The sequence below is a fragment of the Musca domestica genome, unplaced genomic scaffold (genome assembly GCF_030504385.1).
Source record: "Musca domestica strain aabys unplaced genomic scaffold, Musca_domestica.polishedcontigs.V.1.1 7, whole genome shotgun sequence".
In the NCBI taxonomy this organism is placed as follows: Eukaryota; Metazoa; Arthropoda; class Insecta; order Diptera; family Muscidae; genus Musca; species Musca domestica.
In genome coordinates this window covers 21,059,817-21,636,532 of record NW_026712383.1, presented here as the reverse complement: position 1 = coordinate 21,636,532, position 576,716 = coordinate 21,059,817, and the positions used below count along the sequence as shown (strand labels likewise).

Genomic DNA, 576,716 nt, shown 5'->3' with positions numbered 1-576,716 from the left:
AAACGCACGTCGATCCTAACTTAAGAAAACAAGTAGCAACAAAGCGTACGTCGTTGCTAAATCGTAAACAAGTAGCAACAAAACGCACGTCGATGATAACTTGTAAACAAGTAGCAACAAAACGCACGTCGATCCTAACTTGTAAACAAGTAGCAACAAAACGCACGTCGATACTAACTTCAAAACAAGTAGCAACAAAACGTACGTCGTGGCTAAATCGTAAACAAGTAGCAACAAAACGCACGTTACAGGGACTGCAATGCGCTGCTTGTTTGTAACAACTACCAACAAAACGCACGTCTTTGGATCGGTAATGCGTTACTGGCTCGAAAACAACCAGCAACAATACGCAAGTCTCTGGAACTGTGATGCGTAAACATCTAGCAACAAAACGCACGTTGCAGGGACTGCAATGCGTTGCTAACATGTAAACAACTAGCAACAAAATGCACGTCGTAGGGACTGCATTGCGCGGCTAACTTGTAAACAACTAGCAACAATGCGCCTGCGTATGCAGTTAAAGGACTTCGGTAAGTTGTTGACACGGGATTATAAAAGGAAAGTAGAAAGTTGCAGGGGGGACAGTCGATTGAGAGTCACTAGGCCAACAGGAGTCTAGATCAACGAAGCAGCCTATTTTTGCAACTTCAGGTGAGTAAAGTGAAACCAAAGATCTTGGAAACGCGACCGCCGAAGCGAAAGAAGCCCAGGACAAAGATATACCTGAGTGAGTTATTAAAGCCACCAGGAAAAGGGAAGAGCGAGTTGTCAAAGCCGCTCAAGAACACCTGGGTCAAGTCCAGTGAGTTGCCGAAGCCACTGGGATAAGAAACCGGGGAAGCTGCTAGGAGTCCTCTTATCTCGGAGCCGGACGAATATTCGAGATCACTCCAAGGACTCTGTGTAATATCCCGGTTGTAAATACATTGAACTGAAGAACAATAAACCGGGGTGATCCCATATTAATAAAGAGTCGTATTTTCCTTACTCCCGTCGCTGACAGAAATAAATTTCTGTGACGAACTCTGGCCACCGTGAGCTAACCTCAGCAAACGGAGGAATCTGAGTCGTTACAGTGGCGCCCGAGCAGGGACCTGAGTAAGGAAAAAAAATCAGTACCAACAAGAAAGGGGGTCACCATCGGCATACAGGTATGTCAACAACGCTGCGGACCACCTGGGCGTACAGCCTACGTAAAGAAGAGCTGGGGAACTACCTCACCGAATTTGGCCTCGACGTAAATGGAACGGTAGACGAGCTTCGAAGGAGATTCGGCAAATTCTTGGGGGAGGAACATGAACCAGAGGAGTTGGAAAAGTTACTTCGGTACCAGGACTACCATGATCAACATACGTCCAGTAAAGACAGCAAGGCCAGCCTTTCCCCGAAAAGAACTCCAAGCTTGGCTATTACGAGCCCCAGTGGAGTTACAGTTCCGGTTCCGGGTAACAGCCCAACACGACCAACGTCCCCGATTGGCCGAATCAGAGCTCCTACCAACATCGATTTCCGGGCGGTGGCGGATCAAGTGCGAAAGTGGAACTTGGGATTTGATGGTGAGCAGGACCCATTAGAATTTCTCGAAAGAGCGGAGGAGTTAGCTGGAATGTACGCGCTACATATTGATATTCTACCCAAGATGATGCCAGAAATAGTGAAGGGTAAGGCACTGGTGTGGTTCAGAAACAATAACCGTCAATGGCAGACATGGACAGACTTTCGAGAGGATTTCCAGAGGTTCTTCCTGCCAACTCGCTATTTCGAGCGCTTGGAAGACGACATTCGGAAACGGCGCCAGCGTCCAAGGGAGAAATTTCGCGATTACTCGCTCGGAATGCAGAACATGATGAGACACAGCAACTACTCCGAGGAGCAAAAGTTGGAGCGGATTTTCAAGAACGCGCTGCCAGAATACCTGTGGTACATCCGGCGGCGTGACTTCCAGAGCCTGCACGAACTGATATCGATGGCCGAAGACTTGGAGAGTCTACCACCGTTAATGACACCATCCAAGGAACAACACCGGCGTTTAGATCCCGTTGACAGCCCACCAAATATACCCCGCCAGTCCCCGATCAATCCACGAACGGCGTGTCGGAGATGCGGACAAGACGGTCATTTCGCCGCAGGCTGTCGAAATGAGGGAATTTTATTCTGCTGGGAGTGCGGACGAAGAGGTATCCGTTCCATAGAGTGCTGTCGGAAACGAGCAGCGGGAAATGGGCACCGGACTCGCCAGGAAAGAGGGGAGACGGGTCCGCAGTTCGAAAAGGAGCCCCTCAATTAGACACGACACTCCACATGGAACCCAACAGGTTGGTGGCCACCGTTGGGATCGCTGGACGAAAAATCGCTGCCACGGTAGATACAGGAGCCACCACGTCGTTCATTAAGGAATATCTTGCAGCGGTACTTAGAGTCGAACGTATACCTTGCTCTTCTCTGGTGACTTTGGCAGATGGATCCCAACGAAATGTGGAACATGCTGTCGAAACAACTATTGAATTAGGCTGTCAACTTGTGCCCGCTCGTCTCTTGATCATGCCAGATGCCACGGAAGACCTAATCATCGGGCTTGATCTTCTGGCAAAGATCGGGGCTCGCCTGACGATAGCTGGGCTATCCTGCGTTTTTACAACGACTAGAGAAGCATCAGAGTCAAAGCAGCATTTGAACACCAGCATTTCGTGTAATTGCGGAATACCCGATCAACGGTGTCAGAGGACGTTGGACGGCCAGAACGTCCCAGAGGCTTCTGTGCCGGCAAAGCCCACGACTATAGAGGAGCAAAAACGGATCCAGAGCTTCCTAGACCAGGAACTACAGAAATTCAGAGATATTCATGGACCGTCTACGGCCGCAACGCACCGTATAGTCATGACAGACGACCGTCCATTTAAATTACGTTATGCGGCCCGTAACCCGGCTATGCAAGAAGTGATCGATGCCAAAATCAGAGAGTTATTGGCGAACGGATTTATTGAACCATCACATAGTCCTTACAGTTCTCCAATTACTCTTGCGCGAAAGAAAAACGGAGCTTGGAGACTCTGTATGGATTTTCGTCACCTTAATGCCAAATCCGACCCCGACGCCTATCCCCTACCTCGAATCCAGTCGATTTTGGACCGACTTCGAGAGGCAAACTACACCAGTAGTATTGACCTTAAGGACGGATACTGGCAGATTCCTTTGGAGGAGGACAGCAAGAAGTACACTGCATTTACGGTTGCAGGAAGAGGATTATTTCAATGGCGGGTAATGCCGTTTGGTCTGCATTCAGCTCCTGCGACCTTCCAGCGGGCTTTAGATCGCGTAATAGGACCAGACTTGGAGCCTTTTGCGTTTGCATACCTGGATGACATAATTGTGATCGGAAGAAATCTAGACGAGCACTTGGCCAATCTGTTGGAGGTGTTCCGAAGACTACGAGCCGCCAACCTTCGCATTAACCCTGACAAGTGCCAGTTTTTCCAGAAAGAGACGAGATACTTGGGTCACATTGTCTCCGAGCACGGCATCCGAACTGATCCAGACAAGGTTGCCGCGATCATGGAAATGAAACAGCCGCAGAACCCCAAAGAGCTGAGACGATTTATAGGCGTGGCGTCCTGGTACCGCCGATTTGTGCCCGAGTTCGCGACACTTACTCAACCATTGACATCCCTCTTAAAAAAGGGTAAACACTGGCGATGGACGGAAGAACAGCATACTGTGTTCGAACTACTCAAAGCTAGGTTGACTCAAGCTCCAGTATTGGCATGCCCAGATTTCGGTCGAACGTTCCTGTTGCAGACCGACGCCAGTGATGTTGGTCTTGGGGCAGTGCTGACCCAAGAATTTGTTGACGGTGAACGGGTCATTGCATACGCGAGCCGATCTCTGAATGGAGCGGAGAGGAATTATTCCGCAACTGAAAAGGAGTGTCTGGCAATTGTGTGGGGCATCAGAAAGATGCGGCCATACTTGGAAGGATACGAGTTCCAAGTTTTAACGGACCACTTGGCGCTGAAGTGGCTGAATTCGATCGAAAACCCCACCGGCCGATTGGCGAGATGGGCACTAGAGCTCCAGCAGTATCGCTACACTATACGATACAGGAAAGGAGGTCTAAATGTAGTCGCCGACGCTCTGTCTAGGCAGCCAGTAGAATCGTTGCAAAGGGCGGTTGCTGAAACATGGGATGTGTGTCCCTGGATTCGCTTAAAACTGGAGGAGATCAACAAGGATCCCAAGAAATTCCCCGATTATGCTGTCGTTGGGGACCAGCTCTACCGCCATATACCAAGACACTCGAGTGATGGAGAAAATTATACTTGGAAGCTGTGTGTACCCACCAATCTTCGGAACCGCGTACTTAGCGAAAACCATGACCAGCCAGCCGCAGGCCATCTTGGGATAAGAAAGACGGCGAGACGAGTTTCTGAGCGATACTATTGGCCCGGAATGATGAGGGATGTTGCAAGGTATGTGAGAAGTTGCATTTCTTGTCAACAGTACAAGCCTAGTCAGTTGGCACCAGCTGGAGAGATGTTACTAACAATCCCCGAGGAACCGTGGTCCATGGTTTGTGCAGACTTCGTCGGACCTCTACCCAGGACAAAACATGGCAACACGATGCTTCTCGTATTTATTGATCGTTTTTCAAAATGGGTGGAACTGGTGGCGTTGCGTAAAGCCACCACGGGTGCCGTGATCAAGGCATTTAGAGAGCGGATTTTGTCTAGGTTCGGTACTCCCAAAGTGTTTCTCTCGGATAATGGTAGTCAATTTACGGGTCGCGAATTAGGAAGATACCTTAGAGAAATTGGAGTTCGACAGCAGTTCACCGCACCTTACTGTCCACAGGAGAACCCAACGGAGAGGGCGAACCGGACTCTTAAGACGATGCTGGCACAGGTCTGTCAGAATCAGCATAATAAATGGGATGAATTTCTTCCAGAGATAAACTTGGCCATGAATTCGTGTATATCCGAAACCACGGGGCATAGTCCTGCCTATATAATACAATGTCGGGAACCGCGGTTGCCAAACACTCTCTACGATGAAGTAACGAATGGGACGGGTACAACTGGGAAAAGCTCTGAGGAAAGAGCGGAAGAACTCCGCGACGTTATTAAAATGGTTCGTCAACGAATAGGTCAAGCCGGAGAACAGCAGAGGAGATATTACAATCTGAGACGGCGGCAATGGAAACCCGCTGTGGGCGACTGGGTATGGGTACGACAACACCCCTTGTCAAAGGCTATTGAAAGCTTTGCAGCAAAGTTGGCCCCAAAATATGATGGACCCTATGAAGTGATGGGCTACACTTCCCCCGTGATTGTAAACGTTCGCGGTCAACAACGAAACGATGTGCGCAGGGCACACCTAAGTGAACTGAAACCTTTCGCTTCGGCAGAGACTTCCTCTTCTGGACGCGTTAACGCACCAGTATTGGAGGCGGCCACTAATAAATTTTCTGTTGTTTCTTCTTCAGGTGTAAAAAAGAGTCTCGACGGCAACATGGAAAAACGATCACCTGTACTAAAGACCAAAGCCTATTACAAACAACAGTGGCAGAACCAGGAAGATGAGGTTACACCAACGTCCAGCAAACGTATTTGCCAGGGCGTACCAGGAGTTACGCAGCCCAACCCAGTCCGGCTGGGAAGAACGACCATAGGGGACGTACCACGACCAGTGGCTATTGTTCGTCCCTTTAGAGTGCAGCAGCGGCCAAGCTCGCTCGATATAATCGAGATTTCGGATGAAGAGAACGCGGCAAACCCAGGTTTTATGTGGCCTCCAGTCAACGGGTCATTCGCCCTAAATACCGATGACCAGCCCACACCCCCCAGGCCGAGACATGGGTCCGCAAATTCCCCTACGCCACCGCAGATTATGTCGCCGGGATCGTCGATTATCATCCTCGACGAGGACTCCCTGTCTAGTGTAACGTCGCATGAATCCTTGCCAGCACCTATAATGTCCCCGGGATCTTCAATAATCACCCTTGAGGAAGAATCCCTCCCAGAAATGATACCGACCAGCATCGTTTCACAATCTGAAGTTTCGTCCGCAGAGGATAATTCCCAGGGAAACGAAATAGTTTCCGACCTCGAGGTCAGGGAAGGTACGGACAATGGGTACCAGGCCGAGCTTAGCACGTCACCAAGGTATGCTGATTGGACAGAGTCTGAAGCGGAAGAAAGCGGTTCTAGTAGCGATGGGGACCCGAGAAGAATGCGTAGCGTGGTAGTGGTTCCCGACGGCAGAAACTCATGGTGCCGGTTTTCATGCCGAGAGGAATTTTCCAGTGAGGTTCAGGTGGGACTGCAGAGACACATTCGGATGGGCATGGCGTTACGGGTACCTCGTAAACAGTACAAACGTATCGTGGAAGTCTGTGGACGCTCCTATAGACTGCTGATTAACAGACAAGGGAAGGTTTTCGTCAAAAGCCGTTGATTTCGATGAACCCGAGGAGAGGGAGAAGTGTGATGGCGGAAGTCGCAGGCTCGTTTCCGGTCACACAAACGTGTCTAGTTCCGGTAATTAGCGGAAATTATTTATATGTTATGAATCTTTTTTTAGTAAATATATGGCAATGCTGGATTAATTGGAAGAAAACTTATATTTCCCTTTATTTTCGATTGTTGCCACTGACCGCTTATCGGGGGAAAAACAAGTAGCAACAAAACGCACGTCGATCCTAACTTAAGAAAACAAGTAGCAACAAAGCGTACGTCGTTGCTAAATCGTAAACAAGTAGCAACAAAACGCACGTCGATGATAACTTGTAAACAAGTAGCAACAAAACGCACGTCGATCCTAACTTGTAAACAAGTAGCAACAAAACGCACGTCGATACTAACTTCAAAACAAGTAGCAACAAAACGTACGTCGTGGCTAAATCGTAAACAAGTAGCAACAAAACGCACGTTACAGGGACTGCAATGCGCTGCTTGTTTGTAACAACTACCAACAAAACGCACGTCTTTGGATCGGTAATGCGTTACTGGCTCGAAAACAACCAGCAACAATACGCAAGTCTCTGGAACTGTGATGCGTAAACATCTAGCAACAAAACGCACGTTGCAGGGACTGCAATGCGTTGCTAACATGTAAACAACTAGCAACAAAATGCACGTCGTAGGGACTGCATTGCGCGGCTAACTTGTAAACAACTAGCAACAATGCGCCTGCGTATGCAGTTAAAGGACTTCGGTAAGTTGTTGACACGGGATTATAAAAGGAAAGTAGAAAGTTGCAGGGGGGACAGTCGATTGAGAGTCACTAGGCCAACAGGAGTCTAGATCAACGAAGCAGCCTATTTTTGCAACTTCAGGTGAGTAAAGTGAAACCAAAGATCTTGGAAACGCGACCGCCGAAGCGAAAGAAGCCCAGGACAAAGATATACCTGAGTGAGTTATTAAAGCCACCAGGAAAAGGGAAGAGCGAGTTGTCAAAGCCGCTCAAGAACACCTGGGTCAAGTCCAGTGAGTTGCCGAAGCCACTGGGATAAGAAACCGGGGAAGCTGCTAGGAGTCCTCTTATCTCGGAGCCGGACGAATATTCGAGATCACTCCAAGGACTCTGTGTAATATCCCGGTTGTAAATACATTGAACTGAAGAACAATAAACCGGGGTGATCCCATATTAATAAAGAGTCGTATTTTCCTTACTCCCGTCGCTGACAGAAATAAATTTCTGTGACGAACTCTGGCCACCGTGAGCTAACCTCAGCAAACGGAGGAATCTGAGTCGTTACAATATATATATATATATTCTCAGGACTTTTGGTATTGAAAATATATGTCCACGGAATTTCCGTATTTTGATTATTTTATCGGAATTGTTCACCAGAATTGTTTCAAATTTCATATTTAAAGTTCGTTAAAAAGTTGTCTATGCAGGTCCAGTTCTTCGTATAGCCCCCATATAAAAGTACTTCCTTAAATTCGGTATTTTGATATTTCGGACGTTATTCACCGGATTTTTTTAGTTTTGTGTTTGAATATTGTAATGGCCTATGCTAAACTTTCCTATGTAGGTCCACGTCTTCCTGTATATATAACCCTCCACCATTCTATGGAGGGTATATTAAGTTTGTCATTCCGTTTGTAACTCCTCGAAATATTCATAATAGACCCTACAAAGTATATATGTTTTATATCAGCGTAAAACTCTTAGGCGATTTAGCGATGTTCGTCCATATAACGGTACCTCCCAATATTCGGTATTTCGGTCGCAATGGGTACTACAGCCTATGACAAAAATGTTTGTATGCAGGTCCAAGTCTTCGTATAGCCCCCATATAACGGTACCTCCCGATATTCGGTATTTTGATGATTTCAGCAACATTATTCGCCGGAATCATTTGAAATTTCCTGCTGGAGGATCCCAAGGGCAAAAGTTTTTGTATGCAGCGTCAAATCTTCTGATAGCCCTCATATAACGGCACCTCCCGATACTCCTTATTTTCATGATTTTTGTGACATTATTCACCGTAATTGTAACAAATTTCGTATTTGAAGTTCGTAAGGGCACTACAGCCTATGAAAAAAAATCGTATGCAGGTCCACGTCTTCGGTTTTAACTTTGGAATTTAATATTTTTCTGTTTCCTTCGAAATGGTGGAGGGTATTAAAAGTTCGGCCCGGACGAAATCATCTGCTTTTTTAATTGTTTTACCCTACAACACTATGTGTTAAGGGTTTTATAAGTTTGATTGGGCCAAAAATTTTATAACACCTCGAATTATTGGTCCCCGACATAGAAAACTATATATGCCGGTCTAGCTATGTATGTCCGTCCGTCCGTCTATCCATGTTTATTTTTACTCACGCTACAGGTACGATTATGGTCTGATCCTCACGAAATTGCAAATAGAGTTGGGATTTGGGTCAGAACCAAAATCTATTGTTCTTGGAGATGATCACAAAATTTTTTGACCAAAACCAGCTGGACTGATTTTCACAATTCTCATCAATTTGGAATGGTCTCTTGACTGAAAACAAAATGCCAATAAAGAAGATAATATTTTTTGTTAAATTTTTGTCAAATTATTTATCGCATGTGATTTTTTCAATTTTACTTACAATTGTGAATTATGCATTTGCTAAAGTTTTTTTACACCCCGCAACACTATCTGCTTAGGGTTATAATTACAGCCTATTATTTTTTAATGTATGTTTAGGGGATCAAATGGACCGAAAAAATGTTTTACAGGTCACGATTGAAAACCAATCTACACGGAATTTTGAATACCTATCAGCACGACAGAGAGCATAAATATTGGGTCCCCCGGTGAAAAAGCTAAGGGTAACATCTGGCCGGGCTCAAAATGGTTTTGGACATAAAGGGGCTTCCAACATATTATAGTGTTGTAGAGCATCGACCATATTTTAGACCGTAGTATCCATTACGAACTTAAAATACCAAATTTGAAACCATTTCTGTAAATAATGTCGCTAAAATCATCAAAATACCGAATGTAAGGAGGCACAGTCATATGGGAGCTATACCAAAACACGGACCTACATGGCGATTTTCAATACCAAAAGTCCTGCAGACATAATATACATTTGAGTATAATTTTATCAATCTACAACAATTCGTTCGGAAGCTAGAGTGATATCCACAGACGGGCAGACGAATAGACGGACAGACGGATGGACATCGCTAAATCGATTTAAATTTTATGCTGGTGGTACAACCGGAATGACAAACATAATATACCCTCCCTATAGTATAGTGGAGGGTATAAAAAACCGATACCTTTGGTGGCTTGCTTGAGGATTTCCACAGAGACTACATTTCAGTCGTTTAGAAACATTTTTTTAGTCGCCTGAAGTAACTCTTTTCAGCGGTCTGTCTTTAATTGTTTGTATTATCCCCGATTGCAGTGGCGTATAGAGACTCTATTTCTACTTCTATGGATAATCTTTTCTATAGAATCCTTAAAAATTATCTTGGCGTTAGTACATTTGATGTATTTACAACATGTCCTTTGTGTTTCGATTTGTAAAATGGGCTTACAAATTGACAAATCAGACATTAGCTTATTAATACCCTCTTTCCAATTCCAATATCATATATTCTCGCTTATCCCATGATCCGCTTCTGAGACCAATTTAAATATTAATCCTATTATTGTAAGGAAGCATTTGCAATCGAATTTGCATTGCATTTCACCCATTTACTTTAGCTTGCCAATTCACCGATGATCAAAGTCAAATGCATTGAAGAGCTACTTGAACGAGCTCATGCACAACCGCCTCTTTCCCCATTTAGAATGCAGTCTTTGACAAACGTAGCATTGGGGTACAAAGTGCAGAACGTGTTCATCGATTAATGGTGTCTTGCAAACATGCACTTGAACATAAAATTCTATTATTAGCATATAATTTCCTTTTTGATTATGGGCAAAAACATGATGGCATGACTGCACTGCAAGAAATAATTATGAAATTGATTAAAAAATTTATTTAAAAAAAAAATAAAAATTAATTTATAAAATAAATTTTTAGATATATATTTTTTATACCCTCCACCATACTACAGGGAGTATATTAACTTTGTCATTCCGTTTGTAACTCCTCGAAATACTCATGTCAGACCCGACAAAGTACAGGGTTGCCCATATTCGATGGACCCATCTGGCAACGCCATAACTTTTGACAGAGATGTCACATCGCCTAATGACATACCGCGTTTGAAGCGTCAGTCCAAGCAGATTTTTACCATGAACCAATACACGCAACGCGAGCTCTCTGAAATAGTCGAAATTTACAAGAAGTCAATTGTGAAAACTCAACGTGCTTTTAAAACATTAAAAAATTTGAGAAGTGCGCCTTCTAAGAACACCATTAAGCGTTTATACGAAAAATTTTCGACTGGTAAAGCTCTTTCTAATCCGAAGAGGCCATATAAAAGTCGACCTAGGCGATCGGGCGAGAATATCGCTGCCGTAAGAGCCAGTGTTGAGAGGTCCCCAAGAACATCCCAAAAACGCCGTTCTCAGCAGTTGGGCATGGCTCGGTCCACTTTACAACGGATTATTCGCATTGATTTGCATTTGTTCCCGTACAAAATTCAATTGACGCAAACAATGTTGCCTGAGGACAAGCCTCGTCGATTGGAATGGGCCCAAAGGGCCTAAAGGTCCGTCGAATATGGGCAACCCTGTATATATATTCTTGATCAGCGTAAACTTCTAAGTCGTTTTAGCGATGTCCGCCTGTCTGTCTGTCCCTCTGTCTGTCGGTTGTAATCACTCTATCTTTCGAACGAATTGAGATAGAAGGCTAAAATGCATATTCAGGTCTTCGTATAGGCCCCATATATCAGTAGCTCCCTATTTTCGGTAATTTGACGAGTTTAGGTACAATGCCCTCCGAAATCGTAATTACAGTTCGTAATGGATGCTACAGCCTGTGACAGAAAATTGTCTATGCTGGTACAGGTCTTCGCACAGCTCCGATATAACGGTACCTCCCTATATACGATATTTCGATGATTTTTAGCTACATTTTTCACCGTTTATTTAAAGTTTCGAATTTGAATATGGTAATGGCTTATGACAAACAATGCCTATGTAGGTCCACGCCTATGTAGGTCCACGGCTATATTCGGTAATTTTAAAATTTTAACAGAATTTTTTAAGGATTTTATTTTTTGAAAATTTAAAATTCGTTTCAAATGGTGAAGGGTATTCAAAGTTCGGCCCGGCCGAAGTTACTGCTTATTAACTTTTTGTAAAAGTTTTGCCAACAATAACCGATTTTTCCTTAATGATATCGACAAAAATACAAATATGGTAGATTCTTGCAGAATCTGGAATAGAGCATATGAATGGGGTATTTTCGACATATCAGCCAGAAATGATGTCCATTGCAAGTGTGAACTCTTTTCGAAATTCTTCATTGAAAAAATCAATTTTCGATATTTCTGCACATTCCAATCTCCATTTTCCACAGTGTTTTTTCAGCAGCACTTCATTAATTTCTAATGCAAAACATTGCCATAAAATGCATCGGCAGGTCTTCTTTGACAGAAGTCTTTTGAACTTTTGCATTGGTGACGCCAGCGAAAGGTAAAGGAATGAGTTAAATATCATGTTGTCAATGACGCCAACAATGATGACGGTGCAAAGTGCAGTCACAATCAATCACATTGAATTGATTGGGAATGGGTAAATGTTCTGGTGTTGCTTTTGCAATGGGGAGAGAAAAGTGCAACCCATGTCCATTGCTGTTGTGAAAGAGCCGCCTCATTGCAATAACACCCCCCTCTCCGCGATATTCAAGCAACATTGAACCAAATGACATCAATTCATAAGTGTGAGCAAATGTGTGTTGCATGTAATGCGGCCGCAATGGGTGTTGACAATCTATTCAACATGGCTACTTGCTGTACAATTAATGTGCCTAAATATATGGGGGGATATTAGGGTGGGTTCTTTCAATATAAGATAAGTAAAAAAGCTGTAAGTTCGCCCGGGCCGAACTTTAAATACCTTCCACCATTTGGAACAAATTTGGGAATTTTCAAAAAAATAAAAGCAGTTAAAAATTCTGTTAAAATCTTAAAAATACCGCATTTAGCCGTTATATTAGGGAATATACGACGACGTGGACCTGCATAAGCAAGTTTTGTCATAAGCCGTTACAATATTCAAATGCGAAACTTAAAAAAATGGTGAATAATATAGCTAAAATCATCAAAATACCCAATATACGGAGTTACCATTATATGGGGGCTATACCAAAACGTGGATCTGCACAGACAATTTTCTGTCATAGGCTGTAGTATCCATTACGAAACTCAAACACCAAATTTGAAACAATTCCTGTGATTAATGCCGAAAAAGGGAGGTACTATTATATGGGGGTTATACCAAAGCGTGAACCTATATGGCCCATTTTCAGTACCAAAAGTCCTGCAGACAAAATATACACATGAATAATATACACATGAGAGTGATTTCCAAAGACGGATAGGCGGACGGACATCACTAAATTGACATATAATTTTATGCTGATCACGAATATATATACTTTGTGGGGTCTGTAATAAATATTTTGAGGTATAACAAACGGAATGACAAATTTAATATACCCTCCATTCTATGGTGGAGGGTATAAAACTCCATTTCAGTTGTTTAGAGAGTGTTTCTTTCATTTTTCGTTATCTATAGAGACTCCTTTCAAACTGTCTTTCAGTTATCTATAGACTCATTTTCAGTTGTCTAAAGAGAGTCTTTTTCAGTCGTCTACAGAGGCTGCTTCTCAGTTATATATAGAGACTCTGTTTCCATAGAAACTCCCTTTCAGGTATCTATGCAGGGTGAGATGAAAAAAAAAACTGCAACCACCTTCAGACTGCAGTCATTTCTAAGCCGCTCGTCCGACAGCTGTAAAATAATTCCAGTGACAGCTCATTATATTGTTTACAAGCGTAGAAAAGCATTTTGTTGAGAATTTTCCAGAAAAAAAGTTATTCGTGATGGAATTCGAGCGTGATAGTTTGATTTCTTTATATTTGGCTTGAAAACCACAAGTGGCTATCGTTAGAGCACTCTAGCATTTAAATGTGAATACATCTTTTGTGTCTCTCATACCAGCTCTCGTTACCGTTATATTGGTAGCGTAGCCCGACGTCAAGGAAGTGGGTGAAGCAAACAGCAACATCAGCAGAAATGGTTCGAAAAGTAAAGAAGCGACTTGATCAAAACCCGCCTCACATTGGCCGAAAAATGACTCGTGAGCTGAACATATCGCAATATTCCATTCGGCAAATATTGAAAAATGACTCGGGGTAAAACCATTGAAATTCTAAAAAGTGCAAGAACTTACACCGCAACAGAAAGAAAATAGACTCAAATAACTAAAGAGTTGCTTCGCTTGGCCGAAAGTGATGAACTGCCGAGTAGTATTTTGGAAAGCAATGTTGGCACTTAAAAATACCAAAATGTCGATCACCTCAAGCAAGCGCCTCACCGGGAATGGGCCAAAATAACGCAGAGCAACATTCGGGCAGCGTATGACGGTTTCATTGGCCGTTCCAAGGCCATAATTCGTGCCAAAGGTGACCAATTCGAACAAATCTAAACTTATTCTAAACTTTGATGCTCTTTCCGACATTTTTGCTTTCAATCAGTAAAATTTAAAAAAAAAGTAAAAAGTATGGCGTTTGACTTTGTTGCAGTTTTTTTCTTATCTCACACTGTATATTCTAGATCAGTATAAAATGCTATGTCGATTTAGCAATGTCCGTCTGTCTGTCCTTCTGTCGAAATCACTCAATCTTCCGAACCAAATGAAGTAGGTACCTCCGATATTCGGTATTTTGATGATATTAGCGACTTTATACGCCGGCATTGTTTCAAATTTGGTATTTGATGTTCTTAATGGATAATACAGCCTATGACAGAAAATTGTATGTGCAGGTCCATGTACACGTACTTGGTACATACATCTATCTATGTCTAGGAATAGAGTACTCACAAATAACTCCTTGTATAGAATTTAAGACAATTCCGTTTAAAAATGTGGCTAAAATCATCAAAATACCGAATATGGGGTACTGTTCTATGTGGACTATATGATATCGTGGACCTATATAAATAATTCTCTTTCAATGAATAAAGTACTCACAAGGAACTCGTTGTGCGGATTTTCAGACCATTCCATTGGAAAATGTTGCTTAAATCATCAAAATCCCGAATATCGCTGGACACCGTTATATGGGGTTAATACGATTTTTTGGACCTATATAGACAATTCCCTTTCAGGGGGTAAAGTGCTCACAAGGAAACCCTTGTGTAGAATTTTAGACAATTCCGTTGAAAAATGCGGCTAAAATCATAGAAATGCCGAATATCGGGGGGTGCCGTTATATGGGGGATATACAATATCGTAGACCTTTATAGACAATTCTCTTTCAGGGGGTTAAGTGCCCACAAGGAACTACTCGTGTGGGTTTTCAGACTATTCTATTAGAAAATGTGGCTAAAATCATAAAAATTCCGAATAATGGGGAGTACCGTTATATGGGGGCTATACGATATCGTGGACCTATATAGATATTTCTTTGCCAAGAGATAAAGTGCTCTTAGAGAACTGATTGTGTGGATTTTCATACAATTCCATTGAAAAATGTGGCTAAAATCATCAAAAAACCGGATATCGGGGGTACCGTTATGTGGGGGCTATACGATATCGTGAACCGATATAGCTGATCTTCGAACTCGACCTGCCTGCAGACAAAAGAGAGATCTGGGCAAAATTTTAGCTTTCTATCTTAATTCGTTTAGCATGTAGCGTGATTACAACAGACGGACGGACAGGGCTAAATTTTTGTTCCAACCTTGCAATGATAGGTCAGGTGCGAAAATGGACAATATCGTTCCACTTTCCCATTTTTCATAATAATAATTCTTACAAAATGTGAAAAACTCTGATTGTCTTCAAATTACACACATCACAATATTTCTACTAACAAAAGATCTGCTATGAAGATAGAATATATCGGTCCACTACTTCTGGTACCACCCCCGCTAAGTGTCAAAATTTTGAATATTCATGAAGTTCATAAAACGTGAAATTAACATCCGATTCCATTCGGACTTGGTACATCTCAATATTTCCATCAACGCAAGATCTGTTATAAAGATCTGCTTCAAAGATGTAATATATCGGTCCACCTGGCCTACAAAAGGATAATATTGGCACATTTATTCGGAACCTTCTTGATAAAGGGTCAGGTATTTGAATAATCATAAGTCAAAATATGTTTAAATAATTGAACATTGAATGAGGGTATACATGTGTCGGCAAAACCTACTGATACTTTTTCACATATTTGTTTTTTTTTTTCTATCTTCTCAATTCTCTGGCCAAGCATGTCATACTGTACAATGTACATCTCTCTTAATCTCTTCTTTTCTCTCTCTCTCTCTCTCTCTCTCTCTCTCTCTCTTCTCTAGGTCTAGAATTTGAATCATTAGCGTTGGAATGGTTTTCTTAATCACTTCTGTGTGAGTCGTTCCATTTATGTACTCATTATGTTCATATGTGCAGAAATATCATCTCCTTTTCTGTAAAAATATAAAACATTAATATTTTTTCTATCGACCCACTCTATTACTTCCTATCAACATACCTCATCGGCGAAATGCCTCACACAATCTCGCTGCTTAATACTTCATCTCCCCATGCACCAACAACTGCAATTGCCAACTCAAAATATATTCGAAGATCTGACTGTATGTCGGTTTGTCTGCCTGTCGTTGCATTATGTTGACAGTGGCAACAACTAAATGTTGGCAGTCTTGCATTATTGACTGACTCACCGTGTTGCAAGTAGGATGAAAGCTTGTACTGTTGTTGCCATTCACCACTTGTATAGGTGGATAGGCGGTGAAGGCTGCAGCATTCGGGGTTGTTTGACGTGTACGTCTGTGTTTAACATGAATGAATACCTTCTGCCTGTATGCACGCTTTGCCAACTAAATGACTGACTGACGTTGTGTCAGAGGGAGCAAAAATGCATGAATGAATGGTGGAATGGCATGCCTTTTGTATTGTGGTATGTCGCTGTTTTGTAAAATGTATAAACACCAACTAAACAGCATACGTATTTGGAGTTCGAAGCATAACCACATTTCAAATAACTACCTTCAAACATAGAAGCATACTGACTTCATATGCATGACATTTGAAGTCTATACATTAATGATTGACGCTGCCGCAATTGTCAATGCATTTGGAATGCAAATTTTCTTAAGCATTTTATTTGAAAACAAGCTTTACAATCGTTGTTGTTTTTATTACCAACATTTTACGCTCATTCATAACTTTTTGTAAACCCTACGACACTTTTTGGGGTATTATAAGTCTTAATGGCCATCTTAGAAGATTTGAACATCTGCTGCCGATAATCGCCACAATTCAACGAGTTTCCGATTCATCTAATATGACCTTGACATCAGTAAAACAGAGTTCCTGGTTGCCTTCAATGCGTCAATATCCGGCGACAAACATATCGAACGCCCACATTATTCGAACACAGAATCGTATTTCTTGATTTTCCTCACTCATCGACATCACACTACCATCCTCCAAAGCACCCCCATCAACATCAAACCGTCAAAATCCCAAACAAAAACATCATGTTTCCTCCTAGGCTGTAACTGATCGTCGGGGTCCAACCGCTCGTACAGAAATCAATGACTAATTAGAACATATACAGGGTGAGATGAAAAAACTGAAACCAACTTCAGACTGTTGTCATTTCTAAGCCACTCGTCCGACAGCTGTTATAATTATTCCAGTGGCAGCTCATTATGTTATTTACAAGCATTCAAAAGCATTCTGGTGAAAATTTTCCAGAAAAATAGTTATTCGTAATAGAATTCAAGCGTGATAGTGTGATTTTTTTATATTTGGCTGGAAAACCAAAAGTGGCTATCGTAAGAGCACTCCTACATTTAAATGTGAATAAATCTTTTGTGTCTTGTGCCATCGCTCGTTACGTGATACTGGTAGCGCAACATCAGCAGAAATGATTCGAAAAGTAAAGAAGCGACGTGAACAAAACCTTCGTCGTAGTGGTCGAAAAATGATTCGTGAGCTGAACATACGCAATATTCCAATCGCTTGGGGTAAGGTCATTGAAATTCCAAAAAGTGCAAGAACTTACACCGCAACAGAAAGAAAATAATCTCAAAGGAGCAAAAGAGTTGCTTCGCTTGTCCAAAAGTGGTGAACTGCCGAATTTGGTTTTCTCCGATGAGAAAACATTCGTTGTCTAGCAGTTTGTAAACAAACAAATGATCGTGTTTACTTGATAAATAGGTTACCTGAAAATGTGCACCTTCGATTGGCCACCAGAACTCAAGCGCCGGCCATGGTGATTGTGTGGGCCGCCATAACAGCCGAAGGTCCCTCTCCGCTGGTATTAATCGGTCGTGGCATCAGAATAAATGCCAAATATTATCGCGAAAAGATTCTTGACGGTGTATTAAAGCCTTGGACACGCAAACATTTTGACCGCAGACCTTGGTCATTCCAGCAGGACTCAGCACCATCGCACTCAGCACGCGCCAACCAACAAATGTTACAAAATGAGGTTCCTCGCTTCACTTCCAGCGCACAATGGCCACCAAAATCTCCGGATACCAATCCGTTGGGCTATTGTGTCTGGAGTATTTTGGAAAGCAAGGTTGACACCAAAGTGTCGTTCACCTCAAGGAAGCGCTTCGCCGGGAATGGGCCAAAATACCGCAGAGCAACATTCGGGCAGCGTGTGACGGTTTCATTGGCCGTTTGAAGGCCATAATTCGTGCCAAAGGTGACCAATTCGACCAAATCTAAATTTATCCTAAAATTTAATGCTATTTTCGACCTTTTTTGCTTTCATTCGATAAAATTTAAAAAAATATGTAAAACCTATGGCGTTTGACTTTGTTGCACTTTTTTAACTCACCCTGTAGCCTTTGAAGATTTCGTATGCCTTGTGTTCTCGGTATTTTTAGATACAACCCTTGAAGAGTTCGTATGCCTTTTGTTCTCGGAATTTTTAGATACAACACTTGAAGAGTTCGTATCCCTTGAGTTTTCAGTGTTTTAAGATATAATCTTTTAAGAGTTCGTATCCCTAGGGTTATCAGTATTTAAGGCATAATCCTTGAAGGGTATCCCTTGGTTTTTCGGTTATTTTATATACAACCCTTAAAGAGTTCGTATCCTTTCGTTTTCGGTATTTTTAGATACACCCCTTGAATAGTTCGTATCCCTTGAGTTCTCGGTGTATCTCGGTATTTTAGGCATTGAGGACTTCGTTTCGATTGCCTTCTCATGGCTATTTATCATGCTAGGAACCCCTAGAACTCCTTTCTCAATTATAGGACTAACAAATTAATTTGTAGGACAGATCTTTAACCACAGGAAGTGATCGGTAAATCGGCCGTTATTGGATCTGGACAGATCTTTAACCGCAGGAAGTGATCGGTATATCGGCCGTTATTGGATCTGCCGATTATTGGATCTGAAAATTAACGTAGCCAGATCACCTACAAGCAACAAAGATACCAAAGCCGCCGGTGAACGGAATTTTGAGCATAACCCTTGAGGGATTTGTATCCCTTGGGTTCTCATGGCTATTAATCATGCTAGGAATCCCTAAAACTCCTCAATCATATAATAGGTCTAACAAGCTAACAAAAGAGTTTGAAGGACAGATATCTGACAGCAGTAAGTGATCGGTGCATCGGCCGTTGTTGGATCTGAAGTTGGGTGAACTTAGCTAGGTCACCTACATGCAACGATGATACGTAAGCCGTCGTTAAACGGTATTTTGGGCATAAAAATTGAGGAATTCGTATCCCTTGGGTTCTCATGGCTATTAATCATGCTAGGAACCCCTAAAACTCCTCCCTCATATAATAGGTCTAATAAGCTAACAAAAGAGTTTGAAGGACAGATCTCTGACCGCTGGAAGTGATCGATGAATCGGCCGTTGTTGGATCTGAAATTGGGTGAATTTAGCCAGGTCACCTCCCTTCAACGATGATACGTAAGCGGTCGTTGAACGGTATTTTGGGCATAACCCTTGAGGAATTCGTATCCCTTGGGTTCTCACGGCTATTAATCATGCTAGGAACCTCTAAAACTACTCCCTCATATAATAGGTCTAATAAGTTTAAAAAAAGAGTTTGAAGGACAGATCTATGACCGCAGTAAGTGATCGATGAATCGGTCGTTGTTGGATCTGAAATTTGGTGAATTTAGTCAGGTCAACTACAAGCAACGATGACCTTCGGTGAATACGGAATAATACCAGATTTGTAGCTCCAAATATACTTAGCCACACAATAATATATTAGCACTAAAAAGCAATCCCAATAAACCCCAGCTTTTGTTCTAAAAATCCAGCCAATCGCTGTTATAACTTTCTCAGACAGACCCGGGGCTCCTTGAATTTACCCCAGAAACCGGAGTGAACTTGTGTCTTTACAGTCTAAAGATATTGGGTCATTCCTTCATTTATCATCGAAGGATTCGAACGCTAAAGTTAGATAGACCCGTCGATAGCCGGTTGAAAGCTGTGTGACGACCACGAGGACATTACTCTGCCTTTTGCTCTATCAGTATAGCACACCTATGGATGGCCGCTTAATGAATGACAGCATTGAACCATGATATGGGAAGCTTTGTCGGACGTTGATATTCGTTTATAACATATCCTCGGCCAACACCACTCAATGGTCTACAGCTGCTTATTCAATTCGCAGCTGAACTGCATATCTGTAGACCGTTCTATTATCCGCCGCCTATTGACCCACTATAGTAAATCTATGCTTGAAACTCTTGATTATATGACGGGATTCCAGCCATGTCTTATTTTATACCCTCCACCATACATAGTATGGAGGGTATACTAAGTTCGTCATTCGGTTTGTAATTCATCGAAATAATCATTTAAGACCCAACAAAGTGTATATATTCTTGATCAGCGTAAAATTCTAAGACGATTTAGCCATGTCCGTCCGTCTGTCCGTCTGTTGTAATCACGCCACAGTCAAAACGATTTAAGATAGGAAGCTAAAATTTTGCACAGATCTGTCTTTTGTCTGCAGACAGGTCAAGATCGAAGATCGGTCCACGCTATCGTATAGCCCCCATATAACGGTACCCCCCGATTATAGGAATTTTTGTGATTTTAGCCACCTTTTTTAATTGAATTGTCTGAAATTCCACACAAGGAGTCCCTTCTGAGTACTTTACCCCCTGAAAGAGAATTGTCTATATTGGTTCACGATATCGTATAGCCCCCATATAACGGTATCCCCCGATATTCGGTATTTTGACGATTTTAGATACATTTCTCAACAGAACTGTCTGAAAATCCACACAAGGAGTTCTCTATTAGCACTTTACTCCCTGAAAGGTCCAGACAAAAAATTGTCTATATAGGTCCACGATACCGTATAGCCCCCATACAACGGTACCCCCCGATATTCGGTATTTTGATGACTTTAGCCACAATTTTAAACGGAATTGTCTGAAAATCCACACAAGAAGTTCCTTGTGGGTACTTTATTCCCTAGAAAATAATTATTTATATATGTCCACGATATCGTATAGCCCCCATATAACGGTACCCCCCAATATTCGGTATTTTGACGATTTTAGCCACATTTTTTAATAGAATTGTCTAAAATTCCACACAAGGAGTCCCTTTTGAGTACTCTATCGCCTGAAAGAGAATTGTCTATATAGGTCCACAATATCGTATAGCCCTCATATAACGGTACCCCCCGATATTCGGTATTTTGACGATTTTAGATACATTTTTCAACGGAACTGTTTGAAAATCCACACAAGGAGTTCTCTATGACCACTATACTCCCTGAAAGAGAATTGTCTATATAGGTCCACGATATCGTATAGCCCCCATATATCGGCACCTTCCGATATTAGGTATTTTGAAGATTTTAACCGAATTTTTAATGGATTTTATTTTTGAAAATTTTATAATTCGTTTCAAATGGTGGAGGGTATTCAAAGTTTGGCTCGGCCGAACTTACTGCTTTTTTACTTGTTTACCGTTAATACGTTCTTCCTCTTGGAGTGGACTAAGGTGTCTTACTGACTAGTTCCTTCAATAATTTTATCAGTGCTGTCTGCTCTGAGAGCTGAATACTCCCGAGGTTTTTGTGTAGAGAGTTATCGCCTCGGATAATTCCTTTTTCCGGCTGCGAACTCCTGTAGGCTCATGTTCAGGCCATGCTCATGAATATGATAGCACTAATGAATTTGGTTATTCTATTTATCCAGCAAAAAATATCGCACAGCCCATTCCTAACCATTCTTTATGCTATGTTTATTCAATCACTTTGTTCAGCTTTGTTCTACTGTCAGTTAGTCCATCCATCCGTCCGTCACCATCACCGTCACAACTCAAGTCAAGTCACTCTCATCTAACGCTTATTTATGCAAGTCGTAAAAAAACGAAGAACTTCAACTGCATATTGCACGGACAGCAATGCTGATGGCTGGATGTCAGTTATTGTCGGTGCTGGCTGGTGATGTTGATGTTGAAAAGGTGATGCCTTCCAGCTGAATAACACATACCAAGAACGGAAATTGCATACAATGCGTTGACGTGCCATATTACGGTGCCACATCAAATATGCCTCAAGTTAATACAGTTTGTTTAGACGCCTTTCACCACAAAACAGCAATCGCTTGGCAGGGGTTAGGCCATAGATGAAAGTGGTAGTGGTGGTGTATGGCATAGTCCCGCACTCTAGCAACATTGGTGCATACACATATATATACATATATGTACACATAAATAAATATGCAGATTGTGATGATGACGACTCTGCTGTGCAGGATGACAATGACAACGTTGCCAAGGACTACAATGATTATATTCAAGTGCTTTTATATCTTCTTTGCTACTGCTGCTGTTGTTGTTGTTGTTATAGGACTATATTTTCGCAATCCATCCCAAAAAGGGGGTCTCCATTCCAGGATGTCGCACACACAAAGGAAGCTGAACACATGCGTTGCATCAGAGTTGGATTTTAATGCGAGCAATAGTGTGAGAGTTTTTACCATTCGTTGCAATCGTTCATTCCAGTGCAGTGCATTTATCTTCAGTGCATTCTTCTTCATCCTATGATTTAAGACTACTTATGCATGCAGTTAATATTTATAAAGTGCATTCATTATGTGTGCGTGCGTGTGTGTGTGTGTGCGTATGTGTCTGTGCATAAAACAATAGGATTGCATCTACTTGATTAAATCTTGGGTAGGGCAGACACTAGCTTACAATAGAGCCAAAAATAAAAGACGGCGATTTGAAAATTTACAGCGAAAAGTAACCAAAACAAGTTAAAAAGCAGCTAAGTTCGATCGGGCCGAACTTTTAATACCTTCGGCCATTTGGATTAAAATTGAAAATTGCCAAAAAAAAAACTCCTCCTTAAAAAAACTGCTATACAGACTATACGAAGACATGCAACTGCTAACGAAATTTTTTGCCATAGACTGTAGTACCCATTAAGAACTTCAAATACAAAATTTGAAACAATTCCCGAGAATAATGTCGATAAAATCATCAAAATACCGAATATCGGGAGGTACCGCTATATGGGGGCTATACGAAGGCGTGAACCTGCAGAGCAAATTTTCTGTCATAGGCTGTAGTATCCATTACGAAATTCAAATACTAAATGTGAAACAATTCCGGCGAATAATGTAGCTAAAATCATAAAATAACCAATATAGGGAGGTACCGTTATATCGGGGCTATACCAGACATATCCTGCACAGACAATTTTATGTCATAGGCTGTAGTATCCATTACGACCTTCTAATAACGAATTTACAAAAATTCCGATGAATAATGTCGCTTAAATAATCATCAAAATACCGAATATCGGGAGGTACCGCTATATGGGGGCTTTACAAAGACGTTGACATGCAGAGGAAATTTTCCGGAATTTTTTTAATCTCAGGTTTCTGGTTGAGAGAAGATTTTGATATATCAAGTTGTAAAGAAAAACTGACTTCTTCCCAATTTATGACCGATAAAAATATTGAAGATTGTGACCCTTTGTGGGTGAGGTATCAGAAGGAGTTCGCAGATATACAGATCATCTTCACAACAGATCTTGATGTTAGCAAAATGTTTGTATGTGTGAAATTCGAAGAGAGTTGGATGTTTATTTCGCTTTCTTTGAGCGTTTTGTTGAACCCAATGTGTGGGAATTACCAGAAGGAATGGCCTGATCTCTACCATATTTCTAACAGATCTTGTGTTTATGGAAATATTGCCTGAATGGAATCGGATGTTAATTTCGAGTTTTATGAGCTTCATGGATATTCAAAATTCTTAACCTTTTGTGGGGGAGGTACCTGAAAGAGTGAACCAATGTTTTTCATCTTCACAGCAGATTTTGTGTGTAATATGAAGAGAACCGAATGCTTATTTCGGATTTTATAATCGTTTTGGTTATTCAAAACTTTGACCCTTTGTGTGGGAGGTATTGTATAACCCTCATATAAGGTACCGCCCGACATTCGGTATTTGGATGATTTTAGCAACATTGTTCACCGGAATTGTTTCAAATTTGGTATTTGAAGTTCGTTGGAGGGTATAAAAATATTTGCATAATTTTTTTCAAAAAAAAAAACACTAAAATATACCTTAATTTTTATACCCTCAGCCATATGGCTACAGAGGGTATAAAATTAGGGTATATTTTAGTGCTTTTTTTGTAAAATTTTATGCAAATATTTTTATACCCTCCACCATACATAGTATAGAGGGTATATAAAGTTCGTCATTCAGTTTGTAACTCATCGAATTAATAATTTTAGATCCAACAATGTTTATATATATGTTCTTGGTCAGCGTAAAATTCTAAGACGATTTAGCCCTGTCCGTCCATCCGCCTGTTGTAATTACGCTAGAGTCAAAACGACTAATTATGGTAAGCTAACATTTTGGACCGATCAGTCTTTTGTCGGCAGGCAGGTCAAGTTCGAAGATGGGCTATATCGGTCCACGATATTGTATAGAGCACATACAATTTAATTTACGTAATGGGTACTACAACCTATACCGGAAATTGTCTATGCAGGTCCACGTCTGATTATAGCCCCCATACAACAGTACCTCCCTTTTTTGGGTATTTTGATGATATTAGCTACATTATTCACCGGAAGTGTCTCTAATTTCGTATTTGAAGTTCGGAATAGGTACTACAGCCTATGACAAAAAAAATTTCATTTGAGCGGTATTTGTCGACGGACTTTTTTTATTTTTTTTTTTTTTCAAATTCCTTCCTAATTGTGGAGGGTTTAAAAAGTTCGGCCCTGCCGAACTTAACTCCTTTTTTACTTGTTTTGTTATATAGTGGATGTAGAGATTTTTATTCCTTGCTGACTTACAGTAGAATTTGATGTAGACTATTTTTGTCTCCCTCTAAAATAATACCTTATGTGAGATTTTGGCACAAATACAAACACACAAAAAGTACGGCTTTAACCCTAAAATTTGTGTTCAATATAAATGAATTCCTGGCATTTAGTTATGTTTTAGACTTTTGATGTCTTCTGGGACCTATAGTAAATTTTTATGACAAATAACTTTTTAGAATGTTTTTTAGCCATATTTTAAAAAAAGGGCAAAATGACCCATTTTTTGACTCGCTTGAGAGTTAACATTTTCAACCAAAATATTCTTCGTACTTTTATCTGGAATATTGCCGAAGACACTACATACTTCAAATGCACTGATTCCAATAAATCTTAATCCGTTAATTATTTAATTATTTTACAAAAGTGTGGCAGAAAGGAGAACTTGACCCCTCTATCTGGATTTTCGCTGTTATTTTTTTTTATTTTTTTTTTTTTGTAAATGTCCTAAAAATGACAAATAACGACCATGGAAACTGCCAAAATATATCCACACCGTTACCCAGTTATATAAATTTAAATTTTATTGAATGAAAGCAAAAAATAAATAGCATAAAATTTTATAATAAGTTTAGATTTGTTCGAATTGGTCATCTTTGGCAAGAATTATGGCCTTCAAACGGACAATAAAGCCGTCACACGCTGCCCGAATGTTTCTCTGCGGTATTTTGGTCCATTCCCGGCAAAGCGCTTGCTTAAGGTGATCGACACAACCTTGCTTTAAAAATAGTCCAATGGATTGGTATACGGAGATTTTTGAGGCCATTGTGCGCTGGAAATGAAACAAGAAACCTCATTTTGTAACCATTCTTGGATGGCGCGCGTCCAAGGTCTGCGGCCAAAATGTTTACGTGCCCAAGATTTTAATACACCCTCCAGAATATTTTCGCGATAATATTCGGCATTTATTCTGATGCCACGGTCGATTAATACGAGCGGAGAGCGACCATAGACAGTTATAATAATATTTATGTTTTTAACAGCTGTTGGACGAGTGACTTAGAAACGACAGTAGTCTGCAGTTTTTTCATCTCACCCTGTATAACCTAAAAATATTGGATGGAATTATGTGTAGTCTAGTGTTTGTACATGTATGAGTCGGGTGATGTGACCCACCCCTTTTTATTCCCTTACTATCCTTGCACTTTAAGCCCTGATGCACTTAAGCCATAATATTTATCATACCACTTTTGTGGTGGCATATATCATTACAATTCATTGCATAATCTATGCTTTTCCCCTCCCCTTCGCCATGCAACCGTAACTACTGAGCTTACAAAAGGACTAACTGACTGCATGCATGCACTCACATGCATTGTGAAGTCTATGCTGCTGCAGATGCTGCATACCCAAAACTGTATGCAACAAAAATGTGCATCTGTATGCAGTCAATGTTGCTGCTGCTGTTGTTGTTGTTGTTGTGCACTTTTGCATATTAATCATTTTGGGAATATTCATGTTGACCCTAATTGCAGTTAATTTCAATTTCACATAACCCCACCCCTGCTCTCTGCTGCACTCAATGCACACACACTGAACATTTTTGACTTTCCAAAGAAGCTTTAGCACCACTGCCATCACCACCACTCTATCATTAGTCAAAAATGCATCTGCATCATCTGGCCATCCGGGTTATGGTCTGTGCCTTATTAAAATATTCAATTATCTTTCATGGGTTTAGGTGTATTGAAGATGGGTTGGTTGGCTTTGTCTCCATAGCTTTTTGTGGCCAAAAGGCTTTACTGCCGTTGCTGATGCTGCTGCTGTTATTGCAGGCTGACTTACTGCCAGCCGCCGTTGTTGTCTTCCATCGAGACATCATAATTCATTTTTGTAAGGGATTTTTGAATTTGGCTTAAGGAATTTATTATTAGATTGGCTTTATCAATTTTTCTCCGAAACGAATCTCCCTGAGATATTTTACATCTGAGGCTAATTGGTTTATTTTATTAATTTATGACACAAGCACATTTGGCATAAACATGTTTCGGGGAACAGATAAAGGTTGAGCGTGTACTTCGTGTATTTGAATTTATTTGTGTTATTTAATTATTTGAAAACATGTTCTGCTTATTAAAATAGCGAGAAAATTTGCCTATGAATATGTTGAGGACTGTACTGTTTTGGATATTCATCAGATCATTATAATTCCCTTTTCGAGGCTGCTTATCAGAATAATATGCTAAATCGTATATATTTTTTAGGACTTCGTGTACGCATTATTATATCCTCAGCCATATGGCTAGAGAGGGTATACAGGATGAGATACAAAACTTCAACAAAGTCAAACGCCATAATTTTTTCACTTTTATACCCTCCACCTTGGAAAGGAGGGTATATTAACTTTGTCATTCCGTTTGTAACATCCCTAAATATTCGTCGTAAACCCCATAATGCATATATTCATAATCAGCATAAAATTCTAAGACGATTTAACGATGTCTGTCTGTCTGTCCGTATGTCTGTCTTTCCTCTCTCTGTCTGTTGAAATCACGATACTGCCCACATTATTTGACGTAGAGCGTCAAAATTTAGCTGAATAACTTGTATTGTGTCTAGGATGGTTGGTATTGAAAATGAGATATATCGGTTTTGGTAAAGTCCCCACATAACGGTACATCCCGATATTCGGTATTTTGATGATTTTTGCCATACTTTTTCAAGGATTTGTCTGAAAATTAGTATTTGTAGGTCATAATGAGTCCTAGTTCGTGTGGCGAAACATTGTATGTATAGGTTAACGCTTTGGTATAGTCCCCACATAACGGTACCTCCCGATATTCTGTATTTTGATGATTTTTGCCCCATTTTTTGATGGATTTGTCTAGAAATTGGCATTTGTTGGTCAAAATGGGTTCTAGTTCCGGCGGCGAAACTTTTTTTAGTGCCAACCTTGCTTTCCAAAATACTCCAGACACAATATTTTGGTGGCCATTGTGCGCTGGAAATAAAGCGAGCAACCTCATTTTGTAACCATTCTTGAGTGGCACGTGCTGAGTGCGATGTTTGCGTGCCCAAGGCTTTAATACACTCTCTAGAATATTTTCGCGATAATATTCGACATTAATTCTGATGTCACGATCGATTAATACGAGCGAAGAGGGACCTTCGGCTGTTATGGCGGCCCACACAATCACCATGGCCGGCGGTTGAGTTTTGGTGGCCAACCGAAGGTGCACATTTTCAGCTGACCTCTTTGTCAAGTAAACACGATCATTTTGTTTGTTTACAAACTGCTGGACGACGAATGTTTTCTCTTCGGAGAAAACCAAATTCGGCAGTTCACCAATTTCGGCCAAGCGAAGCAACTCTTTAGCTCTATTGAGTCTATTTTCTTTCTGTTGCGGTGTAAGTTCTTGCACTTTTTTGAATTTCAATGGCTTTACCCCAAGCTCATTTTTCAATATTAGCCGAATGGAATATTGCGATATGTTCAGCTCACGAGCCATTTTTCGGCCACTGCGGCGGAGGTCGCAGGTCAAGTCGCTTCTTTACTTTTCGAACCATTTCTGCTGATGTTGCAGTTTTCTTCCGTCCACTTCCTTGACGTCGGGCTACGCTACCAGTATCACGGTAACGAACGATGGTACGATACACAAAAGATTTATTCACATTTAAATGCTGGAGTGCTCTAACGATAGCCACTTGTGGTTTTCTAGACAAATATAAAGAGATCACACTATTACACTTGAATTCCATCACGAATAACTCGTTTTCTGGAAAATTCTCACCAAAATGCTTTTGTTCGCTTGTAAACAATAAAATGAGCTGTCACTGGAAAAATTTTAATAACTGTGGGACGAGTGCCTTAGAAACGACAACAGTCTAAATTTGGTTGCAGTTTTTTCATCTCACCCTGTATTTTTAGGACTTTGTGTACGCATTATTTTCAATATTATTTATATGCAATACCCTACAAATTTTAAACTTTATTTATCCATATTATTATGAGCAAGTAAAAAGGCTGTAAAAGGCTAAATACCCTCCACCATTTGGAACGAATTTTGCAATTTTCAAAAAACAAATAAAAGCCGCTAAAAATTCTGTTACAATCTTAAAAATGCCGAGAAAACTAACGAGGACTTGCATAGGCATCATTTTCGTAAACCATTACAATATTTAAATGCGAAGGTTGAAAATAAAATTCAGTGAATGATATCGCTTAAATCATCAAAATACTGAATATCGGGAGGTGGGGTCCATACGAAGACATGAACCTGTACAGAAAATTTTCTGTAAGAGGCTGTAGTATCCACTTCGAACTTCAAACACCAAATTTGAAACAATGCCGGTGTATAATGCAATCAAAGCGGAAGTTAGCATGGGGTTAGAGCTTAGGGCTGGGCAGAAGCCTTCCAATTTTGATGGTCATCGGGTAATATTTAGTGTGAGAAATAGGCCACAATATTTGTGTTAAATAAAAGTCAAATTTTCCATTAAACCGCGAATATTTTTAATACCGGCGAAATCACAAATAGACGAACAGGTCAATTCTGACCGTTACGTAGATGCCGATAGTAAATATATCGGTTATATATAGCGAAATATATACAATACGTATGTACAAAGCAGGGGGATGTTGGCTAGAATGCTTATATCTCAAGAATGGCTGGACCGATTTTGACAAATTTTGTCGATTCAGAATGCCAATGACAATGACAAAAAAGTATTAAATCTAAAAAAATCGCAGAAAAATATGTCAATAATGATGTTAATATAGATTTTGTAGTATTTTGTGATATTTTTTTATTTTTCATATTTTTTTATCGCATGCAATTTTTTCAATTTGACTTTTAATATTTTGTAACATTTTTCACTTTACAACACACGTTGGGGATATTATAGTATTGCAAGTATTGCAAATATCGTCGGATCCTCACGAAAATTTTCACAAGGGTAGGGTTGGACTCAGAAGGGCTAGGCTTATTGTTTTCAAAGATGTCCGTTATAAAAATCACAAATAGAACACAAAAGACACGAAATCTCGCATAAAGTTAGAGTTTAGGACAGCGGGTACAATGGACCACTAATTTTATGTGAAAAAATACCAGCATTATTTACAGGCGATATCCGAAATACACAAAAGGCGAACTTCTGGCTTTTTTATGCTGATTTCGTTGACGAATATAGCCAAATTTGCTTTTGGAGATGATTGCAAAATATTTAGGGTCTCAAATTAACCAAAAACATAAGTGTTTTTCCGAATACACAATTGAAGCCAATCGACACGCCTGTAAAGAGAGTTAAGGTCAGGGAAGAATTCTAGCATTTTGAATGGCCATTGGATTATATTTAGCTGTAAAATGGACTACAACAACTAACAGCCCGACGGAGTGCATAAATGTTGGGCAAATGTCCCTAGTAAAAATCCTAATTTCAAAAGCGAAATCTTCCAATATGGATTTGGACATAAGAGGGCTTCTAACATATTGTAGTGTTGTAGGGTATAACATAGTCGGCCCGCACGACTATAGCCTTTGCCTCCTTTTTTGTTATTTGGGCTAGTTGGCAGCTGACGGATATTTGTGTAGTGTATTTTATAGTCGTCTCCAAACCCCATATCCTTTTTTTCTGTTATTCGTACCTTGTCACACCCAAGGCACTGAATACTATCCCAAAAATCAATTTATCACATGACTTGCATCTAAGACAACAACAACACAAAAAAATTATGTTCCAATTTATCATCGGCCATTATAAATTATTCCTGAAATTATGTACAGCTGTTTCGGCGCTTCATGTCCAGCAAAAGGTAACCAGAAAATTGTATGCAAAAACACAATATCCAAATTGTATGGCATAATAATTCATTTCGAGGATGTTGTGCTACAATTTGTTCATTCTCTCTGAAAAAGAACAAAAAAACAACAACATACAAATCAAGTTTATTCCCTTGTACTTCCTTTCCTTTTTTTGTTCTTTGTTCCTTACATTCAAAATATCCTCATAATTATGTTATTTATCATATTTTTATGATAAATATGAAAATTAAAAATGATTTATGATAAGACATCAGTGTAACAAGAAATCTACATTTTTTTGCGTTCGCCTTGCCAAAGCTTGGCTCTTTTTTTGTGATAAATCGCCGAAAACAATTCATTATGAGTAGCAGCAGCAAAAAGTACATCATAACAATACATTTTGAGAACAGATGAGATATGGATGAAAAAAAAATGGAAACACTGGCCATCTTACGGCAACAGCAGCAGCAGCAGCATCATCATCATTTATCCAGACAAGATATAACGATGACTTTAACTCATCAATATCATTAATCAAAATATAAAATATCATTTATATTCATTCATTCATCCATTCGCACAAACCCCCCTGCGGAACGGTGTTGTATATGACTAAAGACATTTCGCCATCAACAATAATTTCCGAAGAGAGAGAGAGAGAGAGAGAGAGAGAGACCGAAGGAGAGGAGTCAACAGAAGAAATTGTCCGAACATCAAAAAATTGGATAGATATGAAAATTAATTTTTTCTTTAAAGGAGAGGAAAAGCGAACCTTAATGTGGGCATATGGAAAGAGGGATCATGGCCAAAATATGGAGTGGGATAAGTGTTTCAGCAATAGATTTATATGACATTTAAAATTCACTGCCCAAGATACTACATGCAGACCTCCGAAAAACTCATTCGAATTATGTGAAAATCCACACAAGGAGTTCTTTTTAAGTGGTTTAACTTCTAGAAGAAAAATTTCTGTATAGGTCCACGATATCGAATAGCAGACCCCCCCCCCCCATTATTTGGTATTTTGATGATTTTAGCGAACATTTTAACGGAATTTTTTAAATTTTTTGAAGTTCGTGAAAAAGAGAAATTGTTTACAACACCGTTCCGCAGGGGGGTTTGTGCGAATGGAAGATTGTTAGTCCTTCAGAAAAAAATAAAATCCACATTTAAAGGTCTCTTGTTTCCTTGAGAAAGAAATTTCCAATAGTCCACACTTAAAGGCATTTTGTTCCTAGAGAAAAAAGTTTTCAAAAATCCATGTTTAAATGTAGCTTGTCGTTCACAATAAAATCCGTAAAAATCTGAGTTAAAAAGTCCATTGGTCCTTGTGACTCTTTGTTAAATATAAATATAAAGATTTAAAGAGTTTCCTTAGAAATCGTAAACAATCCCTATATTAGAGTCCAATAGGTCCTTAAAAAACAAAAAATTAAGAATCCAAGTAAAAAAAAATGAAAATGAATAATGAGAAAAATTAACTCAAAAATCTTTAGAAAAAATCTTTTAGGAAAAAAAATTAATTCGGCAAATATTGAAAAATAAACTCGGAGTAAAGCCATTGAAATTCTAAAAAGTGCACGAAATTACAGCGCAACAGAAAGCAGGAGTAAAGTGCTCAAAAAGAACTCTGAGTGTGGATTTTCATACAATACGATTGGAAAATCATCAAAATACCGAATATCGCGGGGTATCGTTATATGGGAGCTATACGTTATCGTTAACCTATATAGAGAATTCTTTGTCGGGGGTTAAAGTCCTCACAAAGAACCCTTTGTGTACAAAGAACCCCATGTGACCATTCCGTTCAAAAATGTGGCTAAAACATCAAAATACCGAATATCGGGGGTACCGTTATATGAGGGCTATGATATTGTGGACCTATTAAGACAAATCTATGTCTGCGTGCAAAGTACTCACAAGGAACTCCTTGTGTGGATTTTAAGACAATTCCATTGAAAAATGTGGCTAACATCATCAAAATACCGAATATCGGGGGGTACAGTTATATGGGGGATATACGATATCGTGGACCTATATAGACAATTCTTTTTGAGGGGTAAAATGCCCACAAGGGACTCCTTTTGTGGAATTTCAGACGATTCCATTGAAAAATGTGGCTACAATCATCAAAATACCGAATACCGTGGGGGTACCGTTATATGGGGGATATACGATATTGTGGACCTATATATATAATTCTCTGCCGAGGTATAAAGTACTCACAAGTAACTACTTGTGTGGATTTTAAGACAATTCCATTGAAAAATGTGGCTAATATCATCAAAATACCGAATATCGGGGGGTACAGTTATATAGGGGATATACGATATCGTGGACCTATATAGACAATTCTTTTTGAGGGCGTAAAATGCCCACAAAGGACTCCTTTTGTGGAATTTCAGACAATTCCATTGAAAAATGTGGCTAAAATCATCAAAATACCGAATACCGTGGGGGTACCGTTATATGGAGGCTATACGATATTGTGGACCTATATAGATAATTCTCTGTCGAGGTATAAAGTACCCACAAGGAAATCCTTGTGTGGATTTTCAGAAAATTCCGTTGAAAAATGTAGGTAAAATCATCAAAATACCGAATATCGGGGGGTACCGTTATATGGGGGCTATACGATATCGTGGACCGATATAGCCCATCTTCGAACTTGACCTGCCTGCAGACAAAAAAGAGATCTGTGCAAAATTTTAGTTTCCTATCTTAATTCGTTTAAACAGTAGCGTGATTACAACAGACGGACGGACGGACTTTGTTGGGTCTAAAATGATTATTTCGATGAGTTACAAACGGAATGACGAACATAATATACCCTCCATACTATTTTTGGTGGAGGGTATAAAAAAGCTAAAGAGTTGCATCGCTTGGCCGAAAGTGGTGAACTGCCGAATTTGGTTTTCTCCGATGAGAAAACATTCGTTGTCCAGCAGTTTGTAAACAAACAAAATTATCGTGTTTACTTGTAAAAGCGGTCGGCTGAAACTGTGCACCTTCGGTTGGCCACCAGAACTCAAGCGCCGTGTATTAAAGCCTTGGGCACGCAAACTTCTTGGACATTTCAACAGGGTTCAGCATCATCGCACTCAGCACGCGCCAACCAAGAATGGTTGCGAAATAAGGTTTTTTGCTTCATTTCCAGCGCACATTGGCCACCAAAATCTCCGGATACCAACCCGTTTGACTATTGTGTCTGGAGTATTGTGGAAAGCAAGGTTGACACTAAAAAATACCTAACCAAAGTGTCGATCACCCCAAGCAAGCGGTTCGATGTGAATCTGCCAAAATAGCGCAGAGCAACAAAATTAACAATATCCGTCAACTCCATCCAGTACCTCCCCCACAAAGGGTCAAAATTTTGAATAATTATTACTCTTATAAACCTTGATGTAAATTTCCGATTGTTTTTAAATTACACACATCACAATATTTTATTAACCTAAGGTCTGGTGTGAAAATGAAATATATCGGCCAACTCCTTCTGGTACCTCTCTCACAAAAGGTCAAAATTTTGAACATTCATAAAGCTCTTAAAACACGAAATTAACATCCGATTCCATTAAGACTTGACACCCCTCAATATTTCCATCAACACAAGATGTGTTATAAAGATCATAGAAATAGGACCATTCCTTCCGGTACCTCCCCCACAAAGGGTGCACGTTTTGAATTACCAAAACGATCATAAAATCCGAAACAAGCATCCGGTTCATTTCAAATTTCACACATTTCAATATTTTCATTAACCTAAAGTCTGGTGTGAGGATGAGATATATCGGTTAACTCCTTATGGTACCTCCCCCAAAAGGAGTCAAACTTTTGAATATCCATGAAGCTCATAAAACGCGATTAAAACCCGATTCCATTCAGAATCGGTACGTCTCAGTATTTCCACTAACACAAAATCTGTTATTAAAATGGCAGAGATCGGACCATTTCTTCTCGTACCTCCTCCAAATAGGGTTCAAGATTTTGGAAAACAAAACGCTAAAAGAAAGCGAAGATGGTTATCTAACACTCTTCACATTTAACACATACAAACAGTTTTGCTAACACAAGATCTGCTGTGGAGATGATATATAACTGCGAAGCCCTTCTGGTACCTCACCCAGAAAAGTGTCACAATTTCCAATACTTATATCTGTCATAACTTGGGAAACATATCGGCGATTCTTTACAAACTGGCTATATCTAAATATTTCTCTTAACCGTACCGTAGTATTTTGTTGTTGCAAAATGGTCAGGCTTATCCATTTATTGTTGTTTTTATAAAAACAACGTTTGTTTATTAGTGGAGAACGATGGTAATGTTTACCAGGGGGTAAGGCAGGGAATACCTAGGTTTCGGAAAGAGCCACCAATCCTCATCAGTTCCCTTGTTTTTGTCTGGGATATTCTCCCTAGAAGTTATTTTAAAAATAACTTTTATTTATTTTAAAAATAACTTCTATGACAAAAAACATTTTTTACCAAAGTGACGAGATCGTAAGCTCAATAGAAGAGAAACCAAAGAATTATATAAAATTAAAATTCTTTTGGAAAGTCTTCTAAATCTTACAACCGCACTTATAAACATTTTCATCTTTCTCCACTTGTTATGCTTTCGTTCAACCTGAACGAAGTAGCGTAACCATGTAAGTTGGTTTTGTCTGTTACAACAAAAAAAAACGTTGTTTTTATAAAAACAACAATAAAGGGATAAGCCTGACCATTTTGCAACAACAAAATATTTCTCTTAACAAGAAATCTGGAAAAATTATGGAGTTTATCAAAATTGATTTCGCATAAAACTGGATATAAGTGTTCGATTTCCTTCAAATTTTGTATATTTCAATAATTTTATCTGTAAAATAAATCATTTAAATCAAAGTTTAAGACCCTTTGGTTCTCGAGAAAATCTTTAGAAATCCAGAAACAAAGGTTGGATATTTCGCTAGAAAAAATCATAAACAATTCTAGTAAAAAAAGTCTGATAGGTTCATGAGAAAAATATTTAAAATAATCCTTTTCGAAAATAATCTTTAAAAATCCAGGTTATAAAGGCAGATATTCACTTAGGAGAAATTATAAACTGTTCTCATTTAAGAGTCCAAAAAGCTCTTGAAAAAATCTTTGAAATTTGGTATTTGAAGGCCAACTGCCTGAAATATAAAAATTTAAGATTTTTTAATTTCTCAAAAATTGTAAATGAATCCTTCAGAATTTCGAAAAAAACAGTAGCCACAAATATGGCAACATTTCAAGGGCTCGATCTATATTCCAAATGTTTTGCAGGGATGGATTATGACCTTTGAGAACCCAAAACTCTAAATTCCACATAATTTGTTTGGAATATGCATCTTTATTGTAATAACTAATTAATTTCAACCTACTAGCAATGCAGAAGGTAGTTTGTATAAAGTGCCTTGTAATGGGTTTTTTAGCTCATACTGCTCCAAATTTTGTATATTGGAACTATAAAAAATATAGAACCTCTAAAAACTCAATTACATATACATATGCTATGGATAGCTCTATTAAATTGCATAGTGGTGTAGGGTATCATCTATGCCCCACTCGAATTTTTCTTTGCTAGTTTTTTCATGTTCTGAAAAATTCTTGCCATTGGGGTAATAAACTTCTTCCCGCCCAGGTACACGCTCTCATTCTTTACATACTGCATATCTGTTGTAATATTCGCATTTTAAGCTCAACAATCATTAATTACATCTTTGACCGCATATCATTAATTATGTACTTTGTGAGCAGACTTCAGTGCCGACATTTCACTTTATATTGTTTCTGCTCAAAAGACTTGATAGAACCTGAAAAAAACGAAATATGAAAAATCATTTAAAACTTGAAAATCATTTTATCATTTTTGGCAGCAAACAATGAGCTTACCTGTTCGTACATTTTAATTATTTTATTATTATTATTGCCAAGGAACTGAACAGAAGAATCACCAAAGAATATGAAAATTAACTAATAAGCCTAGACAACCTGCTCTCTTGGTATGGAGATAATAAATGATGAAAACAATTTCAAATCAAAGAGATTCCAAGATATTATTAATGTCTAACTCTAGGCATTAACATGTGTATGTGTGTGTGTAAAGAATGTCCAGTATCATCATCATCAGTCATGTAGTTCTCTGTAGGCCTTTGTTTTTGACAATTTGTTTAATGATGTTAATAAAGTCTTCAGCATATGACCCACTGTCGACCATGCGCTGAAACTCAACAGCTGGTATTTTTTTTATTTTTTTGATTTTCTGTATTTTCATCAGAAAACATTATAAATTACTATTGATTAGATTTTTTTCTGCTTCTCTGTTTGAATTTTTGGATGATGCTGATGGTGTTTTGTGAAAACACTGGAGTTATCAATTTCAACTGACAATACAGCAGCATCAGAAGCGCCAGTGGTGTCAGTCGCAACATCAGCGCCACTTGATTGTTTCTTTTTTTTTCGTATTAATATCTTCATAGCTGGATTATCAATCAAAAATAAAGCCCGGATTCTTGGCCATGATGTGTTGGCTCATCTATCACAGTCAGCTAGCTAGACAACAAGTGTGGATTTCTTATTCTGTTTTTTCTGTCATGTGATGGTATTAGGCTTTTTTTGTATCTCTTTTTGAATAGAAAAATTGGAAATTTTTATGACTTTTTTAAAGAAAAAAAAAAATAAATAATTGTGCAGACAGATATTGAGAAATCGAATGAAATGATTTATGTATGTATTTACGAAAGTAAAAGTCTTCCATAGAACATTGACAAATGGCGAAATTTAGATGTGCCACGGAGTTTTAGATATTTTCTACAAAAAATGGCAGATGGTGGTACAAATACACTGAATTCGACCAAAGCTGTCATTGCCGAAGAGAATTATTTTCTCCAGAAGGTGGAATGCGATCATCTCTTGCCACCAGTTCACAAAATGTCATTTCTGGAAATTCTGCAAACAAAGAGAGCTTTTGCCGACCTTGTATTAAAACAGGTTAAAAAGTGTCATTCGATAGATGTATACCCTCATTATTTAAATATATTTTGACTTTTGTTATTATTATTCAAATTGTTGACCCTCTATGGAGTAGGTTCCGAAGGAATGGGCCAGTATTGGCCATTTCGTATCGGACCTAAAAATATGAACTAAATAAATCTATATATATAAAAATCAATTGTTGTTTGTTGGTAACGGAATCAGTTGAAAACGGCTGAACCGATTTGCATAATTTTTTGTACAAACGTTCGTCATAGCCCGAGTTAGGTTTTTAAAGAAAAAAATATTCACCACGCCCACTTTTACGCCCACTATTTTGATTTATCTTAAATCCTTATATTTGCCAAAATAATGAAGATATCGGTTTGAAAATTATTACACGTGATACTGTTGACTTCCCATCCAACCCTAAGTATTTATTTGGGGCTGAGGAACTAACCAAGCCTAGTTTTTAATCTACTACGATTATGCTTCAAGAACCGCTTATCTGATTTTAACGATTCAGACAAATTCAGAATGGTCTCTTGTCAGAAAAGGATAATATCCAAAAAATTACATAAAAATGTGAATTTTTAAAATTTTCATTTTGACTTTTGAAATGTACAATAGTAATGTTTTATATTGCATAATTTTTTTCATTTTGACTTGCTATTTTCGAATGTACATTTGTAGTGTTTTTTTTGGTTTTACTTCTAATATGATGTGTAGTCTATTTGGGGAGTATAAAGCGACAACGGACAAAACAGTTATTTATGGATTTTATGTATTTATTGGGAAAGTGGAATTATACGAATAATATCATTTCAGAGAATAATAGACTATGAACCAAAAAATCAATATTTTATTTACTTTTTAAAACGCTAAAAAATCACGAAAAAGGCAATCTCATTGTAAAAATTATAAAATCGGGAAAAATGAAAAACAAATTAATGGAATCGAATTTCAAAATAATACAACATTATATTGACAAACTGCGTAAGGACCTTCAAACGTTTTTTTTTTTTTCAATCTATATATATATTAGTCTATTGTTTTTCGTCGGTAATGGATTCAGCTGAGAATGGCTATTCAAAATATCTGTCACCGACGGTAGGCGAAAATCTATTATAATTTTTGTCATGAATATTTATTTCTATTTAGAAATTACTATAGATTCATTACTCATTATATACAAAAAATATGCATTAAAAACTAAAAATTCAGGCCGGCAACGCGGAAAATATAAAGAAAAGAATAAAGAAAAAAATATTGACCACGCCTACTTCCACTTGATTTATCTAAAATCCTTATATTTGTAAAATAATGAAATATTGGTTTGAAAATTATTAGATACTGTTGACTTTCCATACAACACTAAGTATTTATTTGGGGGTCAAGGAGCTAACCACGCCTACTATTTGTTCTATATATATACAAATAAATTGTTGTTCGTTTGTAATTGAATCAGTTCAGAACGGCTGGACCGATTTGAATATTTCTTTTAAATGTTCGTCCTACCCTACGTCCAAATTTGAAACAATTCCGGTGAATAATGTCGCTAAAACTATCAAAATACCGAATATAGGGAGCTAGCGTTATATGGGGGCCATACGAAGACGTGGACATGATCGGCCGTAGTATCCATTCCGAACTTCAAATACCAAACTTGAAATAATTCCGGTGAATAATGTCGCTAAAATTATCAAAATACCGAAGACAGGGTGGTACCATTATATGGGGGCTATACCAAAACAAGGACCTGCACCTGCACAGACGAATACGTGGACCTGAATAAACCATTTTCTGTCGTAGGCCGTAGTATCCATTACGAACTTCGAATACCAAATTTGAAACAATTCCGGTTAGTAATGTCGCTAAAATCATCAAAATACCGATTATCGGCAGGAATCGTTATATGGGGACACAGACACTTTTCTGTCATATGCTGCTATTACGAACATCAAATACCAAATTTGAAAAAAAAATTAAAAGTGTTGACATATCAATGTTCCCATATCATGGTTGTAAGTCAACATTTATAACAAAGTTTAGGTATTTTCAAAGAGAAAAGCTTAACTTTACATCTTATATTAGGTTCTTAAAAATATGCATTAAACACTAATGTTTGATATAAATATTGCGATGTGTCAGGCTTGGACTATATCGACTACTTCCTTCACTTCGTATATGAGATATGTTCTAATTTCTAAAAAATGTTAAAATGTGCGCAATGTACAAGATATATTCGACTCAAGTACTCCATTTGTATACTACATTTAATATATAAAAATCGAACATTTAGAGGGTAAGATGAAAACACTGAAACCAACTTCAGACTGCTGTCATTTTTAAGCCACTCGTCCGAGAGCTGATAAAATTATTCTAGTAACATCTTATTATAATGTTTACAAGCGCACAAAAGCATTTTGGTGAGAATTTTCCAGAAAAAAATTATTCGTAATGGAATTTAAGCGTAATAGTGTGATTTCTTTATATTTGGCTGGAAAACCACAAGTGGCTATCGTTAGAGCAATCCATCAATTAAATGTGAATAAATCCATGGTGTCTCGTACCATCGCTCGTTACCGTGATACTAGTAGCGTAGCACGACGGCAAGAAAGTGGACAGAAGAAATCAGCAAAATCAGCAGAAATGCTTCGAAAAGTAAAGAACCGACTTGATCGAACCCGGCGTCGCTGTGGCCGAAAATGGAACGTGAGCTGAGCATATCGCAATATTCCACTCCGCAAATATTGAAAAATGAACTTGGGTTAGAGCCATTGAAATTCCAAATAGTGCAAAAACTTCTACCGCAAAAGAAAGAAAATAGACTCCAAAAAGCTAAAGAGTAGCTTCACTTGGATGAAAGTTGTGAACTGCCGAATTTGGTTTTCTCCGTCTCCGATGAGAAAACATTAGTTTTTCAGCAGTTCGTAAACAAACATAATGATCGTGTTTACTTGCCAAAGATGTCAGCTGAATATGTGCACCTTCTGTTGTCCACCTGAACTCAAGCGCGGTCATGGTGATTGGGTAGGCCGCCATAACAGCCGATGGTCGCTCTTCGCTCGTATTAATCAACCGTGGAAATATTCTGGAGGGTGTATTAAAGCCTTGGACACGCAAATATTTTGGCCGCAGATCTTGGACATTCCAACAGGACTCAGCACCATCGCACTCAACACGCGCTACCCAAGAATAGTTACAAAATTAGGTTCCTCGCTCCATTTTTAGCCCACAATCTCAACTCAAAAAATACCAAAATGTCGATCACCTCAAGCAAGCGCTTCGCCGGTCAAAATACCGCAGAGCAATATTTGGGCAGCGTGTGACGGTTTCATTGGGCGTTTGAAGACCATAATTCGTGCCAAAGGTGACCAATTCGAACAAATCTAAACTTATTCTAAAATTTTATGTTATTTCCAACATTTTTTGCTTTCATTCAATAAACTAAAAAAAATATTAAAAAAGTATGACGTTTGACTTTGTTGCAGTTTTTTTTTTATCTCACCCTGCATATCTAATATTATGCGAAATCATAAATTTCATATTCATCTCAGTTTTATGGGTTAGGGAAACATTTAGATATAGCACGATGTAAAGAATTACTGACTTGTTTCGCAAGTTATGACAGATAAATGTTTTGCAAATTGTGACCCTTTGTGGGTGAGGTACCAGAAGGGGTTCGCAGATACATATAATCTTCACAACAGATCTTGTGTTAGTAAAAATTTTAAGAAATTTGGATGTTTATTTCGCTTTTTTTGAGCGTTTTGTTTTTTAGAGTCTTGAATTTTATGTGGGGGCGTTAATTTCGCATTTTATGAGCTCCATGGATATTTAAAATTTCGACCCTTTGTGGGTGAGATACTTGAGCGTATCGATATATCCCATCCTCACAGCATATCTTGAGCTAGAAGAAATAATTATAATCAAAATTTGTACCCTTTGCAGGGATGAAACCAGAAAAAATGATCCGATCTCTACCATCTTTAAAGCACATCTTGCGTTAGTAGATATATTGAGATGTGCCAATTCTGAATGGAATCGGACGTTAATTTTGCGTTATATGAGCTTCATAGATATTCAAAATTTTGATCTTTTTTTGGGGAGGTATTTGATAGAGTGTACCGATATAGTTTTTTTTTTCTTTTTTTTTTTTTTTTTTTTTTGCCACCTAACCTACCATTTATACAAATATTAGGATCTGCAAAGTTGGAGCCAAAATGGATTATCTCTTCTCTTTCTGTACAGTAAAATATTTTTTGTGAAAATTTCGAAGTGGACCGATATTGCCCCTCTCCTAACTCGATCTAATTGGTATTTGGTATTTTTTAGAGCCGACCTTGCTTTTCAAAATACACTTGACACAAGAGTTCAACTGATTGGTATCCGAAGATTTTGGTGGCCATTGTGCGCTGGCAATGAAACAAGGAACCTTATTTTGTAACCATTGTTGAATGGCGCGTGCTGAATGCGATGGTGCTGAGTCCTGTTGGAATGTCAAAGTCCGGCGGCCAAAATGTTTGCATGCCCAAGGCTTTAATACACCCTCCTGAATATTTTCCCAATAATATTCGGCATTTATTCTGATGCCACTGTCGACCACTGACTCTAGCCAATTATACCTAAAATTTGTAAGAACTATTATACTATATATGAATCATAGAACTCCAGTAATATTTTAAGGGCAAACCACTGGGTGAACCCTGATGAATTAAATAATTTTTGATAATTTTCATAATTAATGTAAATATCAAATTAAGATAGAAGGCATTAATAAATATATTAATAAAAAAAAAAAAACTGTCGACTGATACGAGCGGAGAGCGACCATCGATAATTATGGCGGCCCACACCATCACCATGGCCGAAGGTGCACATTTGACCTCTTTGGCAAGTAAACACGATCATTGACTTTTTTTCGATACTGCTGGACAACGAATGTTTTTTCATCGGAGAAAATGAAATTCGGCAGTTCACCACTTTCGGCCAAACAACTCTTTAGCTCTTTTGTGTCTATTTTCTTTCTGTTGCGGTGAAAGTTCTTTCACTTTTTGAAATTTCAATGGCTTTACCCCGAACTCATTTTTCAATATTTTCCGATTTGAATATTGCGATATGTTCAGCTTACGAGCCATTTTTCGGCCACTGCGACGCGGGTTTCGATCAAGTCGCTTCTTTACTTTTCGAACCATTTCTGCTGATGTTGCTGCTTTCTCCCGTCCACTTCCTTGCTACCTGTATCTCGGTAACGAGCGATGGTAGAGACACAAAAGATTTATTCACATTTAAATGTTGGAGTGCTCTAACGATAGACACTTGTGGTTTTCCAGCCAAATATAAAGTAATCACACTATCACGATTGAATTCCATCACGAAATGCTTTAGAGCGATTGTAAATTATATAATGAATAATTTTAGCACCTGTCGGACGAGTGGCCCTGTAGTGTCTTTGGCAATATTGCAGACAAAAACACAAGGATTATTTCGGTGGGAAAAATCGAAACGACAAAGGGCCTTTTTTGAGAACATGGTTAAATATTCCCCTTAAACGTCATCGTACGAAATCAAAATATGCACAAAGTCATAGGTCCTACAAGACGTAAAAAGTCTAAGTATTTTTTAAAGGACCAAATGAACAAGATATGTAGATTTTTAAAGAATATTTTTTCAAGGACAAACAAACGTGCATTTTTAAATATTATTGTTTAAATACCATGTGACCAAGAGTTGTGGTATTTCAGAGAATGTTTTTTCAAGGACTAAATGGCCAAGACACCTGGATTTTTAAAGCAAATTTAAATCGAGTTAGGATTTTTATGGAATTTGGATTTTTAAAGAATATTTTGTAAGGACAAGTGACCAAGAGTCGTGGTACTTCAAAGAATGTTTTTTCAAGGCCAAAGTGGTCAAGATTTCTAAAGCAAATTTAAATTGAGTTAGGTTTATATATTAGTTTATAGAAATTGGATTTTAAAGAATATTTTATAAGGGCCAAAGTGACCAATCGCATAAAAATTGCAGGTATTATCCAATTTTTTTGAAACGTAGGTCAGGTATTAAAATGGACAATATGAGTTCACTACTTCTGAAAAGCTTTAACCATTATTCTCACAAATGGCGTATATATTCGGCGATTTTCTTAAAACTTCACTTATGTCATTATTTCGACTCGTATTTGACTTTGATTGAGACATTTAATACTTCACAAAGCTAACTTCTTAATGTTAAGGACCTCTTTTACCTAAGAACGGCCATTAAACCAGCTGTTTCAGGACAACACCCATCGTTTCCTTTTTTTCCATTTTTAGGTTGATTTAGTTGCATTTCATCCAAAATCAGTTTACTTGCATATAAACCCAATCCGCTACCCCCCACCCCCCCCCCCCCCCCCCCCTTTCATGGGATTGAAGCCCATTAATCTTGTTTACTTTTTTTCGTTGAACTGCAAAATAGTTAATCAAAATATCAAATTAACTGTCGTGTCTGTTGCATATAAATCATATTAAACGAAATGACAGTGAGATCAACTCACTGCGGCGGCAACTGGCAATAGCTGAGTACAACATCTAAATCACACGAAAGTGGCAACAGTTGTAAACCAAACTGCCAGAGCATAAACAGCAGCGGCAGTTTTAAATTTTATTTTTACAAAACAACACCAAGTCAAAGATTCAAAATGTCAGACAAGAAAATAAAATTGTATTAACATTATGAGGTATGAATGAATTATTACACAGTGGAGCAAGGACTATTATCACCTTAAAAATTACAGATGGTTAAAAATGCTATTCGAAATTCATAACATAGAAAGTTCTGCAAAAAAGGATTGTATGGCTGACTCTCCCTGCAACAAGTTTGTTATGACTAAATAATATCTAAACAAGTAAGCAAAGGCTACAGTCGAGTGGGGCCGACCGTTGAATACCCTACAACACTATAATAAACGACACAGTTTATATAGGCGAGATACTCGAAAGAATTCCACAAGATATTGTGACAAATAATAAAAGAAACCCATCAGGTTTCGTTCTCTAATTTTCGAATAATAGCAACTTAAACTAATTTGCTCATTTCTAATTTATTGGTAGATGTTAAATGGTCTTCCTAGATCTGGAACCAATATTTCCCAAAGACCTCTCAGAAGTGGCAAAAGATTAACATTTGTTATTGGTTTTTAACTGAAACGCATCTATATGAGATACAGACATTTGACTATATTCTTCAACGAAATCAGCGTAAACGAAATAGTCAGAAGTGCGTCGTTCCTGTATTTGTGAATTCTCCAAAAAGTCACTGGAATGGACATTTTCGTATTTTGTCTACAAAAGTTGGCAAACTCCTTCACACATTGAATATTTTTGGATGGCCATCCAAAACTGCTTGGCTTTTGCAATGTCCGGTAACCCCCATTCAAATGTGCGTGAGGATCGGGCAATAATTACGACCTGCTGACAATTTTGCAGTTTTTTGGTCCATTTCAACCCCTAAATATAGGGCGATCATTTCCAAAAAGAGTAGGCTTCTATTCTGACCCTAATCTTATCCCCATGCAAAATTTCGTAAGGATCGGGCCATAAATGCGATCTGTATATGATATCCCGATATCCTAACTACTTAGTTTTGTTAGCTGTAGAAATATTACCAAATGTTTAATTCAAAATGAAAATATGCCAAAGATATGACAAAATTGAAAAAATATGAGAAAATGATACAAAATCAATATTATCATCTTTAGAGAGATATTTTTAAGCGATTTTTTAGACGTTTTTTCTTTCCTGCCGAGAGGCCATTCTGAATTAATGAGAACTGTCGAAATCAGTTCAGCCGTTCTCGACATTAAGAGATCTTTGAAGCATATCTTCTTTGATAGACATATATATCGCACATATTTTGCTATTCATCCGATTTGTTTGATCTTAACATCAATGTGAAGATCAGAAGTAACCTTGTCATGGCTTTGGATTTCGCCGGGATTTAAAATATTCGCGGTTTAATGAAAAATTTTCAATTTTTTCAACAAAAAAGATATGGTCTATTTTATCTATTTATATTTATCCGATGACCACCCTAATTGGTAGACTTCTTCCCCGCCCTAAACTCTAGCAACATGCGAAATTCCGCGTCTATTGGTCTATAATTGCGACCTGTATAGCTACTGCAAAATCCGACATTTTTTCAGTATTTGGTCCATTTCAACACCTAAACATATGGCGATCATCTCCAAAAGAAATAGGCTTCTATTCTGACCCTTACCCCACCTTGGTGCAAAATTTCGTTAGGATCGGGCCATAATTGCGACCTGTAGAGTGATTACAAATTAACATGGACAGACGGACAGATGGACAGACGGACGGACGGACATACATAGCTAGATCGACTCAGCTCGGCGAGCTAGGAAGATCCATATATACTTTCCTATATGGGAAACCAATATTTCGAGGTGTTTCATAAATTCTGGCCCAATCAAACTTATAATACCCCCAACACATAGTGTTGTAGGGTATAAAAATATAATTGGAAATATGTTCCACTGTGTGACTCTATTTTTATATTCGAGGACCCAAGAAAATTTATGTCCAAAAATTACTGCTGCTTCATTTTTTTTTTTTTTTGGAAATCATGATGAATTAAGCTCAACTTCACATACATTCATATTCCAGCTACCCACACACACAACAAGACGCTCAACGAAAAAAAAAATACCTAAACAAATTCATTTTGACATGCAAACTTGCACACATGTCATACTTATACACACTTATGCAAGGAAATGGTTTTCTTGCATGCCAGCACATATTTTTTCCATTTTACAATGAAAAATAATTTATGGAATATTTTCAGATGTGAAAACGAGTGGGATAAAGGTCAGCACGTAATTGCCCATATTTTAGGTAATTAGCTTAAGACTAATATATAGCTGCATACATGTTAATAACACATTAGGGAACAATTACATTATGAGTCTGAGAACAAGTTAAAAAACAGCTAAGTTCGGCCGAACTTGTAATACCCTCCACCATTTAGAAGGAACTTGAAAAAATAAAAAAAAAATCGTTGCAAAATATCTTTGAAATGAGACCCGTTATATGATGGCTAAAAAAAGACGAGGACCGGCCTATCTAATTTTTTGTCCCACGTTGTAGTATCCATTACGAACTTTAAATAAAAATACTGAAAAATTATACCTCAGCAGAGAATTATCTATATAGGTCCACGATATACGGTATTTTGATGACTTCAGCCACATTTTTCAATGGAATTGTCTTGTGGACAATTGTGGACACGAGAAGTTCATTGTGAGTACTTTATCCCTCGGAAGAGAATTATCTACATAGGTCAACGATATCGTATTGCCCCCATATAACGGTACCCCTGATATTCGGTATTTTGATGATTTTAGCCACATTTTTCAACGGAATTGTCCGAAATTGTACGCAAGGGGTTCTTTGTGAGCACTTTACCCCCCGACAGAAAATTCTCTATATAGGTTAATTGGTGCCCACCGATATACGGCATTTTGATGATTTTAACCACATTTTCCAATCGTATTGTCTAAAAGTCCACACAAGGAGTTCTTTGTGAAAGGGAATTGTCTATATAGGTCCACAATATCGTATATCCCCCATATAACGGTACCCCCCGATATCCTGTATTTTAATGATTAGCCACTTCTTCCAATGGAATCATCTGAAACTCCACACAAGAAGTTCCTTGTGATTACTTTACACCCAGACATAGATTTGTCTTTATACGTCCACAATATCGTATATCCCCCATATATCGGCACCTTCCTATATTAGATATTTTAAACATTTTAAAAGAATTTTTAATGGATTTTATTTTTTGGAAAATTTTCTAATTCGTTCCAAATGGTGGAGGGTATCCAAAGTTCGGCCCGGCCGAACTTACTGCTTTTTTAATTGTTTTTTTTTTTTGCTTTTCCAAAATTCAAGCGTATACACAGGACCCCAAGGATAAAATACGTGAGACTATCGAATACATAATTCAGCCACTGTTCGATTTGGTTCTGCAAAATCTTATGAAACGTATAAGGCCTTTAAGTCTGTTGGTGACGGCCATTTGACTAATATTGTTTATAATTGTTAGTTGCATACTACCCTTTTTGTACCCTACAGCGCAAGGTGGTCAGGGTATCTTCGTCCAATTTGCCTTTTATTGTGCTCCAAACGTGTAATATCAGCCCGAATGGTATGGAATTTTGCACATATAACCAAATTAGGCCTGGAAATAAGTATGCTAAATTTGATCGAAATCGGTTCAGATATAGCCATAGCTCCCATATATTTTGTTCATCCGATTTGTTATTTTTGTCCTCCGCAGCCGTAATATGCACTCTGTAACAACAATATTTGGGGAATTATATCAAATACAGCTCAGAAATACTTTTGCTAAATTTTATCGAGATCGGTTCAGAATTGGATATAGCTCCCATATATAACTTCGTCCGATTTACCTTTTATTGTGCACCAAACGTCTAATATTTGTCCAAATGGGATGGAACTTGGAACTTGTGGCCGAATTGAGTCTAGAAGCTAGTATGTCAAATTTGGTGAAGATCGGTTCAGATATAGCTATAGCACAGCCGTAATACGCTCTCCATAACAACGATATTCAGGGAAATATATCAAATACAGCTCAGAAATATCTATGCCAAATTTTATCGAGATCGGTTCAGATTTGTATATATCTCCCATATATATCTTCGTCCGATTTACTTCCTTTCGTGCACCAAACGTCTAATATTTGTCCAAATTTGATGGAATTTGGAACTTGTGGCCGAATTGAGTCTAGAAGCTAGTATGTCAAATTTGGTGAAGATCGGTTCAGATATAGCTATAGCTCCCATATATATTGTTCATCCGATTTGTTACATTTGCTACCCACAGCCGTAATACGCTCTCCATAACAACGATATTCAGGGAAATATATAAAATACAGCTCAGAAATACCTTTGCTAAATTTTATCGAGATCGGTTCAGATTTGGATATAGCTCCAATAAATATCTTTATCCGATTTCAAATTAATTAAGAATCCCTTGTGTAGAATTTCAAACAATCCCATTAAAAAACGGCTAAAATTATCAAAATACCGAATGTCGTGAGGTAACCTTATATAGGGGCTACACGATATCGTGGACCAATATAGCCCATCTTCGAACTTGACCTTCCTGCAGACAATAGACATATTGGTTAGCTTTCTATCTTAATTCGTTTAAACTCTAGCGTGATTACAACAGACGGACGGACTAGGCTAATCGTCTTGAAATGTTACGCTGATCATAAAGATATATACAGGTGAAATTAAAAAACAACCAACTTCAGAGTGCTGTCATTTCTAAGCCAGTCGTCTGACAGCTGTTAAAATTATTCCCGTGGCAGCTCATTATATTATTTACAACCGTACAAAAGCATTTTGGTCAGAATTTTCCAAAAAAAAAAAAAAAATATTTATTCGAGATGGGATTCAAGCGTGATAGTGTTATTTCTTTATATTTGGCTGTAAAACCACAAGTGGCTAACGTTAGAGCCCTCCAGCATTTAAATGTGAATAAATCTTTTGTGTCTCGTACCATCCCTCGTTACCGTGTTACTGGTAGCTTAGCCCGACATTAAGGAAGTGGACGGAAGAAAACAGCAACATCAGCAGAAATGGTCCAAAGAGTAAAGAAGCGACCCGATCGAAACCCGCGTCGCAGTAGCCGAAAAATGGCTCATTATCTGAACATATCGCGATATTCCATTCGCAAATATTGAAAAATGAGCTGGGGATAAAGCCATTGAAATTCCAAAAAGTGCAAGAACTTACACCGCAACAGAAAGAAAATAGACTCAAAAGAGCTAAAGATTAGCTTCGCTTGGGCGAAAGTGGTGATCTGCCGAATTTGGGTTTCTCCGATGAGAAAACATTCGTTGTCCAGCATATTATAAACAAACAAAATGATCGTGTTTATTTGCCAAAGAGGTTAGCTTAAAATGTGGTCATGTGGCCGGCCATGGTGGTGGTGCCGCTCTCCGCTCGTATTAATCGAATAAATTAATCAGAGTAAATGCCCAATATTATCGCGAAAATATTCTGGAGGTTGTATTAAAGCCTTTGGCACGCAAACATTTTAACCGCAGACCTTGGACATTCCAACAGGACTCAGCACCATCGCACTCAGCACGCGCCACCCAAGAATGGTTACAAAATGAGATTGCTCGCTTCATTTCCAGCGCACAATGGCCACCAAAATCTACGGATAGCAATCCGTTGGACTATTATGGCTGAAGTATTTTGAAAAGCAAGGTTAGCACTACAAAAATACCAAAGTGTCGATCATCTCAAGCAAGTGCTTTGCAGGGAATGGACCAAAATACCACAGAGCAACATTCTTGCAGCGTGTGACGGTTTCATTGGCCGTTTGAAGGCTATAACTCGTGCCAAAGGTGACCAATTTGAACCAATCTAAACTTATTCTAAAATTTGGTGCTATTTCCGACATTGTTTGCTTTTATTTAATATAATTTACAAAAATGTAAAAATTATAGCATTTGACTTTGTTGCAGTTTTTTTTATCTCACCCTGTACATCTGTAGGCAAAACCGAGGGATACTTTTTATACCCTCCACCAAAAAAAGTATGGAGGGTATATTAAGATCGTTATTCCGTTTGTAACTCATCGAAATAATCATTTTAGACCCAACAAAGTATATATATTCTTGATCAGAGTAAAATTCTAAGACGATTTAGCCCTGTCCGTCCGCCTGTTGTTATCACGCTACAGCCTAAACTAATTACGATACCCCCTGAACCACCACTTTACCCCCTGAAAGGGAATTGTCTATATAGGTCCACAATATCCCCCATATAATGGTACCCCACGACATCGGTATTTTGATGATTTCAGCCACTTTTTCCAATGGAATTATCGGAAAATCCACACAAGGAGTTCCTTGTTAGTACTTTACACCCAGACATAGATTTGTCTTAATAGATCCAGAATATCGTATATCTCCCCATATATCGGCACCTTTCTACCTTAGGCATTTTAAACATTTAAAAAAAAGTTAATGGATTTTATTTTTTTTAAAATTTTCTAATTCGTTCTAAATGGTGAAGGGTATTCAAAGTTCGGCCCGGCTCAACTTACGGTTTATACCCTACACCACAAGTTGGTCAGGGTATTATGTCTTTGTGCATTTGTTTGTAACAGGCAAAAGGAAACGAGATAGACCCATAGTTCCTTTTGATGATCTGAGTCGATTTATGCATGTCCGTCCGTCCGTCCCTCTGTCCCTGTATTTTTGTAAACAAAGTACAGTTCGCATTTATTGCCCTATCCAGTTGAAATTTTGCACAAATCATTTGTTTGGCCCAAGGACGAACCCTATTGAAATTGTAGATAATTGGTCAAAATTTATATATAGCTCCCATATATATCTTGGTCCGATTTGCCTTTTATTGTGCACCAAACGTGTAATATCAGTCCGAATAGTATGGAATTTTGCACGTACGATCAGATTGTATGCCAAATTTGATCGAAATCGGTTCAGATATAGCTATAGCTCCCATATATATTCTTCATCCGATTTGTTATATTTGTTACCCACAGCCGAAATATGCACTCCCTAACAACGATATTCAGGGAAATATATCAAATACAGCTCAGAAATATATTTGCCAAATTTTATCGAGATCGGTTCAGATTTAGATATAGCTCCAATATATAACTTTATCCGATTTTAAATTAATTGTGCACCAAATGGGCAGTACAAGTCCGAATTTAAAAGATACAAATGCCTCGGCATATTTTGCCCTTTGAACTTTAAATTTTAATTATAATCATAGCGTGTATGATTGAAATCTCCCATAAAAACTTTTAATTGTTATGTGGAGCTCTACTAAATTAGCAAAGTAGTAGGGTATCATAAAGTCGGCCCACCCGACTTTAAGACTTTCTTTACTGCTTATCATTAAAAGAAATCCAATCATTAATCTTAAAAAAATTCTTTAAGTTCCAAAATAACACAACTCATTGAAGAACCCCCCATAAGTATTCTCAAACATTCCAGTAAATTTATTCCAGACTTCTTAATATTCTTTAATTTAATCCTGCTTGTTTTTAAATCTTTTTGTAATTTCCATTACATAACTTATAGCATTTCAATGGAAAACAATTACTCATGAACTACTTTTTCTATTATTCTATTATTAAATCATGCAATTTTTTCCAATTTCCAGACGGATACAAGTACCATAAATCACGACGGTACATGCATTTGCAAAATTGTCAGCGTAGGAATAACGATTGCAAAAGAAAAGCTCTCGAGTAGGATGGCGGTGCTCATGCCAATGCCATACACACGCACACACTCATAAATCATTTTATCATAGACACAAATAATTGAGTTTATCTCTTGCCATCGAAGATAATCATCATAATTGATATAAATTAATTACATTTACAATAACATAATCAATTGATAAAAGGCATGTCAATGAAAAGTGCCGGTTCGGTGTCTGGCAGCAATCATCGTGGAATGCGAAATTAATGGTGAGTGTGTTGGAGCGCCGTTGGTTGGTTGAAAAAATTAACGATGTTTAAAAATTCCATATTTCGGAGGGTTCCGTGTTCATTAGACATACATATATTGATGAATTGAGTGCAGGACATTGTAGTTTTATTTAAATATATTTTCCATGGAAGGGAAATGAAGAAAAATACACAAAATAATTATAAATACATATTTATGATGGATTTCCAGCAGAACTCCAATAAAATGAACCAGTAAAGAAAGTCTTAAAGTCGGGCGGAGCCGATTTTATGATACCCTACACCACTTTGCTAATTTAGTAGAGCTCCGCATAACAATTAAAACTTTAAAAGTTAAAGTTTTTATGGGAGAATTCAATTATATACGCTATAATTATAATTGTAATTAAAAGTTCAAAGGACAGATATGCCGAAGCATTTGTATCTTTTAAATTCGGACTTGTATTGCCCATTTGGTGCACAATTAAGTTGAAATCGGATAAAGATATGTATGGGAGCTATATCCAAATCGGGACCGATCTCAATAAAATTTAGCAAAGATTTCCCTGAATGTCGTTGTTACGGAGTGCATATTACGGCTGTGGGTAACAAATATAACAAATCGGATGAACAGTATATATGGGAGCTATAGCTATATCTGGACCGATCCTCACCAAATTTGACATACTTGCTTCTGACTTAATTCGGTCCTTCCCATTTGTACAAATATTATACTTTTGGTGCACAATAAAAGGTAAATCGGACGAAGTTATATATGGGAGCTATATCCAATTCTGAACCGATCTCGATAAAATTTAGCAAAAGTAGTTCTGAGCTGTATTTGATATATTTCCCCAAATATTATTGTTACAGAGTGCATATTGCAGCTGCGGAGGACAAAAATAACAAGTCGGATGAACAATATATATGGGAGCTATAGCTATATCTGAACCGATTTCGATCAAATTTGGCATACTTATTTTCAGACCTAATTTGGTTGCATGTGCGGGCTGATATTACGCGTTTAGTGCAGAATAAAAAGCAAATCGGACGAAGATACATATTGGAGCTATATCTAAATTTTGACCGATTATCTCCAATTTCAATAGGGTTCGTCTTTACAAAAATACATGGATAGACGGACGGACGGACATGCATAAATCGACTCAGAATGTGATTCTATGCAGATCATCAAAAGGAACTATGGGTCTATCTCGTTTCCTTTTGCCTGTTACAAACAAATGCACAAAGACATAATACCCTAACCACCTTGTGGTGTTTGGTATAAAAACGGAAAATCTTGACACCCTCCCCTGTAATGGATCTCTCATATATAAAATAAAATATCTTCCCTTATTGGGTCTTCTCTTATACAGAGGACCGTATATGGCTTTCTTATACGGAATACTTATACCCCTAATAATATTGCATTATGGCATTATTGATCGACCCCCCCCCCCCCTGTAATTTTTACCATTTGGTGATAACTGGTTACTTACCCCGCATTGTTGGACCCCCCAATACATTTTTCAATTAATAACAAAAGCGTTACTAAATTGATGTTTAAATTATAGACAATTTCCATTACAATATGAATAAAGCCTAAAATTGTTTTCATTTAAGCGTGTGTGTGTATTTTTTCTTCAAGACTTTACGTCAAAATAATATAACGCCGCAGTACATTTTTATTAGCCATTTACACGCATCCCCGACAGAGGTGAATACGTTGCCACACCAAAAAACACAACCCCGTCACCGCCAGCAATGCCATACGGCTTATTTAAATTGTAGTCGGTTTAACGTTATTGGTCTTAAGTTGAAATGATTACGTTTAAACATAAATTTCAAAATGATTTGCACGAACAACTTAACGATGGGACAGTGGGACGAAAAAACTGGAGGTTATTTTTTGGAATTTTGAAATAAATTACTTCACTGGCTCGTCACTAGCTAATCTATGGGTATATACAAGGTGAGATCAAAAAATGCACCAAAAAGTCAAACTGCACCAAAAAGTCACATTTTTCTACTCTCCACCATAGCATGGAGGGTATATTAAGTTTGTCATTCCGTTTGTAACACCTCGAAATATACATTTTAGACCCCACGGGGAATATATATTCTTGATTACCATAAAATTCTATGTCGATTTAGTGATGTCCGTTCGTCTGTGGAAATCACTCTAGCTTCCGAACGAATTGAAGTAGATTGATAAAATTTTGCTCAAATGTATGTTATGTCTGCAGGACTTTTGGTATTGAAAATGGGCTATGTCGGTTGTTGATATAGCCCCCACGTTTTGGTATAGCCCTCATGTAACGGTACCTCCCGGTATTCGCTATTTTGATTATTTTAGCGACATTATTCACCGAAATAGTTTCAAATTTGGTATTTGAAGTACGAAATGGATACTACAGCCTAAGACAGAAATTTGTCTGTACAGGTCCACGTCTTCGTATAGCCCCCATATAACGTTCCCTCCCGATATTCGGTATTTTGATGATTTTAGCGAATTTATTCACCGGAATTATTTCAAATTTGGTATTTGAAGTTGGTAATGGATACTACAGCCTATGACAGAAAATTGTCTATGCAGGTCCACGTCTTTATTTAGCCCCCATATAACGGTACCTCCCGATATTCAGTATTTTGATGATTTTAGCGAATGTATTCACCGGAATTATTTCAAATTTGGTATTTAAAGTTCGTAATGGATGCTACAGCCTAAGATAGAAAATTGTATGTGCAGGTCCATGTCTTTGAATAGCCCCCATATTACGGTACCTCCCGATATTCGGTATTTTGATAACCGTTATAACCGATAATTGATAATCGTTTTTTTTTTAAATTTTGCATTTGAATATTGTAACGGCTTATGTCAAATGTTACCTACGCAGGTTCATATTGTAGCATAAACCCTAATATAAAAGCCACATAAGTTATTTTTAAGACTTTAACAGAATTTTTAACGGATTTTATTGTTTTGGAGAATTGCCAAATTCGTTCCAAATGGTGAGGGGTATTCTAAGGTCGGCCCGTCCGAACTTACAGCTTTTTTAATTGCTTTTTTTTTTAATTGTATTGAGAAAATAAAAAAGTAAAGAAGACAGATAAGTACGGCAGGGCCGAACTTTTAATACAATCCATCATTTCAAAGGAAATTGAATCGAAAACTACCACTTAAATGACAACCGTCATATGGGGGCTATACAAAGACGTGGACCTTCATACGCATTTTTTGCCATAATACCGAATATCGGGAGGTACCGTTATATGGGGGCTATACAAAACGTTGACCGACATGGCATATATGCAAAATTTTATCCTTCTATCTCAATTCGTTCGAAAGATTTTGCTGTTCTGTTCCGTCCACTTCCTTGACGTCGGGCTACGCTACCATTATGACGGTGACGAGCGATGTTACGAGACACAAAAGATTTATTCACATTTAAATGCTGGAGTGCTCTAACGATAGCGACTTGCAGTTTTCCAGCCAAATATAATGAAATCACACTATCACGCTTGAATTCCATCTCGTCACCAGCTCCTTTATGGGCGTATAGAGTCGCTGGCTCGTCACCAGCTCCTTTATGGGCGTATAGAGTCGCTGGCTCGTCACCAGCTCCTCTATGGGCGTATAGAGTCGCTGGCTCGTCACCAGCTCCTCTATGGGCGTATCGAGTCGCTGGCTCGTCACCAGCTCCTCTATGGGCGTATCGAGTCGCTGGCTCGTCACCAGCTCCTCTATGGGCGTATAGAGTCGCTGGCTCGTCACCAGCTCCTCTATGGGCGTATAGAGTCGCTGGCTCGTCACCAGCTCCTCTATGGGCGTATAGAGTCGCTGGCTCGTCACCAACTCCTCTATGGGCGTATAGAGTCGCTGGCTCGTCACCAGCTCATCTATATAGGCGTATAGAGTCGCTGGCTCGTCACCAGCTCCTCTATAGGCGTATGGAGTCGCTGGCTCGTCACCAGCTCCTCTAAAGGTATATAGAGTAGCTGGCTAGTCACCCTGGATTTAGGCTCGTCTTCAAAAGCTCTTCTTTTAGTTCTATTTTTTTTTTTTTTTGTCCCACTGTCCTCCAATGATAAAATAGTTTTAGGCAAAGAATCAAATTTCACGCGTTCAAAATTCATTTGAGCCTCCTTCCCCTTCCAGTTTAGCTGGCTTGCTCTGGTTTTAAAAACACATTTTTTTCACTGCTGGCTGGTTTCTTGTTCGTTTTTATGGCTTTCAGCCTCAATCCATGTGTCTGTCCTTGCAAATGTTTGCAACGAGTCTCGTTATAACAACTCCATGAAATTGGTGTAAACGAATTTAATGAAAAAAACGATGTGAAATGTCTGTAATTTGGACAAATTGATGAATGGTTATTTGCCACGAGATGCCAAAGTGGTCATTATTCTTGGGCTCCTTTTGGCGGGACCCATGAAGTTTATTTTTCCTTATGAATGCTTGCCCACAAGGATGTGATGGCAATGCCAATGGTTGTTGACGATGACGTTGCTGATGGTGGTGGACTTGAATGTTGGTGATGATGCCGCCGTCGCAGATTGACGTTGTTGGCGCAGCAACAAAAGATGATGATTACAACGTATTTCATTTGCGCTTTTATGCAATTTTTTGTTTTTTTGTTCCCCCTTTGGTGGTGATAGGTTTTCCCTCTGTGGGCTTCATTTGTCCGTGGATTTGCTGGGCCAACAGTTAAATGGTCATTAAGGGTCCACAATGGGTTTTGATTATTTGGAGTTTGGGCAAATTGCTGGCTGCATTGGTATTTAGAGTCTTGAGGAGGGGCTTTCCGTGATGCCAAGAATCAGGCAAAACCATCAAGGTTACGTATTCACATATCACGATTTGTGGATATAATTCATTCAGTCATGTGTGGTGGCGGTGGTGTTCGTCAGCGCTCTTTTTTCCCTTTCAGTTGGCTAAGTACCATATTCCGTGAGCCATTATTTAATGCGTTAATTGGTCTTGTTTCGAAACTATTTGGAATTCTTGGAATATTTCTTCAGAAGAATGCATGAATTTCCCATGAAGGCGAATTGTGACATTTATCAAAATAAAGAAGAAAAGAAGGGAATAAAAAATGTGAAAAGAAAAAGAAAGAGATTAAGAGTTGAGGATGATATTGAGGGGTATTGAGAGTAGAGGAATTGATCTATTTAATAATGCTTGCCAAAAATGATTATATTTTAGATAGTCCTTGCAAAGCCCACATCATTGTCGAGTCCATGAAATGTCCACGCCTAAATTCAATCCTGGGAAAAACTCAAATATAAATTTATTTCATAAAAATCCTTCACTCAGTCCGATCATACTATTCCGTCCTTGAATATCCTGTCCTTAAATATCCATTTCCAAATAAAGTCCATTAAAAATGCAGATTTTTAAAGTCTTTTGCATTGTGTTTGTCATCGATGTTCTCTAGAATATATTCTCCGATTTTGTTTCGGCAATCTTTATATGGAAACTGACATCAATACCAAGGTTAATATGTATAAACGCCTATGTGTATGTATACCGATTCGTGAGTTACACACAAAATTTATCCACTCATTTCGAGACATGTACTTTGAAAATATTTCAGTGAGTGAATTAAGACCCAGGTGAAACGGTAATGAATGTAATGTCTTAAAACTTTAAAAGTGGTCAATGTTGTTATCTAGGGACCAGAAAAAGTCCTTGAATATCCATACCCTAAAGTAATCCTTAAAAATCCAAATCAACTTGAGTCCAACTCATGTCCTCAAATAGTCATTGAATTTCAGTCCTTTACAATCTGACCAAAACTGACTTCTAAGTCCGCGTCTAAATTCAGTATTTGGCAATTTTACATTAAAATAAAATCCCTTGAAGACGCAAATCCATGTTCAAATATGGTCGTTGCTAAATCCTCAACAAAGCACAGTCCGGAAAATACCAATCATTCAAAATCAAATATCGATGCAAAAATATAAGCCTTTAAAATCCAGATAAAAATATAGTCCTTAACTACTAAACATCCAAATAGGTCATTGAAAATTCAGTCTTTATTAGCGTCTGAATCAATTCCTTGAAGAACCCAAGTTTTACTGCAGTATTTGGCATATAAAATGTTCTCCAAACCAGATTTGTGGTAGAACAAATTTTCTAATTTTTTGATATTCCAATGGTGGTCAAAACTCATGAGTATTTTGGCATATAAATGTTCTCCAAATCAGTTTGTGGTAGAAAAAATGTTCCAATTTCCTGATTTTCCACTGGTGGTCAGGAAGGATATATATAAAAACGTTCAAAAAACAGTGAATGCCAAATGAAAATGGAAGCCCTTACGAGTATTTTAGCATATAAAATGTTCTCCCAACTAGTTTTTGGCCCCTTTTCTGATATTTCACTGCTGGTCAGGACGGAAATCTGGCTTTGGAAGCCCTTATATAAAATGTCCAAAAACTGTGAATGCCAAATGAAAGTGGAAGCCCTTAAGAATATTTTGGCATATAAAATGTTCTCCAAATCAGTTTTTGGTCGATCAAATTTTCCAATTTTCTGACATTCCACTGGTAGTCAGGACGGAAATCTGGCTCTGGACGCCTCCATATAAAAACGTTCCAAAAACTGTTCATGCCAAATGAAAGTGAAAGCCCTTACGAGTATGTTGGCATATAAAATGTTCTCCAAACCAGTTTTTTGGTAGAACCAATTTTCCAATTTTTTGATATTTCAATGGTGGTCAGAACGGAAATCTGGCTTTGGAATCCTCCATATAAAAACGTCCAAAAAAACAAAGTTTATTTCTAAATTAAATTTATAAATTCCTCCTTCAAATCCAAGTCCACATAAAATTCTAAAAAGAATTAACATCATCATCAATCAAAATGTATGTGCAAATATAGAGCATGAAAAATGCAAGTCTAATAATCCACATCATCATATAGTCCTCTAAAATCAACGACAAGATAATTCTTGAAAAATCCTCGCCCAAAACTTGCCCATGAAATTTCTACGTCCAAAAATTGAGCTTCAAAAATATATTCTCAAAGAGTCCTTAAACATGCACGTTCAAATTAAATCCTTAAAAATCCTCTTGGTTAGATAGGCCTCGAAAAATCTACCGAATACAAATCGAATCTTTAAAAAATTGAAGTCTAAATTTAGTCCTTAAAAATCAAATCAAAATCCACTTAGACAAATAGTCCTTAAAAAATACATGTCCGAAACTAACTTCGAAATATAATTATTAAAAATTCGCTTCGAAAAATAATCCATGAATCCATACACGTCCAAAAATAGTGCTTGGAATATTGGCCTTTGAAAAAACAAGACCAAATATTGTCCTTCAAAAATCCACGTTTAAATATTGTTATTGAAAAATCCAATCAGAATATAGTTCTAGGAAAATCCAACTTGAATAATCCTACCTCGAATATATTCTTTAAAAGAGACAAGTCCAAAAACTGTACTTTATAATCCACATGAAAAATCCACAGCCCTCGAAAATTCAACGCCAAAAATCAGAACGAAAAATCCAAGTTCAAATGTAATTAACGCCCAAATATTATGCTTGTTAAATTCCCGTCCAAATATAGTTTTCGAAAAATGCATATCCCAAAATAATCTTTGAAAGCCCACATCCAAAAAATCAAATATAAACCTGGAAAAATATACGCCCGGAAAAATCTACGGCCAAACATAATTCTTACGAAATCCCCATCGAAACATAGTCCTTTAATAAAACAACTCCAAATATGCTCCTTGAAAAAATCTAAATCCAGTCCCAGCAAAAACAATGTCTTGGAAATCCACTCACAAATAAACTCCTTGAAAATATTTGCGCAAATATGATCCTTATAAACTTCATGTCCAAGTAGGGTAATTAAAAACCCAAGTTTAGAGTAATCCTTTAAAAAATCTTCGTTCAATATGGTCCATAACAAATTGACATTCAAAAATTGGACTTATGAAATCCACCACCAAATATATTCCTTAAAGTAATCTACGTCGTAATATAGTCCTTAAGAAAACTGAAATCCAATTTTAGTTCCTAAAAAATACGTCCAAAAACAATCCTTCTAGAATCCACCTCCACATTTAGTCCTTGAAAAATGTGTAAAAATGTGTTAAATTCACATCCATCCCTTGAAAAATGCATGTCTAAATCCTGTCGCGTAAATAATCCGAGTTCAAATTTAGTTCCTCAGAACTCCTTCATATCCTTTCAAAATTAAGTCCTTTTAATCCTTGAAAATTTCATCTACAATTCAGTTCTTGAATTGTAAGCCGGTAAGAATTGAGTCCTTGTAAAGTTACGGATTAAAACATTTATAATCCTTATAAATCCAGGAGCAAGTTCAGTTTTTCGAAGCTCCTTAAAATCTACGCTAAAACTAAGTCCCTCAAATCCTTGAAAAGTCCTTGTAAATCAATGTCAAAAGCTTGCCCTCGTAAAGCCAAGGATTACAAAAATCCAAAATATTAGTTCTTCCTTAAAATCCATTAAAAATCCATGCCTAATTTAAGATCCTTCAACGTTGACAGTCCTTTTAAAGCAAAGTCAAAATCAAGTCCTTGAAATTTTACGAATCCTAAAAAAGTCTGCGTGCAAATTCATTTCTTCAAAGCTCATTAAAATCCTCGCAACATTAATTCCTTCAAATTGTTTAAAACTCCGTGTTCGCTTCCACCTTTAAACATTCATTTCTGTCTAGTCCAGTTCTTGTGTTTTGGAAAGTCCTTGTAAATCAATATCCTTAAAATTAGTTCTTTCATTCAGTCCTGAAAAAATCAAGTTCATGTCCAGCCATCAAAAATTCATGTTTAAATGCAGTTTTTCCAACCTTGGCAGTCCTTTATAAACCTAAAAAATCTTCTTTCTAATTAATTTCTTAGCTCCTTTAAATCCTTAAAAAACCCTGTCCAATTCAGTCCCGGAAATTCCATGTCTAAATATAGTCCTTGTAGTTTAAAAAGTCCTTTAATATCAAAGTCAAAAACTCGTCCTTGTAAGGTCAAGGATTAAATTCTTCTAAATACCATTCAATTAAAAAAATCAAGTTCACAACCAGCCTTTGAAACAATTTAATTACCATAAATCCACCAATTCTGTTGACCCTTCGAAATCCAGTTTTCATTATCCAAACATAACCTCGAAATATCTACAATTAAATATTTTTTTTTTAATTCTTAAATCAAAAACTTAATCCATTTTTGAGTGAAAATGAAAGACCTTTTCCAAATTTCCCTTTGAGCACAAATAAATTGCCAATGTCATTTGTTATCCTGCAGCCGCTGCCCATGGTCTCTTATATTTTAATATTAATTTTTCCTTACGCCTTCCACAGCCTCTTCTTAGGTGACGTCAACAACAAATAAATAACCTTATTCAGACACAGAGATATTAGCACGACCCCAGCTTGGACAGACAGAATGCAAAGAAAGAGAAATCGGGAAAAATCCCTAAGAGAAAGATATGGAGTTGCATCCATTGCTCCGTGGAGCAATGCTATGAATACATGGACCTGAATTATATACCAACAACGTAGGTATTGTTGTTATTTGTGATGGTGTTGCTGGTGGTGGTGGTGGTGTTGTTGTCAGTTAAAACAATTTATGTCAGAGACCAAGCCACTACCGAGTCGATAGAGAGCATGGTTTGCCGAGAAATAAACTGGGATGAAGAAGCTAAACAAATGGAAATGAAAAGTCTTGGTGTTGCGACTGCAGTCACTGCTGCATTGCAAAAGTAAAAATAATGGCAGTTACAAAAGAAACGAAGAAATACAGAGTGCAGGGCTGGGTGTTTCCCAATGTCAGCAGCATCATTGCAGACTATGAAGCTTTTACAAGTCCTAGCATAGGACATGCTCCCCACAAACGCACACCCCTACACAGGGACTGTTAAATTGTAAAATAATGCCAGTGAAAAAAGCAATAATAATAACAACAACAACAAAGACCGAAAACAACATCCAGTGGCATGCGAAATATTATTTTATCCTTATAGGATTTATCAGGATATATACTAACTATTAACACAAACACACGCCAATGCACTTTTAAACCTTGTTTCTTCATTTCGCCTAGGATTCGCTGAAAACGTAAAGGAAATTGCTAACAGCAGAAACATAGAAGTTAAGACTTTGTAAACTATCAACCCTTGATCCTTTTTGTTTAGTTATTGCCATATTTTCTCTATAAACAAAATAACAAATCAGGAGCAAGCCAGACACCAGATTTTAATAAAATAAAATATTACTTTCAGCGTTTCAGATTCATCAGGGATTTGTATTTTTTCTACATTTCCAACCAGTCTGGTACATGAGATATTCATAGTAAGCAAAATGAGAATAAGAATAATATAGAATAATATAGAGAATAAGGTCTTCTACTGGAAGAAATAGAGGTCTTCTACTAGACGAGATGACAGTATTCTCCTAGAAGAGCTGAAGGTCTCCTGTTAGAAGAGCTAAAGGAAGAGCTTAAGGCCTTCTCGGAGAAAAGCTAAAGGTCTCATAGAAGGTCTTCTCATAGAAGATCTGAAGGTCTTCACCTAGAAGAGCTGAAGGTCTTCACCTAGAAGAGCTGAAGGTCTTCACCTGGAAGAGCTGAAGGTCTTCTCATGGAGGACCAGAAGGTCTTCTTCTCATAGACGATCATTGAAGGTCTTCTTTTTATAGAAGACCATTGAAGGTCTTCTTCTAATAGACGAAAATTGAAGGTCTTCTTGTCATAGAAGACCAGAAGGACTTCTTCTTGTAGAAGACTAGAAGGTCTTGTCATAGAAGACCAAAAGGTCTTCTTCATGTAGAAGACCAGAAGGTCTTCTTCTTGTAGAAGACCAGAAGGTCTTCCTCTTGTAGAAGACCAGAAGGTCTTCCCCTTGTAGAAGACCAGAAGAGATCCTCTTGTAGAAGACCAGAAGGTCTTCCTCTTGTAAAAGACCAGAAGGTCATCCTCTTGTAGAAGACCAGAAGGTCTTACTCTTGTAGAAGACCAGAAGGTCTTCCTCTTATAGAAAACCAGAAGGTCTTCCTCTTGTAGAAGTGAAAATAGCTAGAGAAGAGCTGAAGGTATCTTCTCATAGAAGAGCTGAAGGTCTCTTCCCATAGAAGAGCTTAAGGTCTCTTCCCATAGAAGAGCTAAAGGTCTCCTCCCATAGAAGAGCTGAAGGTCTCTTCCCATAGAAGAGCTGAAGGTCTCTTCTCATAGAAGAGCTGAAGGTCTCTTCTCATAGAAGAGCTGAAGGTCTCTTCCCATAGAAGAGCTGAAGGTCTCTTCCCATAGAAGAGCTGAAGGTCTCTTCCCATAGAAGAGCTGAAGGTCTCTTCCTATAGAAGAGCTGAAGGTCTCTTCCCATAGAAGAGCTGAAGGTCTCTTCCTATAGAAGAGCTGAAGGTCTCCTCCCATAGAAGAGCTGAAGGTCTCTTCTCATAGAAGAGCTGAAGGTCTCCTGCTAGAAGAGCTAAAGGACTTCTCAGAGAAGAGCTAAAGGCCTTTTCGGAGAAAAGCTAAAGGTCTCATAGAAGGTCTTCTCATAGAAGATCTGAAGGTCTTCACCTAGAAGAGCTGAAGGTCTTCACCTAGATGAGCTGAAGGTCTTCACCTGGAAGAGCTGAAGGTCTTCACCTAGAAGAGCTGCAGGTCTTCACCTTTAAGAGCTGAAGGTCTTCTCATGGAGGACCAGAAGGTCTTCTCATAGAAGAGCTGAAGGTCTCTTCTCATAGAGTACCACAAGGTCTTCTTCTCATAGAAGATCATTGAAGGTCTTCTTTTTATAGAAGACCATTGAAGGTCTTCTTCTAATAGACGAAAATTGAAGGTCTTCTTGTCATAGAAGACCAGAAGGACTTCTTCTTGTAGAAGACTAGAAGGTCTTGTCATAGAAGACCAAAAGGTCTTCTTCATGTAGAAGACCAGAAGGTCTTCTTCTTGTAGAAGACCAGAAGGTCTTCCTCTTGTAGAAGACCAGAAGGTCTTCCCCTTGTAGAAGACCAGAAGGGATCCTCTTGTAGAAGACCAGAAGGTCTTCCTCTTGTAAAAGACCAGAAGGTCATCCTCTTGTAGAAGACCAGAAGGTCTTCCTCTTGTAGAAGACCAGAAGGTCTTCCCCTTATAGAAAACCAGAAGGTCTTCCTCTTGTAGAAGTGAAAATAGCTAGAGAAGAGCTGAAGGTATCTTCTCATAGAAGAGCTGAAGGTCTCTTCCCATAGAAGAGCTTAAGGTCTCTTCCCATAGAAGAGCTAAAGGTCTCCTCCCACAGAAGAGCTGAAGGTCTCTTCCCATAGAAGAGCTGAAGGTCTCTTCCCATAGAAGAGCTGAAGGTCTCTTCCCATAGAAGAGCTGAAGGTCTCTTCCCATAGAAGAGTTGAAGGTCTCTTCCCATAGAAGAGCTGAAGGTCTCTTCCCATAGAAGAGCTGAAGGTCTCTTCCCATAGAAGAGCTGAAGGTCTCTTCCCATAGAAGAGCTGAAGGTCTTTTCCCATAGAAGAGCTGAAGGTATCTTCCCATAGAAGAGCTGAAGGTCTCTTCCCATAGAAGAGCTGAAGGTCTCTTCCCATAGAAGAGCTGAAGGTCTCCTCCCATAGAAGAGCTGAAGGTCTCTTCTCATAGAAGAGCTTAAGGTCTCTTCTCATAGAAGAGCTGAAGGTCTCTTCTCAAAGAAGAGCTGAAGATCTCTTCTCATAGAAGAGCTGAAGATCTATTCTCATAGAAGAGCTGAAGGTCTCTTCTCATAGAAGAGAAGAGCTGAAGGTCTCTTCTCATAGAAGAGCTGAAGGTCTCTTCTCATAGAAGAGCTGAAGGTCTCTTCTCATAGAAGAGCTGAAGGTCTCTTCTCATAGAAGAGCTGAAGGTCTCTTCTCATAGAAGAGCTGAAGGTCTCTTCTCATAGAAGAGCTGAAGGTCTCTTCTCATAGAAGAGCTGAAGGTCTCTTCCATAGAAGAGCTGAAGGTCTCTTCCCATAGAAGAGCTGAAGGTCTCTTCCCATAGAAGAGCTGAAGGTCTCTTCCCATAGAAGAGCTGAAGGTCTCTTCCCATAGAAGAGCTGAAGGTCTCTTCCCATAGAAGAGCTGAAGGTCTCTTCCCATAGAAGAGCTGAAGGTCTCTTCCCATAGAAGAGCTGAAGGTCTCTTCCCATAGAAGAGCTGAAGGTCTCTTCCCATAGAAGAGCTGAAGGTCTCTTCCCATAGAAGAGCTGAAGGTCTCTTCCCATAGAAGAGCTGAAGGTCTCTTCCCATAGAAGAGCTGAAGGTCTCTTCCCATAGAAGAGCTGAAGGTCTCTTCCCATAGAAGAGCTGAAGGTCTCTTCCCATAGAAGAGCTGAAGGTCTCTTCCCATAGAAGAGCTGAAGGTCTCTTCCCATAGAAGAGCTGAAGGTCTCTTCCCATAGAAGAGCTGAAGGCCTCTTCCCATAGAAGAGCTAAAGGACTTCTCAGAGAAGAGCTAAAGGCCTTTTCGGAGAAACGCTAAAGGTCTCATAGAAGGTCTTCTCATAGAAGATCTGAAGGTCTTCACCTAGAAGAGCTGAAGGTCTTCACCTAGATGAGCTGAAGGTCTTCACCTGGAAGAGCTGAAGGTCTTCACCTAGAAGAGCTGAAGGTCTTCACCTTTAAGAGCTGAAGGTCTTCTCATGGAGGACCAGAAGGTCTTCTCATAGAAGAGCTGAAGGTCTCTTCTCATAGAGTACCACAAGGTCTTCTTCTCATAGAAGATCATTGAAGGTCTTCTTTTTATAGAAGACCATTGAAGGTCTTCTTCTAATAGACGAAAATTGAAGGTCTTCTTGTCATAGAAGACCAGAAGGACTTCTTCTTGTAGAAGACTAGAAGGTCTTGTCATAGAAGACCAAAAGGTCTTCTTCATATAGAAGACCAGAAGGTCTTCTTCTTGTAGAAGACCAGAAGGTCTTCCTCTTGGAGAAGACCAGAAGGTCTTCCCCTTGTAGAAGACCAGAAGGGATCCTCTTGTAGAAGACCAGAAGGTCTTCCTCTTGTAAAAGACCAGAAGGTCATCCTCTTGTAGAAGACCAGAAGGTCTTCCTCTTGTAGAAGACCAGAAGGTCTTCCTCTTATAGAAAACCAGAAGGTCTTCCTCTTGTAGAAGTGAAAATAGCTAGAGAAGAGCTGAAGGTATCTTCTCATAGAAGAGCTGAAGGTCTCTTCCCATAGAAGAGCTTAAGGTCTCTTCCCATAGAAGAGCTAAAGGTCTCCTCCCATAGAAGAGCTGAAGGTCTCTTCCCATAGAAGAGCTGAAGGTTTCTTCCCATAGAAGAGCTGAAGGTCTCTTCCCATAGAAAAGCTGAAGGTCTCTTCCCATAGAAGAGCTGAAGGTCTCTTCCCATAGAAGAGCTGAAGGTCTCTTCCCATAGAAGAGCTGAAGGTCTCTTCCATAGAAGAGCTGAAGGTCTCCTCCATAGAAGAGCTGAAGGTCTCTTCTCATAGAAGAGCTGAAGGTCTCTTCTCATAGAAGAGCTGAAGGTCTCTTCTCATAGAAGAGCTGAAGGTCTCTTCTCATAGAAGAGCTGAAGGTCTCTTCTCATAGAAGAGCTGAAGGTCTCTTCTCATAGAAGAGCTGAAGGTCTCTTCTCATAGAAGAGCTGAAGGTCTCTTCTCATAGAAGAGCTGAAGGTCTCTTCTCATAGAAGAGCTGAAGGTCTCTTCCATAGAAGAGCTGAAGGTCTCTTCCATAGAAGAGCTGAAGGTCTCTTCCCATAGAAGAGCTGAAGGTCTCTTCCCATAGAAGAGCTGAAGGTCTCTTCCCATAGAAGAGCTGAAGGTCTCTTCCCATAGAAGAGCTGAAGGTCTCTTCCCATAGAAGAGCTGAAGGTCTCTTCCCATAGAAGAGCTGAAGGTCTCTTCCCATAGAAGAGCTGAAGGTCTCTTCCCATAGAAGAGCTGAAGGTCTCTTCCCATAGAAGAGCTGAAGGTCTCTTCCCATAGAAGAGCTGAAGGTCTCTTCCCATAGAAGAGCTGAAGGTCTCTTCCCATAGAAGAGCTGAAGGTCTCTTCTCATAGAAGAGCTTAAGGTCTCTTCTCATAGAAGAGCTGAAGGTCTCTTCTCATAGAAGAGCTGAAGGTCTCTTCCCATAGAAGAGCTGAAGGTCTCTTCCCATAGAAGAGCTGAAGGTCTCTTCCCATAGAAGAGCTGAAGGTCTCTTCCCATAGAAGAGCTAAAGGTCTCTTCCCATAGAAGAGCTGAAGGTCTCTTCCCATAGAAGAGCTGAAGGTCTCTTCCCATAGAAGAGCTGAAGGTCTCTTCCCATAGAAGAGCTGAAGGTCTCTTCCCATAGAAGAGCTGAAGGCCTCTTCCCATAGAAGAGCTGAAGGTCTCCTGCTAGAAGAGCTAAAGGACTTCTCAGAGAAGAGCTAAAGGCCTTTTCGGAGAAAAGCTAAAGGTCTCATAGAAGGTCTTCTCATAGAAGATCTGAAGGTCTTCACCTAGAAGAGCTGAAGGTCTTCACCTAGATGAGCTGAAGGTCTTCACCTGGATGAGCTGAAGGTCTTCACCTAGCAGAGCTGAAGGTCTTCACCTTTAAGAGCTGAAGGTCTTCTCATGGAGGACCAGAAGGTCTTCTCATAGAAGAGCTGAAGGTCTCTTCTCATAGAGTACCACAAGGTCTTCTTCTCATAGAAGATCATTGAAGGTCTTCTTTTTATAGAAGACCATTGAAGGTCTTCTTCTAATAGACGAAAATTGAAGGTCTTCTTGTCATAGAAGACCAGAAGGACTTCTTCTTGTAGAAGACTAGAAGGTCTTGTCATAGAAGACCAAAAGGTCTTCTTCATGTAGAAGACCAGAAGGTCTTCTTCTTGTAGAAGACCAGAAGGTCTTCCTCTTGTAGAAGACCAGAAGGTCTTCCCCTTGTAGAAGACCAGAAGGGATCCTCTTGTTGAAGACCAGAAGGTCTTCCTCTTGTAAAAGACCAGAAGGTCATCCTCTTGTAGAAGACCAGAAGGTCTTCCTCTTGTAGAAGACCAGAAGGTCTTCCTCTTATAGAAAACCAGAAGGTCTTGCTCTTGTAGAAGTGAAAATAGCTAGAGAAGAGCTGAAGGTATCTTCTCATAGAAGAGCTGAAGGTCTCTTCCCACAGAAGAGCTTAAGGTCTCTTCCCATAGAAGAGCTAAAGGTCTCCTCCCATAGAAGAGCTGAAGGTCTCTTCCCATAGAAGAGCTGAAGGTCTCTTCCCATAGAAGAGCTGAAGGTCTCTTCCCATAGAAGAGCTGAAGGTCTCTTCCCATAGAAGAGCTGAAGGTCTCTTCCCATAGAAGAGCTGAAGGTCTCTTCCCATAGAAGAGCTGAAGGTCTCTTCCCATAGAAGAACTGAAGGTCTCCTCCCATAGAAGAGCTGAAGGTCTCCTCCCATAGAAGAGCTGAAGGTCTCCTCTCATAGAAGAGCTGAAGGTCTCTTCTCATAGAAGAGCTGAAGGTCTCTTCTCATAGAAGAGCTGAAGGTCTCTTCTCATAGAAGAGCTGAACGTCTCTTCTCATAGAAGAGCTGAAGGTCTCTTCTCATAGAAGAGCTGAAGGTCTCTTCCCATAGAAGAGCTGAAGGTCTCTTCTCATAGAAGAGCTGAAGGTCTCTTCCCATAGAAGAGCTGAAGGTCTCTTCTCATAGAAGAGCTGAAGGTCTCTTCTCATAGAAGAGCTGAAGGTCTCTTCCCATAGAAGAGCTGAAGGTCTCTTCTCATAGAAGAGCTGAAGGTCTCTTCTCATAGAAGAGCTGAAGGTCTCTTCTCATAGAAGAGCTGAAGGTCTCTTCTCATAGAAGAGCTGAAGGTCTCTTCTCATAGAAGAGCTGAAGGTCTCTTCTCATAGAAGAGCTGAAGGTCTCTTCTCATAGAAGAGCTGAAGGTCTCTTCTCATAGAAGAGCTGAAGGTCTCTTCTCATAGAAGAGCTGAAGGTCTCTTCTCATAGAAGAGCTGAAGGTCTCTTCTCATAGAAGAGCTGAAGGTCTCTTCTCATAGAAGAGCTGAAGGTCTCTTCTCATAGAAGAGCTGAAGGTCTCTTCTCATAGAAGAGCTGAAGGTCTCTTCTCATAGAAGAGCTGAAGGTCTCTTCTCATAGAAGAGCTGAAGGTCTCTTCTCATAGAAGAGCTGAAGGTCTCTTCTCATAGAAGAGCTGAAGGTCTCTTCTCATAGAAGAGCTGAAGGTCTCTTCTCATAGAAGAGCTGAAGGTCTCTTCTCATAGAAGAGCTGAAGGTCTCTTCTCATAGAAGAGCTGAAGGTCTCTTCTCATAGAAGAGCTGAAGGTCTCTTCTCATAGAAGAGCTGAAGGTCTCTTCTCATAGAAGAGCTGAAGGTCTCTTCTCATAGAAGAGCTGAAGGTCTCTTCTCATAGAAGGAAGGTCTCTTCTCCTAGAAGAGCTGAAGGTCTCTTATCATAGACAAGAGCTGAAGGTCTCTTCCTCATAGAAGCGGAAGGTCTCTTCTCATAGAAGGAAGCTGAAGGTCTCGTCTCATAGAAGAGCTGATAGGTCTCTTACCATAGAAGAGCTGAAGGTCTCTTCCCATCGAAGAGCTGAAGGTCTCTATAGAAGGTCTTCTCCTAGAGATCTGAAGGTCTTCACCTAGAAGAGCTGAAGGTCTTCACCTAGATGAGCTGAAGGTCTCACTGGAAGAGCTGAAGGTCTTCACCTAGAAGAGCTGAAGGTCTTCACCTTTAAGAGCTGAAGGTCTTCTCATGGAGGACCAGAAGGTCTTCTCATAGAAGAGCTGAAGGTCTCTTTCATAGAGTACCACAAGGTCTTCTTCTCATAGAAGATCATTGAAGGTCTTCTTTTTATAGAAGCCAGAAGGTCTTCTTCTAATAGACGAAAATTGAAGGTCTTCTTCTTGTAGAAGACCAGAAGGTCTTCTTCTTGTAGAATACCAGAAGGCCTTCCTCTTGTAGAAGACCCGAAGGTCTTCCCCCTGTAGAAGACCAGAAGGGATCCTCTTGTAGAAGACCAGAAGGTCTTCCCCTTGTAGGAGACCAGAAGGTCTTCCTCTTGTAGAAGACCAGAAGGTCTTCCTGTTGTAGAAGACCAGAAGGTCTTCCTCTTGTAGAAGTGAACATAGCAAGAGAAGAGCTGAAGGTATCTTCTTATAGAAGAGCTGAAGATCTCTTCCCATAGAAGAGCTGAAGGTCTCTTCCCATAGAAGAGCTGAAGCTCTCTTCTAATAGAAGAGCTGAAGCTCTCTTCTAATAGAAGAGCTGAAGCTCTCTTCTCATAGAAGAGCTGAAGCTCTCTTCTCATAGAAGAGCTGAAGCTCTCTTCTCATAGAAGGGCTGAAGCTCTCTTCTCATAGAAGAGCTGAAGCTCTCTTCTCATAGAAGAGCTGAAGCTCTCTTCTCATAGAAGAGCTGAAGCTCTCTTCTCATAGAAGAGCTGAAGGTCTCTTCCCATAGAAGAGCTGAAGGTCTCTTCCCATAGAAGAGCTGAAGGTCTCTTCCCATAGAAGAGCTGAAGGTCTCTTCCCATAGAAGAGCTGAAGGTCTCTTCCCATAGAAGAGCTGAAGGTCTCTTCCCATAGAAGAGCTGAAGGTCTCTTCCCATAGAAGAGCTGAAGGTCTCTTCCCATAGAAGAGCTGAAGGTCTCTTCCCATAGAAGAGCTGAAGGTCTCTTCCCATAGAAGAGCTGAAGGTCTCTTCCCATAGAAGAGCTAAAGGTCTCTTCCCATAGAAGAGCTGAAGGTCTCTTCCCATAGAAGAGCTGAAGGTCTCTTCCCATAGAAGAGCTGAAGGTCTCTTCCCATAGAAGAGCTGAAGGTCTCTTCCCATAGAAGAGCTGAAGGTCTCTTCCCATAGAAGAGCTGAAGGTCTCCTCCCATAGAAGAGCTTAAGGTCTCTTCTCATAGAAGAGCTGAAGGTATCTTCTCATAGAAGAGCTGAAGGTCTCTTCTCATGGAAGAGCTGAAGGTCTCTTCTCATAGAAGAGCTGAAGGTCTCTTCCCATAGAAGAGCTGAAGGTCTCTTCCCATAGAAGAGCTGAAGGTCTCTTCCCATAGAAGAGCTGAAGGTCTCTTCCCATAGAAGAGCTGAAGGTCTCTTCCCATAGAAGAGCTGAAGGTCTCTTCCCATAGAAGAGCTGAAGGTCTCTTCCCATAGAAGAGCTGAAGGTCTCTTCCCATAGAAGAGCTGAAGGTCTCTTCCCATAGAAGAGCTGAAGGTCTCTTCCCATAGAAGAGCTGAAGGTCTCTTCCCATAGAAGAGCTGAAGGTCTCTTCCCATAGAAGAGCTGAAGGCCTCTTCCCATAGAAGAGCTGAAGGCCTCTTCCCATAGAAGAGCTGAAGGCCTCTTCCATAGAAGAGCTGAAGGCCTCTTCCCATAGAAGAGCTGAAGGCCTCTTCCCATAGAAGAGCTGAAGGCCTCTTCCCATAGAAGAGCTGAAGGTCTCCTGCTAGAAGAGCTAAAGGACTTCTCAGAGAAGAGCTAAAGGCCTTTTCGGAGAAAAGCTAAAGGTCTCATAGAAGGTCTTCTCATAGAAGATCTGAAGGTCTTCACCTAGAAGAGCTGAAGGTCTTCACCTAGATGAGCTGAAGGTCTTCACCTGGAAGAGCTGAAGGTCTTCACCTAGAAGAGCTGAAGGTCTTCACCTTTAAGAGCTGAAGGTCTTCTCATGGAGGACCAGAAGGTCTTCTCATAGAAGAGCTGAAGGTCTCTTCTCATAGAGTACCACAAGGTCTTCTTCTCATAGAAGATCATTGAAGGTCTTCTTTTATAGAAGACCATTGAAGGTCTTCTTCTAATAGACGAAAATTGAAGGTCTTCTTGTCATAGAAGACCAGAAGGACTTCTTCTTGTAGAAGACTAGAAGGTCTTGTCATAGAAGACCAAAAGGTCTTCTTCTTGTAGAAGACCAGAAGGTCTTCCTCTTGTAGAAGACCAGAAGGTCTTCCCCTTGTAGAAGACCAGAAGGATCCCTTGTAGAAGACCAGAAGGTCTCCTCTTGTAAAAGACCAGAAGGTCATCCTCTTGTAGAAGACCAGAAGGTCTTCCTCTTGTAGAAGACCAGAGGGTCTTCCTCTTATAGAAAACCAGAAGGTCTTCCTCTTGTAGAAGAGCTGAAGGTCTCTTCCCATAGAAGAGCTGAAGGTCTCTTCCCATAGAAGAGCTGAAGGTCTCCTCCCATAGAAGAGCTGAAGGTATTCTTCTCATAGAAGAGCTGAAGGTCTCTTCTCATAGAAGAGCTGAAGGTCTCTCTCATAGAAGAGCTGAAGGTCTCTTCTCATAGAAGAGCTGAAGGTCTCTTCTCATAGAAGAGCTGAAGGTCTCTTCTCATAGAAGAGCTGAAGGTCTCTTCTATGAAGAGCTGAAGGTCTCTTCTCATAGAGAGCTGAAGGTCTCTCTCATAGAAGAGCTGAAGGTCTCTTCTCATAGAAGAGCTGAAGGTCTCTTCTCATAGAAAGAGCTGAAGGTCTCTTCTCATAGAAGAGCTGAAGGTCTCTTCTCATAGAAGAGCTGAATTTCTATTCTCATAGAAGAGCTGAAGGTCTCTTCTCATAGAAGAGCTGAAGGTCTCTTCTCATAAAAGAGCTGAAGGTCTCTTCTCATAGAAGAGCTGAAGGTCTCTTCCATAGAAGAGCTGAAGGTCTCTTCCCATAGAAGAGCTGAAGGTCTCTTCCCATAGAAGAGCTGAAGGTCTCTTCCCATAGAAGAGCTGAAGGTCTCTTCCCATAGAAGAGCTGAAGGTCTCTTCCCATAGAAGAGCTGAAGGTCTCTTCCCATAGAATAGCTGAAGGTCTCTTCCCATAGAAGAGCTGAAGGTCTCTTCCCATAGAAGAGCTGAAGGTCTCATAGAAGGTCTTCTCATAGAAGATCTGAAGGTCTTCACCTAGAAGAGCTGAAGGTCTTCACCTTTAAGAGCTGAAGGTCTTCACCTGGAAGAGCTGAAGGTCTTCACCTAGAAGAGCTGAAGGTCTTCACCTTTAAGAGCTGAAGGTCTTCTCATGGAGGACCAGAAGGTCTTCTCATAGAAGAGCTGAAGGTCTCTTCTCATAGAGTACCACAAGGTCTTCTTCTCATAGAAGATCATTGAAGGTCTTCTTTTTATAGAAGACCAGAAGGTCTTCTTCTAATAGACGAAAATTGAAGGTCTTCTTCTTGTAGAAGACCAGAAGGTCTTCTTCTTGTAGAATACCAGAAGGCCTTCCTCTTGTAGAAGACCCGAGGTCTTCCCCCTGTAGAAGACCAGAAGGGATCCTCTTGTAGAAGACCAGAAGGTCTTCCCCTTGTAGGAGACCAGAAGGTCTTCCTCTTGTAGAAGACCAGAAGGTCTTCCTGTTGTAGAAGACCAGAAGGTCTTCCTCTTGTAGAAGTGAACATAGCAAGAGAAGAGCTGAAGGTATCTTCTTATAGAAGAGCTGAAGTCTCTTCCATAGAAGAGCTGAGGTCTCTTCCCATAGAAGAGCTGAAGGTCTCTTCCTATAGAAGAGCTGAAGGTCTCTTCTCATAGAAGAGCTAAAGGTCTCTTCCCATAGAAGAGCTGAAGGTCTCTTCCCATAGAAGAGCTGAAGGTCTCTTCCCATAGAAGACCTGAAGGTCTCTTCCCATAGAAGACCTGAAGGTCTCTTCATATAGAAGAGCTGAAGGTCTCTTCCCATAGAAGCGCTGAAGGTCTCTTCCCATAGAAGCGCTGAAGGTCTCTTCCCATAGAAAAGCTGAAGGTCTCTTCCCATAGAAGAGCTGAAGGTCTCTTCCCATAGAAGAGCTGAAGGTCTCTTTCCATAGAAGAACAGAATGTATTCTCACAGAAGACCAGAATGTATTCTCACAAAAGACTAGGAGGTCTCCTCACAGAAAACCATTGAAGGTCTTCTCATAGAAGACCAAGGTTCATAGAAGACCATGAAGGTCTTCTCATAGAAGACCATTGAAGGTCTTCTCATAGAAGACCATTGAAGGTCTTCTCATAGAAGACCATTGAAGGTCTTCTCATAGAAGACCATTGAAGGTCTTCTCATAGAAGACCATTGAAGGTCTTCTCATAGAAGACCATTGAAGGTCTTCTCATAGAAGACCATTGAAGGTCTTCTTATAGAAGACCATGAAGGTCTTCTCATAGAAGAGCTGAAGCTCTCTTCTCATATAAGAGCTGAAGCTCTCTTCTCATAGAAGAGCTGAAGCTCTCTTCTCATAGAAGGGCTGAAGCTCTCTTCTCATAGAAGAGCTGAAGCTCTCTTCTCATAGAAGGGCTGAAGCTCTCTTCTCATAGAAGAGCTGAAGCTCTCTTCTCATAGAAGAGCTGAAGCTCTCTTCTCATAGAAGAGCTGAAGCTCTCTTCTCATAGAAGAGCTGAAGGTCTCTTCCCATAGAAGAGCTGAAGGTCTCTTCCTAGAAGAGCTGAAGGTCTCTTCCCATAGAAGAGCTGAAGGTCTCTTCCCATAGAAGAGCTGAAGGTCTCTTCCCATCGAAGAGCCTGAAGGTCTACTTCCCATAGAAGAGCTGAAGGTCTCTTCTCATAGAAGAGCTGAAGGTCTCTTCTCATAGAAGAGCTGAGGTCTCTTCTCATAGAAGAGCTGAAGGTCTCTTCCATAGAAGAGCTGAAGGTCTCTTCTCATAGAAGAGCTGCAGGTCTCTTCTCATAGAAGAGCTGAAGGTCTCTTCCATAGAAGAGCTGAAGGTCTCTTCCCATAGAAGAGCTGAAGGTCTCTTCCCATAGAAGAGAGCTGAAGGTCTCTTCCCATAGAAGAGTGAAGGTCTCTTCCCATAGAAGAGCTGAAGGTCTCTCCCATAGAAGAGCTGAAGGTCTCTTCCCATAGAAGAGCTGAAGGTCTCTTCCCATAGAAGAGCTGAAGGTCTCTTCCATAGAAGAGCTGAAGGTCTCTTCCCATAGAAGAGCTGAAGGTCTCTTCCCATAGAAGAGCTGAAGGTCTCTTCCCATAGAAGAGCTGAAGGTCTCTTCCCATAGAAGAGCTGAAGGTCTCTTCCCATAGAAGCGCTGAAGGTCTTCGTCCAATAGAAGAGTGAAGGTCTCTTCCCATAGAAGAGCTGAAGGTCTTTTCCATAGAGAGCTGACGGTCTCTTCCCATAGAAAGCTGAAGGTCTCTTCCCATAGAAGAGCGGAAGGTCTCTTCCATACGAAGAGCTGAAGGTCTCCTCCCATAGAGAGCTTAAGGTCTATTCTCATAGAAGAGCTTGAAGGGTATTCTTCTCATAGAAGGGTCTGAAGGTCTCTTCTCATAGAAGAGCTGAAGGTCTCTTCTCATCGAAGAGCTGAAGTCTCTTATCATAGAAGAGCTGAAGGTCTCTTCTCATAAAGAGGCTGAAGGTCTCTTCCGGCATAGAAGAGTCTGAAGGTCTCTTCCATAGAAGAGCTGAAGGTCTCTTCCCATAGAAGAGCTGAAGGTCTCTTCCATAGAAGAGCTGAAGGTCTCTTCCCATAGAAGAGCTGAAGGTCTCTTCCCATAGAAGAGCTGAAGGTCTCTTCCCATAGAAGAGCTGAAGGTCTCTTCCCATAGAAGAGCTGAAGGTCTCTTCCCATAGAAGAGCTGAAGGTCTCTTCCCATAGAAGAGCTGAAGGTCTCTTCCCATAGAAGAGCTGAAGGTCTCTTCCCATAGAAGAGCTGAAGGTCTCTTCCCATAGAAGAGCTGAAGGTCTCTTCCCATAGAAGAGCTGAAGGTCTCATAGAAGGTCTTCTCATAGAAGATCTGAAGGTCTTCACCTAGAAGAGCTGAAGATCTTCACCTAGATGAGCTGAAGGTCTTCACCTGGAAGAGCTGAAGGTCTTCACCTAGAAGAGCTGAAGGTCTTCACCTTTAAGAGCTGAAGGTCTTCTCATGGAGGACCAGAAGGTCTTCTCATAGAAGAGCTGAAGGTCTCTTCTCATAGAGTACCACAAGGTCTTCTTCTCATAGAAGATCATTGAAGGTCTTCTTTTTATAGAAGACCAGAAGGTCTTCTTCTAATAGACGAAAATTGAAGGTCTTCTTCTTGTAGAAGACCAGAAGGTCTTCTTCTTGTAGAATACCAGAAGGCCTTCCTCTTGTAGAAGACCCGAAGGTCTTCCCCCTGTAGAAGACCAGAAGGGATCCTCTTGTAGAAGACCAGAAGGTCTTCCCCTTGTAGGAAACCAGAAGGTCTTCCTCTTGTAGAAGACCCGAAGGTCTTCCTGTTGTAGAAGACCAGAAGGTCTTCCTCTTGTAGAAGTGAACATAGCCAGAGAAGAGCTGAAGGTATCTTCTTATAGAAGAGCTGAAGGTCTCTTCCCATAGAAGAGCTGAAGGTCTCTTCCCATAGAAGAGCTGAAGGTCTCTTCCTATAGAAGAGCTGAAGGTCTCTTCCTATAGAAGAGCTGAAGGTCTCTTCCCATAGAAGAGCTAAAGGTCTCTTCCCATAGAAGAGCTGAAGGTCTCTTCCCATAGAAGACCTGAACGTCTCTTCCCATAGAAGACCTGAAGGTCTCTTCCCATAGAAGACCTGAAGGTCTCTTCCCATAGAAGAGCTGAAGGTCTCTTCCCATAGAAGCGCTGAAGGTCTCTTCCATAGAAGCGCTGAAGGTCTCTTCCCATAGAAAAGCTGAAGGTCTCTTCCCATAGAAGAGCTGAAGGTCTCTTCCCATAGAAGAGCTGAAGGTCTCTTTCCATAGAAGAACAGATTGTATTCTCACAGAAGACCAGAATGTATTCTCACAAAAGACTAGGAGGTCTCCTCACAGAAGACCATTGAAGGTCTTCTCATAGAAGACCAATGAAGGTCTTCTCATAGAAGACCATTGAAGGTCTTCTCATAGAAGACCATTGAAGGTCTTCTCATAGAAGACCATTGAAGGTCTTCTCATAGAAGACCATTGAAGGTCTTCTCATAGAAGACCATTGAAGGTCTTCTCATAGAAGACCATTGAAGGTCTTCTCATAGAAGACCATTGAAGGTCTTCTCATAGAAGACCATTGAAGGTCTTCTTATAGAAGACCATTGAAGGTCTTCTCATAGAAGAGCTGAAGCTCTCTTCTCATATAAGAGCTGAAGCTCTCTTCTCATAGAAGAGCTGAAGCTCTCTTCTCATAGAAGAGCTGAAGCTCTCTTCTCATAGAAGAGCTGAAGCTCTCTTCTCATAGAAGAGCTGAAGCTCTCTTCTCATAGAAGAGCTGAAGCTCTCTTCTCATAGAAGAGCTGAAGCTCTCTTCTCATAGAAGAGCTGAAGGTCTCTTCTCATAGAAGGGCTGAAGCTCTCTTCTCATAGAAGAGCTGAAGCTCTCTTCTCATAGAAGAGCTGAAGCTCTCTTCTCATAGAAGGGCTGAAGCTCTCTTCTCATAGAAGAGCTGAAGCTCTCTTCTAATAGAAGAGCTGAAGCTCTCTTCTCATAGAAGAGCTGAAGCTCTCTTCTAATAGAAGAGCTGAAGCTCTCTTCTCATAGAAGAGCTGAAGCTCTCTTCTCATAGAAGGGCTGAAGCTCTCTTCTCATAGAAGAGCTGAAGCTCTCTTCTCATAGAAGAGCTGAAGCTCTCTTCTCATAGAAGAGCTGAAGCTCTCTTCTCATAGAAGGGCTGAAGCTCTCTTCTCATAGAAGAGCTGAAGCTCTCTTCTCATAGAAGGGCTGAAGCTCTCTTCTCATAGAAGAGCTGAAGCTCTCTTCTCATAGAAGAGCTGAAGCTCTCTTCTCATAGAAGAGCTGAAGCTCTCTTCTCATAGAAGAGCTGAAGCTCTCTTCTCATAGAAGGGCTGAAGCTCTCTTCCCATAGAAGCGCTGAAGGTCTCTTCCCATAGAAAAGCTGAAGGTCTCTTCCCATAGAAGAGCTGAAGGTCTCTTCCCATAGAAGAGCTGAAGATCTCTTCCCATAGAAGAACAGAATGTATTCTCACAGAAGACCAGAATGTATTCTCACAAAAGACTAGGAGGTCTCCTCACAGAAGACCATTGAAGGTCTTCTCATAGAAGACCAATGAAGGTCTTCTCATAGAAGACCATTGAAGGTCTTCTCATAGAAGACCATTGAAGGTCTTCTCATAGAAGACCATTGAAGGTCTTCTCATAGAAGACCATTGAAGGTCTTCTCATAGAAGACCATTGAAGGTCTTCTCATAGAAGACCATTGAAGGTCTTCTCATAGAATACCATTGAAGGTCTTCTCATAGAAGACCATTGAAGGTCTTCTTATAGAAGACCATTGAAGGTCTTCTCATAGAAGAGCTGAAGCTCTCTTCTCATAGAAGAGCTGAAGCTCTCTTCTCATAGAAGAGCTGAAGCTCTCTTCTCATAGAAGGGCTGAAGCTCTCTTCTCATAGAAGAGCTGAAGCTCTCTTCTAATAGAAGAGCTGAAGCTCTCTTCTCATAGAAGGGCTGAAGCTCTCTTCTCATAGAAGAGCTGAAGCTCTCTTCTCATAGAAGAGCTGAAGCTCTCTTCTCATAGAAGAGCTGAAGCTCTCTTCTCATAGAAGAGCTGAAGCTCTCTGCTCATAGAAGAGCTGAAGCTCTCTTCTCATAGAAGAGCTGAAGCTCTCTTCTCATAGAAGAGCTGAAGCTCTCTTCTCATAGAAGAGCTGAAGCTCTCTTCTCATAGAAGAGCTGATGCTCTCTTCTCATAGAAGAGCTGATGCTCTCTTCTCATAGAAGAGCTGAAGCTCTCTTCTCATAGAAGAGCTGAAGGTCTCTTATCATAGAAGACCAGTGGGTCTTTCCAAAGAAGACCAGTAGGTCTTCTCATAGAAGACCAGTGGGTCTTTTCGAAGAAGACCAGTAGGTCTTCTCATAGAAGACAATAAGGTCTTCCCATAGAAGACCAGGAGATCTTCTCATAGAAGACCAGAAGGTCTACTCATTTTTTAACTTATAGAAGTCCTTCGTACAGCAGAGCAAGACAATAAAGGCGTTCTTGTAGTTGCCCAATATTCCTTAAGTCTTTGTTACAAAGACAAAATATTGCACTTTATAATGTAGATCTCAGAGGAACCGATAAATATTGTTAGAAAGTGTAATTAATCAGTCCAAAGAGACAAACCCTCCCCTCCCCCACTCACTTCATTGCAGCAGTGCAAAGCTCTCAGAATCTTACACAATTTCGAGCAATTCATTTACATGTCAACAACATGTTTTGAACATTTTCACGCATTCAAGCGACAACAGCGATTGCAACGCACACACTCACCCACACACAGACACAGGGAGATATATACGCTATCACCAGCTATCCAAATAACAAAAGGATAAGACCAAACGTCGGCGTTGTCGTATCCTTACACAATGACAAAATAAATGGAGGCGACACAAACAGGAATTACTTTTCAAATGCACACCCACAATCAAACACATTTACGCTTCGTTGAATGCAGGCCACCATGCCGACATGTGCACACAAACACATACCCTCCCACTGGTGGGGAAAGACTGTCGGTCCTATTGCTAGGTCCTGGGCAAAATACCATGACATTGCAAAGCCTTGTCGTACAAGGAAATGCTAGGAATCGCCAAACAAGCAGTCAACGGGAGCAAAACAATAACACAACAAATGCCATGTGATATGCATATGTATATGTGTGAACATATACACACACACACACTTACTATGCATGTGACGACTATCGCTTCGACCAATATATATGGCTCACAAGGAGTATTACTAGTTGTTGTTGTTGATAATGTTGTTGCTGTCGAGGCTATGTTCAGCTCTCGCTAGCTGTTTGGCTTTCAAGGAAACCTTCCTCATGTTGCACGTAAGAATGTCACATAATTCAACGTGATTAACGTCTTGCTGTCTCATGCAACAAAATATTGTCGTTGGGTCATACCTATCAACCCAGCTACCTACCTTTCTACCACACATGTGACCATTGTCGACACACATTGCAGTTTACTAGCCAGTGGCAGCAGCAGCAACAACAACAACACTACACTTCACATTGCCTGCCACTGGGTAAAGGAAATGTTTTGTCATTCTATTCGGTTGTTGTTGTTCGATTGCAACGCCACCGTTTGTTGTGCCAAGACACAAAAAAATTTAAGTAATTTGTAAAAGACCGGAAGTTTGGGGCGTTAACATGTCTAGCGAGATATGTAAAGCCAAACATTGACATGGATAAATATTTATGGTTGTGACCAAAATTCAAAAGCTATGAAAGTGACCAGAAAAAAAGTTGTTTCAGGAGAAATTCTTCGCAATTGAATTTAAGCAAAACATGCTGTTAAAGCGGGGTTTTGGATGCCATGGATAAGCCATTTTCTTGAAAATTCTCAGTTATTGATTTTGGAAGTGCGATAAATAAATAAGATATATTGACCCACGTTCTTAATAAGGATCTATTAAACCTCACGAACTGAGAAAATCAGATTTCTCCCTTTCTTGGGATTTTAATCGGAAGTTTCTCGGGTTGTAGACGTTTTGCAGTTTTAGATAATTTGAGGGCAATCAGAAACTCCGGAAAGTGCGATAAATTGATTTAGCCGGGAACTTCTAAGAACAAGGATAGCACATAAATAAGATATATCGAGACACGGTCTTCATAAGGACCTATTAAACCTCACGAACTGAGAAAATCAGATTTCTCCTTTTTTTGGGATTTAATCGGATGTTTCCCGAGTTGTAGACGTTTTGTAGTTGTAGATAATTTGAGGGTAATCGGAAACTCCGTTATGAGAACATGGGATGCTTGTAATTTAGTTTGTAGTTTATCGGAAATTTCGAAGTTGGGTTTCGGGATGTTAATGGGAAGATTTGTAGGCGATTGGGAACTCTGAGTAATAGTCGTCGGATACTGACAAGAGGTAGGTAATAGAGAATTATGAGAAGAGCTAAAGGTCTTCTCATAGAAGAGCTAAAGGTCTAAACACAAGGAGGGCAAATAAATATGATAAAACGAACCCGGTCTTCACAGAGACCTATGAATCTTTAGGAACTGGGAAAATCTGATTTCTTCCTTTCTAGGGATTTTAATCGGAAGTTTCCCGCGTTGTAGGTGTTTTGAAGTTGTAGATAATTTGAGGGTAATCGGAAACTCCGTTATGTGATCATAGGATGTCTCACGAATTGAGAAAATCAGATTTATCCCTTTATTGGGATTCTAATCGGAAGTTTCCCGGTTTGTAGACGTTTTGTAGATAAATTGAGGGTAATCGGAAACTGCGTTGTGAGAACATGGGATGCTTGTAATTTAGTTTGTAGTTATCGGAAATTTTGATGTTGGGTTTCGGGATGTTGATGATTTGTAGGCAATTGGGAACTCTGAGTAATGGTCGTCAGGTTGAGCTCTGTAATTTCCCCCATTACAAAATTCAGTACTATTTAGGATAATCATAGCTCCTTTTTTCAGCCACAGAAATTTTTCGCAATTGAATTTAAGCAAAGCATGCTGGTAAAGCTATGTTTTGGATGCCATGGTTAAGGCATTTTCTTGAAAACTCTCAGTTATTGATTTTAAAAGTGCGAAAAATTGATTTAGTGGGAACTTCTTGTTCTTAGGATGGCAAATAAATAAGATAAATCAAACGCGGTCTTTATAGGGATCTGTTAAACCATACAAAATGAGAAAATCAGATTTCTCCCTTTCTTGGGATTTTAATCGGAATTTTCCCGGGTTGTAGACGTTTTGTAGTTGTAGATAATTTGTGGATAATCGGAAACTGCGTTATGTGAACATGGAGCGCTCGTAATTTAGTTTGTAGTTATCGGAAATTTCGAAGTTGGGTTTCGGGATGTTAATGATTTGTAGGCAATTGGGAACTCTGAGTAATAGTCGTCGGATACTGACAAGAGGTAGGTAATAAAGAATTATGAGGTTGGGTTTGGTTTTTTCAACGGTTTGCATGGTTGTAGATGATTTTAAAGCAATCGTTTGGTTCATTTTTTTACACTCCACCATAGTATGGAGGTTATATTAAGTTAAGCATTCCGTTCGTAATACCTCGAAATATACATTTTAGAATCCATTTTTGATCAGCATAAAATTCTATGTCGATTTAGCGATGTCCGTCCGTCTCTCCGTCTGTCGCCTATCTGTCTGTGGAATCACTCTAGCTTCCGAACGAAATGAAGTAGATTGATAAAATTTTACTCAAATGTATATTATGTCTGCAACACTTTTGGTATTGAAAATGGGCCATGTGGGTTCACGTTTTGGTATAGCCTCCATATAACGGCAACTCCCGATATTCGGTATTTTGATGATTTTAGAGACATTATTCACAGGAATGGTTTCAAATTTGGTATTTGATGTTCGTAGTGGATACTACATCCTATGACAGAAACTTGTTTGTGCAAGTCCATGTCTTCGTATAGCCCCCATATAACGATACCTCCCGATTTCGGTACTTTGTTGATTTTAATGAAATTATTCGCCGGAACTGTTTTTCGTTATGAATACTACAGCCCATTACAAAAAATTGTCTGTGCAGGTCCACGTCTTCTTATAGCACCCATATAACAGTACCTCCTCATATTTGGTATTTTGATGATTTTAGCGACATTATTCACCGGAATTGTTCCAAACTTTTTATTTGAAGTTCGTAATGGATACTACAACCTATGAAAAAAAATTGTCCGTGTAGGTTCACGTCTTCGTATAGCCGCCATATAACTGTACCTCCCGATATTCGGTACTTTGTTGATTTTAGCGACATTATTCACCGGAATTGTTCCAAATTTGGTATTTGAAGTTCGTAATGCATACTGCAGCCTAAGGCAGAAAATTGTCTGAGGTCCACATTTTGGTATAGGCACCATATAATAATACCTACCTCCCTATATTGAAGATTTTAGCTACATTATTCACCGATTTTTTCAAGTTTCGCATTTGAATATTGTAATGAATGATTGAGGTTATTCAAAGTTCGGTCCGGCCGAAGTTACTTCTTTTTTAATTTTAAGCTTTAGCTTGGCCACATTTTTCAATTTCTGCGGCTCATACTTTGCATCTTGGTTTCTAACATCAAATATCATGATTCAAGCTCTATCCAATCACTTAACATGTAATTTAGTACTTTTAGTACAATCTCCATATTTTGAATTCAGATATCAACACTGACTTTAATGTGAAAATTCAGGATTTGAGCTCTCCCATTACAAAATGTAGTACTATTTAGGATAATCATAGCTCCTTTTCTCAGCCACAGATACCAACAGTTACCTCAACGACAAAATTCAGGATTTCAGCTCTATTCTTTCACCCAATACCAAATTTTGTGCTATTTAGTACTTTTCGTACAAATTTGGTTCACATATCCAAAACCACCTCCGTATCTCAATTATAGATACCAACAGAGACCTTAATATCAAATTTGTGGATTCCAGACCTATCCCTTCCCCCAATACCAAATTTAGTATATTTCGAACAAATAGTACACATTTCCAAAACCACCTCCATTTCTCAATTACAGATACCAAGTGAGACACATTGATTTCTAATATCCGGATTCAAGGTCCATCCATTCCCTCAATAGTAAATTTAATAACTTTTCGTACTTTTCGAACAATTATAGTACACATTTTCAAAACAATCTCTATATCTCAACCTCAGATAGCAACAGTGACCTTCATATCAAATTTCATGATTTGAGCTCAATTTTTTCAACCAATACCAAATTTAGTACCACTTCGTACTTTTCGAACAATTGTAGTACACATTTCCAAAACCAACTTCCTTTCTAAATTCCAGATGCCAACAGAGACCTCAATATCTTCACCAAATACAGAAACATACAGTACTTTTCTTACAATTTAGTACTTTTCACACACATTTCCAAAACTACCTCCGACTCCGACATGAACAACGACCCTAATACTAAATTTTAGATTTCTTTCTACCTAATACCAAATTGTATCAAATATAGTACTATTTAGTACTTTTGTGACCAACCTACCAGCAACATAGACCGTAATGCCTAATTTTAAAACTCCAGCTAAAAGTAAAAAAAGTGCTAGATGTTTTAAAAAGTACAAAATTCCCAAAAGTACAAAATGGTACTACATTTTGTATCAGTTGGATCAACGAACCAAAGTTCACTCTGCGACAACGGGCGGAAACTCTTGCGGAGCAATTAGCGGATGATTACTGTTGGACAACAAGCCAAATGAATTACCGGCCAAATTGTCATTTTTGTGCTAAAAGTGTTGAAAAGTACTAAAAACTCAAAAGTACTAAATGGTTCTAAATTTTGTATTGCTTGAAATCTGAATTTTGTCATCAGGATCACTGATAGTGGGTAGGGTTGAGATTTGGAGATAGTTTTGGAAATACATACTAAAAAAGTACGAATAGTACTAAATGGTACTAAATTTGTCAAACGTCTTGAAATTTTGTATAAGAATTATGTTTGGGAAGTAGAGTTGCTATTAGAAGGTTGTTTCAGAAATGTGTACTTATTGTATGAACTAAATGGTTGTACAATTTGGTACAATTTGCTTTTGTGAACGGATGGAACTGGAAATCTTAAATCATTATGTACTAGAAATATGCGAAATGGTACTAAATTTCATAATAAAGTTAGGAATAGAACAGAACTTATGAATTTTGGGTCATGTGGGTTAGACAATCGGTAGCTTTTGGGAAATGCGTGCTAAGCTTTTGGATAATGAGGTGGATTTGGTAAAGAAGAAACAGCTAAGTTCGAACTTTAATACCCTCCAGAATTTGAAAAGTAACTCATGTAAATGTCAAAATTCCAGTATTCGAGGGATATGCGAAATATCCAATCCAAATTTCAAAAAATTCTGTGAACAATTTGGCTCCAGTTATTAAAAAACACCGAATATCGGGAGAATAGGGGTAACAGAAAAATATCGACTTATATAGAAATTGTTCAATATAAGCAAAAGAACCCATTAAGGAATCCATAAACTGACCCTGAAGCCATTCCTTTAGAAAATACTGCCTTAATCGTCAAAGAATCATCCTAGGAGAGCAGAAGCTCCTCTCCTGGAAGAGCAGAAGCTCCTCTAGTGGAAAAGCAGTAGCTCCTCTCCTGGAAGAGCAGAAGCTTCACTACTGAAAGAGCAAAAGCTCCTCTTCCACGAATTGTGGCCTTCAAACGGCCAATGAAATCGTCATACGCTGACCGAATGTTGCTCTGCGGTATTTTGGCCCATTCCCGGCCAAACTCTTGCTTGAGGTGATCGACACTTTTGTATTTTTTTTTTTTGTGCCAACCTTGCTTTCCAAACTACTCCAGACACAATAGTCCAACGGATTGGTATCCGGAGATTTTGGCGGTCATTGTGCGTTGGAAATGAAGCGAGGAGCCTCATTTTGTAACCATTCTTGGATGGTGCGTGCTTAGTGCGATGGCGCGGTGGGAATGTCCAATGTCTGCGGCCAAAATGTTTACGTGCCCAAGGCTTTAATACACCTTCCAGAATATTTTCCAATATATTTTCGGCATTTATTCTGATGCCACGGTCGATTACTACGAACGGAGAGCGACCATTGGCTGTTATAGCGGCCCACACCATCACTATGGCGCCGCTTGAGTTCTGGTTGCCAACCGAATGTGCACATTACGTAACGTAAACCCGATCATTTTGTTTCTTAACAAACTGCTGGACAACTAATGTTTTCTCATCGAAGAAAACCAAATTCGGCAGTTCACCACTTTCGGCCAAGCGAAGAAACTCTTTAGCTCTTTTGAGTCTATTTTCTTTCTTTTGCGGTGCAAGTTCTTGCACATTTTGGAATTTCAATGGCGCGGAGCTCATTTTTCAATAGGAATATTGCGATATATTCAGTTCACGAGCCTTCCGATGTTTAGTATTTTGATGATGTCAGAATCATTGAGTAGTGGAGTGCCTATCTTAACAACCTAATTTCGCAATTTGTCAGAATCTGAAATATTTTTTATAACCTCCATCATAGTATGGTGGAGGTTTGTGACACGTTTGTAACTCCTCGAAATATACATTTTAGACCCCACAAAGTAAATTCGATGTCGATTGGAAATGTCGAATGTCGGTGGAAATCACTCTAGCTTCCGAACAAATTGAAGTAGCTTGCTAAAATTTTACTCAAATGTGTGTTGGGTCTGCAGGACTTTTGGTATTAGAAATTTGCTATATAGGTCCACGTTTAGGTATAGCCCCTATATAACATCTTGCATAGCCCCCATATAACCGTACCTCCCGATATTCGGCATTTTGATGATTTTACCGACATTATTGACAGGAATTGTTTCATTTTTGGTGTTTGAAATTCGAAATAGGTATTACAATCTGTGACAGAAAATTGTCTATGCAGATCCAGATTTTCGTATAGCCCCCATATATCCGTACCTCCCTATATTTCGTATTTTGCTGATTTCAGCGACATTATTCACCGGAATTGTTTCATATTTCGTATTTGCAATTCGTAGCGGGTTCTACAGCCTTAGGCCATAAATATGGTTACCTTCCGATATTCGGTATTTCGATGATTTTAGCGACTTTATTCACAGGAATTGTTTCAAATTTCATATTTGAAGTTCCTAATGCGAACTACAGTCAAGACAGGTCAACGGCTTCGTATAGCCCCCATATAACGGTACCTCGGTACATTGTTCAACGGAATTGTTTCAAATTACGTATTTAGAGTTCGTAATGGGAACTACAGTCTGTGACAGAAAATTTTCTATGCAGGTCCAGGTCTTCGTATAGGCCCCATATATCAGGACCTCCCTATGTTCGGTATTTTGATGATTTTAGGTACAATACCCACCGAAATTGTTTGAGATGTGATATTTTAAGTTCGTAATGGATGCTACAGCCTGGGACAGAAAATTGTCTATGCAGGTACAGGTCTTCGCACAGCTCCGATATAACGGTACCTCCTCCCTATATACGATATTTTGATGATTTAAGCTACATTATTCACCGTTCATTTCAAGCTTGGAATTTGAATATGGTAATGGCTCATGACAAACAATTTCTATGTAGGTCCACGTCGTATAGACCCCAATATAACGGCTATATTTGGTATTTTTTAAAATCTTAACAGAATTTTTTAAAGATTTTATTTTTTAAAAATATCCAAATTTGTTCCAAATGGTGGAGAGCATTCAAAGTTCGGCCCGGCCGAACTTACTTCTTTTTAACTTGTTTTCTTTTGAAAATGTCCAAATTTTTTCCAAATGGTGGAGGGTATTCAAAGTTCGGGCCGGCCGAACTTACTCCTTTTTTTGTTTTTAATTGAAAAAAAATCAATGACCACCCATCCATTTAAATAAACCAAAAATCGTAAATAAATTAAAATAAAAAACCATTTGCAAAATGATAAATGTATTCCCATACCTAAGGAACCACATGGAAATCTTCATTTTCCATAAAATTCAATAAAGCAAAGCCATAATAGTATTTAGTTTCGTACATTTGTTAAGAATGCCAGCCTGACTGTCTGATTGACGACTGAACAGACTTGCATTTTAGATGAGTGACTTTGAGAACTTCTTTGGTTTAGACGTTTTGGTTTGCTGGAACTCACAAACATCTCGAATACGAGGCCATATATCAGTTCAGCCAATACATGCTACATGTGTGACTGTGTGTGTGTGTGTGTACGTTTGGAATGGGAAGATTGTTAAACTATTTTCCTGTCTACTTGTCTGTCAGTTACAAGTCAAAATAGAATAACCAAGCCAAGACTGGAGAGGATAAATTGTTGAAAACTCATCATCTTCATGGCGTTTGCCGATGATGATGATGCTGACATGGAACAGCAGATGCTAACAGAAAAGTTAGCAACAACAGCACCGACATCTATAACGCACAGGATATGAGTGTGCTTGTCATGGTTTATACGAAACCTCTGTCATGTCATTCATTCAGTCGTCCAGTCATTCATCCATTCATCTGTCTATCCGACCAGTTGAGCATCTGAACGAACTGAAGCTGAGCGCCTCTGAAATGTGTGTTATTAGCAGCATAATTTCATCATGAACTCATTCTATGACCACTCCGGCTGGAACTTGGACAAATGCGGCAAACAAATGAAATATTCGACCGCACAAATTCATGATTTCCTTTGCAAATCATTCACATTCGTATGTGGTCCTCAACTAAAATTATTAGAAGGCGGAGTAGCATGAGTTGGAGTTTGACTTGAACATACACACACACTTAAAATCTGTGCAGAATAATGTTGTAAATTGGGTGTATGTAACCATTGGGGGTCAGGCTCGTTTTGTGTCGACTGGTTGGCTAATGAAATATGGGATTCTTAATTCAAACTTTAAATTAAATTGAAAAAGGTTTGAATGGATTTTGTTTTGACATGTGAAGCTGCATCGTTTTCAAAGAACTGTGAGAGTCTTTTTGGAGTAGTTCAATTTAGAAATATGAGACGTGGTGTATTTTGGAATAAGGGGATGAGATAAGGTGAAATTGTAAGACTGTGTTATTGGATTTAAGTTATATTTTCAGGTTCAAAAGCATTTTTAATCCTAAACTACACAGAAAACTTTATATAAATAACAACTTAAAAAGCTCTAAGTTCAGCCGGACTGAACTTTGAATACCCTCCACCATTTGGAACGAATTTGGAAATTTTCAAAAAATTAAATCCGTTAAAAATTCTGTTAAAATTTTCAAAATGCCGAATATAGCCGTTACATTGGGGTATATACGACGTGGACCTGCATAGGCAACTTTTGTCATAAGCTATTACAATATTCAAATACGAAACTTGATAAAAAAAAAAATCTGTTTATAATGTACCTAAAATCATCAAAATACCGAATATAGGAGGTACCATGGGGACTATAAAACGTGGTCCTCCACAGACAATTTTCTGACATAGGCTGTAGTATCGATTACGAACTTCAAATACAAAATTTGAAATAATTCCGGCAAATAATGTCGCTAAAATCATCAAAATACCGAATATCGGGGGCTGCCGTTATATGGGGGCTATACGAAGACCTGCATAGATAATTTTCTGTCACAGACTGTAAATAACGAACTCTAAATACGTAATTTGAAACTACTCCGGTGAATAATGACGCTAAAATCATCAAATTACCAATATTGGTAGGTACCGTTGTGGGGGGGGGGGGGCTATACGAATACAATTTTCTATCATAGGCTGTAGTATCCATTACGAACTTTAAATATCAAATTTGAAACAATTCCGGTGAATAATGTCTCTAAAAACATCAAAATACCGAATATCGGGACTTACCGTTATATGGGGGCTATACGAAGACATGAACCTGCACAGACAAATTTCTGTTCAATACCAAAAGTCCTGCAGACATACCAAAACGTGGACCTAAGGGTTGTCCACATTCGACGGACCCATCTGGCAACGCCATAACTTTTGACAGAGATGTCACATCGCTTAATGACATACCGCGTTTGAAGCGTCAGTCCAAGCAGATTTTTACCATGAACCAAAACACGCCACGCGATCGCTCTGAAATAGTGGAAATTTACATTCAACAGAAGAAGTCAATTGTGAAAACTCAACGTGCTTTTAAAACATTAAAAAATGTGAGAAGTGCGCCTTCTGAGAACACCATTAAGCGTTTATACGAGAAATATCGCTGCCGTACGAGCCAGTGTTGAGAGGTCCCCAAGAACATCCCAAAAACGCCGTTCTCAGCAGTTGGGCATGGCTCGGTCCACTTTACAACGGATTATTCGCATTGATTTGCATTTGTTCCCGTACAAAATTCAATTGACGCAAAGAATGTTGCCTGCGGACTAGCCTCGTCGATTGGAATGGGCCCAAAGTGTCATGGGTCCGTCGAATATGGTTAACCCTGTACATTGCCCATTTTCAATACCAAAAGTCCTGCAGACATAACATTTGAGTACAATTTTATCAATCTACTTCAATTCGTTCGGAAGCTAGAGTGATTTCCACAAGCCGACAGACGGACAGGCTGACGGTCATCGCTAAATCAACATAGAATTTTATGCTGATCAAAAATATATATATACTATATATATAATATATAATATACCCTCCATACTATGGTGGAGGGTATAAAAAGGTGCACGGTATTATGCGGACCTATATCACACGCCGGGCAGTCGTTGCGCACATATTCGTCAAGTCTTGTCCAATATTAATTGAGGCGACTGGACCACCCTAAACGTATTTGCGCCAAAATTACCCTATTTTGCCTAGGCAGTCGGCGTTTTTCAGCTGCAACGAATGGGAGGTGGATGGTGGTTCATGCTGTGGTGTCATTAACAAAATTTTGGCAGGTTTGAATGTATAACACTTACATTTTCAGACCATACTGGGACTGCAAAGCTGACCATAGGCCGACCAATGGCGTTACATAAGGTCAACAGAGTCTCCTTGTACGCACCCCTACTATTTCTTTTGTAGCTGATAGCTGTAAGTCGCTTGGACGGGCGACATGAACATGCTGTCGGATTCGAACCCTAAGGATCTTGGGGTGGGTCGTGGTCGGTGTAATTATGCACATTCAGATCTCTTCTTATCCCCGCAGACCATGTGGTTAAGAGGATATTTTCATATTCCTGCCGTGGGAGCAGGCGGCATGCTCTCTGAGAGAGGTGTTCAACTTTACACATATGTAATCAACACCGGGGTCCGACATCATGATCGTACAATCATCCGCATACGTTACGATCTCCATGCTGTCTGAAGGGTGAGGAACTCTAGAAAGTTAAACAGAGTCGGAGATATCACCTAAACACTGGGGAACTCATTGCCACACTCTATTGTGTTTGGACTTCTTGCTCCAGAATTTAACGTGCGACTGTCGTCTTACATAGAGTTGATTATCCAACGGTTCATATTTTGCTGGATTGTAGTTCTCTCTACATCCTCAAACTGTATGGCATGGTTGAGTGTATCAAATGCCTTTGATAGGACAAGGGCCACCAACACTGTTCTGTGACATACCTTGTTCTGGCAGTGTTGCCCTCTCCCTCCCTCCCTCTTCTTCCTTCTCTCTCTCCCTCTCCCTCTCCTTCTCCCTCTCCCTCTCTCTCTCTCTATCTCTCTTTTACTATATATCAAAGTTAGAGCAAAATCGTATTATCGTTTCCTTTTCTGTGCAAAAAATATATTTTTTGAAAATGTCGACCTTTTGTGGGGGAGGTACCAGAAGGAGTGGCCCGATATATTCCTTCTTAACACCAGACCTGGTTAATTAAAATTATTGAGATGTGTGAAATTTGAAGACAATCGGACTCCTACATCACATTTTATAAGAGTTGTAATTATTTAAAATTTTGACCCTTTGTGGGGGGAGGTACTTGATGGAGTGAACCGATATAGTACATTTTAGAACATGACATAGCACTAACGCAAATATTAGGATTCGCAAAGTTGGAGCAAAATCGGATTATTTCGGATCGGATCGGATTTTTTTTTTATTTGATTTTTAGATTTTTTTTTTTTTTGAAAATTTCGCTTTTTCTGGGAGAGGTACTTGATGGAGTGAACCGATATTGTCCATTTACGCACCTGACCTAGCACTAACACAGATATTAGAATTTGCAAAGTTGGAGCAAAATCGGATTATTTCGGAACGGATTTCTTTTTTTTTTTTTTTGAAAATTTCGTTTTTTTCTGGGGGAAAAGGAGTGGACCGATATTGTCCGTCTCCGACCTCGATCTAAGTTTGACAAAAATATTACGATGTACCAAGTTTGGACCAAATCGAATACTCCCTTCGAGAGTTATTGTGCGCACCAGCCGGACTCCAAATGTCAATATTGTCCATTTCGTGTCGGACCTAAATAAATATGATATTAATATTGCTACGTGCCAGGTTTGGCCTATATTCGAGATATATAAAAATTTTAGAAGAAGAGAGAGAGAGTTGAATGCTTATTTCCTTTTCGTTAAGAGTTTTGTTTTTCAAAATCTAGATGTCCTGAAACTGACTTGGTCCAAAGAGACCTAGGGTCTTAATCCGTTATTTCGACTTGGCACGTTTTGACCGCATCAAATGGCACGTGTGACCGCATCTAGCCAAATGGCTGAAGGTATAAAAATAGGAACATTTTCGTCAAAACTTCCCATACATGTGTGACAACTGTACATCGGGCGTGACAGAATATCCTAGCAATATTGTTAGGGCCGGAAGTTAAAAATTTGGAAACCACATAGTGTGATCATCAACAGCAACATGGGCCCTCGAAGACATTTTTATACCCTCCACCATGTTATGGAGGCTATATTAAGTTTGTCATTTCGTTTGTATCAACTCGAAATATACATTTTAGACCCCAAAAAGTATAAGTACTCTTGATCAGCATAAAATTCCATGTCGATTAAGCAATGTCCATCCGTTTATCTATCTGTCCGTCTGTGGAAATCGCTCTAGCTTCCGAACGAAATAAAGTAAGTTGATAAAAATTTACTCAATGTGTATTATGTCTGCAGAACTTTTGGTATTGAAAATGGACCATGTAGGTACACGTCTTCGTATAGCCCCCACATTACGGTACCTCCCGATATGCGGCATTTTGATGATTTTAGCGACATTATTTACCGGAATTGTTTAAAATTTGGTATTTGAAGTTGGTAATGGATACTACAGCCTATGACAGGAAATGGGCCATGTAGATCATCGTCTTCGTATAGCCCCCATAAAACGGTACCCCCATTATTCGGTATTTGGATGATTTTAGCGACATTACTTACCGGAAGTATTTCAAATTTGGTATTTGAAGTTCGTAATGAATACTACAGCATATGACAGAAAATTGTCTGTGCAGGTCCACGTCTTCGTATAGCCCCCATATAACGGTACCTCCCGATATTTGGTATTTTGATGATTTTAGCGACATTATTTACCGGAACTATTTCAAATTTGGAATTTGAAGTTCGTAATAAATACTACAGCCTATGAGAGAAAATTGTCTGTGCAGGTCTACGTTTTATAACCCCAATGGTACCTCCCTATATTCGGTATTTTGATGATTTAAATATTGTAATAACTTATGACAATAGTTGCCTATGCAGGTCCACGTTGTTCGGTATTTTTTAAGATTTCAACAGAATTTTTAACGGGTTTAATTTTTTTGAAAATTGCCAAAGTTGTACCAAATGCTGGAGGGGTATTCAAAGTTCGGCCCGGCCGAACATACAGATTTTTTACTTGTTTCCATTTCCAGTTACGTTGTTTTTATTTTTTCAATGTTGAAACTAAATTTATTAATCAAACTATCCCACCCACCACTATGGTGATTATTATAAATATATCAATCTCCTGGACAACAAATATTCTCCACGGAATAAATATCCTTTACTTTTTGAAACTATTCCATTTAGTTTTGTTGCAACGGAAACAAACAATAAACTACATTTTCCGGTTACTTGTCATTTGTGTTTTTTTTGGTTAAGATCCTGTGAAGCACTAAACGAACATGTTGATATGGTGAGTGTGGGAGTTAGGTTTGAATGTGCCTGGGGGAGAGCTGGGAACACGGGTGACACGCACATTTTATGTTTGCTCTTTCGCCCTATTGCTCTAGGAGTTGTTGTTCTTGTTATCGAGATTCATTGGGCCAAAACGAAATTGTTATTTTGACAAGTTTTTGCTGCTGCTGTTGTTGTTGTTGTTAGCCACCCCTGGTGTTAGGTTTGTTCCCTGACAATGTTGCTGACAGAAGCTATAGAACATGGTGTCATTGCAACAAAATGCTTCTTCTTCTTCTCCGACGTCTTCATGTTCTTCTTCTTCAATGCTATTTCTTCTGCAATTGCCAAGAAAATATTGTGCGACAATGGTGTCCATGTCCATGTTCCCCTTTTCGGTCGTTGGTGCTTACTACATTTGCTCGCTCGCAAGAGGATATATTGTGTCCTGACTTAAGTCATGTTGACAATAGCTTTGGCTTTGCTTTTGACACTTTGTAAATGGTACCGCCCGCTGTGTATTTCCACTCAATGGCTTGGCACAACCTCATCAACATCATTGTCAACTTGGGTTGGGCGGGGGAGGTGTGTGAGGAGAGAGGGTCAACGACAAGCCAAACACAGTGGCACAACATCTTTAGTAGGGAATAGTTTCACAATCAATGGCAGTAGTCAAGGGGTGTGGATTTTCACACACACACACACCCATGTGTGTGTGTATATGTATCAGTTGAATGGCAGGAACTGCATCCGTTTCAGCAATTCTACGCAATGGAATCGCTGTAAATGTGCCAGGGACTATTTGACAAAATTTCAAAAAGGAAATGAAATTGAAGACCAGAAACTAGCATGTTTCAGATACAAGGACTCTACAGGAACAACACTTATTTACACTATCGAGGGAAATTCGTTTACAATAACACTGTGTAACACAAAGAAAAAATAGAATAGTTGAGGAAAAGGAGTAGATTATGAAAGTAGAACAAAAAAGGCAAGACATGTGTATGTATAGGCATTTCTAATGCTTCGATCGCAAAATAGCCTAAACAGAGATTTTTCTACCAGATTTTTATACCCTACACCATAGTATGAAGGGTATATTAAGTCTGGCATTCCGTTTGTAACACCTCGAAATATACATTTTAGACCCCACAAAGTATATATATTCTTGATCAGCAGCGATGTCCGTCCATCTATCCGTCTGTCCGTCTGTGGAAAACACTCTAGCTTCCGAACCAATTGACGTAGAGGAATAAAATTTTACTCAAATGTATGTAATGTCTGCAGGACTTTTGGTATTGAAAATGGGCCATGTAGGTCTAGGTTTTGGTATAGCCCCCATATAACGGTACCTCCGATATTCGGTACTTTGTTGATTTTAGCGACATTATTCACCGGAATTCTTTCAAATTTGGTATTTGGAGTTCGTAATGGATACTACAGCCTAACAGAGAAAAGTGTCTGTGCCGGTCCACGTCTTCGTATAGCCCCATATAACGTTACCTCTCCATATTCGGTATTTTGTGATTTTAGCGACATTATTCACCGGAATTCTTTCAAAATTGATATTTGAAGTTCGTAATAGATACTACAGCCTAAGAGAGAAAATTGTCTGTGCCGGTCCACGTCTTCGTATAGCCCCATATAACGGTACCTCCCAATATTCGGCATTTTACTGATTTTAGCGACATTATTCACCCGAATTCTTTCAAAATTGATATTTGAAGTTCGTAATGGATACTACAGCCTAAGAGAGAAAACTGTCTGTGCCGGTCCACCCCTTCGTATAGCCCCCATATAACGGTACCTCCCGATATTCGGTATTTTGATGATTTTAGCGACATTATTCACCGGAATTCTTTCAAATTTGGTATTTGAAGTTCGTAATGGATACTACAGCCTAAGACAGAAAATTGTCTGTGCCGGTCCACCTCTTCGTATAGCTCCATATAACGGTACCTCCCGATATTCGGTATTTTACTGATTTTAGCGACATTATTTACCGGAATTCTTTCAAAATTGATATTTGAAGTTCGTAATGGATACTACAGCCTAAGAGAGAAAACTGTCTGTGCCGGTCCACCCCTTCGTATAGCCCCCATATAACGGTACCTCCCGATATTCGGTATTTTACTGATTTTAGCGACATTATTTACCGGAATTCTTGCAAATTTGGTAATTGATGTTCGTAATGGATACTACAGCCTAAGAAAGAAAATTCTCTGTGCCGGTCCACGTTTTGGTATAGCCCCCATATAACGGTACCTCCCGATATTCGGTATTTTGATGATTTTAGCGACATTATTCACCAGAATTCTTTCAAATTTGGTATTTGAAGTTCGTAAAGGATACTACAGCCTAAGACAGAAAATTGTCTGTGCCGGTCTACGTCTTCGTGTAGCCCCCATATAACGGTACCTCCCGATATTCGGTACTTTGATGATTTTAGCGACATTATTCACCGGAATTCTTTCAAATTCGGTATTTGAAGTTCGTAATAGATACTACAGTCTAAGACAGAAAATTGTCTGTGCCGGTCCACGTCTTCGTATAGGCCTCATATAACGGTACCTCCCGATATTCGGTATTTTGATGATTTTAGCGACATTATTCACCGGAATTCTTTGAAATTCGGTATTTGAAGTTCGTTATAGATACTACAGCCTAAGACAAAAAATTATCTGGGCAGGTCCACGTCTTCGTATAGCCCCTATATAACGGTACCTCCCGATATTCGGTATTTTGCCGATTTTAGCGATATTATTCACCGGAATTGTTTCAAACATGGTATTTGAAGTTCGTGATGGACAGAAATTTATCTGTGCCGGTCCAGGTCTTCGTATAGCCCCCGTATAATGGTACCTCCCGATATTCGGTATTTTGATAATTTTAGCTACATTGTTACCGATTTTTTAAGGTACGCATTTGAATATTGTAGTGGCTTATGACAAATGTTACCTATGCAGGTCCATGTCGTCGTATAGACCCTAATATAACAGCTACTTTCGGCATTTTTAAGATTTTAACACAATTTTTAATGGCTTTTATTGTTTTTAAATTTGGTAAAAATCGGTTCAAATATAGCTATAGCCCCCCATATAGGTTTCATCCGATTTGGTACCAGATATCAAATATAGCTCGGATATATATATATTTATTAGAATTCAGGTTTATTATGCACCAAATGGCTAATATCAGTCCAAATGAACTGAATTTTGGCACTTCCGACGGAATTCAGTCCTGAAGCAAGCACTTCAAATGTTGGTGAATATCAGTTCAGATATAGCTATAGATCCCATATATATGTCTCATTCGATTTGATGTTAAAGTCTCTCAAATGCGTAATATGCACTCCACGATAAGGATATTTGACACCGAACTTCAGATGCAGCTCGAAAATACCTCTACCAAATTTTCTCGAGATCGGTTTAGATTTGCATGTTCATTCATATGTAACACCAGCCCAAATTGCATAGATTTTTTCAAATTCAATCAAATTTTTCCAATATGGTGAGCAATAAGCGAAAAATCGTATGAAGATGTATACCGAAGCTATATAAAAATCTGAACCGATCCCGATCGAAATAATAATTTTAGACATAACAAAGTATGATCAGCGAAAAATTCTGAGACGATTTAGTCATATCCACCCGTTTATCTGTCCGTCTGTTGTAATCAGGCTACAGTCAAAACTAATAAAGATACGAAGGTCAAGTTCGAAGATGGGTGATAGATGGATGAAAAAACTGCAACCTGCTGTCATTCCTAAGCCACTCGTCCGACTGCTGTTAAAATTATTCCAGTCACAACTCATTATTTTGTTTAAAAGCGTACAAAAGAATTTTGCGTCGCAGTGGCCGAAAAATGGCTAGTGAGCTGAACAAAAACCTTTGAAATTCTAAAACGTGCAAGAACTTACACCGCAACTTTCGGCAAATATTGAAAAATGAACTCGAGATAAAGCCATCGAAATTTTAAAAAGTTCAAGAGCTTACAATGCAACAGAAAGAAAATAGACACAAAAGAGCTAAAGAGTTGCTATTCTTCGCCGAAAGTGGTGAACTGCCGAATTTGGTTTTCTCTCTGTCCAGCAGTTTGTGAACAAACAAAATTATCATGTTTACTTGCCAAAGAGGTCAGCTGAAAATGTGCACCTTGGGTTGGCCACCAGAATTCAAGCGCCGGCCATGGTGATGGTGTGGGCCGCCATAACAGCCGATAGTCGCTCTCCGCACGTATTAATCGATCCACTCCGCTCGCATTAATCGATCGTGGCATCAGAATAAATGCCGAATATTATCGCGAAAATATTCTGGAGGGTGTATTAAAGCATAAATGTTGGCCGCAGACCTTGGACATTCCAAAAGGAGCACACGCCACCGAAGAATGGTTACAAAATGAGGATCCTCGCTTTATTTCCAGCGCTCAATGGCCACCAAAATCTCCAGATACCAATCCGTTGGGCTATTGTGTCTGGTGTATTTTGGAAAGCAGTATTGGCACTAAAAAATGCCAAAGACTCGATCTCCTCAAGCAAGCGCTTCGCCGGGAATGGGTCAAAATACCGCAGAGCAACATTCGAGCAACGTGTGGCGGTTTTATTGACCGTTTGAAGGCTATGGCATTCATTTGTGCCAAAGGTGACCAATTCAAACAAATCTAAAGTTATTCTAAAATGTGATGCTATTTCCGCTATTTTTTGCTTTCATTCAATAAAATTAAAAAAAAAATGTAAAAATGATGGCGTTTGACTTTTTATCTCACTCTGTATACCCTGAGGGTGCTGAGGGTATAAAAAATTCAAATCCACATGTGAAATTCAAATCCACATGTGGTGCAGGTAAAGCTCGGCATTTTTGGCAAAAAAAGCTGGATATCATCTCACGGTGTGGCGTACTCCAGGTTTAATTATTCTTCGATCAGCCAATTGCTAATTTTTAATTTCAGGAAAATACCACAAAAAAATCCATCAAGTCTCGCACACGTCCTTGAATTGAGATTCATCGACAACAATTTCCCAAAAAACATTAAATATAATTCCATCAATAAATCACTACAAATCATCAATGCCATCATGTCCGTATAATCAATTATTATACAATTGCCGACATTGACAAGGGAATAACCAACCTACCATTGTGTTATCAACATCAAAATGGAACATATCGATTAATTCACACCTACCATTCCCCTAGATGCAATAAATGCCGACTTGAACTATTGACCATAAATAAACCAAAAATAAAATAGATTCAAACACTGGCAGGGCCAGCTAGATAGCCACAGAGAGAGAGAGAGAGGGGGCGAGCAAAACGAAATCGTAAATGTCAAAATAAATAACAAGGATGACAAGGACATTACCCTGGAGAGTTACAAGCAGGGCAGTACTAATGGTTCCGGGCGATTTGTTAGACAAGCAATATGCGTGATGTATGGTTGTTGGTTTTTTTTCTTCCTCCCCCTTTTTTGGCCATGAGGTCAAATATCCCAAGCGCGCACATCCATACATGCCAAATGACATCAATAATATTTGGTGTTGCAAAGAAAGTTTTCTTTTCCATTGGCATTCAGCTTCTTATGCTCATAGATCATCTTAAAGGACCTCGTGAAAAATGGGCAAAAGTAAAAAAAAGAACTCAAAGCTTGAAACAAACAAAACAAAATGATTAATGAGTTTTCAAGTGACTTGCCAGAAAAATAATTCAACATTATACGTAAAAAACACACACACACACACACACATGCCTACATTCATATCCTTGTAACTAAACGAGAAAAGAAAACACACAATACGAACTCGGAGAGTGGGATGGTTTAGTCAGTTGGGTAAGAAATATAAAATACCTACTAAAATTACCAGCGCTCCCAGACAATTTCTGGAGATCTTAACTGCTTACCAATCGACCTACTTACCCATTACTTTTACAGGAACATGTCCCATGAAATAAAAAAATTATTTTTGGCTTCCAAAAAATATTTGCTCTATATTCGGAACAGTTGAGTTTAAATTATGTTCGAATTTCAAAACACACTACAGGGTTGTCCATATTCGACGGACCCATCTGGAAACGCCATAACTTTTGACAGAGGTGTCACATCGCTTAATGACATACCGCGTTTGAAGCGTCAAATCTGCTTGGACTGCTTCGACTGGTAAGGCTCTTTCTAATCCGAACAGGCCATATAAAAGTCGACCAATGCGATCGGCCGAGAATATCGCTGCCGACTTTCTGATACCCTACACCACTTTGATAATTTAGGAGAGCTGCGCAAAACAATTAAAATTTTTTATTGGAGAATTCAATCATACACGCTATGATTATAATTATAATTTAAAGTTCAAAGGACCAAATTTAAAGTTCAAAGGACCAAATATGCCGAAGCATTTTAAATTCGGACTTGTATTGCCCATTTGGTGTACAATTAATTTGAAATCGAATAAAAATATATATTGGAGCTGTACCCAAATCGGAACCGATCTCGATAAAATTTGTCAAAGATATTTCTGAGCTATATTTGTTGTGGGTAACAAATATGACAAATCGGATGAACAGTATATATGGGAGCTATAGCTATATCTGAACCGATCTTCACCAAATTTGACATCCTACCTTCTAGAATTCGGTCGTAGGTGCCAAATTTCATCCAATTTGGGCAAATATTAGACGTTTGGTGCACAATCAAAGGTAAATCGGACGAAGTTATATATGGGAGCTATATCCAAATCTGAACCGATCTCGATAAAATTTAGCAAATGTATTTCTGAGCTGTATTTGATATATTTATATTGATATTGATATATTTACGGCTGCGGAGGACAAAAATAACAAATCGGATGAACAATATATATGGGAGCTATAGCTATATCTGAACCGATTTCGATCAAATTTGGCATACTTACTTTCAGGTCCAATCTGATCGTACGTGCAAAATTCCATACTATTCGGACTGATATTACACGTTTGGTGCACAATGAAATGCAAATCGGACGAAGATATATATGGGAGGTATATCTAAATTTTGACCGACTGTCTCCAATTTCAACAGGGTTCGTCCTTGGGCCAAATAAATGATTTGTGCAAAATTTCATCTGGATAGGGCGATAAATGCGAACTGTACTTTGTTTACAAAAATACATGGACAGACGGACGGACGGACGGACAGACGGACGGACGGACATGCATAAATCGACTCAGAATGTGATTCTATGCAGATCATCAAAAGGAACTATGGGTCTATCTCGTTTCCTTTTGCCTGTTACAAACAAATGCACAAAGACATAATACCCTGACCACCTTGTGGTGTAGGGTATAAAAATACCGAATGTTGCCGTTATATTGGGGTCTATACGATGTGGACCTAGATAGGCACTCTTTTCTTTCATAAGCCATTACCATATTTAAATTTGAAACTTGAAATAAACGGTGAAGCCAAAATCGTATATATCGGAGCTGTGTGAAGACCTAGACCAGCATAGACAATTTTCTGTCTGCTATAGCATCGAACTTCAAATACGACAACTCAAACAATTTCGGTGGGTATTGTACCTTAAATCGTCAAAATACCGAATATGGGGAGGTACTGATGTACCTCCATTAAGAACTCTAAATAAAAAATTTGAATCAATTCTGGTAAATAATGACGCAAAAATAATCAAAATACCGAATATTGGGAGGTACCATGGGGGCTATACGAAGACGTGGACCTGCACAGACAATTTTCTGTCATAGACTGTAGTATCCACTACGAACTTCAAATGCCAAATTTAAAACAATTCCGGTAAATAATGTCGCTAAAATCATCAAAATATCGAATATAGGGAAGGTACCGCTATAGGGGGGCTATACGAAGACATGCACCTGCACAGACAGGTTCAAGGTTATAAAATGTTATATAAGAGTCCGATTGTGTTCAAATTATACACATCACAATATTTTAATTCAGTCCACTGCTTCTTGTACCTCCCTCACAAATTCTATATCGATTTAACTATGTCCGTCTGTCCATCTATCCTCGCTTTCGAATGAAATGATATATTATGTCTGCAGGAATTTTGGTATTGAAAATGGGCCATGTAGGTCCCTGCCTATTGTAGTATTTTTGTGATTTTGTAATATGATTCACCAAAAAATTTGGTATTTGAAGTTCGTAATGGATACTAAAGCCTATGACAGAAAATCATCCATCCACGCCTTCGTATAGGCCTCATATAAAGATACCTCCTGATATTCGGTATTTTGATGATTTTAGCGACATCATTATTAAAAATTTGGTATTTGAAGTTCGTAAGGGATTTTACAGCCTACGGCAGAAAATTGTCTGTGCAGGTCCACGGCTTCGTATAGCTCCCATATAACGGTACCTCCCGATATTCGTTATTTTGAAGATTTTAGCGCCATTATTCACAGGAATTATTTAAAATTTGGAATTAGAAGTTCGGAATGGAAACTACAGCGTAAGACAGAAACTGTCTGTGCTGGTCTACGACTTCGTGTAACGGTACGTCCTGATATTCGGTATCAAAGTCCTGCAAACATAATACACATTTGAGTAAATTTTTTTTGAAACACATATATGGGTGCTATAGCTATATCTGAATCAATTTTCTCCGAATTCAATGTACTTACTTCCAGACTGAATTCGGTCGGATGTACCAAAATTCTGGACCTTTTGACATATATTGGCCATTTGGTGTACAATTAACCCGAAATCGGTTGAAGATATATGTAGGACCTATATCTAAATCTGAATCGATCTTCAAAAAATTTGATAAAAAAGATCATTGTTGTAGAATGCATATTACGTTTGCGATGGACTTTAAACCCCAAATCGGATAAAAAATATACATGGGAGCTAAAGCTATATCTAAACCGATTTACACCAAATTTGAAGTACTGGTTTATTAGTCATTTGGTGCACATTAAACCTGATATCGGATAAAGATATATATGGGAGCTATATCCCAAATCTGAACCGATCTCGATAAAATTGACAGAGGCATTGCTGAGCAGTATCTGGTGTCCGGTACCAAATATTAGTGCATATTACGCATGAAACATATATATGGAAGCTATAGCTACATCACAACCGATTATCTCCAAATTTGATTTTCTTACTTCTGGACTGAATTCGGTGGGATGTTCAAAATTCAGGTCATTGGACTTTTATAAGCCATTTGGTGCATAATTAACCCGAAATCGGTTGAAGATATATATGGGACCTACGTCTATATTTGAACCGATTCTCACCAATTTCAATAGCGTTCGTCCTTAGGTCAAACAAATATTGTTTGGAAAATTTATTCTCAATCAGATAGTAAGTGGGACCTACATTTTGTTCACAAGAATACATGGACTGACATGCATAAATGGACTCAGAAATTGGTTCTATGAAGATCCTCAAAAGGTCTATCTCGCTTCCTTCTCCATGTTTCAAACAAATGCACAAAGACTAATACCCTTACCACTATGTGATGTAGGGTATAAATAGTAGCTTCGGACTTTTTCGTTCTCGCATCTTCTGAATAAAGCATTATTCTCATTTACAAGTTTTATATATTGAGAATCCTAAATATCATATTAGTTTAGTGCCCACACCCAGTAGACTACCCCCCAGTTCAGAAGAAAAGTCTCGCATTCATTCCACCCTCCCCTCAAGAACACATCATCACTGGAGTAAAGTTCACACAAGTAGAAGTGAAATTAGGAATAACAAACGACCTCGAGTCACTAAAACATGGCATGTCGAAAAAGAGCACAGATTAACTACGTACGAATGGCATGAAAGCCAAGGAAGAATGAATGGCAGGCAACAACAAGAAACTGTAAACGACTTTGAACGGCACTAGCACTAGCCATTCAGCCAACAACAGCGACAGCAGCAGCAGCAGCGGCGGGCCAAAGGAACTTCCAGCAACAGCAAAAAAAAAAACGTGTGGGGTCACGAAAATTAATGACTTGAATGACTTGCGAATGAAATGATGAAGCACCGCAAATACAACAACCAAAGCACACACACTAACCATCAGCTACAACTACAACAACGAACAACCAACTGCCACCCATCATCATTACTCTCAGAGCAAGGGACCAACAACAAAAAAATGACAGACCCCAGAAAAGTATGGCGAATGAATGGAGAGCAAAAAACTCAGCATATTTTTTTTTTTGTTTTGCTCGCAGAGGATATGGCCGGAAGACTGTCAGTGCGAAAGTGAGCGACTGTCTCTGTGTGTGTGTGTGTGTGTGTGTGTGTGTGTGTAAGTGTGTCTGTCAGTTCATTGGATGTGTGATTTGTTATCCTTAACTTGCGTGTTAATTGCAGCAAACGTCAAAAGTCGACAGTGCAGAATGGCTGAATGACATGATGTTGATGGTTCTGTTGATGATGTTGATAATGATGGCAATGACGAAGAAGACATGTTTCATCTAGGGAGAACGAGAGAAAGAGAGAATCAACTATCAACTGACAACCACAATAGTTATACGAGAATGACAGGGCATGGAGTGTGACAACAAAAGATGTACGGAGCTGAGAAGATAATAAAGTATTGTCATTGTTTATGGCTGTGGATATTTTTGCAGTCAAATAAGATTAATTTATAAAGATGTGAAGAGAGAGAGAGAGAGAGAGAGAGGACAACATGAGAAATTAATATAGCTTACAAGGAACTTTTTTTTCAAATTTTTACTTCACCCAGAAAAACTAAACTCGTGAAGTTACACTTTTCTTAAAACTGCACACTCGAGCCCATGTTGTTACGTTCTTTCTTTCATGCCTTTGTGCACCTCCCTATTTATAGAACTTTGAGCATTTCTCATTTTGTAAAATGAAAAAGTACTGAACATTACTCACTTCGTGCCGCAAAACTCTGTCAAAGATTGATGTCTGCAATTCATGAAATGTGTAATGAAAATAATATTTCATTCTCCAAAAATAAAAAATATTGAAAAATATAAACAAAAAAATATTGAAAAAGCGTGTTATTTACAATTTATATATTTACAATTTATATAAATGGCAGGATGTAATCTATATACAGGGAGTCACAGTCAAAAGTATGTACTTGAGTTTATATACCCTCCACCATAGTATGGAGGGTATATTAAGGTTGTCATTCCGTTTGTAACACCTCGAAATATACATTTTAGACCTCACAAAGTATATATATTCTTGATCAGCATGAAATTCTATGCCGATTTAGCGATGTCCGTCCGTCTGGAGAAATCACTCTATCTTCCGAACGAAATGAAGTAAGTTTATAAAATTTTACTTAAATATATATTATGCCTGCAGGACTTTTGGTATTGAAAATGGGTCATAACGGCACCTCCTGATATTCGGTATTTTGATGATTTTAGCGACATTATTCACCGGAATTGTTTCAAATTTTGTATATGAAGTTCGCAATGGATACTACAGCCTAAGACAGAAAATTGTCTGTGCAGGTCCACGCCTTCGTATAGCCCCCATATAACGGCACCTACCAATTTTCGGTATTTTGATGACTTTAGCGACATTATTCACCAGAATTGTTACAAATTTGGTATATGAAATTCGTAACTGATACTACAGCCTAAAACAGAACATTGTCTGTGCAGGTTCACGTCTTCTTAAAGCTCCCATATAACGGTACCTCCCCATATTCGGTATTTTGATGATTTTAGCGGCATTATTCACCGGAATTGTTTCAAATTTTGTATATGAAGTTCGTAATGGATACTACAGCCTATAGCAGAAAGTATTCTGTGCATGTCCACGTTTTCGTATAGCCCCCATATAACGGTAACTCCCGATATTTGGTATTTTGATGATTTAAGCGACTTTATTTATCGGAATTGTTTCAAATTTGGTGTCCGAAGTTCGTAATGGATACTATAGCCTAAGACAGAAAATTTTCGGTGCAGGTCAACGTCTTCGTTTACCCCCATATAACGGTACCTCCCAATATACGGTATTTTGATGATATTAACTACTTCATTTACCGGAATTGTTTCAAATGTTTTATTGAAGTTCGTAATGGATACTACAGCCTATGACAGAAAATCGTCTGTGCAGGTTTACGTTTTCGTATAGCCCTCATATATCGGATTGGTTGTTATCAGTGTTTTTGAATAAAAAAGTTTTAAAATAATAATGTCAAAATATTTTAAAAATTAATTCAAAATATTACCATATTTTCGCCATATCCGAAAAGTATATGGAGTTTTAAAAAAATAATATCGAGAAGGTCTTAAAATTTTAATTTTATAGTTTATAATAATCAACAAAAAATCGTGCCGTTTTTGTTTAATTTAAACCAGTAAATAAAGTCCTAAGGTCGGGCGGGGCCGATTTTATGATACTCTACACCACTTTGCTAATTTAGTAGAGCTCCACATAACAATTAAAAGTTTTTATGGGAGAACTCAATTATACACGCTATGATTATAATTAAAAGTTCAAAGGACTAAATATGCCGACTCATTTGTATCTTTAAAATTCGGGCTTGTATTGCCCATTTGGTGCAAAATTAATTTGAAATCAAATAAAGGTATATATGGGAGCTATATCCAAATCTGAACCGATCTCGATAAAATTTGGGAAAGATATTTCTGAGCTGTATTTGATATATTTCCTTGAATATCGTTGTAATGGAGTGCATATTGCGGCTGTGGGTAACAAATACAAGCTATATCTCAACCGATCTTCACAAAATTTGGCATATTAGCTTCTAGACTCAATTCAGTCGTATGTGCCAAATTCCATCCCATTTGGGCAAATATTGGACGTTTGGTGCGCAATAAAAAGTAAATCGGACGATTTTATATATAAGAGCTATATCCGAATCGGAACCGATCTCGATGAAATTTAGCAAATGTATTTCTGAGCTGCATTTGATATATTTCCCTGAATATCGTTGTTACGGAGTGCATATTACGGCTGTGTGTAACAAATACAACAAATCATATGAACAATATATATATGAGAGCTATAGCTATATCTGAACCGATCTTCACCAAATTTGGCATACTAGCTTCTAGACTCAATTCGGTCGTATGTGCCGAATTCCATCCCGTTTGGGCAAATATTAGACGTTACGTGCACGAAAAAGGCATATCGGACGAAATTATATGGGAGCAAAACGTATTTCTGAGCTGCATTTCATATATTTCCCCAAATATTGTTGTTAAAGAGTTGAGTACTACGGCTTCGGAGGAGAAAAATAACAAATGGGAGCTATAGCTATATCTGAACCGATTTCGATTTGCTCAGAAAGAGAAATGATAAGCCGATCTTGCTCCAACTTTGCATATCCCTATACTTGCTTCTAGGTCAGGAGCGCTCAACTAAGTACCTCCTAACTAGGTTAAATCACTTACATGGATAGTTTTGAGGATGAAAATACTCGAAACGTTTTAATGTCTTTTGCTTCTTGTCAGCATTTGTAACTCGTGTTTGCTTCCAACACTACGATTATATCATTGTATAGTTAACATAAATAATTTTATTTATTTTTTTTTAATCCTTCGTGACCCATATCTTTATTTTCCATCGAATTTATTTCTTTTTATCCTATTCGATTACAATTCTATGTAATACTGGTTGTAAGTAGCAAGTAGGTATATATTTTTTTTAACTTTTAGTACTGTTAGCAAGAAAATGGACATTCCAATAAATATGATCCTTGTCAAAAAATCACGAAATCATGTTACTATAATCAGTTAATTTTTCATAGAATTGTTGCATATATTCAGGAGCATAGTATTTTGTTATTTACCATAATTTTTATTTAGACGGTGATTGTCTCTGCTAAATTTGGTAGGACAGCAAAAACATGTGGCCACATTTCCAAATAAAATGTGTTTTACATTTAGATGTCGCTATAATGGAAATTTTCATATCATACAGACTGGATCTATGTGTGAAAGTATTTAATAAATTCTCAACTTATTGTTGACAACAACCCGATAAGCAGCAATGTATGCAACATAAAACTACATTCGCTCGGAACCGACTATAAATGAGGTTTAAGCTGTTTATAACTTCTCAAAACCGTGTGCTAGCACATGAAACCGCAAGAAAACTTAAGAGAGAATTAATAAACGGGGTTTCTTTGTGTTCTACTACAATTTATTTCAATTGTTTTTATACCTGCAAAGGAGGATATATTAACCTTGTCATTCCGTTTCAAGATACAACCCACATTAAACCACTCGTCCGACAGCTGTTAAAATCATTTCAGTAACAGCACATTACATTGTTTACAAGCGTACAAAAGCATTTTGGTGAAAATTTTCCAAAAAAAAAGTTATTCGTGATGGAATTCAAGCGTAATAGTGTAATTTCTTTATATTTGGCTGGAAAATCACAAGTGACTATCGTTGAAGCACTCCAGCATTTAAGGGTGAATAAATCTTTTGTGTCTCGTACCATCGCTCGTTACCGTGATAATGGTAGCGTCAAGGAAATGGACGGAAGAAAACAGCAAGATCAAAAGAAATTGTTCGAAAAGTAAAGAAGCAACTTCATCGAAACCCGCGTCACAGTTGCCGAAAAATGGCTCGTGAGCTGAACATATCGCAATATTCCATTTGCAAATATTGAAAAATGAGCTTGGGGTAAACCCATTGAACTTCCAAAAAGTGCTGGAACTTACACCGCAACAGAAAGAAAATAGACTCAAAAGAGGTAAAGAGTTGCTTCGCTTGGCCGTGGTGAACTGTCGAATTTGAATTTCTCCGATGAGAAAACATTCGATGTCCAGCAGTTTGTAAACAAACAATGGACACAAAAATCTCCGGATACCAATCCGTTGGACTATTGTGTCTGGAGTATTTTGGAAAGCAATGTTGGCACAAAAAAATACCAAAGTGTCGATCACCTCAAGCAAGTGCTTTGCCGGAATTGGGCCAAAATACCGCAGAGCAACATTGAAGGCCATAATTCGTGCAAATGTGACCAAATCGAACAAATCTAAACCTATTCTAACATTTGATGCTATTTCCGAAATTTTTAGCTTTCTTTTAAAAAAATATAAAAAAAAATAAGCATTATGGCGTTTGACTTTGTTGCAGATTTTTTATCTCACCCTGTATAACGGTACATCTTCGTATTCGGTATTTTGATGATTTTAGTTACATTATTCTACGGAATTGTTTCAAATTTGGTATTTGAAGTTCGTAATGGGTACTACAACCCATGGCAACAAATTTCGTAAGCAGGTCCACGTCTTCGTATAGTCTCCATATAACAGTTTTCGTTTAAATGGTAGTTTCCGGAAGTTTTTTGAATTTTTTCAAGTTCCTTCTAAATGTTGGAGGGTATTAAAAGATCTACGCGGCCGAACTTAGCTGCTTTTTATTTATTTATTTTTTTTTTTTTTTTTGTTTTTTTTTTTTTGAATATTAATTGACTTTTATGCCCTCCACCTTGGAATGCAAGTTATATTAACTTTGTCATTCCATTTGTAACATCCTTAAATATTCGTCGTAGACGCCATAAAGTGTATCTATTCATAATCCGCATAAAATTCTAAGTCGATTTAACGATGTCCGTCTGTCTGGCTGTTGAAATCACGATACAGCCCACATTATCTGACGTAGAGCGCCAAAATTTAGCAGAGCAATTTGAATTGTGTCTAGGATGGTTGGTATTGAAAATGAATGAATAAATATATCGGTCCACGTTCTATATAGTATAGTAGTATAGTCCCCATATAACGGTACCTCCCGATATTCGATATTTTGATGATTTATGCCATATTTTTTCACGGATTTGTCTGAAAATTGGTATTTGTAGGTCATAACGGGTCCCTGTGCGTGTGTATAGGACCACGTTTTGGTATAGCCCCCATATAAAGGTACCTCCCGATATTCGGTATTTATTTTTTTTTTTGCCACATTTTTTCACGAATTTGTCTAAAAATTGGTATTTGTTGGTCATAATGGGTTCCAGCTCCGGTGGCGAAACATTGCATGTATGGGTTCATGATTTGGTATGGCCCCATATAAAGGTACCTCCCGATATTCGGTATTTTTATGATTTTTGACACATTTTTCAAGAATTTCTCTGAAAATTGGTAGTTGTAGATCATAATGGGTCCTAGTTCGTGAATGTCTAAAAGTTTGTATTTGTGGGTCATAATGAGATCCAATGTTTCCTTTATCCTAAGGTGGAGGGTATTGAAAGTTTGGCCCGGCAGAACTTAATGTTTTTTACTTGTTTTTATTTATTTATTTATTTATTTATTTTTTTTTTTTTTTTTTTGATTCACACTAGTGGTATTGTTTCTTGGTGACTCATAGTGAAATTTGGTTAAGAGTATCTTTGACTCCAATGTTACCCTTCTTAATCATGCTCTGCAGGAGAATTGAATTCCCGCCGTTTAGGGTGCCATAATTTTAATTTTTTTTTAATTTTATTGAATGAAAACAACAAATGTCGGAAACAGCATCAAATTTTATAATAAGTTTAGATTTGTAGATGATGACTTGCAAAACGCTTCGAATGCAACCCTCAGCTTTGTTGTGCTGCTATTTGGGCGTAGGACACAATGATGCGGGATATAGTATTGATTACCACCCGCATCTCTTGATTGTATTTTCGTCATGTGTCCCAGATCCTCATTCTCCTTCATAAATTCAGCAAACTACTCGCGAAAAATTTGCATCCTTAGATAAGCGACGCTCCAACGCATAGAATCTGGAAGCTGCAATATTCAAGGATTCGAAAATCTTCTCAGGGTCGTTTGCAAACGGCAATCGCACCACAAACCGACCATTCTCATTTACTGTTGTATTTTGGTTGAAGTGATTTTCACACGGTTCTTCTGCTATTGCCAACTTCAGATCTTCACAAACATCATCTTGTTCCCAGAACTTCTTCAATAAATCTTCTAGAGCACGTTCATCTTATCCAAAAGTTTCCGATTCAGCCTGAACTCTTCCACCAGTAATCCGCCATAGTTTTGAATTCTTCAATATAGAAAGCTTATTGAAGCTTCACAAGAACTATGTTGTGAGAGAATCAGATTGATGTAGAACTCTGCTCCAAGTAGTAAGACAATCCTGGTCGTTTGATAAAAATAGGGATCTGTCAGCTTTAGGTTTACTGGAATTGTCATCCTTGAAGCAATTTAAACACATCTTGTGTCTTGCAGTCCATTTCTGTCTTTCGGGCGCTGTCATGCCAAGAATTGTTTGCAGTAATATAGGGGGTTGGCCACCTTTGCACATGTGACATCTACGGATCATGGTGGAAGCAGCTGTTGCTGACGGTTTGCTCCTCTGAATCCCATTGACAGCTTCAAATGATACGAAGCGACTCCTCAAACATTTCATGAAATGCTCCATCGTTTGGAGCTCTTTGGAATCCACAATCGAATGCTCATACAACACATGTAGTCTTGTACATCCTCTTTGTTAGGATGTGGATTAAGAGTGTATCCCATTCTTTTGGCTTTACTCCTAGACCCATCAATGCCAATAACGATTCATGAAGACTGTTAGGAAAGTTTTTCACTGATCTGCTATCGCTAGACAGGTTGGGCAGGTTTAGCATTCTCTAAAGTATAGTTGACACTTGAGCTCTCTTGTTGTTGTAGCTGTCTTGGAGTGTCTTCCAGGCAATGTCGTAATTCGCCTTGGTCAACTTGTAGTGCCTTGAGAGTTTCTCGGTTCCCCAGTCACGTTGGCCTTGAAATACCACATTTTATGCACTTGTGGCAAGGCTTACTCGTTGATCATTTCCAGAAATTATAGTATTTTCCGACGTATAGATGACACTTGAGCTCTCTTGTTGTTGTACCTGTCTTGGAGTGTCTTCCAGGCAAGGTCGTAATTCGCCTCGGTCAACTTGAGGTGCCTTGAGAGTTTCTCGGCTTGGCCTTGAGATACCACATTTTATGCACTTGTGGCAAGGCTTACTCGTTGATCATTTTCCCAGAAATGTCAGCAAACGTCTGCCACTTCAAATAATCCCAATTAAATTGAGGGATTGTAATTTTCGATCGATTAACTTGATTTTCCAAGTTCTCGCCTGATCTATGCTGAGACGACGGATGATCGACCTATGTTAGCGTCGATAGTTTTTCTTTGAACCTTAACGTCTCTTCCTCTAAGAGAACGTATGCTGATGCATTGTAGCCCACCAAGGTTGGGTCATCAAAGTCCTCCAACATTTTGAAGTGGATATCTTCCACGTGTGTCCATAGTTTTTCTATTGCAGCTACTGTCTGACAGGGAGCAGCTTGGCCTAAACTACCTCATATTAGAGTCGGAATGGACTGCCCTCTGACGTCTTTATGTGTGAATCAATTAACCCTTGTTAGGATCACGTCGGGGTCAACAAAAATGTTTATTATTTGTAACTAAAGCTGATATACATAACACTTGAATTTGTAACCTTGGTATATTTACAATTTCTTGCAATCTACCAAGAATCTTTATTTTGGCTTGATATTTATACGTTTTCGATATCATTACAAATAGAATTAAATGTAAAGTAAGCAATAAAATACTTCAGCCAATAGCCCATGCAATTGTGAAACCAACTGAGTTGTTTCTTTATTTGGGTTATTGGCCTGCTTAAAATAAACAATGAAAAAAAAAAACAATTATATGCTGACATAGAACAAAACTTATTAAATAACAAAGAGTAAAATAATTATTTGCAAAAAATTATGTTCTTTTGAACAAACAGTATTTTTCAAGGTTTTTTTTTTGGAAATTTTAAAATTCTCTTTCGAGGTGTTACAAAGGGGATGACAAACTTAATTAAAACCAGTAAAGAAAGTCCTAAAGTCGGGCGGGGCCGATTTTATGATACCCTACACCACTTTGCCAATTTAGTTGAGCTCCACTTAATAATTAAACGTTTTTATGGGAGAATTCAATCATTCACTCTATGATTATAATTATAATTTAAAATTCAAAGGACTAAATATGCCGAAGCATTTGTATCTTTTAAATTCGGACTTGTATTGCCCATTTGGTGCGAAATTAATTTGAAATCGGATAAAAATATATATGGGAACTATATCCAAATCTGAACCGATCTCGATAAAATTTGGCAAAGATATTTCTGAGCTGTATTTGATATATTTCCCTGAATATCGTTGTTACGGAGTGCATATTACGGCTGTGGGTAACAAATACAATAAATCGGATGAACAATATATATAGGAGCTATAGCTATATCTGAACCGATTTTGATAAAATTTGACATACTTATTTTCAGGCCCAATTTGGTTGTATGTGCAAAATTCCATACTATTCGGGCTGATATTACACGTTTGGTGCACAATAAAAGGCAAATCGGACGAAGTTATATATGGGAGCTATATCCAAATCTGAACCGATCTCGATAAAATTTAGCAAAGGTATTTCTGAGCTGCATTTGATATATTTCCCCAAATATTGTTGTTACAGAGTGCATATTACGGCTGCGGAGGACAAAAATAACAAATCGGATGAAAAATATAGAGCTATAGCAATATCTGAACCGATTTCGATAAAATTTGGCATAGTTATTTTCAGGCCTAATTTGGTTGTATGTGCAAAATTCCATACTATTCGGGCTGATATTACACGTTTGGTGCACAATAAAAACAAAATTTGCAAAATTTCATCTGAATCGGATAATAAATGCGACCTGCATTTTGTTCACAAGAATACATGGTCAGACGGACGGACGGACAGACGGACTGACATGCATACATCAACTCAGAAAGTGATTCTATGCAGATCATCAAAAGGAACTATGGGTCTATCTCGTTTCCTTTTGCCTGTTACAAACAAATGCACAAAGACATAATACCCTGACCACCTTGTGGTGTAGGGTATAAAAATCAGCAATTTCGCCCAGGACGAACTTTGGATACAGGACGAATTGTGGATATTCTTGATCTGCTTAAAATTCTACGTCGATTTAACGATGACCGTCCCTCTGGCAGTCTATCCGTCTGTGGAAATCGCTCTAGCTTCCGAAGGAATTGAAGTAGGTATTTAAAGTGGGCTATAAACATCCACGTTTAGGTATTAGGGTATATACCTAAACGCATAACTCTACATCTCTATATTCGGTACATATTGTCTTCGTATAGCCCTCACATAGCGGTACCTCCTTATATTCGGTATTGTGATGAGTTTGGGGACTTATTCACCGGAATCGTTTTAAATATTGTATTTACAATTCGTAACGGGTATTACAACTTGTGACTGAGAGTTGACTATGTATGTCAACGTTCTCGTATAGCCCCCAATCTAACAGTACCTCCCCATATTCTGTATTTTGATATGACATTATTAATCGGAATTGTTTCGAATTTCGTATTGTAAGTTCCTAATAGGTGCTGCAGCCTGTGACAGAAAACTGCGTATGCAGGTCAACATCTTCGTATAGCCCGCATATAAAGGTACCTCCGTATATTCGGTATTTGGATGATTTTGCAGCATTGTTCGCCGGAATTGTCTCAAATTTTCATATTTGATGTTCGTAATAGCCTATGCACGACCACTTCTTCGTACAGTGGAGGAGTTCACCTCTACAATTATTACGAAGTGTATACCAAAAACGAAAGCGTAAAAAAATTAAATTTTATGACACATCGTTTCATTGTTCAATGTAGAAAAAAATAAAAACAATTTTTACCAAAAAACAAGTAAAAAAGCAGTAAGTCCGGCCGGGCCGAACTTTGAATACACTTCACCATTTGGAACGAATTAGGCAATTTTCAAAAAAAAATCCATTAAAAATTCTGTTAAAAGCTTTAAAATAACTAATATCAGAAGGTGCCGATATATGGGTGGATATACGATATTGTGGACCTATATAGACAAATCTATTTCTGGGGGGAAAAGTACTCACCAAAGACTCCTTGTGTAGAATTTCGTTGAAAAATGTGGCTAAAATCATCAAAATACCGAATATCGGGGGGTATACGATATTGTGGACCTATATAGACAGTTCCCTTTCAAGGGGCAAAGTGCTCACAAAGAACTCCTTGTATAGAATTTCAGGCAATTCCGTTTAAAAATGTGGCTAAAATCATGAAAATACGGAATATCGGGGGGGGGGCCGTTATATGGGGGATATACGATATCGTGGACCTATGTAGATAATTCTTTCCCAAGAGATAAACTACTAACAAGGAACTTCTTGTGTGGATTTTCAGAAAATACCATTGAAAATATGGCTAAAATCATTAAAATGCCGAATATCGGGGGATACCGTTATATGGGGGATATACGATATCGTGGACCGATATAGCGCATCTTCGAACTTGACCTGCCTGCAGACAAAAGAGAGATCTGTGCAAAATTTTAGCTTCCTATCTCAATTTGTTTTGACTGTAGCGTGATTAAAACAGACGGACGGACAGGGCTAAATGGTCTTAGAATTCTACGCTGATCAAGAATATATATACTTTGTTGGGTCTAAAATGATTAAATGGAATGACGAATTTAATATACCCTCCATACTATGTATAGTGGTGGCATAAAAAAATATTTAAAAAAAATCTTTAGTTTTGAAACAATTTTATCGTAGACGGTTGAGGATTAATACATAGTTGTGACAAAACTATATATTTTTGTTTCCATGTGAGAATCTTCGAAACACCCGGCCCTCTGAGGTAATCTGCAATATTGATTCTAACAAAATCAATGTGCGTAAGAAGTTTTTGCAAAAACTCTAATGATCGTTCCTCGCTAAGTAACAACACTGCTCCTTGTCCAGGTTTTTGCAAACTTTCTTCCGTGTCCAAAAGCTCTTGAGGTATTAAATCGTTGACTGTTAAATAGTTTTCTATGGCCTTAAATAAGTTCAAATGATTTACCACATCTTGATTCTGTTTGGCATGCAATTCAATGTACTTCAAAAAATGTAGTGGATTCAAATCGTTTAGAATTGACAGAAGAGGATAAAATTTGATAGATAGTTTCTGTAAGAGAAAATATTCGTAAGATAAATCATATTAAAGTAGACAAGAATACTTACAGCTTTAACTTTTCCCAGTAACTCCAAGTTATGTAAGTCTATAGCAACAGGAAAAATTTTTATCGCATTATTGCAATCACTTTGATCATCCCCTATGAAGCTTTTCAAATGTTCTACGCATAATTTTGAGATGGTCTTGAACAAATATTTATCACACAGCTTATACAAGCTGATCGTATCGCTGAGATCCAGCTCGTTCAGTTCTGTTTGGGTATCGCGCAGATTATACAAAATAAGACGTAAATTACGAAATGTTTTCGGATCATCGTCGGGAAGAGGAATTTCCGTACTTTTAGCTTCTAGAAAATGCCCACTTAACATTGATTCGAAAACGTCAGAGTGTAAGCTAAACATTAGTTTGTGTCCAAATATGGTTTGGGCTTTTCCAAGATTTCCACCAATAATAAATGTACAATCGACAGTGAAAGCGTTATTGATCATGGCCTCCAACTTAGGTGGCATTCTGTAAAGACATCTAAAACAAGATAAGACAGATAAATAAAATCGTAAGAAAAGAATAAACAAGTTAAAAAGCAGTAAGTTCGGCCGGGCCGAACTTTGAATACTCTGTGGGTAAAATCATCAAAATACCGAATATCGGGGTGTGCCGTTATATGAGGGCTATAATATATCGTGGACCTATATAGATAATTCTCTGCCGAGGTATAAAGTACCCACAAGGATCTCCTTTCAGACAATTCCGTTGAAAAATGTGGGTAAAGTTACCAAAATACCGAATATTGGGGGTACCGTTATATGGGGGATATACGATATCGTGGACCTATATCATCGAGGATCATTGTCGATTACTACTACTACATCTACAATTATTTCCAATGAGAGCAGAGTCTCGTATGTATCAAAGTGAGCTAACCAACAACAAACACCGCCCGGTGGCATCTATGGTCTCTGACGAGGGAAGTATGCCGAGGAGATGCCCGTTGTGTCAATCAGCATCCGTGATTGACTGGACTCGGGAAGTTGACGGCCAACTTAAACACTGCCGCCCACCTTGATACATTTCAATGTATTAACAAGTGCAAGTTTAAATCAGTAATATAGCAACAGTTAAACTTAGCTATAAGTTCAGTTAGCTAAGATCAGGTTTATGTGAGCATTTTATTCAGTTCAATTCATATTTTATAAAAATTCAATAAATACAATAATAAAAAATGTTGTTTAGTGAGGGACGGGACCCGAAAGAACCCATCCAAAGGTGGTATATTGGGTCGTAGGCAAGTCGGGTTGAGCAATTACTCGAGGGGAAATAATTTTTGAATAAATTTCTGGACCGAGAACCATTGCGATTGGTCCAGCCTTGTCGAACGTAGGAACTGCGAGTTCGAGACCAACGAACGATTCGCGTATTGCGGGGGAAATCGACACTGACGGAGTCACACCACGGGTGATATTCGCAACACTAGCCGTTACAAAATGTCTCTGGACAAAATCAAACCGCGATATTATAAGTAAGTCAACGTACTCCAGCTCATTTACTTTTGTTGTCGGCCATCGTAACTGTTGAACAAGTGAAGCGCAAACTTGGCTAATTGAACAACAGGGGTCAAGCAGCGCCCTTACCGGAATGTTGGAATGTGGCAGACAGAGACGGACCAATACGGTTGGGGAGAGAGACAAAATTCGACCCATAGGCACTACTGATGCCGGTATAACATGATGGAGTGGTGGTGGGAATATACCTCTAGGCACAACCGATGTTGGATTATTGCGAACCGCACGCGAGTTTTTCTTAGAACGGTTTCCACGAGTTTTGTGCAAAAGGGAATGGTGGCGGTCGGTGCAATGTCTACACGATAGGCGGACTGGACAATTTTTTGACAGGTGGTCCGGACGCAAACAATTATAGGAGTAACGATTATAAGCTACAGTACGCAAGCGTTTTTCCAACGACATTTTTCTAAACACAGAACATTTATATAGTGGATGCCTTCGATTACAGATCCTACAAGACGCCATAGGTAGTTTCGACATGTGTGTTAAGCGGTTCGAGGCTGATGTGGTTGGCTTAGGTTCAGCATTGTGGCGGGTAAGGACTTCCCTATCAGCATCAACATTGGGAGCGGATGTGGAAGCAACCAGATTCATCACCAACCCTACTATTGGCTTTATTTGATTGGTGGCCTTTACAGTATTTTTTGCTTACCTGCACAATCAAAAATTGCACGACATCTTGTGCAGCAATGCCCAAAATGCAGGTAGCTTCATTGCATTTATCTGCACAATGAAGCAGGTATCTTTAATTTTACTTACGTGCACAAAAAGTGCAGTTGTCTTTAATTTTCTATTCGTGCACATCAAAGCAGCAGCAGCATAACCATCTTTTAGTGTGCGAGAGGTAGCGAGAATATGTTTTTAATGCATGCTCTTTTCTTGTGTTGTTATTGTTTTTGCGAATACAAAAACAAAAACGACGTGGTAGTTTTTAGTGTCTTTTTTGAGTTTGCAAAAATTTTTTTGTGCAGATAAATACAACTTTTGTAACCAAATTAAAAAAAATTACCAAATTTTCGAGGCAGGAATGTCCAATGTGCAGCTATCGATTGGGCACTTAAATACAATTCAAATAAAGGGATTCAGAAAAAAATGGCATAAAAAAAGTTTTTTGGTCTGCAAAGGCCAATGCGCAGCTAATGTTGATGCAGGTAAATAGAAACCACTGTATCTCCGTTTCTATCTCCCGGTCCGACATCATGACGTCGTCGTAATCTGACAAGATAACTTCGGGGAACAAATCTTGCTGGGATGCCATAGCTAACATAAATGGGAAAAAATGACAACACGAAAAGAAGAAACAAATGGCATGGACTTAGTTAGGCAGTACCACTAACTTCACGACTGGTCGCCTAACTATTCCCTGAAGAGTTCGAACATCTACCACGCGAACTTTACCATCATAGCCGGGGTGAGTTTCCACGACACGTCCTAATTTCCAAGAAGTAGGTGGTAATTTTTCATGACAAATCACAACTAAATCATTAATTTCGATATTTCTCTGTGGATACTTCCACTTGTACGGTTATTTAAGCTCAGAAGATATTCTTCTTTCCACCTTATACAATACTGATGTGTCAAAGCTTTCAATTTACGTAACCTAAACTTAATGGGGATTCCTCAAGAAGGAGTTCCGGTGGAGAAAGCAGGGGTGCACCTATAAGGAAATGGCCAGGGGTAAGCGCGACTAAATCGTCAATGTTATCCGACATAGGACACAATGGTCGAGAATTTAAACATGCTTCTATTCGAGTTAGAATAGTAGAAAATTCCTCAAAGGTATATGAGAACGATTTTACATACCTATTAAGATGCCTCTTAAAACTTTTTACTGCCGCCTCCCAAAGTCCGCCCATACGAGAAGCGCCATCAGGTATGAAACGCCATGTAAGTTCTTGATACCCCAAAGTAGGACAAACTTTGTCACGACTTTCACGAATAAATGTTCGAAAATTGTTTTCCAATTCATGAGAAGCGCTAACAAAAATGGTACCGTTGTCCGAGAATATTGATTTGGGACATCCTCGATGACCTATAAATCGATAAAAGGTAGCCAGAAAATTAGAAGATGATAAACTGCTTTGGTTGTAAAGCATACAAATACACAGACATAGCCATGGGTGCTCCGACAAGCACGTCCGGCAAATGACTATGTCAAATGGGCCGGCAAAATCTACTCCAGTTGTAGTAAAGGCCCTATTGATCGAGGTCTTCTCTGGGGGGAGAGCAGCCATTATTTGAGAGCGTGATCTATTTTTGTCTAACCAACAAACTTTACAGCGGCTAATGACAGTGCGGATAAGATTTTTGATACGCGGAATCCAAAACTCCATTCGAACTGAACGTAACATAAGCTGATTTCCGTAGTGGACAGTGTGCGTGCTCAATAATAAGACGTGAAAATCGACAACCATAAGGTAAAACAATTGGGTGCTTTACACTGTGGGTCAATGTAGTAGAATTAATCAAGCGACCATTTACGCGCATAACTCCAAACTCATCTAAAAAAGGATTTAACGAAAGTAGAGAGCTGGTAGATGATGGAAGACTTTTATCCAATAGACGCTTATACTCATCTGCAAAGTAAAACTTTTGTGCCAAAATTGCTAAATTATTCTTAACTAGGCGAATTTCCTCGGAAGCTGGAATCTTACTTGAGAAACAATGTTGTGGCCAATTGCAGAAATGGGTTCTATGTATAAACCGATATATGTAAGATAAAACTCTTAACACTCTTTCCAGTGATGAAAATCGATCTAAGATATCTTCATACTTTGAGACAAAAGGAAAAATGTGTTTTCACGCTACGAGCTTCAAGTTCAGTGTCAATAGGAGTAACATTCGAAGGATACAATTGAGAAATATCTAGACTTAACCAACTAGGGCCCTTCCACCAAAGGGAGCAATTTGCAAGTTCCGAAGCAAAATGCCACGACTTCCCAAGTAAGCTGGGTTGTCTTCAGACCTTACATGAAACCAGTTATTATTTCCTACATTTTGTTGGATCTCTCTCGTACGGGGTACAAATTGCCTTGGTGAACAAGATTTATCATAGCATATTAAGGAGAATTTTGGCATTACGTGAAGTGTAAAATACTAGACGATTCAATGCTGTCGGATTGGCACCAGTGAAAGTTGAAGTAACATTATCCAAATTAGAATTGGATTGAGTACGTGGAGATGAAGGAGTAACGTTTTGAGTTGGGATGGAGGTCTGTGGTCTTCTAGTGGGTTTATGCAAAAGTGTATGGTGCCTTCCATGGCAAATATTGCAATTACGTCAACTAGAACAGTTACCAACCGAATGACCTTTAGAGAGACAATTAAAACATAACTCTTGCCTTTTCACTGCAGATAGCTTTTGATCAAAGGTTAACTTTTTAAAACGAGGACAATAATACAATGCGTGACTTTCAGTGGAGCAGAAGAAACAACGATGTTTAGATTGATTTTTCACAGTATCCGACGAAGTTTTAACCAAATGTGCCTTAACGTTGCGCGAATTTGAACTTGACGAATCAATGCCTTTTATATCACGCAAACAGGCAAGCGTTTGAATTCTTTCAGTTAGGAAAGAATCGAGCTCAGACCATGACGATAAGGACGGCTTATATTTTAGACTCTGTTCCCAGAGTGTAACAGTTAGTTTTGGCAAACGCTGAATACAAATGAAAACCAAAATTGGATCCCAATGATCCGTGACAATGTCATAAACAGACATGGCAGACAAACAGTCGTTTATGCTCCGTTGCAAGGTTTTTAGAGGTCACGAAATGTGGGCAACGACAAAAAATCTCCATGGAAATCATCAATATCACATGGTGGCAAACTGAGGTTATGCATAGGATTAGAAACGTCCGGCGGTAAACTCCAATTAGAAATTGAAATATCAGCAGGATTTTGGCTTCGGTTTGTAGACTCAAATTAGGACGAGAAGAAGATCCACTTACGATTTGTTGACGATTTTGAAGTGGAGTGTTTTGTGGTGTGCTGACGTTAATAACCGTGGGAGTGGTTGGAGGAGATTTCACCAAATTGAGACTCCGCAACTTCTCATTGATTTCCGACAAACAATCAATGTAACTTTGACACGAAGATTGATATTTTGCATCAATAGAGGATATTTGATCTGTTGTTGCACCCTCTAGTGTCATCAAATAGTCAAGACACTTGCCATAAGTGTCCTTGACTTTAACTCACAAATCCTTAAGTTCCGCGCTTCGAATTTCAAGGTTGAAAACCGTATGACTCTCAGGTTTAATCAAATGGAAAAAGGCAACAAACTTGACCACGTTATCAGAAGCGCGAAAGAACTGGGTTAATGGAGTAATAGACATTTTGTATGTTTCTATCAGAAAATTTAGAAGACCAAAATTGAAATAATAAATTTGTCCCAGATTCTAAATTAAATTCGACGCGAAATAGAAATCAAGGAATTCTTGATGACTCACAAGCGGCAAGTGGAAAAGCAAGAACAATGTTTTTTTTAAAGATTCTTCTTTGTAGGGTGCACGAATTGTGATCCTACTATTCAAAATATACCGCAAAATAAATTATCAGTAGAAGTTTATTCCAAAATATCTATATATATTATTTATTTTTATACAAAGAATTTCGCAAACACTGATATTATTTTCAAATGTGGTTACAGGCTTAGCATGCGCCAAATGTAGGGTGTATTGTGTTCAATTCCAAAAATTTTATTAAAAATCAATATTTATCCCCAAAGGATATACAAAAATATTTTTATTTTTTTTATTAATTGTTTGAAAAACTGCAATTTCTACCAGACAGAACCACTGTGCAGTGGTGAAAAACGAATACCGCACAAAAGGGAATAAAACACAAGCAGTGTTTTTGGGAGCGAACGAATCAGTGGAGGGGTTAGTTAACACACTACAAGCAGATCACTGACAGTGGTTATTAAGAATACCGCACAAAACGAAATAAAACACAAGCAGTGCTTGTGGAGCGAACGACGCAGGGGAGGGATTAATTACCACACAACCAGTGTTGCCAGTATTTTTTTGTCTCTCGTCCCCAAAATCAAAAAAACGTTTTCTCCGAATCTCCTCAAAATTGATTCAATTTCCTCAAAAAAATCCCCAAGCATTTAAAAAAAAAAAACGAACAGAGTAAATTTTTTTGAAAAAATATTTGTGCATAGAATTCAATTCTTAGACTAGTTTATCTTGCGTATTATACATGTAAAATAATATAGAAAAGAAAATAACAAGTAAATAGAACATTTTAATTTCATAGACTAGAGTTTTCAAATTTGCAATGGAACCACGTCAAAAACTTCAAATTCCAAATCGTCAGCATTTTCAGTCTCATTTAGTTTATATAAATTCTTATAATTAAAAAGCTTCAACATTTCTTTGGTAGGCCCAAATGTAACTGAAACAAGTAAAAAAGCTGCAAGTTGAATACCCTCCATCATTTGGATAAGAATAAAATCCGTTAAAATTCTGTTAAAATCTTAAAATTGCCGAATGTAGCTGTCATATTAGGGTTTATACGATGACATGAACCTGCACAGAAAATTTTCTGTCATACCAAAATACCAAATTTGAAAGAATTCTCTAAAATCAACAAAATATCGAATATCGGGAGGTACCGTTATATGGGGGCTATACCAAAACGTGGACCTACATGGCCCATTTTCAATACCAAAATACCTGCAGACATAATATACATTTAAGAAAAATTTTATCAATCTACTTCAATTCATTCGGAAGCTAGAGTGACGGACATCTCTAAATCGACATTAAATTTTATGCTGATCAAGAATATATATACTTTGTGTGGTCTAAAATGTATATTTCGAGGTGTTACAAATGGAATGACAAACTTAATATACCGTCCATACTATGGTGGAGGGTATAAAAAACTCGTTCTACACAAGCATTGGCACCTTCTATGTAAAACAATCATGCACCTTTAGCACTTTCAATGCAAATATCAATGTAACTGTTCTACAAATATACATTTTTGACATCACTGCAACCGAGACTCTTTCCAATCGCAATGTGTATGTGTTATAGGCAAACACAGAGTATGGAAAGAGATAACTAGATAGCAAATCCATTTCTTATATCTGGTGTAAATTATAACAACTTTGTCTGGTTAGTGGGGAACGTATTTTATTGATGCGTTACGCATGTGTAACATAAATGTAAATATCAAAATAAGAAAGGTACTTAGAATTTTTATTGTAAAAAAATCCTCATAAATTCCGCAATTTTTTAAAAAGATCCCCACTAAATCCTTATGTCCCCAACTTGAATTTTTCGTCCCCAACTTGAAAAAAATATCCGCTTTTTGGGGAAAATTCCTCAATACTGGCAACACTGCATACAACAAACAGACCACTGAGAATGAAGCAACAGTGATTGCAGGGAGAGTAAACTAATTGTTGGTATCAAGGTAGATCTAACAGGTAACCGCATCGGCGAATTGCTACAACAAAGCAACTTTTGTGGTCCCCTCAAATGTCAAAATTGGCATCTAAGGCGAAAAACATAGATTCGCCATGACATTTAAAGGTTGCGGCAAATTTGTTTCAACCAATCAGAAACGAGGTGTTTGTTTACATTTTATTTTGTGTGCCTCTCGTCGTAAACGAACGTCGTTTTTATTGTAAAACAAATAAGAGTAAAATAAGTATTAATTGTATATTTTTTAAACCAAGAAACTTATAATGACTATATTTTACTGGTTTAAACCGAAAGTTTTCCGGAACTGCAAATGACAAGAGTCGAATTCTTGCACTACTTCCCGTGATGTGCTTTGGGAATTTTAGATGTTGAGGCTAACTTAATTCTTAAAGCTGCACTCCATTCTAACCTCCTTCCTTCATGTTCTTTTAATTTTTTTTCTGGTTTCACTCTTAACTTGCTCTTAAATTATTTGAAATATTATAAAAAGGTACTTTTAGGGAAGACAACATAAACAAATTTGTTGTTGCATTCATTTAGGGCGAATTCTTCATTACAACAATTTGTTTTGGCATTTAATGGTGCCGTCAGCTGGCTGATGCGATTACCTAGTACATCTACCTTGGTTGGTATGTTTGTATATTACTATTGTTGAGAACACACTAATACAACGACCAAGAACCAACAATGAGAGGTGGGGAGATAAAGAAAATGTGATTTGTATGATTGGATAGAAAATTAGAATATTTATGTATTAGTGTTGAGTGTATTAGAATAGAAAAAATAATTCTCAACAGAGCAAGCAAAGAGTTTGCAAAATATGGCAGAAATGAAAGCACTCTATGACGGCAAAGTAGTTTAATAAATAATTTAAATTTGTGGTAGGTGTTGTCGAAAGAAAAACACAATATTCTGGTTAATAATAACTATTATTTTGCAACAAATGAAAAATATGGCGATAAACGTTTATTAAAAAATTTTGATTCACTTTCTGAGCGATGATTAGGGGAAAATGGACTGTATTTTATACGATGCCGTAAAATAGGGTGTAGATAAAGCGACCAGTACCGCGGCACGAATTTAAGCAACACTTTTTTCATTTTGTTTTTTTTTTTTTTTTGTTGTTGTATAGAAAAATACTGAACTTACGTACCTTATTATTTCTTTTTTATGATGATGATGATGATGATGTGTATGATGGTGAGGTGAGGGATATGAGGGTGAATGTGTTGCTGGAAATTCCTTGTGAAAAGAGAAAAAAAACCCAGCAATTAAAACCAGCCAAACGACAAGAATCCGGTTCGATGCGACCAAATGTTTAGGCGCAAGGGTTTGTGGGGAGGAGAAAAGAATCAAATAAAAACACAACAGTAATTAGATTTTAATTTCAATAAGTTTGGTGGTTACTACTATCGATCACTGCTACTACATCTACAATTATTTCCAATGAGAGCAGAGTCTCGTATGTATCAAAGTGAGCTAATCAACAACAACCACCGCCCGGTGACATCTGTGCTCTACGGTCTCCGCCGAGGAGATGCCCGTTTTCAATCAGCATCCGTGATTGACTGATAAAATGTGGGCTGTATCGTGATTTCAATAGACAGACAGACGGACGTCGTTAAATCGACTTATAACTTTATGATGATTAATATATGTACTTTATGGGGTCTACGACTAATATATAGGGATGTTACAAACGGAATGACAAAGTTAATATACCCGGTACCTCACTATATTCGGTGTTTTGATCATTTTACCTACATTATTCCCCTTTTTTGCAAGTTTCGCATTTGAATATTGTAATGGCTTCTGACAAAAATTGCCTATGCAGGTCCACGATTTCGAATAATATTGCATGTTCCGATATATTTAATTTTCAATTTTCAATAGCAACACAATACAAAATGTTCTCTTCACCGATTTTTAAAGAGACTGGATTATTATTCCCTACACCACATTGTGGTCAGGGTATCACGTTTTTGTGCTATAAAGAATACCCCCCACCATTTGGAACGAATTTAGCAATTTTTAATAAAATAAAAATCAATTACAAAATTCTGTTAAAATCTTAAAAATGCCGAATATAGCCGTTATATTGAAGTTGTCTATTCGAAGTCGTGGAACTGCATAGGTACCTTTTGTCAGAAGCTATTCAAATGCGAAACTTGCAAAAAAAGGGGAATAATGTAGCTAAAATGATGAAAATACCGAATATAGTGAGGTACTGATATAGGGGGCTATTCGATGAAGAGGACCTACACGGACAATTTTCTGTCATAGACTGTAGTATCCATTACGAACTTCTAATGCCAAATTTGGAACATTTTCGGTGAATAATGTCGATAAAATCATCAAAATACCGAATATCGGGAGGTACCGTTATATTCACCGTTTATTCGGTATTTTTAAGATTTTAACAGAATATTAAAGGAATTTATTTTTTAAAAATTTCCAAATGGTGGAGGGTTCTCAAAGTTCGGTCTGGCCGAACTTACTGCCGTTTAACTTGATGGGTAATGCAATGGAGAAAGTCGTCCATCAATGCGGTTCATATGCTGTTAGGGCCTTGATAGATCCGGCCTCTGAGTCACAGAGTGACTTTAAAAGAAACTAAAGCTTCCTGGTTGTTCGTTTAACTCCACCATTTCGGGTGTTAATTGTTCACTTGCAGTTACGTCAAAGAATGTTTGTAATATTGAAATCAGAAGTAGCCTAGGCAATTCGTTGTCCCTGAAAACTCCAGCGGTTGTGCTGAATTCTATTTCACGAAATGTAGGTTGATAAAATTTTACTCAAATGTGTATTATGTCTGAAGGACTTTTGGTATTGACCCATGTTGATTTTAGACATTTTTTACCGGAACTATTTCAAATTTAGTATTTGAAGAATGGATACTACAGCCTATGACAGAAATTTGTCTGTGCGGGTCCACGTATTCGTATAGCCCCCATATCACGGAACCCCCTATATTCGGTATTTTGCTGATCTTAGCGACATTATTTACCGGAACTATTTCAATTTTGGTATTTGAATTTCATAATGAATACTACAGCCTATGACAGAAAATTGTCTGCGCGGGTCCATGTCTTCGTATAGCCCCCATATCACGGAACCCCCGATATTCTTTATTTTGCTGATTTTGGCAACATTATTTACCGGAACTATTTCAAGAACAGTGTGGCTTGTTTGTTCGGGATACCGTAGTATTTTGTTGTTGCAAAATTTTTAGGCTTTATCCCTTTATTGTTGTTTTTATAAAAACAACGTTTGTTTATTAGTGGAGAACGATGGTAATGTTTACCAGGGGGTAAGGCAGGGAATACCTAGGTTTCGGAAAGAGCCACCAATCCTCATCAGTTCCCTTGTTTTTTGTTTGGGATATTCTCCCCAGAAGTTATTTTAAAAATAACTTCTATGACAAAAAACATTTTTTACCCAAGTGACGAGATCGTAAGCTCAACGAACGTAAGCTTCGACGAAGGGGTTTTTGTTGTAACAGACAAAACCAACTTACATGGTTATGCTATTTCGTTCAGGTTGAACGAAAGCATAACAAGTGGAGAAAGATGTAAATGTTTATAAGTGTGGTTGTAAGATTTAGAAGACTTTCCAAAACAATTTTAGTTTTATTTAATTCTTTGGTTCCTCTTCTATTGAGCTTACGATCTCGTCACTTGGGTAAAAATGTTTTTTGTCATAGAAGTTATTTTTAAAATAACTTCTGAGGAGAATATCCCAGACAAAAAACAAGGGAACTGATGAGGATTGGTGGCTCTTTCCGAAACCTAGGTATTCCCTGCCTTACCCCCTGGTAAACATTACCATCGTTCTCCACTAATAAACAAACGTTGTTTTTATAAAAACAACAATAAAGGGATAAAGCCTAAAAATTTTGCTGGAACTATTTCAAATTTGGTATTTGAATTTCATAATGAATACTACAGCCTATGACAGAAAATTGTCTGTGCAGGTCCCCGTCTTCGTATAGTCACCATATAACGGTACCCCCCCGATATTCGGTATTTTGATGATTTTAGCGACATTATTTACCGGAATTATTTCTAATTTTGTATTTGAAGTTCGTAATGGATAATACAGCCTATGCGGAAAATTGTCTGTGCAGGTTCAAGTTTTATAACCCCCATGGTACCTCCCTATATTCTGTATTTTGATGATTTTAGCTACATTATAAACAGATTTTTTTTTGAATTTCTCATTTGAATATTGTAATAGCTTGTGACAAAAGTTGCTTATGCAGGTCCACGTCGTCGTATATAACAGCTACATTCGGTATTTTTAAGATTTTAACAGAATTTTTAACAGATTTTATTATTATTATTATTATTATTTTTTTTTTTTTGAAAGTTGCCAAATTTGTACCAAATAGTGGAGGTATTCAAAGTTCGGCCCGGCAGAACTTACAGATTTTTTACTTGTTTTGCAATTTCACCACTCTGTGTGTCGCTTTCATAATCAAATACTAAAACTTGTACACCTATGTACTCCTAATTCACATAACAATTATTAGGAAATATATTTTATTTCGATATTTAAGAAATTTTCTTGCACAAAATTATAATTTTATTCCGCTCATTCTTACCTATTTTCTGCTGATGAATCCGCTTTTGTTACAGTTGCGGATGTTTTTTCGTCTTTTTTGTCCATTATTGTAATTTTGCTAATCTGTTTGGAAATTTGCGTTGCTATAGCTTTAAGAGAACCGAACACTTTTACAAATACTTCTATATTAAAGTTTGCTTGCTCTGTGTTGCTTTACCGATGTGTCTGATATGTTTTAATGAAATATACTGGAGGATCACCAAGTTTGAATCTTCTAGAGTGACAATCATAGGCTAATGAATATCGATTACTAATATATGCAACGCAAAGCAACTTTTGTTCCGCAGTAAAGCATTGACGAAAAAATGACTAGACGACAAGAGCTTTCATTATAATTTCTTAACAGATGTCGCCGTGCGTTCTAACTAGTGAGTGTATGTTTGCAAATACAATACGTTAGGTTGAGTCGTTAAAGATCAACAACAACCCTTAACATGAGTCAGCTCTGTTAAAGTATAACCATAGACAAATAAAGGTATAGACTAAAAAGCTTTAAAATTTACCCCTTCCGGCAGATGTCACTCTGGTTTATCGTGGGCCAGTGAAGTCACTCATGGCTAGTGAAGTCACTCGAGTTCGAAAACAATTTATTCATTTTTCTGATATTTAAGCTTTATATTTTTATATTATTACAAAATTACTGTTTAGTTTTTAATTGATAAATAGTAATCTATATATATAAATGAAAGTTGTGTTAGTTACTACGCTTATAACTTAAGAACCGCTGAACTGATTTTAATGATTCATACAAATTCGGAATTGTCTCTTATCCGAAAAGGATAATATCCAAAAAAATCGGTAAAAATGTGATATGTTAAAATTTTCATTTTGACTTTTGAAATGTACAATAGTAATGTTTTATTTTGCATGATTTTTTCCATTTTGACTTACTTTTTTCTAATGTACATTTGTAGTGTTTTTTATATTTTACTAGCTGGCCCGGTCCGCGTTGCCGGCCCATAGTTTTTGTCTATTATGCATATTTGTCAAAGCATGATTATTCAAAGATATGAATGTTATAAATATTCACGTACTGGTCGATTAGTTTTTAATTTTTAGTCAAATGAGCAGTAATTTGGAATTTACTGTACTTTGTACAACTCGTAATTGAGGGCTAATTGATTTAAGAATAGGCAAAGTTAATTACTTTTTTGAACCCATTAGCACCTCAGATTGTGCATTAGAGTCCTCATAAGTCCCCCTAACCATGTCGGTCTGTTTGTCCGCCAAAAGGTGGACTTGAGGGGATACTATTACATGGAGAAAATCCTAAAATTTGTAGATATGTTGAAATTTTTGTGTAAGATTTTCATCCCCAAATACTCATTTTTAGCCAAATCCTTTGAAATATGGTAAAATGCGAAACATCGACCTACATTGAAAACTTTCTTCACCCCTTATAATCCAAGATGACAAATAGAGGCCAAATCAAAAATATAGCTATTTTACATCCATTACCGTAAGATGGGAATTAATTTTATTTGCCATTTAAATTGTAAGTTGGAGTCCATATTTTTCATCATAGTATAATTTAATGACGATTCAACAAATATTCGGTCCCGTGCTAATTTCTTATATTTGTAATTTGTTCATGTTTTCACAATTTATTTCATATAGATGTATATCCCAAATCTACGTTCCCAACCAATATTCTCATGGGGGTTACAAATTCAATAGAATACAATTTTTTCTTTTCTGACCACACATTAGATGTGAAAGTGGACTTGGGGATACTCCAATGTGGGGACTTTACATGAATAGATTTCTATGTGGCAATTATCTGTACGATGGTTCCTTACCCCCCCCAGGGTAGCATAAATAAAATTTTTTAGTGGTCAAGACCAATATGGGCCCTACTCCGAAAATTTTATGCGAAGAGGTTCTCTACGCCCCTTAGAAACAAAGATGCAAAATAAGGGCCAAAAATAGAAGAAAATGGCGAAGACTCCAAAAATGGCTTAAATCATACGATGATTATTTATGATCGATATCATGACCTGCTAAAGCGATTTAAGGTATCTTAAATGTTCAGGCAGAATTTTTGGAAGGATAGAAATCCTTTTCTTACTAAAAGTCCCATTCGCTCTACTATTTTGCACCCTTTATATTTGGTATTTTACTGATTGTACTCCCAAAAATTTTTGCATTTTGAGCTCTCATTGGACGGATTATTGTCACATGAAAGAAGTAGGGCCACGCTTTGAAATAAGCCCCATTAGTCTTTTTCGGTCATTTTTGTTTGTTTAAATGTCTGCGCATCTTCCAGCTGAAGCACGATGTAGGTCCTGGAGTTGAAAGGTAGATGTCAGTTACCATCGTATTTCGCACTTATTTAATTTTTTTGGTGAAAAATTGTATATAGTGAAAAATTATTCTTTATTTTGTTCACAAAAAATCCACTGAATTCAATATGATATTACAAATTGAAAAAAATTGACAAAAGAAGAATAACAAATTGAAAAAATCTTTAACTTGTTCGCTGATTTTTTACAGCAACTGTTTAAAGATCCTTACAAAGCTTGTCAATAGAATGTACTTTTATTTTAAAATTCAATTCCATTGGAATTTTTTTTCGATATTTTCCCGTTTTGAGAATTGTTGCAATGAGATCTCTTTTTTCGTGTTTCTTTTTAACGATTTTGAAAAAGTAATTTTCTTTTAACTTTGGTGTGACCGCATTAAATTATTTCGGTATCATCTATTCCGTTTCGCCACCACATAATTCGGTACTACACTTCTATGTAACCCGTTATCAATTTCAGTTCTCAAGAAATCAAGTCAATTAAATAAATTGGTATTAATATTCGAATTCAAAAATAAATATAAAAAACACTACAAATGTACATTAGAAAAAAGTAAGTCAAAATGGAAAAAATCATGCAAAATAAAACATTACTATTGTACATTTCAAAAGTCAAAATGAAAATTTTAACATATCACATTTTTACCGATTTTTTTGGATATTATCCTTTTCGGATAAGAGACAATTCCGAATTTGTATGAATCATTAAAATCAGTTCAGCGGTTCTTAAGTTATAAGCGTAGTAACTAACACAACTTTCATTTATATATATAGATTTTTGAATTCGAATATTAATACCAATTTATTTAATTGACTTGATTTCTTGAGAACTGAAATTGATAACGGGTTACATAGAAGTGTAGTACCGAATTATGTGGTGGCGAAACGGAATAGATGATACCGAAATAATTTAATGCGGTCACACCAAAGTTAAAAGAAAATTACTTTTTCAAAATCGTTAAAAAGAAACACGAAAAAAGAGATCTCATTGCAACAATTCTCAAAACGGGAAAATATCGAAAAAAATTCCAATGGAATTGAATTTTAAAATAAAAGTACATTCTATTGACAAGCTTTGTAAGGATCTTTAAACAGTTGCTGTAAAAAATCAGCGAACAAGTTAAAGATTTTTTCAATTTGTTATTCTTCTTTTGTCAATTTTTTTCAATTTGTAATATCATATTGAATTCAGTGGATTTTTTGTGAACAAAATAAAGAATAATTTTTCACTATATACAATTTTTCACCAAAAAAATTAAATAAGTGCGAAATACGATGGTAACTGACATCTACCTTTCAACTCCAGGACCTACATCGTGCTTCAGCTGGAAGATGCGCAGACATTTAAACAAACAAAAATGACCGAAAAAGACTAATGGGGCTTATTTCAAAGCGTGGCCCTACTTCTTTCATGTGACAATAATCCGTCCAATGAGAGCTCAAAATGCAAAAATTTTTGGGAGTACAATCAGTAAAATACCAAATATAAAGGGTGCAAAATAGTAGAGCGAATGGGACTTTTAGTAAGAAAAGGATTTCTATCCTTCCAAAATTCTGCCTGAACATTTAAGATACCTTAAATCGCTTTAGCAGGTCATGATATCGATCATAAATAATCATCGTATGATTTAAGCCATTTTTGGAGTCTTCGCCATTTTCTTCTATTTTTGGCCCTTATTTTGCATCTTTGTTTCTAAGGGGCGTAGAGAACCTCTTCGCATAAAATTTTCGGAGTAGGGCCCATATTGGTCTTGACCACTAAAAAATTTTATTTATGCTACCCTGGGGGGGTAAGGAACCATCGTACAGATAATTGCCACATAGAAATCTATTCATGTAAAGTCCCCACATTGGAGTATCCCCAAGTCCACTTTCACATCTAATGTGTGGTCAGAAAAGAAAAAATTGTATTCTATTGAATTTGTAACCCCCATGAGAATATTGGTTGGGAACGTAGATTTGGGATATACATCTATATGAAATAAATTGTGAAAACATGAACAAATTACAAATATAAGAAATTAGCACGGGACCGAATATTTGTTGAATCGTCATTAAATTATACTATGATGAAAAATATGGACTCCAACTTACAATTTAAATGGCAAATAAAATTAATTCCCATCTTACGGTAATGGATGTAAAATAGCTATATTTTTGATTTGGCCTCTATTTGTCATCTTGGATTATAAGGGGTGAAGAAAGTTTTCAATGTAGGTCGATGTTTCGCATTTTACCATATTTCAAAGGATTTGGCTAAAAATGAGTATTTGGGGATGAAAATCTTACACAAAAATTTCAACATATCTACAAATTTTAGGATTTTCTCCATGTAATAGTATCCCCTCAAGTCCACCTTTTGGCGGACAAACAGACCGACATGGTTAGGGGGACTTATGAGGACTCTAATGCACAATCTGAGGTGCTAATGGGTTCAAAAAAGTAATTAACTTTGCCTATTCTTAAATCAATTAGCCCTCAATTACGAGTTGTACAAAGTACAGTAAATTCCAAATTACTGCTCATTTGACTAAAAATTAAAAACTAATCGACCAGTACGTGAATATTTATAACATTCATATCTTTGAATAATCATGCTTTGACAAATATGCATAATAGACAAAAACTATGGGCCGGCAACGCGGACCGGGCCAGCTAGTAAATCATAAAAATATTCAATATTTTGTATTTTGAGAGAATTGAGTGAGTCCACTGAACCTCTCTCACAGCATGAACGACATCGAAATGTTTTTTTCGAAGATAACAGATGAGACAACTTTTTAGTCTATACCTTTATTTGTCTATGGTATAACATAGTGCTATGTCACGATATCGTGACATAGTATACCTGTTTCAAGACGTAGTATGGAGCACAGTTGCCAAGGTGGTACAGGGCAAATGACGTTTTATTTGGTTTCTTCTGTAAGTTTTGTATGTGTGTTTTCCATTTAAAGTTGTAATCAAGATGAACACCTAAATATTTGTAGTTTTCTACCAGTTCTAAGTGTGTTGTACATTTTTCTTCTCGCTCTTCTCCAGCTTCCCGGATTTGTGCTTGGGAGCAGTCATTGTTATGATAAACAATGCTAATGTTGTTTTTTTTTTTTGGTACACTTCTAGGTCTGATATGCATTGTTTTTGTTTTGTTGGCATTAATTACAAGACCATTGTCATGGCACCATTTTGTGATGATATTGAATTCCTCCTGCATTATTTTTGCTGCTTTGGCGATTTCTTTGTGTGAAACTATCATGGCGGTATCGTCAGCATATGTAAACGACGTACTTTGACGTAGATGCTTAGTCACTTCATTGGTGTATATAAGCTACAAAATTGGTTCTAGTTTTGATCCTTGGGGAACTCCGCAACGAGTAGATAGCTTATTGCTGTTAGTATTATCAATTTTGACGTTGACAGATCTGGGTGAAAGATAGATATATGAAAGATATTCTTGGAACCATCTTAAGCAATGACCTCTTATCCCAGTGTTATCTAATGCATTCACTATTTTTTCACGTGATAGTGTGTCAAAAGCTTTGCTGAAATCTATAAAAAGTGCAATGCAATTATTTTGTTAACTGAGTGTTTTGTTTATGTAATTGCTAAAATGGCCAAGTAGTTTATTACAGTACATATTGATTTATATTTATTATCTTATATTTTTTTAGAGAAACTGTTCAGTCTCCGTACAATTATCTCTTCTAAAACTTTTTCCAATATAGGCAGAATAGAGATTGGTCTGTAGTTACAATAATCTGATATGTTGCCACTGTAAGAGGCGAGAAAAGAAAACCAACCGAATGGTTTGGGTGTTATTTCAATTCTAGTTTTATTTCAAAAATATTTCCCTTACGTACTACTGAAACTAATCTAACTTAACCTAGTCGCAGCCACACAATTGTTCTTATCTATTCTAATATTGAATGGAGAACATTGCAGGGCTGCTTATAATTTCATTCTAGTGGTCTTTGGCATCTACTGAGAGCGTCGACATCTGTGTGTTTGGGTCATAACCTTTATTATCTGACACATTATCGTATGCGTCAGCGCACATGATCACCGAATTGTTCACATGTGGTATTTTATGGCGGCTGGGAAATATTTTTGAGTATTGATTGTTTATTGCTAGTTTTTCCCAGCGCCTCAACCGCACTCAAAAGTATTATGTTATGTATGTTATGTATTTTGTACATTCTCCCGGGCGGCTTAAACCCGCATATTTTAGTGGACTGTATTTTTATAAAGTTGAACAAATATATACTATAAAATTTTTAAATATAAAAATATGAAAAGGAAACTAACTATATATGCTAAAACAATATAAATATTCAATTAAGTAACTGCTTCCAGGAAACGACTCCATTTCTTTGTCCAGTCCTTCTTGTCAATGCCACCACCTTTATCTGCCGGCTTCATTTTCCATGCTGCCGAATAAATAGTCCATCGTTGAAGACTGTCATCATCCACGTTGCAGAATATAGTTAATGGCTAAATAATATGCTCCGATTCGTCCATTCTCACGGCCATTGTTGATTTGCTCTTGATTTCTGTAAGGCAATACCCTTCAGGGACCGGAAACAGAGAACTTTGTTCGGCTATACCCACTTCTTCGCTGTATTCTTTTCCATATTCGTTGAAAATGATGGGGCCTTCTGTACGTAGAGACTTACCTTCTTTTTCCTCTTCTGCTATGCTTTCTTTTCCTCTAAAATCGTCATCGTAATCAACATATTCGTCAAAAATGTTGGATCCTTCTGTGCGCAGCGGCTTTTCTTCTTTTTCCACTTTTCGATTATTTTGATGTAACTTGATATGTTCCTCCTGGAGTGGTTTTTCATCAGTCTGTGTGGGTGCGACACCAGAATTTCCTTCCACATCTCGTTCCTCAAAATAAGGACTTGCCGGCGGGAAAAAATTTCCAGAATTTCCTTCCAAGCTTGTAATCTGTTTTAGTTCGACAGAATTGTTTCCCTCTCTTACACTTGATAGTTGTTTGGACAAGTCATCTTTCCCAGCTTCGACGACTTGCCTTTTCTTTTGTTCCTTGTCCCGTTTTTTATTTTAGGTGGAGTTCTGCATTAGGAACATCTGCTCAATTTCTTCCATAATCGACTTCATTTGCTCCTGCTGCTGCTGCAGCATCACCTTCTGGAACGCCCGAAGCTGTTGCAGCATTGTTGCTGTCAGGATGCCAGGATTTTCGAGCTCAATGCCTCCTGACACTGTTGTTTTGTTCGCTTTCTGAAGCTCACGCTCCCCCTCTTGGAGTTTTTGTTTTTGGAACTCCTTTTGCATCATATTTTGCTTTGTTGTTGTATATTTTTCTTTTTTGTTTCTTTTGGTTTTTTTTGACGTTGCCTTCTTGGCTTTTTTAATTTTATTTTTTTTTCAGGACTTTTAATTTCCTCTTTTCAAAATTGTATGTCTTTCTTTTATTTTCTTTCTTATCTATTTTTTTAAGTTGTTTTTTTTTTTTTTTTTTTTTGGTTTTGCCCCTATGGCTCGTTTTGTAATTTTTGCCCTTTGGGTCTTTTTTTGAAATATGTATATATTTTTTTAAATTATGCCTCTATGGCTTTTTTATTTATTTTGCCCCTGTGGCTTTTTTGCTTTGTTTTTGCCCCAATGAGTACAAAGTATTTTGTACGCACTCAAAAGTATGTACAAAGTATTTTGTACAGCCACCTTTATATATGGGTCTAATAATAGATTCTTTTAACATTAGTAGCACAGTAGGCTCTCTTATACTTCCATTTATGAGGTTTGTAATCATTGGTGTAAGAATAGTGGCATTGTTTTTTAGATCAATTGCTCTTATGTTATCCATCCCTGCACTTTTACTTGTGTTTATTGTGCACAGTATAGTATGTATCTCTGATTCAGTAGCGTATTCCATAAACATTGAGTTCGACAAGTTTATCTCGACTAACAATGTAATGTCCCATCTTATTATATTATATGTCTTTGGCAATGTGTGTAACATAAAACTGCGTTCGTTCGGAACCGACTATAAATGAGGTTCAAGCTGTTTATAACTTCTCAAAACCGTGTGCTAGCACATGAAACCGCAAAAGAGAACACATAAGAGAGAATTAATAATCGGGTTTTCTTTGTATTCTACTACCATTAACTTCAATTGCTTTTATACCCACCACCTTGCAAAGGAGGGTATATTATTTGTCATTCCGTTTGTAACATCCCTATATATTCGTCGTAGACCCCATAAAGTACACATATTCATTACCAGCATAAAATTCTAAGTCGATTTAATGATGTCTGTCTGTCTATTGAAATCACGATACAGCCCACATTATTTGATTTAGAGCTTCAAAATCTGTTCACGTTTCTGTACAGCCCCCATATAACGGTACCTCCCAAGATTCGGTATTTTAATGGTTTTTTTCTACATTTATTCACAGATTTGTCTAAAAACAGGTATTTGTAGTTTATAATGGGTTGTAGCTCCGGTGGCGGAACATATTATATATGCACGGTGAGATGAAAAAACAACAACCAACTTTAGACTGCTGTCATTTCTAAGCCACTCGTCCGACAGCTGTTAAAATTATTCCAGTGACAGCTCATTGTATTGTTTACAAGCGTACAAGAGCATTTTGGTGAGAATTTTCCAGAAAAAAAGTTATTGGTGATGAAATTCAAGCATGAAAGTGTGATTTTTTTATATTTGGCCGGAAACCCACAAATGGCTATAGTTAAAGCACTCCAGCATTTAAATGTGAATAAATCTTTTATGTCTCGTACCATGGTTCGTCACTGTGATAATGGTAGCGTCTAGGAAATGGACCTAAGAAAACAACAACATCAGCAGAAATGGTTCGAAATGTAAAGAACCGACTTGATTGAAACCCGCGTCCCAGTTGCCAAAAAATGAGTCGTGAGCTGAATATATCGCAATAATTCATTCGGCAAATATTGCAAAATTAGCTCTGGGTAAAGCCATTGAAATTCCAAAAAGTGCAAAGACTTACACCGCAACAGAATGAAAATAGACTCAAAAGAGCTAAAGAGTTAATTCGCTAGGCCGAAAGTGGTGAACTGCCGAATTTTGGTTTCTCCGATGAGAAAACATTCGTTGTCCAGCAGTTTTTAAACAAACCAAATGATTGTGTTTGCTTGCCAAAGAGGTCAGCTGAAAATGTGCATCTTCGTTTTGCCACCAGAACCCAAGCGCCGGCCATGGTGATGGTGTGGACGGCCATAACAACCGATGTTCGCTCTCCGCTGCTATTAATCGATTAATCAGAATAAATACCGAATATTATTGCGAAAATATTCTGGAGGGTGTATTGGGCACGCAAACATTTTGGCCGCAGATCATGGACATTTCTACAGGACTCAGAACCATCGCACTCAGCACGCGCCACCCAAGAATGGTTACAAAATGATTCCAGCGCACAATGGCCACAAAAATCTCCGGATACCAATCCGTTGGACTATTATGTCTGGAGTATTTTGGAAAGCAAGGTTGGCATTCAAAAATACCAAAGTGGCGATCACTTCAAGCAAGCGTTTCGCCGGGAATGGGTCAAAATACCGCAGAGCAACATTCGGGCAGCGTGTGAAGGTTTCATTGGCCGTTTTTTGCTTTCATTCAATAAAATTAAAAAAAGATATGTAAAAATTATGGCGTTTGACTTTGTTGCGTTTTGGTATAGCCCCCATATGACGGTATCTCCGGGTAGTCTGTATGTTGATGATTTTTGCCAAATTTTTCCAATTTCTTTTTTCGGCCGGGACGAACTATTTATACCCTCCACCATTTGGAAGAAATTTGAAAAAATTCAAAAACAAAAAAACTCCGTTGAAAAATGCCACCCAAACCATTTGGGGTTATGTGAAGATGTGGTCCTGTATAAGTAATTTGTGTAATAAGCTGTAGCAATAGTTCCGAACTTTATATACGAAAGTTGAAACAAGTCCGTTATATGGGGGATATACGGTATCGAGGATCTATATAGACACTTCTCTTTCAAGCGGTAAAGTACGCACAAGGAACTCATTGTATTGATTTTCAGACAATTCCATTGAAAAATGTGGCATAAGAATACTGAATATCGGGGGGTACGGTTATATGGGGGATAAACGAAATCGAGGATCTATATAGACACTTCTCCTTCAGGCGGTAAAGTACTCACAGAGAACTTCATTTGTGTAGAATTTCAGAAAATTCCATACAAAAAATGTGACTAAAATCATCAACATAACGAAATTCGGGCGGTAGCGTTATATATGGGTTACACAATGTTGTGGACCGATATATCACATGGAGGGTATACACATAATATTTTATTCAACTATATAAAAATTATACAATTAATATAAAAATAATTTAGTTTAGAAACAACTTAATCGTAGACGGTTTAGGCTCTATGCATATTTGCGATAAAATAATATATTTTTGTTGCCATGTGAGAATTTTCGAAACACCCGGCCCGGTGAGGTAATCTTCAATTTTGATTTTAACAAAATCAATGTGCGAGAGAAGTTTTTGCAATAACTCTAATGATCGTTCCTGGCTTAGTGACACCATGGCTTCTTGTCCATACAGATTAGTTGTGGCAGCATTTTGCAAACGTTCCCCGGTATCCAACAATTCTTGGGGTATTAAATCGTTAGCTGTTAAATAGTTTTCTATCGCCTTAAATATGTCCAAATGATGTACCGACTTTTCATTTTGTTTGGTATACAATTCAAGGTATTCCATAAACTGTAATGGATTTAAGTCCTTAAGGCTTGGCAAAAGACCGTATTGAATAGCAGATAGTTTCTGTACGAGAAAATTGTCACAGGAGAAATCATTTGATAATGGATTAAACCCCTTACCGTTTTAACATCTTCCAATAGCGGGGAGTTATGTAGTTCCATGGCAGCAGCAAAAATGATTACCAATTGATTGTCATCATCTGTTTCGAGAAAACTTTTTAAATGTTCAGCACATAATTTTGAGATGGCCTTGAACATATATTTATCACACATCTTATACAAGCTGATCGTATCGCTGAGATCTAACTCGTTCACTTCTGTTTGGGAATCGCGTAGATTATACAAAATACGTCGTAAATTACGAAACGTTTTCGGATCATCGTCTGGTAGGGGAATTTCTGTACTTTTGGCTTCCAGAAAATGCCCGCACAACATTGATTCGAAAACTTCAGAATTTAAGGTAAACATTAATTTATGTCCGAATATGGCTTGGGCTGGTCCAAGATTTTCACCAACAATAAATTTACAATCGACAGTGAAGGCAGTATTGATCATTGCTTCAAACTTAGCTGGCATTCTGTAATGAAATTAAACAGAAGATAAAATACTTAACAAATAACAAAGCTATAAGTTCGGACGGACCAAACTTTGAATACCCTCCACCACTTGGAACGAATTTGACAATTTTTACCAATACCAAATTTGAAGCAATTCTTGTGAAAAATGTCCCTAAAATCATCAAAATACCAAATATCGGTAGGTACCCTTATATGGGGGCTATACGAAGACGTGGACATTAGGCTGTAGTATCCATTACGAACGCCAAAAAGGAAATTTGAAACGATTCCGGTGAATAATATCACAAAAATCATCAAAATACCGAATATTAGTAGGTACCGTTATATGGGACAATACGACAACGTTGACCTGCACAGACACTTTTCCGTCTTAGGCTGTAGTATCCATTACGAACCCTAAAAACCAAATTTCAAACAATTCCGTTGAAAATGACGCTAAAATCATCAAAATACCGAATATTAGTAGGTACCGTTATATGGGGCAATACGACGACGTTGACCTACACAGACAATTTTCTGTCATAGGCTGTAGTATCCATTACGAACTTCAAATATCAAATTTGAAACAATTCCGGTGAGTAATGTCACTAAAATCATCAAAATACCGAATATCGGGAGGTACCGTTATATGAGGGCCATACGAAGACGTGCACCTGCACAAACAATTTTCTGTCATAGGCTGTAGTATCCATTACGAACTTCAAATACAATATTTGAAATAATTCCGGTGAATAATGTCAGTAAAATCATCAAAATACCGAATATCGGGAGGTACCCTTACATGGGGGCTATACGAAGACGTGGACCTACATGGTCCATATATATATAGATATATATATATTTATATATATATATATATATATATATATATATATATATATATATATATATATATATATATATATATATATATATATTTATATATATATATATATATATATATATATATATATATTTATATATTGCTTCAAACTTAGCTGGCATTCTGTAATGAAATTAAACAGAAGATAAAATACTTAACAAATAACAAAGCTATAAGTTCGGACGGACCAAACTTTGAATACCCTCCACCACTTGGAACGAATTTGACAATTTTTACCAATACCAAATTTGAAGCAATTCTTGTGAAAAATGTCCCTAAAATCATCAAAATACCAAATATCGGTAGGTACCCTTATATGGGGGCTATACGAAGACGTGGACATTAGGCTGTAGTATCCATTACGAACGCCAAAAAGGAAATTTGAAACGATTCCGGTGAATAATATCACAAAAATCATCAAAATACCGAATATTAGTAGGTACCGTTATATGGGACAATACGACAACGTTGACCTGCACAGACACTTTTCCGTCTTAGGCTGTAGTATCCATTACGAACCCTAAAAACCAAATTTCAAACAATTCCGTTGAAAATGACGCTAAAATCATCAAAATACCGAATATTAGTAGGTACCGTTATATGGGGCAATACGACGACGTTGACCTACACAGACAATTTTCTGTCATAGGCTGTAGTATCCATTACGAACTTCAAATATCAAATTTGAAACAATTCCGGTGAGTAATGTCACTAAAATCATCAAAATACCGAATATCGGGAGGTACCGTTATATGAGGGCCATACGAAGACGTGCACCTGCACAAACAATTTTCTGTCATAGGCTGTAGTATCCATTACGAACTTCAAATACAATATTTGAAATAATTCCGGTGAATAATGTCAGTAAAATCATCAAAATACCGAATATCGGGAGGTACCCTTACATGGGGGCTATACGAAGACGTGGACCTACATGGTCCATATATATATAGATATATATATATTATATATATATATATATATATATATATATATATATATATATATATATATATATATATATATATATATATATATATTTATATATATATATATATATATATATATATATATATATATATATATATATATATATATATATATATATATATATATATATATATATATATATATATATATATACAATTGGTGGGGTCTAAAATGTATATTTTGAGGTGTTACAAACGGAATGACAAACTTAGTATGGTGGAGGGTATAAAAAACCAACCGTATGGAAAGAACATGAATTTATATCGGACTAACTTAGTGAGTCACAGTCAGAAGTCCGTCCGTCTTGTCCAATCGAGATGTTATTTTGCACAAATATTTTTTTTTTTTGCCCAAGGACAAATCCTATTGAAAATGGAGATAATCGGTCAGAATTTAGATATGGCTTCCATATGTATTTTCAACCGATCTCGGGTTAATTGTGCTCCAAATTGCCAATATTAGTTCAAATGATCTGAATTTTTGGCACATCCTACCGAATTCAGTCTAGAAACATGTACATCAAATCGGTTTTGATTTGGCTATAGCTCCCACATTTGGGGTTTAAGGTCCCTCACATGCGTAATATGCACTCAACAACAATGATCTTTGGTACCAGATATCAGATAAATTATATATATAATATATATATATATATATATATATATATATATATATATATATATATATATATATATATATATATATATATATATATATATATATATATATATATATAGAAAAGAATAGACTCAAAGAGCTAAATAGTTGCTTTGCTTCGTCGAAAGTGGTGAACTGCCGAATTTGGTTTTCTCCGATGAGAAAACATTCGTTGTCCAGCAGTTTTTAAACAAAAAAAAAAAATTATCGTGTTTACTTGCCAAAGAGGTCAGCTGAAAATGTGCACCTACGGTTGGCCACCAGAACTGAAACGCCGACCGTAGTGACGGTATGAGTAGCCATAACAGCCGATGGTCGCTCTCCGCTCGCATTAATCGACCGTGGTATCAGAAAATATTTTGAAGGGTGTATTAAAGCCATGAACACGCAAACATTTTGGACGCAGACCTTGGACATTGGACAACAGGACTCAGCACCATCGCACTCAGCAAGCGCCACCCAAGAATGGTTACAAAATGAGGTTCCTCGCTTCATTTCCAGCGCACAATGACCACCAAAATCTCCGGATACCAAACCGTTGGACTATTGTGTCTGGAGTATTTTGGAAAGCAATGTTGGCACAAAAAAAATGGGCCAAAATACCGCAGAGCAACATTCGGATAGAGTGTAACTGTTTAGTTGGCTGTTTGTAGGCCATAATTCGTGCAAAGGTGACCAAATCGAACAAATCTAAACCTATTCTAAAATTTGATGCTATTTCCGACATTTTTTTGCTTTCATTTAAAAAAATATAAAAAAATAAACATTATGGCGTTTGACTTTGTTGCAGATTTTTTATCTCACCCTGTATAACGGTACATCCCCGGTATTTTGATGATTTTAGTGGCATTAGTCACCGGAATTGTTTCAATTTTGGTATTTGAAGTCCCCACATAACGTTACCTCATAATATTCGGTATTTTGATGATTTTTGCCACATTTTTTTTACGGATTTGTCTGAAAGTTGGTATTTGTATGTCATAATGGGTTCTAGTTCGTGTGGCGAGACATTGTATGTATATGTATATTGTATGTATATATATGTCCACGTTTTTGTACAGCCCCATACATCCGTATTTCCCGATATGCGGTATTTTGATGATTTTTTGGAACATTTTCCCATGAATATGTCTAAAAATTTGTATTTGTGGGTCATAATAATATTTCCTTCACCATAAGGTGGAGGGTATTAAAAGTTTGGTCCGGCAGAACTTAATATTTTTTACTTGTTTTTATTTATTTTTTTTTTTATTTATTTATGTTTATGCCCTACACCACATAGTGGTAAGGGTATTATGTCTTTGTGCATTTGTTTGTAACATGGAGAAGGAAACGAGATAGACCCATAGTTACTTTTGAGAACCTTCATAGAATCACTTTCTGAGTCGATTTATGCATGTCAGTCCGTCCGTCCGTCCGTCTGTCCGTCCGTCTGTCCATGTATTCTTGTGAACAAAATGCAGGTCGCATTTATTATCCGATTCAGATGAAATTTTCCAAACAATACTTTTTTGGCCCAAGGACGAACCCTATTGAAATTGGTGAGAATCGGATCAAATTTAGATATAGCTCCCATATATATCTTCATCCGATTTCGGGTTAAATGTGCACCAAATATCCACTATCAGTCCAAATTACCTGAATTTTGGCACACCCAACCGAGTTCGGCCTAGAAGCAAGTATATCAAATTTGGAGATAATCGGTTCAGATATAGCTATAGCTCCCATATATATCTTTCATCCGATTTGATCTTTAAGTCCCTCACATTCCTACTATGCACTCCACAACCGTGATATTTGGTACCAGGTATAAGATGGAGCACAGAAATAGCTGTTTTAAATTTTATCGAAATGGGTTCAGATTTGGATATAGCTCCCATATATATCTTCATCCGATTTCGGGTTAACTGACCACCAAATGGCCAATATCAGCCCAAATGGCCCGAATTTTGGCACATGTGGCTGAGATTAGCCTTAAAGCAAACACAACAAATTTGGAGAAAATCGGTTCAGAAACAGCTATAGCTCCCATATATATCTTCATCCGAATTCGGGTTAAATGTGCACCAAATGTCCACTATCAGTCCAAATTACCTGAATTTTGGCACACCCAACCGAGTTCGGCCTAGAAGCAAGTATATCAAATTTGGAGAAAATCGGTTCAGATATAGCTATAGCTCCCATATATATCTTTCATCCGATTTGATCTTGAAGTCCCTCACATTCCTACTATGCACTCCACAACCGTGATATTTGGTACCAGGTATTAGATGGAGCACAGAAATAGCTGTTTTAAATTTTATCGAAATCGGTTCAGATTTGGATATAGCTCCCATATATATCTTCATCCGATTTCGGGTTAACTGACCACCAAATGGCCAATATCAGCCCAAATGGCCCGAATTTTGGCACATGTGGCTGAGATTAGCCTTAAAGCAAACACAACAAATTTGGAGAAAATCGGTTCAGAAACAGCTATAGCTCCCATATATATCTTCATCCGAATTCGGGTTAAATGTGCACCAAATGTCCACTATCAGTCCAAATTACCTGAATTTTGGCACACCCAACCGAGTTCGGCCTAGAAGCAAGTATATCAAATTTAGTGAAAATCGGTTCAGATATAGATATAGCAACCATATATATGTTTCATCCGATTTAGAGTTTTTGTCCCATACATTCGTAATATTCACTTCACAACCGTGATATTTGGTACCAGGTATTAGATGGAGCACAGGAATAGCTGTTTTAAATTTTATCGAAATCGGTTCAGATTTGGATATAGCTCTCATATATATCTTCATCCGATTTCGGGATGCACTAAATGGTCAATATCAGCCCAAATCACCAGTCTAGAAGCTAATACGTAAAATTTGGAGAAACCCGGTTCAGAGATAGCTATAGTTCGTAAAATGCACAATAGAATTAGATAGATTTTGATTTTGTACCAAATATCTCATAGAGCTCTGAAATGCCATGTATAAACCTTTTTACGAGAGTTCTACTAAATATGCATAGTGGTGTAGGGTATCATATAGTCGGCCCCGCCCGACTTTTGAGCTTTCCTTACTGGTTTTTATTTTATTTATTTATGTTTTTTTACTTTATTTATTATTATTATTATTATAATTATTATTATTATTACTATTATTATTATTATTATTATTATTATTATTATTATTATTATTATTATTATTATTATTATTATTATTATTATTATTATTATTATTATTATTATTATTATTATTATTATTATTTATTATTTTTATTTAGTATTTATTTATGTTTTTATTTTATTATGATTATTATTTTTATTATTATTATAATTATAATTATTATTATTAGTATTATTATTATTATTATTATTATTATTATTACTATTATTATTATTATTATTATTATTATTATTATTATTATTATTATTATTATTATTATTATTATTATTATTATTATTATTATTATTATTATTATTATTATTATTATTATTATTATTATTATTATTATTATTATTATTATTATTATTATTATTATTATTATTATTATTATTATTATTATTATTATTTTATTATTATTATTATTATTATTATTAATATTATCATTATTATTATTATTATTATTATTATTATTATTATTATTATTATTATTATTATTATTATTATTATTATTATTATTATTAATATTAATATTATTATTATTATTATTATTATATTATTATTATTATTATTATTATTATTATTATTATTATTGTTATTTTTATTATTATTATTTTCTTTTTCATTTAAACAAAACAGGTATTTTTATTCATCACAATAGAAGAGAGTTTAAACAAAATGTGATGATAGGGTAAAATTAACCACCATTTCGTTAGTTAAATATTAAAGGGAGTTTTTAATCATATTTTGAAAAAAGCTGCCTTTTTGTGTAATTATTGAAAAAATTATTTTTTTTCGCACGTTGTAATTATATACTAATTGGCAGATAATGAAATCGTCACTATAACGCAATAACATTAAAAGGAGAAGAATTTTTAGCGTAGCAAAAAAAAATGCAAAACATAAATTTCCTCCATACCTAATCTCTGTTAATTTATCGGTTTTTGTTTCAGTTGCAGATATTTTTTCGCCCTGTTCGCTCATTTTTATGACTTCTTCAAATTATTTATCAGCTTTCGTGTTCACAGATAATTCAATACTATTCGACGTTCTGTGTTGTTCTATGGACGTTCAATCTTAAAATCATTTTTTTTTTTTCGAGGGAAATCACCCACTCTGAATCACTCAAAGCTTCAAACAATTATTTTTAATGCGTTTTATTTCTTTTTATCGTAAACGTAATTCAAAAGATAACAAAATATATTAAGACAGGCCGAGCCGAACATTTGCTATCTTCCGCCAGTGTGTGATTTTCTTTTTTCCCCAGCCCCTCTTCTCTTCTCAGAATTGACTCGGGAGTACCTCCTCAGGAAACAAAAAGTAGTAGATTTTACCAGCATTTTTACCGGAATTGTCTCAAATGTAGTATTTGAAGCTTGTAATAGGTACGACAGCCCCACGTCTTCGTATAGGCCTCATAAATCGGTACCTCTCAAGATTCGGCATTTTCATGATTTTAGCGAAATTATTTAACGGAATTGTTTCAAATTTTATGCTCTAAGCTCGCAATGGATACTCTTAAAGACGAGCGGGGCCGACTTTATGATACCCTACACCACTTTGCTAATTTAGTAGAGCTGCGCATAACAATTAAAAGTTTTTATGGGAGAATTCAATCATACACGCTATGATTTTAATTATAATTTAAAGTTCAAAGAACTAAATATGCCGAAGAATTTGTATATTTTAAATTCGGACTTGTATTGCCCATTTGGTCCACAATTAATTTGAAATCGGGTAATAATATATATGGGAGCTATAGCTATATCTGAACCGATCTTCACCAAATTTGACATACTAGCTTCTAGACTCAATTCGGTCGTAGGTGCAATATTTCATCCAATTTGGGCAAATATTAGACGTTCGGTGCACAATCCAAGGTAAATCGGACGAACTTATATATGGGATCTATATCCAAATCTGAACCGATCTCGATAAAATTTAGCATATGTATTTCTGAGCTGTATTTGATATATTTCCCCAAATAATGTTGTTACAGATTGCATATTACGGCTGCGGAGGACAAAGATAACAAATCGGATGAACAATATATATGGGAGCTATAGCTATATCTGAACCGATTTCGATCAAATTTAGCATACATATTTTGAGGTGCAATCTGATCGAACGTGCAAAATTCCATGCTATTTGGACTGATATTACACGTTTGGTGCACAATAAAAGGCAAATCGGACGAAGATATATATGGGAGCTATATCTAAATTTTGTCCGATTATCTCCAATTTCAATAGGGTTTGTCCTTGGGCCAAACAAATGTTGTTTCATCTCAATCGGATAATAAATGCGACCTGCATTTTGTTCACAAGAATACATGGACAGACGGACGGACGGACGGACGGACCCTACACCTTGTGGTGTAGGGTATAAAAAGGGAAAAATTTGCTTTTGTGGGTACATTGAAGCAATCCAAAATTTTCTTGGTAGGAGAATTGAATTCCCGGCGTTTGGGAAAGTTTTCGACTTTTGATCCTATTTAGGACCTATAGTAGAAATGTACGAGAAATAATTTAGTGGAATATTTTGACCTGATGCGATGCCGTTTAAAGGGAGTTATTAATGATACAGTGTGAGATGAAAAAATTGCAACCAACTTCAGACCGATGTTATAGCCCCCATATAACGGAATCCCCGATATTCGGTATTCTGATTATTTTAGCGACATTATTTACCGGAATTGTTTCAAATTTGGTATTTGAAGTTCGTAATAGACACTACAGCATAAAACAGAAAATGGGCCATGTAGATCCACTTCTTCGTATAGCCCCCATATAACGGAATCCCCGATATTCGGTATTCTGATGATTTTAGTGACATTATTTACCGGAATTATTTCAAATTTGGTATTTGAAGTTCGTAATAGACCCTACAGCATAAAACAGAAAATGGGCCATGTAGGTCCACTTCTTCGTATAGCCCCCATATAACGGTACCCCCCGATATTCAGTATTTTGATAATTTTAGCGAGATTATTTACCGGAATTGTTTCAAATTTGGTATTTGAAGTTCGTAATAGACACTACAGCATAAAACAGAAAATTGCCCATGCAGGTCCACTTCTTCGTATAGCTCCCATATAACGGTACCCCCCGATATTCGGTATTCTGATGATTTTAGTGACATTATTTACCGGAATTGTTTCAAATTTTGTATTTGAAGTTCGTAATAGACACTACAGCATAAAGCAGAAAATGGGCCATGTAGGTCCAATTCTTCGTATAGCTCCCATATAACGGTACCCCCCGATATTCGGTATTCTGATGATTTTAGTGACATTATTTACTGGAATTGTTTCAAATTTTGAATTTGATGTTCGTAAAGGATATTACAGCCTATGACAAAAAATTGTCTGTGCAGGTGCACGTTTTACAACTCCTATAGCTCCTCCCTATATTCGGAATTTTGATGATTTTAGCTACATTATAAACAGTTTTTTTCAAGTTTCGCATTGGAATATTGTAATAGCTTGTGACCAAAGTTACCTATGCCTATGGTCCACCGTCGTCGTACTGACCCTAATATACGGCTACATTCGGTATTTTTAAGATTTTAAAGGATTTTATTTTTTTCAAAAATTGCCAAATTTGTACCAAATGGTGGAGGGTATTCAAAGTTCGGCCCTGTCGAACTTACAGTTTTTTTAATTGTTTTTATTTTATTTTTGAACTTTTATTGTCCTCTTTTCAAAATAGTTTGTTTTTATTTTTCTATATATGCAGGTCTATGAAACGGAAACTCCCGATATTCAACATTTTGATGATTTTAGCGACATTTTCTCAAAGGAATTGTCTGCAAATCTACAGAAGGAGTTCCTTTTGAGTACTTTACCTCCAAGAAGAGTATTCTCTGTATAGGTCCACGATATCGTATAGCCCACATATAACGGTACACGGTACGGAGGAGTTCTCCTCTAAAATTATTATGAAAACCAAAAGCGTAAAAAAATTATGACACATCTTTTCATTGTTCAATGTAGAAAAAAATATTATTTTTACCAAAAAAAAAAAAAAAAAAATACGTTAGTTTTGAAACAATTTTATCGTAGATGGTTTAGGAACAGTACATAGTTGTGACAAAACTATATATTTTTGTTGCCATGTGAGAATTTTCGAAACACCCGGCCCTTTGAGGTAATCTTCGATTTTGATTTTAACAAAATCAATGTGGGAGAGAAGTTTTTGCAACAACTCTAATGATCGTTCCTGGCTTAGTAACACCATGGCTTCTTGTCCATATAAATTAGTTGTAGCAGCTTTTTGCAAACTTTCCCCGGTATCCACCAACTCTTGGGGTATTAAATCGTTGACTGTTAAATAGTTTTCTATGGCCTCAAATAATTTCAAATGATTTACCACATTTTGATTCTGTTTGGTATGCAGTTCAATGTACTTCAAAAAATGTTGTGGATTCAAATCGTTTAGACTTGACAGAAGAGGATAACAATTGATTGATAGTGTCTGTAAGAGAAAATATTCATAAGATAAATCATATTAAAGTAGACAAGAATACTTACAGTTTCAACATTTTTCTGTAGGTCGATGTTACGCAAATCTATAGCAACGGGAAAAATTTTCACCGCATTATTGCAATCACGTTGATTATCCTCTATGAAGCTTTTTAAATGTTCTACGCATAATTTTGAGATGGCCTTGAACATATATTTATCACACATCTTATACAAGCTGATCGTATCGCTGAGATCTAACTCGTTCACTTCTGTTTGAGAATCGCGCAGATTATACAAAATAAGACGTAAATTACGAAACGTTTTCGGATCATCGTCGGGTAGGGGAATTTCTGTACTTTTGGCTTCCAGAAAATGCCCACACAACATTGATTCGAAAACTTCAGAGTGTAAGATAAACATTAATTTGTGTCCGAATATTGTTTGGGCTTTTCCAAGATTTTCACCAACAATAAATTTACAGTCGACAGTGAAAGCGTTATTGATCATGGCTTCCAACTTAGGTGGCATTCTGTAAAGACATTTAAAACAAGATAAGACAAATAAATAAAAACGTAAGCAAAGAATAGAAGTCGGGCGAAAACGACTGTATGATACTCTAATTCACTATGCATACTGCTAAAAAAAAAAAAAACAACAAAAAACTTTGCTGAGTCCTTTTGGTTTTTGTACGATCGGAAATGGCTCCCCCTAATGAGTAAATGGAGTTCAATTTAATAAACAAATAAATGTATAGGAATCGCAAATTAATCATTGAGCCCGGTAAATGCGATTAATTTGTCTGTTATTTATTATCTTTTTTTTTTACCCAAATCAACCTATAGTAAAATCGGCCGGGCTGTACTTTGAATTATCTCCACCATTTGGGACGAATTTAAAATTTCAAAAAAAAAAAAAAAGAAATAAAATACATTTTAAATTCTGTTGAAATCTAAAAAATACCGAATATAGCCGTTATATTGGAGTCTATACGAGGACTTGGATCTGCATAGGCAACTTTTTCCATAGGCCATAACAATATCCAAATGCGAAACATGAAAAATACGGCGAATAATGTAGTTAAAATCATCAAAATATCGCATATAAGTAGAGGTACCGATGTAAGGGGGCTATACGAAGACCTGGACTTGCTTAGACAATTTTCTGTCATAGACTGTAGTAGTACCCATTAGGAACTTCAAATACGAAATATGAAACAATTCTAGCAAATAATGTCGCATAAATCATCAAAATATCGCATATAGTTAAAGTTACCTTTATATGGGGGCTATACGAAGGCCTGGACTTGCTTAGAAAATTTTCTGTCATTTGGAACTTCAAATATGAAACGATTCCGGTAAATAATGTCGCTAAAATCATCGAAATACCGAATATGAGGAGGTGCCGATCTGGACCTGCATATACAATTTCATGTCACAGGCTGGAGTACCCATTAGACATTTCAAATACGAAATTCTAAACAATTTCTCTGAATATTGTACCTAAAATCATCAAAATACCGAATATAAGGAGGTACTGATATATGGGGCCTATACCAAGACCTGGACCTGCATATACAATTTTCTGACATAGGCTGTAGTTCCCATTACGAATTCTAAATACAAAATTTGAAGCAACTCCGGTGAGTACCATCTTTAAAATCATCAAAATATGGAACGGGGGGTACCGTTGTATGTGGGCTATACGATATCGTGAACCTATATCGACAATTTCCTTCCAAGGGGTAAAGTGCTTAGAAAAACTTCTAGTGTGGATATTTAGACAATACCATTGTAAAATGTAGCTAAAATCATTAAAATACTGAATATAGGGAGGTGCTGTTTTATGGGAGATATACGATATCATGGACCTATATAGAGAATACTCTTCCAGGGGGTAAAGTACTCAGAAGGAATTCCATGTGTGGATTTTCTTTGAAAAATGTTTGAAGGTTTCGGCCACAATTTCAAATCCAATCATAATCTCTCCCTGCCAAATTTTGTGAATATTATTCGACTATTATGTATTTACCATATATAACGGCACTTCCAAATTTAATATATTTTGAGAATCTCTTCGTGCAAAATTCCATAAAGGTAAGTCCATTATTCTATATAAACCCTTTATAATGGTAAATTCTAATTTTAGGTATATTGAGGGTGACAGTCAGAGTTTTTTACAAAGTTCTTATTTGGTATTTTGTTTCTCAGAAATTGCCTATATAAAACCACCTACAACGTAGGTCTCTGCCATTCCGTTGTTTGTCATTCCGTTTGTAACACCTCGAAATATACTTTACAGACCCCACAAAGTATATATATTCTTGATCAGCATAAAATTCTATTTCGATTTAGCGATGTCCGTCCGTCTGTGGAAATCACTCTAGCTTCCGTCTTCGTATAACCCCCATATAACGGTACCTCCCGATATTCCATATTTTGATGACATTATTTACTGGAATTGTTTCAAATTTGGAATTTGAAGTTTGTAATAGATACTACAGCATAAGATAAACCAGTAAAGAAAGTCCTAAAGTCGGGCGGGGCCGAATTTATGATACCCTACACCACTTTGCTAATTTAGTTGAGCTCCACTTAATAATTAAAAGTTTTTATGGGAGAATTCAATCATACACGCTATGATTATAATTATAATTTAAAATTCAAAGGACTAAATATGCCGAAGCATTTGTATCTTTTAAATTCGGACTTGTATTGCCCATTTGGTGCGAAAATAATTTGAAATCGGATAAAAATATATATGGGAACTATATCCAAATCTGAACCGATCTCGATAAAATTTGGCAAAGATATTTCTGACCTGTATTCGATATATTTCCCTGAATATCGTTGTTACGGAGTGCATATTACGGCTGTGGGTAACAAATACAATAAATCGGATGAACAATATATATGGGAGCTATAGCTATATCTGAACCGATTTCGATAAAATTTGGCATATTTATTTTCAGGCCTAATTTGGTTGTATGTGCAAAATTCCATACTATTCGGGCTGATATTACACGTTTGGTGCACAATAAAAGGCAAATCGGACGAAGTTATATATGGGAGCTATATCTAATTTTTTACCGACTATCCCCAATTTCAATAGGGTTCGTCCTTAGGTCAAACAAATGTTGTTTGCAAAATTTCATCTCAATCGGATAATAAATACGACCTGCATTTTGTTCACAAGAATACATGGACAGACGGACTGACATGCATAAATCAACTCAGAAAGTGATTCTATGCACATCATCAAAAGGAACTATGGGTCTATCTCGTTTCCTTTTGCCTGTTACAAACAAATGCACAAAGACATAATACCCTGACCACCTTGTAATGTAGGGTATAAAAATGGGTCATGTAGGTCAACGTCTTCGTATAGCCCCCATATAACGGTACCTCCCGATATTGGGTATTTTGATGATTTTAGACACATTATTTATCGGAACTATTTCAAATTTGGTATTTGAAGTTCGTAATACATACCACAGCCTATGCCAGAGATTTGTCTGTGCAGGTCCACGTTTTCGTACAGCCCCCCATATTCGGTATTTTTTTACCGGAATTGTTTCAAATTTGGTATTTGAAGTTCGTAATACATACTAGAGCCTATGACAGAGATATGTCTGTGCAGGTCCACGTCTTCGTATAGCCCCCATATACCCCCAGGTACCTCCCTATATTCGGTATTTTGATGATTTTAGCTACATTATAAACTAATTTTCTTCTTCAAATTTCGTATTTGAATATTGTAATAGCTTATTACAAAAGTTGCCTATGCAGGTCCACGTCGTCGAATAGACCCTAATATACGGCTACATTCGGTATTCTTAAGACAAAGTTGCTAAATTTGTACTAAATGGTGGAGGGTATTCAAAGTTCGGCCCGGCCGGAACTTACAGCTTTTTTTAATTGTTTTTTTTTTTTTTGGATTTTCATAAAACAACATTTGAGTTAAGGCAGAAAAAACAGTTTATCCTTTAAAAAACCTTCTTAAATTTGTAGATAAAATTAAGGCTTCCTATCTGAAATAAACCTAATTAAAATATGAAAAAAAGAACGGCCGGGTCGAACTTTTGATACCCACCGTTTTTGACTAAAGAAAAAAATTTTCTATAAAAGTATCTGAATTAAACCGTGTTCACTTTAAACTACAAATACTGGTAAGACCGTTTGGGTAATGCTGTTAATCATTGAAAAAAAAAAAACATAAAAAAAACCATAAAAAACCATATGGGGGCCATACCCAAACGGAACCCTCTATAGACAATTTTATACTTCAAGGATTGAATGGAACTACAATTACCAATTTTTAGAGAAATTCGTGGAAAAATGTGTTGAAAATCATCAATATACCGATTATCGGGAGGTACCGTTATATGGAGGCTATGCAATAACGTGGACCTGTATGTACAATATTTCGCCACCGAAGCTAGAATCCATTATGACCTACAAATACCAACTTTTAGACAAAACCGTGGAAAAATGTGGCAAAATCATCAAAATACCGAATATCGGGAGGCACCGTTATATTGCGGCTATACCAAAACGTGGTCCCATATATATTGTTTCACCGCCGGGTTTAGAATCCATTATAACCTACAAATACCAGTTTTTCGACAAATCTATAAAAAAAAATGTGACAAAAATCATCAAAATACCTAATATCGGGTGGCGGCTATACCAAAACGTGGTCCTATGTACCGCATTTTTTTCATGGATTTTTCTAAAATTTGGTATTTGTAGGTCATAATGGGTTCTAGCTCCGGTGTCGGAACATTGTATGTATACGACCACATTTTTGTATAGACCCCATATAACTGTACCTTCCGGCATTTGGTTTTTGATGATTTTTGCCACATCTTTTCACAGATTCGTCTAAAGAAAATTGGTTCATAATGGGTTCTAGATCCGCCGGCAAACCTCCACGGTCCACGTTTTCCTATAGCGCACATATAACAATACCCACCGATACTCGGTATTTTGATAATGCTAGTCACTTTTACCCACGAAACTGTATCAAATTTGGTATTGAAGAAGATTTGGTAGATGACAATCCTTAAAAAGGACAACAATAACAAAGAAAACAGAGAAGTAGATGAAAGTACACTCACCTCAAAATCAGTTGACTATTTTCATCATTTTTAAATAAAACAAAAACGTAAAAAAAGGGCACGAGTTTTCTGTAGATTATGAATTATGACATTGCATACTAAAATACAGAATTAAAATTTTAGGACCTTCTCGATATCATTTTTTTAAAATCCATACACTTTACGAATATTGCGAATATGTGGTCATATTTTGAATTAATTTTTTTTAAATATTTTTGCCACACTGTTTTTAAAAACTTTTTAATCAAAAACACCGATAACTACCTGCATTCGATGTTTCGATTTAAAAACTATCACTTTTGATGAGAAAACAAGTAAAAATCTTATAAGTAAGTAGGCCGGGCCGAACTTGAAAGACCCTCCACCATTTAGAACGTATTTGACAATTTCAAAAAAAAAAAAAAGTAAAGTCCGTTATAAATTCTATTGAAATCTTAAAAATATATAAAAATCTAAAAAAAATAGCCATTTTATTAGGTTCTATACAACGACGTGGACATGAATAGGCTACTTTTCTAATAAGTCATTATAATAGTCAAATGCGAAACTTGAAAAAAAATCGGTGAATAATTTCGCTAAAATCATCAAAATACTGAATAGAGGCTCAATTATATGGGGGCTATATCATAACTTGGACCTGCACAGACAATTTTCTGTCATAGCCTGTAGTATCCAAAACGAACCTCAAATACAAAATTTGAAACAATTCCGGTGAATAATTTCACTAAAATTATCAAAATACCGAAAATTTTGACCCTTTGTGGGGGCAATACGAAGACGTTGACCTGCGCCGGCAATTTTCTATCTTAGGATGTAGTATCCATTTTGAACTTCTAATACCAAATTTAAAACATTTCCGGTGAATAATGTCGCTAAATTACCGAAAACAATGAGGTAGCATTATATGGTGCTATACCAAAACGTGGACCTGTATGGCCCATTTTCAATACAAAAAGTTCTGCAGACATAACATATTTTTCAATAAAATTTTATCAACATACTTAATTTCGTTCGGAAGCTAGAGTGATTTCCACAGACGGACAGACATCGCTAAATCAACATAAAATTTTATGCTGATCAAGAATATATATACTTTTCTAAAGTGTATATTTCGAGGTGGCACAAACGAAATGACGAACTTAATATTCCCAAGATATTGTGGTGGAGGGTATAACAAAAACTGAACAAAAAACCAAAACCAATTTTTTCCTTCTTCTTGCGAAAAAGTGAAATATTTCTCAAGCTTAGCACTGTGTAATTGGAAAACTAAAAAGCGTATGACTTTGAACTTTTCGGTACCGAAGTAGAATTATGTGTTATATAATATCTTAAATTTTACTTTTTTCAATTAATCTCCATTTTTTGTGACTTCACCTTGTACACATATGTATGTATGTATTCCTAATTCGCATAACAATTATCATTGAATAGATATTATTTCGATATTTAAGAACTTTTCTTGCACAAAATTGTAGTTTTACTCCGCACATTCTTACCTAATTTCTGCTGATGAATCCGCTTTTGTTACAGTTGTGGATGTTTTTTCGGCTTTTTTGTCCATTATTGTAATTTTGCCAATCTGCTTGCGAACTTGAGTTGCTACAGCTTTAAGAGAACTAAACGTGTTTACAAATACCTCGCTACTGATGTTTGATTGCTCTGTGTTGCTTTACCGATGTGTCTGATACGATTTATTGAAATATTCCGGGGAATCACCAAGTTTTAATCTTCTAGAGTGGCTGTCATAGACTAGTGAATATCGGTTACTAACAGATGTCGCAGCAACATTTGCTCCGAAGTAAAGGATTGACAAAAATATATTCGATGACAAGTGATTTCCTTACCTTTTTCTAACAGATGTCGCGAAGAGATGTTTCTTACCGTATATTATACCTCAGTGACATCTATTGAGTATATGTTATGAAATCAATACAGACAGCATGTGGTGAGAATATGAGCCATTCACCACAGCTGATGGTCTCATATTGCGAGCATAGTATTGCTAAGTGAGTCAGAATGGTGAAAAGTTTTGTTATTTCCATTAATCTCTAACTGGCTCGTTGGTCTAGGGGTATGATTTCCGCTTAGGGTGCGGGAGGTCCCGGGTTCAAATCCCGGACGAGCCCAATTGAAGTAATTCCACGTTATCGTTTTGCTACTTTTATATTTCATATATTTCCTAATACAAATTCCAGAAAATTATCATTATGTTTATTCTATCCTTCACCATAGTATGAAAGGTATATTAAGTTTGTCATTCCGTTTGTAACACCACGAAATATACATTTTAGACTCCACACACTATTTACATATACACTGGTGGCCAAAACTAAAGCAACTAAAATCGCAAAGACAATAAATGTCCTGTAAGTTTTACAAAAATAAACAAATTGTAATTATTTTTCCAGTTTTAAATGAGGGGTTTAATTCACTTTTAAGAAACTAAAAATAAAAATACAAAAATAATTTTGAACGAAAAATAATATTTGGAACACTAAAATGACCCAATTTATGCTTGGTCAAAACTAAAGCAACTTTTTGATTTTTTATTTTAAAATAATTAAATTTTGGCTAATAGTCGATAGCATCCATTATTTTTGATAGCAGCTGCACACCTACGAGGCATTGAATCTATAACACGCTCAATTTGATGCTTGAGTATGCTTTTCCAGGCACTCCGAATTATTTAGAAAATGTTGTGCTTATTTGTTTCCGAATTTCGCTTGATCTTCCTATCTACGATAATCCATAGGTTTTCTATGGAGTTTAGATCAGGTGATTGTGCCGGCCATGACAAAACATCGATTTTTGACTCCCGCAACAAATATTTGACATGTTTTGATGCAAGTTTGGGATCATTGTCATACTGAAACACCTAAATGAGCCGAATATTTTAATCATCGTAAGGGAACAACGTGATGTCCAACACATCTTTGTAAACAAACCGATCCATAACTTCCTTTATTTCATTCATAGTCCCAAGTCCATAGAAAGAAAAACAGCGCCACGCCATTTTTGACCCTCCCTCATGCTTCACTGTACCTTTGCAACACTGCGGCTTGAGTCCTTCATTTTTTGGTCTTCTCACCGTAAAATTTTTCACGTCTGAGCCTTTAATATTAAACGTAGACTCATCCCAGAAATAATGTTTTTTCCATTGAGCTTGATTCCACTTAATATTATCGTTTCCGAATGCCTTTTTGATTTTTTCAGACATAAATGGTTTTTTGATGTCTTACGGGCATGCAGACCAGCTGCCACTACTCGTCTACGCACTGATCTCGAGCTTATATCCAATGATTGCTCTCTCACCAATCCAGTTGAACTCTTAAATAGTTGTTTTTTATTTCTCTCACAATTTGTGGATCAGTACGAGCTGAAGTTTTTCACGGCCTTCATCCGTTATAGACTGTTACTACTGATCCAGTTTCAAAAAACCGACTTAGTATACAGAAATAATTATGAAATCACATAAATATTTATGAAATATTTCTCGGAAATCATTTTCTGTGATATGTTGTTTCGATAGTCACTGATAATTTGCTGTTTTATTCACGTACTGTATTTGCTTTTAGTCATTTTTAAAAATTTTTTGGGCAGTACTTAAAAAACGAAAAGAAAAACACATACTGTTGTAAAAAACTTCTCAAAAAGGATTTATGACAAGCGAAATTGTTGAAGGAAGCAAAAAGCGATAAATACCACAGTAAAAACAACTAAAATTGCAGCTGTTATATGAATGTACAACAGAGTTGCTTTTGTTTTGTCCAAGCCAAAATCGGGTTGATTGACTGTACCAAACATTATTTTTTATATAAAAATGAATTTTGGTTTTATGTTTTAGGTTTTTAAAAAGTGAATAAAGTACCTAATTTAAAACAAGAAAAACTTTCTCATTTTCTTAATTTTTGAAAAAGTTACAGGGCATTGATTCTCCTTGTAATTTCAGTTGCTTTAGTTTTGGCCACCAGTGTATATTCTTGGTCAGCATAAAATTCTATGTCGATTTAGCGATGTCCATCCGTCTGTGGAATTAAATCTAGCATCCGAACAAATTGAATTAGGATTATTAAATTTTACTCAAATGTTGGTCTGCAGAACTTTTGGTATTGAGAATGGGCTCTACGTTTTGGTAGAGCACCATATAATGGTACTTCCCTATTTTCGGTATTTCGGTGACTTCAGCGACATTATTCACCGGAAATGTTTAAAATTTGCTATTTAAAGTTCGTAATGGATACTACAGCCTAAGACAGAAAATTGTCTGTGCAGATCCATCTCTTCGTATAGCACCCATATAACGGGCCTCCCGATATTTGATACTTTGATGATTTTAGCGACACTATTTACCGAAAATGTTTCACATTTGGTATTAAAAGTTCGTAATGAATCCACGTTTTTGTATAGCCAACATCATCTCGATATTCGGTCTTTTGATGATTTTAACGGCGTTATACATGGGAATTATTTCAATTTCCGTATTTGAAGTTCGGAATCGGTACTACAGCCTCTGACGTCTTCGTATAGCCCCCATATAAGGGGTTTCATTTGAGAGGTATTTTCTATGGATTTATTTTTAAATTTTTTAACTTCCTTTAAAATGTTGGAGATTATTAAAAACTAGTAAAAAAGCAGTAAGTTCGGCCGGGCCGAACTTTGAATACCCTCCACCATTTGGAACGAATTAGAAAATTTTCAAAAAAATAAAATCCATTAAAAATTCTTTTAAAATCTTTAAAATATCTAATATAGGAAGGTGCCGATATATGGGGGATATGGATCTATAAAGACAAATCTATGTCTGCGTGTAAAGTACTCACAAGCAACTCCTTGTGTGGATAATTTCATTGAAAAAAGTGGCTCAAATTATATATAATCGAGGTATAAAGTACCCACAAGGAACTCCTTGTGTGGATTTTCAGACAATTCCGATGAAAAATGTGGGTAAAATCATAAAAATACCGAATATCGGGGGGTACCGTTATATGGGAGCTATACGTTATCGTTAACCTATATAGAGAATTCTCTGTCGGGGGGTAAAGTGCTCACAAAGAACCCCTTGTGTACAAAGAACCCCTTGGGACCATTCCGTTGAAAAATATGGCTAAAAAGATCAAAATACCGAATATCGGGGGTACCGGGCTATACGATATCGTGGACCTATATAGATAATTCTCTGCCGAGGTACAAAGTACCCACAAGGAACTCCTTGTGTGGATTTTCAGACAATTCCGTTGAAAAATGTGGGTAAAATAATCAAAATACCGAATATCGGGGGGTACCGTTATATGCCCATCTTCGAACTTGACCTGCCTGCAGACAAAAGAGAGATCTGTGCAAAATTTTAGCTTCCTATCTTAATTCGTTTAGACTGTAGCGTGATTACAACTGACGGACAGACGGACGGACAGGGCTAAATCGTCTTAGAATTTTACGCTGATCAAGAATGTATATACTTTGTTGGGTCTAAAATGATTATTTCGATGAGTTACAAACGGAATGACGAACTTAATATACCCTCCATACTTTTTTTGGTGGAGGGTATAAATATGCAATCAAATCTTTGTATAACTACACTTTGCGATATTTTTCGTAATAAAAAGTCCAGAAAATTTTCGCTATGTTTATTATTCTTAAGTATGATATCAAATTTGTTGAATAATTTCTCTTAAAGGTTTGGTGAGATTTCTAATATTTGTTAAAATGTTTTTTTTAACAAAAAAAAAATCCACCAAATTTCTGAATAACTACACTGTGGGTGTAAAAGTGGAGCTGAAAAGTAAAAAGACATTAATCTCGGCTGGGCCGAACTTGTAATACCCTCCGCCAGTGGGTAAAGAACAATTATGCAAAAGTATCTGGATTCAAATGTGTTCCACTTTAAACTACAAACTCCAGTAAAATCGGAAGGAGAATGGTTGGAGGCTATATAAACAATTTTGTAGTACAACGATTGTAATATATTGTGGGATTTAAATATCAACTTTTACATAATTTCGTGGGTAATAGTGACTAGGACCAATATGGACAATGTTCTGAAGCCGGATGTTGAACCCATTATTAAGTAAAAATACCAAACTTCACATAAGTCTATTAAAAAATGTGGCTTAAATCGTCAAAATGCCGTTATATGTGCGCTATAGGAAAAGGTATTCATAGGAAAATGAATATCTGGATATTCAATGTTCTGCTACCGGAACTAGAACCCATTACGAACAACAAATATATATTTTTAGAAAAATCCGCGAAAAAATATATCGAAAATTATCAAAATACCGAATATCGAGAGGTACCGATGTATTGGGGCTATACGAAATCGTGCACCTATATGTACAATGTTCCGTCACTAGAGCTAGAACCCATAACGAACTACAAATAATAATTTTTAGACAAACCGGTGAAAATATGTCTAAAAATATCAAAATACCTAATATCGGGAGGTACCGTTATATGGGTGCTATTCTAAAATTTGGAGCGAGATATCTCATTTTCAATACCAACCAGACTAGACACAAAGCAAACAACGGTGCCAAATTTTAAAGCTCTACGCCAAATAATGTGAGCTGTAACGTGATTTCAACAATAAATTAAATAAATAGTAAATTTGTCATTCCGTCTGTACAGCACCTCTAAATATTCGGCATAGACCTCGTAAAGTATATATATATATATATATATATACATTTATAAAATTCTATGTCGATTTTGCGTTGTCCGTCTGTGAGCATCACTCTAGCTTCCGAACGAAATTAAGTAGGTTGATCAAATTTTACTCAAATGTATATTATATCTGCAGGGCTTTTGGTATTGAAAATGGGCTACATAGGTCCACGTTTTGGTATAGCCTCCATGTAACGGCACCACCTCAATATTCGGTATTTCGATGATTTTAGCGACATTATTTACCGGAGTAGTTTCAAATTACGTATTTAGAGTTCGTAATCAAATTTCATATTTAAAGTTCGTAATGGGTGCTACAGCCTAAGACAGGAAATTATCTGTGTAGGTCTACTCCTCGTATAGCCCCCATATGACGGTCCCTCCCAATATTCGGTATTTTGATTATCTTAGCGTCATTATTCACCGGAGTAGTTTCAAATTACGTATTTAGAGTTCGTAATGGGAACTACAGTCTGTAACTGTAACACCGAAATTGTTAGAGATGTCGTATTTGAAGTTCGTAATGGATGCTCCAACCTGTGACAGAAAATTGTCTATGTAGGTCCAGGTCTTCGTATAGCTCCGATGTAACGGTACATCCCTATATACGGTATTTTGATGATTTTAGCTACCTTATTCACCGTGTATTTCATGACAAACAATGCCTATGTAGGTCCACGTCGTATAGACCCCAATATAACGACTATATTCGCTATTTTTAAATTTTAACAGAATTTTTAACGGATTTTATTTTTTGAAAATTTTCAAATTAGTTCCAAATTAAGGAGGGTATTCAAAGTACTTCCTGCTTTTTAACTTGTTATATTTGAAGTCATTTATCGACAATTATGTTTTGTAGGAGAATTTGGCGTAAACTCATATTGGGAACGTCATTAAGCCTAAAATATGTTTTGGGTTAGATTTAGACTTCTTCGGTGTATATGTGTTCAATCTCACGCAGATATGATGCGAAATCAGGAACAAAAATATGAATTTTTTGATTTTATAGGAATTTTTTTGCAAAGCCCATTGAATTTGAACTCGCGAACTTCATATCACTGCCTTTGGTTTTTTTATTCTATTAATATGCATTTATTTATTTTTTATTTTTATTTATTTATTTATTTATTTATTTTTTTTTTTGCTGTAAATACAAGTAAAATATAAGTCCATACGGATCAAAGGGCTGCAATGAGTATGATTGAGTAGGCTTGATCACACACAGTGGAAATACAATCAAACTCAATCAGTCGGTCAGATGCAACATGTTCATTCGAGTTACTCAAGCCAAACGAAAAAGTTGTGATCAAACATGTATTGATCGAAGTTTTGTGATCGCATGAGTTATTTGTTTACGAACTTATGTTGAATTGTTCATTACGGGTCGATCATCTATGATGAGTCTGATCGGTTTTATTTATCCTAGTTAAGTGAGTGATTTGATTTGATTTGATTAAAACACAAATGTTCGAATTTGAGCGAAATCATGATTGTAATTTTACTAAGGATTTCATAACTAAAAGATGTCCCCATTAAAGAAATTGGTACAAATTATATTTAAAAAGCATACAATTTTTCATTTTATTTGGGTTTTTGGTATGCTAGACTTATTTGAAAAAAAAAAACAAAATTAAATTTTTTAATAAAGCAACACATCATTGGTATTTAGAAAACTAAAAATGTTTAAATATTTTTTACAATATTGGTCAAGGTATTTTCACAAACTTCGACCTTTTCGTTTACCTACACCTGTGTAGTTTCTACTTGCAACAATTTCGGTCGCACTATCACAATATTCTTCCATTTCAAATATTAAAAAAGTCAAAATAAACTTCCCAACTTGATTAAATGGTTGAATAAACAATGACGTTGAGCGAAGTCGATTCAAAGAAGACAATCACGGTTGTGATTGCTCATTTACATTCATGTGTTTGATCAACTCATGTTGCTGAACACATCAAACCGTCTCGAACGCTCATGTTTGATTGTGAGTGAAGTGATTCAAACTGAGCGTTCGACTCGATCAGAAGCGAAAACGGTCATTTCATTCAGATTAAACTAAACGACTGCATCAACAAAAATCATGTAAGAAACCGAGTATGCTTGAATTTTTGCATACTCGTTGCAGCCCTCTAATACGGATTTCGAAAATTTGTCAATTTCTCCAACATGCAGGGGTGGATGCAATGTTTATTAACAGCTAAAAATTACCCACACTGTTAAAGAGACGTAATTGGCTTAATCCGATCAACTGGCTCGTTGGTCTAGGGGTATGATTTCCGCTTAGGGTGCGGGAGGTCCCGGGTTCAAATCCCGGACGAGCCCAAGTTGATAAACACTTTTTTAAAATTAATATTTGAAGGGTAAATATGAGATTTAAAATAAATATCGGATTCTCCAAAGCAATTAATAGAATTTTAATTTTTTTCATTAAAAAATATTTTTGGAAAGTTTTTCACTGAGTTATACCTTATAACAGAAATTTGTTTGTGTACACGTTAACAAAATACAAACAACAACAAGGCGAAAATGACAACAGCGCTGAGTGTTGATGTGTGAATAACTTGCCCATCAAAAATGAAATATTCACCGTCAATGTAAAACGATGTAACAAGGCCCAAAACTGTTTTTATGCAACTGAGAGTATTTATCTCGCAAGGTTTACACAAGATGTCGCTTCGGCATCTGGCTCGTTGGTCTAGGGGTATGATTTCCGCTTAGGGTGCGGGAGGTCCCGGGTTCAAATCCCGGACGAGCCCAAGTTAAGTTCTGTTTTTTTTTTCTTTAAATAATTTTAATTTTTTTTATACAAATCTATTTTGTTAATAAACAATTCCGGAATTCTAAAATAAATTATGTTTTATTTATTTTTAACTCCAATTTGGAGAAAAAATTTTTGTGACATTTTCTCAACTGGCTCGTTGGTCTAGGGGTATGATTTCCGCTTAGGGTGCGGGAGGTCCCGGGTTCAAATCCCGGACGAGCCCATGTCATGGTTTCTTTTTTTCGAAAGAAAATATTTTTATACCCTCCACCATATCATGGAGGGTATATTCATTTTGTTATTCCGTTTGTAACTCCTCGAAATACTCATGTTAGACCCAATAAAGTGTATATATTTTTGATCAGGGTAAAATTCTAAGACGATTTAGCCATGTCCGTCAGTCTGTGTGTCTGTCCGTCTGCCTGTTGTATTCGCCCTATTTTTCGAACAAATTGAGATAGAAGACTAAAATTTTGCGCACATGTTTATTTTTCCAGTAGGCAGGTTAAGTAAATGGGCCGTGTAGGTCCACGTTTTCATATAGCCCCCATATAACGGCACCTCCCTGTATTCGGTATTTTGATGATTTTAGCGACATTATTCACCGGAATTGTTTCAAATTTGGTATTTGAATTCAACTTACTGCTTCTTAACTTGTTTTTTTTTTTTTTTTTTTTTTTTTTTTTTGAAAAAAATATTTAATATATTGACTAAGACGAGAGGATCATAAAAATTTAACAGTTAAATTTAAATAGTTAAGACAATGTATGCCATTTGTAAGTTGTTGTTTATATATTTTCTTCGTTAATTAATATAATTTTATTTTATAAAAAAGTAAATCCTCACGCTCTTGCTGGATAATGAAAGAGTCTGAGGCTTGTTGACATAAATCCGTGTCTTCAAAAAGCCCCACAAAAAGATGCCTGAAGCGGTCAAATCTTGTGATATTGCTGGCCAGTGCAAATCACCAAAACGGGAGATTAGGCGCCCGGGAAATGTATCCCTCAACATATCGATTGTGTGTTGTATGTCGTTGTACCGACATGTTGGAACCACAAGTTCTCCAATCCCAACTAATTAAGTTGCGCTAAAAAGAAGTCGTTGATTATTGCTTTGTAGCGCCCACCATACACAGTAATCGTTTGGCTCGCGACGTGTTTGAAGAAAAAAGGTCACATGACTCCACCAGCGAGAACAACACACCCTACAGTGACTTTGAGCGGGTGTAATGGCTCTTCGTGAATTACACGCGGATTTTCAGTGCCCCAGAGGCGTAAATTTTGATTATTTACGTACCCGCTGAGATGGAAATGAGCCTCATCACTTATGATTAGTATACCCTCCACCATAGTATGGAGGTTATATTAAGTTTGTCTCTCCGTTTGTAACACCTCGAAATATACACTTTAGACAGCACAAAGTATATATATATTCTTGATCAGCATAAAATTCTATGTCGATTTAGCAATGTCCGTCGGTCTGTTCCTCTGTGGAAATCACTCTAGCTTCCGAACAAAATAAAGGTTGATAAAATTTTACTCAAATGTATATTATGTCTGCAGGACTTTTGGTATTGAAAATGGGATATCTAGGTCCACGTTTTGGTATAACACCTATATAAGGGCACCTCTCGATATTCGGTATTTTGATGATTTTAGGCACATTATTCACCGGAATTGTTTCAAATTTGGTATTTACATTTCGTAATGGACACTACAGCCTATGACAGAAACTTATCTGTGCAGGTCCACATCTTTGCATGTCCCTCATGTAACGGTACCTCCCGATATTCGGTATTTTGATGATTTTAGCGACATTATTCACCGGTATTGTCTCAAATTTTGTATATGAAGTTCGTAATGGCTACTACTACTTATGGGAGAAAATTATCTTTGCAGGTTCACGTCTTCTTATAGCCCCAATAATATTATATGTCATATTTCATTGTCAAAGTCTTAAATTTCGTGGGTATATGTGACTAGTATTATCAAAATACCGAATATCGGTCATACATACAATATAAACAAAATTCGCCACCGGAGATATAATCCATTATGACCTATAAATACCAACTTTAAGACAAATCCGTGGAAAAAGGTGGCAAAAATCATCAAAAGACCGAATATCGGAAGGTAACGTTATACGGGAGCTATACAAAAACGTGGACCTATACATACAATGTTTCGTCACCGGAGCTAGAACTCATTGTGACCAACAAATACCAATTTTTAGGCAAATCGGTGAAAAAATGGTGCGAAAATCATCCAAATACCGGATCTCGGGAGGTACGGTTATACCAAAACGTTGACCGATATAAACAATACAAACTGTTCTGCCAAATTTTGAAGCTTTAAGTCAAATAAGGTGGGGTGTATCGTGATTTCAACAGACAGACGGACATCGTTAAATCGATTTAGAATTTTATGTTGATTATGAAAACTGCAACCAACTTCAGACTGCTGTCATTTCTAAGCCACTCATCCGACAGCTGTTAAAATTATTCCAGTGACAGCTCATTATATTGTTTACAAGCGTACAAAAGCATTTTGGTGAGAATTTACCAGAAAAAAATTATTCGCGATTGAATTCAAGAGTGATAGTGTGATTCCTTTTATTTAACTGGAAAACCACAAGTGGCTATCGTTAGTGCACTCTAGCATTTAAATGTGAATAAATCTTTTGTGTCACGTACCATTGCTCGGTTGGCCACCAGAACTCAAGCGCCGGCCATGGTGATGGTGTGGGCCGCCATAATAGCCGATGGTCCCTGTCCGTTCGTTCTCCATTTATTCTGATGCCACGGTCGATTAGCTAAAATATTCTGGAGTATCTGCAAGAATCTACTAGTTTTGCAATTATTTATCTATGATAAGGGGAAAATCGGTTATCGTAGTAAAACTTTTACATTCTTGAAGTTCTGGAACAGACCATATAATTGTGAAAATCTCAAAATGGGATTGTGAAATTTTGGATTTTCCTGGGTTATTATAAAAATCTTATTGGAATTTTTTAAATTATTTTGGTCTTTTATGCCATAGATTTTTTCGGAAACCCATGTGGCTCGTTGGTCTAGGGGTATGATTTCCGCTTAGGGTGCGGGAGGTCCCGGGTTCAAATCCCGGACGAGCCCAAGTTGAGAATATAATTTTGTGGTATACAGTAGTGACGTCACATTTGAGTTTATTACTTAAATATGTGTTGCCTTGGCACTTTTTACAAAATTTGTAAAATGTAGTTTATTAAATATTGCCTTGAGGACTATATCAACACTCAAATCAATTTTTTTTGTCGTATTTTAGAATTTCTTTTAGCGTACAGGAGGTCCTGGGATATTAACATAAAAAATAGGCAAAGGACATATATTTATAAAAATTTGCTGTAATAAAAACTCCTAAAAACAATACTGCATGAATTCAAAAACTGGTGGAGTCAAATCTGAATGAAATATATAATTTTGAAAAAAAAAAAGAATTACTGTATATTTTGAAAATCTTTTCATGGGCGATTAAGCCCTAAACTTAAAATTCGTATTCATGACCACGCCCACAACTGGCTCGTTGGTCTAGGGGTATGATTTCCGCTTAGGGTGCGGGAGGTCCCGGGTTCAAATCCCGGACGAGCCCAAGATGACACGATATTTTTTGGAACCTGATTTAGGTGACATTTTTAATTTTCATGATTTTTTAACTTTCGCTAAGCTGCAGATGTTAAAATTTTAACCCTCAACTGGCTCGTTGGTCTAGGGGTATGATTTCCGCTTAGGGTGCGGGAGGTCCCGGGTTCAAATCCCGGACGAGCCCAAGTAAATGTCTGCGTTTCTTTTTTTCTGAAACCAGTACTGAATAAAAATTTATAAATTTTCATTAAAGGGTTCTGCGAATACACAAACAAATGCCAATTTATTTCCCACACCCAGGGACGACTCGATGGTAATCGTCCAAGGCCTACTTGGTGCAACAAGGGGCATGACACAATAAGTAATTTATTAACTCCTAGGTTTATAAAAGAGATAATTACAACTTGGGCTCGTCCGGAATTTGAACCCGGGACCTCCCGCACCCTAAGCGGAAATCATACCCCTAGACCAACGAGCCGGTTGAGGGTTAAAAATATGTTTTTTTTTTAGAAACATAAGTCCTTCTTCTGTCATATATAAAATTGTAATTCAGTACTGGTTTCAGAAAAAAAGAAACGCAGACATTTACTTGGGCTCGTCCGGGATTTGAACCCGGGACCTCCCGCACCCTAAGCGGAAATCATACCCCTAGACCAACGAGCCGGTTGAGGGTTAAAAATATGTATTTTTTAGAAACATAAGTCCTTCTTCTGTCATATATAAGATAACAGTATGTTAATTTGTACATTCGGATTCCAACAATTTCGATATATTCACTGGAGATTCAAAAATATAAAAAACAAAGTCAAACGCCATAATTTTTACATTTTTTTTTTTAATTTTATTAATGAAAGCAAAAAATGTCAGAAATAGCATCAATTTTTAGAATATGTTTGGATTAGTTCGAATAGGTCAACTTTGGCACGAATTTGGCCTTCGAACGGCCAATGAAACCGTCACACGCTGTCCGAATCTTGCTCTCCGGTATTTTAACCCATTCCCGGCGAAGCGCTTGCTTGAGGTGATCGACACTTTGGTATCTTTTAGTGCCAACCTGGCTGTCCAAAATACTCCAAATACAATATTCCAAAGGATTGGTATCCGAAGAATTTGATGGCCATTGTGCGCTGGAATGAATCGGGGAACTTCATTTTGTAATCATTCTTGGGTGGCGCGTGTTGAGTGCGTGGTACTGAGTCCTGTTGGAATGTCCAAGGTCTGCGGCCAACCTCCAGAATATTTTTCAGCTGAGATCTTTGGCAAATAAACACGATCGTTTTGTTTGTTTAAAAACTGCTGGACAACGAATGTTTTTTCATCGGAGCAAGCCAAATTTCGGCAGTTCACCACTTTCGCCCAAGCGAAGCAACTCGTTAGCTCTTTTGAGTCTATTTTCTTTCTGTTGCGGTGTAAGTTCTTGCACTTATTGGAATTACAATGACTTTACCCCGAGCTCATTTTTCAATATTAGCCGAATGGACGCGGGATTCGATGAAGTCACTTATTTACTTTTCGAACGAATTCTGCTGATGTTGCTGTTTTTTTTTCGTCCACTTCCTTGACGTTGGGCTACGCTACCAGTATCACGTTAACGAGCAATGGTATGAGACACAAAAGGTTTATTCACATTAAAATACTGGAGTTTTCTAACGATAGCCACTTGCGGTTTTCCAGCCAAATATAAAGAAATCACACTGTCATGCTTGAATTCCATCACGAAAAACTTTTTTTCTGGAAAATTCTCACCAAAATGTTTTTGTACGCTTGTAAACATTATAATGAGCTGTCACTAGAATAATTTTAACATCTGTCGGACGAGTGGCTTAGAAATGACAGGAGTCTGAAGTTGGTTGCAGTTTTTCCATCTTACCCTGTACTTACCATGGTTGGTTGGTTGGTATAAAAATTAGTCATCTTGGGCTCGTCCGGGATTTGAACCCGGGACCTCCCGCACCCTAAGCGGAAATCATACCCCTAGACCAACGAGCCAATTGAGGGTTAAAAATATATAACCGTTTATAATTCAAGATCATGTTGAGAACTCTTGAAAATAAGAAGCGCTTAGTACAAAATCTTCTGCATTTTAAAGTAGTTTGACATGAACTACTCCAGTATTGAAAATTGCGTAATTCAAATTTAAAAAAATATAACAACGTTTTCCAAAATATCTACACAACTTGGGCTCGTCCGGGATTTGAACCCGGGACCTCCCGCACCCTAAGCGGAAATCATACCCCTAGACCAACGAGCCGAATGAGGGTTAAGCTTACACATGCCTTTATGATATGGCGATCATGTTTGGAATTCTAGAGTAATCGACCTCGTTATAGCAATAAATAATAAATTTCTGTTCTAGAACTGCAAGAATATTTAAGTTTTTACTACAATAACAGATTTTTCCTTTTTATTAGCGACAAAAATTCCATAAAAAATTGATTGATATTGAGAATTCCATACCATAATTATTTGAATTTTTTTCCACATTTCAATTTTATAATTAAACACAAGATCTGAAGCTCGATAGAAAACAATCTGGGTTTAATTTTTGTATATACAAAATAAATAACAAAAATTCATATTTCTACAAAAAATTTATACAACTTGGGCTCGTCCGGGATTTGAACCCGGGACCTCCCGCACCCTAAGCGGAAATCATACCCCTAGACCAACGAGCCAGATGCAAAACGTACAAGATCCATTTAATAAAAAATTACAAAAAAAAAAACTTCATTTTTAAAGCCCAAAAAATTTTTTGTCACTTTCAAATTCCAAAAAAATAGTGATAACGACAGACGCTCTTCTGCATATTAACAAAGTGAAGGTCTTCAATTAATTACCAAAAATTTGTATGCATGACACCATGGTCATGTGCATGGCTATTGTCAATGCATTGAATTGGTAACACAACCACAAACCAGTTTCTTTTTCTGTTGTAAGCGTATCTTTTGTATGACTCTTCACTTCATCTACTGTGAATGTTGTAGTTGGGAAGGTTATTTCTTTGTGGATAAAGATGAAGCCCTATGGATTTCTAATTCACAATTTAGACAATAACTACTTCCTTTACTTTTTTTCATGCCGTAAATATACGGATTACCTCAATAATTTTATTTAACTAAAAAATTAACAACTTGGGCTCGTCCGGGATTTGAACCCGGGACCTCCCGCACCCTAAGCGGAAATCATACCCCTAGACCAACGAGCCAGTGGGAAATATGGGATAGAAAATAAAAATTGTTTTGGAAACTGTTTTAAAACACTTAGAAAAAAACAATGTTTTAATGAAACACAAAATTGATAAATTTCAAAAAAAAAAAAAAAAAAAAATGATAAGATTATAAGAAAACTACTCCATTTCTAAGACACACACATATGTATGTGTGTAAAAAAGCAGACTTTGTTAAAATAAACAATTGTTCACGATAACAAAAAAAAAAAAAAAAAAAATGACAATCACAATATGAGTTTTTGTTTCAACTGCAGACTATCAAATTTTTATGAACATCCAGTCAAATTTCTCCCCAGCATCAAAACATAACTCTTGTGAAGAATATATTTGCCGATACTGAAGCAGTAGGAGTTAAAGGAGAAAAAGTGCATTTGAAAATATGTTAGAAGGAAAATGAACAAATAACAAAACGGAGGCCGGGCCGAACTAATAATATACCCTCCACCTTAGGGTAAAGGAAATTCAAGCGTGTTTCACTTTAAAATTCATATACAAGTAAAACAGTTTGGATAATGCAGTTAAAGCTATAAAAAAAAATCATAAAGTGAATGAGGCCGTTATATGGGGTCATACCGAACCTCTATGAACATTTTTTGTATTGACTAGGATTATCAAAATACCGAATATGTGGGCTATAGGAAGACGTGCAACTAAATATTCAATGTTCTGCCACCGGGCTAGAACCCATTATAAACTGCAAATACCAATTTTAAGACAAATCCATGGGAAAATGGGCAAAAATCATCAACATATCGACAGGTACCGTTATATGGGGGCCATACCAAAACGTGAACCTATACATACAATGTTTTGCCACACGAGCTGGAACCCATTATGAACATCAAATTCTAATTTCTGGGCAAATTCGTTAAAAAATGTGGCAAGAATAATCAAAACACCGAATATCGGAAGATACCGTTAAATGGGGGCTATACCAAAACGTGGACCTATGCATACAATGTTTCACCATACGAGCTAGAACCCATTATGACCCCAAATACCAATTTTTAGACAAATCCGCGAAAAAATCATGAATATACCGAATATCGGGAGGTACCGATTTGGGCTAAACCAAAACGTGGACCTTTAATCTTTCGCCTAAGGTAGAACACATTATGACCTACAAAGATTAATTTTTTGACAAATCCGTGAAAACATGTGACAAAAATCATAAAAGTATAGAATATCGGGAGGTACCGTTATATGGAGGCTATACCAAATCCTGGACCTATACTTACAATGTTTCGCCTGACGAGCTAGAAACTACAAATTTTTACACAAATCCGTTGAAAATCATCATTAAAATACCGAATATCGGAAGATACCGTTATATTGGGACTATACCAAAACGTGGACAGATATATCTAATTTTCATTTAGAATTTTATGTGGATTATGAATATATATAATTTATGGGGTCTATGACGAATATTTAGGAATGTTACAAACGGAATGACAAATTGCAGGGTATTAAAATAACCCATCAGCCTATTTTGTAATAGCCTATTTTATAATAACTACCCGATCCATTGAGATATCAATACTAAATTAATAAATTTCATGTATACATCAGATAAATGTTGGCTTTTCATTATTCATAATGTTGGCCCATCATGGGTAAGGTACCCGAAAGCGTAGGCGGATGTATCCCATCTCCATACTTGATCTTGTGCTGGTGGAAGTATTAGAATCTGTCACGTTTGAAAAAAATCGGATGCTCACATCACACTTTTATGAGCGAGCGTCATGGTTATTTAAAAATTTGACCCGATGCCAAAAGCAGGGGTCCGTACTACCAGTTAACGATATCAAATCTTGTGTTGGTCGAAGAATTGGGATGTACGAAATTTTGAAGACCAAAGGACTCTTATTCCGTATTCTATATGAGAGAGGATCATTCAAAGTTTTGACCGTTTGTGAGGGAGGTACCCGAAGGAGAGAACCTCACACGATTTTGTGTTGATAAAAATATTGAGAAGTGCAATATATTAAAACAATCTGACTCAGAGATGGTCTGATGACAATATATTTTTGTTTTTTTTTTTCGACTGTAACAAAGTTGTAAACGTCGAAAACGTCATAGAGCTGTATAAAACGTATGAAATGTATTTAACGTCATAAATCTGGAAAATTTTGTGTTATAATCATAACTTTTGCTCAATTTCTAAAGATTTTGTTATTAAAAAATCAGTAAGTTTCGTGATACTGGAAATGGACGGAAGAAAACTGCAACATCAGCAGAAATGGCAATATTATTCACCGCTATTGGCAATATTATTCACCGGAACTGCTTTAATTTTTATTATATTAGCGACATTATTCAATCGTTTTGTTTAAAATTTTGTATTTGAAGTTCGAAATCGGAACTACAGCGTATGACAAAAAAAAAAAGAAAATAATACTTATTCAGGTCCACGTCTTCGTATATCCCCCATATAACGGTTTTCTTTTGAGTGGAATTTTTCGACAGACGCTGCCCGAATGTTGCTCTGCGATATTTTGGTCCATTCCCGGCGAAGCGCTTGCTTGAGGTGATCGACACTTGCTTTCCAAAATACTCTAGACATAATAGTCCAACGGATTGGTATCCGTAGATTTTGGTGCTCATTGTGCGCTGGAAAGGTAGTAAGGAGCCTCATTTAGTAACCATTTTTGGGTGGCGCGTGCTGGATGCGATGGAGCTGAGACATTTTGAAATGTCCAAGGTCTGCGGTCAGAATGTTTGCGTGCCCAAGGCTTTAATAAACTCTCCAGAATATTTTTTAGAGACTTATGGTTTTCCAGCTTAATATGCAGGAATCATACTATCACGCTTGAATTCCATCAAGAATAACTTTTTTTCTGGAAAATTCTGACCAAAATGATTTTGTACGCTTGTAAACAATATGTCACTGGAATAATTTTAACAGCTGTCGGACGAGTGGCTTAGAAATGACAGTAGTCTGATGTTGGTTGCAGTTTTTTTACCTCACCCTGTGTGGTATATATGTTTGATAAATTGATAAACTTTTTTCCACTCCTTTTCTTACCACTTTGTCCTCAAATTAAACAGATTTCGGAGAAAAGTCAATTTTGTTTAACAATTAACTTTATTTATGATTTTTCTTCTTCACAATAAAAATGTTTTAATAAAATGGGTTGGGTTTTTTTCTCTCTCTCTCTTATACATGTTGGTTTTTCATAAATATATATCATATCGTCATATTTAAAACTATTTATAAGGGTATATATTTGTAATTATTTCAATGGTTAACAAAACAAATTTTTTTTTATATTTTAAATATGGGGTTTTCATTATTAGTTAGATATGTTATATAGGGGATGATAATAATATTTCTTGTTATTAGATATAATATTTGTAATAAAAATAATGATTAATTTAATGACAAAAAGAAAACAACATTAAAAATATTTATGTTCATATTTAAAATAAGACAAAAAAACAGATATTAAAGAAGACGTCATACAAATACGATTTTTAACATTTATATTTATAATAAAAAAAATCATTATTTTTATAATAAGTATGATAAAGATATTAAATCAATTTTTGAAGTAATAAAAAAACATAAAACGTTTTTCAATTTATATATTTATTATTATTTTTTTAATTTATACTCAAATAACAACAAAATTTTTTTCTTAAAGATTTCTGTCGTTTTAACCGGTTAATTTTTTATGTAAATATTTTAATAACAACAAAATATATATTAAATATGGTAAGTAGGCACATTGAAGTGGAAATTATATTTTCGTGTTATTTTTGGCATTTTGGTTTAATAAAATTGCTTTTGTTTTTTTTTGTGGGTTGTGGGTTATTTTTAGCATTAAATGCTTTGATATATATACTTGTGTTGAATAGAGTAAATATTAACAAAACTATAATAACAACAAAAATATGTGACAAGCAAAATATAAATAAAACAGAAAGAGCTCGAGTTTTTTTATTTTATTTTTAAAATTTACCAAAATAAAGAAATTTTTTCAATGAAAAATATTTTCTAGTAATTGATTAAATTGAGCTCAAACTGCATTTATTTGATATCAAAACAAATATTTTTTTACAATAAAATTTATATAATTGAAGAATTCATACACATTTTTTATGATTTATTTATTTTTATTTAATTTCAAAATAATTATCATCGTAACAAATAACAAAATAATGATAATGATGTTAATAATAATAATTGTTAAATATCTTCATAATTGGATTACAAAATCAGAGGCATATTTTAGTTTATTTTTCAAGACAAAAGCTTTAAAAGAGCTTTTGTTTGTTTTGCATTGCTTGAAATAGATGGCAGGATTTATAATCTGTTTTTGCTAACTTGAGGTGAAAAGCTCTTGTCTTTGTATTGCAACACCTTGAGGGCGCTGTAGATTAGATGATTTGTTAGGTCATACCCAGGCAAATTCAATGCGGTACTGTACGCATAAATACCATTTTGATACCAGCCCATAGATGGTCTGTTAGAAATTCTGACGTATATTACATACTTTTCCGACGTATCATACATACGTCGAAAAAGTCGTAAACCTAGAAAAAAAATAATAGTTTTTGACAGGAATGTGGTGGTTGAATACAAAGGCAAAAAATAGGATTAGACATTTCATTTTCAAATGCTCTGGATTACGCTTTTGAGTCTATATCTATTATATCTGTTGTTTTTCTCCGCAGTTTACCGACATTTTTTGCGATATCAGAATAACATATTTCTGTAAATTTTCTAATGGATTTTTTTCATATCGTCGACTATTTATAGCCTGATCGTGATATTAAAAGGCAATATGGATTTTGCCCAATGTTTACAGTTGTATGCCTTTGGAACGAAACTCTAAACTTTTTATTCAAATATAATGTGGTTGCTGCTCCCTACATAGCACTGACGAAATGGATTTATATGAACCCATAACTTGAATTAATGAAAAGTTGAAAGTCAATAAAATAAGAAAAACTGTGTAATTTTTCCAAAATTTTCTCGATTTTCAAAAACAAATGGAACAACTTCCTTTCGAAATTAGCTTTCCTTTTTCGGATATAGAATATCAAAGTATACGCTTGTACTCTTCCCCAAAAACCGAATCAGAAGTTCCTCGCAGATAGCGTTCCCTTGCAAATTCTGATCTCGAATGCTATTTTACTTCGCATAAGAATAGAAGGAAACAGTCCATACAAAGTACTATTAATAAAAAAATACATATTTTGCAAGCGATCAAAAGAAACAGTGATATAAACAATTTGCGGTCTCTACCTTGCAGTTCATTATCGAAACACAGAAATCTGAAATTCCAACAAAATTTAATATTTTTTAGAGGAGAAAAAGATAGTGCTACTCAAAAATTAAAAAAAAAAAACGCAAAGTATAGCAACAAACACTTTAAGAAATGTATCGCACAAAAATAATCCGACACTCTTTTGTCCATACTGCAGCGAAGAAGAGTAAGTTAAATATTTGTGGAAATTTAAAGGACATATATGGCTGAGTACCGTCTCCAAATGGGTTGCTTGCATTAACCTTAATCGAATCTTGTAATTAGTTACTTCAAAAATTATGATAAAATAATTGGCAGAATAACGTAATCCCCTGCTGACTTTAAACGATTTTTTTCCTGAGAAAAATTATTTCTGAGATTGTAATGCTCAGAATTACGTACTGAAATTTACGGACTGTACAAACAAAAATAACAAACTCTAAAAATTTTTGGTTTTCTCGAATTCAATTGTCATTTCACATTCCTTCTATGGTTTGCGTGTTTTACCCTCCGATAATATCTTTTTTTAATAAAATTTTAATTTTTTCATTTTTTTAGAGTCTGGCATAATACGCCTCTGGTACAGAGTTGCATATTTCCTTGTTCCTTCGAAGTTGACTCACCTTTCTGGTCGTGTTTTGCCATAAAATATACTTGGTGTATACCAATGACTTTTATGTAGAATATTGTGGATGGAAACAATACCCAATGAGGATATATATAAAATTTTGCTAATGACTCAATTCAACCAGACCAAAAAATGACGAGCAGGCGATAGGCCATAAGATGGAGATCTAGAAGCTAGAAATCATATCGATTGTTCATGACGGTCCCGTCTTGGGTTCCAACTTGTGATGCAATTCTCTGATTCGCTTTCTAAGTAACCAATAAAAATTGTTAAAATTAAAATGCTTATAACTTCGGAAATTAACGAATATTTTCGGCAACTTAGCGACCAAAATAAATTATTCGCCAAGTCGTAACGATAGCAAAAGTGTTTTTTATTTTAATTTAGATTTTTCATTCATAATTTGCGTTTTAATTTTACCGAAATTTGTCGGTAACTCAAAAAATGAGTTAGAGAATTCCACTACTGGTCGGGTTCATGTTCGATGAAAATTTGAAAAGAGAAATATATAATTAATGAAAATTTTCTTTTGGCATTTTTTGTCTTTTATTAAAGTTTTCTTTTTCTATTTTCATTTTCAGCAGATGAATCAAAGAGTAAATTACGATATTTATTCGATAACCAGTATCGATGGGTGGTTTTAAGATTTCCAGAGACTGGCTTCTGGATCTATGAACATTTAAATGACAAATATTTTCTTTATAAAAAATTTTATTTAAAATATCTTTCCTTTATAAAAGTGTTAATTTTATAATTATAAAGAATGAAAATTGAGCCCCCAGAAATATATTTTTTAAGTTTAATAAAATATTTTTACAATGCCTATATCAGGGCTGCTGATAAAAGTCCTTCTCTGTCTGTATATTATAAAACGAAGGTATCGGATAAAAAAGTCTCTCCCTCTCTTCTTACAAGACCAAATAGCCCTATATTAGACCATTTAACTTCAAACCATCCTCCATCATTTTTCTAATATTGTCCTCTTGAAATTTCACCACAGCTGATTATTTATGCAAAGATGTACACATGAATGCATTTCGGACCTAGAAATGGACTCTTCCAAGCTTGTAAAGTTTACAATGGAAAAGCTAGAAACATTAAATTTTCGAGCGGATCCGGCCCCCTACCTGTGTACGTCCCTCACTCTCTTTTTAAAAAATTCTTAAGCATTTAGAAATTGTTGTGTTCCCGTACTGTTTAATGGTTAAACTAGTAAAAGAGGTCATTGTCAACTTCGCTCCAAGAAAACTGCTTTGCTCTGAAAGTACGAAAACAAAAAACTAGTAAAAATGTCAAAATTAGATGGTAATCCTTCAAAATTTACACATCAGCTAATCAGAATCTGGTAACCATGTTACTATTTCTCATTGGGCCAAAATGTTCAAGGAAAACGTAGCCATATTTGCATGTGTTCTGATATTTTTGTCTGCAAGTTCGAGTTCGAGTAAAAATTGGGAAAATAGTTCTTGCATATTCTGGAAAATAACTAATAGGGCTGTTCCAGAATCTGCAAGAATCTCCTAGTTTTGCATTTTTTTCGATATCATAAATGGAAAATCGATTATCATAGTAAAAACTTTTATATTCTTCCAGTTCTGGAACAGATCGTAATATTTCTCCAAAGATTCTCCAAAGAAGACAAGTCATCATCAGTAGTAAAATTCCTTAACTCATTTTTTGAGTTACCGACAAGAGTCGGTAAAATCAAAATGCTCATAATTTACGAAATTTGTCGGTAAGTTAGCGACGAAATCAAAGTAGTCGATGAGACCTACCGATAGATATCAATGTTTTCAACTTCAATTTCTTTTTCAAATCAAAATTTTGGTTTCAAAGCTACCGATTTTTGTCGGTAATTCAAAATATTAGTTACAGAATCCCAGTACAGAACCACCGAATCTAAAGACCCTTTATGTTTGCTTTTTAAAAGCTTTAAGCTTTATTTTTAAATTGAAAGTAGCATTGTTCTCGGTCAGTTTTGAGCTTTTCTCAAAAGACGTTATTAAAATTTTCCTGCCCGACGTATTTAAAATTCCAATATTTTCAAAGCAATGCAAAACGAAAAACTAAAATATACCTTTGCAGGACATTCAAATTCCGGAACAATGGTTGCTGATACTCTTCCATTATTCCTTTGTTAAATTTCCAATTCGAAGCGCTTTGAGGGTGATGAGTTGCGTTTGGTGGCCTTTGATGACGGTTTTGAAGCAACTGGTGTGGTTGCAGGGGTGCTGCTATTAGATGGTGATGATGCTGTGTTTTGGGCTGATTGTTGGTGACTTTTCGAATTGATGGTGCCTTTGACGGCGGTGGTGGTATTGGTGCTGCTGATGGTGCAAATAGTGTTCAGCTCAACGTCCCTTCCATTTAAGGGAGGGGGTGAGCTACTAATACGGGATCGTTTTGTTTTCATTGTCATCGTATCCGTATCATGACATAGAGTGTTATGGTGGTGATGTTGTTGCAAATGATGTTGTTGTTGTTGTAGTTGATGAAATTGTTGTTCGTTCGCATTTTTGTGTGTAGCTGTTGTTGTTGATTTCAAGGTGTATTTGTTTGGCTTTTGGGAGGATTGTCGTAAGTGTTGTGGCGGATATTTTTTAACGCTATCATCATCATCATCTCCTTTATGCTTATTATCAATTATTTTGGTTTTTGTTGGCATTGTTGGCATTGTTGTTGTTGCTGTTGTTGTTTTCGTTTTTTGTATGATATCTGCAAAACTATTCAAATTTATTGCACATTTTTCGGCAATTTTCATATTTTTTGTTGCCAAAGTAGATGTTAATATTGGTTTACTGTTGTTGCTGTTGTTGTTATTATTAATGGTATGGTCTGTATTTGTTGTTGGTGTTGCTGTATTATTATTATGTGGCCTTTTATGTTCCATATTTAATAGATAATTTAAATTTAAATTAATTGTATTATTAGCACTAAAATTCTTTGGTAATTCCACTGGGTTTAGTACAGATTTTAATGTTGTTGGTGCTGGTTGTTGTGGTTGTTGTTGTTGTATGGAGGATTTGAATGTTGTTTCTTGTTGTTGTTGTTGTTGCTGTTTGTGTTCACTAATATGTTTTGCCTCAATTTCTCCCTGTTTGTTATCCTTAATTTGAAATGTTTTTATTGAACGATACATTGGCCTTCCATTTGGCGTTTTTCCCACCGAGGTCGTTGAGGTTGGCGTCGGTTTTGCCAACGCCAATATTTCACTGCTGCTGTGAGGGGACAACATTGTTATTTGTTGTGGCGATTTTTGCTGTTGTTGTTGTATCTGTTGTCGTGTATATTTGCCAGTGTTCAATTTCTTTTGATTGCTCAACGTTTTCAAATTTTTACCAAATGTTGTTTTGGCTGATGTTGTGGTTGTTGTTGATGATGGTGTTTTTAAACCTATACCAGGACGGGAGAGTTGGTAGGTAGGTAGGTTGTTGTGAGGGATAATAAAAATGAAATAGGTTAGTTGTGTTGACTAATTATTTGACTTAATTTTATGACTTATGATACATTTAGATATAAATTTTTAGAAACCATACAGAATCCGTAACCAAGGCCGAAAAAAATTTAACATTGTTTAAGATATATTAGTAAGTGTAGAGGAAAATTAGTAAGTTGTTAAGTGTTATGACTCATACATAGAATTTGTGAACATAAACATTCAAGTTAGGTTAGCAAGAGTTATGTTATAAGTTTTGAAATCACAAATTAGAAGACTATATTTTTGGGGAACCATGCTTCCGCTAATCTTAGTCGATAAGCATCCTGACTAACGAAAATTAAAGGTTCTCTACTTTCTGTTACCCAATTTGATCTTTGGGTTCACTGTGGGTTTTGGGCTCCAAGAATATATGTTTACTAAACCGAACTATCAAAATTAAAGGTTGATAGTTCGATTTCGTAAAACTATTCTCGGAGCCCCAAACCCACAGTGAACCCAAAGATCAATCAAATTGGGTAACAGAAAGTAAAGAAGAGCAAACCCAATACCTGTTTAGAAAAAAAAAAACAACAAGTAAAAAAGCTGTAAGTTCGGCCGGGCTGAACTTTGAATACCCTTCACCATTTGGAACGAATTTGGCAATTAAAAATAAAAATAATATCCGTTAAAATTTCTGTTAAAGTCTTAAAAATACGACGACGACATGGACCTGCATAGGCAACTTTTGCCATAAACCATTACAATATTCAATTGCGAAACTTGAAAAAAATCATAAAAAAAGCGAATATCGGGAGGTACCGTTACATGGGAGCTATACGAAGACGTGGACCTGCATGGACAATTCTTTGTCATAGGCTGTAGTATCGATTACGAACTTCAAATACCAAATTTCCGGTGAATAATGTCGCTAAAATTATCAAAATACCGAATATTGGGAGGTGCCGTTATATGGGGGCTATACGAAGGCTTGGACCTGCGTGGTCCAAGTTTCTGTCATAGTCTGTAGTATCTATGTCGTTTTCTGTCATAGTCTGTAGTATCCATTAAGAACTTCAAATATCAAATTTGAAACATTTCAGGTAAATAATGTCGCTTAATTCACCAAAATATCGAATATCGGGAGGTACCGTTATATGGGGATATACGAAGACGTGGACCTTCTCTGGACCTACATCACCCATTTTCAATACCAAAAGTCCTGCAGACATAATACACATTTGAGTTAAATTTTATCAACCTACTTCATTTCGTTCGGAAGTTAGAGTGATTTCCACAGACGGACGGACATCGCCAAATCGACATAGAATGACAAACTTAATATGCCCTACATATTATGATGGAGGGTATAAAAAGATGGAAACATAATCGTCTCCTATAAAGGTCTCATAGGCAGTTACTCTATTGGTATTCTATGCAACCTCCCTTGGGCGAGAGAGAAAAAAGAAGAAAAAGACAATTTTTAATGCTGACACCATCTCAAAACGTCAACTTCCAAATCCTCGTGAAAAATGTACTATTTAAAATGACTTCTCGTGAAAATGACTTCTCGTAGGATTTACAACTATCACCCAAGAAGACAATATTCTCTCAGCCAGTTACTTCCTTAGTTTGCTATGCTGACGTTCCGGGGAAAAAGAACTAACATCTTAAAACTCCTATGATCGTGGATAAAAGCGAACCAACGAAAGATACTCTCTCTCTTCAAACAAATACACCTTTTATGGAGAATTTACAATCCTGCCTCAAAAAGGCAACGTTCTTTTTAATTCATCGCCATCATATGCAAGGATAATTACGCCAGATGATAGTCTTAAGTAACTTCAGGACAGGGTTAATTTATATGAAATTGAACAACACAACAAATAATTAGAGGAAAAGCTCACTAGATTATAAAAGTAGGGTTAAAAATAGAAGACAAATGTATCGGCGATTTGAGGGATAGATTGTGTAAATCTTAAAGTAACCTCAATAGAGAGGACAAATTCGCCCCTCGTCCACATTTTATACCCTACAACCACACAGGTGGTCAGGGTATTATGTCTTTGTGCATTTGTTTGTATCAAGCAAAAGGAAACGAGATAGACCCATAGTTCCTTTTGATGATCTGCATAGAATCACATTCTGAGTCGATTTATGCATGTCCGTCCGTCCGCCTGTCCATGTATTTGTGTAAGCATAGTACAGTTCGCATTTATCCATATGAAATTTTGCACAGATCATTTGTTTAGCCTAAGGACGAACCCTAATGAAATTGGGGATAATCGGTCAAAATTTAGATATAGCTCTCATATATATCTTCGTCCGATTTGCCTTTTATTGTGCACCAAAAGTGTAATATCAGCCCGAACAGTATTTAATTTTGCACAACAATCGGTTCAGATATAGCTATAGCTCCCATATAAATTGTTCATCCGATTTGATGTTAAAATCCTAAAATCATCAAAATACTGTATATAGAGAGGTACCGTTATATCGGAGCTATACGAAAACCCTGACATGTATAGAAAATTTTTTTTCATAGGCTGTAGCATCCATTACCAACTTCAAATACGACATCTCAAACAATATCGGTGAGTATTGTACCTAAAATCAAAATACCGAATATATGGAGGCACTGATATATGGGGCCTATATGAAGACGTGGACCTGCACGGAAACTTTTCTGTCTTAGGCTGTAGTACCCATATTGAACTTCAAATATCAAATTTGAAACAATTCCGGTGATTAATGTCGCTAAAATCATCAAAATACCGAATATCGGGAGGTACCGTTTTATGGGGGCTATATGAAAACGAGGACCTGCACAGACAATTTTCTATCTTAGGCTGTAGTATCCATTACAAACTTCAAATACTAAATTTGAAACAATTCCGGTGAATAATCGGGAGGTACCGTTATATGGGGGCTATATGAAAGTGAGGACCTACATGGGCCATTTACGAACTTAACCTGTCTAGAGGCAAAATAACCATGTGCGCAAAATTTTAGCCTTCTACCTCAAAACAGGCAGACAGACAGACGGACAGATAGACAGACAGGCGGACACCGCTAAATCGACTTAGAATTTTACGTTGATCAAGAATAAATATAAACTTTTTGGGTCTGACATGAGTATTTCGAGGAGTTACAAACGGAATGAAAAATTTAATATACCCTCCAAAGCATGGTGAAGGGTATAAAAAAGGTTTGACTGCAGAAGACAAAGAATTATAGGTGAATACTAAAATCCAAATACGCTAGGATCTGAAACTAAAAATTTTACAAACTAGGTCTGAAATTAAGGAACACGTGGGGATTAGTAAAATTTCGTAAGGCTTTCAAATACTTTAATATGTATTATTTGAAGATTTGGTCATATTTGTAGTCAAAGAAATACCCAAGCCTTAAAGTATGCTTCAAAATTTAGCCATCTCCTTAGAAATAAGATTTCAAAAGAAATTTCAAAGAATTAATTTATATAAATAAGATTTTTATAGAACTAGTTGCATTGGAAGGATGCTAAGTTGTGGATAATAAAAGAAAGAGTGTGAGAGAGAGAGGATTGTTATTATATCTTTCTCGTTCGTCTTTTCTCTTCTATGAATAAGTCAATTTCTTTTCAATGCAACTTACTTAAATCTAATATAAAATGTTGATATTTATAGTATAGATTTTTTTTGTGTATATGTGTAAAGAGTAAAATAGGTGTAATTGTGTTGGTGAAGTAAAACAAGAAGTATGTGCATAGCAACGTGAAATAAAGTGAAATTTACATAGAATTTGAGACACAAAAAGAGACGTATCACACACAGAGTGAGCATATAGAAGGACAGTGAATAGGGCTTGTGATGGAGATTGAAAATAGAATGGACAAATCGAAATCCAGCTTTTCAACAAAAGTTGAGTGTAGTGAGACAGACATGGAATTTCACAAAAACACTGGAAACCGGTGAAGGAAACATAACTTTTCTTTTGATAACGAAAATTGAAAGTGTTTCAATGATGAAATGGTTTAAATCAGGGCCAGGCAAAGAATCGCTCGGTTCTGTTCTCTCAATTTTGTTAATTTCCGGTTTCGTTGTTTCCCAATGGGTCTGATTTTGAGTGTGTAGAAAATTAAGCTCATTGAAGCCTTGTGGGGCCGTATTTGCCCGGCCCTGATTTAAATTATAACATTTTCTTGGGATTTGAGATCAAGCTGTGTTTCTTTCAAGGTTTTCCGTATGTTTCGCCAGTGAAGTCGTGATTCCTTTTCATTTGGGTGAATAATTTTGTGGTGCTGTTCTCAAATCATGATGATGTGGCTGTTGTTGTAGACGATGATGATTACCTTCAAAGTTTAACATCCTATTTTGATAGTTAAACAAATTGTTTTGTTTATAACATGGCTCGTATGTGTAGCGACAATTGTTGCCAAGATTATCCTCAAGATCATGACAAAATCTATTAACAATAACATTGGCACTCTTTGTACCACCACCACCACCTTCTGGCATGTCTTGCGTGTCACCAATGAGAACAACATCATCATTAGCAGAAGCAACGGCAACAGCAGCAGCAGCAGAAGCAACACAACGCTGATCAAGCTCATCATTTGGCTGGCGTTTGGAGCTACCGGCAGCATCCTCAGCATTTTCCGAGTTATTATGAAAATTTAAGGAGGATTTTAGGTTATTGCCATAGATGCCAGAACCAGAAGCTGGCAAAGAAGTGACAGTGGTCGTGCTGGTGTTGGCGGTGCTGATCTTTGTTGTTGCTGCTGTTATATTTATGGTGTAGGGAGAGCAGGTTGTGGTGGTTGTGCTGCTGCAAATGTTGTTGCCGTTGATGCTTGTGGTGATGGTGGTGGTGGCAATCGAATTTGTGTTATTAGTTATTGATGTTGTATCGAAAGGAGGTGCTGCAGCAACAGCAACAACAACATCATCATTATTATTATTATCACCATCTTCATGGCTAGAATGTTCATTGTGACCATCATCAACAAAGGCATATTGATCATGGCTTGAACACGTTTTTGCTGGAGTTGAGCTATCTAAACCCCTGATGATGATAGATTGTAATTGCTGATGATGTTGTTGTTCCTGTCTGGGAGACGACGAAGAGGATGTTGATTGTGGTGCTGTTGCTGGTGGTGGTGGTGGTCTTGTATCGGGTAAAACTATGCTTGTTATTTTTGTACATTGTTCTTGTTGTTGGTCTTTTTCCAGTCGTTCTGGTTGCCGCTGCCGCTGCTGCCTTTGAGATTGCCCATGAACTTGTTCACGGCTATCTTTTAGATGGTGTCCCTTGTCCCGTTCATCATCCTTCTGGACTTCTTTACTATCATCTTGATTACAATTTCTTGTTGCATGCACATGCTTTTGTTGTTGTAGTTGTTGGTTTTATTGTAGGTTTTTAATAACAATTTGTTGTTTGGAGTTATGGGGTTATTTGTATACGTTGTTGTATTTGTTGTTGTTTTGTAGTTGTTGTTGGTGTGTGTATTTAACATACGTACATATAAATAAATAATAACAATATAATGGTTTGAAAAGTTAAATGAGTGTTTTGTGGTTGGCTGAGATGAAGGGGAGGGGGATTGGGGCTGGTAAGTGTATTGGGATGTACCAGATCGAGAATATTTAAGATTTTACCAAACAAGGACTAAATATGTTTTCATTATTGGCTCAATGGGTGCATAAATAAAAATAATTTTCAATTTGGGAGTGAAGATCAGGGCAGCGCTACCGTGAGGGGATAAACAACTCAGAGCTCATGTTTATACAGATGGCAGATCTTCATTTGGCACATTAGCGCTTTGATTGAGGGTTACAATTTTGACCAAAATAATCCTCGGATTGCTCTATTTTAAGTTTACCTTTCAAAATCTCTTGATTTTTTCCTGTAACACTGTGCTACACAAACAATAAGTTCGGGGAAAATCCAGCTGATTATGAAAGTAGAGCTAAAAACAGAAGACACGTAATTTCCGTTTATAAAAATAAATCCGTTCGTAAAAATAAATCCTGTCCAAGGATGTCACACCTCATAGTCGATGCCAATGGTCGGATACCTCTCCAATTTTTTTTTATAAAAAAACCGATATTTAGTTCATCAATTTCAAGTTTTAATTTTTTACATCTCAAAAAAAAAAATTAAATAAAAAATATAAAACATTGCATACTATTTGGCGCAAATAAATATCATAAATATCGCTTATCTAGAAGTAATTCTTGATAGAAGGCTCACTGGCCGTTAGAAAATAAAGGAGATATATTAATAGGAAACGTACTAGGGGAAAATCCCTGGTATCCTTAGCTGTCACATTGACCTGCATAGGTATCAACCTGAGGTATATTGTACAGCAAACCTGAAATAAATATCGGAAGAACAGAATCCCTTAAATCGAATTTTACTGAATCAGACACCTAGACTGGCTAATATGTATATCCAGTGGAAAATGTGACGATATTTTCATCCAACACAGAACTTATACTGTCAAACATAAGAACACCCACTAGCTTTTCTGATACAGTTGAAGGTTTGAAGTAAAATAATACGTTGCAGTCGTTGGGCGCCATATGAGGGAGACCCTTTACATCCTTACTGGTGACATTGTCATGTATGCGCATGGGCGCGATATGAGAGAGGGAGACTCTTGGCACCCTTACTAGTTATATTGACCTTTATGCGCACTTACCAGAGGTATATTGTGCAGCAAATGTGAGGTCAATTTGAAAAATTACAGGTGTGAGGAGCGCAAATTTTTCCTGAACCAGGTTTGTACTAACCCAGCTTAGAGGAGGCTTGCTCTAAATAATGTGTATGTCGACAATACTCTCGCCTGGTCCGAAACTTAAAATCATCCTTACGATTTCCAGGGTGTCTATACGACGGCACCCCGGCATAGGCAACTTTTGTCATAAGTTATTACAATATTTAAATGCGAAACTTGAACAAAAATCTGTTTATAATGTAGCAGACAATTTTCTGGCATGGGCTAAGGTATCCATTACCAACTTCACATGCGAAATTTGAAACAATCCTGGTAAATAATGTCGCTAAAATCATCAAAATACAGAATATCGGGGTTTACGGTATATGGGGTCGATACGAAGACGTAGACCGGGACAGATAATTTTCTGCCTTAGGCTGTATTATCCATTTCGAACTTCAAATACCAAACAATAAAATTCCGGTGAATAATGTCGCTAAAATCATCAAAATACCGAATATCGGGAGGTACCGTTATATGGGGGCTATATGATAACTTGGAACTACATAGCCCATTTACGAACTTAACCTGCCTACTGGCAAAATAACCATGTGTGCAAAATGTCAGCCTTCTACCTCAATTTGTTCGAAAGATAGCGTGATTACAACATACAAACAGACACACAGACAGACAGACGGACATGGCTAAATCGTCTTAGAATTTTACGCTGATCAAGAATATATATACATTGTTGGGTCTGACATGAGTATTTCGAGGAGTTACAAACGGAATGACAAAATTAATATACCCTCCATTATATGGTGGAGGGTATAAAAACACCATACCGACGTTGGGCGCCATGTTTCTGTATAACATTCAACAAATTTAAGAGGAGACCCTTGACTTCCTTACTGGTTACACTAGTCTTTATAAGCATCATCCTTTATACTGACTCAGGTTAGAAAATCCATGATTTGGCTAATGTGTATGACTACTGGGGAATGTGACGATATTCTTGCCCTTTAACTTATAAACACCTTTTAGATACTTTCAGATGCAGACGAGGGCATCATAGAGACAAGAGAAAAACACCTCTCACGTTGGGCGCCATTTTCAATATTTATATCGCTAAAAATTTCACTTTCCCAGCAAAATTCGAAATAAAGAGACCTAAAATTTCTTTAAGACATATAATAATGAGTTCCATATTTTTTTTTGTTTAAGCTTTTGGAATCTGTCCAACTAAAAACTGTAGATAAATTAAAATTTGAGTCAAAATATTAGCTAGTGATAGTCCTTTAAAAAAGTATGACGTCATCTCTATTAAAAGAGTTTGAGAGATTTTGGTACATCCCAACACAGATATTAATAATTCTATTACAGGGGTATAATTTTTTGTTTCTATTTTAGAATATTTGCCAGACATACATGTCATTATCATGCAATAGGTTAGAACGTTTCGTTTCATTGTTGATTAGTTACAAATTGAGTTCTTGGTTTTATCTTTGTTTGTTCGATTTGTTGTTATTGCAATTCAATGCTTTATTCATACCCACCTCACTGTCTTGACACACAGCTCCATTTTCATCATCGTCATCATCACCATCTTTGGGATTCGATAAACCTTGAACATATTGCATATCTTTGGTTGGATCATCAGATGCCAAATGGGCACGGAATTGTTTGTTTCTGGAATATGAGAATATATATCACAAATTTTGTATTATTATATATATAAAAAAATAAATATTAGAGTTATAAATGCACTTTGTCTTTCTCTACTTTTGGAAAAAAATGAAAAATATTGTGGTTTTTGTAGAGTTGTAAATATAATTGCACCCAAGGTGGGGGTGCCACGTTATTCATAAAAGCCAGCATTAGGATTTCTTATACCGTTCTTCATTTTTAAGGTAATACCCTTATAATTGAATACTGGATTACTCAATTTCATCGAAATTCATAAAAATAAAAAATGGCTGGCTTTTTTGGGCGTCAAGGATATTATGAATTAAGTTCTTCAGTTTTACAGCATTGTTACGCAATTTTCGGGACAATAGACACCTAGGTCATTCGCTATTTCAGATGTTTTAACGGATCTACTCTACTAAAAATGAAAAGAATTGTGGCATTTTAATACCATCATAACAAATGAACAGATTGTAGCAAACATTTCCCTGCAGAGTTGTAAATATGACTAATAGTCCCACGTTGGGCGCCATATTATTCATAAGAGCTAGTTTTTGGTATTATGAAACTGTTATATTTTAAGGCAATACTAATACAATTCACTATTTAAGTGGGATTGATGAGATTTCTTTGAAATTTATAAAAACTAAAACAAGTAAAAAAGCTGTAAGTTCGGCCGGACCGAATACCTTCCACCATTTGGAACGAATTTGGAAATTGTCAAAAAAAATCCCTTAAAAGTTCTGTTAAAATCTTAAAATTGTCGGATGTAGCCGTTATATTAGGATCTATTCGACGACGTGGATCTATGTAGGCATCTTTTGTCATAATCCATTACAATATTCAAAAGCAAAACTTGACAAAAAATAGGTGAATAATGTAGCTAAAGTCATCAAAATACCGAATATCGGGAGGTACTTTTATATGAGGGCTATACGATGACGTAGACCTTCATAGACAATTTTCTGTCTTAGGCTGTAGTGTCCATTACGAACTTCAAATACCAAATTTGAAACAATTCCGGTGAATAATGTCGCTTAAATAACCAAAATACCGAAACTAGGGAGGCACCGTTACATGGAGGCTATAGGAAGAGGTAGATCTGCATAGACAATTTTCTGTCATAAACTGTAGTATCCATTACTAACTTCAAATACCAAATTTGAAACAATTCCGGTGAATAATGTCGCAAAACTCATCAAAATACCGAATATGGGGAGGTACCGTTATATGGGGGCTATACTAAAACGTGGACCATTTCAAATACCAAAATTCTTGCAGACATAATATACATTTGAGTAATTTTTTTCAACCTAATTCATTTCGGTCGGAATCTAGAGTGATTTTCACAGACGGACGGAAGGACAGAAGGACATTGCTAAATCGACATAGAATTTTATGCTCATCAGCAATATATATACATTACGGGGTCTAAAAGGTATATTTCGAGGTTTTAAAAACGGAATGAGAATCTGAATATACCCTTCATGCTATGGTAGTGGGTATAAAAATGACTGCCCCTCATTGGGCGCCAAAAAATCATAAATTATTTTTTTTTTAGATATTCTGCATTGAAATTCAATTAAAAACGGAATGGCAAACTTAATATACCCTCCATACTAAGGTGGAGGGTAAAAAAGTGACTGCCCAACATTGGGCGCCAAAAAAAACATAAATTAAATTTTTTAGATATTCTGCATTGTAACTCAATTTCTGGGACAATAAGCAAACACTTGAGTAGGAGTAGACTTCATTACATAAAATTTCTGAGAAAATTACAGGAAATATGCAAATGCTCATTCCCCCCACACAATGTATTTTTCAACGCACAATTATTGTATTCTGAATAGTAAACATGAGGGTTGGCCTCATCTCCTCATCCCAAGAAGAAGAAGCAGCGGCAGCATCATACCCAATAATTTCAATGATATTACCCCGTACAAAACAGGCAGAGACAATGTTGGACTGTATTGCATTTTTATGAGTTTCATATCCAGCATACATCTCATAATTACATGTAGGCACGATTTGTTCTTCGCTGGGAATTCTAAATAAATATTACATTGTGGCAATGCCGATGCAATGCTGAATGAGCGCGTTTTAAGTAAGGTGTGTGTAGCACTACAATTGTAATTCCAAAGCGAAAAAGTCATATTGAACTCCATGTAATCATGCCAGCCAGCCAGCCAGCCAGGTAAATGGGCCACAGCAGAATACTTTCGTCAATGCTTGATTATAGTCCTGGCGTAGCCCTTTTTCTCTTGCTTATGGAGTTTGCCTTCAACTTGTCTTGGCTGCCTGCCTTGGCATTCGTCATTCGTTGAGCTTATGTAAAACAACTGATGATTACCTTAATTCCAATTGTTGCATTTGTTGGTAATGTTTCAGCTTTTGATTGGCAGCACGTAATTTCTCTTCCAATGCAGCATTTTCAACACATTTGGTGGAATACTTTTCGGAGAATGATAGAATTTCCTGACGCAATTCCTCCAATTCTTCCCTGTAATTATGTACATACATGCATGCATGCAAAGAGGACATGAAATAAAAAAGAAAAAAAAATGGAGAAAAAAAGAACAAAAAAAGTCATCAGAATAAGAACAGTAAAAAAGGAGAATATTATTTAATGTATTAGTTATAAATCATTTGTGTGTGTGTGTGTGTGTGCATTTTTGTTGTTTCTGTAGTTATTGTAAATTTTACACATAATAAAGAAAAGAAAATTAGGGTGGTGGTAGGCTCCGTGACTTGTGCGAATGTGAGCCATTTCATGCTGAATGGATGCAAAATCTTTAAGATAATTAAATTCCGTTAGGTTCATTTGATATAGTTCTATTGCGTTATTAAACTATAATTCAACTATTTATCCATTGGGAAATTATAAGTCAAAATAAGGATGGAAAAATTGTTACCAGGGAAAAAACTCAAATTCCCCACGTTGGGTGCCATTTTCCCGCACGAAAATTATAAACGTTTTATATAGAACTTCAAATACCAAATTTGAAACAATTCCGGTGAATAATGTCGCTAAAATCATCAAAATACCGAAAATCGGTAGTTACCCTTATAATGGGGGCTATACGAAGACGTGGACCTGTCCAGGCTGTAGTATCAACCACGAACTTTAAATCCTAAGTTTGGAACAATTCCGTTGAATGATGTAGCTAAAATCATCAAAAATACCGAATATCGGGAGGTAGCGTTATATGAGGGCTATATGATGACGTGGACCTGCACAGACAATCTCCTGTTTCATGCTGTAGCATCCATTACGAATATCAAATACCAAAATTTGAAACAATTCCGGTGAATAATATCGCTTAAATCAACAAAATAGGTAGGTGTCATGAGGGACCTACATGGCCCATTTTCAATACCAAAAGTCCTGAAGACATAATATACATTTGAGTAAAATTTTTTTAATCTACTTTTATTTTATTAATCTGGGAGCTAGAGAGATTTTCACATCGACATAGAATTTTATGCGGATCAACAATATATATATACTTTGTAGGGTCTAGAATGTATATTTCGAGCTGTTACAACGGAATAACAAACTTAATATACCCTCCATACTATGGTGGAGGGTATAAAAATGTATTAAAATCCGTGCTAAGGTAACAATTCTTTGAGTCAGCAAAAGCACTAGGAAAGCATATTATCACAAATGTGTAACATTCAAGTATAACGCTGGGCGCCATTTTTATGTAGACAACACTGATTTTTCTAACAATGCAAAGAAGCAAATTTCTTATTCTAAATGGATTCGGAACAGATATAAGGTTTACAACATCCCACCCAATTTTTAAATTAATTTTTAACTTCAAAGGTTTTTTTTTTGTTTTTTGGATGAGGCAGAAATATCGATAACAACGTCTTCACTAGGAAAACAAGTTATTTGAACATTGTTGGGCGCGAAATCACCTCTCATTTAACATTAAGGGCAAAAACTGATATCAAGTATTTAGGGTCTTTTAATACAAGAATTTAAAACCATCTATCACCCCAAATGAATGGCGCTTAACGCGGGGCTCGAATATGAGACAAAGTCAGCTTCCCGCATTTCAAAGAGGAATATTTTATTAAGATCATGACATACGTCAGGTTTCCAAGGTCTCCTACTATAGACATTTCAAATCACGTAATACTCCCAACGGCGCCCAACGTGTGGCTCTCATTTAAGACAAAGTTAGATTTTTTTTATTGCAAAAAAAGAGATATTTAATTAATTACTGAAATAATAAGAGATATTCAATTAATTACTGAAATTTATACGGCGGCCAATATGGGACCTTCATAGTATGTATAGTTAATATAACAATTTCTTTGAGTCAGCGTCTTGTAATTTAAATGAAACAGGTTTTCAAGGACTCCTAATATAGAGTTTTTTAAACGCTTAATACTCCTGATGTATGACGCACAACCTGGAACTTTCATTTTAGACAAAGTCAGTTTCTTGTAATTCAAAAAGGTTTGCAGTTTCTCCTGCTATAGAAACTTTAATCACTTATCACTCCAGATGTATGGCGCCCAACGTAGGCCTTACATTTTACAAGCAATTAAGAATAGTTTTTTCTCCATTGAAAATTTTAGCTCATCATTTAAATGCAGAACGCAATTGGTTGATTTGCACTAGAAAAGAAAATGAACAGAACTATTCAGAATTGTAACTCAAATGAGAGCCCTACGTTGGGCGCCATATTGCATGCACCTTCGTTTAATTCTAAATGAGGCCGTTATGATATGTAGTTGATATTGAAGACCAGTCTAGACTATAGCTTTCAAATTATAGACCAAGCCATGAATTTAAGTACAATTCAAACGCATAAACAATTTAAAACAAAGGCTTGTATAAAGAAGGATTTTTTATGTGTTCTTGTAAAGCGAAAGAATGTACAAGTATTGGCCAGATAAAATGTAGTGCAGTCTCAGACTTATTCGTTTTAGGACATATGAAGTGAATCTTTATGTTTCATAGGTCATACAAACATTAGGGAAAAGTGGCGCCCAACATAGGCAATTGTGGCTGGCAAAATTTACTTTATTTTAGTATTTAAATTAACAAACTGTTATTGGCACAGTGACATCGAATTTATGTTAAAATGTTCTTAAACAAATCAATAAATTGTACATGAACAATTTTAGTTGAACTGGTTTAAAATGGCGCCCAATGTTAATACATGAATTGATTTATTCGAAGTGGGCAGAGTAGGAATATTGTGGCCTCAGTCTAATCCGTTTCAGGACATATATACTATTATGCGTTGTGAGTCTTCCTGTCTAATAGTTTATAAATGCAGGAGTGAAACTAAGGTCCATTTTACAAAAAATTGGCACATAATTAAATTGATTAATTATTTTCGACACATTGGCTTTAAATTATGTTCAGTGGATGTTATGTCCATTAAAATGAAATATATAAAACTTGGCAAATGAATATGGCTCAACACTCCATTTTTGTTGAATTCTGTCAAATTTATGACAAGAGTAGGTTGATGGCTCGACAATTGACAAAATTAAAGGATATTATTATATGAAGAATTAGGTCTGACGTCAATTGGGACATTTTGGCTCTGTGTTCTCAGAGTACGGTTTGTTCATGTTATGAGCAAAACGGCACCTGATGTGGAAATAAAAATAAAAATAGAAAATTCTGAATTCGAAATGGCGCCCAAAGTAGCTCACAAAGAATGTTAGAATATCTTCCTCTTATTGTCTTGTCTGCAAAGATTTATTCATGACGTCACCAAATAGCGCCCAACCAAGTAATTAATAATAAAATTTTCTAACTTGTATATATTTAAAAATAAAGGTTATATTTAAGGTAAGAACGAAATGGCGCCCAACGTAACAAAAAAAAAAAAAAAAAAAATTCCCACCTTAATTTAATTAGAGGTAAAGAATTTATTTAAGGTATTAACGAAATGGCGCCCAACGTATCAATCAAAATCTGTTGGACTACCACATATCTGTCTCTGTTTGTCTTTTATCCAAAGATTATTCATGGTGTGAACGAAATGGCTTCCAACGCAGCAATGAAAATAAAATGTTCCAACTTAAAGGGCATATCATATCATAAGATTATTGCAGATTATATCTGGCGTCAAATGGAACATTTATTCTCTCTGTTCTAAAAATACGGAATTTTCGTGGTATAGGCGAGATGGCGCCCGACGTAGAAAGAAAAATAGATGGTTCGGACTTCAAATTATTAGCAAAATGGCGCCCAACGCCAAATTAAGCTGCATATAAAGTCCTGGCAATAATAAAATAACGAAACATTATCAAATGTGGTGGGTCGAGACTAATGACTCTAAATATTAAAAAATAATTTTATTTAGAATAAATTTAAGTAATGGCGCCCAACGTAAAATAAAACATGTTTGAAGTCAGATGAACAAAGTTAGATTTTTGATACAAAAATTAGTTAGGATTTATACCAAAATTATTCAAATTTCAAAGTATAATTCACATTTTTCCCATTTATCATAAAATGGCTCATACAATGCATGCGGCACAGCACTGTTGTCTTAGGGACACCACAGTTTCTTTTGGAGAGCATATTGGGGTGGAATAAATCAGACGCCAAGGAATTACGGAAAAATAACTTAAGCTACGTTGTATGTTCTTCTTGTTTTTGACTTAGCTGGGACTATGGTATGCTATGCATGTGAGTATGAGTGTGTTTTCGGTATGCATGATGGTTAGTAGCGAGTTGAGTGAGTGTATGATAACTTAAGGTTTGAGTAAGTAAGTACAAAAATAAAGGAAAAAAACAACAAATAAATACACATGGAACATAATAATAACGCTACATACTCCTTCGCCTTGGTAGAATCCATGGTACGTTCGCCTTTTTGTTGGAACTGCTTAAGAAATTCCTGTTTAAAGCGCGCAACTTCACGTTGTACCTCACTTTGGTGTGCCTTACGCATTGCATCAAGAGCAGCTAATGTTGCCTAGAGGTGAAAATAAAGAAAAAGAAAAAAACGACAAGATATAAGACATAACATACATCTAGGAAGCAGAGCTGCAAAAAGAAACTGCAAGAGAAAAAAATCAAGGTTTCAATTCTAGCTGCTGGTGCCTAGCAGTGTGTCTGTCCAAAAATAATTCTTTCCTTCGAAAATCTTTAATGCGGCAACAAGGCAAGTAACGTAGATGAAAATAAGAAGTTGCCAAATGAAAACAACAGTGTCTGAGTAGATGATTTTCAGTCCCATAATTATATATGACATGGTTGTTATACTTATGCCTCATATGAGGCATGGATACATGTTTGTCGAGCCAGCCAACCAACCAGCCAGCCAGCAACTGTTCGTTCTTTGGTTCGTCCATTTGGATTTCATTTGTTGCTCTCCTCTCCTATGATGATCACAAATTATAACTTCGCTTTTTGTGTTGCCCTCCCCCATCCTTAACGAATGGGGACAATATTGTTTAGCTTTACATACATATGTATGTAAGCGGCGGGTGGACAGACGATGGCACCACAACCACTGCCGTATTCATAAATGTAATCTTACCTGAGTTTCTTCGGCCAAGGCTGTTTCCTTTTCGATTAGCAAACGTTCAATTTCTTGTTTATGCTTCTCTTCTAAATCATTAATAGTACGTCGATGTGACGATTCCATGGCTGACAAACCCTTTTCACAGAGTGTCTGGAAGAAAAAAAAAAAACAGCAAAGAGGAATAAGAACAGAGGCAGGAGAAAAAAATATCCAATGAATATGATTTATAAATAATGAGTGTATCAAATTCATGGAATGTGTTAAATGTCATGTTTTTGGAAAATAATTCACAAATTATGGCCAGCATTGGTATGCCATGTTTTTTTTTTTTTTTTTTTGGTCAAGGTGATGAAGATTGTGATACAGTGGCTCTTCTTTATTTTAAGGGGTCAACATGGCGCCCAACGTTAAATTAAAAAAAAAAAAACGATTTTGAAAATTGGCAGTAATTAACCTCTTATTTACACGTACATGTAACAGTCCGAAAACACCAATGCACTCTTATCTATTATACTACTTTATATAAATTTTCCGAAATTTTAACCTAATATGTAAGCAATTGCCCTTCCGGGGTGCAAAGAATGTGCCTTGTAAGAAATTTTAAAACTTTTCCTAGCATTTTCAGTACACATACCCAAACATCCTGTGTGTTATTTGTATGAAAACCATAGCTCTGACTTTTAATAAGAGGTACCCCTGAAATTTAATTCAAATGTTTATGGAAAATATTGAAAAAGTACTGAAAGTTGCAAAAAATAATGGTTTGTCTTATTACTTTATTAGAAGTAAGGGATTTATACAAGGCATGGACGAAATGGCGCCCAACATACCAATCAAAAAATGTTAATCTCTAAAAATATCTGCCTTTTGTCTTTTCCAAAAAGATTTATTCATGGCGTCTAAAAAATGGCGCCCATTGGATCAACCAAAACATAATATATTCCCATTTTAATATTATTAGAAGGACGCAGTAATCAGAAAAAATATCGCCACTGCAATATAATTAGAGGTAAAGAGTAATTCAAGTTAGGAACGAAATCACGACCCACGTATCAGTCAAGAAATAAAATATTCCCATTACAATATTATTAGAAGTAAAGGATTCACTCAAGTTAGGAAATGGCGCCCAACGTATCAATAAAAAAATGTAAGACTAAACAAGTAAAAAAGCAGTAAGTTCGGCCGGGCTGAGCTTTGAATACCCTCCAACATTTAGAACGAATTTGAAAATTTTCGAAAAAGATAACATTCGCCAAAAATTCTGTTAACATTTTAAAAATACCGAATATAGCTGTTATATTAGGGCCTGTACGACGTGCACCTACATAGGCATTGTTTGTCACAAGCCATTACCATATTCAAATTCGAAACTTGAAATAAAGGGTAAATAATGTAACCAAAATCATCAAAATACCGTACATAGGGAAGTACCGTTATATGGGGGCTATACGAAGACGTGGACCTGCACAGACATTTTTCTGTCACAGGCTGTAGCTTCCATTACGAACTTCAAATACGATGTCTCAAACAATTTCGGTGAGTATTGTACCTAAAATCGTCAAAATACCGAATATAACGAGGTACTGATATATGGGACGTATACGAAGACCTGGACCTGTACAGATAATTTTCTGTCACAGACTGTAGTTCCCATTACAAACTCTAAATACGTAATTTGAAACTACTACGGTGGATAATGACGCTAAAATCATGAAAATACCGAATATTGGGAGGTACAGTTATATGGGGGCTATACGAAGACGTGGACCTGCATAGACAATTTTCTGTCTCAGGCTGTAGTATCCATCTCGAACTTCAAGTGCTAAATTTGAAACAATTCCGGTGAATAATGTCGCTAAAATCATCAAAATACCGAATATAGGGAGGTAGCGTAATATGGGGGCTATACGAAGACGTGGATCTGCACAGACAAGTAAAAAAGCAGTAAGTTCGGCCGGGCCGAACTTTGAATACCCTCCACCATTTAGAACGAATTTGAAAATTTGCGAAAAACAACATTCGTCAACAATTCTGTTAACATTTAAAAAATTCCGAATATAGCTGTTATATTAGGATCTGTATAAGCCATTACCATATTCAAATTCGAAACTTGAAATAAAGGGTAAATAATGTAGCCAAAATCATCAAAATACCGTACATAGAGTGGTACCGTTATATAGAAGCTATACGAAGACCTGGACCTGCACAGACAATTTTCTGTCACAGACTGTAGCTTCCATTACGAACTTCAAATATGACATCTCAAACAATTTCGGTGAGTATTGTACCTAAAATCGTCAAAATACGGAATATAAGGAGGTACTGATATATGGGGCCTATACGAAGACCTGGACCTTCACAAGCAATTTTCTGTCACAGACTGTAGTTCTCGTTACGAACTCTAAATACATAATTTGAAACTACTACAGTGAATAATGACGCTAAAATCATGAAAATACCGAATATTGTGAGGCACCGTTATATGGGGGCTATACGAAGACGTAGACTTGCACAGACAATTTTCTGTCTCAGGCTGTAGTATGAATTTCGAACATCAAATGCTAAATTTGAAACATTTCCGGCAAATAATGTCGCTAAAATCAACAAAATACCGAATATCGGGAGGTACCGTTATATGGGGGCTGTATGAAAACGTGGACCTACTTGGCCCATTTACGAACTTAGCCTGCCTACTGGCAAAATATACATGTATGCAAAATTTTAGCTTTCTATCACAATTCGTTCGAAAGATAGCGTGATTACAACAGACAGACGGACAGACACACAGACAGAGAGACGGACATGGCTCAGAATTTTACGCTGATCAAGAATATATATACTTTGTTGGGTCTGACATGAGTATTTTGAGGAGTTACAGTTAGTATGGTGGAGGGTATAAAAATGTTTACCTCTATTTGTCTTGTGTCGAAAGATTTGTTAATGGTATCTTTCGAAGCAATCATAAATAAAATGTTCCCACTTCCAAATAACGGCATAGCGCGAAACCAATTAAAAAATGTTACACTACCAAAAATCTACCTCTACCTCAATCAAAAAATAATACACTAAGAAAAATCAGTCTCTACTGGTCTTGATTTCTTTGTGGTGTGAAAAAAGTGGCGCCCAACGGAGCAATCGGAAATAAAATGTCTCCAATGCAATATAATTAGAACTAAAGGATTTCTAAGTATGAATGAACGAAGCAATCAAAAAATAATATGATCTCACTTCAATAAAGGAACGAAATGGAGCCCAACGTACCCTTCAAAAATGATAGACTATCAAATATCTGCCTGTATTTGTCTTGTGTAGAAAGATTTGTCATGGCGTGAAGGAAAGTGGCGCCTAAGGAAGCAAATATAAATCATAAATTCAACCAGTGATTTACTCAAGGTATGAACGAAATGGCGCCCAACAAAGCATTCAAAAAACAAAAAAATCTCACTTCAATATTATCAGAAGTAAATGATTTACTCAAGGTATGAACGAAATGGCGGCCAACGAAACACTCAAAATATGTTAGACTACCTAATATTTGCCTCTTTTTGCCTTGTGTTGAAAGATTGAAATAAATGGCGCCCAACGAAGCAATCATAAATGAAATGTCGATACTGCAATATTATCAGAAGTAAAGGATTTACTCTAGTTAGGAACGAAATGGCGCTTAACGTGGCATTCAATGAATGCTAGACTACTATATATCTGTCTCCAAAAAGTTATTTATAATCGAATTTTAAAAGTATAGAATTTGCTCATGTCATGATCGAAATGGCGCCCAACGTATCAAATAAAATTTGTTACACTACAAAATATCTGTCTCTATTGGTCTGGTGAGCAAGTATTTATTTATGCCGTTAAGGAAGTGGTGCCCAACAAAAAAATCGAAAAAAAAAATACAATTTCTAAGGGTCTTCCAAAATTGAGATACATTTATATGTATATGCATGGTATACGTATGTGTGGGCATTCTCTTAATTTTTATTCCACAACTGAGATTTATTTTCCAAATAACTGAAATTCATAAAAAAAACTTACCCTCAACTGTTCGATTTCACTCTGATAACGCTGACGGAAACTCTCCTCGTCGATGGCATTCGAAAAATCTGGACAATGCGTTAGCATTTGATCACGATAGGCCTGCTGCAGACATTCCATTTGTTTGCCATGTTCCATTTCCAGCAATTCCACGCGCTTCTCCAGTCGCTTGTTGCGATCCTGTTCTTTGGTTAATTCCGCCTGCAAATAGTCGCGTTCCTGCAACAGCATACCATACTCGTCGTCTTGGCGGGCACACTTCATTGTCAGTGCATCGCTCTCCTCCTGATAGGAACGCACTTTTTCTTCTTCCGCTTCGAGGCGTTTCAATAATTCACGCTGTTCACCTTGGGTGGCTTGCAAGGCATCCTCTTTGGTATGCAACAGCTGTGTTACCGACTTCAGTTCACGTTCACGCTCCTCCATTAACTCTTCGCTTTTATTTAAATCTTGGTTAATGGCATTCTTTTCGGCCTCCAGGCAGCGTATGGACGAACGTTGATGTTCGACTTGCTGCATGAGGGCAGATAAATCTTTGGCGTGTGACTGTTGCAGCCGGAGAATTTCACTTTCATGTTGTTCCTTGAGACTGTGCAGTTTTTCGCGCACCTGCAGGCAATGCTGACACGAATCATTTAATTTGCGATGAACTTCTTGTAGAAGCTGATCGGCTCGTTTGCGTAGCTCACAGCATTTGTGACAAACATCTTGTAAGGATTCGATGGAGATTTCCGTACGTGGTATGTGCTCATTGGCGGAGGTGGTGGCTTCACACTGCAGGGCAATTAGTGAGTCTTCGAGTTGACTGAGGAAGGTTGAAATGTCACAGAGGACTTGGCGATCGCTGAGAAAATCGACAGCATGCTGTTTGTACATGAATTCAAAATCGGCTTCGAGTAGAATGTCATCGGGATTGTTGATTTGCAGATCGGTAGATAGCTCTTCGAAAAGATTTTCATACTTTTGCAAGGCCGTAATACCGAGCTTTTTGACTTCTTTTTCTTCGTCTAGCTTGGAGATGGATTGAGATTGTGAGGCATATTCACCGCGTAAGACATCAATGCGGGCATCAATTAATGCTTTGTGGGCCACAATATCGGCGAATTCGGAGAGCAGTTGACGTCCTTCGCTGGCCTTGTGTTCGTGCTGCAAATGCATGCGCCATTGACCGCGTTTCATCTGCTGCATGGTCTCCTCATAGCATTGGGTCAGCTGGGTAACAGCCAGTTCCATTTCCTTGCGTAGAACATCATGTACAGCATCGGCGAACTTTTCAAACGACAAACGTTCCTCGGATGTTAGGGTGTAGCCAAAAGATGGCGCCACAGAATTTTCCAGACGTTCGGCATTGCGCATCATAATGTGGGCGATTTCCGATTGCACCAATTCGGCATTGACGGTTTCCTGGGCCTGGCGCCAAGCCTCTTGGACAGCTCCTTGTACCAGGTCATTGGTTGATATGTAGCTTAGGGTTTCCGCCGCCAGACTAGTGGCCAAATTTTCCATGGCATTGTTCTTGTAACGCTTGGCAATGACATTGATTTCACTCTGCTGGCGCATTAAATCATCCAGCATGTTTTGATCTACCGGTTCCATGGATAATTTCACATTTTGTGGAGCCGCCGAGCCATGGGTTTTCTGATAGCTGGAGAGCAGTAATCGGCGAGCTAAAACGCCAGCCAGAATATCCAAACTGCCACTGGTTTTCACCGTGCACTTGCCTTGCAGCTTGGCTTTGAGCAAGGACATTAAATGCGACGTTTCCGCCACTTCGGCCCGGGTCTGGCGTTCACTGAACAATTCCGGATTTTCCGCCCGCTCTACAGAGTCTCTGAGCTTACCAAAGCAAACACTTTCAAAGGCAATACGTTCCGCCAGCAGCTCCAAATCTTTGCGCTTAGTCAGTTCATTGCGTTCTCTGAGCATGCGCCGTTGTTTCAACAGCTCGGCCAGTTTGGAGCGCAATTGGGATTCCAATTGGGTTAAAGCTTTCTTGACGGGACTAGAATCGGGTAACATGTAAACGGAAGGCTGGGCCACATCTGTCTGTGATCCCTGCAGCACACAAGTCTCGGTTGATTCTCGGATAAGTTTTACAACTTCCTGCAGGCATCGTTCGACAAAACGATAGGAGTCTTTGCGATCGGTAATGGGTGAAACGGAACGACGATTACGGGAGGAACGTAAATTTTGTAACTGACTTAGACCCTGTTCCAGGCGATCTTTGCTCGACACCAAGACACTTTCCAAACACCTTAGACGTTCGAGTAAATGTTCGGATAAGCGCAGATTACTGCCAGCCGGTGAGGATCGTGATGGTGGCGAATCAAGTGTGGGTGTATTGGAATTCGGTGTGGGGGTACACGAGGAACTGCGTGAGCTATTAACTCCCTCACAACGTTTTTCCAAATCGTTGACCCGCACCAAAAATTGCAAAGAATCTGAGGCCGAAGATTCCAGTGAACGGCGTCGAGATGATTTCTTTCCAGCCAGCCTCACTGCGGGAGCACTCTCCATGATCGGTTGTTTTACATCCAAATGATGACTCTTTTCCAATTCATCCATTTTGGTTTCCAAATCATTTAACTTTATTTCCAATTCTTTGCTAACGGTTAGCTGTTCTTTGCCCTTCAGGGACAAAGATCTTCGACGTTCGGACTTGGCTAATTTTTGTTTCAACGTTCGCACTTGTCTCTCCGATGAGCTGTATTTCAGTGTAAGATCCTGTATACGATCAGCCATCATTTGTAGCTGAGACTGATCTTCGATTTCTTTGCGTTCCAAATCCTGTTTGAGTGAAGCATAGGAAATCTCCAGAGAATCGTATTGATTCTGGGATTCTTTCAGCTCCCGTTTCATGGCCCGAATTTCATTGACAGCCTTCTCAAAGCGTCCCTTCAACTCACTGTATTCTTCGGCCAGGGAATCTCGCTCCAAGCCATATGGATCAATGTCATTAATGTGGGTTAGGTCACTCAACGAGTCCATGCGTTTCATTTTGCTCCTTTGCAGGTTGATGAAACTTGCCGGACTACAGCTCTCCATTTCTCGGAGTCTCTTGTAAAGATTCTCGTTTTCTTCAATGCCTCGGGCCAAGCGATCTTCGAGATCTTTGATTTTCCTTTGACCTTCATCCAATTCATCGGTTAGTCTTTCAATGATTTCAGAGGCATTTCTCTTGGCATCCTCCAGCTGGGTGGTCAAACATTCACGTACCTCTTCCATTTCCTGTATGCGTTGATTTAACTCTTGCTCGGTACGCTCTAAGGTGTTGAGTAGCTCGGACATGCGAGCCTCACGTTCTTTGGCTTCATCGCGTAATAGATCGCGTTCCTTCTCCACAACACTGAGACGGAACTGCAATTCCTTGTCCACATTTAAATTGATTTCCTCATGTACGGTGTGGATGACGGGTAAATCATCTGAGCCCACACTGTCAACAGTGCTACGCCTAGAGGAGGGAGGAGATGAACGGCTACGCTTATGCATGCGTGGACAGGGTGTTGTGGTGCGTGAACGCATTCTATCTTTGGCTCTCATCATATTTAGGGTGCTGGGCGGGGAAGGTGACAGCGGTGAGCCCCAATCACCAATACTATCCCGCCTACCACCCTCCGAAGCGGTACGATACTCTTCATCCGAAGAAAAATGCATAGCAGTCTTTGGTGTTAGCGGAGTTGGTGGACTAATTTGGGTTGACGACTTGGATGAACTACTACTGACATTGGTGATGATCACCTTGGGACTAGTTTCGTTGGTTAGCTTCTTTAGTCTGCTATTTGACTCGCCGGAATATTTTTGCATTATCCGCTGGGCCTTGATAAAATCTTTTTCAATTTCACTTTTCATATCATCACTGGTATTATCTTTGATAATCAGCTCAGTTGTTGTGGCTGTTGCTGCGGCTGCTGCTATTGTTGAGGCTTTATCGTTGGGCGCCAACGTCTGTACACCACTACTCGAATGTTTCATGCCCATGCCGCTCTGTATGGGAGAGCTTGTTACACTGGTGCTGGCATTGCTGGATGCCATACCATTGCCGCCGGGTAAGCCTGCAGCATTTCTTAGAATTGCAATCCAGCTATTGCGAGAATTTGGTGAGAGACTAGCCAATATTAGGCGCCGCTTATCCCATGTTGTTAACTGGAAAGCATAATTTCTATTGGCATTGACTTCGGCCACATTTGTAAGACTATTAACATCCAGTACACCATCTAAGACACCACGCTCCTCCGAAACAGGATCACGATAATAGAACAAAGCAGCACCACTCAATGTGAACCAATGCTTGGTCCAGTCACCGGTACGATTATCTTGTTTCATTAGCCAACCTTTCTTGGCGTTCAGTGATTCGGTCAATGCTGAGGGTGTGTTGTTGGGTGTTGTATTCGTGGCTGCTGCTGCCGCCGCCGCTGCTGAGGCAGCTGAAGAAGATCCATGGGCCTGGGATGGCGGCACTGCCGGATTCACACGCAATTCTACTGTTTTCGACAAATAGTTGGATGAAAGATCATCTAAATTGCAGCCACCATCGGGATCACCTCGTTCCAAGGCCTGTTTGTGTTGTTTGCGGCTTTGGTAGGTTTGCTGCTGCTGCTGCTGTTGTTGCTGATGATGTTGATGATAGCGTAGACTAGATTTGTTGCTTGCCGTTGTTGTTGCCATTACTGGTGGTATTTTCTTAACAATTGCCGATACAATGGCGGGTGTAGAATTGGCAGCCAATGGTAACGATTTTGGTCGCAAATGATTTGCTGTATCGCCACCAATACTACAACCACTGCCAGCAGTTGTAGCTGAGCCACCGGATTGTTTGTTGCTGTTACTGATCGTTGTTGGCCTATAGAAATCGGGTTCATCTCGTGAATTTTTATCATCCAATTTGTTGTTATTATTATTGTTGTTGTTATTGTTCTGATGCAAATGCGAATTGAGGACATTATTGACGGCCGTGCTGGTCCAACGATTCTTTTGCTGTTGACTTAGATTGGTTATGGTATTGGCCAAATCCTTAATGGTTTTCTCATCGCGTCTTATATCTTCGATAAGCAGGCAGGGTGGTGAAACTGCAAATAAAAAGAGAAGAAAAAAAGAAAAATGAGAAAAAATTGGGGTAAAGGTTAAAAAATACAGGAATTCGGAATTCGAGGAGGAATATCAGAGAAATTTTCCGTGATTTGACAAAAGGATTATTGGAGCCACAATCATGGAATTTTAAGATTCTATATTTGAGTGGAATTACCCAGCAAAAAGCTCATAACGGAACTGGTTACCTACCAATTATTTAAACAAGGGTAAGTCTCACGAAATAAGCAGTTATTTTCTGGCCACAAAATTTTGACAAATAAGTACTTATATAATGACTTTTGGTGGCCAAAATCGATTAATAAGTTTTCTCCTCTTAAACCGGTTTCTAGTGGCCAAAAAATAAATACTTATTTTGTGTGAAGTTCCCTAAGTAAGGTAATGGATTGGTAAGCACAGTTGTAATGAGTATTTCTGCTGGTTATCGTGGATCTTATAAAAACATATTTATGTGTCCCAGCTACATTCGTGGGCTTTTAGAAGAATTTCTTAAAATACTATTAAAGCGATATCCGTAGATTTTGAAATATTTTTTTGAGGATTTATCAGTGGCAGAATCAATGGTTAAAAAACTTTAAAAGAAAGGATAATTATCGGAGCTACATTTTTGAAGGTATATCTGAACTAGAATCTTAGATTTGTTTAAGGAACCAATAGCGTAGATTTCTTAAAGTTTTATGGAAGATCTATAATGGCGGATTTTTATAGAAAATTTGACGGGACTATCAGATGCAAAATTTTAATTTTTAAAATACAAATTTTGGAGGACTTTTCAAACTATAATAGAGGATTTTTTAACCGAAAGGACTAGCAACATTATATGGGCATTTATTATGGATGGCGCCCAACGTAGCAATCAAAAGCAAAATATTGCCACTTTAATTTTATTGGAAAACGAATTGGCGCCCAAGGTACCAATAAAAAATGTTCCCATTACAATATAATTTGATGGGAAGGATTTATTAAAGGTATGAATGAAATATCTGCTCTCTTCTTGTCTGGGGTAAAGATTTATTAATGGCGTGAAAGTTAGTAGGTATGAAGGAAATGGCGCCCAACCCAGTAATCAACTTTAGAAACAACTCTGTTAAAAGTAAATGACCTATCCAAAAAAAAAAAAAAAAAAAAAAATGATGGAAATGGCGACCAACGTAGTAATAAAAATTATAAAAAAATTAGACTAACAAAAATATGTGCCTCCATTAACCGACGTTCTCATTATATTTCTGTAAAACAGTCACACCAAAAATCTCCTTAAAATGGCAAAATGGCGCCAAGGGAACAACAACTCATGAATCACGTCTGGCAAATAATGGTTTTGGTCAAGGACTATCGCCCCCATCATTTAACTGCTACACCAAAAGAAGGTCTGATAGATAAGTTAAAGATTTAACCACTTCAATATTATTAGAAGTAAAAGATAAATTAAAAATAAGAGGTAAATGGCGCCCAACGTAGTAATCAATAATTATATAATTTTTAATTATGTATTTTAAAGAGATTATTTGAAGAAGAACCGGAGGTACGATCGAGTGATATTTAAAAAAAATTTCCCAAGGACTATTGAGGCCATAATCGCATATTTTAAAGGAGTTGATTTCAATCATCATCATCAATTTCATCGTACATTTTAAAGAGATTATTTCAAGGACTGCCTGAGCTACAATCTAGTATTTTTAAAAAGTTTATTTAGACGATATTTTCTTTGAAAATCTTTGAAGGAATATAAACGTGGTATCTTAAAGAAATAATTTGGGAGGAACATCATAGCTATCGGACTACCGGAGTTATAAGCTTGGAGGAAATACATCATTGGTATAGTCTTGGATTTCTCAAGAAATATTTGAAAGAACTGTCGGAACAATAAGCTTGATTTTTTTTATGAAATTTTTTCAATTTTAATTTTTTTAATTTTTTTAAGAACGTTTTTAAAAGTTCAATTTTAAAGGACCATATAAGACACATTTGCTGTTAAATTTATATCATGTTTTTTGGTCCAACAGCCGACATTTTAAGGGACTATAAGAGCCATTTAAAAGAACTATCAGAACAATAAGTTTGAATTTTTTTTTTGAATTTTTTCATTTTTTATCATATTTTTAGGTCCAACTGCCGACATTTGGAAGAACTTTTAGGTCCAACTGCCGACATTTGGAAGAACTATCAGAACAATAAGCTTGAATTTTTTATGAATTTTTTTTTTAAAAAGTTTTTCAAAGTTAAATTTTAAAGGATCATATGAGCCACATTTGCGGTTAAATTTATATCATATTTTTAGGTCAAACGGCCGACATTTTAAGGGGTTATAAGAGCCATAAGGACTCTTGTAAATATGATTTACAAAGAACAGCCAAATCGTGGAATTAAAAAAACAAAACAAGTTAAAAAGCAGCAAGTAAGACCGGACCGAACTTTGAAAATCCTTCACTATTTGGAATGAATTTGGAAATAAAAAAAAAAAACTGGACCTGCATAGGCTACTTTGTAGTATCCATTTGGAACTTCAAATACTAAAAAACTACTGTGAATAATCTCGCTTAAATCATCAAAATATCGAATATTGGAAGATACCATTATATGAGGGCTATACGAAGACCTGGACCTAAATATGCAATTTTCTGAGATAGGTTGAAGTATCCATTAAGATCTTCCAATAATAAAACGTGGACCTGCATAGACAGTTTTCTGCCATAGCCTGTATTAGCCATTAGGAACTTCAAATACAATATTAAAAACAATTCCGTTGAAAAATATTGCTGACATCATCGAAATACCGAATATAGGGGGGTACCGTTGCCTATTTTCAATATCAAAAGTCCTGTAGACCAAATAAACATGAGAGTAAAATTTTTGCAACCTACTTCATTTCGTTCCGAAGCTAGAGTGATTTCCACAGACGGACATCGCTAAATCGACAAAGAATTTAATGCTGATGAAGAATATATATACTTTGTGGAGTATATAATGTATATTTTAAGGTGTTATAAACGGACTTAATATATTCTCCATACAACGGTGGATGATATAACAAGGGAGAAGGATGTCACGAAATTTATAAAAGAGGGAGAATAATATGGACCGAAATCCTGATGGTTTCAATATACAATATTGAAGGACGATATAAGTCACATTTATGGATTTTTGTTTTTGTCAAACTCTTATTGTTTAGAGCCCAAAGGACGACATTTTGAAGAGTATAAAGGGTTACAACTTGGATTTTTAAAGAAAGGAAGGTGGAGGGCAATCAGGTTCACAATTGGTAGAAGGACTATAAGATCCACAGCTTAATTTCTGAAGGATTTTTAAGTAAAAATTTAAAGGACGATATGCGCCACACTTGGTGATTTTTCTTCTTAATTCTGCTTTTGTATTTGGGTCTACAGTTTGGTAAAATAACAGAATAACTTTCAGAATTATTTTTTATTTTCCATTTTTTAAGTCTGCTAAAGGAAAAAAATATGTTAACCTTGAAAATGTGTTGCCTTCAACATATTTACTTAATTAGTCTTTAAGGTATTCAAGATTGCATACCACTCAACACGAAAGTGAAGGACACAAACCATACAGGGTGAACCAATATACCAGACAAAATTGTAAATGTTTTAGTATTTTCAATTAATTTACAGCGATTTTAGAAAAAAAAACGGACAAACATTTTAGATCCTAAAAAGATCATTGCAAAAAATTATGGGCATTTTTTGGAAATTGCAAAATCTGGCCCACGAAACCTGAAAACAAACTATGATTGTCAGTTTTCTCCAAATATAATATATTTTGATTTTTTTAGATTTGACATTAAGATCAAGACCCCAAATTATGCCATTTAGGACCCAAATCATATCTTTGACAAACCCAGTGACCCCAAAGTTTCAATCCACCTTTCTTACAGGCCAACCTGTCCAAGTAAAAAAAGGAAATAAATGGCTTGTAAATCCTAAGACCAAAAAATTTGATTTTTAGATTTTATATCCTTCAAGTAGACCAGAAAATAGCAATTTAGGATGCAAATCCTCTATTTGACACAAAATACCATTGCCCCCTAATTTTCCATCCATTCTCCTAACAGTCCACCCTGTGTCAATGCACCGATTAAAACCCAGACATGCACACCACACATACACACCGCCATCATACATAATCAGTTCACATAATAGTCATAAACATATGTTTGGAAATGGAATCCGGTTCCCAAATTAAACCAATGTTGTTATTGACGATTTACAAGTGGTTCAGAATAAAGAACATCGGCAGCAGCAGCATGGTCAACAGGCAGGCCATGATGGTCAACATTTTTAAACACAAAAATTAAGGCCAGGGAATATGGAAACAAAAAAGAAAAAAAAAACTAGCAACGCAAAACAAAAGAACAGAACAGAGGTACAATCAAGATAAACATTGCGTTCACGCTCCTGTTATGAGAATATGACGCTGACGATTGCATTAATGATGGTGCTGAGGCTGGTGATGATGACGATGTTGATCTCCATCGTGCGTTGTTCTGGACTTCAGTCCTGCTAAAGTTTAACCTTGCCTTACCGACTGTGTGTGTGTGAATGGAATGCTTGGTAGTTGAATGGCAAATGATTGTTCTAAAGAGGTTTGGGAAACTCCTTACAACAACTCCAACCATAAATGCTGGTTAGCTGGCTGGTTTAAAATTCTGTTCGAATATTTAAGATACATATTTATTGCTGGGCTTTGCTTGTCGCTGTGTGATATTAGCCAGTGCCAGACATAATTTAAGACAATGTTTCTTAAAGAAATATCTTCGATTTTTTTTTTGCTTTTTGTTTTCAAAAGGGTCTAGACTTACTTCACACAAGTTGGAGAACATTTAGCTGTATTTTATTTATTGTTATGATACACTTGTGATTATATTTCCATGAACGTAGATATACATCTTGAGGGGAGCCAAAAGATGCGAAGGGGGGGGGGTGGGTGGAAATGAAGCTATACTTATGTTTGGCTTTCCCTTTCGATACAGGCTATTCATTTCCTAAGAATTTAAATTGATGAAGGGCAGAATACATATCATTCCAGAACTGCAAGAATGTTAAAGTTTTCACTAAAATAACATATTTTCCTCTACGATATCGGATATTAAACGTCAGCCTATTTTGTTGCATACTTTTAGATGTTACCTAGAATTTTGTAAATTAAATAAACAGTAAGGAAAAGTTAAAAGTTCGGCGGGGCCGATTATATGATAATCACTCTGCATGTTTAGCAGAGCTCCCGTAACAAAAGAATTTATTTAAAGGAGATCATACCCCCTATTAACCTTTGGCTTTAGAGCAGATATAACTTGGTTTCAGAGGGAACTAATATATGGGAGGCATATCCAATTCTGAATCGAATTTCTTCAAATTTGAAGGAAAATAAATAACATTGTTATAAAGTGCATGATATCACTTCGAGAAGGATAAGATTAAAAAAATATATATCTGACCCGAGTTCCACCAAATGGAAACGAACATCCCGAAATGCACTCCAGTTGGCCTGATATTAGCTACTATTTGGACAATAAACCTAAAATCAGATTAAGGATATATATGGGGGCTATATCCAATCCAATCCGATCTAGATAAAATTTGAACAATTTCGAGCTTCGTCTGATTTCCGGTACCAAATATCATTGTTGTGGAGTGCATATTACGCATGTAAAGGACTTAAACCCCAAAGCGGATGAAACATATATGTGAGAGCAATAGCTATATCTCAATCGATTTTCCACAAATTTAACGTACTTGCTTCTCGATTTAATTCGGTTGGATATGCCAAATTTGGGCTGATATTAGCTTTTTGGTTCACAATAAAATGGAAATCGGATAAAGACATATATGGGAGCTATATCCGAATCTGAATCGATCTTGACAAATTTTCAAGCACTGAGATGTATCTGATATCTGGTACAAAATATCATTGTTGTGGATACCATATTAGGCATGTAAGGGACTTAAAACCCCAAATCAGATGAAACATGCACAGGGTGAGATGATAAAACTGCAATCAAGTTGTTGTTAAATTTATTCCATGACACCTCATTATATTGTTTATAAGCGTACAAAAGCATTTTGGTGAGAATTTCCCAGAAAAAAGATATTCGTGATGGAATTCAAGCGTGATAGTGTGATTTCTTTATATTTGGCTGGAAAACCACAAGTGACTATCGTTAGAGTACTCCAGCATTTAACTGTAAATAAATCTTTCAAAAATTAAGAAGCGTCTTGATCGAAATCCGCGTCGCATTGGCCGAAAAATGGCTCGTGAGCTGAACATAGTAATAGGGGTAAAGCCATTGAAATTCCAAAAAGTGCAAGAACTTACACCGCAACAGAAAGAAAATATACTTAAAAGGGCTAAAGAGTTGCTACGCTTGGCTGAAAATGGTGAACTGCCGAATTTGGTTTTTTCCAATGAGAAAACATTCGTTGTCGAGCAGTTTGTGAACAAAGAGAACGATCGTGTTTTCTTGCCAAAGAGGTCAACTGAAAATGTGCATCTTCGGTTGGCCACCAGAACTCAAGCTCCGGCTATGGTGATGGTGCGTGCGGATAACAGTCGGTGGTCGCTCTCCGCTCGTATTAATCGACATCAGAATAAATGCCGCAATGTCGGCATCAGAATAAATGCCGAATATTATCGCGAACATATTCTGGAGGGTGTATTAAAGCCTTGGGCACGCAAACATTGTGGCCGCAGACCTTGGGCATTCCAACAGGACTTAGCACCATCGCACTCAGCACGCGCCAACCAAGAATTGTTGCAAAATGAGGTGCCTCCCTTCATTTCCAGCGCACAATGGCCATTAAAATCTCCGGATACCAATCCGTTGGACTATTGTGTCTGGAGTATTTTGGAAAACAAGGTTGGCATTAAAAACTACCAAAGTGTCGATCACCTCAAGCAAGCGCTCCGCCGGGAATGGGCCAAAATACCGCAGAGTAACATTCGGGCAGCGTGCGACGGTTTCAATGGCCATTTGAAGGCCATAATTCGTGCCAGAGGTGATCAATTCGAAGAAATCTAAACTTATTCTAATAGATAATGTTATTTCCGACATTTTTGCTTTCATTTAACAAAATTAAAAAAAAATGTAAAAATTATGGCGTTTAACCGAACTGATTTTAACCAAATTTAATGAAGTTGCCTAAATAAATAACATCTAAAAGTTAATGTTATTTCCGACATTTTTGCTTTCATTTAACAAAATTAAAAAAAAAAATGTAAAAATTATGGCGTTTAACCGAACTGATTTTAACCAAATTTGATGAAGTTGCCTCTAGACTAAATTCGGTTGGTTGTGACAAAATTCAGATCATTTGGATTAATATTGCCTATTTGGTGAACAATTAACTCGAAATCGGCTTAAAATATATGTGGGAGCTATATCCAAAACTGATCCGGTCTCGATAAAATTTGGCAGAGGTATTTCTGGGGGCTATAGCAATATCCCAACGGATTTTCACCAAATTTGAAGTACTTATTTCTAGGATGATTTCGATTGTATGTGTCAAAATTAATGTCATTTGTGCACAATTAACCCGAAATCGGTTGAAGATATAAATGGGAGCTATATCTCATTTTGAGCCGAATTTCAATAGGGTTCGTCCTTGAACCAAACAAATGGACGGACTGATATGCATAAATCGACTCAGAAAGTGATTCTATTACGATAATCAAAAGTAAATATGGGTCTATCTCATTTGCTCCTCCATCTTATACACAAATGCACAAAGACATAATACACTTACCACTACAGGGTTGCCCATATTCGACGGACCCATCTGGCAACGCCATAACTTTTGACAGAGACGTCACATTGCTTAATGACCTACCGCGTTTGAAGCGTCAGTCCAAGCAGATTTTTACCATGAACCAATACACGCCACGCGAGCGCTCTGAAATAGTTGAAATTTACATTCAACAGAAGAAGTCAATTGTGAAAACTCAACGTGCTTTTAAAAAATGTGAGAAGTGTGCCTTCTAAGAACACCATTAAGCGTTTATACGAAAAATTTTCGACTGGTAAGGCTCTTTCTAATCCGAAGAGGTCATATAAAAGTTGACCAAGGCGATCAGCCGAGAATCGCTGCCGTACGAGCCAGTGTTGAGAGGTCCCCAAGAACATCCCAAAAACGCCGTTCTCAGCAGATGGGCATGGCTCGGTCCACTTTACAACGGATTATTCGCATTGATTTGCATTTGTTCCCGTACAAAATTCAATTGACGCAAAGAATGTTGCATGCGGACAAGTCTCGTCGATTGGAATGGGCCCAAAGGTCCGTCGAATATGGGCAACCCTGTATAGAAATTATTGGGAGCGCCCAAAAATATGCTGTGAAAAATATATAGACAAATGTGGAAAAAAATCATTTTAGATATGAATTCAACATGATGTGTAAACTAGATTTAAAGAGACTTTAAATAATTTAAAATTTTAAAATATGGAACATTATAAACAAAACCGGTGGAAAGTGCTTTAATTTTTCAAATCTTTTTAAAGATCCCTTTAATAGTCCACTTCTAACAATGAATTTGGAGAGATATACTCAACTTCAATCATGAATTTTGGATGGTATTATAAAACTAAATTTTTGAAGGTACTACCAATCGATATTTAACATAAATATTCTTGAAGTTACATATATACTATGATTTTTTTAGGAATATCTTACAGCCTCTCCTTAGCGATGTGGAAAATTAAGAGCAATTTAATTTTTTGTTTCAATTTTTTAAATATTCATTAATACAGCCACATTGATATTAAACTTAAAAAACATATCGCCACCCAGTGTACTCCACTTACATTCGATGACAATTGGTGCTTCGCAGAATTTATTATTTTGCATACATTTGTTAGCAGATTTTTCTGATTTTTATTCTGACTCCCATTTGTAATAATAATAAAAATTTTACGACTTTCAAAAATTTGTATGCAATAAAACCAGTTGATACAAAAAAGCTTTTAAGGATTATGGCTTTCTATATTTTATGACTTACATTCTTATCCAGGCCATATAAAGATATAAATATATAAGAAATTTTTTTTAATGCTTATTCGTCACATTTTCAAGCGTAATTGTGAGGAACATGTACACACTCATACTGGCATTACATAAAAACGGATCAGATATATGAGAAACCATATATTGAACAATATACAAATTAATAGAGAAGGCGAAAGGGAAAACAAGTAACAAAACAGCTAAGTTCTTGTAAAATGTAAAAAAAAAACATTGAGTAAATGCTTCAGGATGACCAAAAATATCGAATATCTGGAGGTACAATTATATAGAGGCTATACGAAAGGTTGGGCTTGTATTGTAAAATATCAGCATGAGAAAGCAAATTACTATTATGAGATAATTCCGGTGAAAATTGTCACAAATGCAGTTATATGGGGACTAAACTTGTATTTACCTATGTGGACAGTACTCTGCAAGGATGTTTCCAACATACTGGAAATACAAACTGCCAATTTTCAGCAGATTTTGACCAATAAAGTTCTTAATACCACAATAATTCGGTTTTTTTTTTTTTGCAAAAAGTTATAAGAAAAAGATATTCAACTTCTACGATTTCCCTGCAAAAAATCCAAGAACAGACCCTTCGATTTTTGTCCTGAAAATTTTAAATATACGCACATCGAAATCGATATTTTTTAGCCTGGATGTCTTGGAGAAATTTCTTAAACATCCACGATTTTCGGTTAGAAGGTCCTTAAGAAAAATGTCTTAAAAATCAGAGAATTTTGTCAAGAAATCCACAAATCAAGTCAAGTCAACAAATTATTCAATAAAGAATAAATATTGCTTGGCCGGGAAACCTTAAAAACATTCTTACAAAAATTTACTAATTCGGTTTAGAGTCCCTTGATTTTTTTTAGATTTGGAGACAATCTAGGGTCGTCCGGCTGGATGGTGTGAGTGATAACTCTCGAAGAGTCTAAATTTGGTACATCTTAATATTATTATCAAACATAGATCATGATCAGAGAATACAGAGTGAGATAAAAAACTGCAACAAAGTCATACGACATAATTTTAACATATTTTTTTTTAATTTTATTGAATGAAAGCAAAAAAGTCGGAAATAGCATCAAATTTTAGAACAAGTTTAGATTTGTTCGAATTGGTCACCTTTGGCACGAATTATGGCCTTTAAACGGCCAATGAAACCATCACACCCTGCCGGAATGTTGCTCTGCGGTATTTTGGCCCATTCCCGGCGAAGCGCTTGCTTGAGATGATCGAAATTTTCGTATTTTTTAGTAATAACCTTACTTATCAAAATACACGAGACACAATAGTCCAACGGATTGGTATCCGGAGATTTTGGTGGCCATTGTGCGCTGGAAATGAAGCGAGGAATTTCATTTTGTAACCATTCTTGGGTGACGCGTGCTGAGTGCGATGGGCAGAGTCCTGTTGCAATGTCCAAGGCTTAAATACACCCTCCAGAATATTTTAGCGATAATATTCAGCATTTATTCTGATGCCACGGTCGATAAATATTAGCGGAGAGCGACCATCGGGTGTTATGGCGGCCCGCCCACACCATCGCCATGGTCGGCGCTTGAGCTCTGGTGGCCAACCGAAGGTGCACATTTTCAGCTGACCTCTTTGGCAAGTAAACACGATAATTTTGTATGCTTACAAACTGCTGTACAAAGAATTTTTTCTCATCGGAGATAACCAAATTCGGCTATTCACCACTTTCAGCGAAGCGAAGCAACTCGTTAGCTCTTTTGAGCCTATTTTCTTTCTGTTGCGGTGTAATTTCTTGCACTTTTTGGAATTTCAATGGCTTTACCCCGAGCTCATTTTTCAATATTTGCCGAATGGAATATTGCGGGCCATTTTTCAGCCACTGCGACGTGGTTTCGATCAAGTCGCTTCTTTATTTTCCATTTCTGCTGAGGTTCTTCTAAAAAATCTTGACAAAAAGTTCAAGATTTTTGTAAAAAAATCACGATTTTTGATTCCAAGGTTCTTATAAAATTTCTTTCAACATTCATTCCATGATTATTGGTCCTAAAAATCTATGATTTTCGGCTAGGAGGTCGTTGAAAATATTTTTTTTTTTTCAAAATCCATAACATTTTCCCAAAAAGTCCTTTCCAACATTTTATTACAGCATTTGCGATTTGTGACTAGAAAGTCCTTTTTCCAAAATTTTATTGGGAATCCAAAATGTTTGCCCAGAAAGTCTTGCATAGAATCTTTGAAAAAAAAATATATAAATATATATATATAGATTTTGTCCAGAAAGTCCTGGTAAAAAAAATAGATTTAAAAATAACTATTTTTCCATGAAGACGATGAAAAACTAAGGAAAATCGATGGTTTTATGTTGTAAAAAAATATTTAATTTAAAAATACATTTTTCCCCGGCAGTCCTTGAACTATTCGTGGATTTTTATATCTCTCATTAAAAAGTGTAAAATTTACGGTGATATTTTTGTATTTTTTTTAAGTTCAAGATTTTTGTTGAGGTTCTTTTGAAAAAAAATCCAAAAATCCACGATTTTCGATTCAAAGTTTTTTATAACATTTCTTTCTATAAATATAAAAAATAATATAAAATTATAAAAAAATCACTGTTTTATTTAGAAGGTCCTTGTAAAATATGTTAGATTAATGTTCAATGAATTCAGGAAATCCTTGAACAAATCGTTGAATTTTATATAGCTGGGAGGTACTTGAAATATATGGCCCGGGAGTTGAAAAATAAATATTCTTTAAGAGCCACATACTTAGTCGCAAAGTTTTCCAAAAAGTCACAATTGTTGCCCCAGAAGTTGAGAAATATTTTTAAAGATCTTCAATTCTTTGTCCGGAGGGTTTTAAAAATATTTGTAAATAATTACAAATCTTCTTCCGGATGTCTTGAAAAAAAAAAAAAAAAAAAAAAAAAAATAATAAAAACGATTGTTGGGGCTAGATTAAAAAAATCAATTTTACACTTCAAATGTCTTGAAAAAAATTTCGTTGAAAGAAACAGGGATTTTTAAAGTTGTCATTTTGATGACAAACATTTAAGCCGTACCAAATGACATACACCCTTTGTAGTCCTTAATCCGAAGGGAAATAATGATCTAACTCAAGAATAAAGAGGTAATGATCTAACTCAAGAATAAAGATATATGAGAAAGGTAACATGCCCGAACTTTCGCGAATTTAGACCCCTATAAAGATGATTATTGCTTTAATAAATTAATGGTCTTGCTATCACGGCGATAAATAATAAAGTTTTTGCAACAATTTTTATATTTTCTTTGAGGGCACCATTAATTCTGTTCACATTTTCCAATTTAATTAATTTACTTTCCAGCCGCAAAATGCATAAAGTTTAAACATTAATGTGCATATGTGTGTATGTGTCTATGTGAGTGTTCGCTCATATGAAGTAGGTGGCATTTTGTAATCTCAAAAAATAGAAAAGAGAGAATGCCTCACCCTCCTGCATCAAAAAACAACAACAGCAACGACAGCGGAGAAAAAAAATATGAATTTTCCACCTAATCGCCCAAAGGCACATTAAAGCAAACGAGGAGTCAGTCCTAAAATGGTAATTCAGAACATGTATCAGTGATTATTTCCATGTATATACGGATGTGTGCTCGCCTGTATGTAGTGTCTTCAAAAAGAGGTGTAGTTCACAGACATTACCCCAAAGGCATAGAGATTTTTGCCTCGCTTAGCTATTTTGGTGGTGGTGGTGGTGTGTAATCAGTCACTCTCTGTTTTCTGCCATGGATTCATGGGTCCGTCCTCCCTACGTGGTTTGTTGCAGTCGTCTAGTTTCTATGCCTCTGGAAGTGCACGCTTACCGAGGGCATACATTGCACTTTTTTGTTTTTGGTGAAAAGTGTAGGCTAGAAAATAATTCCAATTCCAAGACAAGACTAAATATTGCCTTCATAACTTACACGACGAATTGTTGTAAAGCAAAATAGTCACAAAGTGTCTCATGTTTATGGATGGTTATAAGTACTCGGTGGTCATGTACAAATGGTGGCGGTGACTATGGGACTCCAAAATAACTGTGAGGAAAATGGTACGAGGATCGGAAGTAAAGGGAGGTTGAAAGAAATTGAAGAGAAAATGACGCATGAACAAAATATTGTGGGGCAATAAAACAGAGATATTGGGAGAGACTAGTACAGACATTCAATATTTACGTGTTTTGGAAACATTTCTATTGAAAACCTGAAAAGTGCCTTTCCAATGGAGGGAACTTTAATAAGATTGTTGAGCACTATAAAATAGTGTTAATTAATCGGTCTTGAGTCTATAAATCAAAGAGAAATTTTATTTAAAAATTATCAGATCTAAATAAAAAATATATTTAATCCCTTCATTTTTATATCCTCCGCCATGCTATGTAACCCCCTCGAAATAAGTATTTAAAACCTTACAAGGTATATATATTCTGGATCTTGATTCTATATCGATGAGACTATGTTCGTCAGTCTGTGAAAATTAATCTTTCTTCTTAACGGAATGAAGTAGGTGGACAAAAAATAACTCAAATGTATTTTAGGGTTTAATGGGTCATATGGGTTCAAGTTTTGGTATAGACCCCTTACCAGCAGATTTATAGCGTTTTCCGTGCTTAAATCACTTTTTAAATCAAATTTGCTATAAATTGGCAGTTTATGTCCAGCATATAGGAAACATCTATGCAGAGAACTCCACTCATAGTTCCAAGTTTTGGTATATACCCCATATAACTGTACCTCCAAATATTCGGCACTTTGTCAAATTTTTGGCAAATTTTTTTTAACTAAATATTTTTAAATTTGGTATTTGGAGTTCGCAATTGGTACTACCTCCAATGAAAGATGTAACCCAATATTTTACGAATTATCTCAAAATTGGTATTGAGAGTTCGCAATATGCATCGCCTTGTCTAGCATGTACGTTTCTATAAGGATCCACGTTTTACCCCCCTCCCCCTATAACCCTACTGTCCGATATTCGAAATTTTAATCAGCTTAGCAACATTTTTTTCGGCGGTATTTTTGTAAAGTTTGACATGGTGTAGGATACTAGCATTTCGGCCCGACCGGACGTTGCTCCATTTGTATATGTCATATCCTATTATTGCAAATTTTTGTACCCTCAGCCATATAGATCCACGTTTTAACCCTCCCACCCCCTCTACAACTCTACCGTCCGATATTCCAAATTTAATCAGCATTTTTTTTCGCGGTATTTTTGAAATTTTTGACATGAATACTAAAATTTCGGTCAGACCTGACGTAGCTCCACAACTCTACCGTCCGATATTCCAAATTTAATCAGCTTAGCAACATTTTTTTTCGCGGTATTTTTGAAATTTTTGACATGAATACTAAAATTTCGGTCAGACCTGACGTAGCTCCATTTGTATATATCATATCCTATTACTGCAAAATTTTGTACCCTCAGCCATTTGGCTAGAGAGGGTATATATCGTTTGATACGGCCGAAACGTACCTCATCGAAATAACTGTTTTTACCCTAGGTCGCTTTGGCCCAAATCCGGACATTTGAAGTCGATCTAGAGGTTTCGGTCCGTCTATGAGACTGGCTGCGCATATATCATATTAATTTAGGTACGATAACTCTCGAAGGGAGTATCCCGTTTGTTCCAAACTTGGTACATCGTAATATTGTTCCTCCCCCACAAAAGGTCGAAATTTTCAAAGAAATATTATGTTGCCCAGAAAGAAATAGGATGATCCGATTTTGCTCCCATCTTGCAAATCCTACTATTTGCATCAGTGCTAGGTCATGTGGGAAAATGGACAATAACGGCCCACTCCATCAGGCACCTCCCCACAAAGGGTCAATATTTTGAAAAATTATATCTCCGATAATATTTGATACAAAAGTTCGATTGTCTTCAAATTTCGCACTTCACAATATTTTTTTTAACTCAAGATCTGGTGTGAAGATGGGACCTTCTGGTACCTCCCACACAAACGGTTTAAATTTGGAATAACAACAACGATTATAAAATCCGAAATAAGCATCCGATTCTCTTCAAAGTACACACACCACAGTATTTTTACTAACCCTAGGTCTGGTGTGAAGATGGGATATATCGGTCCACTCCTTCTGGTACCTCCCCCACAAACGGACAAAATTTGAGTATCCATGAAGCTCATAAAACGCGAAATTAATATTCGATTCCATTCAAACTTGCCACATCTCATCATTTCTATCAAAACAAGGTCTGTTATGAAGATGGTAGAGATCGGAAAACTCCTTCTGGTATGGCCCTCAACAAATGGTCCCAACTTTGAATAACCAAAACTAGAATAAAATCCGAAATAAACATCAGGTTCTGTTAAAATTTCACACATTCCATTTCTACTACACAAGATTTGCTGTGAAGATGGGATTATCATTGCACTTCTTCTGGTAGATGGCCACAACGGGCTCAAATTTTTTTAAAAAAAGTTTATGAAACGCTCAGAAAAAATTAGTTGTGAAGAAGAAAAATATCTGCCAAACCTTTCTACCTCACCCACAAATGGTCAAAATTTTCAGTAATATTTGTCATATATTGCAAAACAATTCAACGATTCTTTACAACTTGCTATATCTAAATATTTCTCTCAACCAGAAACCTGATATGAATATGGAATTGATCGGAATTTTTGCATAAAATTGGAAATAAATGTTCGATTTACTTGTAATTTTGCCTAAACTAGTATTTTTATCGGTATCAGATGAAGTGTGAAAATGAAATACTGCGCTCCACTATATCTGGCCTCATACGCAAATTTCAACATATTCTAAAAATTATAACATATTTCATATAAAGTGAACGAATTAGTCTATATAGTCCAAATCTGGCACGTCGCAATATTTATATCATATTTATTTATGTACGACGTGAAACGGACAATGCTGGTCCATTCCTTCCGAACCTACTCCATAAAGGGTCAATCGTTTGAATAAACATAACAGAAGTCGAAATTTATTTAATAAATTTTAATGTTTTTCTAATGTAAATCAAAATATTCTTATTTTTCCCGCCCTTCCTTACCCACCCACGTCGTTCCATTGCTGGCTTTTTAATTTAAATGCAAAAACCAAAAAAAAAAAAAAAAACACAACCTTCATGCTCTTAAATAAATCACAATAGAATGAAAAACTCATACCGATCCAAGACTGAACCAACAACTTTGCCTACCCACTGCACTTAAGAATAATTGCTCTGAAAAATAAATCTCTTGTACAACATTGTTGTCCCCCATAGACAGCCAGTTGGCCAACCAACCAACCAACCGAGCGAACGATCGACCGACCATCTCACATTTGTTGTCATCAGCGCCGTTATTTACTAAAAGGAAACTAAGAGCAATTTAGGCAAAATGATAATCAGACAAAAGAAGACATTGGACTACTACATAAAGTTTAGGAAAAAATTGACTCTGATAGGGAAGAAAAATCACGCAACTGAGCACTTGAGGATTTTTTTGTCCGAGCGATAAATTATGGAAATGGGAAACAATAGTGGCCCATGATCTTGGAAAAATTATTTTATTTGGAATATTAAAAGGGCAAATCATGATAGAAGTATACAGAGGTCCCGGATATTACCAAAAATTTATTTTTACTCATGAAAGCCGCCTAGAGTTTTTTGTACAATAGATGCCACTACAGTGGCTTTACCATAAGTGGTCTGTTCGAGAACTGCAAGAAAGGATAGTAGATATATCTAAGCTTTTGTTGTCCTCCATGTAACAGAATTGTAAGATAGGGACGATTTTCCTTTTATGATATCCAACAAAATTGCAAAACTAGTAAATTCTTGCAGGTCTGAAACAGAGCGTCCTCCATTTAACAGAATTGTTAGATAGCGACAATTTTTAGAGATGAAGGTTCTTATCGCGTCTACATGAGACTCGCAGCTAAAGGAAGACATTATAGTTTGCCTTTAGGTATAAAGACTCCCTGGTTCGTCACCAGCTGGCCTATAGGTATACAGACTCCCTGGCTCTTCACCAGCTCGCCTATAGGTATATAGATTACTTGAGTGACCGGTCATATATTGAAACAGGAGTTTCATCTCGCTATTTCCAATGGTGAATCTGCGAAGGAGTTTTGCTCGTTGTTCCCCCAGAAGTCGACTGTCAATACACCAAGTGTCCGGGATCACCAATACAATAAGTCTCCTAACAACAATAAGTCCGAACGACCAGAATATCAGCAAGTCGAACGTCGATATACTACGTCTACAACGTCTTCCTAAAAATCTTCAAATCGTTTACAAGCCGAACACCATCATCGTAATCCCCGACTACCTATCACCCGATGTATATATTTACAAGGTTCCCGGTCGTCTTCCAATCATTTACAAAACGAACATCGTCAACGGCGAACCATCAGAGTTTGCGATTACCTTTAAATTATCAATATCCTAAACACTAACATCGCAATTGCTTGCCGCTCATCAGCAGCCGGCAAGCATCCAACAGACTTCCCGATTACCTATAAATCGTTAACATCCCTAACACTAAACCCCATGAGTCCTTGTTTCTAAGTCCATGGGGGTTGATCTCAACCGGGAATATAAATCCGAGCCTCTACTACCAACTTAATGGGACGAACGATGAATGTACTTTGAGGCTTTCCAGCCCAGAAACTATTTCTGTAAGGTTTCACCCCAACACACTCAGGTCCAGAATACCGCAGTTGTCAGTCCAGGATTTATCAATTCCAAATCTTAGTACAGTATTGTCATACTAAATATCGCGCTGGCTTCATCTTGATGCCTTCCAGCTTAATTTTTCCGTTTTGTAGCTGTTCGACTGCGAGAAATCGTCCGTTATGTTAGAATACCTAGTTGGACAATATCTCGTTCAGGCACGTGGCAACTGCCTAAGGATCCGCGGGGTCATAAATCCCCTTATCGTCTTCTGAGAATATCCATGCGGATATACTATGCTATACAATACTAAACTTCAGTATACTATACTATACTATACTCTACTATACTATATTATACTATATTATATTATATTATACTATACTATACTATAGTATATAGTATACTATAGTATAGTATAGTATACTAAACTACACCATACTATTCTAAATTATACTAAACCGTACTATACTGCACTATAAAGCTTTTAATTTTTTTGGTTTATAAAATCGTGATGAGCGCCTAAAAGTATGCTATAAAATGCAAAAGATTAATACGGACAGTATACCTTTTCACATGACTTGGTAATAAAATACTTTTATTCAAAGAACACCCATTTAAAGTGAGGGAATCACAAAACGTCGATCCACCCTAGCACACCACCACCACTTTTTTGTTCTCTCCATGAATCTCATTTCAATTGAGGATCATTTTTCTTTTGATTTATGGAAAATATTTTCAATAATTGCATCACTATCTTTGGATATCAAGGCATTGCAAATAAGATCCATGCCTTCTTCTGCTTCATTCGTTTCCTTTTCAAGAAATCGAATTTAACTATTGTTACAACAACAATGCAAGTAAAATTACTTCAACTAACTGGCAACATTGTTGCACCACCAACATTCATTTTCTAACAATTCGCCAGTGTCAGATAATCATCGCCAACACCTTTTGACTTGGGTGTTGCAATGAAGAGAAGGGGTTGCACTTTGTAACATCGCGGTGTGTAGAACTGAAATCAAAAGTGTTTTTTAATGAAAGCCGCCGCCGGTTAATCAGACTGCCATAGAAAGGCAAGAAATTGTAAACTATTTAGTGTCCGCCGGTTGTTGTTGTTGGATGGCATGGGGACAATTGAAGAGAAGTGAAGTTGTTGGTTGGTTGGCTGTCTGGTCGGATAGCTGGTTGTTTGTTTGTTCGTTTGTTGTGGGGGGCGTTAACAAAGAAGGTAGAATTTTTCCATGACATTGCTCTTGTAAACGCTTCTTCGCCTATTTAATCACAGCAAAATGACTTCAATGCCAGAGAAAAGGGAAGAAAGAAGAGCTAAGCAAATCAGCAAGTATTTGCCTAGATCGGGCACAGCATAATTGTGCGCAGTCGCAACGTTGGACGTGGAACAACAATGGACAAAAAGTCAATATTAAACGACAGGGTCGTCGTCTTTGGCCGGTTGGTTCGTATGCTTTAGGATTTTTCTGTGAAAGGGAATCTTTTTCTAAAGAGGGAGGTAGGACTGGGTGTAAACGCTTTCAAACTATTATGAAAGCATGTTGTTGACGTCTGGCGTTTTTTTTTTTGTTCGGCATATCTTTAGTTGATTTTTTTCCTTGGCCTTTTGTGGCCACTTTAATTCTATGAAATATGATTTGCCTCAATCGAAATTGTCAGAAAAAAAACCATAGCCTTCGTCGCCGCCACAGACAATAATAACGTCGTTTTTTCTTCGTTGTTATTGTATTCCTATTGAAATCCATTGCAAATAACAAGTTATTCTTCTCTGTTTTTTTTTCCTATTTTCTTAAGTGGTTAGCTTGATTATGCCACAAAGAACACAAAACACCGCATCTCGAGAAATGTTTCGCCTCTTGATGGCCAGTGCCTTAATCCTACTTAGCATTGAATGTTAGAGGAGTTGGGGATTTGCTATTGTATCGTATTGTGATTTTTTAGCATGAATAGTTTTCACTCTTACTTAGGCTTGTCTGTGAAATGGAATTACAGTTTTGTGGGGATAATTGAATATTTGAAAAAAACGAGAGGTGTTCTTGAATTTTAAGAAGGGTGGGGTGGGTTCGAAAGATGATTGGACGCAACACATAAAGTCATTCCTGGAAAAACTCAATAGATTGTGAAATTAGATCTAAGAATAGAAAATATTCTACGCTAAATTTCACCATAAATCTCAGGATAAATAATACATCTAGGTTCATTAGTTTCTAAGAATATTTCATTCGAAATACACATATTATAATTTCTGCCAAAAAATTCTCTGTTCTCTAGTCTAGGTTGTGAATAATTCCAAGCATGGTACAATGAATTCAAGGTAGGACAGAGCTACCATATGATTTAAATTTTTTTTATTTTTCTGACTTAATATGTCAACTTCATTTGCTTATGTGTGTGTCTTCTTTTCAATAATAAAAAATTGTTCAGAAAATGTTCAAATTCGGGTGTTTTCAAAATGCTTATTGCAACGAATGCATCCACGAAATCTATAGTTTTTGTCGCGAAATAAATTATAAGAGATATATAGAACATGATTTTGAAAAATAATGTTGACCTTTCATTCAGTTTTCGCGGTTTTAAATTATTTATTCAAAACCAATGCAACAAGTTGTTTGCTTTCTTATTGTTTTGATAGTAATTCTGACATTACAAGCCAAACAGGTAGACCTATATACTTGCAATTTTTTCAAAGTTGACCTACCTTCCCTTCATTGTACCATGATTCCAAGTAGATTTGATATTACTCGGTTTGTAGATAAATCAAATTTTTGTAAGGAATAAAATTTTTTGAAAAAATACTTTTAATAATATCTGTCCAATATTTTGACCGAGGATTTTTTCTATTAGATCAGATTCTCTATTGTCTCGCAAGGGTTTAAAAATAATGATCCAGCAAAACCCAGATGTTTGGACATGAAGTCCATATAAACGAAAATTGTTATAAAAAATATCTTAATTTTTAATCAGGAAATGTTTGGCCCATATTAACTTATCAAATATTTTAGAACAAGCAAGAGGAAGAATTTTTAAAAATATATAAAAAATATATTAAAAATATAAAAAGAAATAGTTTAAATCCACGTACTTGAAAAAAAAAATCCCTTAAAAACCCCTCGTCGTTCTAAAAATTTCAGTGACAAATTCAAAGAACATTTATGGAATTGAATTCCATGAAAAATCCACGCTCCGAAAAAAAAATAAATTAATTACCTCTTACAAAATCTATATAAAATCAGCATCCTTGACAAAATTCTATAAAAAAATAGCCAGGAAAAAAATTATTAAAAAGTTAACGATATCACAAAAAAAAAAAAAAAACAAAAAAAAAAACAAGCTCTTCAAAATTTCATTAAAAATCCACATCAGTGAAAAATTCCTTAGGGATCCATGCTTATAGCTTAAAAAATACTTCTTATAAACTCACAGTTTTTATTTTAAAAATCTACATCCTTGAAAAAAGTTCATTAACATCCTTAACAATCTACATAATTGAAAATTTATTTTAAGAATCTATAGCTAAATTGTTTCCACGTCGTTGAGAAAAATATGTTTTTAAAATCCACCTTTATAATTCTGTGGGTCCTTGATAAAATTTTTTTAAATTTCCACCTTTATAATTCTGTGGGTCCTTGATATAATTTTTTAAAAAATCCATGTTTATAATTCTGTGGGTCCTTGAGAAAAAATCTTTTAAAAATCCACGTTTATAATTCTGTGGGTCCTTGAAAAAAAAAAAAAAAAAATTAAAAATCCACGTTTATAATTCTGTGGGTCCTTGAAAAAAAAAATATTTTAAAAATCCACGTTTATAATTCTGTGGGTCCTTGAAAAAAAAAAATATTTTACAAATCCGCATTAATAATTCTGTTGGTCCTTGATAAAAAAAAATCTTTTAAAAATCCAAGTTTATAATTCTGTGGGTCCTTGATAAAAAATCTTTTAAAAATCTAAGTTTATATATCTGTAGGTCCTTTAAAAAAATATTTTTATAATCCAATTTACAGATCTGTAGGTCTTTGTGAAAAATTCTTTTTAAAATCCACGTTTATAGATCTGCAGATCTTTGAGAAAAATTATTTTTATAAACTACGTTTATAGATCTGCAGATCCTTGAGAAAAATTATTTTTATAAACCACGTTTATAGATCTGCAGATCCTTGAGAAAAATTATTTTTATAAACCACGTTTATAATTCTGTGAGTCCTTGATAAAAACCTTTAAAAAATCCTCTTTTATAATTCAGTGGGTCCTTGATACAAAATCTTTTAAAAATCCACCTTTATACATCGGCAGGTCCTTCAGAACAATTATTTTTAAAAATCCACCTTTATACATCGGCAGGTCCTTCAGAACAATTATTTTTAAAAATCCACCTCGTTTATAATTCTGTGGGTCCTTGATAAAAAAATCTTTAAAAAATCCACGTTTATGGGTCTACAGGTCCTTGAGCTTAAAGCTCTTTTTAAAAGCTCTGCAGATTCTTCGAAAAAAAATTTATAAAATGGGTTAGGTCGTTATATGTCAAATAATGTGGGCTGTATTGCAATTTTAAACAGACAGACAGACGGACATCGTTAAATCGAATTTTATGCTAACGATATTTAGGAATGTTACAAATGGAATGACAAAGTTAATATACCATCCTTTTCAAGGTAGCGGATATAAAAATCCATGTTTTGAACCTTATGAGCCCTTGAAAAAAGTTCCTTATATAATCTCGTTTTATGACACTGTTTGCCCTTCAAAAAATCATTAAGTAATCCACGTTTACAGCTGTATGGTTCCTTGGACAAACTTCCCTAAATGACCCAGGCTTACAACTCTGCTAGTCCTCAAAAACATTCCTTAAATAATGAGGTCCTTAAAATATAAATCTCCTTTAAATCCAGGTTTATATTATTTTAAAAAGACACGCCCAAGAAAAACTTTTAGAATTGTTTAGATCTGCAGCCCTGCTGGTCCTTATAAAAAACAATCAATCAATTTAAATCCAAGCCTATAAAGGTGTGACTTCTTAAAAAATATCCTATGAAAACCCAGATTCATAGCCCTATTCGTCTTTAAACCGTCGGTATACAAAGAAAAAATATAATTGTATTTTGGAATTTGTGGTTCCTTTAAAAGCCAACGTTTCCTTCAAAATCTACGCTTTTTGGTTCTGTTCATTCCTAAGAAACCCTTAAAATTCTCCTTTTATGGATTACTTCTTAGCATCAAGTATTCCTCGAAAGCCGCCCGAGGCCGCTGTTCCTTCCATTTCTAGCTAACTTTTTTTCTAAGTTTTTGCAGGTCATTTTTTTTTTTCAAGTAAAACCCCGATTTTCGGCATGAAGTTCCAGATTTTTTCTATCCTTAGGACATTTTTATGTTAAATAAAGGGTTTAGAAATCCATTATTTGGTAATGTATTTTTATCGCTAGGTAGTTACGAATGCCCAAAAATTGATTAGAAAACGTATTATTTGGTAATGAGTATTAGAATTAAACGTTGTGGGGAATACCTAAGGAGAAATGTGGCAATAACTCTGACCTTATGCCATTAACATGATTTGTAAATAACCAATTCGAATCTTTGTTTTTAGTCTCCAATTCATTTAGTTATGGACAATTTATCGTCATTCTTAAAGCATCCTCCATTAAGACAAAAAACTGTCAAAGCTTAAAGTATCTTCCATAAAATTTAGATAAAAACTACTGAAATGAATTAAAAAGCCATACAATTTCAAATTTGTATTTGTTCGTAGAAAGAACTGATAATGTCCTCTTAAATATGGCCATTAACAGGGACATGATTTGCCATGTTCGCCAAAAGGGAAGCAAACAATAATGTGTCAAAACTTATTGAGTGGAAAGCATCTTCAGCAGCCACTTTTTAGAAATGCCTCTGCTTTTGCTTTCTGTGACTAAAGTTTGTAAATGTAAACCACTTTTATATATTTAGGATTTGCATGTGTGCTTGTGTGTGATTATGCCAAAGATCACACCTTCCTGGCCCTGACTTTCATGTAATAAATTAACGTTTTATTTAGCCCCCTTTTAGTTAGCTCAAAATGTGGACGTCTACACGCATGCCTCCTTTGAGCCATGCTTTTCAGCACAAAAAACATTTGAGCAGAAAAAAAAACGCAACATGTTTTACCAATGTTATCACCGGCAGCAGGCCAATACAGGCAAAAAGCAAAAAAAAAAAAAAAACCTAACATAACTTGCTGCAGGGGCTTAACATTTATTCTCAACCACAACAACTAGCAAAAAGGCTTTGATTTGACTTTTGCCCATTTATGTTTGTGTGGTAGTAGGAACTTCGGCCAAAGACATTTGAAGCGAACCAAAGATTGGATGCCTGAATGTCCGAATTGTCTGACATATAGCTGGCTTGGGATTATTTGCATTTATATCCTACGTATTGTCATTTCATTTGACCCATCTTGCTGGGATTCTGCTCGAAGAAAACAACATTGCCTGGCCTTAAGGCTAACAATGGGTGTCCTCCTCTCTGTCTGACTGTCCGTCTGTCTGTCCGTCTGTCTGCGCTGTTATCGTAAGTAAGGGGATTTAGTTTTGCAACAATGTTACAATTAGTAGCAGACACAGTTTATTCTATCTTGGGATGTTTTTTGGAGTGAATTAAAGAGGAGCACAAAAGTTAACAGTAGGGGGTAAAAGTAATGCAAATTTGCGACAACGTGCATATTCTATATATAGGCGATCTATAAAAAAGAATTAATATCGTAGGCGCCATATGAAGGGTGTATTAACTTTGTCATTCCATTTGTAACTCCTAAAAATACTTATGCCAAACCCAACGACGTTTATATATTCATGATCAGCGTAAAATTCGAAATAGATTTAGCGATGTCCGTCCGTATGTCTGTCTGTCAGTCGGTCTGTTATAATCACGCTAACTTTCGTACGGAGATATAAGGCTAACAATGTGCAAACATGTGTAGTTTGGCAGTAGGCAGGTTGAGTTCAGGTTAAGGGTACCCTCCAATATTCAGCATTTTATTGATGCTAGAGACATTGTAGGACGGAATTGTTTTAGATCTTCGTATTGGAAGATCTTCATGGGTATCACAACCTACGACAAAAAATTACTTATGTAGATCCACGCCTTCGTACCTCCCAATATTATATATTTTTATACTGTCCACCATAGAATGGAGATCACTCTAGCTTTCGTACGAAATGAAGGTTGATAAAATTTTACTCAAATGTGCATTATGTCTGCAGGACTTCTGGTATTGAAAATGGGCCATGTAGGTCCACGTCTTCGCATAGCCCCCACATAACGGTACCTCCCGATATGAGATATGTTGATGATTTTAGCCACATTGTTTCAAAATTAATATTTAAAGTTCGTAATGGATACTTCATCCTAAGATAGAAAATGAGCCATGTAGGTCCACGTCTTCGTATAGCCCCCACATAACGGTACCTCCCGATATTGGGTATTTTGATGATTTTAGAGACTTAAACTATTTTAAATTTAGTATTTGTAGTTCGTAATGGATACTACAAGCATATGACAGAAAATTGTCTGTGCAGGTCCACATTTTATAACCCCCTTGGTACCTCCCTATTTTCGGTATTTTGATGATTTTAACTACATTATAAACAGATTTTTTTTTTCAAGTTTCGTAGTTAAATATTGTAAAATCTTGTGACAAAAGTTGCCTATGCAGATCCACGTCGTCGTATAGACTCTAATATACGGCTAAATTCGGTATTTTTAAGATTTTGACAGAATTTTTAACAGATTTTATTTTGTTTTGAAAATTGTTAAATTTGTACCAAATGGTGGAGGGTATTCAAAATTCGGCACTCCCGAACTTACAGCTTTTTTTACTTGTTATGGTATTAGAGAAATTATAGACCTGAAGTGCTTCAAATTTCGCATTTAAAGTTCGTAATGGGTACTACAGCCTATGACAAAAAATTGCTTATGGAGGTCCATGTTTTCGTTTAAACACCATATAACGATGCATCCCGATGATCCGTCTTTTAATGATTTTAGCGATATTATTAAGCGACATCGATCCAAATTTCATCTTTGAAGTTCGTAATGGATACTTCAAACTATGATAGAAAATTGTCTATGCAGATCCCACAGGTATTCGTATATCCTACATATAACGGTACCTACCTTTTTCGGGTTTTTGATGATATTATCGTCATTATTTAACGGAATTGTTTTAAATTTCGTATTCAAAATTTTTCGTTTAATTATTTGTATTAGATCTATGGGAGGCCGACTGGGCCTGTATTACTCTTTTTTTGTTTTTTTTTTTTTTTCAATTAGCGTTTCTACATAACCTAAACTTAAACAGAAAATAAATATATACTGACTGACAAACGATCAAGTCTTCTTGGAGTTTTTCCACACCCAAGACTGGCTATTGGACAGTGACGTTAGAAGAAAATTTGCAGCGAATTCGGGAAAAATTAAAGGTCGAAAATAAAAAAAGTCTTTTCTTCAGAGACTGACCTTGAAATTTGATTTAGAATAGTTCTTCCTTTGGAACCTTTCCCAAAAAACTAATTATTGAAGGAGATTTTGACTAAGAATGGAAAGGTCCTAAATCAGCAATAAAAACGTAAACTCATAATGTTTAAGTTGTTGACTATACAGACTGGTACTCTGATTGTCCTTAAAAAGTCCAGAATTGATGTCCCGATATTCCTTAAAGTGTTCAGAATTGATGTTGTGACAGTTATTAAAAGATCCTCGATAGTTCTTAAAAGGTCCAGCCATAATGTCCTTATAGTATTTAAGGATTGATATCGCCACGAAATTTAAAACGATAGTCCTTAAAGGTCTAGATTAAGGTTCTGGTTTAATGTCCTGACAGTCCTTAAATGGTCCAGCCATAATGTCTTGATAGTCCTTTTAGTAATGGATGTTTGACAATCTTAAAAAACTGTACCGTAGTTCTTCAAAGTTGAAGCTTAATTTTCTGGTAGTTGAGTGGTGCTCTGATTGTCCTCAAAAGATCGAAGATAGTCCTTAAAAGTCCAAGATGATGTCGCGACAATCTTTGACAACTCTACGACAGGTTCCTGCTTAATGTTTGGGTACTTGATTGGTGCTTGTCCTTAAAAAGTTCAGTATTGATATCCTGGTAGTTCTTAAAATATTCAGAAGCGATGTCGTGTCAGTTCTTGATATCCTGATAGTCCCTTTAAGAATTGATTTTGTGACAATCTTTAAAAATATTCCATAAAAGGTCTAAATTAATGTCCTGGTAGTCGATTTGTGGTCTGGTTGTTCTTAAAAGATCCACAATAGACCTTAAAAAGTTCAGGTTTGATGTCCCGATAGTCCACAATGTATGTCGTGACAGTTATAAAAATATCCTCGATAGCCCTTAAAATGTAAAGCCATGATATCCCTATAGTCCTTTTAAGGATTGATGTCGTGGCAATCTTTAAAAATTCCACGATATTCCTTAAAAGGTCTAGATTAATGTCCTGGTAGTCGATTGGTGGTCTGATTGTCCTTAAAAGATCCATGAAAGTCTTTAAAAAGTTAAGGTTTGATGTCCTGATGGACTCTTAAACACCCAGAATTGATTTGGTGGTGAGTTATTAAAAGATCCTCCAAAGTCTTAATATATTGTGACGATCTTTACAATGATATCCCTTAAAATTGATGTCCTGGTAGTCAATTTGTGCTCTGATTGTCTTTAAAAGTTCCAAGATAGATTTTAAAAAGTCTGGGATTGATATCCTGATAGTCATGAAAATGTCCAGAATTGATGTCGTGATAGTTTTTTGAAAATCCTCGATAGTCCTTAAAGGTTCATCCAATACGCCCTTTTAAGGATTGATATCATGACGATTTTTACAACGATAATCCTTAAAAGGTCTTGATTAATGATCTGGTAGTTGATTTGTGCTCTTATTGTCCTTAAAAGATCCATGATAGTCCCAGCCATTATGTGCTGATTGTCACTTTATGGAGTGATGTCATGACAATCTTTAGATTAATGCCCTGGTAGTCGATTCGTGGTCAAAACCGTCCTTGAAATATTCAGTATTGACATCCTGATAGTACCTCAAATGTCCAGAATAGATGTCCTTATATTCTTCTAGAAGGTAAACAATTTAGTTTCCTGATAGTCCTCAAGAATCCCAGAATCGATGTCCTGAATGTACTTAAAAAGTCGAATATTGACTTACTGAAAGTTATTACAAGAGATTTAAGACCTGTCTTGACAGTCTTTAAGAAAGTTTCATTGTTGCTGTCCCAATAGTACTTAAATATCCGCAATTGAACCTTAAAATTTAAAAAAAAAATAAAAAAAAATGTTATTATGGACCATAAAAGGCCCTGATAGTCCAGGCTTGATTACAGAATTGATGTTCTTAATGTCCTTAAAAAGTCCAAGATTGACTTCCTGAAAGCCATTACAAGAGGTGTAATTAGTGTCTTGCCAGTATTTAAAAGTTTCATTGTTACTCCCAAAAGATCCGCGATTTTTCCACAAAACATTTTTATGTTATTTTAGACCCTAAAAGGTACTGATAGACCAGCGTTGATGTCTCGATTGCCCACAAAAGGCAGATGATTGATTTTCTTGATAATCCTCAAGAATCCCAGAATTGATGTCCTGAATGTCCTTGAAAAATCCATAATTTATATGCTAAAAGTCATAACAAGAGGTAAGATTAGTAACCTGACAGTCTTTAAAAAAGTTTCATTATTGCTATCCCAAGAGTCCTCAAATATCCGTGATTCAAACCTTAAAAAGGTCCTAATAGTCTAGTCTTTTACCTAAAAATCCCCAAGAATCCTAGAAATGATCTCCTGAATGTGCTTAAATGACTTAAATGTCCTTGTAATGACTTTCAGCATATCAACTGTGGTACGCTGACAGTCATTAAAAGATGTATTATTACTGGGAGTCTTAAAAATGTTTCAATATTGGTGTCCCAATAATCTTCAAATATCCACGTTTAATGTCCCTTGGACATTGGAAGATCAAAGATTTGTGGCCTTGCAATTCTTAAAAAACCCTGATAGCCTTTAAATCCCATTCACTAAAAATTTAAATAAATAATTTCGTTTCCCTTGTTGAGAATTGATACGAATCTATGATTGAAGGCCATCATTAATATATTAAAGACAATAAAATTCAAATATTTTCAAGAGTTGTTCGTTTGTAAAAAATGTCCCGTTAGCTGAACATATCGCAATATTCCATTCGGAAAATATTGAAAAATGACCTTGGACATTCCAACAGGACTCAGAACCATCGCACTCAGCACGTGCCACCCATGGTTACAAAATGAGGTTACTCGCTTTATTTCCAGCTCACAATGGCCACCAAAATCTCCGGTACCAATCCGTTACGCTATTGTGTCTGGAGTATTTTGGAAAGCAAGGTTGGCTCTAAAAAATACCAAAGTGTCGATCACCTCAAGCAAGCGCTTCGTCGGGAATGGGCCAAAATACCGGAAGAGCAACATTCGGGCAGCCTGTGACGGTTTCATGAGCCGTTTGAGGGGCTTAATTCGTGTCAAAGGTGACCAATTCGAACCAATATGAACTTATACTAAAATTTAATGCTATTTCCGACATTTTTTGTTTTCATTTAATACAATTAGAAAAAATGTAAAAATTATGGCGTTTGACTTTGTTGCTGTTCTTTTTATCTCACTCTGTATAGTTATATCTTTATAAAAACCATATTCTTTATTCTACTAAAGAATATCCCCTGTCTTGAGTATTTCTCTTCCACTGTTTTATCGTTTTATTGCCATAATTGATATTTCTTCCTTTTTCTTTTCAATACAAACTTCATCTCGCCCGGTTTTGAGTCGTGGGCTCGTTAATGTTCATGACAGTTCATAATTAAATAAAACAGAACTTCGTGATGGAGATTCATTCAGGAGATATGTATGTATATAATTGAAATTGGATGAAGACATATGTTGTTCGAGATGAAATACTAAATTGATCTATCAAAGTCAATAATATACAGTTTGCCAACTTCAAAGAGGGACGACGTATGAAATGTGGTTGGGTGGTCCACAGACCCCCTTAAGACATTGAGAGAAAAAAACAAACGAAGAAACACAAGCCAAATAAAAAGTTTATGCAACCTTGAAAAGTTCAAAGTTGTAGAGAACTTTTTTTTTGCTAGAATTGAAAAAGAAAAAAACAAACACACAGAGTCTCGATTTGATTGGGATACAGTGGAACGGAGACTTAAGAAGGCATGTTTGAAAATAAATGCCGGTTATTGATATAACATTTTCTTACAAAATTTAACCCTTTCAAGAATTAAGCTCTCTAACCACAATCCCCAATTTTTCTTCACCATCCATTCAAACCAGGTTTGACTGTCCACATAAATTTAAAAATTATTAAAATCCCATTAAAATTAAATACCGGTAGCTTTATGTTGGCCAACTTTAAATAAACAAACAAAAAACCAAACTAACGACTCAGCTAACGAAACACCCCATAATCGTTTGTAACGCCAACGTAAAATCATTATCTATCCAATAAACTAAACTCTAAATTAATTCTCTGCATTAAAAAACAACAACAAAAACTACGAGCTTTAGTCATTTACAAATTAAAAAGGAAATTATCTTCGTTTTTATGGCAAATTATATGCTGTCCAATGGACATATAAATCATCGTCATCATCATCATGACGATCATGATCATCTCAAGAGCCAGCCGTAGATTAGCAAAAAGAAGGCAGCCAGCCAGCCAGCTAGCCCGTCCGTCAGCTGCCAGCCTCCTCAGCTACACCCATCCGAGCAAGACAACAATTGTGGAGGCCACCAATTGTCAAATGTTGTGGCATTTAAATGAATTCAGTTGATAATTTGCAAATCAATGTTCATTCACTCGTCAGACTTACTGTCTGTTTGATTCTCATTTCATTGCATTTGTTTGTTTGTTCATCCGTTTCTCTGCTGTAGTTTTTTTTTGTGAATGTGCACACAAGTTGTTAGCTTGAATGACAATTTAATGTTAGCTGCCTAAGCAGTTTTAAAGCTGTCCAAGTAAGACTACTATGTGGCTGATAATTTGTCAAACAACGAAAATGAAATCAGAGCAGAATTAGGTGGATCTCCGTAGCCTGATTATAACTTTAGATGAAAATTGACACCATTGGAGATGTGCACCCTACTCCTAATCGATATTTTTGAGCTGATAATACCCTTTTTAGGCACAATAAAAGTGAAATCGGATAAAGATATATATAGGAGCTATATTAAAATCCGAACCGGTTTGTATAGAATTTAGTAGAGGTGTTTCTATACTATATCTAATACTCAAATAGCGACTTCACTACAAATTGAATCGTCCATGGGCGAAACGAAAGGTTTGTGCAAAATATCATCTCGATCGGACTATAAATGCGGCCTGTACTTTGTTTACAAAAATACATAGACAGACGGATGGTCGTCTCAAATCGACTCAAAAAATAGAATCACCTATGCATATCATCATAAGGATTTGTGGGACAATGAACAAGGACATTTCCTGATCAGAGTGTGGTGTAGGGTATAAACCCCTGGCGGAAATACGACTGCCCAGCAAAAATTTAGGAGCGACATCGGCTGAATATCTGATTACAAGGTACTATAGACGAAATATTTTTCGCATTACCAGTAGGTTGATAAAAAAGGAGAGAATCAAAAAATTCTACATCCACATCATATCTTGTGTTTGTGAAACATAGTTTAAAGAGAATCCCTGAATTGTTTCATATGTTATTATTGTTTCATAGGGTAAGTGTGACTAAGTTCGGCATGTCCCAGTAGTCGGCACTTTTTATTTTTAAGCCCAAATAAATGAAACCTTTATAACTAAATGCATTTTGTTTACTTCAAATATATTGTCAGCTATCTTTGTGCACAATTTCGCTAAGAAAAGATGATTTATTCTAATAAAAATTAAATTTTTTGTCTGTGAATGTCCTCAGCAATCCATATTCTTAAGAAAAGTACAATAAAGACGTCGAATCAGTTTAACTAAACAAAAATATTTTATTTTAATGAATTAATTTATTATGATTATTAATTATTCTTACAAAAAAATTGGTATGCCGACTGTTGGACCATGCCATACCGACAATTGGCAAGTGGTGCCGACTACTGGCAAAAAAGCATTGTTTTAATAAAACTACAAATTTATGAAATTTAATAAAAAGTTTTAAAACTTTATTTATTATTGCAAAAACTATACAAAATTTCGAATCTGAATAAATTATCTTTGTAATAATTGAAAAGTTCCACTCAGAATGGTGAGAAATTAAAAACGCGAAAATCCTAAAAGTGCCGACTACTGGTACACTTGCCCTATACGTAGCCAAAACCGATCTTTTGTCTGAGAGGTACGAGAAAGAATGATCTCATAAATTCCATATTCACATCAGATGTCTGGTTGATAGAAATATTTAGATACACCAAGAGTAAAACGATGACTTGTTTCGCAGGTTATGAAAGATATTAATAGTTAAAATTGCGGCCCTATGTAGGAGAGGTATTAGAAGGGGTAGGTAGATATCTATTACATTCACACCAGATCTTCCTTTAGTAAAAATATTAAGATATATGAAACTGGAAGAGAATCGGATAGTTATTTCGCGTCTTATGAGAGATATAACTATTCAAAATATTGAACCCTTTGTTGGGGGAGGTACCAGAAGGAGTGGTCCGATATATCCCATCTCTACATCAGATCTTACGTTAGTAAAAATATTGGAATATATACAATTTGGGGAGCATCGTATGATTATTTCGCATTTTATAGACATATAATTAATAAAAAATTTGACCCGTTGTGGACCCAACTTCACACCGAATATTGTGTTATCATAAATTTTGAGATGTGTGAAATTTGAAGATCATCGGATGGTTATTTCGCATTTTATAAGAGTTAAAACTATTCAAAGGGTACATGATGGATTGGGCCGATATTATCTATTTTCACACCTGAAATAGCACCGATGCAAATATTGGGATTTGCAACGTTTGGACTAATTCGGATAATCCTTCCACTTTGTATGAGGTAAATTATTTTCAGAAAATCTTTATCAATATTATCAGGATTTATGATTATAAGATCCAAGTCCATACAGAACCCACATATGGTGTCCCCATGGCCTTAGCAGGGTCCACGATTGGTATACTGATAGTCCTCACGCGGTTTACGATTGCTGTCCCAATAGTCCTTAAATAGTCCACTATTAGTAAACTCAGAGTCAACGATTGGTGTCTTTATAGTCTTCGAACAGTCCACAGTTAATGTCCAGATCGTCCTTAAAAGATAGTCTTTTATTCCTCGAAAAAATATATTAAAAAATTTGATAGTCCTTAAAGGATACACGATAGTCTTTTGTTCTTTGAAAAATATATTTTTAAGAATTTGACGGTTCTTGGTCTAAAAATGTTTGCTTTTTAAACTAACTATTTTTGATCAGGAAATCTTAGCACTTGGTCAACGTTATAAGGATTCTTTATTTTTATATTTTTAAGGAATATTATTTTTTATTTTTCTCCAACCACTACGAATAGTGTCCTGATAGTACATACAGAACCCACGTATAGTGTCTCCATAGTCTTAGCAAGGCCCACGATAAGAGTCTTGATAGCCCTAACAGTGTTTCCGATACATGTCCTGATAGGTACACTATTGGTGTTCAAAAGGTAACACTATTGGTGTTCTAATAGTCCGAGCAGTGTTTTTATAGCTCATAAAAAATTCACAATTTGTGTCCTGATATTCCTGGAAAGGTATCCGATAGTCCTTAAATAAGTAATTTTTATGAATCGAAAGTTTTTCTTTTATAAGAGTTTTTTTTTTTAAATCAATAATTTTTGATCAGGGACAACATTTCGAAGTTTACCAGCAACAAGACTGACTGTAGGGTAATAACAGAAAGAGGAAAGGAAAGGTATGTCCAATTAAAATCAGATATGACCATGTTTCATATCTGGACTATGTCGATTGTACTTCTCCGCTTTATAAGGGTAATTTTTATTTGGTGCGTACCTTTTTCGCGATTGATCTAATATTGTCTGGAATATTTGGATATGTTTTGATTGAGGAAAATATAGCTAAAAAGGTCGATATAGCCCATAATTAAGCTCAAACTAAGTTCGACTCAGATATTATGATGAACAAAGTCTGAACTAATTCAGATGCTCCCTTTGAGAGTGCGTCCGAACTGATAGACGGGCGTGGCTAGATCGGCTAGAAATATCCTGTCTCGAATCCCAGTCAAAGAAAAATGACATTTAAATTGTGTCAATTCCATGAGGCAAATCTTGGCCATCTTCAAATCATATAAACTCCATGAAACCATAAAGGAATTTTTTCCAATGGTTCCTTTTTAAGTATGAGCAAAATTGTAATAACTTGTCAATGTATTCTATGCATAAAATGTCTCGTAGACCACGACAATTCCCACATTTATATTTTCTCATGTGGCAAACCACAAAAATACACTTCTACCCACAATGCAACTTCCTGTGCCAATATCAACTTATATAACACTCAAACCATTTTCATGAAAACAATTTTCCACACAACCAAAAAAAAAAAAAAAAAAAACAACAACAACAAAAAACATCCAACGCAGTGTTTGACAAACAAGCATTTTGTTGTACATACAATATTATTAATAAATAAATATAAGCTGTAATTTGCAATCATGACGTTTAGATAGAAATACAACAACCTTGCTCGTCATCAGCCAGCCATTCAATCATTTTGCACAGTTCATTGACTGGAAACCAACAATTTATACAACACCAACAGCAACAAACCTATTAAATACAAGTTTCCATAAAATGTATGAAACAGAATTTGTGCAAGCCTAAATTCCAAAACAACAAAATAAATATTTTATGTCAAACCATGGCAAGACTACCAACCTACCTACCCAAAAAATATGTACACATTTCTGAAGAAACAACTTCGAGTAGCGAGACAAAAAAAAAAAAGGAATATTAATTAAATACTTTTGGTGTAATTGCAAGCTCAAAAGACACCAATCCATTAAATCAACACTAAACTGAAAACTGAAACACGAAGCGAATTGGTATGTAATCGAATAAACTTTTTATTACAAAATTTGCCAAAAAGGCAGTAGTGAAGTTATTTGGTTGTAAAAAAATTATATAGAGTGTCAAATAAACGTCAATACATCATTACCACTGATAGAAACTATATAAATCGTCTTTCAGGTACAAAACGGCCTTTTTATGCCTAGAAGACCTTCAGAAGGTTTCTAAACATGTTTAAATTTTAAAAGTGCAAGATTGGGGCCCTGCAACGATTTTGGCCCTTATAACTAAGGACCTAATAATACTTATTGGTGTCCTCATAGTCCTTACAGGGTCCAGGATTTTTTATTCTGATAGTCCTTAAAAGGTCCAGTATGGTCCTTAAATGCTCTACGATTCATGTGTTGATAAACAATTGATTTCCTGATAGTCCCTAAAAACGACAATTGGTGCTCTAAAAACCCTTAAACTGTATATTACTGATGTCCTGATAATCCCTAAAAGACCTACAATTAGTGACCCGGTAGTCCTTAAAAGAGAAACGAATAATGTTCCGATAGTCTTTTGATGCAAATAATAATAACAGTCCTTAAAAGGTTAACGGTATGTGTCATCACAGTTCTTTTATTGGCGTGCTAGTAGTCCTTAAATGGTCCAGAATTGATGCCTGGTAGGTGAAAGATCTACGAATTGCATACTGATATTCATACACAAACACACTATTGGTGTCCCGATAAAACCTTAAAAAACTTTGATTTCTAGCCCAAGATGGGATAGCCCTCAAATGGTCTACGATTGGTGTTCTGGTAGTGCTTACAGGATCTATAACTCAGCTCCCGATAGCCCATAATTGGAGCTTTGATGATCCTTACAGGGACCACGAATGGTGACCCGAAATTTCATACTGTGGCCAGGATTAGTAAATCGTAAGTCCTTACAGGATTTACGATTGGTGCCCCCATAGTCTCAACAGGCTCCACGATTATAAAGACGTCCCTTAAGGGCTTCATATCTATCAACCCTGGCCTCCAGCTTGTCTATGGAAACCCTCTGGCCTACATATCGTTTGTGGAGACCCTCTTGCCGCCAGCTCATTTATACAGACTCACTGAACAAGCATATAAAAAAAATGTTCAAGATTGATGCCCTAATGCTTCTGTAAAGGTGCATGATTGGTACCCTAATAGTCTCTAAAAGGTCCACGAATTGTATGGTGATAGTTCGCAAAAATGTCTGCGATTGGCTCTCTGGTTCCAGGCTTGGTGTTCTGAAAATCCTTAAATAGCTTTCTAATGGCCTTTAAAAATCCTGGTCCAGGTATCATGTATTGATAGTCCTTTTAAGGAGTAATGTCATGACAATCAAAAAGGCCATCAATGTGTTGTTAAGGTACAGGCTTAATGTCCCGGTAGTTGATTGAAGCTCTGATTGTCCTTGAAAAATCCAGACTTCATGTCCTAATAGTGCTTAAAATTTCCAGAATTGATGTGACAGTTGTTTAAAGATCCACGATATTCCTTAAAAGGTTCAGGCGTAATGTCCTGATAATCATTTTAAGGTCTGATGTCTTGGCAATCTTTAAAAATTACTTAATATTCCTTGCAAGGTTCACTCTAATTGTATTTAAAATATCCAAATAGTTTTTAAAGAGATCAGGCTTGATGTCCTGATAGCCCTTAAATTGTCCAGAATTGATGTCGTGACAGTTCTTAGAAAATTCGTCCTTCTGTTTAAACAATTCACGATAGTCATTAAATGGTCCATGCTTAATTTCCTGGTAGTCGATTGATGTCCTGATTGCCCTTAAAAGATTCACGATAGTCCTGAAAAGGCCTAGGCTGGATATCCTTAAAAGCCCAGAATTTATGCCTTGACAATTCTTAGAAAAGTTCCAAGGTATGTGTCCTGATAGTCCTTTTAAAAATTCATTAAATTAAATAGTCAACGATAGTCCTTAAAAGGTTCATGATTAGTGTTCTGGCGGTCGAATGGTGCTATGATTGTCCATAATATATCCAAGATAATCCCTCACAAGTCCGGGCTTGATGTCCTTATATTCCTTAAAAAGGACAGGTTGGTAAAATAAATATCTGCTATTTATTTCCTGGACGTTGAAAAATCGACGATTACTTATGGTCCCTTATGGTCATTAAAGGCCCAAAGGTCCCTTATGGTCCTTAAAAGGACTGAAAAAAGGAAAAGGACCTTGTGTGGATTTAAAGACAATTCTATTGAAAAATGTGGCTAAAATCATCAAAATATCGAATATAGGGAGGTACCGTTATATTGGGATATACGCTATTGTGGACCGATATAATCCATCTGCGAACTGGACCTGTATGCAGACAAAAAACAGATCTGTGAAAATTTAAGTTTCCTACCTTAATCCGTCTTGACTCTAGCGTGTTTACAACAGACGGTCGGACAGGGCTAAATCGTCTCACAATTTAACGCTGATCAAGAACATATATACTTTGTTGGGTCTAAAATTATTATAAAAATACGAGGGCAGATCCAAAAATTCCTTGACTTCCTCAATTTCTCTCGTAGCGTTATAAAATGCAAGAGGGCTTACAGGTAAACTTTTGTAAGAGTTTTTTGAAAAAAAAAAAAAAAAATCCTTCGCAGTCCGGTTATATTTCTCAGTTCAAACTCCAGTAAATATGTTCGACTCCGGCTCGAATCTGCAATATTTTTTTAGTACCTTTATTTACCAAAAACTTCAATGTCCAAATAGTTTTTAAAGAGATCAGGCTTGATGTCCTGATAGCCCTTAAATTGTCCAGAATTGATGTCGTGACAGTTCTTAGAAAATTCGTCCTTCTGTTTAAACAATTCACGATAGTCATTAAATGGTCCATGCTTAATTTCCTGGTAGTCGATTGATGTCCTGATTGCCCTTAAAAGATTCACGATAGTCCTGAAAAGGCCTAAGCTGGATATCCTTAAAAGCCCAGAATTGATGCCTTGACAATTCTTAGAAAAGTTCCAGGGTATATGTCCTGATAGTCCTTTTAAAAATTCATTAAATTAAATAGTCAACGATAGTCCTTAAAAGGTTCATGATTAGTGTTCTGGCGGTCGAATGGTGCTATGATTGTCCATAATATATCCAAGATAATCCCTCACAAGTCCGGGCTTGATGTCCTTATATTCCTTAAAAAGTCTTTGAGTGATGTGTCCTGACAGGTTGGTAAAATAAATATCTGCTATTTATTTCCTGGACGTTGAAAAATCGACGATTACTTATGGTCCCTTATGGTCCCTTATGGTCATTAAAGGCCCAAAGGTCCCTTATGGTCCTTAAAAGGACTGAGTTGACAGTCCTCAAAAATGCCTATCATAGTTCTTAAAAAGTCCAAGCTTGATATGTCGACAGCCCTTAAAAGGCCCAAGATTTACTTAAATGATAGTCTTTAATAATCCAATGATTGGTCTCCTATGATTGATGAGCAAAAAGTCATTACCAGAGGTACTATTAGGGTCTCAACAGTCTTAGAAGAGTCTCATTGTTGGTGTCTCAAAAGTCCTTAAACATTAGCGATCGATCCACACAGGGTCAACGATTACTGTGTTTCAAGTCCTTCAAAGGACCAGATATCACAGGCTTGATGTCTTGATAGTCCCTAAAAGGTTCTCGATAATCCTTAAGAGTCCCTGGATTGATGTCTTGAATGTTCTTAAGAAGTTAATGATTGATGAGCTGAAAGTCATTACAAGGAGTAAGAATAGTGTCATTACAGTCTTTAAAAAAGTTTCAATGTTGGTATCCTAATATTCTTTAGATATCCGGGATTGATGTCCTGACCTTAAAGACACTGGTAGACCAGAACTGATGTTTCGATATTTTTTAAAAGGTCATGATTTAGTTTCCTGAAAGTCCTACAATTTTTGACTCGAATTATTCTTTATAAGTCCATGTTGGTATCCCAGTAGTCCCCAAATATCAGCGATTGATGTCCTGAAAAGGATCACGTTTACTGTCCTTGTAAGGATATATTAATCTTTAGCGAGTCATTTATTAAAAAAATCTGAATAATATTTTTGGTAGACCTTGAGAAGCGTCTTGTAAAATTGGACATTCAAAGTACAGAAAGTCCCAGAAAATGTTTTTCAAAAATCCAAAAAAAAACGAAAAACAGTTTCTCATAGCCCCTAAAAGGCCCTGATAGTCTATCACGAACCATTCACTAAAAATCCCAAATAATATTTCTGAGAAATGATCTTTAATAAAATAATTAAATATAATTAAACGTTTAAAAAGTCCCTCGAAATGTGCTCTTTAACAATCTACGAAAAATCCTTGGGAACTTTTCTAGAAAATTCGTCCACAACCTATGTAAAAATCCAAAATAATATTTCTCGTAGACCTTTGGGAAAGATGAAAACTCAATGTCCTGGTAGTCCTCTGAAATTTACTCTTTAAAAATCTACGATTATTGCGCGCTGATATTCAATTGAGAACATTTCTAATAATTTCTAAAAACTTTCGTTCAGAAAACATGGCAATAAATAACCATAAATTTACTAAAATTATAAAATAATATAACAAGTAAAAAATCAGTTAAGTTCGACTGAGCCGAACCACCATTTGGGAGAAACTTGAAAATTTTCAAAAATAATAAAAATAAAAAAAATTATTTTTGCCATAGGCTGTAGTAACAATTCCATTGAAAAAATTGGCTGAAGTCATCAAAATACCGAATATCGGAGGGTACCGTTACCGGGGGCAATTCTCCTCTAGGGGATAAAGTACTCACAAGAAACTCCTTGTGTGGATTTAAAGACAATTCTATTGAAAAATGTGGCTAAAATCATCAAAATATCGAATATAGGGAGGTACCGTTATATTGGGATATACGCTATTGTGGACCGATATAATCCATCTGCGAACTGGACCTGTATGCAGACAAAAAACAGATCTGTGAAAATTTAAGTTTCCTACCTTAATCCGTCTTGACTCTAGCGTGTTTACAACAGACGGTCGGACAGGGCTAAATCGTCTCACAATTTAACGCTGATCAAGAACATATATACTTTGTTGGGTCTAAAATTATTATAAAAATACGAGGGCAGATCCAAAAATTCCTTGACTTCCTCAATTTCTCTCGTAGCGTTATAAAATGCAAGAGGGCTTACAGGTAAACTTTTGTAAGAGTTTTTTGAAAAAAAAAAAAAAAATCCTTCGCAGTCCGGTTATATTTCTCAGTTCAAACTCCAGTAAATATGTTCGACTCCGGCTCGAATCTGCAATATTTTTTTAGTACCTTTATTTACCAAAAACTTCAATAGATATAAGGTTTCCCTTTTCAGATAGCCTACAGGCCTCTATTTTAAAAAACGCTCCACGTGCCTCTTTACAACCTATCTGCAAAATTAATTCTTGTTCCCCAGTGTTGGTTTTTTTGTTGTTTGACTTGACCTATCGTAAATGACACGCACCATTGATGGGTGTTTTGATTCAGGTTCAAACACACATAAAAAATTAATGTTTGCATATATTCTTTTGTAAATATAATTATTAATAAATGTTTATATGAAATATTTATGAGATTATGCTACAGGTTCCACGATACGACATAGTTTCACTCTCATTTGCCAACATCTTCTTCGATGGGCTTCGGGTTCGCACAAAGATTATATAAGATGATTTGTTGATTAGAATTTGTAATTATTTCTTTATTTGGCCATATAATTTGTATGCTAATTAACATTTTAGATGAGCGGCCATTAAATATGGATTTGTTTATGGCAAATGACGATTATAAGCTGATGTTTTTTTATTTTTTGAGATAAGCAAATCGTTAATATGTAAAATATGACAGAGAGCTAAAAATGTCTTCTAGAAGAAAAAAACAACAGCTAATAAATAAATTCACTTTCATAAGCGTGAATTTGAAACCAGATGTAGAGGTTGAGGATGAATTTTAGAAATGGATGGTTTCAAATGGATGATGAGGTCGCAGGAAAATCATTATTTGAAACCATCCATTTTTTTAAGTTCATTCTCAGCCTCTACATTTGGTTTCGTCCAAATTTCAAAAACCCCACTTATGAAAGGGAATTTAGTTATTTTTTTCATAAAAAAAGGCATTCTTACAATTTATTCTCTTCTTCTTTAAATTCGTATCTTTTTTAATATTTTTTTTAAATAATTTCCTACCGTTCCTTATAAATCAATATCATTTACCTCGTTCCCTCCCATTGTCATTTAAATATTCTCAATAGATCTTATTTTTGGTTCTCATACTTTCAAACATGTTGGTTGGTTGGTTGTTTGGTTGACCTGCTTGTTTGTCGTTTGCATGTCTTTAATTATTTTTAATTAATATCATCTTGATTATTATAAAGTTTCATTTTGTCGTTTGTTCGCCTGCCTGCCTGCCTGGCTGTCTGTCATTCATTTTGTGCCTTTGACGGCTGTTTGAAGTAGTTTAAGTATCTCAACTTATTTCATTGAATATTAATTCGAGTTTGGACTAGTCTCCAGTCTCCATAATGATCATCATTTTGTACCAATTAAAGCCGCATGCATCTTCAGGCAAAGCAACAGCATCCGTCCAACCAACCATGCAGTATATGACGGCCATACATACCCGACCCGAATGGTAGGCTGACTAGTTGACTATGTCTGTGTGTGTGTGTGGATTCTGTTCTATTCTGTCATCTTTGATCAATGTCAATTGTCAGTTGCCGCCGTCACCACCACCACTTCTACAACCACATTCATGCTTTCAGTCAAGTCAATGTTCATATTTGAATAATATTGGAGGGCCGGCAACATCTTCATGTGGAGGGGCCAACATCATTATCATCATCATCGTCTTCACATAATTGTCAGACTCACTGAAATGGGTAGCCTACTTTAGTTACAAACGTATGTACAAGAAAATCATGAGAATTTTTTCTTTATTCTGCATCTAAGAACCCTCCTGGCCTTTATTAATAAATTGAAATTTAAAGCAAATTAAGTAGAACTAAATCAAACAAGAACATCTGCAGAAGGTCAGCCATAAGTCGATTGATTCTCATGACAATCAGGTCATCGAACCAGCGACCTAAAGGAAGGGTATCAAACAATGGATTTTTAATGCAAAATGTTTAAGGGACCTTAAGAGCCTTTACACGTGGGTATCTAAAATAAATATTTAGCGGATTTTGGAGGACCCAAAAAAAGGTTATTGCAAAAATGTTTAAAGGGACCAGCAGGACCATAGACATATATTTATCATTATCAAAGTAATATGAGAAAATTTTTAAAGGGTCTGTAAAGGCTATATGCACGGATTTAAAAAAAACCTATTTTGAATTTTTAAAATTTTAACTTGGATTTTTAAAAGAAATTTATAAAGGGACAAGCAGACCGATTAACTTAATTTTTCAAAAAAAAAAAAAAAATCCCATAAACGTGGATTTTTAAACAAATTTTATAGGGCCCAATATATTTATAAACGTGGATTTTTAAAACAAATTTTTAGGGAGGTCATCAGACCCATGGATTTCTGAAGGGACCAGTAGACCTATAAACGAGGACCCATAAAAGTGGATTTTTTAAACAATTTTTTAGAGATATCAGTGGACCATAACAGAGGATTTTCGAAACAATTTTTTAGAGACATCCGTGGACCATAAACGTGGTTTTTTAAAACAATTTTTTAGAGAGATCAGCAGATGCATATACATGGATTTTTTAAACAAAACGTTGATTTTTAAAACTAAGTTTTAGGGACATCAGCAAATCCATAAACGTGGATTTTTTAAATAAATTTTTAGAGACATCACAGACCCATAAACGTTGAGTTTTAAAACTAAGTTTTAGGGACGTCAGCAGATCCATAAACGTGGATTTTTAAAGAAATTTTTAGAGACATCAGCAGACCCATAAACGTGGATTTTTAAACAAATTTTTAGAGACATCAACAGACCTATAAACGTGGATTTTTTTAACAAATTTTTAGAGACATCAGCAGACCCATTAACGTGGATTTTTTTAAAACAAATTTTAGAGACATCAGCAGAAACTTAAAAAATTTTTTAACCATTTTTATAGACATCAGCAGAAACTTAAATCATTTTTAAAACCTTTTTTTTTAAGACCAAGAAACGTGGATTTTTAAAACCTTTTTTTAGGGACCAAGAAAAGTGGATTTTTAAAACCTTTTTTAAGGGACCAAGTAACGTGAATTTTTAAAACCTTTTTTAAGGGACCAAGTAACGTGGATTTTTAAAATCTTTTTTAAGGGATTAAGTAACGTGGATTTTTAAAATCTTTTTTAAGGGATTAAGTAACGTGGATTTTTAAAATCTTTTTTAAGGGATTTTTAAAACTTTTTTTTAAGGACCAAGTAACGTGGATTTTTAAAACTATTTTTGAAATGGATCAGCAGGCTCATTGTTTAGACATCAGAAGAGCCATATATAAGGATTTATGAGTCTCGCTATAGAGTATTTATATCAATGCGGTCGAAACGTGTCCATCGAAATAACGGTTTCGAACCCAAGGTCTCATTGAACCAAATCCGTTCCAGGACATTTGGCTTCGATGTAGTGGTGTTCGTTCGTCCGTCTGTCTGTCTGGTACACACGATAACTGTCGAAGGGAATATCCAATTTGATCCAAACTTGGTGCACCTTAATTCGAGTTCAGAGATGGGCAATATCGGTCCACTCCTTATGATCCCTCCCCCACATAATATCATTTTTTTATGAAAATATATTCCTCTACAAAAAAAAGAAAGTATCATCCAATCTTTGCAAATCCCAATATTTTTGTCAGTGCAAGGTTAAGTGCGAAAACGGACTATATTGACCCACTCCATCCATCAACCCACAAAGGATCAAAATTTTGTATAATCGTCTCACTTATAAAATGTGATATCCCAATTTTTTCTGCTATGAAGAACGAATAGAGCAGATCACTCCTTCTGGCACCTTCGCCACAAAGAGTAAAAAGTTTGAATAGCAAAAACTCTCATAAAATGCGAAAAGACCATCCATTTCACACATCCCAATATTTCTACTAAAGGGCTGCAAATGTGACAATTTTTTCTCTTTATGCCATGGAGAAAAAACGCTCGTCATGTTGTGCCCTGTTTGAACAAACGCATAACAGTACGTGACATCCAACCAAATGCTCGATGTCTCGTCATGTCGGTCACACTCAAACCCATCGTCATAACATGTAATGACCAATAAAAGGGAATGTTGAATAGTGTGTCATACAAAAATGTTCTATCAAAAAAACAACAACAATTATGAAACAATTTCCAACGAAAAAGACACACACGTGATGAATGCAAAGCAAAATCGCTACCTGCTTTTCCGATATGTGAAAAAATAAATTTTTTGTAATAAAGAATTTCTTGGCGAATACTAAAACATTAAAGGTACTTCTAATTGGTCCACACGAAACATTCACTTTTCGTGGTTATTGTTAATCCTTATTAAAAAAAAAAAATGTTCTTATTTTGATTATAATTTCATAAATGTTTGCCTCCGGTATTGAGGTGTAAATGAGAATGAGTGCTACTGTAATTCACGTAACAACACTATATACTTCCATTGTTCAATTCTGTGCATATTCTGTTATTGAATGAGAGTCAAATCTCTGCCCACAAACTTTAATATTAAAAGAACACTATATGTAGATAGAAAATAGGCAAACAATATTTACCTCTTTTTTATGATCAAAATTTTATGATAATCATCAACAAATTGGGATTGTTCAGCATATATTTCATTTTTTCTATTCATTTGTTGATGTCAATGCACATTTTGTTATTGAACTCAATTTTATATTTACGCGGTGTTTGTTACTTCAAAATTACAGCGCACACAAAAACACATCCTCGCCGTCGAAAGTAACACACACACACTCTCTCAATTTAAGCACACGTACACAAATGACACACAATTTGACGATGACACGGTTCGATGTCGTCGTTGACACCCTGCATTTTTCGAGAACACCATGCAAATATTCGAGTCAGCCATGCCACGATCGAACCTTAGACAATGGCACACATGAATCAAAATGGGGGATGTTGTTGGTTGTCATTGCTTTTCAAATACATAGCGCATGATTGAGTAGACAAAGTCAGTGTATCGAAAAAAGCATAATTCATATAATTCGTCTTGTGCAGGCCTTTAATTTCTACCATCGGAAGATCTGCTGAGAATATGGGTGTACTCCTTCTGGTACTCCAAAAGGGTCAAAATTTTAAATAATTATGACTCTCATGAAATTCGAAATAAATTTTCGAAATTTCACTAAACGTTTATAAAATGCGAAATAAGCATAGGATTAGGCTGAGGGTATCCATATGTCGGGAAAAGGGTCTAATACTTTTTAACTTGTTGAAACTAATTTTTGAAGGGTCAATCAGGGAGGGACATTTAGGGCATTCATAAAGATATATGGAATTAAAATTAGTGGTTTTAAACTAATATATAAAAATATAGAGGGACCATTGTGAATTTTAAAACCATAATGTTGATGGAACATAAGACAACAATCGTGGACTCAAAAAATGCAAGTTTGGATTTCATCAGAAATATAATCGTTGATTTGAAAAATCACATTTTGGAGGGAGTTTCATGGACTACTATTTTGAAGGGCAAAAGTTATAATCGTGGGTATTAAAAATACATATGGGACACCCTTGGATTTTAGAAATACAATTTTGGAGGGACTTTTGTTGATTTTAAAAATATAATTTTGAAGGGACAATGGTGGATTTCGGAAATACAAATGTTGGACACACACATTTGAAGGGCCAAAAATCAATTCTGAACGGACTATCAGAGTTACGATCGTGGATGTTAAAACGGACCAAGTGCCATAATCGTAGATTTTTAAAATATAGTTTTGAAGTGGCCATCAGACTTATTATCGTGGATTATAAAAACGCAATTTTGGACGGCCTATCGTGGATTTTTAAAATACAATATAAAAAGATCCCTCAGAACTCTAAAAAATGAATTAAAAAAATAGAAGTTCATCTGAGCTTTAAAAGTGGATTTTTTACCAAATTTTCAAAGTGTCCATCAAAGCTCTAAAAGAGCATTTTTGTAACAAGTTTTTGAGGGTCCCTTCGAACTTTAAAAATTAAGACAAATTAAAAAAAAAATGGATTTTTGAAACTTAAGTGAATTTTTAATGGATACATCAGAGCTTTAAAATTGAAAATTTGAAACAACATTGATTGGTTTAAAAAATCCAATGAGCCTCCAGAATTATATTGTCGTGATTATTATTTTGATAGACCCTATAATGTGGTGTTTTAAAAATCGAAGATTAAAACCCCAATTGTTTCTTCCATGCCGTAGCTTTAAGTATTCACCCATATGGTTTTGAATTCGGCCCTACAAAATTTAATTATCTTCCTCTCTTTGTTTTTGCTGACCACATGCGGCAACCAACGAACACGTGTTGGTTGGATACAACCAACAACATGTCGAAATCACTTAAGATTTACGCTGCGTTTTATAATTTGTAAAATCACCCAAAATACAGCAGCAGCAACAACAAAAAACCTCAATTTTGTTGAAACCGAAAATTAAAAGCATTTTGATGTCTGTCTGGGCCAGAAACAAAAGGAATTTGTAATAAGTTTAATCAATCAACATGATGTATGCTTTTAATAATCGAATTTAATTTGTTCAGCAACCAAACGCAACAACCACAATGAAACCAACTTCAACAAAAGTGAGCATAACAACAGGAACGAAAACAACAACAACGTTATTGTTTTATTAAACGAAACTTGCCGCAGTGATTTCGCACTCGATTGTTACCATTATTATTTTTTCTGTTCTTTTCATTTTCATTGAGTTCCTTTTCGTCGGAATTTGTTTCTGGAGCAAAAAATTAAACCAAAGCTCCGCAGTGGCCTGCACATATGGTGTTGGTCTTCTATGGAGAAGACCACCAGTTGGTCTTCTATGGAGAAGACCACCAGTTGGTCTTCTATGGAGAAGACCACCATTGGTCTTCTATGGAGAAGACGAGCCATTGGTCTTCTATGGAGAAGACGAGCCACTGGTCTTCTATGGAGAAGACGAGCCATTGGTCTTCTATGTAGAAGACCAGCAATTGGTCTTCTATGGAGAAGACCACCAATTGGTCTTCTATGGAGAAGACCACCAATTGGTCTTCTATGGACAAGACCAGCAATTGGTCTTCTATGGAGAAGACCAGCAATTGGTCTTTTATGAAGGAGACCAGCAATTGGTCTTCTATGGAGAAGACCAGCAATTGGTCTTCCATGTAGAAGACCAGCAATTGGTCTTCTATGTAGAAGATCAACAATTGGTCTTCTATGGAGAAGACCACCAATTGGTCTTCTATGGAGAACACCTCCATTTGCTCTTCTATGGAGAAGACCACCTATTGGTATTCTATGGAGAAGACCACCTATTGGTCTTCTATGGAGAAGACCACCTATTGGTCTTCTATGGAGAAGACCACCTATTGGTCTTCTATGGAGAAGACCACCTATTGGTCTTCTATGGAGAAGACCACCTATTGGTCTTCTATGTAGAAGACCACCTATTGGTCTTCTATGGAGAAGACCACCTATTGGTCTTCTATGGAGAAGACCAGCTATTGGTCTTCTATGGAGAAGACCAGCAATTGGTCTTCTATGGAGAAGACCAGCAATTGGTCTTCTATGGAGAAGACCAGCAATTGGTCTTCTATGGAGAAGACCAGCAATTGGTCTTCTATGGAGAAGACCAGCAATTGGTCTTCTATGGAGAAGACCAGCAATTGGTCTTCTATGGAGAAGACCAGCAATTGGTCTTCTATGGAGAAGACCAGCAATTGGTATTCTATGGAGAAGACCAGCAATTGGTCTTCTATGGAGAAGACCGATTGTTCTTCTATGGAGAAGACCTATTGGTCTTCTTCTAGGGAGAAGATCTATTGCTCTCCTATAGAGAAGACCTGTTGCCCTTCTATGGAGAAGATATATTTACCTACTATGGAGGAGACCTATTGGTCTTCTACGGGAACACCTATTCTGTGGAGGATCATCCCAATATTACATCATTTGTTATTTTACCGTTTAAAAACGTTAATCACCACCTTTCTTGATTACAACAACAACAAAGGCAACGGTAACAACAACAACATATTTCCTGGTACTTCAAAACAAACATTTGGGCAATGCTAATCAATTCCTTAACGGATAGTCTTTTAAAGAAAATAATCAACAACATAACTGCAATTTTTCTTGTTCGGAGCAGCAGTCAACCTTAGCTTTCTTTAGCTGCAGCAGCTGCTGCCGCTGATAATGGCTACCGATCATGTTAACTTGGCGGTGGTACATACCTCTATTTTTAATTTCATTAACAGCATTGCGATTATTTTCATCATGAACATTGTTGGTGTTGTTGGTTGCCGAGCTTTTCTTTTTGGTATTGCATTCTTCGCCAGTGGAATGGCCACTTTCCTCTTCTTCCAAATCGTCGTCATCCTCTTCATCATCCTCGCCGGTCTCAACGCCATCATCTTCTTCGTCATCCTCATCCTCGTCGTCATCTTCCTCATCATCGATGGCAACAACTTCATCGTACTGCCGCCCATCAGCGGTAACAGAAGCTACAACATTGCCATTGTTGTTGCAACGATTGTTTTTAATGTTTGTTGTTTGCCGGGAGTTTTTAGTGATTTTTGATGAGTTGGCCGGGCTTTTACGAGCATTGCCACTTGAATTCGACATAGTTGTTGTTGGTGGTGTCTTAACGACAACATCATTATGTGACCATAATTTTGTATTACCGTTTATTGCTGACGATTGCTTAGACTTCTTCTTCTTCGTCGTTTCATCGCTGAGCATAGATGACGTCGATGTTGTTGTTGTTGTCATATTTGAAACGTTAGTTCCACTCAAAACATCCGTTGACTGGGTGGACGTCAAGATATCCTTGTGATAGGAGTTATGACGACTGCGTGCCACAGCAACTGCTGCCGCATTGACGGCATCCGAATTGCTGGATTGTAACAGGCTGCTGGTATTGGTGGTTGTGGCCTGTGCTCCCGGAAATGTGGCATTACGCTTGTGACGACCCTTGGCCTTGGGGAAGGCCACCAAAATATTTAGCCACCATTTGGACTCTTCGGGGCAGGTACCTTTAACGAATGTAACACGATCTGGTGCGGTTATGGCAATGGAATTGCTATGACCTGTAACATCTTCGGCGGTGGTCACCTCCAGAACTTTGGTCATGTCAATGCAAGCCTGTGGAACGGTTTCGGGCTGGAAAAAAGGGAGAGAGAAAAGTTTTCAAATTTGAATGAATTTTTTTAAAAAAGAGGATATTAAAAATTTTTACATAAAATATTCGAAATTTATCCACGGCATTAATTTATAAATATTTTTTTTATTCAAAATTTTTCAAAATAATACCTTATCTCTAGCTCTGAAATATTCGAAATTTATCCACGGTTTAATTTTTATTTTTTTTTTTTTATTTAATTCAAAATTTTTCCAAAAATTTAAAAATATTACATTCTCTCTAGTCCTAAATGGAGGATGAAAGTATCATTCAGATCTGACATATAGGGTGAGATAAAAAAAAAAACTGCAACAAAGTCAAACGCCATATTTTTATAATTTTTCTTTAAATTTTATTGAATGAAAACAAAAAATGTCGGAAATAGCATCAAATTTTAGAATAAGTTTAGATTTGTTCGAATTGGTCACCTTTGGCACGAATTATGGCCTTCAAACGGCCAATGAAACCGTCACACTCTGCCCGAATGTTGCTATGCGGTATTTTGGCCCATTCCCCGCGAAACGCGTGCTTGAGATAATCGACACTTTGGTATTTTTTAGCTAGCTTTCAAAAATACTCCAGACACAATAGTCCAACGAATTGGTACCCGCAGATTTTGGTGGCCATTATGCGCTGGAAATGAAGCGAGGAACCTCATTTTGTAACCATTCTTGGGTGGCGCGTGCTGAGTCCTGTTGGAATGTCCAAGGTCTGCGGCCAAAATGTTTGAGTGCCCAAGGCTTATATACACCCTTCAGAATATTTTCGAGATAATATTCGGCTTTTATTCTGATGCCACCGTCAATTAATACGAGCGGAGAGCGACCATCGGCTGTTATGGCAGCCCACACCATCACCATGGCCGGCGCTTGGGTTCTGGTGGCCAACCGAAGGTGCACATTTTTAGCTGACCTCTTTGGCAAGTAAACACGATCAGTCTGTTTGTTTACAAACTGCCCGACAAGGAATGTTTTCTCATCGGAGAAAACAAAATTCGGCAGTTTACCATTCGGCCAAGCGAAGCAACTCTTTAGCTCGTTTGAGTCTATTTTCTTTCTGTTGCGATGTAAGTTCTTGCATTTTTATACCTTACAACACTATGTGTTGGGGGTATTATAAGTTTGATTGGCCCAAAAATTATGTAACACCTCGAAATATTGGTTTCCCATATAGGAAAGTATATATGGATCTTCCTAGCTCGCCGAGCTGAGTCGATCTAGCTATGTATGTCCGTCCGTCCGTCTGTCCATGTTAATTTGTAATCACTCTACAGGTCGCAATTATGGCCCGATCTTCACGAAATTTAAAATGTAGGTGGGGTTAAGGTCAGAATAGAACCCTATTTCTTTTGGAGATGATCGCCAAATGTTTAGGGGTTGAAATGGACCAAATACTGAAAAAATTTCGGATTTTGCAGTAGCTATACAGGTCGCAATTATAGACCAATCGACGCGGAAATTCGCATGTACCTAGAGTTTAGGGCGGGGAAGAAGCCTACCAATTTGGGTGGTCATCGCATAATATTTAGCGGCTAAAATAGACCATTTCTTTTTTGTTGAAAAAATTCAAAATTTTTCATTAAACCGCGAATATTTTAAATCCCGGAGAAATCACAAAGCCATGAAAGGTTACTTCTGATCTTTACATTGATGTTGAGATCCAACAAATCGAATATATAGCAAAATATGTGCGATATATATGTCTATCAAAGAAGATATGCTTAAAAGATCTATTTAATGTCGAGAACGGCTGAACTGATTTCGACAGTTCTCATTAATTCAGAATGGCCTCTTGGTAGGAAAGAAAAAACGTCTAAAAAATCGCATAAAAAAATCTATAAAGATGAAAATATTGATTTTGTAAAATTTTCTCATATTTTTTCAATTTTGTCATATTTTTGGCATATTTTCATTTTGAATTAAACATTTGGTAATATTTCTACAGCTAACAAAACTAAGTAGTTAGGATATCAGGATATCATATACAGATCGCATTTATGGCCCGATCTTTACGAAATTTTGCATGGGGATAAGATGAGGGTCAGAATAGAAGCCTACTATTTTTGGAGATGATCGCCATATATTTAGGGGTTGAAATGGACCAAAAAACTGCAAAATTGTCAGCAGGTCGTAATTATTGCCCGATCCTTAGGCACAGTTGAATGGGGGTTACCGGACATTGCAAAAGCCAAGCAGTTTTGGGTGGCCATCCAAAAATATTCAATGTGTAAAGGAGTTTGCCAACTTTTGTAGACAAAATACGAAAATGTCCATTTCAGTAACTTTTTGGAGAATTCACAAGTACAGGAAAGACGCACTTCTCACTATTTCGTTAACGCTGATTTCGTTGAAGAATATAGTCAAATGGCTGTATCTCATATAGATGTGTTTCAGTCAAAAACCAATAATAAATGTTAATCTTTTGCCACTTCTGAGGGATTATGGGTCTTTGGGAAATATTGGTTCCAGATCTAGGAAGACCATTTACGTGCAACATCTACCAATAAATTGGAAATGAGCAAATTAGTTTAAGTTGCTATTATTCGAAAATTAGAGAACGAAACCTGATGGTTTTCCTTTATTATTTGTCACAATATCTTGTGGAATTCTTTCGAGTATCTCGCCTATATAAACTGTATCGTTTATTGTAGTGTTGTAGGGTATTCAACGGTCGGCCCAGCTCGACTGTAGCCTTTGCTTACTTGTTTGGAATTGCAATGGTTTTACCCCGAGCTCATTTTTCAATATTTGACGGATGAAATATTGCGATATGTTCAGCTCACGAGCCATTTTTCGGCCATTGCGACGCGGGTTTCGATCAAGACGCTTCTTTAATTTTCGAACCATTTCTGCTGATGTTGCTGCTTTCTTCCGTCCACTTCCTTGACGTCGGGCTGCGCTACCAGTATCAGGGTAACGAGCGATGGTAAGAGATTTATTCGCATTTAAATGCTGGAGTGCTCAAACGATAGCCACTTGTGATTTTTTTATAAAGAAATCACACTATCACGCTTGAATTCCATCACGAATAACTTTTTTTTCTGGAAAATGCTTTTGTGTCCTTGTAAACAATATAAGGAGCTGTCACTGGAATAATTTCAACAGCTGTCGGACGAATGGCTTAGAAATGACAGCAGTCTGAAGTTGGTTCCAGTTTTTTCATCTCACCCTTTATGTTTGGGAATTTTTCCTATGCGCTGAATTTGTGTTTGAAATCACTAACACCATTTTTTCGGAGTCTTTCCCTTTCGTTTTTAAATCTTCCACTAAAATTCGTATTGAAAAGTTTGCCATTTTTGCATCTCATAATCCAAAAATGTATGCATTGCAAAATATCAAAAGTTGGCATGGACAAATCTAATCCAATCCTACAACATATTCAAACGAGTTATGACAGTTCCAGTAGGGTGCCAATTAGTATTCAATTTCCTACTATTCCTTGCTGCCGCTGTTGCTGTGATTTAATGTTTATGATTTTTTCTAATCGCTATGGCGGCAATGTCCACCGTTCAGTCCAGTTCAGCTCAGCCAGCGACAATCACATGTTGTTCATGCAAGTTGGAACAGTTGACCAACTGCCGTGTAGGAAATGTAAGTGTTACTTTCACAGAAGGGAGCAACATGTTGCTGCGGCAGCAACATGCTATAAATACGCTAGCCAGCTAAGCATGGCTGCAACAAGGAAAAATTGTCCTAGTGGCTAGACGCAAGAGATCTGGTCTCCATTCTTGAAAAAAAAGACAACAAACACCAAGAGAAGCCAAAAATAAATTGTTTATGTTTCCTCAATGACTGTAAATCACCTGAAGATCTCACAAGGAAATGTTTAGCATCATGGATGCTTTCCTGTTTTAGTTGTTCAAATCAAATCAGGGAAATAATGTTAAAATCATAGAATTCTGCTAAAAAAACAAAACACCAAAAACCTCTGGATAGAAGTAGGAAAATAAACAAAACCGGCTTAGAGCCTGGACTAATGTTAGTGTTTTGCCATTTACCACTGCAGCAGTGGGTATGGGTTTTGCCTATATATGGCCATATTACTTTATCATAATTTATATTTGAAAATGTTTTTCTTCTTTTTACTAAGATGCAGAATTTTTGTTGTTGTTCTTGTTGTCGTTATTTGCCAAGAGCGTAAAGAATGTCCAAAGATTGCAAAGACAAACTGAGGAAATATTTCCAACAAAATAACCAACAAAACGAAAACAAACCGAACGAACATCTTCGTAATCTTGATTTAAATGTTCCTTTCATTGAAACGAAACCTGTTGGCGACAAAATCTTTGGAGACAAAATAGAAGGTGATGTTATGTCGCAATGGTTTTTTAAAGTTTATAATTTTAAGACTTTGAAGAGGTTTGAAAAATTGTTAAGGCTTGAAATAATAATCGAAATTTTATTCACGACCTGGATTGATGTTCGAAAATTATTCAATCCTGGAAATATTTATATTTGAAATATAAATAAGAATAATGTTCAAAAATATCCAGGGCTTGAATTGATTTTTAAAAATTATTGATTGATTTTCAAATATTATTTATGCTTGAGACTGGATGTCGAATATTATACAAAAATTAATCTAAGGGATTTCTGAAAATTATTTAGGCTTGGGAATAGTGTTCGAAACCAAGCCTTAAAATTATGTTCGAAATATTGTTAATACCCTACAATAATATTAGAAATAGTGTTCACGCTTTTGGAAAATGTTGGTGAAATTAACCACGCCTTAAAATAATGTTCGAAATATTATCCACTCCTTAGAAAGATGTTCGAAATATTATCCACGCCCTAAAATAATGTTTGAAAATTTATTATATATTGAAAATTTTCGAAATAATAATATCCACGACTTGGAGATATGTTCGAAATACTATTTTATCACCGACTTGAAACATTTATTAAATATTTTCCAAGACAGGAAACATGTTTGACATATTATCCGAGACTGGGATAAATATTCGAAAAAATATGCAAGGCCAGAAAATGTTCGAAACATTAGGCAAAGCCTGGAAAAATGTTCAAAACATTATGCAAGACCTGGGAAAATGTTTGAAAAAATATCCACGTTTTGGAAATATATTAGAAATTATATACGCGCCTTGGCAAAATATTCGAAATAATATTCATGCCTTGGAAAAGTGTTTGAAACAATATCCACGCCTTAAAATTGTATTCAATTTATAATGGAAAATATTCGAATATTGAATTTTAAAATTGTATTCAAATTATAATGGAAAAGTATTCGAAATAATATCCACGCCTTAAAATTGTGCTCAAAATATAATGGGATAAATTTTTGAAATAATAAACATGCCTTGGAAAAATGTTTCAAATAATATCCATGCCTTAGAAAATGTTTCAAATAATAATCACTACTTAAAAATGTATTTAAAATATTATGGAAAAGTATTCGAAATAATATCCACGCCTTAAAATTGTGCTCAAAATATAATGGGATAAATTTTTGAAATAATAAACATGCCTTGGAAAAATGTTTCAAATAATATCCATGCCTTAGAAAATGTTTGAAATAATAATCACTACTTAAAAATGTATTTAAAATATTATGGAAAACATTTTCGAAATATTATCCACGCCTTGGAAAAAATTTCAAAATAAGATCCACGCTTTGGAAAAATATTCAAAATATTATCCACGCCTTAAAATAATGTTCGAATAATATGTACGCCTTACAATTGTATTCAAAATATTATGGAAAAAATGTTCGAAATAATATCCACGCCTGGGAACATGTTTTAAAATTAAAATCCACGCTTTGGAAGAATGGTCGAAATATTATCCACGCCTTAAAATTGTATTCAAAATATTATGGAAGAAATGTTCGAAATATTATCCGCGCCTTAAAATTATATTCAAAATATTATGGAAAAATGTTCGAAATATTATCCACGCCTTAAAATTGTATTCAAAATATTATGGAAAAAATGTTCAAAATACTATTCACACCTTAAAATTGTATTCAAAATATTATGGAAAAAATGGTCGAAATGTTATCCACGCCTTGAAAAAAAATGTTGTTAAAAATATTATCCACGCTTTGGAAATTTTTTCGAAATAATATCCACGCCTGTGTTCGAAATAATATCCACGACTCAATATGCACGTCTTGGAAAAATTTTCGAAATAATATCTAGCTTTAAAATAATATTCCAAATGTTATTCAAAATTATAAATACTGTCCACTCCTAAAAATAATGGACTGAACTCTAGTTTAGTAAAAACCCTCTGATCTTTTTTTTGAAATTTTCTCCAGAGGTAGGTTTACCTATCTTCTGGGATTTTTTTTTTTTTGAGTGACAGATCCGGATCTACAAAGCCGATATTGGTAATATAGGTATCATTTTAAAGGTATTGAGATACCTATCCAACAAATGGTCATTCAACCTTTCCAAAACGCTACACTATGTCCTATTATTAGCATTATCGGTTTAGTAGATCCGGATTTAACCCGATTCTTGGACCCGGGTTTTGGATCAAATATCCGGGAATCTGGGTTCATCTCTCAAGAAAAAATACTTTCCCGGAATCTGGATACAAAATTTTCAATTGCACAAAAAAAATACAGTTTTTACTAAAATAAGTTTCCCTCATCCACATTTTTGGAAATTTTCGGATTTAAATTCTTTGAAATTGACACATTTTAGGTATATAGCGTCCCTTACAATATTACTGATAACAAAAAGGGTATTAATTTGGTTGAGAGATTTAATCGGCAAACGAGTCACTAAAGGTCTCTTTTTAGGTTTTTCTTTCAAAATGCTAAACGGGTAAGGGATAGCTTCGGTTTCAAGTATTTTTTACATTTTTGTCATTTTTTCCATTCAATTTTGGCAAATGTTTAAATTTTGAGTTCTTATATGCAGAAACGCTATATAAAAATGGTACAATCCTTATATAAAGAGATCCTATGATATGGAAGTTTTGACCATATTTTCCAATTGATTTTAATTGATAATAAATAATTTTGTGGAATATTTTAAATTGCTACGAATTTTTTTTTGGATTTTTTTGAAAGGAAAAATGACCTCAATCCCTCTATTGGCCATTCATTATGGATACGAAAGAGAAGGCCGATTGGTCGGCCTTTTTGGACAATATGCGTTTGTATTTTTTAATATTATACCCTCCACCATAGTATGAAGGGTATATTAAGTTTGTCATTGAGTTTGTAAAACCTCGAAATTAACATTTTAGATACCACAAAGTATATATATTCCTGATCAGCATAAAATTCTGTGTCGATTTAGCGATGTCCGTCCGTCTGTGGAAATCACTCTAGCTTCCGAACGATATGAAGTAGATTGTTAAAATTTTAATCAAATGTGTATTATGTCTGCAGGAATTTTGGTATGGAAAATGGGTGATGTAGGTCCACATTTTGGTATAGTCCCTATATAATGGTATCGGGGTTTTTTGGTGATTTAAGCCACGTTAATCACCGGAATTTTTTAAAATTTTGTATTTGAAGTTCGTAACGAGTACTACAGCCTATGACAGAAAATTGTCTATTCATGTCCACGTCTTCGTATAGCCCCCATATAACGGTACCTCCCGATATTCCATACTTTGATGATTTCTGCGACTATATTACCCGAAATTGTTTCAAATTTGGCATTTGAAGTTCGTAATGAGTACTACAGCCTAAGACAGAAAATTGTCTGTGCAGGTACACGTCTTCGTATAGCCTCCATATAATGGTTACTCCCAATATCCGGTATTTGACAATTTTAGCGACATTATTTACCGATTTTTTTATTTTTCGTATTTTAATATTGTAATGGCTTATAACAAAAGTTGCCTATGCAGGTCCACGTCGTCGTATAGACCCTAATATAACGGCTACATTCGGTATTTTTAAGATTTTAGCAGAATTTTTAACGGATTTTATTTTTTTTTTTTGAAATTTTCCAAATTCCTTCCAAATGATGGAGGGTATTTGAAGTTTGACCCGGTCGAATTTACTTGCTTTTTTATTTGTTTTATGTTAATATAAGCCCACAAATTTATTTCTGAAACCCGTCCTGAAATTTGATGTAGAATTTTTCCTCGTTGAGATTTTGCTCAAAAAATGAAGAATTAAGGAAGAGATTGGTTTTAAAACGTCCTGGTTTTAATCAATATTAAAGTAAATTTTTATCGTGGTTGATGCTCAACGATTTTAGCTCTGAAGGTCCTTTAACAATCATACAAGGAGCTTCACGATTATATATATGAAAGATCTTTCAAAGGACTTGTTTTTTTTAAATGTTACGACAACTAACCCATACCTTTAGATATTAAAAAATGAATACAGTCCCACCATCCTTTCATTTCTTACTGACCAAAAAATTTATCTCCTTTACTTTTTATACAAATAAATTAAACTTCAAAATCCATTTCAATTATCTGCATTTATATCTTAATAATTCTTTGACGACCGAAATGAAAGACCAGGCAAATGATCTTCATGTCGACATCTTTCAACTCCTTAACATCTGTCTGTTGTTGATTTTTTCTTTCTCGAGATGAATCATAACCTCAATTTATTGTTGTGCAGCTTCCTTTTTAATTTATTTTGACATTTTAATTAACTTCCAAACATAATAATTTGGGTCATTTAGTTAACATGAAAAATACAAAAACATATCTCAAAATTATAAATCTCCCCCTGCAAAAAATCCAACTAAGGAAATAAATAATTGGCCATATGCGCCAAATTCATGTATTTGGACGCCCATTTTTATCAACACCTATTTCTGCGGGCAGTGACTGGCTGGCTGGCTGCAACAACTGCTGGCTCTTTGGTCATTTCCTGCAAAGTCGACACACCAGGGCCACTTTTTAAATATGTTGCAATTGTCTACTTAGTTTAGCAAAGCCATATCCTATGCGATCCACTCACACTTATGCACAGCTATACATAAAGAACGCACTCACACACACACGCACACTTGAACATTTTAGAAATATAAATATGGCGCATTCTCGTAAAGCGTTTCTCACGCTGTGATTTGCGATTAAACTTTTGCGATTAAAAGATTAAATTAATAAGCAGTTATTTGCCTCCTTTCTGGCTCTCTACAGATACATATATATGCCTTCTTGGTATAACCTGGCCATTTTTATTGGCGATATCTGCAGACATTCAACTAACTAGTTAAGTTGGTCATGATGCAGCCGACAAACGGACAGACAGACATAGTGACCATTTAGTTGTTGCTTGGGCTTAGAGGCTGCAGTTCGTCGCAGCCTACCAAATTGGCAAGGCACCTCATATATGTTATATTATTGGTTTGGTTATGCGAAAATTTCCGATTGTGTTTATTGCCACAAGTGTTTTGTGGCATTTGCCTCGCATTGCCGGCTGGCTTATTACTATGAATAATTTCCAGAAAATTTATAAATGACACTAAGTGAAGTGACCGGCGTTTTTTGTTTGTAGATATTCGATTTTTTTTTTGTTTCCTACTTTTTGGCGGCGTTGTGGTGTTAAAGAGTTATAATTTACAACTTTACTCAAGGCTCTGTTAATAAAAGCCGACATTAATAAAAAAATATTAAAAGATACGAACTCATATTTTCCAAAAAGGCCGACCGACGGGCCTTCTCTTTGGCATCCATAATGAATGGCCAAGAGAGGGATTGAGGTCGTTTTTCCTTTCAAGTGAAAAAAGTTGCATTCAAAACAAGATTTTCATAGAAACATTAAATTTACAAAAAAAAAAAAAAAAAAAAAAAATCAAAAGAGAAGGTGGCATTATTTACAGTGTCGTTTTTCTAAGCAGTGAATTCAATTTCCTTCTTGAGGAGAAATCTGTAACACTTGGTCCAGGAATTAAGAATGGCTTCCCTAAGCACCAAAAAGACCCCTTTGTTAACTCGGTTGAGGTTTAAAATTTCTGAGCAAAATAATCCTTGAAAATACTCTATACCTATACATTCATAGCTTTAGTTATGGATTTTATAAAGGATCATCAGAGCTATAATCGTGGGTTTTTTAAAGGACTACCAAATCTGTAATTATGGAGTGTATAAGGATTTCCTCCAGAGCTGCATTTTCAAGAACCACTAGAGCTATAAAAAAAAATGTGGGAGAACTTGCCCCCTTCACTTACGTGACTTTGCGATGTAAGCTTCCAAGATTTTCTATGTTTAAAGGTACGACTGAAGTTCTAAAAACAAACAGAGTTATAAATATGGAGTTTTTGTATGGAATACCCTCAGAGCTTTGAGTGTTTATTTTGACAAGGCTGTCGGACCTAAAATCGTGCATTTTTTATAGACTACCGCCAGATCCATACAGTGTGTTCTTATAGGACCACAAGATTATATTGATCCTGAATTTTTCATTGGGACTTTAGGGATAAACTTAACAGTTTTTGGAAGGAGAGAGCGTAATTGTCGGCTTGCAAAGGGACACCACCAGAGGTATTTGTCAGAGCCACAAATTCTAAACATCGTGGAATTTTATTTAAGAGCCATCAGAACTAAATATAATATAGTTTTTTTTCCAGAACTATCAGAGCTATAATCGTGAATTTTTAATGGACCGACAATCGGGCATAATTAAGAATTTTTTCAAGGATCGTCAGGGCCTTGGTATATTTAAAGGCAACGACAGAAGTAATATCGTGGATTTTTTAATGGATCATACTAAGAGCTTTAGTCATGGAGTTTATAAAGATTTGTGATCTGCGATATCTTCTTTCGACGCCATTTGTTACCCTCATATCAAATTCTACATTTCCGGCTCTATCCGTTTGTAGAAAATCAATTTTACTATAGTTTGTACCCTTTAGTACTTTTCGTAACCTTAAAGTAGAAGTATCAAAAATATGCCGCATCTCATTCCCCTATTTAAAAACGTCTCTCCATGCTAATTTCAAAGTTCTATATTTTTTGGAACGACAATTAGTGAAGTTGTACGATTTTTAACCTTTTTAGAATTTTGAAATACAAAATTTCCAAATTTTCTCTTTATCACTCACCCAAGATTGATCCTCATACAAAATTTTGTTTCTTACTCTTCAGATAGCCCAAGACCAATGTGCTTTCAAAGCCCTCATAAAAAAGTTGTACCATTTTATAGTTTTAGTTCATTTCGTACACTTAAAGTACGAATTCCCATAATTGCCCCATGATGACATTATCGTTTACCTACGAATATGACTCCTTTAAAAATCCACGATTGAAAAAAATTACGATTTTTAACAGTCACTTAAAAAATCACGATTATAGCTCTGAAATCTGTTCCAATGCAAAATTTCAACGTTGTAGCTCTTCACAATCGCCGAATAACAATGTGGTACCAGTTTGTACCCTTGAGTATAGCTTTTGTTTGTAGGGAAAGAATTTCCAAACTCCTAACTTATTTGAACCAAGAGTGACCTCCTTCAAGCTAAATATCAAAGTTCTAGCTTTGCTTAATTGTCCCTATTTGTATTTTGAAAGAACGAATCCATAAAATCCCAAGAGTGACTCCCGTGCAAAATGTCAATGCTTTAGTTCTTATCAATTACTCAAGAACAATGTTGATTGATTTTGTACCTATTTCTTGTACTTTTTAGTACTTCTCGTAGCCTTACATTGCGATGTAACCAATAATAGCATATGTCTTACTTGAGGGTCAATATTTCAAAGTTCTATCTCGCTCGATAACAATTTTGTACCATTTTATACTTTTGCAGAAATTTTCTAGATTCTAGGTTCAGCTGTTTCCTTCGACGTAGATGACACGTTTTGGTAGTGGCATGCCTCAAAATTATATCGATGTCTAGGCCTAAGAGCAATTGCGTGATACATGTGACAATTATTTACGGACATGGGGACAACCCCTTTTTAGAATTCATCGATAAGTTATATTACCCTGAAATCACGAAGAAGGATTTTGCTTTTTATATTAGTTTGGTGGATGTCAAGGAAGTGCTTCCGCGCCAAAGGTCTCTTTGTCATATAATGGGGTTTCTAACCCATTTTAGTCCGCCTTATTAACATGCCAATCATTGCTATATCAACGATAATGGGGAATATAAGTTATTCCGCTTTGGATTTTTTAAAGAATCCATTATTTTAAAACTAGAGATAATACAGAAGGTAGCTTATGGCTCCCAAACTTTTGCTGGGTTACAATCCAATTTCTCGAACTGCGTGTTAAAATTAAGCCAACTTTTGTTCAGTGTTTAAATTCCATCCAAAGTTCCCATTGTATCCTTCTTGAACATGTGATCTAAAAATATTATCCAAAGCCCATTAAAGCTTATTTTATTATAAACCATTATCGTTAAAAATATATTTTCTTACCATAAATTTCCCATCATTAAATGGCTCTGTGTGTGTTTATGTGTCAAATGTCATTACAATTTTCATTAACTATGTCTAGACTTATTTTATAATAAATTTTAATTTATTTGTCATGAAAAAAAAAACTGAGGTTGTTTGGGTTCGGGGTTCGGGTAAGAACATTATCAATTTAATTTTATGGTTATGGCAAAAACGAAGGAGAAGTAACACCACAGAGACGACATTAATAAATTGATGAAGAGATGCAGTGACATGCAAACTCAAACACACACACACAAATGTGACACAAGAAACACGTTATATTTGCACAATGCATTAATGGGAGAGGATTGCGGGGTAGGTATGCATTATGAGGGATAAATATTCTCACGCAGAAAAAAAAAATCAAGTTAAAATTAGGAAATGTTGGGTTGACATGGGATGCCGGTATCATCTAAATATATAACAGTGTTGTGAAATAATTGAATGATAATCAGACGAAACTGCTGAAGCTAGAAATTTTGCACAAGGGTCAGCAATCGTACTAAAAGGGTACGAAAAGTACTAACAATTAAATACTTTGTATTTGGCAAACTAAACAAGCTAGAAATTTGGATTGAGAGTCACTGATGAGTGTAGGATGGATGCGCCAAAGGTTTTTTGGAAATTCGGACTATAAGGCTACGAAAAGTCTAAAGTGATACTTAACTCCTAAAATAGTATCATTTCATTAAATTTTAAAATTTGGTATGAGAATCATGGTTGGCAAAGTAAGTTCGATGTATGAACGTAGTTCTGAAAATGTACTAAGTGCTCGAACTGCACTATATGGTACTAAATTTGGCTTAAAGTTAATTCTAATAGCATGTAGGGATGAAGCTGGAATTTTGAAAATTTTTATTTAAGATCCCTGTTGGTGGTAAGTTTGTGAAAAAGAGGTGGTTGGGAAATGTATGTGATATTCGGACTATAAGGTTAAGAAAAGATCTAAAATGGTACTAAATTTCTGAAATTGTACCATTTGGTATTCTCTGATAGATAGAGTTAAACTCTTAAAATTTGGCATGAGAATCAAGGTTGGCAAAGGAAGTTGGATTTTTGAAGGTGGTTTTAAAATTGTGAACTATATGTTCAAACTGTACTAAATAGTACTACATTTGGAAAACTTTGGTATAATGGTGAACGGATGAAGCAGGAATTTTGAACTTTTATATTTAGCCTATTTTTATTAGTAGGCTAAACATTGGAGGTGGTTTCGGAAATGTGTAGTATAATTGTACGTAAAGTACTGAATGGTACCATATTTGGTATTTTGTGAAAGGATGGAGATGAAATTTGATATTTAGATTACTGTTAGTATCTATGTTTGATATTTGGCGGTAAGTTGGAAATGCACCTCATATTTGTACGAAAAATACAAAATGGTACGAAATATGGTATTGGTTAAGGGATAGAGCTGGAATCCTCACTCCTGGTATTGTGGATGTTGTTTTGGATGTTCGTACCATAAATGTACTAAAGGGTACTAAATTTGGTAATACAGGAAATTAAAGGGCTGAAATCCTCAAATTTGATATTGGGGTCGCTGCAGGTATCTGGAATTGAGATTTGGATGTCGTTTTGGAAATGCGTACAATAATTGTACGTAAAGTATTAAATTTGGTATTGGGTGAAGGAATATAGGTGAAATCCTGAAATTTGATGTAAATGTCACTTTCAATGGCTGTGGTTCAGAGATGAAAAAAACTGCAACCAACTTCAGACTGTTGTAATTTCTAAGTAACTCGTCCGACAGCTGTTAAAATTATTCCAGTGACAGCTCATTATATTATTTACAATCATACAAAAGCATTTTGGTGAGAATTGTCCAGAAAAAAATTATTCGTGATGGAATTCACGCGCGATAGTGTGATTTGTTTATATTTGGCTGGAAAACCACAAGTGGCTATCGTTAGAGCACTCCAGCATTTAAATGTGAATAAATCTTTTGTGTCTCGTACCATTGCTCGTTACGGTGATACTGGTGGCGTAGCCCGACGTCAAATAAGTGGACGGAAGAGAACAGCAAAATCAGCAGAAATGGTTTGAAAAGTAGAGAAGCGACTTGATCGAAACCCTCGTAGCGTGGCCGAAAAATGTCTCCAGAGCTGAATATATCGAAATATTCCTTCGGCAAATATCGAAAAATGAGTTCGGGGTAAAGCCATTGAAATTGCAAAAAGTGCAAGAACTTACACCGCAATAGAAAGAAAATAGACTCGAAAGAGCTAAAGAGTTCCTTCGCTTGGCCAAAAGTGGTGAACTGGCGAATTTGGTTTTCTCCGGTGAGAAAACATTCGTTGTCCAGCAGTTTGTATATAAACAAAACAAAAATTATCGCGTTTACTTGCGAAAGAGTTCAGCTGAAAATGCGCTCCAGAACTCAAGCGCCGGCCATAGTGAAGTTGTGGGCCGCCATAACAGTCGATGGTCGATCTCCGCTCGTATTAATCGACCGTGGCATCAGAATAAATGCCGAATATTATCGCGAAAATATTCTGGAGGGTGTATTAAAGCCTTGGGGGCAGACATTCCAACAGGATTCAGCACCATCGGACTCAGCACGCATCACCCAAGAATGGTTACAAAATGTGGTTCCTTACTTCATTCCCAGCGCACAATGGCCACCAAAATCTAGTGGACTATTGTGTCGGGAGTATTTTGGAAAGCAAGGTTGGCAATAAAAAATACCAAAGTGTCGATCACCTCAAGCAAGCGCTTCGCCGGGAATGAGCCAAAATATCGCAGAGCAACATTCGGGCAGCGTGTGACGATTTCATTGGTCGTTTGAAGGCCTTAATTCGTACCGAAGGTGACCAATACGAACAAATCTAGAGTTATGCGAAAATTTGATGCTACTTCCGACATTTTTTTGCTTTCATTCAATAAAATTTAAAGAAAATGTAAAAATTATGGCATTTGACTTTGTAGCAGTTTTTTATCTCACCCTGTATATATTTGAAACGAGGACTTGGATAATTTTTGTGGTTGTGGATTTATGGGTCGTGGAGTGGTACTCCACTCCCCCTCTTCTATAAATTACTGCCGAATTGCCGTTTTATATTACTCTCCTTATTACAGAGATAATGATATGTTTTGACTTAGATATATATTCATTGCTCCAATGGTCTATAGAATTCTAATTCACCTGATTTATAAGTTATGAATAGCATTAAAACCCAATTAATATGATCAATAAAACGTAATATTTTAAAATGTCTACTTACATGTTCATCCACAGAATATGTGAGTTCACCATCATCATAGAGAACGAACCACCTTCTTTGCCATCTCTGCAAAAAAGAAAAAAAAACATAAAAATAGAAAATGAGGAAATAAATTCTAATTGAAAAAAGAACTTATAAAGAAAACAATGACAATGGCGTTTATTTATAAAAAAGGGCTAAGTCATCAACTGAAAAATAAAATTAAAATGTATAAACAATTGTGACAAAATATTACAGATGACAAATAAACGGCACTTGTATGTATGTTAAATGCAGCTATAAATTGGGTCATATAGAATGCAGACACCACACACACAACATACGCATTCATTAATTTTAATGTCATGCCAGTCATGCCAATGCCAGTCAAACAGCCTTTCCTGTCGGTTTGAGATTATTCTTTTTATTATTGTTATTATTTTTTTAAGAGGCGTCAGACTTGATTCTGTGTAATTTTTACAACAGCTGGCTGTATGTTGCAGTTTATGTTGATATTTTCATCAAGTGTGTTCTTTTGATATGTTCTTTGAAATTGTACAAAATGCAACGATTAAATTTTAAATCACACAATTAAAATGACAATCTGTTCTTCGGAAGAATGATAAACATACATATAAACATTCATAAGTTTAACAAATTAAAAAATAAGAACTAAGACAGTGTGCCAGAGAAAAACTGGGATTGCCAAGAGATTAAGACTAAAGATGAGATCATACATGAAGTTAGAGGTATATGTTAAGTGATTTTTTCCACGATGATCTGTAGCGTATTTATACCCTCAGCCATATGGCTACAGAATTTGATACGGTCAAAACGTGCCTAGTCGAAATAACGGTTTAGGTCTCTTGAACCAAATCCGTTTCAGAACATTTGGAGTCGATCTAGCGATGTCCGTCCGTCCGTCTGTCTGGCTAGTGCGCACGATAACTCTCGAAAGTAGTATCCAATTGGATCCAAACTTGGTACATCGTAATACTTTTGTAAAACTTGGATAGAGTTCGGAGATGGGTCATATCGGTCTACTCCTTCTGGTACTTCCCCCACAAAATGTCGAAATTTTTTGAAAATATATATTTTTTGCACAGAAAGAGTAAGGATAATCCGATTTTTCTCCAACTTAGCATATCCTAATATGTGCGTCAGTGCTAGATCAGGTGTGAAAATGGACAATATCAGTCTACTCCATCAAGTACCTCCTCCATAAATGATCAACTCTCATAAAATGTGATGTAAGAGTCGGATTTACTTCAAATTTCACACATCCCAATATTTATATTAACCCAAGGACTGGTATTAAGATGGGCAAAATCGCTCCACTCCTTCTGGTACCTCGCCCACAAATAGTCGAAAATTTAAATAATTACAACTCTTATAAAAAAAATTTGAAACTCCTAATATTTGCGTCAGTGCTAAGTCAGGTGTAAAAATGGACAATATCGGTTAACTCCTTCTAGTACCTCACCCACAAATGGTCAAAATTTTAAATAATTACAACTCTTATAAAATGTAATGTAAGAGTCCGATTGTCTTCAAATTTCACACATCCCAATATTTATATTAACCCAAGTTCTGGTGTAAAGATGGAATATATCGGTTCACTCCTTCTGGTATCTCTCCCACAAACAATATTTCCATTAATACAAGATCTGTTATAAAGATAATAGAGATCGGACCATTTCTTTTGCTGCTTGCCACACATAGGGTTCAGATTTTTGAAAAACATAACGCTCAAAGAAAGCGAAATAAGCATCCAAGTCTCTTCAAATTTCACACATACAAACATTTTTGCTAACACAAGATCTGTTGTGAAGATGATAGATATCTGCGAACCCCTTCTGGTACCTCACCCACAAAGGGATAAATGTCTCTCATCCAGAATCCTGAGAGGAATATGGAATTTATGATTTCCCATAAATTAGATATAAATGTTCGATATTCTTATATATTCATAATAATATTTATATCATATTTATTTAGGTCCGATATGAAATGGAAAATATTGACCCATTCTTTCAAACGCCACTCCATAGAGGGTCAAGAGTTCATAACAGAAGTCAAAATATTTTAAAATAATCGAACATTTGCTGTGGGTATACATCTGTCGGCAAAACCGACCGATACTATTTTACTTGTTATATAGCCTACTTTCAGTCGTTCCTAAACATTTTTTGATCTAAAAAACGAATTGTAAATAATTTTTAATATGTTCTACTACTGGGAAGGAAATTAAAATTTTTCAAAAAAAATCCGCTTAAATGAAAACCGTTATATGGGATCTATACGAATACGGGTACCTGCATAAGTAATTTTCTCATAGGCTTTGGTATCGATTCCGTATTTTAAATACGAAATCCGAAACAATTCAGTTGAATAATGTCGCTATCATCATCCAAATACCGAATAAAGGTAGATGTGGACAAGCTAATGGCATGGGTTATAGTGCCCATTACGAACTTCAAATACCAAATTTGAAACAATTCCCGTGAATAATGTCGCTAAAATCATCAAAATACTGAATATCGGGAGGTATCGTTATATGGGTTCTATATAAAGATGTGGATCTGCACACGTAACTTTTTGTCATAGACTGTAGTACCCATTAAAAATACGAATTTTTAAACAATTCCGGTCTATAATGTCTCATATATAAAGGCGTGGGCCTGTATATATCATTTGTCCATTAAGATATTTAAAAGCGATCTTATATATATAGCGTCGGTAAAATCATCAAAATACAAAATATAGGGAGATACCATTATATGGGAGATATACGAAAAGGTGGACCGATACGGTCCATTAACCTAACTTGCCTAATGGCAAAATGCACATATGTGCAAAATTTTAGACTACAGCTTTTTGAGGAGTTACAAACGTTAATATACCCTCCTTTCAAAGGTGAGAGTATAAAAATTACAGGGTAATTCTAGCAGATTATGAAAGTAGAGAAAGTAGAGATGTGACATTTTACAGCGCAAAGTACACTTAATGGAGAGAGAAGTTACCCTATTTTTTCACATTTTTTTTTTTAAATTTTCGGACAAAGGGATTTTTTAGTTCTTTTTTAAAAATATGTTTAAAAATCCATTAAAAGAAGATAGTAGCGGGACAAAATGTTTACAAAATTATTTGTCACAATATTTTACTATGGGTCCTAGAAGAGGTCATAAGTATAAAACTTATCTAAACGCCAGGAATATCCTAATCATTGGTAAAGTTTTCTCGGTTCAAGCTCAATTCCGTTCTCACTTGTTGTAATTTCCCATATAATTCACCTTCGCCTTCTGTATGTAATTAATTCCCTGACGTTTGATTGATTATTGGTTTTTTGTTGTTTCGACATTTTTATTTTCAAATAAACACAAGGCGTCACTTGATGTATTCTTGTTTTCGTTTCTCTACATAACTGACATTTGACATTTCATTGCCAATTAAATACGAACGCGATAAATTCATTTATATAATTTTCAAGTACAGACGTCACAATAGAAAGACCGCCGGCATCGGTATTTTTTTTTTTATTGAAATTGCAGCCAGATGTTGAGGCAAGGTGTAATTAAATTAGTTAACATGCAATGATGGCGTTGATGCGATATTTGTAAGGTTTCTTTTGAGACATAACAAATAATTTCTCTCGTTCGATTTCTTTACACCTACATAGACTTTTTTCGGCACTTAATCTGTTTTGGCAATTTGGAGTCATAAACAAAATTATCCTATTTTTTGACAATATTAAAGGAAATTGCTATGATTTTTCTTTTCACCAGCAATTTAGCATAAAGTTTGGGTATTTTATTCAAAGAGATACACATAAAGATAATACTTTTTTGACAGAGTCGTAGCCAAAGGGAGGGGGATGAGAGGTGTATTTTACTTCCTCAATTTCGGAAAAGTATTCCATATATAGAGCCAAGGCAAAGGAGACCCATAAAAGGAAAACTTTTTCCTCCATAGCCGTAGCCAAAGGGAGGGGGATGAGGGGTGCAAGTTTTTTATTAAAATTAGGAAACCATTTTCCACAATTTTAGATATATAGACTCTTTAAAGAATTTTTTTTGTAGGCAAGAGCTTGGAATGAGGGTCACCTTTAATTATTCTAAGAAATTTTTCGTTTGCTTAATTCGCCTCATCGTAGCCAAAGGTAGAGGGATGAGAGGTGTATTTTCGTCTTCAATTTAGGAAAAATATTCTTTTTTTTTTGAAATATAGAGTCAAGGCAAAAAGAGACACCCATTAAAGGAAAACTTTTTTCTCCGTAGACAAAAGGAGGGGGATGAGGGGTGCATATTTTTTGTTATTAAAATTAGGAAACCATTTTCCACTATTTTAGAAATATAGACTCTGTAAAGAATTTTTTTTGTAGGCAAGGGCTTGGTATGAGGGTCACTTTTAATTATTTGAAGAAATTTTTCATTTTCTTTATTCGCCTCATCAAATCTTAATTCCAAGTACCGTACGGCTAGCCACCACTCTGAGATACTTTTTGAGCCTACTACCAGCCCACATTCCACCACCACCACCTTTTGCATAGATTCGACCCGAGAGCTGGTATAAAGTGGAAGTAAAAAACCTCACTTTAATTTGTGTACCAATAACGTAAATTATGCAAATTTTTATTATTGTATCCTCTCCTTCCGCTCATCCAACAATACCACACCACATATACGAAGAATGCCTTCAAACCGGGCTAAAAATAAAAAAAAAAACAGCTACAGATGCAAAAATTGTGATATATGCAGATTAGCTTCAGTGCAAACCAGAGGGGAAAATCACAAAATAATTGCCTGCACATATCGCTTTAAAGGTGGTCTGAATTTTCCTTTTTTTGTTGTTTTTGGTTATTTATGAATATTTATGGCTATATCTTTGCCGGTATAAAGATAATTTAACAAAACAACATTACCAGCAACTCAAAGGCGATAAGACCAACGCCTTATACTCTTCTCATTTTCGCAGTTATGATTTTGAAAAAAAAAAAAAATAATCAGTGGATTTAAGTGGTAGATCAAAGGTAGCGAGTGCGAGTAACAGTGGGGGAAATTCAAATAGGATCAGGGCGTTTTATGCTGGCATTTAAAAAATAATGAAAAAATACATTACCAGATAGACAAAAAAATAATGAGTGAACTGTGCAAATTCAACTCCAATATTCTAAGCAGTAAGGGATAGTCGAAAATCGGGCTCAGCCGACTATTTGATACCCAACACCACTATGCATATTTAGTAGAGCTCCCGTAACAAAAGAATTTATTTGGAAAATATCGTATCATAAATGTTGATAGGCTTTAGAAGAGCAGTTACAGTTTGGTTTCAGAGGGAACTAATATATGGGAGGCAAATCGATTTTCACTGAATTTAACGGAGACATTTTAATCTGAAACTGAAATCGGATTAAGGATACATGTGGGAGCTATATCCAAATATTAGCCGATCAGAATCAAATTTGGCAAAGGTATTTCCGAGCTCTATAAAACATTTGGTTCCAAGTATCATTGTTGTCGAATGCATATTAGAAATGTAAGAGACTTAAACGCCAAATCGGATGAAACATTTACAGGGTGAGAAGAAAAAACTGCAATCAACTTCAAACTGCTGTGATTTCTAAGCCACTCGTCCGACAGCTGTTAAAATTATTCCAGTGACAGCTCATTATATTGTTTACAAGCGTACAAAAGCATTTTGGTGAGAATTTTCCAGAAAAAAAGTTATTCTTGATGGAATTTTAAGCGTGATAGTTTGATTTCTTTATATTTGGCTGGAAAACCATAAGTGACTATCGTTAGAGCACTCCAGCATATAAATGTGTATAAATCTTTTGTGTCTCGTACCATCGCTCTTTACCGTGATACTGGTAGCATAGCCCGACATCAAGGAAGTGGACGGAAGAAAACGGAAACTTCAGCAGAAATGGTTCGAATAGTAAAGAAGCGAGTTGGGTGAAACCCGCGTCGCAGTGGCCGAAAAATGGCTCGTGAGCTGAACATATTGCAATATTCCATTCGGCAATTATTGAAAAATGAGCTCTGGGTAAAGCTATTGAAATTCCAAAAAGTGCAAGAACTTACACCGCAACAGAAAGAAAATAGACTCAAAAGAGCTAAAGAGTTGCTTCGCTTGGCGGAAAGTGGTGAACTGTCGAATTTGGTTTACTCCGATGAGAAAACATTCGTTGTCTAGCAGTTTGTAAACAAACAAAATGATCGTGTTCATATGCCAAAGAGGTCAGCTGAAATTGTGCACCTTCGGCTGGCTACCAGAACTCAAGCGTCGGCCATGATGATGATGTGGGCCGCCATAACAGCCGATGGTCGCTCTCCGCTCGTATTAATCGACCAGAATAAATGCCGAATATTATCTCGAAAATATTCTGGAGGGTGTATTAAAGCCTTGGACACGCAAACATTTTGGCCGCAGACCTTGGACATTCCAACAGGACTCAGCACCATCGCACTCAGCATGCGCCACCTAAGAATGGTTACAAAATAAGGGTTTTCGCTTCATTTCCAGCGTACAATGGCCACCAAAATCTCCGGATACGCATCCGTTGGACTATTAGTTTGGAGTATTTTGGAAAGCAAGGTTGGCACTGAAAAATACTAAGTGTCGATCACATCAAGCAAGCGCTTCACTGGGAATGGGCCGAAATACCAGAGCAATATTCGAGCAGCGTGTGACAGTTTCATTGGCCGTTTGAAGGCCATAATTCGTGCCAAAGGTGACCAATTCGAACAAATCTAAACCTATTCTAAAATTTGCTGCTATTTCCGACATTTTTTGCTTTTATTCAATAAAATTTAAAAAAAAAGAAAGTGTAAAAATTATGGCGTTTGGACTTTGTTGCAGTTTTTTTATCTCACCCTGTATATATATAGACTATTGACGCCTTCTCATACCTATAGTAGAATTTTATGATAAATAATTTTGTAGAATATTTTGACTTGCTGTGATCCCATTTAAAGGGAGTTTTTATTCATATTTAAACATAGCACCTAAAACACCTCTCTGAGACTCCATTGAGGGTTTAAAATTTCGAACAGAATATTCCTTTTTCTCTCCAATATTGTCGAAGACATTCTATTCCAAGGAATCGTAATCCAAAAATGTCCAAAAGTGTGGAATTGGGGGGGAGGTTGACTTTTTGCTTCGATTATTTTGCAATGTAAAATTTAAAAAACCCCGATACACAAGTCTCCTTTTTCAGCACTACTTTTATAAATTGCTGAATTTTTCTCGCTTCCTGACTTTTAGGTATGTTCTGGAGTTTTGGTATGTTCCAAGACCTATAGTTAACTTTTCCTGAAATACAATTTCGTAAAATATGTTGAACGGATACGATCATGGAGTTTTTCAAAGTTTTTTTTTTTTTTGTAAAGAAATTATCAAAAATTCCTCATTAATGGCTAGATAAAGATATATATAAGATTAATAACCAACTTCTCTAGATGCATTTTTCTCTCTTATAATATCTATATAGATGTATGTATGTTTTGTATTCCAGGAAGCAAACTTTTTGAGTAACACATTTGTTATGTCTCATCTACCCATAGTATTATGTTTAGTTGGGCTTTAATATGAGCACTTATATCGTTAATCTCAAAATAAAGCAAAACCACAGAAAAAATAAATTTCTATAAAAAACAAATTCGTAATCTGTACGGAACCTCTCCCCCCTCCCCTTTCTCTCATGTATGTAGGTACATAAAACTCATTTAGAGCGTTTAAATTACAAAATTTTATAATATGAAATATTATAAAGCTCATAATAAATAAAGTAACAAGTTAGAAAGCTCTTGTGGCGGACGTTCCGGAAAGAGTGGACCCCAACAAAGACATAAAACTATAAAGACTGGACAAATGCATATGGGCTTTAATTTTTCCATCTGGTAATAGATGAGAGGCGACATAACAGATATGCATTGGAAATTTTAGAAAAATATGTTATTCTGATATTTCCGAAAAATGGCGGAAATACGAAAAAAATATCAGGTATGATAGACATGCTCTCAAAAATCTTTTCCTGAGCATTTCCTTGTACATTGAATCGATAAAATCAACACCAACCCTTAAAAAGAGTCAGCTCTGTTAAATTATAACATAATGCTATGTCACGATATCGTGACATAACATTTTTTTCCACAACCAACGCCATCTATCGAAGAAAATTAACAATGTAATGTCCCATCTTATTATATTATATGTCTTTGACCCCAAGTATGAACAAAATCGGGGAATCATTTCGCATTTCATTGCGAGTACTATTGGCGGAAGAATTAACAGAAGGAAAGGACCGATATTTCTGTAGTTTAGTTGAGTCTGATACAAACAATATATGGTCTGTAGTTTAAATTAAATCGAATATCCCTTCGATTTCACTGAAATACAAGAAGATTTAAAAAAAAAATATTGATTGTGGGGCAGGTGCCAGAAGGACTGTATCAAATGTTATATACCTTCTGTATCTGCCACACACTGAAGGTCTTAAAATGTTTGAAAATTGGTGCTAGCGTCATATGTCAAAACCAGTAAAAAATACCGGAAATTGTAAATATTTCTACTAATTGGTTGGGACTTTAAAAATAGCTAAAATTGACCGACCAATATTTATAGTTTTTCATAAGAACCTCAAGTTAAGCAATTTATGTGGGAAATTTGGAGTAAAACCTTCAAAATTGTGACTATCACTTGGCAATGCGTTATTGGGCCAATACTTACAAGTGGATTTAAAATAGTGGAATTTAAAATATTCTGCAGGCAGGGTTGGTGTCATATGAGAACCTATAATCCCAAACCTACAAATACTTAAAATTGGGATATACCATTATTTGGGAGCAACTTACAAATAACTGTTCATTTAGTTGTAACTTGTGCCAAAAGTAGGGAGTCTCGTCATGTGAAATCCATATTCAAAATTGAATTGTTGTATTCCATTTTTAATTCTAAATATCTCAGTAAGGTAAGTACTAACCAGTAAGGAAAGGTCGAAAGGTCACTATACGTATTTAATATAGATCCCGTAACAAAAAAGGTTATTTTGGGAATTTTGGGAAATTTTCACCAAAATATAGAGCACTTACTTTTAGGCTGTATTCAGTCGAAAGTGCCAAAATGCAGTCCATTTAGGCTGATATAAGCCATTTGATGCACAAAAAACTTGAATCGGATATATCTGAACCGATTTTGACGACCTTTTAAACACTTATTTCTGAACTGTATCAGTTATATGGTAACAAAGATTATTGTTGTGATATACAGGGTTGCCCATATTCGACGGACCCATGTTTTTTTTTTTTTTTTAAATCAAAGAAAAAAATAAAAATTTGGCGGTTGGCAATGTTAATCATTTAATTTGTTCCAAGTTGATTTGTTTACATCAATTTTTGAATATGATATCTCTCAAATGGCCGCCTCTGGCGTTGGCGTTGGCGTTCATCGGACATGATAATTTTGTTCCAAAATTGCTCGTCATCTTCGGCCATTTCGATGACTCTTTGGGCCCATTCCAATCGACGAGGCTTGTCCGCAAGCAATATTCTTTGCGTCAATTGAATTCTGTACGGGAACAAATGCAAATCTATGCGAATAATCCGTTGTAAAGTGGACCGAGCCATGCCCAACTGCTGAGAACGGCGTTTTTGGGATGTTCTTGGGGATCTCTCAACACTGGCTTGTACGGCAGCGATATTCTCGGCCGATCGCCTTGGTCGACTTTTATATGGCCTATCAGGTTTAGAAAGATCCTTACCAGTCGAAAATTTTTCGTATAAACGCTTAACGGTGTTCTTAAAAGGCGCACTTCTCACATTTTTTAATGTTTTAAAAGCACGTTGAGTTTTCACAATTGACTTCTTCTGTTGAATGTAAATTTCAACTATTTCGCGTTGCGTGTATTAATTCATGGACTGACGCTTCGAACGCGGTATGTCATTAAGCGATGTGACATATCTGTCAAAAGTTATGACGTTGCCAGATGGGTCCGTCGAATATGGGCAACCCTGTATGGTAACAAAGATTATTGTTACGCATATGAGGGACTAAAAACCCCAAATCGCATGAAACAAATATATGGGAGCTATAGCTATATCTGTATCGATTTCCATCAAATTTGAAGTACTCGTTAGTTTATTTGGCCTGATGTTAGCCATTTGATGCACAATAAACCTGATATCGGATAAATATATATATGGGAACTACATCCTAATCTGATCCGATATCGATAAATTTGACAGATATATTTTTGAGCTCCATAAATTATTTGGTATCAAATATCATTCTTGTGGAGTACATATTTCTCATGTGAGGAACTTAAAACTCTGAATCGGATGAAATATATACATGGCAGTTATAACTATATCTAAACCGATTTTCACCAAATTTGAAGTAGGATAAATTCAGTCGGAAATACCAAAATTCAGGTCATTTGGATTGATATTGGCCATTTGGTGTACAATTCACCCCGAATCGGTTGAACATATATATTTGGGAGCTATATCTAAGTTTGAACCGATTGCCACAAATTAGCGTATAGGGTTTGTCCTTGGGCCAAACAAATATTGTTTTTATCAATAGACCTGCATTTTGTTCACAAAAAAACATGACAGACGAACTGACATGCATAAATCGACTTAGAAAGTGATTATTCGAAGATCCTCAAAAGTAACTATGGGTCTATCTCGCTTCCGCTTCCTCTTTCTAGATTTTACCAGACAAATACCTATGCAGATTTGATTTTTATGAACTTATGGAAGCTATAATTTTTGTGACCAATACGTTTTGAACTGAACGATAAAATTAAAATGCATTTTTTGGTTGTTCAATATTGTCGGATAAAGATTTTACCATTGACTTTTTTATCGATATGAATTGTCGGAGATTTTCTTAATTTAATTTTATGAATGTGAAGTATTTTCAATAATTATATATTTAAAAACACTGCACTAGAGAGACAGAGACACCTCGAAGTGGTGTGATGGATTTTGAGAGAGTTTGTCGAACAAGTAGTGGCATAGCGGGGAACAATAATGTAATTTTTTAAGATCAGCAACCGTATTTACCCCGAAAATTCTAAGAAACTGATCTGCTTTTATATCAACTTTCATATTTTGTCACTAAAAAAATGCCGATTTTTTTGTTTATATATGTGAAAATACTTCCAGAAATCCGTTGCTTATCAGGTCCCAAAAGAATTGATAAATTTAATAAATTTTCAATGTCAATACACGTGACCCTAAGAATAAGAAATACAAAAAACTTAAATCAAAGAGTCATAAATAAATTTTAATAATTTTATTAAAACTTGCATCATAGCTGGCTATCTAACAAAGTTAAATAGGTAAAAAGATATGCAGCAATTAGCTTATCTGCCCATAAAACTGGAGATAAGCCAACCAACTTTCTATGGCTAGCGAATACTGTTCCCAAACCCTGCAAGAACGATTAGTTTGTAAAATTAAATCACAGCTACCGGTTCATAATAAGAGAAAGATATTAAGTTAGAAAAAATATAGTTGCAGATTAAAATGGATTTGGAAGGTAAACATGTGGTGTATGTGGCCGATTGTGGTGGAATTGCCTATGAGACATGCAAGGTGTTGGTGACCAAGAAAATTGCGGTAATGTGAACTCCACAAAATCCTGAATGGAAATTACAAAATTTCATATTTTTCTAGAAATTGGCAATTTTACACAGCGTGGAAAATCCCCAGGCCATTGCCCAGCTGCAGGCCCTCAATCCAAAGACACAAATTTTCTTTTGGAAATTTGACTTCACCATGACGCGCATGGATATGCAGCGTTACTTTGAGGATGTTATGATGCAAATGGATTACATTGATATTTTGGTAAATGGTTCTACGCTGTGTAAAGAACAGGATGTGGAGGCCACGATCAATGTCAACTTGACCGCACCCATTAACATTATCAGTTGTGCCATGTCGTATATGGATAAAAATAAAGATGCCGGACGTGGAGGTATGATTGTAAATGTTAGCTCGGTTACGGGATTGGATCCATCGCCGGTCTTTTGTGTTTATAGTGCAGCGAAATTTGGAGTCATTGGTTTTACGCGGAGTTTGGCGGTGAGTAGGAAAAATACGTTACGTAGTGGAAGAGATTAGAGAAAAATCAACAGAAAAACTAAAGCAAACACTGTTCCGAAAAACGACGAATTCATGAGAGATCTGAGGTCTTCTTATTCAATTTATAGAAGGTCTGAAGCTTCTCTATAATCTAAAGAAAACCTGAAGGTCCTCTATAACCTACAGAAAACCTGAAGGTCTTCAATTGACCATAGAAGACCGGAAGTTCCTCAATCGGCCATAGAAGACGCGAAGGTCCTCTATTGGTCACAGAAGACCTGATGGTCTTTTACTGGCCATAGAAGGCCTGTAGGTCCTCTATAACCAAGAGAACACCTGAAGGTCCTCCATAATCAAGAGAAGAGGATCTTATAACCAATAGAAATCTTGAAGGTCCTATATAACCTATAGAAGACCTGAAAGCCCTCTATAACCTATAGAAGACCTGAAAGTCCTCATTAAACTATGGCAGATCTGAAAGTCCTCTTTAACCTATAGAAGAATTGAAGGCCCTCTATAACCTATAGAAGAATTGAAGGTCCTCCATATCCTATAGAAGACCTGAAGGTCCTCCATAACCTATAGAAGACCTGAAGGTCCGCTATAACCTATAGATTACCTGAAGTTCCTCTATAACCTATGGAAGACCTGTAGGACCTCTAGGTCTTCTATACCTCTAGGTCTTCTATACCTCTAGAAGACCTCTAGGTCTTCTATAACCTATAGAAGACCTCTAGGTTATCTATAACCTATAGAAGACCTCTAGGTCTTCTATAACCTATAGAAGACCTCTAGGTCTTCTATAACCTATAGAAGACCTCTAGGTCTTCTATAACCTGTAGGTCTTCTATAACCTATAGAAGACTTGTAGGTCCTCTACAGCCTATAGAAGACCTGTAGGTCCTCTATAACCTATAGAAGACCTGAAGGTCCTCTATAATCTATAGAAGACCTGAAGGTCCTCTATTGACTAGAGAAGACCGTCAGGTCCTTTAAGAACTATAGAAAACCTTCAGGTCCTCTATGGGCAATAGAAGACCTTCAGGTCCTATATGAATTATAGAAGACCTTAAGGTCCTCTATGGACTATAGAAGACCTTCAGGTCCTCTATGGACTATAGAAGATCTTCAGTTTCTCTATGGATTATAGAAGACCTTCAGGTCTTCTATTGACTATAGAAGACCTTCAGGTCCTCTATGAACTATAGAAGACCTTCAGGTCCTCTATGGGCAATAGAAGACCTACAGATCCTCTATGGGCTATAGAAAACCTCCAGATCCTCTATGGGCTATAGAAGACCTTCCCTTTCAGGTCCCTGAAGGTCTTCTCTGGTCTAGAGAAAGACTGAAGGACCTCTCTGGTCTAGAGAAAGACTAAAGGACCTTTATGGGCTATAGAGAACATAATAGTGTTAACAATTTTTCATTTCTATTTCTCGCATCCTCCATTTTCATTACCATATTTAGCTTGTATCTCTTGTGTGTTAGTGTGTGTGTGTTTTACTGTCAGATTACTATCAAACATAATTTCTAATCTTATATGGCAGTTTCAATGTCCATTGGCTCATCGCATCTCACCACACCACAGCACAGCACTATATGTCTCTTCTTTGCCTATCTCCATCCTATCCATCTATGTACCTTTCTAACTTATATTCTGTCGCGTTTTTTTTCTATTATTTTCTTTTTCTCTTTCAGCATCCCATCTATTATGAGAAAACCGGTGTGGCTGTTATGGCCATTTGTTGTGGTCCTACCAAGACATTTGTACGGCATACGATGAAAGCATTTTTGGAATATGGTCAAGAGTATGTGGATAAATTAAAAGGGGCACCGTGTCAAGAAACCGCAGTGTGTGCACGCAATATAGTGCGGGCCATAGAAATGGGTTCAAATGGACAAATATGGTTGGATAATGGACGTTTGGATATTGTTAAACCGCAGCTCTATTGGAAAATGTCCGATGAGCTTGTGGAATATATGGAGCGTTAAAGAGGGAGCAAGGCATTTTTTTTTCAAAGCAAAAAAAGGAAATATGAAAATTGTTGCAATGTCTTGTGTGCTTGTGCGGAGGTCAATAAACTTGGAAAACCTCAAATGTATTTATTTTATGTCGTGGCTGTTTTATTTTGTTATTATGTCAAGCATATGTCTCAGAATTTCTTTTCCCCACATTTTCCTCGAAATATTACAGAATTTCCCCATTACAGAAGCAAAAGCCAAAAAGAACACTGAGTACAACAACCGCATTTCGTGTGCTGCGAGCGAAATCACTTAAAAATAAACTTTTGGCATACATTCAAGTAAATAGTTTCGGTTTCTTCTTTTGCATCGTTTTTTTCGTTTGGAAAATTGTTGCGGTTCTTAGGCCTGGCAAGAGATGCCATGAGTTATGTATTTTCCTACTTTTCGGTCGTCGCCATCGTTTGTTGATTTTCTTTTCGGCTTTTTCGGTGTTTGCCACTAATTTTTGTTCAGCGGGGGGCTCCCGCCATTGACGGTGTGGGTAAATACAAGTGCGGCTGGCTGCCATCATCATCACGCCAGCCAATTGCACTCGTATATTAGGAAATGCAATTAAGCCATTCTATGGCTTAAACATGCCGCACAATTTGGCGTTGCAAAACAAAAAATGGGGGAACACACTTTTTCCCGGGAAAATTGCCAAACGTGTGTCACCGTTTGGTTATTTTGAATTTCAATGGGGGAGAAAATACGCTATAAAACATAAATAGATTTTAAAGGGGTCTTTAACCCATAAAGACTGTACCATAACTGCAAATTTTTAAGAATATTTCACAAAATCTCAGACGGGACTATATCCGCAATGAAATTTGATCTAGAATAATACTTCCTTTGATACTTTCCCTAAAAGATTAGGTTTAAGGGGAGATTTTGACTTGAGTGGAATCGTGTTATGAAAATCCAAGATTCGCGATTGGTCCTTTCAAATATTTTATATTTGAAATATATTTTTAAAAAGTCAAAAAAAAAAAAAAAAAAAAAATTAAAAAGTCCACGATTTACCCTTTCAAAATATTTTTAAAAAGTCAACTATTTACCCTATCAAAATACTTTTTAGAAGGCCCTTTCTAAATATTTTTTTTAAAAAGTCCATGATTGACCCTTTCAAAATATATATATTTTTTTAAAAGTCCACGATTGACCCTTTCGAAATATATTTTTAAGCCCGATTTACCCTTTCAAAATATTTTTAAAAAGTCCACGATTGACCCTTTCAAAATATTTTTAAAAAGTCCACGATTGACCCTTTCAAAATATTTTTAAAAAATCCACGATTGACCCTTTTTAAATACTTTTAAAAAGTCCACGATTGGCCCTTTCGAAATATTTTTCAAAAGTCCAATATTTTTTCAAAAAGTCCACAATTGAACCTTTCATAATATTTTTTTTAAAGTACACGATTCACCCTTTCAAAATGTTTTTAAAAAGTCCACGATTGGGCCTATCGAAATATTTTTTAGAGTCCACAATTGACCGTTTCCAAATATTTTTAGAAAAAAATATCTTCATCTTCTTTTCAAAATATATCTGCAAAAATTATTTCTGAAATTTCGCTGACTGTTGGTTTAATGGTCAATCGGCCCTTTAAAAATACTACAGTTTATACTGGGTGAGATGAAAAAACTGCAACCAACTTCAGACTGCTGTCATTTTTAAGCCACTCCTCCGATAGCTGTTAAAATTATTCCAGTGACAGCTCATTATATTGTTTACAAGCGTACAAAAGCAAGTTGGTGAGAATTTTCCAGAAAAAAAGTTATTCGTGATGGAACTCAAGCGTGATAGTGTAATTTTTTTATGTTTGACTGGAAAACCATAAGTGGCTATCGTTAGAGCACTTCAGCATTTAAATGTGAATAAATCTTTTGTGTCTCGTACCATCGCTCGTTACCGTGAAACGGGTACCGTAGTCCGACATCAAGGAAGTGGACGGAAGAAAACAGCAACATCAGCAGAAAGGGTTCGAAAAGTAAAGAAACGACTTGATCGGAATCCGCGCCCCAGTGGCCGAAAAATGACTTGTGAGCTGAACATATCGCAATATTTCTTTCGGCAAATATTGAAAAATGAGCTCGGGGTAAAGCCATTGAAATTTCAAAAAGTGCAAGAACTTACACCGCAACAGAAAGAAAATAGACTCCAAAGAGCTAAAGAGTTGCTTCGCTTGGCCGAAAGTGGTGAAGTGTCGAATTTGATTTTCTCCGATGAGAAAACATTCGTTGTCCAACAGTTTATAAACTAAACAAAATGATCGTGTTTACTTGCCGAAGAAGTCAGCTGAAAATGTGCACCTTCAGTTGGCCACCATAACTCAAGCGCCGGCCATGGTGATGGTGTAGGCCGCCATAACAGCCGATGGTCGCTCTCCGCTCGTATTAATAGACCGTGGCATCAAAATAAATGCCGAATATTATCGCGAAAATATTCTGGAGGGTGTATTGAAATCTTGGACACGCAAACATTTTGGCCGCAGAACTTGGACATTCCAACAGGACTCAGCACCCTCCCACTCAAACAACAAAATACAAAATGAGGTTCCTCGCTTCATTTCCAGCGCCTAATGGCCACCAAAATCTGCGGATACCAATCTGTTGGACTATTGTGTCTGGAGTATGGCACTAAAAAATACCAAAGTGTCGATCACGCAAGATCAAGCAAGCGCTTCGCCGGGAATGGGCCAAAATATCGCAGAGCAACATTCGGGCAGCGTGTGACGGTTACATTGGCCGTGTGAAAGCCATAATTCGTGTCAAAGGTGATCAATTCGAACCAATCTAAACTTATTCTAAGATTTGATGCTATTTCCGACATTTTTGCTTTCATTAAATAAAATTAAAAAAATAATTGAAAAATAATGACTTTGTTGCAGTTTTTTATCTCACCCTGTATATGGCTTTTACTTCGAACAATTCGGAGTAATTCGGAGATATCCTTTATTGGTTGAAAAATCGCCTGAGTCCTGGGCTTACACAGGTTCGCAGTTTCCGACGGTATTTCTCGGCTTTTGAGCTGTTTGATAGACACTGCGCTCAAACGGCTCGAACAATTCGGAGTTTAAATGCCCTCCCTTCGAATACGAAATTTAAAACAATTTCGGTGAATTGTGTCGCTAAAATTATCATTTTTTTAATCCTACCATTCTTAGTCTTTATGTTCTTATAATTCCTTCAAAAAAAAGGAATTTTACAAAATTTCCGATTCGTAATCTCATACTTCTCAATAAATCTAAGACAATTGTTTGTTTTATGGTAATTTTTCAACTATCGTTTGTCGGTCCATATAATACCGATTTTTTATAAGTGCTTCTAAAGCCCATAACCCATGATTTCCCGTTACCGCTATCATTCATTGTTCAAAATCTCTCCATTGGGTGCCATGTTGGCGGAACAAAAACTCCGAATCTTAAATTAAGCGAACAGCCAACATTTTGCACCATCATAGCTACAACATTTAATTAATCACTCCAGAAAAAGCCAACATCGGGGTACCGATGTATGAGGGCCATACGAAGTCCTAGACTTGCATAGACAATTTTCAGGCTGTAGTACCCATTACGAACTTCGAATACGAAATTTGAAACAATTCCGGTGAATTGTATCGCTAAAATTATCAATTTTTTTAATTCTACCATTCTTAGTCTTTATGTTCTTATAATTCCTTCTAAAAAGTAATTTTACAAAATTACCGATTCGTATTCTCAACAAATCTAAGACAATTGTTTGTTTTATGGTAGATTTTTCAACTGTTATTTGTCGGTCCATATAATCCCGATTATTTATAAGTGCTTCTAAAGCCCATAACCCATGATTTCCCGTTACCGCTATCATCCATTGTTCAAAATCTCTCCATATGGTGCCAAGTTAGCGGAACAAAAAATCCGAATCTTAAATTAAGCGAACAGCCAACATTTTGCACCATCATATCTGCAACATTTAATTAATCACTGCAGAAAAAGCCAAACCTCCCCATCTTTCTCTCTCTCTGTAATATTAATGATTGGAAAAAGATGAATGCCTACGGTGGAATTCCTGGGCCACTACCACCGATGCCAACCATTAAATTAGAAAAAAGAGCCACACTCAGGCGTATATTGAAAAATGTGGACAAATAAGTTCGGGCCGGACTGAGGCGGACAGGCGGACGATCGGACGGAACAACAAATGAATTCTCTATTACTATTCGGTTATATTGACAATGGATCATCGTGTTATTGCGGCACTTCTAGCCACACGCTGATGGCCATCAATGTACAAATATGTATTTTGTTTCTGAACGCGTTGCGGCAAATAACAACAACTCATCGAACAAGAGTGTTGCTGGCATGTTGTTGTTGTTGTGTGGTTAACCGCTTACCGCATTTTGTTGCATGTATCCGTACAACTTGAATGGCGACAATAACAAAACACCGTCGACAACGAAGCGGGGCGAAAAAAAAAAACATAAAAATGAAAAATAATCTTTGACAATTGCACGGTTCACCTAACAGTGACTAATCGATTTTTATTTATATTTTCTAACAACATTCCGATTGCCGCTGGAGGAAAATTTCCTGTGATTACTCTCCACTTTTTGCAAAGAAATTATTTTTCGTTTGGTGACCAAAGCCGTATAAGAGAAGTGTGAAGGATATGATTTGAAATAAAGGGGATTTAAAAAACCTTCAATAATTTTAAGAGGAGCACAGAACTGTAGTCGTGATTATTTGAAGAACTATTAAAGTAATATTCGAGAATTTTGAAGAATATTTTTGAAGATCTATAAATGTGCTTTTATCAGAATATTTTTGAAGGACTAACACGTCCTTAAAAACTTACGATGATAGTTTTTAAGGACGTTTTTTGAAGAACATTTTTTAAAAGACAATCGGACATTTTTTGTTGTACTATGTATCCAATAATCGAATTTATTTAAGAAATAATTTCTAACTAATACAGAGATCATAATCCTTGATTTTTAAATGAAAATTTAAAAAAGGAACATCATGGATTTTTTAAAAATAATTTTTAGTCGTCAATTTTTGAGAATATTTCCAGAGACCCAAATTAAGATTTTTAAGAATATTTTGAAAGGAATTGTTACAAATATTTTTGAAAGAGTTTTAAAACTAGTACGAGCGGCTAATCTTGGATTTTTAATAATATTTTTTGAAGTATTACTAGAGTTCATCTTCGTAAATTTTAAAAAACATATATAAATTAATAACAGAGCCCATAGTCGTAAATATTTAGGAATATTTGGCTTGGAGTTTAAAGAATAATAGACTTGGATTTTTGTAAAAAATGATTGACTGTCAGGGTTTTTTTTTATTTTTTTTTTCTCTTTTTTATGATTTTTTTGTTGATCGTGGATTTTTAAAATTCTTTTTTGAGGGACTGTCAGACCAATATTCTGAAGTTTTTTAAATAAAAATGAATTTAATTCGTTATTTATTTTTTTAATTTATTTTTTAACAACATGTGGATATAAGAAAAGTATTTTCATTTATTTTGGGCGACTTTAGGTCAAGAAATCCACCGCTAATGGTGGATTTTTGATATGAGAAATTTGAATTTTTTTTTTGTAATATAGAACAAATAATAAATCCAATTGTCCCGAATTTATTAAGAACTATGAGAATCGCTGAAATTAAAAATTCGACTACAATTAGTTGATATTTAAAGGGGCTTCCATATCATTGATCGATAATTTTTTGAGAGTTATTAGACCGATAATAAGAATATTTAAGAACATTCAATGAAGAACAATCGGACTAAAAGTCTCTGTTTTTAAGGACTATAAGAACAAACATAGTCGATTTTTTAAAATATGTTTCTGAGGACTATAGGAGTCTAATTCATTCACTGAACTTTTGTCACAGATCGAAGAACAATTACGAATCTAGTTCATAGTTTCATTCGATAATATGATGAGGATGTCCTCTGCGAAAAGTAATAACATAACTGTTATAGACCCTAGGTCTCTTAGGACCAAAACCGCTTCAGGACATTTGGAGTCGATCAAGCGATGTCCGTCCGTCTGTCTGGTTGGTGCGCACGTAAACTCTCGAAGGGAGTATCCGATTTGGTCCAAACATGGTACATCGTAATATTATTATCAAACTTAGATTAAGTTCGGAGATGGGCGATATCAGTCCACTCCGAAAATTGACAATTCACTCCATCAAGTACCTCCCCCACAAAGGATCAAAATTTTTCAATAATTATAACTCTTATATAATGTAAAAAAAGACTCCGATTGTCTTCAAATTACACTCATCACTCATATTTTTATTAACCCAAGGTCTGCTGTGAAGATGGGATATATCGGTCCTCTCCTTCTGGTACCTCCCCCACAAAGGGTCAAAATTTTGAATAGCCATGAAACTTAGAAAACGCGAAATTAAAATCCTAATCATTCAGACTTGGCAAATCTCAATGTTTCTATCAACACAAGATCTGCTATAAAGATGGTAGAAATCGGACAAGTCCTTCTGGCACCTCTCCCACAAAGGGTCAATGTTTTGTATAGCCAAAACGACTATAAAATCGGAAATAAGCATCCGGTTCTCTTCATATTTCACACAACCCATTACTTTTGGTAATACAAGATCTACTGTGAAGATGGGATATATCGGTCCACTCCTTCTGGTACCTCCCCAACAAAGGGTCAAAATTTTGAATAGCCATGAAGCTTAGAAAACGCGAAATTAAAATCTGATACCATTCAAACTTGGCAAATCTATTCTATCAACACAAGATCTGTTATAAAGATCGTTGAAATCGGACAAGTCCTTTTATCACCTCTCCCACAAAGGGTCAAAGTTCCCACTATTTCTACTAACACAATATCTGCTTTGAAGATGGGACATATTGGTCCACTCCTTTTGGTGCCTCCTCCACAAAGAGTCCAAATTTTGAATATTCATGAAGCTTATAAAGCGAGAAATTAATATCCGATTCCTTTCAGACTTGGCACATCTCAATATTTCTATCAACATAATATCTCCTATAAAAATGGACGATATCGGACCATTCCTTCTGGTACTTCCACCACAGAAGGTCAACGTTTTGAATAACCAAAGCGATTATAAACTTGAAAATAAGCATCCAACACTCTTCTAATATCACACATACAAATATTTTTGCTAACACAAGATCTGTTGTGAAAATGATGTATATCTGCGAACCCCTTCTGGTATCTCACACACACTTTTATCTGTCATAACTTGCGAAAAAAGTCAGCGATTCTTTAAAATTTGCTATATCTAAATATTACTCTCCACCAGAAAACTGAGATGAAAATGCATATAAATATGAAATTATATAGATTGGGAGTATTACCCCATGATGTTTTGAAATAATATCGTGAATTTCCGCAAACTCCCTAATCTAATATGCATCAGACTTTGCACAAGGATCCACGATCGGATCTTATTTGGATTACATTGCTCAGCCGCTTATATAAATATCTCATCTTGACATCCATGGTTAGCTGAACACATATTTATCTTAATTCAAGTCTTTATTTTTTCACTTTCTACAATGCTAAGTACCCTACGAACTTCCACAGGAAAGGATCACAACCTCAATAAAATTTAGCTCAATTACAGCCCAGTTTTCAACAATTCTCCACAAAAATGGGATCTATATTCACCCACTTCAGGCCATACCTTGGCATTAGAATACATTTTCCCTCTCACACACACGCACACAAATTAAAATCTCCTGCTCAAAATTTGCTTTTCTCCTTCTCGCTGCATTCTACATTGAGCCCAGAAAACATGTGCCATATATGAGACAACGCAGGAACACAGAAAAACCAATGTGTAACAGCCGCCAACCAGTCAGTCATGTTACAGAATCAGGAAGTAATTTTTGATGATGTATACTACTACACCATCAACAACATCATACATCTTGTATCTGTTTGTCTGTTCATTCCTTCGGTTGTTCCGACATTGAATTTATCTACGGTTGTATATCAGTGTAGTACTAGAAGTTGAGCTTTGTAGTGGGACAAAAAAAAAGTATTTCATCTCGTTCCAGATCTTTTGTTTTTTACGCAATGCATTGTGCTCGACATTTTATGAGGCACACACAATTGCACTGAGGTTAGTTGGCAGAGAAGTTGGATGGTTGCTTGGTTCACTGGTTGGCTGACTATCTGTCGTATTTGATTGAGAAGTAGATGGTTCTAAAAAAAACAAGGAGAATAAATAGAAGGTTTCTGCAAGAAAACGTTTATGATGAGTTGCCATTTTAAAGACAGAAATTTGGTCGGAAAAGTTCCTCTGGGGAGTGGCTAAAGGACAAATGTTATAAGACACATAATTGAGCAGGACACTGAATTCGATGTCAAGATTATAATACAAATTGACAATTATTTTGAAATATGATTAAATTTGACTTATTTTATTAACCACCAAGTATCAGAGGTGGAAGCGACTCGAATGAGAAACTGCGGAACCGCTGCGCTTTCTATTTTTAGCCCCAAACTATTTCATTGATTCAAATCGGTTAAAAATTGCAACAAAGAAACAACGCACACCAATACTGTAAAAAAATATTTAAAAAACAAGACTTCGAGTTTTTGATAACCTAGACTACTTATAGAAACAGTAAAATTATAAGAAAAATTGCAACAACTTTAGCAAAAGTGCTAAATTTGTCGAAAATAAACAAAAAGATTTTATAAACCAAAATTAATGGGGAATTATTTTCTGATACATATGAGATATTAAAACTTATTTTGTTCAGAGTCACACAATGAAATTTGATTCAGAATATTTCTTCCTCTGACAATTTGCCCAAATAATGAAGTTTCAAGGGAGATTTTAACTTGGATTGAAAACGTGCTGCATCAAGAATAAAAAAGGAAACACATAATTTTCACTTGTAATATATATTTTCCGAACTTAATTTTCTTAAAAACTATCAAACCTAAATAAATGATTTATTTTGAGATTGAAAGTGAAAATTTTGTATAGAATATTTCTTCTTTTGACACTTTTTGTCTAAAGTGAAATTTTATGTTACTTTCAGGCGTCAAGTCGAAAAAAGACCTATGAAACATTGATCAAAAAGATTAGGAAATATTTTCGCATTTTTAGGCAATATTGAAACAATTCTTATTAATTTTACATATTTTCTTTATTCGGAGACTTATAACAAAATTGGATCCTGATTATTACCTCCTTTGACACTATGTTCAAAAATTAAGGTATTAAGGGAAAATTTGACCTAAAATGGAAAAGTGTTACACATAACATAAAAAGTTTCGAATGGAATTTTCTTATAAACTTTTAACCTCCAGATACATGGTTTATTCTGGGACTATATTGAAATTTTGTGTTGAATATTTCTTCTTTTGACACATCGAAATTTTATGTAACTTTCATGCATAATATCAAAAAAAGTTGGAGGAAAGTATGATAAAAATATAGGATTTTTTTTTCGTTTTTTTTTTTTTTTTTTTGCAAAAATTAGTGTCGTTATTAGTAAGACACTATACTCCCCAAACTGATTCCAAGGAATTTTAATCCGAAAGTTTCAAAAAAAAAAAACGAGTAAAATAGTATCATTTGGTTTTGTCGACAGATTTATACTCCCAGCCTTGAGTTATGACTATTCAAACTGAGGTTCGAAAGCAATTGGTCAATATTGACCAATTTGTATCTGACCTTAGACTGATAAAAATGTTACAGCGTGCCAGATTTGGACTATAGCGAGTACTTCCTATACTTTATATAGATATGTGGAAATTTTTGGAAAATTTGGAAACATACGTGAGGTAACAGATATAGAGGACCGAAGTATTCCAACTTCATCTAATACAGATAAAATTATTGGTATGCGCAAGAAAATTTAACATGTATATCTAATTTTTATATATAGTTATAACAGATGTAAGTATTTGAAATTGTGACCCTTTGTGGGTGAGGTACCCGAGGGGGTTTGCAGATATCACCATCTTCGCAAAAGGTTTTGAGCAAACAAAAATATTAGGATTTGTGGATTTTGAAAAGAACCGGATGTTTTTTCGGATTTTATGACCATTTTGATTTTTCAAAACTTTTATCTATTGTAGGGGAGGTACAAGAAGTAATGGTCCGATTTCCACCATATTTATAACAGATCTTGTGTTGATGAAAATATTGCGATGTATCAAGTCTAAATGGAATCGGACGTTATTTTCGCGTTGTAAAAGCTTCATAGATACTCAGAATTTTGATCCTTTGTGGGGGAGGTACCAGAAGAAGTGGACCTGTGGAAGAAGTGGATATATCCCAATTTAACACCAGAAGTTGGGTTAATAAAAATATTGTGATATATTTAATTTGAAGAGAACCATATGCATATTTCGGATTTTATGATCATTTTTGTTATTCAAAATTTTGGCCCTTTGTTTGGGAGGTACCAGAAGGAATGGTCCGATCTCTACAATCTTTATAACAGATCTTGTGGTGATAAAAATATTCAGATGTGCAAAAGCTAAATAGAATCGGATGTTAATTTCGTGATGTACCAGAAGGAGTCGACCGATATATTCCATCTTCACACCAGACCTTGCAATAATAAAATATTATGATGTGTGTAATTTGAAGAGTTACGATTATTCAAAATTTTGACCCTTTGTGGGGGAGGTTCTTGATGGAGTGGGCCGATATTGTCCATTTTCGCACCTGACCTAGCACTGATGCAAATATTATGATATGCAAAATTGGAGCAAAGTCGGATTATCCTTTCTCTTTCTGGGCAGTAAATTATTTTCTTTGAAAATGTTGACCGATACGTCCCATCTCCGAACTCGATCTCAGTTTGACAATAATATTATGATGTACCAAGTTTGGACCAAATCGAATACACCCTTCGAGAGTTATCGTGCGCACCAGCCAGACAGACAGACGGACGGACGGACATCGCTAGATCGACTCCAAATGTCCTGAAATGGATTTCGTCCAAAGAGACCTAGGGTCTAAAACCGTTATTTCGATGAGGCACGTTTGGCCTCTAGCCATATGGCTGAGGGTATAAAACAATGGGTAGATCTAAGATGTTGTTTAGAGGAAGTGTGTAATCTTATTTTCAAAAAACGAACAAAAATACCTCTAAAAGTTTCGTCAGTTTCTCCCGAAACCAATTACTTTTTCAAACTTGCCCCCTCTATTTATGGTATTTTACGATTTATACTTTCAAATGTCTCCTTTTTAGCTATACTTTGATAATTTACTGTGTTGTTAACCTATGTGTTTCTTATGCTGCACAGTTTTATTTTCCCACTCGATTTAACTCTTAGAGAAATTTCCGTCTCTATTTTGAACAATTGAACTGGAATTCTGGCGAGTGCTCCCATATAAAATAAAAGAGTGGAAAGTTAACTCACAGTAACAGTAAATTCTTACTTTATTTCTAACAATTAAACACTCACTCATTTTTCAAAGAGGAGTATTTACGAGCGCTCCAACATAATACAATAGAGAGGAGAGTAAGCTCACCCGTACAGTAACATCTTACTCCTTTTTGAAACAATATAATATTCACTCTTACTTTCCAAGCAGGAGTCCTCGCGAAAGCTCCCACACAAAGTAAAAGAGTGGAAAGTAAACTTCATGTAAAACTAGTAATCTACCCACGAGTATTTTTCTATTCAATAAATCGATGTCGAAAAAAATCATCTTCTTTGTCTAGCGAGGACTTTTCCAATCTCAACAATTTCAAAGACCATTGACCAATTAAAATATGAGTCTTATAAAATAAAATGGAATTTGTAATATTTTCCTCAATTTTGGCCAATTTCCAACAATTTGGTAGAAAGAATTAATATGCAGGGGCAACTCTGAGAATCACATTTATGAGGCTATGTTTTTCCAACAATCAATGTGTGGAGTATCTTTAAGAAGCATTTGAAATCTCATCTATTCAGAGCAGAGACATAAAAAAAACACACACACATACACTGGGAAGTGAAAAGAAAATCATTATCATCCTTATTAGGCGGGGAGGCAGCCAATTTCAATAGATTACAAATTCCGGTAGTTTTCTTTACAGAGAACAGAAAAAACAAACAACAACTAACATTGGCATCTATGGACAACAATAACAACTCCTTTATTGTTGCCATTTCGCCTTCTTCAAAAGGGTTAAATTCAAGTTTGTGGTTTATGATTTTCTTCTAAGGCCGGCTAGCACTATTGGCAACATCCTAGAATTTGTTTGTTGTTGTTTACCCATTCAGGTCATAATTGAGAGCGTTTTCACCCGTGTGTGTGTGAATGTGTGCGTTCAAAGATGAAAGGGAAAAAATCTCATTATTTTCCTTCATTTTACATGGAAATTTTCTTTTATGATCTTATTAGTGGTTCTGAGAAGAAAAATCTTTGCATCATTAAGGAAACGAAATGGCTTAGAATTATTTTGATGAGGAGCCATGAGAAGTAAAGATGAAAGAAATAAAGAAAGAAGAACCGTGGCAAATCAAAGCCTCCATATCCACCTTCAAAAGAAGTCATTACGTTATTTTATTGTATTTCCGTAATTTTGATTGGTAACGATTGGCCGAATAATGTATTCAATGTGTAATTTTTCCTTTAATAGAAATCAGGGAGAAATAGATTGACTTTTGTGGTGGCGTAAGAAAATTACAGGATTGTTAGTGGCTTATTTGGCGAAAAAAACCGAACAGGCGCCTGGATTAATGAAAAATGATCTGTAATTTTATGAAGTCTAAAATGAGTTTAGATCATCGAGAACGAAATTTGTTCTTGTCTTCAATATTGGAGGAAATCTGGTATTCGTTAGATTCTCTAATTTATTCGGGGGTTGGAAATCCGAAACATGGATAAACTTGCCCAAAAGCCTTTAAAGGAATTTGATATTTAATTGATTTATGTTTATACCCTCCACCTTGAAAATGAGGGTATATTAACTCCGTCATTCCGTTTGTAACATCCCTAAATATTCGTCATAAAATTCTAAGACGATTTAACGATGTCTGTTGAAATCACGATACAGCCCACATTATTTGACGTAGAGCGTCAAAATTTAGCAGAATAATTTGTATTGTGTCTAGGATGGTTGGTATTGAAAATGAGATATATCGGTCCACGTTTTTAGTATAGTCCCCATATAACAGTACATCCTGATATTCGGTATTTTGATGATTTTTGCCACACTTTTTCTGAAAATTGGTATTTGTAGGTCATAATGGGTTCTAGCTCCGGTGGCGAAACCATGCATGTATAGGTCCACGTTTTGGTATAGCCCCATATAACGGTACCTTTCGATATTCGGTATTTTGATGATTTTTACATTTTTTCATAATGGGTCCTAGTTCGTGCGCCGAAACATTGAATGTATAGGTCCACGCTTTGGTATAGCCTCCATATAACGGTATCTTCCGATATTAGGTATTTTGATGGTTTTTGTCACGTTTTATCACGGATTTGTCTAAAAATTGGAATTTGTTAGTCATAATGAGTTCTAGCTCCGTTGGCGAAATATTGTATGTATAGGTCTACGCTTTTGTATAGCCCTATATAGCGGTACCTCCCGATATTCGGCATTTTCATGATTTTTGCCACATTTTCCCACGAATATGTCTAAAAATTGGTATTTGTGGGTTATAATTGGTTCTAGTGTTTCCATTACCCTAAGGTGGAGGGTATTCAAAGTTCGGCCCGGCCGAACTTAATGTTTTTTTTTTACTTGTTTTCCTTATATCTTTAGCATTTTAACTTAAAATTGTGATTAAACCATTTACCATCATACTGAGATGGGTAATGAACTGTGATAAAGGCTTATTTCGGTCCTTGAAAGCAGACCCCCGAAATGCTCGCTCGTATTCGGGTAGAGAGTAAAAATCGTAGGAATTCGAACACAAGTGTTCTTGAGAGTAATTTGAAAGTAATCGAGCACACTCTATCTGAGCATACCTCTAATTAGAGCTCGCATCCTTTGCTTATTTTCGAGTGGGAATAAAATTTACTCAGACTCGAGTAGATTCTACTCTTGATGAGTCATTTAATTTGTGGGTGTTTGCATTATTTAATAAACATTTAAAATTTACAAAAAAAAATTAAAATAAATAAACTATTTGAATATAAAAAATAAACTATTTGAGAATAAAAAATTCGAATAAAAATTCGAATAAGAAATTCAAACACAAGTGCTGTTGCGAGTAAAATAAGAAAGAAATCGAGCATATTCTATTTTTCTACGCCCCTTTAATTAGAGCTCGCTTATTTTCGAGTGGGAATTAAAATTTACTCGGAATCGAGTAAATTCTTAACAAGTTATTTAATTTGTAGGTGTTTGCATTATTTAATAAGATTTTTAAATTTACAAATAAATAAACTATTTGACTTATTATGTAATAATGAACTGTGATAAATTCATGGCAAAATTCACGCTCAAATGCGAGTAGAGAGCAAAACTCGCTGGAATTCGTACAGGAGTACTTCTGTGGGAAAACAAATCCAGCAACTCTATTTTTCTATGCCACTCTACTTAGAGTTACAGTATTCTCTGCTTGTTTTCAGGTGGAAATAAATAGCACTCGTAATCGAATAAAGTCTACTTTTGACAAGTTCTCTTTTAGTTTTTGTCATTCCTTTGTTTCATTGCATTTTTTAGCTCACAGCTTCAAATGAAATAAATACCTCGGAGAGCTCGTCACCAATTTCTACCAACAAAGCATTTAAGAGTGTTGTTGGCTGTTATTTTTGTGCGCAAAATTCAATTTTTTTCAATCTCCACAAAACATGTACTCGTTTTTTACGTCCGCCATATACCACCGCCGAATCGTAATTACATTTAATATTTCCAAATTGCAATTTTTGCAAATTATTATGACTTGACGAAAATTTAACAAGCAATCACTGATACATGCGCCAGCAAATGCGTATAAACATTAATTTTAAAAGTTATTGACGTTGTCGCTCAAAATTGATTTCGGAACATTAAATTGAATTGTATCTCATATGCAATTTACTGACAAACTGGGGAATTTTGTAAACGTTTAGGTAGTTGTTTAAAACGTCCATTAAGATGGAAGTACAAAAAACTTAATATATATGAGACAAAATTAGATCATGAATATTCGATGAAAATATATTTGTTTGTTTATTTCTCTTTCGAGATGGGCGTTATGATCTAAAATTTTCAACGAATTGTGGAGCCAGAGAGAGACACTATCACACACTCACCACTATTATTTCGCTATTGGTTAAGCGGTTCATCAGACATATTTGATGTGGCCGGTGGCTTACAAATGCCATTCTTTAGAAAGCAGTATTTATTTCGAAATTATGGCGATTAAGCATATGCGAATTAAACACCATAAACCATGCAAGTTTGACTTTTCGCAGCAAAGCTTGTTTTTTGTAGAGATTTTGGAAATAATGACTTTAACATTCTTGACGGTTTCGTCGTATAAAGTAGGGATAGGTAGGACGACTTTCGATAAATCGAATTACAGGGTGAGATAATAAAACTGCAAAAACCATACTGCAATGCCATACATTTTATATTTTTTTTAAATTTTATTGAATGAAAGCAAAAAATATCAAAAATAGCATCAAATTTTAGAATAAGTTTAGATTTGTTCGAATTGGTCACCTTTGGCACGAATAATGGCCTTCAAACGGTCAATGAAACCGTCACACGCTGTCCGAATGTTGCTCTGCGGTATTTTGGCGCATTTCCGGCGAAGTGCTTGCTTGAGGTGATCGACATTTTGGTATTTTTTAGTGCCAACCATGCTTTCCCAAATGGTGGCCATTATGCGCTGGAAATGAAGCGAGGAACCTCATTTTGTAACCATTCTTGGGTGGCGCGTGCTAAGTGCAATGGTGCTGAGTCCTGTTGGAATGTCCAAAGTCTGCGGCCAAAATGGTTGCGTGTCCAAGACTTTAGTGAACCCTCCAGAATATTTTCGCGATAATATTCGACATTTAATCTGATGCCACGATCGATTAATACAAGCGGAGAGCGACCATCGACTGTTGTGGCGGCCCTCACCATCACCATGGCCGGCGCTTGAGTTCTGGTGGCCAACCGAAGGTGCACATTTTCAGCTGACCTCTTTGGCAAGTAAACACGATAATTTTGTTTGTTTACAAACTGCTGGACAACGAATGTTTTCTCATCGGAGAAAACAAAGGGCAGTTCACCACTTTCGGCCGAGCGAAACAACTTTTTAGCTACGTTTGCGTGCCCAAGGCTTTAAAATCCCTTCAGAGTATTTTCGCGGAATTTATTCTGATACCATGATCAATTAATACGATCGGAGAGCGACCATCGGCTGTTATGGCGTCCCACACCATCACCATGGCCGGAGCTTGAGTTCTGGTGGCCAACCGAAGGTGCACATTTTCAGCTTACATCTATGGCAAGTAAACACGATCATTTTGTTTTTTTTACAAACTGCTTGACAAAGAATGTTTTTTATTATCGGAGAAAACCAACTACGGCAGTTCACCACTTTCGGCCAAGCAAAGCAACTCTTTAGTTCTTTTGAGTCTATTTTATTTCTATTGCGGTGTAAGTTCTTGCACTTTTTGGAATTTCAATAGCTTCACCCCGAGCTCATTTTTCAATATTTGCCGAATGGAATATTGCGATATGTTCAGCTCACGAGCCGTTTTTCGGCCACTGCGACGCGGGTTTCTTTCACCTCGTTCCACCTGAGCCTTTAAACGTTGGGTTTCCTATACCCCACGGAGGTTTCCGTTCCCCTCAGAGACTTCGGACTCCTTAACCCCACGGAAACTTCGGCTTTCCGTCCCACTCTGAGACTTAGGTTTCCTGTACCACACGGAATCTTCAGCTTTTCGTTCCACTCAGAGACTTTGGTATCCTGTACCACACGGAGGTTCCCGTACTACTCAGAGACTTCAGTTTACTGTCCACACCACATGGGCTCTAATTCCCTGATCGCACAATTACGGAGTAGTTTTGAAAAAAATATTAATAACTCATCGCATCATCGTTCGAGATCAAAAACCGAATTCACGAAAATCATCGAATCGTCACTTCCCGATAATTAACTGAATTCCCGAAGATCATCCCATAGCCGTTCCCGAACATCACCGCATTGTCGTTTCCCGATCATCAGCCGAATTCTCGAAACTCATCGTATCATTACTTCGCTGATCATCGGCCGAGTTTCCAGAATCACATCATCGTCGTCGTTCCGACCATCGCAGAACCCGAACCTCAACACATCCACCAGCAACCAACACCTGTATTATCGCAAACGTATCCTGGGCTTTACTTGTAATTTACTTATACTTATATCAATAAGCACTCTTTTTGGGCTCCAAGAAGGAAAAATAATATTCCCGATTAGTGGGTCCTTATTGTGACCCTGGTTACGACTGAGCGTATCCAAGCCGAAGACAAAAACACGTTACAACCTTCCACACAGCACGCGTAAGAATGGACTTATTGAGAGGCGAGTTCGATGAACATTTTTTTAAAGTTCGGGACTGGTCAATTGGTCACCTAGATCGTGCGATTTAACGCCTTTAGACTATTTTTGTGGGGCTATGTTAAAACTCATTTCTATACAGATGAGTCCGCTTCAATTGACGCAATGTTAGACAACATTGAAATACCTATTCGTGAGATACCGGCTATATTGTTGGAAAGGGTATGCCAATGTTGATCTAAGCGGATGGACGATTTGAGCATGAAATAATTTCCAAACACTAAAATGTATGGAACATGGACATTTAAATAAAGATTCAATCTGAATTTCATGTATTTTTATAGCTCTAACAATTTATAATTTATTTTCAGATCACCATTCAGAATATTGAAATGGTCCTTTGACCTTGGCACCACCGACTAACATGTTCAGTGGTTAATGTTATTAAGCGAGAATATGTCCCAATTTTCACGGCGGATTAGGACTCGTCTCATTATTTAATCCAGCACCATAATGCTGCGAAAACGAGGCCTAAAATTGCCAAATGGTCCTTCAACTGGCCTAACAAAACTCCTAACCCCATGTCTCAACATCTGACAACAGCCTTTGTTTGTTTGTCTTTCATCGTTTCAGCACAAATGAATTGATCATTAAATTTAATGATAATATTCTTTATGAAATTTTCTTATTAACCCAAATACTAATAATAACAGCAACTGCAACAACGGTCGTAGCAGCAACAACAACTTTGATAATAATAACTAACATCCAGAGAACCTCAACGTTGGCTTGCATAACCTTAAAAATTGGCAAAAAGAATTTTAACAAAGATCTTTAATCAATTTTAATTTTCGCTGATGTTGTTTGTTCTCCGCCACAGAGTGCTGCTACTGCTGTGCTGCTTTCCAGTGGATTCTATTGGCTGCAAACACCCAACCAAACAGAGAAACCATGAAAACAAAATGAAACATAACCACAAAACGGCAAAAAAAAAATCTATCAACATCATAATGCAACTCTGGCGATTTCCACTGCCGCCGCTGCTACTGCTGTGGTGGTGCAGCATTGCGCATAGTTTCGTCTCTTTGATTGCTTTTGCTGGTGCTGCCATTGTTGTTGTTGTTGTTGCATTACAGCACTCATTCAGCCATTAAGTGCCGTTATCTACTTATTACACAATAAAAACACTATGGTACCATGCCAAAAACAATAACAGCAACAACAATATGATCAGTAAAACCTCAACATCATTGGCAACAGCTATACGGACGAGAGGATAGCCGTCCGATGTCGATCCATGATCGCAAAATAGGAAAACACCGCACAGAAGAAGAAGAAAATAAGTTACAGAACCACTAGCATAGTTTAGAGCTTTGAGACCTAATTTCACACACAGAGCCACTTTTCAAGAGTTGAAGTTGATTTGGTCGTGTGTTGGTAGAGGTAGGTTGGCTGCCAAGAAATGCGCCAAAATGCCGCCAAGGCAACAAAACCGACCGTCCGACCAACCAACCAACGAACTGTCTGTGGAATTGCATTGCATTGGCCGCCAAATCAAATAGCAATGGAAATGTTAAAAAAAACCAAGACAAAAGTTACCGAATGGTAGCCAAGAGTAATGCTATAACGTAATAAAACATTTAGAACGTTATGTATTACGTTATTGAGTTTTTATATTTGTAATTCACGTTTCGTTGGTGTTGTTGTGTTTGCAATTATTTTATGTGCGAAAAAAGCGAAACGTAAGCATTGCCACTGACTATGGAAAAAATGTGGGCTTTAGGAAGGCAAGAGCGAGAAAATATTCATGGAAGAAATTTTCCTTGGTAATCACAAGGAGGGGAATGAGATTCCATTCGGAAACCCCAATATCTGGGAGTTTTGGGATACCTCTCGAAAACTTGGCATAAATGTGGGATATGCAGATATCCCATTGAAAAAGAATTTTCATTAAATTCTTAAGCATTGATCATAGAGACATGACATTTTGATGAATGACGTAAAGGATATCCCTCTGCAAGAAATTTGGTGTAATTGGGCATGATATGGGGTTTCTTAAATATGAGCATTGTAGAATATGAAAAAGGAAAGCAACCTTATCGTTCGGTTGTTGATTCGATTCTAGTTTTTATTTAAAAATATGTTTCTTAAGTACTGCTAAAACTAATCTAATTTAACCTTATCGCAGTCACATAATTATTCTTATCTAATCTAATATTGAATGGAGAACATTGCAGAGCTGCTTGTCCCTTCATTCAAGTGGTCTTGCATATCTTCTGGGCGCATATGATCACTGAATTGAACACATGCTGCGTTTTATGGCTGCTGAATATTTGATCATTTTTATTTTTGGAATATTTAATTGTTAGATTTTCTCAGCGCCCAAAAGAACGTACAAAGTATTTAGTAGAAGCATGGAGTACCCAGATCTATTTGCTTGCCGCAATTGCGAGTTGAAGAAGGTGCAAACGCTTGGCATTGATGAGGATACATCAGTACAACTGTCAGAGGTCTGCGGGCGTGATGCACGAGTTTCCGCAAACGCATCTCCACATGGGTACAAACTTTGATCATAGAGCGGATTTGTGTCTTTACGGACGAGGGATAAGATGCAGCCATTGTAGTTGGGGACAGCGACTTTGACTGTACAGTTGTTTCAAGTAGCCGTTGAGTGGGCGAAGGGACAGATTTTGTTGGCTAGCATCCTGTAGGAGCCGTACTTAAGGTTAATGGATTCGGTAATACTCCCTGCGACTAGTTTTCCGATACTTTAGTAGTTGTCCGGTACTTAAAGATGTTTATGCATTATTATGGTCATCAGAGTTGCATACGAGGAGATATGCTAGGCGAGTGAGTGGTTAGCGAGGGGTGTCGATATATTGATTGAGCTTTTGATGGATCTTCGAGAGTTGGTGACATTAACGTGACGGGTACAAATTGAGCTGCAACGACTGCTTATCAATTTTACTGACGTATTGACCGGGGTATCAGTAGCAATAATGTCATAGAGATGCTTACGCTGTGGATTTGCTACAACTCCGTGTGCGTGGTTGTCCGCAAATCTTAGGGTTAGACGCGAATTTCACCCTCCTCGTTGTGGTACTTTAAGATTCCTGGCATTCTTATCCATCTGAATACCATTCGAGGAGAGATGCTAGGCGAATAGGTGTTAGCGAGGGGTGTCGATAGATTGAATGAGCCTTCAGATTTGATGGGTCCTGGGTAGTTAGTGATATTGAAGTGATGACTGCAAATTTTGACGGCGTGTTGTTGACGAATGACAAAAGTTCTGACCAAAATCTCATTGAGCTGATGGTCACGTCGCGAGGACGTATGCAGAGAACTGAGCGTTTCAGGGCTCGGAAGAAACGGCACGTGAACTGGGACATTTATACGAACGGTGTTAGGGAGGTTGCTATGCCAATAGTGGACTTTAGCACACCGACCGTAGATGACTAGGTTTGCAAGTTCAACGAGTGGATTTAATGACAAGCTTCTTCGCAAACACCGTAAGGCTAAGTCTAATCCGGAGAAGACTCGCTCGCCTAAGGAAGCGAATCCAAAGAGCTAGAAGAAATAATGCTGATAAATTCGTCTCAGCGTAAAGCTGAGTTCCTTGCTTACTTCAGGACGTACAAGGACGAGCTATTTAGGAGTAAAGAAGACAATTGGAGGAGATTTATCCCGCACAATAAAGATGTCCTTGGGGAAAAGAGTACAGTGCCAGCCGGTGGTTGAGTAGCCAGGTCGACACAAAGGCGTTGCGTAGCAGCCCTATGATAATAATCTCGGAATGGAGTACGAGCATTGGACTTTTGTTGGGAATATTATTTTCTAGTTCGAAAACTCAAACATTTCCTCTCCTTGTTGATGAATTGGCTGAGCCTCCGGTATCGGAAGGATCAAAAATGTTGGGATACTATTTGCCGGACTAGAAGCAGAAAATCGCCTGGTATTGGTGGTATTATATAATTTACTTGGAAGTTGACATTTCAAAGAAAATAGAATTAGTTCCTCTGCTCTTTTCAATGAATCGTTAAATTGAACTAAATCTCTAAAGAAGTACAGCATCACATTTTCGGATACAAAACATCTGAAAATAATTGGAGTCAGAAGTAGTGTAAAAAGGCATCTGTAGACTTTTGAGCAATTCAAAAAAGTGTATAAGAGTTAATTCAGCTGTTCTTTTCAGTGAATCGTTCAATTTAACTAAGGCGCTAGAAAACTACCAAACAATACTCTTAAATTAAAACATAATCTTTGAGATTATTTCTACCAATACAACTACCGATTTCACGTGGAAAATTATTATTGTACGAGTTTTCAGTACTCTAAGCTATGTTCACGATAAGTTCTCTCCGTCAGAACTTTACTTAGAGTACTGAAAATTCGCACATAAACCAGTAAGAGCCTACATGCTGCCAATCTGAAACCGTTTAGAGTCAGATGAAGTAAAAGCGGACATCAGTAAATTTCAGACAATCGTAAGGAAATACAAAACAGGTTTCTCATATGTTAGGTTGTGAAACCCCTAAAAGTATGCACCATACATCATGTCAAATGGAACATGAGAGTATAGGAAAGGCAACTTGTGGTCTGCTCTATACGAGTTCTAAATAATATTTTTTCCCAGATCTGTTAACTTAAATCTACTCCCATAAACAAACATTTTTTAATTCATATCTCTATATGCCTGTAGATAACCCAACAAACATGCTGTCAACTTCAGTTGATATATCCGGACATTATAGCAAGCTAAAATACAAGTTATCTAAATATTGCCAATCTCCCCCAGATTGCAGTCACTGCAAAATGTAATTATACCAAATATGGCTGACAAAATGTAGCAAAACAAACAAATCACCCAACAGGCGGACACAAATAAATCATTTGTCTGCCATGTATGTCTGTATGAGCCCATGTATGTTTTGAGAATAATCGTTACTCGATTTTATTGAATTATGTTGTCTCTCGTATTGACGAAAAATTTTTATTTGCAATTATTGGAAAATTGCTGTAATTAAAATTAACTTTTAATTTATTAATGTAGATTTTTTTTATTGCACAAATATTGTGAGGGCCATAAAGCCAAAGTTTATGGAGGGAGGAGTACAAGGTACGTAGCTTCATATGCATATAACAGTTGTATAAATTTATATGGCTTCTTATATAGTTTATTTTGTTTCAAATGGCTAATAAAAATTTTGTTGATATTAAAGTACTTTTTTAACGATAATTGGTAGGCAGTGGTTATAAAAATGCTACGATTGTCAATGATTTTTATAACAAATTAAATTTTATGCACCGATGTGATGTGTTTGCTGTTTATGAGGTTATGTTATGGGTTGCTGGAGAAACACATTTGGCATGAAATTTGATTTGAACTCACCAAAAAATGGGACAATAAAAATTTGGAAAAAAAAATTACCTGAAATAAAAATAAGAAAGCAATTAATTAAAATTTACAACACAATTAGGGGTTACAAATAAAAACATAAAAATCGTGAATATTTTTAAAACATTTATATAATTTTTGAAATACCAAAAAGGAATTAAGAACTAAATAAGACTTTAATGACAAAACCATCCAAAATTTTCTTCAATATGAAACACAACATAAAGAGTAATCGTTCTATCATTCGGTCTACCATGAAGATATACAAGGTGGGGCCTTGTACAGGGTGAGATAAAAAACTGCAACAAAGTCAAACGACAAAATTTTTACATTTTTTCTTAAATTTTATTGATAAGCACGAATCATAGTCTTCAAACGGCCAATGAAACCGTCACACGCTGCCCGAATGTTGCTCTGCGGTATTTTGGAACATTCCGGCGAAGCGCTTGCTTGAGCTGATCAACACTTTGGTATTTTTTAGAGCCAAACTTGCTTTCCAAAATACTCCAGGCACAATAGTCCAACGGATTGGTATCCGGAGATTTCGGTGGCCATTGTGCGCTGAACCTGAAGCGAGGAACCTCATTATGTAACCATTCTTGGGTGGCGCGTGATGAGTGCGATGGTGCTGAGTCCTGTGGGAATGTCCAAGATCTGCGGCCAAAATGTTTGCGTGCCCAAGGCTTTAATACACCCTTCAGAATATTTTCGCGATCATATTTAGCATTTGATTTGATTCTTATGCCACGGTCGATTAATACGAGCGGAGAGGGGCCATCGCCTGTTATGGCCGCCCACAACATCACCATGACCGGCGCTTGAGTTCTGGTGGCCAACCGAGCGTGCACATTTTCAGCTGACCTCTTTGGCAAGTTAACACGATCATTTTGCTTGTTTACAAACTGCTGGACAACGAATGTTTTCTCATCGGAGAAAACCAAATTCGGCAGTTGACCACTTCCGGCCAAGCAAAGCAACTCTTTTCCTCTTTAGAGTCTATTTTCTTTCTGTTGCGGTGTAAGGTCTTGCACTTTTTTGAATTTCAATGGCTGGCATCCCGAGCTCATTTTTCAATATTTGCCGAATGGAATATTACGATATGTTCTGCTCACGAGCCATTTTTCGGCCCCTGCGACGCGGGTTTCGATGAAGTCGCTTTTTTACTTTTAGAGCCATTTCTGCTGATGTTGCTGTTTTCTTCCGTCCACTTCCTTGACCCCGGTCGGGCTACGCTACCAGTATCACGGTAACGAGCGATGGTACGAGACACAAAAGATTTATTCACATTTAAATGCCGGACTGCTCTAACGATAGCCACTTGTGGTTTTCCAGCCAAATATGAAGAAATCACGCTTGAATTCCATCACAAATTACTTTTTTTTCTGGATAATCTTAGAAATAAAAATGTAATTCAGAAGAATAAACTTTTTCCATGACATGAGAATTCAGTTCTGTACACTCGGAGTATCGATCTTCCCAGTTCTTATCTTCGATTATACCTATTCCTCTAGTTCTTTTCACAGAAAAGATATATTAAACTAATCTGCTCGAAAAACATAAAAAAACGCAAATCGAACCTTAGTGGACGAACAAGTTTCAACTTCAATCAGAAATTGTTATCCAAAAATGAATATTTAGCATAAAAAGGTGTACATAAATTCCTGAAAGGAATTTAATTTTTTTTATTCGATCCCTCCAAACCCATTACTATTTACCATAATTTGCGTTAATTTTCTTTGACAAGTTAATTGCAGCAATTTGCATTAAAAATATATCATAATTCATTTAAAAGGCTATTAAGTGAATCTCAGTCGCAGTCGTTGTCGTCGTCCCCATCCTCATGAAGCCCATGTTGAAGCATGCGACAAATGTAGCAAAAAATTTGGTTTCCTTCACCAAAAAAAAAAGTTCGCCTTTGGAAAAAAGGCAAGTTTTGCTCAGCAAAAAGCAGGCTGGCTTCTGTCGGAGATTTTGTTTTTTTTTTTGGAAAACACAGCAAAAACAAAAGCACCAAAAAGAGGGGTTTAAATATTTTGTTTAACATAATGTTGGGCTATTAGCATTATGCAGATTATCGTCACCTGGTGCCATGGTGGCAAAGAATGACACTTTGGTTAAGGGAGAATTGGTGAAAACCCTGCACTAAAGTCCATGTTTGGTAAGAGATTTAAAAAATACAAAATCATGAGATAATATAAATCTTGGTTCTAATCAAAGAAAATCTAAACCATAAGGAGGAAATTTGACTATCAAGAATATGGAAATCTACTATAATGTTAAAGGGTATTAGTGATTATGGAAATCCAAGAAAAAAGGGGTACATTTATATAAGGGCTGCATCAAAAATTGGACCTGTATTGAAATTAATATTTAAAAAATAGCTTTAATTGGAACTCAAAATGTCAGATATTGTCGAAATTAAATGGAAAATATGGCCAAACCGTGCAACACGCCTACAAGGCGACAATTCTAAAAAGTGGACCGATATGACCCAATTTTCTGTACCAATGCTTCCGGATCTAATGCAAATATCTCCATCAAATTGCAAAGCTCTATCCTAAATGTTGCGAAATACATCTCAAAGATTGGGCGACTATTCTAAAAAGTAGACCGATATGACCCACATTTTTATACCAATGATTCTGGATTTAATGCCAATATCTCCATCAAATTGCAAAGCTTTACCCTAAAGCTTTGCCCTATATCTCAAACTATAGCTTTACCCTATATCTCAAACTATAGAGGTCCTCTTATGTATAGTCAAAACTATCTAAGGGCCTTAAAACGTTTGTGTAAAGAATCAAAACTCCTTTGGGATTTTGATCTAAAAACAAGTACAGGGTGAGATAATGAAAAAACTGCAACTAACTTCAGACTGCTGTCATTTCTCTAGTCCGACGGCTGTTAAAATTTTTACAGTGACAGATCATTATATTCTATACAAGCGTACAAAAGCATTTTGGTGAGAATTTTCCAGAAAAAAATTATTAGTGATGGAATTTAAGCATGATAGTGTGATTTCTTTATATTTGGTTGGAAAACCACAAGTGGCTATCGTTAGAGCACTGCAGCATTTAAATGTTAATAAATCTTTTGTGTCTCGTACCATCGCTCGTTGCCGTGATACTGGTAGCGTAGCCCGACCTCTAAGGAAGTGGACAGTAGAAAACAGCAACATCAATGGTTAAAAAAGTAAAGAAGCGATTTGATTGAAACCCGCGTCGCTGTGGCCGAAAAATGGCTCGTGAGCTGAACATATCGCAATATTCCATTCGGCAAATATTGAAAAATGAGCTCGGGGTAAAGCCGTTGAATTTCCAAAAAGTGCAAGAACTTACACCGCGACAGAAAAATTAGAGAATAGACTCAAAAAAGCTGAAGAGTTGCTTCGCTTGGCCGAAAGTGTTGAACTGCAGAATTTTGTTTCCTCCAATGAGAAAACATTCGTTGTCCAGCAGTTTATAAACAAACAAAATGATCGTGCTTACTTGCCAGAGTGGTCAGCTGAAAATCTGCACCTTCGCTTGGCCCCCAGAACTCAAGTGCCGGCCATAGTGATGGTGTGGGCCGCCATAACAGCCGATGGTCGCTCTCCGCTCGTATTAATCCGTGACCGTGGCATCAGAATAAATGGCGAATATTATCGCGAAAATAGACTCAAAAGAGCTTAAGGAGTTGCTTCGCTTGGCCGAAAGTGGTAAACTGTCGAGTTTGATTTTCTCCCATGAGAAATCATTCGTTGTCCAGCAATTTGTAAACAAACAAAATGATCGTGTTTACTTGCCAAAGAAATATGCGCCTTCGGTTGGCCACCAGAACTCAAGCGCCGGCCATGGTGATGGTTTGGGCCGCCATAACAGCCGATGGTCGTTCTCCGCTCGTATTAGTCGACCGTGGCATCAGAATAAATGCCGAATATTATGGCGAAAATATTCTGGAGGGTGTATTAAAGCCTTGGGCACACAATCATTTTGGCCGCAGACTGCAGACATTCCAACATGAACTCAGCACCATCGCACTCAGCACGCGTCACCCAAGCGTGGTTACAAAATGAGGTTCCTCGCTTCATTTCCAGCGCACAATCGCCACCAAAATCTCCGGTTACCAATCCGTTGGACTATTGTGTCTCGAGTATTTTGGAAGGCAAGGTTGGCACTAAATATACCGAAGTGTCGATCACCTCAAACAAGCGCTTCGCCGGGAATGGGCCAAAATACCGCAAAGTAACATTCGGCAGCGTGTGACGGTGTCATTGGCCGTTTGAAGGCCATAATTCGTGCCAAACGTGACCAATTCAATCAAATCTAAACTTATTCTAAAATTTGATGCTATTTCCGACATTTTTTGCTTTCATTCAATAAAATGAAGGGGAAACATTTTGTCTTTGACATTTTCCTTTTAAAATTATGGGATATGAGAGATTTTTGCCCAAACTCACACAGAGTACGGTTTTAACCCTAAAATGCGTTTTTGAAATCTACGAATTTCTGGCGTGTAGGTAAGATTTTGTCTTCGAAGACCTATAGTAGAATTTCATGACAAATAATTTTGTACAATATTTGAACTTGCAAGGGAGTTTTTAACCATTTTTTTTAAAAACGGCCCAAAAAAGACCCCGTCGGTACTCATTTGAGGGTTAACGTTTTTTACAGAAATAATCCTCACATTGTTAACCACAATATTGCCAAAGACACCATATACCTAAGATGCACGGATTTCAAGAAATCGTAATGCGAAAATATCAAAAAATTTTTGAAAGGGAATAGAACTAGGGATATATATTTAGATTTCGTTCTGATGTAAACTTTTGCAGCTCTTTATCAAAATCTATAGAGTTTTTTCTGCAATTAGACAATTTATTATAATTCCGCTATCATGGAAGGTAAGAAAAATATGCGATCGGGGATAACGATATTTGAAGGAGAAGTTGATAATAAAATCCACAATTATGGCTAATAGAATCCACCGCCATAGATAAGAAAATCTGCGGACACCGAGAAGTGATTCACTTCTAAAAATCGACTTCATCTAAAAATCTGACCATGAACATTATTCCTTAAATTTTCCAGTCCCATTTGAATGCTGAAACTGCATAGACCTCACCCATTACTGTAGTGCTCTCCCAACTTTCAGACATTTGATTTGAGTTTCAATTTCGTCTGTTCAGAGTAGATGTCGGCATTCATATGCAAACGTAATTGCCGGTGATGGTTGCATATGTTAAACAAAGTCGAAGAACAAGAGGAAAAAAAAACAACGTTGTTGTTGTTGTAGATTCGAACCTCTTCAGATGTCTAAAAAAACCCCACAATGCAGTCAGTCCTTCGAAATCGAGGGGCATTCTGAATGGACATTGGAACGTGTTTACTTAGATACTTCAATGACTTGGCCATATTGTTTGTAGTTTCATCAGTGAATATTAACAACATGACTGTTGTTATTGATGCTGATGGTTGGGGTAGTGGTGGTGGTGGTGGGGAGGGGGAGGGGGAACTGTCGTTTCAAAAGTCGTCTGTTATGAGGGAAGCAACATTTCAAACCACACCATTAGAGTTTGGCATTAAGACGATGATGATGAGGAGGATTGCGATCATCATCAACAGCAGCATCAATAGAATGGCCATTTTCTAAAAGGAAAAAAATGTATAGCTTAGCCCCAAAGACCAACTTGCTGGGTATGGAGGACAAAATAAAAAAAAAACGAATCAACCACTTTGATCTTATATTTAGTCAAGTTAGTTTCTGTTGTATTCTTCCACACTCTGTGTGATCGGCACTTAAAATTATTGAAAGGTGCAAAGATTAGATGTTGTCGCCATTCAAGTTGTTGGACACAGGTCTAAAGCTTCACCAAAGATCACTTATGTTTTGTTCTTTGGCTTTCTTTCTTTCTATCTTCCGTCCATCCTCTGGCTTTCTGTGTTCAATAGAAAAAATGAATAATGACGATGTTTTGCATTTAGGAAAAAAAATAATAAAAAAAGACAAATAAGCTAGCACAAGAAACAACTTGTAAAACCAAACTCAAGACATCATAAACATCTGAGGAGAGTTTGCTTTTTTGTTATTCCTATACTTTTGAAGTGGTAAGTAATATTCAATCATTCCGACGAGGAGGTGATCTACAAAGATTTTCCTGTTGAAGGGTATAACAAAAACTGAAACTCATTCTCTGATGTTTGAGTGTAAATTTCAATACATAATGTCTTGATTTTCTTTGAAAAAGAATCAAAGGAAACAAATGATCTGAAGAGGTGCCGCAAATTAGAGGAAGAATGATGAATGTTTTGTAAAGAAGAAGAACTCCTAAAAATCAAGACTAATTCTCATAAATTTAGAAATACAGGGTATTGCCGAAAATATTAAAATCCAACAAGTTAAAAAGCAGTCAGTTCGGCCGGGCCGAACTTTGAATACCCTCCACTATTTGGAACGAATTTGGAAATTTTCAAAAAATAAAATCCATCAAAAGTTCTGTACGACGTGGACCTACATAAGCATTGTTTGTCAAATTCGAAACGTGAAATAAACGGTGAATAATGTAGTTAAAATCATCGAAATACCGAATATAGGGAGATACTGATATATAAGGCCTATAGGAAGACCTGGACCTGCATAGACAATTTTCTGTCACAGACTGTAGTTCCCATTACGAACTCTAAATTCCGATGAATACTGTCGCTAAAATCATCAAAATACCGAATAGCGGGAGGTACCGTTTAATGGGTCGTAGACCTGCACGGGCAATTTTCTGTTATAGGCTGTAATATCAACTTGGAACATCAAATACCAAATTTGAAACAATTCCGATGAATACTGTCGCTAAAATCATCAAAATACCGAATATCGGGAGGTACCGTTATATGGGGGCTATACAAAGACCTGGACCTTTATAGACAATTTTCTGTCACAGACTGAAGTTCCCATTACGAACTCGAAATACGTAATTTGAAACAAATACGATGAATACTGTCGTTAAAATCATCAAAATACCGAATATCTGGAGGTACCGTTATATGGGAGCTATATGGAAACGTGGATCTACATGACCCTACTAGCAAAATAAACATGTGTGCAAAATTGTAGCCTTCTATCTCAATTCGTTCGAAAGATAGCGTGATTACAACAGACAGACAGACGGACAGCAGACAGACGGAAATCGCTAAATCGACTTAGAATTTTACGCTGATCAAGAATATATACATATACTTTATTGGGTCTGATATAAGTATTTCGAGGAGTTACAAACGGAATGACAAAGTTCATACCATGGAGGGTATACAAATATCGAAATATCATTAAGTTGATTGGGAATTGAGTTAAAAAGACCTTCCGAATTATTGTTTCACAGGAGTCTTTGTCTTGTTGTCCCACAGGAGCTACGACTGTATGTAGATGGCTTTCTTAGTTGTTGTGGACGACCCAAACAGCTACCAACGAACATACCAAAAGTGCGCTGCCGAACTCGAACTAATATACACCGAGTTCCGATTCATCTTAGACGACCTTGAAACCTGATTATCTACTACTCAGCAGTTCCGACGATTATTCATCAAAGTTCCCGCCACCAACATCGTAATTCCTAGTTACGTTCAATCCCTCTAGGTTCTAATGGGGACCCTAGTAACAGCTGAGCTAAACTCAGCCGACTAAAAATAAGGTTGCATAAGAGAATTCACAATCATTGATAAGAAAATCCACAGGCTTAGACCAAGTACATCCTTTGGTCCAGTACGGAGAATGATGATCTAGTGATTATTGAATTGGTTGATTTTAATGGGCATGAGACTTTAATCTTCACGATAAAATGACGATCATACACCAGGTCTCAGTTCGATGATTTCAGATCATGGACATCCAATGTGTAAGAAAGAAACATGTACTTTAGTACAAAATTGGCCCCCACCTTCGCAGGTTCACAGTCTGAAGTTTGAGTGGCAAGAAACATATGAATCTGCAGTATCCTAGAGGAAACATATACTTCAGTCTAAAATTGGTCCTTATACTGCCAAGAGAATATAACAGTTGTAGAAATGTGAGAAGACAACCTTTCGGGTATATTTTTAACCTCCCATAGGTTATACATTTGATACGGCCAAAACGTGCTTCATCGCAATAGCGGTTTTAGACCCTAGGTATCTTTGGACTAAATCCGTTTCTGGACATTTGGAATTGATCTAGCGACGTTTGTCCGCCCGTCTGTCTATCTGTCTGGTTCCCACGATAACTTTCGAAGGGAGTATCTGATTTGGTCCAAACTTGGTTTATCGTAATATTATTATCAAAATTTCCCAGACAATAATTTACCTCACAATATTGACCGTATCTTCCCCACAAAGAGGTCAACATTTTGAATAAATATAATTTTTATATAATGAAAAATCGTCTTCAAATGTCACACATCCCAATATTCCTATCAAGGCAAGATCTGTCATAAAATGCGAAAAAAGCACCCGATTGTCCTCAAATTTCACACATCCCAGTATTTCTAATAACACAAGATCTGGTGTGAAGCTGGTAGATGTCGATCCACTATTCTGGTACCTCTCCCACAACAGGTCAAAATTTTGAATAACCATGAAGTTCATAAAACGCGAAATGAGCATTCAATTATTTTCAAACTCGGCACACCCAAATATTTCTATCAACACAAGATCAGATGTAACTACGGGATATACCGGACAACTACCTCCCCCACAACGGGTTAAACATTTGAATAATTATTACTCTCATTAAATGCGAAATAAGCATCTAATTCTCTTCAAATTTCATATATTTTAATATTTTCACTAACGCAAGATCTGATCTGAAATATTATATACAGGGTGAGATAAAAAACTGCAACATAATCAAACGCCATAATTTTAATTTTTTTTAATTTTATTGATTGAAAGCAAACAATGTCGGAGATAGCATCAATTTTTAGAATTAGTTTAGATTTGTTCGAATGAGTCAACTTTGGCACGAATTTTAATCTTCTTCTTCTTCTCCAGACACAATAGTCCAATGGATTGGTTTGTATCTGGAGATTTTGATAGCCATTGTGCGTTGGAAATGAAACGAGGAACCTCATTTTGTAACCATTCTTGGGTGGCGCGTGCTGAGATGCGATGGTGCTGAGTCCTGTTGGAATGTCTAATGTCTGCGGCCAAAATGTTTGCGTGCCTAATACACCCTCCAGAATATTTTCGCTATAATATTCGGTATTTATTCTGATGTCACAGCCGATTAATACGAGCGGAGAGCGACCATCGACTGTTATGACGGCCCACACTATCACCATGGCCGGCGCTTGAGTTCTGGTGGCCAACCGAAGATGCACATTTCAGCTGATCTCTTTGGCAAGTAAACACGATCATTTTGTTTGTTTACAAACCCCTGGACAACGAATGTTTTCTCATCCGAGAAAACCAAATGGTACTTCACCACTTTCGGCCAAGTGAAGCAACTCCTTAGCTCTTTTCAGTCTATTTTCTTTCTTGATCAGCGTAAAATTCTAAGTCGATTTAGCGATGTCCGTCTGTCTGTTGTAATCAAGCTATCTTTCAAACGAATTGTGATAGAAGGCTAAAATTTTGCACACATGTTTACTTTTCCAGTAGGCAAGTTTACTTCGTAAATGGGCCATGTGAGTCCACGTTTTCATAAAGCCCCCATATTGCGGTACTTCCCGATATTCGGTATTTTAATGATTTTAGCGACATTTTCACCGGGATTGTCTCTAATTTCGTATTTGAAGTTCGTAATGGATTCTACAGCCTACAACAGAAAATTGTCTGTGCAGGTCCATGTCTTCGTATAGCCCCCATATAACGGTACCTCCCAATATTTGTATTTTTTATTTATTATGTATTTTAGCGTCATTATTCACTGGAATTGTCTCAAATTACGTATTTAGAGTTCGTAATGGGAACTACAGTCTGCGACAGAAAATTGTCCATGCAGGTCCAGGTCTTCGTATAGGGCCCATATATCAGTACCTCCCTATATTCGGTATTTTGAGTTTAGGTACAATACCCACCGAAATTGTTTGAGAAGTCGTATTTGTAGTTTGTAATGGATGCTACAGGCTGTGACAGAAAATTGTCTATGCTTGTCCAGGTCACAGACCCCCAATATTACGGCTATATTCGGTATTTTTAAAATTTTAACAGAATTTTCTAAGGATTTTATTTTTTGAAAATTTCCGAATTCGTTCCAAATGGTGGAGGGTATTCAAAGTTCGGCCCGGCCGAACTTACTGCTTTTTAACTTGTTGAAATTTCAATGGATTTAACTCGAGCTCAAATTTCAGTATCGAACGAATGAAACGAGCGATGGTACGAGACACAAAAGATTAATTCACATGTAAATGCTGGAGTGCTCTAACGATAGCCACTTACGGTTTTCCAGCCAAATATAAAGAAATCACACTTGAATTCCATCACGAATAACTTTTTTCTGGAAAATTCTCAACAAAATGCTGTTGTACGTTTGTAAACAATATAATGAGCTGTCGCTGGAATAATTTTAACAGCTGTCGGAGGAGTCACTTTGAAATGACAGCAGTCTGAAGTTGGTTGCAGTTTTGTCATCTCGCCCTGCATTTAAGGAATTATTAGTGATGTAAATTATGCGTTTTAAATATATATTCTTTTAGGAACTATTAGTGACGCCAATTGTGCTTTTTTACCATGACAAAAATTTGGAGTAAATTTCATATTATTATGGGCTTTGTTCAATGAATGAATTCGATTCATTGTAAACTTCTATCCGATTCTGATCTCTAAATAAAAATCGCTATTAATTTTTCATTTACGTTTTACCCTCATAATCTACCATCTTCATTTGTATTTCGAACTATTCCCATTGACATTTCATTGATTGCAAAACATTTCCGCACCGCTACAATTATGAAGGAAGGATTTCCAATCGATAGACCTCGAAACTTGTTTATAGAGTGGACTCTTTGCCATGACCAGCAATAAAAACCGCATAATAACAAATTTAAAACGCATAAAAAATCTCAATGAAAATCGAATTTATGGCCACAATTTCTACATGGCATGGCAGCGCTCTTAATGGTCACCTAAACCCAAAATGAAAACAACAAGGAAAACGAACGAAAAAAAAAAACGAGTCAAGAAAGTATTGGCCGTGGCGGCGTCGGCATAATTGCTGTAAAGTAGAAAGCAACATTTTTAAATACTTCCTAGTTTATTAAATGAAATATCTATCGTTAAGGATGGCGATGATGATGAAGATCAGCATCATCATCAGTATGCTCAAAGTCATTCACTGAACATAACAATCATGGCGTTCAGAATACTGGACTCTAGAGTATGGCCGGTGAATTTTTCCAATAGATAATAAACTTGACATTATATGAGAAGAGTCTTCGAGTCTTGCCATGGTAATTTTCTGTACATGTAAATGATGCTTTGAACACAAGCTTGTCTCTCGAAGTGTGTGTGTGTGTGTGTGTGAGACTTATATATCTACAAAAGAAAAACAGGTCGGAACTTTTGAAACCATAGCTGTCATTATTTGCGGCCAGGCTTTCTTCCTCTGTCACTCTTTGAGGGAAATAATCATCCTATGATTTCATTGCCTGGCAAAAGAAGAAAGAAAAATGACAAGTTTTACCAATTGCTGTGCCAGCTTCAGCTCCAGCGCCTGAAACTCTTGTCAATCAACACTTGTTATTATGGTTAAGGAGATTTCCTTTTAATTATTATCAAGGCTATTATGATTGTTACCATCATCATCATCGTTATCATCGGCGGATGGAGAAACTGTTAGCCTTTTTGTAACTGAAAACATAATAATTATGAAATTTTGAACGACGTTCGAAAAGAACCAGGAAAAGGAACCACCTAACAATGTAGTAATCGTAATTTGTGTAATAAATGTATGCAATTTATTGGGCCTATAAAACTGTATAACAAAAAAAAAATGCTTAACTAGGGTTAGTGCGGTTGGGTAATATAGGAGCCAGCTATTGAAAGGAGATTGTGAAGTAATCGTGCTAGGAATCGAATTATATGATCAATGGAAAAAAAGTCGGTACTTGATGATATCAAAAGGATAAGAAAAAACTGAGAAAGAATTGAAAAATCTCAATCAATTGAAAAAAGAGGATGGATGAAATTTTAGACGACAGATCCGAAATCAGTACTACATTTATATGAAATAACGGTTTTCATATAAATGTAGTATTGATTTCGGGGCTATATGAAGACGAGGATCTGTATACGCAATTTTTTTATCATATGTAGTACCGCTTCCGAACTTTAAATACGGCGCACAATGTCGCTAATATTATAAAAATATCAAACAAAGGCAGGTACAGTTATATGTGGGCAATACGGAGACGTGGACCTGCATAGACAATTTTCTGCCTTAGGTTGTAGTACCCATTACGAAATTCAAATACCAAATTTGAAACAATCCCTTTGAATAATGTCGCTAAAATCATTAAAATTTCGAGTATCGGGAGGTACCGTTATATGGGAGCTATACCAAAAAGGTGGACCTACATGGCCCATTTCCAATACCAAAAGTCCTGCAAAATAATATACATTTGAGTGAAATTGTAATAAACTACTTCGTTTCGTTCGGAAGCTAGAGAGATTCCGACAGACATAGAGTTTTATGCTGATCAAGAATATAGGGTCTAAAATGTATAAATCGAGGTGTTACAAACGTAACGACAAACTTAATATACCCTCCATACTATGGTATCTATTGCGAACCTTAAACACCAAATTTGAAAAAAAAATCGTGGGTAAATGAGACTAGGATTATCTAAATACCGAATATCGGTGGTTACCATTATATGTAAGCTATAGGAAATAAATGGACCAAGATATTCAATGTTCTGCCACTGGAGCTAGAACCCATTGCGGACTACAAATACGAATTTTTGGACAAATCTCTAGAAAAGTGTTGCAAAAATAATCAAAACACCGAATATCGTGGAGTACGTTATATGAGAGTTATACAAAAACTTGGACCTATACATTCAATGTCTCGCCACCGAAGCTAGAACCCATTGCGAACTACAAATACCAATTTTTTTACAAATGTGTGGAAATATGTGGCAAATATCAGCAAAATACCAAATATCGGGAGGTACCCTTACATGGCGGCTGTACCAAAACGTGGACCTATATACCTTATTCCGCCACCGAAGTTAGAAGCCATTACGAACCACAAATATAAATTTTTAGACAAATGCCTGCAAGAATGAGGCAAAAATTATCAAAATACCGAATATCTGAAGGTACCCTTACATGGGGCTGTACCAAAACGTGTACCTATACATACACATGAGCTAAAACCAATTATACCCTACAAATACCAATTTTTGTACACCGATATATCTCATTTTCAATACCAGACACAATACAAATTATTCTGCCAAATTTTGAAGCTCTACACCAAATAATGTGACCTGTATCTTGATTTCAATAGAATTTGTATACTGATCATGAATATTTATTCCTTATGGAGTCTACGACGAATATTTATGGATGTTACAAACGGAAACTCTTATGACCTACAAGAGAACAGGCAGCTTTGAAAGACACAGGACAGTATAAAAAGAGCTGTCATAGAGCTGTTCAAGGTCAGTCGTCTGTTGAAGGGTGATGGACCAAGGGAGGTTTATAACGTTCCCTTTAAAATCTTAGTAGTAGATATTTTTTACCCTCAGCCATTTGGCTACACAGGGTATATATCATTTGATACGGTCAAAACGTGTCTAGTCGAAATAACGATTTTAGACCCTAGGTCTCTTTGGATCAAATTCGTTTCAGGACATTTGGAGTCGATCTAGCGATGTCTGTCCGTCCGTCTGTCTGGCTGGTGCAAACGGTAACTCTCGAAGAGAGTAATCGATTTGGTCCAAACTTGGTGCATCGTAATATTTTTGTCAAACTTAGATCAAGATCGGAGATGGGCAATATCAGTCAACTCTTTCATCCCCACAAAAGATCGAAATTTTCAAAAAAAAAAAAAAAATATTTTCTTCACTGATTTTGCTTCAACTTTGAAATCCTAATATTTGCGTCAGTTCTAGGTCACGTGCGAAAATAGACAATATTGGTCCACTCCATCAAGTACCTCCTCCACAAAGGTTCACAATTTTGAATAATTACAACTCTTATAAAATGTGATCTAAGAGTCTGATTGTCTTCAAATTTATGTTTATTAACCCAAGGTCTAGTGTTAAGATGGAATACATCGGTCCACTCCTTGTGGTACCTCCCCCAAAAAGGTCGAAATGTTCAACAAAAAAACAATATTTTTTTCTGACCAGAAAGAGAAGCAGTAATCCGATTTTGCTAAAAATTTACTAATCCTAATATTTGGCTCAGTTCTCGGTCAGGTGCAAAAATGGATACTATCGGTCCACTCCATCAAGTGCTTCCCCCACAAAGGTTCAAAAATTGGAATAATTATAACTCTTATAAAATGTGATGTAAGAATCCGATTGTCTGAAAATTTCACCCATCCCAATATTTTTTTTTTTTTTTTAACTCAAGATCTGGTGTTAAGTTGGAATATATCGGTCCACTCCGTCTGGTATCTCCCCCCACTAAAGGTCGAAATTTTGAATATCCATCAGCTCATAAAACGCGATTATTATATCCGATTCCATTTAGACTTGGCACACCTGAATATTTACATCAACGTAGGATGTGTTATAAAAACGGTAGAGATCGGACTATTCCTTCTGGTAACTCCCCTATAAAGGGTCAAGATGAAGATCATAAAACCCGAAGTAAGCATCAGGGTTTCTTCATATTTCACACAACTCATTATTTCTACTAACACAATATCTGTTGTGGGGATATCCCATCAGTCCACTTCTTCTGGTACCTACCCACAAAGGGTCAAAATCTTGAATATCCATGAAGCTCATAAAAAGCAAAATTCACATCCGAATCCATTCCAGACTTGGTAAATCTCAATATTTCCATCATTATAAAGATTATAAAGATGGTAAAGATCGGGCCATTTCTTTTGCTACCTGTCCCAAACAGGGTTCAAGATTTTGAAAAACAAAACGCTCAAAGAAAGAAATCTCCTAAAATTGCACACATTAAAATATTTTTGATTATACAAGATCTGTTGTGTAGAAGATATATATCGAGAATATCGAATCGGGTTCACTTCTTTGCCACTGGTTAGTTACCCAAATCTTGTTACTTGAAAAAGTCTACTAATTTAAAATGGAAACCATTTGTAAGTGAAGTGTATTAAAAAACCAAAAGGCATAGGGTGGTTGGTAAATCATCCATGTGAAGCTGATGCAGAAGATCGGTAATTTTTAAAACAATATATGATCATTTAAAAGAGCAATTCCACAAGTATCTTCGAATTCCGAATAGAAAAGTTAACTGAGCCTCTATATTTTATTACCAGGATTCAGTAGGGCGACCATAATGGTCATTTTGCAGGAAAAAAGAGCATTTCCCCTGTTTTTGGAGTTAGGACTCAGTAAAAAAATTATTCTATCTCTTTCTTAAAGAAGCAGAATAAGAAAAAACCCATTTTTCATTTCCTTAGTTTCTGGTTAAATGTCAACTGCTTACAAATTGTTTTATAGCTACCTTGCCAATATCCCATATAAGGTCGAAGCAATGTCATTTGATTTTCATTATCTATCAGCTTTTATAATAATTATAAGTGGGAGAATGATCAGTAGCTTGCTAAACAGTTGGCGGAGGCTAATCAGTTTGTAAAAAAAACACATATTACTTTATTGCGGTGAAGCAACAGGGCAACCAATGTAATGTAGGTGTCAACACAAATGTCGTACTTGCAAATCAAATCAAACGACAATGGAACGAACGAAGTGTGGTGAATGAATTGAAAATTTCATTCAAAACAATTATCCGTAAAGTGTTAATTGTGAAGTGACTGAATATGGTTGACAAACAACACCAGAAGACACGTGAGCCATAACGCCAACAATTCAGACATAATACAAAACACTAGACAATACTTCCTCAAACGAAATGAAAAAAAAAAAACTAAAGAAAACAACCTACGCCAACCTCATAATATTTCCTACCAGAAATATATACAAATTTTTTATGCAAATTTAAAGTTTTGCGAAGGTGAGTTTTCCGCACAAGCGTTAAAAAAGTTTTGTTCAACAAAATTTCTTTGTTGGCTTTTCATTTCTTCTTTTTTCGCTTTTTCAAATGCAAATCACTCATGTTGAAAGGTTGTTTTCTTTAGCGTTTCTTTCTTTTGAGAAATTTTAGTCTTGACGTAAATGCTTATATTATTGTCACATATTATTTGTTGAGATTTCATAGCCTTAGGTCTGTATTTTTTTATTCATATGGAAGATAAAGATATTTTCCATATGGTTTTGTGTATTTGTTTTCTATTTTCTTTTTACCTCAAAAGCCTCAACACTGTTAGACGTAATCCAGCGTTTGATATACCTATGTCTGTATGAACGTGAAAAAAGTGTAATTTAATATTTTGTTCGCATAATATATTTATTATATAAGCCTAAACATGAGCATAGCCATATCAAAGTGAAGGGATACAGTTACTTGGGTCGGCGATGGCATGGATTCCCAATGATCGTTAATGGAAATGCTTTAAATTAAAAAAAAAAAAACTGTAAATATGTTCGTAATAAAATTTTTGATGAGCCTTAATTAGTTGGGCGCCAAAATTCATTAAACATACAGCTAGCGCCACCTATATGTCGATAAACAATTGATCGTTCATCGAAATGCTTTAAATTAAATCTATATAAATATGTTCATTATAAAATGTTTGATGAGCCTTAATCAGTTGGGCGCCAAAAATTCATTGATCTTTAAGCGTCTTGGGAAAAAATCAAGATCGAGCTAGCGCCATCTATATGTCGTTAAAAGTTTTGCATAGACCCTCACAAATGTAACACTACTTGGATTCAGCATGGAGTCTCAAGGGTCGTTTTTGGAAATTTTAGATTAAACATTTAAAAATAGGTTCATAATAACAGACTGAACAATTGGGCGCCAAAGACTACATAATATAAACCTTTAATGAAAAATAATTCAGAATGATTTGGCGCCATCTATAAGTCATGCATAAGCCCTACCAGTTCTTTAATATAAACCCAGATTTCAAGTCAATCACAACTTTATAATGGAAATGCTTTAAATTAAATCTATATAAATATGTTCGTAATAAAATGTTTGATGAGTCTTAATCAGTTGGGCGCCAAAATTCATTGATCTTTGAGCGTCTTGGGAAAAAAAATCAAGATTGAGCTAGCGCCACCTATATGTCGATAAAAAATATGCATAAGGTTCGTTTTAGGAAATTTAAGATTAAAAGTTTAAACATAGGTTAATAATAACAGACTCAACAATTGGGCGCCAAAAACTACATAATATAAACCTTTTAATGAAAAACAATTCAAAAATGATCTGGCGCCACCTACATGTCAAGCATAAGCCCTCACAGTTCTTTAATATAAACCCAGATTTCAAGCCATTTACAACTTTATAATTAAGATTTCAGATAAAAGTATATACAGATAAAAAGGACTCATGTGGGACCAAAAATGACAGGACACCACCTTTATGTCGATTTAAAATTGAAATAATCAAAGAAAAGAAAGACTAAAGTGAGAATACATAGAACGTTTTTTTGACTAGCTTAAGTCATCGACTGGCTTCTTTGCAGAGAACCAAAGAAGTTGTAGGTTGACTAAGTTTGATTTTAGCCTTACGCACGTATGTTCTTTTCCAAAGAAGTCAGCCGATGACTTAAGTCAGTCAGTCAAAAAAAGTTTTATGTATTTTCACCTTTAGTGTCGATAGAAAATCAGCATAGATCAGGCTTTAATGTAAGCCTACATTTTGGGCATATAACAGATTTTAAATAAAGAATACACATAATTCTGGCAACAAAAATTGACGGAGCGACACCTATATGATTTTTTGTAATTTACAATTGGGCGGCAGATAAGTAAACTTTAAACAAACAATTATCCTGAATTTTTAACCTTCGTAACACTCAAAGCTATATTCAAAATCCACAGGTTCTAAGACAGAAATTTATTGCTTGCTGGCGCAGTGCCACCTACAGGGTGAGATGGGAAAAACTGCAACAAACTTCAGACTGTAGTAGTTTCTAGGCCACTCTTCCGACAACTGTTAAAATTATTCCAGTGATAACTCATTATATTGTTTACAAGCGTACAAAAGCATTTTGGTGAGAATTTTCCAGAAAAAAAGTTATTCGTGATGGAGTTCAAGCGTGATAGTGTGATTTCTTTATATTTGGCTGGAAAACCACAAGTGGCTATCGTTAAAGCACTCTAGCATTTAAATGTGAATAACCCTTTTGTGTCTCGTACCATCGTTCGTTACCGTGATACTGGTAGCGTAGCCCGACGTCAAGAAAGTGGATGGAAGAAAACAGCTACATCAGCAGAAATGGTTCGAAAACTAATGAAGCGACCTGATCGAAACCCGAGTCGCAGTGGCCGAAAAATGGCTCGTGAGCTGAACATACCGCAATATTTCATTCAGTAAATATTGAAAAATGAGCTTGGGGTAAAGCCATTGAAATTCCAAAAAGTGCAAGAATTTACACCACAACAGAAAGAAAATAGGCTCAAAAAATGCTTCGCTTGGCCGAAAGTGGTGAACTGCCGAATTTGGTTTGGTGGTCTCCGATGAGGAAACATTCGTTGTCCAGCAGTTTGTAAACAAACAAAATGATCGTGTTTATTTGCCAAAGATGTCAGCTGAAAATGTGAACCTTCGGTTGGCCACAAGAACTCAAGCGCCGGCCATGGTGATGGTGTGGGCCGCCATAACAGCCGATGGTCGCTCTCCGTTCGTATTAATCGACCGTGGCATCAGAATAAATGCCGAATATTATCGCGAAAATGTTGGAGAGTGTGTTAAAGCCTTGGGCACGCAAACATTTTGGCCGCAGATCTTAGACATTCCAACAGGACTCAGCACCATCGCACTCAGCACGCGCCACCCAAGAATGATTACAAAATGAGGTTCCTCGCTAAATTTCCGGCGCACAATGGCCACCAAAATCTTCGGATACCAATCCGTTTGATTATTGTGTTTGGAGTATTTTGGAAACCAAGATTGACACTAAAAAATACCAAAGTGTCGATCACCTCAAGCAAGCATTTCGCCGGGAATGGGCCAAAATAACGCAGAGTAACATTCGGGCAGCGTGTGACGGTTTCATTGGCCGTTTGAAGGCCATAATTCGTGCCAAAGGTGACCAATTCGAACAAATCTAAACTTATTCTAAAATTTGATGCTATTTCCGACATTTTTGCTTTAATTCAATAAAATTTAAAAAGAAAATGTAAAAATTATGGCGTATGACTTTGTTGCAGTTTTTTCTATCTCACCCTGTATATTTCTAAATAGAATATAAAGAATTGTACAGTTTGGAGTATTTGAAAATACAAAACTTAATTTTTTATCAAGAGTTACTATTTGGGCGCCATCTGACTTTCAATAAATTCAACTCATCATTGAAGGTTCTGGAAAAAGATAAAAAATGAGGAGTAGGAGGCCTTTGTTAGGAAAATAACTTTAAGCTACTTTAATGCAAGTCTCATTGTCTTTCAAAACAAAAAGTTATTAGTCCCCCGACAGCGGGTTCTACGATACCGGATTGACCCGAAACAAAAACATTACAGTTTTGGATAGCGGCTGCCAATGGCAACGAACTCCGAGGTAAAATACATGATATAGTGGAATTTATGAAGCCGCGGAATATTAAGATCGCAGCGGTGCAGGAAACCAACCAACAACAACATATTGGGGAAGGATCGCACAAGAAGTGGAGGTGGGGGATTGAAGTTCATGCTACACCACTCTGTTCAGTAAAGAAGTATCACGCTTGAGAGAGTCTTTAGTGAACCATACATGGAATGTATGTAAGTGTGGAACTTCCGAGACAGAGGTGCTTAAGGCGTATATCCCGCCGATTAATAGCTCTGAACCGCGTTTTTTGCCAGATATTAGCCCATTGTTGGTAGACAATTACCGCCTGGTACTAGGGGATTTTAATACCCACCAATAGTTGAGGCATTCCGTCCTAGGTAATGTCCAGAGGGGATCAAAGCAGATTGACTGCTCCACATTCTGAACTGTAAACGAGAATGACCCCACCCGAAAAAAAGAGGAGAATGTCACAGTTCGCCAGACTTAACCATAGTGTCACCCGGTGTGATAAAATACGTTACTTGGCACCCCATCATTGGCTCAGACCATCTCCCGATGATCGTTCCCATAAGCAGGTCGCCCGATTTCATAACCTCGCCGTATTTTCCTTAATAATGGGAAAGCTCACGGGACTCAGAGAGTTCATCAACCTCCGCCTCAGAGAACTGCCCAACCCTTAACGGGTTGGTACAGTACCATAAGAGGAAAAAGTGGCTAGACCATCAGAAGTGTTGCAACATTGGAACCGATATGAGTAAGCTGTGGGTAAGGGTTAAACCTCTCTCGAATCTTGGAAAAAAGGATGTTGGATATCAGTCACTTTAACCGACGTAAAAAAGTACTGTGTCGCATCAGGTCTCTTCTCGACGATGGGGTGATGTTGCAAATATCATCCGGAATGGTAAGTTATCCAAAGCGTTGAGCCCAGACGGAATCTCAATGGTTATGCTAAAACAACTAGATACGCCGGGAGTTGAGTAACTGACGAAAGTTCTCAATATGTGTCGCTAGCCATCTACATAGTTCCCGAAGTCTGCAAAATGGGCCGGGTGGTCCCACTACTAAAGCCAGGCAAGTATGCCAACAAAGGCGAATCATACAGGTCAATTTCCTTTTTGTCGCCAGTAGCTAAGACTCTTGAGGCTTTACTCCTCCCCAGCATTAGGGGAAGCTATCCAGATAAATATTAATTTCATTTTACCAATTTGGAAAGAAATCAAGGACTTTATATTGGAAAATAAGGTGAACTCTAGAACGCATTTTTAAAAGGTGTAAAACGGAACTAGTCACTGTTGCCCTCAGTATGGATGATTTTCTATTTTCGAACTAGTACTTCTCCTAGCGAGTTCTACTTGGAAAACTTTTCTAGTACATGAATCCCATCTACTATTCTTGCCATACTTCCCCGTATGTGTTATAACATCTCTCACACAAAACCTAATACATCGGCTTAGAAAATTATAAAACATGCTATAGTTTTGTAAAAATATTGAATTTATTTCAAAGTTCAGTTAATGCTGTTTTTGCTCTCTTTCTTACTTTCTTGGCTTTCATCAACTGTTTTCCACAACGCTGTGGTTTATCTGCTGTTTTTTTGCGTTTGACTTTAAGATATGTGATATTGTTGAGCATAGACAGTTGTGTGATGATTGACGACTAACCGACCATTGGCAGCGAGACGAAGGAGAAAATCTCGAGGTAAACTTAGAGACATCAACGGGATCGTTTGTACATACAAATGTACATACATACACACGGTCGAACGATCGATCAATGCGTGCTATATAGTTGTCATGTTTGTCGCGGTATTATTGACATTATGTTAAGCCTGTCCGGACATGTTACGAGTAAAATATCGAATAAAAATTGACAATCTTGATGATTTGTTGGCAAAGTCATTTGGGGTGGAGGGGAAGTGCGATAGACATAGCCAGGTAGGTAGTTAGTTAGGTGAACAAGCTTAGCTAAAGAATAAAGTCAGCATCTAGTCAATGCCAATGACAGCGAAGTAATACTGGCTTTAATACAGAAATTTGCATTAGACACATTCCTGTCTGCCGCTAACTGGTTCTTATGAAAAATATGAAGAAAAACACAAAAACGGAGCAGACACAAAGTTTCAGGTTTCGTAGATTTTGTCCATAGTCAGATTTATGGGTTTAAATTGAAATTTTCAATTTTGTTTTAATCATTTTTTTTGTTGCTTTGAGTGTTTTACATTCTGGTGATATTTTAATGAATATTCAAATAGAATTTTCCCATGATTCACGATGTTGGCAGGCTGTCCGGCCGTTGAAGCACCATCGTGTCTGATGGGGTTCAGAGTTGCCGTTTGGAGGTTGGAAGTGAAAATTTGGTCGGAAAATAGAGACGATTTTTTTTATCATTCATATAAGGGCTTTGTTTTCGTTCTCTCAATTTTAAATTTGATATCTATTTTTGTTTAGAAAAAAAAACACGTTTCATTACGGGAAAAAACCGGATCCTGCCAGCAATTGGGAGCCACCTAGTTGTGGGTATATGAAAGTCACGGCTTGAGGAGTGATGGATTTAATTTTGGGGGAATGAGATTTAATTTCATGCAATGCTAGAAACCTCAGTGGAAGCAGCAAATCGTTTGTATGGAGGTCAAAGGCATATTTTATCAAATCAAAGGTCTAAATATTTCAAATTGACCCGATATTTAGTTTGTGAGCGCCACCTAGTTATGGATGTATTAAAGCGATAACTGGAATAACTAGTGCTTAAGGTTTATGGAATGCTAGAGGGCTCCATAAACGCTGTCAAACGTTTAAATGGATGCCAATGACAAATCCTATTAAATCAAAGGATCAAAAAATTCAATTTGAGCCGATGTTTATTGATTGGGCGCCATCTAGTTGTGGTTATGGAAAAGTCAAGGATGGAGCAATCATGAATTAGGTTTTAGGAATCGGTAGATAGTTCATAGATAAAGTCGAACGTATGTTTGGAGCCGATGGAAAATGCTATCAAATCAAGGGATTCAAAAATTCAATTTGAGTCGATGTTTATTTGCTTGGGCGCCATCTAGTTGTGGGTGTGCAAAAGACACGGTTTAAGCAATCACGAATTGAGTACTAGGAATCGGTAGAGGTCTTCATAGATAAAGTCAAACGTATGTTTGAACGCCGATGACAAATCCTATCAAATCAAAGGATTTAAAAACTCAGTTTGAGCCGATGTTAATTACTTGGGCGCATCTACTTGTGGATATTGGAAAGTTGTGGTGGGAACAATTATGGATTGAGTTTCAGGGATTACAAGAGGGCTCCATAGACGCAGACCAACGTTTGTTTGGATGCCAATGACAAATCCCATCCAATACAACGATTAAATAAACATTTCATTTGAGGTGATGTTTACTGCTTGGGCGCCACCTAGTTATGGCTATATTAAAGCGATGACTGGAGCAATCAGTGGTATAAGTTAATGGATTGCTAGAGGGCTCCATGAACGCCGTTAAACGTTTGTATGAATGCCAATGACAAATCCTGTCAAACCAAATGATCAGGAAATTCAATTTGAGCTGATATTTATTGATTGGCGCCATCTTGTTGTGGATATTAGAAAGTTATGGCTGGAGCAACTATCGATTGAATTTCAGGGATTGCAAGAGGGCTTCGTAGACGCAGTCTACGTTGTTTGGATTTCAATGACAAATGCTATCAAACCAAGTTATCCAAAAATTCAATTTGAGCCGATGTTAATTGATTGGGCGCCATCTACTTGTAGATACTGGAAAGTGTGGCTGCAGCAGTTATGGATTGAGTTTTAGCAATTACTGTAGGGCTCCATCCACGCAGCCAAACATTTGTATGGATGACACTGACAAATCCAATCCAAGGATTAAATTAACATGTAATTTGAGTTGATGTTTACTGGTTGGGCGCCATCTAGTTGTGGGTATGGAAAAGTCAAAGATGGAGCAATCATGAATTTAGTACTAGGAATCGGTAGAGGGCTCCATAGATGAAATCTAACGTATGTTTGGACGCCGATGACAATTCCTATCAAACCAAATGATCCAAAAATTAAGTTTGAGCCGATGTTAATTACTTGGGCGCCATCTACTTGTGGATATTGGAATGTTGTGGTGGGAGCAATTATGGAATGAGTTTCTGGGATTGCAAGAGGGCTCCATAGACGCAGACCATCGTCTGTTTGGATGCCAATGACAAATCCCATCCAATACAAGGATTATATAAACATTTTATTTCAGTTGATGTTTACTGCTTGGGCGCCACCTAGTTGTGGGTCATGATGGGCCCAATTATGAATTGAGTCTTAGAAGCCTCTAGCGTCTCTATAGATATATGATTTTTGACTTTTGTATGAATTTCAATGACAAATCCTATCGAAGCAATCCTATTCAAAATTCAATTTAAGTGGATGTTTATTGCTTAGACGCCATCTAGTTGTAGCTATTAGAAAGTTTAGAATGGAGCAATTATGGATTGAGTTTTAGCAATTGCTATAGGGCTCCATCTACGAAGTTAAACCTTAAACAAATCCCATCCAAAACAAGAATTAAATAAACATTTTATTTAAGTTGTTGTTTACTGATTGGGCACCACCTAGTTGTGGGTCATGGCTGGATCTTTTATAAATTGAGTTGTAGAGGCCGCTAGACGTCTCCATTGATACAGACAAGCTTTTGTATGAATGTCAATGAGTAAAGAATGGAGCAATTATGGATTGAGTTTTAGCAATTGCTAACATAACAAATTCCATCCTATGCACGGATGAAATAAACATTTAATTAAAGTTGATGTTACTGATTGGACGTCACCTAGTTGGGGGTCATGGCTGGAGCATTTATGGATTGAGTTGTAGAGGCCGCTAGACGTCTACATTGATGCAGCCAAGCTTTTGTATTAATGTCAATAACAAATCCTATCAAACCAATCCCATTAAAAAATTATTGATAAGCCATGCGCCACCTAGTTGTGGGTATGGGAAAGTAATGACTGGACTAAATATAAATCGAGGTTTAGGGATTGCTAGGGAGCTCTGTATGGATGGATGTGAATGACAAGTTCAATCAGGGCTAAATGGAAGTTCAAGTGGGGTTACCGTTTACTGCTTGGGCGCCACCTACTTGTAAGTTTGCGAATGTCATGGTTGGAGCAAAAATGGATTGCTTTTTAGGGATCGCTAGAGGGCTCCATGGATGCTGCCAAACTGAGTAAAGTCAACATCAAATGTTTGGAATAGAACCACTGAAAATTAAGCATATTTGTCCAATTTTCATGCAAACTCGTCCGGCATGGCAACTTTGCAACTAGCTCCTTGCCCTACAGCCTTATTCTCACTAGAGTTTTTACAAAATATCTCTCGCTGGCTTAGTAACCGACCTTGACCACACACACCACAGCTTGCTGCTTCCCTTTTCGATTTCCCTGTATGGCTTAGCTTAGCTATGCTAGGCTCGCACTCTGCCAGCTTGAAATTGCATGATTTATTGCTAAATACAATTCGCAAACAATTACCAAAGCTGTTGAAAAAAATGAAAATACAAAACAAAAAAAAAAAAAAATCATTTTGAATTGAATTAAAAATTCAACGGCATCCAACAGCTATTGACGGACTGACGACGACGATTGTGTGGAACAAGCATTGAATTGGCTAATAAATTCATTGTTAATCTTGGGTTAAATGTTTTGGAATGGGGGGAAAATAATCAAAGGGAGCAGGGGCGTAGATAGAAATCTTTACGAAAAAGGGATGCTTTAGAAAATTGGAATTTATATCAAATGTAGACGAGGATATTTTGGTGACCCCGAGGACTTGGCAAGGATACACCTAGGAAATGGACAAAAAGTGAATACCTATAATTTTTATAAGAAATATATTTTTTTTTTAAGTTAGGACAAGGAAATGGCTGAGATCTGAGGTGTTGTAGGGGTTCACATAAGAAAATTGCTCTTCAAATGCATGCCTTGACATTTTCTGATTTAAAAACTCCTTGGATTTTTATAAGAAAGCTAGAAATCTATAAGAAAAAAGGGATTATTGAGAAATCGAGAGTTTATCTCAGGTTTAGTCGAGGATATTTTGGAGACCCTGAGGGCTTGGTAAGGATACACCTAGGAAATGGACCAAAAAGTGAATACCTTTAATTTTTATAAGAAATGTAAATTGATTTCAAGTTAAGACAAGGAAATGGATCTTCAAATGCATGCCTTGAAATTTTCTGATGTAGAAACTCCTTGGATTTTTTATAAGAAAGCTAGAAATCTATAAGAAAAAAGGGATTATTGAGAAATCGAGAGTTTATCTCAGGTTTAGTCGAAGATATTTTGGAGACCCTGAGGGCTTGGTAAGGATACACATAGGAAATGGACCAAAAAGTGAATACATATAATTTTTATAAGAAATATAATTTTTTTTAAGTTAGGACAAAGAAATGGCTGAGATCTGAGGTGTTGTAGGGGTTCACATAAGAAAATTGTTCTTCAAATGCATGCCTTGAAATTTTCCCGAATTGAAGTGATTATTGTTTTTATTTCTTTTTTTCCTGTTTCCTTCTTACCTCTGTATCTCTCTGAAAGATATTTCCCCATTTTTCACACGACCCTGTCCGATTTCTTCACCGCCTAGACCCCACCATGCCATTTCAGAAGTATCGATAGACAAAAAATAAAAATGATTTAAAACTTGTTGCCAAATGCTTGTAAATCATTTAATCAACACCTACGGTAAGCGTTGTTTCTGCTTCTATTGTTGTTATTATTGTTGCCACCATGGATTACCAAATAAATAGCAGTATTACAGATTCGCTAGATGCCAAGTACGGGCTTGCTCGCTGGTTACAATACAATAATGATGGCTACGATAACTACAACAATGTCATGTTACAAATGATACAATGTTTCGTTTTACATATTTGGTCGTTAAGTTAAATTATTTAATGGCATTTTGCAAGAAACGAAAAAAAAAACAACAATGCAGATAAAAAAAGCTGGAGCAGCAAGAAGCGGTTTCCAAAATAAAGTAATTTTTTTCGGAATTCGATTAGGATAAATAGTAGTAGTTATAAATGTCTCTTACTAAACAATAATCGTAGTTTTTTATTTCTTCAAGAAACAACTAATGTTAGCCTAAAAGTATGCATAATTCTATGCACCAATTTCTCTCTGCAATCTGCTCACTAGATTTTCTTGTTGTTTGTGTTAAAATCTCCTCGAAAATCCCTAATTTGTTTTGTTAGCAATTTCAGACATGGGGTAATCAATTAAAGTCATCCTAAAAGTATGCATCATTCAACGCAATAAACATCATTCAAGATATCAAACCAAAGAATTAACAAATTCAATTTGAGCCGATTTCTACTGATTGGGTGCCATTTATTAGTGAATTTTAGTCACGGCTGGAGCAATCACGGATTGAGATTCAGGGATTGCTAGAGGGCTCCTTAAAGTCAGTCAAACGTTTGTATGGATATCAATACCAAAACCTATGAAACCAAAGGTCTGAATGAAAAATAGATTTGAGCTAATGTTTACTACTTGGGCGCCACATACTTGTTATTCTAAGAAATCCATAGTTGGAGCAATAATGGATTGATGTTTAGGGATCAGCAAGCAGAACGTTTAGATATTCTAGTTATCAGTAAAAAAAATTCCATGGGATTATCCACAACGGTAATCAGCATTCTTAGTGAGGCTATAATGGGATTTTATCGACCACGTTAACAACTATCTAGCCTAATTTTTTTTTTTAAGTCACTCTTATAAATAATTCTCAAAAATTAATTTTCAAAAATCCACGCTTAATAAAAAGTTCTCAAAAAATAATTTTTAAAAATCCACGCTTTTCTCTCAAAAAATAATTTTTAAAAATGCACGCTTAATAAAAAGTTCTCAAAAAATAATTTTTAAAAATGCACGCTTAATAAAAAGTTCTCAAAAAATAATTTTTAAAAATGCACGCTTAATAAAAAGTTCTCAAAAAATAATTTTTAAAAATGCACGCTTAATAAAAAGTTCTCAAAAAATAATTTTTAAAAATCCACGCTTAATAAAAAGTTCTCAAAAAATAATTTTTAAAAATCCACGCTTAATAAAAAGTTCTCAGAAAATAATTTTTAAAAATCCACGCTTAATAAAAAGTTCTCAAAAAATAATTTTTAAAAATCCACGCTTAATAAAAAGTTCTCAAAAAATAATTTTTAAAAAATCCACGCTCATAAATCTATTAATTTTTCAGGATGGCTCTATTTGGCTATTAGACATTGGTATTTGCTCTTGTCTCATTTCTTATTTTTCCGATTAGGAGAAAAATTATTACAGCTAAAATTTGACATAAGGCCTGGAAGTATGCACCACATTTTACCTCAATTTCCACATAAATTTGACATCCGGGCTATAAGTATGCATCACACCTCAACTCCATTGCCAAACACACTTCCATTGCCCAAAGTTCCACTTTTTCTCTCTTCCTCCCTCTCTCTCCACAAACAAATATTGACCCTAAAAATGATTTCCCTTCACATTAAGCGTTTGTCACTTAGACCTGCCTTAGAATGCAATTTCGTTCGTACCTTGAACTATTTAATAAATCAATGGATTTCCACCCGCTGTCATGATTTGTAAATGTTTGTCCAACTCAAATTTCCACTCACGCAAAACATAAACGTCCGACACACCCATCTATCCACCAACCCACCCACTGTGTGTTGAACACTTTTGAGATGTGATGTGTTTGCCCTGCCTGCTTGTCTACTAGCTATTCAGTCAGTGATGTATAGATTTCAAATGAAACTGTCAAATCACAGTCAACCGTTATGTGTGCTAGGGTGATCAGAGGTTGAAAATATTTTTTTTTTCGTTAAGAAAAAGTGTCAATTGAAGAAACACGAAATAAAATAAGAAATGGAAAAATTTATAAATAAGTTTTGGAGGGGGAAGACAGCACTTCAAGGCCTCCAATAGTCAACAGGAGACCTTAATGTTTTCTATATACAGTTGTGAGACCTTAATGTCTTCTATAGATAATAGGAAACTTTAAGGCCCACTATAGACAATAGCAGACCTTAAGGTAATCCATCGACAATAGGAGACCTTAAGGTCATCTATCGACAATAGGAGACCATAAGGTCATCCATCGACGATAGGAGGAGATTTTAAGGTCCTCTATAGACTTGAGGAGACCTTAAGGTCCTCTATAGACTTGAGGAGACCTTAAGGTCCTCTATAGAATTGAGGAGACCTTAAGGTCCTCTATAGACTTGAGGAGACCTTCAGGTTCTCTATAGACTAGAGGATACCTTAAGGTCTTCTATAGACTAGAGGAGACCATAAGGTCTTCTATAGACTAGAGGAGAACTTAAGGTCTTCTATAAACCAGAGGAGACCTTAAGGTCTTCAATAGACTAGAGGAGACCTTAAGGTCTTCTATAGGCTAGAGGAGACCTTAAGGCCCTCTATTGGAGACCCAGAGGTCCTTAATAAACAACAAGAGATCTAAAAGTGTTCTATAGTCAAGAGAAGACCTCAAGTGCTCCTAAAGAGAATAGAAGGCCTCAAGGTCTTCTATGGTGAATAGAAGACCTCAATATCTCCTATCGACACTTAAAGTCTTCACAATCTCCTATCGTCAACAGTTTTTCTATTGTCTTATAAGACCTTGGTGTCTCGTTTTCTGGAGTATATATTGAGAGCTTTCAATTTTTAAAACTCATTGAGGCCTTCGAAAATCTCTCCCTATCTATAGGTCTTTTTCATTATAGCTGTCCTAGAGCTAATATAGCCATTAGGTATTCGAGAGGTCTCCACGTTGGCTCAAGTTCCAATCAAATTTTCCGCCACATTCGTACATTTATTTTTCACAAATTTACAACACTCCGCTGACACGTTCGACACAGAAGCCATGGCCAATGGCTTTTAATTAAACATTGATATGTGTGTGCAGAGAAATTCTGTGACTAATGTCAAAATTGGCTAACAACAACGGCGCAAAAAAATAATGGCTAAAAAATAGTTACCAGAAAGATATAAGGAAAGTCATAAAAAGAAAATTAATATGTTTTGTGGTATGTTTTTTGGCTACCGTATATGATTTGAAGATGATTTCACTGGCCACAAGGAAGAAGAGGAATAACTGATGACCAAGAAGACGAGAAAAACAGGAAAAGAAACTCTAATTGCAGTTTATTTGGGAAGCTGCTTTTGTCACTTTGGATGGTTGGTGGCAAGAGATTTGTGCTAAGCTATTAAAATAAATGAAGTTGATATGGGTTTTTGGTACAGTGAGATCGCAAAATTTGAATAAATGGGCTGCAATGGCTGGAGATAAGTCTTGCTAGAAAAATTACTCAAATTTATATTTTGGAAAAAACTAGCCCAAACCAATGAGAGCAATTGGGAGGTTTTTCCGAAGGTAGTTTTGAACTAGTTTACGCAAAAAAATTTATGCTGCAGAATTTCTTCTGATTTTGTTTTAGAAACCTGACCAACATATTCTCCCTCCTTCATCCCCTTTGATGTGTTCAAAAAAAGAAATTTTCCTTAACAAATCATGAATTGTCATCTGCTTAATTGACAGACCATATGGACAATTAATGTTTCTTTTTGGTGAAGACGAAGATGCGGCCTAGTCTCTGCAGAGGAAAAAAAAAACAAGTTTTGCATACCAGAGGAGGAAAGCTCCGCTAGTTTCTAAAAAAAAATACCAAACTATGATAAGCAACCGCAACACTCCCCACATTTTTGTTTTTTTTTTTTATTTGCAATTTGTCTCTATATCATAAGACGACCAAATGATGACCATAATCATCATCATGGAAGATCATAAGCTTAGGCAATATGACAAAGAATTTTAAGAGCAGAGATGACAACTGGAAACCTGTTTTTGTGTCCTCTGTTGTGGAGGACATATCTCATCCAGCAACCAACCAAATAACAACCACTTTTGTATGCAAATAGTACGAGGAAGCGGAAAATCTGCATTTCATCAATAAAGCAGACGCAGAAGAAGACGCACAAGTAAAAAAGAAGAGTTATGAAGAATGTGGAAAAATATTCATTAAAAAATAAACACTTGTCATTTGAATGAAAAGATATGCCTGGTCGGTTGGTTGGATCGAAATGACAGCCAGCAGGCTTTCAAATAATAAAATGATATTCGTGGATTGTACAGTGGTTTCCAAATGAAACGAATATACAGAAAACTTGATGGTCATATATTGTCAATAGAAATTTCCCTAGGCTCTCTGGAAGAGCTTGAGGTCTTCTAGGGTATCTAGAAGAGCTTGCGATCTTTTAGGGTGTCTAGAAAAGCTTGAGGTCATCTAGAGTCTCTAGAAGAGCTTGAGGTCTTCTAGGGTGTCTAGAAGAGCTAGAGGGCTTCAATGTTCTCTTAAAGAGCTTGAGGTCTTCTAGGGTCTCTATAAGAGCTTGAGGTCTTCTAGGGTGCCTAGAAGAGCTTGAGGTCTTCTAGGGTCCCTAGAAGAGCTTGAGGTCTTCTAGGGTCCCTAGAAGAGTTTAAGGTCTTCTAGGGTCTCTAGAAGAGCTTGAGGTCTTCTATGTTCTCTAGAAGAGCTTAAGGTCTTCTATGCTCTCTAGAAGAGCTGGAGGTCGTCTATGGTCTCTAGAAGAGCTGGAGGTCGTCTATGGTCTCTAGAGAAGATTGAGGTCTTCTAGGGTCTTTAGAAGAGCTTGAGGTCTTCTAGCGTGCCTAGAAGAGCTCGAGGTCTAGAAGAGCTTGTGAGTGTCTAGAAGAGCTTGAGGTCTTCTATGCTCTCTAGAAGACCTTGAGGTCTTCTATGCTCTCTAGAAGACCTAGAGGTCGTCTATGCCCTCTAGAAGACCTTGAGGTCTTCTATGCTCTCTAGAAGAGCTTAAGGTCTTCTATGCTCTCTAGAAGAGCTTAAGGTCTTCTATGCTCTCTAGAAGAGTTTAAGGTCTTCTAGGGTCTCTAGAAGAGCTTGAGGTCTTCTATGTTCTCTAGAAGAGCTTAAGGTCTTCTATGCTCTCTAGAAGAGCTTAAGGTCTTCTATGCTCTCTAGAAGAGCTGGAGGTCGTCTATGGTCTCTAGAGAAGATTGAGGTCTTCTAGGGTCTTTAGAAGAGCTTGAAGACTTCTATCGTCCTTAGGAGACCTTGGGGTCTTCCATCGTCCTTAGAAGGCCTTGGGGTCTTCTAACGTCCTTAGAAGGCCTCAGAATTTGTTATTTATTTTTTCCCACCATTTTCAATTGCTCCTCGTTTTTTAATTTCGCCGTAATCACTTAAAGCGAACAACATTATTGTCTCATGATGACGGGTGATGATTGTCCGTCATCATCATTATGAGAATCGTAACAATAAAACACTGATGGCTTATCGCAGCGACTACGTGCAGCAAAGCAAATAAACATAAATTTAATTTAAAAAAGATGTTAGCAGCAGACACAGAAAACACAAGCCAAGAAATCCGAAAAATGAGTTAAAGCAAACGAAAAAAAACTCTTATGGAAAATTTATAACGAAAGAACTTTCTTCTTTGGACATAAATTAGGGTTTGCAGACACAATGTTCAGAGTTTCCTGGGGTGTCTTACTTCGGTATTGCTTATAAAGATCGAAAAATGTAGATTGAAATTTTGGAGGGATGGAATAATGGAAATGTTTACAACTCTCCGTTTTTATCTGTTGGCTTAGATTCCATTGGTGAAAATATCTGGATAAGAAACCTTCAGGATAAAAATGTCTGCAATCCTTTCATCAATAAATTCTTTAAAATGTTGTCCTAAAAGTTTAAAATTCAGCGTCCATTTTACCATGAAATTTTGGAGGGATGGAATAATGGAAATGTTTACAACTCTCCGTTTTTATCTGTTGGCTTAGATTCCATTGGTGAAAATATCTGGATAAGAAACCTTCAGGATAAAAATGTCTGCAATCCTTTCATCAATAAATTCTTTAAAATGTTGTCCTAAAAGTTTAAAATTCAGCGTCCATTTTACCATGAAATTTTGGAGGGATGGAATAATGGAAATGTTTACAACTCTCCGTTTTTATCTGTTGGCTTAGATTCCATTGGTGAAAATATCTGGATAAGAAAACTTCAGGATAAAAATGTCTGCAATCCTTTCATCAATAAATTCTTTAATGTTTTGTTCGGAAACTTCAAAATTCATCGTCAATTTTTTATCATAAAATCATGTTAAGTTTAATTTTAAAAAGTGTCAGGGTACCACATTTCTTAGTAAAAATATCCTATACCCAATAAATTCCCATAGCTCTTCCTGATTTACGGGATTTTTTCATTTCCTGCAATCCCTAACAACAGCCAACAAATCACCGAAATTAAAATAGGTTGACAGCTGGTGTCGACACGCGGTCAGCCGTTTAAATTTAATAAAAATGAAGACAAGACAAAAAAAGCTTTCAGAAGTTATCATTGCACGCCTGTCGTCGCCGCTGCAAGTCAGACAATGTAAATAAAAAAAAAAAAAAAACAATTAACAACTGACATATAAATACTGCCGCCGCCGACAACTCCGATGCATCCGAAATAAATAAAAACATAATTCAAAAAAATGAACAGCTTGTAAACAAATGTCAAAAATTCTATACAAAAGAAAATTGCCCTACATTGAGGGCAGTGAAATAATGGGTTGATGGAAGTGTGGAAATGTGGAGCACTTTGCATTACTCATATAATCTTATGCGGGATAAGAAGGGAACTCAAAAATATGAGTAAACTTTTTTAAAAGTTATGAAAAGTATTTTGTGTTTTAAAATTAATCGTGGAATATATACATCTCTCAGAACTCTAGAGCTACATTATGATGCCGCTGAAGAAGATCTACAGGATTTGAAGATTTGTTTCATTAAAAAATGAAGCATTTTATGAATGTCATCAAAATGCTCCGATTTTTGCATTTTATGAACACAGTTCATAAAACATGTGAGAGAGAGAGATAGAGAGAGGGAATTGTCAACACTTGTCTATATTATTATATGTAGCACAAATAGAGAAGAGATTTTCAAAATGTACATGGAGAGTGTTGTCGACTCTCTTTATATTATGAACACAGTTCATAAAACTTAAAATATTATCTGTTTGGTGGGTATGAGATAGAGTCAAAAGAGAATTTTTGTGAGTTTTTTTTTTCTTATTGAAGTAGACGTTTTCCCGACTTTTTATTGGAACCAGCAGTCAAAACTAATTTATTTATTTACAAAATGATGAAAAATTGGAGTTACTGTATTTTATCAACACAGTCCCTAAAACTAGACCTAGGAGACAAACCAAAAAAATGCAAGAAATAGCTATAACTGTAAAATGGCATAAAAAATATTTTTGCTTTAAAATTCCTTTCGCAGGGAATCTAACCAGAGTGAAAGAATATAATTCTCATTTACTTCATAAAAATACATTAATAAATAGTTTTACAACTTAATTCGCCGAAAAATTTCAAATTTCGTATATGAAGTCTCCAATAGGTACTACAGCCTGTGACAGAAAGTTGCAGGTCCAGGTCTTGGTATAGCGCCGATATAACGGTACCGTTATTTTGACGATTTTAAGTGCATCATTCACCGGTTTTGTTTTCAAGTTTTAATATTGCAATAGATTATGACAAAAGTTAACTATGCAGGTCCACGTCTTCGTATAGTCCACAATATAACGGCTATATTCGGTATTTTTAAAACTTTAACAGAATTTTTAATGGACTTTAGTTTTTTTGGAAATTTCCAAATTCTTTCCGAATGTAGTTTTTTTACATTTTTTTTTTTTTGCTTTAAATGTAATCTTTAGTAAACATTTTAAATTAAGCAACTAGATGAACGAAATAGCTTAATATTGTTCTGATGGTTCACTTTCCGCAGACCTTGAATATTCCAACAGGACTAAGCGCCATCGGACTCAGTACGCGCCACCTAAGAATGGTTACAAAATGGTGTTCCTCGCTTCATTTCCAGCGCACAATGGCCACCAAAATCTCCGAATATTAATCCGTTGGACTATTGAGTCTGGAGTATTTTGGAAAGCAATGTAGGCACTAAAAAAATATCAAAGTGTCGAACACCTCAAGCAAGCGCTTCGCCGGGAATGGGCGAAAATACTGCAGAACAACATTCGGGCAGCGTGTGACGGTTTCATTGGCCGTTTAAATGCCAAAGGTGACCAATTCGAACAAATCTAAGCTTATTCTAAAGTTTGATGCTATTTCCGACATTTTTTTGGCTTTCATTCAATAAAATTTAAAAAAAATGTATAAATTATGGCGTTTGATTTTGTAGCAGTTTTTTAATCTCGCCCTGTATTTGTTATTTTGACGATTTTAGGTGCATCATTCACCGGTTTTGTTTTCAAGTTTCATATTTTAATATTGTAATAGATTATGACAAAAGTTGCCTATGCAGGTCCACCTATTTGTATTGACCCCAATATAAGGGCTATATTTTTAACGGATTTTATTTATTTATTTATTTTTTGTTTAAATTTTCAAATAAGTTCCAAATGGTGGAGAGTATTCTAAGTTCGGTTTCGGAACTTAATGGTTTTTAACTTTTTTTAATTTAATCGTTCGTAAAAAATCTATATGGTAGTTAAAAATAAAGAACTAGATTAACGAAATAACTTAATATTGTTCTGATGGTTCATTTTGTGAAAAAGTTCATTTGAACTAGTTCCTATAGTCGACATAGTTCACAGATCGATTCATCTTTTAAAATTTTGTCATTTCGGTAAAGCTGAGTTGGTAATATATTGGTAGAGAGTTCGTTTCTTAGTAACTAATGAAAAAGGACGATTTTGACTAACAAAAATCAGCTAATGTTTGCAGCAGAGCATTAAAATAAACTAGGAGTTCAAGGTCTCTGTAATATTGAAAATAATTCCTAAGTAATTTGCTAGTTTGAAGCTGGGCATAAATGTTATAGAATAGTTCGCTCATTAATAGAACAGCGAAAAGTAATGTTTTTAACTTAACTAGTTCAGCGACTCTTTTCAGTATAATTCTTCAATCGAATTAGATAGTTGATAAAATATACAAACCATAAGTCTTTAATTACTTACTTAATTTGCCCCTGGGCTTCCATTTGAACTCAACCACAACAATCAAAAAGGTATTACTAAGTAGTAATTTCTGAGCTATACATCAAAATCTAAGTGTAGCAATTTATAGTTCGGTTGCTCTTAAACAACGAAAATAAACAATTTTAGCTTAACTAGTTCAGTGGTTCCTTTCAGTGAATTGTTAAATTTAACCTGGTGATTCGTAAGCTACACGACATCAAATATAAGACTTCAGTCATTAATTTAGCTCGCCCTTGTGATCTATAAACTTTAATTTGAAGAAGGAGGAGAATTCCAGAAAATTATATACATGGGTTTTTGAGTAGTGGTTAGGGAGAATTTAAAAATCTGTAAACGTGTTTCAAAAACGAAGACGGAGACCCACAATGGTCTATAAAAGTGGATTTTTAAGAAGGATTTTCCGAAGAACTAATGAAGTACACTTAATGGTCTATAAACGAATCTTTAAACAAATTTTTTAAAAAGTACTTAAGGAAGATTCCTGGTGGGAGTGTTTATTTTCTAGAGGGAGAACCAAGCAGACTTTTATCGGATTAGCAGATTTGGCAGCCATATTTTCAATTTTATTATTTAAAAATTAGTTGTAAAATCAATATGAACTTACCTTTGTTCTATAAAGAGGATTACTAAAATCCCAATCTGGTGCTACAAATAAATATCCACATTTCGATACTTTACGGGAGGCCTGAAATAGATAAATTAGGAAAATATTAGAATTTCGCACAACTTTAAATTGAAATCCAATAAAAAAAATAAAGTTTGAATCAAATTAAAAAAAGGATAAAATATAAAACAATAACTACCGAATTTCTATATCCGAAACTAAAAAAAAAAATAAATTATAATTTGTAATATTTCTGGACATGGATCTACATTCAATCCATTGATCAAGGAGCTGTAGTGGGACTTTAATATTGACAAAGTAAAAAAGCAGCTAAGTTCGACCGGACCGAAATTTTTATAGCCTCCGTTGAAAATAACTCAAAAATGAAAACCTTTATATTTTGGCTACATAGAGAAGACATGGTGTAATTTTGCATAATATGAAATCTGAAGTAATTCCGGTGAGTAATGCCGCTAAAATCATGAAAATACCGAATATCTGGGAGTACCGTTATATGTGTGCTATAGTAGGTGGTAAAGTACTCTCGAAGAACTCCTTCTGTAGAATTGCAAACAATTCCATCTTCGAACTTGATCTGCCTGAAGACTTGTAGTTTTCCAGCCAAATATAAAGAAATTACACCATCACGTTGGAATTCCATCACTAATATTTTTTCTGGGAAATTCTCAACAAAATGCTTTTGTACGACTGTAAACAATATCTTGAGCTGTCACTGGAATAATTTTAATAGCTGTCGGACGAGTGGCTTAAAAATGACAGCAGTCCGAACTTGGTTGCAGTTTTTTCATCTTACCATGTATATACTTTGTTGGGTTTAAAATTATTATTTCGATGAGTTACAAACGCAAAGATAAATTTAATATGCTCTCAATACTATGTATGGTGGATTGTATAAAAAGCAACAATTTGCTGTCAACATTGAAGTATTAGAACCCAAATATATGTAATTTTCAAAGATCCGTCGTGGGTTCTCCGAGTATGGAAGTGGTAACAAATTGGAATTACATCTTGTCTAAGAGTCATAAGGGGGCTCGAAGAATTAAAAGTTACATCATACAAACTAGTCGAACTAAAAACCCGTCAGGGGACTAAGGTTGTTTCACACTCCCTTCCACCGAAACTCCAAGGAAATATTTTCCCGGGCCAGCTCAGCATCATATCCACATACGACAAGTCCCGACATTTTGTGAAAACAGTAAGTCATACCAAGCTATATCTGAATTGATATAAGTACACTATTTGATCGTAATTAAAAATATACCGGCAGATGTTGAAAACCTCATAACTGGTGGCTAATTCCGATTCAAAAAATTTTTTATGTTGGAAATTTAGAAAGTAGAAACTATACGAACGCAAAACCCGTCATGGACCTTAGGCTGTTATACACTCCCTCTTACCCACAAGTGAAGTGAAGCAGCCTAAAGCCGCAATAAATATAAGTCTACTACTTGAATCTGTACTCTGTAAAGTTAAATTTATTAGAGCGCTACACTACGAAATTGTAAACGAAAAACTACCCATTTCACTCTTCATCACTTCAATATTTTCTGTATCAAACCCTACGCTCCGTGAGCCTATCTCAGCGACCGTAGGAAACTCGTCGTTACCATTGTTACTGATAAATCGACTTAGTTCCGATCGAATAAAAAAAAACAATATACCACCAGTTGTTTGAAAATCCCATAACCGGTAGCTAATTTGAATTCAAAAATGTTTTTTGTTAGCCCTGCATAAGCTACTGGTAGCAAACTAGCTTCTGGTTTCGGAAAATGCAGCTACTTGAAAAAAAAAAAAACAACAAAACACCGTATTCAAAATAGTCTGCTCGAGTAAATTACATTTAATGGAGGGATTATTTTTAATGCATTTCAGTCAGTGCTCACTTCTGGTTGATTGTTTGTTCGGTGGTTCGTTGCTTGGTTGGAAGATGACAAACAATTGGGCCAATTTGCCTCGGTGTTAGTTGTTGGTGGAGACAAGAAAGCAAGTCCGTCTTTCCATCATTCACAAAAAAGTGTTGCAGTTGCTAATGATTAACACCAGCACCAAAGGCAAATTTTCGAGGGGGAATCGTAGGCAATTATTTGTGGAAGGTTCGGTAAAGAAGGAACTATTTGTTTGCTGTTGTTAATGATTACTGGACTCATTTGTTATTAATATTATAATAAGATTAAATTCAATAAAATTACAGGAATGAAAAAATTTTCTTATTTTTAAAATAAGAAAAAAATCAAACCCCAACAAATATCGATATGTCCAGAAGAGAACACTTGGATGTAAGGACGGACATCTATGCAATGTTGCCTATTCCATGCGTCAATAGATAAGAACTATTGAATGACTGCGATTTGGTTAAGTAATCATTAAGTAACCCATTAATTGCAAATATTTCCAAATAAAATCTGATTTGAAACTGAAGCCGTATAGAGCGGATGCTTCATTCTCAACATTTGGTCCTTCGAGCCGGATAGATTTGAAACGACAACCGAGATGGAGAGTTCTCTTAGTTTAAGTAATTCTAAAGTGAAAATATTTATTAATAAAATCAGGTTTGAAACTAAGCCCGAACCGAGCGTTTATATCATTCTAAACAGTTGGTCCTTCGAGTCGGATAGATTTGAAACGACAATCGGGTCGGAAGGTCGTCTTTTCATTTCATTTCTTTTACATTTGGTCCTTCGAAAAAAATTTGTTTTTCCACTACCGCTCATGGCTACCGATATACTCATAAAGAGACCACCTGAATCAAAGGATGATCATCCATGTTAGATTGCCTAATCCATGTGTGAATAGATATGAACTATAGTATGGTTGCGATTAGGTTTAGTAAAGTATAGTTTAAGTAATTCTTAAGTGAAAATATTTATAAAGAAAGTTAGTTTTAAAATCGAAACCACACCGAGCTATTGCTTCATTCTCAAAATTTGGTACTCATTAAGAGACCATCTGAATCAAACGACGATTATCTATGTTAGGTTGCCTAATCCATGTGTGAATAGATGAGAACTCTTGCATGACTGCGAATAGATTAAGTAAAGTATAGTTTAAGTAATTCTTAAGTGAAAATATTTAAAAATAAGGTCAGTTTTGAAACCGAACCCGAACCGAGCAATTGTTTCATTTTAAAAATTTGGTCCTTCGAGACGGATAGATTTGAAACGAAATCCGAGTCGGATTTCATTTTTACATTTGGTCCTTGAAAAAATTAAATTTTCCCCCACCCGTTTACAGTTATCGATGTGCTCAGTACGAGATCAATTAAAAGAGGTAAGAAAGCTGTAAATTCGGCCCATGTGGAGCGAATTTGGCAATATAAAAAAAAAAAAATAAATAAATAAAATTCGTTAACAATTCTTTTAAAATCTTAAAAATACCGAATGTAGCCGTTATATTAGGGTCTACACGACGACGTGGACCTACATAGGCCACTTTTGTCATAAGCCATTACAATATTCAAATGCGAAACTTGAAATAAATCAGCCAATAATGTAGCTAAAATCACCAAAATACCGAATATCAGGAGGTACCGTTATATGGGGGTTATAACGAAACGTGGACCAGCACAGAAAAATGTCTGCCACAGGCTGTAGTATCCATTGCGAACTTCAAATACGACATTTGAAACATTTCCGATGAATAATGTCGCTAAAATTATTAAACAACTGAATATCTGGAGGTTATATGAGGGCTATACCAAAACGTGGACATACATGGTCCATTTTCAATACCAAAACACTTGCATTTTTTATAAACCTATATCATTTCGTTCGGAAGCTAGAATGATTTCCACAGACCGACAGGCGGGCGAACGGAGGGACGGATGGACATCGCTAAATCGACATAGAATTTTATGCTGTTCAAGAAGAATATACAGGGTAAGATAAAAAAACTGCAACAAAGTCAAACGCCATAATTTTTAATTTTTTAATTTTTTTTTTGAACGAAAGCAAAAAATGTCGAAAATTGCATCAAATTGTAGAAAAAAATTAGATTTGTTCGAATTGATCACCTTTGGCACGAAGTATGGCCTTCTAACGATCAATGAGAAACCGTCACACGCTGCCCAAATGTTGCTCTGCGGTATTTTGGTCCATTCCCGGCGAAGCGCTTGCTTAAGGTGATCGACACTTTGGTATTTTTTAGTGCCAACCTTGTTCTCAAAATACTCCAGACACAATAGTCCAACGTATTGGTATCTGGAGATTTTGGTGGCCATTGTGCGCTGGAAATGAAGCGATGAACCTCATTTTGTAAATGCTTGCGTGACCAAGGCATTAATACACCCTCCAGAATATTTTCGCGATAATATTCGGCATTTATTCTGATGACACGGTCGATTAATACGAGCGGAGAGCGACCATCGACTGTTATGGCGGCACACACCATCACGATGGTCGGCGCTTGAGTTCTGGTGGCCTAAAGTGCACATTTTCAGCTGACCTCTTTGGCAAGTAAACAGGATCATTTTGTTTATTTACAAACTGCTGGGCAACGAATGTTTTCTCATCGGAGAAAACAAAATTCGGCAGATCCCCACTTTCGGCCAAGCGAAACAACTCTTTAGCCTTTTTGAGTCTATTTTCTTTCTGTTGCAGTGTAAGTTCTTGCACTTTTTGGAATTTCAATGGCTGGCATCCCGAGCTAATTTTTCACTATTCGTCGAATGGAATATTGCGATATGTTCAGCTCACGAGTCATTTTTCGTCCACTGCGGCGCAGGTTTCGATCAAGTCTCTTCTTTACTTCTCGAACCATTTCTGCTGATGTTGCTGTTTTCTTCCGTTCACTTCCTAGACGTCGGGCTACGTTACCAGTATCGTAGTAACGAGCGATGTTTGGAGACACAAAAGATTTATTCACATTTAAATGCTGGAGTTTTCTAACGGTAGCCCCTTGTGATTTTCCAGCCAAAATATAAAAAAATCATCACGAATAACTTTTTTGCTGGAAAATTCTCACCAAAATGCTTTTGTACTCTTGTAAACAATATAATGAGCTGTCACTAAAATAACTTTAACAGCTGTCGAAAGAGTGGTTTAGAAATGGTAGCAGTCTGAAGTTGGTTTCAGGTTTTTCATCTCACCCTGTATATACTTTGTGGGTCTAAAATGTATATTTCGAGATGTTACAAACGGAATGACACATTTAATATACCCTCCATAAAAATCACATTTGAAACAAAACACGAGCCTAGCGGTTGATTCATTCTCAATATTTTGTCCTTCGAGCTGGATAGATTGAAAACTTACACCCAAGACGAAGCAGGGTGAATGAGAATTGATTGTGGGGCGCTTGAGTTCTCTCTAAATCACCAGGAAACTCGATTGTAAATGAGGTTGCCGCAAGAATTCTACAAATTATTTTTATTATTATTTTTTGATTTAAAAGTATTCTCTGTTTCAAATCTTCTAAAAAAATATTAAAAAAAAAAAAATAAAGATTTGAAAAGTTTCAATTTTCCCTATTTTCAAATCATGTTCCCATGTAAAGTTTTTTTTACACATTCAACTGCAGGGTTAATTGGATTCTCCCCTTTGGCTTCGATTATTGTATTTAGTACTCAAAATTTATGTCATAGATCACTTTGGTGTGAAATTTGTCATTAAGACAAACGCCCTTTGAGCGTGATAAATTAGCGGGAGACAACTGATTAACCTAACTGGCATTTTGCCCGAAAAGCACGGGCACACAAAATAATCTTAAGCTATTTATCACCGCCAAAAAGAAAAAAAAAAAAAAGAAATGAGTCACCTGAACAAAAGGCATGTACATTTAGTTTTGTTAAAATGTAAGGAATGAACCCCCCGCAGAACGGCAGAGGAGGAGGGAGCAAAAAAAACGTTATAATGGCTGAAACGTGTTAAAAATCGTGTTATGAAGTTTTGTGGCCGATTTGTCGTCGATGGCGGCGGCACAACATTAAGAAATAGTGTGGCTTAAACGATTTTGACGATTTTTTTTCTTTTGTTGGCCAAAAAATCATTTTAATCTAAATCAAAGCAAAATAACTAAGGAAACAGGGGCGTGGGATTAAAAGCTTAAAGGGGGCAGAGATAGATGATACAAATATTTAAAAATTTCCCCTTTTAAAAAGGGAAAGCAATAAAATATATAGACGACTTGGAAAAAATTATTATTTTTCTCAAGAGAAAATGTCTCCCCCTAGATCCACGCCACACCACTATTTTAATCCATTTTTTGGACATTTGATAGAAACATAAACGAGAACGATAAAAATTGCCCATAAAAAGGGCACTTGGATTTTAGTAGTTTAGCTTAGCCGAGGTTTCCATGGCAGTAGCCAGCCACTCCATAGCCTACATTGTTGTGGCCATTATTTTTTAATTGCATTTGGAAAAAAAAGTTATGTTTTTTTTTTTCTTTATCGAAGTTCATAGATATTTGCCACAACTCTTATCAATTAATTAAGTTCACACCATTATCTATGGCTATATAAAGTAACATGGAACCCCGTAATTGACCATTGGATCAACAACAGCAGCAATCATGTCATGATTGTATTTTTATTTTTTCTTGTTTTATTTTTGCAATTTAGCGAGGCTTTAAAGTTAATTTCCAAAAAAAATTGGCATGACTTCGGAACAATGGTAACAACAACAAGCAATTGTTCATTCAAGAGTTTCCATTATGGAAAACATGTGGAAAAGATTTTTTGGTTTATGAGACTTTAAGCCAATTCATGTGGACAATGTGATACAATTTTGGGCAAAATTGCTGGAAGTTATGACAGCGGAGAAAAAAACTTTATGTAGCAAATGAAAAATATATTTATAGATACATAAAAAATTTCCAAGGTTGGATTCATTATACGGTGCGACTTCTTCCCTATTCGCTGCAAGATTTGTATACCCTCCACCATACTATGGAGGGTATATTAACTTTGTCATTACGTTTGTAACTCCTCGAAACACTCATGTCAGACCTAACAAAGTATATATTCTTGATACCCAACGAAATTGTTTGAAATGTCGTATTTGAAGTTCGTAATGGGTGCTACATGGATTTTATTTTTTGAAAATTGCCAAATTCGGTCCAAATGGTGAGGGTATTCAAAGTACGGCCCGGCCGAGCTTACTGCGTTTTAACTTGTTTATAATTTCAAAAGCCAGCCTGAGGTATGGGAAATTCCAAGTGGACTTGATAGTATTCGTTTATAGATCAAAGCCCCAAAGAGTCACATTCGTATTGCCACCCTTTTCCTCCTCCTCTCTCTCGACTATCACTAAAACTATTGCTCTCTAATATTCTCTCACTCACTCCCACATTAGCTCTAACGTTGTTTTTAGACCCTCAGCCATATGGCTAGAGAGGATATACAGGGTGAGATGAAAAAACTGCAACCAAATTCAGACTGTTGTCATTTCTAGGCCACTCGTCCGACCGCTGTTTAAATTATTCCAGTGACAGCTCATAATATTGCTTACAAGCATTTTGGTGATAATTTTGGCTGGAAAACCACAAGTGGCTATCGTTAGAGCACTCCAGAATTTAAATGTGAATACATCTTTTGTGTCTCGTACCATCGCTCATTACCGTGATACTGGTACCGTAGCCCGACGTCAAGGACGTGAACCGAAGAAATAGTTCGAAAAGTAACGAAGCGATTTGATCGAAACCCGCGTCGCAGTGGCCGCAAAATGGTTCGTGAGCTGAACATATCGCAATATTCCATTCGGCAAACATTAAAAAATGAACTCGGGGTAAAGCCATTGAAATTCCAAAAAGTGCAAGAACATACACCGCAACAGAAATTAAATAGACTCAAAAGAGCTAAAGAGTTGCTTCACTTGGCCAAAAGTGGTGAACTGCCGAATTTGGTTTCCCCGATGAGAAAAGATTCGATGTCCAGCAGTTTGTAAAAAAAAAAACAAAATGATCGTGTTTACTTGCCAAAGAGGTCAGCTGAAAATGTGCACCTTTGGTTGGCAGCCAGAATTCAAGCGCCGGCCATGGTGATGGTGTGGGCCGCCCTAACAGCCGATGGTCGCTCTTCGCGCTCGTACAAATCGACCGTGGCATCAGAATAATAATATCGTGAAAATATTCTGGAGGGTGTATTAAAGCCTTGGGCACGCACACATTTTGGCTGCAGACCTTGAACATTCCAACAGGACTCGGCACCATCACACTCAGCGCGCGTCTCCCAAGAGTGGTTACAAAATGAGGTTCCTCGCTTCGTTTTCAGCGCACAATGGCCACCAAATTCTATGGATACCAATCCGTTGTGTCTGGAGTATTTGGGAAAGCAAGATTGGCACTAAAATATACCAAAGTGTCGATCACCTCAAGCAAGCGTTTCGCAGGGAATGGGCCAAAATATCGCAGAGCAACATTCGAGCAGCGTGTGACGGTTTCATTGGCCGTTTGAAGGCCATAATTCATGCCAAATATGACCAATTCGAACCAATTGAAACTTATTCTAAAATTTGAGACTATATCCGACATTTTTTGCTTTCATTCAATATTTTTTAAAAATGTCAAAATTATGGCGTTCGACTATGTTGCAGTTTTTTATCTTACCCTGTACGGCCAAAATATAAAATGTGATGTAAGAGTCCGATTAACTTCAAATTTCACACATACCATTATTTTTATTAACACAAGGTCTGGTCTTAAGATGGAATATATCGGTCCACTCCCCTTCTGCCAACTTGCAATTTTCAAAAAAAAAAAAAAAAAACAAACATAAAAAAAACATATATATATTTTCTGCAGAGAAAGAGAATCAATAATCCGATTTTGCTCCGACTTTGCAAATCCTAATATTTGTATCAGTTCTACGTCAGGTGATCAAATGGACAATATCGATCCACTCTATCAAGTACCTCCCCCACAAATGGTCAAATTTGCAATAATTATAACTCTTATAAAATGGAATGTAAGACTCCGATTGTCTTCAAATTACACATCTCAATATTTTTATTGACCCAAGGTGTGGTGTAAAGATGGAATATATCGGTCCACTGTTTCTGGCACCTCCTCCATAAAAGGTTGAAATTTTCAAAAAAAAAAAAATATTTTTTTTTTTGCATAGAAAGAGAAGAAATAATCCGATTTTGCCCAGGCTTTGCAAATCCTAATATTTGCGTCAGTGCTAGGTCAGGTGATCAAATGGACAATATCGGTCCACTCCATATTCCATTATAAAATGGAATATAAGAGTCCGATTATCTTCAAATTATACATCTCAATATTTTTATTAACCCAAGGTCTGGTGTGAAGATGGAATATATCGGTCCACTACTTCTGGTAGCTCCCCCACTAAGGGTCAACATTTTGAATAGCCATGGAGGTCCTAAAACGCGAAATTAGCATCCGATTCCATTCCGACTTGGTTCATCTCAATATTTCTATCAACACAAGGTCTTTTATAAAGATGATAGAGATCGGACCATTTCTTCCAGTACCTCGAAATTGTGAAAACCAACTCGATTATAAAATCCGAAATATGCATCCGATTCTCTTCATATTTTATACATCCCATTATTTCTACAAACACAAGATCTGCTGCGAAGTGGGAATATATCGGTCCACTCCTTCTGGTACCTCCCCCACAAAGCGATCAAAAATTTGAATATCTGGAAGCTCATAAAACGCGAAATTAACATCAGATTCCATTCAGACTTGGCGCATCTCAATATTGCTATCAACACAATATATTTTATATAGGTTATAGAGATCGAGCCATTCCTTCAGGTACCTCCCTCACAAAGTCTCAATCCAAAATGAACATCCGGTTCTCTTCACATTTCACACGTGCCATTATTTTTACTAACACAAGATCTGCTGTGAAGGTGGGATATATTGGTCTACTCCTTTTAGTACCTCCCTCACAAAGAGTCAAAATTTTGAATAATTACAATTCTTATAAAATGGAATGTAATAGTCTGATTGTCTTCAAATTACACACATCTGAAGATAATATGCATACATCTGTGAACCCCCAAAAAAGTCCCTTAATGAATATATACCAACTTATAGCTTACACTCTAACCATTCCAACAGAATTCGCTATTATTTTTCCTGGATATGGATCTTTGAAAACAGACAATTAAATATCGTACCAGAGTTCTTCTTAATTTGATACTTCTTTTAAGTATCTGGCCTTCAGCCGGGGCTTGAGATTTTATCCAACACCGGCTACGCGAACCAATTTTTTTTTCTAAATTTGATTCTGTTTTAGGTAGCCGATATTTTATTCTTCTCGGTGTGTCCAACACCGGAGTAAAGAAACATCTCAAAGCACTGAACAGAATCGAGTCGTACTAGTTTAAGAACTTATATCCCTGGATCCCAGAGAGATAATAACACGTATTGTAGTATTTTGGAAAGGTTATAGTGTAAACTATAATTTGCAGGATATTTCGTGGACTCCCAAAATGAGTTCTTTTTCAACTTTTGAGGGATTTTTTTTTTAAATCCGGGTCCAAGAAATCAGTATTTTTTAGGATAGGTATTTTAGGTAGGTAGGTATTTTCATTAGCTTTCAAATGATACCTTCATAGGGGATATCGGTAGTTCCGAGTCTTTTCCCCGGAATTTCGGTTCAAATATCGGAGCACCCGGTTCCGTCCTTCAAGAAAATAAAAATACCTTCCAGAAATCAGGGCACGAATACCACCCTCTGGAGAAAATATCGTAAAACTCGAGTTAAATGTTAGACAAACATTTTGAGGAAACCTGTGCTGTAGAGTGCCCTACAAATTCTCCTTAACCGTTCTCAAACATTTCGAAAAAATTGCACGCACACAACAAATACTTGAACGATTAGTAATGCAACAAAAAATCGCTTAATCCGAACAAGTTTAGCGCCAATTGAGCCAAAAGCTATCTGTGAACAAATTTCGTGGTTAGTGGGTCGTCACGTCACGCTTAAATTCGGCGACGGCGGCGGTGGCAACTTGTCAGAAATAATTGACACTGATGTGGGAGAATTTCGTAGAAATCAAATAAATTAGCAAATATTTTTTCCATTTCGTGGTAAACTATTCAGAACATGTCCAAATAAGATATTTGTCGGTGCTGTTGTGGTTGCCGTATTTTTAGCTTCTGTGTGCATGCCTTATTGAGTAACAAATAATTCATGATGGACGAATAACAAAAAAAAAAAATGTGCCAAATGACAACAAATTGGGAAATTTTGTTGTGAGTAATTAATTAATTTGTTGGCGAAGATGGCTAATAAATAATTGGGGTATTGAGGGGTATGGTTATGGAGTGTGGTTTAGTTTTGAATGGTGTTATTCGGTTATTAAGACAAGTTGGTTGGAACGTTTTTGGCTAATTTATTCATTCCGTTTGTAACACCTCGAATTCTTGAACAACATAAAAGTCTACATCGATTTAGCGATGTCCGTCCATCTGCGGAGATCACCCTAGCTTCCGAACGAAATGAAGTAAGTTGATAATATTTTACTCAAATATGTATTATGTCTGCAGGACTTTCGGTATTGAAAATGGGTCATGTAGGTCCACGTTTTGGTATAGCCCCATATATTTTTATTCGGTGTTTTGATGATTTTAGCGACATTATTCGCCGGAATTGTTTCAAATTTGGTATTTGAAGTTCGTAACGGATACTATAGCATATTTCCCGATATTCCAGATTTTGATGATTTTAGCGGCAATATTCACAGGAATTGTTTCAAGTTTGGTATTTGAAGTTCGTAATAGATACTGCAGCCTATGACAGAAAATTGTCTGTGCAGGTCAACGTCTTCTTACAGCCCCAATATAACGGTACCTTCATATATTCGGTATTTTGATAATTTTAGCAACATTATTCACCGATTTTTTTTTTTTTGTAAGTTTCGCGTTGGAATATTCTAATGGTTTATGACAAAAGTTGCCTATGCAGGTCCTCGCCGTTGTATAGACCCTAATATAACGGCTACATTTGTTATTTTTAAGAGATTTTAACGGATTTTATTTTTTTTTTTAATTGCCGAAATTGTTCCAAATGGAGGATCGGCCCGGCAAAGATCGACACGGCCCAACTTAATGCTTTCTTAATTTTTATAATTAATCGAGACCATCGAGACCATAGAAGTTAATTTTTTAGGATTTTTTTTAAGAACTGCTGGGATATTTCTAGCCCCAGGATTTTAAGACTATTTTGTAAAGGTTATAAACGTGGATTCGTTAGACAATTTCTTCAATGTTTTCGATGGACCTTAAGTGGATGGACCTTAAAAGTGGATTTGATTGGTATATTTTTCGAGCATTTTCAATACCTAGATTTTTTAAGAAAAAATTTAGCATGGACCCTCACGTCAGTAATCCTGGATTTTTTTAAGAATATTCTTACAGGGACCCTCAAGTCTATAATCGTGTTTTTTTAAGAACGTTCTTACAAGGACCCTCAAGGCTATAATTGGGGATTTTTAAGAGTATTTTTGAAGGACCATCAAGGCAAGACACGCTGATATTGTACGAATATTTGTTCCAGGATTATCAGGAGCGGTATACACCTGTAATTTTTCAGAATATTTCGTCAGAGATCATTAGAGCGTTAATTTGGATTCTTATAATATTTGTTAGGACCTTAGAAAAATTTAATTTTTAGGAATATTTTTAAAGAACCCTCACGCCTATAAAGGTAGCGTTTTTTAAGAAGACCTTTTGGAACCTAAAGTCTATAATCGAGGATTTTTAATAATTTTTCTCAATGACCTTAAAGACCATAAAAATGTATTTATTAAAGATTATTTTTTTAAGTATATCAGGGTAATCGGATGAAACATAAATACAGAAGCTATGGTTACATCTAAACCGATTTTCACCAAAATTTGAAGCACTTGCTTTTAGGCTGAATTCCGTCTGAAATGTCAAGACTCAATTCATTTGGGCTGAAATTAGCCATTTGGCTAAATCTGATATCGGATAAAGATATATATGGGAGGTACAACCAAGTCTGATCCGATCTCAATAAAATTTGATAGAGGTATTTTTGGGCTGTATCTGATATCTGGTACCAAATATCAAGTGCATATCAGGCTTAGGAGCTATAGCTATATCTGAACCAATTTCCACCAAATTTTATGTACTTCCTTCTAGACTGAATTCGGTTGGATGTGCAAAAATTCAGGTCATTTGGACTGATATTGGTCATTTGGTGCACAATTAATCCGAAATCGGTTAAAGATATATATGGGAGCTAGATCTAAATTTCAACCGATTCTCACCAATTTCAACAGGGTTCGTCCTTAGGCCAAGCAAATGATTTGTGGAAAATTTTATCTCAATCGGACAATAAATGCGATTTGCATTTTGTTAAAAAAAATACATGGACAGACGAACTGACATCCATAAATGGGCTCAGAAAATGATTCTATGAAAATCCTCAAAAGTAACTATGGGTCTATCTCTGACAGACGGACTGACATCCATAAATTGGCTCAGAAAGTCATTCTATGAAATTCCTCAAAAGTAACTATGGGTCTATCTCGCTTCCTTCTTCATGTTACCAACAAATGCACAAAGACATAATACCCTTACCACAATTGCAGAAAATACCCCATTGTTGACTCGCTGGATGGTTTACGTTTCCAAACAAGATAATCCTCGTTTTGGTTCCTGCAAGATTGTCGTCAATTATCAACGGATTCCATGGAATCTTTATCCGAAAATTTACCAATGTGTTGATGAGAGGAAGGGAGGGCGGTTGATAAACTTGTCCCCCTGAATTTAGGTTACTTTGCAATGTAAACTTCTAAACGCCGATACACGTACGTTTAAATTTTAGCTCTAATTTCATAATCTGATCGATTTACCCTGCAATTATTTAGGTTCTTGTATAGTGTAATTTTGCAGAATATTTTTCACATATTTTTTTATTTTTTTTTTTTATTTTTACTACTTTCATAATCTGCTGGTTTTTCCATGCTATTATTTTGGTTGTTGCACAATGTAATTTTCCAGAAAATTTTTTCAAATATTTTTGATATTTTTCAAATATTTTTCACGACCATAAATATAAATGTTTTCAAAATATTTTCAAGAGCATAAACTTTGATTTTTTCAATATTGAACAGAGTTTGGCTTGCTTGTTTGGGATACCATAGTATTTTGTTGTTGCAAAATCGTCAGGCGAAATCCCATTATTGTTGTTTTTATAAAAACAACGTTTGTTTATGAGTGGAGAACGATGGTAATGTTTACCAGGGGTAAGGCAGGGAATACCTAGGTTTCGGAAAGAGCCACCAATCCTCATCAGTTCCCTTGTTTCTTGTCTGGGATATTCTCCCCAGAAGTTATTTAAAAAAATAACTTCTATGACAAAAAACATTTTTTACCCAAGTGACGAGATCGTAAGCTCAATAGAAGAGGAACAAAAGAATTACAGAAAACTAAAATTCTTTTGGAAAATCTTCTAAATCTTACAACCGCACTTATAAACATTTACATCTTTCTCCACTTTGTTATGCTTTCGTTCAACCTGAACGAAGTAACATAACCATGTAAGTTTGTTTTGTCTGTTACAACAAAAACCCCTTCGTCGACCGTGCCTGTGTCTATTAATAGAACAGAGTTTGGCTTGCTTGTTTGGGATACCATAGTATTTTGTTGTTGCAAAATCGTCAGGCGAAATCCCATTATTGTTGTTTTTATAAAAACAACGTTTGTTTATGAGTGGAGAACGATGGTAATGTTTACCAGGGGTAAGGCAGGGAATACCTAGGTTTCGGAAAGAGCCACCAATCCTCATCAGTTCCCTTGTTTCTTGTCTGGGATATTCTCCCCAGAAGTTATTTAAAAAATAACTTCTATGACAAAAAACATTTTTTACCCAAGTGACGAGATCGTAAGCTCAATAGAAGAGGAACAAAAGAATTACAGAAAACTAAAATTCTTTTGGAAAATCTTCTAAATCTTACAACCGCACTTATAAACATTTACATCTTTCTCCACTTTGTTATGCTTTCGTTCAACCTGAACGAAGTAACATAACCATGTAAGTTTGTTTTGTCTGTTACAACAAAAACCCCTTCGTCGACCGTGCCTGTGTCTATTAATAGAACAGAGTTTGGCTTGCTTGTTTGGGATACCATAGTATTTTGTTGTTGCAAAATCGTCAGGCGAAATCCCATTATTGTTGTTTTTATAAAAACAACGTTTGTTTATGAGTGGAGAACGATGGTAATGTTTACCAGGGGTAAGGCAGGGAATACCTAGGTTTCGGAAAGAGCCACCAATCCTCATCAGTTCCCTTGTTTCTTGTCTGGGATATTCTCCCCAGAAGTTATTTAAAAAAATAACTTCTATGACAAAAAACATTTTTTACCCAAGTGACGAGATCGTAAGCTCAATAGAAGAGGAACAAAAGAATTACAGAAAACTAAAATTCTTTTGGAAAATCTTCTAAATCTTACAACCGCACTTATAAACATTTACATCTTTCTCCACTTTGTTATGCTTTCGTTCAACCTGAACGAACAGACAAAACAAACTTACATGGTTATGTTACTTCGTTCAGGTTGAACGAAAGCATAACAAAGTGGAGAAAGATGTAAATGTTTATAAGTGCGGTTGTAAGATTTAGAAGATTTTCCAAAAGAATTTTAGTTTTCTGTAATTCTTTTGTTCCTCTTCTATTGAGCTTACGATCTCGTCACTTGGGTAAAAAATGTTTTTTGTCATAGAAGTTATTTTTTTAAATAACTTCTGGGGAGAATATCCCAGACAAGAAACAAGGGAACTGATGAGGATTGGTGGCTCTTTCCGAAACCTAGGTATTCCCTGCCTTACCCCTGGTAAACATTACCATCGTTCTCCACTCATAAACAAACGTTGTTTTTATAAAAACAACAATAATGGGATTTCGCCTGACGATTTTGCAACAACAAAATACTATGGTATCCCAAACAAGCAAGCCAAACTCTGTTCTATTAATAGACACAGGCACGGTCGACGAAGGGGTTTTTGTTGTAACAGACAAAACAAACTTACATGGTTATGTTACTTCGTTCAGGTTGAACGAAAGCATAACAAAGTGGAGAAAGATGTAAATGTTTATAAGTGCGGTTGTAAGATTTAGAAGATTTTCCAAAAGAATTTTAGTTTTCTGTAATTCTTTTGTTCCTCTTCTATTGAGCTTACGATCTCGTCACTTGGGTAAAAAATGTTTTTTGTCATAGAAGTTATTTTTTTAAATAACTTCTGGGGAGAATATCCCAGACAAGAAACAAGGGAACTGATGAGGATTGGTGGCTCTTTCCGAAACCTAGGTATTCCCTGCCTTACCCCTGGTAAACATTACCATCGTTCTCCACTCATAAACAAACGTTGTTTTTATAAAAACAACAATAATGGGATTTCGCCTGACGATTTTGCAACAACAAAATACTATGGTATCCCAAACAAGCAAGCCAAACTCTGTTCTATTAATAGACACAGGCACGGTCGACGAAGGGGTTTTTGTTGTAACAGACAAAACAAACTTACATGGTTATGTTACTTCGTTCAGGTTGAACGAAAGCATAACAAAGTGGAGAAAGATGTAAATGTTTATAAGTGCGGTTGTAAGATTTAGAAGATTTTCCAAAAGAATTTTAGTTTTCTGTAATTCTTTTGTTCCTCTTCTATTGAGCTTACGATCTCGTCACTTGGGTAAAAAATGTTTTTTGTCATAGAAGTTATTTTTTTAAATAACTTCTGGGGAGAATATCCCAGACAAGAAACAAGGGAACTGATGAGGATTGGTGGCTCTTTCCGAAACCTAGGTATTCCCTGCCTTACCCCTGGTAAACATTACCATCGTTCTCCACTCATAAACAAACGTTGTTTTTATAAAAACAACAATAATGGGATTTCGCCTGACGGTTTTTTCAATATTTTTTAAAAACGGCCTGTGGGCAGCTCTTCATAGTTTGGTTGGTTAGATTCTATTATAAGGGAATATTCGGCCCTTCTTCAATTCCACAACACTCGCTTTTGAACTTTCACATTATCTTGTGAAAGTTCAAATGTTTTTTTGACACACTTGGTTATCAATTTAAAGTTATTAAACAAAAATATAAAAACTAAAGCCCAATAGCTACAAAAATAACAATAATAACTACAACAAATAAAAAAATATATATTAACAACTACAACTAGTCGTTGTCATCACATCATTCATCAGCATCAGAGCTACTGCTACTTACGGGTTTGATTATCACCAGAGGCGGCTGTTCATAAAAATTGTTTTTAGTTTGTGAAAGCATGTAAAGTTAAAGGTTAGAAAAGACAAAAAAACAGATCGGAGGAGAAAGACAAACAGATAGAAGAAATAGAGAAAGAGAGATAAAATAAAAAAAAAATTATTATTGTTTTATATTCCAAAAATTGCAGGTTAATCAAAAGAGCGAGAGAGTGTCATGTCAAAAAAATTATGTAATGTGAACTTTGTGTGAACTTTTTACACCAAATATGACACTAATGGCAAAAACCAAAAATAAAAAAATTTAAAAACACGCAACTTTTTAACAAATTAATTAAATTTGCGAAGCTCATTTGACACTGTTTCCCTTCATTGAGCAGCAGTAGCAGCTAAAAATAAAAATGCAAAGCCAAGCAAAGCAAAGCTGAAAAACGCCAGCAATTTTGATTAAAAGATGACATTTAGCTGACATTAATGCGATGAGAGGGCAAATAACATGGTCACAATATACAACGAAAAATACAGCAATAACAAAAAAATAGAAAAACAAAAAACTAAAACAAAGTTAAGTCATTTAACCCAATACGTAATATGTTTATCGTCTTTTTTGGCTGAACTTAAAGGAAATTGTAGCTACTACTAATACCACTTTGAACACTAACGACGGCATTACTTTAGCTTAAAAAAAAAAAAAAAACAAAAAACAAAAGTGGGCAAACACAAAAAAACGGAGAAGACACACAAATGAGGAAAAAAATAAGCTGTGATGATAAATTGGAAAATGTCATAAAAGTCACGATTTATTTAAGGTTCAAACGACGTAACAACAATAAGAGTGAATTTTCATGCAATAGGAAGGGGATTTGTAACAATTTTTGTGTGTGGCGCTCAACGTGGGTTTTAACAAAAAAATATGTTTTTATAATTTTAAGCTTTAGTTTAGAAGGCCAATGTGAAATGAAAATATTTGGTGTATTTGTAAAAATTTATGAATGTGGCGCCCAACGTGGGTCTCAACGGCTAGACCAAAGGAAAAGTAGTTATTAGAGGACTATAAAAGAAGAAAAATATGAAATACTTATAGAAGATATTTAGTGAGTTTGAAACAAGTTGTGAATGTGGCGCCCAACGTGGGTATCAATGAAAAGAAACCAAAAAAATAATTTCTATTGGAAGGTCAATGTCACCTTTCCATAGAATATCTTTATAACTTTACCATATAAGAAAATTAATATATACAATATTCAACCCTTGTTGGAAAGTTCATAGGAGGCATTTACATTTTTTATAGAAGACCTTTAAGATCTCTTGAAGGACGAAAACTTATAATTTGGTAAATGTCATAAAAGTCACGATTTGTTTAAGGTTTAAAAGACGTAACAACAATGAGAGTGAATTTCCATGCAATAGGAAGGGGATTTGAAACAGTTTGTGTATGTGGCGCCCAACGTGGGTATCAACCACAATACCAAGGGAAACAAGATGTTATTAGAAAACTAAAAAAACCAATGTGAAATGAAGATATGTGGTGGATTTGTAACAATTAATGAATGTGGCGCCCAAAGTGGGTCTCAACGGCTAGACCAAAGGAAAAAGTAGTTCTTAGAGGACTATAAATGAAAAAAGAAAAATGTGAAATACTTCTAGAAGATATTTAGTGCATTTAAAACAATATGTGAATGTGGCGCCCAACGTGGGTATCAATGGCTTTACCAAGAGAAAAATGGTGTTATAAGGAGACAAAAATATATGAAAGAATATATGAAATAATCATAGAAGATTACTAAACAGAGCATAACACAAAGAATTTTTATTCATCAATAATAATCCCTCCAAATAATGGAATAACACAGAATTCGTAGAGAAAAAATGTCTCCCGATAGAAGGATAATGGTACCTTCTGGTAGAAAAAAAGAAGAATTTTACGATCTCTTGAAGGACGAAAACTGCGATGGAAAATGTCATAAAATTCACGATTTATTTAAGGTTTGAACGACGTAACAATGAGAGTGAATTTTCCTACAAAATAATGTGGTTTAGAAACCATTTGTGAATGTGGCGCCCAACGTGGGTCTAAATGCCTAAACCAAGGAAAATAAAGTGCTATAAGAAGACTAAAATAGAAGATAAATAAGATACACTTATAGAAGATACTTAGACAAATCAATTTGCGAATGTGGCGCCCAATGTGGGTATCAATGACTGGACATATATGAAATACTTATATATGATTTCTTCACAAAACATCACTGATATTCTTAATTGATGATCAATTTAAAAGAAAAACAGTACGGTATTCGTAGATATCTTCTGATTATAGGGTTAGAATATCTTGGGATAGAAAAGCAAAAAGAACTTCTATTGACAGGACAATAACATCTTTCAATAGAATATCTTTGTGGCTGTTAACGTTGTCTTCTCATCGGCTGAGGTAAACTTGGATGTACCTAGAGTCTCCATATGGACCCAGCAACCCCTATTAAATAAGAAGAGTAGAGTAGAAAATAATTCAACGATAAGATGAATATGGACTATAAACGGCCGAATGGATGGAGGTGTTCGGGAAGTCAAAGTATAGTTGTTCAGTTAATGATCTGGAATTGAACGTTTACCAGTCTCATATGCAAGAGGGTGAAAGACCTCGAGACTTGTGATACAATTCTCGTGGGTGATCGTCGGATGTTGGCAAGTAAAGAAGACCAAAAATAACAATTTTGTGTTCGACGTAACGTCAGTGTTCGGGATGTTGAAAATTTAAAGGTAATCGAAAACTTCAACTTCAAACTGACGAGTGGTAGATAATCAGGGTATATGATGTAGATGGTTGGGATGTTTAATGCCCAGGTCTTCGGAGGCGGGTTTGGTGAGGTGAACGAATGAAGTTGGAGTTTTAAATATTGTATAGTACTTGGTTTGTGATAAAGAGGTGATTTTGGAAATGTGTACGACAGTTGCACGAAAAGTTCTAAATAGTACTATATTTAGTACGATTTGGTATTGGGTGAAGAGCGTGAGAGTGAAGTGCTTGAAGTTTGAAATTGTGTAATAAGGTCGCTGTTTATGTGTTGCCTTGGCATATGGAGGTGGTTTTGGAGATATAAAATTCTGAAATTTAATATTGTGGTCTTTGTTGGCTTTGTGGAATTAATATATAGAAATGGTTTTGGAAATGTGTACTACAATTATACGAAAAATAATAAATGGTACAAAATTTGGCGTTGGATGAAGGAATAGAGCTGAAATCCTGAAATTTGATATAGATGTCACTGTTGGTGTGTGGAATTAATATTTTGAAGTGGTTTTAGAAATGTGTACTATGTGAATACTAAATGATACTATATTTGGTCTTGGTTGAAGAATAGAGATAATGTTCTGAAATTTGATATTAAGGACTCTGTTGATATCTGGAATTAATATGTTGAAGTGGTTTTGGAAATGGCGCACCATAATTGTGCGCAAAGTACTGAATGGTACTAAATTTGGCACTGGGGGAAGGAATAGAGTTAAAATCCTGGAATGTGATATAGATGTCGCTTTTGGTGTCTGTGGTTAGTATATAGAGATGGTTTTGGAAATGTGTACTATAATTCTAAAAAAAGTCCTAATTGATACTATATTTGGTCTTGGGTAAAGGAAGGGAGCTGAAATCCTGAAATTTGATATAGAAGCCACTGTTGGGGTCGGTGTTTCTTATATGAGAATTGTACTAAGTTGTATTTTAAATAGATGTATAGAGATGGAAACCCAAAATTAGATATTGAGGTCTCTGTTGAGATCTGGCTATACCAAAACGTGGACCTACATGGGCCATTTTCAATACCAAAAGTCCTGCAGACATAATAAACGTTTGAGTAAAATTTTATCAATCTATTTCATTTCGTTCGGAAGCTAGAGTGATTTCCACAGACGGACTGATATCGCTAAATAGACATAGAGTTTTACGCTGATCAAGAATATATATATACTTTGTGGGGTCTAAAATGTATATCTCGAGGTCGAGGGTATAAAAAAACATACGAAAAGTTTCGACACAAAAGTTTCTTAAGAATTTTGATAATTCCCTTGAACCCAAAAATAAAGTTGTCTTCTAACAAAAGTCTTTCTCATTGAAGTACTTTCAGGTGTTGCCATAGAAGATGTTTCAGATTTCTCTCTTCATTTAAGGTTTCTACGACGGTTGGTAAACTTCTAAGCAATATGAAGTGATTTTGGGAACGACTAGTGAGTGTGGCGCCCAACATGATCTTAGTAACTAGACCAAAGGCCAAATAAAGCAAAGCTTTTCATAAGGTATCAACAGGTTTAAGCAATTAAATAATCCTTCAGAAAACCCAACTAATACAATCTTCTTGAAAAGAACAATATATTATTTTTAGAAATCTCTTAGGCATGAAAATTCTGCAGAAATTCGAGAAGAATGCCATAAAAAGGTTTTAAAATGTACAAATTTTCTTTCCATTGAGGGTTTTTTTTAATTTTGCCATAGAAAACGACCTATTGGTAGACACGATTTATTTAATTTATTTAGACGAATTACCAACAATTCACTGTTATAAGAAGATTTGGAATCATTTGTGAATATGGCGCCCAACGAGGGCCTCTATAGACAAAAGACCAACAAATATAGCTTGTACAAGGAAACAAACACCGTTTTTTCATAAAATATTAATAAAAATAAATTTTCATTACATATCAAAATATAAATAATAATGAGTATAAAAATTGAACCATTTGAGAATGTGGCGCCCAACGTGGGTATCTATAATTAAACACGAAACGAAAACAGGTATTTTGTAAGAGAAAATAAAATACGTTTTTAATAAAATACCATCATAAGTGAGTAATTTTATAATACCTCTGGAACCACAACTATTGTAGTCTCTATCCAGAAAAAAATAAACTATTCATAAAAATCGCCTCTTCATTAAAATTTTATTGAAAATCAAAAAGCATCTCATGTAACTTCTTAAAATTCACCAATTTCCTTACGCATTACCCTTAAATGACCAAAAATCGCCTTTTACATATCCCATCCAAACATCCAACCGATGACGTTAATTTGCCAAACTTAACGTGGCCACAAATCAATTTCCAAAATTGATGTCAAAAGTTTGCAAGCAAGGCAACCTTTAATTAAAGATAAATGCTATGAAAAATGAGTTTTCTTTAAACGGAGCATAACATCAATCAATTTGATTTTTTGGCTTTTTATGGGCATATAAAATATCCAAACCCTTGGATGGTGATTATGCTGATGGATTTGGCAAAACAAATTTAGGCCATAAACTGAAATGATCCCTACTCAAATTATTAACGATTAGGGGTAATTCCAATATATCTTCACACAAGTAGGGCAATCAAATAAATTGATACATCATCAGGGAGTCCCCCTCCCAGAGAGAAAAAGAAAGACCATCAACTCATCGTTAATAGATGCTTTACAGGGTGATGATGATCGTGGCTACCTTACAAAATTTCACCAGAGAATTACCGCGAACTTTTGGGGAGGGAAAACGATAATCGCCAGAATATTAAGAAACTTTTTTTTGGAAAGGGAGTTAAATCGTTTAAATTGAGGGGGAACCCAAGTTTCTTGTTTGTGGTTTCTAGAGTAAAAGGCCCTCCCAAAAAAATTTAAATTGTGGAAATTGAAATCAATGATAGTTTATTAAGAGTCCCACAAATTGGAGCTCTAAGGTGTGTTCAACGTCTTTTCTGGCAGAGGTCTTTGGGTCTTTTTGGATTATAATTATTATTCATTACCGAAGAAAAATAACTAAAAACAAGCAAGCAATGGTACCAAACAATTCATGTGATGCCCTACAATACTTTAATTATAGATGGCAAAAAAAGTTGTTCCGTTTCACACCCTTTACTTGCGATCATTTCCCCCCTCTTTGCTAAATTAGGTGCAGATTGAACCATAATTGTGACCCAAAACGTGATTAGAAAACAACATCAGACGTTCAGACGGACATAGCTAGATCGACTTAGTTCGGCGAGATGGGAAGATCGACATGTAACATCGTGGGTCTAGGACCAACATAGGACATAGCTAGATCGACTTAGTTCGGCGAGATGGTAAGATCGACATGTAACATCGTGGGTCTAGGACCAAATTTCGAGGATTTACAAACTTTTTTGCTCACATAGTGACCCAGAGCCATTCAAGAGTTTCCGGTTCTTGAAATTTTGTAGACAAAACTTGCAGATTTTTGATAGGATATTTAGGAGTCTGAAAATTTCCATCAAAATTTCCCTCTTTTATTTTTTCATTAACACATTCAATATTATTTTATTTAATTTTTTTTTTATTTGTTAAAGTTTATTTTTCTTACTAAAAAGTGAGGGTGTACAAGAAAGTGCGTTTGCCAAAAAAAAATTTCACCAGGGATAGGCTTTTTGTTGTCTAAAAAATATATTTACTTTATAACTTGTGCTGCCAATAATGAGCAATTTCCGTAGGTGTTACTAAACTTTCAAGTCATTATTGTCGTAGAGAAATGTAAGAAAAACAAACAACCAAATTAATTGGTAAACATAAAAGTGACAGTTTTGACATGAAGCATTAAGTGCTACAAGAGGGCTCGGTGTAACATTTTGTCGTATTTAAGCCTATGCCTTTGGGATAGAAATTTGTTAGAAAATTAATTGGGAGATTATATACTTCAGAAAAGCAAAAAGCATAGTAGAAGAGAAAAGAAAAGAAGAGAAGAAAGGTCTTATCTTTTATCTTATTCTCATGGAAGACCAAAAAGTCTTCAATTAGAAGAACAAATGGTCCTCTCATAGAAGATCAAAATGTCCCCTCATAGAAGATCATGAGTTCTTCTCATAGAAGACCAAGAGGTCTTCTCATGGAAAATCAAGAGATCTTCTCATAGAAGTACAAGAGGTCTTCTCATAGAAAACCAATAGGTCTTCTCATAATAGACTAAGATGCCTTCTCATAAGACAAACTGGTCTTCTTATAGAAGACCTAAAGGCATCTCATAAAAGATTTAAAGTCCTTTTCATAAAAGACCTAAAGACCTTCTCAAAGAAGACCTAAAGGCCTCCTCATAGAAGACCTAAAGGTCTTCTAATGAAACGTGTTCTCATAGAAGAAATAAAGGTCTTCTATCCAATGTTCTTCTCGTAGAAGGCCAAGAGGTCTTCTCATAGAAGACCAAAAGGTCTTCTCATAGAAGACCAAGAGGTCTTCTCATAGAAGACCAAGAGGTCTTCTCATAGAAGACCAAGAGGTCTTCTCATAGAAGACCAAGAGGTCTTCTCATAGAAGACCAAGAGGTCTTCTCATAGAAAACAAAGATGTCTTCTCAAAGAAAAGAAAGATGTGTTCTCATAGAGGACCCAGAGGTCTCTTAGACGGGACCGAAAAGTCTTCTCATAGAGGACCGAGAGGTTTTATCATAGAGGACCAACGGGTAATCACCGATATTTTCAATAGAACATTTGTTGTCGATAATATTTTCGATAGGAAATATTGTTATCAATAATATTTTTTACAGGGAGAAAATCTTGTTAGCGAAAAAAAAATTTTTAGAGAAAATCGACAATATTTTTTATAGAGAAAATCTTGTTATTGAAATATTTTCTATAGAGAAAATCTTGTTATCGAAAGAATTTTCTATACGGAATATTGACAATATTTTCTGTATAGAAAATATTTTTATCGACCCTAATTTCTGTGTAGAAAATCTTGTTACCGACAATCCTTTCTATAGGGAAAATCTTGTTATCAACAATATTTTCTGTAGAGAAAATCTTGTTATCGACAATATTTTCTGTATAGAAAATCTTCTTATCAACCATGTTTTCTATAGAGGAAATCTTGTTATCAACAATATTTTCTATTGAGGAAATCTTGTTATCGACAATATCTTCTATATAGAAAATCTTCTTATCGACGATATTTTCTGTATAGAAAATCTATAGAGAAAATCTTGTTATCGACAATATTTTTTTATAGAAAATCTTGTTATCGACAATATTTTCTATAGAGAAAATCTTGTTATCGACAATATTTTCTGTATAGAAAATCTGGTTATCGATAATACTTGCTTTGGAAAATCTAGTTATCGGCAATGGTTTCTATAGACAATCTGGTTATCGTAGATATTTTTTATAGAAAATTTTGTTATCGACAATATCTTCAATATATTCAATATGGAGGAAATCTTAACTTTTGCATATATAGTACTGAAAACAATGAAAAAAAAAAAAAATAGAAACGCTTATTATCAATAAAATTCATACGAAAATACATGCGTATCGTCGTCGCCTATGCCACAGGCTAATGACGGCAAATGTTGGTGGTGCCCCCTCCATCATCAACGACGGTCAGCACCAGTTTTTGATGACGATATCAATGATTATGATTATTGTGTCCGGTATGGGAGTTTATTTATTTGTCCATACATTTATTTTCCTCAACGTTTTTTTATTTTTTTTAAGTTTTCTGTTTTTGTTTTCTCTAGATTCACTCTCGAATTTGCAATGAAAAATGAAAGTGGCTGTTCAACTTGTTGAAATGGCCGACTACTTTGGCTGTGGCTGGCTGTGGACCAAACGACTGACACATATCATTTTTTTTTTGCGTTCAAGTGATATACGAGTATATTTTCATCATCAACATTTCTTCATCAAGGAATTTTTATGATACAATTAAGATGGGGATAAGAGGAAAATATAAAAAGAAAAGACAAAAAAAGACCACCACCACCACCTTACTCAACAACTTTAACAATGTTCACATCAAAATGAAAGAAAGAGTTCATATATCATTTTTATTGAAGCTGCGCGAAATGTGCTGGCTGGCGTATATTTCCGATTAAACGGGGTGGGAACAATAACTGGAAATGAAGAATTTCTTTTGTACGAGTTTTTTTTTTTTTTTTTTTTTGTTTTTTGAAATTACAAGTGTGCCTCGGAGTTAAAGGCTATTGGTGTGCAATCATTAAAATTTAAGGAGTTTGTAATTGCAAAAGGAATGCGTAATTTGTTGTGTCTGTTTTTTTCTCAATGAGATTGACACAGCTTAGCACGAAAATGAAAGTCAAGAGTAATTGTTAATTTCCAAAAAAATGTTGTCGATAACAAAATTTGCTATAGAATATATCGACAAGATTATTGATTACAATACTTTCTATGGAAAATATGATCGATTTCAGTTTTTTTTACAGAAAAATTGTCAATTACAAGATTTCTGATACAAAATAAAGACGATATAAAGATTTTCTATCGGATATATTGCCGATAAGAATTTTTTCTATAGCAAATATTATATATAACAGGATTTTCTATGGAAAATATTGTCGAAAACAAGATAATCTTCAAAAAATTAAATTTGTAAACAAGATTTTCTCTGCAAAAAATATTGTCGATAACAAGACTTTTTCTATAGAAAATATGGTTGATAACAATATTTTCTCTATAGAAAATATAACAAGATTTTCTCAGTAGAAAATATAACAAGATTTTCTCTGTAGAAAACATTACCGATAATAATACTTTCAAAAGAGAACAATACCGATAATAAAACATTCTATAGAAAACATTACCGACAACGAGATTTTATAAAGGAAATATTACCGATAACAATTTTTTAAGGAAAGCATTGCCGATAGCAAGACTCTCTATAGAAAACATTATCTATAACAAGATTTTCTATATAGAAAATATTGTCGATAACTAGATTTTCTCTATAGAAAATATTGTCGATAACAAGATTTTCTCTTTAAAAAATATTGGCGATAACAAGATTTTCTCTTTAGAAAATATTGGTGATAACAAGATTTTCTCTATAGAAACTAATGTCGATAACAGGATTTTCTCTATAGAAACTAATGTCGATAGCAAAATTTTCCCTATAGAAACTTATGTCGATAACAAGATTTTCTCTATAGAAAATATTGTCGATAACAAGATTTTCTCTATAGAAAATATTGCCGATAACAAGATTTTCACTATTGAAAATAATGCCGATAACAGGAATTTCTCTATAGAAAATATTGTCGATAACAGGAAATTCTCTATAGAAAATATTGTCGATAACAGGAATTTCTCTATAGAGAATATTGTCGATAACAGGAATTTCTCTATAGAAAATATTGTCGATAACAGGAATTTCTCTATAAAAAATATTGTCGATAACAATATTTTCTCTATAGAAAATATTGTCGATAACAATATTTTCTCTATAGAAAATATTGTTGATAACAATATTTTCTCTATAGAAAATATTGTCGATAACAATATTTTCTCTATAGAAAATATTGTCGATAACAATATTTTCTCTATAGAAAATATTGTCGATAACAATATTTTCTCTATAGAAAATATTGTCGATAACAAGATTTTCTCTATAGAAAATATTGTCGATAACAAGATTTTCTCTATAGAAAATATTGTCTGTAGCAAAATTTTCTCTATAGAAAATATTGTCAGTAGCAAAATTTTCTCTATAGAAAATATTGTCGATAACAAGATTTTCTCTATAGAAAATATTGTCGATAACAAGATTTTCTCTATAGAAACTATTTTTGATAACAAGATTTTCTCTATAGAAACTATTGTCGATAACAAGATTTTCTCTATAGAAACTATTGTCGATAACAAGATTTTTTCTATAGAAAATATAGTTGTTAGGAAGAATTTTGAGGAAAAATGTAATAACTTAATTTTATTACTCCGAAATTTATAGCGTTAAATTTGACTCTACGTTATGGAGCCCCTTAAGTCCCATTTGTGTACTAATTATCCACTAAAGAGTAATTATAGAATTACGTAGCGTAAATTACATTACGCAGCTATGTAGAACAGAAAACAAAATCACAATTACAGCATAAATTTCCAAAATTGCCAATATAAAGAAAAACAAGAAGAAGAAAGTAGCGATAGAACCCCCTACCACCTCCACCATGCTCTTGAGTTCACGTTTCACAGAAAAGTGAATTACAACCTGAAGCATGAAAAATCGACAACAAAAACAAAGACATTCAACAACTAAAAGATTCTTGTTAAAACCGACAACAGCAAAATTTCGCTTTCGATTGTTGGTTTGCTTGTTACATGGACGTGGAGTTAAGGCGCCGACGTAGAGAGATAACAGCCAGCCACAGTGCGCACCGAGCCAGTTGAACAGGCAACTCAACTAACGACCACCACCATCCGCCGTTGGTGGGTAAGGTCTGTTGCCGCCAAAATAAAAAAAACTGAACACTGGCAACTGAAAAACCAAAACTCAAAATGTAGTCAGTTGAAAATAAAAGCGTAAAACCGTGAAAACCATGACCTACTATTTGGGGTGGATGAATGACGAACGGAAGGACGGACAGACAGAAAGACAGACAAATAGAGAACCAGAAACAAAACAAATGGAAGTCTGGTGTTTTGTTTGTTGGGATAATTTGCCTGCTAATTTTTTAGCATGGTTGGCTGTTGCTGCTTTTGCCCTTTTCGCCCACCCGCCGCATTCTTCTTCTTTCAACATTTCGTTGATATAAAAGGCGAGAAGAAAACAAGTCAAATAAATAATTCGCATATATTTCTTTTTTGTTTTTTTGCATTGCCTTATAAACAAAAATGTAAAACAACACCAATGATATCGGTGATTATTTGCCAGCCAGCCATGGTCCATAAAATATGACCAACAGCAATTCTTAAATTAAAGATTCACACGCTTATTATGATGATGATGTTGTTCGGTGGTGTTGCATTCCTCTTGCGATGAGGAAGAAAAGAAAGAAAGTTCATCTCAATCGCCAAAAAATTTTAAACTGACAAATTTATCAAAAATGCCAGGCGAAAGAAGTTTCAACAATGTTAAGATAATGAACTCAAATGTAGCATCAAGTTTCCTACTGGCCACTGGCGGTGGGCAATGGGCGACAGCGAACAAATCACACCTTTCGGTGGAAGTGGACTTCGGTATATGCTTTTTTGGCAACAGGTTTATATCACTCCAGTATTTATGTGGAAATAAAAACGAAGGTGATTTTCAGATGGTAGTTAACAGAAAGTGACCCACCACAGAAAATCGATTGGCAACAGGTCGCTACTTTTTTTCTGAAAGTTGTAGTTGCTGTTGCTATGGTAAGGTGGATTCTTTTCTCCATTGATGAATGAACTGGAAAAAGGGAGGAAATATATACAATAATTATCCTATTACGAAGCGAAAGTGAATTTATGAATCATTGAAGAAATTGGAAACCCGGGAAGCAGAAGACAAATCACAACACATATTTTATGGAAAAAAGGTCAGTTAAGAGGATTTGCATCCAAAAGATATGAAACACAACAATATTAAAGTCAATAGAGAAAATTTTGTTATCGACAATATTTTCTGTGTAGAAAATCTTGTTATCGACAATATTTCCTATAGAGAAAATCTTGTTATCGAAAATACTTTCAATAGAGAAAATCTTGTTATCGAAAATATTTTCTGTATAGAAAATCTTGTTATGTACAATATTTTCTATAGAGAAAATATTGTTATCGACACTATTTTCTATAGAGAAAATATTGTTATCGACACTATTTGCTATAGAGAAAATATTGTTATCGACACTATTTGCTATAGAGAAAATATTGTTATCGACACTATTTTCTATAGAGAAAATATTGTTATCGACACTATTTTCTATAGAGAAAATATTGTTATCGACACTATTTTCTATAGAGAAAATCTTGTTATCGACACTATTTTCTATAGAGAAAATAATGTTATCGACACTATTTTCTATAGAGAAAATATTGTTATCGACACTATTTTCTATAGAGAAAACATTGTTATCGACACTATTTTCTATAGAGAAAACATTGTTTTCGACACTATTTTCTATAGAGAAAATATTGTTATCGACACTATTTTCTATAGAGAAAATCTTGTTATCGACGCTATTTTCTATAGAGAAAATATTGTTATCGACAATATTTTCTATAGAGAGAAAATATTGTTATCGACAATATTTTCCATAGAGAAAATATTGTTATCGACAATATTTTCCATAGAGAAAATATTGTTATCGACAATATTTTCTATAGAGAAAATCTTGTTATCGACAATATTTTCTATAGAGAAAATGTGGTTATCGACAATATTTTCTATAGAGAAAATATGGTTATCGACAATATTTTTTATAGAGAAAATGTGGTTATCGACAATATTTTCTATAGAGAACATCTTGTTATCGATAATATTTTCTATAGAGAAACTATTGTTTTCGATAATATTTTCTATAGAGAAACTATTGTTTTCGACAATATTTTCTATAGAGAAACTATTGTTTTCGACAATATTTTCTATAGAGAAACTATTGTTTTCGACAATATTTTCTATAGAGAAACTATTGTTTTCGACAATATTTTCTATAGAGAAAATATTGTTATCGACAATATTTTCTATAGAGAAAATATTGTTATCCACAATATTTTCTATAGAGAAATTATTGTTATCCACAATATTTTCTATAGAGAAATTATTGTTATCAACGATATTTTCTAGAGAGAAAATATTGTTATCGACAATATTTTCTATAGAGAAAATATTGTTATCGACAATATTTTCTATAGAGAAAATATTGTTATCGACAATATTTTCTATAGAGAAAATATTGTTATCGACAATATTTTCTATAGAGAAAATATTGTTATCGACAATATTTTCTATAGAGAAAATATTGCTATCGACAATATTTTCTATAGAGAAAATATTGTTATCGCCAATATTTTCTATAGAGAAAATATTGTTATCGACAATATTTTCTATAGAGAAAATATTGTTATCGACAATATTTTCTATAGAGAAAAAATTGTTATCGACAATATTTTCTATAGAGAAAATATTGTTATCGACAATATTCTCTATAGAGAAAATATTGTTATCGACAATATTCTCTATAGAGAAAATATTGTTATCGACAATATTTTCTATAGAGAAAATATTGTTATTGACAATATTTTCTATAGAGAAAATATTTCTATCGACAATATTTTCTATAGAGAAAATATTTCTATCGACAATATTTTCTATAGAGAAAATATTTCTATCGACAATATTTTCTATAGAGAAAATATTTCTATTGACAATATTTTCTCTATAGAAAATAATGTTATCGACAATATTGTTATAATATTGTTATCAATATTGTTATAACATTTTCTATAGAGAAAATATTGTTATAGAGATAACATTGTTATCGACACTATTTTCTGTAGAGATAATATTGTTATCGACAATATTTTCTATAGAGAAAATATTGTTATCAAAAATATTTTCTATAGAGAAAATCTTGTTATCGACGTTATTTTCTATAGAGAAAATTTTGTTATCGACAATATTTTCCATGGAGAAAATCTTGTTATCGACAATATTTTCCATGGAGAAATTATCGAAAATATTTTTTTTTTAAAAATATGTTTTTATCGAAAATATTTTCTATAAAAAATATATTTTTATCGAAATCTTGTTATCGTAATATTTTCTGTAAAAAGTCATGTTATTGGTAATATTTTTTATAGAAAATCTAGAAATATTATCGATAGAAAATCTTATTATCGATAAAAATCTTGTTATCGGTAATATTATCGATAGAAAATCTCGTTATCGGTAATATTATCGATAGAAAATCTCGTTATCGGTAATAGGTTTTATAGAAAATCTTGTAATCGGTAATTTTTTTTCTATAGAACATAATTTTATCGATAAAATTAATTTTGGAAAATATTGTACTGTGTAAAACTTTCTATAAAAAAGTTATATTCTATAAAATTTTCTACAGAAAATCTTATTATCGATAAAATGTTCTATAGAAAATCATGTTATCGGTCATATTTTCTATAAAAAGCCGTATAATCGATAACATTTTTGTCGAAAATCTTATTATCGATAAAATTTTCTATCGAAAATCTTATTATCGTTAAAATTTTTTCTATAGAAAATGTTGTTATCGGCAATATTTACTACAAAAAATCTTGTTATCGATAACATATTCATTACATTTTTTCCAAACAAATTCTTGAAAAATTCAAACCCTTTTACCATATCTATACCTAGTCGTGAGCTCATTATGCCTTATATTATTTGTAAACTCATTATCCCTGCTATTTTTTAATTAAAATAAAATCCTGTAAATGACATTAAATGCAATCTCCTGCTCTCACAGCTATAACGACACTTTGTCATTATTTCCCAGGCTTTATTTGCAAAAATCAGCTAAAATAACAACAACGAGAACAATGATTCAAGTACCAGCAGCAACAGCAGCTAAAGGCTCCGCATCACATCATCAGTTCCATCGGCATCATCATTCACCTCGTTGTCAATGAAAGGGAAACCAGCATTACGAAAGTTCATCGCAAGGAGCTAAGATTGTTGCATGACACATCACTTCACTGCCGCCGATTCAGGTCCAATTGAAATATTCACAGTCACCAGGCAGCGACGACGGACGCGGCGGTGAAGTGGCTGGGCTTCCACAAAAAGCCGCTCATATTAAAAAGGAATAAATAAATAAATTAATCTAAAGCCCACACTGGGGGTAAAAGAAGAGAAGTCAATGGAGATCGAAAGAAAAAAATAAAACGCTGCAAGTGTGGCAGCAACAGCATAAGCGGCATCGATATTGACGCTCGTACAACATGGGACAATCACACGCTTTGCGATATGGCAACCTGGCAAGGACAGACAACTTCGAGAGCAAATTGAACCAGCCAGCTGAAAAAACAGACACACACACACAACACAGACGGTCGATTTGAACCCAGTCCGCGGAAAAAATGAGTTACAATACTGAGAAGTTAACGAACCAAGTGGACGACCTAAGACAACAACAAAGGCCTCCAATCAGCAAACAACCTTTACCGCTGTTTAACTTTCCATTTCATGAAGCAGGACCAGTAGTAGTTGTGGCGGCGGGGGTCTCCAATACCAAAGGGTTCCCGAAAATACCAAAAAAACGAAGACGAAAGGGAAATAGGCCACAAAACAGCAGTGAAATTCATTACATTACCATTAATAGCAATCAGCCAAAAACAACAAACAACCAAACAGCCAGCCAAGGAGTCTGGCAGCCAGCCAGGCAGTCAGTCAGTCGACATATGCAAGTGGTGAGTAAGCCCCACCAAAATGTTTCAAACAAAACACAACCAAATAACCAGCCATTCATATGAACCACCACCATTCATTTTAGTGGCCCAGGTTCGGTTCTTTGGGTCTTTTCATTCACATGAGCGAACTCGGCTTCAACTTGGCGGCTAGTATCCCCAAAAACAATACAAAATCGATAAGAAAAAGCTGGCTGGCTGGCTGATCATACCGCAAGTCTGGTGCAGTGAGAAACGAACTACATGCAACCAGCATCATTTAGCAGTAATGGTTCGGTCATATGTATCCGTGCACTTGCCACTCCACTTGGTCTCCTCCACAGACACACACACACACTCATACTCAAACACACGTGTGGTGACAATGTCTCAGCTATATTACCACCGATCATGTACCATAGGATCTCCTTTAAATCGAGGGGTTCGATTATGCTTCGATACTGAAGTTTTAATTTCGCTGTGCCACACAGACAATCATGCTGGGTTTCTGGTTAACAATTTAACATCAATTGCAGCGACATATATAAATGATGTGGAGTTTGGAGGGGTTGTGTTCCAGCACATCCCCCCCCCCCCCTTCCCACTGCATGATGTAAAAGCAACGAATATTGTAATGGACATATCCCAACCATCATTCGCTTTCATTTGGTTAGGCTGGGAACGCATGGCATGGCATGGGCGAATGGTATGTTGACGGTTCGGCATTGTTTTGAGTAAAACAGATGCCTATTCTTCAACTTGGACGTCGGCATGCTCATCAAATTTGTGGGAAAATATTTCAAAATTTTTGGTGGTGAATGTTTTCAACCAATATGGAGACAATGGAACGAAATATTAAAAAAAAATGTTATCGAAAAAATGTTCATCAGTTATCGATTGATAATTAGATTTTCAATATTTTCGTATCTGAATTTTATTTATCGGCATGATTATCCACCGGAAAACCTTGCAGTCGTCAATAATTTCTAGAGAAATTTGCTATCGACAATATTTTCTATAGAAATCTATTGTTATCGACAATATTTTCTATAGAAATCTATTGTTATCGACAATATTTTCTATAGAAATCTATTGTTATCGACAATATTTTCTATAGAAATCTATTGTTATCGACAATATTTTCTATAGAAATATATTGTTATCGACAATATTTTCTACAGAAATATATTGTTATCGACAATATTTTCTATAGAAATATATTGTTATCGACAATATTTTCTATAGCAATATATTGTTATCGACAATATTTTCTATAGCAATATATTGTTATCGACAATATTTTCTATAGAAATATATTGTTATCGACAATATTTTCTATAGAAATATATTGTTATCGACAATATTTTCTATAGAAATATATTGTTATCGACAATATTTTCTATAAAAATATATTGTTATCGACAATATTTTCTATAGAAATATATTGTTATCGACAATATTTTCTATAGAAATATATTGTTATCGACAATATTTTCTATAGAAATATATTATTGTCGACAATATTTTCTATAGAAATATATTATTGTCGACAATATTTTCTACAGAAATATTTTGTTATTCTATAGTATTTTCTATAGAAATATATTGTTATCGACAATATTTTCTATAGAAATATATTGTTATCGACAATATTTTCTATAGAAATATATTGTTATCGACGCAATTTTCTATAGAAAATCTTGTTATCGACGCAATTTTTTATAGAAAATCTTGTTATCGACACAATTTTCTATAGAAAATCTTGTTATCGACAGAATTTTCTATAGGAAATCTTGTTATCGATAATATTTTCAATAGAAAATTCTGCTATCGACAATATTTTCTATAGAAAATCCTGCTATGGACAATATTTACTATAGAGAATCTTGTTATCGAAACAATTGTTTATAAAAAATCTTGTTATCGACACAACTTTCTATAGAAAATGTTATTATCGACACAGTTTTCTAAAGAAAATTTCTTTATCGTCACAATTTCCTATAGAAAATCTTGTTACCAACAATATTTTTCATAGAAAATCTTGTTAACGACAATATTTTCCATAGAAAATCTTGTTATGTTATATTTTCTATATAGAAAATCTTGTCATCGGTAATATTTTCTATATAGAAAATCTTGTTATCGACAATATTTTCTATAGAAAATCTTGTAATCAACAATATTTCCTATATAGGAAATCCTGTTATCGACAATATTTCCTATAGAAACTCCTGTTATCGGTAATATTTTTGTAGAAAATCCTGTTTCCCATAATTTTAGCATCACCTAACGTCAAAGGCTTGCACCTGTCTACGCTCTCCTGTTGTAAGTCTCCACTCCATTTCCTACTGCCACTCGTGGCTCGTCGTACTTTCAAATCATATGGCACAGCAGCAAAAGCCGCAGTACTTACAGGTGCTTTTTCCCTTGTCGAAGGCTTTTTGGTTATGGCCACAACGATGACGATGGCGGTGCCAAGCTGCACGTACTGCTTCTTGCTATTGCGCACTTGATTTCACTTTCATTTTCAAGGTTCAGTGGCTGGCTGCTGGTTGGTTGACAGAAACCAGCCGAAAATATACCACATATTACCTTTTTTGGTCAAATCGATGCGAATCTTTGGAGGTTAACGACAGAAAAAGACTTTTACTTTTTCGTAAATGATTTTGACAAATGAAATGAAAATTAATTGCCAAGTATTCGATAAGATCTGTTTCAGGCAGCCATATGTGGCAAGCTGTTTTTTTTTTTTCTTAATTTCAATAATACTTTGGAAATATTTTTTTTTAAAGTTAACCTCTTATCTTTTACAGAAGAGTTCGAAGGCCATATTGTTTGGGATTTTTTCACACGCTCCTTAACAATTTTTCAATAAAATCCTAAATGAAATTGAGCTATGTCACAAAGATAACCTCCTCCATGGCTTGGGTTATACCAACAAGGTATTTCGATTTTATTTTTTGAGACTTCTTTAAGACCTGGCTGAAAGGCTGGGGGGGGGATGTTGTGGGCATCTCCCTTCCAACGAAAAGGGAAATGCCTCATAAATATTAAATTACCCAAGTAACAAAAACGAAAAAACGGAGCTGTAACAAAACATTTAACGACTTAACGTCCGTGAAGAAATCTCCCAAAACTATTGCCATGGATGGCTGACTGACTGCCTGGCATGCAACTACAATGCAATGACTGTCAGCTAATCGGTGTTGCCATTATGAGCCAATAACAAGCTGCTGACAATTTCACTGTTGCAAGAGTTATGGCTCTTTGGAGGTTCGTCGCGATGCTGAGCTTTGGTTTTTCGCCGTTGCTGTTTTTTTTGCTGTTATTTTCAAACTAACACAGCTGCCGTAGCTGCCGCGATCTCAACTCTGATGCTCTTGTCATGATGCCCTTGTGTGTCAAATCAATCATTAAATGTCAACGCTTTGGGACATAATTTTTAACAGTAATTTATCATAAGCCGAAAGTTGGTTGCGTTTCTGTGGAAATTGACGATCGGCCGCCGTTGGAAAAAAAATTCAACTTGAAAATGTTTAAACGAAAGTTGGAACGGCATGATTTTTTTGGCAAGATTTAAACGTTTCTTGGTTGGAAATAAAAAATATGCGAGGAAAACATGATAATTGTCCATAAATACACTTTCATTTTCAGAGAAAAAAAAAAAAAAAACAAGACAATGAGAGCTTGTCAACGTGATTGACATTTTTCTAAACGATAATAATGCAGAGAGAGAAAAAGTTCAACATTGGCCTAGGAATGTTTATGAGCACCAATAAATTTTGGAAAATGTAACCGATAACAGGATTTTCTGAAGTTAATAATACCGATAACCAAATTTTCTGTGAAAAATATTGTCGACAACAAGAAATAACTTTCGATAACAAGATTTTCTTTGGAAAATATCAAAAAAAAGATTTTCAATAGAAAATATTAACAAGACTTTCGATGGAATTTATTGTCAATAACAGTATTTTCGATAAGTATTATTGTCGATATAAAAAATATTGTCGATAACAGGATTTTCTACACCAAATATTGTAGATAACATGATTTTCTATGGAAAATATTGTCGATAACGTTTTCTATCAAAAATTTCGTCGACAACCAGATTTTCTATATAGCAAATATTGTCGATAACCAGATTTTCTATAGAGACTATTATCGATAACAAGATTTTCTGTATAGAAAATATTGTCGATAACAAGATTTTCTGTACAGAAAATATTGTCGATAACAAGATTGTCTATAAAAAATATTATCGATCACAGGATTTTCTATACAAAATATTGTAGATAACATGATTTTCTATAGACAATATTGTCGATAACATTTTCTATCAAAAATGTCGTCGATAACAAGATTTTCTATATAGAAAATATTGTCTATAACAGGATTTTCTACAGAAAATATTACCGATAACAAGATTTTCAATAGAAATATATTGTCGATAACATTTTCTATCACAAATATCATCGATAACAAGATTTTCTACACAGAAAATATTGTCGATAACAGGATTTTCTACAGGAAATATTACCGATAACAAGATTTTCTATAGAAATATATTGTCGATAACAGGATTTTATATATAGAAAACATTTTCGATAACAGGATTTTCTATAGAAAATATTTCCTATAACAAGATTTTCTATAGAAAATATTGTCGATAACAGGATTGCCTATAGAAACTTTTGTCGATAACAGTATTTTCTACAGAAAATATTGTCGATAACAAGTTTTTCTATAGAAAATATTGTCGATAACGTTTTCTATCAAAAATTTCGTCGACAACCAGATTTTCTATATAGCAAATATTGTCGATAACCAGATTTTCTATAGAGACTATTATCGATAACAAGATTTTCTGTATAGAAAATATTGTCGATAACAAGATTTTCTGTACAGAAAATATTGTCGATAACAAGATTGTCTATAAAAAATATTATCGATCACAGGATTTTCTATACAAAATATTGTAGATAACATGATTTTCTATAGACAATATTGTCGATAACATTTTCTATCAAAAATGTCGTCGATAACAAGATTTTCTATATAGAAAATATTGTCTATAACAGGATTTTCTACAGAAAATATTACCGATAACAAGATTTTCAATAGAAATATATTGTCGATAACATTTTCTATCACAAATATCATCGATAACAAGATTTTCTACACAGAAAATATTGTCGATAACAGGATTTTCTACAGGAAATATTACCGATAACAAGATTTTCTATAGAAATATATTGTCGATAACAGGATTTTATATATAGAAAACATTTTCGATAACAGGATTTTCTATAGAAAATATTTCCTATAACAAGATTTTCTATAGAAAATATTGTCGATAACAGGATTGCCTATAGAAACTTTTGTCGATAACAGTATTTTCTACAGAAAATATTGTCGATAACAAGTTTTTCTATAGAAAATATTGTAGGTAACACATTTTTCTATAGAAAATATTGTCGATAACAGGTTTTTCTGTAGAATCTATAGTCGATAAAAAGATCTTCTAGAGAAAAAACTGTCAATAACAGGGTTTTCTATAAAAAAAAATTAAAGAATAATATCGACAACGAGATTTTTTATAATAAATATTATCGATATCAAGTAATTTTATAGAAAATATTGTCGATAACAAGATTTTCTTTATAGAAAATATTATAGACAACGAAACTAACAAGATTTTCTATAAAAAAAAATTATCTGTAACAGGGTTTTCTATAAAAAATATTGTCAGTTACAGGATTTTATATAGGAAAGATTGTCGATAACGAGAAAAAAATTTTGATAACAATATTTTCTTTAGCAAATATTATCGAAAACAGGATTTTCTATATAAAACATTATCGATAATAAGATTTTCTACAGATATTATTATCGAAAACACGATTTTTATAGAAAATATTATCGATAACAATATGTTTTAAAGAAAATATTATCGATAACAACATTTTCCATAGAAAATATTATCGATAACAACATTTTCGATTATTTGTTTTATTTTTCGAGTGTATCAAAATGCCTTTGGAACTATAACAAAAACCACAACAACAAATTGTGATCGTTTTTTGTGTAATGATGATCGTAAATCGCAAAATGCCAATGAACCTTGAATGTCACAAACAAACTGTGGCGGCACATTCACCACCAGCTTACAGCAAGTACACGCGGCGGGTAATAGTTGTCGCCGCTGCCAGAAACCGTTACTCACAGCAAAAAAAATAGTGATGGAAATGCGATTTAGCTTTTCTGATGATATAGAAAACAGAAAAATTGAAAATGAAAACCGATCAATGCCGCAGCAATAAACGGAACGAAACAAAAAAATTATTGTTTTTTGGTCAATCAATCGAACGATAAATATGTAGATGGCAGGCAGTGTGATGCTATGATGGCAGTTCGTTTGGCTGCATGGTTGGTTGGTTGGCAGTCAGTGTCAAATAATGACTCTGACAACAATTTAAACTCTTTGGAGATGAAGATCGATGATTGTCATAAAACTCAACAACAACGAAAATTACTGGGAAAATATGCTGTCAAAACGTTTAAAACAATTGAGGATTTTCTTTGAGAGAGTGTTTGTGTGTGTGAGAGGAGAAAAGGAAATAAAACAAAGGAAGAAAGCAAAAACAACAAGCCATAATGATGGAAAACTTTAAAGAGCTGTCAATGTGACATTTTAGTGAAAGTAAACGAAAAAACAAAAACATGCAACAATAGCAACAATAGCTTTGAATTAGATTTATTGTTTTTCTGTAAAAATGACAACAAAGTATTTATGATGTCGATGATGACGATGGAGATAATGATTATTGGAAAAAAAATACAGGCTTTATAGCCAGCAAAAGTTGTTAGCCAAAATGACAATTGTGACATTGATAATTATCGGGAATATTGACACTGATTGTTTTCGCTTTTCATTGGAAAACGGACAAAAAAAGGAAGTTTATGAGAATTGAGTTTGGCATTGATATTGATAGGTTGAAATGATGACAATGATATCAAGGAAATGCATTTTCTCGATGTGATTATATCGGGGAATGCCATGCATTATGTTTCGCGATTTCCAGGTTTACCATACTTTTTATTATGAATTCTATGGAAAATCAAATGATGTCACATTTTCTCCCTTAGTGCTTACCTAGAAAGAGAAGAAAATAAAAATATAAAAAATTAGTGGGGTTTTTTTTATTAAAATAAATAAAACTAAAAGATTATAATATTTCCGCAAAAATATGATCGATAAATATTATCGATAACAAAATTTTCTATAAAACATATTACCGATAACAAGATTTTCTTTAGAAAATATTAACCATGATAAGATTTCCGATAGGAAATATTATCGATAACAAGATTTTCCATAGAAAATATTGTCGATAACACGATTTTCTATAGAAAATATTATCGAAAACAAGAAGTTCCATGAAAAATATTATCGATAACAAGATTTTCTATAAAATATATTACCGATAACAAGATTTCTATAGAAAATATTACCCATGACAAGATTTCCGATAACAAGATTTTCCATAGAAAATATTGTCGATAACAAGATTTTCTCTATAGATAGCAAGATTTCCTATACAGAAAATATTGTCGATAACATGATTTCCTATAGAATATATTTTCGATAACAAAATTTTCTCTATAGAAAATATTGTCGCTGACAAGGTTTTCTCTATAGAAAATATTGTCACTGACACGGTTTTCTCTATAGAAAATATTGTCACATGATTTCCTCTATAGAAAATATTGTCGATGACTAGATTTTCTATACAGAAAATATTATCGATAACAAGATTTTTTCTATAGAAAATATTACCGATAACAAGATATTTCCTCTATAGAAAATAATGTCTATAACAATATTTTCTTTATAGAAAATAATATCGATAGCAATATTTTCTTTATAGAAAATAATATAGATTACAATATTTTCTTTAGAGAAAATAATGTCGATAAAAATATTTTCTCTATAGAAAATACATTGTAGATAACAATGTTTTCTCTATAGAAAATATTGTCGAAGAAAAGATTCTCAATATCGAAAATATTATCTATAACAAGAGTTTCTATATAGAAAATATTACCGATAACAAGATTTCCTACAGCGAAAATATTGTCGATAACAATATTTTCTCTATAGAAAATAATGTCGATAACAATATTTTCTTTATAGAAAATAATGTCGATAAAAAGGTTTTCTCTATAGAAATAGCCTCGATAACAAGATTTTCTCTATAGAAAATAATGTCGATAACAAGATTTTCTCTATAGAAAATAATGTCGATAACAAGGTTTTCTCTATAGAAAATATTGTCGACAACAAGGTTTTCTCTATAGAAAATATTGTCGACAACAAGGTTTTCTCTATAGAAAATATTGTCGACAACAAGGTTTTCTCTATAGAAAATATTGTCGACAACAAGGTTTTCTCTATAGAAAATATTGTCGACAACAAGGTTTTCTCTATAGAAAATATTGTCGACAACAAGGTTTTCTCTATAGAAAATATTGTCGATAAAAAGATTTTCAGTATCAAAAATATTATCGATAGCAAGATTTTCTATACAGAAAATATTATCGATAACAAGATTTCCTACAGCGAAAATATTGTCGACAACAAGATTTTCTCTATAGAAAATATTGTCGACAACAAGATTTTCTCTATAGAAAATAATGTCGATAACAAGATTTTCTCTATGTCGACAACAAGATTTTCTCTATAGGAAATAATGTCGATAACAAGATGTTCTCTATAGAAAACAATGTTTTCTCTATAGAAAATATTGTCGATGACAAGATTTTCAGTATCGAAAACATTGTTGATAACAAGATTTTAAGTGTCGAAAATATTGTCAAATAATAATTTTTTTCTATAGAAATTATTGTCGATAACAATGTTACCAATAGTAGATTTTTTTATAGAAAATATTACCAATAACAGGATTTTCTATACAAAGTATTGTCGATGGCAAGATTTTCTATAGACAATATGGTCAATAACAAGTTTCTCTAAAGAAAATATTACCCACAGCAAGTTTTTCTATAGAAAATATGGTCGATGACAAGATTTTCTCTGCAGATAATATTGTCGATCACAAGATTTTTTCTGTAGAAAATATTGCCATTAAGATTTTTTTCTATAGAAAATATATTTAATAACAAGAGAAAAATCAATATTTTCTATAGCGAATATAAAAAACAAGAAAAATATTTATAATATTAATTTTCTCTATAGAAAATTGTCTATATAGAAAATATTGCCGATAACTAGATTTTTCAGATTCTTCAAAAAATATTTTCGAAAAAAAGATTTCCTATAAAAAATATAAAGGCGAACAAGATTTTCTAAGAAAAATAGTATCGATAATAAGAATTGCGATACTGGATAACCACACGGTTTTCTTTGTGAAATATAGTCACAAAGTAAATTTTCTTTTGAAAATATTGCCATTGGTTAGATATTCTTTCGCTCTTCCATTTTCTCTACTTGTTTTGTTTTTAATTTGTTAAAGTAGAACATTTAGCTATTATTGGAAGTTGGTTATAGTGATGTTAAGTCAAGAGGAAAGTGGACGATTTTCATTCATACTAAGCCAGTTGGTTGCTTTGCTACAGGCGTCCTCAACTTCTTTTTCGATGGCCATTATTAATAAGAAAAATACATTGTATGAATGAAATGATACATTGTCATCAGATGATGATCATCATTTTCATTGTAACGTGACAATTTATGAATGAAGGTGATACACGCACACACACACACATCGACTTGGATGTTAGGTTTTGAAATACAACTTGTATTATGAGGTCCAACGACAGTACAACATATCATAGGCCGGTATATAAAAACACAACTTGATATTCAAAAAGGATGTAGAATAATTTTAGAGTAACGTTATGTAGAGTAACATGAAATCTATAATTCGTACTTATAGCCCTGTAATTGTTTAAATCGAAGCAGTATGAAGTTGTCCAGAAAGGAAGCGGAATACTTCCTGAAAATAATTTTATTTATCGCACGAATAACTCTGAATAATGCTACAGAGTCTAGATATAAAAGTTCATCGATGCTTCGAGGTAATGATGGCATTTAATTGAATGAAAGCAAAAAAATGTCGGAAATTGCATCAAATTTTAGAATAGGTTTAGATTTGTGTGAATTGGTCACCTTTGGCACGAATTATGGCCTCCAAACGGCCAATGAAACCGTCACGCGCTGCCCGAATGTTGCTCTGCGGTATTTTGGCCCATTCCGGGCGAAGCGCTTGCTTAAGATGATCGACACTTTGGTATTTTTTAGTGCCAACCTTGCTTTCTAAAATACCTCAGACACAATAGTCCACGGATTGGTATCCGGAGATTTTGGTGGCTATTGTTCGCTGGAAATGAAGCGAGGAACCTCATTTTGTAACCATTCTTGGGTGGCGCGTGCTGAGTTCGATGGTGCTGAGTCCTGTTGGAATGCCCAAGGTCTGCGGCCAAAATGTTTGCGTGCCCAAGGCTTTAATACACCCTCCAGAATATTTTCGGGGTAATATTGGGCCTTTATTCTGGTGCCACGGTCGATTAATACGAGCGGAGAGCGACCATCGGCTGTTATGGCGGCCCACACCATTACCATGGCCGGCGCTTGAGTTCTGGTGGCCAACCGAAGGTGCACATTTCTTCTTCGGCAAGAAAACACGATCATTTTGTTTGTTTTCGAACTGCTGGACAACGAATATTTTCTCATCGGAGAAAACCAAATTCGGCAGTTTACCACTCTCGGCCAAGCGAAGCAACTCTTTAGCTCTTTTGAGTCTATTTTCTTTCCGTCTTGTTGAAACCAGAACTGCCTCATACGCTTTCGACGAATAATTGGCATCACAAAATTGGTCATCATGTCGCGATAACGCTCCTGATTGATGGTAACAGCATGGCCATTTTCATTTTGGAAGAAAAATGGGCCAATGACAGTTTTCGCACTAACGCCGCACCAAAATGTGACTTTTTCGTCATGAAGAGGCACTTCTTGAATCTCCTGAGAATTATTTACGGTCCCATTCAATGTGAAATGGGCTTCATCGGACATGATAATCTTGTTCCAAAATTGCTCGTCATCTTCGGCCATTTCGATTACGCTCGCGTTGCGTGTATTGGTTCATGGTAAAAATATGCTTGGACTGACGCTTCAAACGCGGTATGTCATTAAGCGATGTGACATCTCTGTCAAAAGTTATGGCGTTGCCAGATGGGTCCGTCGAATATGGGCAACCCTGTACTTGATGGAGTGAACAGATTTAGTCCATTGTTACACCTGACCTACTACAGATGCAAATATTAGGATTTTATAAATTTGAACAAATTTCGGATTATCCTTTCCCTTTCTGTGCAGTAATTTATTTTCTTTGAAAATTTTTGCATTTTGTGGGGGGGGGGGGGGCGGGGAGGTACCAGAAGGAGTAGACCGATATTGTCCATCTCTGAGCTCGATCTAATATTGCTAATAATATTACGATGTAACAAGTTCTGATACCCCTTCGACAGCCAGGAACACAGACAGACAGACGGACGAACATCGCTAGATCGACTCCAAATGTCCTGAAACAGATTTGGTCCAAAGAGACCTAAGGTCTAAACCGTTATTTCGATGAGGCACGTTTTGGTCATATCAAATACCCTCTCTATGGCTGACCCAGCTGTGGGTATAAAAGTCCGACATTGCCCACCTCTGAACTCGATCTAAGTTTGATAATAATATTACGATTTACCAAGTTTGGACCAAATCGCATACTCCTTTCGAGAGTTATCGTTCGCATCAGCCAGAGAGACGGACGGACATCGCTAGGTCGAACCCCAAATGCCCTGAATCAGATTTGGACCAGGGAGACCTAGGGTCTCAAAGCGGAGACCCCTCTAGCTACATGGCGGAGGTTATAAAAAGGACTTCTGGAGAAACTACTCTAAAGCAATAGCCATCTTCCTCTACAGTGGAATCTTCGATTTTTTCATAATCGCCAGACTTGTTAAAAGGTTCAGAAAATCTAGATCTAGTAGTATTTTCTTGTATTCGAGTTAACTTTGCAGTCATCTGCTAAAAGTCCAAGCCAAATTAGTCCGGGATTTTTTAATAAGTCGCCAAGCTCTGTGATAGGTGCCACAGATCGCCTGACCATTTTCATGTTCTAAGTCAGTTTTCCGCCATAAGCCAAATAAAGCTTGAGACAAGCTCCCTTGCCTAATGTGGATTGATGTGAATGCGGGAAGCTCTTCTTAAAGCAATGTCTGTGACGGTAGCATGCAGTATCCCCTTTAGTCATATGTGTTTTTATACCCTCCACCATACTATGGAGGATATATTACCTTTGTCATTCCGTTTGTAACTCCTCGAAATACTCATGTCAGACCCAACAAAGTATATATATTCTTGATCAGCGTAAAATTCTAAGTTTAGCCATGTCCGTCTGCCTGTCTGTTGTAATCACGCTATCTTTCGAACGAATTGAGATAGAAGGCTAAAATTTAGCACACGTGTTCATTTTTCTAGTAGGCAGGTTAAGTTCGTAAATGGGTCATGTAGGTCCACGTTTTAATATAGCCCCCATATAAAGGTACGACCCGATATTCGGCATTTTGATGATTTTAGCGACATTATTCACCGAAATTGTTTCAAATTTGGTTTTTGAAGTTCGAAATGGATACTACAGCCTATGACAGAAAATTATCTGGGCAGGTCCACGTCATCGTATAGCCCCCATATAACGGTATCTCCCAAAATTCGGTTTTTTGATGATTTCAGCGTCATTATTCACCGGAATTTCAATTTACGTATTTAGAATTCGTAATGGGAACTACAGTCTGTGACAGAAATTTGCCTACGCAGATCCAGGTCTTCGTATAGGCCCCATATATCAGTACCTCCCTATATTCGGTATTTTGACGAGTTTAGGTACAATACCCACCGAAATTGTTTGAGACATCGTATTTAGCGTTAGTAATGGATGCTATAGCCTGTGACAGAAAATTGTCTATGCTGGGGCGGGTTTTCGCACAGCTCCGATATAACGGTTCCTCCCTATATACGACATTTTGATGATTTTATCTACATTATTCGCCGTTTATTTCAAGTTTCGAATTTGAATATGGTAATGGCTTATGACAAACAATACCTATGTAGGTCCACGTCGTATAAACCCCAATATAACGGCTATATTCGGTATTTTTAAAATTTTAACAGAATGTTTTAAGGACTTTTTTTTGAAAATTTCCAAATTCGTTCCAAATGGTGGAGGGTATTCAAAGTTCGGCCCGGTCGAACTTACTGCTTTTTAACTTGTTATTTAAGGAATGGGTAGGTCAATATATGAGGGTGTGGGATTAAATAAAAAATTTAAATCGAAGTTATGTATTCTAAAGAAGATTTGAAGTTCTACGTCGCCATCGAAGATGTTAGAAAAAGGCTCAGCTACTTTATAGAAGCTTTATTTTTCCCAATGCTTGTATAGGTGCTAGAGGATTTAAAAATGTGTTAAAACTCTATTCTTTTAACAGTTAATCATTCAGTCCCAGCTTACCCGCACAATATACGTTCAAGCCTTTGCAAAAATATGCCAGGTGTTTGGCATGATAACATCGAAAACTACTTAATTAAAATCCGCCTCTATTGCGAGCGAACGCTATGCGGAAGTAGTACATATTTGTGTTTTATTATTTTTTTTTTAACTAAAAAATCCTAGATTTTTTTGTTCAACACAAATATAACATCAAGTTGAAACTTAAACCTAATAAAAGAAACAAGCACAGCGTCAAGCGTTAGTTTTGTTCGGCTATCGTTGATGCTGTTGCTGCTGCAGCCAATGAGGTGGGACAAAATTTATTTACATTAAACCTCTCGTTAACCTGATTTTTATCTTTGTTAAATATATAAGCCTATTATTTAAGATGGAAAATAAAACAAATACGCTGAAATACCAAACCAACCAACCAACCATGGCAGGACAGACAAGTTGGCAAGCGGGCTGGTTTAGTTGCTGGCTGACTGACCAGCTATGTTGAGTGCTTGAATAAAACACCGAAACATACAAAGTTACCATAAAGATTAACCTTAACATTTATCAAGAAAAAACAAAACAAACAACGGCAACAATAATCATTTCGGTTCATAAACTAAACCTCCTTACAATGGAGCTGCCACAAAAACAACAAGTAAATAGCCTCATGGAACTCATTTTTGGCAAGGGGGAAAAGAAATGGCAACATTTTTGTGGCCTGGAGCTGAATTGAAAGTTGCCAGCCTGAATTTTAATATTATTCTGAAATTCTTCCTGAAAAGCTGCCAAATATTTGACCTAGAATGAAAAGAACACCAACCTCAAGAAGTAAAATAGTTATTACCTTTACCCGGATGAAGATATCACTTCGAGAATGTTTCTGTTTTACTTTATAAAACTATGAAATCTTGTCCCCTGATTTCAAACTTATCCGAAGTTCAGCATTTGACAGGTCAAGTAACACCGTTCCGATTTTATAGCACGACTTGTTCTTTTTGAATCCTGACAGACAGACAAAGCTCGTAGACAGTAGGCGACCGATTGCTGGACATGACAAGTGTGACTGGCATTCCACATGATATGACATTAATGTAGAACTCGACATGACAGCGCATAACATTAAATGACAGAATATGGCATGACAGGCACATGATTTGAACGACATTAAAGTATAAAGCAGATGAGAAATGGATGATAATGTATTGCGGAATAAACATAAGTTGATAAGAAGTTAAAGCTCAAGAAAATTTGATTTTGACGAAACAATGAGATCAACCAATAAAATCCACTAAAGATATCACTGACCATGACATGACATGTCATAACATAGTGTGGCAGATATGATATGTCATAACATAATGTGACAGACATGACGCAATGCACGAAATTAAAGACAAAAATTTATATTTCATTGATAAAGGAACTGATGTTGATGGTGGTAAAGAATAATGACTCAGGAGCTTTTGACATTGGCGAAACAATGGGATCAAGCTATAGGATTCAATTGTGATGTCATACGATATGCTTACTTAGTTTCAGTATAGCGAGCACCTTGTAAATTTTTCAGGCTTGGGTTATACACATGTTACTTCGTTTAGATTATAAAAATAAAAGAAAAATAAACAACCACACATAGGAACAGTCAAAAACATGCTATCTTGTTTTGGAAACGATGTGCCGGGCAACGACACAATGACGGCTTTGGTACAGTAATCGTCGAGTTTAAGTCAGAATCAACTCTTGTCGTGGGTATTGCGTTTCTTCTTCCCGTTTTAAATAACTGAAGTTTAAGTCAGAATCAACTCTTGTCCTGGTTATTGCGTTTCTTCTTCCCGACTAAGAACAACAAATTTCTCGGAGTGCATGTTTTAGGAACGATATGTTTGCTCAATGGATGAATGACGGATGGGGGCACAGCGAAAGCGATGCGGTCCTGCCACATCTCCAAGCTTTGGGAGCAATGTGTCTAGCCACCACAAAAATTTGGCTTCGGTACGACTCCTGATTCTCGAGATGTAAAGTCAAAATCAACTCTCACCGTAGACATTGCGTCTCGTGTTGCCAAACAAGAACTGTCTCGAAAGCAACGCTTTTGGAAACGATGTGTTCAGCAATGAAAGAAACGGCTTTGGTCGGAGCGAAATCGATTCGGCCCTGCCACATCTCCAGGCTTTGGGAGCGATGTGTCTAGCAACCACAGAATTCTGGTTTCAATAGAAGACTCGACTTCCGAATCGTCGAGATGTTTTGGATGACTAACGGTAAAGTCGTGGACAAGAACAGCAAGCATTTTAGAATCAATGTTTGGGGAACGATGTGTCTGGCTATGGAAAATTGCGAAGCGCTGCAATCAGAAGTACGACGACTTTGACTCGTCGAGCTGAGTTAAATGGCTCATGGTTGTGTCAGAATTAAAAATCTTGTTGCAGACATGTGTTTCGTGTTGCAAAACTAGAACAACAGTTGTCTCGGAGGCAAAACCAAGTGTTTGCGGTATCTTGGCAACATGAAATTTTGTTTTTGCCTAAGGTAAGGCGGTTTATTCCTTGCTGCTGATCCTATGAAGAGCCAGCACAATGCCGGTGACATTCTCAGGGTATAAGGGCTGATATGTTTCTAAAGGAGTCCTGATGATCGCTTGAAAACATGCTCGACTCGAGTGGTGTAGAAAAATACAGTAAACACTATTTGTTTTTGTTCGCAGGAGAACTCTCGACTGCGAGTAGACAGTTAAACTAACTCGATTTATGACCCCAGATAGTAATCGGCTCACCTCTTCGGATCAATTGCCGTTGCGGCACTAAATGTGACCTACCTGCTTTTTTCATAATATTTCAAAGGCCATGTTGTTCTAAGAGAAACGAAGGGTCCGCAACTATGGAAAGGAGAACTGCATCAGAAGTTTATGTTACTGCCGTCTATAAAAAACTAGTCCGTACGGTTCTTCTTTACCTTGCCTGGGATCGCATAGCACAATTTTCAAGCCTCGGGCCACTATACCAATGATGCCAAGAAAGCAATATTTCCAATGATGTAGTGCCGGCTTGTGGTCCCTGATTTAAATATTTGTGAACAATGCCCGTACCCCACGCTGAGACAAGTAAATATTGATGGCTGAAACTCATCAATATCAGTAGCCAGATCTTCTCTCTTCGCTTACACTTCTGACATACTTGGGGTACCCGATTATCAATGAAATGAATACCACCCGATATTCGGTATTTTGATGATTTTAGCGACATTATTCACCACAATTGTTTCAAATTTGATATTTGAAATTCGTAATGACAGAAAATTGTCTGTACAGGTCCACGTTTTGGTACCTCCCTATTTTCGGTATTTTGACTGTTTTCAAGTTTCGCATTTGAAAATAGACCCTAATATAACGGCTACATTCGGTATTTTTAAGATTTTAACAGAATATTAAACCTATTTTATTTTTTTTGAAAATTTCAAATTCGTTCCAAATGGTGGAGGGTATTCAAAGTTCGGCCCGGTTGAACTTACAGCTTTTTTACTTGTTATTTCTACATTCATCCAACATGAAGTTTCAAGAGCTTATCGAGGAAGAGTTTATTTCATGTTCTGTCTGAATTGTTTTCGAACTTTAGTATTTTCTCAATCTGGCAACTCCCAAAAATACCGCCGTAACATAAGTTGGCTGTGTGGCATTGCAAAACAAAAACAAACCAAAAGAAGAATGAACGGCAGACAGACAGACATATACACAAATTGGCCAGAAATGCTTCCGTCATTGACATACAACATGACAATTGATTTTTGTTTTTGATACGCGCCAAAATTTACTACTGTCATGTGTTACAAAATGTACCAAAAGGCGAAGCTGCTGCTGCTAGCAGCAGTCAACAGCATTCAGAACCAACAAGGTAGAAAAAAAAAACAAAAAGTTTGCTCTGAGTTTGCAGTTTTATAGGACAAACGCGCCTCAGTTGAGTAGAGCTGTGTGTTCATTGTATAAAAATGACCGCTGTAACCAAAACAATGGGACCAACCAACAACCATTCTTTCAGCTTAGCAGACATTCAGTCAGTCAGCAAGTTGGCCGAGACAAAGCAAAAAAGCCAACAAAAAAAAAAACTCTCCACATAACCAGCCATTGAACTGTAATAATATTATTGGACAGTGCACAGAATCGGCGGCGCAGTGGGGAATCTTTTCGAAAATTCTTTTAGCCAGCTAAATAGTGAGTCACTAAGTTAGACAGTTATCCAGCACACACACAGAAACTGGGTGCAACAAAAAAAAGTGCAAACACATCACAACTGCAGTGAAGGAGCTTTGTGAGCAAAAAATATGCCATGAAAACAAAATCGAATTCTTCTTTTTTCGTTCGTTCGTTTGTTTTAATTTTCTGCTTCTTTGTTTTGGTTTTTTGTGTGCCAAAATCAAAACTAATTCTCTTGGGAGATTCTCCATGCAATGCTTACATTGTATCTGGCCCATAGGCAGTAGCCGATATGCTCGGTGAACTGTGAAATTGAAATGGAAAGATAACAAGATTGGAACATTATTTTCGTATCCAATCAACGGTATCACATAAATAGGGAGATAAAAGAGGAGATAGAGAGAAAGAAGTGGAGAAAAAAATCTATAAAAATGCAACAAATTATACAATAAATTGTATTCGATTTTTGTTGCACGTGCACAAGTTATATACACTCGAGGAAACAGCTGATATACAGGATGCGCCTAAAAGTATGCATCATACATAATGCAAAAAATCCTAGATAGCTATAATATCACTTAAATGCCTACATGGGCAGGCATAAGACATATAGAAAAATGATTTTAGATGCAGTTACGCCCCATATGCGGCGCAAGAATGTGTACTAACAAGTAAAAAAGCGGCCGGGCCGAACTTTGACTACTCTCCGCCAATTGGGAAGAATTTAATAATTTTCAAAAAAAAAACTTTAAAAATTCTGTTAAAATCTTAAAAATACCGAATGTAGCCGTTATATAAGGGTTTATACGATGATGTGGGCCTGGACAGGTCATAAGCCAATACAATATTCAAATGGCAAAAAATCGGTGAAAAATGTTGGTAAAATCATCAAAATATCGAATATAGGGAGGTTCCATTACATGGGGGCTATACCAAAACGTGGGCCCTCACAGAAAATTTTCTGTCATAGGCTGCAGTATCCATTACGAACTTCAAATACCAAATTTGAAACAATTCTGGTGAATAATGTAGATAAATTAATCAAAATACAGAATATCGGGAGATACCTTTATATGGAAATATGCGAAGACGTGAACTTGCACACACAGTTTTCTGTCTTAGGCTGTAAAACAATCCCGATGAATAATGTCACATAAATCATCAAAATACAGAATAAAGGGAGGTACCATTACATGGGGCTATAACAAAACGTAGACCTGCACGGACAATTTTCTGTCATTATTATTTTCTGTATCCATTACGAGCTTCAAATACAAAATTTGAAACATTTCCAGTGAATAACGTCGCTTAAATCATAAAAATAGGAAGGTACCATTATATGGGTGCTATACCATTTTCAATACTAAAAGTCCTGCAGATTTAATATACATTTGAGTAAAATTTTATCACCTTACCTCAGTTCGTTCGGAAGCTAGAGTGATTTCCACAGACGGGCGGACATCGCTGAATCGACATAGAATTTGTGCAGATCAAGAATATATAAAATAAGGATCTGAAATGTATATTTCGAGGTGTTACACTCGGAATGACAAATTTAAAATACCCTCCGTACTATGGTGGAGGGTATAAAAAATGTGTAAAAAGAAAAGCATTGTCTGAATAGTACAAAGAACAAGATTTATCCAGCGAGTAACAACAACATTCACGTCTAACAGCAATAGCGACAACCAGATGGGTACACGACGATAGCAAGGAGGGCATATTCAATTAACCAGCCTAGCATACCATAGCAGTGAAATTGAAAATTCTGCTTTGGACAACATGCCATTTACCGCATAGGGTAAATAATTCTCATTGACTTGGTGATGTCTGTCACATATATTGATCGGTTTGTTATATTACTGCAGGGTTAACGCTCTAAGTTTCCTAGACAGAGCTGCATCCGTCGATAAATTAATAACACCAAACAGATATGCAAGGTCAATTATTGGCCACCGTGTAATTTACGATAAATAAAGCAGACCTTCTCTACAAAGAGGACCAACTTATGTTTTATCATCGATGGTTTGGAACGCTCGAGTTAGAAAAATACAAAGCTAGTGCTCAAAGTTTCCTAGACATATGTGCACCTGTCAATAGTAGGTTACTCTGGCCAATTAAAGGCCACCGAGTAGTTTACTAACGATGACTGAAAAGGGTCTTCCCTACAGAGGGGACCAACTTATCTTCTATCATCGATGGTTTGGGATGCTCGAGTTAAAAATCCAACTTTTTACACATTTTTTAGGATAATATTGTAATTGGAATTATTAGTATATATGTAGTATATGTAAAAAAATGGTAAACTGAAATGCTACCGGATCATTGTAGCCTCAGTTATGTATTATATAGATAAACTTAGAAATATAAGTCTTATGCTAAGCACAGATATAAGGAACTAATGTTAGCCGTTAGGTATTGAAATGTTGTTTAATGAATTGATGAAAATATACTTGAATAGTAATTCAGGGGGCTTGAAAACTAAAACAGGGTCGGGTCCTCCGACAGTTGCCTGTTGTTCCTGACTGGGAATATCTTTTTGAGCTGCTTCATATTAAGTTGAGTGGTCGGTATTTCGTAGTTTCACAGTAGCTTTTTTTCTTTCTTCCACATGAGTCCTTGGCAGGAGTCTTAGGCTCGTTGTTGAACAGGAGTATTTGGCTCAGTTTTTCAAAGGTACTTCCGCTAGTTATTCAAAATGAGTCTGTGGCTCGTTGTTTCACTGGAGTATTTGGGTCGTGGTTTCACATATGTCTTCTTCTTCGACAGTAGCTATGGTTCGTTATTCCGCAGGAGTCCCGGGGGTGTTTGTTTCGTTGTTACGCAGAAGATTTAGTCCTGCGACTAACATAATAGTAAGATGGAAATACTTTTTTTTCAGCTGGCTCAAATTAAGTTGAGTGGCCGGCAATTTATTAATTAATTTTCACAGGGGCTTCGGATCGTTTTCCCACGGAAGTTTTCCGCACGTTGTTCCACAGGAGGGTTTGGCTCGTTAATCCACAGGAGTCCTTGACTTGTTGATCCACAGTAACATTTAGCTTGTGGTTCAACAGGATTTTTAGTTCACTGTTCCAGAGAATTCTTTGGTTAATTTTTCCACCGGAGTCTTTGTCTTGTTGTTTCACAGGTCCGAACATGAACAGAGTAGACGACCTGGACATCTGCTCCCGAAAATCCCTGCAGAAAATTGCCGAAACTAAACACTTTTACAAGAAGTCTTTTTTTCATCGTATATCAACTAGACTTCAGCATCTAAAGATCCCCACAGTGGGTTGCCGATCTGAATACCAACTAATCTGCAACTAATTCCCTATTACCTTCAAAGCACATGACAAAGACATAGAAGTGTAAAGATAGGACAAGACAGAGTCTAAATATGGTAACCCTGTGAAAATACCTCTGTTGTTACGATATCATAACAACATAGATACCAATGTTAATTGATTTAAACCGCTAAGGCAATGTGCAAATTTTCGGAAAGGCCCTTGGAATAGAACTTTGAAACCAAAATTTTGGATTTTTCAAATTTTTATTTGTTATCCGTTGTTGTAATTGTGGTTTTTATATTAACATGTCTCTGCCATGAACTGTTACTCTATGTATTGTAGACACAAACCATTTGTTCAAAATGCATTTTGTCTAGTCTTTACCATTTTAGGTCTTTGCACATGATACCCGAACACAGTCCCCGAAAAGCTTGCATTTATTCAAAGAGTGAAACACCCTCGAATTCAAGCAAGTGCGCTCCAGGAAGCAAAAAATGAACAAATCTGTGCTCTGCCTCTACAACTCTGACTTCACGTTTACAGCTCGTCAACTTCCGACGAACATCCTTCAGAATGGTAGTCCCGATTACCTGTCCTTCATTTATGAATATTTCAAAAGGACTTTCAAGTCATAGAACGTGGACTCCATTGGGAATATTTTTGAAGGCTCAATCGCGGATTTTTGCTATAAGACATTCAGTGATCCAAACGTGGGTATTTTTTTTTTTTTTTTTTTTTTTTTTTGATAATTTCTAAGGGATTTCAAACAAAGATCATTTCAGAATATATTTTTAGAGGACTCTCAAGGCTTATAATTTAAAATTTGTAGGCATACCTTCAAAGGATTTTCAATGCCCAAGACACAGATTTCAGGACATCAAATTTTTAGTTTTTTTTAAGAAGATTTTTGAAGGACTCTCATTGCTCAACAAGTCGATTTGATTCAAGGCTTCAAATTTAAATTAGAGTCTGTCAAGAAGGTTTTAATAGGACTCTTTTAAAAGTAATTTTAAGAATCAAATGGGATATACTTTTAGAAATACATCTAAGGGTCTCTCAGGCTTTCCATAGCGGATTTTTAGTAATATTTCCAGATGATTCTTAGGATTTTAAGCGTGGCCGCTTTTCAGAATATGTTCAAAAACCATTCTGGTGGACTTCCAGGGACTAAAATGTGGTTTCTTTTAAAATATTTTGAAAGAATTTTAGCCCTCGTGTATATTTTATGATCATTTCTAGGATGTTGATTTTTGAGCGAATACTTCTAAAGAACTTTAATAGCTACAAAGAGATAATCTTAAAGAATGTCTCTAAAGAATCTTTCAGGACATAGAACGGGGATTTTTAATCGAAAGGGGATTTTTAGGGAAATTGTTTAAAGGACTTCTAGGGATTCAGACCTGGAATCTTTTAAAAATAATTCAAAGAAATTTTTCTCAGAAGAAACAAAGATGCTCCAAAAGTGCAGTCTTTAATGATATTTTCGAAGCATTTTGATGTATACGTAGATATTTTAGGGATTTTTCGAAAGAACTTTCAATGCTTCAAAAAATATGTCTAAATTGCATTCGAAAAATGTAACATATTCGAAGTGTTTTAATGAATTTTTTTTCAGTATTGTACATGTAGACATATCAAGAGATTTTCTAAAGGACTTTCTGTGCCCCAAAATGTGTCTAAATTTTATTCCAAAAACATATCATATGCGAAATATTCTTAAGTTTGGGTCAAATTAATTACGGATTTTGACTTTGTCCACAACCTCTATTTTCCTCGAGTGTAAGGGAACCCTCTTTGTTTTTCAATTTTCTTATAGTTCTACATTGTCTTTTCATTCTAATACCAATATACATTGTTTTTGCATAGAACAAATGATGCCTTCGAGAACGGCGCGCAGAACGGAATTTCAGCAATGAAATAGTTTTTTTTCGTGGTAACTGTAAAGAAGTCTATAACAAAAAATGAAAAAAAAAATCGAAGTAAAAAACACAAATTTTGTTTGACGGACTGACAGACACAGAGACTGGTAGCTTGTCGTCATCGTCGTAGCCGAACTGACTGCCTATTTGAGCTTTAAATGTCTAACTGTTACAATAGAAGGAAGCCTGATTGGTTTTTGTATCGAATGTGTGTTTCTACGGTTGCATCTAAAGGCTGGGTTGGTTGGGAGGATGCCACACGGTTGACTGAAGACGACTGACTGACTGCATGTCTGTCGATCTGCCTGCAAACATATGGCAAATGTTGCATGGCAATGGGTGTTCTATAAAGCTGAAACCAGGGGGGAATCGGGGGGTTTTTTATCGTTCCACAAAAAAAGAATCCACACAATATTACGCTCCACCAAGTTTATCCGCTACTACAACGGAGTATTTTTTGGCTTAGTGCCAAAACATTAAAACTTTTAGCTTGCATTAGCGTTGGCCAGAGCGTATGAAACAATCGGCACAGCCTAGCTAGCTAGCAAGAATATCTCAGCAACAAAATAGCATCACCGTTAAATGGCTACAATATTGAAATTTATTTTTATGTTGATGATCATTTGATGAAAATTTTACGATGTCGTATACAATGTGAGTTTTACGTTACGTGGAGTTTTTTTTTCTTTTTGTTGCCGTTGCACTGGAACTTTTTTGCAGTTGGCCGCTGCCTGCCGCCTAAATGTGTTTCTTTTCAATCGCCGTACATTAAAAACAACTGCAAAAGAATTTGAACTTTAGTTTTTGTTTTCTTCGTTTCTTCTGAGCTACGCAATTTGGAATTTGTTTTTTTGTTTTGTTTTTGATTTGATGATTGTTTTTTATGGCTTTTTGATTTCTCAGATAACCCAGTGAACAATGTGAAGGGAAATTTAAATTTTTTAAGTAAAAAAAATGTGAATGACATTTAGAAAGGACAGATTTAAAACCCAATTTGCTGAGTGGTATTGACCTTTTTTGAGATTGAGATCCTTAAATAGACTTCGTAACATAAAAATGTAATAGTCGACCTGATCTCTCGACTATCTATGTCTAATTGGGTCCAAGACATATCCTTTCGACATCGACCAATGTTTCGTATCTTAGAAGCCCCTTCCTGCTTTCCTATACTTTTAAAGCAGGAAGGGGCTTGGAACTTATGAGGAAGGGGTATGTAAGATTCGAAGCATAGGTCGAGGTAAAAATATGTCTCCGTTCTTTGTGACAGACGTTCACCATTTTCGCCCCCATGGGTGTCGTTCTAGGTGAATAATGTCGCCCAATCCCCAAAATGCCGAAAATAGGGAGGTACCATTATTTGGGGGGCTATACCAAAACGTGGACCTGCACAGACAATTTTCTGTCATAGGCTGTAGTATTCATTACAAAATTCAAATACCAAATTTGAAATAGTTCCGGTAAATAATGTAGCTAAAATTATCAAAATACCGAATATCGGTGGATACCGTTCTATGGGGGCTATACGAAGACATGGACCTGCACAGAAAATTTTCTTCCATAGGCTGTAGTGTCCATTACGAACTTCAAATACAAAATTCGAAATGATTCCGGTAAATAATGTCACTAAAAATCATCCAAATACCCAATATCGGGAGGTACCGTTATAAGGGGCGTATACGAAAACGTGGGCATGCACAGACAACTTTAGGCTGTAGTATCAGTTACGAACTTCAAATATCAAATTTGAAACAATTCAGATGAATAATATCACTAATATTAACAAAATACCGAATATCGGGAGGTACTTTTATATGGGGGTTATACAAAGATGTGGACCTGCACAGACAATTTTTTGTCATAGGCTGTAGTATCCATTACGAACTTCAAATACGAAATTTGAAACAATTCTAGTCAATAATGTTGCTGGAATCGTCAAAATACCGAATATCGGGAGGTACCGTTATATCGGGGCTATACGAAGTCGAGGACTTGCACGGCCAATTCATAGGTTGTAGTACCCATTAAGATATTACAATACGAAAATTGATACGATTCCGGTGAATAATGTTGCTGAAATCATCAAAATACCGAATATCCGAAAGTAAGTTATATGGGGGCTATACAAAGACTTGGACCTGCATACAAAAATTTTTATCATGGGCTGTAGAACCCATTACAAATATGAGATTTGAAATGATTCTGGTAAATAATGTTGCTGAAATCATCAAAATACCGAATATTGGGAGGTACCGTTTTATCGGGGCTATACGAAAATGTGGACCGACATGGCCCATTTACAAACTTATCCTGCCTACATGTAAACTATGCATGTATGCAAAATTTTAGCTAACATCGCTAGATCGTCTTAGAACTTCACGCTTATCCAGAATACATATACTTGGTAGGGTCTATTATGAACATTTCGACGAGTTACAAACGGAATGAAGATATATGTGGGAGCAATATACAAATCTGAACCGATCTCGATAAAATTTGGGGAAAGGTATTTCTGTGCTGTATTTGATGTATTTCACTAAATATGGTTGTTACAGAGTATATTACGGCTACCGAGGACAAAAATATAAAATCGAATGAGCAATATCTATGTGAGCTATAGCTAAATCGGACGAAGATATATGTATATGGGAGTTACATCTAAATTTTGACCGATTATCTCCAATTTCAATAGGGTTCGTCCTTGGGTCAAACAAATGAAATGTGGAAAATTTCATCTGGATCGGGCAATAAATGCGACCTGTACTATGTTTACAAAAATACATGGACAGACGGACAGATCAACAAGAGGAAGTATGGCTCTATCTTGTTTCTTTTTGCCCGTTACAAACAAATGCACAAAGACATAATACCCTGATCACCTTGTGGTGTAGGGTATAAATATATCTCGGTCCTTTGAGACAGCAGTTCATATATTTCGATAGCATGGGTGTCGCTTAAGGTGAGGATGAATTGGTGAGACATTTTTATATGGTTGATGTCCAAGCCTTGGATCTGTGTTGAGATTGCAGATATGCCACATAAAAAAGGCTTTCTTGAGGAACTCAATCCCTTCTCGCCTTGAATATCTCGCATTCTTCAATGGGATGCCCTGTTCCCAGAGAAATGCTAGTTATTTTCCAAACCAAGCTTAGTGGGCAGATCAACTCCAGGTTGTTTTACATTGTTTGTGGAGGCACCTCTTTCAAAAAGCCATTCGATATTCGATCACAAACTGTTTACGTGGCGTAGAAAAAGAAACCGTTTTATTTGCTTCTTTTGCAACAAATTTTTTCCTGCCCAAATCAGAAGAAGAAAAAGAACCACATGGAAAATGACGTTTTATTGCATTTCATGGATATTATTTTGAGTTCCGTTTGTTTTTGCCTTCTTTTTTAAGTAGAACGAATGACATTTGTAGGCAATTTCATTAGATTCGTTGTTACATTGTTTTTGTTGTTGTTGTTGCTGGTTTCGATTCGTTTCAATTCAATACGATTCAATGACCCAGCACCAATCTATCGCATCGCATCGTATCGATCGATTGATTGTTTTTAATTTATTGCAATGTATTGGAAGAGGGGAGAGAAAGAGAAAGAGGGAGAGAGAGGGAGATATAAAGAATGCGAGAGACATGGAACAGCAATAGCCTAATTTTTATGATATTCAATTTTTGGATATTTATTTTGAAGATTTTACGATTTTCTGGTTGGTGAAAATAGATTTTTTTTCGTAATTTTTATGGCAAAAAATAATTCCGGAACAACTTAACAAATATTTTTAAAGATTTGTTGCTAAGGGTTATTTTTTGAAGAGCTATAAGATAGTACCGTTCATATAATTTAATATTTGAAGATTTTTTCACGTAAAAATTGACCGCTGCTGCGCCTTAAATAGTCCATCGGGTTAGTCCAATTTTGGCTCGTCTGTATAGACACGAGTTTAAACATAGACCCACAAAAAATAGTCTAAAGGTCATAAATCCCACGATCTAAGCGGGTACTGAACTTAAAATTGATTGCTTACCGAACTCGCTTTATTGTTACACGTGCTATGTGGAAGACAAGGCATTCATCAATGGGCTGGATGCCACAAAAAATAGTCTAAAGGTCATAAATCCCACGATCTAAGCGGGTACTGAACCTGAAATTGATTGCTCACCGAACTCGCCTTCATTGTTACACGTGCTATGTGGAAGACAAGGCATTCATCAATGGGCTGGATGGTAGCTGGCCTCAGAGATCTCTTCTACATATAGGATAGTAACGTCCCCATAATTTAATGTTTGAAGATTATTTTACGCAAAAGTTGACAGCTGTTGCGCCTTAAATAGTCAATCGGGTTAGTCCAATTTTGGCTCGTCTGTACAGACACGAGCTTTAACATAGCCCCACAAAAAATAGTCTAAAGGTCATAAATCGCACGTTCTAAGCGGCAAATTGACCAATATCGAATCTGAAATTAAGTGTTCATCGAATTCGCTATCATTGTTACATGTGCTATGTGGAAGACAAGTCGTCAATCCATGGGCTGGATGATAGCTTGCCTCAGAGATCTCTTCTATATGGTAATAGGACTCAGAAGGCTTTCCCATAAAGTAGTGGGCCACAGAGATCATTCCTTGTGAGCAATTAGCCTCCGAGACCTTTCCTTGAGCAGTTGGCCTCAGAGGCCTCTTATACGTGCTATGTGGAAGACAAGACGTCAATCCATGGGCTGGATGGTAGCTTGCCTCAGAGATATCTTCCGTATGGTAGATTAACTCAGAAGGTTCTCCTATAAAGTAGCGGGCCTTATATGCCTTTCCTTGAGAGTAGTTGGCCTCAGAGGCCTCTTCCTTCGCGTAGCTGGATTCAGAGTTTTCTTCAGTATATTAACTGGCCTCAATGGTGTCTCCCTTTTACGAGGCGTTAATGTCCTAGGCAAGGCGTCAATAACCATTGACAATGTGTCGTTGAGTACATAAAATATAATTAGAGGAAAAACTCAAGAGATTATGACTAAAAATAGAAGGCACGTCTGACGGCATTTTGGAAAGTAATAGCAAAGTAACCTAATTAGAGGGGATAAGTTCCTCTTCTTCCCATTTTTTTATAAAGTCTCGAATTAAGATTCCTTGGAATCCGTTGAATGAACTCGGGGTGAAGCCATTGGAACTCCAAAAAGGGCAAGAACTTACACCGCAACAGAAAGAAGAAAGACTCAAAAGAGCTAAAGAGTTGCTTCGCTTGGCCGAAAGTGGTGAACTGCAGAATTTGGTTTTCTCCGATGGGAAAACATTCGTTGTCCAGCAGTTTGTAAACAAACAAAATGATCGTGTTTTCTTGCCAAAGAGGTCAGCTGAAAACGTGCACATTCGGTTGCCCACCAGAACTCAAGCGCCGGCCATGGTTATGATGTGGGCCACCATAACAGCCGATGGTCGCTCTCCGCTTGTATCAATCGACCGTGGCATCACGATAAATGCCGAATTTTATCGCGAAAATGTCTTGGAGGGTGTATTAAATCCTTGGGCATGCAAACATTTTGGCGCAGACCTTGGACATTCAATCAGGACTCAGCACCATCGCACTCAGCATGCGCCACCCAAGAATGGTTACATAATGAGGTTCCTCGTTTCATTTCCAGCGCATAATGGACACCAAAATTTCCGGATACCAATCCGTTGGACTATTGTGTCTGGAGAATTTTGGAAAGCAAGGTTGGCACTAAAAAATACCAAAGTGTCGAGCACTTCAAGTAAGCCCTTCGGCGGGAATTGGCCAAAATACTGCAGAGCAACAGTCGGTCAGCGTGTGGCGGTTTCATTGGCCGTTTGAAGGCCATAATTCATGCCATTTCATTTCCAGCGCATAATGGCCACCAAAGTCTCCCGATACCAATCCGTTGAACTATAGTGTCCGGAGTATTTTGGAAAGCAAGGTTGGCACTAAAAAATTCCAAAGTGTCGATCACCTCAAGCAAGCGCCTTGCCGGGAATGGACGAAAATACCGCAGAGCAACATTCGGACAAAGTGTGACGGTTTATTTGGTCGTTTGAAGACCATAATTCCTGCCAAAGGTGACCAATTCGAACAAATCTAAACTTATTCTAAAGTTTGATGCTATTTCCGACATTTTTTGCCTTCATTCAATAAAATTAAAAAAATGCAAAAATTATGGCGTTTGACTTTGTTGCAGTTTTTTTTTATCGCACCCTGTATAATAATAATGTATGTTTAAGGGGTTAAAAATCTCTTTTATTCATTTCACTTTCGACATAATTCTCTGGCAACCCTATTTTCCCCTTTTCTTGGAAATCAAATTTTCTTAATTAATTTACATCTCGTTTAGCACAAGATTAATGTTGAAAGTCCACTTATGAACCCATAATTTCTGGCCAGCGAATATTTCATACCGTTTAATTGACTTCCAACCTATATTCATATTTCTCGGGCTCCTTCTTCCATTCGCTTCCTTATTGTTGATTCTTGGCTTGAAGGCTAATTTCAAAATAAGACAAATTGATTATTTAATCATGGGTTGTTGCAGTGGTGGTGGTATCGACAAATAAAAGTAAAAGTCACGGTAGTCAGTTTCAGCTGAGGCAAGAGAGAGCATATATCTTCCTCCTCCCTCCTCGTCGACTCCTTACACACAGTAGAAGAGGTCTGTTGTTGATCTTTTGTAATAAATGATTAAAGAGGACATAAATTAAAGGCCATTTGACCCCAGCGTTGACCCGCCCATATAATGTGAACGCACAATAATTTCCAGCCATCCCCTGCCAAGAAGAGAGCAGCTACAAGATATTTGCCAAGTCTTGGAGATTGTAAATGAAATGATCTTCTACCAAGTGAAAAGGGTCAAATGCTTAAAAAATTGTTGTTGTTGTTAAAGCCAAATTTTAAGCCTTACCAGACAATGGTAAGGCTTTTTTTTTGGTTAGTTGGTGGAGAGGATTTGAGATAATGTTTGTGGTGTCTTTGTTGTGTTGTGTTTTACAAAAGAGCTTCCTACTGTATTGGTTGGATGGACATCCAGTCATCCTCAAAAGGTGCCAGCGAAGTCGTTTTGGACATGTTGCCAAAAATTTATGTTATGATGATTTTCATTGTTGTTGGGTTGCCATATATATATATAAGTTTTTGTTGTGCCTCTTGGCAGATTTTCTTACACACAACCTGGTGTTGTGGACAATCACCCATACGTTGATGGTGGTGGCAGGCTAAGTTGCCTGTGGATTCGCCATGGCTGCCATGGATACCTACCTCTTATCTGCTTTGATAGTTTCTGCTTGTTTTTTGTCCAGGGTCATAAGGCTATCAGACATGTGTATGTGTGTGTGAGTGCGTCCCAAAAGTTATGTCTTTTGACAATAATGTTGATCATTGTGTTATGGGTCTCATACGACCTCCCGCATCTCTTTTTTTTGGCTGAGGGGTTTTTCACCTTGATGTGTAAGCGAACTTTAACTTTTGATTTTTCCTTTCGGGTATAGAGAGAGATTTTCTCCTTCCCCCATTGGATGGACAAAAAGTGAATCCTAGTTTATGAAGATTTATGTTCAATGATAAATAAAATTGATCACAATAAAGATGACACCCAGAAATGACCTCAACACACACATTATTCTTCCATTGTTCAAATCCATAACCACAAAGGGGGGTCTTCAAATTGCTTTGAACCTATGTGTCATATAATGAGAGACAAAAAAATATGATATTTGAAAGTTGGAGCTTGGATGGTGGAAAATGAAAGCAAGAAATCCGGTCGAGGAGTGGGGCAGAAGACCTTAATAATCAAGTTAGAGAAAAATCGACTGAAAATATGGCCAAGACCCTTGCAGTAACTAAAATCACTCATGAGAGCTGTTTGATTGCGAACACAGGGCTTCGATCAACTCATGTTGGCTCACAACTTTTTCATTTGGCTTGAACAACTCGAACAAACATGTTACATCTGACCGACTGATTGAGTTTAAATGTATTTCCACTAAGTGTGATCAAGCCTACTCAAACATACTCAGTGCTGCCCTCTCTTTCGAGCCAACTATACCAACCAACTTAATACCATCGAGAAGACTACAACCATCCTTATGTCATCGAATCGGCATTCATCATACCATCTGCATCAGCTCGAACACTGCTTTCTTCTCTTTCCATACGAGTTACATCATTCATACATCGAACCGACTGTAAACACCCAAATATCATTGCTTGAAAAGCCAAATACGTCGAGCCAACTACATCCCTCCCTACTATCATCAAACCTATTTTGTCAGCCCAAAATCAACAGCCTACAACAACACGAGTACCATTCAACCGAAGATATCCAACCATCATCATCTAACCGACTAACACCCAGCCTCCATTATTGGTTCTAATAAGTCGAACCCGGCTACCACTATTTGATTAATCTACATCAGCCTGAATATTGTCCAGTCGGTTATCATTCAGTCTATCGTTAAATTCTAAATCATCCCAAATGAATCTATCTTCTCGATTCGGCTATACCAATATAATGTCATCGAACCGACTACTATCACCCTTACATTGAGTAGAATATCATCAAACTATCCACTATCAAACCGACAAAATCAGTCATATCAAACCGCCAGATTATCATAAAATCGGGTATCATCAAGCCCAAAAATGTTGAACTTACTATACCAACTTGATGTCTTCGAAGCGGTCGCAAGATTACCATTCAACGAGTATCATCAAACCGTCTGTCACACAATCGATAACATCAGCCCGAATTCCTCGAGCCAAATACAACCACGAGCGTGTCATAAGAAAATGGAAATTCCCATGAAAATTCTTGGGAGTTCGGTCTGAAAACGGTTTGAGAGATGACAAAACTTCAGACCTTCAACCGATTATTCGGTTCGATGTATTCAAGTTGGTTGTTTCTTGAGTTTTATCAGGCTGTGTCTACTTCAGTCTTAAACAAACACATCAGTTACCAGATTTTCATTGGATAAGAAACGCCATAATTTTTATATTTTTTTAAAATTTTATTGAATGAAAGCAAAAAATGTCGGAAATAGTATCACATTTCAGAATAAGTTTATATTTGTTGGAATTGGTCACCTTTGGCACGAATTATGACCTTCAAACGGTTAATGAAACCGTCACACGCTGCCCGAATGATGCTCTGCGGTATTTTGGCCCATTCCCGGCGAAGCGCTTGCTTTAGGTGATCGACACTTCGGTACTTTTTAGTGCCAACCTTGTTTCCAAAATACTACAGACACAATAGTTCAACGGATTGATATACGGAGATTTTGGTGGCCATTGTGGGCTGGAAATGAAGCGAGGAATCTCATTTTGTAACCATCCTTTGGTGGCGTTTGCTGAGGGCTATGGCGCTGAGTCCTGTTGGAATGTTCAAGGTCTGCAGCCAAAATGTTTGCGTGCTCAAGGCTTTAATACAACCTCCAGAATATTTTTGCCATAATATTCGGCATTTATTCTGATGGCACGGTCGATTAATACGAGCGGGCAGCGACCATCGGCTAGGCTTTAATACACCCTCCAGAATATTTTTGCCATAATATTCGGCATTTATTCTGATGGCACGGTCGATTAATACGAGCGGGCAGTGACCATCGGCTGTTATGGCGGCCCACACCATTACCATGGCCGGCGCTTGAGTTCTGGTGGCCAACCGAATGTGCACATTTTCAGCTGACCTGTTAGGCAAGTAAACACGATCCTTATGTTTGTTTACAAACTGCTGGACAACGAATGTTTTCTCATCGGAGACGGAGGAAACCAAATTCGGTAGTTCACCACTTTCGGCAAGCGAAGCAATTGTTCAGCTCTTTTGAGTCTATTTTCTTTATGTTGCGGTGCAAGTTCTTGCGCTTTTTGGAATTTCAATGGAAAAATGGACTTTAACCCGAGCTCATTTTTCAATATTTGCCGAAGGAATATTGCGATATGCTCAGCTCACGAGCCATTTTGCGGCCACTGCGACGCGGTTTTCGATCAAGTCGCTTCTTTTCTTTTCGAACCATTTCTGCTGATGTTGCTGTTTTCTTTCGTCCACCTTCTTGAGGTCGGGTTACGCTACCAGTATCACGGTAACGAGCAATGGTACGAAACACCAAAGATTTATTCTCATTTAAATGCCGGAGTGCTCTAACGATAGCCACTTCTTGTTTTCCAGCCAAATATAAAGGAAATCACCCTATCGCGTTTGAATTCCATCACGAATAACTTTTTTTCTGGAAAATTCTCACCGAAATACTTTTGTACGCTTGTAAACAATATAATGAGCTGTCACTAGAATAATTTTGATAGCTGTGGAACGAGTGGCTTGGAAATGACAGCAGTCTGAAGTTGGTTGCAGTTTTTTGACCTCACCCTCTATATAAAACAATCATCCAACCCAGGAATGGAGGAGGAGAACCCCACAAATGTCCAGTATTTTGGTGAAACATAGGAGAAGGTAAACTGCCTTAAGATATTTGCAGGTTTTCTTGTAGGGACGAGTGGCTCTGTGGGACGAGTGGCTTGGAAATGACAGCAGTCTGAAGTTGGTTGCAGTTTTTTCATCCCATCCTTTATAAAAAAACAATCGTCCAACTCAGGAATGAAGGGAAAGAGGAGTAGAACCCCACAAATTCCAAGTAGTTTGGTGAGATATTGGAGAAGGTAAACTGCCTTAGGACATTTACAAATTTTCTGAAGATTGCAAAATATTACAGGACCTTAAAAGACAACTTATGGGTCTTCTTTAAATACGCCATAGATCAAAAATGGTCTTTATTTTTCTTCCCTGCCGATTTTGGTGTGAAGATTTTTCCGCCAGCCCAGGCAAATCACAGATGATCTGATATTTGTTGTATTTTTTTGTTGTTGTTGTTTGTATTGTTTTTAAAAATTACATCCAACGTTTTTGGTCCCACTAACTACAGAACAAACAAAAAAAAAGTGGACTGACTGACTAAATGCTTATAGGCCGCTTATAGGCCATACCATACACTACACATGTTTGGCATGAAGAATGTTAGAACTCGAGTTACCAGTTTTGGTAAGTACTTACAAGCATGTTGATCCATACCAAATACCATCGACTTGTCAATCAAAACGCAAGCAGCCAGCAACAACAACAACACTACACTGCACATCAGAAGCTGGAGCAAAAGCTAACAAATGCAAAAATCTGATATAGTAATTTTCCCGCAGCTAGACATAGCGAACGAACTGTTTTTCTCGTTTTTTTTGTGATTTTGTTTTTCTTTTGAAGGATCAATGGACGTGGCTGTGGTGATGCGGTCAGCCTGCCTGTCCGTATAAGCGGTAAAATGTCGGTGTTGGTGGTGGGCCGTTGCCATCATTGCCGTTGACTGGTTGGCTGGCTGGGCTGTTCAGTTCAGTTCGGTTTGCTTTGGTTCTGGAACTCTGTGTGACCATTCTTGAGTGATTCTCGTTTTTTTGTTTTTTTTCTAGCCAAAGGCAATGTAAGCCTTTTTAAGATTTCCACAGCAGCATCAGCAGCAGCTAGGCTAATGCATTATGTCGCATTTTAGTTGATTTCATGGCAAGCTTTACTACCCTCCCAGTAACCGAGTTAAGAACAACGACGGCGACGACGACAACTGACAACGAGAAGAGGAATTACCTGATTTTTATTCTACCTCCCATTTGGAAATGTTCTGGTTAAGTTTTCATGTCGCGGATTTTTTTTCGTTTTGTAAATTTTTCCAAACGCTCTCACAATGCTTCCTTATGCGAATATGTGCGTTGTTGCCCCCATATGTGTGTGTGTGTCCATGTGTGTTATTCTAACATTGCTTGGGTTCCATCACATGGCCCATATTGGGCGATGGACTTGATCTTACTATGGCATAGAACCAGGCAATGCCAGCCGAAGTCCATACCATGTTAGTCGTCATCATCATCATCTTCTTCTACTGCTCAACTTCAATTGTTGTTGTTGTGTTGTTGTTGCTGTTCTTTAGCTTTCCATGAGTATGACTTACTGCCCAGCCAACGTCCTGTGTGTGTGTTTCCATCATACATATCTGTGCCTGGCTGGGCCATCCGTACAACATATTTTTATGTTATCGATTTACAATGTTTGACCGGACCATAGTCAACCTCCAAACTCCCCTCCTCCTCATACCAGCTAAGTATGAAAATGAAAAATCAACGACCAACAACAACAATAATAGAAATAATAATGACAAAAACTGTATTCCGCACCAAATTTGGTAAACATGGAAATTCCGATTTCCAATATAAGTTAGCAGATATTATACAAATATAGTAAGTGGCATATCTTGAGGTAGTTGTTGTTGTTGTTCTTGTGATGTTGCTGTAATGCTGGTGTTGGTGTGGACTGACCACTGCATGGGATGCTGAGGATGATTCTTTTCTTTCTGCTTCCAAGAAGAAATGACATTTCCATCATAGGAAATGTTTTAGATTTTAGTTGAGAAATGAGAAATCCATAGAATAATCAAGAATTGGAAAATAATTTCTATGACCAGAAACGGAGGGTAGGTGTAGGTAAAACTTTCGTAGCAAGGGAAAGCATGAGGAATCGACTATTAATTTATTTCTTCCCAAAAACTCTCTTTGAAAGACGAAAACACGGCGCAACTTAGAACTGAAAAAATGTCGAAGGTTAACCTATCCGATGTTTCCGATAAATATAATATAGGCTACTTAATAATAATAATTACCGACCTGTTCGAAAAAACAACACAACCGTGGGAGTTATAAACACAATTTTATCCCATAGGCTGTAGTACCCATCGGTGAATAATGTTGCTGAAATCATCAAAAACAGAATATCGGGAGGCATCGTTATATGGGGGCTATACGAAAACTTGGACCGGCATACAAACATTTTTGTCATAGGCTGTAGTACCCATTACGAACTTCAAATACGAAATTTTAAATAATCCCGGTAAAAAATGTTGCTAAAATCATGAAAATATCGAATATGGTGGCTATGCGAAGATCTGAACCAGCATATAAATTTTTTGCCATAGGTTGTAGTACCCATTTGGAGCTATCAGTACGAAATTTGAAATGATTCCGGGGAATAATGTTGTTGAAATCATCAAAATACCGAATATCGGGAGGTAACGTTATATGGGGGCTATACGAAGATTTGGACATGCATACAAAAATTTTTGTCATAAGCTGTAGTACCTATTACGTACTTCAAATACGAAATTATAAATAATTCCGGTAAATAATGTCGCTGAAATCATGAAAATACTGAATATCGGGAGGTACCGTTATATGGGGGGCTTTACGAAAACGTAGACCGACATGGCCCATTTACGAACTTAAACTATGAACGGTAAACACTGCATGTATGCAAAATTTTAGCCTTCTATCTTAATTCGTTCGAAAGATAGCGTGATTACAATAGACAGACGGACAGACGGACAGATGAACATCGCTAGACCGTCTTAGAATTTTACGCTGATCCAGAATATATGTACTTTGTAGGGTCTATAATGAATATTTCGAGGAGTTAGAGTGGTAGAGGGTATGAAAATACCGAAAGTTGCCCCATTCGATATTTCCGATAGTTAACCTTCTAATGCTTTTAAATACGTTCAATAATATCGGCTAATTAAGAAAAAATTTACTGACCCAAGAGATTCTTTCCAAAAGACATTCAACCAATCTTATGCTGGATACAATCTAGAACTGAAAAAAGTACCTAAGGTTGCTCCATTCGATATTTCCGGCAGTAAACGTTCAAACTTCAATATTTTCGATATCGACTTCTTAATAAAAAATTTTAACTGAACCAAAGGATCCCTTCGAATAGCTCCCAAATTTATACTGGACGTAACCTAGCACTCAGAAAATGCCGAAAGTTATTCCAATGGTTTCGATATTATCGGCTACTTTATAAACATTTTACGTGACCCGTTAAAGAAGACATAGGAAAACGGAACCGAAAGTTGAACCCAGATATTTTCAATAGTAAAATTTCAAAACAAAAATTGACCAAAAATTTCCGTTCGTAAAGTCTAACTATGGAGGAATAGTCAACCTCAAACACAATGCAACATAGAACTGAAAAAAAAAAAACGAAAGTTCTTGCATTCGATGTTTCCAATTGTTTCGATAGTATACGGACCTAAAAGTCATGTTCGAAAAGACTCACTAATGAGGAAGTTGTCATACTCAAATACAGTGCAACCTAGAACAGAAAAAACCGAACCGAAGATTGCCCTATGTGATGTTTCCTTTCAAAAGTTAATTTTCAAAACATTAATGGTTTTGATAGTATCGGCTACTTTATAACATCAAGAGCAAAAATTCAAGATAAGAATAAAAAAAAAAAAATGGAAAAGAGGATTTTAGTCTTTATTCCGTTTTGAAATACTCATAGCCAATGGAGTTACAATACTCGCCCCGATGTGCGTCTTAAAGTTATCAAAATTAAAAAAGGTTTTGAATCGATAGTCAAATGAGTCGCCATGGACACTTTTTTTGTGACTGTATTTGATTTTCGAAAAAAAAAAAAAATGAGCGAAAAAATCGTAACAAGGAAGGTGTTCGGAATCGTTATTGCTACAAAAAGTGGGCGCGGAAACCACGTATCACAATTGAAATGATAACGACTTCATCGAAACCCGCGCCGTAATGACCGAAAAATGACTCGTGAGCTGAACATATCGCAATATTCCATTCGGCAAATATTGAAAAACGAGCTCAGGGTAAAGCCATTGAAATTCCAAAAAGTGCACGAACTTACACCGCAACTGAAAGAAAATAGACTTAAAGAGTTGGCCGAAAGTGGTGAAATGCTGAATTTGGTTTTCTCCGATGAGAAAACATTCGTTGTCCAGCAGTTTGTAACAAACAAAATTATCGTGTTTACTTGCCAAAGAGGTCAACTAAAAATGTGCACCGTCGGTTGACCAGAACTCAAGCGCCGGCCATGGTGATGGTGTGGGCCGACATAACAGCCGATGGTCGCTCTCCGCTCGTATTGATCGACTGTGGCACCAGTATAAATGCCGAATATTATCGCCAAAATATTCTGGAGGGTGTGTAAAAGCCTTGGGCACGAAAACATTTTGGCCACAGACCTTGGACTTTCCAACAGGACTCAGCGCCATCGCACTCAGCACGCGCCACCGAAGAATGATTACAAAGTGAGGTTCCTCGCTTAATTTCCAGCGCACAATGGCCACCAAAATCTCCGGATACCAATCCGTTGAACTATTGTGTCTAGAGAATTTTTTAAAGCAATGTCGGCACTAAAAATAGCAAAGTGTCGATCACCTCAAGCAAGGCTTCGCAGGGAATGGGCCAAAATACCGCAGAGCAATATTCGGGCAGCGTGTGACCGTTTCATTGGCCGTTTGAAGGCCGCAATTCGTGCCAAAGGTGACCAATTCTCTCATACTCGTAATCTAAACTTACTCTAAAATATGATGCTATTTCCGACATTTTTTGCTTTCATTCAATAAAATTAAAAAAAAATTGTAAAAATTATGGCGTTTGACTTTGTTGCAATTTTTTATCTCACCCTGTAGTTTGAAAAAAATCATATAAAACGGTATAGACCTAATTTTCAATTTTTATAAAAGATTCCAGAGATAGTGAGTAATTGTTTGGGTCGAATACAAGGAGGAGTAAAATTAAGTAAAATTGTCTTTGCGGAAAGGGGTAGAGCGACATGTCTATACCACGGTCAACCAAAGAGCGACCAGACAAGTAAGAGAAAAAGAGAATATTCATGAGAATTACTCAGTTATTTAAAGCGATTGAACACTACGACCCGAAGTCAGACGGCGAGCATAAATATTCTCTCTCTCATACTCGTACATATTCATCATCGTCTGATCTCTTTTTGTTCGGCTGTGGTCTGGATCTGTCACTAAGAGAGTACAAGTAGAAGAAGAACCAATTTTCTTTGACTAACCAATATTACGGGCAGTTTTCTTAAAAAATTAAGATACCAAGTATGCTTGAGATACCTAGGAGATATTGGAAGTCTTTCAAATGGAGAAATAGGATAACGGTACTTGCGTTACGGTAGGTCAAAATGATCTGTGCAGAGAGAGTCCTAAAAGAACTCCGTTTTAACGAGATTTGCGTGAAGTAGAGACAAAGGCTAAGAGGCAATCTTAAAATGCTAATGACTCGGAAGCTTGCTTTTTGTGAAGAGGGCAAGAAGAGAAACACACATTTTCGGGAGGACCAAAGATTCTGGTCGCAGTATACAGAGGTGTTAGTCTATTCCCAATTTGGTCTCTGGACAATTGTAAATTTTTATTTTCTTATTTTTTTTTTAATTTTATCTTCATTATCACACATTTCGAGCGAACATAACAGTCCCTTCTATCATTTGAAGAAAAGTAAACTCACAACTCTCATCCCTCGACGAGGTCCACCAAACTTTAAGCCTGAGGCCTTTAAAGCAAACAAAAGTATGCTGGCTTAATTTGCATATGACTGCTTCCTACTGTCGATGATGACCACACCAAATGACAATCTTCCCCACTTTAGGCTAAAAATAAAACGCGAGAAAAGTAACCGCAAAATAAGCGAAATAATATAACATCTCATGCGAATCCGACGATTCTTATTTGTTTTACATTATTTATTTATATTTTTAAAAATTCATTTTTTTTGTGAGAATTCCTCAAAACGTAAGTTTGTTATTCTTATTCTCATTGTTTGTTTGCTTTTTGGTTTTCGGCCGAAAAAATCTCAATGACTGACTTGAGCATTTGTGTTCTGTTTTGAAAGCCCGGAGGGGGTCAAATTATCGTCTTGCCATTAATGTGTCTGTTAAACTCAAAGCATTTGGTCAAATAAATTGACAGCGTAAAGTTATCATAAACAAGAATGTTGGCAAAGTTGTTTCTTTTCAAAAAAAGCGGAAAAAAATCTCCACAAATGGCATGAGATTATCGTTATCGCCAAAAATTGCCTTAGGGGTAAAAGAAATGTGATGTCATGCACTTTTTTTGGAGGATATTGGATTTATTTGTATTATTTTTCGTTACCAGTGACAATTCTAAGGAAAACAAGAAAGAGAAGAGTACGATATTTGAGAAAAAAGAAACAAAGAGAAACAGGAATACAAAAATCTTTGAAATAACATTTGTATAAGGGATCGAGATATAACCTGGCTACTGAGTGATTTGAATTCCCGAGTATTCTAGAAAACTTTTCTTATATAAATTCTAAAAATATAAAAAAGGTAAGGATAAATGTATAAAATACTTTGTACATAATTTTGAGTGCGGTTGAAGCGCTGGGAAACCCTAACAATTAAAAAAAGTAAAATATTAAGTTCGGCCGGACCAAACTTTTAATACCATCCACCTTAGGGTAAAGGAAACATTAGAACCCATTGTGTCCCACAAATACCAATTTTTAGACATATTCGTGGGAAAATGTCGCATAATCATGAAAATATTGTATATCGGGAGGTACCGCTATATAGGGATATATAAAAACGTGGACCTATACATACAATGTTCCGCCAACGGAGCTAGGACCTATTATGACCAACGAATTTCAATTTTTTAAAAAAAAGTGGCAAAAATCATAAAAAAATACCGAATATCTGGATGTACCGTTGTATGGGAGCCATAGCAAAACATGGACCTTTACATGCAAGGTTTTGCCACCGGAACTAGAACCCATTATGACCAACAAATCCCAATTTTTAGGCAATGTTTTGCCACCGAAGCTGGAACCCACTATGACCAACAAATACCAATTTTTAGACAAATCCGTGAAAAAATGTGGCAAAATCATGAAAATACCGAATATTGGAAGGTACCGTTATATGAGGAGATACATAGAAACGTGAACGGACATATCTCATATTCAATACCAACCATCCTAGACACAATATAAATTATTCTGCTAAATTTGGACGCTCTACGTCAAATAATGTAGGCTGTATCGCGATTTCAATAGACAGACGGACAGACAGACGGACAGACGTTAAATCGACTTAGATTTTTATGCTGATCGACTTAGAATTTTTTGATTCATGGGGTCTACGACGAACATTTAGGGATGTTACAAACGGAATGACAAAGTTAATATAAATTATAGTGGTGTAGGTTATCAACTAGTCGGCCCATTCAAATATAGCTTTTGCTGAATTTAGTTCAGTCTGTCCTATATTTTTTAAATTTAAGAAAAAACTAATAAAAATTTAGTTTTTTGATTTGGATAGAAACTTCAGATAAAATCCAATATTTCTGAGGATATTCTTCAGTCAACAAAATTTACTGGTATAGTTTCCAAGCCGTTTTAAATAAACTCACCTAGTTCGTTTGTGAGCTGTAGAGCTTCGCTATGTCGAATCTCTGGGGAGTAAGGAGTACTCGTTGTAAATAACTAGTGAGCCCTTGGCGAACTACTAAAGCTTTGGGCCAGTTTAAATTTAAAAAGCCAGTGAACCCATGACGATCTAGTAAAATTGTAGAGAACTAGGGAGGCTGATAAAACCTTTAGTTATCTAGTGAACCTATACTGAGCTAGTGAACCGTTGGCATGCTAGTAAACCATTAGTATGCTAGTGAACTTGTGTATCGTCTATAAGCTTCTAAACCTTTGGTAAGCTAGTGAACCTCTGGTGGACTAGGGAGCCAAATAGAACTTTTAGTTAGCTCTTGAATCTTTGGGGAGCACGTTAACTATTTGCTGAACCAGTTGAGCATTGATAATTTAGTAAACCAATAGACACATGGTGAACTTTTGAACTTATGATGAGCTAGTAAGCCTGTGGTGAACTAGGGAGGAAGAAAAAAAAATTAGCATGGTGAGTTAGTGAATCTTTGCTGAAGTAGTGAAGCTTTACTGAGCTAGTTAAGCCATTGTGAACTAGTGAACCATCGGCTGGATTAATTAAACATCTAGTGAAGTAATTAAATATTGATAAGCTAATGAACCATCTGGTGAGCTAGTGAGCCAATGGTGAGCTTGTGAACCATGAACCATTGGTGAACTAGTGGACGATTGTTCAACTAGTGAACTTATGGTAAGTTAGTGAACCATTGGTCAACTAGTAAACCTACGGTGAGCTATTGAACAATTGGTCAACTAGGGATCCTATGTTGTGCCAGTGAACCAATGGTAAGCTAGTGAGGCATTGTTGAGCTAGTGAACCATTACTCAGCCATTAATGACAAGTTAGTGAACCATTGGTCAACTAGCGAATCTATGGTGAGCTAGTGAACCAATGGTAAGCTAGTGAGGCATTATTAAGCTAGTGAACAATTGGTCAGCCATTAAACCTATGGCGATATAATGGACCTATGGTGAGCTATTTAACCTATGGTGAGCTTGTGAACCTATGGTGTGCTAGTGAACCTATGGTGAGCTAATGAACCTATGTTAATCTAGTGAACCTATGGTGAGCTAGATAATATATGGAGAGCTAGTAGACCCATGGTGAGCTAGTGAACATATGGGAAGCTGGTGAACCAGCTGAGCTTTTGAATCATTGGTGACATTGTGAACCATCTGCTGAACTAGTAAACCTTTAGTGAGCTAGTGAAGATATAGTAAGATACAGAACCATCTGGTGAGCTAGTGAACCTATGGGGAACTGGCAAACCTTTGGTGAGAAAGTGAAACGTCTAAGGAATTATTGTAACAACTAATTTACAAAGCACGGCTTTACCAACATTGAAAAGCGTGAGTGCGTAAAAGGGAGGTCCTTTAATTATTTTACCCTCAAACCCGTCTTGATTGAACGAATAGAATAAACAAAAGTTTAGTTGTATTTTGGCGATTTGAGTTCTACGACCCATTTTCTTGCAAATAATTTTCCGTATAGTAACATTGTTTGGTATATTTATTGTTATTGTAGCAGGTCGTACCGCTAGCTTCATTCTGAATATATCTTCTCTAATCTAGCTCTATTTCTTATTCCAAATTCAAAAAGGAAGCGACCTGTATTATTTGGTCCATAGGAGTTAGGTTAGGTAGGTTTGCTTTGACGGTCGAAGAGGTGCTGCATGTCATGTGGGACCTGTGCCATACGTTGGGCAGGTTTTCTGCGCACTGCTGTCAATTCGAGTCCAATACGAATTTAGACGGCTGCACCATCCAGATCTCAGTAGTGTCAAAATTACTCTGGTTTGTCGGATCATCTCCGAGTATGGTATTCACTCTGTATTCTGCTGTAACTCCTGTGACCGCACCACAGTGGCTACCTATAGGTTCTCTCTTATATCCCTCTCTCTCTCTCTCCCTCTCTCTCTCTCCCTCTCTCTCTCTCTCTCTCTCTCTCTCTCTAGGCCAAGAAGGTCGTTCTTTGCTAGAGCGAGCGGATGATGCCTATCCCAGTCTACCAGATGTGGATCATCATCGCATCAGAGAAGTGTTGACCTCTCTCGGTCTCTCTCTCACTCTCTCTCCCTTTTACATCTCTCCACCGCACATCATAAAATGAAGGTCTTTCCTTACTTGCACGGGCGGAGGCTGCATTTCGACCAGTTAGTAATCGATTGGGATGGTTGTGTTTATAATACCCACGAAATTATTGCATTTACAGCATTTTGTTATGCTGCCGCACAGATAAGACCTTCGACTCCTCATGTAGATAATCAACGGGTATCATAAGGAAGCCTCCTGTTGAGGTTATTGAGGCGGCGTTAGGGCAGGACTGAGTATATTTCCATTGAGTAGCACTTAAGTTGTCGGACCCGAAGTCGCATGTGTTGTAAGAGGCCAACAATTTATCAGCTTCATATGTGCTGCCGGCCAGAGACTTGAGAATCTTGTTCCTATTTTTAGTTATTTTAGGTAATTGGTCGTCGAAATTAGAACACCTTCTATCTGCAGATTTAGTGATAGCCTCATCTGGACTGTCCATGTGATGAAAAAAGTGGCCGTCAATTTCATGGCGGATATTTTCCTTTTCCTCGCAATGAAAAGAGCGGTAATATTAACTAAGTAATGATTCAACCTATCGACGATGTCATCCGGATGGTATGAGCGTAAAATCGCGTACGTTAATAACTCAATGTGGCCTGTAGAGCGTGAAATGCCAGATAATCGGTCTAGCAACTAGAAACTCAGAAAATTTGTCGACCCGGTGACTACACCAAATCTTAATTTTAAATATCCAATATTCAGAAATATATCCACAAGACATGGTAATACAAATTAAAGACCAAATAAAAAATTGAGAACTTCTGACGGCGAATACTAGGTGTAGCAGAAGTACGGAATAGCACGAAAAACATATATAATAACTCACCTACAGTAAAAATTCTAAATGCCATGATTTTACAACACTTACCTGAAAATAAACGAAAAATGAAGAGAGAAAATTATAATTAGTAACTTAGTTAATAATAAAATACTATAAATGTGAGTAATTTCATACTATTACTATACCAAAACAAGGTGGTAAAAGATCGAAATTTATGATTCCTACCCACAATATTTTAACGGTTTAAGTTGTTGTTAATTCTTGGCTTTTGAAAATTGCCTGTCAAATTCTAGTTAACAAAGAAATAAAAATATAATTAATTCCTCTTGTGGCCAATCAACACGAAGAAAAATTGCTTAAGATTAATTACGACAGCTTCCAAAAGGGGTTCCGCTTAAAAAAGACTAAATATTACCCAATTTTTTAACAGTCTTTCCACAATACCCCGCTTGCTTATTTCATTGAACAGCTTAATCATAATCATTATGGCCCACCACCACCACAAAGCCATATGTAGCGGCTGCGAAAGGGTCAAGAACTTTAAAATTGAAGAGAAAGATACAAAAAAGCGCTAAGAACCGTTTCAAGAAAACAATCAAACACAAAATACAAATCCAAAATACCGAACAAAATCAGACAAAGGGGAAAAATATATTATTTTGTTTTTTTTTCTGAACAGTAAACATAACAAATTCTCAGTATAACAAATTAAGACTAGAAAGTTAAAGCCGTTACAAGGCGGGCGGAAAAAACGCCAATGACAGCTACAGCTACATACAAATCTAGGAAGACAAATAGGCTGTTAATGAAGACTTAAGTTGAGATTTTCACATCAAATTAATAAAAATGAAAAATTGTTACAAAAAATGTTGACATAAAAAATGCAGATTTTTTCTCAATGTATGCCGAAATTAACATGTAAGAAATTGAAGGATTTGGTGATTAGACATTCGAAATATATTAAGGGTACGAATAGTACTTAAAGCTGCTAAATATTTTACCATTGTCACTAAACGATTGGAAAACAAAGAAAAAAATGTGGGTAGGAATGTAGTAGAAAAAAGGGGACTTAAAAGGAGCATAACCGATTGCTATGGGACATGTCCACAAAAAAAAAGTAAGCACCAGGACCACATAGAATACCACACGAAATATTTCATCTTCTCTTATTGAAACAACATGACCAGAAATATTTCAACATGTTTTTAATCAATGTTTAATGAAGGACGAGTTTTCACCGGCCTGGAAAATGCAGAAGTTAGTGTTGTTGCGTAAGAATGACAAACCGCTAGAAAATCCGTCGTCATATAGGAATCAAGGCATCATATGGTCCAAATGACTTGCTGTGAGAAAATCACCTTAGATATCAAGAAAGCTTCAAATTCTGCGGATTGGTATAATCGCCACAAAGGCAAGCAAAATTAAATTTCAATTCTCCAACGCTATTAGTTGACGCATATAATATAAAAAATAAACAAGTAAAAAGGCTGCTAAGTTCGACCAGGCCGAACTTTTAATACCCTCCATCATTTGGAATGAACTTGAAAAATTTAAAAAAAAAAATTCCGGAAACTACAACTCAAATGAAAACTTTTATATGTAGACTATACGAAGACGAGGACCTGCATACGAACATTTTTGTCATACGCTGTAGTACTCACTACGAACTGTAAATACCAAACTTGAAACAATTCCGGGGAATAATGTCGCTAAAATCATCAAAATATACGAAAACGTGAACCTGCATACGAATTTTTTGTCATAGGCTGTAGTACCCATTACGAACTTTAAATACGAAATTGGTTACCATTCCGGTGAATAATGTCGCACAAATCATAACAACATCGAGTATCGGGAGGTACCGTCATATGGGGGCTATACGAAGACGTGGACCTGCATACAACAATTGTTGTCATAGGCTGTAGCATCCGTTACGAACTTCAAATATGAAATTTGAAATAATTTCGGTAAATAATGTCGCTAAAATCATAAAAATACCGAATATCGGGAGGTACCGTTATATAGGGGCTATACAAAGACGTGGGCCTTCATACGAAATTTTTTCTCCATAGGTTGTAATAACCTTAAGATCTCCCAATACGAAATTTGAAACGATTCCGGTGAATAATTTTGCTACAATCATCAAAATGCCGAATATCGGGAGCTACCGTTATATGGGGTTATACGAAGACGTGGACCGATATGGTCCATTTACAAACTTAACCTGCCTACTGGTACACTATGCATGTATGCAAAATTTTAGTCTTCTATCTCAAATCGTGCGAAAGATAGCGTGATTGCAACAGACAAACGGACATCACTGATCGTCCTAGAATTTTATGCTGATCTAGAATATACATACATTGTAGGGTCTATCATAAATATTTCGAGGAGTTACAAACGGAATAACAAAGTTAATATACACTCCATAGAATGGTGGAGGGTATAAAAACACATTTTAGTGTGTAGGAATAATTCTCGAAAATAGGTTTTCATTTACCTATTGTCTGAAAAAGTAGATAGAACTACAAACAAACTCCTTCGAATGATGCTTTAAATTAAGCTACTACGATATTAATTACCTCCTAATCCAATCACGTATCTACGTGGTCACCTTAAAAAGTTCCATCGTGTCTGTTCAAAGAGATATGAAACGAACCTCTAATCACAATTGAACGGACAGGGAGGTTTGAAATGAGCTGAAAGCCGCATGATCGGTTCCCGAATTTCACCTCAAAGTAATGCGAAAGCGGTCCGGAGCGGTTGTTCCAGTGTAGGACAACTGTTTCAGTGTAGGACCACTATTACGGGTAGTGGAAAGGTCAGTCCATGCACTGGGTAGCTGTGAAGTGAGTTTCGTCTTATACACCCGAGTGTAAGTGATCCATATAGGATCCCCAAATAAAGAGGACCTGTCCAAACGTTGGTTTGTTATGCGACCATGTGTCCCGTCAGTGTTACAGGTTTGCAGTCAGGATACTGGCTACATCTAACCGAGCTTCGCCTCAATGAATATCAGGTTTAGGACTCGGCAACCTTTTCATTTTACAGACGCTATACCATGATCGACCTCAGTCCCTTTACAAGACATTAACGTATGGAAGAAGAATTATTAAATAAAAGAATTATTAAATCCACCTAAACAAAAATGGCCTTAAGATCGGACTCGAACAGCAATTATGAATCGTCTGTTACTGCTCGTCAGTCGAAGCGAAAGGGAAGCTTAGGAGTTGACAATCATTTGACTCTTGACCTTTAAAACGACAGCGTGAAAAGACAGCAGCAAACTAATCCGCCAGGCTATTGCGGATATGGGACTGTTAAGCCTAAGCAAGACAGTATTCCTGTAGATTTTTGGCAAAGCCGCCTGTCTGACGATTAAGAGGGCATGAATACCACGGTAGTCCATGCCTCGACCTCTTGTCTGGGCTTGACTCCCAAGAAAGTCGAACTGAGTAGCTCCCATGGTCCCAATACCAATTTGTCGAAGAAGAGGATATGAATACCACAGTAATCCTTGCCTCGATCTCTAGTCAGGGGTTGACTCCCAAGAAAGTCGACCTACAGTGGTCCTAATACCAATCTGTAGAGGAATAGGACATGAATACCACGGTAGTTCATGACTCGACCTCTTATCAGAAGTTGACCCCATGAGTACCTCCAACGGTCTCAATAGCAATAAGTCCGTCCTCTGAAAGCAGCAGACAGTTGAGGTAGAAGAAGGACAGAGCGACGCTTCTATTGAAAACAATTGAAGTGTCGCAGAGTTATCCTGATACCGAAAACTCAAATTCAAATGAGCCAAGGTACAACTGAGCCTACAAGCTGACGAGATAAAATGACAGATAACAGCATATGCAGACGCACGGGGAAGATGATGAAATTTTGGAGCATTTTCTCTGTCAATGCCCACCGTTTGCAAATATCTGATCCCAATTCATAGTGAACGACACCCTATCATAACTTAATCAGATCATGGGAAATGAAATAAAACAGTTAAGGAATTTCGTTAAGGCGACTGAACTCCTGATATAATAAACTGCAATCTGACCGTCTTCTTTCAATAAAGATTGCTCTAGAGCGCACAACAGGCCTATACTATGCCCGCCAGGGCATGTGGCGATTTTCCGCGCCTCTTTTCAACCTAACCTAAATTACTGCATTCGAAAGGTTGATAGCGACCCAACAAAGCTCTTTTATAAGGACGAGCCTCGAGTTCGGGAGGACATAACCTAACGCAACACTAATGGAACTCCCGACAAGTTGGATCCCCAATGCAGAACCAGGTGGTGAAACTAGTCGAATATTTTTTTAGAAATGTATGAGATCTTTAACGGTTTAAATGTTAACCTCTTGTGGGTTGAAAAACCTATAATCCAGATTCCGGTTAATGGAACTCCGAATGAACTCCGGTTTGAAAATGCACTTACATAGAAATACAATAACGATATGACAAAAACTAAAAGAGTGCTCGGAAAGAATAGAGTCAACTCGATTTTAAACGAATTTTGCACCAACTCATAAACGAAGAAAATATGCTCTCTCCTATTCGGGCGACATTGAAAAACTGAGTTTGATCAACTTTTTCTGCTACCCGAAGAACTACCGCTCAAATTTACTCTTTGAAAAAATTCGAGCAATATTTTTGGAAGGCTGCTATATTCGCAACAGGTCTTGGGTTAAGTGAAATATTGAGATTTACTTATTTGGAAAAAGACTCACTAGCTTGTTTTCCATGTTATAATATTCCCACCTGACGTACCACTGATATATCTTCGAAATCGATATAAGTTTATTAAGAATATTACGATGTACCAAGTTTTGGATCGATTCGAATACTCCCTATGAGAGGTATCGCGTGCACTAGCCTGACAGACGGACGGACACCCCTAGATCGACTCCAATTGTCCTAAAGCGGATTTGGTCCAAAGAGACCTTGGGTCTAAAACTGTTATTCAAATGGGGCACATTTTCACCATATCAAATTACATATATCCTACGCAGCCATATGGGGGTATAAGGTTGGAGAATGATATCAGCAACTTTCCCCTCAAACTATGTTCAAATATTTTTTAAGAAACTAAGGAATCAGGACAGAATATGTATGCTTAATATTGGTTCTAGGGTTCCTTCACTGGCACGTCTGGGTTATTAGTTCTTCCAAATTTAGTTTTCCTCCAATTTACCTCATCAAAATAATATTTGAATGAAAATCTAAAACCTCTAATAAGCCTTAACAGTATTAACTTTCTCCTCAATTTCTTACCATTATTTTTGAACAAAGCCAGAACATTTCCCTCAATATTTTGAAAGTAAATTCTGGCAGCTTTCCCCCTTATAATCTAATATTTTAAAGAGAAGAAAAAAATCGACAAAGAAGTCTTTTAAACAATGGCTTTTGAATTGGCCAACACCACCCTTTTTCTTTTAATTTTCCAATGGCATAAACATAAAAACCAACACGACCAATACCATTGTGGAAGAAGGACCAAACATTTTCCCCAAACTCAAACTCTCAGTCCAGAGTCAGCAGCAACAGAGGCAGCGCACTTGGGAGAAACAATAAAAAGCCATAATTTTAACAATTGATGACAAAATGGAAAGTGCTGTTGACAATTTGTTAACAACAATTTCCTAGTCATGCCGTTTAGAAGATAAACGATGTCGCTGGTGGTAGCAACAACAACCACAACAACTAAAACAACATTTATTTCAAACTAAAAATGAACTGAAACTGAGTTTGAGTTTAGTTTGATGTATGCAAAATTTTAGTCTTCTATCTCAAATCGTGCGAAAGATAGCGTGATTGCAACAGACAAACGGACATCACTGATCGTCCTAGAATTTTATGCTGATCTAGAATATACATACATTGTAGGGTCTATCATAAATATTTCGAGGAGTTACAAACGGAATAACAAAGTTAATATACACTCCATAGAATGGTGGAGGGTATAAAAACACATTTTAGTGTGTAGGAATAATTCTCGAAAATAGGTTTTCATTTACCTATTGTCTGAAAAAGTAGATAGAACTACAAACAAACTCCTTCGAATGATGCTTTAAATTAAGCTACTACGATATTAATTACCTCCTAATCCAATCACGTATCTACGTGGTCACCTTAAAAAGTTCCATCGTGTCTGTTCAAAGAGATATGAAACGAACCTCTAATCACAATTGAACGGACAGGGAGGTTTGAAATGAGCTGAAAGCCGCATGATCGGTTCCCGAATTTCACCTCAAAGTAATGCGAAAGCGGTCCGGAGCGGTTGTTCCAGTGTAGGACAACTGTTTCAGTGTAGGACCACTATTACGGGTAGTGGAAAGGTCAGTCCATGCACTGGGTAGCTGTGAAGTGAGTTTCGTCTTATACACCCGAGTGTAAGTGATCCATATAGGATCCCCAAATAAAGAGGACCTGTCCAAACGTTGGTTTGTTATGCGACCATGTGTCCCGTCAGTGTTACAGGTTTGCAGTCAGGATACTGGCTACATCTAACCGAGCTTCGCCTCAATGAATATCAGGTTTAGGACTCGGCAACCTTTTCATTTTACAGACGCTATACCATGATCGACCTCAGTCCCTTTACAAGACATTAACGTATGGAAGAAGAATTATTAAATAAAAGAATTATTAAATCCACCTAAACAAAAATGGCCTTAAGATCGGACTCGAACAGCAATTATGAATCGTCTGTTACTGCTCGTCAGTCGAAGCGAAAGGGAAGCTTAGGAGTTGACAATCATTTGACTCTTGACCTTTAAAACGACAGCGTGAAAAGACAGCAGCAAACTAATCCGCCAGGCTATTGCGGATATGGGACTGTTAAGCCTAAGCAAGACAGTATTCCTGTAGATTTTTGGCAAAGCCGCCTGTCTGACGATTAAGAGGGCATGAATACCACGGTAGTCCATGCCTCGACCTCTTGTCTGGGCTTGACTCCCAAGAAAGTCGAACTGAGTAGCTCCCATGGTCCCAATACCAATTTGTCGAAGAAGAGGATATGAATACCACAGTAATCCTTGCCTCGATCTCTAGTCAGGGGTTGACTCCCAAGAAAGTCGACCTACAGTGGTCCTAATACCAATCTGTAGAGGAATAGGACATGAATACCACGGTAGTTCATGACTCGACCTCTTATCAGAAGTTGACCCCATGAGTACCTCCAACGGTCTCAATAGCAATAAGTCCGTCCTCTGAAAGCAGCAGACAGTTGAGGTAGAAGAAGGACAGAGCGACGCTTCTATTGAAAACAATTGAAGTGTCGCAGAGTTATCCTGATACCGAAAACTCAAATTCAAATGAGCCAAGGTACAACTGAGCCTACAAGCTGACGAGATAAAATGACAGATAACAGCATATGCAGACGCACGGGGAAGATGATGAAATTTTGGAGCATTTTCTCTGTCAATGCCCACCGTTTGCAAATATCTGATCCCAATTCATAGTGAACGACACCCTATCATAACTTAATCAGATCATGGGAAATGAAATAAAACAGTTAAGGAATTTCGTTAAGGCGACTGAACTCCTGATATAATAAACTGCAATCTGACCGTCTTCTTTCAATAAAGATTGCTCTAGAGCGCACAACAGGCCTATACTATGCCCGCCAGGGCATGTGGCGATTTTCCGCGCCTCTTTTCAACCTAACCTAAATTACTGCATTCGAAAGGTTGATAGCGACCCAACAAAGCTCTTTTATAAGGACGAGCCTCGAGTTCGGGAGGACATAACCTAACGCAACACTAATGGAACTCCCGACAAGTTGGATCCCCAATGCAGAACCAGGTGGTGAAACTAGTCGAATATTTTTTTAGAAATGTATGAGATCTTTAACGGTTTAAATGTTAACCTCTTGTGGGTTGAAAAACCTATAATCCAGATTCCGGTTAATGGAACTCCGAATGAACTCCGGTTTGAAAATGCACTTACATAGAAATACAATAACGATATGACAAAAACTAAAAGAGTGCTCGGAAAGAATAGAGTCAACTCGATTTTAAACGAATTTTGCACCAACTCATAAACGAAGAAAATATGCTCTCTCCTATTCGGGCGACATTGAAAAACTGAGTTTGATCAACTTTTTCTGCTACCCGAAGAACTACCGCTCAAATTTACTCTTTGAAAAAATTCGAGCAATATTTTTGGAAGGCTGCTATATTCGCAACAGGTCTTGGGTTAAGTGAAATATTGAGATTTACTTATTTGGAAAAAGACTCACTAGCTTGTTTTCCATGTTATAATATTCCCACCTGACGTACCACTGATATATCTTCGAAATCGATATAAGTTTATTAAGAATATTACGATGTACCAAGTTTTGGATCGATTCGAATACTCCCTATGAGAGGTATCGCGTGCACTAGCCTGACAGACGGACGGACACCCCTAGATCGACTCCAATTGTCCTAAAGCGGATTTGGTCCAAAGAGACCTTGGGTCTAAAACTGTTATTCAAATGGGGCACATTTTCACCATATCAAATTACATATATCCTACGCAGCCATATGGGGGTATAAGGTTGGAGAATGATATCAGCAACTTTCCCCTCAAACTATGTTCAAATATTTTTTAAGAAACTAAGGAATCAGGACAGAATATGTATGCTTAATATTGGTTCTAGGGTTCCTTCACTGGCACGTCTGGGTTATTAGTTCTTCCAAATTTAGTTTTCCTCCAATTTACCTCATCAAAATAATATTTGAATGAAAATCTAAAACCTCTAATAAGCCTTAACAGTATTAACTTTCTCCTCAATTTCTTACCATTATTTTTGAACAAAGCCAGAACATTTCCCTCAATATTTTGAAAGTAAATTCTGGCAGCTTTCCCCCTTATAATCTAATATTTTAAAGAGAAGAAAAAAATCGACAAAGAAGTCTTTTAAACAATGGCTTTTGAATTGGCCAACACCACCCTTTTTCTTTTAATTTTCCAATGGCATAAACATAAAAACCAACACGACCAATACCATTGTGGAAGAAGGACCAAACATTTTCCCCAAACTCAAACTCTCAGTCCAGAGTCAGCAGCAACAGAGGCAGCGCACTTGGGAGAAACAATAAAAAGCCATAATTTTAACAATTGATGACAAAATGGAAAGTGCTGTTGACAATTTGTTAACAACAATTTCCTAGTCATGCCGTTTAGAAGATAAACGATGTCGCTGGTGGTAGCAACAACAACCACAACAACTAAAACAACATTTATTTCAAACTAAAAATGAACTGAAACTGAGTTTGAGTTTAGAGTCTGAAAAATGAAATGAAACGAGGAAAACGACACACAATGACAATAATATGAGAAAGTTTTGAAAGTTACATGTGATTCTTGTTGTTGTTGTTGCTGCCACGGCGGCTGTTCGAACATCTCCTTGAAAAGACAATAGAAGCTAATTGTTTGAATTGAAAGAAAAAGAAAAGAAAAACAATAGCAACCCAATGACGACGAAAGCATTGCCATTGAAAATAATAGTCGTCTCAGCAAATGGTGTGGTGGAACATTTGTTCAGTTGTCGTTGTTGTCATCGACATCGTCGTACAGCCCATCTCCATCACCACCGCCATATGTGACTACAAATTGTTATTGTTGGTAATCGTTTTTAATTAGATAGTGGAAGAAAAAGTCCAAGTACACGAAGCAGAAGAAGCCAAGATGGAGGTGATGCCTAGCAGCCATAGAACAAACAAAATGTCATTGTAAATCTAAACCAGTCGAGGAGGACAATGGTAGATGATGAAGAATAAATGGCGGGAAAATCAAGTGAAAATCTAAGAAAATTGAACGGCATCGGTTGGACGGAGAGTGAAATTCGGGGAAATCTATCTGGTCTTCTATGAGAAGACCTCCTGACCATCTTCTGGTCTTCTATGAGAAGATCATCGTCTGGTCTTCTATGAGAAGATCATCGTCTGATCTTCTATGAGAAGATCATCGTCTGGTCTTCTATGAGAAGACCATCGTCTAGTCTTCTAGGAGAAGACCATCATGTAGTCCTCTATGAGAAGGCCATCTTCTAGTTTTCCGGAATTCTATGAGAACACCTTTATCTGGCGTTCTAAGATAAGAACTTCTGATCTTCTATGAGAAGACATTCTGTGAGAAGACCTTCTGGACTTCTGTGAGAACACCTTCAGGACTTCTGTGAGAAAATCTTCAGGACTTCTGTGAGAAGACCTCCTCGTCTTCTATGAGAAGACCTCCTCGTCTTCTATGAGAAGACCTCCTCGTCTTCTATGAGAAGACCTCCTCGTCTTCTATGAGAAGACCTCCTCGTCTTCTATGAGAAGACCTCCTCGTCTTCTATGAGAAGACCTCCTCGTCTTCTATGAGAAGACCTCCTCGTCTTCTATGAGAAGACCTCCTCGTCTTCTATGAGAAGACCTCCTCGTCTTCTATGAGAAGACCTCCTCGTCTTCTATGAGAAGACCTCCTCGTCTTCTATGAGAAGACCTCCTCGTTTCTATGAGAAAACCTCCTCGTCTTCTATGAGAAAACCTCCTCGTCTTCTATGAGAAGACCTCCTCGTCTTCTATGAGAAGACCTCCTCGTCTTCTATGAGAAGACCTCCTCGTCTTCTATGAGAAGACCTCCTCGTCTTCTATGAGAAGACCTCCTCGTCTTCTATGAGAAGACCTCCTCGTCTTCTATGAGAAGACCTCCTCGTCTTCTATGAGAAGACCTCCTCGTCTTCTATGAGAAGACCTCCTCGTTTTCTATGAGAAAACCTCCTCGTCTTCTATGAGAAAACCTCCTCGTCTTCTATGAGAAGACCTTCTGCTCTTCTATGAGAAGACCTTCTGCTCTTCTATGAGAAGACCTTCTGCTCTTCTATGAGAAGACCTTCTGCTCTTCTATGAGAAGACCTTCTGCTCTTCTATGAGAAGACCTTCTGCTCTTCTATGAGAAGACCTTCTGCTCTTCTATGAGAAGACCTTCTGCTCTTCTATGAGAAGACCTTCTGCTCTTCTATGGGAAGACCTTCTGCTCTTCTATGAGAAGACCTTCTGCTCTTCTATGAGAAGACCTTCTGCTCTTCTATGAGAAGACCTTCTGCTCTTCTATGAGAAGACTTTCTGCTCTTCTATGAGAAGACCATCTTATTAATTTGTCTTCTATGAGAAGACTATCTTCTGGTCTTCTATGAGAAGACCATCTTCTGGTCTTCTATGAGAAGACCATCTTCTGGTCTTCTATGAGAAGACCATCTTCTGGTCTTCTATGAGAAGACCATCTTCTGGTCTTCTATGAGAAGACCATCTTCTGGTCTTCTATGAGAAGGCCATCTTCTGGTCTTCTATGAGAAGACCATCCTCTGGTCTTCTATGAGAAGTCCATCGTCTGGTCTTCTGTGCAAATACCTTCTTCTATTCTTATATGAGAAGTCCATCTCCTGGTTTTCTATGAGAAGACCATCTTCAGGTCTTCTATAAGAAGACCATCTTCTGGCCTTCTATGAGAAGATCGTCTGGTCTTCTATGAGAAGACCATCTGGTCTTCTATGAGACATCGCTGTCTTCTATGAGGAAACCTTCTTCTGGTCTTCTATGAGAAGGCCATCGTCTGGTCTTCTATGAGAAGACAATCTTCTGGTCTTATATATGAAGACCATCGTCTGGTCTTCTATGAGTAGACCATCGTCTGGTCTACTATGAGAGGTCTTCTACGAGAAGACCTTCTGGTCTTCCAGGAGAAAACCTTCTGGTATTCTATAAGAAGACTTACTGGTCTTCTATAAAAAGACTTACTGGTCTTCTATGAGAAGACCTCCTGGTCTTCTATCTTCAGACCTCCTGGTCTTCTATGAGCAGACCTTCTGGTCTTCTATGAGCAGACCTTCTGGTCTTCTATAAGCAGACCTTCTGGTCTTCTATGAGAAGACCTTCTGGTCTTCTATGAGAAGACCATCTGGTCTTCTATGAGAAGACCTTCTGGTCTTTTATAAGAATACCTTATGATTTGCTATGAGAATAATCACCCAACTGACATAAATTATGACGGTACCCAAGAACTGTTCCCCCACTCTTTAAAATTGACGAAAAATATTCGGTAACAGTTATCTAATGTTAAATTATTCAAATTTCTGACAGCTAACAAATTAACGTGAAAAATTCATTGGCCATTCAAACGGATTCCAATAAGAACAGAGTTACTTGTAATGACTCTTAATGAGTAGCCGACTCCAATGGAGAAAGAAGAACAAGAAATAACCAACAACAAAAGCCATAAATGACAGGAAAAGAAGTAGACAGAAGAAACTATTTTAAAAAAACCGCTGATGGATGGATAGCCAGACAAAAAGTCAATATTCAAAAGATGCCACATTTACTAAACAAAATAGTGGATCATACATGTTGTCTTCATCTATTGTAGGATGGGTCATAGAGAGAGGCGGAGAGAGAGATAAAATAAAGTATTTTTTAGAACAGTTCATAAAAATCAAGTAAGTGACGGAGGGGGGTTTTGGGGGGCGAAGTCTTCATAGACTGAGAGTAAACAAATCTATAGTCACGTTGGGGTACACACATGATCTGTTTGTAAGCAAACGCCAATAAATATATATGGGTAGAAGATACTTATAAAAACGAAGACGACAACAACACCAAACATAAACATACGCAAGGAGTTTCTCAAGCAACAGATGAATAGTGTGATGCTGCTGATGATGTTGGGGGGTTACGATGCCGGCAGACAACCATCCCGCCAGCTAGCCAGCAATGTTGAATATTGTGCGTTGAAGGTGAACGAACTCATTATAAAGACCAAATGAATTGTAGTCTAACAACAACAAAACAGACAACATCATCACCACCACCATCTCATACATGTGTGCACCGCAACATGTCAAGTTTGAATATGTTTATCATATTTGAGGTTTGTTTTGTTTGCTGTTTTGTGTGCTCTCTTGGCGCTCTCTTTTCAAGTGAGAGATGCATGTTTATATTTGGGGGGATATTTTGTTGGATGATCAATCCATGTGATTGCAACTAGGCATAACGATGTGATTTTGTCTCTGGACCAGGGACCAGACCAGTCGAAAATAAATTTATAAGAGAAAAAGGGAATGCTCATGAGAAAGCGTATTTTAATAAGGTCCATCTAAAAGTCGAAAAAATACAAATGTAAAATTCATCGAAATATCGAAAAGTCAACTTTTATGTTAAAGTCAAAAATCGCAAATCTGGAAATTGTAAATTTATTTTATACTTCATATATACGGATAGAAAATCTCTGAGGTCTCCCGTTAAGTCAGGTCTCATCTGGCTATTTTTATGCAGATTAAACCACAGAAGCCATAGACTCAAATAAAAGAGCTGACCTGTTGGGTCTTTCTTAAATTTCATTTAATTCTTTTGAAAAAAAAAATATGAAAATAATTTAAATAAAAGAAATTCGGATTATAGATGCGTACGATTTAGGCCGAATTTCATTTAATTCTACTAATTTCAAATGTTATGCTCTTAGGGAGGTGCCACCACACAGTGGGTATTTTGTCTTTGTGCATTTGTTTGTAACATGGAGAAGGAAATGAGATAGACCCATAGTTACTTCTGAGGATCTTCATAGAATCACTTTCTGAGTCGATTATGCATGTCAGTCCGTTTGTCCGTCCGTCCATCCATGTATTCTTGTGATCAAAATGCATGTCGAATTTATTATACGATTAAAATGAATTTTTCCAAACAACATTTGTTTGCCCCAAGGACGAGCCCTACTGAAATTGGTGGTAATCGGATCACATTTAGATACAGCTCCTATACATCTTCAATCGATTTCGGGTTAATTGTGCACCAAATGGCCAATATCTTTCCAAAAGTCCTGAATTTTGGTACATCCGAATTTGGTACATCAATTTTGAAGAAAATCGGTTAAGATATAGCTATAGCTCCCATATATAGGTTTCATCCGCTTTGGTGTTTGAGTCCCCTACATTTGTAATATGTACCCCACAAGACTGATGTTTGGTATCAGATATTAGATACAGCCCAGAAGTAACTCTGCAAAGTTGTATAAAAATCAGTTCAGATTTGAATAGATCTCCGACTGTCTTCATCCGACTTCAGGTTAATCGTGCACCAAATGACCAATATCAGTCAAAATAACCTGAATATTGGCACATCCGACCGAATTCAGTCTAGAAAAAATTACAAAAAATTTAGTGAAAATCGGTTCAGATATAGCTGTAACTTTTATATATTTGTTTCACCCGATCTGGGAGAATTTTCCAGAAAAAAGTTAATCGTGATGGAATTCAAGCGTGATAGTTGTGATTTCTTTTAGAGCACTCCAGCACTTAAATGTGAATAAATCTTTTGTGTCCCATAGCATCGCTCGTCACCGTGATACTGGTACCGTAGCCCGACGTCAAGGAAGTAGACGGAAGAAAACAGCAACATCAGCAGAAATGGATCGAAAAGTAAAGAAGCGATTTGATCGAAACCCACTTCGCAGTGGCCAAAAAATGACTCGTGAATTCCATTCCATTCCGCAAATATTGAAAAATGAGCTCGTGGTAAAGCCATTGATATTCGAAAAAAGTGCAAGAACTTACACCACAACAGAAAGAAAATAGACTCAAAAGAGCTAAGAGTTGCTTCGCTTAGCCGAAAGTGGTGAACTGCCGAATTTGGTTTTCTCCGATGAGAAAGCATTCGTTGTCCAACTGTTTGTAATAAAAAAAACAAGTAAGCAAAGGCTGCAGACGAGCGGGGCCGATCGTTGAATACCCTACAACACTATAATAAACGATACAGTTTATATAGGCGCGATACTCGAAAGAATTCCACAAGATATTGTGACAAATAATAAAAGAAAACCATCAGGTTTCGTTCTCTAATTTTCGAATAATAGCAACTTAAACTAATTTGCTCATTTCCAATTTATTGGTAGATGTTGCACTTAAATAGTCTTCCTAGATCTGGAACCAATATTTCCCAAAGATCTATAATCTCTCAGAAGTGGCAAAAGATTAACATTTATTATTGGTTTTTGACTGAAAAGCATCTATATGAGATACAGACATTTGACTATATTCTTCGACGAAATCAGCGTTAACGAAATAATCAGAAGTGCGTCTTTCCTGTATTTTTGAATTCTCCAAAAAGTAGCTGGAATGGACATTTTCGTATTTTGTCTACAAAAGCTGGCAAACTATTTCACACATTGAATATTTTTGGATGGCCATCCAAAACTGCTTGGCTTTTGCAATGCCCGGTAACCCCCATAATTACGACCTGCTGACAATTTTGCAGTTTTTGGTCCATTTCAACCCCTAAATATATGACGATCATCTCCAAAAAGAGTAGGCTTCTATTCTAACCCTCAGCTTATCCCCACGCAAAATTTCGTAAGGATCGGGCCATAAATGCGATCTGTATATGATATCCTGATATCCTAACTACTTAGTTTTGTTAGCTGTAGAAATATTACCAAATGTTTAATTCAAAATGAAAATATGGCAAAAATATGACAAAATTGAAAAAATATGAGAAAAAGTTACAAAATCAATATTTTCATCTTTAGAGAGATATTTTTATGCGATTTTTTAGAAGTTTTTTCTTTCCTGCCAAGAGGCCATTCTGAATTAATGAGAACTGTCGAAATCAGTTCAGCCGTTCTCGACATATATGAGATATTTCAAGCATATCTTCTTTGATAGACATATATATCGCACATATTTTGCTATATATCCGATTTGTTGGATGTTAACATCAATGTAAAGATCAGAAGTAACCTTGTCATGGCTTTGTGATTTCGCCGGGATTTAAAATATTCGCGGTTTAATGAAAAATTTTGAATTTTTTCAACAAAAAAGATATGGTCTATTTTACCCGCTAAATATTATCCGATGACCACCCAAATTGGTAGGCTTCTTCCCCGCCCTAAACTCTAGCTACACGCGTCGATTGGTCTATAATTGCGACCTGTATAGCTACTGCAAAATCCGACATTTTTTCAGTATTTGGTCCATTTCAACCCCTAAATATTATGCGATCATAGGGTTCTATTCTGACCTTAACCCCACCTCCATTCTAAATTTCGTGAAGATCGGGCCATAATTGATGTGCGTGAAGATAAAAACGTTTTTAATTTTCGAACACTTTCAGTTGTATAACAGTGTATAACAGTTCAAAAACGTTTTTGTATATGAGCGGAAAATAAAAACGATTTTCTAGGTTATAATAAAAACGTTTTTCAACATCTTAGACTTTTAATCTAAGTCATTTGTTTGATATACGAAAAACGATTTTTATTATCCCCTAGTAAATAAAATACTAATACAGAAATAAACACATGAAATGAAAATACATAATTTAAATTGTCAATGTGTAAGAATTATGATTATAAACATTTTTGCATTACATTTATTGCAAAAAAGAATTTGTTGAGAAAATCGTTCCGAATATGCATTGATCTAAGCATTTCATTGCAGAAATTTTGAGAAAAAAATTTATCATCGAAAAATACGATTTTAAAGGACAAAATATGTTTTGGCCTATATCTCAGGATCAAAAAAGGATACGCGTATATGGAAGGTATCGTTAGAAAGGTGATTCCTTCTACTTTCCGAATATGCATTGATCTAAGCATTTCATTGCAGAAATTTTGAGAAAAAAATTTATCATCGAAAAATACGATTTTAAAGGACAAAATATGTTTTGGCCTATATCTCAGGATCAAAAAAGGATACGCGTATATGGAAGGTATCGTTAGAAAGGTGATCCCTTCTACTTTCCGAATATGTATTGATCTAAGCATTTCATTGTAGAAATTTTGAGAAAAAAATTTATCATCGAAAAATACGATTTTAAAGGACAAAATATGTTTTGGCCTATATCTCAGGATCAAAAAAGGATACGCGTATATGGAAGGTATCGTTAGAAAGGTGATTCCTTCTACTTTCCGAATATGCATTGATCTAAGCATTTCATTGCAGAAATTTTGAGAAAAAAATTTATCATCGAAAAATACGATTTTAAAGGACAAAATATGTTTTGGCCTATATCTCAGGATCAAAAAAGGATACGCGTATATGGAAGGTATCGTTAGAAAGGTGATCCCTTCTACTTTCCGAATATGTATTGATCTAAGCATTTCATTGTAGAAATTTTGAGAAAAAAATTTATCATCGAAAAATACGATTTTAAAGGACAAAATATGTTTTGGCCTATATCTCAGGATCAAAAAAGGATACGCGTATATGGAAGGTATCGTTAGAAAGGTGATTCCTTCTACTTTCCGAATATGCATTGATCTAAGCATTTCATTGCAGAAATTTTGAGAAAAAAATTTATCATCGAAAAATACGATTTTAAAGGACAAAATATGTTTTGGCCTATATCTCAGGATCAAAAAAGGATACGCGTATATGGAAGGTATCGTTAGAAAGGTGATTCCTTCTACTTTCCGAATATGTATTGATCTAAGCATTTCATTGTAGAAATTTTGAGAAAAAAATTTATCATCGAAAAATACGATTTTAAAGGACAAAATATGTTTTGGCCTATATCTCAGGATCAAAAAAGGATACGCGTATATGGAAGGTATCGTTAGAAAGGTAATTCCTTCTACTTTCCGAATATGCATTGATCTAAGCATTTCATTGCAGAAATTTTGAGAAAAAAATTTATCATCGAAAAATACGATTTTAAAGGACAAAATATGTTTTGGCCTATATCTCAGGATCAAAAAAGGATACGCGTATATGGAAGGTATCGTTAGAAAGGTGATTCCTTCTACTTTCCGAATATGTATTGATCTAAGCATTTCATTGTAGAAATTTTGAGAAAAAAATTTATCATCGAAAAATACGATTTTAAAGGACAAAATATGTTTTGGCCTATATCTCAGGATCAAAAAAGGATACGCGTATATGGAAGGTATCGTTAGAAAGGTGATTCCTTCTACTTTCCGAATATGTATTGATCTAAGCATTTCATTGTAGAAATTTTGAGAAAAAAATTATCATCGAAAAATACGATTTTAAAGGACAAAATATGTTTTGGCCTATATCTCAGGATCAAAAAAGGATACGCGTATATGGAAGGTATCGTTAGAAAGGCGATTCCTTCTACTTTCCGAATATGTATTGATCTAAGCATTTCATTGTAGAAATTTTGAGAAAAAAATTTATCATCGAAAAATACGATTTTAAAGGACAAAATATGTTTTGGCCTATATCTCAGGATCAAAAAAGGATACGCGTATATGGAAGGTATCGTTAGAAAGGCGATTCCTTCTACTTTCCGAATATGTATTGATCTAAGCATTTCATTGTAGAAATTTTGAGAAAAAAATTTATCATCGTAAAATACGATTTTAAAGGACAAAATATGTTTTGGCCTATATCTCAGGATCAAAAAAGGATACGCGTATATGGAAGGTATCGTTAGAAAGGCGATTCCTTCTACTTTCCGAATATGTATTGATCTAAGCATTTCATTGTAGAAATTTTGAGAAAAAAATTTATCATCGAAAAATACGATTTTAAAGGACAAAATATGTTTTGGCCTATATCTCAGGATCAAAAAAGGATACGCGTATATGGAAGGTATCGTTAGAAAGGCGATTCCTTCTACTTTCCGAATATGTATTGATCTAAGCATTTCATTGTAGAAATTTTGAGAAAAAAATTTATCATCGAAAAATACGATTTTAAAGGACAAAATATGTTTTGGCCTATATCTCAGGGTCAAAAAAGGATACGCGTATATGGAAGGTATCGTTAGAAAGGTGATTCCTTCTACTTTCCGAATATGCATTGATCTAAGCATTTCATTGTAGAAATTTTGAGAAAAAAATGTATCATCGAAAAATACGATTTTAAAGGACAAAATATGTTTTGGCCTATATCTCAGGATCAAAAAAGTATACGCGTATATGGAAGGTATCGTTAGAAAGGTGATTCCTTCTACTTTCCGAATATGTATTGATCTAAGCATTTCGTTGTAGAAATTTTGAGAAAAAAATTTATCATCGTAAAATACAATTTTAAAGGACAAAATATGTTTTGGCCTATATCTCAGGATCAAAAAAGGATACGCGTATATGGAAGTTATCGTTAGAAAGGTGATTCCTTCTACTTTCCGAATATGTATTGATCTAAGCATTTCATTGCAGAAATTTTGAGAAAAAAATTTATCATCGAAAAATACGATTTTAAAGGACAAAATATGTTTTGGCCTATATCTCAGGATCAAACAAGGATACGCGTATATGGAAGGTATCGTTAGAAAGGTGATTCCTTCTACTTTTTTTGGCCTATATTCAGGATCAAGGAAGGAATCACCTTTCTAACGATACCTTCCATATACGCGTATCCTTGTTTGATCCTGAGATATAGGCCAAAACATATTTTGTCCTTTAAAATCGTATTTTTCGATGATAAATTTTTTTCTCAAAATTTCTGCAATGAAATGCTTAGATCAATACATATTCGGAAAGTAGAAGGAATCACCTTTCTAACGATACCTTCCATATACGCGTATCCTTTTTTGATCCTGAGATATAGGCCAAAACATATTTTGTCCTTTAAAATCGTATTTTTCGATGATACATTTTTTTCTCAAAATTTCTGCAATGAAATGCTTAGATCAATGCATATTCGGAAAGTAGAAGGAATCACCTTTCTAACGATACCTTCCATATACGCGTATCCTTTTTTGATCCTGAGATATAGGCCAAAACATATTTTGTCCTTTAAAATCGTATTTTTCGATGATAAATTTTTTTCTCAAAACTTCTGCAATGAAATGCTTAGATCAATGCATATTCGGAAAGTAGAAGGAATCACCTTTCTAACGATACCTTCCATATACGCGTATCCTTTTTTGGTCCTGAGATATAGGCCAAAACATATTTTGTCCTTTAAAATCGTATTTTTCGATGATAAATTTTTTTCTCAAAATTTCTACAATGAAATGCTTAGATCAATACATATTCGGAAAGTAGAAGGAATCACCTTTCTAACGATACCTTCCATATACGCGTATCCTTTTTTGATCCTGAGATATAGGCCAAAACATATTTTGTCCTTTAAAATCGTATTTTTCGATGATAAATTTTTTTCTCAAAATTTCTGCAATGAAATGCTTAGATCAATGCATATTCGGAAAGTAGAAGGAATCACCTTTCTAACGATACCTTCCATATACGCGTATCCTTTTTTGATCCTGAGATATAGGCCAAAACATAATTTGTCCTTTAAAATCGTATTTTTAGATGATACATTTTTTCGCAAAATTTCTACAATGAAATGCTTAGATCAATGCATATTCGGAAAGTAGAAGGAATCACAAAACATATTTTGTCCTTTAAAATCGTATTTTTCGATGATAAATTTTTTTCTCAAAATTTCTACAATGAAATGCTTAGATCAATACATATTCGGAAAGTAGAAGGAATCACCTTTCTAACGATACCTTCTATATACGCGTATCCTTTTTTGATCCTGAGATATAGGCCAAAACATATTTTGTCCTTTAAAATCGTATTTTTCTATGATAAATTTTTTTCTCAAAATTTCTGCAATGAAATGCTTAGATCAATGCATATTCGGAAAGTAGAAGGAATCACCTTTCTAACGATACCTTCCATATACGCGTATCCTTTTTTGATCCTGAGATATAGGCCAAAACATAATTTGTCCTTTAAAATCGTATTTTTAGATGATACATTTTTTCGCAAAATTTCTACAATGAAATGCTTAGATCAATGCATATTCGGAAAGTAGAAGGAATCACAAAACATATTTTGTCCTTTAAAATCGTATTTTTCGATGATAAATTTTTTTCTCAAAATTTCTACAATGAAATGCTTAGATCAATACATATTCGGAAAGTAGAAGGAATCACCTTTCTAACGATACCTTCCATATACGCGTATCCTTTTTTGATCCTGAGATATAGGCCAAAACATATTTTGTCCTTTAAAATCGTATTTTTCGATGATAAATTTTTTTCTCAAAATTTCTGCAATGAAATGCTTAGATCAATGCATATTCGGAACGATTTTCTCAACAAATTCTTTTTTGCAATAAATGTAATGCAAAAATGTTTATAATCATAATTCTTACACATTGACAATTTAAATTATGTATTTTCATTTCATGTGTTTATTTCTGTATTAGTATTTTATTTACTAGGTGATAATAAAAATCGTTTTTCGTATATCAAACAAATGACTTAGATTAAAAGTCTAAGATGTTGAAAAACGTTTTTATTATAACCTAGAAAATCGTTTTTATTTTCCGCTCATATACAAAAACGTTTTTGAACTGTTATACACTGTTATACAACTGAAAGTGTTCGAAAATTAAAAACGTTTTTATCTTCACGCACATCCATAATTGCGACCTGTAGAGTGATTACAAATTAACATGGACAGACCGACAGACGGACATACAAAGCTAGATCGACTCAGCTCGGCGAGCTAGGAAGATCCATATGTACTTTCCTATATGGGAAATCAATATTTCGAGGTGTTACATAAATTCTGGCCCAATCAAACTTATAATACCCCCAACACATAGTGTTGTAGGGTATAACAAAATGATCGTGTTTACTTGCCAAAGAGGTCAACTGAAAATGTGCACCTTTGGTTGGCCACCATAACAGCCGATGGTGACTCTCCGCTCGTATTAATCGACCGTGGCATCAGAATAAATACCGTATATTTTTCGCGAAAATATTCTGGAGGGTGTATTACAGCCTTGAATACGCATACATTTTGATCGCAGACCTTGAACATTCCAACAGGACTCAGCACCATCACACTCAGCACGCGCCACCCAAGAATGGTTATAATGTCGCTTGAGTCATCAAAATACCGAATATAGGGAGGAACCATTATATGGGGGCTATACCAAAACGTGGACCTACATGACCCATTTTCAAGACCAAAAGTCCTGCAGACATATACATTTGAGTGAAATTTTATCAACCTACTTCATTTCGTTCGGAAGCAAGAGTGATTTCCACAGACGGATCGACATAGAATTTTATGCTGATCAATCTAAAATGTATATTTCGAGGTGTTACAAACGGAACGACAAACTTAATATACCCTCCATACTGTGGTGGAGGGTATAAAAATGGACCAAAAAGACCCCTTTGCTGACTCGCTTGAGGGTAAAAATTTAAATTAGAATGACCTTCGTATTATTATCTGTAATATTGCCAAAGGCACAATATACCTAAAATAATGAATGATTCTAAGGGATCTAAATTCGAAAGTTTTCAAAAATTTTGAAAAGGGTGAGAATTTCTGAAAAGCTATCGAAAATTGCGTCCAATGATATTTGTTTAATTGATGTGAGTTGTTATGAAATAGGGTTCATAAGGAAATTTATGAATTTCGCCAATTTTTATACCCTCCACCATGGAAAGGAGGAGACCCCATAAAGTATATATATTCATAATCAGCATAAAATTCTAAGTCGATTTAACGATGTCCGTCTGTCTGTCTGTTGAAATCACGATACAGCCCACATTATTTGACGTAGAGCGTCAAAATTTAGCAGAGCAATTTGTATTGTGTCTAGGATGGTTGGTATTGAAAATATATATATATCGGTCCACGTTTTGGTATAGTCCCCATATAACGGTACCTCCCGATATTCGGTATTTTAATGGTTTTTGCCACATTTCTTCGCGGATTTATCTAGAAATTGGTATTTGTTGGTCTTAATGGGTTCTAGCTCTTTTGGCGAAACATTGCATGTATAGGTCCACGATTTGGTATAGCCCCATATAGACGTATTTCCCGATATTCGGTATTTTGATGATTTTTGGCACATTTCCCCATGAATATGTCTAAAAATTGGTATATGTGCCTAAAGTGGAGGGTATTAAAAGTTTGGCCCAGCCGAACTTAATGTTTTTTTAATTGTTTACTCCAACATCCACTGACTTCACTTTTTTCCTTCTTCTAAACACTTGTCCCTTGTAAAGCCATAATAAGTTGAATGAACTATGGCCAATCCCATATTCTAAATTTCAACCAACTCCAGCTTGGTTTGGCTATTAATAGTGAGCCGCTCTCTTAACTTTTTACATGTATGAAGAAATGAAATGACGTCCAAATACCAATAAAATGCTGATCGGGTGGAGAGAGAGCAGAAAAAAATATACGGCCGCATGTTATGCATATGTAATTAATTAATTCGTGTTAATTTGAATTTACACAGTCTATCACATGTTACTCTTGGACTAGCAACAAGTCGCTGCAACAACAATAACAACAACGATAGCGCACTGTGTAGTAGGAGAGATAGGCAGTTGGGTATGAAAGTATGAAATGATTTTGTCTTTGGGATTGGTTCGATCTATGTTTTGGCCAGCAGAGTGTTGCGGCTTGTTGTTTCAAACGAATGCCTACTACGGTTGCTAGTCTGTCTCTATAGACTATGCTGGGAAGCTTTGCTGCTACATTTCAATAGCTTAACCCCGGTATTGTTGTAGGCTTTTTTTTTTTTTTTTTTTTTTTTTTGTAACAGCTGTTGTTGCGTCTCTTGTTGTTTTCGAGACGTGATCAATATATAAAAGTTTGAAAGTTACACTACTACTCAATATGCTGCCATACCATTTTTGGAAAGTCATAAAGGTTTTTCCTTTCTTTTAGTTTTTGTTTTTTTAATTAAAATATCTCGTTTTGTGTAGCTGTGTGTGTGTGGAGGTACACTATACATGGCTGCAAACTGTCTGCAATCACCACCATTGCCATTACTATTGCTGCCTACAGGCATGTGCGGCGCATGTGCAGCATGCGTTTGAAGACAAAATACTCCCCAACTAATGGCCATTTAAGACAATAACAATCATTTCATTATCATTGATCTGTAAGTGAGCGAGCTGGAAACTGCAGACAAGACGCAATTCAAAAACCCACAATTGAATTGAGCCTACAATCAAACAAATCATTGACATTTCAATGTGGCCAACCAAAAAAAAAAAAAAAAAAAACTTTTTTTCTTTCTTTCTTGTTCTCCCCTCCAAAAACATGTCTATGATACATGTTTCGCTTTACTATTGAATATATTTTTCATATAAAAAAAAAAACTTTATTATTACCAGACAATAAAAGATCCATGTGCTCACATGTGTTTTTTTCGTTTATTTCATTGAACAACACGCGGCACTGCTGGTATCAACTGCATCAGCAAAAGTAACAATAACAAACAACACAGTTCAACAATCACAAAACATCACCAGAAACCAACCGACCAACCAGCCAACCTTCCTTCCTTCCCTCTCATATTCATAGTCGCTGAGTTTTGATACAAACTCTCATAATACACTTGTGTCACCACATGATGGGATTTCAAGTGAAAGTTTAATCTATCAGATACCTACTACATGCTAAAGTTTTGCCATCCACAGAAACAACAAACGAGGTGGGGTCAGTAAGTTAAGGGAAAGTAATGACAACATAACGAATTTTTGAAAAAAATATTAAAAAGTAAAAAAGCAGTAAGTTCGACCGGGCCGAATTTTGAATACCCTACACCATTTAGAACGAATTTGAAAATTTTTGAAAAAGATAACATTCGCCAAAAATTCTGCTAACATTTTAAAAATACCGAATATAGCCGTTATATTAGGGCCTGTACGACGTGCACCTACATAGGCATTTTTTGTCACAAGCCGTTACCAGATTCAAATTCGAAACTTAAAATAAACGGTAAATAATGTCGCTAAAATCTTCAAAATACCGAATACAGGGAGGTACCGTTATATGAGGGCTATACAAAGACGTGAACTTGCACAGACAATTTTCTGTCTCAGGCTGTAGTATCCATTTCGAAATTCAAACACCAACTTTGAAACAATTCTGGTGAATAATGTCGCTAAAATCATCAAAATACCGAATATTGTGAGATACCGTTATATGGGAGAAATACCAAAAACGAGGACCTATACATGCAATGTTTCGCCACCGGAGCTAGAACCCACTATGATCAAGAAATACCAATTTTTAGACAAATCCATGATAAAATGTGGCAAAAATCATCAAAATAGCGAATATCGGGAGGTACCGTAATATAGGGGCTATACCAAAGCGTGAACCCATACATACAATATTTCGCCACACAAACTAGGACCCATTATGACCTACAAATACCAATTTTCAGACAAATCCGTGAAAAAAATGTGTCAAAAATCATCAAAATACCGAATATCGGGAGGTACCGTTATATGGGGATTATACTAAAACGTGGACCGATATATCTCATTTTTAATACCAACCATCCTAAATACAATACAAATTATTGTGCTAAATTTTGACCCTCTACGTCAAATAATGTGGCCTGTAGCGGACCTATACATGCAATATTTAGCAACACGAACTAGGACCTATAAATGCAATGTTTCGCGACCGAAGCTAGAACTCACTATGATCATCAAGCACAAATTTTTAGACAAATCCATGATAAAATGTGGCAAAAATCACCAACATACCGAATATCGGGAGGTACCGTTATATGGGGGCTATACCAAAGCGTGGACCCATACATACAATATTTCGCCACACAAACTAGGACCCATTATGACCTACAAATACCAATTTTCAGACAAATCCGTGAAAAAATGTGGCAAAAATAATAAAAATGCCGAATATCGGGAGGAACCGTTATATGGGGATTATAACAAAACGTGGACCGATATATCTCATTTTCAATACCAACCATCCTAGACACAATACAAATTAAATTTTAAATTTTGACGCTCTACGTCAAATAATGTGGCCTGTATCGTGATTTCAACAGACAGATGGACATCGTTAAATCGGCTTAGAAATGTTATGCTGATTATGAATATATATACATTATGGGGTCAACGACGAATATTTAGGGATCTTACAAACGGAATGACAAAGTTAATATACCCTCCTTTCCAAGGTGGAGGGTATAATGAACAGGAATCTTGAATTCCTCGTATTATGTAATCGAATGACTGATAACAAGTAAATATAGTTGGCAGGATTTTTTCTTTAAATACCGAGGTGGAAACATGCGTGAGGTAACAAATATAGCGGACCGATATATATTCCAATTTCATACTTCATCTAATACAGAAAAATTGGCATGTGCAAAATTTGAAGAAAATCGAAATTTATTTCACTTTGAAGCGAAATCATAATTTCCGATAAATTACATATCAGATTACAGGTTAAGAGAAATATTTAGATAGAGCAAGTTGTAAAGAATCAATGATTTGTTCCACAAGTGAAGGGGTTCACAGATATATAGGGTGAGATAAAAAAAAAAAAAAAAAACTGTAACAAAGTCAAAGCCATAATTTTTACATTTTTTTAATTTTATTGAACGAAAGCAAAGAATGTCGGAAATACCATCTAATTTTAGAATAAGTTTAGATTTGTTCGAAATAGTCACCTTTGGCCACGCTCGATTAATACGAGCGGAGAGCGACCATCGGCTGTTATGGCGGCTCACACCATCACCATGGCCGGCGCTTGAGTTCTGGTGGCCAATCGAAGGTGCACATTTTCAGCTGACCTCTTTGGCAAGTAAACACGATCATTTTGTTTGCTTACAAACTGCTCGACAACGAATATTTTCTCATCAGAGAAAACCAAATTCGGCAGTTCACCACTTTCGGCCAAGCAAAGCAACTCTTTAGCTCTTTTGAGTCTATTTTCTTTCTGTTGCGGTGTAAGTTCTCGCACTTTTTGATAATTCAATGGCTTTACCCCGAGCTCATTTTTCAATATTTGCGGAATGGAATATTGCGATATGTTCAGATCACGAGCCATTTTTCGGCCACTGCGACGCGGTTTTCGATCAAGTCGCTTCTGTACTTTTCGAACTATTTCTGCTGATGTTGCTGTTTTTTTCGGTCCACTTCCTTGACATCGGGCTACGCTACCAGTATCACGGTAACGAGCGATGGTACGAGACACAAATGATGTATTCACATTCAAATGATGGAGTAATCTACCGATTGTGGTTTTCCAGCCAAATATAAAGAAATCGCACAATCACGCTTGAATTCCATCACGAATAACTTCATTTCTGGAAAATTCTCACAAAATGTTTTTGTACGCTTGTAAACAACATAAAAAGCTGTCCCTGGTATAATTTTAACAGCTATCGGACGAGTGGCTTAGAAATGATATCAGTCTGAAGTTCGTTGCAGTTTTTTCATCTTACCCTGTATGACTACAGAGGGAATATACGATTCAATATTATTAAAATGTGTCTCTTTAAAATAACGGTTTTAGATCCTGAATATATTTTTTGGAAAAATCGGTTTTGGGACATTTGCCCGTTCGTTTGTCTGTCTGTGCACCCGATAACTCTCATTCCAATATTTATACTAAAAAGAGATCTGCAGTGGATATGGCTTATATTGGTCCAAATTATTATTAACAGTTATTGAAAAAATGGAAAGAAATTATTCGATTTTCTTTAAATTTACAAATCCCCATTTTTTAGTCTGAGATGAAGTGTGAAAATGGAATACTTCGGTCCACTACATCCACTATATCGATATAGCCCAAATATGTCACGTTGTAATATTTATATCAGATATAGGTCATAAATGAAATGGACAATATTGGTTAACTCTGTCGCAACCACCCTCATAAAAGGGTTAACATTTTAAATTGCAAGTCAAAATATATTTAAATAAATGGACATTGGCTGAGGAAGTTCGAATGGAAAACTTCAAAAAAAAAATAAAATTTGCAAAATTTGGAATTACCTTACAAAAATCCAAAAATTTTTACTTCAGTTGGCTGTGCTGTATATTTAGAGTTTCTTTGCGATATAAATTCACCTTAGCCAAAATTATCAACATAGCAAAGCAATTCGAGTTTTTGGCCAGGAAATTCCAACTCGGAATCTGTGTACTATGAGAGAAAGATGCAGGTTGATGGATCCATTCGATTCAACAACATAGACCACTCTGGTAGGTTTTATAAAATAAAGGGTAGCCATATAGGTAGTCAACCAAGGAACAAGTTCTCTAATGCGTTAAAATTTTTATTTTAACTCCAAAAATCGGTTTGATTTCTCAGAGCATCAAACATTGCCTCAAAAAATACGGGATATTGTATTAAATGTAATCCGTAATGTAATACCATACCTACCTCGTAAAGTGGATTTACACGTGTATTTTTTATGATTATCACATGGAGAAATGTTTCTATAAGAAATTATTGCCATTTAAAACACCAGCCGCAAATTTTTTCCCTCACTTAATTGCTGATGAAAAATTTGTTTGAAATTCACTGTTTTTTATGTTTGGATATAAACAAAAAGCTTGTGGTGTAAAAATTTGTTTAAACTTCAATTCCATTGTGTGGTTTTGTGTTTTGGTCTTTCCTTTGTAATTAGAGTCATTCCTGGCGGTTGATGATTACTTTCGTAATAAAGCGGGTTTATTTGCGCTTATAATTTCTAACTACAACATTTCCAATCGGAGTTTGGAACTAGAATATCACACAATATATATTATTTTTATCAACTTAAAGTTGACTTTGTATGAGTTACATCAGGAAATGGTGTAATAGATTAGAGAGCGGTAATTTTAAGAACCTGCAGTTTTTTTTGATTATTTAAGAGAAACAAAATTTAAAGTTAATCGATACGAACATTAATAAATGCTGAAATCGAACGAAGGTTTCGAAAAAAAAAGAAAGGTAAAAGGAGCGACACCATTTACAAGTATTATTTGGATTCACAACATCGATTTGGATGAAGAATGATATGAAAAGATTTGAGTGTGTGCCATTTTTTTACCCAAATTTTTTGGGGTATTGGGGGTCCATGTGGGTACATTAACTGTCAAAAAAATATGTAATATTTCGAAAAAAAACTTAAATCGAGTGGAATTTGGGAAATATTGGTTGACTTCATCTGGAAAATATTGGTTGACTCTCCAAGAATATGGGATATATCGGCCCACTCGTTCTGCAGCATTCTCCACAAAGAGGTGAAAACTTGGAATAAACAACATGTAACTTTTGTAGATCACAGTTGGAAATGGTGTAATTGGTGAGAGACAGTCAAGAACCTGCAGATTTATAATTTTTTTTGTTTTTTTTTCTTTTTTAATTGGACGAAGATAAATTGCAAATAGAACTTACGAAAGGCGTAAAAGCAAAATAAAAGTCCAGTTACAAATGAAGGTCAAAGTGTACAATCTTTAAACTTCCATTGGCTATTTGTCTGACTTCTAAGTACATAGTTTTACAGTGCGAAGAATGCACTTGTATCTGCGTTTTGAAATTTTATATCTTGGATTTCTTGGAGTCCGTGCTCCGACAATATTGCAGATTAAAATACGAGGAACATTTTGATTGAATATTAAAACCCTCAGGTAAGTCAACAAAGAGGTCTTTTGTATATTTTTAAAAGTATGGTTGAAAACTCCCTCTAAACGAGATAGTAGCAATTTAAAATATTCTACCAAATTTTTTGTCATAGAATTCTACTACAGGTCCTGGAAGACGTCAAGAGTTTTAATCTTGTCCAAACGCCAGGAATTCATATACATATGTTAAAAACCAGTAAGGAAAAGTCAAAAGTCGGCCCGACTATATGATACCCTACACCACTAGAATTATTAGTAAAGCTGCCGTAACAAAAGAATTTATTTGAAGTAGATCATAGCACCTATCAACATTTGCCTTAAGAGCAGTTGTAGTTTGGTTTCAGAGGAAACTAAAAAATGAGAGGCATATCCAACTCGGAATCGATGTTCACTAAATTTGACGGAGACGTTTTAATCCTTTACACCAAATAACTTGCTATAGAGTATATGGGAGCTGCATCCAAATCTGAACCGATTTTGATAAAATTTGTCAGTGGTATTTCTGAGCTGCATTTGATATCTGATACCTAACATCATATATGTGAGGTGCATATTACAACACCAAATCGGATGAAACATATATATGAGAGATATATAGATATATAGCTATATCTGAACCGATTTTCTCCAAATTTGATGTACTTGCTTCTAGACAGCATTCGGTCGGATATATCAAAAATCAGGTTATTTGGCCTGATATTGGCTATTTGGTGCACAATTAACCCAAAATCGGTTGAAGATATATATGGAAGCTATATCCAAATCTGACCCGATCTTGATAAAATTTGATACACTTATTTAAAAGCTGTATCTTATATAATATCATTCTTCTGGAGTACACATTACGCATGTGAGGAACTTGAAACACCAAATCGGATGAAACATATATATGGGAGCTATAACTATATCTTTTATGTACTTGCCTCTAGACTGAATTCGGTCGGATATACCAAATATCAGGTTATTTGGACTGATATTGGCTATTTGGTGCACAATTAACTCGAAGTCGGTTGAAGATATATATGGGAGCTATATCCAAATCTGAACCGATCTTGACAAAATTTGATACACTTATTTCAGAGCTGTATCTGATATCTGGTACCAAATATCATTCTTGTGGAGTACATATTACGCATGTAAGGGTCTTAAAACGCCAAATCGGATGAAACATATACATGGGAGCTATAGCTATATCTGAACCGATTTTCTCCAAATTTAATGTACTTTCTTCTAGACTAAATTCCGTGGGATGTACCAAAATTCAGGACATTTGGCGCACAATTAACTCGAAATCGGTTGAAGATATGTATGGGAGCTATATCTAAACCTGATCCGATTATCATCAATTTCAATAGGGTTCGTCCTTGAGGAAAACAAACATTATTTTTAAATTTTTATCTTAATCGGATAATAAATGCGACCTGCATTTTGTTCACAAGAATACTTGGACAGACGGACTGACATGCATAAATCGACTGTGAAAGTGAGTTTATGAAGATCCTCAAAAGTTTCCTTCTCTATGTTACAAAAAAATGCACAAAGGCATAATACCCTTACCACTATGTGGTGTAGGGTATTAAAACACATGTAAGGGCTAAAACTGTACATTTTGTGAGTTTGTGCAAAAGTCTGAAATAAAACTTAATTTTAGAAGGTTTACGTCAAATACAAAAATATTCCTCATCAAATTTACTCCAATTCACCAAAGAAAGGAAATATCTATTTTCACAGTATATCAAAAAAATATTTGCATCAATGTTCCCAAAAAAATTGGAAAATATTTTTAATTTTTTTTTGATGAATTTTTTCGATGAATTTTTTCTCGAATTTTTTTCGGGTTTATGACAAAAAATTTCGTTTTAGGCGGATGGTGTCAAAAGAAGAAATAGTCTACCTAAAATTTCACAATAAATAAACCATATATCCAGGTAAAAAAGTTTTTATGAAAATTACATTCGAAATTTGTGTACTATAAGAGAAAATTATGCCTTTCCATTTTTATACCCTCCACCATACTATGGAGGGTATATTAATTTTGTCATTCCGTTTGTAACTCCTCGAAATACTCATGTCAGACCCAACAAAGTATATATATTCTTGATCAGCGTAAAATTCTAAGACGATTTAGCCATGTCCGTCTGTCTGTCTGTGTGTCTGTCTGTCTGTCTGCCCGTCTGTCTGTCTGCCCGTCTGTCTGTCTGTTGTAATCACGCTATCCTTCGAACAAATTGAGATAGAAGGCTAAAATTTTGCACACATGTATATTTTGAGAGTAGGCAGGTTAAGTTCGTAAATGGACCATGTAGGTCTAAGTTATTAAAGTTCTAAATGGATACTACAGTCTAAGACAGAAAATAATCTGTTTAGGTCCACGTCTTCGTATAGCCCCTATATAACGGTACCCCCCGATATTCGGTATTTTGATGATTTTAGCGACATTATTTACCGTGATTGTTTCAAATTTCGCATGTGAAGTTCGTAATGGATACTTCAGCCCATGTCAGAAAATTGTCTGTGCAGGTCCACGTCTTCGTATAGCCCCCATATAACGGTACCCCCTATATTCGGTGTTTTGATAATTTTAGCTACATCCTAAACAGATTTTTCTTCAAGTTTCGCATTTAAATACTGTAATAACTTATGACAAAAGTTGCCTATGCAGATCCACGTCGTCGTATAGGCATTCGGTATTTTTAAGATTTTAACAGAATTTTTAACGGATTTTATTTTATTTTATTTATTTATTATTATTATTATTATTATTTATTTTTTTTTTGGAAATTGTCAAATTTGTACCAAATGGTGGAACTAACAGCTTTTTTACTTGTTAACTACTAATTTAACACGTTTCCAATCAAAGTCAAAATCTCCCTTTATACATCATTTTTTGGGAAAGATGTCAAAGGAAGAATTATTCTAAATCAAATTTCACTGTGATTCTCTGAACAAAATATATTTATATATGCAATATGTTCCACCAAAAAATATCATCAAATTTTTCTAATTAAACCCCTTGTTAGTTTCTGCAAAATTTAGCAATTTTTTCCAATTTTTTGCAAATTTTCATATAATTTGAGGGTACAATAGCCAATATGGATTGTGGAAAATTCTAAGTAGACTTGATAGAACTCGTATGTAAATCAAAACCCAAAAGCAAAAGTCCAGAAGTAGTTAAGACCTTCATATTTTTCTGAATATATACGAAGGTACTGTTGAAGTTTGATATATATTTTCACAAAGACTGAACAGAAGACAGAACTTTGAAACTTGGTAGAGATTTTCGGATTTCATTTCGAATCACTGGTACAGAAAAGAGGTTTTATCGGTAATTTTTTTATGAATAGCCCTCTTCGAAGGATAACTGCTATGATAATTTTTTTTTACGTTTTTCCCATGATTGCTATTAAATTAACCAAAATATTCCCCTTATTTTTTCTGCAATATTGTGGAAGACACTTTAAACCTATAATGCACAGATTTCGAGGAATCCTAATCCGAAAATTTCCAAAAGCCTGGAAGAGGGTGGAACTTGTCCCCTCAATTTAGGCTAGTTTTCAATTTAAACTTTCAAAACGCCGATACACCTGTCTTTAGCTCTACTTTCATAATTTGTAGGATTTTTATTTTCCATAACTATTTTTTGTGTTGCACAGTGTTAATTAAAAAAAAATTAAAAAAAACATGAATTTTTTTCTCGCCCAAACTACTTTTAATGATGCGGTTAATTTAACCCAACACAAACTCCACAATTTTCAAATTATATTATATTTTTTGATCAACTTTCTCCAAATAATATCGATTTCATTTCCTATTTTTTTTATTTTTTATTTTCCTCTTTTCATCTTTTGGCCTCCAAACATTAAGTCATTAAAAAACAATTATTTCCTCTTACTCGGATAAGTCATCTAAATGGAAAACCGCAGCAAAAAATGAAAAAAAAAAACGAAATTAATACCACAAATATTGATCATGATCCAAAAAACGAACAAACCGAAACCCCAAAGGAGATGTTAGAAATTACAACACTTTCTTCCCTCCAAAATCGTTTACAGATGGCCATGGTTTCGTTCGGGACCATTTAGTTTTAACCCCCTTTTTAAAGTTGTTGTTAGAAAAAAACAAAAACACAAAATCGATTAATTTTCAAATAAAACGAGAACACCATTATTGTCAGCTTCAGGTCTAATGACCCAAAACAGGCCATAAATGTAAGCAAGGCAATGAAATCGAAAGGGTCAACAAACCACACTCTTACAACGGCAGCACGGCAACATATCCAAACTACCTGCTGACCAATCAACCAACAAGCAATCGGAAAACACCGAATGAAGTGAAATTAATTTAAGAATCTATTAGCTGTAGTTATTTTGAATGAATTTTGTAAAATCTATACACCTGTTGTTGTTGACTGCGACAGGGACAACAACAACGGCATCTCCTTCGGCTATAGGCCTTTGATTGTGGAAATTGATATTTGTAATAGAAAGGGGGAATAATTAATTTGTTTTTTTTCTTTTTTCAAACTCTTATTTACTATTTTCTAGCTGGTTTGGTAGTATTTTTCTCAAAATGTAGTATGGCTTGAAAGTGTTTTATTTTTTCATTGATTTTGTGTCTAGACAGAGGGCTATCTGAGAAGGTGCTGCGATAAAGAATGATATTTCATTCTGGATTAGATTTGACAGTTTTTGAAAGACAAAAATTTAAACAGAGAATAAGAAGATATTTAAAACCGTATTGAGGGAGAATAAAACATTTGGGGGAAGGGGTAGCAGAAATAAAATGTGTGAACATCACCGATACACAGTGGTCCCACATATGTGGAAAGGTGTGACAAAAATGTTTCTATACAACACACATCTCCATAATCGGTATTTTGCCGAATTCAGCAACATTATTCGCCAGAATTGTTTCAAATTTTCGCATTTGAAAATGGGCATTACAGTCTATGACAAAATTTTGTTTATGCATATCGAGATCTTATTATAGCCCGGTGCTTTCCTATATTTGATATTTTGATGTTCTTGCGACATTATTCACCGGAATTGTTTCAAGTTTCGTATTTGAATATTGTAAAAACCTATGACAAATAATGCTTATGCAGGTCCACGTCTTCGGATAGATCCCAATATAACGATAGCTCCCTATATTCGGTATGTTTAGGATTTTAACGGAATTTTTAACGAATTTTACTTTTTTATTTATTTTTTGTTTTTTGAAAATTTCCAACTTTTTCTAAATTGTAAAGGGAATTCAAAGTTCGGCCTGGCCGAACTTAATGCTTTTTTATTTGTTTAGAGTAGTTTTATTATAAGTATAAAACAATGTAATCAATAAATTGTGAAGATTGGTGCACCTTTAGGCTCAGTCTCCATATATATACCCTCCGACCTAAAGAAATTTGAATATGACATCTGATGTCCTTGAAAAAAATGTTAATATGGATTCACAATTGAATATAGCTTCCACAGATTCCTATACGCGATTCTTTGAAGAGCTTTTAGCGAAAATTTTCAAATTGTCAAGATTGAACATTTTTTTGACACAGCTCCCATAGAATCCCAATTTGAGGAATTTTTCAAGATTTTGACAAAAATCTTTCAACAGATGTTGATGTATTTTGGCATTTTGGATTCTGAATACAATATATATACCTTCCTGCCAAAAATTATCAAAAAAAAAAAAAATGCTTATTATAGTGGTTGGAAAAAATCCATTCGGAATATTTATTCATGTGTGCCATGCTAATGAAATCAATGTCCTTGAAAAAAAATTAAACCAAAGACCGAGACCGGATCGGACAAGACACTGAGGCAGTGGGGTTGGATAAGATAGTTTAAATTTGTTATCTATAAAAAAGACTCTTGAGCAGGCCTCCGAAAAACTCGTCCTTCTTTATTCAAGTAGTGAAACTCACACACACAATTATAGTGGAATTCCAAAATAACATATTGAAAAGTATCAGGCGGATTTATCGATGAAAAATCCAGCAGATTGTGAAAGTAGAGCTAAAAATTGAAGACACTTGTATTGGGGTTTTGAAAGTTCATATCACAAAGTAAGCAAAATAGAGGGTGGAAGTTCCCACCTCTATAACATTTTTTGAAAAAATTTGGTTTAAGATTCCTTAGAATCCATTCATGTTAGGTAAACAGTGTCATTGTCAATATGCCTGGTGATAAGGCTGGGTTTTTGGAAATTCGGTACTTAAAGTTTACGAAATGTACTAAAATGTACTTAAAATTTTGACAAACGAAATGAGCTAGAACTCTGAAATTTTGAATGCGAATCACACATGGAGTGCAGGATATATGTACCAGAGAGTTTATGGAAATTCGAACTTTGAGGTTATGAAAAGTTCTGAAATTTTACTTAACTTCTAAAATGTTACCTTTTGGCATTATATGAATCGATAGAACTAAAAACTTCAAATTTGGTATGAGAATCAAGGTTGACAAGTAAGTTTTGATATAAGTAAGGTGGCTTTGGAAATGTTAACTAAGTGTGCGAACTGTACTAAATTGTGATAAATTTGGAACATTTTGGTTTAGGGTAAACGGATGAAGCTCGAATTTTGAAATTTTGCATTGGGGTCCATATTGGTTGGGAGTGCTAGAAAATTACTAAATAGTACTATATTTGGTACAATTTAGTATTGGATAAACATATAGTGCTTGAGATTTGAGTCTAGATATATGGATATGTGGTTTCGATAAAGTACTACATTTGGTATTGGGTGAAGGGATGGGGCTGCAATCTTTAACTTTGATGTTGATGTCTCTGTTGGTATCTGGAATGGAGATATGGAGGTGGTTTTGAAAGTGTGTATTATAATTGTACCAAATTTAGTACTATGTACTAATTTTGGTACTGGATGAAGGAATAGAGCTGAAATCCTGAAATTTAATATAGAAAAGTTGCTCTTGGTGTCTGTGGATAAGATATGAAGGTGGTTTTGGAAATGTGTACTATAATTCGAAAATTACTAAGTTGATATTGGGTGAAGGGATAGAGCTGGAATTCCGAAATTTGATATTAAGTTCTCTGTTGGCATCCGGAACTGATATATGGAGGTGGCTTTTGGAAATGTGTACTATAATTGTACAAAAAGTACCCAATGGTACTATGTTTGGTATTGGGTGAAGGGACAAGAATTAAATTCTGAAATTTAGTATTTAGGTTACTGATGGTATATATGATTTGTATTACGTGAAGAGATAAGAGATACTCAAATTTGATATTGAGGCCTCAGTTGGTATGTGAATTTGAGATATGGAGGTGATTTTGAAAATGTGAACTATAATTGTACGAAAAGTTTTGTTGAGTGAAGAGAAAGAGTAAAAACCGTGAAATTTTATATTGCAATAACTGTTGGTGTCTAGGATTGAGATATGAACTGGTATAGAACTTGGTACTATATTTGATCGAAAAGTATAAAATGGTAATAATTTTGGATAAATGTTGATGTTTAGGATGGGAAATGTAGACTGTTTTGGATATGTATACTAAATGTTACAAAATTTGGTATTGGGTGAAGGAATAGAGTTTTCACAATTGACTTCTTCTGTTGAATGTAAATTTCAACTATTTCAGAGCGCTCGCGTGGCGTGTATTGGTTCATGGTAAAAATTTGCTTGGACTGACGCTTCAAACGCGGTATGTCATTAAGCGATGTGACATCTCTGTCAAAAGTTATGGCGTTGCCAGATGGGTTCGTCGAATATGGGCAACCCTGTAGTACCCATTACATATGCTAAGTACCGAATATTAAATAATTCTGTTTGAAAATGTGGCTTAAATTCCTAAAGTACCAAATATGTAAAGGTATTGTTGTAATGGGTCCTCCATGGTATTATAAAAGGTATAAAAAGTTAAAAAGCATTAAGTTCGGCGGGCCGAACTTTGAATACCCTCCACCATTTGGAACGAATTTGGAAATTTTTGAAAAAGATAACATTCGCCAAAAATTCTGTTAACATCTTAAAAATACCGAAATACCGTCTATACGACGTGAAACTACATAGACATTGTTTTTCATAAGCCATTACCATATTCAAATTCGAAACTTGAAGTAAACAGTGAATAATGTAGCTAAAATCATCAAAATACCGTATATAGGGATGTACCGTTATATCGGAGATATACGAAGACCTGTACCTGCATAGATAATTTTCTGTCACATACTGTAGCTTCTATTACTAACTTCAAATTCACATTACGAGCTCTAATAGCGTAATTTGAAACTACAACGGTGAAAAATGTCGCTAAAATCGTCAATATACCGAATATAGGGAGGTACCGTTACATATTCATATTACATACGAAGACGTGGACCTGCACACACAATTTACTGTCTTAGGCTGTAGTATTCATTTCAAACTTCAAATGCCAAATTTGAAACAATTCCGGTTAATCATTCCGCTAAAATCATCAAAATACCGAATATTGGGTGGTACCGTTATATGGGGGCTATACGAAGACATGGACCTACATGTACCATTTACGAACTTAACCTGCCTACTGGAAAGATAAATATGTGTGCAAAATTTTAGCCTTCTATCTCTATTCGTTCGAAAGATAGCGTGATTACAACAGACAGACAGACGGACAACGCTAAATCGACTTAGAATTTTACGCTGATCAAGAATATATATACTTTGTTGGGTCTGACATGAGTATTTCGAGCAGTTACAAACGGAATGACAAAATGAATATACCCTTCATAGTATGGTGGAGGGTATAAAAATCCAAACACGTACTATTTTGACACTTTAAGGTGGACTTTTCACTGACGAAGCATCGGGCACTTGCTAGTTTTAAATATAAATAATTTATCTTCCATCAGCTCTACTATATATTCGTCAGTTCGTCTTTACAAATTGCCATCATCTCCCTCTCCATATAAGACCTCATCGTCTGAATAAGATCTCCTTCTTCAGTTCGTCCATACAAAAATCTAGGTTTTCTATATAGACTCTTTTTAATTTTATTAGACCCCAACTACAGACTTACCCTATTAGAAAGACTTAACGACACTTTTCATATCAAAACTTACCTGAAAAGAAGAGAAAAAAATATTTTTATTAAAAATAAAAAAAAGGAATAAGAAATAACAAAAATAAAAGCTATAACAACCAATATGGAGAATGTTGGGTTCATTGCCCTGCCAACCAACCAGCCAACCATCATTAGCTAATCAACAATCTCCAACCAAAAAAAATGTAGATCAACATTTACGTTTAAAAGCCACCCATATACATGGCAACCTAATTTCAACACTTTTATTTCTTCACTTCATAAGAAAATCGATAATTTTCAATCCGATACAAGCCCTTAAGTGATATTGGTCGCCGACCAGCGACCAGCAGCAGCAGCAATAGCACACCATAATCTTAGGTTGCCCACAGCAACATGGAATTCTCCAATTTTTCTTCTAATGGTTTATTTTCTGACCACAACGGCAACTGAGAAACCCTCTAACATAAGGTAAAAAACGGCAAAAAAAAAATAAAAAAACAAAATCATTTGTATACAGGTGTACAGGCGACGGACCATGGCGAATTGTATCGAATTTAAATTGTTGTTGCTGTTGTTGTTTTTGGATGTATTTTTGCACAACATTCGATGGATTGATTTCATTTGATAAATACATGGTGGCAGGAGGCAGTGGCAGAAATGTGAATGGTGGCATGGAATTTCAGTTTGGATTGTGAGGTACATGGAAATCTAGACGAATCAGCATATGAAGATATTGCGGCATCTACAGGGACACCTTCAATTTTTAGGGGTGACGTCAAAAGTTTCGACAGCGCTTATATAAATGCCTTTAGCTACCCTTTAACAGCACTGATTTAAACGCCAGTAACAGCAACGATAAGGACCCCCGTAACGGCTTCGTTACAGACACCTTTGACGGCGTCTATACGGACACCTTTGTCGGCTTCTGTACGGACACCTTTGACGGCGACTATACGGACGGATAAGGATCCCTGTAACGGTTTCGTTACGGACACCTTTGACGGCGTCTATACGCACACCCTTGACGGCGTCTATTCAGATGCCTTTGACGGCGTCCATTCAGATGCCTTTGACGGCGTTTATTCAGATGCCTTTGACGGCGTCCATTCAGATGCCTTTGACGGCGTCTATTCAGATACCTTTGACGGCGTCTATACGGACACCTTTGACAGTGTCTGTACGGACACCTTTGACGGCGTCTTTATGAACTCCTTTAAAAGCACCGGTCAGCTACCTTAGAAGACGTTAATACGGATGCCGGACACCATTTAATTAGATCCTGAACGACAAATTGTATGGCGTCCTATAATACCTTTAAGGACGCCGCCAGAAACACCTAAGACCTCTATAAAATCGTCTTCTTGTTTGTCGACGGAGAGGCTTTCCGACACTTTGGTATGAACGAGTTCTACAGAGAAGGCTTTTACGACCTCTGTAAAACCTAAGTCGTCTAGACAGATATGCACGCCGCCAATGAAGCGTATTTCAAAATCCTCTTTGCAATCGATTACGTAGAACATTACCTCACTAAGCTATGCAAATCGCACATCATCATCGGCACAAGCATTGCGGAACTTTTTGCCGTTTCTTTATATTGATTTCTGTCAATAATTGCCCTGAGTTATGCTAACCTCCCAGACTAGACATTTTCGTGTCCATCAATCGTCTGCCTGTCAAATGTGTTGTGTCTAGTCTAGCTCGCTCTCCCTGTGCGCGGGTCTGTCTATCCTTTCATATTTCCTAGTCCGTTTTCAATCAAACGAGCAAAGTTAGTCTGCCCAAAGCCCCCGCCATCATCGATGACTATTCATTGATTTTATGTATTGCGAAATAGTCTAATGTTTTCTTTATTGATTTCGCGCATACCCTCACTCAATATTTCAACAACAAACGCTGCAACAACAACGACAACAAAAACAACAAAGTTGCAAGTTGTATTGACTATAGTTTTGTTTTTCTTAGTTTTTCGTTTTTTTTTTTATATTTATTGTTGATTTATTGATTTTAGCCAAGAGATAATGTGTGATTTTTCCCATGGTATGAAATATAGACTCCAGCGAACAGGTCAGGGATGGAAAATATTAAAAGTACAAATTCTAGAAAAAATATTATTTAATTTTTTCAGCTACTGGGTGAGAGGAAACAACTGCAACCAACTTCAGACTGCTGTCATTTCTAAGCCACTCATCCGACAGCTGTTAGAATTATTCCAGTGATAGCTCATTATGTTGTTAGAAAGCCTACACAAGCTTTTTGGTGAGAATTCTCCAGAAAAAAAAATATTCGTGATGGAATTCAAGCGTAATCGTGTGATTTCTTTATATTTGGCTGGAAAACCACAAGTGGCTATCGTTAGAGCACTCCAGCATTTAAATGTGAATAAATCTTTAGCGTCTCGTACCACCGCTCATTACCGTGATACTAGTAGCATGGCCGACGTCAAGGAAGTGGACGGAAGAAAACAGCAACATCAGCAGAAATGGTTCGAAAAGTAAAGAAGCAACTTGATCGAAAACCGCGTCTCAGTGGCCGAAAAATGACTCGTGAGCTGAGCATATCGCAATATTTCATTCGGCAAATATTGAAAAATGAGCCATTGAAATTCTAAAAAGTGCAAGAAATTACACCGCAACAGAAGGAAAATAGACACAAAAGAGAAAGAGTTGCTTTGCTTGGCCGAAAGTGGTGAACTGCCGAATTAGGTTTTCTCAAATGAGAAAATATTCGTTGTCCAGCAGTTTGTAAACAACCAAAATGATCTTGTTTCCTTGCCAAAGAGGTCAGCTGAAAATGTGCACCTACGGTTGGCCACCAGAATTTAAGCGCCGGCCATGGTGATGGTGTGGGCCGCCATAACAGCCGATGATCGCCCTCCGCTCGTATTTATCGACCGTGGCATCAGAATAAATGCCGAATATTATCGCGAAAATATTCTGGAAGGTTTATTAAAGCCTTGGGTACGCAAACATTTTGACCGCAGACCTTGAACTTTCCAACAGGACTCAGCACGCGCCACCCAAGAATGGTTACAAAATGAGGTTCCTCGCTTCATTTCCAGCCCACAATGGCCACCAAAATCTCCGGGTACCAATCCGTTGGACCATTGTGTCTGGAGTATTTTGGAAAGCAAGGTTGGCACTAAAAAATACTAAAGCACCTCCCGCTTCGCCGGGAATGGGCTAAAATACCGCAGAGCAACATTCGGGCAGCGTGTGACGGTTTCATTGGCCATTTGAAGGCCATAATTCGTGCCAACTGATTCGAACAAATCTAAACTTATTCTAAAATTGGATGCTATTTCCGACATTTGTTGCTTACATTCAATAAAATTTAAAAAAAAAAATGTAAAAAGCATGGCGTTTGACTTTGTTTTTTTTTTCTCACCCGTGGTGAGCATTGCGTTTTTTTTCCACAGAAAAAGAAGAAACTTCTTTTGACATGTGAAGAAATAATTCGCAATCACATTAAATCGATAACTAAATAAAACTGATCTAAACCCATCTAAGCCAATAATAATTATACATTAAACCAGTAAAGAAAGTCTTCAAGTCGGGCGGGGCCGACTTTATGATACCCTACACCACTTTGCTAATTAAGTAGAGCTCCACATAACAATTAAAAGTTTTTATGGGAGAATTCAATCATACACGCTATGATTATAATTATAATTTAAAGTTCAAAGGACTAAATATGCCGAAGCATTTGTATCTTTTAAATTCGGAATTGTATTGCCCATTTGGTGCACAATTAATTTGAAATCGGATAAAGATATATATGGGAGCTATATCCAAATCTGAACCGATCTCGATAAAATTTGGCAAAGATATTTCTGAGCTGTATTTGATATATTTCCCTGAATATCGTTGTTACGGAGTGCATATTACGGTTGTGGGTAACAAATATAACAAATCGGATGAATAATATATATGGAAGCTATAGCTATATCTGAACCGATCTTCACCAAATTTGACATACTAGCTTCTAGACTCAATTCGGTCGTAAGTGCCAAATTCCATCCCACTTGGACAAATATTAGACGTTTGGTGCACAATAAAAGGTAAATCGGACGAAGTTATATATGGGAGCTATATCCAAATCTGAACCGATCTCGCTAAAATTTAGCAAAGGTATTTCTGAGCTGCATTTGATATATTTCCCCAAATATTGTTGTTACAGAGTGCATATTACGGCGGCGGTGGACAAAAATAACAAATCGGATGAAAAATATATATGGGAGCTATAGCTATATCTGAACCGATTTCGATCAAATTTGGCACACAAATTTTCAGGCCTAATTTGGGTGTATATGCAAAATTCCATACAATTCGGGCTGATATTACTCGTTTGGTGCACAATAAAAGGCAAATCGGACGAAGATATATATGGGAGCTATATCTAAATTTTGACCGGTTTTCTCCAATTTCAATAGGTTTCGTCCTTGGGCCAAACAAAAGATCTTTGCAAAATTTCATCTGGATCGGGCAATAAATGCGACCTGTACTTTGTTTACAAAAATACATGGACAGACGGACGGACGGACGGACATGCATAAATCGACTCAGAATGTGATTCTATGCAGATCATCAAAAGGAACTATGGGTCTATCTCGTTTCCTTCTGCCTGTTACAAACAAATGCACAAAGATATAATACCCAGACCACCTTGTGGTGTAGGGTATAAAAAGGAGCTAAATTCAATCGCGAAGAACTTTTAAAACCCTTTACCCTTTGGAAGTAACTTGCAAAATTAAAAATTCCGAATATTAGGTGTTGCAATTATACGAAGTCGTTAAGCTTTACAGCCATCTGATAAGGGGCCTATTACGAACTCCAAACACCAAGTTTAATTCTGTTGGAAAATGTATATATGTAAAATCATCTAACTATCGAATAATAGGAGGCTACACGAGGACATGAATTTGATATAGCAATTTTTTTGTCATAGGAAGCATTATGCTCTGCGAACTCCAAATTCCGAATTTCAAATAATTTTGGAGAAAGGTATACATAAAAATCATCAAAATACAGGATATAGGGGGACACAGTAATATGGGAGCTATAAGTAGATGAGAACATAAATAGGTAATTTTCTGTTATAGGTTGTAGTACCCATTACAAACTCCAAATAAGAAAAAAAAAAATCGAAATAATTCCGATTTAAGGTGTGACAAAAATCATCAAAATACCAAAAATCTGGAGGTCTACAATAAAACTTGGAACTATGTAGACTATTATATGCAAGAATGTTTCCTAAATACTGAGAACTCCCAATTTACAGCAAATTCGGTTTGGAATTGTGAAAACGAAAATGCCCAAAAAAAAAAACTATAAATCTGTCGGTACGGTTATATTGGGGCCTATACCAAAACGTGGACCCATATAGCCCATTTTCAATACCAAAGACTTCGTCTGAGTAACATTTTCATGCAAATGTTGAGCTGGACTAACTCAAATGATTGTGACTTTCTCTGGATGCATTGGTCGCATACACTCTTCACTCCAAAATCGACAATTCTGCTTATTTATATACCTATAGAGCCAAAAATAAGCTTTTTCACTGAACACAATTTTTTGATAAAAAAGTGGATCTTCGGTAAAACTTTCCAATACCCCATGGATGTACCACATTTGGAGCAAATCGAATTTCCAATTAAAAGTTATTGTCCAAATGCCCTAAAATGGATTTCAACCAAAGAAACTTGGATACAGATTCTGACATTCATTATCGAATGAGTTTTTAATCTCACTCCAACCATTTGATAGCATTCAGTTATAATTGTTGCAGATTTGTTATCGATTCGACCTGTCGAAAAATGTGTTTTCTGCCAACAATATATATTTTCTACGGAATATCGGGAGGTACCGTTATATTTGGCGACTATTCGAAAACGTGAACCTATACACACAATGTTCCGCCACCGGAGCTAGAGCCCATTATGATCTATAAATACCAATTTTTAGACGTAATCATGATTACTATGAGATGTACATGGCATTATAATTCTATTGGAAGCCATGCAGATATGCCATCACGAATACAAAATTTTATCGATAAGCTGCAAATGTGGAGGATCTGACAATTTCGTTTGGAGACACACAGAAGAGCCGCGCTTGTTAAACAGTAAATAATTTTTTTCATATCAAATCATTAACTCGGTTTCTTGCAGACCTCCGAAAAAGTTGCTCGCTTCTGGGAGCAAGAAAAAATCGAGTAAACTAAATTTTTCGATGTCGCTCGAATAAGCGTTTCAAATTTTTGAGTGGGACCAAAATTCGTTCGAAATTGAGCACTCATTTAGATTTTATATGTACACGATTACACGCTCCTATCACCCTCACACGCCCCTCACACGCCCCTCACACGCCCCTCACACGCCCCTCTTGACCCCTCACCAACGAGTGACAATTATCAAATCTGGGCTCCGGTTTCTTTTTTTTTTCTTCTTCTTCTATTTTGCTTTCCGCTATCACTCCATAGTTTGTATCGGAAATTTCAATAACACTAAATATGTAATCACAGAATCTGCCCCTGGAATGTACAACTGGCATTTTAATAAGACACCTATAGCCAAGGGTCTAAAAACTACGGTGTTTTCACAATAAAATGCCAAAAGACTATTATATTAGTAATTTTCACATTAGAATAACACCTCCCATCTCTGTCTGATACATGTTCCCCTACACCTCCCTTGTTATCCTAAAAACAATGAGGCAAGTTATTTTTTGCTCTCCTCTTATGCGGCATTATTGTTTTGAGTTGTCTGGGTAATGTTGCTTGTATTTTTTGAGGCAACTGCAACAAGTTGTTGGCTCGTTTTTGCTTTTTTTTTCATTATTGTTGCTGTAGTTGTTCAGAGTAGCACAAAGAAACCGAAGCGAACAAAACAACAGACAGACAGATAGACAAAAAATATTTTCAGAATTATGCAATGTTGTTATAAAGTCCTCCTCCCTCTTGGGACTAATACAAAAAATTACCAAAGCTCCCCCATAGACAGCGGACCAAAATTTCGGAGCAATGCACTACAAATAGCAACAACAACAACGAGAAAAAACTGTAAATAATAAATATGTATGGCATTTTATATATTTTTGTTTTATTTTTATTTTTATTTTTTTTTTTGTCTGCTGACTCCTTTGTTTTCGTTGATTATTTTGGCTGACATGCCTTTGGTCGGCCATAGGCATCAGCAGCCTGGTCTAAAGTCGTTTAGTGGGTAATGGTTATAAGACCTATATTTTTATTTCCCTACATTTTTTTTTTTTGGAAGCATGTTTTTTGGCATTGTTTCTATGCCATGCTAGGGGGTAGGCGGGGGGGGGAGTCTAGAGTAAAGTGGTCTATAAAAACCTGGCCATTGTTATTTTTTTATAACAATGTTGATGTTGTTGTTGCTGCTGTTGAATTTTGCATTTCTTGAGCTGGCAGCAGCAGCGGTAGTCTATGAATGCAAGTAACTTGCATTCATGTCTGTCCATCTGCCTGTCCTTCTTTATGCCAGTTTGGCATAGGTCTCTGAAAGCTGTAACACAGTTTTTTACCTTTGTCGGCCTTTTGTTGCCTTTTTTCTTTGACCCATTGTTGCTGTTTTGCTGTTTAGCTGCTTAAGTTGGCTATGGGGATGTATCATCATCATCGCCAGACATTTGGATATGTCCCAAAGTAGTTTTTCATATGTTTTCGTTATTCGTTTCGTTTTGCCCGCTTTGTAGGTTCAAGCTATTAACCTATTGATCTAATGAAATTTAGTTTTCATCTTTTGTTTTGTTTGCTGTTGTTGTTCGACTCTCGAGCTGGGGAGGTTGCAAGGCATGGAGAGTCATCAAACTCTAATAGTGTCACACTTGCACAACATTATTGTTCATGGCATTACCCCGGCATTACAGCCAACTGACCCCATCGCAGACCTAACATGTAAAGTTACATAAAAAAATATTCATTTAACCAAACGATACGCCATTTTTTCCTCGCTCATAGCCGCCAACAATTTTTTGTACAAAACAATTTTTTTCGACAAAATCATTTACCCAACGATAATCATCTTTGGCATTAATCGGAGTTGTTGTTTTTCCTATTAGCCTCATCGACCGACCCAATCATTTCCATTGATTCATATGGTAGGATATTTGAAGATTTTATTAACTGCATCATAGAGGGAGTCATTTTGTTGTTGTTTTTGTTGCCATTGTTGTTGCCGCTTCGTGTTGACTAGGAAGAGAGATAATGAATGCCAAGGAATGATGCTGCCGTAAACGTTTGATGTTAGATAACTGATTATTTAATCATAAGGCTGGCTGCTAAGAGGTTTCACTTACATGGGAAAAATTTTGGTTGGGTGAAGATGAAACGGCTGGAAGCATTATTACCCATGAATATGAGGTCCTTGAGGGTTTTTTTCCTAAAATTTCAGACAGTGGAGCATAATAGCGAGGAAATTCGACAACAATTCGATATGGCCAAAATTATATGGTTTTAGACCCACATGTTTCGTTTCAGGTAATTTCCGAGTGCCTGGTAAATTATGCGCAGGATAAGACACACGATGTGAGTTTCTTATTATGTTGAAACTTGTAAATAAATATAATTTCGTCAAACATGGCTCGAGTCCAAAACATGTCTTTAAGTGACGAGTCCAATTTTCTACCAGTGGGGATGATGGACCTATTACGAAGACGAAAACCCCCTAGATTTAAAAAAAACGAACATATATTTCCAGAATTTTACGAATAATTCTATATCAACATTTTAGCTTTTGGAGGGAGGTGCCAGAAGCAGTGGACAGAAAAATTCCATATTCACATCAGATCTCTGGTTGAGAGAAATATTCAGATATACCGAGTTTGAACAGAATCGTTGACTTGTTTCGTAAGTTATGAGAGATATAAGTTTTGAAAATTGTGATTTGAGAGGGAGGTACCGGCAAGGTACCAGATCTTCTGTAGATTTCTTCGAATTGGTCACCTTTGGCACGAATTATGGCCTCAAAACGGCCAATGAAACCGCCACAAGCTGCCCGAATGTTGCTCTGTGGTATTTTGGCCCATTCCCGGCGAAGCGCTTGCTTAAGGTGATAGTCACTTTGGTATTTTTTAGTGCCAACCTTGCTTTCCAAAACACTCCAGACACAATAGTCCAACGGATTGGTATCCGGAGATTTTGGTGGCCATTGTGCGCTGGAAATAAAAACATTCTTGGGTGGGCATGCTGAGAGTGATGGTGCTGAGTCCTCTTGGAATGTCCAAGGTCTGCGGCCAAACTGTTTGCGTGCCCAAGACTTTAATAAACCCCCCATAATATTTTCGAGATAATATTTGGCATTTATTCAGATGCCACTGTCGATTAATACGAGCGGAGAGCGAGAGTCGGCTGTTATGATGGCCCACACCTTCACTATGGCCGGCGCTTGAGTTCTGATTGCCAACAGAAGGTTCACATTTTCAGCTGGCTTCTTTGGCAAGTAAACACGATCATTTTGTTTGTTTACAAACTGCTGATCAACGAATGTTTTCTCATCGGATAATACCAGATTCGGCAGTTCACCACTTTCGGCCAAGCGAAGCAACTCTTTAGCTCTTCTGAGTCTATTTTCTTTCTGTTGAGGTGTAAGTTCTTTTGGAATTTCAATGACTTTACTCCAAGCTCATTTTTCAATATTTGCCGAATGGAATATTGCGATATCTTCAGCTCACGAGCCATTTTTCGACCACTACGACGCGGGTTTCGATCAAGTCGCTTCTTTACTTTTCGAACAATTTCTGCTGATGTTGCTGTTTTCTTCCGTCCACTTCCTTGACCCCGGTCGGGCTACGCTACCAGTATCACGGTAACGAGCGATGGTACGAGAGACAAAAGATTTATTCATATTCAAATGCTGGAGTGCTCTAACGTAGCCACTTGTGGTTTTCCAGCCAAATATAAAGAAATCACACTATCACGCTTAAATTCCATCACAAATAACTTTTTTCTGGAAAATTCTCACCAAAATGCTTTTGTACCCATATAAATAATATAATAAGCTGTCATTGGAATAATTTTAACAGCTGTCGGACGAGTGGATTTGAAATGACAGCAGTCTGAAGTTGGTTGCAGTTTTTTCATCTCACCCTGTACGTTATCTATAGCTATATCTGTATCGAATTTCACCAAATTTTATGTACTTGCTTCTATACTGAATTCGGCCGAAGGTACCAAAATGCATGTCATTTTCGACTGATATTAGCCATTTGGTGCACAAATATCCCCAAATCAGTTAAAGATATATGTAGGAGTTATATCTAAATTTGAACCGATTCTCACCAATTTCAGTAGGGTTCGTTCTTTGGCAAAACTAACATTGTTTGCTAGATTTCATCTTAATTGGACAATAAATGCGAACTACATTTTATTCACAATAATACATGGACAGACAGACGGACCGACATGCTTATGTCGACTCAGAAAGTGATTCTTTAAAGATGCTCAAAAGTAACTATGGGTCTATCTTCCTGTAGGGTATGAAAATGTGGGAGCTCTATATAAAATGGGACCGATTACCACCAATTTCAATAGAGATCTTCCTTGGGTCAAATTAATGATTTTTGGAATATTTTATTTTCATTGGACAAGAAGTAAAACCAGTACTCTGCTTCAGAACTTTAGCTAGCAAACTTGAAACAATTTTGTTGAAAATGTGGTTAAAAGGATCCACATACCGCACACATTACTCCCAGACAAAAAAGTGGATGTTAGGAAAGCCAATTTTCAATCAGCATACCCAATATGGCCAGGTTCCCCTATGGGGACTACACGAATAAGTGGGACCACATTGACCAATTTCTGCCCAATGGGAATAAGTGACTATACAAATAAGTTCAAACGAATCCGTTGGAAAATGAGACTATAATCAACTAATAACCGAACATATTTTCATAGAAATTAATTCACCTCATACAATAAGAAATAATCATCCAATTTTGATCAAATTTTGCAAAAGCTAATATTTTTAACAGAGTTTCGTCGAGTGCGAGAATAGACATCAGTCCACTCCATCAAGTACCTCCCCCTCAATGGGTCAACATTTTGAATCAATATTTGTCTTTAAATCAAAATATTGTCTTTAAACTACAAATTCTACACATTCAAATATTTTTATTAACCAAAGGTGAACCTTCCCCACAAAGAATCCAATTTTAAATATCAATTTCCATCAACACAAGATCTGCTATAAAGATGATAAAGATGGAACCATTCCTTCTAGTACCTCCCCCACAAAGCGTCAAAAGGTCCATGAAGCTCAGAGAACTCGAAATTAACATTCGATTCCATTCAGACTTGATACATCTCAATATTGCCATTAACACAATATCTGTTATAAAGGTAGTAAAAATCGAACCATTTCTTCTGGTACCTCGCCCACATAGGATTCAAAATTGTGAAAAACAAAAGGTTCATAAAACGAAATAATCATCAAACTCTTTTCGATTTCACACATCTAATAATTTTTGCTAAGGTAAGATGTGTAGTGAAGATGATTGATATATACCAACCCCTTCTGGTACCTCACCCATAACTTGCAAAACAAGTCAACGATTCTTTACACCTTCGGTCAGATTTTTATAAAGCTTCGATATACATTATTATCCGATTTTACGGTAATTGCTTACCATATATGTAATATCAGCCTAAATTGAATAGATTTTTTTTCATATTCAACTGAATTTTGCCATTTGGTGAAACTGCAATGTTATTTGGAATGATCTACTTTCCATAAATTCCCAATATGAATTTTTGGGACGTGAGCTCTACTAAACGCGCATAGTTGTGTTGGGTATCATATAGTCGGCCCCGGCCTCCTTACTGGTTTCAAAATATGTTCTGTCACCTTATTTTTTGAGACATATTTTGCTTTCAAATTGGTTGACTTCTAGATGATGTGCCAATTAATTTATGGTTAGTGTCTCAAAAACTACCTACTTTTCCAGAACTAGTTGAATCCACACTAGTTGATCTCCAGGCGATTTTCAAACTAATTTGTAGTTAGTTGTAGAAAAATGCATTTTAACAAACGATTTTTCCTTCAACCGGTTATGAAAAGCCTCAAAAGGAATGTCGCTGAATTATTAATTTGCTTCTGTATCATCAATGGCAACAACCTCCTAGCAACACATTGTGATTTTAGAGAATTATTTTCATTTTTTCAAATTACAATATTAAAATTTCCACCTTTCCGTCAGTGTGATGACATTTTTATAACGAAAAGGAAATGCGTTTTTCTCACTTGGAATACCAACTAAAAACCGGTGAGCTATTTCACATTACACCTATTGTCGCTGACTGTCCCGGTTTATAAATATAGATATAAACTAGAATTATAAAAATACCGAACGATTGAAAAGAGAATACAAAATGAATGCTAAGTTCACATACATACCAATGATGGACTACGATTACAATAACCAAGCGGATGGATGAGTAGCTATGAATAAATTAAAAAAAAAAAAATCGACGAACACTGAACTACCACAGGCCTAGAATAGAACTATTATTTGTTCTACAAAAATAGCTGAGGTGGCATGGGGCTATTTTACATAAATAATTTTTATATTTATATGGAATTTACAGTTAAACAATTAGTCATCTGTTTGTTTTGGGTATTTCAAGCAATGTAATGGCTACTTGTTTTTGAGAGCGGTTTTAAAATTAAAGATGTTTCTTGGGAACTCATATCATACATATTATAAGTTCCGAACATTCAAATTAAATAGATCTATTATAACAAGGGTCAAATTTCTGCTCCCTCAAACTGAAGGCATTTTATCTTGCTATTTTGGTTATTTTCCTACTTTTTCACAATTCTCCACTTCAATTGACCATTTTCTCATTTTCATATTTTATTGATTTTTCTTAATAGGTTTTCCATAAAATTCCTATTCCACTAACACATATACAACGCCAAATGCACTTCTAGCGTTCATAAATCAAATGTATGTCAATGAAAATTAATAATAACGTTCACACAACTAAATATTTGCTTTTCCAATTGAATCAAATCGACGAAATCGACTTGCAATTGCAAGTGTCAAATGAGTGTGCTGCCATTGGCCGATCAACTGGGCCAAATGAATGGAATTTTAAATTTTTATGACATTTTTTTCTTCTCAAAGTTAATTGCAATCATAATAAATTCACATTAGGCTAAAATATTTTTTGCCTAAATACCAATGATGGAGATCAAGGCAATTCGATTAGAGAAAAAACCAGATCTAAAGCAAAGATATTTAAGCTTGAGAGATTGGCAAAATACTAATGGTTTAAGCAATTTTGATAGGCGACAAGTGCGACCTTCTGAAGAGAAAGTCTTCTCGTAGAAGACCAGAAGGTCTTCTCATAGAAGACCAGAAGGTCTTCTCATAGAAGACCGGAAGGTCTTCTCATAGCAGAGAGGAAGGTCTTCTCATAAAAGAGACCAGAAGGTTTTTTCATAGAAGAGACCAGATAGTCTTCTCATAGAAGAGACCAGAAGGTCTTCTCATAGAAGAGACCAGAAGGTATTCTCATAGAAGAGACCAGAATCGAAGAGCTGAAAAGGTCTTCTCATAGATGAGCTGAAAAGGTCTTCTCATAGAAGAGCTGAAAAGGTCTTCTCATAGAAGAGCTGAAAAGGTCTTCTCATAGAAGAGCTGAAAAGGTCTTCTCATAGAAGAGCTGAAAAGGTCTTCTCATAGAAGAGCTGAAAAGGTCTTCTCATAGAAGAGCTGAAAAGGTCTTCTCATAGAAGAGCTGAAAAGGTCTTCTCATAGATGAGCTGAAAAGGCCTTCTCATAGATGAGCTGAAAAGATCTTCTCATAGATGAGCTGAAAAGGTCTTCTCATAGATGAGCTGAAAAGGTCTTCTCATAGATGAGCTGAAAAGGTCTTCTCATAGATCAGCTGAAAAGGTCTTCTCATAGAAGAGCTGAAAACTTTTTCTCATACATGAGCTGAAAAGGTCTTCTCATAGAAGAGCTGAAAACGTCTTCTCATAGAAGAGCTGAAAAGGTCTTCTCATAGAAGATCTTTAAAGGTCTTATCATAGAAGAGCTGAAAAGGTCTTCTCATAGAAGAGCTGAAAAGGTCTTCTCATAGAAGAGCTGAAAAGGTCTTCTCATAGAAGAGCTGAAAAGGTCTTCTCATAGAAGAGCTGAAAAGGTCTTCTCATAGAAGAGCTGAAAAGGTCTTCTCATAGAAGAGCTGAAAAGGTCTTCTCATAGAAGAGCTGAAAAGGTCTTCTCATAGAAGAGCTGAAAAGGTCTTCTCATAGAAGAGCTGAAAAGGTCTTCTCATAGAAGAGCTGAAAAGGTCTTCTCATAGAAGAGCTGAAAAGGTCTTCTCATAGAAGAGCTGAAAAGGTCTTCTCATAGAAGAGCTGAAAAGGTCTTCTCATAGAAGAGCTGAAAAGGTCTTCTCATAGAAGAGCTGAAAAGGTCTTCTCATAGAAGAGCTGAAAAGGTCTTCTCATAGAAGAGCTGAAAAGGTCTTCTCATAGAAGAGCTGAAAAGGTCTTCTCATAGAAGAGCTGAAAAGGTCTTCTCATAGAAGAGCTGAAAAGGTCTTCTCATAGAAGAGCTGAAAAGGTCTTCTCATAGAAGAGCTGAAAAGGTCTTCTCATAGAAGAGCTGAAAAGGTCTTCTCATAGAAGAGCTGAAAAGGTCTTCTCATAGAAGAGCTGAAAAGGTCTTCTCATAGAAGAGCTGAGAAGGTCTTCTCATAGAAGAGCTGAAAAGGTCTTCCCATAGAAGAGCTGAGAAGGTCTTCTCATAGAAGAGCTGAAAAGGTCTTCTCATAGAAGAGCTGAAAAGGTCTTCTCATAGAAGAGCTGAAAAGGTCTTCTCATAGAAGAGCTGAAAAGGTCTTCTCATAGAAGACCAAATGGTCTTCTCATAGAAGACCAAAAGGTCTTCTCATAGAAGACCAAAAGGTCTTCTCATAGAAGACCAAAAGGTCTTCTCATAGATGACCAAAAGGTCTTCTCATAGAAGACCAAAAGGTCTTCTCATAGAGGACCAGAAGGTCTTCTTATAGAAGAGACTAGAAGGGTTTCTCATAGAAGAGACCAGTAGGTCTTCTAATAGAAGATACCAGAAAAAGTCTTCTCATAGAAGAGACCAGTAGGAATTCTCATAGAAGAGACCAGTAGGTATTCTCATAGAAGAGACCAGAAGTTCTTCTCATAGAGAACCAGAAGAAGGTCTTCTCATGGAGAACTAGAAGAATGTCTTTTCATAGAAGACCAGAAGCATGTCTACTCATAGAAGACTAGAAGGATGTCTTCTCATAGAAGACCAGAAAAATGTCTTCTCATGGAAGACCAGAAGGTCTTCTTATAGAATACCTGAAGGTCTTCTCATAGGTGACCAGTAGATGGACTTCTCCTAGGTGACCAGCAGTTGGTTTGTTCGTCTATAAATAGTACACCGTTCCGGGCTCCAACTACACATTGTATTTTACGTATCCAGGAATTGCCAGTCCAGTTTCTTGCCAAACATAGCTCTTTATCATTTCCAACCACTTATTTGCTCCCATTAAAACAGAAACACAAATAAATATTATTACGGTACAATATTTTATAGCCTAGGAAATTGAAAAAGAAATATAAGCATTTAGTTTAATTGTTTGTTAAACGCCCACAACATCGAACATTTCAAGTTTGAAGCTTTAAATAATACCGACAATCAACTCAAATGAGGGTATGGTCAAACCGAACCGACAAAGAGACAACAGTTATGAAGACCAAATACCCCCAAAAAAATGGTTGAGTCATACCAAGTGGAGGTGCCCGCCAAACAGTTCCCAAGCGTTTTGAATCACTATCATAAGTCTAGACATATCTCTTGCGACCAGCGTATTGGGAAATTAATTGAAATTATGACTAAATTTGACAGTTGTCAGCTACCATCCAAAAATGCTCGTCATCCACCAAATCACAATCAAACTTTTGACAACAAAAAAAAAAACAATTTTCAAGTGGTGGCAGAATATTGGCCAAGAAGTACATGAGCACCAGTACACACACATACACACGTAGGCAGCAATGCGGTCTAATGAAACGACGAATTTTAGAAAAATTTTTGCCAATTAACTGATTATGGTTTTTTCAAGAGTTGTGGTCGGTCAGTGGAGCCAGAGAATTGGTTTGCCGGCCAACAATTTGATTTGACGGATGCTAGATTGTTTAGATAAATGAACGGATGGATGGTGGCTGTATGTGATGTGGTCGGCCGGATGAATGCATGGTTGGCTGTATTGTCTGTTGGGCCAAATATTTGTGGGTATTGCCAAGAATTGCGATGACCATAGCAAATATGGTAAGCATTTTGATGGAAAATGCGAAAAAAACAGAACGCGATACACTGGGAGAAAAATAATATGAAAGGGAAGAAGAAGTGATCGATCCATAATGAGAAGCATGAAAATGGAACCTTCTGGTCTGCGATGACTTACAGGTCTTCTTTTCTATCAGAATACCTACTTGTCTCCGATGTGAAGACCAACTACTGGTTTTCGATGAGAAGACCAACTACTGGTCTCCGACGAGAAGGCCAACTACTGGTCTCAGATGAGAAGGCTAGCTACTAGTTTCCGCTGAGAAGACCAACTACTGGTCTTCGATGAGAAGACTACCGGTCTCCGATGAGAAGACCAACTGGTGGTCTGCAAAGACTTTCAGGTCTTTGTTCCTCTATCGCTCTTCTCTAAAAAGACACTGGCTTCCCACTCGGCTCTTTTCTGAGAAAACACTCGGCCCTCCTCTTAAAAAACACTCGAATCTCCTCTGAGAAAACACTCGACTCTTCTCTGAGAAAATATTGGGGTCTTATCTGAGAAAACACTCGGTTCTTCTCTGAGAAAAAAACTCATATTTTTTCTGAGAAAATGCTCGGCTCTTCTCTGAGAAAACACTCGGCTCTTCTCTTAAAAAACACTCGACTCTTCTCTGAGAAAATATTGGGGTCTTATCTGAGAAAATACACTAGGCTCATCTCTGAGAAAAAAAAATCGTCTCTTTTCTGAGAAAATACTCATCCCTTTTTGGGAAAAATACTCTGTTTTTCTCAGGGAAAATACTCGGCTCTTCCCTGAGAAAACACTCGGCTCTTCCCTGAGAAAACACTCGGCTCTTCCCTGAGAAAACACTCGGTTCTTCTCTGAGAAGACACTCGGCTAATCTCTGGGAAAATATACGGCTATTCTCTAATATTACACTAAGCTCTTCTCTGAGAAGATTCCGGGCTCTTCTATGGTAAGACCTCGGGCTCTTCTATGAGAAGACCTCGGGCTCTTCTATGAGAAGACCTTCTGGTCTTCTATAAGAAGACCTTCTGGTCTTCTATAAGAAGACCTTCTGGTCCTCGGGCTCTTCTATGAGAAGACCTCGGGCTGTTCTATGAGAAGACATCGGGCTGTTCTATGAGCAGACCTCCAGGTCTTCTATAAGAAGACCTTCAGTTCTTCTATGAGAAGACCTCCAGGCTCTGCTATGAAAAGATCTGCCGCTCCTCTATGAGAGGAAGACGTATTGGTCTATATTTTTCCCCATCAGTCATACTTTCTTATCAGTGTACTAGCTCTGGAGGCCACATACGAACATACACACATATGCGTATGTGTTGAGATGAGTTCTGATACTGATGTGGCTGTTGTTGTTATTTTTTGTTTTGCCTTGCTATTGTTGTTAATTCAGCGTAACTGTGTCAAAATTGTTTATTTATTTGTAATTTTTTTTTTTGCAGATTTTTTTCTGTTCATTTGCAGCTGTAAAGCAGAAGCCTCAGACGGGCAAAGCACAAAACACAGCTGTTGAGTAAAGAATTTGTTGATATTTCAGTTGTGTTTCAACTCTAAAGGTTCTTGGCATCATTTTACACAAACTTGCTGCTGATGTTGTTGTTCTTTTTTTGGTTTTGCAATTCTTGTTTGCTGGTTTGTATTTTTTGTTAATAGCGGTTTTTAAATGTTATTTACAAGGAATTCTTCCAAGTTTATTTTTTGTTTAATGGAAACTCTTTTTTGGGTTTATTTGTCTACAGCTTCCCTATACAACTTTGTCTACTTCTTCAGTGTTATTTTTGTTCTTCATTCATACATTCGACTTCTTTATTTTTTTTTCTGCCGCTCAATTTGTTTTGTGGCTAATTGTATTTCGGTTAATTCGCATTTATATTTGGCCAACACAATTCACTTCATTTCAGGAGAAATGCGAAGCTGAGAATGTTCTGAATTTCACCGCACTGTTGTTCGAAGGGCTTAAGCTTCTGTTTTGTGCTCGAAGGAGAAATCATGTGTTAAAATTTTTGTTTTGAGAGCTGTAAAAAGAGCGCTTTCGCATGCTTGCTTAACCTAATTTAAGTGAATTTATTTGTTTTGAAATTTTCGTATTTGTTTTAATCTGTGGATTTTGGTTAAGAACAATTGTTAATCATTTTCCTCGTGTAGGGGTCATTGACTCCGCACTAAGGAGGATAAAGCTGGTAGAGTATTTTGCCAGTATAATTTGTATTGAAAATGCTAGACTACGAATCTGCTTCTTGAAAATGAATAAATTTCTCTATTAATTCTGGGATAGTATGGCAGGAAGGGAAGTAGGCAATCGAACGATTTTTGGACGATAATTCATTTTATTTTTTGCCATGAAGGTATCTGTATTACAAATAATGAACTTAAATAAAGTGGAACTAAAAATGAAGAAAAGTCTTTTGGGATAAAAGAAATTCCAAAGATTTGAAAAACATAGATTTCTGTAGATGTTACAAAAAATTTACAGAGGATATAGTGAAAGGATTATTAAACGCACCAGGAATCTTTCTCAAGTCAGATTTCCAAATATGCCTAGAATTGGTCTGGCGGTCCTGGGCTTCGGTAATTAATACGTGATCTAATGGTTTCTTAAATTCCCCTTTGACAGCTACTATACGACAATTTTTTCTCCTATCCTATTACGGGGAAAATCCAGCAGGATATAAAGAGATTACTTTGAATGTTATTTTTCGCAAAAACTATTCCACCCAGATAAATGATTAATTCTGATATTAATAGTGGAATTTAGTGTAGAATATTTATTCTTTTGACTACTTCCACCTTAAACTAAATTTTAAGTTACTTTCAGGCGTAAACTGGAAAAGGCCGAGAAAAATTGATAAAAAATAGATAATATTTTGGGGTTATTTTCGTAATATTGATTTATTGATTGATTTATACACAATGCAAATAGAGTTTTCTTTCTTTAACTTATAGTTAAATTTTTATGGAGAACATTTTCGTCTTTAGCATCTTCCTTCTTAAACGATGTTTTGTGGGAGACTATAAAGGGTGATTTTTATCTCAACTGCAACAAAGTCAAACGCCATAATTTTTACAGTTTTTTTAAATTTTATTGATTGAAAGCAAAAAATGCCGGAAATAGCATCACATTTTAGAAAAAGTTTAGATTTGTTCGAATTGGTCACCTTTGGCACGTATTACGGGATTCAAGCGGCCAATGAAACGCTGCCGGAATTTTACTCTGCCGAATTTTGGCCCATTCCTGGCGAAGCGCTTGCTTGAGGTGATCGACAATTTGGTATTTTTGGCACTTAAAATAAATTCCAAAATACTCCAGACACAATAGTTCAACGAATTGGTATCCGGAGATTTTGGTGGTCATTGTGCTTTGAAAATGAATCGAGGAACCTCATTTTGTAACCATTTCTGGGTGGTGCGTGCTAACTGCAATGGTGCTGAGCCCTATTGGAATATCCAAGGTCTGCGGCCAAAATGTGTGGGTGCCCAAGGCTTCAATACACCCCATAGAATTTAATTTTGCGATAATATTCGGCATTTATTCTTACGGCCTCGGCGGAGAGCGACCATAGGCTATTATGGCGGCCAACCGAATGTGCGCATTTTCAGCTGACCTCTTTGGCAAGTAAACAAGATCATTTTGTTTGTTTACAAACTGCTGGACAACGAATGTTTTCTCATCGAAAAAAAAACAAATTCGGCAGTTCACCACTTTCGGGTAAGCGAAGCAACTCTTTAGCTCTTTCGAGTCTATTTTCTTTCTGTTGCGGTGTAAGTTCTTGCACTTTTTGGAATTTTAATGGCTTTACCCCGATCTCATTTTTCAATATTTGGCGAATGGAATATTGCGATATGTTCAGCTCACGAGCCATTTTTCGGCCACTGCTTTTCTGCGGATGTTGCTGTTTTCTTCCTTCCACTTCCTTGACGTCGGGCTACGCTACCAGTATCACGGAAACGAGCGATGGTACGAGACGCAAACGATTTATTCACATTTAAATGCTGGAGTGCTCTAACGATAGCCACTTGTGGTTTTTTAGCCAAATGTAAAAAAATCACTCTATCACGCTTGAATTCCATCACGAATAATTTTTTTTTCTGGAAAATTTTCACCAAAATGCTTTTGTACGCTTGTAAACAATATAATGAGCTGTCACGAGTGGCTTCGAAATGACAGCAGTCTGAAGTTGGTTGCAGTTTCCTCATATTACCATGTATAGGCTTTAAGAGTCCTTTGAAAATTCTTAAAAAACTGTGCTTTATAGCCCTCAAGGGTCTTTCGAAAATTCTTTAAAAAATCCATTCTCTTTAGCTTTTAAGGACCATTAAAAATTATTTTAAAAATTCAAATTTTGTAGCCTTTAAGGATCCTTGAAAAATTATTTTAAAAATTCAAACTATATAACCTTTAAGGATCCTTACAAAATTATTATTTTTAAATTTCAAACTTTACATTCTTTGTGGATCCTTCTAAAATTATTTAGAAAATCCACGCTTTATAAATTTTAAGGATCCTTCTAAAATTATTTATAAAATCCACGCTTTATAAATTTTAAGGATCCTTCTAAAATTATTTATAAAATCCACGCTTTATGCCTTTAAGGATCCTCCAAAAATTATTTATAAAATCCACGCTTTATGCCTTTAAGGATCCTTCAAAAATTCCTTAAAAAATCCACGCTTTATGCCTTTAAGGATCCTTCAAAAATTCCTTAAAAAATCCACGCTTTATGCCTTTAAGGATCCTTCAAAAATTCCTTTAAAAATCCACGCTTTATGCCTTTAAGGATCCTTCAAAAATTCCTTAAAAAATCCACGCTTTATGCCTTTAAGGATCCTTCAAAAATTCCTTAAAAAAATCCACGCTTTATGCCTTTAAGGATCCTTCAAAAATTCCTTAAAAAATCCACGCTTTATGCCTTTAAGGATCCTTCAAAAATTCCTTAAAAAATCCACGCTTTATAACTTTTAAGGATCTTTCAAAAATTCTTTAAAAAATCCACGCCTTATAGCCTTTAAAGGTCCTTTTTTTAAGAAACGTTTTTAAGCCTTTAAAGGCCCTTCAAAAATTCTTTAAAAAACCTGTAATTTATAGTCTTTAAGTATCCGTAACAAAATTTTAAGAATCCAAGGCTAACAAAAATTCTTTAAAAAATTCAACGCTTCTAAGCCTTTAAAGATCCTTTAATTTTTTTAAGAAACCCACTTTATTAATCCTTTAAAGGTCCTTCAAAAATTCTTTAAAAGAACCTACGATTTTTAGCCTTTAAGGATCCCCATTTTTTTTTAATCCAAGGCTAACAGCCTTTTTGGACTTTTAAAAATCCATGCATTATAGCCTTTGTGAATCTTTCACAAAATTCCTTAAATCCACGACTTACAGCCTTTAAGGATATTAAAAAATCCACGATTTATAGCCCTTAAGGATCCTTTTAAAATCCATGCTTTATAGCCTTTAAAGATCCTTTACAAAATCCACGTTTTATACCCTCTAAGGAACCTTTTAAAATACGCGCTTTTTACCCTCTAGGGAACCTTTATAAAATTCACTCTTTATAGATTTCAAGGACCTTGTACAAAATCAACTTCTCATGGCTTTAATCCACTATATATAGCCCTAAAGGATTCTTTATAAAATGCACGCTTTTTAGCGTTTAATGATCCTTTACAAAATACACATTTTATTGCGTTTAAGGATTCTTTAAAAATCCACGTTTTATAGCCTTTGAGGATCCTTCAAAAGTTTCTTAAAAATCCTCGCCTTACAGCCTTTGCTGATCATTCAAAAATTCCTTAAAAAGCCATGATCTGAAGCATTTGGGATCTTTCAAAATGCCATAAAAATCGAAGCTTGGGTCGTTGGTGTAGCTTCGAAAATTCCTACTAAAAAATCCACGTTTCGAGGCCTTCAATTCAAAATTGTTTGCTTTCAATCCCTTGTCATTTTTTTCATGTGAACAAGATTCTTGATATGAATTCCCAGTATTCCTCCACAATTTCCGCAATTGCAAAATTTCCGATGAAATATATTGTACAATAAATCACGGTATTGTTAATAGTAACAATTTTTAATTGATCATTTATTAGCCATAATTTTCTATATGGCCGCAATTGTATGAAATACTAGGTTTATTTCAATTGTCATACCTCAATTGAACAATTGATGTAGGTATGTATGTATGGCGTGCATGTAAGAGTTGGAAGAAAATCACATTTCATAAACAAACATTTTTTTGTTGTTTTGTAAATTGTCTTTGATTGACGTTGAATGTCAATCAATATTCAAACGATTTAAATTTCAAATCGCCGGCGATTTGATAATTGTTCAAAAGGTAAGAGGGATTTCTATTTGCAAAACGCTTAACCTTCAAGTGGGAGATGGGGTGGTGGGAAGGAGTTGAAATAAACACAGAATTGATGATTTGATTGACGGGGAGATGAAATGGCGCCCAACGTGGAAGTTAAAAAATATAATATTAGTTGAATGTTTATTACTTCGAACATAAGGAAATTTAATTAAACTTGAAAAAGGAATCTAAGAATTATTGGCGCCCAACGTGGAAAATAAAAAAAAAATATTTCATTTGTTGAAAAGAAATGCTCGAACTATGCCAAATACAGGGTGAGATGAAAAAACTGCAACCAACGTCAGACTGCTGTCATTTCTAAGCCACTCGTCCGACAGCTGTTAAAATTATTCCAGTGACAGCTCATTATATTGTTTACAAGCGTACATTTTGGTGAGCATTTTCCAGAAAAAAAGTTATTCGTGATGGTATTCAAGTGTGATAGTGTGATTTCTGGAAACAAGGAAATGGCGCCCAACTTAGTTTCTGTTTCCCAGAAACGATTCGCTACAAAATTAAGTTGCCTTTTGGAAATGTCGCTAATTTTTTTGTCTCACAATTGTATACATCAATTATTCTCTTCATCTCCTACCCCCTTCCCTTTAAATACAAAATAAATAATTAAATCATTTAACCACATATTTATGCATATTTTTCCATCTAAACACGGCTGATAACAATGTTGCATTCTTTGGCTTTTCACGTTCCTGAGATATGATTTATTTATGAGCATTTATTTTATTTATAGCAATAATGTCATAACAGCAAAGTTCTTGTTGCTGTAAATTTGTTCTAAGAATTTATAATTTACGAGAAACTATGGACCATTAATAAATTTTATCTCGACAAAATAGTCTAGTTGTTGGAAAATATTTACTTACTCACGGCAATTAAAGGAAATTAGACAACAAAAATTACTGCGAAATTAAACGGTAAACATACCTGCAAAGAAAAAAAAGAAATTCATTAGAAAGATTTGCTTTAAGATTATAAGATATCAACTAAAGAGGAAATAAACAAAAACTGATAAAAGTCTGTTGATAAATTTGCATTAAGTGGCGCCCAACCTAAGAGAGAAAAATTTTCTGAGAATAAAGTAGCTATTAACATGCTTTGGTGAATATGTAAAATAAAAAATGTCAATAATTTATTTTTTAATTTTTTTACAAATATAGGAAGGTCTTAAAAACATATTAAGAATCGTCGACTTGTGGCCCTCAAAGAGACTTCAAAGAACTCTTAAAAAATATACTTATTTGGTGAACTTAACTTTAATATTGTTTCTGGTCTTTAGGAAGATTTCAAAAAATCTTCGATTTTAAGGACCTTGAAACAACTCCTTAAAATGTCACGCTGTATAGCCTAGAAGATCTTTCAAAAAATCCTTAAAAATCAACTCTTCATAGCCTTTGGAGACTTAAAAACGCATAAAAAATCCACGCTTTTTAGCATTTTTCAAAAAATTCCTAGTAAGAGCTGGAAGAAAATCACATTTCATAAACAAACACTTTTTTGTTTTGGAAATGAAATGTCTTAAACAATTATGGGATATGAAATGTCTTAAAAAATGTTTTTGTAGCCGTTGGCGATCTCTTAAATTTTTTTTTAAAAAATACCAGTCTTATATATATTTTTTTTTTGTTAGAAAAAAAATACACGTACCTTGAGATTTAAAAAAATCCCAGTAATCCACGATTTATAGCCTTCGGGATAATTTAAACAATTCTTTAGAAATCCCACGCTTGAGGTTTTTAGGTAAATTTCAAAGAAATCCTCAAAAATACACGTTATAGACTTTGGAATTTTTTTTTCAAAATCCGTAAATAAAATCCACGATTTATAGTGTTTGGAGAGTTTTCAAATATGTCCTTAAACTTTTTCTTTCATAAATTCCTTAAAAATTCTAAGCATTAAGCATTTGAGGCACTTTCAAAAATGTCTTAAAAATCTACTATTTATGGGCTATTGGGATGTTTGAGAATGCATAAATAATCCATCCTTTGTAAATTTTAGGAAGATTTCAAAAAATTCTTTAAAATTCTTGGTATAGGAGCCTTTGCGAAGACATTGAAAATTCCATTAGGGAAACTTCAAAAATTTAGTTAAAATCTAAGCTATATAACCTTTGGTATGTTTTAAAAATCCCTTAACAAATTCACATGTTTTAACAATTGGAGATCTGTAAAATACAGGGTTGCCCATATTCGACGGACCCATGTTTTTTTTTTTAATCAAAGAAAAAAATAACAATTTGGCGGTTTAATTTGTTCCAAGTAGATTTGTTTAGATCAATTTTAGAATATGATATCTCTCAAATGGCGTTGATGACGTATTGTGCCCTTTTTGCTGCATTTTCCATCGTTTTTGCCAACATTTCGGCCGGAATAGCGGCCGAATTGTTGTCCTTGAGCTCTTCTACGGTCCTTGGCTTGTTAACGTAAACCTTTGACTTCAAATATCCCCACAAGAAGAAGTCAGGCGGCGTCAAATCGGGCAAACGTGATGGCCAGTCCAAATCACCACTTTTCGACATCAAACGGCCCGGAAACAAATTCTTCAGAAAATCGATTGTTATGCGACTTGTGTGCGGTGGAGCGCCGTCTTGTTGAAACCAGAACTGCCTCATACGCTTTCGATGAATAATTGACATCACAAAATTGGTCATCATGTCGCGATAACGCTCCTGATTGATGGTAACAGCATGGCCATTTTCATTTTGGAAGAAAAAACGGCCCAATGACCGTTTTCGCACTAACGCCGCACCAAACTGTGACTTTTTTGTCATGAAGAGGCACTTCTTGAATCTCCTGAGGATTTTCAGTGGCGTAAAAACGGCAATTTTGCTTATTTACGGTCCCATTCAATGTGTAATGGGCTTCGTCGGACATGATAATTTTGTTCAAAAAATTGCTCGTCATCTTCGGCCATCTCGATGACTCTTTGGGCCCATTCCAATCGACAAGGCTTGTCCGCAGGCGACATTCTTTGCGTCAATTGAATATTGTACGGGAATAAATTCAAATCAATGCGAATAATCCGTTGTAAAGTGGACCGAGCCAGCGTATAAACGCTTAATGGTGTTCTTAGAAGGCGCACTTCTCACATTGTTTTAAAAGCACGTTGAGTTTTCACAATTGACTTCTTCTGTTGAATGTAAATTTCAACTATTTCAGAGCGCTCGCGTAACGTAAATTGCTTCATGGTAAAAATCTGCTTGGACTGACGCTTCAAACTCGGTATATCATTAAGCGATGTGACATCTCTGTCAAAAATTATGGCGTTGCCAGATGGGTCCGTCGAATATGGACAACCCTGTATTTCTTTAAAATTAAAGACTTATAGCCTTTGGATATACCAACAAAAATCGCTCCCCTTATAGCTTTTACGGGCACTCAAATATTTCTTAAGACAATCCACGCTTTATAGACTTTCCACGAATTTTTCAAAAATGCCTTTAAAAATACATGACTTACAGTTGGCGATCTTTCAAAAATTCCTCAACAAATCCAAACTTTTTAATTCTTTGGGGATATTTTAAAATTCCCTTAAAAATAAAGATTTGTAGCCTTTGATGGTCTTTTAAGAATTCCTTAAACATAACGCATATTAGCATTTGGGAATCTTTCAAGAATTCCTTAAAAACATCCGTCCAAGAATCCTTTATTAAAAATTCTTTAAAACACACGCTCCTCAAGCCTTATTGCCTTTGAGGATCCGTGAAAATCCACGTTTTAAGGTATTTTGGAACCATAAGGTATATTACCCACGCGTTCTGGCCTTTGGGAAGGCTTATTAAAATTCTTAAAAAATCCAACTATTTGTTCTTTAGACAAGTTTGAAAAATACGGCGCTCGAAAAAGTGCATAAAAATATTCGCTTTGTCTCCTAAGACAGACCTAAAAACTCTTTAAAATCCTTAGGTCTTCGAAAATTTTTCAAAAATCCACGATTTTTGATCTTCGAAAATTCTTTAAAAATCCACGATTTTTGGTCATCAAAAATTATTAAATAATCCACGATTCGTGGGCTTAATATTGGCTCCATTTTTATACTCTCAGTCATATGGCTAGAGAGGGTATATATCACTTGATACGGCCAAAACGTGCTTCATCGAAATATCTGTTTTAGACCCTAGCTCTCTTTGGACGAAATCCGTTTCAGGTCATTTGGAGTCGATCTAGCGATGTCCATCCGTCCGTTTGTCTGTCTGGCTAGCTGGCATGATAACTCTCGAAGAGAGTAACCGATTTGATCCAAAACATGGTACATCGTAATATTATTGTTAAACTTATACCAAGTTCGGAGATTGGTAATATCGGTCCACTCCTTCCGGTACCTCCCACACAAAATATCAACATTTTCAAAGAAAATAATTTACTGCATGAAAATGGGATATATCGGTTGACAACTTCTGGTACCTCCCACCACAACGAGTCAACATTTTTAGTATCAATGAAGCACATAAAACGCGAAATTAACATCCGATTGCATTTAGACTAGTTGCTTCTCAATATTTCCATTAACAGAACTTTCTTAAAATTTCACACACACAAACATTTTTGCTAACACAAGATCTGTTGTGAAGATGACATATATCTACGAACCCCATCTGGTTCCTCACCCACAGAGGGTCACAATTTCCAATGCTTTTATCTGTCATAATTTGCGAAACAAATCAGATTTGAGATTTGCACATATCTCCTATAAAGTATAGAAAGTAGTCGATATAGTCCAAATCTGTCATGTTATAACATTTTTATCGGTCTTAGGTCAGATACGAATTGGTCAATCTTGTCCAACAGAAAAACGACTAATTATGGTTTTCGATTGTTGAGGGGTAAAGTTCCCCCCTCTTCCACATTTTTTTATAAAATTTTTGAATTAAGATTTCTTGGAATTATTTTATTTATTTATAATTTTTTTTATTTTTAAATTTGAGTTCTTACAAAAAAATGTTACCAAATTCGGAAAGGCTTAAAAATAGTTAATCAAATCCACAAATTTTCTATTTCAAGGAGCCTTGGCCCATTTAAATGTTCCCTAAAACCTTAGCAAATATTCTATAGTATGCCTCGCATAAACATTAAAGAAAAAAATGTTCGTCAATTTTTGAAAAAAAAAACTAATCTTCTGAAATAAAATGTTCGTAATTAGGATCCCTCCAGACCCATAAGGCGAAATGTTGAGCTAATTTGTTTCTACAACTAACTTGCATATTCTAATTACAGGATCCAATAAATCACACAGGATCCAATGAATCACTGCATATCAATTCCATTTTTTAAACTAAAAACCCTTATCCAATCAGATTAGCTTTTCACATTTTTTTCGTTTATTTTTAGAAATGTCAACATATCTCGTAGCAGGCTGTTCGAATCAATTAATATTCAAGATATGACCCAAACATGCACATAGCCAGTTATCCAGCCGGGCAATCAAATCAGTTAAAAACAACCAATATTCTTGCAGAAGTAACTGAACCGAAGATTGGAAAAGCCTTGAAGTTATTCAAATTTAGAACATTTGTCGTTGAGACGTTGGCATTTTGGTGATGGTGGTGTTGGTGGCGGTGGGTATGCGAATGAATGCAACACTACTGCTGTTGCAACGACTGCTCCTCCTCCTATTGGGTTTTTGGCCATTTACACACATTGCCAAAGAATTCCGTTTCAATTAAATATTTAATTGAACAAATAAATCTATTATAATGGTCATATATAGCTAGGCAAAAAGGATTGCCAGAAGAGGGTGGGGGTGGGAAAGAGAGAGGTTGGCATTCTAGAGCCATAAAAACTAATAATGTGCTCTACGTCGTGATTGTTGTTAACAACATCCAAACACAGTTGCTTCTCGTTTTATGCAAATTAAAGCCATAAAATAGTTTTAGTTTTCAGTTGTTGTTTTTTTTTGGCAAACTGCTCTCTGTGTTTTTGTTGTTGGAAAAAAACATTGTATATGTTTTGGAGTGTTGTTGTATTCTGTGCGGATGCAAAGCGTGGGCGGGTGTTTATAAACGAACGAACATATGAATGAACGACGGATTTTCATTGCAGATTTCAATTAAGTTTTATTTCAATACGTAACAATGAAGTGATGTTAGCCAAGTACTTGAACGACAAAAAAACGGCAACAATTTATATGCATGCCACTTAGATGGGGGAGGACACTCAGAGAAAAATGTTTGATTGCAATGGACGACCAAATTTAAGTTTTTCAACATTACGGGAAAAACACAGCAGAGTGAACGTACATTTTACAGGGTGGGATAAAAAAACTGCAACCAACTTCAGACTGCTGTCATTTCTAAGCCACTAGTCCGACAGCTGTTAAAATTATTCCAGTGACAGCTCATTATATTGTTTACAAGCGTACAAAAGCATTTTGGTGAGAATTTTTCAGAAAAGAGTTATTCGGATGGAATTTAAGCGTGATAGTGTGATTTCTTTATATTTGTCTGGAAAACCTCATGTGGCTATCATTAGAGCACTCCAGCATTTAAATGTGAATAAATAAATCTAGCAACATCAGGAGAAATGGTTCGAAAAGTATAGTAGCGACTTGATCGAAACGCGCGTCGCAGTGACCGAAAATGGCTCGTGAGCTGAACATATCGCAATATTCCATTCAACCAATATTGAAAAATGAGCTCGGGGAAAAGCCATTGAAATTCCTAAAAATGCAAGAACTTACACCACAACAGAAAGAAAATAGGCTCAAAAGAGCTTAAGAGTTGCTTCACTTGGCCGAAAGTGGTGAACTGCCGAATTTGGTTTTCTCCGATGAGAAAACATTCGTAGTCCAGCAGTTTGTAAATAAACGAATTAATCGTGTTTACTTGCCAAAGAGGTCAGCTGAAAATGTGCATCTTCGGTTGGCCACCAGAACTCAAGCGCCGGCCATGGTGATGGTGGGGGCCGCCATAACAGCCGATGATCGTCCTCTGCTAGTATTTACAGATCGTGACATCAGAGTAAATGACGAATATTATCGCGAAAATATTATGGAGGGTGTATTAAAGCCTTAGGCACGCAATCATTTTTGCGCAGACCTTGGACATTCCAACAGGACTCAGCACCATTACCCAAGGATGTTTACAAAATGAGGTTCCTCGCTTCATTTCCACCAAAATCTCCGGATAACAATCCGTTGGACTATGGTGTCTGGAGTATACCGCAGAGCAACAAACTGACATTGGGCATTAGAAGGCCGTAATTCGTGCAAAGATAACTAATTCGAACAAATCTAAACTTATTCTAAACTTTGATGGCATTTCCAAATTTATTTGCTTTAATCCAATAAAATTAAAAGAAAAAAACGTGAAGCGTTTGACTTTGTTTCATTTATTTCATCTCACCCTGTACCTAAATCAATAAATTCCAAGAAATCTTAATCGGAAAATTTCAAAAAGTGTGGAAGGGGGGGGAATTTCCGCCCTCTAATTGGCTTGCTTTGCTCTGCAAACTTTCTAAACTCTAAACGTGACTTTATTTTTAGCTCTTCTTTCATGATTTGCTGGATTTTCCCAGTAAGTTTTTTTGTGTTGCACAGCACAATATCCCTATAAGGATCTTTCCTTCGAAACCCACGCTTTAAAATGATTGGGAATCTGTCTAAAATGTCTTTAAAAAACCCATACCGCATTACTTCAGGGACCCAAAAAAAATATTAAAACAAATCCGAGCTCTATACTCTATCAAACATTGATTTAAAATCCATGCTTTGCAACCCTGGGGATTCTTTTTAGAAATCCCTTCAAAAAGACTTTTAAGGTTCTCAAAAAATTTATTGAAAAATTGACTCTCAAAACCTTTAAAGGATCTTCCAAAAGTTATTTTAAAATCCCCTCTTTTTGTAGCCTTTTGAGTACCCTTGAAAAATACTTAAAGCATTCCTTAAAAAGTGCACGCCTTATATTACCTGGCTATCTGTCGAAATTTTCTTTGAAAATCTTCCTATTATAGAATTTGTGAATCTCTTGAATATTTCTAAAAAACCCAAGTTTAATGACTAAAATTCAAAGTTTATAGTTCCTCAAAATTCCTCAAAATTCTTTAAATAAATTCATGCCTTGACGAATCCTCCAAAAATTCTTTAAAGTTCCATATTTTATAGCCTTAAAAATCCTTAAAAAATTATTAAAAAAATTCAGCCTTTATAGCCTTCAGAGATGCCTTAAATATTCCCAAAAAAATTCTTCAAAATTCTTTAAAATTTCTTCAAAATTCTTTAAATAAATCCATGCTATATAGCCTTCACGAATCCTTTAAAAATTCTTAAAAGATCTAATTTTTTTAGCCTTTAAAAATCCTTCGAAAATTCTTTAAAAATCCATGCCTTATAGCCTTAAAGGCTCCTTCAAAAAAAAAATGCCTTAAAAAATCCTTAAAAAATTAAAAAAAAATCCCACGCTTTATAGCCTTTAAAGATGCCTTAAATATTCCCTAAAAATTATGAATCTCTCGAATATTTCTTGAAAACCCAAGGTTTACAGCATATATGCCCTAAACATATGTCATATACATACCCTAAAAAGCTCATGACATAGAGCCTTTAAGGATCCTTCGAAAATTCTTTAAAAAATCCATGCATTATAGCCTTTACGAATACTAAAACAATTCAAAATTTATAGCCTTTAAATTTTTTTCAAAAATTCTTTAAATAAATCTAAAGCCTTCACGAATCCTTTAAAAAATCTAAAGTTTATAGCCTTTAAAAATCCTTCAAAATTTCTTTAAAAAATTCAAGCTTATAGCCTTCACGAATCCGTCAAAAATTCTTAAAAGATCCAAAGTTTGTAGCCTTTAAAAATTCTTTAAAATATCCACTCTTTATAATCTTTGAAGATGCCCTTAATATTCCCTAAAAAATTATGAATCTCCTGAATATTTCTTAAAAACCCAAGCGTTGTAGCATTTGGAGATGCCTTAAACATTCCCTTCAAAAGGATCCTTCAAAAATTCAAACTTTATAGCCTTTAAAAATTCTTCAAAAATCCATGCTTTATAGCCTTCACGAATCCGTCAAAAATACGGTAAAAGATCAAAAGTTTATAGCCTTTAAGGATACTTCAAAATTTCTTTGAAAAATCCAGAGTTTATAGCATTTAAAAATTCTTAAAAAATTATTTATATAGTCTTCACGAAAATTATACACATATAGCCTTCACGAATCTTTAAAAATTCACGCTTTCTAGTCTTTAACGATCTTTAAAAAATTTATAAAAAAAATCCACGCTTTATAGCATTTGAGGATCCTTCAAAAATGCTTAAAAAATGCACCATTTATAGCCTTTAAAGATCCTTCAAAAATTTAAGCTTTTTAAAAAATCCCTAATAAAATCCTTCAAAAATTCTCAAAAAAAAATCCACTCTTTATACCCTTGAAGATGTCTCAAATATTCCCTAATAAGTAACGACATATAGCCTTCACGGATCTTTAAAACCTTTAACGATTATTAAAAAATCTACAAAATAGCCCTGATTTATAACATTTAAGGATCCTTCCAAAATTGAAGCTTTATAGCATTTAAAGATGCATCCTTTATAGATATCGAAGCTTTATAGGCCATAAAGATCCTTCAAAAGTACTTAAAAACACCCTTTATAGTATGAATTTTTTAAAAAACCAAGCTTTAGATGTTTTTTCTGAGCGTTGATTCTCAGTCAGTCAGTTATTTCGCTATCCTTTTATATGTAGCTCTTTCCGTTCACATAATACCAAATGAGGCAATTTTAGACTTTTAGTACCACTTTAGAACGATTCGTAACTTAAAAGTTCGAATTTCGAAAAATCCTTTGGTACATCTATCTTGCATCTCATTAGTGACTCTTGTTCCAAATTCCAAGAGAATTCTTGCTCATTCGGTTCCAATACAAACTATTCAATTTTTAGTAAATTTTAGTACTTTTCGTACGAATTTCCAAAAACCCAGCCTTCAGCCAATTCGTCTGAGATATATATAGGGGATATAGCCTGACCGATCTGTATTTCAACCGACTTGTTGTATAAGCTTTATGATAAATTGAAGAATTACCCCACATTTTCCCTTGAGTGTAATGGAATTGCTCTCCCAGAATACCACAGCACTTCAACAAGATGTTGTTCAGACAACAACAAAAACGCTGGCAATTTATTTGATAATATGTGTTTTGTGCACCCCTCTTAAAATGTAAACAAAATTTTTTTGCCATCCACACTATTTAAGAAACAAAAAAATACATTTTTGGTATAACTTTTCAGATTTATTTCTATGCCAATTTTTTCTATTGAATATTAACATAACTCCCTGCTCTGCATATTATTTTGGCAAGATTAACCGCTAACAATCTATAGCCAGCATGGATGGTGGCGCACTAACAAAGTATGAGTATGAAAGAGAAGTGCTGCCACACACACACACACTCATTCGCTCCGTTGGCATTGGTGGTGGGCGGTGGTGTTTTCAATTGCCTGTTGCCTAATAGTTTCATTTGAATTTTTTGCCTGTCTGGCTGGCTGGCGGGCTGTTGGTTCGTCTAGGCATTTATGTTTGCCTTGCAACCAGCCAACTCACTCACTCACTCATTCATTCATTGACTGACATACATAATAATGAACGCCGAAAAGTTATTAAACGTGGCCAAGACGGAATTGAAGACAAAAATAGAAACAAAAGTGGGGGAAAACGGCTTTAAATGTGCGCCTGACCAATTCCTCAGTTGACCCCTCTCTTCCCACCCATCACTTCACATTATCTGGTGAATGTCTGAGAAGTTGTACTCCAAGATTTCAAGCATGTACTCCATTTACATACAATGACTGTTATTTGGGCTTTTTTCAGTTTTAGAGCTATTATACAATGGTTAATTGATAGTCTTGACCACATAACAGATGTAGCCAAGAAACATAACTAACGGATATTGGGTTTTTCTTTGAGTTTTTTTTATTGAGTTATTATGCCTAAACACGTAATGTGGTCCGCGGGCAGCGCCATCTAGACAATGGAATTTGAGGAGTGAACTCGAAAAGTTTTTTTTTTGTTGTGATTGAAGTAGGAATAATGTATTACAGGGCCAGACAAGGTCTTTTGAAGTAGCCACTTCTTATTTAGGCGGAACGCCTTTCTGAAAAATTCTATAGAGAGAAATTTTTCCAAAACCACAGAACACAAAAAAATTTTGGAAAAAGATTCGTTTTTATGGGTAATCAATAGAGGAACTTTCTATGGGTCTTCTATAGAAGAAAAAATAGTTTTAAAGTATTTTAGGAAAGAATACAACTTTTATATATTCTTCGGGAAAACAATAAGACTTTTCTTGAGACTTATATTATACGAAGATCTTTCATAGGTCTTCCACAGATCTTACATAGGAACTCCGAAAGGTCTTTTATAGACAGAAGGACTTTCGATAGCTCTTTTAGAATATAATTTTTAAGACATCTTCCTATAGAATGGATCTTCAGATGAAAAAAGAACTGTCAAAATATGTTAGGAAAATATTAGAGATAAGACCTTTCACTAAATCCTTAAACAAAAGGAATACCTTTAAAAAGGCCTACCATTCAAAGAAGACCTTTTAAAGGTCTTAGGAGAACAGACGTCCGTAAATCTCCTCTATAGATAAAAGGTATTTTAAAATCTGTTTTTGGGGATACTACTTTCACTTTACTATTTAGGAGATACATTTCATTCTACAGAGAAAGGACATTTTTCCCAACATCTACTATATAGAGCATACATTTTCAGCAACCTTCAATAGGTAGATCTTCTAAAGGACTTCTATAAACCTTTACAATAATACTCTATAGAAGAACATCACTCAAAAGGTCTTTGGTAAAGAGGGAACCTCTTCAAAGGTTTCTTTTGTAAAGGTATCCTACAGAAGAATACATATAATAAGGTTCCTCTATACACCGAAGGACTTTGTACTTTTTAAATACCGAATATTTTTGTTCAGGTCTTTTATCGATAACCTCTTATAAAAGACTTTTATAGAAAAACAACCTTGAACAAGTTTTTCTTTCGCGGAAAATCTTTAACAAGATCTTTCAGAGAAGAAGATTACAGCTTTGCATATATCTTCTATAGAGAAAAAAAATTTAAGCTGTCTCCTTTACAACTACCTTTTTAAAGGACTCATATAGGGAGACCTTTACATATGTCTCCTACAAAAGAAGACCTATCTTAAGGTCTTCCTCAGATAGAATGCCTTTTAAATCATCTCTACAAAGAGTGGACCTTTTCGTATATTTTCTTTAAAGAGGAGACCTTTTCAGCCATATTCTGGTGGAAAAAACCTTTTGGGATTTCTTTTATAGGAAAACCTGTTGTACGGACTTCTATGGAGAACTCTTGATACAGGTTTCTATAGAAAAAAACTTTTTGACAAGGTCTTATCTAGATGATAACCTTTCGCCTTCTATAAGACGGCTTATCCTAGGCTTTATACACGTCTTCTGCAGAAAAAGTCTTCCAAGGTAGAAGAAGACCTTAAATAGAGCCTTCTAAATAATAAACTTCTTTTAAAGGTTTCTATTCTAATGGTCTTCTATAGAAGAATACATATAAAGAGGTTCTTCCAGTGATCGAAGACATTTCTCAAGGGTTCTATAGATCACTAACCTCTTGTAAAAGAAAAAAGATTTCACAAGTTTTTCATATTTTTAAAGGAGAGACACCATTACAAATATCTTCTACAAAAGTAGACCTATCCAAAAGTCCTCGGGTAAACCAAATTTCGGATTTCTTCAAGACCTGTTAAAAGCACTTCTTTAGAGAATCTTGCCGAAGGCCTTCTACAGAAAAAAAAACTTTGACAAGGTATTCTGTAAAGAAAAACTTCTGACAAAGTCTTATATGAAAAAAAATATATTTCTCCTTCTATAAGAAGGCTTTTGTTAAATAAGTCCACAAGGTCTTCCAAGGTCCCAGGACTTTTTACAGTTTCTTCTTTAAAAGAAAACTCAGGTAAAGGTCTTCTAACGAAGATTGTAGAGGTTTTCTATAGAAAACGACCTCTTGTAAGGTTATTTCACGGACCGAATATTTTTTGTAGACTTTTGTAAAGGTCCAACTATAGGCCTCCTATAGAAACCAATCTTTTTATGGGAGAAAATCTATGACCAAATACTTTGCAGAAGAAGATATTTCTGGAGCTCTTCTTTAAAAATAGAGTTATTATATATAGAGCTATACTTTGATAGATCTTTGTAAATATATTGTAGACAGAAGTCTTAGAGGTCTTCTAGAGACCAAAGACTTTTTATAAACTTCTACTGAAGAAACTTAGTTCATTTTGTTAATAAGAAAATTTGGCAATGTTTTTTTATTTTTTTTTTTTTGTTTTGAGATTATCTATGCAAGTTCTTTGATAGAAGAAGTCCTTTTTAAAGCTCTTCAAAGAAAAGATGTTTCTCTGATAGATCTTTGTTGACATTATCTAAAGCCGAAGACTTTTATAGAGGTCTTTTAAAGACTAATAACATTTTATTAAGGTTTTCGACTGAAGAAACATTCAAGAAGACTTGAATCAGGACAAAACAAGATGTTTTTATCGAAGAAAATCTATGACCGGGAGTTTCTCTTCTATGAAAAAAAAAAATGTTCTAGAGTTCTTCTCGGGAAAATGGTTCTTCTTTGACAAATATCCTGTGAAATGTCTTTTACAAAATTGTTGGTAAATATCTTCTGCAGCAGAAGTCTTTTTTAATTGTCTTCTATAACAGAAGGCAGCTTTAGAAATTGTTTTCTATACATAAAAACGTTTATTTGCAAAGGTCTCGTATATTAGCAGATACTACCAAAATAGGTCTTTTGGTATTGGATATCTTTATACAAAGTGTTCTTCTATATAAGACAATTAGAATCTAAGTTTCTGATAGTCCTTGAATAATACACATTTATAGCAATAATAGTCCTTGGAAACTGTTGTTTAAGAAAATCAGTTTTTTTATTAGCCATAATTCTCCTTGGAAACTGTTGTTTAAGAAATCCAGGTTTTTTAGAAATAATTCTCCTTGGAAACTGTTGTTTAAGAAATCCAGGTTTATAGCCATAAATCTCCTTGGAAACTGTTGCTTAAAAAATCCACGTTAATAGCTTTGATAGTCCTTGAGAATTATCGTTTAAAAAATCCACGTTAGTCCTTAAAAATATTCTTTTGAAATTCCACGTTTATGGCTCTGATAGTCCTTGAAAAGTATTCTTTTGAAAATCCACGTTTATGGCTCTGATAGTCCTTGAAAAGTATTCTTTTGAAAATCCACGTTTATGGCTCTGATAGTCCTTGAAAAGTATTCTTTTGAAAATCCACGTTTATGGCTCTGATAGTCCTTGAAAAGTATTCTTTTGAAAATCCACGTTTATGGCTCTGATAGTCCTTGAAAAGTATTCTTTTGAAAATCCACGTTTATGGCTCTGATAGTCCTTGAAAAGTATTCTTTTGAAAATCCACGTTTATGGCTCTGATAGTCCTTGAAAAGTATGCTTTAAAAAATCCACGTTTATGGCTCTGATAGTCCTTGAAAAGTATTCTTTAAAAAATCCACGTTTATGGCTCTGATAGTCCTTGAAAAGTATTCTTTAAAAAATCCACGTTTATGGCTCTGATAGTCCTTGAAAAGTATTCTTTAAAAAATCCACGTTTATGGCTCTGATAGTCCTTGAAAAGTATTCTTTAAAAAATCCACGTTTATGGCTCTGATAGTCCTTGAAAAGTATTCTTTAAAAAATCCACGTTTATGGCTCTGATAGTCCTTGAAAAGTATTCTTTAAAAAATCCACGTTTATGGCTCTGATAGTCCTTGAAAAGTATTCTTTAAAAAATCCACGTTTATGGCTCTGATAGTCCTTGAAAAGTATTCTTTAAAAAATCCACGTTTATGGCTCTGATAGTCCTTGAAAAGTATTCTTTAAAAAATCCACGTTTATGGCTCTGATAGTCCTTGAAAAGTATTCTTTAAAAAATCCACGTTTATGGCTCTGATAGTCCTTGAAAAGTATTCTTTAAAAAATCCACGTTTATGGCTCTGATAGTCCTTGAAAAGTATTCTTTAAAAATCCACGTTTATGGCTCTGATAGTCCTTGAAAAGTATTCTTTAAAAAATTCACGTTTATGGCTCTGATAGTCCTTGAAAAGTATTCTTTAAAAAATCCACGTTTATGGCTCTGATAGTCCTTGAAAAGTATTCTTTAAAAAATCCGCGTTTATGGCTCCGATAGTCCTTGAAAAGTATTCTTTAAAAAAACCATGTTTATGGCTCTGATAGTCCTTGAAAAGTATTCTTTAAAAAATCCACGTTTATGGCTCTGATAGTCCTTGAAAAGTATTATTTAAAAAATCCACGTTTATGGCTCTGATAGTCCTTGAAAAGTATTCTTTAAAAAATCCACGTTTATGGCTCTGATAGTCCTTGAAAAGTATTCTTTAAAAAATCCACGTTTATGGCTCTGATAGTCCTTGAAAAGTATTCTTTAAAAAATACACGTTTATGGCTCTGATAGTCCTTGAAGCGTATTATTTAAAAAATCCACGTTTATGGCTCTAATAGTCCTTGAAAAGTATTCTTTAAAAAATCCACGTTTATGTCTCTGATAGTCCTTGAAAAGTATTCTTTAAAAATCCACGTTTATGGCTCTGATAGTCCTAGAAAAGTATTCTTTACAAAATCCACGTTTATGTCTCTGATAGGCCTTGAAAAGTATTCTTTAAAAAATCCACGTTTATGGCTCTAATAGTCCTTGAAAAGTATTAATTAAAAAATCCACGTTTATGGCTCTGTTAGTCCTTGAAAAGTATTCTTTAAAAAATACACGTTTATGGCTCCTTGAAAAGTATTAATTAAATAATCCACGTTAATGGCTCCGAAAGTCCTTGAAAAGTTTTCTTTAAAAAATCCACCTTTATGGGTCCGATAGTCCTTGAAGCGTATTCCTTAGAAAAACCACATTTATGGCTCAGGTAATCCTTGGAAAATTATTTTTTTAAAAAATTCAAGTTTGTAGTAGTGCTAATACTCCAGGAAATTCTCCTTTAAAAATTGAGATTTTCAGAATATATATTTTTTTAATTTTTGTCTAAGCAAATTTCGGAATAAAAAGAAGACTCGTCTGCCTATCCCCGAATCATAAATCATTACAATATTATCTGTCAAATTTTAAAGATTCTATCATCTTCACTATGACATTTATTTTCCATTTACCCATACCATCTTCTCACACCTTAACCTAGCCCCCAAACAGCACTTGGAGGTCGCAATTTATGTAATGGTCTTTTGATTACTTAGTTATTTTCTAGCATTTTTTGTTAAGATTATTACTTATTTTGCATAATTTGTTTACATAAAAATTAAAAAAAAACATTGACACAAATCTTGAAACGTGCTTAAAATGCAATCTTGAGTTTATTATCTGAATGTCAGTCAGTTAGCGTGGTTTGTTGCAGAGGTTGGTGGTGGTGTTGGCACTGCTGCTGATGATGATAGGTGGTTGTTAGTGGTAGTAGTTGTAGTACCACTTCTTGTCAAAAGTTTATTACCATTTTAAGATCAACAATTAGCCTTGATTTAATGTGATTATTTTTTTTTCTGTTAAATAAAATGTGCAGCTTGCAGCTCTCCAACAACGACAACAACTCTTAACACCACCAGCTACATTTTGCATTGAAAAAGCCTACACAGCACGACACCTAGCTTGCTGACTTGTTACGACTGCAACTCAAACCCCCAGCACCCACAATGATTCGTGCCATTTTAGTGTTGCGAAGAAGAGGAAAACGAGAAAAAAAACATATCTTTTGTAAATACGGAAAAAATTTAATGCATCTCAGTTTCCAGTTTCATAATTATTAAAAAATTACGCTTCTTCTGGTTTTTCAGATATTTCACTGGCTAGGTGTGAGCTTCTGCTATTTTGAAATTTATCACAATTTATGGAGCAAAAATCGTATTTTTTTTAATGTATAGACATATCCCGTGCTTAAAATCACGATCACGGTCTGACAAAGAGAAAAAAACAGCGATAATAAATTTAACGGTTTTATCACTACCGTCATGCATATCTTGTCACCTAATGTGAGCGCTAAAAGTGCAGGCGTGACTTTCAATAAAATGATAATTAATAACTTGTATCGTTTAGTGGATTTTGAAATATAAAGAGTTATCTAAAAAAAAAAAAAAAACAAAAATTCTAAAGATTGAAGAATTTACTCTTAAGAAGTCATTTAGAAGGTAGCCTTCTTTAAAAGACCTTACCAAGGTCATCTTATTTGGAAGGAATATTTAAAAAAAATTCCATAAGTAAAAGATATATAACACTCATTACACGTCGGCTTACCAACTTTTGGAATTCTTAAAAAATGGATTTTGAAAAATGCCGCCTTATTTCGCCCGTAGAAAAGTCCAAAGTTCTCCCTTGAATCGCTCAAAAATTTAATTGCTAGTAGCGCGTCCGTAAAGTACGAATTTCCAAACATTTCGCCTTATCCCATCCTTCTTATAGAGAAGATTGAGCCCTCCCCGAAAAAAATATTTAAATTGCAGCTTCTATATAACTACATCGTTCCATTTTGGAACCTTTTGGTATTTCTCGTATTCCTAAAGGTAAATTTTCCAAATTTCCGTCTCATTTCCAACCTATAAAACTATAATCGATTCCTAAATAAAAATACTGTACCATTTTGTACTCAAATACGTATTTTGAATCTTTTCAGTTATTTGTAGCCCTGCACACGAAAGTTCTTTTTCAAAGCCAAAGGTACAAATTTACTAACCGTAATGAAACAAAGTCATACAAATGTGTACTATTGTATATCCCGTAACCTAAGAGTTAGAATTCCAAAAAAAAGTCCGCATTATCTTAAAAAAATTTCATGGATATAGGTCTTACCGAAGTTCAATTACAAAACTGTACCATTATGTACTATTTAGTGCATTTCGTAGCCTTAATGATTGGATTTCCAAAAAGTCCACTTTACCTTACATCTTCAGATAAAGGATGATATTCATTCAAAACTTAAAGGTTATAGCTCCTAGATATCGTTTAACAATAAAGACGTATCATTTTGAACGTATTTATATTGTTCGTACCCTTAAAGAATTAATTTTGAAAAATTCAAATTCACCTTCAACATGGAGATACATCCTCATGCATATTTTCTAAGCTATAGTTATTATTGATTTCCAAATAATGATGTTGTACTATTTTGCAACAAGAAAGAAATCAGCAAAGTTCGGCTTAGCGAACTTCGCTGCTTTCTTTCTTGTTTTTTTTTTTGTCCTGGCCGAACTTTAAAAACCCTCCACCATTTCGAGCAACATGAAAAATTAAAAAAAAAATCCGTAGAAAAATGTCTCTCAAATGAAACCCCTTATATGGGGGCTAAACGAAGACGTGTTCCCTCAAAAGTTTTTTTTTTTTAGAGGCAATAGTACCGTTTCCGAACTTCAAACACGAAGTTTGAAACAATTCAAGTGAGTAATGCCGCTAAAAACATTAGAATACCGAATATCAAGACTAAATACACATGTGTACAAAACTTTAGCCTCCTATCTCAATTCGTTCCAAAGATAGTGTGATAGACAGACGTCCGTCTGCTAAATCGTCTCAGAATTTTACGCTGATCCAGAATATATGTACTTTGTAGGGTCTATCATGAATATTTCGAATAGTTACAGACGACAAAGCTAAACATACCCTCCATATAATGGTGGAGGGTATAAAAATTGTTGGCGTTTAGGTAAGATTTTCACCTGTGATATCTCTGAGACCTATAGTTGCATTTTGAACAATTTTTTGAAAAAAAAAATGATGATTTTTATTAGCCCAAGGTCTGGTGTGAAGATGGAATATATCGGTCTACTCCTTCTGGTACCTCACCCACACAGGGTCAAAATTTTGAATATTCATGAAGTTCATAAAATATAAAATTAATTATTCAATATTTCCATCAACACAAGATCTGTTATAGAGATGGTAGAGATCGGATCATTCCTTCTGGCATCTCTCCCATAAAGGGTCAAAGTTCTGAATAACCAAAACGATTATAAAACCCGAAATAAGCATCGGGTTCTCTTCAAATCTGGTTTAAAGATGGAAGATATTGGTCCACCCCTTTTAGTATCTTCCCCGGATAGGATTTTTCTGCTCACTCCTTCGGGTACCTCCCCCATAAAAGGTTTAAATTTTGATTAGTTATTCAAAAACTTAAATACAAAATGTTAGATGATCATAGCAATATTGTTCTAAGTTCCGTATTTACACTTCGTAATGGGTTCGTAAAATGTGGCAGAAAATTACTTATGGAGGTCCACTTCTGCGCATGGCCCCATATAATGGTACCTCGCTATATTCGGTATTTTGATGATTTTAGGGACTTTATTCACTGGTATTGTTTCAAATTTCGTATTTAAGTTCCGAATCGGGACTATGACAAAAAATGACTTCTGTAGGACCACATCTTCTTATAGCCCTCATTTGAGCGATATTTTTCGACGGATTTTTTTATACTCTCGACCATAGTGTGGAGGATATATCAAGTTTGTCATTCCGATTGTAACATCTCGAAATATACATTTTCTACTCAACAAAATATATTCTTGATCAGCATACAATTCTATGTCGATTAGCGCTGTCCGTCTGCCTATCCGTTTGTGGAAATCACTCTAGCTTCCGAACAAAATGAAGTAAGTTGATAAAATTTTACTCAAATGTATACTTTGTATGCGGAACTTTTGGTATTGACCCATTTCATATAGGTCCACGTTTTGGTATAGCCACCATTTAATGGTTCTTCCCTATTTTCGGTATTTTGGTGATTTAAGCTACATTATTCACCGGAAATGTTCCAAATTTTGTATTTGGAGTTCGTAATGGATACTACAGCCTATGACAACATTGTCCGTCCAGGTCTATGACTTCGTATAGCTCCCATATAACGGCATCTCTCGATATTCAGTATTATTTTATCGACATTATTCACCAATTTTTTTTCAAATTTGGTATTTGAAGTTCGTAATAGATACTGCAGCCTATAACAGAAAATTGTCTGTGCAGGTCGACGTCTTCGTATATTCGGTATTTCGATGATTTTAGCGACATTATTCACCGGAATTGTTTCACATTTGGTATTTGAAGTTATTAATAGATACAGCAACTTAAGACAGAAATTTGGCTGTAAAGGTCCATGTCTTCGTATAGTCCTGATATAACGGCACCACCCGATATTCCGTATTCTGATGATTGTATCGACATTATTCATCGATTTTTTTCAATTTTCACATTTGAATATTGTTATGGCTCATGACTGCCTATGCAGGTCCGCCTCTTCGTATATACCCTAATATATCAGCTAAATTTGGTATTTTTAACATTTTAACAGAGTTTTTAACGTATTTTATTTTTTCCAAAATTGCCAAATTCGTTCCAAATGATGGAGGGTATTCAAAGTTCGGCCCGGCCTAACTAACAGCTTTTTTACTTGTCAATTCTTTTATCTGTTATAGCTTGCGAAACAAGCCAGCGATTCTTTACAACTTGCTATATCTAAATATTTCTCTCAACCAGCAACCTGAGATAAATATGGAATTTATGATTTCGCATAAAATTGGATATAAATGTTCGATTTTCTTTAAATTTTCCACATATCATGGAAGATTTTGGTCCGCTATATCTGTTATTTCCCACATATTTGCACATTTTCCAAAAGTGTGCATATATCTCATAGAAAGTATAGGAAGTACACAATATAGTCCAAATCTGACATGTTGTAATATTTATATCACTCTTAGGTCAGATACGAATTAGTCAATATTGGCCAACTTCTTCGAAACCTCCACCAAAAAGGGTCAACAGTTGGAATAATATGAACTCAAGGCTGAGGGTATACATCTGTCGGCAAAACCGACTGGTACTATTTTACTTGTTTTCTTTTATTGTTTTTTTTCATAACTATTATAAGAATAATTTGCCCATAGCACATCGATTCAATCTCGTTTTTTTTTTTTCAAACTTAAATTTCAATCTTAATTCATCTGTCATTACCTGCTGATTGACCTTAAGTGTTCTCACCTAAAGCCTCAAACTGAGCCTGCAGCTTCAATGGTATAATAATTTTTGTTTTGTTTTTTTTCTGGTCTCTCATTCAACTATAACCTGTTTCAGGGAAATCAATTCAAACAAATTTTGTGATGGAGGCTCACACTCACAACACAAGACCCTCTAGACGAGACGAGGCAACCAGCAGTAAAATCAACATAAACTCTAAACTGAGCATAGCAATAAAACAAGAACAACAATAAAAGCAACAACAAACCAAAACAAAACTCAAACCATTGAAACTTTATGATTGTAAATTCTTGATAACCTTTATAGATCAAAGTTTGTTTTTTTGAAAACACACTAACTCCATATAGTAAATATATAGAAACGAACGAACGATCGAACATCCATTCATCCATCTGTAATTCTCTCATACAGACAACACAACATAAAGGGGCAACTACAAAAAAAAGTTCTCCGCTCAACATAACACTTTGTAACCTAAAAACGAAAAAAAAAATATTTTTTTATTTTATTCTTGCATCTGAATATGTGCAGCATTGTTATAAGAAACAAAGTGTTCGAAATTCGTTGTTTTGTTCTTCGTTTTTCGAGTTGTCATCGTCGTTGCACTCACAGGCCTCAACAAAAGTTTGGCAGACAAGTCGTCTGTCTAACTTGTGGTTATTTCATGTTTAGCCAGTCAGTCAGTCTATTCTTTAAATATGAATTCAATAAAAACAAATAAAACAACAACGACAATTCGGAAAAGACACTATGAGGCAACAAACAAAGAAACAAAACTACTTCCAAGCAAATGACTAACAACGGAATAAAGAATAACTTTGACTAAAGTTTGATTGTCAATTGATATTTGGTTATAGTCGTATTTGTTGTTTGTTTTTCAAATCTTAGAAGAGTCACACAAATGCTGTGGAAGTTCATGACTCGTACCGAGAACAAATAACATAACCACAGTCTGGAAAATCGACAAAGAACAATTACTAGAAATGTGAAATACCCTACAGAGGGTATCACTCAACTCTTCAAAATAAAGGGAGACCCAAAAATACAATGCAATACAAAAAAATATTTCAAACATTAATAAGAACAGGTTAAAAGTTGGGCGGACCGACTATGTGATACTTTACACCACTATTCGTATTTAGTAGAGGTCCCGTAACAAAAAAAATTATATTGGGAATTTATGTGAGGTAGATCATACCAACTTTGACCCTTATTTGAATGCGTATCATAGCTTTAGAGTAGTCACAATTTGGGAACTATATCCAAATCTGAATCGATTTTCAACAAATTTGACGAAGACTTTTTTACCTCTAGTGCCGAGTTTCACCGAATGGAAAAATTCGGTAAAAAAACATTAAGTTCGGCCGGGCCAAACTTTTAATACCCTCCACCTTAGGGTAAAAGAAACATCAGAAGAAATGTGGCAAAAACCATTAAAATGCCGAATATCGGGAGGTACCGTTATATGGGGGCTACACCAAAACGTGGACCTATAATTACAATGTTTCGCCACACGAACCAGGACCCATTATGACCCACAAATACCAAATTTTTGACAAATCAGTGAAACAATGTGGCAAAAACCATCAAAATACCGAATATCGGGAGGTACCGTTATATGGGGGCTATACCAAATCATGGACCCATACATACAATGTTTCGCCACCGGAGCTGGAAACCATTATGACCCACAAATACCAATTTTTAGACAAATCCGTCCAAAAATGTGTAAAAAAACTAAAATAAATACCGAATATCGGGAGGTACCTTTATATGGGGGCTATACCACAACGTGGACCTATACATGCCATGTTTTGCCATACACTCAGAGACCCGCTATGACCTACAAATACCAATTTTCAGACAAATCAGTGAAAAATGTGGCATTAATCATCAAAATACCGAATATCGGGACGTACCGTTATATGGGGACTATACCAGAACGTGGACCGATATATCTCATTTACAATACCAACCATCCTAGACACAATGCAAATTGCTCTGCTAAATTTTGGCGCTCTACGTCAAATAATGTGGGCTGTATCGTGATTTCAACAGACGGACATCGTTAAATCGACTTAGAATTTTATGCTGATTATGAATATATATACTAGGACGAATATTTAAGGATGTTACAAACGGATTGACAAAGTTAATATACCCTCCTTTCAAAGGTGGAGGGTATAAAAATCGATCCAATTAGGGCTGATATTACATATATGGTGAACAATATCCGTAAAATCGGATAAAGATGTATATCGAAGGCATATATTAAAATATGAACCGATCTCAATAAAATTTGGCAGGGGTATTTTCGAAATGCATCTGGTGTCCGATATGAGATATCATTGTTGTGGAGTGCATATCAAGCATGTGAGGGACTTTAGCACCAAATCGGATGAAACATATGTATGGGAGCTATAGGTATATCTGAACCAATTTTCACCAAATTTTAAATACTTGTTTTTAGGGTGAATTAAAAATTCAATCCACAATAAATCTGAAATCGGATAAAGGTATATATGGGAGCTATATCCAAATCTAAATCGATTTCTAACAAATTTGACGGAGATTTTTGTACCTCTAGTACCCAATTAGGTTTATATTAAAAATATTTATTGGAGCAATAGATATACCAGACCGAGCTTCACAAATTTCGGCTGAATATGAAAAATACGATTCAATTGCTTATATTACATATATGCTGAACATTAACCGTAAAACCGGATGAAGATGTAGGGTGTTGAAGGTATATAAAATTCTGAAAAGAATTCGATAAAATTGGACAGAGCTATTTTCGAGCTGTATCTGATGTCCGGTATCATATATCATTGTTGTGGAGTGCATACGAGTATTACGCAGGGACTTTAGCACCAAATCGGATAAAACATACATATGGGAGCTAGCTATAGCATTGGATACAAAAAAACCTGAAATCGGATAAAGAACCGACCTCGATTAAATTTGCCAGAGGTATTTTCGAGCTTTATCTGATATCTGGTACCAAATATCATTCTTGTGGAGTGCATATTACACATGTGAGGGACTTAAAACCCCAAATCGGATAAAACATATATATATATATATATATATAACTATATATATATATATATATATAACTATATATATATATATATAACTATATCTGAACCGATTTTCACCAACATTTCAAGTACTAACTTCTAGGATAAATTCAGACAAAATTGCAGAAATTCAGTGTACAAAAATTTGGTGTGCAAAAAACTTTAAATCGGATTATAATATATATGGTACTTATATCCAAATCTGAACCGATCATGACAAAATGATAAACACTTATTTCTGAGCTCTATCCTATATCTGGAACCAAAAAGTATTGTTTTGGAGTGCAAATTATGCATGCGAAGGACATAAAACCCCAAATCGGATGACAAATATTTATGGAAGCTTTAGCTATATCTGAACCGATTTTCACCAAATTTGAAGTACTTATTTCCAGGCTAAAATCAGTCGAAATTCGGGTCATTTAGACTTTTATTAGCCGTTTTGTGCACATTTAACCCGAAATCGGACGAAGATATATATGGTAGCTATATCCAAATGTGAACCAATTCTCATCAATTCCAATAGGGTTCGCATTTGGGCCAAGCAATTATTTTTTGGATAATTTCATCTCAATCGGATAGTAAATGCTATTTGTTCACATTAATACATGGACAGACGGATGGACGGCATGCATAAATCGACACAGAATGTGATTCTATGATGATCCTATTAGACTTCGGTCCGGGATTGGAAAGTGCGTCTTGAACTCGAAACCTGGATAAGTAATCGAGACAAGGGACAGGGGCACAGGATTTGGGCGCTCAAGATTGATAGGATAGGATGGATTCTGTGCGAAAGACCTGGATAAATACTTATCCACATACAAGGATATTCAAAGATAAGCTTGCAAAAGACCTTAATAAGTACTCAAACAGACTACAAGGATATTCAAGGATACGGTTGCAAGAGACCCTAATAAGTACTCAAGCACGGCTGCAAGATACCTTACAGACTACAAGGATATTCTAGGATATGGTTGCAAGAGACCTTAATAAGTACTCAAGCAGACTACAAGGATCTTGGATACGGTTACAAGAGACCTTCATAGCGGTTGCAAGAGGCTTTTATAAGTACTCAGGATATTCTAGGATACGTTTGCAAGAGACCTTTATAAGTAATCCAGCAGACTTCAGGGATCTAGGATTATAAGTATATTCAAAGGTACCACTACCCCTCAAGAATTAGAGACCTAGGAGTACTCCCAGAAAGGATGTCACTTACCGAAGCTGGTCTGGCACTGACTGTCTCGATTCTGCCATCGATTTCCCATTTATACACGGCTCCACCACGTGTTCGCGGTCGAGTAACGGGTACTTGTTTACAAAAATTTGGTTATCACCACAACATTACACGTGCTCATCACGGCCAATGGTAGTGACGAGTGATACTGCCTGTTGTTGTGATAACGATTCACGTTTATTGAGTGTGTCAGTGGCAAGAATTTCGCTGGCAAATTGGAATTTATCATAGCGTTTTGTGTGGGCAAAATGACAAAGGATTTCCGCGTCTGTTTGGAGATGTTTTTTTCCTTCCGCCAAGTCCAATCATTGCTCATGATACACCGATCGACTATTAAAATGTCCTTTTAAATAGAAAGACCAGTCCTTAGACATGATCACAAAGACCCGATTCAAAAAATACAGTGCTTCTTGAGGGAGAAAAAAATAAACAGACATTTCTCTATACCTGTATTGCTGCTATTTGCCCATAAAACAATTCCAGGGTGATGACTTACCTACATTTTTCTTGTGCAAAGTAAATATAGACTTTCCGACTTACCTAAAAGAAAAAAATGGAGAAAAAGACCGATATTAGTTAAAGAAAATTTCGAATACTCAGTTCGATTTGATGAACAGAAAAAGTGGAAATGAGAATTTAAGAACCAATTCTGTGGCAGGTAAATTAATCGGTTAACAATATTTGGAAGATTTTGACTGAAAAAAGTGCGAATAAAGTTCCTATTCTGCGCCGTTTGTGCAAATTGGTCAACTGTCACTTTATGACCGTTGCCACAAATCCAACGTGAGATCAAAATTCCGTTTTCTGCTATAAATTATATCCAAAAATGGCTTAGCACCTAAGTTAAGTCTACCGTACCGCAAGTTCCGATTGTAGAGTGTACATATTCTTCTTCTATATAATTTAATGATTATGGATTTCCAATTGTTCGGTCGGTGTGCCACAACATTTTCGTAACACATATTTCGACATTTGCTTTGGGGTGCCATCTTTTCCGTTCGCTGTAGGTTAGGAAGTTTGACAGTTTTTCTTTGCGGTGCATGCATGTGGCACCACATTGTGCAATTGTAGATTTCTACAAAACCTTAGCTATGTCATGGAGGAGAATGAGGAGGTAAATATTTGATTATTTGCTATTGTCTTTGTGGCGTTGCTCGGTTGGTTGGTTGGTTGCTGGTGATGGCACAGAATGATGCCAACAGAGAAGCCCAGTCCCAGCAACTAATATTTAATAACAAAATATTATTATTTTTTCTTAGAGTCGTGTTTTTTTTTTTTCTTGTTCAGTTTCTGTTTAATGTTATGCAACTCGAGAAGATGAAGGTCAGTCAATTTGTTGGGGTTTTTGCACCCATGCCTGGTTGAGGTTAGATGGAATTTCTGAGGTGATTGCCTCCAACTATATAAACATTTGTTGTTTTTGCGTCTCTTTTTATCGAATAGGTCAATGAAGTCTTACTCAATGACGAGGATGATGCTGTCAGGGTAATAGAGATGATAATGGTTGATTTTTGTTTTTTTTTTTTGTGTGGTATTCAAAGTGTGAGGTTATTTGTCCGATAAAAAAACGAGGAAGAGATGAAGGTGCCATAACATTTGTTTAATATTGCTTTTTTACTTAAGAAGCCCATAAATCAGAACTGAACTGAAATATAGGAGAACTTAAATATACATATGGCAACTCTGTGAGGTTTTCGCAATATATTTGATTCTAGATTGAAAAAGGATAATTTTTCGGAACCTATTTTGGGATTCCTAAAAAGTTTGCGAACAAAAAAAAGCATCAGAAGCTAACGTGAATCAGAGTCAATTCGAAGCCAAATTATAGAGAGGCGACGGCGTTAGAATTCCAGCGTGGCTTTAATAATAATTCAAGGTTTTGTGTTTACAAAGCATGAGAGTACAGTTGGTTGCTAGACTGTCCTTGAGGGCATCTCTCGTGCGAAAATGTATGATGAAAGAAAAGGAAATTTCTTGTTTCATCAAAGCCAAATAATAAAGGACAACGACGTCAGAATTCCAGAGCGGCTGGGGCTTTTTGTCATAACTTCAAATTTGTGCCGCAAGAAGATGTTGTCAATTACTGATTTTGAATTATTTTGGGATTCATAAAATTAATATGGGTATAAAAGTTTTTTGAAAAAAAAAAAGAAACAAGTTAAAAAGCAGTAAGTTCGGCCGGGCCGAACTTTTAATACCCTCCATTTGCAACGAATTTGGAAATTTTTAAAAAATAAAATGGACATACATAGGCATTGTTTGTCACAAGCCATTACCATATTCAAATTCGAAACTTAAAATAAACGGTGAATAATGTAGCTAAAATCATCAAAATATAGTATATAAGGAGGTGCCGTTAAATTGGAGCTGTGCGAAGACCTGGACCAGCATAGACAATTTTCTGTCACAGGCTGTAGCATCCATTACGAACTTCAAATAACACATCTCAAACAATTTCGGTGGGTATTGTACCTAAAATCGTCAAAATACCGAATATAGGGAGGTACTGATATATGGGGCCTATACGAAGACCTGGAACCGCACAGACAATTTTCTATCACAGACTGTAGTTCCCATAACGAACTTCAAATACCAATTTTGAAACAATTTCGGTGAATAATGTCGCTAAAATCATCAAAATACCGAATATAGGGAGGTACCGTTATATTGGGGCTATATGAAGACGTGGACCAGCACAGACAATTTTCTGTCTTAGGGTGTATTATCCATTTTGAACTTCAAATACCAAATTTGAAACAATTCCCGTGAATAATGTCGCTAAAATCATCAAAATACCGAATATCGGGAGGTACCGTTTTATGGGGGCTATACGAAGACGTGGACCTGCACAGACAATTTTCCGTCTTAGGGTGTAGTATCCATTTTGAACTTCAAATACCAAATTTGAAACAATTCCCGTGAATAATGTCTCTAAAATCATCAAAATACCGAATATAGGGAGGTACCGTTATATGGGGGCTATATGAAAACGTGGACCTACATGGCCCATTTACGAACTTAACCTGCCTACTGGAAAAATAAACATGTGTGCAAAATTTTAGCCATCTATCTTACATTACGATTACAACAGAGAGACAGATGGACAGACAGACAGACAGACAGACGGACATCGCTAAATCGACTTAGAATTTTACGCTGATCAAGAATATATATACTTTGTTGGGTCTGATATGAGTATTTCGAGGAGTTACAAACGGAATGACAAAGTTAATATATCCTCCATAGTATGGTGGAGGGTATAAAAAAACACAGAATCAAAGTTATGACTTCTTCCAAGCCGAATTCTTAAAGGGCGACGTCGTTAAAACTCTAGTGTGACTTTGACATTATTCAACAATGATGTGTTTCATTGTTGTCAATTGCTGGAACTTCAAGCGAGAATTTTACGGCGAAAGAAAGGAAAATTTCTTGCTTCATCGAATCAAATGCATTGCTAAAACGAACTAGAACAACGCCGTTAGAATTACAGGGTGGCTTTGATTTCATTTTAAAGAAATTGTGTTTACGAAGCTCGAATGTAAAGTTAATTGCTGGATTGTACTTGGCTGCATCTTTCGTGCAAGAAATTTAGAAAAAAAACGGGACATTGTTTGCTTTATTGAAGCCAACCTATAAATAACAACGGCGTCAATGAATTCAAGGGAGTGACTTTGAAATTCAGTTATAAATTTACTTTTGCACAACGCAAAGGTAGTCAATCGCTGACCTTGGACTGTCCTGTACACTATAAGTGGTGACGGCGTTAGAATTACAGGGTGACTCTAACATTCTCTCACCATTTAACATTTGCACAGCGCAAATATAAAGACATGTTGACCTGTATGCCGCGCGGTATGTGCTCCTCCCTTGGATTTTGAAGTGATTCTTGCAAACATGTCTTTATTTGACAAAGAGAGGTTTAAATTCTAACTAGTAGACGGTGTGGAGAAATTGAGAATTCAGGATCGCAATTAGCGGCTGCGAGAACTTATTTCATCGAGATGGCAATGACATATATCATGAAATAAATATGATATGGTATAGTAACCTTAAGGCTTATCCCTGATGGTCGTTTTGCTCAGACGTACCCCGATTTTGAGTTTGGACCGACGATGAGGACCAGTGGGATGTTAGTCGTGTTCTCTCTAGCTCTACGCGTGCTAGCCTTGATGAGGTTGCGCTTCTTAGTACGTGAATAATACACACAAAGGGTTTGCAGTCCCCTGGTCAAATGAAACTGAAACTGAAAATAACTCGCTTACGAGATCTAACCAGAGATCTGCCTCTGCCTCACCATTATGGATTTTTTATGTCACGCCTGGGTGCACATTCAAACGAAATAGGGTTCGTCAACAGAAGATGTGAATAGTCCTCGCTTCTCGCAGTGAGAAAACACCGTTCGGAAAATCGTGTAAAGCCTATTCGACATCTATCCTTTACTACGTCCTCCGTTCGAGAAGTTAATGAAATTGTTTGCTTCTTTAAAACCGAGTTATAGAAGACAACGCCTTCAAATTTTCAGAGGGTCTTTGGCATTCCTTTAAACTTTACTTTCCACAGCAAAAAAGTCGAATTCTGGTTTCGTTAAACCTAAATTACAAGCGTCGACGGCGTCGGAACTCCAGATTGGCTTAGACATTTCTTCATAATATAACATTTGCAAAGCGAAAATAATTGGCAGACTTTAAATTGTGTTTTGCTGTATCTTTCGTTCGTGAAATTTCGGACACAACAAAATGAAAATTCTTTATTTGTCGAAGCAGAACTGTAAAACGGAACGACGTTAGAATCTCAGAGTGGCTCTGTGACATTCCTTTATCATTTTTATTTGAAGAGTGAGAAAATTAACCCAACAGTGGACGGTTTTGGGTGCAGCTAAGGCCAAGATAAAATAAAATAATTTGGCTTGTGGAAACCGAATTATAAATGGAAACGGAGTCAGAATTAAAGAGAGACTCTGTGACTTTCCTTAACAATTTTGTTTTGAAGAACGCGAAAAAAGCCCTAATTGTGGACCGGCCTGGCCTTATCCAGACCGGTTGTAGTAACAATTACAAAATTCCAACACGAAATTTGAAATTTGATGTCGCTAAAATCATCAAAATATTGGATGGAGGTTAAAAATCAAAAAAAAAAAAAATTAAAATCTCGGTGATCATGGTTTGGCCATTACGGGATCCTCCTATTTACCTATAAAAAATTACCTCTTTGTCCTTCTTCTCATCCCAAAAATCCGTTGCCTATTTAATCTAAATGAAAGTTCAGTTGGCAATTCTATGACATTGTTAAAATTCCTTTGCGAAAAAATGATCTCTAACTGCGATCACAATAATCAGATAATAGAGGTATGAACACATACAAAACAAAAAAAAAAAAAAGCAACCAAGATTTAATTGTCGAGATGAAAGGGTATCCGTTTTCAAAACATTTTGCTTGCAATGGGCCAGAAGTTGCAGCAGCAGCAGGAAAAAATCTCAACTAAGCACAAAATGATCTTGCCGGACTACCCCCAACACAACACCTCTATAATTGTATTCTTAAGTACTCAGGTTGATAATTACGTCGTAGGCAAAAAAAAAGAACTGCTAGCTGGGTCTCGGCGTAAATAGATACTCGAACTGGTGAACATGGCTGAGAAGCAAAGCTAAGAATTGAACAAAAAAACGAGGTAAGTACCTTTTGATGGATAGCATTGTTGCCGTGATTATGCAACTCAGCCAGCCAACCAACCAGTCATCTAGGCAGGCATGCAGGCTTGGTTGGCTGGCTTGGTTGGCTGGCTTGGTGTGGTATTGTACATGTTTGGAGTGTTAGAAATATATTTGAGGGTTAACAAAGTTATGGCATCTTTGCACCTGCACATACTCGTACTGCAAAATCAACTTATTATTTTTCAATGTGTGTTGTGCTGCAATGTAGTGTGGTATTCTCCAAGAATTCCAGATGAGATAGCAGCAGTCCGGGTTCTATTCGATTCTTCAGGTGTTAGATGGCATGAGAGAGATTTTCAAATTCTTCGTTTGTGTACCCTACAAGGGGCACCTGAGACACTAGGGAGCCAAAAGGTAAGACAAAAAAAATAAAACTATTCTCCCAGATTCCCAATATGAACCAAGGCCCTGAATCTTACATAAACGCCAGAGAGAAATATTTAAAATACATTTTCGGTTTAAAGTCGTACTTTATGTGGATTTATGAAAAATTCTTCTACACTGCATAATTTCAGAACGATGACTTCACAGACGTAAGTCATAAAAGTAGAGAAATCTCTAATGTCATTATATTCAGGGTGAGATGAAAGAACTGCAACCAAATGCAGACTGCTGTCATTTCTAAGCCACTCGTCCGACAACTGTTAAAATTATTCCAGTGACAGCTCATTATATTGTTTACAAGAGTACAGAAGCATTTTGGGGAAAATTCTCCAGAAAAAAAAGTTATTCGTGATGGAATTCAAGCGTGGTAGGGTGATTTCTTTATAATTGGCTGGAAAACCACAAGTGGCTATAGTTAGAGCCCTCCAGCATTTAAATGTGAATAAATATTTTGTGTCTCGTACCATCGCTCGTTATCGTGATACTGGAAGCGTAGTCCGACGTCAAGGAAGTGGACGGTAGAAAACAGCAACATCAGCAGAAATGGTTTGAAAAGTAAAGAATCGACGTCGCAGTGGCCAAAAATGGATCGTGAGCTGAGCATTCGGCAAATATTTAAAAAAATTAGCTCAGTGTAATACCATTGAAATCCCAAAAAGTACAAGAACTTACACCGCACCAGAAAGAAAATAGACTCCAAAGAGCTAAAGAGTAGCTTCGCTTGGCCGAAAGTGGTGAACTGCCGTTTTTGGTTTTCTCCGATGAGAAAACATTCGTTGTCCAGCAGTTTGTAAACAAACAAAATGATCGTGTTTACTTCCCAAAGCGGTCAGCTGAAAATGTACACCTTCGGCTGGCCGACAAAACTCAAGCGCCGGCAATTGTGATGGTCGCTCTTCGATGGTCGCTCTCCGCTAGTATTAATAGACCATGGCATCAGAATAAATGCCGAATATTATGGCGAAAATATTCTGGATGGGCACGCAAACGCAGCAATTGAGACTATGTTACGAAACAAAGTGGAAAATGTGAAATCTGCTTTTGCAAGAGCTGAAAATGAAAAGGTCGACCTTTTTATGAAAAAACTTATCTTCAGCTACAAATCTTATTTTTGGCTCAATGGGTACGTTAATAAGAAGAATTGTCGATTTTGGAGTGAAGTTGAGGCAGAAGCATCGCAAAAGCTAGTTTGGTGCGATTTATGGGCTGATGACTGATTTATGGGCTGGACGGTACTTCTTAAAAGATGCTGCGAATCGTAACGTAACTGTGAATGGTAAGAGCTACTGTGAGACGATATCCAACTATTTTTGCCCAAAAACTTGAGGTTGACTTGCATGACATGTGGTCTCATCAGGCATAAAAATGGACTTATTTAGAGGCAAGTTAACTGAACTTTATTTCACATTCGTTACCGGTAAATTAGAGGCCTAGATTGTGCGTTTTATTACCTTCAGACTAGTTTTTATGGGGCTATGTCTAAACACGATTCAATTGACGCATTGGAAGACAAGATTGAAATGCCTCAGATTTTGGCCAAAATGTTAGAAAAAGTATGCCAAAGTTGGACTAAGTGGATGAACCACTTGAGGCGCAGACGCGGTCAATTTTTTTCAAAATAATCTTCAAACATTAAATTATATGGACCTTACTTTCAATTCAAATAAACATTTCATACATTTTTCTGGATTTTATGTGTTTTTTATGCATCTTTTCCAATAGAGTGCTCACTATTCCGACCCTTAACTCCAATCTCACACACCACCTCTACCATAGATCTCTGCCTCCTCAAATATAATCAACTTATTAACACAGACAAAAAAAAGAAGACGACACAAAAAAATACCTCATCCATTCCAAACATGGAAAGGGTTTCTCTCTCGTTCTCGTTCTTAATCTTCATAATTTTCTAAAACTATTTTTCTATGCCATAATGATCGTCCGCCTGGCGACTTGCACAAAGATTTCCCAAATAGCAGTGAACGAATGAACGAAAAAAAAACGCAACACAAAGGAAAACTAATGCCAATGCTAAGAAGATTTCCACATAGTTTTTCACATATTTGAGTAATGATATTAAATGTGGAGCTCAACAAAATATGTACGACCGGTTGCCAGCCAGCGTCACAGCCTTACTTGCCGACTCTGGCAACCAGCCAGCTATTATCGTTATAGAACAAGCACACACCATTGCCATCGGAAGATGCTTGAAGATAATTATGCCTCCTCTTTAAGAAGAGATCCTCACCGATGATTATGATATAATACAAGAATTTTAACAGGCAACCGCCAGCAGCCGCAGTAGTTGTTGTGGAAGTTTTACAATTAGGCAACAAAGCGCCGACAACGATTTTTTTCAGGAACATGATATAAAATTTAGTTTTTATGAAAAAAATAAAAAAAAGAAAACAGCACACATAATTACTTTATGTTCGTGTTGGGGTTTTTTTTTCATATTTTCTAAAGAAAATTTTGGAGCGGAAAATAGTACTTGAACTTTTTTTAGGTTTAGACAGAATTACAGTTTTTAAGATTCTATAAGGAGGCGAAAACTTTCAATTCAATCAGATGTTGTGTATTACCGACTAAAAATAATGACTTCCTTCATTCAATTTGAATTACCAGTAAGAAAAAAATTATACGAGTGTTTTCCATAAAATGTATAATGCCAAATCTCTTACTCATTACCAAATAATGGGCCTAATAAGCCCTTTGTGACTCCAATAACCACTTACAACTTAATGAAAGTAAGTACATACCAAACCGCCACCAGCATCCAGTTATGGCTTTTTACAACAATTTTTGTGGTTTTAGCGATTTGTGTCATAAACAAAAGTCGATTTGATATTCTCAGCATATTCAGCAGTCATTCGGTTCGATCTTTTTACAAGAATTAAAAAAAGCAAGTAAAAAAGCTGTAAGTTCACCATTTGGAACGATATTGGGACATTTTCAAAAAAAAAAAATCCGTTAAAAATTCTATTAAAATCTAAAAAATACCGAATGTAGCCGTTATATTAGGATCTATACGACGACATGGACCTGCATAGGCAACCTTTGTTATAAATCATTTCAATATTCAAATGCGAAACTTGAAAAAAATTCGGTGAATAATGTAGCTAAAATCATAAAAAAAACCGAATATATGGAGGTACCGTTATATTGAGGCTATACGACGACGTGGATCTGCACAGAAAATTTTCTGTCATAGGCTGTAGTATCCATTACGAAGTTCAAATACTAAATTCGAAACAATCCTGGTGAATAATGTTGCTAAAATCATCAAAATACCGAATATCGGGAGGTACCGTATTATAGGGGATATACGAAGACGTGGATCTGCACAGACAATTTTCTGTCAAAGACTGCAGTATCCATTACGAACTTCAAACACCAAATTGTAAACAATTCCGGTAAAAAATGTCACTCAAATCATAAAAATACCAAATATCGGGGGGTACCGTATGGTGTGAACCCATGAACACAGGTCTTGTGTTAGTAGAAATAATGAGACGTGTGAACTATAAAGATAACCTGATGCTTATTTCGCGTTTTATGACCTTCTTGGATATTCAAAATTTTGAATCTTTAAAGGGTAGGTGCAAGAACGAAAGGTTCGATCTCCACCGTTCTCATAACAGATCCTGTGTTGATGGAAATATTCAGATGTGCCAAGTCTAAATGGAATCGGATCTTAATTTTGCATTTTATGAACTTAATGTATATTCAATTGTTTGACCTTTTGTGGGGGAGGTACCAGAAGGAGTGGACCGATATATCTTAACACCAGATCTTGAGTTTAGAAATATATTGGGATGTGTGAAATTTTTAAACAATCGGATCTTTACATCACATTTTATAAGAGTTGTAATTATTCAATATTTTGACCCTTTGTGGGCGAGGTGCTTGATGGAATGGACCGATATTGTCCATTTTCGCATCTGACTTAGCACTGATGCAAATATTAGGTTTTGCAACGTTGGATCAAAATCGGATTATCGTTTCTCTTTCTGTGCAGAGAATATTTTTTTGGAAAATTTCGACCTTTTGTGGGGGAGGTACAAGAAGGAGTGGTCCGATATATTCCATCTTAACACCAGACCTTGGGATAACAAAAATATTGGGATGTGCGCAATTTTAAAACAATCGTACTCTTACATCACATTTTATAAGAGTTGTAATAATTCAAAATTTTGTCCCTTTGTGTGGGAGGTATTTGATGGAGTGGACCGATACATTTTCGCAGCTGACCTAACACTGACGCAAATATTAAGATTTTCAAAGTTGAAGCAAAATCGGATTATCGTTTCTCTTTCTAAGCAGAAAATGTACATATTTTTCTTTTTTGAAAATTTCGACCTTTTGTGGGGGAGGTACAAAAAGGAGTGCACCAATATTGCCCATCTCCGAACTCGATTTAAGTTTGACAAAAATATTACGATGTACCAAGTTTGGACCAAATCGAATACACCCTTCGAGAGTTAAATTGCGCACCAAACAGACAGACAGACGGACGGACATCGCTATATCGACTCCAAATGTCCTGAAACGGAAACCACTTGAGAGAGTAAATCAAGCAAGAAGTTCTGTTTAATATCTGTCTCTGTAGGCATGTAACTAAAATTGAAGATATCTTCTTGAATTTATAGATAAAAAAGAATACAAAATTCGTATAGCATAGGCGGCCCGCTATTTTGGGTTTATTTTTCGGAGCATTAATGAAGTCTTCAAGAATTTTTTGTATCTTAAAGGACTGTAAACGCCCGCCTCCAATCCCCAGTAAATAAAAATATTCACAAATTCAATAAAATTCCAATACTATATTGTTATGATGCCAATATTTTGTTTAGAGCAATGATTTATTTGATGACTTTGTATGGCGATTATCTAACAACATATCTTTTTTGAGAAGACGACGACAACGACATTCATAGCTCATTAAGCAGCGTTTTCATATTCAAATCAGAAAAATATAAATATAGATAGAAGGCTCCAAAATACAAAGCCTCACCTTTTTCAGTGAGTATGGGAGTAGAGCTAACCCCCTGACAAATCGTATGTATTTTTAACAACAATGGCAAAGAACAAATCACAGAGAGTGAGAAATCGAAAAAAACACGCCAAAACAAATTTACATATAAATGAACAGCAAACATAAATTTGATGGAGGATTTTGTTTTGTTTGAGAAACAAAAAACATAACAAAAACAAAAAATAACACCAACAATATCCATCAGTCAGTTTGTAATTCAAATTATATACAATTTGAGGCTACAACCTCAACAAATCCGTAGATATTCATATTTGAAAACAAAACTCAAAAATTTTTGTTTTTCATTAAAAAAAACGACATATCTTCACACAAACGATTAGATAAAACTATTTAACAACAAACAGGTGAACTTTGTGTAAAACAACTTTTCGTATCGTCGCAGTCGTTGCCGATGTCGATGACAATAACAGCGGCAGCAACAACAACAGCCACATCACAACCTAACGTCCCAGACTGACTGCTAGCCAGAGCCACCAACAAACAACATGGCGTTTGAACTATTGGTAAACAACAACACAAGTTGTTCTGTGTTGCTTTTTGTTATTTTCTCCTTCAAAAGATATTTATTGGAATTTTATGTCTTTGAGAATACAGTCAAACCGGGGTTACGACGAGTATTAAATAATACTCAAACTAACGGATGCAACAACGAGCCTTTTTGGCTAGTACTCAAATGGATGCAACAACGAACCATCTTGGCATCCAAAGGCAGTCAAACCAAAGTAACCGTATTAAACTGGAATTTTGAATTTTCAAATTTTTCTAAAAATTAAATAAAAATTCCAATTTAGTTTGTCCCACAGGTATGGGTTTGACTGTCATGGGTTGTGTTGCATTTCTGCCCGCTATATGACAAGACGTATAAACAATAGGAGTTTGTTTATTCGAAGCAAACAGCAAAATTATGACGAGTTTTTATATGGATTACGAAAATTGTTGTCTGTTAAATATTTACAATTCATTCATCCGTTCGTTCGTTCGTCAGTCAGTCAGTTCGGTCTGATGCAAGGGCGTGACCCAAATTTGACAAGTGACTGACAGGCAATGAGAAAAAAATTGAAAAATATATTTTCAAGAAATTTCTGTTAAAAAATATAATTTTATTGAAAACAAGATTTGAGTAAGCCAACAAGATGTCGTTTCTGACACCTCTGGGCTATGTTTTGGAATTGAGGAACACATGCTGAAATATTAAAAACCAGTAAGGAAAGGTCAAAAGTCGGCCGGGACCGAATATATGATGCCCTACACCACTATGCGAATTTAGTAGAGCTCCCATAACAAAAAAGTTTTTATTAGGAAATTTATGTGAAATAGATCATACCAACTATGAACCTTATTTGAATGCGTATCATGGCTTTAGAGTAGCCACAATTTGGGAACTATTTCTAATTCTTAATGGATCATCATCAACAAAGTTGACGGAGACTTTTGTGCTTCTAGTACGAAATAACATAGCTGCATAGTGCATGATATGACTTCGATAAGAAATAAATTAAACAAGTAAAAAAACATTAAGTTCGGCCGGGCCACATATACAAATTTTTAGACATATTCATTGGAAAATGTGCCAAAAATCATCAAAATACCGAATATCGGGGCTATACCAAATCGTGGACTTATACATGCAATATTTCGCCAAAGGAGCTAGAACCCATTATGACCTACAAATACCAATTTTCATACAAATCCGTGAAAAAATGTGGCAAAAATCATCAAAATACCGAATATCGGGAGGTATTGTTATATGGGGACTATACCAAAACGTGGACCCATAATTACAATGATTCGCCACACGAACTGGGACCGATGTACTGATGTACTTGGATTTGCCAAAATTTAGGACATTTGGACTGATATTGGCCATTTGGTGCACAATTAACCCTAAATCGGTTGAATATATGGGAGCTATATCCAAATCTAAACCGATATCAATAAAATTTGGCAAAGGTATTTCTGGGCCTAATTTTTTGTACCAAATTTCATTCTTGTGGAGGGCATATTACGAATGTGAGGGTCCAAAAGACCAAATTGGATGAAACACATATATGGAAGCTATAGCTATATCTGAACCGATTTTCACGGAATTTGATGTACTTGCGACTGGGCTGAATTCGGTCGGATGTGCCAAAATGCATTTATTCATTTGGAGTGATATTGTCCATTTGATGCAGAATTAACCCGAGATCGGTTGAATATATATATATGGAAGCTACAATATCTAAATTTGAACCGATTCTCACCAATTTCAATAGGTTTCGTCCTAGGGCCAAACATACATTGTTTGGAAAATTTTTATTTTAATACGATAAATGCGACCTGCATTTTATTCACAAAAACACATGGTCAGACGGAAGGACTGATATGCATAAATCGACACAGAAAGAGATTCTGTGAAGATCCTCAAAAGTAACTATGGGTCCGTTTCGCTTCCTTCTCCATGTTACAAACAAATGAAAAAATACATAATACCATTAACCACTGTCTGGTGTATGGTATAAAAAGTAGGCAAGTTGTAAAGTGAAGTGTAAACATTTAGTCAGCGATGCAGATTCAGAAGCCCTTTCCCGACTTGACAAGATTTGACAATTACTGAGAAAGTTTCGCATGGATTAGCCTGCTTTCATGGGACCAAAGGGGTCTCATTGACCCCTGAACATCAATACACATAAAATAATAGGCAATAGCTCACTGATTGATCTAGAATTAACGCCGAGACGAAGGGCTGAAGCTAAAATCCTGAAATTTTGCACGAGGATCAGTTTTGGTACGTAGGCGTGTGATAAGGCTGGGTTTTTGGAAATTCGTACTTAGACGATACGAGATGTATTAAAAAAAAATTAAATATTTTGTAATGGACGTACAGATTGTCAAGAATACTGAAATTTGGAACGGGAGTCACTGGAGTACAGGAAAGATGTACCAAAGGGTTTTTGGAAATTCAAAAGTAATGGTTACGAAAAGTTCTAATATGGCACTAAACTTTTAAAATGGTACCATTTGGTATTATTTGAAAAACTTGAAATTCGGTATTAGAATCAAAGTTGGAACGTAATTTTGATATACGAAGGTGGTTTTAGAAATGTTTACTAAGTACGCGAACTGTACTAAATGGTTCTAAATTTGGAACAGTTTGGTTAGAGGGAACCGATAAAGCTGGAATTTTGAATTGTTTTTATATGAGTAGCAGTAAGTATGTGTTGTTGAGATAACGAGGTCGTTCTAGAAATGCATACAATAAGGGTACGAAAAGTACTAAATGGTACAAAATTTGGGATAGAGGTTAGAAGTAGTGTCACTTTTCGTTGAGCTTTGAAGGTGGTTTTAGAAAAATGTACTAAAAAGTACCAAAAATACTAAAAAATACCAAAAATACTAAATGGTACTAAAATTGGTATATGTGATGGGGATGGAGTTTGAAATCTACTATTTGATATAAGTCACTTATTGTGAGGTGGGCATGGAAATATGTATGAAAAGGTACGAAAAGTACTAAACGGTACTTAATGCACTAAAATTGGTATAATTTGAAATTAAGTGAATGTTAATTGGACTGTTAGTCTTGGGGTTATTGTGAGTTTTTAGGGTTGAGATTTGAAGAGGATTTTGAAAATATTTACTAAAAAAGTACGAAAACTACTAAATGGTACCAACATTCGGTACATGAGGAAGCAATAGGGTTGGAAATCAGAAATTTGGTTTTATAGTCACTATTTGGGAGGTAAGGTTGCGATTTGAAGGTGAAGAACTGGGGCGGAAATATACCAACCTAAAGGTTTTTTTTTTGGAAAATCGAGCAATAAGTGTACCAAAAGTACTAAGATGCACTAAATATGGTACCATTTGGAACTATGTCAACGGAGAGTGAAAAAATCTTGTAATTTGGTATGAAAATCAATTATTAAAGATGGGGTTTATGTAAAGAATTGGGTTTTTAAATGTGTACTTAGTGTGCGAACTGTACTAAATGGTGCTAAATTGGGAACAGTTTTGAATAGGGTGAAGGTATGAAACTGGACTTTCGAAAATTTGTATTGGGGCCTCTTTCTTTCTTTGTTATAAAAGGTTGATTTTGAAATGTGTACTACAAGTGCGCGAAAACTACTAAAAAGTATTAAATTTGGTACAATTTAGTGTAAGGTGATGAAATAGTGCTAGTATAATTGTACGAAATGGTATGGTACTTTAATTGGCATCGGGTGAAGGGAAAGAGATGAAATTCTGAAATTTGATATTTAAATTACTAATGGTATTTGTTTTTTAAATTTGTCGGTGGATTTGGAAATGCGTCCTATATTTGTACGAAACGTACCAAATGGTACTATATTTCATATTGGATGATGGGATTGGGCTAGAAATCTCAATTTTGATATTGTGGGGTCTGTTGGTATCTGGTATTGAGATATGGAAGTGATTTTAGAAATGTGTACTATAATTGTACGAAACGTACTAAATGGTACTGAATTTGGCATTGTGTGAAGGGATAGTGTTTGAATCCTCAACATTGGTATTGAGGTCCCCGTTGGTATCGGTATTGATATGTGGATGTGGTCTCAAAAATATGTACTCTAATAGTACGAAAAGTACTAAATTGTACTAAATTAGGTATTGAGTGAAAGAATAGAGCAGAAATTCTGAAATTTGATATGTAGATTACAGATTTTATTTGTGCTTGATATATGATGGTGGGTTCGGAAATGCGCGCTATATTTGTACGAAACGTACTAAATGGTACTAAATTTTGTATTGGGTAAAGGGATTGGGCTGGAATCCTCAAATTTGATATTGAGGTCTTTATTGGTATCTGAAATTGAGTTATTTTTTAAATCTGTACTATATTTGTACGAGAATTACAAAATAGTATTAAAGTTGCTATTGGATGGAGGAATAGAAGTGAAACTCTGAAATTTGATATGGATGTCCCTATTGATGTCTGTGTTTAAAAGAAAGAGCTGGTTTTTGAAATGCCTACTATAATTGTACTGAATAATACTAAATTAGATAATGGTGGTGAAATTACTGGAACCCTTAAATTGATATTGAGGAAACATATGATTTTCAGGGTCTATATATGGAGACGTTAAAATAATTTTCGACTGTTTTCGGTTTAAGCCTCAAAAAAATGGATCTAACCCCCCTTTTGTGGTTATCATTTATATTTTTTCCCCATTTAAGCTATTTAACATTTCATCGTAGAGCATATCGCATAGAACATATATTCTATTGTTATTATGTATTAGCCTTGCATGTGTCATTAAGAATAGCAACAATAATAAAGAACAAGAATAACAACAATAATAATAGAAAAAAAACGTTGTAGTGGAAATAAAATGCAAACGTAATGCAAAAATAAAAATCCAGATAATACGTTTTCATTGCTGTTGCCTGATGGCGGCATGGTTGGCTGTCTGTGTGTCTGTCTGTCTGCCTATTTGCTTGGCGTTTGTTTTGTTTACAACCCAAGCTAAGAATGTAGGTTGACAAGTACTAAACAAAGATTATAAAACTATGGCATGAAACACAAGGAAACTTTGAAGGAGTGACGAGGCGCGACAATGACGACAACGACGGCTATGTTGACAATGTCGGTTATTTGCCAGCGCATTCGATCATTCAAAGTGCAAAATGAAACATAGTGGTACGAACTGTTAGCTTTGATGTGGTTCTAAGGGTTATTAAGCAACAAAAATATGATACTTAGAACCGGACAGGTTCTAAAAAATATACTGTACATTGTGGGTAATAAAGATTTGGTATGTTTTATAGGGAGCATCAAGTCGGAGTTGTATAGATTGAAAACCAAGGAAAACAGTTGTACATTTATCAAAGACTCTCTTAGCCTTTCCTTGATGAAGGAAAAACGCATGAAAAATATTTGCAGAAAATACACGATTTTTCAGGAAGGCCCATGAAAAATTATTTTTTTTAAAAAATTCGTCCTAAGAGAAAACATTTCTTAAAGAATCTTAGAATCTACTCTAAGTGTTGTTGGCTAAAACTGTTGGCCGATAAATTTATTTTCACAGTTGATCCAATATTGAAATCGGAGACTCCTCCGAAATTATAACTCTATGTAAGGAGGTACCAGGAGGGTAAAACAAATTATAAATGTGTACATCTGATTTAAATTTGCGGATGATCATCGCTAGGTCGACTCCAAATGCCAAAAATATATCATCCAAAAAACAGAACGTCATTTAGGGCTGAGGGTATCAAAATATGATCCTGCAGAATAAATTGCACGTAGTATAGAGAAACACTTAAGGAGAATTTACATAAGACATCAGTCATAATTAGTAATTGAGAAATTTGGGACTGCTAGCTTCTACCAAACCCCAGCTTTCTAACGTTAGTTATGTCACTTTGCATTTTGTCACATAAACCCACAATGCACATGCTATTTAGCATTACCTTTTTGCAAACAGAAAAAAAACATTAGAATATGACTGGATGGTTGGAATGAATGAATGACTGAGTGTCGTGCGGATTGACTTGCTGGCTAGTTGACTGAGTGAGTGACTTGCCCAGCTCGGAGTACCCAACCAAACAAGTACATGCACAACTAAATTAACCAAACTAAATGTTCGGACGTGAGGCTGATAATTAACATATTCGTTGTACTAATGAAGTTAAGCCTTTTTTTTTTTTGCTGCTAATGTGGTCATGCAAATATTTGTGTATCTGAGTGTGCAGATGTTATTTTAAGCTGATACAGGCGTTGTTTGTTGCTCGACATCCCCAGCCCAGTTATCTGTGTTACCTACATTTTAATTGTCGAGAGTTTTGAATTTTTTTCGCTTGCATTTACATTAGAAGTGCAATAGGGAAAGCGGTTTGTTGGGAGAGGGGGAGTGGAGCAGATTTGTGTGCATCCATCTTCCATCAGTGAAACTGATATTCTTAACACACAAAAGATGATGAAGATGGACAGACAGTCGGCCAGCCAGCCAGAATGACAGAAGAACATATATTTTCACACACAAAAGAAATAGAGAACAAAAACAAAGCTGATAAAAAATAAAAAGATAAAACAATTAGAAGCGGTAGATAATTTTACAGCGGCACTTATCTGTGCAATCTACAAATTGGGGATGTCAAGATAAAAGGCAGAGGGGCAGGGAAACACGACACTGATACAGTTTTCCCAACTTAATTAGCATTGTTGTTCTTCATATAATTGAGGGATTAGGTATTCTATTCTAATTTTGTTCTGGAAAATTGTTTTTTGGGAGGACTAAGAAATCTTTCCGTGGTTCTTGAATTAGGAACTCCTAGCCATTCCAGTTTTTATTAACTTCGTTGGAATAAGGCACGTTTAAGATTCATCGAAAGTTTGTTGGATATATAGTGTCTCCGACAATATTGCTTCGATAAAAAAAATCAGCCCTCAAGCTAGTGAAGAAAGGGATTTTTTGGTCCTTTTTTATACCCTTAGCTATACGTCTAGAGAGGTTATATATCATAAGATACGGCCAGAACATAACGGTTTTAGACCATAGGTCTCTTTGAACCATATCCGTTTCAGGATATTTGAAGTCGATCTAGCGATGTATGTCCTTTCGTTTGTCTGGCTGGCTGGTGCAAATTATAACTCTCAAAAGAGTATCCGAATTGGTTCAAACTTGGTACATCGTAAGATTGAGATCGGTGATGGACAATATTGGTCCAAAGAAAAAATCCGCTGTGGCTCCAACTTTGCAAATCCTAATACTTGCATCAGTGCTAGATCAGGACAAAAATGGATAAGTACCATCAAATACCTCCCCACAAAGGGCCAAAAAATGTGATGTAATATACTTATACTGGTACCTCCCCCACAAAGGGTCAACATTTTGAATATCCATGAAGCTCATAAAACGTGAAATTAACATACGATTCCATTCAGTCTGCATATTTCGATATTTTCATCAAAACAAGATATGTTATAAAGATGTTAGAGCTCGGACCATTTCTTCACCCACAAAGTATCAAATTTATAAATAACCAAAACGTTCATAAAATCCGAAATAAGCATCCGATTCTCTTCACATTGCACACATACCGTTATTTCTGCTAACACAAGAACTGGTGTGAAGATGCCATATATCGGTCCACTACCCACGCGTAAAAAACATCTGATCCCATTCAGGCTTGGTACATCTCATTATCTCCATCAACACAAGATCTGTTATAGAGATCGGACCATTCCTTCGGGGTCCCCTCCCCCACAAAGAGACAACGTTTTGAATAATCAAATCGATTATAAAATCCGAAATAAGCATCCGGTTCTCTTCATATTTCAGATATCCCATTATTTCTACTAACACAAAATCTGCTATGATGAAGGGATATATCGGTCCACTTCTTCTGGTACCTCCCCCAAAAAGGTCCAAAATTTTGAATATCCATGAAGCGAAATTAACATCCGATTCCATTCTGACTTGGCACATCTCGATATTTCTATTAACACAATATCTGTTGTAAAGACGGTAAGGATCGAACAATTCATTCTAATACCTCCCCCACAAACAGTCAAAATTTTGAATGACCAAAACGATTATAAAATCCGAAATAAACATCCGGTTCTCTTCATATTTCAAACATCCCATTATTTCTACTAACATAAGATCTGCTGTGAAGATGGGATGTATCGGTCCACTCCTTCGGATACCTACCCCACAAAAGGGTCGACATTTTAAATATCCATGAAGGTCATAATACGCGAAATTACCATCCGATTTCATTCAGTATTTAGATCAACACAAGATCTGTTATAAATCTTAATCCAAAAAATTCCAAAAGAGGGGTAAGAGTGGGAACTTGCACCCCCCTTTTTAAGCTAATTTTACGGTGTAATCTTTAAAACGCCAATACATATTTTTTCTATTTTTAACTTTCATTCACAATCTGGTGAATTTTCCCCGTAAATATTGAAAAAAATTTCGCACAGTGTTATTCGGCCGGGCCGAATTTTTAATACCTTCCACAATTTAGAAGGAAAAACTTTATAAAAAAAATCGACGAAAAATAAATATATATGGGGGCGATACCAAGACAAGGACCTGCATGCGCAATTTTTGTCATAGGCTGTAGTACCTACTACGACCATACGCAATTATACGAAATTTAAAAGAATTCCGTTGAAGAATGTCGTGTAAAAAAGCAGCCGAGTTCGGCCGAGCCGAACTTTTAATACCCTCCACAATTTGAAAGACAATGAAAAAAAGGAATTGGAATAATAAACTCAAAAAAAAATCCGAAAACTACCACTAAATGAAAACCTTATATAGGGACTACACGAAGACGTGGACCTGCATATAAAAATTGTGTCATTGTCTGTAGTACCCATTACGAACTTCATATACGAAATTTGAAATAATTTCGGTAAATAATGTCGCAAAAACCATGAAAATATCGAACATCGGGAGGTACCGTCATATGGGGTCTATACGAAGACGTGGACTTGCATACGAATTTTTTTGCCATATGTTGTAGTACCTATTACGAACTTCAAATATGAAATTTGAAATAATTTCGGTATATAATGTCGGTAAAATCATCAAAATACCGTACATGGGGAGGTACCGTTATATGGGGTCTATATGAAAACGTGGGTCGAAAACGTGGACCGACCTTTTACAAACTTAACCTGCCTACTGGTAAATTATGCATATATGTACAATTTTAGCCTTCTATCTCAATTCCTTCGAAAGATAACGCGATTACAGCAGACGTACATCGCTATATCGTCTTAGAATTTTACACTGACCCACAATATATATATACTTTGTAGGGTCTATTATGAATATTTCGAGGATGCGAGCTACCGTTATATGTGGGTTTTTGGAAGACATGGACCTACATAAAACATTTTCTGTCATAGGTTGAAGTTTCCTTTACGAACTTTAAATACGAAATTTGAAACAGTTCCGGTCCCTCGTGTTGCTAAAATCACCAAAATACCGAATATTGAGAGGGACCGTTGTTACCTTCTACCTCAATTCGTTTGATTATAATAATTATATAATAATTTTAGGCTGACCAAGAATATATACACTTTGTTGCGTCGGACATAAGTATTTCGAGTAGTTGCAAACGGAACGACAAAATTAATATACCATCCATAGTATGGTGGAGGGTATACAAATAATAAATAATAATACTTTTTGTGCAGCTAAGATCAAAGTACATGTTGTAGATGCAACTGTGCCAAAAATACAGTTATTTAATGTGCGGACAAATACAACTGATTAGAAGAAAGAAAATCGTTCGAAATTTTTTTTTTTTGTCAGCAATACATGTAGAGTAAAATTATTGTATTAATTATTTTGTGTCGCGGATGCATTCACAGAGAAGCCGAAGGAAGCCTTCGGTGCAAATGGAAACCCATTTAAAGGTCTTTTATAGACAGTTATCAGTAAAGCAGGTAGAGCAAAATTTGCTATATACATTGGTTTTTTCTGTATCGCGGATACATTCACTGAAATTTGTCGTTCCATTAACGACCTAAAGGAGGCCTTCGGTATAAAACTTCTAAAATTTCTTTCCCCTTTTGTATATGCACGTTTCCTGCTCTTTTCAAGCTATTGTCCTCCATTATATTCATAGCTGCATGCATATATATATGTTCTCTATTCAAGTTATTTTTAAATACATTTCAAACCATTTCCTACATATTTTCCTACTTGCACAACAATTCTATTTTTAACCGCCTAAGTGGAAGTTTTTTTTTTTTTTTGTCGCTGAAAACAAACTCCTCGAAACTGTTGTTTTGTGTTTTTTCTTAGTTTTTCGCCACTTTTTGTTTCTTTCCTTCATACACCGCCTTTACACGGTGCAATTTTTAGCTGGCATTTTTATCAATTCTCTTTTAAAATTTCTGCGTAAATCTTCGCGCCTTTACACGGTGGCATTTTACGATAATAGTGCTTGGCATTTTTTCTGACATTTTATTTTATTCAGTATTTCGTATAGAGCTAATTGTTTGTAACAGATATTTATAAAGAAGTGATTTAAAATTAAATGTGTGAATCTAAAGAAGAAATGATGGAAAAAGTTATTGAGGTGTTAAATATTGCATTATTAACTTTTATTTTAACTTTCTTTTTTTACTTTTTAATACTTCCAATTAATTTTCATATAATTCAATCACTAAAAACATCACAATAAAAGAAACGCATCAAAAATTACAATAAAGAAGCTATATGAAATGTCAAAATCATAAAAAATTCGGAAGAAGCAAAAAGAGAAATGCAAAGAAAATGGCATGTAACCCTGTGCGGTGGCTCATCGTGCCATTTTTTCTTCTATCCTTGTCTCTCTACACCTTTTACCAACAAACAAAAATTGCATGGTTAAAAAATGTCACCGTGTAAAGGCAGTGATACTCATACTTTGCCAAAGAAACGTGCTTTGGCAAACAAAGAATGAAATATTCTAATTGTGTGTAGCTGCCGTATGTGGAGACATTTAGAGTATTTGTTGGATGTATTATGGAGGCAGAGGAGGGGAGCTGAGCTCTATTATTGTTGTTGTCATCATTATTGTTATGGTGATAATTTGCACATTTATTTTTAGCGTTTCAAAAAGTTCTTAAATAAAGAAAATGGCAAATAGCGGCGGAGAGGTTAGAATAGCTTTAAAATTACATAAGAAACATTTCCGATCTCTACCATCATTATAACAGATCTTGTGTTGATGAAGATATTGAGATGTACCAAGTCCGAGTTTTTAATTTCGTATTTTATAAGCTTCATGGATGTTCAAAATTTCGACAACTTTGTGGGGAAGTTACCAGAAGGTGTAAACCGATATTGCCATTTTCGCAACTGACTTAGCACTGAGTAACAGATTAGGATTTGCAAAGTTGGAGCAAAATCGGATTATCTCTCTCTTTCTCTTTCGTTCAATAAAATTTAAAAAAATGTAAAAAATATGGCCTTTGACTTTGTTGCAGTTTTTTTATCTCACCCTGTATATTTACTAATGAAATATCTGGTGTGAAGATGGGATATATCGACCTACCCCTTCTGGTACCTACCTCACCAAAGAGTCACAATGGCTTGAGAAACTAATCAGCACTGCTTTTCTATAAATATCTCTCAATAAGAGATTTCCTTCCCACTCCTTCTAGTACCTCCCCCATAAAGGGTCAACATAACGCTATGCTGAGGGTATTCATCTGTCGGCAAAACCGACTGATACTTTTTAACTTATTTTCAATGCTTTAAAATTTCGAAAACAAGTTTAATAATTTTAAATTCTTAAATGGATCTCCGAAACGGAAGAAATCCTCAGTCTTTGAAGCTGTTGAGGACTTGATATGTTTAAAGTTTCAAAGATTCAAAATTTCAAAAATAAGTTTATTTATTTAAAATTCTTAAATGGATCTCCGAAACGTAAGAAATCCTCAGTCTATGAACCTGTTGAGGATTTGATATGTTTATAGTCACCACCAGTGACTCAGTCACACAATGCAGCTGCATCTTTAGATTAGAACATTATACTGCTTCTAGGCCTATGGGAGATGTAACAGAAAATAAGCTTCTAAATTTGTGGAAAGCTCAATTCTTGTAAAATTTGTACGAGATTATGCTTTTCTAGAAGTTTTCGAACATCTCACTGCTTCTAGACCTATGGGAAATCTCATAGAAAATACCTAGGTCAAAATCCAAACTTCCGAAATCGCACCTATATCTTCTCAATTCTTGGCAACAGCAATTCCTTTAAACTCTGTACGAAATTATGCTTTTCTAGAAGTTGGTGTCCATGGACCTTTCCACTGCTAGGACTTTTTTTAATATATCGTCTTCATGACTTCCACGGTAAATATGGTTAACCCGCAACCCAATCTCCTAAAATCGTACCTATAACTCCTTGGCACCAGTAATTTTTCCAAGCTCATCTATCGGAATTAATCTATTCTAGAAGTCTTCTGGGAGTCTCCAGGGACCTTTCCTCTGCTAGGACTTTTAGTATATCGTCTTTATGTCTTCCACTGTAAATGTGGTAATTTGCAAGCCACTCTCCTAAAATCGTACCTATAACTCCTTGGCACCCATAATTATTTGAAACTAATCTATTTTTAAAATTTCATTTTCTAGAAGTCTTCTGGGGGTCTCCAGAGAATTTCCTCTGCAAGAATTCCAAATATATTGTGTTCATATGTTCCATGATAAATACGGCCACTTAATAAATTTTTAATTCCCAAAAATTAATAACCACACAACACTTGGCGGGCTACCTGTTTGACCGAGAAACATATAAAAAAGATTTTTAAAATTCCAAAAAAACGAACCCCTCCCCCATAACAACACTTAGCATTTTGGCCCGGGGGAGATGATGATTTAAAATGCATATCACGTTTCATAAATTTGTCAAATAAAACAGTTGTTTAATAAAGAGACATGGCCAGAAAATTTAATAAATAATAAAAAATACGAATTGATTGGCCCATAAGACGTCCGCTTTACAATTTCTTCAAGAAATTGAACTACCCACGCTGAGAAAAAAAAATTGGGGAGGGGGGAAAGAAAACTTCAAAATAATTTGAATATTTTTTGGGATTTTTTTTTCTCCTACGTTTGGCTGCTAGAATTTCTAAAACAAAATCAGTGGGGGACTCCACCACATCAGAGACACACACATATACATATCTCTTTAGACTTTGACACCACACAAAGGGAGTGCTGTTGGTTGGCTGGTTGGTATCGGTAAAATATGTGGCATTCTTTGACTTACCCGATTGCATTCCAAGGCAGCAGCGCTATGCTCTTCCCGTTGACGAAAACAATGACTGCATTTACTTTTGTTGAAGATATTTGGTGAAAATTTACGACAATCCGAGGTGCGTGTCACCCCTGTTGGCGGCGATGATGACGACGTCGATGATGTTGGAGCTGGGGCAGCCATGGTAGACGACATGTTTGGAATTTCGGTCGCTTATTTTTCGTTTGTATTTTCAGAATTTGGGTTTGGTATCCAAGAGATGAAGACTGAAAAAAAAGCTACAAACAATTTCGGCTGCTGTTGTTGTCGTCGATGGCTTGTAAAGCTTTTAGGCTGTTGTTTTGGGTTTGGACCGCTGTTGCTGTTGTCGACGTTTTGAAATTAGACAATAAATAACTTTATTTCGTAGACGCTTGACTATTTTTTTTTCTTTTTTCTTCTGGTTTTTTAATTAAATGGCTGGCTGTTTGGGCTGGTTTGGTAGGAAATCCAGAAAAATACGACCAGATTTTGTTTTTTTGTTTGATTTGTAATTTATTAAAATTGCCTGGCTTGCTTGTTAGTTCATTTGTGTTTTCAAAACAATCAATTTTATTAATTTTTCAAAAACAAATCTTTTTTTTTTTTTTGGTGGCCACCACTCTGGGTCGATCGGTTGTTTTTTGGGCACTGCTCTTGAACCCCACCAATATTTAATCTCCGATATACAACATCATGGATTTTTGGGTAGCCATTATTAATGGCCAGTATTTGCAGGCAGTTAGAGGCAATATTTTCAGGTTTTTTCTTATTCTGTTGTCTACCTTTGTTTGATTCGGTTTAACGGTTACTTGAAATTTGTCACAAATTGTATTCTTTGTTTGTTTTAAACTGTTTATGATAATTTGTTTTTTATCTTTTTTTGTTTTGCAGATTATTTAAATTTTTGCTGTTATCTTTTTTGCACACTTTTTGCTGTTATCTGATATTTTAATAATTTTTATCGTGAAATTTTCTGTTGTTGGTTTTTATTCACTCAGGTTTCTGTGATGATAGCAATTGACTTCTATTTAATGATAATTAGTTTATTTGTTTATATGGGTTTCTTTGCTTTGTTTTATAAGTTTTTTGTTTTGTTTCTCTAAAAAGAAGAATAAACATTGAATAAAATTAATTACGTATTTTTTATCTCAAACAAGTGAAAAACGCCCAAGTGGGGTTGAAATGAACTACATTGTAGATTGGAGTGCCTGAGATGAAAGTTCCAATCTGCATAAAAAATATGGACATTTTTCAATAGTAACTCGTAGAAAAGTCTCATATTTCATACCCTCAGCCATACAGAGGGTATATATCATTTGATATGGCCAAAATGTGCCTCATCGAAATAACGGTTTTCCATCTTAGGTCTCTTTGGACCAAATCGGTTTCAGGACATTTGGAGTCGTTCTAGGGGCGCCCGTAACTCTCAAAGGGAGTGTCCGATTTAGCCCATCATAATATCAAATTTAGATAGAGTTCGGAGATAGGCAATATCGGTCCACTCCTTCCGGTACTTCTATGACTGAAGTTAAAAAGGTTTTGGAGTACCTCCCAAAAGTCAAAATTTTTATAGAAAAAAAAAAAAACAACCACCAAATTTTGTACAAACTTTGCAATATTTTTATAGCTGCTACATCAGGTGGGAAAGTGAAATATATTGGCCCACTTCTTTCAGTACCTCCCCCACAAGGGGTTTACATTTTATAAAATGTGAAACAAGATTCCAATTATCTTCATAGCTCAATATTTCTAGGAACTCATGGACTCGTCTTAAGAACTAATAGAACAGACCCTCTCTTCTTTCTCCATTTTCTGTCTTAGGCTGTAGTATCCATTACGAACTTCAAATACCACATTTGAAACAATTCCGGTGAATAATGTCGCTAAAATTATCAAAATACCGAATATCGGGAGGTACCGTTATATGGAGGCTATATGAAGTCGTGGACCTGCACAAACAATTTTCTGTCATAGGCTGCAGTATCCATTACAAACTTAAAGTACCAAGTTTGAAACAATTCCGGTGAATAATGCCGCTAAAATCAACAAAGTACCGAATATCGGGATATCGTCAATATATCGAAAATAGGGAGGTACCATTATATGGGGTCTATACGAAGACGTGTACTTGCACAGATAATCTCCTGTCTATTACGAACATCAAATACCAAATTTGAAACATTTCCTATGAATATTGTCGCTAAAATCATCAAAATACCGAATATCGGGAGGTACTGTTATATGGGGGCTACACAAAAAAGTGGACCTACACGGCCCATTTTCATTATCAAAAGTCCTGCAGATATAACACACATTTGAGTAAAATTTTACCAATCTATTTCAATTCGTTCGGAAGCTAGAGTGATTTCCACAGACGGACGGACATCGCTAAATCGACATAGAATTTTATGCTGAACAAGAATATATATACTTTGTGAGGTATAAAATGTATATTTTGAGGTGTTACAAACGGAATGACAAATTTAATATAACCTCCATACTATGGTGGAGGGTATAAAAATGAGCTAAAGCTGATTCGAATTTTGATACGCTCCACTATGAGAAAATAAAAATGTAGCCGATTCTTGAAAAAAAATGTTTTAATAGCTACAAATCTCTAATCTTTAATATGGGGCAATACTCGTAAAATCGTGGGGAGGCTCTAAAATACCCACATCTGTGGTACCGCAGATGCGGCTATACAAAGAGACGGATAGTTCAGAATTTTTTTATGTACTGAATTGACGTATTTCTTCTGACTTGTAATACCAAATTATAGTAGATTCTATTGGCAAATGTGGTCAAAGTCTTTCAAATACCTGGGTGGTACTATTATATATGTCTATAAAAAATCGTTTACTGGTGAACCCCTAAACACCAAACTTCAGCTAATTCCTTACCAAAGTACTTAAAATCAACCGGTATTACCGTAACACACCCTTATAGAACTGAATTTCACTGAAGTAAATCAAATCAAGAGCAAGTGGTTCAAAGATATTGATACATTTGGAACCATTTTGCAAATGTTGCTATGAGTGCTATAACTTGGGAAAATTTACGGTAAAATCACACAGACGTTAAAAAAAAAACGTTTTATTTTGTCGGATCGAATTTTTAACACCTTTGATCATGAGGTATACTTACAATACTGGAACGAGTTCCATTATCTGCAAATACCAGTGAAATCGGTTAAAAAATACAGTTAAAGCCCCCAAAATTCTACAAGATGGGGGTACCGTTATATGAGCGTTATATCAGAACGTGATATGCTACATCCTGTGTTATCAATTGCGAGATTCAAACACCAGATTTTGAAACAAAACAGTAGAAAAATATGGCTATACCTAGCTAAGAATTGTTTGTACAAAGGCTCCGATTCCAGAAGATTAATGTGGCCCAGCTAACAATTTATGTCCGAGGGCCCTGATTTTATATTTTTTTCCGGTGTTCCTAATTACTCTTTTAGAAATTTGACGATTTCTCTAAATTTTTTCTAGAATTTGGACCGATTTTCTAAACTTTTTTTAAGAGCATCTGAAATATATCTGAAAACACTCTGGAACTTTCTCTAAAACTTTACATTAATCTCTGGATCGGCAAGGAATTTCTTTCGAATTCGAAGCGAGTTTGTTTGGAAACTCAAATATATTTTTAGAAATCTCATAGAAAATCTTTCGATTTCTTCTAAATTCGCTGAGGCATTTGTGTCTTTTCAATTCGAACTTGTATTACCCATTTGGTGCACAATTAACTTGAAATCAGATAAAGATATAGATGGGAGCTATAATCAAATCTGAACCGATCTCGATAGCATTTGTCGAAGGTATTTCTGAGCTGTGTTTGATATATGTCCCCAAATATAGTTATTGCAGAGTGCATACTACGGCTGCGGACGAAATAAATAACAAATCGGATGAACGACATATATGGGAGCGATAGCAATGTCTGAACCAATTTTCACCAAATTAGACATACTTGTTTCTAGACTCAATTTGTTCGTAAGTGCCAAATTTCATCCCATTTGGGCTAAAATTGCACGTTTGGTGCACTACAAATAAAAAGCAAATCGGACGAAGATATATATGGGAGCTAAGGTATTTTTGAGCTGTATTTAATATATTTCCCCAAATATAGCCATTGCAGAATGCATTTTATAAATCGGACGGTCTTATTTTTGACCGATTATCTTCAATTTCAATAGGGTTCGTCCTTGGGTCAAATAAACAGCTTGTGCAAAATTCCATCGGAATCAGGTAATAAATGCAAGAATACATTGGCAGACGGACGGACGGACGGACATGCATACATTGACTCAGAATGTGATTCTATGCAGACCATTAAAACACACTATGGGTCTATCTCGTTCCCTTTATCGTGCATTTATATGCGTGGACCTGTATTTATAGGCAATTTTCGTTCGTAGGAAGTAGTACCAATTGCGAACTCCTAATTCTATTTTAGAAATAAAAATGTGGTGAAAATGTGCTTAAAATCGTGAAAATGGCGAATATCAGGGGGTACCGTTATATGAAGACTATACCAAAACTTGAACCTATACTAGCAAATGTTTCCTACATGTTTGGGAACTACATGTATATATGCTGCCAGTTTTCAGCAAATTCGGTTGAAAATTAAAATTATACGGGGGCTATTACAAAACCCCTTTTTTAATGTCAAAAATCCTGCGGACCTTAAATTCACCGGAGTATAATTTCATTAACATTCGTCATTTTGTTCGAAAGTTAGAGTGATTTCCACAGACGCGTTATCGCGTTAATCGACATAGAATTTTAGAGCGTTATATATATGGAGTCTATATAAGGAACGAAATTTATGTTTTTTTTTTTAAATATTAAGTGTTTCGGAATTCTTTACCTATTCATCCTACAATTGCCACAGTTGGAGCTTTTCAAAACATTGATAATTTGTAGACAATTTCTGGTAAAGAAAATACCTTAAGGAGAGAGTGTGACCTGACTTAAGATGGACAAATTTTAAACCAAAAGACAGACTCCAAATATTCACAATAATGTTATGACAACGGTTGTAGAACCCGTTGGTACATAGTTTTTCAATATGTTTTTAATCAATATTTTTCACTTTTTTTTCTTTCATCTGACTTAAGATGGACAGATGTTAAACCAAAAGATAGACTTTCAATAACTCATTTATAATTTTTTTCTTTCAACATTTGCACAAAATGTGGCAAATGGACCTACCCCATTTAAAATATTCTCAATGTGATAAAAGGTAACCCCCTCAGAGCCCTATCATGTCAGTAAGCCAGAAAAATGGACAGGAATACATGCAGCATTAAATTTCCTGAATCGTCATTTTTCTACACATACCTATGTGGGGCCTGTAACCATTTTTTCGATGAGGCACAATAAAAATCCTAAGGTATTTAAATCCAATTTTTGGGGTCCAGTTCTTAAAAAATATTTTTTTCAAGTAGTCCCCACAATCCAGGTTTTTCGATTTTTTTTCACTTGTTTTAGTTTTATTTCAAATATAAGTAATACATTGTTTTTTTTTTTTTTTTTCTTTTATTTTTATTAGGTTATTTTTTAATCTCTTTGAAAAATCAATTATCTTCGTGGATTTTTCTATTATTAGCAAACACTTGCACTGTTAATTCTTTTTCATATTTTCACACTTCATATCCATGGAGCTATGAATTCCATTTCAAAACTTCATAGAATTTTGTAGGGTTTGCACAATTTCTTAGTTTTGTTGTTTTCATTTTTATGCCGGATCAGATTCCTTGTGGCATACGTAGTTATTTGTTGTTTGTTTTCTTTTTTCATATTCTTTATGAATTTCAAATTTATTGGGGGTTTCTTATTCCTTTTATTTCATATATTTTTTTGCTTCACAAAACAAACCCCACCACAATATAAAAATAAACACAAAAACGGAGGTTGAGAGACTAACAACTCGAGAACCATTCAATACTCACAACACTACACTTGAAGTTGTTATAATTGGTGTTGTTGTTATTGTTGATTTATTTAATTTTTGTTTTTTTTCTAGTTTTGTTTTATTTACTTCACATTTTTTTCCATACAAAACTAAGAAAAGACAAACAATATTTTTTATTATTTACTTCTTCTATTCATTTGGATGTTATTTACTTCTCACTCTCTGAGATTCTTGAGCGGACACTCCATTACAGGCAGAGGCTGGCAAACGCCACATTGACTGACACACGCACACTCAATATTCAGTCGGCACACTCAACTTACGTATTCAAACACATTCAAGACAAGACACACCGTTGATCGACGTACGGACGGACAGACATACCTACATACAAATATATGGGGATGTGCTGCATGTGTGTCTGGTTGTTGTTGTTGCTGCTGCTATTTTATTATGATTAGTAAACCCCACGTTGTTATTGGTTCTTGTTGTCGTTGTTGTTGTTGCTGCTGCTATTATTTCACTTTTGTTTCATTATTTTTATTTTATTTCTCATTTCAATTCAAAATACACACAACAACAAACAAAACGGTAGAAAAATACACAACACAAAACGACGAAATTTTTTTTCTCAAATTTTTTTGTTTGAAATATTGAATTGAAATTAAGGACAGAATGAATTCTCATTCGTGGCCGATATTTGTTGCTGTCGTTGACAACATTTGTTGTCTTCAAGAATAAAAAACCGAAAAACAAAACAAACGGACAGAAAACGTAACACACAACACAACTTCTCGTTTTTCTTTAAGGTTTTTTATTTTGTTTTGGTTTTTTTCTTCTTTTCGTTAAAATGCATTCACGCGGTTTTACGTGCGCTCGCGTCGAATTAAATTTTTAAATTGAAAAGTTGTTTAGGTTGCTCTGTTGTTGGGGTCGTCGTCATCGTCATTCGCCTCTGTGTGTACGGTGCTGAGAGTTGGGTATCCACTAAACAGAGAGAGGAAACAAACACAACACATTGGGGCAGCGAGAGAGCACACGAAGAGAGCTCAAACGTTTATTTGCCTATTACACCTTACCATGTTCGTGTTGGCGCTAATTTAATGCCGGTAATTTGATGGAGCCCGAGAGATATGTTGCACGGGCAGCCATCAAGTTGGTCGGGGTTTGAAGCGAACATTTTGTGTTTGAATTCAACTAGGTCTAATGTTAAACAGTGTTGTCAATCATTTACTGTGTTAATATAAAGTGAGCGTTATTATGAAATGACTGGTTATTTAAAAATACGAGATAAATTGTTTGAACTAACAAAGATTTAATTAAAAATATAGGATTGCGGAAATTCATCCTTGGGATTTAAAAATTGAATAAGTTTTTAGTTTGGATATAGTTTTTTAACTTGTTCAGAAAACCTACAAAAATACACTTGGAGAATAAATAATGGAGAGATAGACAACAAGGATCCAGAATAATATAATTTTATTATTTAAATCACAGACCGATTGGATTGTGCGACAAAATTCAATTTCTTCAATAATTGTGGGAAAATATCGAGCAGATTATGAAAGCAAAGCTAAAAACAAAATAAGCGAATATAGGAGTTTTGAAAGTTCAAATCGCTTTGTTTTTGGATTAAGTTTTTTTTGGAATCCCTTGCTTTTTTATAAATCGTGTCTTCTGCACTATTAAAAATAACAATACCAGGATTACCCTCCACCATACATAGTATGGAGGGTATATTAAATTCGACATTCCGTTTGTAACTCATCGAAATCATAATTTTAGACCCAACAAAGTATATATATTCTTGATCAGCGTAAAATTTGCCCGTCTGTTGGAATCAAGCTAGAGTCAAAAGTAATAAAGATAAGAAGTTAAAATTTTTGCACCGATGTCTTTTGTCTGCAGGCAGGTCAAGTTCGATGATGGGCTCTATCGGTTACGATATCGTGTAGCCCCCATATAACGGTACCTCCGATATTCGGTATTTTGATGATTTTAACCACATTTTTTAATCGAATTGTATGAAGTTCTACACAAAGAGCTCCTCGTGACTACTTTGCCCCCTGGAAAATAATTGTCCATAGGGGTCCACGATATCGCATATCCTCCATATAATTGTGCCTCCCGATATTCCCTATTTTTAATGATTAGCCACATTTTTTAATGAAATTGTCTGAAATTCTACACAAGGAGTTCTCTGTGAGTACTTTGCTCCCTGAAAGAGAATTGTGAATATAGGTTTAGGATATCGTATAGCCCCTATACAACGGTGCCCTCGATATTAGGCATTTTGATGATTTTAGCCACATTTTTCAATGGAATTGACTTAAAATTCACGCACTGAGTCCCTTCTGAGTACCTGAAAGAGAATTGTAATATAGGTCCACAATTTCGTATTTTGATGATTTTAGTCACATTTTTCTATGACATTGTCTGAAATTCTACACAAGGAGTTCTCCGTGAGTACTTTACCCCCTGAAAGAGAATTTTCTATATGGGCCGATATTCGGTATTTTGATCATTTTAGCCGCATTTTTTAATAGAATAGTCTGAAAATCTACACAAGGTGTTCCCTCTGAGTACTTTACCCGATGGAAGATAATCCAGCAACACGTCTTCGTATAGTCCCCATATAAAGGTTTTCATTTGAGCGGCATTTTTCGACGGACTTTTGTTGATATTGCACAAGTTCCTTCCGAATGGAGTCAGCCCGGCCGGAACTTAGCTGCTTGTTTATTAAGTTTATTACCCAATTCGATGCAAATTTTATAGCAATTGCACTGTCTAAATTGTGGAAAATCCCAAAGGATTAGATGAAACGTTTGTAGATCAAAGCCCCAAAGGAGTTTCGGGTTCTTAGGCCAATCTTTGTTATGCCCTTAAAGTAGTTTTGGCTATATACAAAGGCACTCTTATATTTTGATACATTTTTTCGCAACATTTAGGATAGAGCTCTTTGGATTACATCCAGAAATTTGGTAAAGAAAATGGGTCACATAGGTCCTATTTTTGGTGTAGCCCCCTTATAAGTATAGCTCCGATTTCAAGTATTTTTTTACGTTCTGGTCATGTTTTCCATTTTCAGTTCTTATTGTGTGGAAACGCTATTTAAAAAAAAATTCAATGTATGTTCAGCGTTTTGTACAGTCTTTATAACCCTGATTTTACACTCAGCCATATGGCGAGAGAGGGTATACACACTTTGGTCGAATATACCTCACTCACATTTTAAGATTTTCTATAAAATATCACATATCTCATATAAAGTGAAGAAAACAATCAATATAGTTCAAATATGGCACGTCGCAATATTTCTATCATATTTATTTAGGTCCAACCATGGTACAATGAAGAGAAGGTAGGTCAACTTTGAAAAAATTGCAAGTATAGAGGTCTACCTGTTTGGCTTGTAATGTCAGAAATAGTATCAAAATAATAACAAAATCAAACAACTTGTTGCATTTATTTTGAATAAATAATTGAAAACCGCGAAAACTGAATGAAAGGTCAACACTTCTTTTCAAAACCAGTTTCTATATATCTCTAAAGGATTATTTCGCTACAAAAACTCTAGATTTTGTCGATGCATACGATGAAATAAACATTTTGAAAACATCCGAATTTGAATGTTTTCTGAACAATTTTTTTGTTATTGAAAAGAAAACACATACATAAACAAATAAAGATGACATATTAAGCCAAGAAAATAAAAAAAAATTGAAATCATATGGTATCATAGCCCTACCTTGATATCATTGTACCATGGGTCCAATATGAAATGGACAATATTGACCCATTCCTTGGGAACTTACTTTATAGAGAGTCAACAACTTGAATTATCAAAACAGAAGTCAAGATATTTTTAAATATTCAAACATTGGCTGGGGGTGTACATCTGTCGGCAAACCCGACTGATACTTTTTATTTTAGCTGGATATGACACCTAATTAAACAAAATAGCTCTTGAATTATTTTTTTTCATCTGTACCTACGTTTACGTAATACTATGTGGTTAATAATTTAAAAAATGTTTCTCTACAAAAAATAGATTGGATTGAACAGCTGACGTTACTGGATAATTATAACTTGTAAAATGTTCCCAGTAAGAATTTGGAAACTCTAAGTAACGCAAATATCAAAATATCTCTCTCATTTCGTTGTCAATTACTGGGTTTGTGGGTAAAGAAAAAAATAATCGAGTAAACGAACCCTCCTAATATTAAAGGTTTTATTGTTATCCTCCTTTGACACTTAATGTTATTTACGTTTTTGACCTGATGTGAAGGAATGTGTGGAATTTTAACCTCCAATAGACCCCTTGAAATTCTGAAAGTCGCAAACTTTGCATTACTTCTATCGACATATTTCATCAAACATTTGTTGTTTTGTTTACATTACTTGTTGCATGTGCAGATGTTCGACATGCAACATATTTCAAACATCCAACCGAATGGTTTTTGGTGTACAGTACAACTAATACCAAAATAGAGATACCGCAACGATAATTTCGTTTTTGGATTTGAAATGTGAAATAGTTTAATTATTTTGAAATGCTATGTTCATATATAGAAGAAAAATTAAAACTTAGGTAAAATATAAATTTTATAAATAAAATGGAGCTTATGCCATGTTTACGTTAGAACTTTTTGTAGGGTTAACCTTCTTTGAGAGGATTTATTTGAAGTAAAAGTAATGGATATGACAATTTAAATCCAAATCCAGTGGGTTAACCCTCATATATATAAACGTACTATTAATGAAATTAAAAGAAATTGAAACAACAACAACAAATCGCTGAAGATAAAACCTTCAAATTTGTCACGTGGGATTCTGTGTTGGGGATGACGGCATTTATTTGGCAATTTGAAATAAAAGGATATTAAAGGTAGTAATTGCAGTCATGGTATTGATGTTTGGAATGCGGGTCACAGTTGTTAGCGATAATAAAAAGCTGGACTAATAAACACGGAAGTTTTTTTTCTTCTAAAGGGAAATTAAAAGTACAAATATATAATAGAATAAGTGAAAATGCAATAAGTTCGGCCGGGCCATATTTTGAATCTCTACGTCGAATAATGTGGGCTGTATCGTGATTTTAACAGACATTAAACCGACTTAGAATTTTATGATGATTATGAATATATATACTCTATGGGGTCTGCGAGGAATATTTAGGGATATTACAAACGGAATTACAAAGTTAATATACCCTCCTTTCCAAGGTGGAGGGTATAATGATGAATATGATAAAAGTATGAAATTCTGCACTATATTCGAATTTTTGTGACAATTCAGCTGCATTCATATTTCCATCAATAAACTAAATGTGGTTCTAAAATAGATTCAGTAAGTGAAAATAAGAAGTAAAAAAGGGTTAAGTTCGGCGAAGCCCACCTTCTAATACCCTTCATCATGAGGTAAAAGCGAAACATTAAAAAAATAAAAGAATCGGGGTTGTATATCCATAAAAAGTCGATGGTAACGGGTTTCGAGTTTCAAATTCCATAGAAAAAATGTTTTAAAAAAAGTTGCTAAAATCACCAAAATGCTAAATATTCGGAGGTACCGCCTTATGAGTGATAAAAGACCTAATGAGAATCCATTAAAAACTCTATGTACCGAATTTTTAACGATTCCCCTGAACAATGTGGCTAAAATCATCCGTATACCGAAACGTGTGGGTTATAGGACAACGTGGACCTATGTAGACAATGTACTGCCACAAGAGGTGGAACCCATTATTAAATCTATAATTCGAATTTTAAAATACCGAATATCGGGAGTTGCCGTTATATTGGGTCTATAAAAAACAGGGGCCTATACAGAAGCTGGAACCTGTTACAAATTCTAAGTAAACAAACAATTCTTTCAGAAAATGTGATCTTAATTGTCAAAATACCGAATATCAGGAAGTATTTATATGGTTGCTTTACGAAAACTGAGATGGCCCATTTGCGAACTTTAGTACTACTGACAATATACAATGACAATATGCAAAATTTAAGCCACATATCTCAATTTGTTTGGAAAATTGCGTTATTACAACAGACGGGCAGATAGACTGACCGGCATCGCTAAATCGACTTTGATCTAACATAAGTATTTAGAGGTGTTACAAAAGGAATGATGAAGTTAATATAACTCCCTTGGTATGGTGGTTAGATACGACCAAAATGTGCCTCATCAAAGTAGCCGTTTCTGGGCCTAGATCTCTTTGGACCAAATTCGTTTCAGAACATTTGGAGTCGATATAGGGGTGTCCGTCTGTCTGGCTGGTACGCACGATAACTCTCGAAGGGAGTATCCGAATTGGTCCAAACTTGGTACATCATAATATTATTGTCAAACTTAGATCAAGTTCGGAGGTGGGCGATATCGCTCCACTCCTTCTGGTAACTCCCAAACAAAAGTCGAAATTGTCAAAAAAATTACTGCGCAGAGAGAGAAAGGATAATCCGACTGTGCTCAAACTTTGAGAATCTTAATATTTGAATCAGTGCTATGAAAGGTGCGAAAATGGACAATATCGGTCCTTTTTATCAAGTACCTCTCCCAGAAAGGGTAAACATTTTCAATAATTATAACTCTTATAAAATGGAATGTATGAGTCCGATTGTCTTCAAATGACACACATCCCAATATTTTCATATATGCTATAAAGATGAAATATATCGGTCCACATCTTCTGGTACCTACCCCACAAAAGATCGAAATATTCAAAAAAAAAAAAAATATTTTACTGCATAGAATGAGAAAGGATAATCCGATCTTGCTTCAACTTTGCAAATCCAAATATTTGATTCAGTGCTAGGTAATTCGAGAAAATGGACAATATCGGTCTACTCCGTCAAGTACCTCCCCAACAAAGGGTCAACATTTTGAATAATAATAACTCTTATAGAATGTGATGTAAGTGCCCGATTGCCTTCAAATTGCACACATCACTATATTTCTATTAACACAAGGTCTAGTGTGACGATGGAATGTATCGGTCCACTCCTTATGGTATCTCCTCCGCAAAGGGTCAACATTTTGAATTTTCATGAAGCTCATAAAAAACGAAATTAACATCCGATTCTATTCAGACTTGGCACATCTCAATATTTCCATCAACGCAAGATCTGCTATAAAGATGGTAGAGAGCGGACAATTCCTTCTGGTACCTTCCCCACAGAGGGTCAAAGTTTTGAATAACCAAAACGATCATAAAATCCGAAATAAACATCCGATTCTCTTCAAATTTCACACATCCCATTATTTCTACTATTACAAGATCTGACGTGATCTGATACATCGGTCCACTCCTTCTGGTACCACCCCCACAAAGGGCCAAATTTTGAATATCAATGAAGCGCATAAAAAGCGAAATTAACATCCGATTTCATACCAGACTTGGTACTTCTCAATATTTCAATCACCACCCCTCGGTCTAAAACACTTAATGCTAGGAACACAATTGGAGCGAACGACGAATTTCGCCCTACGCGGCGACAAAATGAGCAGCGAAAATTCGTCGTATGGAACACAATACCGACGAAATTATAAAACAGCTGATGAAGTTGTTTACTTTTTGCTCATTTGTTGACTACAATGAAAATTATACAAGAACTCATAATTCTTTATAATTTCAGTTATGTCCATCTTCTCTATTATAAATTCACTGATATCCATCTTCACTCAGGCGCAAGTGCACAAATAAATAAACAAATTACTTATGTTTTTTTATACAAATAACAGATAGTAGAGTGACCATAACAAATTTTAAAGTAAAATGTAACTTTATGTACTAAAACACATAAAATTCGTACAAGTATGGCCACCTTGTACTGCTTTGTCGCCGTTCGCCGGCGTATGAAATAGAAATAAAGCTAATTGAGTTCGCGGCGACCGACGAAATTTTCGCCGGCGCCGTGATTGTGTGCACTTCCATATACACATAAGTTTTTTATTTTTGACGACGAACATACGCCGCGAAAAAATTCGTCGTTCGCTCCAATTGTGTTTCTAGCATAAGGTGTGTTTAGCCATTTTAACCGATTAGCTTGTGAATTATTATTTTGTGTTTCTTTATGTGAACTATCCTTAAAAGTCGAAATTTAAGCATAGATCATAGCACTTCTTATTTTTAGAGAGTCGGTAAGCTCCTTACAACAACAATAAGCGTAGAGGGTGAGATTAAAAAACTGCAACCATCTTCAGATTGCTGTCACTCGTAAGCCACTCGTCCGATAGCTGCTAAAATTAATCCAGTGACAGATTACAAGCGTACAAAAGCATTTTGGTGAGAATTTTCCAAAAAAAAAAAGTTATTCATGATGGAATTCAAGCGGGGTAGTATGATTTCTTTATATTTGGCTGGAAAACCACAAGTGGCTATCGTTAGAGCACTCCAGCATTTAAATGTGAATAAATCGTTTGTGTCTCGTACCATTGTTAGCGTAGCCCGACGTCAAGAAAGTTGACAGAAGAAAACAGCAACATCAGTAGAAATGGTTTGAAAAATAAAGAAGCGACTTGATCGAAACCCGCGTCGCAATGGCTCAAAAAATGGCTCGTGAGCTGAACATATTGCAATATTACATTCGGCAAATATTGAAAAATGAGCTCGGGGTAAAGCCATCTAAATTCCAAAAAGTGCAAGAGCTTACACCGCAACAGAAAGTAAATAGACTCAAAAGAGCTAAAGAGTTGCTTCGCTTGGCCGAAAGTGGTGAATTGCCGAATTTGGTTTTCTCCGATGAGAAAACATTCGTTGTCCAGTAGTTTGTTAACAAACAAAATGATCGTGTTTACTTGTCAATAAGGTCAGCTGAAAATGTGTACCTTCGGTTCGCCACCAGAACTCAAGCGCCGGCCATGGTGATGGTGTGGGCCGCCATAACAGCCGATGGTCGCTCTCCGATGGTTTAGTCGACCGTCATGCCGAATGTTATCACGAAAATATTCTGAAGGGTGTATTAAAGCCTTTGGCAGCCAAATATTTTGGCCGAAGATCTTGGACATTCCAACAGGACTCAGAACCATCACATTCAACACGCGCAACTCAAGAATGGTTCCAAAATGAGGTCCTTCGCTTCATTTCTAGCGCACAACGGCCACCAAAATTGCCGGATACCAATCTGTTGGACTATTGTGTCTGGAGTATTTTGGAAAGCAAGGTTGGCACGAAAAAAATACCAAAGAGTCGATCACCTCAAACAAGCGCTTCGCCGGGAATGGGCCATAATTCGTGCCAAGGGTGACCCATTCGAACAAATCTAAACATATTCTAAAATTTGATGCAATTTCCGATATTTTTTGCTTTGCTCGACTCAAGTTCTATTAGCAGATCTTTTTCACAACAAAGTTTGTTTTTGTAGTGATGGATTTTTTTGTCCACAACAACTAAATTGCTTCCAATGCATACACTTGTTTTAGTGCTACTTTAGGAAGACGGATTAATGGCTCTGAACGTTGAGACGGCAACGGCTAGGCTCGGCTGAATGTTTATTTTTTGAGTTTTGCTTTGTTAAGGCGAAGATCATATGTTATGATTTCATTCAATAAAATTAAAAAAAAATTATGGCGCTTGATTTTGTTGCAGTTTTTTTATGTCACCCTGTAGGTCCATTCCTCGGTATAGCCCCCATATAACGTTTCCGGTCTTATATTCGTCATATAAAAGCTTCAAACTCGCTTGAATATTGAATCTTGATCCTGCTTTTTCCACAGGTTTTCTTGCTGTCCCCAGGGCGGAGGGTATCAAAAGATCGGACCGGCTGAATCTAAGGCTTTTTTACTTGTTAAAGATTTAATATCTGTACAGAGCGTACTGATAGGTTGCAAAAGTCCTAAATAACCTTAAGCATTTCTATATTGGGATTTTTATACAGCTAAAGCTGACCTATTGACAAGTGTTATGCCTGGAGCAGACTTTTATGCTTCGTCTGCCTTTGTGTCTCGCGCCATTCATTTGTTCCGCAATTCCATTTACGCTTTCAATAAAATTTTTTAATTAATTTTGATTATATATCCACCTCGTATACGAAAATTTAACGAACAACATCATATGCAGTAAACAGATGCAAAATTGTAAATAATTTTCGCCTGTGTTGTCCGTGATATTGTGGCTGGCTGGCTGTCTGCCTGGCATCGTAGACGAAGGCCTGTATACCTTGTGGCTGGGTGTCTGACTATTTTGACCATTAAGCAAATAGACCAAAAAACCGTATATAGACATTCACTTTCATTACCAAACAACAAAACGGCAAACGGGAGAAATGGTTGGTTTTGAATAAAAAAGAAAAAAAAAAAACATTCAACCAAAACAAAATCATATAGTAATGCAACACATAATGTCCGAATAGCTTGGTTCGGCTAGCTGGCCGGCTGGCTCCTAGCCTGTCTGACATGTACATGGACATTACGGAACTGGCGTTTACTGGCGATTTGTATTATTATTTTTTATTTCAGCTATTTTTTTGTGCTTGTACTTGTCTTTGCCGTCTGACTTCCTAACATCCGCTGCTGCAGCTACCATTCGCACACACTTTTCAAATTTGGCATGGCCGTTGGTGATGTTGCATTGGACCTCAACTTTCCTGTCTGCCCATTTCGCTGTTGCCCAATTTAGTTGTATGAATGGTTTTGTCCAGGACAAGCGATCGCTTTTGCTTTGATTGTGATAGTGGTGGTGTTGGTCTTTTAACTGAATTGCAGATTTTAACGCGTTTATGGTTGTTGGGGGTTTACATTTTGTTGCTTTTGTTATGACATGTTTTTTAACTTTGCAATTATAAGAGGTTAGGACAACGTTAGCCAGGTCCTAGGTGCCTTAAAAAAGTATTTTAAAAAATATAACAAAGTCGTACTTTTCTGTCAAAATTAATTTCAAATTCATTTTTTTCTGCTCTTTGTACCAAATTTAGTACCATTTGGTAATTTTCGTACACGATTTCGAAATTTAGTACCATTAAGTACTTTTCGTGGATGTTATTATACGCACTTCAATATTTACACTTTTATCTTATTATACTGGGGGAGAGTCTCGGCATAAATACCCGAGTGTCAATGATCCTTATACCAACAAAGGGATGTTTCGGCTCCCCAATAGCAGCTAAACCTCAGTCGGGTGCCCTCATAAAGAGGACCCCCTAACGTGTCAATCAGTGGTACAGGTTTGGAGTCAGGGTAGGTACTATATTCTAACGGAGCTTCGTTGATACCTGGGCGCCTCAACGAATATTAAGTTTAGTTACCGAGTCTTTACCATGACACGGATGCTATGTTTTGGACGACTTTAGTCCCTTCAGAAGACAATGACGTTTGGAATAATTCTAAGGGAGCATCGTTGATACCTGGGCGGCTCAACGAATATTAAGTTTATTTACCTAGTCCTTACCATGGTACGGGGGCAATGTTATGGACGACTTCAGTCCCTTCATAAGACAATGACGTTTGGAAGACGAAATGACCAAAGCTCTTTGCTTTTCCCCATAAAGAGGGCCATCTAGCGCTGGTGTACGATCACATGCCCATCAGTGTTACAGGTTTGCAGTCAGGATACCGAGTTTCTTTGATATAACGGAGTGACGTTGATATCTAGCGCCTTAAGGAATATTAATATTAGTTACCGAATACTTACCATAAAACGGAGGGTATAGCGACCTTAGTTTCCTCACAAGACAATGGCATATGGAAGACGAAATTTTAACACAAAGAAGCGACCTATCCCCTCAGAATATAAAAAATCAATACTATTTCTACTGATGCTGATGCGGACGCCTTGACACCCTCAGTCAACAAAGCCACAAGTGTGAATTGTAACTCCGAGAACCAATCAGTGTTAGAGGTTTTCGGAGGCAGGGTACGTATCGGAGCTTCGTTCGTTGGCACGGAGGCTCACCTTACAAGTCAATGACGTTTGGAAGACGAAATGGACAAACCTCTGTGCTTTTTCCCATAAAGAGGACCCTCTAGCGCTGAGGTTATGCGATGACATTCCCATCAGTGTTACGGGTTTGCAGTCAGGATACCGAGTTTCGTTGATACCTATGCGCCTCGACGAATATTAGGTTTATTTACCGAGTACTTACCATAATACGGAGGCTATCCCGACCTTAGTTCCTTCACAAAACAATGGCATATGAAAGATGCAATTTTAACACAAAGAAACGCCCCACAACCCCCTTCAGAAAAAAAATCAATCCTAGTTCTACAGATACTGGTGGGGATGTCTTGGCACCCTCAGTCAACAAAGCTACAAGTGCGAAGTTTACCTCCACCTCAACAAACATTTCCTTAAGATCGAATTCGGACCGCGATTTAGGATCGTGTGCTTCAGACATCAGGACGAGGCGAACAGGAATTCCTGTAGGAGACAATAATTTCCCTTTTGACCTTGTAAACGAAAGCGGTAAAATCAGCCAGATCATTGCGGATTTGGGACCGTTAAGGCTGAGGCAGGGCAGTATACCTGTAGACTTCTGGAAAACCCCTGTGTCTGAACTGGATACCACGTTAGTCCAGGCCTCGACCTCTAGTCGGGGATTAAATCCCAAGGAAGTCGGCTTGAATAGTCCTAGTGGCCCCAATACCAATCCGTCGGTAAATACGACAAGCCCATACTCCCAAGGCTAGAGACAATATAGATAGAAAGAAGACATAGCATCGTCTCCAATTCTGAAATGGAGGTGCTGCTGAGCTTTCCCGAGATGAAGGAAAGTCGATCTGAATAGTCCTAGCGGGCCCAACACCAATCTGTCGATACATACCGACAAACCCATACTCCAAAGGAAGGTGGCTATTGAGGTAGAAAGAGGGCAAAGCATCGTCTCCAATTATAAAATGGAGGAGCTGCTGAGCTCTATCGAAAACACTCCACCTTTCCATTCACTCAAAATCCAACTGTACATAATTTTGTAGAACCCGCCTTAGATCATTGTGGATAGGGAACTATTGAGGCTGAGTCAGGATAGTATCCCCCTAGACATCTGGGAAAGCCCCCAGGTCTGACGAGGATATGAATACCACTGTAGTCCATGCCTCGATCTCTAGTCAGGGGTTGACTCTCAGGAAAGTCGACCTGAATAGTCCTAGTGGGTCCAAACCAATCCGTCGATAAATGACGACAAACCCACACCCCAATGTTATTGAGGTGGAAGGAGGATAGAGCGGTGTCTCCATTGCAGAAATAGAAGTATCGCTGAGCTCTGCCGACACCAAGAGCGACAAATCCAAGGAGATGAGGTATTGCCACCTTTTTCAATTCACCTAAAGCTAGAGTGTAGAAAATTTTGTACGATTTAGTACACGTTCTTAAACTTAATACACATTTCAAAAACCTTATATCAATGCTGCTTCCTAAACGTTGTCCCAGTATAGTACATTTTAGTATTTTTTAGTACATTGCACTTTATTAATTTTGGGTTATCAATCCTATACAACATCTAAGACCCTCATTTCAGACCTCAAGACCCAAATTTCAGCTCTATCCCTATCTACCTATATAGTACTATTTATTCCTTTTCGGTACGTTTTTCAAAATCCGCCTCTGTATATCAACCCCATCTCACAAAACTGAACCTAATACCAAATTCTGATTCCCAGCCTGCCTCTTGTCTAAATATCAAATTTTACATTTCCATCTCTATCCCTTCCTCAAATATCAAATTTAGTATCATTTTGTACTTTTCGAACTTTTCCAAAACCAGTTTAAAATCTCAAGCCCACACTCTAGCAAATGTCTAAATGTTAGCTCTATCCGTTCACAAAATCCCAATGGTACCAACTATGGGGGTTTTTAGTACTTTTGGTACACTTTAAGTTCGAATATCTATATAACCTGTGGCTCATCAATCCTACACAACAATAAGGACCGTATTCCAAATTTAAGGTTTTCAGGTCTATATTATCCATTTAGTACATTCCGTACTCTTTGGTACGATTTTCAAAATCCATACATCACTGCCACCTCAGAAAAGGGTATTCTAGTACCAAATTTCAAACTTCCAAATGTATCCCTTCCTCATAAACCAAATGTAGTACCATTTTGTACTTTTCGAACCTTTTTGTACATATTTTCAAAAACGCCTTCAAACCTCAACTGTAAACAATTACATTGACCCCAATATCAACATTTCCAGCTGCATCCGTTCACTCAAATCCAAATTGTACCAAATTTAGTACCATTTAGTACAATTCTTTACATTACGAAAACCACCTCTTTATATCAAATATAGTACCCCAACATAATACTTATACTAAATATCTACAGTTTACATAATAACAAATGGTACCAAATATAGAGCTTTTAGTACTTTCGCTGAACTTATTGTTCGAATTTCTATAAAACCCTTCGGTTCATCAATCCTACACAACATTAAAGACACTCTTTACAAATTTCAGATCATCAGCACTATGCCTTCCCTGGATACCATATACTATACCATTTAGTACTTTTCGTACTTTTTGGTACGTTTTCTAAAATCCACCTCTATATATCAACCCCATATCAATAAACTTACCTTAATACCAAATTTCTGATTCTATCTCTTTCCTATATAACAAATTTAGTACAATTTGGTACTTTTAGTACTTTTTAGTCCATTTTTCAAAACCTGCTTCAAATCTAAACCCTATAAATCAACGCAAGACCAAGCCATGTGACCCCAATATCAACATTTCCAATTTCCAGCTCCATTCGGCTACCAAAAACCAAATTGTACCAAATGTTGTACCATTTAGTACACATTTCAAAAATCCACTCTTCATATCAACCTTAGTACCCCAACAAAATCCTTACAGCAAATGTCTACATTTTAGCTCTATCTATTTAAATAATACCAAATGGTATCAAATATAGAACTTTTTAGTACTCTTAGTACAATTTTAGTTCAAATTTTGAAAAAAAAAATTTTTTTTGTGTAACTATCCTACATCTCATCATTGACTTTCATCCCAAATATCAAAATTCAACTGTTATCTATTTGACCTACGCAATAGATCCAATTTTAGTACCTTCTACTATTTTTAGTAAACTTTTGGAATAAATAGTACCCAAAGTCCGTCCCCTGGTTCTATGCTATTTCCTCACTAATTTTCCGTCATATCGGTAAAGTCGTATATATTTTTTCCCCTCGACAATAGCCATATGTGGTTATTCTCAACGAGGATTATTCAATTACCTGCAAAAAATGTTTAAGCCAACACCACTTCCAGCCACCACGCCACTATCACCATTATCCTATCACCTAATGATCATCATCAAATGACCAAAAACACCAAAATGAAATCACAAAACTTTAACGAATAATAAACGAAAACAGTTAAATGAAAATTTCACTTTCACAAAAGGTCTACGTACTTGGCAGTTGTAACGGGCGGCGGCAAAATAGCCGAACTGCAGCTAAGCGCCCCAAAAAGTAGCAACATGATTTGGTGGTAACAGCAGCAATTGCATTGCAGTTGCATTTTTGTCCACCACCCTCCCTGCCTACCTACACCCTCTTTCCAATAATTGTGAATTGGTAAATGCATTCGCGTCATACCAATGAGGGTGGAGATGGAATGGAGTGGAGTGGTGGTGGTGCTGAGAAAACTATTGTTGTGTTTGTCAATAACAACATGCAACACGCCACAATTGTTAGCCAGAGAGGCAGTGAGCAAGGCAGTCTGCCTGCCAGGCTAGGCTAGGCTAAACTAAGCGCGGTAGTTATAAAGTACTAAATTGGTACCAGCAATGGACGACAGACTTTGTTTGGACCAAACGACTGAGTGTCTTAACTGTTTTTGGTATTTTAGTCATGGGCTTCCCAAAGGCTATGCAGGTGGTTGGCTGACTAGCTGGCTGCCTGGTTGACTGGTCTGCTTGCTCAATGACGACAATGTGTGGTGTGCTTCAAGTGGCTAACTGAATGGTTGGCTGGGCTGACTGACTGCCTGCCTGCCTGCCTATTTTGTCTGGCCGTCTTTTTTCCTCGCTTTTAATGTCTCTAACATTTCCTTTGGCTTTGCACAGCTCAAAATTTAAAAGCTCCATCAGCCCCAATGAACTTAAACAAGTTTGATAAATGCACCGACACCATCCACAAAAACACCCGCCAACAAAACTGATGACGATAATGCTGATCATGATTATGATGATGCTGGTGCTAGTGCTGATCATGATCACAATTTTGATGTCCACCTCATCTTCCTTGTCATAGCTCACCTTAGAGCGGCTCATGCTTGAAATTATCATCGTTGTTTTGTTGATATTTAACAGCATCAAATGCATAAACGAGAAAACATTTATGAACCTCCTGGTTTTGTTCAGATTCTTTTTTTTTGGCTGACGGCATCAGGCCATCATATAACTGGCAACGCCATTGGCTTACAATGTCCATTGATGAAAGGGAGTAGGCAACGACATGGTAAGGCGGTATTAAGAATATTTTAGGATATTCATTATTTACAAAATAATGAGAAATTTTATATAAAGAGAAACCTTTCCAAGAGACCATCTAAAGGCAGTAGGCCTTTAGTACCTTTCAACAGGAATTTTACACAAAGGAGAACTGTCATAGAAAAAAAACCTTTCAATAACTCATTTAAGAAAAGGAGAACTTCAACAGATCAGAGAAGCATCTTCTATAATTAATAGAAGTACTTTAAGTAGGATCTTAAGGTGGTAAGCCTTTAAGATAAAACACCTTCCATCAGTTGTTCTCTATATAGAGCTTCCTGCACGTAGGTAGAAAATCGTTAGCATGTTTTTCTTTCATAGAAGAATCTTGATCCGGTCTTTTATAGATAGGCCGTTAAATAGGTCTTCCATAGAAGGAGGACCTTTCTTTTGGGGGTTTATTGAAAGAAAGTCTTTCAGTAGACGCCAAAGATGGAAGGCTTTCAGGTGCTCTTATCTAAAAAAAAGATTTCAAAGAATCTTGTATAGATAGAAATCTTTTAGAAGAACTTCTTATGCGTATTACCTCTCACAACAAATAAAAATGATTTTCAAATCATACCGGCGGATCGTCCTGAAGTCTAATAAAAGAAAACCAAAATTATGACCAAATCGAATTACTTAAAAATTCTCAAAATTTGGAGTTGCCTTTACATGAATAATATATACCAGATTCAATAAAATTTCTCCATATCTTTTCTCCATATCAAACATATCCAAATTGTAGGACTTTCCGTTAAAAATGCGAATAGGATCTCAAAAAAGAATATTTGGGTTCTAACATAATGTTTGGGCTTTTTCAAAGCCGGGATCTACACTGAGATTGTTTTTGAATGGATGTGTTCTCCTATTAAAATTTCAGGATATGATAGAACATTCCCTTAGACTTAGACAGCAGGAGCTTCTAGATGGGAATTAAATTCAAGACATGGGCCACGTTTATGGATTTTCTTATAAAAATATTTAAAAAATTCCACGTTTAAAAAAATATTTAAAAAAATTCAAGCTTTTAAAAATAATATTTAAAAAAAAACCGTTTTAAAAAAAATATTTAAAAAAATCACGTTTTTAAAAAATATTTATAAAATCCACGTTTATGAAAAATATTTTAAGAAACCCACGTTTATGGATTTTTACACCATCCATTATTTTAAAAAATTCCACGTTTAAGAAAATATTAAAAAAATCGAGCTAATATTTAAAAAAAACCGTTTTAAAAAAATATTTAAGAAAAATCACGTTTTTAGAAAAATATTAAAAAAAAATTAAAAAAAATATTTATAAAATCCACGTTAATAAAAATATTTTAAGAAATTCACGTTTATGGATGGTAAAAAACAAATATTTAAAAAAGTCCAGGTTTACGGATGGTTTAAAAAAAATATTTTAAAAAATCCACGTTTATGGATGGTCTTAAAAAATATTTTAAAAAATATTTGAAAATATTTTTTAAAATCTTATAAAAAAATATTTTTAAAAAATCTTAAAACAAAATATTTAAAAAAATGCACTTTTAGAAACGACATTTTAACAAATCCATGTTAATAGCTGATCTTTAAAAAAATATAAAAATGCACGTTTGTAATGGTCTTTAACATTTAAAAACTTCACTTTTTTGGTCAATGGTCTTTAAAAAAATATTAAATAATACACTTTCATTGACGGATTAAAAAACTAAAAAAACTTTTTTTTTGAATGGCCTTAAATAATATTTTAAAATGTTTTTAATTATTTTAAATAAAATTTTTTTTATTTATTTTTAAGAAATTGTAATTATTTTTAAGAAATATTTAATATTTAAATCCTTGTTTACGGGTGTTTTTATAAATAGATTTTAAAATATTTTTAAAAATGTAAAACAACATATTTTAAAATATCTTTAAAATTCTTTAAAAAATGTTTTTAAAAATGTTAAAAAAAAAACATTTAAAACCCCAATTTTATGAATAGCTTTAAAAAATATTTTTAAAAACCTTAAGAAATATTAAAAAAATCCACGTTCACAGATGTTCTTAAAAATATTTTAAAATGTTTTTAAAAATCTTAGACATTTATTTTTTTAAAATCTTATAAAAAAAATGAAAGATCCACGTTTACAAAAAATATTTTAAAAATAGGTCATCTGGTGGTCTTAAAAAAATCCGCGTTTGTGGATGGTTTTATATCAAAACAAATTAAAAAAATACGTGTTTATTAAAGGTTTTAAATAAAAAAAAAAAAAAAAAAAAAATCGGGGTTTATGGATGGTCTTAAAAAATCTTTTAAACAATTCGCGTTTTTGGATGGTCCTAAAATGACGAAGACGTCTGATAACTGAAAAGTTAACTTGCAGAAACTTTTCAGCAGGGAAGAAGACTTTTTAATAGACTTTCTGTGGATAAAAATATAGTGTTTTCTATATGTAGCCTTTCCTTCGATTCGACTTATTAGGGTAAGTGTACCAGTAGTCGGCACTTTTAGGATTTTCGCGTTTTTAATCGCTCACCATTCCGAGTGGAACTTTTCAATTATTACAAAGTTAATTTATTCAGATTCGAAATTTTGTATAGTTTTTGCAATAATAAATAAAGTTTTAATAACATTTTATTAAATTTCATAAATTTGTAGTTTTATTAAAACAATGCTTTTTTGCCAGTAGTCGGTACCACTTGCCAATTGGCGATATGGCATGTTCCAACAGTCGACAAACAAAATTTTTTGTAAGAATAATTAATAATAATAAATTTATTCATCAAAATATTATATTTTTGTTTAGTTAAACTGATTCGACGTATTTATTGTACTTTTCTTAAGATTATGGATTGTTTAGGACCTTCACAGACAAAAATTTAATTTTTATTAGAATAAATCATCTTTTCTTCGCGAAATTGTACACAAAGATATATTTGAAGTAAACAAAAGACATTTAGTTATAATAGTTTCATTTATTTGGGCTTAAAAATAAAAAGTGCCGACTACTGGGGCATGCCGAACTTAGGCACACTTACCCTATTTCCCGAAAATTTTCGGTTTGCTATAAGCTCGAACAAGCTCCTCTTGGATCGAAAGCTGTCGCTCGGAGAAATTCTGGTTTACTTTCAGCGCACAAGTTTTTAGATGGCTCTCAGCTCAAATGTAATAGAGTAAATTGCTCTCATCTCGGAATCGGGTTGTTGACAGGGTGAAAGTAAATGTGTGCACTTCACTTACGGTTGGCTCGAGTATTATCGGACGGTTTGCTCTCTACTTTAAATTATTCGAATTGGAAATATACGTATCTTTGTCGACTCGATGGAATATGGGTGAATTGCCTTCGACCGAAAGAATTCGGGTTGCTGTCGACAAAGACTTGATTAGATTGGTTGCTATTCGACAAATTCGAAACTCGCGAATAGCTCTCGGATCTCAATTATTCGGGCTGCTTTCGTTTCGGATTCGGAGATTTTGTAGTCGACACGGAGGTGACCGGGTAGCTTGAAATATTAGGGTTTCAGTCGATTAAGTTTGCTTTCGTGGGGGGATGGGGGTATTCGCACTTTGGTTGACTCGAAGGTTGGTGTCGGCTCATTGGGAATAGGTTGGCTTGCTGTTGCCTTGGACAATTCATCTTTATGTTGACTTTAAGGAGAATTGCTCTCAACTCAAATGTGTACGGGTGCTTTGATCTCGCTTACGAAAAAATGAATGTTTGTCCTCTATTTAAGTTAAACGAGTAATGACCCTCAGCACAGAAGTATTCGGGCTTGCTTTTGGCTCGGGTGTATATGGAACATTCGTCTCCTCTTAAATTGTCAACTAATCGGGGACTTTCTCTCGTCTCAGGGTATTCGGCTTTATGCTAATTTGAAATTAAATGAAGAATCGCCCTCAGTTCGAAAATTTTTGGATTGTCTGTGTGAGTCGATTCGAGTTGCGGACGGTTCGGATGTAATCGGGTGTTTTGCTCTTTAACTATAACGATTCGTTTTTTTGTCGATTCCAAAGTAAACTGTTGATTTGATCTCTGTCTAGAAATATTGAAGTGGATGTCGGTTAGAGATAAACGGGTCAAAGCCTTCTGATCGAAAGTACTTGAGTATTAATCGATTTGTAGGTAAACAGGTGAATGCTCTCGCCAGCATTTGTGTAGTTGTCGACTAAGTAAAGTAAAGAGGGAGTAAATTCCCTCTCATCTTGGTTACTGTTTGTTTGTAAATTGCTCTTGGATGTAGGTTGGTCTGCTCGAGCGATAATCCGTTTGATTTGCTGTCGGTTTGTAAGAATTGGGTTAGATGTCAACTGCAAATTTTCTTGCTTGTTGTTGGCTCGAAAGTAATGGGATCGATTGCTGTTATCGGGAAGAAGGCTAAATTACCCTCGTTTCAAATAAATGACTACAGTATATAGTACTATAGTATATAGAAAATCCTTGTAAGGGAGATTTACTATACACCAAAAAAAAAAAAACAATGGTCACAAAAAACAACTCCTTTCCCTGTTTGAAAATGTTGTCAATTTTGTAGAAAAATATTGAAAATATTTTAAAACTTTATTTCAATTTAAGTTTTCGAAACAAAAAGATTTAGATTTAAATTTCTCTAAAACTTCTGAATCAGTGTAAAAAATACATCCTTCCGTTTTTTTTTTTTTGTTGAGGCGAACTGAAGATAGCACGAAGTGAATGCCAATTATTTCCCCTCGTAATAAATCAAAATGAAGACCTTAAGGGTGGATATCAATACGGATCGTAAGAGGATTAAGAAATGTAATTAAACGGTTATGCTACAATCTTCTTAGGATAAAAAAATACCAAATAGGGATATTTTTTATAAAAGTACGAAAATCATTCGCAACACCTCCATATCCTTCTCCAAATACCGATTATAGGGCACCATCCAATTTAATACAAAAAATCAAGGAAATAACTATCATCGCCATAGATTATATATACGAACATACGTCCACGGCATAGATCGTGAATGAAAAATTTTTAAAATGGAATTTACATATTGCTTGTTGTTGTTGCTCTCTGCTGCTGATGTTGTTGCACGTATTTGCTATTTGCATGGTATGTCGCTGCTGATGGTTGATCGTTCGTTCGTTCGATTCGCTGGTTGAATGGCTGGCTGGTTGCCTCTTAACTGGCCTTGCTTATTATTGCTATCGACAACGATGTGCCAACATTATTTACGATAATAATAAGCAACATTGTTGCCAATATATATTAAGTTAGGTATTTTTTTTTTTGTTTTTTCATCACCATCATTGGCTATTATTGTTAAATGAACCGCCAATATGTTTTGAGTTAAGCAACATTGCAATGAGGATTGGAAATATATATTTTCATATATGTGTGTAATCTGTGTGTGAATCACAATGGGAAGGGAGTGCAGCATATTTGGTTTGTCATTTTGTTGGCGATTTTGGGATGTAGGACTTAATTTTTTTTGTAGATTAGCAAAAAAGAACAAAAATAAAAAAGAAACGATTTCCATTTTTAGAAGTTAGTTTTGGGATCTGAGCTTGCCTCTTCGCCACCAAAACAATGACAAAATTTGGCAGATTTTCCTAATTATATTCGTCCTAATTTATGGATTTAAAAATTCATGATCAGCATAAAAGTTCTCCTCTCTTTCAATATCTCCATTTGTATAATAAAAGGCACAGGAGGATGTTTGGTGTTGAAAATGAAAATATGTTGGTCAATATTTAGGCGAAGGCAGTTTAAAACTCAACCTCCATATTTTCGGTATTTCGTAACGTTGGGCTCCAATTTGTTGTCAAAACAGCTTCTAATTTATACTTCAGCTTCACTTTGTGTAACTTAACTCCATGCATAAAATACAGTAAATACACAATAGCTGTACGTAAGGAACGGTAGTTTAAAGGTTTCTTGCTCTATTTTCATTCAAATTAACAGTGATTTGATATTTTGACTGTGAAGTGGGTAGTCTACTTCGGAGCAAAAAATATTTTTAGTATAACCTCCATAAACCTGTACTCCTTAATTTCCGGTATTTCAAATCAATTTCTAACTAAATGATTTGTAACTTAATATTTCGGATTCTTTGTGCAAATATTAACTTTTTCTTTTTATTGTTATACCATTCCCCATAGTATGGAGGATATATTACGTTTGTCATTCCGTTTGTAATACCTCGAAATATACATTTTAGACCCCACAAAGTACATATATTCTTGATCAGCATAAAATTGTATGTCGATTTAGCGATGTCCGTCCGTCTGTCCATCTGTGGAAATCACTCTAGCTTCCGAACGAAATAAAGAAGGTTGATAAAATTTTACTAAAATGTATATTATGTCTGCAGGACTTTTGATATTGAAAATGGGTTATGAGGTCCACGTCTTCGTATAGCCCCCATGTAAGGGTACCTCCCGATATTCGGTATTTTCATGATTTTAGCGTGATTATTTACCGGAATTATTTCAATTTTCGTATTTAAAGTTCGTAATGAGTGCTACAGCCTATGACAAAAATTTGTGTATGCAGGTCCAAGTCTTCGTATAGCCCCCATGTAAGGGTTCCTCCCGATATTCGGTATTTTGACGATTTGAGAAACATTATTCATCGGAATCGTTTCAAATTTCGTATTGAAAAATCCTAATGAGTACTACAAGCTATGAAAAAAAATTCGTATGCAGGTCCACGTCTTCACATATGACCGTACCTCCCGATACTCGGTATTTTCATGATTTTTGCGATATTATTCACCTGAATTGTAACAAGTTTCGTATATAAAGTTCGTAATAAGTACTACAACCTATGGCAAAAAATTTCGAATGCAGTTTCACGTCTTCGTATAGCCCCCATATGACGGTACCTTCTGATATTCGAAATTTTAATGATTTTAGCGACGTTATTCACTGGAAATGTTTCAAATTTCGTATTTAAAGTTCGTAATGGATACTACAGCATATTACAAAAAATTTCGTTAGCAGGTCTTCGTATGGTCCCCATATAACGGTTTTCAATTAAATGGTAGTTTTCGGATTTATTTTGAAAATTTTCAAGTTCCTTTCAAATAGCGGGGGATATTCAAAGTTTTATTTATTTTTTTTTTTAAGTTCGATAAATGGAATGTAGGTCATATACTCAGAAGTAGCGATTTTGGTAAAAATGATTGAAAAAATAAACGGCACCAATAAGCATAGTTTGGCAGAACATTAAATTTATCGAAATTCGAAAATTGTAATTCTGTGAAATATTTCGGAATTTGAAAAAAAAAATAGCACAAGCCGGAAATTATATTTCTAACGTACACTACATTCTAATCCTTGACTTGTGCGAAGTGAATTTGTAGAAGGTCATTTCTGTATTTGACGTCATCCTTCCAAAAATTTGTTTTGTAGGAATTTCCCATAAACTCACACAAAGTACGGCTTTATCCCTAAAATGTGCTTTAAATATGTATGAATTTCTGGCTTTTAGGCAAGATTTATACTGGGGCCTATTGTAAAATTTTATGACAGATGCTTTTGTAGAATATTGTGACTCCTTTTAATATCGTTTAAAGGAAGTTTTTAACCATATTTGAAAAAAGCGACCAGAAAGACCCCTTTGGAGAGAATTAACCATATACCAAAAATGCAGGGATACCAAGGAGTTTTAATCCAAAAATTTCAAAAATTTCGGACTATATTTAGTTTACTTCGCTCACTTTATCATGTACCTCCCACCCAAAGTATCAACATTTGGAATAATTACAAATCTTTTAAAATGCGATTCTCTTCAATTGTCGCACATCACAATATTTCTACTAAAACAAGATTTGGTATGAAGACACACAAGCCCCTTCCTTCTGGTACATTCCCCACAAAGGGGTCAGAATTTTGAGTAACAAAACGCTCATAAAATACGAGATGAGCATACGATTATTTTCAAACTTGGTATGCCCAATATTTCTATCAACACAAGACTTGGTGTGAAGATGAAATATATGGGACGATTCCTTCTAGTGCCTTCCTATCAACGGGTCAAATCGAATATTCTTAAAATTTTACACATCCCAACAAGATCTGGTGTAAAGATGGGATACATTGGTCCACTACTTCTGGTACCATCCCCACAAAGTGGTCAACATTTTGAATAACAAAATGCTCAAAAAGTGCGAATTGAGCATCCGATTCTCTTCAATTTCGACACACCTCAATACTTATTTTAATACAAGATATGGTGTGAAGATGATAGAAATCGGTTTAACCCTTTTGATACCGCCTCCACAAAGGACCACAGTTTTAAATATTTAAGTCTTTCATAACTTGCAATACACGTCAGCAATTCTATTAAAACTTGGTATATCAAAACTTGGTATATCTATTAACCAGAGATCTGATATGAATATGGGATTTTTCTGCCAACTACTTCTAGTACATAACCTACAAAAACTTAACATTTCGATTTCCAATTATTGGCATAATATTGAAAATATATAATCGATTTTCTTTACATTTTCTACCTTTGAATATTTTTATCAGTTTTAGATGAAGATCGCCCTCTTAAAGTTTTGTAAACAGAAATTCGTTCAACGTGACCCGATAACGTAGCGGCTACTCCTTACTTATTTCCAAAGCAAAATGGCGCCCAATTATGCCTCTGACCCAAATTCCGCACCAAATAGTGAATCGTTTCTTCAATGTATGCGTGCTCGTTTTCCAAGATCCGTAAAAGTAAAGTCGCAATATTTCCCAGCGTTATTCAAGTCTTTCAAATAAGACATGAGGTACAGGTTACCATTCAGGAAATAAGCACAAGTGTAAAAAACGTTAGATTTTGGACACTTTACATACTTTGGAGGGTGTTCCAAATTCGATTTCGCCATAGTCACTTAAATCCAAATTATAATGCCTTCCTTTTTTAATTCTTTGAAGTCGCTTATATAAAGAAATGTTTTCGATATGCGATGATAAAATCAGAACAGGAATACATGATCTATGTATGTTGCAAAGCGGTACTTTGCTCATAAAGGAAACCATTGAAGTAACATTGTATCCTTTATGGAGTCTACAATTTATGATGTGGCCTTAGATCAATTTTTATTATATGATATATTGTTTATAATTTTCAACTCACTTAGGGATAATAAATAGAAATGCGTATGTGTTTGTGTATGTCTAACATCAAAGAGAAATTTTCTACTTTTCTTTCTTTGTCAGACCCATCTCTCACATATCCTTGTCAGAAATTTCATTTTATTTCTCCCATTTCGGTTTAACTGTACAACATGGCAGGGAGGCAGGCTGGCTGGTTGGCAGGCAGTTCCAACCTCATTCACCATCAGCATCATCGGTGGCACGGACAGTAGTTGTTGCATGGAAAGACTGCTGCCATCCATCCACCCAGCCAGCCTGCCTGGCAGCCTGTTGCTGATTTCACTTATGAAATTTTAAAAACCCAAACATGTTGTAAAGAGATTTTTTAATTGAAATTTTGTATTTTAAATGAAATTGTTTTCAATGTTGTTTTTTTTTTTATTTTTATTTTGTTCATATTTATATACATAAAACATTGTTGGCTGGCTGCTAACATCAGCGTCATAATTATTATCGTGTCTATGAACATCATTAGTGTGCGAATCATGAGTTTGATCATCAGCTAATTCATGGTGGTTATCTTTGGTGTTGCCGGGTTTGTGGAAAAATGGATATGATCCAGTGGCCACAACTAGCTTTGGAAGGGGTATGTGAGAATGTATAAATTGGATCTTTGAGCATGTTTCGGTATTTGTTGTTGAAGGACAGTAATGTGGATAGTAAAATAAGCGGGAAATTGCCGTAGGGAATAAATATTCTACAGAAAATTAATATGATAGGACCTTCTAGTCTTCTATAAGAAGACCTCAGGATTCTTTATAAGAAGTCCTCAGGGTCCTCTAAAATAAGACCTGTGAAGACCTATGAGAGCACCTTCTGGTCTTCTATAAGAAGACTTTCCGTTTTTCTACAAGAAGACCTTCTGGTCTATTATGAGAAGACCTTCTGGTCTTCTATGAGAAGACCTTCTGGTCTTCTATGAGAAGACCTTCTGGTCTTCTATGAGAAGACCATCTGGTCTTCTACAAGAAGACCCTCTGGTCTTCTATTAAAAGACCTTCTGGTCTTCTATAAGAAGACCTTCTGGTCTTCTATGTGAAAAAATCTTTGGTCTTCTATGAGAAGACCTCTTGGTGTTTTATGAGAAAAAATTCTGGTCTTCTACGAGAAGACCTTTGGTTTTCTTGGAAAAGACCTTCTGGTCTTCTAGGAGAAGACCTTCTGGTCATCAAGGATAAGACCTTCTGGTCCTCTAAGAGAAGAGCTTCTGGTTTTTTAGGAGAAGACCTTGTGGTCTTCTATGAGAAGACCTCTTGGTGTTCTATTAGAAGACATTCTGGTCTTCTAGGAGAAGCCCTTTTGGTCTTCTTGGAAATTGGGAAGGAGAAGCCCTTCTGATCTTCTATGGGAGAAGACCTTCTGGTTTTCTATAGAAGAAGACCTTCTGGTCTTCTATAGAAGGAGACCTTCTGGTTTTCTATATGAAGACCTTCTGGTCTTTTATACGAAGACCTTCTGGTCTTATATACGAAGACCTTCTGGTCTTCTATACAAAGATCTCCTGGTCTTCTATAGGAGAAGACCTTCTGGTCTTCTGTAGGAGAAGACCTTCTGGTCTTCTGTAGGAGAAGACCTTCTGGTCTTCTATACGAGGAAGACCTTCTGGTCTTATATACGAGGAAGACATTCTGATCTTATGTGGAAGAAGACCTTCTGGTCTTATATGGAAGAAGACCTTCTGGTCTTATATGAAAGAAGACCTCCTGGTCTTCTATGGAAGAAGACCTCCTGGTCTTCTATGGAAGAACACCTCCTGGTCTTCTATGGAAGAACACCTTCTGATCTTCTATAGAAGAAGACCTTCGGGTCTTCTATAGAAGAAGACCTTCAGGTCTTCTATAGAAGAAGACCTTCAGGTCTTCTATAGAAGAAGACCTTCGGGTCTTCTATAGAAGAAGATCTACTGTTCCTCTACAGAAGAAGACCTACTGGTCTTCTATGGAGGAAGACCTTCTGGCCTTCTATGGAGGAAGACCTTCTGGCCTTCTATGGAGGAAGACCTTCTGGCCTTCTATGGAAGAAGACCTTCTGGCCTTCTATGGAAGAAGACCTTCTGGCCTTCTATGGAAGAATACCTTCTGGCCTTCCATTGGAAGACCTTCAGGTCTTCTATTGGAAGTCCTTCTGGTCTTCTATTGGAAGTCCTTCTGGTCTTCGAGGAGATGACCTCTTGGTCTTCTATACCTTCTGGTCTTCTATGGAAAAAGACCTTCTGATCTTCTATGGAAGAAGACCTTCTGGTCTTCTATGGAAGAAGACATTCTGGTCTTCTATGGAAGACCTTCTGGTCTTTTATGGAAGAAGACCTTGTGGTTTTCCATAAGAAGAAATTCTGGTCTTCAAAGAGAAGACCTTTTCGTCTTTTATAGGAAGACTCGTCTTCTTTAAGTCTTCTATGAGAATACCTACTGGTCTTCTATGAGAAGACCTACTGGTCTTCTATGAGAAGACCTTCTGGTCCTTTATGAGAAGACCTTCTGGTCCTCTATGAGAAGACCTTCTTATCTTCTATAGGAAGATTTCTAGTCTTCTATAGGAAGACCTTCGGGTCTTCTATGAGAAGATCTAATGATCTGCTATAGTTTACTATAAGGAGACTTTTGTTCTTCTAACAGAAGACTCCAACGGAAGACTACTTAGTCTTCTATAAGAAGACCTCTTGGTCTTCTGTGAAAAGACCTCTTGGTTCGAAACCTTTTGTAACTACTGTCTATTTACAATTCCTTGCTACGACTACCGTTGTTTGGCCAACACATCCTCATCTCTCACAACAATGTGCAGCATGAGCCTCATGTTGATGATCATAATGATGATTATACCAATAATAATCATCATCATCACCACGATGATGATGAAGATGCCCGATGTCGGTAGTTATGATTTCATTATGCTACAGTTGACTAAACATGTTATTTGTTAGATTTTCTGTCAGTATATGAACACCCCGCCAGTGGGGCTGCCAGCCAGCCAGGCAGGCAGCTAGCCAACCACCCATTACATTCACACATGCAAGATGGAATATTTTCGTTGAATACTCGAACAACATTTCATGTGTGCGGATGCATGTGATCATTGAACACTTGCACTTTTTTTCATTTCAGTTTTTTTGCTGCTGCTGCCGTTTATATTTTCCAACTGACTAGGAATTTGAACAGGTATGTGCTGTTCATGCATTTATGTTCGTTCACATACATCTGTATATTCGTTCATTGGCGGTACATTCGAACGTTTGTCTGTCCAAAGTTTACCCTTTTAACTGTATTTTTGCTGGAGAAGCACAAGCAGTAGAAAAAAAAGCTCCATACTTTCAGCTGGCCAACTATTGATGTGTGATTTTTGTTGGCTTTCCTTTATGATGCCGTGTAGCTGTTGCTACTACTCATTCCTAGCAAAAACAAAGAAGAAGAAAAAATTGCCAGCAGTTGCGACAACACTGGTCGCCGAGGAAAGGTGGAAATGACTTTCACTTGTTTTTGCTAAGAAAAAAACTAAACAAAAACTGTTGCTTTTTTGCAGTGAAATTAATGCGAAACGAATTCGATTAGGCTTTTTGTTAAATGCACTTCGGTTGCAGTGGGATCATTGAATCCAATGTGAATTTAATTGTGAGGCCCTGCATAGTTTTGAGTATTTCTCAGAATCGAAAAAGGCATTATGAAAGTTGTGTGTGAAGAATTTGGAAAATGCCTCAAAATACCTGAATTTGGTGAAAATATGACTAAAATGTGAAAATACTTCAAAATCGGATTTGGGTTCTCTGATCAATTCGTTTATACAGGGTGAGATAAAAGAAGAAAAAAAAGCAGAAAGTTCGGCCGGGCGGAACTTTGAATACCCTCCACCATTTCAAAAAATAAAATCCATTATAAATTCTGTTAAAATCTTCAAAATATCTAATATCGGAAGGTGCTGATATATGGGGGGATATACGATATTGTGGACCTGTAGCAACATTTACCTTTTAGGGGTTAAAGTGCTCACAAAGAAATCCTTGTGTGGATTTTCAGACAATACCTTTGGAAAATAAGGATAAAATCATGAAAATACCGAATATCGGGGGTACCGTTATATGTGGGATTTACAATATAGTTAACCTATATAGAGAATTCTCTGTCAGGGGGTAAAGTACTCATAAGGAACTTCTTGTGCTGATTTTCAGACCATTCCAAAATGTGGCTAAAATCATCAAAATACCGAGTATCCGGGGGTACCGTTATATTGGGGCTATACTATATAGTGGACCTACATAGATAATTCTCTTTCAGGGCGTAAAGTACTCACAAAGAAGTCCTTGTGTAGAATTTCGGACAATTCCGTTGGAAAATGTGCCTAACATCTTCAAAATACCGAATATCCGTTATATGGGGGCTATACAATATCGTGGACCGATATAGCCCATCTTCGAACTTCAAATACATGCAGACAAAAGAGAGGTCTTTGCAAAATTTTAGCTTCATATTTTAATTCGTTTAGACTGTAGCGTGATTGCAACAGAAGGACGGACAGGGCTAAATCGTCTTAGAATTTTACGCTGATTAAGAATATATATACTTTGTTGGGTCTAAAATGATTATTTCGATGGGTTACAAACGGAATGACGAACTTAATATACCCTCCATACTATGTATGGTAGAGGGTATAAAAATTGCAACAGAGTCAAACGCCGTAAATTTTAAATTTTTTTTTTGAAATTTAAAAAAAAAAAAATGTCGGAAATACCCTCAAATTTTAGAATAAGTTCAGATTTGTTTGAATTGGTTACCTTTGGCACGAATTATGGCCTTAAACGCCCAATGAACCCGTCACACGCTGGCCAAATGTTGCTCTGTGGTATTTCGGCCCATTCCCGGCGAAGCTTTTGCTTGAGGTGATCGACACTTTGGTATTTTTTTGTGCCAACATTGCTTTCCAAAAATACACAATAGTCCAACGAATTGGTATCCGGAAATTTTGGTGGCAATTGGGCGCAGGGAATGAAGCGAGGAACCTCATTTTGTAACCAATCTTGGGTGGTGAGTGCTGAGTGTGATGGTGCTGAGTCCTGTTGGAATGTCCAAGATCTGCGGCCAAAATGTTTGCGTGCCCAAGGCTTTAAAACACCCTCCAGATTATTTTCGCGATAATGTTCGCATTTATTCTGATTGACCATGGTCGATTAAAACCAGCGGAGAGCGACCATGAGCTGTTATGACGGCCCACACCATCACAATGACCGGTGCTTGAGTTCTGGTGGCCAACCGCAGGCGCACATCTTCAGCTGACCTATTTGGCAAGTAAACGCGATAATTTTGTTGGTTTACAAACTGCTGGACAACGAATGTTTTCTCATCGGAGAAAAACAAAAATCGGGAGTTCACCACTTTCGGCCAAGCGAAGCAACTCTTTAGCTCTTTTGAGCCAGTTTCTTTCTATTGCGGTGTAAGTTCTTGCACTTTTTGGAATTTCAATGGCTTTACCCCGAGCTCATTTTTCAATATTTGCCGAATGGAATATTGCGTTATGTTCAGCTCACCAGCCATTTTTCGGCCACTGCGACGCGTGTTTCAATCAAGTCGCTTCTTTGCTTTTCGAACCATTTCTGCTGATGTTGCTGTTGTCTTCCGTCCACTTCCTTGACTTCGGGCTACGCCTCCAGTATCACGGTAACGAGCGATGGTACAAGATACAAAAGATTTATTCACATTTAAATGCTGGAGTGCTCTAACGATAGCCACTTGTGGTTTTCCAGCCAAATACAAAGAAATCAAACTATCACGCTTGAATTCCATCACGAATAACTATTTTTCTGGAAAATTCTCACCAAAATGCTTTTGTACTCTTGTAAACAATATAATGAGCTGTCACTGGAATAATTTTTACAGCTGTCGGACGAGTGCCTTAAAAATGACAGCAGTCTGAAATTGGTTGCAGTTTTTTCATCTCACCCTGTAAATACTTTGTAGCGTCTATCATTAGTATTTCGAGGTGTTGCAAACGAAATGACAAAGCTAATATAACCTCCATAGAGTGGTGGAGGGTATAAAAAATAATTTTGTCACACAGTCTTATTTCAAAGCCAGTAACTTGGGTATTTTTGAAAAAAAAAATAATAATTATAATAAATAAAACCAGTAAAGAAAGTCTTAATGTCGGGCGGGGGCGACTTTTTGATACCCTACACCACTTTGCTAATTTAGTAGAGCTCCACATAACAATTAAAAGTTTTTATGGGAGAATTCAATCATACACGCTATGATTATAAGTATAATTTAAAGTTCAAAAGACTAAATATGCCGAAGCATTTGTATCTTTTAGATTCGGACTTGTATTGCCCATTTGATATATATGGGAGCTATATGCAAATCTGAACCGATCTTGATCAAATTTGGCAAAGATATTTCTAAGCAGTATTTCATTTCCCTGAATATCGTTATTACGGAGTGCATATTACGGCTGTGGGTACCAAATATAACAAATTGGATGAACAATATATATGGGAGCTATAGCTATATCTGGACCGATCTTCACCAAATTTCAATTGTAGACCAAATTTCATCCCATTTGGGCAAATATTAGACGCTTGGTGCACAATAAAAGGTAAGTCGGACGAATTGGAGATATATCCAAATCCGAACCGATCTCGATAAAATTTAGCAAAGGTATTTCTGAGCTGTATTTGATATATTTCCCCAAATATTTTTGTTACAGAGTACATATTACGGCTGCGGAGGACAAAAATAACAAATCGGATGAACAATATATGTGGGAGTTATAGCTATATCTGAACCGATTTCGACCAACTTTGGCATACTTATTTTCAGACCTAATTTGGTTGTATGTGCAAAATTCCATACTATTCGGGCTGATATTAAACGTTTGGTGCACAATAAAAGGCAAATCGGACAATATCTTCGGAGCTTGGGAGCTATATCTAAATTTTGACCGATTATCTCCAATTTCAATAGGGTTCGTCCCTGGGCCAAACAAATGTTGTTTGGAAAATTTCATCTCAATCGGATAATAAATGCGACCTGCATTTTGTTCACAAGAATTCATGGACAGACGGACGGACTGACATGCATAAATCAACTCAGAAAGTATTTCTATGCAGATCATCAAAAGGAACTATGGGTCTACCTCGTTTCTTTTTCCCTGTTACAAACAAATGCACAAAGACATAATACCCTGACCACCTTGTGGTGTAGGGTGTAAAACTCGGTGAATAATGTAGCTAAAATCATCAAAATACCGAATAGCGGGAGGTACCGTTATATGGGGGTATACGAAGACGTGGACATGCACAGACAATTTTCTGTCATAGGTTGTAGTATCCATTTCAAACTTCAAATACCAAATTTGAAACGATTCCGGTGAATATCGGGAGGTACCGTTATATGGGGGCTATACCAAAACTTGGACCTACATGACCCATTTTCAATACCAAAAGTCCTTCAGACATAATATACATTTGAGTAAAATTTTATCAATCTACTTCAATTCGTTCGGAAGCAAACGGACAGACGGACGGACATCGATAAACTGACATAGAATTTTATGCTGATCAAGAATATACATACTTTGTGGGGTCTAAAATGTATATTTCGAGGTGTTACAAACGGAATGACAAACTTAATATACCCAACATACTATGGTGGAGGGTATAAAAATTAAATATTTTGTAAAGAAAAGTACGAAAACTACTAAATGGTACCGAATTCGGAACATGAGGAAGCAATAGGGTTGGAAATCAGAAATTTGGTATTTTAGTCACTATTTGGGAGGTAGGGTTGCGATTTGAAGGTGAAGGGCTAGGGCGGAAATATACCACCCGAAAGTTTTTTTTTGGAAAATCGGGCAAGAAGTGTACCAAAAGTACCTTAAAGGCAATATAGTTTAGATTTGAAGAATCCAACGTTTTTTTTTTTTTTTTTGCAAAAAATATTGGTTTTAATAATAATATTGGTTTTTAATAATCCATAGTTATGTCACAAATTGTAGACCCCTTCATAATAGTTACGACCGTTAATTTTTTATGACTATTAAAAAACCCCTCCATACGAAACGAAATGTTCTCTAAAAATTATAATCCAGCCATACATTTGTGTTCCTACTATTAAACGAAATTAATATTGACATTTGGATGACGTTTCCATATACAAAAACCGACAACAACTGCCACAACAGCACCAACAATTGTAATCATCGTCGTAAGGCAGTTGTTTGCGCGACTCGGCTCGACGGCAGTGGTATTTCGTATTTTTTGATTTAACATTTTGATGCAACAATTAAATAATGACACATGAGAAGGTTACATTGTCGTCGTCATCATTCCCTTTCCGTGCATCTGAGTTAAGTGGCTGGTGCACTGGCTGACTGACTGACAGTCCGCTAGCTCTCCAAGTGAGATCCAACGAATTATACTTAGCCTTAGCGTTATGTATTCAAACAAACGGCATTGTTTTGACATTCATTTCATGCCAGTCAATTTAATTTGGCCTGATCGATAAGGTGTGTCTCGAAGTCATTCATTTGTAGCTTATTTTTGATATCTTCCACAATGAGGTGGAATAAATATATTGAGTCGATCAATCTTTTCTAAAGTTCTATATAAGATATTCTAAAAGAAGGATACCAGATTTTTTTTTCAAAATTAAATATCATCCCCGCAGTAAAAAACTTTTTATCCCTCGGAAAATATGGCTCTTGTCCCATACCTTGTCAATAAAAGGCCAGTTTAAAGTACGGACGACAACAACAATACCAAATAACAAATAACAAAAACTTAAGAATAATTATCACCAGGGACAGCACATTGCCATTGTTATGGGTTAGTGTTAGACATGTTGTTATTGTTGTTGTTGCTCTATGCCATCAAGAACAAATGTCTGGGTGTATGAATGTCTGTTTTGTCTGTTCAAGGCGGCTGTACAAGGTCAAGCCTCGTATTCAAGTTGTCTAAAACAGATTTCAGATTTGTTGCCATTGCTAATGTGGTTTTCTTAACGTGAATGCATGTTATTGTGAGTATTCTGCTTCTGAGGAGGGAGGAGGAAAGGTGGTGTCGGAGCGGCTACCATCTTCATTTAATGGGTGTTAATTACAAACAAAACTTCTGTGAAAATCAACTGAAAATGAAAACAATTTTTTTCCTCAGCTCTTCTCCTTTTCTAGAAAAACACATTCATTTATAAAATTCCCAACAAAACTGAACAAATAATGGCGCTACGCACTGCCGACTGTGTATACAACAAAACTGTGCAAAGTGATGTCTCGTCAGCGTGACTTATTCATAAAAACAAAGTTGTTAAAACTTGTTATGACGAAGAGGGAGATGAAAGAAAAACAAAAATATTTACTGTTGAGAAGATCTACAGATCTTCTATGAGAAGATCAACAGATCTTCTAAGAGAAGATCAACAGATCTTCTAAGAGAAGATCAACAGATCTTCTATGAGAAGATCCTCAGATCTTCTATGAGAAGATCTCCAGATCGGCTTTGAGAAGATCTCCACATCGCCTATGAGAAGATTTACAGATCTTCTATGAGAAGATCTCAAGATCTTCTATGAGAAGAAGATCTACAGATCTTCTATGAGAAGACCTCAAGATCTTCTATGAGAAGATCTACAGATCTTTTATGAGAAGATCTAAAGATCTTCTATGAGAGGATCTACAGATCTTTTATGAGAAGATCTACAGATCTTCTATGAAAAGATCTACACATCTTCTATGAGAAGATCTACACATCTTCTATGAGAAGATCTACAGATCTTCTATGAAAGATCTACAGATCTTCTATAAGAAGATCTCCAGATCTTTTATGAGAAGATCTCCAGATCTTCTATGAGAAGATCTCCAGATCTTCTATGAGAAGATCTCCAGATCTTCTATGAGAAGATCTCCAGATCTTCTATGAGAAGATCTCCAGATCTTCTATGAGAAGATCTCCAGATCTTCTATGAGAAGATCTCCAGATCTTTTATGAGAAGATCTCCAGATTTTCTATGAGAAGACCTCCAGATCTTCTATGAGATCTCCAGATAATCTATGAGAACATCTCCAGATCTTCTATGAGAATATTTCCAGATCTTCTATGAGAAGATCTCCAGATCTTATATGAGAAGTTCTCCTGATCTTCTATGAGAAGATCTCCATGTCTTTTATGAGAAGACCTCCAGATCTTCTATGAGATCTCCAGATATTCTATGAGAACATCTCTAGATCTTCTATGAGAAGATTTCCAGATCTTCTATGAGAAGATCTCCAGATCTTCTATGAGAAGATCTCCAGATCTTCTATGAGAAGATCTCCAGATCTTCTATGAGAAGATCTCCAGGTCTTCTATGAGAAGATCTCCAGATCTTCTATGAGAAGATCTCCAGATCTTCTATGAGAAGATCTCCAGAGCTTCTATAAGAAGATCTCCAAGTCTTCTATGGGAATATCTTCAGATCTTCTAAGAGAAGATCTCCAATTCTTCTATGAAAAGATCTACAGATCTTCTATGAGAAGTTCTCCATGTCTTTTATGAGAAGATCTCCAGATCTTCTATGAGAAGATCTACAGATCTTCTATGAGAAGACCTCCAGAAAATCTACTGAACTTCTATGAGGATAAGTGTCTTTTTTCGTAAGTAATGACTCATTATTCAATAATTCGACCGCTATTAATAAAATATTATTTTAACTCCATTTGAGGTCGTAGACCTAAATTTCTAAATTTCTCTGCAGTCCAAAGAGTGTCAGTTCATCAGGTGTTATTAACCTCTAATTTCTTTTAGTTTGTCAACGGCATGCAATGCCATGTACATGGGCCTCTGCCTGCCACTAGCAGCATTGCTAGCCAATCTAAGTAAATTCTAGGGAATAGGGCAGGCAGCATTTATGGCAAATACTTTAGGCTTTAATTTATTCCGGGCACACACTGTCACCGTTCATAACTGCACGTCTTGGTCGATGGCAGCATAGAAGTTCGACCAAAATGTAAATTGTCCGTAAGTGTCGTTTTAGGTTGTGGAGGAGAAAAAAATAGAAGCAAAACGCAAACACCATGGCACAGAGAAAATTGTAAAAACACCACAATATTGTTGGCCGAGCTACAAGAACGAGCGATTTGCCTGATGCCTAAACGTTTTGTGTAAACAAAACGTTCAGGTTGACAAAGTGCTGTTTGGCACCTACCGACCGAACGAACGCAAGACCGACCACTATTGGAACCAACAACTACCGCAATTGGCCAAAATGAATGCATAAACGGCGTGCAAAACATGTCGCGTACTAATGTCTCCAAAAAGCAAATTTGTACGCACTTTTCACCAAAGCCATCAACGGCAACTGGCAGGCAGTCCGAGTGACAATCAACCCAGGAAAGCCAGCAGGCAAGTAAAGTGGACACAGACGACACTGACAACCAACTAGTCATCTAGGCACATTTTTTTGTTTATCAAATATTGCCACTAAAATTTTTGTCGTTGCTGTGGCCGGTGTTTGCTAACAATATTGGCCTATGTTAACCTAGGCTTAGATGGTCTTAGAGTGTGGAGATTTAAGCTAATATATTTTTAAAACTTTATGTTGTAGTTTTTCGTTTTTGTGTTTTCTTAGTCTGGGAATTGTGCAAATTGACGCTGCGTTTTATATGGCTTCAGATTTATGGGATGGGAGTATGGAAGTGTTTCACAAAGTGCGTTGAAAGCTTGTTTTAAATATTCCGGACAGAGAAATGGCCAATGAATACCAAGGTGAAACAGCTTAGACTAGGCGGTACATTTAATTAAATTATTTAATAAGGATAAATTTAATGTTTGTCCGTCAGTGTGATGAAATCACAGCCTAACTTATTTGACGCAGAGCTTCAAAATTGGCAGAACAATTAGTAGTGCGTCTAGGATGGTTGGTATTAAAAATGATATGATACATCGGCCCATGTTTTTATATAGCCGTCATATAACAGTACCTCCCGATATTCGATATTTTATTGATTTTTCTCAAATTTTTCTGACACATTTTCCATGGATTTGTCTAAAAATTGGTATTTGTAATGGGCTCTAGCTCCGGCAGCAGAACATTGAATAGTTAGGTCTACGTTTTTACGATACCCACCGATACTCAGTATTTTAATAATCCTAGTCACATTTACCTGCGAATTTGTTTCAAATGTAGTATAAATGTATATAAGTATAAAATGTATATAAGTATAAAATTGTCCATGGAGGTTTCTGTTTTTGTATGGCCCCAAACCCCGGGCTCAACCACTTCATGTTTTCATACCCTACAACACTATGTGTTGGGGGTATTATAAGTTTGATTGGGCCAAAACTTATGTAACACCTCGAATATTTCCCACATAGGAAAGCATATGTGGATCTTCCTATCTCGCCGAGCTGAGTCGATCATGTTAATTTGTAATCACTCTACAGGTCGCAATTATGGCCCGATTTCCATTGCTTTTTGAGATGATCGCATAATATTTAGGGGATGAAATGAACCAAAAACTGAAAAATTTCCTGAATAAGCAGTTGCTCTACAGGTCGCAATTACAAACCAATCGACGCGGAAGTTAGCATAGGGCTAGAGCTGAAGGCTGAGCAGAAGCCTTCCAATTTTGATATAATAACATTTGTGTTAAATAAAAGTCAAATCTATTTTTATTGCATATTTATCGCATGTAATTTTTTCAATTTGACTAATAATATTGAAGTGTATATTTGATATTTTTTCACCTTATACAGGTTGGGGTTATTATATACAGATTACAATTATCGTCCGATCCTCACGAAAATTTTCACAAGGGTAGGGTTAGGCTCAGAAGGGTTAGGCCTATTGTTTTCAAAGATTTTCGCAATATATTTAAGGGTTAAAATGGACCAAAAAATAAACAATTTCCTGATCCCACAATTGAAGCCAATCGACACGCCTGAGAAGAGAGTTAAGGACAGGGAAGAATTTTATGGAGTGCGTAAATATTGGGCAAATGTCCCTGTTCAAAATGCTAATGTAATATCTGGGCAGTGATCCGTGACATAATTTCAAAAGCGAAGTTTTCCAAAATGGATTTGGACATAAAGGGGCTTCTAGCATATTGTAGTGTTGTTGTAGGGTATCACATGGTCGGCCCCGCACGTCTATAGCCTTTGCTCTCTCCTTTTTTTTTGAAAATTTTAACAGCATTATCCAAACGGTCTTACTGGTATTTGTAGTTTACTGTGGAACGAGTTTAAATTCAGATACTTTTATATTAAAATGTTTTCTTTACCCAATTGTGTGGGGTATTAAAAGTTCGGCTCCGAAATTTATGTTTTTTACTTGTTAAGAGTCAAACCAGTATAAAATGAGTCTAAATATTTTACTTTATTGAAGTAAATTGTTAGAGTGCTACCGGCTGCGGAGATTTTCTACTCTGCTGCAATCAAGGTGTCTCCTTGAGGAAGGAGATGACCGGAGATGAGAAAAGGCTCCGATTTGAGATTTTCTCTTAGAACGAAAACAAA

The 576,716-nt window shown here is 36.1% G+C and overlaps 5 protein-coding genes and 13 non-coding genes across 23 annotated transcripts; 8 read left to right on the top strand and 10 right to left on the bottom strand.

Moving 5' to 3' along the window:
* Positions 1-111,818: 111,818 nt before the first annotated feature.
* On the bottom strand, positions 111,819-128,233 carry LOC109613447 (uncharacterized). The gene is made up of 3 exons (XM_059130045.1): positions 127,981-128,233; positions 115,426-115,900; positions 111,819-115,369 (listed from the first exon to the last, which is right to left on the bottom strand). The coding sequence occupies exons 1-3, from the start codon at positions 128,043-128,045 to the stop codon at positions 114,950-114,952; spliced, it is 960 nt and encodes a 319-aa protein (XP_058986028.1). The 5' UTR covers positions 128,046-128,233; the 3' UTR covers positions 111,819-114,949.
* Positions 128,234-138,587: 10,354 nt separating this feature from the next.
* On the bottom strand, positions 138,588-146,409 carry LOC131800390 (uncharacterized). Its single transcript, XM_011297815.3, has 3 exons — positions 146,185-146,409; positions 139,147-139,603; positions 138,588-139,090 (listed from the first exon to the last, which is right to left on the bottom strand). Exons 1-3 carry the CDS (start codon positions 146,247-146,249, stop codon positions 138,653-138,655), a joined length of 960 nt encoding a protein of 319 aa, XP_011296117.1. The 5' UTR covers positions 146,250-146,409; the 3' UTR covers positions 138,588-138,652.
* A 2,868-nt stretch (positions 146,410-149,277) lies between these two features.
* On the bottom strand, positions 149,278-156,511 carry LOC101900701 (uncharacterized). Of its 2 annotated transcripts, none has more exons than XM_020039825.2 (3): positions 154,847-154,931; positions 149,797-150,259; positions 149,278-149,740 (listed from the first exon to the last, which is right to left on the bottom strand). In XM_020039825.2, exons 2-3 carry the CDS (start codon positions 150,256-150,258, stop codon positions 149,303-149,305), a joined length of 900 nt encoding a protein of 299 aa, XP_019895384.1. In that variant the 5' UTR covers position 150,259; positions 154,847-154,931; the 3' UTR covers positions 149,278-149,302. The 2 variants fall into 2 exon arrangements, with proteins under 2 accessions (XP_019895384.1, XP_019895382.1); XM_020039823.2 differs by lacking the exon at positions 154,847-154,931 and adding an exon at positions 156,343-156,511 and having other exon boundaries at positions 149,281-149,740.
* Positions 156,512-156,900: 389 nt separating this feature from the next.
* On the top strand, positions 156,901-156,972 carry TRNAP-AGG (transfer RNA proline (anticodon AGG)). Its single transcript has one exon. It is a non-coding gene; the product is annotated as a tRNA-Pro (tRNA).
* A 6,787-nt stretch (positions 156,973-163,759) lies between these two features.
* Positions 163,760-163,831, top strand: TRNAP-AGG (transfer RNA proline (anticodon AGG)). The gene has a single exon. It is a non-coding gene; the product is annotated as a tRNA-Pro (tRNA).
* A 362-nt stretch (positions 163,832-164,193) lies between these two features.
* On the top strand, positions 164,194-164,265 carry TRNAP-AGG (transfer RNA proline (anticodon AGG)). The gene has a single exon. It is a non-coding gene; the product is annotated as a tRNA-Pro (tRNA).
* Positions 164,266-164,421: 156 nt separating this feature from the next.
* Positions 164,422-164,493, top strand: TRNAP-AGG (transfer RNA proline (anticodon AGG)). Its single transcript has one exon. It is a non-coding gene; the product is annotated as a tRNA-Pro (tRNA).
* Positions 164,494-167,328: 2,835 nt separating this feature from the next.
* TRNAP-AGG (transfer RNA proline (anticodon AGG)) lies at positions 167,329-167,400 on the top strand. Its single transcript has one exon. It is a non-coding gene; the product is annotated as a tRNA-Pro (tRNA).
* A 421-nt stretch (positions 167,401-167,821) lies between these two features.
* TRNAP-AGG (transfer RNA proline (anticodon AGG)) lies at positions 167,822-167,893 on the top strand. The gene has a single exon. It is a non-coding gene; the product is annotated as a tRNA-Pro (tRNA).
* A 105-nt stretch (positions 167,894-167,998) lies between these two features.
* TRNAP-AGG (transfer RNA proline (anticodon AGG)) lies at positions 167,999-168,070 on the top strand. Its single transcript has one exon. It is a non-coding gene; the product is annotated as a tRNA-Pro (tRNA).
* A 222-nt stretch (positions 168,071-168,292) lies between these two features.
* On the bottom strand, positions 168,293-168,364 carry TRNAP-AGG (transfer RNA proline (anticodon AGG)). Its single transcript has one exon. It is a non-coding gene; the product is annotated as a tRNA-Pro (tRNA).
* A 113-nt stretch (positions 168,365-168,477) lies between these two features.
* Positions 168,478-168,549, bottom strand: TRNAP-AGG (transfer RNA proline (anticodon AGG)). The gene has a single exon. It is a non-coding gene; the product is annotated as a tRNA-Pro (tRNA).
* A 1,254-nt stretch (positions 168,550-169,803) lies between these two features.
* On the bottom strand, positions 169,804-169,875 carry TRNAP-AGG (transfer RNA proline (anticodon AGG)). The gene has a single exon. It is a non-coding gene; the product is annotated as a tRNA-Pro (tRNA).
* Positions 169,876-170,065: 190 nt separating this feature from the next.
* Positions 170,066-170,137, bottom strand: TRNAP-AGG (transfer RNA proline (anticodon AGG)). Its single transcript has one exon. It is a non-coding gene; the product is annotated as a tRNA-Pro (tRNA).
* A 352-nt stretch (positions 170,138-170,489) lies between these two features.
* Positions 170,490-170,561, bottom strand: TRNAP-AGG (transfer RNA proline (anticodon AGG)). Its single transcript has one exon. It is a non-coding gene; the product is annotated as a tRNA-Pro (tRNA).
* Positions 170,562-171,019: 458 nt separating this feature from the next.
* TRNAP-AGG (transfer RNA proline (anticodon AGG)) lies at positions 171,020-171,091 on the bottom strand. The gene has a single exon. It is a non-coding gene; the product is annotated as a tRNA-Pro (tRNA).
* A 3,812-nt stretch (positions 171,092-174,903) lies between these two features.
* Positions 174,904-538,663, bottom strand: LOC101894352 (protein outspread). Of its 5 annotated transcripts, XM_059130110.1 has the most exons (14): positions 538,077-538,663; positions 537,180-537,902; positions 531,823-532,930; positions 360,414-360,437; positions 343,228-343,308; positions 269,961-270,026; positions 253,467-254,394; positions 200,346-205,411; positions 196,326-196,460; positions 195,619-195,758; positions 191,150-191,299; positions 188,670-188,802; positions 184,747-185,776; positions 174,904-180,391 (listed from the first exon to the last, which is right to left on the bottom strand). In XM_059130110.1, the coding sequence occupies exons 3-14, from the start codon at positions 532,003-532,005 to the stop codon at positions 179,136-179,138; spliced, it is 9,192 nt and encodes a 3,063-aa protein (XP_058986093.1). In that variant the 5' UTR covers positions 532,006-532,930; positions 537,180-537,902; positions 538,077-538,663; the 3' UTR covers positions 174,904-179,135. The 5 variants fall into 5 exon arrangements, with proteins under 5 accessions (XP_058986093.1, XP_058986091.1, XP_058986092.1 ...); XM_059130108.1 differs by lacking the exon at positions 537,180-537,902 and having other exon boundaries at positions 537,938-538,663; XM_059130109.1 differs by lacking the exon at positions 537,180-537,902.
* LOC101900680 (alcohol dehydrogenase-related 31 kDa protein) lies at positions 281,406-284,142 on the top strand. The gene is made up of 3 exons (XM_005186209.4): positions 281,406-281,566; positions 281,624-282,031; positions 283,730-284,142. The coding sequence occupies exons 1-3, from the start codon at positions 281,474-281,476 to the stop codon at positions 284,021-284,023; spliced, it is 795 nt and encodes a 264-aa protein (XP_005186266.1). The 5' UTR covers positions 281,406-281,473; the 3' UTR covers positions 284,024-284,142.
* Positions 538,664-576,716: the final 38,053 nt, after the last annotated feature.

Bases quoted from the DNA above. Each gene is read 5' to 3' on its own strand.
- LOC101900680 (XM_005186209.4), top strand. From the start codon at position 281,474: ATGGATTTGGAAGGTAAACATGTGGTGTATGTGGCCGATTGTGGTGGA. The intron at 281,567-281,623 runs GTAATGTGAACT...ATATTTTTCTAG, and splicing joins TGGTGACCAAGAAAATTGCG to AAATTGGCAATTTTACACAG. The intron at 282,032-283,729 runs GTGAGTAGGAAA...TTTCTCTTTCAG, and splicing joins GTTTTACGCGGAGTTTGGCG to CATCCCATCTATTATGAGAA.
- LOC109613447 (XM_059130045.1), bottom strand. From the start codon at position 128,045: ATGGACAAAAAAGACGAAAAAACATCCGCAACTGTAACAAAAGCGGAT. The intron at 115,901-127,980 runs GTAAGAATGAGC...ATCTTGTTTTAG, and splicing joins GATTCATCAGCAGAAAATAG to ATGTCTTTACAGAATGCCAC. The intron at 115,370-115,425 runs GTAAGTATTCTT...TTTCTCTTACAG, and splicing joins TACTGGGAAAAGTTAAAGCT to AAACTATCTATCAAATTTTA.
- LOC101900701 (XM_020039823.2), bottom strand. From the start codon at position 156,407: ATGGACAAAAAAGCCGAAAAAACATCCACAACTGTAACAAAAGCGGAT. The intron at 150,260-156,342 runs GTAAGAATGTGC...ATGTCTTTACAG, and splicing joins GATTCATCAGCAGAAATTAG to AATGCCACCTAAGTTGGAAG. The intron at 149,741-149,796 runs GTAAGTATTCTT...TTTCTCTTACAG, and splicing joins TACAGAAAAATGTTGAAACT to ACACTATCAATCAATTGTTA.
- LOC101894352 (XM_059130108.1), bottom strand. From the start codon at position 532,005: ATGTCGTCTACCATGGCTGCCCCAGCTCCAACATCATCGACGTCGTCA. The intron at 360,438-531,822 runs GTAAGTCAAAGA...TTTTATGAACAG, and splicing joins CTGCCTTGGAATGCAATCGG to CCGCCTCTGGTGATAATCAA. The intron at 254,395-269,960 runs GTAAGTAGACAT...CCTTTTTTCCAG, and splicing joins CATATTCTGTGGATGAACAT to CCCGAAACCGTTCCACAGGC.
- LOC131800390 (XM_011297815.3), bottom strand. From the start codon at position 146,249: ATGAGCGAACAGGGCGAAAAAATATCTGCAACTGAAACAAAAACCGAT. The intron at 139,604-146,184 runs GTATGGAGGAAA...ATTTCATTACAG, and splicing joins GATAAATTAACAGAGATTAG to AATGCCAGCTAAGTTTGAAG. The intron at 139,091-139,146 runs GTAAGGGGTTTA...TTTCTCGTACAG, and splicing joins TATTGGAAGATGTTAAAACG to AAACTATCTGCTATTCAATA.